We start from the raw sequence: 546,457 nt of genomic DNA, 5'->3' as shown, positions 1-546,457 counted from the left end.
AAACTAGAATATGCCGCCTCCATCTGGGATCCAAGCCATGATAACCTAATTCGTTCACTAGAAATAGTTCAAAATAACTCTACACGATTCATTCTTAATAACTACGACAGCACAGGAAGCATATCTTTCATGAGATCAAGTCTTGACCTATCATCCTTTGCATCCCGTCGTAAGTTATTTCGTTTGAGCCTTTTTCACGCCATATTTCATCATCCTCATCTCCGCAATGAGTTCATATCACCTCCTCAACATGTTTCATTCCGCTCAGATCATCCACTAAAATTTCGTATTCTTTTTTGCAAAACTGATGCTTTCTTTTTCATTCATTCTTACCACGGACATCAGAAGAGTGGGATCACTTTCCTCCGCATGTAACCTCCATGACAAGTCACAACCTGATCAAGAACGCCTTAGCTAACATTGTATAACTAGAATTTTGTGTTCGCTCGTATGTATATATATATATATATATATATATATATATATATATATATATATGTGTGTGTGTGTGTGTGTGTGTGTGTGTGTGTGTGTGTGTGTGTGTGTGTGTGTGTGTGTGTGTGTGTGTGTGTGTGTGTGAAATAAATAAATAAAATAAATAAACAAAATCTACATTTTGACTTATTCGTTGCTCTTCCGCCCTGCACGTTGTCTCGTGCAAACCAGTGATTATATTGCACAATTGAAAGAAAATAAGAAATGTCGTAACACCATGAAAAAGGCAACGCAATAACATTAAAAGCTGAATAAGTTGTAGCGTCATGCGAGCAAGTGCGACACGTAGGCATTCTGACAGCCGCGATTTCAATTTCTCTACACCTCCAAACAATCAGAATAATCCATCGGTCGCGTAACTGTAGCCTTTACAGCATAAAAGTCAACTACCAGGTGAAAGTGCTATATAGCGCAGTGTACGGTCGGTCTCATTGGCGCGTCATTTCTGCATCCATAGGCCGTGAAGAATTGGCGCATGTTGACCAGAGCAAGGTGGCACTTATGCTCGCCGTTGAGCGTTCCTGTCTTGCCGCAGTGGCGGAGGCAGTGACGGTGGAAGAACAGCTGCAGCGCCGCGCGGTCCTCCTTGTTAAATTTCAGATCCCGCCAGAGTGCCATGTTAGACGTCTTGAGCATCGAGAAGGACAGCGACAGGCCCATGGCGGTGGACGCCAGGGTCGCGGTGTCGACGGAGCCGTTGATGCTCAGCTGCTTCTTGTAACAGCTGGCCCGTTCCTCGATCTCCTTCGCGTTGTGGAGGGCGTTCTGGATAATGACCGACAACACCGCTTCGACCGTGGCCGTCGCAGCGAGGCCGTAGTTGAGAAACGGCTTGAATTTTCCGCCGTCGCACTCGACGCTGACCGCAGTGCCGTTGGTGCCCAGCGACAGGTTCGACGTGGTCCTCTGGCGGCAGTAGAAAGGCGGCTGCAAGTTCTGCGTCGCGACCAGGAGGCTGGAGACTATCGGGTCGTAGTCGAAGGCGCCCCTAAACTGGGCCTCGACCAGGATGCGACTCTCGCCTCCGTATGTGCCTTCGGCTATCCGCCGAAGCATGGCGGTCATGGTGACCCTCAGTCCCTCGAGGATGTTGAGGGCGTGCGTCTGGAACAGGTGCGTGCCGTCCACCGCGTCCGACGGGAACGAGTTCGGCTCCAGGATCTTGATGTTGACCTCGACTGGCTGTGTCTTGACGCTCAAGTGGCCCTCTGCCGCCACCTGCAGCATTTACAGCGAAGGAGAGTCTGATTGAAAATGTGCGCATTCATGCCGGACACTCATTAGGCGAAGTTGCAGAGACAAAATAGTAGTGTTTGGTTGTTTATTTAAGTATTTAGATAGATAAATGAAGGAAATGGGAGGGAACAAAAAATACTGCCTTTCCCGTAATAGAGAGCAGATGTAAGCACGAAATGGCTAGCGGCAAAGCAGATTGGTCGGAATAATTACGACGAACAGCGTCCGCGGCGCGTCGCGGATGGTAGTGGGACGATTGCTCGCAACCATCTCACAACTATCCGCGGTGCGCCGGACGCTGCAGGCCAGACAGCGTGGCGCCTTCTATCGAAGGAGGCGGCGCGAATTGCGGACCGCTGGCGTTGAAAAGAGCACAGGCAACCCTGTGTCGGCGCAGAAAGGTGACAATCAAGTATACAGTGTAGTGTATATCCGCCTTTTGAACGTCGCTATCGGAAATGACAAACTTCAGCGTACAAGAAGTTACAGCTTGAGTGATATTGTGAACAAACATTCGGAAGAAATCGGAAGCAATATTTTTTAAAACTTGTTTGGGCAGTAACTAGCGTATGTAGTGCGGTCCTGTACAAGGGGTCGAGGGCCAGCGACCGGATTTTCTTAAGTGTTGATAGATTGCCCGGATGGTCTCGTTCTGCTCTCACAACGATGCCCGGATGTTCTTATTTCGTTCTCACCCCATGCTCGTCTTGAGTGCCATGATAACGGCTCTGGATTTTGGCTCAGCCTCTCCCGAAGGTAGCCGACAACGGCAGCTAAAAGTATTTCATGCTTAAAATTGCTGCTGACCGCAGTAACTGTCTAGTGCCGTCTGCTGGCACCTAGCTGAACAGCGGTCAGTTGTGGTGGGGGAGGGAGTAAAAACGACATGAAGAGACAGAAACGGCGCGTCGCTGTTGCATTTCAATAGGACTGAGCCTTTCCTGTCTCTTGTCCTTCTTGTGCTACTTCTTAAGCCTAAATCATGAGCCAGCTTGCCCAGCAGCGGGTATAGGAAGTTTTGAAAGGCCGATTATAATCTCCATGTACTTTCGAGACTAAACCAAAATATATGCGGTGATGACACCAACAAAAAAGCACTTTTTTTTTAGTTCGAATGGTTCCGGCAGATTGAACGATTAGTAAATCAATCAATCTTGCAATGAAGCGTACTCAGATATAATCCGAAGTGAGAACAAAGGTTGACAATGTATAAATAGTGTAAAACAACAGCCACCACCGAATGCCATCTATAGGAGAAATATTAATGGTCGATTGATCCATGTTTAGCCGAGGAATAGTCAGGATCGCAGAACGACACAAGGTGTTAAAGCGAAGGTTTTTTTGCCTAATTTACCGGTTTTTGCGTGCCTGTCGGTCGCTGTTTCTCCGGATGTATTTGCGGGCATATGTACAAAGGTTACATGAAAGTCCCCACGAAATGTATTATGCAGGGTGTTTAATTTTTTAATATACAAAATGTTAAAAAATTGCCTGTGTTAGATAGCGTAATTGTAGTCCTTGAGTTGAATTCAAGCACGTACCCAGGATTTTCTTTCGAAGGGGGGGGGGGGGGGGGGCGGGGGGGGCAACCCAAGGTAACCTTTCTATGCAAATGAGGGGGGTACCTTTACTAGCAGAAATGTGAATAACGCACACCATTCGCCATAAAAAAGTGTAAACCCACAAATGAAATAAGGTGTGTTTTACAGCTACGCATATGCGATGCCCCTCTCCTTTACTTGGCAAACAACGAACCATGTCAAATGGACTCGCGCAGGAAAGCAGCGCAGGAAGAACAGTACCGAGAACAAGTAAAAAACTGAAAGCGTAAAATAAAGATTACTTTAGTAGAGTACAACTTAAAAAAGACAGCAGTTGGCAACCAAGGCACACGGACCGCGCGGAGTTTTGTTACTCCGCCAGCCGATCACAGAAGCAAACAAAATCGTTGTCATGCGGTCTTTTCAATATGGCGTCGTACTTGATACATCCGGAGCGTCTGCTGTTCTTGAAGAGTCTTTTCATCGGCGGAAGCAATGAGGTGTGCAACAGACATGGATAAAGTGTATGGAGTCTGAGCATCTCACACTTCAAAAGTCTGCGGTGCAATTCATTTCACTGTTGAACCCGTTTTACTCATGAGACCTCACTGCCAACTGAAGTGAAACTTGACAATAAATAGTTGCAGCGAAGCAAGCATGTTATTTCAGTTCAATAAAGAATTAGGTTTTCGCCATTCCCCTATAATATCCGAGGTAAAATATATAAAGTTACGCGTTAATAATTTTATTTTTGTGGTTACCGCCTTTCTTGGGTAACAGAAAAAGTTTGAAGTACGAATTATTTGCAGCCTCGCGGAGGAACAGTGGCTGGCGGACTTAAGTTGTAGCCTACTACAGTAGCGTTTGTTGAATTCGCTCTGGAAAAATTATAGAGAAATATATATTTGTGGAACAATCACAGTTCTTTTGGATCCCTCGTTTACTGCTCTACCAAGTGCCACAACCGACTCGTACATTTATTTAGGAAGTTACGTAACGATGCGTGGCTGCCGGTCCCGTACAACTCCGTAGGGCGCAGAACGCTGGGATTCTAAACGTACTGCGCCCACCGCGGAAGGTTAGAAAGACACCTATATATATAAGCACAGCAGAGAAGAGGCTACGTCAGGCGGCTCGAATGATAACTGTATAAGCGTCATTCAGTACACACAAAATTATTCTCCACTTCCGGCGGCGTTTTCTGTACTTCCTAGTTAAATAAAAAAAAATGTTGATCCACAAATATTTTCATAAACAATGGGTAAATGCGTTAATGTTCGCTTTTCCTTCCTGTTTGGCTGTTGCCTCGGCTCTCTTCCTTAGTAGATCGCTTAATTTCTCAACTCCTTGCGACTCTTGTTTCCAGTTGGCAATTTTACACGAAAAGTGCTGCACAATTAGGAAAAAACCAGACGAGTTGATGGGTGAAAGTCGTATTGCCTATGAATTTAAGGGTTATTGCAGAGTTTTGTGATGGACGCTGTCCCGCATTATTCTATTTTCCACCTTATCTGACCTATATCACGGGCATATGGTTTCGAAGATCTGTCAGCGTTTCGGCGAGCCATCAATCGAGAAAATAATGAAGCAAAAAGGAAAAGTTCAACGCAATTGGCGTTTTCTCCGGCGGATGCTCGTTCCACGTACATACAGACCAGCTGACCACGAACCGAATCCCTTTCCTGGTCTCTAGACCAGTCTAAACAAAGAAGGTCGGACTAACGAACCAACAGCGATGCGTGTGAACGTTGAATAGACGGTGACAACTGAATGCATCTCGAGTTAATCGCGCAGCCACCGAATCGATGAGGAAACTGGCCTTCACATCCCAGTAGATCCCGATAACTACTCCTTCCAAAAGCAGTGAAAAAGGCAGCAAAATGTTGACCGCCGAATAGCTGTCAAGTCTCATCATTGATTTGGCGGCACTTTAGGAATGTGTTTGAGAAGTGGTGGCGTGGACAGGGAGCGTGTGTGTGGCGGCACCCCCCCACTGGGTACGTGCCTGGTTGAATTACTCGAAGCGGAGGGCATTATTCATGCGACAAGTCGAACTCCATATTCGACTAATAAGATGAGTCACGAATTAACCTATTAATCAATTACCTTACGTATACAGCATGTCGCTATTTACGAATTGTAGCCTTCGCAAGGCGTATCCACTTGGAACGACTTCTGAGGATTGCACGGGTGTGGAGATATGTGCCGTGATACTCGCATAACAATGCGTTATTGTTCCACTTTTTTTTTTAACAGGTGCTTATCTTATGCATTGAAATCGCTGTTTTGCGCACACCCGTGCATTCCTTGTGAATGAATATCTCAAAGCTGGCGTCCTCCTGGAAATTCGTTCCAAGTGGATACGCCTTGCGAACTCACCGGCTACAATTCGTAAATTTCGATACGTGCCGTAAAGTAATTAAAGATAATGTTAACTACCGGATGCTCGTTAATTAGTATATTACGGATTTTGTTTTCCTGCGTAAGTAACGGCCGTCTATGAGCAAGCCAGCTCAATGACTAAAATTATGCTATCTGCCACAGGCGATTTTTGAAAATTCTGTATCATCTAAAAAAAAAAAAAAAGAAGCACTCGCTGTAAACCTGGAATCCTCTCGCCTCTGTTTTGCGTGACAGAAAATAACTTTCTACATAAAAACCGAACATATGATGTCTGCTCACACATCACTAAAGTACACCAATCTCTCACTGGAATGGCGAACTATACTTAACGGAATTTTTAAATTCACTTTACTTTCTATAATTTAATCACTATGTGTGCGTCACAGGGTGGTTGCTCAATGCTCAAATATGGGCGCGTGAAACAAAAGGCACAGGATTTCTACGCGTTGCTCGATGCGTGCCGTACCTTCGTGTGCGCACACACACACCTTTCGTCACCGCGCGTTCTTCCCGCCGACAAGCACCGTACATCGTCTTTGTGGCATCGCCGCGTATACACTGGTGAGACGTTGTGAGGTAGAGATTTGGGGCTTGCCATTTGGCACAGCTTGTGAGCGATTTAGTGCATAGACGTAAAAATCGCATGACAGTAAAGTTCGCACCCTTGTGGTGAATGAACAAACATTTCACGAGATTACACGTCACATGGCACGAAAGCAAGCAAAATTTCACGCGTCGCCGTTAATCGTGAAGCATTTATTTATCCGCTTCCCATAAATTCCAACACGTGCGTCAGATCTGAACATTCTTCTACTACGCTAGCGTTCCTTGTCGCCAGAATTAAGGTATTCTATTTTTGCTTCGTGCGTGATTGTGCACAGTTAGTTGACAACGTGAAGTATCCGAAAGCTTTCGCATTTGCGAATAATTGATTAGAGGACCGAATCGAATGGGACAACATTCGATTCCTTATTTGTAAGTATTCGCTATAATAAAATATTCGCACCGCTAATATTTCTTTTTTGAGTACGAACTGTGCCGGAAGGGGCACTCCGGTCGCAACCCGCTGCGGGCCCGTTCGCACCTTGGCGGCATTGAAGACCTCGCGGAGCTCGCGCGCCGCAGTCTGGTCGTAGAAGAGGTTCGCCTCGGAGTTGCCGTACTGCAGCGGGAGAAGCTTGGAGCCGAGCAGCGTGCAGCTCATGGACTCGTCGAAGGTCTGCTGGGACCAGCCCGTGACCAGCTTCAGGTACTCGTCGAAGAACAGCACCAGCAGGAACAGGTTGGCCGTCTCGCGCGTCGCCGATTTGAGGATCTCGTACGCTTGCGAGATGACGTCTCCGTGGACGATGATCGCCCTCACGTTGTGCCGGAGGTTCACCTTGGAAAACGCGCTTGTGTTGAGCATCAAAGCGATTGGGCCAAAAAGAAGCTACCCCCCCCCGCATTCGAATGCAGGTGAAACGTAACGAAACTTGTTCCGCTGACGGACAACAGATGCATCCCGTTTCCATATTATCGGCTGCGATTTCCAGTGAAGGCTGCCAGCCGAGCACCGTTCTGTTGTCTTTGAGTTGGATCGCTCTGTTACTGTTAGTACATCGGCACCGCTATACAGCTGCATTTAAAAGAAAACGTTCAACCATGCTCACAGAGTTGATTTTCAATTTAGATCATACAATTAAAAAATGCTTAAAAGAATAACTTTAGAGTTCAGGCAGTATGACAGACTGGGATAATTAGCTCGTATCGTGTCTCGTAATGCGTAGCGCAAACTGGCCGTTTCTTCGCGACACGATGAAATGGCTCTGGTAAAAGCTGTCGGCTCACTGCGCGTGGAGTGTCAACGCACGTGCGCAATATTGTTCATCGCACAGCAGGAAGAGAAAAAAAAAACACCGCAGCACAGATTAGATCTCACAAAAGCTATCTGTCACAGGCCGATATACGAGAGAGAGAGGAAATTGTTTTTGAGAAGCACATGAATGGTGAGCGGGCGCAACTTTAGCTTCGAGAGTTTATATCAAATGCTTCTATAATTGCTCGAGTACGACTGATCAGACTTTTCGGCCATCCTTTGTGTTTGAAAATTAGGTTTATGCTGTTTGCAATTTGTTCACAGAAACATCGGAAATCAAGTTGCGCGCTTGATTACGACAGCTGTACGGTTATTGTTGGTGGCCGGCAGCATGCCATACGGAAATGCGACAAGGAAAGGCTTGATTCTGCTGAACCAAACTAGCAGAGACATATAAAGTAAAAATAAAGGAGCAGAGGTTGCTGCGTGCCGTATACCTTCACCAGGGCAGCCATAATATTCAAGAAAAATTAAAGGACGAGTTGTCATTGTCATCGTTTATTATTGTTTTGTTCTCTTCACGGAAGTCTTCTCCCCGCTCTTCTATAACTTTGACGTATGCGTACGAAAGTGAATAGCGATACGCAGAAGCGACGTGGTTGGGATAAAAAGCACCACGACCCATTTGCGACATACGTGCGCAGAATGACTGCAGTTTGGCCTATGCGGGCAAGAGGAGAGACGGGCAAACGCATGTCTTAGTGATCGGTCACGGGTCTATACGCATGTATACATTAGCAAGCTGGCACGCTCGTCTTTCCGACCCCTGCGTGCACCGCAGCTGTGTTCGCAGGAGCTGAGGCGCTGCACATGCCAGCTCAGCTCGTAGAAGCATTTCAGCTGAACGCTAGAAGCGAAAAAGCTGCCCGGCAGTTTGCTTGTTATAGAAGGAAATACTGTTCGCTTCTTGACAGCGGCCTTTGACAGATGTTTGATGATGGAATTTTTGGTGGTATTTGTTTTTTATTTCCTTTCTGTTGCATACAGTGGTATATACGGGGTCAACATCTTTAACTTTTCTGGAACATTTAACATAATTCTAGCCCTTGAGCTGGATTATTGACGGAGGCGGACATTAATTGCACTTGAAATGGAAACAGATTATCAATTAATTTTAACATACCACTAATTCATTTCTTAATTACTTAACGGCACATACTGCAATTTATTAATTGTAGCCGGTGAATTTGCATCCACTTGGAAGGAATTTACAGAATGACACCACTTATGCGCCGTCAAACTTGCCTAAAGATGCACGCTTGTGTTCCGTTTACTTTTTTAACGAAACGTTCCTTCCTGCATTGAAACACTAAAGTAACTAAAACGACCGTGTATTTCGTGCCACATTTTGCGAAACATATCCCCACTGATGTCATCCTCGAGATTCATTTCAAGCGCATACGTCTCGCAAGCTCACCGGCTACGATTCGTGAATTGCAATATGTGCCGCAAAGTAACTAATTAAAAAGATATTTAGTGAATTTGTGTTTGGCTTTGTCGCGCTAGTAATGTCTGCCTCTTAAGGACAAGAATGTCTGCACAGCTTAAGGACAAGAATTATGCTACCTGCCGCAGGCAACATTTAGCGATTCCGGAAAACTTAAAAGTGATCCCCCCGTATGTACTGATCACGTGGACTAAACCACCATTTGCTGGTGCAGCGCCGTGCCTTCCCTGTTTTCATACAAGCAGCAAGTTTTGATAAACGCGATTCTCTTTTGTGAACTTCGTGCTATGCTGTGCTATGTGAACTTCGTGATATGTCAGCACGCACTAATCTGACATATCAAATTACAGAATACCTGGAACCGTGACTTAGTTGACGTAAGTTATGCAGCACTCCTATTCGTTACATTTTAGCGTAATTCAGAGCTAAATAATTTCAAATTTATGGATATTGTCAGCTTTATATATACTTCCTAAATATGTGCTTACATCTCAGAGTCCCTGTGCTGTAAGCTCGACGCTTCTTTTTAAGTTCTTATTTTCGGCGATTGTTGTAACTAGTAAATACAAGCAATTTTCTGATCCTTCGGTCGTCAAGCTACTATGCCTTTAATCATGGTGGAAGGAAAAAGTTAGGAAAGAGCATTACGTCACACAGCCAGCCTTCGCAAGCGAACGCTCGGTGACACAGTCCTTCTGCTCAGGGTCGGCCCAACACGTGACCTCTTGCGTCGAGATCACGGAGCAAGAATCGAGATTTGCCGACATGGAGAGACATTTTCCTTCCTCCATGCGTATCGAAAAAAAATTCATCCGGGAGTGCTACGCGCGCTCGAACGTATCATCCGTGCTTTGACGCCACTCCAGGCTTCAGTCGTGTTGCGCGAGGCTCGCTCCTTTCCTTCCAGCGTGCCTTCGATCATACGGAACCAACTAACCCAATGTTAGTCTTTACTAAGGTAAAATGAGGGTATTTCAGCTTTTCACGTGTGCACCTGAACGTACTTGGGCAAAAACTGTACGTTATCACCAGACACGTTAACACATTCAAGGACAACTGCAACTAAATTTCACTTTGGCCAGATTGGTTATAAATTAGTGGTGTACACCGTTGAAGCAATATTCGCATGGCTGGAACGCCGATGGTCGTCTAGATTTCGCATTAACAGCCTTTAACTAGCCCCTTAGCGCACGATCGACGCGCGAGCCTGGTGCACGGTTAGCGAATATGCCCTAAATCCTACCATACGTCGCCTCCGAGATCTTTATGCGCATCGTCAAACGCAGCAGGCGGTGTCCTGTCTCGGAGGCATTGACGAGGAGCCTTTGTGGGTCATGCTTCACTTCCAGCGGCCAGTAATTAGCGGCGGATTTTCTTGCTGTTTTCTTCTTTTTTGGTTTCGGTATCAAAAACGTCTGCTTTTGCGAGCTCTTCGTGAGGCACAAATTCGTATTTCAAGCGTGAAATATTGCACGGAGGTTGCTCTATAGAAGGGATAGTTGCAATCTATCCATTCTTATGCTCTGCCCAAGAATGGTTGCTCTATATCTACACTGTTTGAAGATGCGCTTTATACGCTGTCCGAAATATCGTTTCAGGTCTTTAAGAAATAAGTAGGTCACCATTATTGAAAGAATACATATGATGCTAACAGCGATGTAAATACAAGATGATTAAACCACAGTTACATTACGTATTACAGCCAGAACTGACACGTTTGACAAAATGTTCATTGGAAAACGGATTCATTTGCTTTCTAAAATAATTCCATCTCTAAACTTTTCTAGGCTTTCTCTTTGACAAAGGGGCTAAAGTAATGGCAAAATTTGTGACAGGATATAATGACGCCATGGCTACATGTAGCAGGTAATTAATGAAATGGGAAAGCTGTCGTATCATTGGCATTGGCGCAACTCGGAATTAGTAACGGAAAAACGAAAAAACATGCAACATATAACAGACGGGCAACTGTTTGTTACGTGAAACATGCAAATTGGTGTTATACGAAGGAAACAAAACAAACAAAAATACATACAGCTCAAGCGACACGTGATTGACAGACTTAGAATTACCAATTCCTTGCGCAACTAGAGTACATACGGCAAGCTCACACTAGCTTCTGCAAATATTGCTACGATTTAAGCTTCACAGGTTGATTCTGACTACGGCCGTTATAACAGATGCAATAATTGAAGTAGTAACTTAGCGCGATAAAAATCACAGAAAAAAGAAAGGTGGACAAGCGCTACACTCAACTGTTTAATGGAAGGATAGAATCGTACCTATATATCCTCTTGTCACGCATGCACATACCAAGCAGAACGAACAGGCACACGCACATCAAAGGCGGTTGCACAAGAAGTCAGATTCAGCATGAAGTAATGAGATAGAAGGCTCACTTATACACCTATCTCTATTCTTCTTAATAAAAAAGGTCTCAAGCGCAAGCCTAGAAGTTGCAAGTTTAGCCACGGCCAGTCTGTAGCGATGCGCATTCCAAACCGACCGCGGTTTAGCACACCCTCTCCTCTCTACTGTTGGTGTTTTTCCTCTTTTGTTTACTCATTCTAAGTTACGTTAATGTTAAGGATACGTACGCCATTGAATATTAACTTTCCCAAACCACCTCCCTTGTGGAAAAAATGCCATCAACCCGAATGCAGCACCAGAACCGGGGCATGTGGCAGCTTTGGGCTTATTACGATCGGCCAACGGTGGTAGTGACCTTCTAGCCTTTCCTGCACCACTGCGACGAATCGATTCGTTACGCTTACAACGCGTCCCCCACGGACAGACTACTGGCGGCCGCGAGGGGTGTTCTACGGCGCCAAAGGATGTTCTATGGCGTTCACCCCACGGACTTCAGTAACCGCCTCGGTCGTTTGACAAACGCCCCAGCTAACTGCGGGGTCATACCAGGAACCAAGACGCGCCAGCTTGAGTCAAGCGTAACAACCCATTTCTACGAAGCCCACCTCCTTACAGTGATGATAGTGATCTAAAGAAAGGAAGGACGCTTGATTCTACATGTGTACAGCGAAATAAAGATGCGGGTGTGAGTGTGGGAACCCTCGCCCTCAACGCGGGTCCTTCGACAACTTTGGACGCTCCGATTGGACAAAGGTTGGACGGCAGCTTCCCTGGCATAGGGATCTAGGGAGGAACGAGGGGCTTTTAAGCAGACGTTTTCGGCTTCTCGGTGTGCTTCGTTTTCAGTCATGCTAGACTGATGAGATGTATCGTTCTCCACTCTTTATGTAGATTCAATTCAATTTGCTTTATTTACCAGAAGATATCCTGGCTGGACTCCTGGGCTAAAAACTGCAAGAAAACAGCTTGACGGGGGGCCTAGGAGGCCATACATAATATATTGTAAATAAACACAGTACATTGAAGAGAGGAACTTCTCATCGAGAACAGTACTACTTGTTCCCGATGAGAAGTTCCTCTCTTTAATGTCCTTGGCGTACATGAGTCGGACGATGGCATGGGCCAGCTACCCTGTTTTACATGCCCGACCTCAACCCTTGCAGGCTACACTAGGGTCGATGTTTCTCTTTCATGGAACCTCGCCTGCCTCCGCTGAACTTATTTCTCGTTCGCTAAGTTAGGCGTATATTGTTTTTCACTGGTACGTCCTTTTCTTTTCAGCTGAGCGCACTCTAAAGACTTCCAAAAGAGGAACGTTCCAATATGATCTCGCATCTGGTAAAGAAAACGGGACACCAACCATGACATTAAATCTTTATAAAGGAAAGGAAGAAAGAAAGCAAGAAAGAAGAAACGAGGCGTCCAGGCTCCGGCACGGTAACCTTGTTCGCAATGGTTACAGATTAAGTTTGTATGCCCTATATACGTCTGAAAACGGTGGCGCAAACAGCGTGCATAAGCAGCCGGGAGTGTGCCGTCATCGCGATTGAGCGTATGTGCAGTCTCGTTTGAACGTGTAGTAATTCCAGACGAAGGCGTGCCATCCGGTTGCGATCTGGAGCGCCGATGATGCGTGCGTAATCCCAGTCAATGATGTGGCCAAAGGTTTTAGCATGCTCAGCGAAAGCATTCGTCAAATAATTTCCTTTCTTCACATCATAGTATGATCATCATCAGCAGCAGCAAGCCTATTCAATGTCCACTGCAGGACGAAGGGTTCTCCCTGCAATCTCCAATTACCCCTGTCCTGCGCCAACCGATTCTAACTCGCACCCCCAAATTTCCTAATTTCGTCGCACCACCTAGTCTTCTGCCGTCCTCTACTGCGCTTCCCTTCTATTTGTACCCATTTTGTCACCCTAATGGTCCAACGGTTACCTAATCTGCACACAACATGACCTGCCCAGCGCCATTTTTTTCTCTAAATGTCTGTTAGAATATCGCCTATACCCGTTTGCTCTCTGATCCAAACCGCTCTCTTTCTGTCTCTTAACGTTAAGCCTAGCATTCTTAGTTTCATCGCTCCTTGCGTGGTCTTTAACTCGTTCTCAAGCTTCTATGACAGACTTCAAGTTTCTGCCCCATATGTCAGCACCGGTAAAATGCACTGATTGTACACCTTCCTTTTAAATGATAATGGTAAGCTTCCAGTCAGGAGCTGACAATATTTGCCATATGCAATCCAACCCATTTTTATTCTTCTATGAATTTCTTTCCCATGATCAAGGTTTCTTGTGATTAATTGACCTAGGCAAACATACTCCTTCACAGACTCAAGCTCAAGCTCAACACGCGAAGTTATGTATGGTGCTCCTCTAAGCACTTAACATTCTCTTAGTACTTAGCTGTGAAGGACATCGCATTTTACATGGCAGGAAACCTTGATATTTGGTGTCAACATTATAAAATCGTGTTTGAAGGAAGCTTTCATCATGATTCTTATTACTCTGGTGAGTTTTAATCAAATGTTGCAACTGTATTAAGGCCTAAAAGGAAGAGTTAGGCGCGCATTTTTTGTAAGAAGGTTTGGTACTACTGTCACCGTTTTCTGAAATAGGCACCCAGAAACGCAGTAGCTGTTAATGGCGCATCATGTATTGTATACATATACTTAACGAATACCATAACAGCAATCACATGAAAGAAAATTTTGTGATTAAGATCGAGTACCAATCAACTGCAAACGATGAAATGTATCATAGTGGCCCTCGATAGCTTTTATCAACGACATGGCCCACCAGGAAGTAAGGAAGGAAGTAGCCGACTGTCGTTATGGCGAGGCGCGCATTGTTCTCGAAACCGAGCCGTTCACTACAACTTCCAATTGAAACCATGAAGTAGCTCTTTACAGCGCCAGTTACAGCTTAGGCTCCCTTGAAATAAAAAATTCAAACACTTTCTGCCTCACCATGTCTCTATCCTGTGTTGTTAAATTATACAAAACTGAAAACTATTCTTTTCGTCAGTACGCACGAGAAGATCTCGCATACCCGCCTCACAAAGAAGACACCACAAGCCTCACACGAATTCACTTGACTTTGGCCTCCACTGAGGAACAACGGTATCGTCAATATGTTCCGCACTACTAATTCCACTTGCTGGCTGCAGCGAAACGGTACAAAAGGCATATTTCACTCAAACATTTGGCCCGAACAACCTGTGTCAGTTCTTCAAAGAGGTTCATCATGTCTATTTCTCAAGCAAGAAGCACCAGTAAATTGCTCAAGTGAGCTGAACGTGTAGCATGGAAAGGGAATAAATATTGGTACATTCCTTCCCGTGTGCTGCAAAGAGCTGTGCGTAAGCCTCCATCAGTTTTACTTCAAATTTCCCCCACTTAAGTTTAACCGGTGCAGAACGGCCTTTTGAGAAACAGTTAAAAACGCAAGTGGTGCTGGCAGAATCTAAACTGCAGTGTGAGTTAAGTCCTCATGTTACTGCCGAACGTTTCTGTGAAGAAATAGAACAATTCGATAATATACTATGAACTACTCGTCGTCAGCAAACGTGCTTTAGTGGTTTAAAATCAAGATAAATGTTGTACAAGTCATATATAGCCAGCGTTTGATTGTGACAAGCATGTTGCACTAGGTGGGTATGGAATCCTAACTGGATTCTTATGTGCTGTGCTTTTGCGTCTATGCTTTTATTATTCACGTGAGCTACCTCCGCAAAGTGTAAATCCGCGCATGAAAAACACGTAATGGGCTGGTCTGAGCTCCCCCGAGTGGCACTATAAAAATTATGGCGTTTTACATGCCAAAACCACTTTCTGATTATGAGGCACGCCGTAGTGGAGGACTCCGGAAATTTTGACTACCTGGGGTTCTTTAACGTGCACCTAAATCTAAGTACACGGGTGTTTTCGCATTCGACCTACATCGAAATGCGGCTGCCGTGGCCGGGATTCGATCCCGCGACCTCGTGCTCAGCAGCCCAACGCCATAGCCACTCAGCAACCACGGCGCGTGAGTGGCACTATAGGGTTGCCTTTGAGAAATATATTGTCGTCTAGGAAATAAGCTACTTGATTACATTTTCGCGAACGAAGACTTTGTAAAAGATATATCTGAGAGGCCCGTCATAAGTATACAAGCATAGAGAACGAGAGCGAACAAACGGAAACACTGCAGAAGGCGCCCTCCCGAACTGCAGCAGACGGCAGGCGCGAGTCCGTGCCCCGACGTCACGCGAGCGGCGCTCGCGGCGCCCCTCCAGGTCGTTCTCGGGGCTAATAGTGTCAATTCTCCGTGGTCCTAACCTCTTGTTTCCCGAATGTCACACATGCACGCCGTCTTCAACGTGCCTAGGTACACGATATATTTTCACTGAATTTCAACAGCACTTAACACTTCTGTGTAAAAATAAAAAAGGGAGAAGTTTTCAGCGCTTGCCGGGAGGCCCCGAGTCGCGTATCATTCGCTCGTCGCGTCTGCTTGTCCCTTGGCGTCCGAAAACTAGCGCGGTTAAGAATGGTGAGTCGCGCCGCCGTATCAATGCCGCTCTGAGCCTCGCGCAAAGCAGGCGACCTTGACAGCTCCCAATGGTGTATTCAGTCGTTCTACAGCTTTGAACAGTGGTTATACTAGAGCTAATGAGGAGGAAATTGGGGAGGGGGTAACTGACCCCGTAGTTTTTCTGGGAACGCTGCGGGCCTAAACGCTAGGGAGTTCGGAATTGTATGCCTCATTTAACCTACAGTGGTGCCTTCTTCGATCAGTCAGACATGGTTTGAACATTTCGCGCTTGTACGCAATTGACGGCTCTGGTACAGCAGCGGTCGCAATACAATTCTGAATGAATGAGTTTATTTCTCCTGTTTACAACAGAAAGGAAGCAGAAGCTAAAGGCCTGAGGGAGGCTTCTGCTCCCACAACTATGCGGCACGCAGGCCGTACGCAGCAACATGTATCGTACATACATACTGAAATCAAATGGAGAGTCGCGAGACAGAATATTATTTTCGTGAAACGAAACATGTATACAAGAAATATGAGAAACCAACAGAATACTCAAAGTACGATGCATTTTGTTTCAGACCAACCACAACCAGAAAACAAAAGAAACAAAAGACTGACAATTTATACTGTGGTTCTAATCAGACAAACTAAATATTGTTCAGAATGAGAAAAGTTTTTAATGATTTATTCAAATTTTCTATAATTTCGTCTTCAAAATCACGTAGGCGATTTAGTAGTGAAGGTGCCTGGTAACTGACGAGTAGTTTTCCGCAATTGGTTCTTATTTTTGGTGTTCTCGTGTTATGGTTGTCGAAGGCTGTAATGCGCATTGCTGGGTACTGCAGCAACTTGTAGTAATACACCTAGTTTGCCTTTAACATAGTATGTTTCATGATATATGGTGCGGTTCTAAAGTTTTGTACAGGGCCATAATATCCATCGAATGCGGGTAAGACTTTTTTGTAGCACTATCAATTTGTTATAATTTTTTGCGAAGTAGTGCCCCAAATTAATATGCAGTAGGTTCATCTAGAATAAAAGAGTGCGCAGTTTAATGAACTTTTCAACCATGGAGGAACCAGAGTACTCAGTCTGTATAAGCAACCAACAGTTCTGCTTAGTTCTATAGCAAGTTTGTCGATGTGTATGTTCCAGGCCAAATCCTCTTGGAACCACACACCCAGAAATTTTTAAAATTTTACCTGCTCTATCAGCCTATCTTCAAAAAGAATAGCCGCATTGCAGTTACGTCGTTTATTAGCAGGAGCAAATATCATATATTTTGTTTTGGAGGAATTCATTTGTAGCTTATTATGTAGTAACCAGCAAGAGAGTTGCTTCAGGTAATTGTTAACTTTAATTTCGAGCTATGATATAGTAGAAGCTTTAAAGAATATGTTAGAATCATCTGCATACATAACTAATTCAGGAGACTCGGGGATGTCACACAGATCATTAATATATATTATAAACAGAAGAGGTCCAAGTATTGATCCTTGTGGAACACCCGTTACGATTTCCGCGTGAGATGAAACATGATTATTTATACTGACATATTGATAGCGATTGGTTAAGTAATGTCGTAAAAGTTCCAATACGATACCTCGTACACCGCACTGTTCCAATTTGCTAATTATTAAACTGTGGCATACTGTGTCAAAGGCTTTCCTTAAGTCTACAAATAAACGTAATGTGTACATTCTATTTTTAATATTTGTTATTATTTTATGTTTGATATTAAGAAGAGCTGCTTCACAAGATTTTTTTTTGAATCCATACTGCATATCACTAATTACACTATATTGACTGAAAAATTTTTGTAGTCTAACATTCAGGGCACTCTCGAACACCTTTGAAAGAACAGAAGAAAGGGGGTTAACCGAGGGGCCCGATTTTTATTAGTCATATCATAAGAAGCCAACAAACACTGACACCAAGGACAACATAGGGGAAATTACTTGTGCTTAATAAATGAAATAAAGAAACAATGAAGTAATGGAAATTAAAGTGGATGAAAAAAACAACTTGCCGCAGGAGGGAACCGAACCCACAACCTTCGCATCTTTATTTCATTTATTAAGCACAAGTAATTTCCCCTATGTTGTCCTTGGTGTCAGTGTTTGTTGGCTTCTTATGATTTGAAAGAACAGGTAACACAGATATCGGCCGGAAATTTGTCATTAAATGTTTATCACCTCCTTTGTAAATAGGGCATACACGTGCTATTTTTAGAGAATCAGGAAATATACGCTTTCAAACATTCTGTTTATGATGTGAACAATGACATGTGCAATTATATCGGCAATATATTTCATTGGTACTGGTTTCACATCATCATACCCAGCAGAGACATTGTTTTTTACTTTAAACAGCAGCTGCACAACTTCAGCAGGTGTAACAGGTGTAAGTATCAATGAGTTAGTAAGACTGAATTTATTCACTATAGATGTGGCCGTGGGTTCCCCCCTGTCGCGATACTGGGTACTAGAGACGAAATATTCATTGAGAGCAGCTGCTGCTTCTCTTCCTGTCCACACGCCAGTGGCTGTCTTTATGTTAATCTCCGTGTTCTGTCTTTTCGTAGATGTTAAGTCTCTAACTTCATTCCAAACTTTCCTAGGGTCATTTTTTTATTTTAACAAATAACTGTTCATAGTAATTAATTTTTGCTTGCTTTAATTCACTGTTGACCTTATTTCTGTATTTTTTGTAATCAGTCAACAATTGCACACCCCTGCATTTTACGAACAAGCGATACATTTCGTTTTTTCTTGTTATCATTTTTAGCAAAGCCGCATTTATCCAGGGTTTTCGTATTTTCTTGCTCCTTTGATTGCACAGCTTCAACGGAAACGCTAGGTCTTGGCACGTAATCGTGGGCTGTACAATTCGTGGGCTGCATTTGGATTTGGTTTTTCAAATACAGATGACCAGTCTGTTGATAGGATCAGAGCACGAAAATATTCTAATGCGCTTGCGTGGAAACTGCGAATCTGTGCTTTTTTTCCTCCTTCCCTTCGTTTGTGTGCGTAAGGAATGAAACAAAATACAAAATGAATACAATGAATACAAGATTTTCGTTTGTATTCTCGGGAATACAAACGAAACTAAGCAAGAAAGAATAACTGCAGATGAAGACGAAAGGAATGGACGCATATACGATCGTTCTGACGTGATGAAAATCTGTGTGTTGACTTTGCAGCTAGGTGTTGTTGCTACTTGCTTTTCCTTATTATCTGCGTGAATGCCCGGCTAGCTCAGTAGGCAGACATCATAGCAATGCTGCTGAAATCTTCTATCAAAATCTCGGCTTCCGCTGTGTCAATTTGGTTACAGTCAGCGCATCAAATTTTGTACACTGCACCCGGAAATTTATTCTTCGGCAATGGGTCCTTCACGTCGTGTCATACCTCGTGTCTCGGTTGCCTTTCAGGTCGCTGCAAGGAAGATGCCGGGGAAAAAAGAAAAACGAGTAATACCCCATCGACTGATTGTCGCTTGCCAGCTATGCAGTTCTAGCCCGAATTAACTGCAAGAAAGGAATCCACAGAAAAGTCAACTAATTAAAGGTGTATATACATCTATGGAGTATTTATGACGTCGGTGATTTGTCATAAGACAAGAGATATACGAAACTGGACAACGGGAATACATTCACCAAGTTGAATGACATATGTTTGTTAATACAAAAAGTAAGGCTAGCTGCTAAGTTGATATGAACCCTCTTTCTGCCCTGTTCAATTATGTATTTACTTAAAAAGCTCAAAGTATTTAATATGCCCACCAGAGGGAATCGTACATTTTTTTTTCCTTCATGGTAGAATTTCTTAATAGCATCATACATTCTTCCAATTTCGCACGCTCGTTTCTTGCAGCGCTGACCCCATCACGTGTATGGCTTATTTCTTTGCGGTGGCCGCCGGTTGACCTATTGTAAAAGGTTCAGTTATTGTGTGGTAAAAAGGAGGTCCGATTATAAGAATGTGACGGCAGACGATCGTACTGATCACTATCACTGCTACCTTCTTGCTCGCTTTGATTTGAGGGACTTGAGTCTCAAATGCAGGGCCTAGTCGTTTGGAATAATCCTATAATACGTCTATTGACTGGTTGATTCCCGTAATATAACTGGGGCGCGGCTACCTCCAGAATATAAGGAATGTAAAATAATGAATACGAGAAGTAGAGGGCTTTCTCTACAAGGTTTGTGATTATTGTCAACTGCTCGTGAAATCAAAACTATTTTGTGCGTGTGTGTGTGTGGCCCATAAGAATGTTTACCGTTGGAGGCACACTTCTGACGATCATGGCGCCGATCTTGAAGTTGCCGGGAGGCAACACGTAGTCCTCGAGCTTTGTCACCTGGGTGCGCGCGTCATTCTCAAAGGGCATTTCGGACAGCATCGAGGCCAGCTCTACGATGTCCTGAAGCACATAGTCGGTGGCCTTGTTCCGCCACAGGTGGCGCAGCAGGTTGTCCACGTAAACCAGCAACTCGTTCTTGTCGGACAGGCCGAAGCTGTACTGGTCCGGCATCCTGACCACGAGCGAACAAATTCGATTATTAGTTGGGAAGCTTGAAAAATAAGACTGGAAGGTTGGTTAATTGGTAGTGTCCTAACATCCCAAATGTCCCAATAGTGTAGGGTCATAGTGGACAAACCCTCATCAGCTGGTTTACGGGAATCTAACGCTCGTAGTGCCAGAGTTCTTGCATTCCTCGCCCATCCAATGGCGACGGCCACCGCGGCCTCGCGTCTAAAGATGGCTCAAATAAAGCTGTTCATGCAACGTCAAAGTGGGTAAATCTGCCAGTTTGAGAACTGTGTCTAGGAATGCCCCTCATGTATGGCCCCTTTTCTTTTAAATAAGGCCCCGCCAACTGGTGCCAGCTTTGCGTCCACGAAAGTGACGGCGCTGCAGCTGTAAATAGTTTCAGAACCAGAAGCGTTGCTTTCCATGAAAAAAATTGTGTGTGTGTGTGCGTGCGTGTGTGTGTGCGTGTGTGTGTGCGTGGTACTGCCTACGCTTAGCCCAGAAACTTGCGCAGAAACTTTCATCGAATATCAAGTAAAAAGATCCTAGGATGCGAGCACTGAAACGTTGCAAACGCGGAGCTACATCAACGAGCCAGTTTCGGCAGTGCTTTCGACGTGTGCGGCATCACGCCCATCTCGCTTCCCCGTTCTTCTTTATTCATCGTCCTTGGAATCAGAAGCGTGGCGCAGGAGCCACTTACTCGAACCTCCAGTGCTTTATGAGAACGCACGCTAAACATAAGTTGCGGCCGCTCCACTAAATAACGAGAATCTGTCGAGGGACGAAAACAAGAGGAACCTCATTTTTATTAGCCAGAACCATACGAATTCGACAGATAATGAAAGCAAGCAAAGCAGAGGCCAAGTTATTTGTAGATTTTTAATTGAGTAGTACAAATGATCAGATAAATGGAAATGAAAGTAGACAACTGATATTGAGAAAACAACGAACAAAAACAAACAACTGACAGGACGCCATCGGTCAAAACGAATGTTGCACATTCGCTGCCGCGGCCTTGAACAGACACGGTGGACGCGGGAGCAGCCGCCGCCGTAGCACAGCAGATGCTTCTGCAGCGCACGCGTGGTTGTGGGTTCAGTCGCCGAGTTGTCTTACCGTGCACTTTCATTTCCTTTGTGTTATCATTTCTACCCTTCCATTGAAAACTACAAATAACTTCACATTCCTACTCTTCATTATATGTTGGCGTTGCAGAGCTCTCGAGGTAAGATAAGACGTTGATCTTTTGAAGATTGAGTTTCACTCCTTGCATTTGTACCATTTTTATTAGTTCAGTAGCTACGCCGCTGCTACATTTTATCGAACTTGTACCGATAGCAGTGAAAAATACTGTGACACGCTCATGGCGCGGACAACGTTAATTTATTGACGAAAATTAACTTTCATTTCCATGATATACGAGAAGAGACGGTGGCAAGGAGAAAAAGTGGAGGGACAGCAGTAGCGTTGTCTTTCAGCTGAAGGTTTATTGAAAACATGTGCCGCTTATACATAAACATCGTAAAAAATTCGTGAAAGAAAGAAAAAGTGTCAAAAGTGAGGTGGCAACATTCGCGGTCACGTGGCCGTGGGGCAGTTGAGTGCCATCTATAGATAAGGCAAATTCCTGCTTAGATTGATCGATGACTGGCTCACAAAAGACTGCGCATGCCTTTCAACGTAAAACCCGCCGCGGTGGCGTGGTGGCGTTGCGCTGCTGAGCAACAGCAGATGGCGCGGTGGCCGCGTTTCGATGGGGGCTAAATGCAAAATGCTCGTACATTGGCTGCACGTTAAACAACCCAGGGCGGTCGAACTTACGGCGCGCCTCATAACCGTATCGTGGTTTTGGCGCGTAAAACAAAATCTGATCAAAAAGCTTTCCTTTAATCAATATAATAAGCTCGTTCGCGAGTGCACTAACCTATGTGCTTCACAAGTACGGAAGCGTTAGTGAAATCTGGTGAGCAACAGGAAGACCGATAATGACTTTATGAATGATAGCTTGGTGTTATTTACAATCTTATTGATTTGTGACCTTGTGTGTTGAATGGGCACAAATTTCAATACGCCTTCAATTGAAAGAGAGTGCTCGTTCTGCCCCTGCTTTTAGCTTGTCTCCGTCTTTTTGCGCTGTAGATAATGAATCTGTTCATACTACTCCATTCTTACTCAGTATCGCTGTATTCATTGTTTAAGGAAGGACAAACTTCAAGCGAGACCCGCACTGAGTCTCGCTTGAAGTGTAAAGTCTCGCCCCTGCAGTGAGCACAAGACAATGTGGCAAGTGATTATTCAACAAGACAGCAATCGACATGCAAAAAACACTGATGTCAGAACTGATGTAGATGCTCTCTCACTGATATAGTACACTTCAGTAATTCACTTGCGGCTGCGGCCACATACTGATTACATATTCGGCTCTTGTTACCTGTCATTAGCTATACAAATACGATATGCACCGTTCGTAGAGAGATGTTTCTGTTCCGAATGTTGCATGAAATGGAACAACAGTTATTTCTTTGTTGAGTATTTAGTCTTTTCTGAATAAATGCATAAATAAAGTCTGATAACAAATGCCAGCATAGGTGGACATCGTTTCTGTATCTACACGATATGCACATAAATGTTAAATGCATATTTGTGTAGTTCCCACGAAATGATCTATTAAATACATCTTGCTTACGAATATGTCAGATTGCATAAGTCTTTCACACTACTGCCACCTGCATACCAAGCAGTTGTGGCTTCACACGCCCGCCTAACATAGATACGGAAGAAGAAAAAAAAACATTTATTGAGGCAAAACTGCATCGCAAGGTGCCATTTCAACAGCTCGGGCCAAAGAAAGAATAAAGCGCAATATGAATATACGCGCTTCGCCACAAAATACGCGTCAGCACGCCACGGAATCCGAAAGCGGAAGTGACGCGGAAAGGAGGACGCCGATAGCACGGCTTTCGTGATCAAATGCCCCACTGGCGACTGCGAATGTGCACATAGCTCTCCACGAGCGCCAGTGGCCACGACAGCGCTCTGTGTCCTTTCTTCAGCGTTTCGATTCCGCACCCATTGGGAAGAGACGAGATTCACATACGTGGTCTCCGTAAGCGGCGTCCGCCAGTCAAACGACGTCTGTTCGCCCTGAACACGGAGAACGCAGAGTTTGAAAACAGGATTGAAGACCGATGAAAAAGCATTTTTTTTTTTTTACAGCGATGCTGTTAGCCTCTAGCAAGTCGGGAGTTTTCGTCGGCTCGTGCTCACCCGAAAACAGTACCGCCACCTAGAGGCCGCGGCCACTCAGACAGACCTAAAGCGACAACTGGTAAAGGGGGCGCTGACGCCACTGGACAGAATGCGTCAGAAGGATTAGAGGATTGGTGGAAGAAAAGTATGGAAACGACAAAAAACGAAGACGTACAAAAGCACAGTTCGAAATAGGGGATGAGAAAATTTGGGTGTGTTAGTTCATAGCGTCTTTTTTTCTCTTTTTTATTGTTTAACCTAGGTAGGACACAAGTCAGTATAATAGCAAGAGCTTGGTGGCGCAACCCACCACCCCGTTCCAAAGGGGACGCTCATAACATCCATCTATTCATCCATCCATCCAGAAGGCACCCATAGTCGTCGGCGTCTGGATTGACGTAAATCTGAGTAACCCAATGTCACGTGACGGAGACCTTTTCGAGGAGAGGTATGTATATCCTAGCAATGGATTTCAGTGTCGCTGCGGCTGCGCTATGGATGGGCCACGCATACGCAGGTGCGCCGAATAGCAGCGTGAGCACCAACAGCGGCAGAGGGGAAAACAAACGACAGTATACGACCAGTAGCGGCGTGCGGCCAAACTCGAACAACTTCGTGCGCAAGGGGCCAAGCGTCAGTTGGGACGGTACTTTAGCGTCGGTTGTGCTCGTCGGCAACACTGCAGCTTCGTTGAACAGCCACTTTCACACGGCGGAATGGAGGCGGATTTTTTTTTTTTTTTAACAGTGAGCGCTGCGTGGTAATATTTATGGTGTGGAAAGTATACCAGAAATAGTTCACGAAAAGAGAAACGAGAACACGTGCTGCGTTACGAAAGAAACTGCGCATTCATTGATAATCGGAAGTCAGGCACGTTAGCAATTATTTTTGCCCGCTCCACCTCAACATGCCGTGCATGTTAGACGTAACGTTCCTAGGCATGTGCAGACAAGCTGAATGAGGTAAAGGCACGAAACACGTAGGCGCGAAGCGTGCAGCCTGCCCAAAGGAGAGGGCGCACCTGGCGTAGATGTGCAGAGGCGTGCTCGTATTGACCTCGGTGACATTGAACAGCGTGCTGATGCCCATACGCACGGCGGCCCAGGTCAGGTTGCGCATGGTGGCAACGTGTTCGGAGCGCGCCTCCAGGAAGCTCTTCATGTCGCCTTCCAGCGACAGGCGCATCTGGGATGCCAAGGTGCGCAACGAGGGATTCTGCGCATATGCGCGGGGAAACGTTGTCGGCCGGCGTAGACAGGACGCATCAGTATGTGGCGCTCGCAGCTTGTACGGCATAAAGCCCCTTGCATACGGTACAGAGCGGTGCACTGTTAAAGGGAACGCTCTAATGTGCGGCTCTCTCTCTGCTGGTGCTGTAGCTGCAAATTCCTGCTGGACCTACGTATAAATGAACCGAACAGGCATACGGAAAGGTGCCAGCGCCACCAAATATGAGTCACCTGCTGCAGAGCCAGAGAATTGTACGCTTGCCAGAGGGGGAATTTCGCACGCATTCATGTTCCATTTAACAGTGTACCGCACTGTATATCCGGCGCACACGTTTACTCTATAGGCGCCATAACCACCGCACGCAGCTTCTGCAAGTGTCTTCCAAGTGCTCGTTGCTTGCGAGCTGTCTGTTCACACGTTCGTAATACGTCCAGTGCTGCACTCCGACTGGCGGGCGGCGTGAGGCCTCGTGGTGCTGCTGGCGTTCTTCACATTGGTCTGATTTGAGAATATTGCACTTTCGACAAAGCAGGCCAAGTGCAGCCACGCAGCGCTCACACCACTTTGGCCACGGTGGTGGTGTTCTGCTCTTACGGGCTGTGCGCTTTGAGCGCAAGAACTTTTATTTTTTTAATACTTTTTGGGCGCAAACAAACAGGGATGAAGAAGAGGAGCAACACAAGGACGAGCGCTTTCTAAGAACTGGCTTTATTTTCGAAGAACCACCTGATACCCACAGATCTGCGCGATCTAGTCAACAGAGCGAACATAGCGATCTAGTCAACTCTGACTAGATCGCGCAGATCTGTGGGTGTTTAAGCAGGTGGTTCTTCGAAAATAAAGCCAGTTCTTAGAAAGCGTTCGTCCTTATGTTGCTCTTCTTCGTCCCTGTTTGTTTGCGCAAAATAAGCATTTAAAAAATTAATCTGTTCCAACTAGGCCGACTCACAGTTATGCTTTAGGAACATTTAGACCAGAATTCTGGCGCAGCACGCATTGAGGACTTAATCGATAGAAACGACACAGGTGAACACCTACAACAAATTTATTCCCCCAAGAAAGCGAATGCATCTAGCGCATGCGCACGAGAACAAAAAAGGAGAGCATCTATAAAAAAAAAATATCACCCGGGTATCTAGATTCATCGCAATTCAATTCATTTAGCTCCCTCACAGATCCATTTCGATGGGGGCGAATTGCGAAAACACCCGTGTACTTAGATTTAGGTGCACGTTAAAAGCCCATGTGGTCGAAATTTCCGGAGTCCTCCGCATACGGCGTACCTCTTAATCAGAAAGTGGTTCTGGCACGTAAAACCCCATAATTTAATTTTTTCCCCTCAAAGATCAATTTTTATTATATTTTTGTAATACTCTTCCGCCTCATTTCATTGCTTTGGCACATTTCTGGCCCAAAACATGGAGAAACTAGCTCAACAACAAATTTTTCTTAAAGAACAGTTTCTGTACAGATGCAAATTTTCGTATTTTAAAGGTAACCAACACTCTTAGAATAATGTGCATATGCGGGAAAGCTTGAATATGTAGCTTTCTTTTCGTCGGGCGAAAATTCGGCATCGGCTCTAATAAAATTTACAGAAATGAACCTCAGATAACGAAAATACCAGGGGTGATGTTACACTACCTGTGAAAAAACGCCTTGCGCTGAACATCGATGCTACCTTCCGGCCTAACGAAAAATAAACAAAACGTCTAAGCCCGCGTGGCTGCTCGCATAATTATCTATTGTAAAACAGCAGTGCTTAGCTATAAATGTAGAAATATGCGCCTCTATAGATGTTACCGTGTTTAGACTAGCATATACATATATGTCAACAGCCCTGCCTGCCTTCGATAAGTAGACGTTGCTCTGTCACACTGGAATTTTAGGAAGTCGCTTTAAATGAACAGCCCGTACAATATGATCCACATTCAAAAGGAGCTTCAGAATGGTAATAAGGCCAGCATTCATCGAAGTATGCCGTTCGCGATCGACCCTTTATTCCCGTATTCTACATATAAAAAATATAGTAAAGCAATGAAGGTGGCTAGTTGGTGAACGTTCATGGTTACATTGCGCTTAGTTTCACACTGACGATATCAGGTGAAGGACAGGACGTGGGCGGACGTCCACGTCCTGTCCTTCACTTAATATCGTCAGTGTGAAACTAAGCGCAATGTAACCATGAAAGCGCAGCCATACTTTAGCTGTATACATATAGTCGGTAGCGCAATGACAAGAGCTCTTTTTAAATCTAATCAGTACTGCACAATGTTTACTCGCGCATCATATTCCAAGGCAAGAGAACACTAAGAGGACTGTAGATGGCTGCAAGGGTCCATTAAAGGAAAAAGTGCAGACAATGTCCGGTTTCGACAACATTCTGCACACAGTCCTCTCGAGCTTATCTTTAGCGATTTCACTTCTGTCAAGGGCGACACATCAAGGCCAGCAAGAGGATACAACTCACTTCGCAGCTTCCCCTGTCATATTTTTAGCCACCATGCGTACTCCGACTTTAAAAGCGCATTGCACTTATGAGCGTCCTTCCGCATGTAAATGGCCGTCATAGAGGTCAATAGGAAAGGGCGTGTTCGCCTATTGTCTATTCGGTACCACTATCCTTTGCCTTAAAGGGACACTAAAGGGAAACAACAAATCAGTTTAGACTAATGAAACATTCTTTGAGAACCCTGCAGGCAGCCATTTCAAAAAATTAGTTTGATTATTAGATGAGAAAATGAAGGTCCAACTATCACTATTTGAATTTCGCGCCGAAACCCCAGCGCCGGTACGTCAGCGTGACGTCAAGAATTCCGAAATATGTTTTCGCATTTGGGCCGCGTTGGCTGAATAAAGGTTCCCGAAACTCGCCATGTTTAATATTTGGTTCCTTGAGAACACGATGTAGTCAATCTGTACCGCTATATATAATCAGGAAGAATCAAGAATAAGGAAGTATAATATGGATAGAATTGAACATGCTCTCAGGAACGGAGGAAGCCTAAAAACAGTGAAGAAGAAACTAGGAATTGGCAAGAATCAGATGTATGCGTTAAGAGACAAAGCCGGCAATATCATTACAGATATGGATGAGCCAGTTCAAGTGGCCGAGGATTTCTATAGAGATTTATACAGTACCAGTGGCACCCTCGACGATAATGGAAGAGTAATTAGTCCAGAGGAATCCGAAATCCCAAAGGTAACGCCGGAAGAAGTAAAGAAAGCCTTGGGAGATATGCAAAGGGGGAAGGCAGCTGGGGAGGATCAGGTAACAACAGATTTGTTGAAGGATGGTGGACAGATTGTTCTAGAGAAACTGGCCACCCTGTATACGCGATGCCTCATGACCTCGAGCGTACCGGAATCTTGGAAGAACGCTAACATAATCCTAATCCATAAGAAAGGGGACGCCAAAGACTTGAAAAATTATAGACCGATCAGCTTACTGTCCGTTGCCTACAAACTATTTACTAAGGTAATCGCAAATAGAATCAGGAACACCTTAGACTTCTGTCAAGCAAGGACCAGGCAGGATTCCGTAAAGGCTACTCAACAATAGATCATATTCACACTATCAATCAGGTGATTGAGAAATGTGCGGAATATAACCAACCCTTATATATAGCTTTCATTGATTACGAGAAAGCGTTTGATTCAGTCGAAACCTCAGCAGTCATAGAGGCATTACGGAATCAGGGTGTAGACGAGCCGTATGTAAAAATACTGAAAGATATCTATAGCGGCTCCACAGCCACCGTAGTCCTCCATAAAGCAAGCAACAAAATCCCAATAAAGAAAGGCGTCAGGCAGGGAGATACGATATCTCCAATGCTATTCACAGCGTGTTTACAGGAGGTATTCAGAGACCTGGATTGGGAAGCATTGGGAATTAAAGTTAATGGCGAATACCTTAGTAACTTGCGATTCGCTGACGATATTGCCTTGCTTAGTAACTCAGGGGACCAATTGCAATGCATGCTCACTGACCTGGAGATGCAAAGCAGAAGAGTGGGTCTAAAAATTAATCTGCAGAAAACTAAAGTAATGCTTAACAGTCTCGGCAGAGAACAGCAATTTACAATAGGCAGCGAGGCACTGGAAGTCGTAAGAGAATACATCTACTTAGGGCAGGTAGTGACGGCGGATCCGGATCATGAGACGGAAATAATCAGAAGAATAAGAATGGGCTGGGGTGCGTTTGGCAGGCATTCTCAGATCATGAACAGCAGGTTGCCATTATCCCTCAAGAGAAAAGTATATAATAGCTGTGTCTTACCAGTACTCACCTACGGGGCAGAAACCTGGAGGCTTACGAAAAGGGTTCTACTCAAATTGAGGACGACGCAATGAGCTATGGAAAGAAGAATGATAGGTGTAACGTTAAGGGATAAGAAAAGACCAGATTGGGTGAGGGAACAAACGCGAGTTAATGACATCTTAGTTGAAATCAAGAAAAAGAAATGGGCATGGGCAGGGCATGTAATGAGGTGGGAAGATAACCGATGGTCATTAAGGGTCACGGAGTGGATCCCAAGGGAAGGGAAGCGTAGCAGGGGGCGGCAGAAAGTTAGGTGGGCGGATGAGATTAAGAAGTTTGCAGGCATGGCATGGCCACAATTAGTACATGACCGGGGTTGTTGGAGAAGTATGGGAGAGGCCTTTGCCCTGCAGTGGGCGTAACCAGACTGATGATGATGATGATATAATCAGTAGGCCCTAGAAGGTGCCATGAAAATCCAAGACGTCAAAGCCCCCAGGTGCGGGAACTTCAAGTAGGCGTCGCCGCCCGTATTTCGTTCTTGCGCTTCTTCTGGCTTGCCAAACGCCTTATCGTTGTAAGAGTGGTGTTTTTGGTGTTGTAAAACGGTAATTTACAGATGCAGAAGAAATAATTTTTCACTTTAGTGTCCCTTTAACGGTCAAGTTCTAAAAAGTACGATAGGGTAGATTCTCGCTCAACAAAACTATATACTCAGCAAATGAAGCGTGAATAACTTTTTCTTGGGTACCGGCTAGACGCATTTGAAGACGAAGTCTCTGACCTAAGACGGAGTTGGTGCGTCGAACCTGACTCACTCGTAACTAACCTGAGAAAACGGGTCTCCTAGGGGATTTGTACATGTCGTCTTAACATGAGAATGATATCAAATGATTACTCTCAATGCCGAGAAAACGTAGGCCCAAAGAATGAAACGTTCTTTTCCTTCGAGCGCTTCCTAACCTTACGTGAGGCCTCCTTACAGCGAAAGACCGATGGAGGGAGCAAGGGTACTCTAAAAGCTCCCTTCGCCCATTCTCACGTAAGGAGCGGTTTCCGCATGCCTGGATTCGAGGTGATCTCTTAAAAGCTTTACGCGAGCACCATTATTCAATAAAAAAATGTATCGTCGCACAATTTTTAAATTGAAGAGCTAATATAGAGATGCATCGACGTTTTCTTCTAGTTTTGTTTACTAAACGTAAGAAAAAGTACCACATTGCAGTGCAAAACTTGACGTGTTCCAGCAACGCTGGCACGCCGGCGTCGTGCAACGCCGAGCAATGCTTTCATGCGGCACGCGTGACTGAAACGAACATGCCTGGCAAGACGTACCGTGCTCGCGCTTCTCCGCAGGTGGGCGACAGCGCGCATGCGCAAGAAAACGTCACGTGGCTAAGCGTTGAGGTGAAGCGCTCGTTCAGGGCCAGAAGCGGGGTAAGGACGCATGAAGGTAGCTTCGGAGGTACCTTACGCTGAGGGAGCACCAAGGAAGCCTTCACCGAGTCCCCTCAGTAAGGAAGCTTTCAGGGCGACATAAGGTGGCCTCACCGCTGTGAAGGCTTCCTTACTGAGGTTAGGAAGATTTTATTGTTTGGCCAGTAGTAACAGTCATCAAAAACCAAGGATATAATAAAAACAGTTACAGCCCACTCGTGTCACCTTGCAGAATCCACATCTATTTTCCAGCGAAGCTACTTACTTGGAGCAGTTGCAATGAAAGATTCAGTTGCGTGTAATTAAGTCCCATGCTTGAAAGCGTTGCCCATGTATCATTGTCCCGTTTCAAACCTTGCCCGCATATAACGCTTTTTAGCACTTGTTGAGGAATTTTCACTAAGGCAGTAATTCATCCGCACACAATATACTTCGCCAGAACATTGCCAATATTAGTGTCCCTTGTTCCTTCATTTTTGCTAAATCTGATCAGTGTTGCGTTCACACGCTTGAATAAGTAATTTACAGCAAATGCCGTAATCAGTCCGCACAATTTGAACCTTGCGCACACATTACCCATAACGTGCCCCTTAATTAAGCCTAATGTAAACAAGGTATACCTTGTGTAGTTCACCGAGGACACCGGAGAAACAAACTGCGAAAGTCGTATGACGCATAACATTATGAAAAATACGAGGGCACAGTATTTGTCCGCAATTTTTTTAATTAGGTCTGGATTGTGAAAAGTGTCACAAATTGCACTCAACGCGGTGTCCCCTTTCCCCGAAATATGATTCTGGAGCAGCGCACAGCTATGTCGGGACATTAGGAAGCGTAGCTGATGGCGGCCGTACGATAGTTTTTAGCACTTGATCATGAAAATTTTTGCAAACGCTGTATTTCATCCACAAGCAATTAATTTCGCACAGAGATTTGCCGTAGCGTTCCATCCATTTTCGCTAAATTTGATCTCGCGGTGGCATTTACATAGTTCCGCCAGGGTAACAGGCTGAATATGGCGCCGCTCGTAAGGCCCTTTCATAACCCTATAGAGCACTTAATTGCATACCTAATTTATTACCAAGGCCCCAACTAACCCATCCACTTTGAACATTGCCTATACGTAACCTATTACCTGACCCTTACTATCACCAAACATGTCTCGTTATAGGGTGCCTCGATACCCTAGCACCTGGCACCCTAGCACCGATACCTGGCACCCTAGCACCAGGCCCAACGTCATATCACACATGAAAAAAAAGATGAAAAAGAACGTGGCCGATTCTGAAATGCTCCTAACCTTGGACCGTTTCCCTGCCTTCCGCAAGGAGTCCTCCATGCTACCTAAACGTTAGGCGCTCTCGGAAGGCCACCGCCTGCGGATGGAGCGCCTCACCAAAGGAAGTGTAACGTTAGAGGCTTCTGGGTTCGAGATTACTCACAAAAAATTGTAAAATATTTGTAATGAATTGCCAAGGTAAAGTGCCGGGACTGTTAAAATTGCATTTCTATTCTATACCGGGGCCTAAATTCCATTTCGTTGGTTAATAGAGAGTTTCAGTTTAGGGGACGCAAGGCGTTGGGGCCCCTAGCGCTTGGGTGCGTTTGCGTTTGCGTACGCAAGCAGAAACACGTTATAGGTTAGCGGCCCCAAACGCAAGCCGCAATGAGGTCGCATGCGCTCGCAGCGCCATCAACATCTGATCTTTGCTGCGTTATCATTTTTTAAAACATGAAATCAAGCATATGAAGTAAGGCACATAAAACTATTCTTTTTAAAAGCAGTTAATAGAGATGTTTAGAGTGTCTGGTAGTCGAGTGAACGCAGGCTGGGGCGTTGGAGCGGAGCCATGAACGGGAGCGGCCTGCCTGGTGCAGCCACCTGGTGGCGCAAAGCTCAAATAGACAAAAACAGCTAATATTGCAGTAACCAAGTGTACATTACTTTGCTGCGGGTATAAATTTTTGGCAGCAACACAATTACGCCAGTGCCCAAAATTTACACCAGCAGCGAAGTAGAATAGACTTGGTTACAGCAATATTAGCTGCTTTTGTCCGTTTGAGCTTTGCGCCGCCAGGTGGCTGCACCATGCAGACCGCTCCCGCTTATGGTTCCGCCCCAACGACATTTATCCGAATACCGGACACGCTAAACAATATATATAAGAACGACGTCTGTCGACACTTGCTTTTATTAGATGATTATTACTTTTATTAGATTTATTAGATTATCTACCCCCTAGCTACTCGTAAGTTCTCCGACACCGCGAGAGTCACGTAGGTGACGTGACCACTTAGGGGCAGCGATGTTTTTGGTCGGCCAAACAACCCAAGGACGCAAGTAGACGTAACGGTCTGGGCATGCGCAGTACCGTCGCCCCTAGTTCTTGCGTACGCAAGCCGCTTGTGTCCCCTAAACTAAACTCTCTAATAACGTAAAAATAGTTCAAAAATGATGCATATGGCAGGAAAGAAAACTCAGTCTAGCAACTATGGCAGCATCTGAGTTCGGTTTGTCAGGTGTCGCTTTCTTTTTTTTGCGCACGTTTTGTTTCGTGTTTGTGTGTATTTGCCGAGAATACCCCTTTCCTGTTTCGGAAGACTTCTGCATCGTTCGCACGGGCACTTTTAATGGGTATATGAGTACATTCGATGCACTCAGTAACCCCAGGGAGTCTTCCGATTGAATAGAACCTGGTCATGACTACCCTCGCTTCACTGGCATTTGGCAGCCGAATGTACTTGGGATACAGACGTAGGCATATCAGCTGTGTCACCTCCCAAATACATCGGCACACAGAGGGTTGGGATACACACACAAGGTTGCCTACAACAGTTTGCATGGCACCCGTTCCGTAACAACGCAGTGCGATGAGGACCTTCAAGAGAGCAGACAGTGGCTCCCCTCTGTTGTCGGTGTTACAATTAAGTTGCAGCTCTGCAGGTATGGCTGTAACAGCTCTCTTGGAAAAACGTTGCCGGGCTAGAAAGTCCACTTCGTCGTAGTATTCCAGTGGATTATGCCTGTCAATCAGACGCCGGGCGGTAGTCAAAGGCGGAGGCTTGTGCACAGTCCCGTAAAGAAGTTCATTTGCTCGTCGAAGAAACCATGCATAGCTTTCGAAGCTATCGTCTTCGGATAAATATCGCAAGGCGGTCATCCTCACCACTCGCGTTTCACAAAATCAAAGTAAGAAGATATGGCACAAAACGCGGCCCGCGGAACCAAACTGGACATCAATACACGGCAGCTGGCTACGCGGCCTTGGCTGCGCACGGCACCTATTCTAGCCGAGCGTACCGCGTACAAAGTCGTGCGGAGAAGCATGCGTTCAGTTAGAGGAGCACAGTTAGGAAGCATGGAGGTAGCATTCCGGCTCCCTAAGCGCGGGGAAGCACCAAGGAGGCCTAACATAATGCCCCTTAGTAAGGTACGTTCCAGAACTGACGTCAGGTCGCCTTACAGCGTGTGAGACATCCTTAGTAAGGAAAGGAGTGTTTCAGAATCCGGGTCTAAGCTTTGGGCACAGCTTCAGAGCATACAAAAGCGCTTTGGAAGCTGATTAAGCTATGTCCAAGCGGCGCGAGCAGCATATGGGGTGCTTGTTTTAAAAGCGAGGTATCTATTCCAAACTATCCAAGCTTTTCACTCATGTATTGAATCAGGATTAGTGTGTTTTGTTATTCGTTCTTTATTTGGCAAATATTTGAAGCAACGGCTTGTCACATTGCTGACTATAAATTTCCTTGCTGCGGTTCTATCTGATTATTTCTGCCTAATCACTCACGGATGTGCTCAGTTCCGATAGATTTGTTTTTGCAGCACGCAAGGCTTTAAACGTACCTGTTTTGTACATCGTAATACCTTGTAGCAAATATGCATTATCCCTAGTAACTCGCTTACTCTTGTGGACTGCCACGAAACATTCAGCTTCGGCCATTTGTGCGCTGTCGGTGTAGTGCGTCATTTATTGTGCGTATATGGCGCGCATATATTCAAGTGTGCGCCCATTCATTTATTTACACGTTGGCGATATAATGGACGTAATTCCGTGCCAGTTGGGGTAGATGTTGTTAAGAACGGCCCGCTGACGTGCAAGTTTTGCCAACCAGTTGCGACCACGGGCGTCATTTTTTCCGTGAGCGTCGCCGCAAAACTCTAGCCACGGCGTGACTAAGTCGACTGTGTGTCGAGAACAATACACGCGTCCTCAACTCTCCGTCGCTGGAGCCGAGTTCGACGAAGCAGGCTTTGCGCCTGCACTCGCCACCGCCGCCCTGGTCTGCTGCGAGCGGGGAAGCGCCGCGGGAACGTCGACGGAGATCCCTTCCCACGCACCGTTCTTGCAGTAAGCCCCGAGTTCTACGAAGTCCGTGTGACGTAGGTTCCGGACCATGAACCTGTGTGTGTGTGTGCGTGTGTGTGCGCGCGCGCGCGTGTGTGTGTGTGTGTAAGTCGTCCCGCGGATAGGCGGCTTGTTTACGAAGACTGGACGAACGTTTCCGTCACCTTGGAATCGAGGGGGGGACCGAGTGTTTATAAACCGCTGTTGTGTGGATGCTCGAGACACTTTTCTCTCGCAGTCATGTTAGACTGACGTACTTTCTCTCGCAGTCATGCTAGACTGATGAACTGCGTGTAAATACTCTAAATAAACCCATATTCCTCGTTATCGATGAGAAGCAGTCCTTCCCTTCATCAACGTCCTCAGCGTGGATAAGTTGGACGACGGCATGGGCCAGCTACCTTCTAATTCGTGCCGGACTCCAATCTTGACAACGGGTTACCAGCAATGGGATTGAGCCCCCAATACTGACAACGTGTGCACATACTGTGCGCGAAACGTACTATGACAGGAAGCGGCGCTGCTCCGTTTGTCATTGTTTAACGAGCGGTACTCACTCTTGCCGACCTTACGGGGCTGAAGCATTTACTTTGAAGGTTAGCGATAGAATACTGGCGGAGGAGTAAATTTCTGTATCCTCGAAGAGAGCCGTACATGTCGAAGTGCCGGTAACACGTACGGACAATTGCAGAAACGCTCCGCGAAATTGGCTACGCAGATTAATTTCATTCCTTAATATGCCATCACTATTTTTGCAGCCAACTACTGCACACGGCTCAAATCCACACGAGTCAATCCGGCATGATTGGAGCACAATGTGTTAGCGAAAAACTCAGTTGCATTTTATAGAGCTGGTTACACAGAAGCAAGGTGAAGCGGTAATCGTTTCGTATTCGTGCGCCGTCGCTGAGGCGACGTGCTGCGCGCCGTTGTAAGCGCCATCTCGTTTCTCTAGAAAGAACTCCTCTCCACGAAAAGGGTCAATAGGCAAGCGCTTGGAACGTCGACAATGAGAGGGTGGTGCGAACGTAGACATGGCCGACGCGGATCGCACAGCGGCAAACATGGAGGAAGGAAACTCAGGAGAGGCCCTACCCCCTCCGCGCGCTAGGAGAAAAGTGTGGAGGAAACGACGTAGTAGGTTCTCCTTTGCTTTGCTGTTTTTTTATTTCTTTGCTGTAGTGGCCCTGCCTTTCGGGCCACAATGGCGGCTTTGTTATTGTTCTGTGCGCTCACACGTGTTGCTCCGTACGTTTCGTACCGTGGCAAAGGCGCCGTGCGGGCAGGTTTGCGTTGGTCTCCGTGTTTTGTTGCGCTGCGTTATCTGGACCGTGCTCTACCGGATGTTGCTCCGGCCAGGTGGGACAGGAGGAACTAAAGTTCGTGAAATGAACGCGCATGCAACGCTGTACGCAATGTACCGCGCCACGGCAATGCAACGGACGAAGGAATATCCGCGGGAAATTTTGCCTTTTTTGGCGAAATCATGCTAACGTGCTAAAGATTGTTTAGTATTGCTGTGGAGCGCGCGGGTCCGAGCAGCACGGTTGAGCGCAGCGCGGCGTGGTTTCGCGAGAAATGTAAACAAGAGAGGAGAGCTGGCCCGACAGGCGGAGCAACGCCATGAGCAACGCCAACTTCCGGCTTCACTTTCGCTTCACAAAGAGTGACGTCAGGGCCTCTCCTGAGTTCCCTTCCTCCGTGGCGGCAAATCTTTGAGAAACCTTTATCTACCTGAGAGTCTACTGATATTCAAAATGGTGCCTAATGATAACTAAGCTACTCAAAATGCATTTCCAAGTGATGAGACGTATACGCTTTTGCATAGAATCAAACCATCTTACATCTAATTCGGGACCTGGGTTTTACACACGCAGAACAAAAATGCACGGAACCCTAGCCACAAACAGCTTCGCTGTAAAGTTACAAATTCGGCAAAGACACTTAGGACTGCTCGGGGGGGGGGGGGGGGGGGTTGATGCGAAAGCATTACGGTGAAATTTTTCTCTCCGCGCGTTCCTTGCCCGCCAAGCTCTCGCTCGGTAAGGCCAAATCAAAATGCGCCAAGCGTGTCAACACACTCGCCAGCCCGCGACGAGTTCATACCTCGTAGCCCCGCCAAGGGGCGTTCAATTGGACATTAATGCTTTCTGTTTTATACACTCATGGCGTGCACCCGTTGGCTGCGCCGTCACGTGCTCAATGACGTACGCACTAGTCCATATCTTCAGTCAGGTAGATGGCTTCGATGGCAGCCGCCGTGGCACCGAGGCCCGGGTTCGATTCCCACCTAGATTTAAGTTTAACAAACCTTATTTTCAAAGCCGGTAATTTACTTCGTTTACAGGAACCTGCCCGATATATATGACGTCAATCTGAGCACTTCTTTTTTTATTTGATTGTACTCTTTGCGACGTCGGCTTTTCTTGGTACCGTAATTCGATCAATCCGCCGACTACGACGGATTTTCGCGTAATTGGGCATATCATGCTTTCGCATTAAAACAGACAGCATTGGGAGATATAACCAACATTTATTCATCGAATTATCGAACCATATGTGCCGACCTTGCCTTCTTTAGATAGGACACTTGGTTGACCCTTTCTATTATAGGCCACCTTGTACAACAGAATAACCGGAACGGTCGAGTCCATATACGTTCTGGCTTACGTACGACAGTTCTAGGTAACGCACAGTTATTGAACCTTACAAGATAGCACTAATACTAAAGCTAAGTGTACGCTTGCCGTTCACCCATTGTGATTTTCAAGCTTTCTCTCAAGGCCAGATAGAGCTTACCTTACGTCATATGTCTTAATACTGTCTCGGTACAAGCGTATCGTCAATACATCATCCTCGCAACCTAAACTACTCAAGTGTGTTGCGAGAAGAATCGTTTGCTGCTATGGAGCGCTTAAACCGGGCATGGCGCGCTTCGGTGGACCATACCTGTCGGTGCGAGAACTGTGCGCAAACCTGGTGCGCGTAGGCGAGCTTGTGCGTCGCGTCTCCTGTGGCCGCTGCTAAGGGATCGGCGAGCTCAGACTCGTGGTAGTCGGTCTTGCGCCGCAGCCGAAACGCCTCGAGGAAGTCCATGTGCGAGCGCGTGAATGCAAAGCACACGTGGCCGTAAAAGTCATCGCAGGGACTCGGGGCCCCCGGCGGTGGCTGCATCAGCTCGAGGGCACGCACGCAGAAGTTCGTCCTGCGCGCGAGACAACGAACGCCCGGTGAGCCACGCGGCGCGTGCACAAGCGCCCGAGCGGCTGTCGTCCTCAGCTGCAATGTTCCGAACGCAACCACGAACGGAGAGCAGGACAACGGAGAGAAGAGACCGCTTGGACTTATGAACCCATCCTTAGAGCAATGCTACAAGTATTGTCGCCGAGGATGGGCCATGGTTGCACCGCAGAGCCGTTGGCATTGCGGAATGTTGTACAGCGTATACGGTGCTCGCATCATGGGTTCGGTCACGAGCAAAGTGAGTGGTGTGCGACAATGCAAAGAGGAGTTCGGACTGAAAAGTAAGATTTCTTCCGCATGCTCACGAGCATTTACTGACAGTCTTCTTGGTTTAAGGTAAGAAAAATGGCGCTTCAAGGAGCATCCCTGAGCCAACATTAAGTGCGCGTTCTCTTCCTCTTTCGTAGGTCTCATATTATGAAGGAATATTATCAGTGCGTATAGTCAAAGTCAGCTTGGATCACATGCCGACTGGGCTGTATATATTGGGCATATGCAATGAGGCACGTGCATGTCACGAGTTCCTTGGTGTCCACGCCGTAGGAATCAGACATCGCCGCATGTGACTCCTCGAGCATTTATAGGAACCATGCACCTTAAAGGTGCCTCGAAAATGCACATTTCAGGACCCCTTTGACTCTGTTGGAGCAACATTTATTCCCTATATACACATTACCGTGAGGCCATAGATTGTAATGAGGTCAGTCCGAGAACAGTAGCCTACAGATTACTTACAAATAAGTAATACCAAAACACTTGCACATGACAAGCTCTTTGGCTGGTGCTACCATAAAATTACCCATATAATATCAGTAATTGCTAGACCTGACGCGTCTTGATGAACGTTGTGGTGTTGCAGTTTTTAGCATAAAAAGTTCATGAAGGCGCGCAATGACTGGAAGCACACCATTACTACGGTCATTACTGCAGTCAAAACACTACTACGGTCTCCTATGCTGTAAGGGCAAAAGCAGGCAGAATTACAAATACGCAATGTATTAGTTTAGTTTATTTCAGTGCTTTCCTTGCTTTTAAACTGATCAGATCCCTCAACTTAAGTCCGACGCACACACATCACCTCTAGGGCTTTTTCTTAGCGGCCGAGAACCGCCCCTTTCTTGAAATAAAGGTTCATTCATTCATTCATTCATCATCCATTCATAGCGAAAATTTTCTGCCGTCATTTCTACTTATGCGTGCGCATGCGCGCGCGCACAGTTACAGGAAATGCCCGTCCGCGCCACCATCGGATCACATCGTTCGGCCCACCTGCAGCCGTAATCCCAGGCGCGGTCGCCCTTGTGCAGCAGGGCAGCCACTGCGAGCGCGGCGGCCGATGCCACGCACACCACGAGGGCGCAGCAGGCGGCGCACAAGCTGCACCGCCGGCGCGCGGACAGCTTGCCCTCGCTACCAGCGATGCGCCGCATCCAGCTGCTGCCGCTGCACGCAAGATGGCGCCAAACTGCGCTCTGCAAGTGACGAGATCAACCTGCGGCACAGCGCAGGAATGTCGCGCTCGACTGAACTGGCGACGTCCTTGACGTTGAGCCGTTTGTTGACGCGCGCATGAGGTGCACACTGCTTCCTGTAGTTTGAGAAAAGCGTTAACAAAGGCCGTCTCACATCGACAGTGCACATTATAGTGTGCACCGTCTTGTGTACTCGCTCGTCTTTTCAGCAGCCCTGTTTCGCTATGGTCATAAACCAACTACAGCTCGAATCAACATCTTGTTTCTTTTTTTCTCCTTCCTTTCCTTTTTTGCCTTCATTTATTTATTCCATTTCAGTATTTTCTTTATATATTCTTTTTTTCACGAGCACCGGTTTCTGTCACTCCTATTATCTCTTTCAGAGACAGGATAGCTCACGACCGCCAGCGAAGCAGGTAATAATAATATAATATTTGGGGTTTTACGTGCCAAAACCACTTCCTGATTATGAGGCACGCCGTAGTGGAGGACTCCGGAAATTTTGACCACCTGGGGTTCTTTAACGTGCACCTAAATCTAAGCACACGGGTGTTTTCGCATTTCGCCCCCATCGAAATGCGGCCGCCGTGGCCGGGATTCGATCCCGCGACCTCGTGCTCAGCAGCCCAACACCATAGCCACTGAGCAACCACGGCGGGTAGCGAAGCAGGTAGTAGAGGCGCTGTGCACGCTGTTGACACGCCGGCTGACACACGGCCGATGACGCGTGGCTGACAGACGGCCCTGTCGACGGCCTTGTGCACAGCACTCCTTTATTCTCAATTCTACAGCCTCGCCGCTACCCCACCTTCGCTCGTTGCCGCACTCACCCGCCTTACCCCCTGTCCTCTCTCGAAGAACTCTACCTATATATACTGTGGCGAGAAAAGTATATGTCGCCTTAGAAAAGACAACTCCACTTGTCGAAACGTTCGCTCCAGCTTTCACCTTGTTCTCTATTTGCTCATCGTCTTGAATTTCCATCTCCCGCCTTGCCCCTGTTTTCCCTGCACGTATTCATGTGGTACAGCGCCACTGACCCACCTAGGTGAGGTGGCGGAGGACTGCGAGCCAGAGGCCTCGGCGGACGTCGCCGTGCCACTCTCCAACATCTCTTCGCTCGATCGCGACTCGCGGGGCTTGAACCAGCCGGGTGGCACGTATGCCTCGCCCCTGTGCCGCTGCAAGGTGGGCTGCGCTGTCTCCGCCGTGTTGGTCGACGACAAGCTCGCCTCGACGCTGCACGGCGCCTCGGCGCTGCTCTGCTCTCGGTCGTGTCCTGGAGCGCCGCCCCTGGACGAGCCGGTTCCCGGTGTATCTCTGACAGACGGGGCCTGGTCGTTCTTCCCGGCCCTCGTCGCCGAAGCACCGTTTGGTGGCGCCTTTGCGGAGCCGGCATGCGACGTGGCGTCTTTCCTCGTGGCTGCGGTGGACGTGTTTCTTGCGCCGATCGAGTCACTTTTCGCAGAGGTGGCACCGGACCCTTTCTTGGCTCTCTTCGTACCCGCGACAGAAGTTTCCGGGGACGCAGTACGCCTCTTGCCGGTGAATGGCGACGAGCTTTTGGTAGCGTTAGGTGCGTCTCTTGGAGAGCTGATCGTGTTGGCTGAGACGATGTGGGAACCGGACTTGGTCTTCGGCGAACTGGCTGCGAACTTGCGGTTCGTTGATGCATCAGAGGGTGCCCCTTTGCCGTCGACAGAGGCAGCTCCAGATACACCAGCGGCCGTCGCGGCAGCTGTTGACGCGACGGCCGCTGGTGAAAGCGGTCGTGACCCGCTGCGCACGCTCTGCGAGCCGACTCTCAAGCTGCCGGGGTAGTTCGACGGCGTTCCGCATCGGCCTTTGTCGCTCATTGGGGCCAAACCAGATGCACTTTTCTCGCTGGTGGATGTGGCTCCGGCAGTGGTTCTCGCGCCGACAGTTTCGGGTGTTTTCTTCGCGCTCTTCGAATCGATACGGCACTCGCTCTTAAAGGTCGCCGAGCTGCCTAGGGATCCAGTGCCAGAAGTGGCTGGAGCGGCGCTTGTCGGGTCAAGCGGCAATCGTAGACAAAGCTAGCGTGCCCCTCAACGAGCAGACAGCGGTCTTCGTTTTAGCGCTGGGTGGGGCAACCAAAGGGTTTTCGCTGCTGTTCAACGTGACGCCGGATACGCCCTTCGAAGGTGGAGGATGTCTTGACAGCACACTTGACCTCTCATCAATGCGGTACGCTGGGGATAGGATAGAATATACTTCTTCGGTGGCAGGTACCCACTGCGGAGGATTGACCACGTTTTTTTGGGATGGTAGTAGGAAGAAGAAGAAGATGATGATGATGATGAAGCTTCAATTAATGGCACAAACCCATTATAAGGGATAGGCCACGAATCGGGTGGTGATATGATTGAATAAATGAAAGAAATTAGTTAATAAATAACACAATAACGGAAAATAAATATATAATCCAAGATGAAAAATAAAATGTGTATACATGAGATAAAATAGTGATCAATACTATAGTAAGCCTTGCGTTGGTAGGAATACAAAAGAAAGATAATAAAAAAGGATATACTTGAAGGAAGAGTCGCCAGTGGAAGCGGAAGCTTCTCGCATCGGCTCCATCGATTTATGAGTGCTTCCGCAGTTTTTCTTTTTTTTAGTCTTACACTCGAAAGCGGCATATCATCTGAAAGATCAAGTCATCGCGAACCCTGGGATACTAACTTTTTGGATTAGCGCGAACTTTACGAGTTTTTACGGCACGAAAATCGCACGAGTCCCGTGTGAGCGCGGCCAGGCCTAACGACGGTTGGGCCTGGCGCATCCTTCGTTGGACTCGGGGATTGAACGAAATACCACCGAGATGGAGATAGACGAGGCAAGAACTGGGGAGACCCCGGACAACGGACGCAACCGGAAGCCGCAGCCGGAACCGAAACTGCCCCTTGCCAGACGGCGTGCGGGCCACACATGGCGAGATACAGACAGGGCCGCGCAAGGTCACCTAGTCCGACATAGTCGCAGGAAGAAATGGATACTCTGTAGAGAGCACCCCTCTTTCTGGCAGCACGAGGGGAGCCCTCGACTCCCTCCCGGCGGCGAGGATGGAGAAAATGGAGCGAGAGAATAAGGAACCTCGAGAAGAGCTGGGCAGGGCCAGAAAGCAGAACGAACAATCAGCGAGTAAAATCGACGAGCTACAGCAGACGCTGAATGAAATCTTGGAGGGCATGAGAGGATCTCCTCCTCCACCTCCCGCGAGGCCGCCGAGCGAGGCGATGCGACCACGACAGGAGGCGAAGTAGGACAGATGGAGACGTGTTGCGGCGAAGAAGAAGCGCCGGCGACGGCGGGCTCCAAGCGCAAGGGCACGAGCGATGCGCCACCTACGGAAGACGCTGTGGACCACGCACAAGCACTGAAGAGACCCAGGTCAGGAGCCAGAAAGATAGACGCAATCGAAGAGATGGTGAACAAACTGACGGACAAGACGGAGCGAATGTTTGACATACTCCTGACAAGGCTGAACGAATCCGAAGCGGGACGGAACGCGTAGTACGCAGCGGTTAACACCCAGCTCGCTGCCATGAATAAGCGAATCCAATATCTGGAACGCGGGAGGCTGCAGCTGAAGCAACAGCAACATCACCACCACCTGCCTGGAAGGGCCGGGGTACCGCCATCACAAGCGGTAAACGTACCGGCCATCCTCGCCAGTGGCAACAACGCCAACACCACCCGCATCGGGGCAGGAGGGACGCACAAACAGTTGTGTCCCCACAACACCTCTGCATAACAATCATGGCTGTGTCCCGCAAGTCAGACAACAGACGCATAGTCTGGCAGTGGAATTGCAGGGCTTCAAAAACAAGAAAGCAACGATGGTGCAATACATGAAAACGCTTTCGAATAACAAACTTCCTGTCGTGCTTGCCTTGCAAGAACCTTTCGACCGGGCCCAGCTTCCGGGCTATGTGACGTGCGGTCCCCCCCCCCCCCCCACGAATGCGTGGGGAGGAACGTCAGGGTGTGCACCCTGGTAAAGCGCGGGACGGCCTTCATCGAACACGAACTCGTGCTCCACGAAGAGTCGGACATAGACCACGTCCTGATCGAAGTCGTGCCAAGTAGTGGAAGTAGGAAGACCGGCCTGTTCGTGCTCAACGTATATAGCTCCCCCTCGCAAAGATACCGCACTCACACTGTCGACGGCCTAGGTACACCGTCCGTGTGCCCTTCCAAATAATCGACGAGGCCTTTAGCTCCGGGTCCGCTAGTTGCTGCTCAGCGAAGTCTTCCGCTCTTATTATTCCAAGGAAGGCGTCGTCGTCCTCGTCATCTTGCGGCGGCGGGTCAATGGGGGCGCGTGATAGGCCATCGGCATCTGAGTGTTTTCGTCCGGACTTGTAGGTTACAGTGATGTCGTATTATTGCACTCTGAGGCTCCACCGCGCCATGCGCCCTGAAGCGTCCTTTAAGTTAGCTAGACAACACAACGCGTGATGGTCGCTGACCACTTTGAATGGCCTCCCATATAGGTAAGGGCGGAATTTTGCTGTAGCCCAAATGATGGCGAGGCATTCCTTTTCAGTCGTAACAATTGCCCTCCGCTTTTGACAGCGACCGGCTAGCATAAGATATCACCCGTTCAAGTCCGTCTTTCCTCTGGACTAGGACGGCACCGAAGCCTAGGCTACTGGCGTCAGTGTGGATTTCGGTATCGGTGTCTTCGTCGAAGTGTGCAAGTACCGGCGGCGACTGCATGCGTCGTTTGAGTTCTTGAAATGCATCGGTCTGCGGCGATTCCCACTTGAACTCGACATCACATTTGGTTAGATGTGTTCGCGGCTCAGCGATGAGTGAAAAGTCCTTTACAAAGCGACTGTAGTAGGCACACATGCCAAGGAATCTACGCACTGCCTTCTTGTCGATGGGCTGCGGGAACTTTGCGATGGCAGCTGTCTTCTGCGGGTCGGGGCGGACTCCAGACTTGCTGATGACGTGGCCTAGGAACAGAAGCTCATCGTAAGCGAAGCGGCACTTTTCCGGCTTCAGAGTAAGCCCTGATGACCTGATGGCCTCTAGTACTGTTGCAAGCCGCCTAAGGTGATCGTCGAAATTTCCGGCGAAGACGACGACGTCATCCAACTATACGAGACAGGTCTGCCACTTCAACCCTGCTAAAACCATGTCCATGACGCGCTGGAACGTTGCAGGCGTCGAGCACAGTCCTAATGGCATAACCTTGAACTCGCAGAGGCCGTCTCGGGTGGTGAAGGCCGTCTTTTCGCGATCTCTTTCGTCGACTTCTATTTGCCAATAGCCAGACTTGAGGTCCATCGACGAGAAGTATTTAGCGTTGCAGAGCCGATCCAATGCGTCGCCTATTCGTGGGATGGGGTATACGTCCTTCTTCGTGATCTTGTTCAGACGACGATAATCGACGCAGAAACGTAAGGTTCCGTCCTTTTTCTTCACCATGACAACAGGGGATGCCCACGGGCTTTTCGACGGCTGGATGATGTCATCGCGCAACATTTCGTCGACTTGTTCTCTTATAGTTTGACATTCTCGCGGCGAAACTCGGTAAGAGCTCTGGCGGAGTGGTCGTGCGCACTCCTTGGTGATTATGCGACGCTTTGCGACTGGTGTTTGTCGAATCCTTGGTGACGTCGAAAAGCAGCCTTTATATCGTCGGAGCAGCCTTCTGAGCTGTTGCTTAATCATGGGGAGACTTGCATTAATGTCGTAGTCTGGTTCGGTAACCATAGTCGTCGGGGTATATGCGGCTGAATCCGAGAGGACAAAAGCATTACTGGTTTCCAGAATTTCCTCGATGTACGCGATCTTCGTGCCCTTGTTGATGTGCTTGAACTCCTGGCTGAAGTTTGTCAGCAACACTTCAGTTTTCCCTCCATGAAGTCGAGCGATCCCGCTTGCGACGCAAATTTCACGGTCTAGCCGTAGACGTTGGTCACCCTCGATGACGCCTTCTACGTCGGCAAGTGTTTTGGTGCCGACGGAAATGACCCTGCTGGAGCGAGGCGGGATGCTGACTTGACTTTCGAGCACGCTTAAGGCATGTTGACTACGAGAGCTCTCCGGCGGTATCGCTCGATCTTCCGACAGCGTTATCGACTTCGACTTCAGGAAGATGATTGCGCCGTGTTGGTTCAGGAAGTCCATGCCGAGAATGACGTCTCGTGAACACTGTTGGAGGATAACGAAGGTTGTAGGGTAAGTCCGGTCGTGAATGGTAATTCTTGCCGTGCACATTCTAGTCGGCGTTATGAGGTGTTCTGCAGCGGTCCGAATTTGAGGGCCTTTCCATGTAGTCTCAACTTTCTTCAACTGGGCGGCGATGTGTCCACTCATGGCGGAGTAGTCAGCCCCTGTGTCCACTAAGGCGGTAACTGTGTGGCCGTCGAAAAGCACGTCGAGGTCGGTGGTTCTTTGTCTGGCGTTGCAGTTAGGTCTTGGCGTCGGATCACGGCTGCGTCGTGTTGAACTGAAGTTGGAACGTCGCGTCGTCAAGTCGTCTTTCGTCGGTGTCGTCTTGGCTTCGTGACTTCGTCGGGACGGCGGCGTGTCGTTATTATGTCGTCGAGATGGTCTTTGCGTCGTCTTCGTCGGCGGCGGAGGATCTTCGTCAGTTCGACGAACAGCAACCGCACCTCCATCGGTTGCTGCTTTTAGTTTTCCGGATATGGGCTCGCAGAGCAGCCCAGGGCTGGGCCGGTGTATGGTCGGCGCTGCGGCGACAAGTAGCGGCCGGGCGACGGCGAACGGGGCGGTCGTCGAGGGCTCCACTCAGTGGTGGCGAGGTAGTCGGCGATATCGCGAGGCCGTTCGCCAGTATGTGGTCTGGGCGCGTCCCATCTCCCGGTATGGGCATCGGCGGTAGATTTGCCCGGCTTCTCCGCAGTGATAGCAAAGAGGACGGTGGGATGGGGCGCGCCAAACGTCAGTCTTCCTTGGAACGCCGCGTGAGGTGACGGCTTGGCGTGCTGGCGGCGGGTGTGGTGGTAGACGACGGAACTGTGTCGTCATTCCTGGAACTTTACAGTTTAGAACGATAGTGGGGGCAGGTTCCTTTCTCGCATCATTTCGAGGCTCTTTAATAAAGAATATCGCAGTTTCGCCACAAGGGCGGAGCAATGAATGCGATAGCAACATGTTAGAAATATTACATGAAGTGTGAGTCTCGTAGCCGGATTGGCAGTATGAATTGAAGTAAATGTAAGCTAAGTAAAATCGAGCTGTTCTGCTCTGTTTGGATCCTGACATCGGACAATTTCATTTACGTTTATTAATTACAGCCAACGTCTTTCTTAGCGACTTTATCACCACTTTTTCATATCGGGTTTGTTTCAAACGACTTTGCTGGGACAATCCTGGAGGTTGCGTATAGCCGCGCCAATAAATTACATCATTTTCAGGTTTGAGCTCTGTTATTGTGTCGCGCTTTTAGTATTTAAGTCTGAGAAGATTTAAGATAAAAGGCATGCGCTGTGGGTGTGTTGTCTCGTGACACTTGTTTTTGAGCTGCCATTCTCAAGATTCTAAGCAATAATTTTGTCAGGAATATAAAAGCTGGTATGAGCAACTTTAGTGATAGAATTGTGTGGCAATATTGGCCTCGAGCTCCACCACTGGAAAATCGGGCGCCACCGTCGGCCGTGACGTGCCACGTGGACATAACGGACGCGTCGGCTGCTTCGGGAGCGCCGACGCGAGTTTGAATTCCCTCCTGCGCTGCGGTCCTCATTTAGTGGCGAGATTTTCCCCCTTCGAGTGTCTACTTTACAACGCTTGAAAGCACTACAATAGGTAGTGGCTGCCTTTGAAAGCGCGCAACATGGTAGGCTACTGTTCCGTGCCGCAGTGCCGGACGTATACGTCCGTATACGCAACGAAGCCCGGTGTATGCCTTATTCACACGTAGCCGCAGGACAAGAAGCTGCGTGAAGCTTGGCTCGCGAAACATAAAACCGGCAAACTCGGCTACAACTCGGGTATGCAGCAAGCGCAAACGCGAAGAAGATTTCTGCAACGGCGCCTGGTCTGCGATGTTCGGAAAACGCGCACTGAGACTCTCGCCCGAGTCCGCTGCCCGATTAATGTCATGACAGTTTGGTCTATGAACTTGTCGATGCTACAGATACTGTCAAGTTCACTGGAGTGGAAAGGTAGCGGTAAGAAGCACATTAAAAAAAAGCATGGCATATGGTCATGTTTGTGTTATGAATTAATGCACTGTATTATAAAAAGAAGCAGCGGGAAATCCCACGCTGAGAACACCGATAAACATACAGTGCGACGCAACTCGAGAAGTAATATTGAAACGTCCAAGAATTTAGAAGGGAAAAAAAGATCGAATCGTCGCGACGGCGCATCACAGTCCCCGTAGGCGTCGAAGTCTCTACAATGAAATTATTTTTGAACAGTTCTGATAGCCCCCACGCAACAATAGTTGCTGTATACTGTCAAATGCCCATATTCTGCGGCCTAAAGCTCATATGGCACGGTGCAAAAACGCGCACGCGGCAAAAGCGAAACAGTGCGCGGACAAGCGTGCAGACGCGCAGTCGGTCGCTGCGAACCCGTGCGATCGCTGCATTGAGGCTTCATTCTATTCCGCTCCATTTAGTTATACGAACACTATAAGAACATATTTCACATAGTTTGCTCTCAGCGTTTGCCTACCTTTCACGCAAGAAGTCGGTTCGGGAGACTCCATTGCGGCGACCGCGCGCAGTGGCGTTCACTATACGTATTCGGTAAAGAGATAGCGTCTGTAAACGATTCTGTGCTTTCAGTATGCCCAAGGTTATTATTTAGACAGTAAAAAACTTCACTCCTTGCGAAAGTACTTGCAGAAATGTCCGGGAGAGCCCCCGCGTGTTTTTTTCAGTGAGCGCTGACAGCAAAACCTATGAGGAGCGCGCCGCATGATCCCTCATACTACGCCAGCGAGGCGCTTCCGATAGATGGCGACTCCGTAACTCCTCGCCACCAATAACCCGCAATAAACCGCATGTCACATAGCATAGCATGGCATATAGCATACATATATTTAAGTAGCGAGGGAACCTCACGGCGACGACGATGGCAAAAATTCCCTGGGAGTGTTCGTATAAGTGCAATAAAACACCTTGGAGGGCGATTAAGCTCGCCTTTAAGAGTGGAACGCGATAGCATGAAAAGATCCCCGACTGCTTATCACGTCCCAGAGGTAGCGCACAGCCGCGCCAAAATGAAAAAAAAATTACATCATTTTGAGGTTTCTGTTATCGTTTCGTACTTTTAATATTTCAGACGGAGAAAATTTTACATAAGAGGCTCGTGCTGTCGGTGTTTTGTTTCATGATACTTGCTTGTGGGCTGTCCTTCTCAAAATTCCGAGGAATAACATTGCCAAGAATGTAGGACAAGGTATGACCAAGTTTAGCGATAGAATGGTGTGGCGGAATGTAACCCACGCATACCGTATGTTCATATAGCAAGGCGCGGCATATACAAGTACCTAAGTATATACGACAAATTTCGCTCACGGACAACTCCGCCGACGCCGGATTTTGTGCGGCACGGAGCCCTGTCGCGTTAAAAATGAAGTGTATGTCGGTGCGACCAAACCTCGGCCACCCAGCACCACGGCCCGATGCTTGGACCATTAGAGCCCACTTTTTTTGTTCTTTGTTGCCGGATTTGCGTAACACGTGCACACATACTTCTCTCGCGCCGGCAGCAACTCGAGACGATCGGCGCGTGGATCGCACAGCACGCGCGCCGCTTTCCGTTCGGCCGCGGAGCAACAAACAGGTGGCGTCTCGATACGCGTTGTGTATTGGCTGCGCGTGGCATCAGAAAAAAAAAAAAGATTCCCCGATCATCACAGTAGATGAGGCTGGGCAAATGCTGTGCAGCCTCGTGCCGCCTTCGGGATCGACCCACGTGGTAAAGGAACGGGTAACTTTTCTCAGCCCAAGTACTAAAAAAAAAAAAAAAATCAGTCGTCGTGCTGTCACCGTCATATGACTGCAGCCACCGCTGTCATCGTCTTGCTCCTGTCGCCACACAGACGTCCGCATCAGACGCGCTATTGCCCGCCTTACATAAACGCGTATGCCGATGTGGTAACGCTTTGAAGGACCCCAGAATATTCTGTTCGATAGTCACCCGCCGTGGTAGAACAGTATTGCCATATAGCCTCCTAGATAACTTTTAAGTTATCTAGGAGGCTATTATATTGTTACGGCATTGCGCTGCTGGGCACGAGGTCACAGGTTCGATTCAGTCCACGATTGTACCTTAGTTTTGGCGCGTGAAATACTACATTTATTTCGTTGCTGAATGGCCACGTATAGCTGCCAAATGCTTCGCGTGGCACCGTGATTTTCTCCCAATATGTGGAACCTGCGTAATTATGTCGCGGTTGGATTCTGCGCCATTGCTGCCTTTTTCGCAGTTGCTTATGCACTGCTTACGTATCTTTGTGTTTACATTCGATACGAATTCCTCTGCCGCTTTCCACTCTATTAGCGTAACATTTACTCACTAGTTTCATGCTCTGTTTTTCCTAAACTCTGTCACAGTGCGGCGTTCTAGAATAGACAGTTTTAGTTACACGTACGTAGAGGCTTCGCGTACGCAAACGTGAAAAGCCTACGTAGTACATACCTTACGTGCACGCCATCTGAAACGCTTTTAGCTACACGTACGCGACGCACGCCAAGAGGGACCACGTAGCTCCATCTATCGGGAAATGTGAACACGGCGGTAGCCAATTCAATCCTGTCGCCGTGTTTCGATGTGAGCCGTCTGCGCGCGCGCGGCCCTCTAACGCTTGTTGGTGATCTTGCGGAACTCCCGCGCGAAGCTGTCTACGTGCGCAAGAAACGCACGCAAAGAATTAAATTGAATCTCACGTACGTCCGTGAGATGCGCGCCCGCCCGCTACGTTCTACGCATGCGCACTGCTCACACGTAGAAGCTCTACGTACGCAAAGCCTCTACGTACGTGTAACTAAAGCTGTCTAATGAAAACACGGCCATATGTTTTCACTACGCATAGCCAGGTGGCGTCGTTCACTCACCTGTCGTCCACCGCGTGTTCCTTCCAATACGTATTTTGGTCCGTGGACTACGCGCTACATCCGTCGGCATTGCCGATGTGCGTGACCCGCAGCAGGTCCACGACAAGCATGCGGTCTGCAGGGGGCAAGAAATGCAAGCGCCTTTTTCACCGACGGAGGGCATCGCATCTTTAGGGCAACTGCGCTTGTTCCGGCAACAGGTGAAATTCTATCCCGAAAGGCGAATGAGCACCGCCATTGTATGCAAAGAATAGCAGCCGAGTGCGCCCAGTATACGTAATGGCATGCGCTGGTGTCCTCGGCACGGTCATCACGCCGCCACGCTTGCTTCACTCATCACGTGACTGGCAGAACCGTCTCGCCACCTTGCCGCCTGGATGGAAAGTACATCAGCCGTTGGTTTCCACGTGGGATTGAATTGATCTCTAGCAGCGCGCACAGTGACAACTTGCTGGGACTATGCGTCACAGGTAATGTTGCGGCATTCAATAAGCCATCGGCATCACCGCCAGCCGCACGATGGCGACACCCTAATTTGAGAAGCAAAGGGACACGTCAAGTTGTTGTACACAAAAGACACGGTAAAGTTCTTGATTTGTTAATAAATGTTTTGTGCCTCGTGTTCGCGACTCTACTGGTGAATGAGTGCGCGTACCGGCACTGAGCCTATTGCATCCGAAAACCAGCGATCGTTCACGAGATGGATAAAGACGAGCCCAAAGATGGAGCTCTGGATTCTGCAACATGCTCCGGTAACCTGGACCCTGACGCCCGGGTAGTATTGTGACTATAATGCAAGGGCTGTAGCGTCAAACGTGTTTGCTCGAGCCATTTACAATATGTTTCCTGTTCGGAACGACGATGGCTTGCGAAGTTAAAATTTGCAGCGAAGAAGCCTTGCACAAAGTATTCATTTGAACAACTTCCAAAGCCGATTGAACATAGCAAGCTATAGATTCTCCACAAGTGTTCTTTATCGCAATTTCACCTGAAGGGTTATTATTTCAGAGATATGAAGGGGACAATAAATTGCCCGCTTCTTGCAATTCAGGCGAAACTGGCGCAGACAGCGCCTGTGTTGTTTCGTATTTCAGTGGTCCTGCCGCTGCGCTGTATTTCTCGGAATAAAGTGTGTGGACGACCCTTCTGTGGTGAAAAACCCAGAAGAGGTTATCGAATGATTACGCTTACACGCTGAGAAACAGTTGACAGCTATGTCTATTGACGTTAAAAGTTTTCCTTTTCATTGCCATAGTGCTTAATTTCTGTCACTTCGGTGGCATTAGTTTTCAAAACGGTGTCGGGCTATCTGTGAGCGTCTACCTAGAGTTATTTTTTTAACGTATGTATGTATATAGGTGAGTTGAGAGAACATGCCTTTACCTGAAGAAGTAAGTGGGTACATTGGTTCGTGTCTTGCCCCTAGTGGTTTGTTTTTAACGTCGCTGCACAAAAGCCTTATCCGTCGCCTGAAGGAATATAATGTTTTTAAGGTTCAAAGATTTGTAGATTACTATGTGGTTTTCATTGATAACGTCAGTGTTTTGTCGAGCGAACACGCGAGAAACATATCAGCCATCTTTCCGATATGGTCGTTTCCGCTGCAAGTGACACATGAAATGGCCGCTGATGACTGTATTAGAATCTCAGATCTCAAACTACGTTTACTGACGAACACACGTACTGGATGTATGAGCTGCTTGGTAACAAATGTCCGTTTTAATTATACTCTGCACATTCTAAACTATTACTGAGAAGAATAGTTATGAATATGTGCTTCGCAAAGGTTATACATTAAATTCAGGGGGTTTACCCACGAAAACAACGATATGAGTATAAGGCCCGCCATAGTACGTGTGAGAATGCGGTTTAATCCGCATTGCGGTTCTGCACCTAAATCTAATTACACGAGAACGTTTGCATTTTATCCCCAACGAAATTCGGCCGATGAGACCAGGCTATGAAGCCGCGACCTCGTTCTTAGCAGTGCAGTGTTATAGTCACTTAATAACCGCGGCGAGTCTAAAGAAGTCGTGCCCATTCGTGATGACTCCAAGTCTTACTGGACAATCCTGCGACTCAACTGACGTAGGGTACCCCAGTCATTTACTGACTTCCGCATTTGAAAGTTTGCTCAGGAATGAGCACAGACCAGAGCAGACTCCTAGTGGAGTGTCCTGACAGAATCCCAAAATTGCTATGGTTCCATACATGTATATCTTCTGGCCTAATTTGAAGAACATTGCTCAGCAAGCTATTATAATGCTCGTGTTGTATTTCTGGCACATGAAAAGTTGTCTAAGCGATGTAAATTTATTAATTCAAGGAGCAAAGAATGAAAATAAGCACAATAAACAAAAAGAACATTTCACCGGTGTATCGTGCATGTTGCGCACCACGTGCCTTTATCCCGAGGAAAAGTCTACGCTGACCCACGCCGGCAGATGTCCGAATTGCATGGATAATCTGAGCACTGGTACAATGCAGAAAAGTACAGTTGGGAAAATATGGCTAATCGCTGTACACGGTGCGCATGCGTACCGGTGTTTGAAAAACGCTTTGTTGCCACGAAAGCTGAGAAAGCCGTGATTGTCTTAACACACATACACTGCGTACCCTTTATTTTGCCCTTATTAACAATCATTTAACATACTGCGTAGAGTCATGGGGTTTGACATACAACACTTACCTTGATCCTATCCGGCGATTACAAAAACGGGCTATCCAAATTATAACACAAAGCAAGTATACTGAACCAAGTAAACCAATTTTCCAGTTATTAAATATCCTTCCTCTTGATCTTTTGCGGTCTTTAAAGATAGCGGTGTGTGTAAACAACATAGTAAAATATAACCAACCTTTCAATGCCTCCCTGTTTCGCTCTCCTTCTGAACTCACGAGAAACCTCACACATAGTAACTTTAATCTGCCACCGAATAATAACATCTACAGTGAAAGATTGGTGCAGTTTTCAGGAGCCAAGGTTTGGAATGCTTTACCCCCAGAACTAAAACAGTCCCACAAAACAAAACATAATTTCTGAGCCTTATTTGATCTATGTGAAAATCGTTCGCGGTTTGTGTTTGTTGTACAGTGTTGTCCATTACAGATCTTTATTCATTCTGCTGTAAAATGCATATTGTATTATATTCTCCTCATTGTATACTGTACTTTGGTCTTTCGCCGTAATTTTGTGCTTTCTATTTTACACAAGTGATGTGTCATTGCCATCATGTATTTCTTTTTCTGAACCCCACACTAGCCTCTGGCTATGGGTTCAGTCAGTGTTTGATAATTTGTATGGCAAGAGTAGAAATAAAAAGAAAATGAAATGAAATGAAAAGAGACGACAGTGGAAAATATCCGAGCACGTTTGATTGACAGGCTTGGTGAGCAATGTGTGAGCATCTTTCTTCTTGACGAGGAGAAAGCATGGCGTAAACTGTGTTCACTGCGCGATGACGCATACTATAAATGTGTGCGATCCCTGACGAACAAAAATTACTTCGACGCCAGCGCCGTGCCTTCTATGTTCGCCTCTCGCTTTACGTGCTGTTGCTATATAAGCATGAATAATCAACTAGCCCAAATTTTCGCCCTTGTGGAAAGTCGCCAAAGGTGTCCAACCAATATTATACAAATAACGACTCCTTTAAAAGAATTTAGGACGTGAAAGACCAGCACTACCTGAGAGTGACGAAGACGCCATGAACATGCTTAGCGTCGCGCATAGCGTCAAAACCACTTTGACAAAAAGGCAGTGCCTGTGATTCTACTTCCATGATACCTATTCAGCCAGTCATAAAGCTAACACGGCGATTATGCGTTAGCAGTTCGAGTGCGCAGTCACGTAGTTTCACGTCCCATGAGCGTCTTCGTTGGTTTGCTTTTGCCTATTGCTGGGCAAGGCATTGCGCTTTCCACCAGCTATGCTTCGGTCATTCAACATTAGACAAAAGAATGCAGGCTTTTGCTTTGAATTGGTCAGGACATGATGTGTAAGCGCTTGGCTCAGACTAACCATATTGGCATCCTGCGTTTTTAATACCCACCGCCTTGAAAAGCGCAATGTAAAATTTTTGTGGAGGCTGCTTTCCATTTCTAGGAAGATGCAGCTTTTTACGTGTATTCGTTTCCGATATGGAAGAACAAGAAGAACACGTTTCTTCGTGGCGATGCTTCGTCCTCATCGTCGCTGAGAAGAGTTCTGAAAAGAAACCTGCACGTCCAAGACTGTGTAACAATGTATACGCCTTGTCAATTTTCTTGCACAAAAGAAGAAAGCCGTTAATATTTCTTCCTTGCACCAGTTCATTGCATTGAACGACCAACTTATGCTGGTAACCCGATCAAGACAAACAGCGGAGGACTACGGTTTCCAGGAATGAGGAAACGAGTCATCTATGGCAAAGAGTAACGCATGGTCATTCAATAAATTTTATTCCCCCTCCTCATTGCACAAGCTTGTATTAGAGTACCTAATGCACGGTTTCAGGTCCTTCAATATAAGCTGTGGAAAAAATATACATTGCATAACAGCCTAGCACACAAAAATGTCATAAGCGATTATTGAATAAGCAGTATTAGATACTATGGTGGCTTTTGATTTCTAGTTGAATGCCTGCGCAATCTCCCAGGGTGAATGGCATGGGAAAAAGAAAGTGGACTGGGGGAAGGAGGGACATGCTGCAAGATTAGTTTGGCCCCCTTAAAGAAAAGCCCTGTGCACGCCTATGGTATCAGCATCTGCATCAGATACCTAGAGAAAGGAAGGCTCACTATACTGTTACGTTTCGCCTACGACGCGCGGTTTAGCCGGCGCGGCTGCAACAAAGCGGCAGACATTTTGGCCCGTTCGGCGTCGCCGCTACGCCTCCCCGCCAAGCGCGTCCAGGCATGTTCCGATGCCACGTGTCTTCATGTGCGTGTGTGAGTGTATGTGCATATTGGTGCCCACGCTTGTCGAAGCGCCGCAGCCGGGGAGAGGAGCTCCCAACAACTGTGAAGCGAGGGGGTCCGACCGGCGGCGACACGACAGTATGCGTCACCTTCTCCTCCCCATTGTGCCCGACCGGCGGCGACACGACAGTGTGAGCCACCTTCTCCTCCCCATTGTGCCCGACCGGCGGCGACACGACAGTATGCGTCACCTTATCCCATTGTGCCCGAGCGGCGCAGTCACGTGCTCGTCTATTGAGGGGTTCCTTCTTGCCCTCAACTGCGAGAGTATAAAAGCAGCTGCCCCCGGACGCCAAAGGAGGGCTCCGATTTCTTCTGTTGAGTAAAGTGCACTCCCGTCTCTCTACTTCGGTCAACCTGACCGCCAACTCTTTGCGATGTTAGAATAAACAAGTTGTTTTGTTGTTACCAGTCGACTCATGCTTTGCCGGGACCTTCGGATGCTTCCAGTTGTACCCCAGGCCGCCGGGCCAACGCTACCCTTGGGGCTTGCGACCCAGGTGCAACAACGGGCGTCAGCGCCGAGTTCCCAACAACTCGTGCCAGCGGCGCGATTACAACAACTGTCTGCCAGCGGTGAGATCGCGACAACGGAGGCCAGCAGCAAAGATATGCAGTTGACTGTATGCTGAGCAGCTCATCGACGATCCGGGAGCAGTGCAACGAGCCCTGTGTGATGACTGGTTGCCTGCAGCGGAACGACTGCGCTGAACTCTTGGCTGCGAGGTTTGGTGAGTGCGGGACTTTCTTCTTCTGAGCTTTGCCAGGCTTTTGTTAGTGTCAGAAACAGAGCTGGTAATTGTGGTTGTCGTTGCTGCCGGGTTAGTTTGCGGCAAGACAATAGTAAGCAGTAGAGAAAGCAGCATTCAGAGCAGCCATGGATTTGAAGTCGTTGCGCAAACCGAAATTGCTGGAGCTTGCAAGAGAGTTGGGTCTGGATGTCTCAGACAAACTCAGAAAACCTGAACTGCTAAAGGCTATTCTTGAGTTAGAAGCTGAGGATGACGAGCTGTCGGAATGCCTTGAGACCATTGAGGAGAGGGAGACTGCAAAAAGACAGGAGCGCGAACTTAAAGAACAGAAAGAAAAAGAAGAGCGTGAACGTAAAGAACAGAAAGAAAAAGAAGAGCGTGAACGTAAAGAACAAAAAGAGCGAGAGCAACAAGAGCGCGACCGTCAACACGCTTTGGAAATGAAGCGTCTTGATGTAGAGATGGAACGCGCTCGTAATGGAAGTCAGGCACACTGTGCAGGAGAACGCGTATTGTTCAAAATGACTGACCTGATGCGGCCGTTTAAGCTTGGAGAGGACATTGGTTTGTTCCTGGTTAACTTTGAGCGAACGTGCGAGAAGCAGGGGTTCTCTCGGGAAACGTGGCCACAGCGCTTGCTCACTTTGTTACCCGGCGAGGCGGCCGACGTAGTCGCTCGCTTGGATAGAGAGGAGGCAGAGGATTTCGACAAAGTGAAATCGAGTCTGCTAAAAAAGTACAGGCTGTCAGCGGAGGCGTTCCGTCGGAAGTTTCGGGAAAATGAGAAAGGCAAAGTGAGTCATATACAGAGTTTGCGTACAGGCTTATGTCAAACATGCAGGAGTGGCTCAAAGAAGAGAAAGCGTTTGGTGACCACGATAAAGTTCTGCAGTGTTTCGGGCTAGAACAGTTTTATAGTCGGTTACCTGAGAACGTGCGGTACTGGGTCTTGGATAGGCCAGACGTTTGTACGGTGGCTAAAGCCGCTGAGCTAGCCGAGGAGTTTGTGACGCGTCGGGCTCGCGGAGCTAAGGACGGTCAAAAGGGTGAATTTGGCTCGAAGTTTGAGAGGCCGAAGTTCACACCCATGAGAGCAAAGGGGAACACACGTAGTGCGGATGCGAGTGAAAGCAGTGCGACCGAACCTAAGGAGACGGCGGCAGCCGAAGCCGAACGCAGAAAGCGGTTCGAGACGAGGCAAGCGCGCATTTGTTATACGTGCCAGAAGCCGGGTCACTTTTCGGCGCAGTGTCCGGAAACAAAACCAAAAGTTGTGTTTTTGTCAATATGCAGCACTGACGAGAACATGAAGCTTCTCGAGCCTTACATGCGAGACCTCCTCGTGAACGGGAAAGAGTGCCGAGTGCTTCGCGATTCCGCAGCTACAATGGATGTAGTTCACCCGCCTTACGTAGAACCCCATATGTTCACGGGCGAGTGCGCATGGATCAAGCAAGCCGTGGAAGCTCATAGTGTGTGTCTGCCGGTAGCAAAAGTGCTTATTGAAGGACCTTTCGGAGCGCTTGAGACGGAGGCGGCAGTGTCATCTATGCTGCCCCCCCAATACCCGTACCTATTTTCGAACAGGTCCGATCTCCTCCTGCGCGAGAAGGGGCTTTTGTTTGGTGAGGCTAGCGTTCAGGCCTTAACCAGATCGAAGGTTCGGGAGCTCGCTGCAAAGGCGGTAGTTGCGGGGCCGACGTTATCAAACAATGAGAAAGGGTCAGAGGCGCAGCAAGCCGATATTCAGAGCACGCCCGAACTGAATAAACTTGAGTCTGTAACGTTGAAGGCACCAGATACCGGAGAGGAAAATCCCGATGCGTGAAAGTTAGAAGAGCTATCTGCAGATTTGCTCATCGCGCCTACGTCAGACGGACTTAATAGGTTGCTAAAAGTCAGCCGGTCGGCTTTGATAGCCGAGCAAAAGAAGGATGGCAGCCTAGAAAACATACGCTGCAATGTCAAGGAAGGTATCGCCAAGAAAAATGCTCGTTTTGTGGAAAGAGGTGGAGTCCTGTACCGGAAGTATCTAGACCGCAGGGGAGTGGAGTTCGATCAGCTGATCGTTCCTCAATGCTATCGTCAGGATCTGTTGCGCTTGTCGCATGGGGGTTCGTGGTCCGGACACCTAGGAGTTAAGAAAACTAAGGACCGTCTCTTGCAAGAGTACTATTGGCCAGGGTGTTTTCGGGACGCAGACCATTTCGTGAGGACATGTGACACCTGTCAGCGGGTGGGAAAACCAGGGGACAAATCAAGGGCGCCGTTGAAGTTGGTACCTATCATTACGGAGCCTTTTAGACGGCTCGTTATTGATACAGTGGGACCTCTGCCGGTAACAGCCACGGGGTACAGACACATTTTGACTGTGATCTGCCCAGCGACAAAGTTCCCTGAAGCAGTGCCGCTTAAAGAACTCAGCTCAGTTGAGATAGTCAATGCACTACTGTCCATATTTGCGCGAGTTGGTTTTCCTGCGGAAATCCAATCAGATCAGGGCACAGTGTTTACTAGCGCTTTGACGACAACTTTTCTCGAAAGGTGTGGGGTAAAGCTGTTACACAGCTCAGTGTACCACCCACAGTCGAATTCCGTTGAGAAGCTCCACTCCGTCATGAAGCGCGTGTTGAGAGCATTGTGTTTTGAACATCAAACTGACTGGGAGCTGTGTCTGCCTGGGGTGATGTTTGCATTACGGACCGCGCCGCATGCGGCTACGGGGTTTTCGCCAGCTGAGCTGGTGTACGGTCGCTCGCTTCGGTCTCCGCTTCGCATGCTTCGAGAATCGTGGGAAGGCAGGGGCGACGACCCATGTCGTGGTGGAGTACGTGCTTAAGCTCCTCGAACGCTTAAGAAGGGCACAGGAGTTGTCAGGTGAAGCAATGACAAAGGCCCAGCAGAGGGCCAAGGTTTATTATGATCGGACCGCCAGGGCCCGTCGTTTTGAGGTGGGCGATGAGGTCATGATATTGCGCACATCGCTAAACAACAAACTAGACGTGCAGTGGGAGGGCCCAGCACGAATTGTTCAGAAACTGTCGGACGTTAACTACGTGGTGAGTCTGCCAGGAAAGCGGAAAGCACAGCAAGTTTACCACTGTAATCTGCTCAAACCTTATAGACAGAGGGAAGCAGTGGTGTGCATGATGGTAAACGTTCCTGAAGAGCTTCCGGTCGAGCTTCCGGGACTAGGCTCAGTGACGAACAGGGAAGACACCGGTCAAGTCATTAGTGACCTTATCAGTAAAGCACCGCTGTCGCCTGAGCAGAAAACCGAACTACACCAGCTCTTACAAGAGTTTCAAGGTCTGTTCTCTGAGAGGCCTGGTAGGACTTCTGTCCTTACTCATGACATAGAACTTACCTCCCCAGAGCCAGTACGATCCAAGGCGTATCGGGTGTCACCCCGCCAGAACGATATTATGGAGGCTGAGGTAAAGAAAATGCTACAGCTCGGTGTTATTGAGGCAGGTGAGAGTGATTATACCTCCCCTTTGATTTTAGTTGAGGTACCGGGCAAGGAACCTCGTCCTTGCGTCGACTACCGCAGGCTTAATTCCATCACTAAGGATCAAATTTATCCGATCCCTAACATCGAGGAGCGCCTTGAGAAAGTTAGTAGCGCTCAGTTTATTTCCACCCTAGATCTTGTCAGGGGTTATTGGCAGGTTCCACTTACAGAAGAGGCTAGTAGGTATGCGGCGTTCATTTCACCAATGGGAACATTCCGTCCTAAAGTGTTGAGTTTTGGTTTGAAGAACGCGCCATACTGTTTTTCAAGCCTCATGGATAAAGTGTTGCGGGGACAGCAAGAATTCGCTTTACCGTATCAAGACGACGTAGCGATATTCTCCGCATCCTGGTCTGAGCATATGGCACACTTGCGGGCAGTGCTAACCCGCCTGCGCGAAGCGGGCTTGACAGTCAAGGCTCCTAAGTGCCAGTTAGCACAGGCCGAGGTTGTCTACCTCGGTCACGTGATTGGTCAGGGTCGTCGCCGCCCCTCTGAAATAAAAGTGGCCGCTGTGCGAGACTTCCCGCAACCGCGCACGAAGACCGATATTCGGTCGTTCTTAGGTGTCGCCGGCTACTATCAGAGGTACATCCCCAGGTACTCTGATATCGTGGCTCCCCTGACGGATGCTCTAAGAAAAACAGAGCCTCAAACAGTCGTCTGGGACGAGACAAAGGAAAGAGCTTTTAGCGCCCTAAAGAGTGCCCTAACAAGCCAGCCTGTGCTACGATCGCCAGACTATACAAAAGGGTTCGTTGTTCAGTGCGATGCTAGTGAGCGAGGCATGGGCGTTGTACTGTGCCAACGGGAAAATGGAGAAGTAGAACACCCCGTCCTGTATGCCAGTCGTAAGCTGACCAGTCGTGAGCAGGCGTATAGCGCCACCGAGAAAGAGTGTGCATGTCTCGTGTGGGCCGTTCAGAAATTGTCATGCTATCTAGCCGGCTCGAGGTTTTTCATTGAGACGGATCACTGCGCTCTCCAATGGCTGCAGACCATCTCTCCCAAAAATGGCCGCCTCCTGCGCTGGAGCCTCGCTTTGCAACAATATTCCTTTGAGGTGCGTTACAAAAAGGGGAGTCTCAACGGTAACGCCGATGGCTTAAGTCGAAGCCCCTAACGTAGGAATCAGCCTCAAAATTGTTTGTTACTGATGTTTTTCTTCCTGAGGCAGGATTTTTAACATATTGCTTTTGTTTAGTGTTTCAAAGTGATGACATGCTTTCTAGTGTAATTTTCCAATTTGTGGACGCGTTCTAAGTGCTGCTAGACTACTGTAAGGAACTAGGCAGTGGTATAGAAGGGGAAAGAGCCTGGCAGGGCTTAGTGAGGGTTGTGCCGTGCTTGCTGACTGAGCGGTTGAGTTTCAGCGTAGTTCTAACGCTTGCCGGGAACGAGAACAAAAATGTGAACACTCCCGAAGTCACTTTGCAGTGTCCTGTGCGAACCTGAACGAGAGAACGAGGCCTTCTCTGTGCGCTGCGCTCAAGAAACGTCGAGGGACGCCCGACTTCGGTTATGAGCATCATCGAGCGACATCCCTCCGGACAGCGGATGCAGTCCCCTGTCCATCGGGATCTCCTTCCCCCGGCGGGGCGGTCTGTTACGTTTCGCCTACGACGCGCGGTTTAGCCGGCGCGGCTGCAACAAAGCGGCAGACATTTTGGCCCGTTCGGCGTCGCCGCTACGCCTCCCCGCCAAGCGCGTCCAGGCATGTTCCGATGCCACGTGTCTTCATGTGCGTGTGTGAGTGTATGTGCATATTGGTGCCCACGCTTGTCGAAGCGCGGCAGCCGGGGAGAGGAGCTCCCAACAACTGTGAAGCGAGGGGGTCCGACCGGCGGCGACACGACAGTATGCGTCACCTTCTCCTCCCCATTGTGCCCGACCGGCGGCGACACGACAGTGTGAGCCACCTTCTCCTCCCCATTGTGCCCGACCGGCGGCGACACGACAGTATGCGTCACCTTCTCCTCCCCATTGTGCCCGACCGGCGGCGACACGATAGTATGCGTCACCTTCTCCTCCCCATTGTGCCCGACCGGCGGCGACACGACAGTGTGAGCCACCTTCTCCTCCCCATTGTGCCCGACCGGCGGCGACACGACAGTATGCGTCACCTTATCCCATTGTGCCCGAGCGGCGCAGTCACGTGCTCGTCTATTGAGGGGTTCCTTCTTGCCCTCAACTGCGAGAGTATAAAAGCAGCTGCCCCCGGACGCCAAAGGAGGGCTCCGATTTCTTCTGTTGAGTAAAGTGCACTCCCGTCTCTCTACTTCGGTCAACCTGACCGCCAACTCTTTGCGATGTTAGAATAAACAAGTTGTTTTGTTGTTACCAGTCGACTCATGCTTTGCCGGGACCTTCGGATGCTTCCAGTTGTACCCCAGGCCGCCGGGCCAACGCTACCCTTGGGGCTTGCGACCCAGGTGCAACAACGGGCGTCAGCGCCGAGTTCCCAACAACTCGTGCCAGCGGCGCGATTACAACAATACACACGAAAAGACTGAAAGACGGATTTGTTGGTTTGACTTCATTGCGGAAAGTTTAGCGCAGACTAAACGACAAAGACCAGCGCAGAATGACAACTCAACTTTATTCCTTGTACACACACTGACGTTCTTGATGACGATGGACCATAAATAAACATGGCACAAACCTGCAATGGAGGATGGGCCGGGAATAAGGTGTTTGTAGGAAACACCGAGATAATAGCAACTGCAAGAATGAAAGGAAAAATTAGGAAAGGTAAGAGCGGAAACAAAAGAACAGTGTGTAGTTTAACATTCATAGCCACTGATAGTATGATTACATTAAAGAGAAACGGGAAATTACATGAAGGATCTAGACCGAAAAGAATTCGGAACAAACCTCATGCGAAAGCTCGAAGACGGAGTAAGAGCAAAGCCATGGAGTTAGATAACTACCAACGCACCTAAATTCAAACCACGTTTACGAACCGGAGCTTGAGGAGATTTTTTGTTTGAATAAGCCTCGGAGCTCGTACTGCTCGAGCTCGGGTGCCTACCGAGCTTTGGTGTGCACGGCGAGGTGGCGACGATCTGCGGCCTCTCGGAGAGATATACGGCAACGTTTGCTGCAGTGGTCGATGCCTTCAAAAGAGGGCGCCACGTCATCGCCCAAACTGGTCTGCTGTTTCGAGGGGCAGCGCACTTATTTTTGAAGGTAGGTCAGGCTGTTTGACAACGCGCCAAGTTTTAAAATGAGTGGTATGTGGCATGCGGAAAATGTTCAGAAACCATTACAGATGTCTTGATGGAATGTTGTGAATTAGTGGACATCAGTAGAGAGAGAGAGATGAGGAATAAAGATATGTATGTAACCGCAAAATAGAACAATTATATAGACGAAAAGGTAGAAATGAGAAACATTTGACATTAAAATAACATAAACACTTAAACAGCAGACTAGAGTGTGGTGGCGCAAGCCATCGCCACGTTGCAAAGGAGATTACACCCGTAATCATCATCGTCGTCATTAACATCATCATCATCATCATCATCATCATCATCAACAACAACTAGGGAACCCTCACAGGCATGTTCATTCACACGAGTCACGATTACGCCACTCTCGAGCATGCGAGTGTATCAAGGGTGCCTAGCGCGAACACGAACGGTGCACATGGAAATTACCTTCTTTTTTTCAGCGAAGCGGTTAGCACTGCTATAGAATCGTTCGAACCGTTAAAAGCGTGTTTTTACGCCCTCCTAATGTAAGCTCGACGACTCCCTGAGAGCAAATGCCTAGGGAGCAAACTCCCTATTTAGAGCAAATGTGGGGAACGTTAGGGGCACTGAACAGGCAAATTTTTAAATGCACTTTTATTTGGGGCCAAATGCCAGTTGCCAAAATTTCGCTTCCTTCTTGTTCAGCGGCGACATGAGGTCTGTCCCCAAAGTTCAGGCAGCGAGTCAGTTAAAACGTGGAAGGAGGTATAGCGGCGTCCCTCTCGCTCTCTCCGTTCGAACGTACACGGTGGACACCGAAAATGAAAATGTCCCTGCGCACGGTGCAGTAATAGTGCGTGAGTTTCTGACACGCAATTCAATCACTGTGCTGGAACACCCTCTCTACTCGCCGGATTTAGCTCCCTGCGACTTTTTTTTTCTCGTTCCCCAAATGCAGACTGGTGCTCCAGTGTCGGCATTTCGGACATGTGAAGGCAATTCAAGCACAAACGAAATCACTGCTGTAAAACTAGTTCTTGAGCGAGTTGGTCACTTATTGCAGGCATAACAGCATCGCCAAAAAAAAAGAAAAAAAAAGACGCACACAAGGAGAGGAACACTGACAGACACGGACAATCGCTGCACTCACAACTGATTTTATTCCATGAGAAGAAGTTGAATCGCGCATGCGCGTTCGGAGACACAGAACGCGTGCCACCACAACACCCCACAAAGTGTATCTTATCTTCTTGCTGAGTAAGGATCACATTCCGAACTACATAACACAAATGACGTATCACTAATGCAATCACTGCCATTTCTCTTTATACGAAAGGCTTCAGTAGCTCTCGTGCAGTCTGGTCTTTGCCCCTGCCTTCACTCTCACAATGTGCGAACATCTTCTCAAAGTGCGAAGATGTTAGGCAGGGGCAAAGACCAGACCGCACGAGACCTACTGGAAGCCTTTCGTATAAAGAGAAATGGCAGTGATTGCATTAGTGACACGTCAATTGTGTTATGTAGTTCGGAATGTGACCTTTACTCAGCAAGAAGATAAGATGTACTTTGTGGGGTGTTGGGGTGGCACGCGTTCCTTGTCTCCGAACGCGAATGCGCGGTTCAACTTCTTTACATGGAATAAAAACAGCTGTGAGTGCAGCGATTGTCCGTGTCTGTCCGTGTTCCTCTCCTTGTGTGTGTGTTTTTTGGCGATGCTGTTGTGCCTGCGAAATCGCTGCTGAAGAGCTTAACAGAGCAGGATTTACAACGCTGCTTCCAGCAATGGAAAAAAGTGGAAACATTGTTTTGTGTCTCATGTGGCGTATTTCGAAGGCGACCGCATTTATGTATCAAAAGATTTGTGTAAGTGTTTAAGTATTGCGTGAGCTTTTGGGACAGACCCTCCGTAAAAAATTACGCAAATTTTCCCTAATGCCCGTGAAGAAATAAAGGAGTCAGCAGTTTGAAATTTACTGAGAACGGTGGAACTGTTATGGCTGACCAGTACAGAAAGATTGAAGTGCGTAGGTTAATTAAAAATTAAATTATAGCTTTTTACGTGCCAAAACCGCTTTCTGATTATGAGGCACGCCGTAGCGTAGGACTCCGGCAATTTCGACCACCTGGGGTTCTTTAACGTGCACCTAAATCTAAGCACACAGGTGTTTTCGCATCTCGCCCCCATCGAAATGCGGCCGCTGTGGCCGGGATTCGATCCCGCGACCTCGTGCTCAGCAGCCCAACACCATAGCCACTGAGCAACCATGGCGGGTACATCAGATTACAGTAGGTTAATTCATACCTTCACAGGAAAGTACATATACATGCGTTCCACAGCTTTAGTAGCGTATATTGTGAAGCGTGTAGGAAATTTGCCCATTCTCCTAAAGGAACTCGCGCTACAAGTTAACCTTGCTGCGCGAGTTCTTTCAGAATAGGGCGAATATTATGAGCCATGTGTGGACAAAGTTTAATAACAACCAGTTAAATACGGGCTTTGTGTAAAACTCCCTTAAACAAGCAGTCTAAAGCGTCGTAGGACCGTTATCTAGAAAATTTCTACACTGCTATAGGAATTGAACGTGATACCAAATTACTATTCGGCAATATGGGACCCACGTTCGGACGATGTGTGGAGAAAGTTTAATGTTTCTGTCTTAACTATAATCACTGTGGATTGTTAGTGAATACTCATTTTCTGCGTATTTTCATGCGTGAAAGTTCGCTGTACAGCAAGTTTCCACGGTGTTTTCGGCGGACTGAACGAAACACCGTGTTTACAATTCATAAACGTAAGAGGAAAGGTATGAGTGTTGTGCAGGCGAAGTTCAAAGCATGTGTCTTATTTAGGACCTCTGCAGCAAATTACGCTCCGGAGCGTTTTATAGGCGCGTTCTACGAACGGTGCAAAATTTAGCCCGCTCTCTGGGAAAGCTATACTGCTACCGATATCAAATTTAGTGAAGATGGGAGAACATTTTGGCCAATCTGCATGCGAATAAATGCGTGTCTATAAATTACAGCCTTTGTAAAAAAAAATGTCTTCACCAACGGTTTCAGAGCGTGATGCAGCCGTTATGAGCATATTCTAGTGTCTCGAACGAATGCTAACACACACCAATATCGGTTCTGTTTTATTACGCACGAGTTGTTGTGGAGAGATTGACGTAGAGAGTACCTCGGCTACACCATTTCACTATTTCACACAGCCATAAAATAGAGAAACCAATAACAATAAAATAACTAAAGAAATGAAAAATTGAAGATGTAACTAATAAAGATAACGCCGCAACAGAGAGCTAACTTTTTACATTTCGGTAAGCGAATGATGTTACGGTTTTACTAAATGGCTGGTAGGTCCAAACACACACAGCGGAGTTCAAGTTGAGTCCACAGTACATATCACAGATGCATCACTTCATACATAACTGTATAAGGCTATTTATCCCAAACGCTGGTATAATCGTGTTCACTAAAAAGTTTTTTTACGAATATGTTCGCCTGCTGCTGCAGATGACTTGTTGACCGCGGCCCATACAATTTCTTCTTTGCAAAGGGCCCCTTGTCCAATCTTCCTATTTTTTCTTTACAATTGGGGAAAATTGGAGCACGTTAAGTAGACTACACTAATGTCTCTGGCTTGATTATGAGCTTTGCAAATTATTCCTATTTCTGAGCTTTCTGCCTAAATTAATAACGTTGCGAGGCAGGCGGTATACGTTTCGTTGATAGGTGAACTAAACGAGGTACCTTCTTCAGATTTCATGAAAATAAAAGCAAGTTTATATACAGGTGATGTGTACGGAAAGTTCAATGTGTGTGGGTGAATTATATAATTGGCAGTAAATTACGTATCCAAAAACGAGCGGCGCGCAACTTATTCGGCTGTGCTGAGACAACTAAAACTGCCAACAAGATCACATTTAGTAAAAATGGGCGGGACATTGTGGCCGAAGTGCATGCGAAGTTATCTGTGTGAAGCTTAATTATAGCAATTGTAAAAAAAAAAAAACTTCCTTCACCAAGTGTTTGAAAATGTTATACGGCGGCCATTATCTGCAATGTTTCCCGGTGTTCTGAGAGAATTCTGTTTCACATCTTGTTTGCGTTTAGTGAAAACTGGTGGCATGTTATGTTTAGAGCGACAGAAAGCTGAGCTAGTTGGTAAGAATTCATTATACAAAAAGGATTCATTATGCCTGTTATGTGTAATGTTTGGCGAAACTTCGACGTTTCTGGCGTATATATACAGTCATGAGATTTGCAAGTAACTATTGAAACCTCAATGTCTCCCTATATTTTCATGCGTTGTATAACGCGCCCTTGATGCTCTTGGTGAACTAAGAGAGTCTACAGATATTTTGTGTAAATAATTAGCACGTTATGTGTAGTGTGTAGACAAAGTTCAGTGTGCGTGGGTTCATTAGGGCTATTGCGGTAAGTTATTTTTGCAAGCACTCCAGAGCGTTATAATCGTGTTTTAAGAACGACCTACAGATTAGATAGCTTTTGGAACAATTGTATCAGTCACCGATATCGAAGTCCGTGATAATGCGAGATGTGCATGCTAGCGAAGTTCGGCGTTTGCTAAAAAAAAAATTTGGAAAGCGCTTGTCAGTTTTTTTATACGCGAGTAACGTTTTAATTAAAAAAAGTGTGGTTTAATTACAGGCAGAAAGGTGGAGATTGGAGCCGTTTACAAGGAACAGATAAATGCGCGCGACAACCGGAAACGTTACTAAGCCTCATTATTGTGCAGCGTCCTTGAATGAATCGAACACGCGCTTTCCCAGTATAGTCCCATTATTCAATACGGTGACGGGCCAGAGCAACGATGCTTTTGCCTTGAGTGTTCGTCTCACGTTTCAACAACCTTAACAAATATGTCCTCACACGGCAGGGCATCGGGAGCATCGAAGTTGTTTAGATGTTGGAACATTGCCGCTAACGAAGTACGTCGTCCGTCGCCTTGTACTATATAGGCCAGTGTAAATAGCATGTCGTTCTTCATCGACACGTCTATAGAGAGCTGATAATAGCCTCGTCAAGGCTTGGGGGCGCAATTTCTTGACATGCTACCAGTAAACTCCGGATAACGGTATTCGGTGCAGACAATCATATCGTATCTAATCTAGTGGTGAAAGCCGTAACGTTTTGTGTCCGGCTGAAACTTAAAACTTGAAATAAGAATGACACCTTTTTCAACAATTTCTTACAAGGGATAAATTCCTTCGATTCCGTGATAAACGTACATGAACGTGGAGAAGAAAGCGCATAATGTTAGGGTTGGCGTCGGACACCACGGGCGATACGTCATCCCCCTACCCTCTACTTGGTCGGAGCCCACGGGTGACAGGTCGTTCCCCCTACCTCCTACTAGGCCGGAGCCCACGGGCGACAGGTCATTCACCCGACCTTCTCCTGGATTCGTCGAAAAGAAGATCGACTTCTCCTCCCGTGCTCGGTAATGCAGGAGGAGGGGCCTTCTCTCCGTGCCTGTCACGTGTCCTTCGACGGAAGCAAGATCCCGCCCACACTTGTAGAGAGCCTATTTAAGGGGCTCCGAAATGTACTTTTGAGAGACTTCAGACTTGAGACTTCATACTTGATACTTCATGCTTTTCTTATTTTCTTTCAACTACCTTTGAATAAACCGTGCAAATTTCGCACTAGCAAATCGTCGCGCCCCTGCTTGGTCGCCATGATCGATGCCTGCAGCCCGCCGACAACGGCACGCTACCCAATAAGTAATGTCGGTCAGGCTTCGATAGCCAGGCGCCGCTACTTCTCGGCAGCAGTACGGTACGCTACCCTGGAGTACGCAACAATAACCTTATAATCAGAATATGTCGAGAACCTTTGTTAAAGAATTCCAAGAGCATTTGAAATCCTTCGAAAATGCATGAAAAACTGATCGATTATCTGTTTCGCAGCCCTTTCTCGGTCACGCTGGAAGACTGCTTCTGCAATTGCAGCTGGAGCTCAAAGGAGCTCAAAAAGCTCAGAGGAGCTCAAATTGCAGCTGGAGTTCAAAGGAGCTGATAGGCGTGTAGCAGCCAGTCTATCGGGTTTATAGGAACCTAAATTGCGTGTGTATAACTTCTTTATTTATTTTTGTGTGTTAGTGTCGGCACTGCAAATATTTGACGGGATAGACTGCCTTACTACAAGCAAAATATGCAAAGTTTCCGTCTAATGTGGCGCCCATGTTCCTCCCAGATAACTTTGTCCTAGCCCTCGCTGGCTTTGAGCTCCGCAGCGGTGTAAAGATGACATCTGACTGTGCTTTCGTTCGGCAAGTTAAAGGGTCCATCACTGTCTGCACTTGGGACAGCTACTAGAACACTTACCAGGTCGGCGGCATCGTGTTGTAACTCGACGCTCCAGTCGTCCTCGCAAGGTGGCTCACGAATATCACTTGCAATATAGCGTGATATCACTGCAAAATAAGTGTGGCATCTTCTTGGCTTTGTTCGCCACAGTGGGCTTTCAGGCATCGACTATGCGGACCGAAAAGGATGGCCTCGAATGCCATCCGGCCTTTCGCCTCCGCCATGCGCAAATGCGAAGAGCGCGGCACCCAAGGTATCGCTACGCGCTGCCACGCCGTTGTTTATCTCTGTGCTATCGCAGCGAACGAAACATTTTGCCACTGAAGTTCGCTAATGCGTCATTGCGTGGGCGACTGTACGACTGTGGAAGCGGAAAAGTTGACCGTTCGTTACTCTCTGCTCTGGTCGCCTCGCGCCTGCAAGCAGCCCGACACGGCATTGGGCGCAGCAGCGAGCCAGCGTGTCCCAGGCCACGAGAGGCTTCCCAGCGGCATATCCGTTATACGCGCGCCCTTCCCGATCCTCCAAGAATGGAATGAGGCGTTCCGAAGGTGCGTACAACGTTCGCCGCGGTGTGGACATAATGGGCAGTCGGAAAAACCGGTTCCGGCGTAATTGTTTCTTCGACGTAATTAAAACAGAGAGAGGAACTTGATCATTACGTCGGCCAGTATTCATTAAACCACCGGGTTTCGCGGCGCACAATCTTGGCGCGGGACTGCCTCGTCTCGTTCTCTGCCGCCGACCCATTCAGCGGAGCCCGGCCGGGCGTGGTCGCCGATTCACAGGGCGACCGGCGTCCGTGCCCGGCCAGGCACTTCCGGCACAGCGCGTCGCTCCGAACGGCGCCGATCTTTTAAGGCGAGAGCAAAGCGCGCTCTCTGAGTTCGAAACCACACAGGCCTCACAGCACACACATACGCACCAAGAATTATGCCTTAAGGGCAAGTCTTTATCACAATAAAAAAAGAAGAAAGAAACCCGACCGAGGGCTTGCTGTCTCCACGATGCGCTCGCCATTCTTATCACATGCTTTCACAAATTTCTGGCAACGGCTGTCCGCAAAGCTTAATCTATTTTCCTACGTCGAGTTTGCTGCTTCAAAAATCCAGACTTAAGCATGCGAAAACTTAACGCAGAGCCCATAGCGGTGTTTTTGACACGCTGGAGCGAAATTTCAGTTGTGAGTAGTTCAGGAGACCAAATACTAATTAATTAATATACAATTAGTTTTACCGAAATAGGCTTCCATTGCCTTTGTTGTGCGGCTGGTTAAACCAGCCGCACAATGAAGTGAACAAGTTACTTTTCTTCACGTGGAATTAAAAAAAAAAAATTATGGGGCCTTACGTGCCAAAACCACTTTCTGATTATGAGGTACGCCGTAGCGGGGAACTCCGGAAATTGGGACCACCTGGGGTTCTTTAACGTGCACCTAAATCTAAGTACGCGGGTGTTTTCGCATTTCGCCACCATCGAAATGTGGCCGCCATGGCCGGGACTCGATCCTGCAACCTCGTGCTCAGCAGCCCAACACCATAGCCACTGAGCAACAACGGCGGGTTCACGTGGAATGGTGTTTGGGCTTAGCGGAGACAAAAGCGTCACCCTTTCCTATTTCTCGTTCAGGGCCTTTGCTCTCATGTCCATCAAGCGGCTGTTCTCCAAGAAATGTCTGTTTTTGAAGTCACAATGAAACGGTGTCATTATTTTTCAGTGCAACGGCATTCATATACGAAAAATAACTGAATCGTTATGAGAAGAGCACCAGCTAAGTTTTTTTTTTTATATATGAAAAGACGCTCAAGCGGTCAGAAGTGGTCGATGTCTCTGCAGCCAACAACGGTCTTCGCCGAGGAACCATATGGGCCTCAATGCTAGTGAGACGTTTGCAAAGACGATCTAACAAATTTCTTTAGGCTAGCTGTTGTTACATTGCAAATAAGTACGTACAATACGAGCCGACAGAGCACGAATCAGGCTATTAAGAGAAAGAGAGAGAGACGGTGTGGGAAAGGCAGGGAGGTTAACCCAAAAATATTTTGGTCTGCTACAAAGTACTGGGGTAGGATAAGGAGAAATGAAAGACGGGAAGAATAGCGGATAGAAAACGCACAGGCAGGAAAAATAAAATTAAGATAATTCATCAACGATTACGATACTCCCTAATGAGACACGATGTGCTGGCTGGTGCGAACATTCCGTCTGGTGCGGCACTTCGCAAACGGAGCGATGCGTGGCGCGCTAACCGGGAGATCGCTAATGCAGCGCGTGGGTGACGCTTGGGCACGATTCACAGCAGCAGCCGCAGACACACCTCCACTCATACTGCGCTTTGTTCTCATACAGACGATGCGCGCTACTCTAGCGCCATCTCGTAGCCATCGTCGCCGCAAAGTCCGTTTTGCGCGTACTACGCTTTTCTTCTTCCGCTTTCGCCATACCTTACTCTATCGCTTTCCTCCTCTCGCTCACTTAGATATTGCCGTCTTTCATCTGCCACTGCGCTCCGCTTTCATCCTTCGCTGTGTTCGTTCGCTCGGTTACAAGGGACAACGTCGACGCTCGCCGCAGGAACGGGCGCCTAAGAGCTGCGCTCTAAAATGAAGCTTTTCAGTGCAGTTAAGCGGTTGCGCCCCGGAATCGGCAAATATCAGTGTTTTATCAAAGAATCTAAATCAGCTGACACTATAAATCATAGGCCCACAAGGTTCAAGAGCGTTGCGACAGCCGCATTATTAACCTTTCCGGGTCCCTCTATGCAATAAAGTTATTTTGCTCTCACAGGTAGTGTACAATTGATGACAATAAAAACAATAAGGTATTTCCAGCAGCTTCTTGCGCATCGCATATCGTCCCCGGATTTTGACATGTGCGCTTTTTGTTCATTTCACTGGTTCCTTCAGTCTGCTTATTTCGCTTCGCGTTCTGTGTTTGGGCAAGAATGCGCCGGAACAGTGTGCGAGTTCTTATCCAGCGTTCTATCCTGCATCGTTCCTTGCTCTGTCTTGTATACCGGGTGTTTCAGTGAACACTTTCAAATTTGTTAAAAACATTTCTGTGGCAGATAGCACAATTCTAGTTCATGAGCTGCTCTACTTGAAGAGGTGGTCATCACTTTCACAAAAAATTGAAATGCATAATGGACTAATTAGCACTACTTCACTAATTAAGTTTTAACTAATTGGCTTATGGGACATATTGCAATTTACAAATTCTAGCCGGGGTGATCGCAAGACGGATCCACTTGGAAGGAATTCTCAGGATGACACCAGTTTCGAGATATTAATTCCCGAATTTCGCGGAGAAATGCATTGGCGTTCGAATTAGTTTTGTGCTTCAATGCATGAAACGACGTTTCGTTAAGAAAGTAAGTGGAAAAACAGTTAATTTTTACCGCAAGTTTGACTGCACATATCTCGTACGAAGTGTCATCCACGCAATTATTTTCAAGTGGCCTTGCAGCCTCACCCGCTGGAATTCGTAAATTACAATATGCGCCATAAGTTAATTGGTTAAAACATAATTAGTGAATTATTTGTTGTATTAGTGGATTATATATTTCATTTTTTGTGCAAGTATTGTCCGCCTCTTCGAGTGTACTATTAACTCATGGACTAGAATTGTGCTACCTGCTTGCTACATGTGGAAATTTCAACAATAAAAGAAGTTCGCTGAAACACCCCGTGTGTGCTCTCCCGCTGCACGTATCGCGTTTGCGTGTGCAACCTCGAGCGCCAAGGAGGCTGGCGTCAATTTTGACAACCTCGAGTTCCTTAACGTGCGCCTAAATCTGAGTGCACAGCGGCTGCATTTCACCCCCATCGAAATGCAGCCGGGCCGGGAAACAAAGCTCGTGCTCAGCAGCCGAACGCCACGACCATCGTGGTGGGTGTGGGGCGCCCTCGTGCTTTTTCATCGAAGACATGTCTAAGTCTTCGTTTAACGTAAAGGAAAAGACAAGTCTAAGATCTCGTAGATGTACTCCTTCAAAAGGCAATAGCAGGGCGAATAATAGGAAATGATAGAGGGACACAGACGAATACAGCAGGAAACAACACCACAGTGCTAATTGAGATGACGTTTTTTCTTTAATATTTTCGTCTCGTAATCCATCCGCTGTCACGCATATGTACAGAAGAACGAAGGGAAACGTGGTCACTTGAAAGAAGAAAAAGTTGAGGTAAGGATACCGAAATGAGAAACAACACAGAGCGTGACATCTTTCATTTTTGTTTGTCCTTTTTTCATTCGTCGTGGTCTTCGCCATCCACTCAGCCGCTTCCGAAAAGGGATTCAGGCACGCGCACAAGCAGCCACTCGAACACACGCACATCACCCACGGAAGGTGTACACTCTCGCAAATCACTCGCTCGCTCTCGAAGAAACACAAAATAAACCGAGTAGCATCTACGGCGTCCACAGTTCAAGTGTCAATAAAATTATACACAAAACGTCAAAGCAACACAGATGGCACGCTAACCAGAACACTTGAAGGTTGGGAGGTGAATCAAGATGCACGAAACCATATAGATGAGCGAAACAACGTAAAAGCCAGAATATATCGCTGGCGCTTTCTTCTACTAAGATATAACAGGGTTCGCATTCTGGAATGAGGACTTCCGGCGATGCTCTAAATTTCATATCAAGTTACATCCGGCGCGATGCCGCAACGAGGTGATATTTTGATACTACGGCGTTTCTACCCATCTTTCCAACACAGTGGACAAGCACGCCACACGGACGTCCACCATACTCTGTTCCATACATAGCAGTCAACGCTGTGGAAGCTACGCGAGAAGTTCGCTCAAGTGATATCACTCCGCGCGTTCCGGCTGTGCTTCGCTGCGCCCTGCAACAGCGTTCGCTCGCGCGAGCATGGACGTGAGGCTCCTCGCGATGGGTTAAAGAAAATGACGAAAGGAACAACAAAAATAAAAAGTCACATAGAAGGAGGCCTTAGCAGCCGTATGCCACACTTTGTTTGTCTTTAAGGAATTAATTTTTTTTTTCATCCAAGACTGAGCCTACATAAAAAAACAGTTGCGCACAATTGCGGTCCAATAACATCGAACTACATCCGAGTGCGAATGAAGCCGCTGCAAGAAGTCTCTCTAGCCTCCAGAGCGTCGACCGCTATGTATGAAACGAAGCATATACATTTCCACCAACAGATGCGATGACCAAAGAACAAGTGCTTGGTCACCGCGAGGTTCTGGGCGGGGGGAATGCAGGCACCCGCTGGCGCTCACTGTCGCTTCGGTATAAGCCGATCATGACAGCGGAGAATTTGAAAGCGCGCTCTTGAGAAGCCACAAATTTGACGCCAGATCTTTGTGCGCAATGGGCCACATTCATGCAGCAACTTGCTCCGCAAGTGATGACCTTCGCAGGGCGCCAGAGGCAGGGCTTCCAAAAAACCCCGCCCCTCGAAGCGACAACGGCGCGCGGCTACACGGGAGGCCGCGCAAGCCCGTTAGGTTTACAGAGCTCCGTTGTCAAGAAGTGGGATAGCGCTGCATAGCGTGAGATGCTGTTATGTCTGCACTCGCGATCTCTTTCGACCACGAGAACACCGACATTCATTTGCCACCGCATCAACTCTACGTGTTCCCAGGTTTCGGTACTCAGTGGAGCTATAGGCGGATCAGTTTTGGTCACATCATATTAGACAGACACCAGGCCCACCACAACGTCGAAGAAAGTCGACATCTCAGAATGCGACCCGCATACCATTAGAGCAGCCAGGTTCGTGAACCTTTCAGACAGCGAGAACTGTGACGTGACCAGGCGTCATGAGAAAGGCCTGCTCCCGTGCTTATGATCAGTTCTTGCCTATGAATGGCTTCACGAACGTCGGCAAAGGCCGAGGACACAACGCAAAGCGCCGAGAATCGGTTCCGAGCAATGACTGAACGAGAAGCAGCACGAGAAATTCCACGCTACACATGTTCGTCCAGTTGGCCGGTCCGCACAAGCTGATGGTTATCGTCATAATAAATAAAGTGGCTGGTTCCAGCACCGTCTCGTGCGTCTTCCTCGTACGTGCTGCGTGGCTCGGCGCAGGCGGTGTTCGAGGTACGTCGTGCCGAGTGCCGCAGTAACCGGAAGCTCCAAGCAAATCATGTTAAACAATTACGTGGCTTTACGTTGCGCGGCAGTCTTCTCATAGTTTATACTGTCGTCACAGACGTTTCACACCGACAAACCAGCACAGGCCGGCGCCGAAGCACTCCACAGAACTTCGTCGGCGGACCATTAAAACTGCTCTAAACATCGGTAGGGCATCCTGGTGTTTTCATGCACCGCGAATGAAACACGGTGCGGGACAATAACATTCTTCTTTTTTTTTTTTTAAGAATAATGTAAACCTTCCCGGCGCGGAAGCTTGATCCGTGCGACTGCACTTGCGCGGCAGCACCTTCGACCGCACCCTGCCCCAGCAGCAGCAGGGTCCACCGCTGAGCGCAACGTAATGCCACAGCTTCGAAACGGAGGCGCTAAGACAAAAAGAATTCAACTAATGACTAGAGCCTTCGTGCCGCCGTTACTATGACATATTTTGCAGTTGGCGTGTTCGCGACGCGTGTGCAATGTAAAAGTGAACGCGCCCTTCTAGTTCGCAAACGAAGGCAATATCAGGAACAACACGCACGCCAGGAAGTTCCCATATTTGCCGTATGGTACGTTTCTGTTTAGGTTATAAGCAAAACCGAGCTCCAAGGCTTTCTTGTTTTTGTTTCGCCGAACGCTTCCTTAGAGGATATTTTAAGACTTTTACGCAAAATAAAAGATACGCCTACTTTGAAACATAGCGGTCGGTATTGCTCCGTGAGAAATGATTCGCCTCACTGACCGAACAGTTGTACGCAGGCCTTTGGCTCCGGCTCAGCTTGCACGATCTTCCCGGAACACGGGCCACAAATGCCTAAAGTTATGACCGGTCATAGAAATGAAAGCGGCAAGCGCACCGCTAGTCTCAGACCGAAGTGGTATTGCGGCGACAAATTTAGAGAAACCTCGAAAATGCATGTACCACAAATGCCGCACGTTTATTGGTCGTGCCGCTGATTGAACACAGAATTATAACAATCAAGCAAATTATCGTTCGCTGCTAGACGGATGCAGATAAACGTGCCCAACTTTTGTTCTGCAGCAATAGAGATCCTAATGAAAGAACTCAAGAAACTGTTGCGCGCAAAAAAAGTCAGATGCGCTTTTTACGGCACGTTACTCTTACGCTCCGACGACGTCATGAATCAAACGCTTAAAACCTGTTGTCATGGCAGCCGTCTCTCACGTTACGGCGGACAGACCGGCAATGGCACGCACTGAGATCACACGACCGCGTCACGCGGGACCGTCCAATGCAAAATCATATTCTGAATAAATAGAATGGGCATTTTTCTAAAAACCTGTCTGCGGCAGCATGAAAGCGAACATTTGAACCGCACTATGGTTTTGCTCATGTGGCGGAAAAATTGGTCACTCTTACAGTCGTAAACAAATATGGGGCCACAGACAGATTTAAATACTCGAAACATAAAATAGTCCTACAATACGCACGCGGCTTGGCAAGACATGCGAGAGCTGGAATTTTAATTAACAGGGACTTGTCGACTCGTAAGCCGACGCGCACGCACTCATGACGCAATTGGTTCTACGCTAACACCGCGAGCACGACTGCTGTGACGAGGTGTCTGGCCACTCACATTCATCCACACTTGAGCACTACAAAACTGCAAGGGTTTCCTCCGGGTCGAACACGCCTCTGCTTTGCTCTGTTTCTTTTGTTCAGCTCTTTACACATATTGCGGGCACGGATATACTCATTACTGAAAACAACACGTTGTCGTTGTATTTGTGCAACGAGAAAATGCGCGAACGGACGAGTTTTGCCACAAGAGCGAAAAGACATGACACGATTTGTTAACTATCGACAACAATGACTGTCGAGCAGAAATTTCAGAATAGCGGCAAACCTCGCTGACCCACCTTGAGATATATTCAGTAAGCGTTCTTGTCACGCGACACTGCAAAGTACAAATGTGTTTTAAGGAGATGTGGGACAAGCAAGTCCGCGTATTTCTTTCTCGAGAGCTCCTGATTAGCTCGCCGTAATGTGATTTTAGAACGAGGCGAGCAAAGACGCAAGATCCAACTACAACACAGGTTTCGGCAATGGCGTGCGAGACCCTCGCGCAAGCGAAGGTTGTCGACAGTATCACAAGGGTTGCTTCAACCTGTCCCGGCAGAGAGGAACGCGGGAAGAAATACGGCGAGAAGCAATTAAGCGTCACGTACGGGCCTCGTTACTGCAGACGAGAACAACAGCCCGGCGAAGAGTGCGCTTAACCCATTTCCATCGCATCCTCCGCCGGTTCCTTGGGGTCGTTAACGCACATCTTGCATACTAAACAGGCAATAGGTCATTCCCCGCCGCGATAGAAACATTAACTGCGGCGACTGCGCGCACCGCGGAGCACTCGGGGGGGGGCACACCAACGCCGCTCAATTTGGAACACGCTGGGCTGTTTCTGCAAAGAGGGGGTGGGGTTCAGCAATCGGCTCGCAGTACTTCTCAAGAGCCAGACGGCCATCTTAAGAAAGACCCTTTGCTTTCAACCAGCAGCCAAGTTCGTTGGCTATGAGCTATAGTGACTGCCCGTGGTATGCGATTGGTTAGGAGCCAGCTTGAAATAGTTTACCAAAACCGGTAATTGGCCACGGAAGTATTGACGTCTGGTAAACTAGCAAGAGGCTGACAGCAGCCTTCGGTACATACGTGCAGTCAGCAAAATATCATAGCACCTGAAAGCTACCGTAAACATTCCATCTAATGATTCGGGTATATCCGCTAACGTGTGGACATTTCGCCAACTAGGATTTCCAACACTAAATACGTAGCTCCAAGTGGCCGCGTCATGGCTCTGCAAGAGTGCGCACTTGCGCACGGTTGAAATTAAATATAATGTGGCGCCAACGCACCTACTGCGCGTGGCTGTAAACGTTTTGGGATCCTATCACGTTGAAGCAAGCAAACAAATTCACGTAGCGTAGCTTCTCGGCACACATTATGCCAAATGCTTAGAAGATGCTTAATCAGTCGTCGGCGCCATGCCCAGAAATTTCGTCGCTACAGAATTAAATGCATTCAGGCGGCCGGAATCTGGGGAAAATTGACTTCAATATTGTGCGCAGTGGAGCGCCAAGCGTTGTACAGGAGCCCTGCAAAAGGGTCCAGCGAAAGATCACTTTACTCGCGGATTAGCTCCGACACTCTTCGTGATGACAGCAGGTTAGACCTTACGCATCAACTCTTTGCAATGCTTCTAGGGAATCAGCATGCGCCCATCGTGACGCAATATGGAATTAAAAAAAAGAAACTTAAAAACGTTGATATGCTCCCATCTGTGCTCGACAGAGCGCTCTCTGTCGCTATTGTTAGCTCCCTCGGTTCATTGAACGTCGCTTGCAAGGCATAACTTGCAAGGCAGAAGTTGCGGAACGAAGACGCCTTCCGAACGAACCTTTTGACAGAAGCGACACCCCTGCTTGCAACTCTCTAAGGTGCAACACAACCGCATACACGCACACTCATTCGCTGCATAGTTTCTGTAAGATATTTAAATTATCTGAATACGTTACTACTACTAGAGTACGCCGAAGGTGCAAGACTTGGTCACAATCGTGAGAAGGAGTCTGCACCGACAGCTCGTCCTAAGACTGCACGGCTAAAGGCCGCGCTACCGTGGGGCTGCAGGGACAGACGCGGAGGAGGCGCCCTTCGCCCCCTCAACACCGACGGAGAAGAGTGCGCATATTGCGTGGCGTCCGTGCTTCGCTCGAGGGAGTGAATTATTGCGAAGAAGCTGCCCTGCGCAGAGCGCGCACGCCTCGCCGGCTTGACTCGGAAGGGCTACGCCGGCACGTGGCGTTCGATGAGAAGAAGGCAGGTGGAGGGGAAAGACGACTCTCTCGTTCTGAGAAGCAGTTCGACGACTAGGATGGTACCGCTTTCGATGCTTCGAGGACAAGTGGACTTGTTTGCGGGGCGTTTCAATCGACAAATGAGGTGATAGAACGGTGTATTGCCTGCCTATGCACAGACTGGCACATAACGCTAATGGTTAAAAAAAAAGGGGGGGGGGAGGGGGGGGGACTAACTTGCCCGTTGTGTAAACATCCCGTAGCTTATGCTTGGCCAGGAGAACAAACAAGTAAAAACGAACGCGGTGGCTAGAGGAAGCGCACCCATTCCTCGAGCACGCCCCCGAGCTCGAAGGAAGCAAGCCCCCCGCTTCGCCTACAATGTCAACGCAGCCAACGGAAGCGTCTTGGTACGCAGGTGGTCGAGCACGCACACTTTGACGACGCGCAAATCACGTGCACAGAGTCCGACCACTCTGGTCAGTCGGAAACACGGGCCTAATGTCACCGTACGACGGAACCACCGAAGCCTCCTTGGCCGATGCTGCCACTGTCCGAGCACCTTGTCCGGGCTTTGCGACAGCAGCCGCCCTGGCCCCACCGCCGATGGTGTACGGTCCCGTCGCCGGGGCGTCGTCATCGTCGATGGACGCGTAGATGTTCTCGGCGTCTCCTTCGGCCGCGTTGTCCCCTTGGACGGCGCCGCACGGCTGCAGAAGGAACGTCGAGAAGGGCGCCGCCGGGTACTGGCAGTCGGGCCCCATCGTGAACCCTGCCTGCGACGCTGCAGGCGGTGGCAGGCCGAAGCCGGAGTTGGCGACGGCACCGGGAGCCGGCTCGGGAGGCGAGCTGTCCTGGCGTTGCATCAAATCCACCGAGCTGTACGGCCCCGGGTTGCGCTGGTCAAAGGCCAACGCCGACTTGCTCAGGTAGTAGTTGTGCTTCGCCTGCAGTCCGCTCGCATTGTTGCGGTTTCGCTCCAGCGAGTGGCTGTGCTTGGCTGCGCCCCTGGCCCTCAGCCGCCGGTTGCTGCCGGCCCTCGGCTCGGCGTCCGGCGGGCACAGGTCACCACCCGTGGAGCCCTGCAGGCTGCTGCTGGCCGACTCGGGCGGCCTCGGGTACTCGCCCAAGCTGAGCTCGTCCTCGGCGAACTCGTCCTCGCTGCCAAGGCTCCTCGCTTCGTCCTCTTCGCTGTCCTCGCTGTCGTGGTGACGGTAGCCCCCCCTCCTGGACTTGGAGCGACCCGACACCTCCTCGTAGATGGGGTTGAACTGCTCGCTGTTCGCCCCGCGGTGCGAGCGACGCGACGACGTCGTGCCCGTGCGGCTGTTCGGTGCCTTGTGCGACGAGCGCTGAGATGTGCCCGGCGCTGACCGGCGGCCGCTGCCCGTCGACCCTGCGTGGTGCCCGTGCAAGGTGGCGTGCTGCGGCGTGCGGTGCGGCTGGTCCTGCGGCCGCAGGCTGGCCGGCCGGAACGTGTAGTTGGTCTGCGTCAGCGGGGCGAGGTGCGGGGCGCCGTAGCTGCCGTACTTGACGTCCAGCAACTGCGAAAAGAAAGACGGGCCCCTTTAGCAAACCACACGGCACCTGAACGCGCGCGTGACTTCGGGCGACGACGCCTCAAACAGGACAGAGGTTCGCGAAAAAAAAATAAATACAAGAGACGCCGCTGGAGCCCGTTCGAGAAGGTCTTCGTCGCAAAACACATGCAAGCAATAGCGTACGCAAAAAAGAAACGAACAAGAACGAAACCGCGAAAGCCAAACAAAGCTCCACCACGATCTCAAGATTTATTTCAGAGCAGGTGCGAGGCACGGTTTGATGACGTTAGCAATCTCGGCAAAAGTAAAGATGCGACGGCGAGAGAGACCCTGGAATTATATAAACAGAGTAAACAAATGTCCCACGCCATGTAAGAATATCATGAAAATGGAAAGGAGGTGTCTCTTTCGTCTGTTCGTTACATGACGCGGAGATTGCTTCTTGAATGCTATGTTAAAAAAAAAGTTTTTTCTTGCTTTCTTTTGCTGTCGGCCGCTTTTAGCCCGTCACACGAATGTAATGCATACGCTAGGTTTCTGCTATGAAGTAAAGTTTCAGATGCATGGTGGTGGCGCTTTGTCTGGATTTCACCTTTGTGCGTACGCTATAGGTTGCTGATGAATGTGTTTGCGCTCCTCTCGCCCAGCAAGAAATCTTGCTATAGTGATGATGATGATTTGTGGTGTTTAATGGCGCAAGGGCCAGGTGTGGCCAAAGAGCGCCATGACAAGTGGTGATGTTGACGATGTATTATGGAGATGTGGCTTGGCTGTAAAGTGGCCTAAAAATAGTCGCTGTAAAGTGCGTAAAATCTATGTGCTATAAAATTATGGCGATGATTAATGACGAGTACTATGTACATTAAAATCCATCGTAGAAGGATGATGCAAATTATAAAATATATAAGATGGTAAAATTACTTGGAGCACTGCTGCCTCGCCAGAGCCCTTGAACCACAAGGGCCTAGAGGCATGTGCTGTTCAAAAATAATTATCATAGCGCCATCCTCTGAAGAGAGGAGACGCTACGAACATGTGGGGCTAAAAACATGAAACACAACATCTTTCAGATAACTTAGAACTGCGACGGTGTCAAATAGCGGTTCTGGGCCGAGTAACATTACTGGATGAAGGGGGATCTGCTGCTGGTATGCTATGGGAAAATGTTTCTTTCTTTCATATTCGGCTTTCCGACACTCCAGAAGGACGTGGAGGACGGTGAGCCTCTCCCCGCATCTACCGCAGGTTGGAGGCTCGTTTCCGGTGAGTAAATAGTTATGTGTGCCGAATGTGTGTCCTATTCTTATACGACAGAATAGGACATCTGTCCGGCGTGATTTTGTTACGGAAGGGCAGAATCCGAACTGTGGCTTTATCACGTGGAGCTTATTATTTATTTCTTCGTCCCACATGCGTTGCCAGTGGTTTCGTAGTTTCCTTCTTAAGAAAGGCTTCAGGTCTTTGACAGGGACCGAAGCAGTAGGACTAACTGCATGTAATGAAATTGATGTGGCCATCTGGTCCACTAGAACGTTACCCTGGATGCCCCTATGGCCAGGCACCCAGCATATAATCACATGCTGGTTAGATACATATGCTTTACATAACACGGAATAGAGTTCAATTAAAACAGGATTTTTGCGCTTACAGAACGATATCAAAGCCTTCACAACACTTAGGGAGTCCGTAAAAATAACTGATTTTCTGAGTTTTGTTTTCCTTATATGCTTCACGGTCGACAATATTGCGTAGGCCTCAGCCGTAAAGATACTAGTTTCCGGATGCAGTACGTCGGATTCCGAGAAGGATGAACCGACGGCTGCATAGGACACCCCGTCGTGTGACTTCGATGCGTCTGTGTAGAACTCCGTACAGGAGTATTTGTGCTGGAGTTCCCGGAAATGCATTTGGATTGCAATCTCTGGGGCATTTTTTGTAACTTCCATGAAAGATGTATCGCATTGTATCAACTGCCACTCCCAAGGAGGTAGCAGCTTGGCTGGATGCATTAGGCGAAGTTCGAGAAGTGGAACATGCATTTCATGACTAAGCTCCCTCACACGCAGCGAGAAAGGCTGTCTTACGGAAGGACGATTACGAAACAGTGTAGCATATGTCATGTCGTTAATGGTGTTAAAACAGGGATGTTCAGGATTAGAGTGGACTTTCAAAAAATATGTTTGGCTGATGTATGTTCTCTGGATATGAAGTGACCACTCATTCGATTCTGCATATAAGCTTTGTACGGGACTCGTTCTGAAAGCTCCTGTGGCTAAACGGATACCCAGATGGTGAACAGGGTCTAGCATCTTTAGCGCGCTCGGGGCGGCAGAGTGATAAATCACGGCACCATAGTCTAGGCGTGAACGAATGAGGCTTTTATAGAGTTTCAATAAAGACATCCTGTCACTACCCCATGTACTCTGGGATAGGAGTTTCATTATGTTCATCGTTTTTAGACATTTTTCTTTAAGATGTTTAATGTGGGGTACGAAAGTGAGTCTGTAGTCAAGTATGACACCTAGAAATTTGTGTTCTTTGTTTACAGGTATTTGTTGTCCACCCAGTTCTAAGCAAGGGTCTGGCATCATTCCTCTCTTTCTTGTAAAAAGAACGCAAGTGCTTTTGTTAGGATTGATCTTAAAGCCATTCCTGTCTGCCCACATTGAGACTTTGTTCAGGCCATGCTGTACCTGTCTCTCGCACACTGCGAGGTTACAGGATTTGAAAGCTATCTGAATGTCGTCCACGTAGACAGAGTAAAAGATGGCCTGAGGTAATGAAGCGCGAAGCGTGTTCATCTTCACGATGAAGAGCGTGCAGCTGAGCACGCCTCATTGGGGTACACCCGTTTCTTGCGTAAAAGGACGTGAGAGTGCATTGCCTACTTTTACCCGGAACGTACGATTTGACAGATAGCTTTCCATTATGTTAAGCATATTACCGTGGATGCCCATTTCTGACAGGTCTCTTAAGATTCCGTAACGCCACGTTGTGTCATAGGCCTTTTCCATATCGAGAAATATCGATAGGAAGAACTGTTTATGTATGAATGCCTCCCGAATATTTGCTTCAACACGTACGAGATGATCGGTTGTGGACCGCCCTTCTCGAAAGCCGCATTGATAAGGATCAAGCATTTTGCTCATTTCAAGGAAATGGATCAGTCGCCGATTAATCATTTTTTCAAATACCTTACAAAGGCAACTTGTGAGGGCTATCGGGCGGTAACTTGCCACTGAGGAAGGGTCTTTACCTTGTTTCAAAACAGGGACCACAATAGCTTCCTTCCATGCGGTTGGAAGGTACCCTGCATCCCAGATGGTGTTGAAAAGTGTGAGTAGTGTAACTTGCGTGTCATCGTGTAAGTTTTTGAGCATTTCATACATGATTCTGTCAGATCCGGGTGCAGAGCTCTTGCATGAGCTCAAGGCAGCTTTCAACTCAGCAATACTGAATGGGCAGTTGTAGGATTCACTCTGTGGACATTTTCTTTTGAGTGGCTTACATTCTTCTATTTGCTTATATTTCAGGAAGGATTTCGAATAATGTTTTGAACTTGACACACTCTCAAAGTGCTCCCCAAGTGAGTCTGCCTGATGTTGCAGCGTATCACCCTGTGTGTTTACCAGAGGGAGTGAATATGTTTGTCTCCCTCTAATTCTATTTACGCGGTTCCAGACTTTCGCCTCATCTGTAAACGAGTTGATGTTCGATAAAAACTTTTGCCAGCTCTCTCTTCTGGCCTGTCGGCGGGTTCTCCTGCCTTGAGACTTAACTTTCTTAAAGTTAACGAGATTCTCTGCAGTGGGCGAAGCGCGTAGCAACCCCCACGCTTTGTTTTGATTCCTACGTGCGACTCTACATTCATCGTTCCACCACGGGACATGCCGTTTGCATGCCGAGCCACTTACTTCACGTATGCATTTAGATGCGGCATCTATAATAAAAGCTGTAAGGTAATCCACAGCAGCATCAATTTGTAACGAGGACATGTCATCCCATGATATGCTAGTTATGGTTCGGAATTTCTCCCAGTCGGCTGTGTCGACCTGCCACCTAGGAGCCTGTGGTAGATATTCGTTTTCTTTAAGTGTTCTTAATAGTATGGGGAAGTGGTCGCTTCCGTAAGGATTGTTCGCAACTTCCCACTCCAGTTCAGGCAGTATAGACGGCGAAACTATGCTGAGATCAATTGAAGAAAAGGTATTATTTGCAAGACAGTAATAAGTGGGTTTCTTCTTATTCAAAAGGCACGCACCAGAAGAAAAAAGGAACTGTTCAACAAGACGACCTCGCGCATCTATACGAGAGTCTCCCCACAGGCTGCTGTGCGCATTGAGATCGCCAAGAACAACATAGGGTTCTGGCAATTGATCTATCAATGACTGAAATTCATGTTTGTTTAGTTGGTAATGCGGGGGTATGTAAAGCGAGCAAATGGTGATGAGTTTGTTTAGTAGGACAGCTCGAACCGCCACTGCTTCAAGGGGCGTTTGTAGCTGTAAAGGTTGGCACGCTATATTTCTATGAGTGACTATGGCAACACCGCCCGATGATGCGACGGCATCATCGCGATCTTTGCGAAAAGTTTGATACTGTCGAAGAAAGCTTGTGTGTTTGTTTTTTAAATGTGTTTCCTGTAAACACAGCACTTTTGGATTGTGTTTTTGTATAAGTTCCTGCACATCATCAAGGTTTCTGAGAAGACCTCTGACGTTCCATTGAATTATTTGTGTATCCATATTGGGAGTTAATATGTGCTGTGTGTACAGAAACAGAAGTAGTGATTATGGAAATTACAGTGATTAAATTACAGAGCCCTTTCTAGGCCCTGTAACGGGAGTTTTGCTCTTTCTGGAGCGTTCGAGGGAGCCTCGCCGCTCCTTAGGCGCTTGGCGCGCCGTGGAGATAGGTGTTGTGTCCATTGCCTCTTGTGAGGCGCCGGACACGTGCTCTTGCGAGCGAGAAGTTATCAGGGAGAGTCCCGCCTTGGAGGGCAAGACCGCTGCGCCCACCAGCCCGGAGGTCGTTGGGGCTCCCTGGGGGATTTGGCTGCGCCGGCCGTTGCCAGCGCTGGAAGGGACCTGGGAGGTTGAGGCAGCCTCGGCTGCGCCCACCTTCGGGATCGATGGTCCCTTCTCCACGGTTGACGGAGCAGCGCTAGCTGCAACCGCCGCAGGGGCAGACGGCGTAACTGCCGACTCACTGCTTGTGGGTCGGACAGCCGCCGGAGGTCGTAGTGACGCTGCCCCCTGACGCGCCACTTCGGCAAAGCTTTTGTTGGGCAGGTATGAAACCCGCCTGCGTGCCTCTTTGAAAGTGATATTTTCCTTGACTTTAATTGTAACAATTTCCTTTTCTTTCTTCCAGGATGGGCACGACCGCGAGTACGCGGCGTGCTCCCCATCACAGTTTACACAGCGGAGAGCGTTCTCACAAGTTTCAGTGGTGTGTTCTTTGGCACTGCATTTAGCACAAGTTTGGCGGCCACGGCAGCTCTGCGAGCTGTGGCCGAAGCGCTGGCATTTGAAACATCGGAGTGGATTAGGCACGTAAGGCCTGACACGGAGCTTTATGTACCCGGCCTCGATTGATTCGGGCAGGACACTTGAATTGAAGGTTAGAATTAGGTGTTTGGTTGGAATTTCTTTGCCATCGCGCCTCATCTTTATTCTTTTCACATTAACAACATTTTGCTCATTGAAGCCCTCTAGGAGCTCTGCCTCTGTCAGCTGAAGCAGGTCATCATCTGAGACAACGCCGCGTGTAGTGTTCATAGTGCGGTGTGGAGTCACTGTCACTTGGAAGTCACCAAAAGACACTAGATTAGGTAGCTTTTCGTATTGTTTCAGGTCACGGAGCTCCAAAAGGAGATCTCCACTTGCCATCCTTGATGCCTTGTAACCTGGACCAAGAGCCTCAGTTAAAGACTTAGAAACTAGAAATGGGGAGATTGTGCGTACTTGTTTATCTGTCTTTTCTGAATGAATGACGTGAAATCGTGGGAAGTTGGGTCTTTGTCGTCCAAAAAACTGAAATACATCTTCGGTGCGCCCTCTTTTCTGAGGGCGATCAGGAAGCGGAGGGAAAGAGGTTGCCATAAAGGGATTGAATTTTCGGCAATAACGCCAACCACCCACCGTGGAGCCCTACAAGGGGACGCTACAGGGACTGTAAAAAGCAGGTCCTGTAAGCGCCAGCTGTACGTTATCACTATAACCAAATATGAGATAACCTAGGTTGGCTATTCACACAAGGTTAACCCTTGCTGCCTGGAAAAATTGGAAGTGAGCGGAAGCTAGGAGAAGACAGGAAAGATGGAAAGTGAGGGAAAGACGAAGGCTAGAGGGAGAGAGAGACAGGAAAAGGCAACTACCGATTTCCCCCGGGTGGGTCAGTCCGGGGGTGCCGTCTATGTGAAGCAGAGGCCAAAGGGGTGTGTTGCCTCCGCTGGGGGGCCTTAAAGGTCCAAACACCCGGCATCGGCTCAACCCCCAGGATCCCCCTTTCCCCAGACACGGCTAAGCCGCGCACGGCTACACGCGGGAGGGTCCAACCCTCGTGTGCTCGGGTACGTGGTGTCGCAACACACCAAACGCCTGCTTGCGCAGACGCCCCTGCGGGGCCTTGCTATAGTCTTCGTCAGGGCTCCAGAGAGAACCTAAGTTAGACGATGGGTGTGACTTAGTGAGTTCGTTACTGTACACCTTTGTACACCAAGATACAGTTGACAAGACAACAATCCGAGCAATGTCGACCGATAATCTTTCCAGGGAGAAAAATAAGACCTGATCTGAACGCCTCGCGAACAGAAGTGATATATCAAACACTTATTTACACCGGAGATGCCTGTATACACTCAATGGGTCCCACATCGTAAACAGTGCTTTGATTCTGTTGATTTTTCTTACGTAAAATACATTCCAGTTCAATTGCTTGCATAAGGTTTAGGCAGTTTACCGTGAATGGTTGCTGGATGTAAAACCCTCAGGCCATGGATTCTCCCCCGTTTCTGTTCTAGGAGAACAATTATGACGAGCGGCAGACCTTGACGACGATTAGTTTCGTCAGTTTCAAGCTTTGCGGAACTGGTGAAACCTTATGAGCTCCACATTAAACACTTGTTGGCTTCCAGCTGTCTTGTAAGGCTACTAGCTCAGTGTTGGGATGGCAAACGACGTCCGACGACGCGTTTCCTTTTTCTTCTTTTTTCTTTTTCCAACGGCTGTGCGATGTAACCAGGCAGGCTGAAAACAATGTTGCGGGTTTGAACGCGGCTACAAGGCACTTTGCTGCACTATTATACCAGGATATAATTTTTTTGTCAGAAAAGGAGCTTTCTGGCCATCGCGAATAATGCCTCACATGCAGACCATGTACTTTTCTAGATCAAACTACGACCGCCCATGTAATACTTCCTAATCGTTCACGAATATGTCCTTGAAGACAAGGGCCTCCCGATCCCGGAAACTAGTGAGGCGATAGCGAGGCAAATAATCCGAAATGTCGCTCCACTGCCTGCGCAGCGCTGTAGCGCGCTTCGTCGCGAAAAAGTCGACACGTAGTTTTCGTGGCCTTCGGCGAAGAAGAGCGCTGGAGCCGGGTGGACGCAGTGATACACGATGGCTGACCTCGAATGCCTCTGGCAATTAGTGAGTCGCAGAGAGCTTACATTTCCGTGTTGCGGAGAACGAGGAGACGCGCGTTTGCCTCGCCACCCGCCCGCCGCCACCTTAAGAACACATCATGGCCGACCCCCGAATTTCGAGCCAACTAGGCCTAGCAAGCACATTGACCAAAAATAAGCACAACCGCGTGAATGCGCGAAACAAAGGCTCCGGAAAGGTTCCGGTCGGCGCGGTCGAGAAGGGAGAGACCGAGACGAATGCCGAAGGTCCAGCGTTCGTGCAAACGCTGGTAAGCTCGTAAGCTGACGAGCTCAGTCGCGCGTCAAAAAGTGAGAACACCGCCGAGTCTGCTGAAAATAACTTGTCACAAGTGCACAGCAGTTCACTGCTCGCTTGAAAATGGCAAGAAACGAAGTAGCGGATACATTTGACTCGACGAAGGAGCGGTATATCGTGGCCAAGGAGCAATAAACAAAAGCAGCAGCGTCTATTTCCCCCGCGAGAGGGAAATGCCATTGCGAGGTCGTAATAGGTTTTTCGCTCGAAGCCCTCGGGGTCAAACTGGGGCGTGGAAGCTTGTTAGCGGCCGAGGAAAAAATGAAATCCACGAGTCTGGAAAAAGGAAAGGCAGCGAGCAACAGACGACGGCGAGAACTTTGAAGCCCCGCAGGGCGCGGGAGCCAGTTTATCGAGTAGCCGAGCAGTGGCATTTTATTGGGGGGAGGCTGCCACTCGAGGGGCACTTCGACCGGAGGAAATAGTGCGAGCGACGCCAGCCAATCGGCGATAAGTGAAGCGCGCGGGGGCAGACGACCAAATGCGGAGCTGGGCACCGCCGAGGCGAGTATACACGGCGCTGCACGAGGTGCAGAAAGGAAGTCGGAGCCAGTGTTAGACGGCCGGTACACTTGCTCGTGCTAGCATCGGCGGTGGCCGTTGCGTTTCTTCCATAGAGTTTCCTACTAAAGAACTGCGGCGCGCCGATCGCTCAGCTGGCACGGCAACGAAGAGTATAACAGTGCGCGGATGTGTCCAGTTCGTGGCTTCAGGCCAACTATATATATATATAAGGCGACGTTCTACTGGGGGTTGAAAAAAGGTCGAACCTGTAAAGTCGCAAGGCAGCTCGAAGCCAGACGGACGAAGTAGTTTAAACGCACGCAGTGCGCATCACGACGGCCGAAGCGATGTTCGAGCACGTTCGGCGTGCACACACACCAACCACGGCGACCGCGGCCCGCTTCAGCGCCGAGCGCGCGCCACTGCGCAAGGCGCTCCTCTCGTGCTCCGCGTGGGCGCCACTCGCTCCGTCGCACGAGCACGTGTGCCGAACGTCGCTTTTTTCCTACGCACTTCTGGGCCAACTTTGCTGGCCACACGTGAGAGCACCCGAAAATGAGACCGGAAAACACGAGCGAACCGGCAGTGCAGATGGCGCGAAAAGTAGACGGAACACGGCGCTGCGCGCGGCCGAAATCGCCATTTACGCGCATCGATCGACCGGTGGCCGAACGAGATGCGTATCGACGAAAGGTATGGAACACCCTGGTTGACCGACACGGATTGTCAGACCATTGCTGACCACTTCCAAGTCTGCCTGCTCTTACGAACCCCTGCCTTGATTTGATTTACGCGTGTTGCAGTGCAAGAGGCGCGGTACCAATTCATGTATAATAGTAGTAGTAGTAGTACTAGTAGTAGTAGTAGTAATAATAATAATAATAATAATAATAATAATAATAATAATAATAATAATAATAATAATAATAATAATAACTAGCCACAGCGTCGCAGAGGGAACAGCTCGGGTCGCGAATTATGAGTTCGGCTAACTCGATATATTCTATCAGAAGCTTTCGTTTCTCCTTTCATTTTCTTTCTTACTACATTGATAGCTGCTTACTCTCGGTGAATTTGGACTACTTCGAAAGCACTGCGGTCCGGAGTCGACCGAAATTAAGTGAAAATTGGGCGAGCTCGTGCAACATATCTTTTGAGGGACGCAGCGCAAACAGAGACGCCGACTGCAAAGAAGCGACGGGAGAAGCGCCGGACGTAGTACAGATGAACAGTGCTGCAAAGACCAGTCGACGCGTGTTTCCTTTGTAGTCATCGTCCCTCTTCGCCCTGTGTCCGACAAGATGGCCGGACAATTTTTTCATCGTCGAAGGTGAACATCGAGGAAACGTTTGTTCTGCAGCGCATGCCACCAGAGAACCCCGCTCGGCCCCGCCACTAGGCCGCGTCCCAAATGCACGGTGCTCAGGTGACCGACCGTGGCGCGAACTTAATGACGGCGTGCAAAAGTGTTTAAGCTATATTTTCAACTACACAAAGCATTATTTTCGTGGAGGCCGCCTGCACCTTAAGAGACTTCTGGTGACCATGTTTCACATTTATTAGATAGCTTTAAAATAGGGGCCGCAAATGTTTTGGGGCCCCAAAGAAATAGCGTCGAAGACACTGCGCATGCGCGAGACGAAAACCGCGTTTGGGTTTTGCGTTGGGAACGCTACTTCACCGATTTAGCGGCAGCCCAAATAGCGTCCCCAAAAGCTTTGCGTCAGCAAACATGGCGGCACCCATCGAAGCGACGGCTCTAACCTAGCACTAAACTGGGTTCGATCCGTGGTAACGCGTGAAGTTCGCAAGCTAGGAGAAGTGACTGCGGTTATCGCTTTCTCCCAACTATAGCATGTGCTATGAAGATTGATTCATTAGACGCCGCTGAGGGCGAATTCGATTGTGGATTTTATGGCTCGTAGGCCTAACACGGCTAAGCTTGGCTGATGAAGGCACGTAAAGATGGTTTGCTCAAAACTAATCGCAACTAATTGTTTGCTGCTTACAGAATAACCTCTAAATTATAATTAAACGTGAGTATATGCAAGTCAACATTACTATTCCTATCATAAAATGGTACATTTAATTTGGTTATTTCCAATAGCTTTTCTTTGACGCCGTAGGGGCGCTGTCAGCGCAAGACGCTATCCGCAAACGTAAAACCCTATTCTAAAGCTCTTCACTCCTGCGTGCCCCAGCGCTAACGCCCGCAAAGCTCTTTGGGGCCCCAAACTATTGGGGCTCCTATTCTAAAACTCTCTATTGCTAATATTTCACACGTACGTCAGAGCGTCTGGGCTCCATAGTCCAGTAAAAAAAAAAAGAAAGAACGAACCATTTGTGGTTTTCGCCCTTTGCGGCGCAACAGGATAGGCGAGAGTAAGAACGGCTGAAAAGAGCCGCGGGATTGGCGGTATAGTTCAGGACCGACACCCTTATAAAGCGGTCCCAAGCTTCGCTAAACGACGCTCCGAAAGAGCGTCCACCTTTCTCCTACAGCGGAGCGAAAGGGTAAGCGAGAGAAGTGACCTCGCTGAAATCGGGTCCGTCTCCCTCCTCCGGGGTCGCTGTAAGATAAAGCGAGGCCGATGCTGTGCAAAGGAAAGCTGGCGCAAACGGCATTTCCGGCGACGCCAAAGTCCGGCGCAACGTGTCAGTCAATCCGGGTCCCTGACAACGTAGGCGAGCCGCGGGAAGTGTGAGCATCAGCGGCCACCGGCGGCAACAGTGAATAATGGCAATCGATCCGCTCGACGGAAGCTGCCGCTCTCGGAGACAATGGACTCGAATCGATCGACCTCTAATGGGTGCCGCCAAGCCGCCGCCGACAGTAGCAGCAGCAGGACAACTCTGCATGCAACTACGAGAAGGGGGCAGAGACACATCTGCGCATCGCCTGTGCCCGTGGTCGGGATCGCAGCGTCGGTGACGCTCGGCAGAGGGCGCACCCTGCAGTCGGCCGAGAGAGGAATTCCTCCGAGGAAGCGACCGGCCGCCCATTCCAATGTCGCGCCGAGAACAGCGGGTGGGAGGCGTGCCAACCAGAAATGGCCTTACCGCCAGCCCCGCTGCCCAGGTACAGACTGCGTCACAAGCCCTAGAAACTAGCAGCAGTGATGACCACACAACACGTCGCGCTACTGTAGCTGACTAAGCAGCATCTATCACTGGCATTGTTTCAAGTTTATTGACTCTCGTGGCAATACAGGCAAAGGGGCCTCGGAACGAAAAGCCCCAAAAGGTGGTTCGAATGTCCTCGAGGCCCGGCAACAAGAGCCGCAAATAGAAGCATAGCCCAAGTGTCGTGGCACCGATGATAGCGAAAAAAAGAAATCGTAATAAAGCGAGAGGGTCATCTCTGAGCACACACGAATCGGGTCAGAAATCGCACAGCTCTTGCCACTATACTGCGCCAACCAGGCACGACAGCGGGTTTGCGGTGTCCGGCCTTGCCGTTACGCCATCGTCAGTCCGGTCATCCCCGGTCTCACCGTAGGACAACGAAAGAAATTCGGCCGTGACACTCAAGAATGCTTACGGGTGGATCGAGTGCGAAAGCATTATAGTCGCTTTGGTGAAATGTTTTCGCTCGATGTTTTCTACATCCATTAAAGTTCTTTCTGCTGATTCGGTATATCGGTGCGTCGACACTCCATAGACACAGCACCGACGAAAGCCGAAGCGACGCGCGGGAGACAGTGCGTTAGCTTTTGTGCTCGCCATGCGGCGCCACCTCCTCCCATTTCCTGCGCCGTCACGTGCCCAATGACGCACGCACCAGGCACACCTTGAGTCAATCGGAACCGCGGAGCCGTCGTGGCGTCGGGGAAGCGTGCTCGTCTCGCACCGAAATGTAGCGAATCTTATTTTCAGAGCCACCCATTTGTACTTTGTTTCCAAGAACCTCCTTGACAAACCTGACGTCAATCCGAGCATCTTTCGCGTGTTCTTACTATTTGAGCCATCGGACATCTTTGTTGCCATCGCCCCGGTAACGCCACCGACGACGACGCCGGATTTCCGCGTAATGGGGCACAAAAATTTGCTCGTCAGCGTCGCTGGGATGCGGTACGCGTTAACCACCGAGCTGCGGCGCAATATTCCCTCTTCATATTTTTTCTGCGGAGTTTGTTCACCGTGCACACTTGTAGCTGGTGGCGGCGTCTGTCCGCGCGTGTATTTCGAAGGCCACAGCAGACAAGATTGTTGCGGATGAAGGCGACATTGTGCGTACCGCTATAGGACCCGCTTTAGAAGATGGTGGCGATGCGACAGCCTATATACCGCTGTGCGACACCGCGTGTCTCGCGCGAGCAATACTTTGTAATGTGGTCAAACGCCGTTTAAATCATGCATCCGGGACCTCTAAGACGCGCGACGCATTTCTCCCGCATTAATTTAGTGCTAAGTCGCCACAGTTCTTTTTTCTTTTTGTGTTTCTCATTGTTATGTTTATCGTCTACTTTTGTTGTATCCCCGCGCGCAGTGAATTCTCACGCCCGATTTGGCGGTGTGTATGCAAGTGCCTTTTCCGCTACTACACAGCGGACAACAACGCAGCACTCCTTCGTCATTGTCAGCGCAGCCCAGTTTTGGTCGAGTTCTCGCCTCAGCGCCGAAGGGAACATCGCCTGCAGCAAGCGAGTGCGTTGAATTGCGACAGCAATTATATGGACTTTCCAGGCGCATTTCTGCCGTCGCCGTGAGGCTCAGAGGGTGAGGAGAGGGAGGGGGGTTCTTCATCGACGGCTGCTGCTTACGGCGCGGCCGTGCGGGCGCCGTACCTTGAAAGCGGTCTGCGACGCAGCCAAAGTGTGCGCCCGCGCAGGCCTCCCCTACAAAGAGATCTGCGATGTTTGCAGAGTGCGCGTATAGTGCCGGTAGCTTCGTATGCGCCCTGTTTTCGACATTTCGTTCGCGTTTAAGCGAGAGATGCACGAAGGTCAATTCGATCGCTGCTGCTGCCGCGATTCCTCACTACTGGATTTTGACAGCGAGTTTCCGCGCTCATCGAGCGAGATGTGTTGATGCCTATACCTGTGCGCACGTGAAACCATGCTTTTTAATTTAGTTAAAACAGGTTGGCGGGCTAGTTGGTTTGAATCCATGATAAAACGACACACAGAGACAGCGCTGTCTCTTTGTGTCTGTTTCTTTCTACAACCTCGTCAAGTTGCACTTACATCATGGTGAATTTAGTTGGTAAGCGGATGTTTACAAGCTTATACGGCCGATAAAACTGCTATCCTTACTTCGTATAGCTATCTACTGATTTGCTATCACAATGGGTGCTCCGTTTCTCAGGCGAAACTGCGACTTTTTTAAAAGAAAGCACTGTTTTATGCATTGAAGCACGAAAGTAAATGGAACACCATTGTATTTCGTCCGACATTGAAAAGCATCATCTCGAAACTGGTATAACCTTCCGAATTCATTCAAACAGGATACGCCTGGCGAACTCGCAGGCTACAATTCGCTCTTATTTGCTATGTGTGCCATAAAGCAAGCAATTAGAAGGTTAATTAATGCAAGTATGTTAATTGGTTAATTAATCATTTTATTTCTCGTAGAGGTAATACCCCGCCTCTTTGAGAAGTTTAGCTCAAGGGTTAGAAGTGCGCTATCTGCCACAGGTATTTTTCTTTAATTTGGTGCATCTAAAAAAAGCAAACAAGAAAGAAAGAAAAAAGAACGCCTGGTTTATTGTCATCTTCGGTGGCTGCCGATCTCCTTTGCTCGTTTCCTTACCGGCTTACCGTATGGCACTGGGCCGACATTCGGTATCTACGCTGCTTGGCTTCTTTTCCTGTGTCAGTTACTCTCCCGGATGCAACTAAGAAAACAAAGATGGCCTACGAGAGTGTGCACAGCTTATTAGACTCATCCTCTCTTGAACCTTTCGGCAACACAAAACGTTCCTCAAAACAAGCTTGAAAGCTAAAATGCACCACAGAAAGAGTGATTATTATAACTTGCTTCTGTTTAAAGTCTGGCAATAGATCCCTTCTACAATTTCATTCCAAGATAGTGCCGGCGCACCAGCAGGCGCAAGCTTGTGTCTCGATACACAGGCTCATTTTCATGTTAGGCCTATTCTTGGTCTGTCGCGAGTTTCATTTGCGGCGAACGTTCTGCACCCTTAATGAAACAGCACTTTTTTCATCGCGCGGAAGACGGTAGAGAATGTAGGGAGAAGAGAATGCGAAGTGTCCGTGCCTAACGCCGACGCGCACGACTAGTTCGAGCACACTTCTAGCGCTAAGCAGCCCACTAGTACGACATCGCACGATACCGCTGACACCCCGCACAACGCCGTATTCTTGAACTGCTCGTCACAGTATTCCTTTCCGGGCGTGACACACGGCCCCACACCCCTAGAGCGCGGACGCAGTGATCAACGCAGCGCCCTGCGTCAACTTTTCCACTCGCGGCCTCGCTTCCTCCGCCGCTGTAGGCGCGGGGCACCACCATTCCCAGATCACGGTTCGTTGCGCCGGGCAAACGCTGCAGCACGGCAGCGCAAGAGCTAAACAAGGAAATGGGGAGCAAACGAAGGGAGGGAAATAAAAGAAGGGGGGGGGAACTCGCGAATCCGCAGGAAAGCGCGGAGAGGGAGCGCGCACGAGTTTCACGCACGCGGGGTGTGCGCCCCGGGGCTGCAACAGCAAACTTCCGCGCGGCCGGACAGGACCCGGAAAACAAACAGCGAGCGCCGGCGAGGGAGCGTCGACGCTGCCACGTCATCAGCGTCTCCCGGCCGTCAAATCGCGAACGACAAACAGCCGACAACGCACTCCTTCCCCGGGGCCTCTGCAGTAGAGAGGGACGCTGCGGAGGAGGAGAGGCGCGCTGCCTGTCGACGGCGTGCGCAGACAGGCCGACAACGCAGTTTTCGCGCGGCACCAGCGCATCAGCTTAGCGTATTCATGGCGCCAAGGAGCTCGCATTGAGCTTGCAGTTACCAGTACGGCCGTCGAGAAAAAGGTACCTGTTCAACAGGGTTTCAGGGAGTCGGCAATTGGTCCTCAACATCAGGGTATGCTTAATTTATGCCCTTCACGGTGCGCGCGCGGCGTCGTCTGCCTCTCGGAGAACCACCGTGGCTAATTTCCAGTTGAATGATTAAACGGTGAGTTGCTCTTTCTTCAGTAAAGTTTGCTGAGCGTACCGAAAAAGTAAACTGTACTACTCCCTAGCATCGATAAGGTGCCATACCTCTCCTCGTGACAGTAACACACACACGTATATATATATATATATATATATATATATATATATATATATATATATATATATATATATATATATATATATATATATATACGTCAGGAAAAGATTTATGTCCCTGTGCACGCTGTCATGTGTGCAGGAAGCAAGCTGCAACAATTACATGCAGCGTTACAGCTAGTAGTAGACTGCAAACTGTATTATCCCCACGCCAGGCTGCTTGCAGGCAGCAGTTTCAAAAGAAAGAAACTGAAACAAAAGCGAAAATTCGGGACGATGGACATGGAAGAAGTGGGAAAACACTTCCGCTGCGCGCTCGCCACTGCCGAAGCCGAGTGCGTCGCAGCTGTCCAGCGAGCCCAGTGCCAATTTAAGCCTTCCTTCACCAGCACGAGTGAGAATGTTGACTCAGCAGCCGTCGCTAACGAACGGGCGAGCGTCCATCAACCGTAAACAAGCCAGTAACGTTGCCGTAAACAGCATTAAAGACACGTTAGGCCAAGCCAATTTATATACGAAAAAGTAGTTGCGGAGCTCGACGGTGCTGCACCGCCGCACTGTGTGTCCAGTTTGTCGGCCCACTGCCGAATCAGCCTTGCGCAGAGGTGAGTGGTCGAACAGCTACGCTGCGCCGCGAACAACAGAAACGGCAGCGTCACTGTCGGCAGCCGGGGAAACAATGTTCAATATCAGCACGCGTAATGCGCTCATATAGGCGCACGGTTAGATGTCCAGTCTGACGGCTCCGCACCAGTTATCTCCTATGTGCTTCACAGGACTGTACGGGCCCACGTGATAGACTCTATGAACGGCTCCCACTACCGCTTTATAGGGTACGCGGTGTGTTTGCGCTCGTCTCTCTTTCTCTCTCCCTTTCGCTATTTCTTTTCTCCACCACCCCTTTCCCCGTGCAGGGTAGCCAACCGGAACTAGCTCTGGTTAACCTCCCTGCGTTTGTCTGCGTCGTCTCTCCCCGTCTCTCTCGGTGCGCGCACCGTTATTCTTGACAGTCGCGGAACGAAGGCGCGTGCTGCTCCGGCGAAAGCTGTTCCACTCGAACGGCTGGCGAAAGCCGGGCAGGCACACACGCGTGCAGACTAACTTTGAAGCTGACTCAAGCCGCAATTTTCACCATTTCCTGTCCCCACAACACTACTTACGCCGTTCAGGCGACGCATATCTAAAGGACGATCGTTATGATACGCACGTGGTTTGTGACCTTCTTCGGTGCCCTTATGAATACGGCTGCATGCAGGAGGTGAAGGCTGGAGCGCTCACGTAAGATTTTTCTTATCTGCCCTCGACTCGTCTTGCGTTCCCAGCAAATGGATTCTTCTCCCTGCGCATTTGAACTATGCACTTAAAAAAAAAAAAATGCGGCGTTTACTCAGTCTTCCTTTTTTCTCCCTTGCTGAGCGACTCTGAGCGAGATAAGGCCTTAACAACGCTCGCCGAACAACGGAACAGAGCGGAGCTTATTTCATCGGCGACTGCGGCAGCGACGTTGGAAGAGGCTGGGAGTGCGAGAACGACGATGGCGAGAGAGAGAGAGAGAGAGAGAAAGAGAGAGAGAGAAAAAGAAAAGAAGCAAGGAAAACAAGCATAACGAGAAACTGGGACCGCTGATTCGTCCATCCACTTACAACTCGCCTGAAGGCACAATTTCCATTTGCGCTGCGGCGGCTTTCGGTTGCCGCTATGAGGTCGGCAACAGTCGCTTACGGTCGTCTCCCTCGCTGCTCCCCATCGCAACCTGCCAGTTATCTTTTGAACAAAAAATATATATATATATACGAGAAAACTAAAAAAAAAAGTGCGCGAGAAAGGTTAAAACGGGGTGTGGATCGGCTACGACACAAGCAGGAGTGCTGCCACCTCCTCCTCCTCGCTGCACGCCCCCTTTCCCGCGAACCGAACTCGGGGCTCTCCCGGATCCGCGTATACCAGGACTCTAGAATTGAACGCGTTCTTTCCACCGCGTCCCCTTTCTCCCAATCAGACGCAGAAACCCTTATTTCGCGTCGCCGTGTTTTTCACTTCAGACCCGGAATGGAGAACGGCGGGGTCTCTGCACTTCAACCCCATTTGGTTCTCCCAAAAAGTGCCTAGTACAAAAGGGACAGAAAGGAAAGAAGCGGGAGAAAAAAATGAATGGGCGAAGAGAGCGGCGAGCAGCTTTCTTTTTTTCTTCCCCGAGTGTCCTCAATTTTACCCAATTCACTCTCGTTATTACAATATTCTCCTTGTCTCGCGCACCCACTGTTTCCCTCGCCTTTTCCCCGACTATGCCAAGCGCGGTGGAAGAACGCCGTCGTCTCGAGCCGGCGCGCTCACAGGTAACGTGCCACTGCGGTTGCGCACCTCTGCGCTGCTCTCTCTTCGCATCAGGCTCGAAATTAGCTTACTCGAGAGATAGCGCCACTTCCTCCTTTCTCGATCCCACGTGTTGCCGTTTCCTTAAGGCGCGCTTCACCCTGGGCTTGCAGCCCTCGCCCAGCAACCCGTTTTCTCTGTTTCGTAGAGCCTCTCTTTGGCTGATTTTTGAAGAGCGTTCGTAGATGTTGAGTTCGACAAGGCGCAAGGACGCCAATGATTGCGTCATCAAGTGGACGGAAGAGGCAACAGAAATATCAGCATTCTCTTTTTCGAACTTCTTTTTTTCCCTAATTAGCGTTATTTTATTTCACTAAGAATTTCATTTATTGAAGTGCTGACTCGCTGTGCCTGCCTGTGGTTGCTCGATACAACTTTGACGAACACACGGCAGGTTCACTCGCTCATTATTGCAACACATTTATTCTCGTTAGCCTGTCCGATATCAACGGCGACTTCTCTTTCCTTATGCGGCGAATACATTGTGCTGCCACCTCTCGTCAGAACTCCGGAAGGGCATTTGAAGCTGCTTTCTCGCAGCATCGCTTGAAAGTTCTTCGGGCCCCGAACTCCGGGCACGCAATTGCAATGCTATACAGGAAAGCACACGCAGTTTCCAATCACGTTCGTGCACGACAGCGGGCGCCTCGAAATATCGCTGCTCTCCGCACACTGCCAAATCTTCAAAGCTCTGACGCGTACGGAGTGCTGTCACCGTGCGCGCGTCCTCCAAGTGTGCTGTTGAATTCGTCAATTCGGAGTTTTATTTCCCTTCGCGGATGCTAACGACGAGTTCGGCGAGGGACTTGTTCAGCGACCACGTATATGTGAACCCAAACTTCCCTAGGTTAGCGGTGCTCGATATATATGTGTGTGTAATATGCCACGGATAGAATCCTGAACAGCCACGAAACGAATTTCAAAGCAGGCGATATGAAAGCCTTAGAAAACTACACTTTCCACAACTAAATGTAATGGAAGTACAAATGAGGGCAACCGCATACGCGAGCTGGCGGACAATCCAGTAACACAAGGTAGCTTAAAGGGCGCCATTTAACGCACTAATTGGAGCTGGTTTGTCTGTCACGATGCGATTCCAAGTCGCGCTGAAAAGACAATGAGAAGTGTTTTAAAGACAACGCGCAGCGCCTTGTGTTGTTTATTTCCTTGTCCTTGTCTGTCCTTGTGTGGCGTTGCCTTATTGGCGTTACTCAGGGTTCCAGTATTCAATGCGCATCGATGGAGCCTCACATATACGATGAAATATGGCTTATATATAATCGGAATCGAAATTATTAGCACAAAAGTTACATAGAGCGCACAGAAATAGGCACGGCGTTCCGGTGCATCGACGAGCGTCGAAGGCTTACGTCCTTTGTCGACTCGGCGACGACACCCGCAAGCTTTGCGAGGAGCACAGGCGCTGCTGCAAGAAAGGAAACGGCCTCGCGGCCCGGTGCAGGCAGCGACAGCGGCTCGCGCCTGTCTGCACGCTCGCTGCCGTTGGGCTGCAAGGCTCGCCGCGTGCGCCTCGCCACACAGGGGCGAGACACCCGCGCTTCCTAATGACTGTTCCGCGCGGGGTCAAGCCGCGCGGAAAGGGGTACGACGCTCGGGGGATGCGCCTCGCGGACGCGCCGTCGGAGCTCAGCAGCCGTAATCAGCTTACAAAAGGGCCGGCCGGAACCTACGCACACAAAGCAGCGCCGGCGGCGCACCAGCAACGCGCCAGTTTGTTCCTCATTACGCGCCAGTCCGGGATTCGCCACCTCCGCAGTCCGGCCTCTGCTGCCAAGTCATCGGCATCATCATCATCATCCCTGGCGCGCAACCCGACGAACGGCTCGGGCTTTGTGTCTGCGAAGTCGGCAGGCGGTGCGGGCTGGCGCTGTGGCGAGCAGCTTTGCTCTCGGCGCGTCTTAGCCGAGACGGTAAGGAAAACACCGAGGATTATGCGTCGCCCGGCGAGCTGATTAGGTGCGCGTGCCAGAGAGCAAGAACACAAAGGGAGGCTTTGTGTTGTGCGCAGCTCGCCGCCTTCTCGCAATCACTTGCAGCCGCGCCTATGCGCTAGCTAGCGTGGTGCGGAGGCAAACAGCGCTGGCGAACACATCGGCGAGCGAATTCCGGGAGCCGACTGAAAAACGAAAGCCGTGGGATGTTGCGCGGATTCCATCCCGAGGCGCACCAAATCAATCCTGCACAACAGAGCAAGAAGATGCTGATCCGAATGCAGACACGTCAAGGGTACTCACATAGAATTCAGGCAACGTGAGGTTCCTTTGTTTTGGTCGAGCCTATATAGACCGCTAAACAGCGGTGCACATCTGTACAACCTTGTGCACCGACTTCAGAAATTAAAAGCAATATTTCCAGCTGCGCAATCTGTATGTACACTTCTTGCTTTCTCACGTTTCTTTTCTTATTGTTAATTCTAAAACTGGCATCGACAAAGGCAACAGTCGCGTGTAGCTTCTAGCTTGTAATGTGCACAACAATGCGAAAGTGCGCGCTCTTAATATCGGCTATCGTGGTAAAACAGCAGCCACACAAATCCTGAGAGCGTTCATGACGCGGTTTATGAACAAGCCACCCGAGAAGCAAAACGAGGGGGACTTGCCAAGAATAAGAGGACCGCTAGAACAGATAAAGCATCGACGACGATCGCAAGTCTTCCAAGCGCCTCTCACTCATCCAGGCGCTTGGAAATGGATGCGGCAGCGTTGTCAGAAAAAGGGACAAAGGCAATTGGAAAGGGGTCGGCATCCAACGGTAAGTTGGCCTCAAGGGGGCGCTGCAAACAGCGGTCGTCATTTTCCTGCGCCGTCCCGCAGAGGGAGTGTGATGCTCCGTACGCCCCGAACCACAGTCGTTGGGAAAAGCTTGCGCAGCTCAGCAGCACAGAGTGGCACCCAAAAGGCACACAGCGGACTCTGTAATCGGGAACAAGAAAGAATGGGACGCAGTTGTTCAACGCGGCCCCCATAGAAAGGGAGGGGGATGGCAATCTCTGCGGCGAAAAACAACTGGCGTCCTACTTGTTCACTCCTTTACCTCCCCTCACAACTTCCAAGAGCCGGGCATCCTTTCTCTTTGCGCCGACAACCAATTTCGGCGCTTCCCGACCGACTCTATTTCGGGAAAGGCGAACGTAATGACGACAATAAAAGGGAATCAGAGACGTCCGAGCTCCCGTTCGCGAACGTGGGATCTAAAGATCTGCACCAACCTTCTCCACCCCACTGCAAACAAAGCCGGCTGCATCAAAGGTTGTACTCCCCATTTATGCTTCCACCGAACGCTTTTTCCCCACCGAACGTCCTCCCGTGTCGCCCTGCCCAAAGTAGGCATCACTATATTCCTGCTACCTGGTATATAAGAGCAACAACAAAGATTAAGTATGGCTGGAAGAACATCATACCGTTTTAAGCATATATAATCCACCTGCTCAAAATAGTGATTACAGTAAAACTATAATAACATGCGAGAACTGCTAAAAAAGAAAGTGCTTAAATAATTAGAAAAAAAATCGCTATTACGCAGTCATTAGCCAACGCTGAGAAGCGATTCTGCTTTTAAATTTCGCGTCAGAAAAGCCATTTTCGCCGCTAATTAAGGCCATGCTCTTGGAACACTTTTCGTGTCACTGCTGCTGACACAGACTATTCGTGTGCACAAAGCATCCAAACCATGGCGTCAGTACGACCTTCACGACAGGACGCGAAGTGACCCTGCGCCGATGGTCAGCGGTACGCTTCAACAGCCGCGATGGCGACACAGCATGGCTAGGTGTGCAACACGATGCCGCAAGCTGGAATTCCGCCTGGCCGACAGTGCGGCTGTTCCGCACTCAAATTTCAGTGCAAGTTGAGGAGTTCACGGTAGCGGTCAGTTGATAGCTGCGAGCTAGAGCAGCTCCCAGGTATCCCGTGTGATGTCGCTTTGGGAACTGAAAACAAATAATCAATCGTTAAAGTAGATAATACGAGCGGATACGCGGTAACCTCGCTCCCCTCTTCCTCACGATCGAAGAAATAACTGGCACATGCGAGAGTCGGAAAGGAAACAACGTGTTCGTCCACTACACAAGCACGAAAGAGAGATTCGGGTAAAACAAATAAGACGGGGAAGGGAGGGCGTGCCTGCATCAATACGGTGCCGGTTCGCGAAGCGTGACTGTATTTCGGGGGACCAAAGACGCCGCGGGAGAACGCTGAACACGCGGAAGTGCACCACACTGGCGCACTCGAGGGCGCCGCCTCCGAGTCGTGGCGCGTGCCCGAGGACTCCCCACCGAGTGGTTCACAAATAATGCAGCGCCGCATTATCCGCGCATGCGCCTCGCATCCGGAAGGCCTCGCGCGGCGCCGCACGCATGCACCACGACTGCAGGGAAGACGGGAAAGAAGAAACGAAAAGGAGAGAGGCCCAGCCTTCAGTGTATGAGGGGGTCCTCAATTTTTCCAATTCACTGTCCTCCTGTGTTTTTCCCGTTTCTTTTGATCCGCCTGCTCGACATGTTTGCGTAGGGTTGTTTTCTTTGTTTCGAGATTTCATGTTTTTATCACCTGCCCAAGCCTCCTTTTGCCAAGAGCGCTAGTTCGATAGCCTGAGCCTGCTGTCATTGATATACATTTATTTCGGTTTTGATTTGCTGGGGGCGTAGGAATGCACCCAGAATAGACGGATATAAAATAAAGAGGGGACGCTCCGATGGACTCCACGCAGGAGGGGCGACGACAACGACGCTATATCGAAGAACGCAAGGCCACGAACTGCACAGTCCGCACATACACGTAACTGCAATGCGAAAGAAGACGGGGCCCGTCGAAATTGAAAAATCCGCGCCAGACTCGACACCTCAATGCTTCGCCAGTACGGTGCAGCATGCCGTGGAAGCGGGTGTTTGCATCAGCCAATCACGAGCTCCAACGAGTACGCTAAAGCGCTGCGTCACGCCGCGCCTCGAGCAGTCCCGCGTTCGGAGGAACAGCGAGCAGACGACGTAGCTCTTGGCGGGACAGAAGCGGCGCCTGGTTGACTTCGCGGAGTTCGCGCACGACGGCGCTTAATTACCCGCATGAGTTCGCAGAGCTTAGCGACGAACGTCGGGGACTTCGATGCTGGCCGTAAACCGTCGGACGATAAGACGGATGCTTTACAAGCGCGCTCGGTGCGACTGCCGAGCCTAGCCGATCCCCTGCGCGCTCTGATACTGACCGGTGCTCACACAGTCCCGGTGACTATGCACGTTTCTTTGCTGAAATGCGCTCGTGGTGAGAGCCGACTCCCGGACAGTTGTCATGGCGAGAAGTGCTGCTACAGACTATGCAAAGTGTGCAAGTGTGAAGAGGGAATTTCTCCTCGCCTTCCGAAGCCCCACCCCTGACAATGGTCACACATACACGGTGAAAAGCCCGCCGTCGACGTGCGGCACCTTGGCCGTAGTAAATGGCCCGTTCCTGGACAGGGCTGCACAACGTTGCACTGCACTGCTTCCCTCACCAGAGCGCACACGCGCCCGGATTCCAGACGACTCGCGTGCAGTCGCTGTGCCTCGTCGATCCCTAGTTTTTTGTGCGTGCAATCAGCAGTGTTTTTCTTGCTTTCCTTCGGAGCGCGGTCGCCGAGGCGCGCCTCGTATCTCTTCTTTTCATCTGGGCCTCGCACTCGGCGGCGCGAAATGAGATGGTAACAAGAACGCGGGTCGCGAGAACTGAAAAGGAAGGCGCAGCGGGAACAGAAAGACGGCGACGAATAGGGAGTGCCGTGTGACAAGCACATATATTCGCATGTGCGACATACGGGGATGCAGCGATTGCAATGCGCGCGAAGACTTTGTTGTTCTCGTTTCGCTGATATTTTTTTGCATAAACGACACAAGGAAGTGCCGATATATGTTGGTATTTTAGGGAGAAATAAAAAAAAAAGAAGAACGGTTCTCGTGATCGGTATACCAACGGCAAGCACTAACACACACACACACGCACACACACACACACACCGGGTGTCTCAACTATCATACACCAAGATTTAAAAATATGTAAATGCCACGTAGCTGAACAGAACCAATGTAATGTTGTTTGGTGTCACTTGTAGATACTCAGATTATTTTTTCACACCGCCTAGTTAGATAATTAGTCTCAATTAATTAATCAACTTCTCAAATATTATAATTAGACTAAAAGTATCAATTATAACATTGTAAGGCAACATGAAAAACTCCCTATACAGCTTTCTGTTGCTCAATACGTGCTACATAAAAGCGTTTTTACGAGCGTGAAGGAAGCCCGTGAATACACCCACAATTGCCGCGCGGTTGGTCGCGCGAGGCACTTTGCATGTATTCGCGGGCCTTTCACGCTCGGGAAAAAGTAACAATGATAGAATATGTAAGCGTGACTCAACGAAAACGTAGAAAGAAACAGAGACAGCGCTGTCTTTGTGTATCTGCTTCTTTCTACGTCCATGTTCAGTCGTGCCTATACATTCTATCGTGGGTTCAAACCAACCATCCCGTCAACGTGTTTTCACTAAATCTACCAGCACGGTGTAACGCATGCACAGGTAAACATGAACACATCTCACTGGAAGACAGCGTAATCTGTCTGAAAATTCTGGAGTTAGCAATCGTGGCAGCAGCCGCGAGCCAATTGACCTGCGTGCATCTGTCGCTTCAACGCGAAAGATGCGTCGAAAGCACAGCGCATGCGAAGCTACCGGTACTACGCTCAGTCGGTAAACATCTCAGATCGGTTTGAAGATGAGGCCCGCGCGGGAGCGCAACTTGGCCACGTCGCAGATCGCTTTCAAGAAACACGAGCGCCGGCAATGCGTCCCTACAGCGTCCGCCAAAGCGTCTACAACGGCGTTGGCAATTCGCGTGGCCAACGCCGTAGTAGACGCCGCAGTTGTCTCCGCTCTGTACAGAGCGGCGGGCGAGGAGGACATCGAGGCACCGTAGCAGCCGCAAGAGAAGAACGCCCCTTCTCTTTCGCCTCACCCCACTGCCTCGCGCGCCAAAGGAGAGGGCACGCATCCAGCCAACACCCTCTAGAGAAGGGTTGATCCGGGCCGCGTTCCTCGCTTGCGCCCGGGAGATTGAACCGCGTTCGCCGGCTCACCTTCACACGCTTTCGCTCATATGGAACCTCACGGCGACGGCAGAAATGCGCCTGGAGTGTCTATATAATTGTTATCACAATAAAACACTTTTATGTAAGACGTATTGAGCAACAGAAAGCTGTAGCGGGAGTTTTTCGTGCTGCTGTACAAATTTCCCCTTCAGTAGCTGGCAGGCGTCGTGCCCCTCCTTGTGGCAGTTGCCAGCTAGCTCGCTTTCTCTTCTCTGTGATTCTTTTGATGTTTGCAAACGAAATAACTAAATAATAATAATAAAAACGTATACCACGAGACCAGCTAGTCCAACGAGGCCTTTAGGGATTGCCTTCCTGGCAAGCGGCTAAGGCTATTCGGTACTACAACAGCGGCAACGATCAAATTGGCACATTACCTATACGCCTGTTGCTACGAGTAGTTTCTGTTAAAGCTTTCCACAGTGATAGCAGCGCCAGCAAGCAGAGCGCAGCGAGAGGTCGAGTCAAAAGGGGAGGGACGCGATCGATGACAACACCAATCGTATATCACGAGGCAAGAGTGCCCATGTTCTTCATATGACTGGGCATGGTCACGTTCGATATCAGAATTCAAGCTTGATATCGGAAGATGTCGGCACGTAGCAATCAGACGAGCAACGAAGTGCGGGCGCCTCTCTTCTCGTTGTACAGGAATGGCGTCGTCTCATTTTCGTCGCGACTCTGGTGTCGGCAAGGGATGTTGCGGTAAATGAAAGTGTCGCAGCGTCACCTGGCAAGGTGCGCGGTGCAGCGACCGAAAGCACAGCCAGGAAACGCGAATGTGCGACAGCACACTCGACAGCAGTGACGTGGTGCAGCGCAGGTCGAAGAGGCGTCATCAAGGAGGCGAACGAAGTGATTCGTGCGTAAAGGCGACTTTCCAGAGAGGATGGAAAGGAAGCGGGCAGAATCGATCTCCGATGCCCAAGCAGATAAGGAAGATTACTGCCCCGCGCCGGCTCCTTTCAACTCCGGCTGCGCAAGGTGGGCCCGGTGCACAGCTACAAAGAAACAAGCCGATGCCGGAGGCGCGCGCTTTTTTTTTTACCGACGCCTGCCGCGCCTAATCGGGTGCAGTGGGGCCGAAGGTATGCCGTGGAGAGAGTGTGCATATACACCCAGCAGTGGCATATTGCTGTGCACTCGCACATATGTAGCAATGCTGTGCGGCATTGTAGAGATTTAGTACGCCGTACAGCAGCAAAGGTAAGGATTTAGCGTTACCGCTGCGTGATAACTACTGCGCTTGCCCAGTACGCAGAGACGCTGGGTCTCCTGTGAGCGTATACGCTAGTTCAGGGATCTGGCGTTCAACGCGAACGCACGTACGCGCTAACGCCTTGCGTGCGTTACCGTAGGGGAACATGGGGGCGCACATCGAAGTGGCTGCCGCCCATTTCGCATCTATGAAGTCGCCATACTGCACTGCATTCTTTGCCCAGTTCGCTCCCAAGTGATGCATGTATTTGCTTTAAATTTACACCACAATGCTTCGGTAGGCAAAGTGTCAGCGGTTAGTGAGAATTTCGCGCTGTTTCCAAGATTCCTTCTCGATTTTCCGGCTAATAACACGAGCGACTATATCGTTTGTACATACATAGCCTGCGAATCTTGCGGCGCCGGTCGCAAGCAACGCGTGCAGCAAGATCGCAAAAGTGCCGACGCAAGCTAAATTTTTTGTAAGCTAGTCGGTGCCAGCGTGGTCAGTGTAGTGCGAATAATAAAGATACAACATAGGATTACGGCGAAATTTGAAGTGTGTCGGATTTACTTGTACTTTGCGAACTTTACATCTAGGTGGCGTCACAGGCGCTTGAGTTAACCTTCCGCTCGGTTCCACTATTCTAAATGACTAAGCAATGAACGATAGCGTTAGCGTTGCGTCACCCGCTACCACTAATGCAAGCATGTTACGCTGCACTAAAACTCCATTTATCGAGGCGCATGACAACAACACTGTTACCTCGCAATTTCCGCCCGCCTTTCCCGGCTACCCAACTTGTATAGGAAAAAGAAAACAACCGTCGTACGACTCTACGGGAGCAATACTGTATACAACGCTCGACCGTTGCTTCGAACATGGCGTGAAATCGTCGTGAACTTGAGAATTTTAATAACGGCAACTAAGCGGCACATTTACCGGATCAATAACCCGATGCCAATCATTGCCGCGTGCGTTCATCTTTCGCAGTTAACAAGTTCAGGCTGATTCTCGTCCAACTATTTGGGGACCCCGTTACACCGAACAGGCTGGCTATAGCGTATCGCCGTGTAATACGAGGTGGTGGACGCCTTTTAGCCATCGCCCGGTAAACACATATAAGCGTCGACCTTGGTCGCCGTGTTGTGCAAGCATGACCGTGAGCGCACAAATGGAAAGTGGTCCGCAGGTAATGTTCTTACGAGACGGTCTCGCGAACCATACACAAAGCACTAATGGAAGAGTTGAGCTTGAAAGAGGCGTTAGCCACAGCTGTAAAATCGTCAAATGCACGTAAACCAACACCCAAAGAATGAGGAGGAGTGTTGCTAGCTGCAGGCAGACTTAGCGTTGCAAAAAATTACCGGCGACTACTACGCCCGGGCGCCGCTTATCAAGTTCAGTGCACTTTGAAGCATGTCACAATACAAACAAGTGGACGGAGGCACAACAGACCGACACGCCAATAATCCCACCTCGCACCGCTCGAATGCAGCACACACGGCTCACCACTGCTCGAGACTCCGGACCAGAATCCTGGATGAATTTTAAGAAATGAGACGTCACCAAAAATATCGAGTCTTCGCGGCAACAACGTCATCTGCGCATGTCTGCGGGGTCGCACTGCGCTTTATGCACCTAGTAACATTCGGGGAAATCCGGCAAGCTGTCAATAATGTCACCAAGAGCATGGCAATATACGCTGACTCAGTGCGGATGCGATCAAGGAGGGCGGCTTCAGTTCTGCGTGGTCCTTTACACAGAACGATGGTGCTGTGCATATCGCAACGAACAGAAGAAGACCAAGCTAGTCAACTTCATCACTGCGTCTTGAGGAGCCCTCTTCGTTGGCCTGAACTTCAAACTCCTTCCTGATCAGAAAGGCCTCTCCCAAGTTTGTGGTAGCAAGGAGACGCGCCGCTTTGCTCACTGTCCTCGTTTCAGTGAACAAGTGCTCTGCACGCACCCCGCTCGGCAAGCTTGACGACGCGGTTCCCTTTAGGGAAGACCGAGTCCTTGGAGCCTATAGTCACAGCCGACAGACGGTGGTCGCTTGGAGAGCACTACACGCTCTTGAAGAGCACTCTGTACGAATGACTGCACTCTTCTGCAGTTGCCTCCGTCGTGCTTTGTGTGGACAGATTTCCTTCATATATTTTTTCCCATCATCTCTTCTGCCCTTCTCCTTTCTTCCCAATGTAAAGCAAGCTAACCTGACACATGTTATGGTTAACCGCTCTGCCTTTCACCTCTTATTTTCTCTCCCTCTGAACTCCCAACGCTGTGCGCGCAAAAGCCTCGTTGTCTGCTACGCCAATGTGCGATAGTACCAATTGGAAAAAGATGGTAAAACTAATGCTGCGCAACTTTCTAGCACCGCATAACGCATTCTGAATGCACTTGTCAAGCCCGTTCTTGCTGTAATTGCAGGTCCGACTTTCTGTCTGGAAAGAGAACAGGTTGCGACCGGCAAGACTTGTGTTTAATGGCACCACTTTCACACGCACTATCTAGAGGGCACGACGCGGTCGGGTGCCGGGACCTTGAGTACCGGGACCACATAAGCCGCTCCATTCGCTTTGTCAACAGAAGCGTCGGTGTACAAATGCATACGAAGGTCGTACCTCCTGTCGAGCTGCCCGAGCACGCGCGATATTGCACTTCCGACGCACGTGCAAGGCGCTTGGTGAAACAGTTAAAAATTTTAAGATTCCACACTTACATGCGACCAAGGAGGCTGCAGACATTCAAGTTTTCTCGGAAACCGTAGGCCAAAGACGAGAACGGAGTCGAGTGCCACAAAAGCGTGAGACTCACCCTCTCACCTCCACGAATTCATAAATTCGTAACATAGTGTGCCGTTTTCTTTTCGGAAAAGAAGCGTTATTCCTAGACTATTTGTGGCGGATGTAGCGCTGATAGCTTTCTACGTACGTACATTTAGGCTTTGAATGTAGCTGCTTTTACACCATACGGCGCGGCGCCCGTAGAGTGAGTATTCTTGACGTTGAGCGAGAGTGCCTCGCGTAAGCTATGCCCCTCCTCCGCGCACAGCTAACTGGACAAGCACTGCACAGAACAATGGGCCGCCTGTAGCCACGGCCTTTTACGAGTGAGCTCCGGCGTAGATGTGCACAGACAGACTCTCGGTGTCCAATGAAGAGGGAAAAGCCAGGCCAAAACAGCGGCCTACGAAACTCGGCTCCGGCGCGCGAAGGCCGTGATAAATGACCGCCCGCTCCATTAAAAGCACGGCGGCGCAGACTTGGGCCGATGGAACGAGGGAGGGATGGGAAAGGACGTACCGGGGGCGCGCCGTGGGGAAACCAGGAGGCGGAGAGGGGAACGAACATGCTTCGCGCGCGGCGTCATGTAACGGAGCTGCGGGCCGAGCGGCACCGGGCACGCCAGTGTTCTCTTGCCGCTGCTCCGCTAATTCTGCTGGCTTCTCTTTGGTGCTTTGCTGCGCCGAATCGGGGATCAGGGGGCTCGAGCTGGCCGCAAAGTCCAACGGCGGTCTGTGCTGCGTGTGCGTGCCCTCGAGTATCGAGCGCGCGCTAGGGAGCGTATAGCTTCCGAGCGGCACCACCGATCGTGCACAACACCCAAAGCATTGTGCGGAAACGCTCAACGCAAGTCAATTTGCTTAGTAGACCAAATCAGATGCCGCAGCGCAAGTCAGAATCTGGTGGCCACGCCTTCCACAACGGGTTCCCAACTCTTGTTCTAGCGATGTTTCTGCGAGTTTTCTGCTGTGCAGTCTGACTCGTTACTGCTTTCGAAAGTGCAGGACAAGCCGTCTTCGCCACAGCTTGCGCAGTTTTTCGTGAATAGCGGGACGATAGCACATCGTCAGGAAGGAAGGGCATGTGACGCAAAGCTCGTCGAGATTTACCACGCACATACAGCCAGATTCGTTATATGGGCGCCAAAGTTACCGGCCACTGATGCCGTTAAGCGTATACTGTTATCTGTCCCTGCGTCGTGCATCCTTACATCACGTCCATCTTGAATTGCCCCGCTGTTCTGTCCTCGGCGGCCTTTAGCGCACCTCTCGAGCTCCATTTTCGGTTCGTCGTCAATCGCCACTTCCATGCCGGATATAGTGTATAGTCTGCGGCTGCTGAGCCCCGAGCTGCCTCCAATACTAGCTGGCTCGTGCGGCACGGTAAACTCACGGGCATGATAAATCATTAGAAGGCTGCGAGGACCCTGAATTGATTTTGACTGATCTAGTGATCTTGAAGAACGTGTTCATGACGCTAATGGAATAAAAACGAAAGAACAACCCTTGAAGTAAAAAGGCCGAGCTCTGAAACAGGCCTTTTGGGATAATATGGAAAGACAGCGGAGAGCTTCGGCACAGGCTCCCGGCATCACTACTGCACTTACTCGCGGAAGAGATAGAGAGAGTTTACTGCCAGGACGCCTTGCTGTGTCGAAACCTGGCCTCCTACTCAACATGCGGGGACGAACAGAGACAGAGGTGGGGAGTAAAGAGAAAGTTGTGCGCCTTTCTATGTCAAGCTTTGCCAAGCGTTGGATGAGAGAAAGGATCGAGAGCATAACCACGGGATACCGTGATAAGAGAAAGCTAAACAACAGGACTCGACGCGGATAACGCTGGCGGCACAACACTGGCAAAAAGGCAACCAGGGAAAGGCGGGCAGCTGGAGCGCGGTACACTGAATCGCATTACACCGCCACGCTCGCACACGATCGAACGCTCGAGGGCGGAGTGGGTGCAGTGCGCGCGATCCACAGCTCATGTAGCCCTGCAGCACACGCGGGCCACCGGCAATGCGGCGACGCACAAGCGATAACGACGACCTGGTGCTCGACATGCATGATGAGATTACGCGTCTGTACGTGTGACCCCACTGACGGCGGGTCCCGTGAGCGCAAAACACGAAGCCGCCTACAGAACAACCTTCCTCGCACATTCTGTACTCGTATGAGGCCAACGGCAAACCTGGAACTGCGCACCGGCGACGCGCGCGACTGCGCGTATTCTCTAAACCGGCACAAGGGGCGCCGCATGCAAGGCGCAGTCGCCCTCACTTATTTGTCCCTAGTGTATTGAAATATCAAGATCAGAAAGGGGACCGTTATAGGTGACCTTTTTATACACTATACAGGAGCACATGACAACGTAGACGGCAATATTTTCTGGGATATTCTGGAAGAGGAAGGCTTAGGCGACGATTGCCTACAGCTTTTGAGAGCGATTTACTTAGAAAATGCCGTTTGCGCTGAAAGGGCAGGAATGAGGAGCGAGGAGAAAGTTGACATCAACAAGGGACTGAGGCAGGGGTGCCCTTTATCCACACTGCTGTTTATGATGTATAAGGAGAGGATGGAAATGGCGCTAGAAGGAGGTAATATCGGGTTTATTATCTCATACAAAAGGCGGGTACAGTAGTATAGAGCAGCAGCTTCCAGGTTTGCTTTATGCGGACGACACTGTGTTGCTAAATAGCAAGCGAAGTGATATACAACGTCTGGCTAATATCTGTGGTAGGAAGGCAAGAATATAAGTCTGAAATTTAGCGTTAAGAAATCAGGTGTTACGGTATTCAATGAAAACAGTGAACAGTGTCAATGCAGCGCCAGGAAATACCTCGCGTAAAAGAATATAAATACCTTGGTATATGGATAAACGAAGCCAATAGATGTCTGGAAACACAGGAAAAAAACAATAACAGTAAAGAGGAAGAGAAATGCGGCCATAATGAAACACAGAGCGCTATGAGGATACAATAGGTACGAGGTGCTCGCGGCTATGTGAAAAGGTGTAATGGTTCTAGGGCTTACTTTTGGAAATGCGGTTGTTTGCTTTAAATCAGGGGTACAATCAGGACTCGATGGTAATCAAAGGTCAGCGGGACGCCTCGCACTGGGCGCTCACGGGAAGAGTATGCAAATGAAGCTGTGCGGGGTTATATGGGCTGGACAAGTTTTGAAGTGAGGGAAGCTCACAGCAAAATTAATGATGAAGAACGACTGAGGAATATGGAAGAAATCAAATGAGCTGGGAGAGTGTTCAGGTATTTGTACAGGAATAATACTGATTCACAGTGGAAGAAAAGAACTAGGAAGCTTACCAGCAAGTATGCGCCCTGTATGGTAAGCAACACAGCACCAACGAACGTCAAGCGGAAAGTCAGAGAGGCTGACATAATCTCATGGGTGGCGGCAACGGAAAAGAAACCTGCCACGAGTAACTACTTAAAAAGAATAAAAAACGAAATCAGGTAAGAAACAATTTATGATAACTTAAAGGGAAGCTCATAACTTTTCGAAGCGAGATCAGGATGCCTTAGAACACGCACCTATAAAGCGAGATATAAGCTGGAAGGAGAAGCTTGTGCTTGCAGCGGTAAAGCTGGGGAAACGATGGAGCATGTTTTATTAGAATGTGAATGTGTGAAATCTGCCCAGCGGTCGATTTATAGGCACCACTGGCCTCCTTGCAGCCCTTGGGTACAGCGAGAGTAGGGGGAAAATAAACATGTCTGCAATAGAGATTAGTAAGAGGGGACTGCAAAAGTGGTGCAAGTAGGGAAACGACAAAAAACGGAGAGGTACAAAAAGAAAGTTCACAATAGGGTTCAGAAACTTTGGTTATGGGAATTCATCCCCCCCCCCCCGCCCATGGGTTTTCTTTCTTTCCTTTTCTTTCTTAACATAGGTAAGACATTAGGCAATGTAATAGCAAGAGCTTGGCGGCGCAATCCACCGCCCCGTTCCAACGGGGACGCTCACAGCATCCATCCAGCTGGAGAGAGTAGGCATCCGCAGCTGCAGCATGTCGTTAATAATAAGTTAATAAGAGGCGAGCATTGCGATACCCGTGCCCCCGCGCACCGTGCCTGACCCTGCAGCCAATGAGGAGGCTGCGCGACAGCAGCACAACTGGGACGTACCTCGATAGGCGTGAGCGTGTGCGTGTCGGTTCCGTGCACGAGGTGTGCGGGCAGCCTGGTCGGGTGGTGGTGGTTGAGCAGGATGTCGCTGTAGGCCGCACCGTTGGCCGCACTCAGGTCGCACGGCACGCCCTGGTGGGGGCTCTTGCAGGGCAGGAAGTTCTGCACCTTCTTCTTGTGTCTGCGCGGCAAAAGGCGGCACTCGGTCAGCACGCGATGCCTTCGCGCACGGCCAATAAGGGAACTGCGATGCGTGTTCTTGCACTAACTGGCATGCACACTTCACTAAAGGGGGCCCGATATTACAATACTCGTATGGCAGCTAAGCGAATTCAGTTGCAACCCATGATATAAAAAAAAAAAAAAGAGAATCGCGGATCCCACTCGAGGTGGGAATCGATGTAAACGAAGCGTTCTGTGCTGTTCGCGCTGATGGACGATAATTAGCGGTGATGTTGGCGGCGCATGTTTAATTTCTTACACTTTTTAGTCCAACACGAGAGTGGTGAATTGACGTTAAACGTTACTTTGCGTGCACCATTGCTCTTTGTCTGCGTAGTCCACAGAACACACAAGGAGACGTGTTTGCTTGAGGCGTTGTTGTGCGTCACTGTTCATATTCTCTGAGAGTGAAGCATTATCATTGCCTCACATTGCACATCGCATCGTGGCTGAAGTGCTAAACTAGGGCTGCAGGTAATTCAATAAATTATTACATATTTGCATGTATACATTGTATACACACATTCACGGACCGCACCACATTTCGCTGCGTAGCGAAGTGTCCTCGACGCTTGGAGCCATTTTTCTGGCGCGTCTTCACGTGCTACTTCTGCACATGTGGTCAGCACGCTGTTCAGACGCCAGCTCCAAGCGCTCTCTTTAGGCCACGGACGATTGTAATGTTTGCACTATCACAGCCCAGCACGCGACCTGCACAGCCCAGCAGCTGCACTTTTGTCGCACATAGAAAGCAAGCACAGTACGTGCCACACGCACGGACTACGCCTCCCGGCCCGCGGCGGCGCCGGCCGGGTGGTTATGATCATTTAGTGGCACCCCCTTTGAAACGGGGCGGTGATAAATAGCCACCTTGCCTGTATTATGCTATACATGTTTTTTATTCAGCATTTTTGTGCACATGGCCTTCCTTCTTTCCTTCAACATCCATCTTGTACAGCCAGCTATCAGACTGTCAGAGATCCGGTCCTATCAATCTTGACAATGTATTTCTTTTCCCACCAATATTCTAAACGTCTCTTGCTTATTTCGACTGCTGACCGGTTGACGCTTCCATCCACTTAAAACCCAAGTGTACGTTACCTACCGTTCTCAGTGGGCGAATCCCTTCGCATCCCATTAGGAAGTGCCGATGTGGCCTCCTGATTCTTGCTGCAGCACACACATGCCTCATCCCAATATTTGCTCCGGTATTTTCTTGCCCTTAGGCAACCGGCTCGAGCATCAAATAGCAAGGCACTATATACCTTTTGTGTTATCGTACAGATTTTGCCTTCAAATTTCTTTTTTCTCATTGTAAATCTCCATGGTCCACGCTTTTCAAGTACAGGTATACTTGTGCACTTTAGCTACCCGCTTATCGAGGCTTTCTGAGACTTTCTCCAGAACTAATTTTATCTCCGTGCTTCTCTTGACTCCAAAGGAGGCCCGACCCATGTCACACTGCACTGCCTCATTTCTGGTTTCACCGTGGACTTCCCGAAGCCAACCGGCCCACCGATATTTGGCTAACTTCCAACCCCGACAAGTTATCCGGTTTTAAGCACAGAATGGCACTTGGGAACACCGTTACTCCACGCACCGCCTCATACTTATCGTGGCCCCACAGTGCTCTATATTGCAGCAATCCGCTTCCCCTTTATTTTCAGATTCTCTTGGTGGGTACTTGAGTAAGTCTTTCCTTCGTTAACGTATACGCAGAAGCACTTATATTGCTTGGCTATGGGTATGACTCACTGCTGAATTGACACCACGTAATCACTCGTCTCTTCATTAAAGACCGTAATTCCCGATTTCTCTGTGCTAAACTCGAGCCCTAGATTTGTCGCTTCGCTATTCGCGAGTGTCTGTAAATCTTTTTTATTGTCCGCTAGTAGCGGTGGCGCAGTAGCAGTACGCGCGGCGAGACCATCGCGACAGCGCATGGAAAGTCGGGAGACGAGGCAAAGGAAGCTTCGCGTTAATGTAAAGTATAAAAATACACAAGCAATTGTCATCATGACACGATATTCATTTTACAGTCAACGTACTCCACGTGCTGCACGACTTATTTTGTCTTTGAACAAACTACGCGCTTCGTGTATAGAGTATACAACGCGAAAGTTGCATCCGTCGCACACTAAAACACAAGCATTTCATTAAAGGGTCCCTGAACCACTTTTTATCGAAGTGGATAAGTCGATTTGAAGTTGAAATAGGCTATTTCAGAAATACTTGGTAGCAAAAAAAAGTACTTCGGTGCGTTCAGCAGAAGCGGAGTCATTGGCAAACACCCTTCACGGTGCTTCCGCTCCTTATTTAATGCATCGCACTGCGAAGGCTACGGAGGAGCTGCGCGTGCCCACAACGCTCCACCAACTGAACGCCACCCTGTTCATGTCTGATGCTTAGATGTTAACGCACACGCCACTACTGCTTCCGATTTTGGCGCCTACACTCTTACGCAAAGTTACACCTTTTGGGGTGTGCCTCTGCCACACAACGATAATCGTCATCTGCCTTGCTTGCGTTTCCTTTCTTGAAAACGCCGCGCCCGCTACTTTCCTGTCGGTAATGCTAGGTCATGCTGATAACGCGCGTGCCGTTTGTTACTCGGAAGTACCGGGCTCGCCGCGCTAAAGAAAGGAAATGCGGACAAGACAAGATGAGGATTATCGTTGCGTGGCAAATGGGTGTAGTTCTGCTTAGGAGTGTGCGACGCGCCATAGTAAGCGAAACGCTGTTGCCCAGCTCAGCCTATAAGCCGCAGTGCGCTTCCAGCCAGCGCACCCGTCGCGGCGTCCCGCGGCGGCGGGGCTCGAGTGGGTGCTCGGGCCCACACGTGCTGACCGTGCTACGCGGGCCGGCATTGTCCTTCACCGGCTTGACCGGCGGATAGCAGCCACACCCAACTTGCGCATTTTGAAGCGCTATCGATAAGTCTGCGACGCGTCTGACGAGGAGCGGCCAGGAGAGAGCGTGCACTGGCAAGCGTGCGTGTGGTCTGACCCCACAGGTTTCGCGTGGCTCGAAGCGTTCAGAATTAGAAGAAATGAGCGAGACCCGATGGCTACCACACCGACAAGCAGGGTCGCCAACGTTCAGTTCCTGCGCAGGCGGCCGAACGTGAGCAGACGATAGTCGGCTTCTTTCTTTTTCGAAAGTACGTGATTCTTATAGAAATTCGAAAGCATACTTTCGCTTATTCAGCCTGTTTGTCAAACTGCGTAAACGAATGTACACAGTAACAGTAGGAAGAAGCGAGCTGATCCAAACAGCCTTCCTCATTGATATCAGCTATTGACCAGTAACAGCCGCGTATATCTGTATATTATGAAATAAAGCGTCCAGAAAACAGTGAGGATCAGGCTTCTGTTCAAGTGAGAGCGTTTGAGAGAAAGGTGACTCCGCGCTCCGCCTGCGAGCTCCACGCGCCGTGCACGACTGCAAAGGCTGGCGGAGATGGCCACAGCAGCGTATGATATATCCGCGGACTATGCTCTTTCACCAAGCCCGAAGGGTGGTTCAGGACCCATTTAAGAAGGGCATTTTCTAATCCTCCTAAGAAGGCCTCTTTCTAACCCCTCTCTCCCATCCCCAGTGTAGGGTAGCAAACCGGAGACTGATATCTGGTTAACCTCCCTGCCTTTCCTTTTCAGCTCTCTCTCTCTCTCTTACAGTGCACAACACACGGAAGACTAGTACACTGCAATCTGAATAAAAACTTTCGTTGGTCAGTTATCAATGGCAGCGACCAATCAACTAACCTCTCTTACCATAGAGCTTTCGTAAGCCTAAATAAAAACGGGACGCCAAAAAGAAACTTCGTGCATTATTGCCGCCCATGTCTTCCAGGCGGCGCTAACGTGTGGACACCGTAATTCTCCCGTTGTCACAAGAAGCAGATTTATCCGTGCGTTCAATGCGCACGAATACCCCAACGGAGCTAACAACCCGCTGACGCTTATCCCGATGGCTGCAAACAGACTGCTCCAAGTGCAAGGCGAAAGCCTCCTCGCAGCTCAGCAGCGCCGCGCATTTGGCCAAAGACAAATTGGATGACGCCCAGCCTCGAAGCTCGTGCGAAACAGATTAGGCGGCAAGTCCTTCGAGGAGCCCGAAAGGCACAACAAGACAAGCGGTGCGTCACCGAGTGAGGCGAGTCGAGCCACGGGAAGAGAACTAACTCGAAGACAACGAGCCATGCAATGGCCCTCGCGGGGGACACTTCCCAAATCGCGCCGCAGCCAGCGGTGCTCCGCAACCTGCGCCAACGGCTTCGCGTCGAGCTCCTCGGACGGCGCTGAGCCGTGAGAAAAGAAACACATCGGGGCAGCTCGTTCCTTTTCCATGCCTCGTTGCGAGCAGCGCTGCGGAGACACTCCGCGGGCCTAAATTAAATGAGCCCCGGTTCCTTCCGACGAAGACGGTCATCACTGGTCGAGCAGACGGCACCAGTGCGGCTTCTTTTGTTCTGCGGAGCTGAAGGCGCGGCCGACAGAAGAATGGCGCACTGCGGTTTGCACTTGTCCGGTTCAAATGGACAGCAACGCGAAACTGGTGCGCGCTCGACAGCACACGCGTGTGCATTAGGGCTGCCTTGGCGAGCGAGAACGGCAGAGCGGGAGATTTGCGCAAGTCAGATGCGAGCGGCTTCAGAATGAGCGAGCTGGAGAAATGCGCATAACGCAACCCGTTCCGCGTGCATTCAGCACGACTCCGGCGTTTAAGGGCCAGTCTCGTTCGGAAGAGTGATAACCCATTGCTTCGTGGGCGGCGATAAGGACGCAGTGTCACTTGTCTTGCTGCGTTCCATCTCTCATTGCATGCCTATACGCGTGAGTGCACGCGCATTGACAAGAGTTAGCTTGCCCTAACGCACAATGAATAACGCTACATATACGCGTGGGCTTAAAGCACCTATTAAATGTAGAGAAAGAGAAGGAACTGAAGCGGGGGTTATTAGAGCAAATTTAGGCCACCCATTTTTCGGCGTCATGGTCGATATTGCAGATCGTTCATTACCCCCCTCCCCCCTTATATACGCAAAAATGAATAAGGACATGTTATCACTACAGAGTTAGATGGATGGAAACAACTTTATTCTGAATCCGGCAAATTTGATGACCCGGGCTCAGGTCCCCCATGAGGGGACTTCGAGGCCTTGCCTCGTCGCCGCCTCTCGGGCTTGCTGGACAGCCCACTCTTGTGTCTTGAGGTTGGAGCTGCGCAGAGCGGCGGCCCACTTCGACGCAAGAGCCTCCGGAGCTACTGCCATTGTAGCTGATGTAACCCGACACTCCCACAACATGTGTGACAGCGTCGCTCTAGTGTCCTGACATAATTTGCAAAGAGCATTCGGGTATTGCGCGGGGAAAATGTGCTGCAATCGCACCGGACTGGGGAATGTTTGTGTTTGCAATTGTCGCCAGATGACTGCCTGGCGACGTTTCAGCATGGGGTGAGGTGGGGGCAGCAACCGCCTGCCTAGCTGGTAGTGCTTGGTGATGTCATTGTACCTGACCAGGCGTTCTCGCGTGCTTTGAGCCAGCAGTTCCGAACTCGAAGAGGCGGTCCCCGATTCTGCGCGGCGGGTCAGTTCTCGCGCAGAGCGGTGTGCCACCTCGTTCAAGTTAATGAGGCCCTCATCGGTGGGGGTGGCGACGTGCGCTGGAAACCATATGATGGCGGTGTTATCGAAGTGCTGTCGACCAGCTTTCCTTAGAATCTGGAGAGCTTCGGAGGAAATGCGCCCCCGCGCGTAGTTGCGAACTGCGGATTGTGAGTCGCTAAACACCACCTCGCAGAGGGGGTCGGTAAGCGCAAGCGCAATCTCTACCTCTTCTGCTGTTTCGGGGTATTCCGTTGCGACACTACACGCGTGCGTAAGCCTGGAGCTAACGTCTACGACTACCGCCGTGAACCGGCGTTCTCGCGTGTATTCTGCGGCGTCTACAAAGCGCGTAGTCCTCTTTCCACCCAAGGAGCGCAGCAGTGCCTTGGCACGGGCCTGGCGTCGGCCCCGATTAAATTCGGGGTGCATGTTTCGAGGTATAGGGGCGACAATCAGCGTGTCGCTGAGGTCAGGTGGAATGACCTGTTTCTGACCGTGTTGGACGTGGTAGTTGAAGCCGAGTTTCCGCAGGATGTACCGGCCCGTGGCTGTCAGAGACATGCGTTCGAGTTGAGAGGTTCTTTGCGCATCCACGATTTCCTCAAGCGTGTTGTATACCCCCAGCTGTAGCAGACGAGCAGTGCTTGTGGACTCCGGTAGGCCAAGGGCGATCTTGTAAGTCTTGCGTATAAGGGTGTTGATTTTCTCCCTTTCAGTGACGTTCCAGTTGTGGAAGGCAGCCACATAAGTGATGTGACTGATTGCGAAAGAGTGTATGAGGCGCATGACACTGTCCTCCTTCATGCCCGTGTGTTTGTTTGTAATGCGTTTGATCAGGCGGGTAGCCGCTGTAACCTTGCCTTCGATTTTGCGAATAGCTTCTATGTTTGACCCGTTGGCTGTTATATGCATGCCTAGGATGCGTATCTTCGGGACTCGAGGAATGCAGGAGCCGTCTTGCGTATAGAGGATTATGTCGTCACATTGGCGCCATTCGGCTGTAGGCTTGGGCCGGCGGCGCGAGCGGTAGACGAGCAGCTCCGATTTCAGTGGAGATAGTCGGAGACCTGTGTCTTGGAGGTACGTTTCGACTGCAGAGACCGCTGCTTGTAAGGTGCATTCTATCTGACCGTCACTGCCCTTGTTGACCCACAGGGTGATGTCATCTGCGTACAAGGCGTGATGGAGGCCATCGATCTCGTCGAGGTAGGCCGGGAGACCCAGCATCACGAGGTTGAAAAGGAGCGGGGATATGACCGATCCTTGAGGAGTGCCGGTGCTTCCTAGTGTATGTTCGTCGGATGTCATGCTGCCGACCGCGAGGGTGACTGTGCGGCGCGACAGGAAGTCTCTGACGTAGTTGTAGCTTCGCGCACCCAAGTTTTAGAATCGGGGCCCCAAGGAGCTTTGCGGGCGTTAGCGTTGGGGCAAGCAGGAGCCAAGAGGTTTAGAATAGGGTTTTACGTTTGCGGGATAGCGTCTTGCGCTGACAGCGTCACTACGGCGTCAAAAAAAAAGCTATTAGAAATAATGGGATAAAATATGCCATTTTATGATAGGAAGAGTAATATTGACTTGCGTGTATTCGCATTTAATTACAATTTAGAGGTTATTCTGTAAGCAGCAAACAATTAGTCGCGCTTAGTTTTGAGCAAACCATCTTTACGTGCCTTCACCAGCCAAGCTTAGCCGTGTTAGGCCTACGAGCCATAAAATCCACAATCGAATTCGGCATCAGCGGCGCCTAATGAATCTATCTTCATAACACACGCTAGTTGAGAGAAAGCGATAACCACAGTCACTTCTCCTAGCTTGCGAACTTCACGCGTTACCACGAATCGAACCCAGTTTAGTGCTATAGGTTAGAGCCGTCGCTTCGATGGGTGCCGCCATGTTTGCTGACGCAAAGCTTTTGGGGACGCTATTTGCATGGGCTGCCGCTAAATCAGTGAAATAGCGTTCCCAACGCAAAACCCAAACGCAGTTTGCGTTTCGCGCATGCGCAGTGGCTTCGACGCTATTTCTTTGGGTCCCCCAAAACGTTTGGGGCCGCTATTCTAAAACTCTCTACTATCTCATTTCTGTACCAAGGTTACCGCAGAAGCTGCGAGCTCCATTGAATTACTTGCCGTCGATGCAGCAATCGCTGCTGGTGGACGCATGCAGGGTTGTCGCACGCGTCCCTGAAGCACAAAGCGAAACACGGCCACGAGAAGCTCACGCATGTATGATGCTTAAGAAGTCATTAAATATTTTTAAAACCAATCTGACGCGTCCGAGCGTTGATGCACGAGCGAAAAGAGCATATAAGCTGGCGTGTGATGCCTGAAGAGAGAGAGAAACAGAGAAGGAAGGCGACGATGTTAACCAGTGGAGAGTCCTCTTGGCTACCCTATGCTGGGGAATGCAAAGAAGGGAGAGTGAGAGAGGGGGCAGAAAGACCTGCACAGACAACAGTTTCAGAAACAAGTTTTCAGAAAGCACGAAAGTGCCTTCACTGCCTTCTGAGCCGATGATCAGCGGAGACGGCGCTCTAGTATTGTCTGTTCACTCAGAAGACAATTATCTAGTTTCCTGAATGCGTTGGACATAGATTGTCTGTGTGCTTCAAGTTGAGGACAGCGGCACAACAGGTGGTCAATGTTCTGCTCGCAGCCGCAGACATCCCGTGCAGGACTATTAGCCATTCCAATTAGTGCTGAATAAGCTTTCGTGAAGGCAACTCCCAACCACAACCGACACAGAAGAGACGCTTCGCAACGCCAATTTAAAGCAATAGCAAGTGCATGCCAAACTTTAAAGAAGACTACGTCTGCTGGTCATACAGCCAACCTTCGTGGAGAGCACTCATGACTTCTACGATCCTGCAAAATCGAAACTATAGGAAGAGAAATTGCCACCGTCTGCCCCAAACCGGCCCACTTGAAATTACGTGCTTGTGCCGTGCAGACAACCATTGATAACTTACTGGCGCGGCTCACAACCACCGGCTATCGTCCTCGGTCTTGAAAGAATGTCTCCGAGCTCTCACTGCAAAAGGTGAAGGGTACCCCGCTGAAAGGAACCACTAGTCTGAAAGTTACGTTGTGGGCTTAGGTCCTTGCTTCGATCCCGAGCTCATATTAGGCTGAAACGGTGTCTTTCAGTCTGGAGCGCTACACCTTCTGCGACACGGTAAGATAAAAATATTAAAATTTAGACAAATATATCAAATATATAGGACCATGCGGCAATGAAGAACTAAAGATGGAGCGAAATAGAAAGTACAGGTTTATTTACTGAGATCCTGAACGAAACAACGTGAAAACAATTTTGGCGCGAGGGAAACGGTGTCAGCGGCTCCACACGAGGTGCACCTCTCTTACATATACGTGGCAGCTGCGACGGCCAGTATGTAAAATTTGAGCCAAACTTCAGCACCCGCTATCACTGCAGCTGTATATAAGAGGAAGACAGGAAAACGAGCTACCCTCATGGAGAACAACTGCCACGGTGCGTGAAAATGGCCGACCGCGTCAGCGTCTGTGTCTCTGAGAACGCTCCTCGAGATGACAGTGCTCTACAGTGCACACGAGAGCAAATGACTTTGCGTTATCATTGCCTACCTGGCGTGGGCGGCGCTAAGCGCGCTCATCTGTTGCCGCAGAGTTGCTGCGGCCGATGCGAGTTCTGCAAATCGGCCCATTTCTGAGCAGGCACGCGCGCAAATATGCGGGCGTCGAAGATTACCTCCACAGTTCCACACGCGCGCCGCTGCAGCGAACGAGAAATCCGGGCGAACGATGATCGCAGACGTGGGCGCACGGAGCTGCGCGCCCGTGCGGGATTATATCACCGTCCCAAGCATGTGCCAGATAAAGGCTGGGAGAAAATTTCTCCTCGGAGAAATTTAAGAAGCAGAGCGCGGGAGCTCTGCTCATCTGCTGGGCGAGAGCGCACTGGTGTACCGTACTGGCGCGGACATAACGCGAGGGCGAACGTTGAGTAAAAACATCATATCCGTTCGAATATAAGAGACTTCTTATTTACTTGCTTGCTTACTTCACTCACTCACTCACTCACGCACCTTTCATGTCCGTGGCAATGTGAAGGACGCGGTGCTTAGAATCGAAGTAAATGACGCAGGAGCGAAAGCTATCTCACCCACAAGAGTTATTATTATTAGTTTTGAACACATATACACATATACACAGTTGACAGGAAAGGGAAAGCGAGGAGCAGGCTGGAATTTGCCACCGGAAGGGGCACAACGCCTGCCTACTCTTCTGAAGGGAGGTGACAGCAACACAGAAATGGAAGATAGGAAGGAGGGGAGGAAAGAGGAAAGGAAGAGCAACAGGACAAATCTAAAGACTAAAGTAGAACACAGTACACTACGCACGTTGTTCTGCCGAGTTTCGACTCTGCAGCCGGAACTAAAGTGACGCGGTGTCGAACAAGAATCAATTTTGAATTGAAGAATTCAAAGCCACTACAAGCGCCCTAATCATCGCGCTCAATCTTTCCGCAGTTAGAGCTGCTGCTTCTCAGCATATCCGGCAAAAGATGCGACATCTGTACAGTGCGGTCAGCGGTTAAAATAAAATAGGATCAATTTCGTTTCACGGTTGCCTCTACAGAGAAAGTCCAAAAAGAGGGATGGGAGACGCCAGCTTGCCGAGGGTAGAGAAAACGATGTATATGCTATTGTGACAATAGCGCGGGAACCATCACCGCGTAAAGGAATCGAAACCGCGAAAAGCGAATTGTACGTTCTCTTTCCTCGGACAAATAAGAACGAAGCGTAATTTGACTCTGTCGGTAGTAAGAGAAGAAATGCACCGGCGAACGTCATGCGCGGCAGAAACGTCAGCGAACTCGGAAAGCATCGCGCATTTCATTTTTCTTTTGCGCCGTTCCGCTCGTCCGCGCACGTGGAACATCTGGGTGCTACGAATGCACAGCCGGCCATATCAGTTTAAAGAAATTCAGCCTTAGCGCTAGTATTGGCCGGCTGGCCGAGTTCAGCACGGTGTAATCCACTCGCAGAACACACATCGCGACACACTATAAGGCTACCAACACATTATCGTGAAGACTTACAGAAAGACATAACACCATAAGCGTCTGCGTGATCGCTGTGCATGTCATTATTTTCCTGCAACACACGCAGTAGCCTGTGGGGCCATCCGCAACGCCAGCATCTCCGTTTTCTCCTTAAAGCCAACTTCTCTCGCTGCACTCCCGGTGGCGTTCCGAACAACATCCGCAAGCAAACCAACGTCTATTCCTGCGCGTATACTGCAGCCACGAGCGTGCACTGCCTGTGTGAATGTATACAGTGAACCCGACTGAGCGAGCCCAAGACGTCAGGGGCCCCGACGCATGACATCGCGCGCGCGCACATAACTCGCCGTCCTGCGAACACTGCATGCGCGACCGGTGCAGCGCAACTCCTCGCGCAATCAGGCTCGCCGCGACGCGTCGTAGAGGGGGCTCGCGTCGCCCGCTGTGCGCGGCGCAAAGCCCGCGCAAATGGGGCTCGGCTGCGGCCCCGCGTCGTTACGACGAGGCGCTGCGCGATGCCCCGAGATTTGAATACGGCCGCGGCGGCAGAGCCGTTGTAATGCGATTTTAACAGCCAGCGCGGACGTTATAGCGAGAAGTGCAGTTCCGAGCGAAGTTTGCGCCGTGGACCGCTCGGTTACTGCCGCCGCCGCCGAGTGCTTTTCCTCCTTTTCTAGAGGGCTGTCTGCAATGATCATTGTGGATATCGTCGCCGCTGGCGAACCTGCCGCTTTCTTACGTGCTGATGGCAGTGCTAAGCTGGCAAGGTGAAAATGTTTCACACCGAGTAGATGCGGGTACAACGAGCTCGCCTGTCTGTGGCCGCCATCTGCGGACGAAGGGATGGGCGGCCGGAGAGTCGGTCGAAAAGAGAGAGAGAAAAAAAAACAGAACTGGTTTACTGCGCCCTCGTTTCCACTTTGCTCTCTGTAACTCGAATCATCGCGGGAATCTCGCTAATTTCGCGCATTACTCAATCAGTACGCTGGCGTGCTCCCGAACGACGAGCTAACGCCGAAAGCGACGTTGCGATCAGCGTACTTTATCTGCGTAACTTCTGGTGCACAGCTAAAAAAAAAAATGTGGAGTTTAGTGTTCCGAAACTCCACAGTCGATTACGAGGGGCGCCGCAGTGCGTGGCTCCCGACTAAGCTCGACCCCTCGGGTTTCTTTATAACGTGTGCTCACGGCTGGAGCTGCTGTGACGAGTACGGTAACGGGCGTGTTCACCGCTTCCAGCGTCGCAGGCTTGCAAAGCAACGTGGGCGTCATTACTACGGTTTAGGAAATCGACTTGCCTCAGTGACCGATCGTAGGCGTGATGTGTTTGACAACCCAAGTGTTCACATTGATAGCACCTTTCTCTCTCTCATTTCTCTCTTTGCATCTCTTAACCACGTTACCCTCGCGTAGGGTAGCAAACCAAACGCGCGTCGGGTGTACCTCCCTGCCTTTCCCTCCATCTATCTTTTCCTTCTCCACAACTTGCAGTTTAACACCCCCCCCCAAAAAAAAACAAGAAAACAAGACAAAAAAAACGCATCCACGCTGACTATTGAGTGTCGAAGCTTAAATGAAACGATGTACGCGATTGCCTTCATATAAAGACTTCAGACATCATTAACCAGCGCGGAACAGATATCAGACGCAAGCGAGAAGGACACAGGACAGAACGCTAGGCTTCAATTGAATGTTTACTACAGAAAAAAAGAACAAGAGAAAGAAAGAAAGAAAAGTCACACAGACTCCATATGATGCGCAGAACCTGGACACAAGGAAGCAATATTCATTTTTACCTTTCCCCCTTTCCAACGAAGGAGCTAAGCAACCCGTCCCTGGACCTCAACCAAAAACAGTGTTCGCATCTGGAAAATAACCAGTCCATCGACTTGTTCCAATAGCTCCTGTGTCAGAGGGGGAAAGGGAAAAATATGAATGTTGCTTCCTCGTGTCTAGGTTCCGCGCATCCCACGAATCCTATGTTTCTTTGTAGTAAAAAATTCCGCTGAAGCCTAGCGTCCCGTCCTGTGTGCTTCTCGCTGTCGACTAAAGTCTTTGTCGCTCTAGGTAATGATGTCTGAAGTCTGCAATGAGCATCAACTAGCCCAACTGTTTTCTCTAATTGTGCCTTCAAGTATACTATAGCTTCCGTTCGCTCTATGTATATTTCAAGAATGCCGTCTCGAGAAATTCCTCTGTTGTTCCGTAACATGTAACAGCAGATTCCTTTCGTGCACTGCTAATACGTACACATAACCGGCTAAACGCAACCTCAATGATCAAACGGTCTTCCGCACCGGAGAGCACGCATACAATCGAAATGTGCGCTCATTATCCAATCGGCTTTTCCCCATCAGCGCTGAGAAAACTGCCGATGGTTCTCGGGCCCATCACGTTACACACGGTCATAGCCGACCAGCGCCTATGCCGTAACTTAGGGGGAATACGTGCGCAGTCTGCCGTGATAACTGACGCTGAACACTTGAACGATCTGTGTCACACCATGGCCTGTAGCCACATGCCAGCCGACAGGTAAGGTTTAATTCTCTCAGAAAATGCGCTAGACATGTCATAAGTGAAGGACAAACTCGTTCACACAAGCAATGTTACCAAAGGCAATAGTGTCGTAGTCGGCAAGATCGTTGCAACCATCGGACAAAAGTGAACCGGCGCAATGAGGCTGCGTTGTGACGCGCTCAATCCAACTTTTCGTTGACAGACAGATCCCGTGCGCGGTGTTTCGCGCGGCGACAAATCTCCGCCGTCAGTCGGCAGCTCTGTCGCGAAACGAAGGCGGCGATCAATGGAAGGAGCGCGCACAAGGCGCCACCGCGGAAGCACGCGACCGAGGTCGAACGGGTTGACGAACACTCCTTCGGAAGGGCTCTCAGCCGGGCGCGGGAGAATGAATAGGCCGGGACAGGGCGATGCGAGGCTCGTCCTTCGCGTCACGGCACAATAGCGTGCAGCGGGTTTGTGCACGGCTGCCAGCGCTGTTCGCAGGCCGCGTTCGGTGCAGCCGCGGTAGCCACTTTTAATTATTTCGTGGCGCCTTAAAGGCTCACATCCTTCAGCGCCGACGTGCATTGCTTGCGGCCAGACATTGTATTCCCGCGTAGTGCAGAACTGAAATAAGATTTTGGTAACAAATTGAAGGTGTTTAACATCCGCAAACTGCATCGTGATGGACTTTCGAGGGACGCCGCAGTGGGGAGATCCGGACTGATTTCGACTACTTGGCAAGTGCGCGTATAGCAAGGCACACGAGCGCTGGGAAATGCAAACGCCGCGACCGGGTTCGAACCCACGGCCTCGCGCGCTCAGCCGCAGAACACCGGTGAGCCACCACGGCGCACGATGAGAAGTGAAATGAAGAGGAAGGAATGACCTCGCACATCTGCGAAACATAACGCGTTACCCGAATACTTGGAACAGGTCCACAGAGGCATCATTCAATGGCTGAAAGCAGTCAGACGCAAGCACTGTTGATTTTAATTGAGATGAGCACGAATGAAGCGAGCAAGCGCAAGGAGCTACGATACGCGACTGAGCTAATTGGTTTGTCATGAACAAACGAAGGAGTGCAAGCGACAGGAAAATAAATAAACAAATGAAGAAAGAATGAAAGAAAGAAAGAAAGGATTCATGCATCGGGCACCGTAAAACTTCATCCCCAGAGCACAGGATAAGCAGCGGGTTCGAAGCGTATCACTTCGCACTAAGAGAGCTGACAACTCGGTGTCGCTCTATTCTGGCTTCTTCGCTGTACGGCTGTTCAATTTCGCGGTGTGAATCGTGAATGCGAGCCGCGGCCAGCAATTAGCCCGCCCGTGCACTTGCGCTGGGCACGCACTCTTTTCGGCGACGTGCGGGCAAGCTATTTCCGGAATCGATGAACGCACTACCGCTCTTCCGACAGGCGTTGCTTTTCCAGTCGGACGCGACATCGCTCGAACTTGCACAGCACTGCGCACGTTCAGTGCGACACGGCACGGAAGACGAGCCGCGCACCGAGAGGAGGGAAACGAAGCGGCCCGACTCGATAAGACGAGACGCACAAGCCGATTAAGATTCGGGCCCGATGGCGCCGCTCTAAAAGCATTCAGCGCGCGGCAGCGGATTCCGTTCCTCTCTCGTCTTCCCCGAAGAGCGTTTTTCTTTGGCCTCGGCGTTGACTCGACGTATTTTTTGTTTCTTTGTTGCTCGACGCTTTGCGAGAGCGCGGCGGGCAATCTGAGTGTTTGTGCAAGCGCGAAATTCGATATAGACGAAGCAGCGACATACAGCGAAGAAAGAAAAGAAAGCAAGAAGCGATGACCCCTTGCGTGACTAAAAGGCTTCCAGGTCGATGCAGTCTTGGGATGCCAGCCCGCGTGTAGAGAGTCAATACCCGTCGCTCGTACTGCGCAGCCGGTACACGCAATGGGCAAGCCGAGTTCCGCTTCGCATGTTCCTTTTGGATAGCGATTCGACATCGCTTAAAAGGAGAAACAAAGAGCGCGCCCCTACAGTGTGGCAGCCACCACTACAGTTCTCCCGAGCAACCTCTTACACAAAACGCCCGAGTGTTGTTCTTTCCCCGGTGGTGCTGCTCGTGCTAGCTCCTTTGACTATCTTTTATGCTCCCGTGTTTTTGTACCGTCTGGCTTTTGTTTCCCGTTCGGAAAAATCTATGATTTAGATTTGTCCCTCGCAGCCGTACGTGACAGAAGAGGCGCGTCTCGTGGACAGCGCATAGTCCCGATACCCTTCACGACGGGCGACCATGTCACATACGCACACGTGCGACGGGAAGGCTCGACCCTACCGCGTTCCGCATACGCGGGTCACAAAAGGGCACCGGTCTCCCTCCAACGGAGATTCGAGGGCGCGAGAGAAACCCTCCCGATGCCCTCGAAGCAAAAAGCTCGAGCTCTTCCCGTCGGATCAAGCGCGGGCGATCAAGGACGTGCCGAGTTCGCTCCGCAGGTCGGCACGGTTCGGTGCCGCTCGTGCGCTTGCTCCAATAAAATGGCCGCGAGATATTATGTTCTAGCTTCGCAAGTAATGGGCTCGCCGTACCTCACATTCTCATTGCACTACGCAATCCTTTGCAGGACAAATCTGTGACTTAAGCTGCCAACATTTTCAGTTCTATCTAAATCAACCAATCGATCAATCGATAAAGAACATAATTTACCTGACAAAATGTAAAGAAAGCATTTATTGAGTAACGGGGAATCACGAACTCGTGCTCCGAACAGTAAGCACTGAGCTACTGGGTTGGCTATAGCCTATAGAATGGTTAGGTTAATACACGGGCACTTTCAAAGTCCTTTGAACCAAAGACCCTTTACTTCAAGGGAGAATGCGCACTGAAACACATGCACAGCAAAGGAGCCCTACTGGAAGGGAGCTTTGAGTCAAAGGAGTGCGCGTTCGTCCTTTGAAACCTCAAGGGAATACTCTCGAGCCTAGAGGGCGTCCGAGAGCAGAAAAAGAAATCTCTAAACATATGGAAGTTCAAGTTTTACCTCTTAATTCCGAACAAGCTTATACGTACTGAATAATATTACTAAAGTACTAAACACTTTCGGGACGCCCGCAATCTCCATCATGAATGCGCTGGTACAGCAGCGCCAGCACGGCCTGCCGTCAGCAGCAACATCGACACAACACGGGTGCCATGTGCGATTTGGTCCTTCGGTTAGCGGCTGCTAGGCATCCCGGTCTCTGCGAGTCTTCTTCCCTCGTCACTTTTGTTTTGTCGTTCTTTATTTTACCGCGTTTACGCGTACGTACCGCTGCCTAGCCGCAAGGAATGAAACAAGGCAGCTGAAGCAAGGGCAATCGACGGATAATCGACGGATAATCGACGCCAACGTACGGTGTACGAAGCGGTACACATGGTGGCCGTCATTACAATAAATGCATCTGTATTCGGTAAAGTAACGCCTTTATTATGCGTGTATTTTGTTTTGATGTTTCTATGTATTAGGAAAAATAAATATAGCTGAAAAAAATATGACAAGCTTATTATAAGACACCATTTGGGCCATATTTCTTTATTACTTTCGAGGCGATGGCAGCGCTAAGGATAGGTTGCGGTTTCTGTTAAAAGCTTCAACGGAGACCATCTGGAGGCCGTGTAGCACCGACACATATCCCTTCAACTAAAGTGCCTTTGAAAGCTCAATGCTCCTTAACTTCAAAGGACCCTTGGCATGCTCGTGTGACGGGTATAAGTCAGGTTAGGGTGAACGCCGCAGACACTAAGTCAACGCGATAGTTGGACTACATCCTCAGTATACAGCACGAACGCATGCCAACGTGCTCAACTGTCGACTTTAGACTATGGCGGCTATATACAGAGAGAGGCCCTTTTAACGTGCCCGCGGTGTCGCTTCGACAAGCTGCTCCCACGGCACCAAACGTCACCAGGCCGGAGACAAAGCGAGGAAGGCAAGATGCGACACAGATCAGAGAAGAGCCGCGCAGGTTGGCACAATTACTAAGCCTCCATGCGCCGACGAGTTCACAAACGCTCGCCGAAAAGGGGCACCGGGTCGCCTGCTTTAGGAAGTATTCCTGCCCTCACGGGTACAGCGACGCCTAAGTTGTTCTCCAATGTGTATAGACTGCGACTTGCTTTGTTTATTTCTTCTTTTTTTTCCCTTTCAAATAACGCGTTCCCTGAAACAAAGGGCGGGCTTGAAATCATAATAAGCACTGAAACAAAGACCTTGACGATCAACTTGCCGCAAGACAAGTCAATCAGTTCTAGATTGGTCAACTAGTCCACTCCTTTTGTCGCATATTTTCGCGGTCGGTCCACCTATTTGAGGCATATCATTTATGGCCTCCGGCGAGTTAATTTTCTTTTTCGTCCATTCTGGACGTCTTCGTTCCCTCACACCGCGCCTTGCGCACATCGTCGCCGATACGTGCACCGACAACGCCGAATCGTCGTGGCACGCTGGTGCAATTGCGCCACGCGCGAGTGCAGCGCGGATCACGGCGGACTTTGGTGCCGAGACGGCCATTTCCTTCGACCGTTCTTGCTGCTTCCCGGAACAGCTCGCCACGCGGCCCCCAACAATGTCTCCCGGCGAGATTAATTAGGGCCGCGCTTATCACCGGGTGCCAGGCAGCGCGACGAGGACCCGGAATGAGCGCCGCTCGCACCTAGGGAACGCCCCTGGAGAGATCTCGGCTGCGTACGACCGCCGGCGGATGAAGCAGTCTCGTCGCGAGAACGTACATCGGGACTGCAGGGCTCGCAGGTACGCCGCTTCATTTTGAAGCGCACAGAAGAGGAGCAAGAAGAAAAAACCTAAAAGGCGGTAGTCAGATTACTTGGTTTTTCGCAGCTGGCCCCCACTTCCCTCTTTGTTCCGCCGGGGCAAGATGAGGATCACAGACGCAATCAATCTGGCACTCAAGAAAGGCAAACACAAGTCTGTGAAAGAAAGAGAACGAATACGCATGAAAAGCAATATAAAATAAAATCGCACGTGCCACCAATTACAAGAATGTATAAGGTTGCCCATGACAAGTTGTACTCCAGATGATAATCTCCTCATCGTCCGCCGACGGTGTGAATGTCAATGCCATGCTTCAGGTCGCGTTATACACACGATATATCGGGTGTTTCTATAAGACTTGGAGTTATGTTTTAAAATAGCCGTTTTGAAGTAATAGGAAGGTTGCTCCGTAGACGTCAGTGGTGGCGACCGCGAGGTGACGGGTGATACGGGGTAATTAGTAGCTAATTAAAAAAATAATGACTTACAGGGTATGAATGCGAGCAAGTTTGTACGGATCCGTGGGTGAAAATAGCGCAAAATAAACACGCACACGGGAGGAACACCGGATTTTAAACGTTTAGTTTCAGCGTGCTCATCGTAATCGGGAAAGCGAAGCGAGCTCCCGGCACAAGCCATATCAACTTATAGATATGAAGAAAACGCGATTACCCGCGGAATTGTGACACGACCGGTTCCGGCTAACAGAGCGCGCGAAACCGAAATTGGCAGGCTGCAGCGAGCGCGGAGCCGCGCCCCTCGAGGCGACGACGCTCTTGCTTAGAGCCGCCTACACAAGGTAAATATGCCTGGTAGCGAAGCCACCATAGGCGCCCATACGTTCAAAACATGGCGGTCCATAGGCGGTTCATGGGGCTTAACGCCATCTGTATGTGGTGGGAACACTTCCGGCGGAAGAAAAAATAATGTGACGCCATGTCCGTTAAAAGCAGAAGCGACGTCATTTTGTTTTCGAAGGCGCGAAATTTGCTTTGTTGTCCTGCCTTTGGAGCTATATATTCAAATGCCCCGTCATTCGACTTGATGGGCGTTTCGAGCTTTCAGCGTAAAAAGCGATGCAGGAAAAGGCCAGCTGTACGGTTGTCGAAATCGCATCCCTGCACAGAACATTTTTTGGAGGCCGACAAAAGCTTTAGATGTAGAGTGCTGATCCTATTGTCGGATGCCAAGCCCGTCGGCCAGCGCAGTCGCACGAAAACAACTACACAATTAACTGGCGGTCGTAGCTCACTACTTTTGACTGAACAGATTAAGAAGCGATGAAGCTACCGGCGTCACCAAATTCAGACAAACTTCGACAAGCAAGAAAGCGCAAACTGTGAGGGGGGCGTATTTCAACAGGTGAGCTTTACGAGTGCACCTTTCTGCCCATTTAAAGATGTGCATTGCATCGCGAGTGATAATGGCGTCAACGCCCCCTGTAGCGATGGGCGCTGAAAAGAAATGCATTTATTAATAATAATAAAATTAAATAAACTTGTATTTTCTTAACTCGTCACGAATATATAAAATTGAGTAGGAATTTATTTTCGTTGAATGAGTCTGTGTCTCGCTTGAATTAAAAAAACGCGTTTTTCTTTTCCAGTGTTTGTTCCCTCCAAACATCGTCGCGCTTCAATCGCTGCTCCCATAACCCCCATGCTGATGTCGGTGACAATCTGTACTGAACCGCTTTTCGCCCGAAGCTTCGCGGCCTATTTGAATCGACCTTGGCCTATATAGCAGCAGTGGGCAGCCAGCGCACTGCGGCTCTTCGGGCTCCTCGCCGAGGGACTACGACACGACAACCGCCAGATATGTTCGCACTCGACAACGGTGATTGTGTATTTACGAGAGGCGCCTAGGTATATGAATCATGCATTGCATACGAACGCAGAACCTGGGGAGAATGACCTGCGTATTGCAGCCGAGGTGGTGCTGCTGTGGTATGAAAGATGACTATACTTGTGCGAGACTCAATAGCAGTAGCTCGTTCAGATCGAGCGGCCGTGCCAGTAGCAATCGTACTGTGCCACTGAAAACCTTAACACTGATATGACAAAGAAAGAAAAAAAAACAAGGCACGAAAGACTTACCAAGTCGTAAAGGAGAATTTCGCATATACAAGACGCTCTACGAGTATCTACAATTTGGCAAAGCCATGCCGGGCCACCCCGAGCAACAAGATGGCAAGTCGAGCTAGCTGGGTTATGTTCACGTTGAACAGACCCTGAAACGCACAGACAAAGTGTCCCAGAAAAGAAGACAGCGCGCTGTTTACGTCAGCTGCACGTCTCCTTCCCGCAGGTGCGCCTGAAGATGTGCACCGGCACGGTGCGTGTGCCCGGGGCGGCATCGATCGCCTGTGCCGCAGCCACGGGAGTGACGGGGCAATCAGGTGGAGTTCGCCGACCACGTTGTGCCGACAGTGGCATTGCGCCGCTGTAAGCACGCGAAGCATTTTCCAGCTCAACCCAGGCGCCTAGCTTTGGGTATAGTGTACAGGTATGCGTTCCTGTCTCGCCTCGTTTCGGGCCTCTTCGGTAAGAACATCCAAGTGGAACGGGCGGCGTCCCCGCACGCTCTAACACAGACCCCGGTCGTGTTCTTCGCTCGTGCCCGCGAGGCGACGCGGCGCGCGCAGTCTCCACGTTGGCCGTGCGTCACGAGCGCGCAGACCATTCGGCGCGAGACAAGCGACTAAAAGCAACGCCTCTGCAGCGACAACGCACCACTCCTGTTCGACAGACGATCACGGCGCTTGAATGAATGGCGGAGCCAGAAAGAAAGAGCCGAGCCTTGTTCATCGTCTCGCTTTGCTTGCTGCTACTCAAGTTGTCCAAGTATACGTCGAGTCACGGCGACAGGGAGCCTTCTAATGCGCAACATTATAGGGTGCGCAGGTGCGGAAATTGTGTGCCTCCGTTCGTGGCCCAAGAAATGCGGGCCGATCCCCGAGACAGTAAAATACCGGGCCGACCGTGGCCCCTTTCCGAATACAGGGGGAGAATGTGCAGTTTCGGCCCATTGTGTGCGCGCTTGACAGCGGCCTGCAGGTGTGTAGGCATGATAGCGACTTACCGCTGCATTTCTGGTCAATTGAGTATCGTGCGGTGCGCTCTCAAATCCTGCGTCCCCTGTTATGACAACTCGGTGGAAAACAGAAAGCCTATGGGTGTAGTAATTTCAACGTGGCCATTTTCTTTTCCTTCTTATTTTTCTCTTATGTTCTTTCTATCAAGATAAGAATGGACGATTTTAATTCCGACAGGCTGTACCGCACAGCCCCGTGGAAAACCAACTAGCCAAAACCATCACCTTTCAAGTCTAGGCTTTTCAAGGCACATTTCAATCCGAGATACGCAAGAACTAGCGGAACTGAATGACCATGCGAACGAGGAGAATGACTGAAAAGGGCTCGCATGAACGCACAAGGAAGTGAGAGTCTCTGCGACTCTGCCAGGTACAGGCACAAAGTACACGCGTACAAATTGTCAGAGAACGTACCGTCACCACTCACAGCAGCAGTAGCTGAAGGTGCCGAGGTGTGCGACAGAGACCGCGAACTCTGCGGTGAAGGCGAGGCACCGCCAACAAACGCGACCGCGGCGACTTCCAGCTCCACGGCTTGCACTTCTAGACGGTGGCGCGAGAGAAAAGCCGTGGACGCGCAGCGATCGGCCGTTGCATGTAAACGCGACCGCCAACGCACTCACGTTTGGGGAGCGAACCCGCGCCAAGGCAGCCGTCGATCGATCGATCGGTGGTGGAAACGGCATCGAGAAGAAACTGAACAGTCGCTCAACTGCGCAGGACGAAAGAGAAGGTAGAGAGAATGCCGCTAATAAAGTGCACATCTGAAGTTGAAACGGGGCGCCGTCTTCATCGATACCACACCGCTGTCGATCTATATAGTATACACACGTGGCCTGCGGCCGAATTTCATTCATTCTCGGCGAATAGACAGGGTGGCAACCTTGGAAAAGAAATGCCCGCGCATGGAGGAGAGTGTGTGCTCGGGAGAAGAGAGTTACGGGAGGAGAAGCGCGCAACGGAACAGCCGCCCGGTGCCAATAACTCGGAGTGGGCTCATTGCCGAAACAACACGCAGCGCTGATCGAGAGCTGCCGTTGCGCTTTTCAGACTGCCGGCCCTCCCCACACCAACGTGGCTACCTTCTCTCGCTCGGGCGCGCGTGTCTGTAGGGGCACGCACAAACATTTCCGGCGCAGCACACGCGAGGCTCTTCACCCCGTTTTACCTTGGCCTTCCCGTTTTCCCGATTTCGCCATTTTTCTAAGACTTCCCGAAAAGCCGTTCAGTAGTCGTGACAAATATACCTCCGGCTCCGTCCATACCTTCGAACCTGCGTGCTGTATATTTCGCCGACCGCCTTCGTCGCCAATATATCTCTTGCTATTTCTTTCCGAGGCAACTCTCCCTCTATCCGCTTCTTTTTATTTCTCGTTCCTCGCATGCCTAGATGTTTGCCGGCGTCTGGAAAGGTTAGGTCCAGGTTGAAATATGGGCTCTCGCGTACCCCCGGCCACCGAGATATTTAGTACATACATACGCTCCTATCCGAGAGCAGCGCAGCGCCGAGGGCGCACACACTGTGTTGCCTCCCTCTTGTTCTTCCCCCTCCCCTGTGCTTTCGCCCGAGGTGGGAGCCAATGCGGCCGGGGCCTTTTCAATTGCGCCCGGCCCAGTCTGCTGTGCCCCGCACGACGGCACTCCGACCCGGGCCCGCAATTGCACGGGGCCCTCAAGAAAACGGCTCGCAGTGTTTTCGAAACGAACTTACCGTTCTCCGGAGAGCTGCGTCGCGAATTGTATTTCGATTTTGAAAAGAGCCGAACGGCAGACGCGCAGTTCAAGCGCACGGAAAGCTGCGCTTACGTATTCGCGAACTGGTACTTCCACGCGATTCTGAGGTGGAGTCGCTCAACGGGCTGCAGCTGACCTGCCAAGGCATTTCAACACGGCGTCGTCATTCGGGAAATATGAAGGAAAAGCTAGAAAACCAAGGCATTCTTTATTTCGGCTAGGTTGCTTACATATTTTTCATAATTAGATTAAATCTTCCACGACACAAGGCACCCAAAAAAGGCGATTTTTCACCCGGTAGGTGCGGCATCGATTGCGAGAGCAAATTAGTAGACAGCTATACGAAGTAAGGATAGTAGCTTTATCGACTGTATAAACTTGTAAATATAGGTATACTAAATAAATTACAAAAGATGGTGCCATGCGCGCACAAGCAAACATGATGACATTTCACTCGGTGACAGCGGAAGATCGCAGTCAAAATGCTGCAGTGAGTAAATGCTCACACACACACACACACACACACACACACACACACACACACACACACACACACACACACACACACACACACACACACACCATATATATATATACATATATATATATACATATATATATATATAAGAAAGAACTGCAACAGAGACCAATTCCTAAAAGAGATCATGCTCATATACACAGAGAGAGAGAGATGGGATGGGAGAGGCAAGGAGGTTAACCGGAAGAGATGCCTCCGGTTTGCTACCCTACAATGGGAGAAGGGTAGGAAGATAAATAAACACGGAAAGAAAAGCAAAGAAAGAGAGTCAACGCGCGAAAAGAAAAAAGGAAGGGGACGTCTCGGTGCATGAAAGTTTCTGTAATGGGCCCCTCAAACGCAGAAACTTCAATAGCACCTTGACCTTTTTGTGGTGAGACGATCGTATTAAAATCAGCATGCGAAGCAGTCGCCGGAATAGCTAAATATCATGCCTCTTAAACCAAACTTGGCTGATATTATGGGAGCCCGAACTTTAACGTCTGGCTGCTCTATTCTGTGCCACAGGAGGTCACCAAGGTCCGGACGGTGAACCATCGGTACGAAAGGAGCTCACAGAGCTTACGCTGTACCCGCAAAGCGTGTTTTCCCAACGGTCCTCGACCGGGTTCTAAATTCGCGCTGTTCTTCGCAAGCTAGCAACCCCGGCCTGCAGCACAGCAGGTCAAACGCACGCTTGCGTCGATACGGCCTTTCGAAGCGCGCGGAGAAACACGCACGCTTTAATTATAGCCACTTCGGGGCAGTTAATCTGGAACGCCTCGAGCAGGAAGCCTCGGCCCAGCCGCGAACCGCAGCTTTCCTGTAAAGCACGCGCGACCACGCCTGTTCCGCTCGCGTTGCTCCGAGAGCTGGCCGCCACACTTCTGCGCCATCGAAATTGTGCGGCGTTGCGGAAGCGACGCGGCATGAAGAAGTGCGCACTATGTAAACAGTGTAGCCCTCGGCAACGTGCTGATATTTGGGCTACAGTTGGTGTGGCTTCATTTCTGCAGTGTAACGGCGCCAGAGAGAGTAAACGAGGACGGAAAAAGTAGACGATTATAGGATGTGCTGAGTGGTCTCTGAATTTTTGCTGCAGCATGCGCATGCCTCATCCAGTTCCGAATATTTGCTCCGGCATGTTTTTGCCCTTATGCAACCGACTCGAGCCTCAAATAGCAAGGCACTACCCTTTGTGTTATCGTGCAGATTCTCCCTTCTAATTTCTTTCTTCTTATTCTTGTAAATCTACATGTCCCTTTTTGTTTCCATTCCCTGCATCCAATTAGCCGTCACTGTTTCTCTCACTTTCTGATGACTCCGGGTTGTCTATTTAAAGTTTCAATCACCCTGTACTTCGTTGCCGACTTTCTTTACGCTCTTCTTCCAATCTGTGTCCACGCTTTTGAAGTACAGATACTTGTGCACTTTAGCTTCCTATTCAGTTCCATCCATGTTCATAAGTCCTTCTTCAAAACTAATTTTGCTCTGCGCTTCACCGACTTACAGAGAGGCTCAACACATGCCACCATGCACTGCCTCCTTTGCGGTTGTAACGTGGGCTCCCGAAGCCAATTGGCAAATCGATCTTTGGTTAACTTCCAGTCTCGATGGTAAGCATAGAATGCGAACATTTGCGAACGTTAGCGCTGGCACCATTACTCCTTTCCAAATTCCACGCGCCACCGCATATATACTTATTGTGGCTTCACAGTGCTGCGTGTTTCATTATTGCAGCATTCCGCTTCGCCTTTATTTTCAGATTCTTTTGGTAGGTGCTCGAGCAAATCTTTCTTCGTTTATGTATACGCTGACTACGGGTATGATTCTCTGTTGAATTGACACCACGTAATCACTCGTTTCTTCATGAAAGACCGTAATTTCCGATTTCTCTGTGCTAAACACGAGACCTGGATTTGTCACTGCGTTACCACAGCTAAATCTCTTATTGTCCGCTAGTAGCAGTATGTTGTCCGCATACATGAGTCCAGGGAGCTTCTGTTGCACCATTTGTCCTTGCGCGTGTAGGATAAATCAAATCTTAATTCGCTGCTTTCCAGTCGTCTTTATATACCCTTAACATAAAGCGTGAACAATGGAGACCGAGCACATCCCTGCTTCAGTCCTCGGAGAATTCCCGCCACTTCATTACATTTTCAGCCTTCCCACACAACTTGCACTCGATTGCTCTCTGTATATATGTCGCTCAGCAGCTCCACGAAACCGTCCTCTGTGCCTTCGTGCTTGAGGATAACAATTTTCCTGTCTACGTTGTCGTAGCTCCCTTTAGTATGCATGCTGTCGACAAAGGACGCTGGGGCCCGCAGCGCTCGCGCCGACTAGAGTCACTGGAAAAAATTTCAGAGTACTGCATTCGTTTTCCCCGCGCCGCCGACGCGTTCATTGGCCCAACCGTACCACGTGACTTTGGGGCGCCATATACCTTCCAAGCGCCGGGCGGGCCTACTGAGTTAGAGCGCAGGCAGCGCAGGTTCTCTACGTTTTTTGTGTTCCGATTGTCGCGCTCGCATTTGACTGCAAGGAAAGCATGCCTGGCTGCTGCGCCTTCGGATGCAGCAACCAAACTGAGTCTGGAAAGACTTTTTTCTAGATTCCGACTGGGAAAAATGACCGATAGCGTCGTTCTGAGTGGTTAAACAGAATCGGCCGGGAGAACCTCAAGCCTAAAAAAAAGCACCCGCGTCTGCGAGGTATAAGTACACCTTGCTTGTGCTTTTCGGCACTGTTTTAAAATATATTTAAGCGAAGTGCACGTGGTGTTAGCGATGCTACGAAAATAGGAGTTCATTGCGGGGATCGTTCGCGTCTTGCAGGCTTGACGCGGGTACACGTGTACGCGCTTGTTGCTCGACACACGCGGTTATTCCGTGCTCGTGGCACGCGAAGGCACACTTGTCGCGCGAGAATTCCGCGTCCTCACGTGCACCAGGCACTCGCATGATTTCTCCGCGCACGTGAGCGCGCTCTCGCCTCGAGTCCCTCGACCCATATGGCACTTGTTTTTCGCAGATGGTGACGGTCGCAGTCAATAAAAACAGGGTCAATACGAGGCCCATGATACTTGCTTTTTTCCACTTATCCTTTGCTCATTTACACATACGCATTTCAAGCTTGAAACCAAAGGCCATGTGATATTCGCAACACATGCTTCAAATTTTGAGCTTGTAAGCCGAGCACATGCAATGAACTGAAGTCAGCACACATATCACGTTTTATGTTGAAATGCTACGGTGCATGCCCAAATAATGTTGTGCTTGATGCATAACGAGAAATACAAAACAACAGAACACCCAGTAGCTTTAGTTTCACTCTGTCACTACGCATGTTACATAAACCGCTCTAAAAGCACAAGAATTTTATACATCGCCTATGTAACTTAGAAAAAAAAAGTGCTGCGTCACCAGCGGGCGTTCCTACTTTTTTTTTTTTTACACAGGCAGCAAATTTTGGCAGTCGAAGAAAACAGTCATAAATAAGTTGAGAAGAGTAGCCGCTCATGGAACGCACTAGACAGCCGCGTTCATAAATCGCAATGTAGCAAACTCTCGCTCATTATCAGTGTAAAGAAGGACATATACGTTGCTGTAATTACGCAAATGGCTCATATTGGCCTTCCACAAAATTTAGTGCGCAAAATGGTAATCGAAGTTGGTTTTTACGCCTGCTGTGCACAGATCGTCTTACGATCACGGCCAAACCCCGGTGCGCACACGGCAGTCGCAGTGTGTCGTGCGTATACGGCGGACGAAGTCGCCCGGCAGAATCGAGGACGCGCGGTATCCGTTTACAAACTAAATTAAATGTATCCGATTTAGCTTGTGAAATTATACAATGAACGTACGTGCCTGTGACACTGTCAGGTGTTAGTTTCGTCCTGCTTGGAAACATTCAGTAGAAGCCGACGGCGGTCCACGATGTCCACGCCCAAAAGCACAAGCTTGCCTCATTCCGGCTCAAAGTGACGAAATGTTTCCTTCGTAGCTCGCTCCGCGGAAGGGGAAGAAAAACGCGTGCATAAGCTCCCGACAGCAGCGCTAAGCTGCTGCCCACAATCGTAGCACAATTCCAGCAGTAAACACGATCGGCATGAAAAACAACCACCGGCTGCATTACCTCGCACAAAATAACATTTTATTATCGTTCTTAGCCACTATTATCTCCGGGCACAAAGTATTTGTACTTCAGTAAACACTCAACCCGATGTGTCACCGAATATGAAGCTCTTCCAACGCGGTGACCTTCCCGCGACGCAGCCGGCTTGGAAGGTATATGGTGGTGGCCGCTCAGTGTTGCCAGTCGAATCCCCGACCTTTGCGGTACTCTAAATTTTTTCCCGTGACTCAAGCGCCGACAGGCCCGCAGCGCCACCGAGCGGCGGCAGAGGGCCGCAAACGCGCGGGCGTCAACCCGGCGGCGGCTGCTGCCGGCGCTTTTTGTTTCACTTGGCGTCGGTGGCGCACGCGTACCGTACCGAGGTTACGAACGAGCTAATTAACGCGCCATTACCGCGGGTGCACGCACCAACGCTCCGTAGCCCCCCTCCACGGCGCTGCTCAATTAAGGGATCCTCTCTACCGCAGCCGTGCCCCGTCGGCTGTTGCCAGCCGAAACGCGAAATCGTTACGACGATCGCGCGCCCACGAGGGGCGCCGTCTTCTATCGGCCGTACAGATTTCTCAGCCGGGAGGCCGAAAGCTACACCGCGCTCGCGCACGAATCGCAATGGTGGCCCGCAGAACTGAACTGGGATGGTCCGATCTGTCAAGTTCGTAGACTTTACTGGACGGTGGAGCACACACCGCCACGAGCACGCCAGGAGGTAAAGCTGAAATCGCTCACCCCTATACATACACTCACACTGTTACTGTGCGATTTTTCTGGTTTCCACTTTTTTTCTTCTTCTTCTTTCTCCTTTTATTCCCTTTACCCCTTTCCCCAACACAGGGTAGCCAGCCGGTACTTACACTGGCTAACCTCCCTGTCTCTCCTACACTTTGTCTTCTCCTCCTCGAGAATGGAATGCTTTATCTTCATTTCTTGACTGACAATGAAGTGTCTGCATTGTCATTGTGACTGCCTTTGTAATATTTTTTGGGGGGGAAGTTGCCTTCACGAAAGCTTATTCAGCACTAATTGGAATGGCTGATAGTCCTGCATGTGATGTTTGTGGATGCGAGGACAGTATTGACCATTTATTGTGCCGTTGTCTTCCATTTCAAGCACAAAGATAATCTTTGTCCTACACAATGAGGAAACTAGATGATCGTCCTCTGAGCGAACAGAGAGTACCAGAGCACCGTCCCCACCGATCATCGGCACAGAACGCAGTGAAGGCACTTTTGCGCTTTCTCAGAACGTCTGGTTTGTACGAGCGGCTTCGGCTCAAGTACTGTCCGTGCACGTCTCTTTCTCTCTCTCTCTTTCCCTTCTCCGTTACCCAGCGTAGGGTAGATAACCAGACTCTTGAATGTTTAACATCCTTGGCTTCATTCTCTCTCTCTCTTTCTTAATTAATTCAGCATGCGGTAGAACCTAGCCTACAACTCTCAAAGCGAAACTGACGTTTCTGTTTAAGACTCACACTGCCTTTGTCGAGACTGGTGAATACTGACAAAAATGAACTCGAACGGCCGGTACGTATTTACGCTAGCATTTCCTCCGGAAGCCCGTCCGTAATAACGAGGCTACGGTGTATTAATAGTGTTGATTTCTTGTATAAGTATGGACACTGCATGCTGCATAAGCATTGGCGAATGTCTGCGAAGCCGGGAGATGTAGAAGAGTAGAATTTTTGGGACCGTCGGTGATGCATATTTGACTACGGTGACGCGCGTTAGGTGGGACAAAGGAAGATCACTCTTCACCGGAGATACATAGTTCGTCCGTATCAAGGACTCCTTGGACATTCACCAACACCTAAGTCCGTAGGTACCTGCATGAGTACTAGCGCGATTCAAATTACTGTGCCCAGAAAAGCTGCATTTGTGTGTCATGAATTGCGTGCATTTGTCTGTCATAATAAACATAAACATAAGGAAGGTACGTAGCTAAATTGTTGGCACCGGCCGAACCATACCCTAAGTGTCTGTGAATGGAACATGTAAGAAGGAAGGTGAACCATAATGTAAAGTTGGTAGAGAAAACCTAGCTATGTAATACGAGTAATTAACGCATAAAGTTGGGCTAGTCGGTGTTGATAGTTCAAGCCTAGCGTTCTGTCCTGTCTCACCTTTTTTTTTCTTTTTTGCGTTTGTCTCGTTCGCGCTAGCGAACGAGACAAACGAGCTTCAACACGAGCTTAGCCCGCAGCGAGCTTTCATAAGTGGCGCCGGTTTAGCGGTGGGTACCCAGCGCGACGCGGACACTGCCTAATTCTTAGAACGTTTACTCGTACGATACAGCAGTGAACGCATATCAGTCTCTCATCCGTATACGGGTGCGCTATGTCCCCTGCTTAAGGAAAGCGCGGTGGGCGGGTAGTCGCTTTCTTTTTTGCGTCATAAGCGCAATCGATGCATTTGGAACGATTCATCTAGATCCGCGCTCGGTTAATCTTTCAACAGTGATCATTCTTGCATTGCTAAACCGTGGCTCGCGTGCAAATGACGCGCAGTGTGGAGGAGCCGTCGCAGTTGGCGAGATTTCGCGCTCGAATATCTTCGGAAACAGTGCCACACAGGTGTGTGCGGCTCAGCTGTCGTCAGGAAAGCTGAGCTTTTCGGCGAGTAATAACTCGTCCTCCAGAACTCTTGGGCCAGGTGGCTATCGGGCAGTAATCACACGCTCCACCAGTCGAGAAGCCGCGTTAGGACATCTCGGAACGAGAGAGTAGGAGCGACACGGAAAACAGGGGGAAAATGGGGCGGACATAAAAATGAAGACTCCAAGTGTAAGGAAGAAAAAAAAAAAGGAAGAGGTCGTGCTCCAGTGAGCTGCGCGGGCGCGATTGTCGGAGAGATTAGCGTGCAGTGGCCTCGGTGCAAGTCGCAGCACCCGACGCGCACACGCGGGCGCCCCTCGGAACCAGGCTCGGCCGAGCTCCACGGGGACGAGCACGACGAACCTCCTCTGCGTCGCCGACCAAACGCCAGCCTCAGTTCCGCCAGCCATAGAGTTTCCTACAAATTACGTGCGCGCGCACTGCCGACCACGAGGGGGCACCCGACTCGACGCGGGGACCAAACGCAGCGCCGGCCGCGGTGTCTTCCCCGCGAAAACGGTGCAGCGCAGAGCACTCGAGCCTGCAGCTGGCGCCTGCCAATCGGAATGAGCGCACGGCGCCCCCGAGAACTGGACCAAGATTGCGCTTTACCTGAGCCACGTCTATGCTGCGACAGTGTCCGGTATAGTGCAACCATAAGGCGTCTTCATAAAGGCGACGCTTGGAAACGCCGCTGACGTCTGACGGCGGCGCCGCGGGCGCTGCTGCAGCTTATACGTGTGCCAGCTTGGAAAAAAGAAGAAGAAGAAAAAAAAAATAAAGAACGCTCGGATTTAAAGCGGACGGAACCATCGACCGGTCAGCAGTCGAGATAGGCAAGAGACGTTTAGAGCACGGGGGGGGGGGGGAGGGGGGAGGAGGCAAGGAAGAGATTGATACGGCCGGACCTGTTACAGGCATAGCTAGCGGTACGAGGTTGATAAAGTTTTGAGAGATAAAAAAAAGATTAAAGAGATGTATAAAAATAAATGCTAGAATGAAAGGCATACCGGACTAACTCAAGCAGGCTAGGTGACCATTTGTCACCGCCCCGCTTCAAAGAGGATGTCAATAAATCGCCATCATCATAGCGGTGATAATTTGAAGTTCGAAATCGTTACAAAAAATTTACTGTGGCAGATAGTATAATTACTGTCCTCGAGCTGGATTATTGAAACAACCGGACATCACTAGAACGAGAAATCGAAACACATATTCAACTAATTAACGATAATTAGCTAATTACCCTCCTTATTTAATTTGCGCCACATATGGCAATGTACGAATACTAGTCGGTGAGTTTTGAAAACGTATCCATTTGCATGACTTTGCAGGATGACACCAGTTTCAAGATATAAATTCCCAACGTGTGGGACGAAATACATGAACGTTTCAGAAGAAAGGGCGTTAACCAAGGGGCCCAATTTTTATTGATCATATCATGAGAAACCGACAAACAAATGCTCCAAGGATAACATAGGGGAAATTACTTGTACTTAATAACTGAATCAAAGAAATTATAAATTAATGGCAATGAAAGTGGACGAGAAAGCAACTTGCCGCAACTGGGGAACGATCCCACCTCTTCGCATTACGCGTGCGATGCTCTAACCAACTGAGCTACCGCGGCGCCGCTTTCCCATCCACTTCCTTGGGTGGTCATGTTTTACTAGAAGAGCTAACCTTGGGAATGTTAGCCAGCGCCACACCTCCCAAACCTTGGCGGCGGATGTGGAACGTCCTTTCTGCCGCAGGCGTCACGTACTCGTGACGGATACAGTTCAGTCCGCATCCTATTTACGGCAGCACATCATGCGCGCCATCTCTTTCAATGGTGAAGCGGAAAGAAGCAGCCGGAGCCACACACATGTCAACAGCTATTCTATCTATTCCGCAACTATAAGCGATGACTATGAATCCACGCGCGTCTGTCACTACTTACTCTGTATTAGTTTTCTGATGAAGTAAGCATTTCGCTTCATTTCATTTCAGTAAATATATTGCTCGACCTTGCCAGGAAATCTCGTCCAATATTTACGTGCCCGAGAATGTGTCGAAACCACACACACACACACACACACACACACACACACACACACACACACACACACACACACACACACACACACACACACACACACACACACACGCACACACACACGCACACGCACACACGTTACGTGTCACTCAAGGCGAGCTAACTTTTTCTGGTAAAGCCAGTAATTATAATTTCGTGCAGTGCGACATGAAATTTTCTCACTAAATTCGCTATGCGCATGATTTATCTGCCCCGTCATTGAGAAAAAATAATTTGGACGGACATATGAAGCGAACCAGCAAGTAGTAGACTGGACAATTATGCCTGTTTTCTCAAAACATCGCAAACGCCAAAAAACACGCGCGAAACGCTTTTGAACGCGTCGAGCATAGAATGGAGAATGTATAGGTTTGGCCCGCCTTACTTTGGCCGGGAGATAGCCCACACAGGAACGAACAGAGGCAGAAAAAACAACGGTATCGAAACTTCACTCGGCGATTTCTTTTTTCTCGCCTCTTCTCCCTGACGTCCACGTTTCGGTAATTTCGTAAACGGCGTAACGCTAGTCGCCTAATAACGCAGATTACAAGCTGCACAAGCGCGCAGTAACAGGCGCAGACCAACCAGCGATTTGCTTAGATTCCAGCCTGCGCCTCAGACGATAATTGGACCGGAATAAAAGAAACGCAAAGCAGGGGAAACCGCGAGGCAAGCAGCGCTCAAGGCATCGAAACAACTCGAGCAAGACGGCGGGGGCGCGCAAGTGATGTAGGCTGCAGCTTCCATTACGCACGATTAGCGAGGCAGCGGGCGAAAAAAGAAACGTGCACAAATAAAAGAAGGCGTCGCAAAGAGACGGGATTGGCCAATGCAACAGAGCGGGCAATTAGGCGAACGGCGAAAAGCCGGCGAGGGCGAAATGCGCCGTTGCGTTTACACGATGCAGAGCTGTGCGAACGCTCGCAGGAGCGGAAAACACGAAACAGGTGATGCTTAAAGGGAATTAAGCGCCCTGAATGCCGGAACACTCAGATAGGTATTGTTTGTTACACACACACACACACACACACACACACACACACACACACACACACACACACACACACACACACACGTACGTATATATATATTCTTTTTTTTCAGTAAGTGTCGATCTGAACTGCACTTGACGTAAAGCAGTGTAATAATTCGAGTCATGACTATGGTTACTGCTTGGTCGTTACTGATAACAGGGCATGAAATCCAAAACTAACAGAATTTGGAAGACGCTTAAGCTTCGACTTTAGGAGTGGAACGAGGTAGCCCTCAAAGATCCCTCACTGCTTCTCACGCTTCCCGGCAAGTGCAGCTTACGTAAGTAAACGTTTACCGGGAAACGCTGGCGGCGAACGCTATGCACGAAGTTTGACTTTCTGGTAGAAACGCGGCCTCCCGCGTGGGCCAATCCCGGAGGTTGTGCACAGCCGCGCGCCCCCCAAAAATTACAACAGGTTTCCGTTATTGTTTCGCACTTTAATATTCAAGTGTGAGGAGATCCAACATAAAAGCCATGCGCTGTCGGTGCTTTCTTTCGTTACATTTGTTTGTGGGCTGTCACTCTCAAAATTAAGAGGAATAACTTTGTCAAGAATGAAAGCAACGTACGGGAAAGATTAATGATAGAACGGCGTGGCAATGTAACCCTCATATGCCACCTGTCATACAGCAAGGCGTGGCATACACCTAAATACATACGGCAATTTTTCGCTCACGGCGACGCCGGCGCAGTACTTTCAGCGACACGGGGCCCTTAAAGCTATCGCGTGAAATGTGCCAACACATTGTTGGGCAAACTTGTGAGCAGTAAATGAATCAATTTTCCCTTGACAATGGCAGCAGCGAACACGGCCCATGTAATCTATGAATCAAGCTGCTCGCGCCCATTCGCCATCTATAGCTGTCGCTTCACAGGAGACTCCAGAAAAAATTTTGGTCCATGCGTGTAGATGCGAGACTGGACGACGCTATGTGTTCGCGCACCACGTGCAATCTGGTTTGACTCGCTATCGAACGGGCAGCAACGTGCAGCCAGTTTCGGATAGCGCAAGTGCGCCGAGCGATAACTCCGTAACGCGGATAATTAAGTAAACGCAGCTCCTGGCGAAAAATGAAACGATATATACGCGTGGCGATATATTTCTGAAATTTAGGATGAGCTCATCAAAGTTATCGCGGTTTCGTCGTTATAAATTTCTAATTCGAAAAATAAAATAAGTTTTCCGTTGTCCCGGACATCAGCTACAACAAACAAACATAACAAAAATGACAAGACATTAAGTAAGTTTTACACTGAATTTACGCAAAAATGCACGCAAAGAATCCACGCAGTATAGCCTGTCTTCTCGAGGCGCCATAAAAATATGACTTAATAAATGCCCCGCACAACTCCTCGTTGCCGACGTTTTCCTGACCCGCTTTTTTTTAAAAACTGACGTACATTACATAAAATTGAGAACAAAGAAGCGAAGCGTAAGCAACATGAAAGCGCGAAAGAAGAATGAACAACAGAACAGAAGAGAAGCTCTCTGCTGTGGTCGAAGGCAACACGGCGATTCGACAAACCACGACTCTCACAGCTGCCCTGAGAACAGCCACTGTATGCTCAATGCGCGGCACGTGCTTTTCTTACCACGCGAAAGCCGGACCTGCATCGCCTCTGACAAAACACACCGCCTCGTGCAGGAATGTCCGCCGCGGTGATTCCGTGCCGTTCCTCGGCAAGACACGAATCGCCGGCGCATCTGCGCGATCCGCTGCCGTACGACATCACGACACGCGACCACGTCGCTCGTCCTCCAGCGTCCGAGTGACGACTCACTTTCAAAGGGGGCGCGAACGCGGACAGCGGCGAGGCCCCCGACGACGAAAGCGTGCGCGGAAGTCCGGTCCCGCGTCGAAGGAAACGGAGCGGGACGGCAGTTTCTCGATTAACAACTTTTTGCTCGCCCGCCCGACACCTGAGAATTTCGACACTCGCAGCTTCCGGCACCATCTTGGAGACAAATTGTCGCCGTCGCCTTTGTCGCAAATATTTCCCCAAGAACGCTTCCTCGCGTCGCGGAAAGTCACCGAGGCGGTTCGCGGCTTTCTGCGAGACTTCGCAGGAAGAAATCGACGGGTTCCGAGAACGAAACAGAAACAAGCGGGAACACAAAAACAGATACGCACGGCGATTTACGGCGCCGGGCTGTGAAAAAAAAAAAAGGAAAGAGTTCATCTGTCTCCCTCCCTGTCCTTCCTTCTTACCCTCGGATGAAAAGACAAATCGAGCGAGTTAGTTCGCGCAAGGTGCGACCTTCAATTAAATAGGTGCGCGCACTCCTTAATTACGAAGCTCACGTTAATTAATTTTTTCTCCCTCGTTCTCGCTGCGCCCAGCCCTCGAAGAGCTTCGCGAAAGACGCGCGCAAGTGTTCGCGTGGAAACGGAGAATTAATTCGCGCGCCGTGCGCAAAGCGCTCTGTCATTAGGAGCTGTCAACTCGTTAAAAGCCAAAACCGATCCCCGCCGTCCGGTGTGTGTGTGCCGGGGACATTACCTGCGCGGCCGCTCGCCGATGTGCGGTTAATGATTCATGCAGGCGTCGGCTACACTGCGCTGCTTCCCCTTTCTTCCGCCGGCTTTCTTCGTTTGTTTGCTTCACGCGTCTTCCGTCATGTGCAGTGCGAGCAAGAGCGCGTGCCCCGCACAGAACGCGCAGCGGGAAGCCTTGGCCCCTGCAAGCGAAGGGCCTTCGACAGCGACCAAAAACTGTCTTGGGGCCCTGGCACATTCGCACCGCGCGAAAGACCCGCACTTGCAGGCACGTAATTAAGGCAAATGGCGCATACTCGTGGTTGGAAATTCCCTTCCCGAGGTGACGAAGCGATCCTGAAAGTACCAGTTGAGCACTGGCGTTTGTACACGTCCCGCTACCGCACAACAAGGGCTAAATGACGATAAGAGCTTAGTAAGTTTGCAAAAGGTGACTGCACGCGCACGTTCTACGAATGGAAATGTGAGAAATACACCATCGTTGCCGTAGCCTGGTGATGGATGCCGTACTTTGTGCAACGCCTCACAGCGCTGAGGCAAAGCCACCGTGCTCTTTTTGAACGGCACGCACCTATTGGCGCCGTTACGAAATCGGCTTGCGAACACGAAGGGTCCTCTGCGATAGGCTGTCATCGTTTTCCCCGGTTAAATATAAATGTGTGGTGTCCCCCCAAAACACATATTTTCGACCTGTCCGCGCTCTGCTCGCAACGACTTGTAAGCTCGTGAATAAGCAAACGTCCCCCCTGCTCCGTAGATACTCTCTCTCTCTCTCTCTTTTCTTTGCAAGGTTGGCCCGGAAGAGTCTTCTGTCATCAACCGCTAATGATGGGAACTCGTGTGCCGCGTTCTCTTCGTTGTGCAAGCAAGGTTTTAGTGCGGCAGGTAACGCCAGACGAAAAAAGTTGGAGGAAGCTTAAGCTTCGCCTTTCAGAGTGGACGCGATAGCTTTCAGAGATCCCCGACTGCTTCTCACGCTTCCCGGCAACTGCAGCTTATGTAACCGCAACATTTACCGGGAAACGCTGGCGGCAAACGCTATGCACGAATGCGAGCTTTCTGGTAGAAACGCGGCTTCTTACGTAGGCCGCGGATGCGCGGAGGCGAGCGCCATAGTGTTGCAAGGAACTGGGCGTGCCACTCTATGAATGGTAGAAACGCTGAAAAAGGGGTTTGCGTTTGAGTTACCACGTAATAGAACTAGATTTTCTCATATATTCAAATTACAATCCGACGCTATCATGACGGCCACAAGACTGTCGACACTGGACGCGGGACACCAACACCGGATTTTCTGCGACACAGGGCATTTAACTATGGAGCAAGGAAATAACAGGAGGGAGCGTACCACAACGCGATTGAAGACAAACCTGTCGGCCGAACACGTGATCGCACGTCACCGTTAGTTTTGGTGTTCCCGCTCTGCAGGCAAAGCCAAGGCAGGGCAGCTGAACAAGCGTGCACCGCATAAAACTTACTGACATAGCTACTGAGAACCAAACGTCTCAGCAAATCTCGATCCTTGCTCCGTGATCTCGACGCGACAACTCACGTGTTGGTCCACGACTGAGCAAATGTATGGGCCTCACGGAACGTTCGCTCGCCAAGGCTGGCTGCGTGGCGTAATGCTCCCTCCTATTTTTTAAAGCGAAAGCTTCACTAACCGCGTCGAGCCGAACTACCCCGTCGCCAGCAATTTGACCTTCACTTGACCGCAGCTGCGCCGTAGCCTTGGTGACGCGTCACGTGACTCTCCGCGCCGATCTCCGCCGTCGCCTCCGGCTTGGAGCATGCGCTCTCCGCAGCTGGGTCGCCGCGTGACCACGTGACTCGTCGCGCGTCTGGCTAAAAAAGGCGCCGCGCTCGCCCAGTGAGTGCGAGCTGGACCATGGATGGGAGCGAGGCCGGGCCGTGTTCCCTGATCGTTGCATGGCAGCGGGAGGGTTTGAGCTGTCGTCGCCAGGCGGCGTCTGACAACCCTCCCCCCTAAAGCCCCTTGATAATTTGAAAGTAGCGACACTCTCCTCCTCACGGCGCTTTCCTCCTCGATTCTCCTCGCCCGCCGGCTGCGCACGGCACGCTATTCCTCCTGGGCTCCCGCGGACGGGCCGCAGGATTCTATGGAGGCGTGTTATGTTGGGCCAGTTGCGCGCCCCAGTTGGGTTGAAAATTTTGAGAAATGCTAATAACAGCATCGATAATGCTGGAGGCAACGTTTATGAGGAGGTTGGTTTTTTCTTAAAGCCGTATGAACGGGGTATACTGATTTAAAGGGAGCTTTGAGGCGAGTTCTATACTCCAGACAATTTTTCTGCCACATGATCAGATGCTTTACTTCGTGCGTCTGGTCTAGTATTGCTTGTGACACATCCCTTTGTGTGTGGCTTATTAGGCGAAAGCCTTAGACCTCTGTTTCAAGGTCCCATTGTGAGCTACAGAAAATATAACGTGACCGAGGGAAGGCGGGAAGCGAACCAAAGCATGTGCAGCCGCGTATAAGAGATGATTAATGATTACCAAAGTAATGATTGATTACTGATTGGATTGTTGTTCATGCACCCTAATCCACCCCAATCGGTCTTAATACCCTTTCATCAACACTTCACCTTAATCCACCATAATCCCCCTTAATTCTCCTCCACGCACCTAAATCTTTATTCATGCATCTTAATCCTTCGTAATGCACTCTGATCCACCTTAATCTTCTTTAATAAACTCTAATCAACCTAATCCTCCCTAATCCACCTTATGTCAACCACTAATGATTCATTAATTAACTTGGGTAATCATTCTCTCATACAGGGGTGGACATGCTTTGGGTCCCCTCTGGCCTTCCTTAGGTCACGTGATACGTCCAGTTTAGAACGCGACCTTGAAACATAAAGATCTAAAGGCTTTCGCCTTAAAACTTAAAAAAAAGCTCAATTTTGACTAGTGAGCGCTCATCACCTACAATACTACGGGGATACTTGCCACTAATTTTTTCAGGGCGCAAAGCAGAATCAATAATACTGCGCTTCCGACTGAATAACAACAGGTAGCGACCTGCGAAGTGATGGAGCCACCCCAGAATATTAAGCATACTGAGGACAACCGCAACAAAAACGCTGGTGAGCAGGCCGGAAGAATGATAAAAAAATGCAGCATTATGGGATGCTTTGCTACGAGCTATAAGAAAGACTCCTCAGCTCGCAAACAACGCTGTTCTTTGTCAGAACAAAGTTGCTTCGGCCAATGTCATGCAGCCACTGCTTCCTACGCAAGCCGTTACGCTTTCGTTGTGGTATTATAAAAACGGCATAACCATCCTCAGGCTTCTTGCTGCAGTTATATGCGCAACAGCCCGGCATAGCGCTAGCACATAGACCAGAAACACTGCGCACAACGTTCGCTACGCCGAGCTAAAGCACCGAGCCAGCCGTGCTCAGGAGGAAAATGGCGCGAACGAAAAAGAAAAACACAAGCAAAACGCAAGAACCGCGCGTTTCCAAGGGCAACGGCAGGGAGACCAATCGTCGTGCAGAAAAACGGGGGCAAAACTGGTTCCCGTGGGGGGGACACGCAAGGGGAGGAGGCGAGGAGGTCGCGCGGCGGCGGCAGAGTTCAAAGAGTGGCGGTACTTTCAAATTATCAAGGGACTTTACTCCCCCCCCCCCCTCGCGGCCAGCCGCTTCACTAGAGAGGGTCCGGAATGCAACCGGCGTCACGCCGTCGAGATCAATGTAGCGACCGCGTTCGCGCCTTGTCCGTTTGTGCTTCGACGCTGCGCATGTTCGCGGCGTGTCTTTGCGTGCCTATCACTTGCGCTTTCCCTATGGCACAACAGGCGTCGCACCGTCGAACGATGCGTGTCTACCCAAGCCTAATCACAGTCATGTCCAGCCACCAACGTAGGCACAGCCGTCATACCTGGCTTAACAATGATTGTGTACCTAAGCATAGCAATTACAGCTAAATCAAAGGTTACCCAAGTGAAACAAAGACTTCACCTTGCAGGCTAAACCAAGCTTTCGCCTTGCATATCCAGGCTTACCTGAGCTAAGCCGCAGCGAATTTTTTTCCCTATCTCCATGCCTCCAATGCTATCGCGTTAAAATGGTGGCCTAATTCGAGAGACGCTGGAAGCGCGCTCATGCATCAAGCGGAAAACTAGGAGGCGTAGCAATCGAAATTCAATCGATGCTAACTTCCCGTATGCATCCTGTGCGGCACGAGGGATAGCGGCGCAAATGGCGAGGACAGGACTCCCAGGAGGTTCGATTACAGGTGTCGCTATCGCCTCATGCTCCTTCACGGCTAAGCAACGGCGCGTTGTTCTGATGCAAACCTCAACCTCTCGGTGCAGTGTAATTGAGACTCGTCCTGAGGTATACACCGCGAGCGCAGCGCCCCAGCGCGGACAATTGTCGCCCTTCGCGTCATCCAGTTTCGCACACTCAGAGCTTACGCGAACATTCAGTCGACCTCAGCGTCTCGACACCATCACCGCGCCAGCCTTGGCACACGGGGGCACAAGGGAGCTTCGCAGTCGGCATGATTAAGCGGCACCGCGAGCAAGTGATACAGGCACGCATGAATCTCCGCCCTACTTCCGAGCCGCTTTCTCCCTCGGCGAGAGACCGGCGGTCAGCAGCAGCGACGAGAGGCGGCAGAAGCTCCTTCATCTCGGCGAGCCATCCGAGGCGTGACATCCGACGTGCCGTGCAGGCCGCTCATCATCGCTCTCTTGGTTAACGGCCGCACGAAGAGTCTTTTTCTTCCCGGACAGCAACCAGGCATCGCTGCGGCGGCTGCTTCTCGCGTGTCCCGGGCCGATCGGTCTCGGCCGCCAGCGCTGGGCTCCAACGCAATCGCGTGCGCCCTGCTCGCCGTCCACAACGACCCCGCGGACCGGACGTGCACCACTACGCACACTCGACACAAACTGCCACTAATCTGAGAACAGTAGGATATTCTCGTCGAGCTTGCTGTACACATACCACGACGACGCGGTGCTTGTGTTTCCCAGCGTGCAGTCACGCGGTTTACTGGCGATGGCTGCAACCTACCGGGAAGTGTTCCGTGGAACTCGCTAACCCCAACTACTTCCATACGTCTAGAAGCTATGTCTGAGGACGTCACGTTGGAATGCATTTCCTGCGCGCGTTACAAAGAAGGAACTATACACGCGGAAAATCAACGATATATCCCGAGCTTCGCTGGTGAAAAATTATTTATCGCACCATGTAAACCATCTCGCACTGTCGTTCCCGAGAGCCCCAATAGTTTTCAAGTGACCGCCCACATGGGTTCCCCCAACCGAGGTACCTGCTCTACTACGCAGTAGCAGCTCCATAGCTCGCAGGGTTCCCAGAGCCCGCCCTCCTTTTCCTCGGTGCGGCGGCGAAACAGAAGCGCCGTTCGACGCGCTCACTCGGCCGCTCTCGTCAACGCGTGAAAGGAGGCGGCAGCCAGCCGGCTCCGCGCGCGAGCAAGAAACAAACACTCGTGCTGCCGAAGGGAGGGAGCCCCCCCTCCCTCGCCGAGGCAGCTCGTCCGGCCCAATTCGGATGCGGAACTGCGTTTCCGAACTGGGTGCACGCACGCAGATTGAAAGCGAACATGGCCGTCGGAAGCCTGCCTTTCTCCGCATCTCTCGCGAACTGCGGCGCTCTCCGCCGTCAGGACCAATCACGTGGGCCACCGTTTCGGTCCGCTTCCCAGCTCGGGCTTGCCAACGGCATCCATCCTTGCGCGGAGATGATCACGTTTACCTGGTCTGGCCACGTTCCTCCGCTCATTCGTCTCACCGGAGAGACGCTGGCTTCGACAGCTTACACGCAGAAAGAACGCGGGGCAACTGGGCAGGAGCGAAGGAAAACGTGTGAAATATTCAACGCGTAATTGACAGCCTGCACTGTACGCAGAGTATCGTGCAGTGCGCTAAGGACACCGAAAGGCAATTGGGACGACAAATGGACTGATCCTTGCGACGAGGCAGATGAGAAGATTGCAGCTTCGGTCGTGCAGAACGTGATGATAACAAGGACACTGCGTACTTTATGGCCAACTTATTATACTTATCGGCATGTGTCGAACAACGCATCGTCTAGATAGTCACGTTTTTTCGACTGCTCGATGCTTTCCTCGATGACGGTACCTTGTCGATGCTACTTCGAGTGCTTTATGCAATCATTTTTTTTTCTTTTGTTTCTCTTTGTTTTTTTGAATTTTCGAATGATGTTACCGCATTGAGCAATCTGCCTGACATGTCAATCGCATTTCTCAGTTTGCACTGCGCAGATCTGTCTGTCTCTAAGTTGTATTCTTTTCGTTTTATTCAACTGCACCGTATCGCATTCTGTAAAACCCATTCCTGATTAAGCCCTGGAGTACAGGCTAGTCGTACCAAATAAATAAATAAATAAATCACATATCGCATACCTATAAAGAAAGTTTTATTTTCCTGGTATGAATATTTCTGGGCTTGTAAATAAGCTTGCTTGCCGTTTGAAGACAAGCAGGTCGTCTACCTAAATAATGAAATGAAAAACGAAGCACATGATTGGAGAACGACAATGTGCATTCATACCCATCACGCGGCTCTGAATCTCCCATTAACGAACGCGATGGGCGATGATGAAAAGCAGCAGCCTCGGTCCAAAACGGAGACAAGCAAAATGTTGGTAAACAGAGCTATCGGCGATATTCACGCGAGAGTTGCTCGCAAAAGGTGGCACCTCGGAAATGATCGATGACCTCAAGTACTGAACACAAACACAGAGAGAAACTCACGCACACACACATACACACGCGCACAAGAGAGAAAAAAAAAAGGTTCCTCTTATTTCACGTCGTGCATATAATGCAGTCATCCTGCCAGCAGAAATGACTGACAGGAGTGTCAAGGTGACTCAACGAGACGAATTCCCTATATAGTTGCTATTACTGATAATAAAATAATAATTATTAAAAGCGCATCTGTTCTGTTCAGAAGGCAGACAACAATGAGCAGTGCATAGCAATATTACCACGTTTCAAGAGAAAAGACTTTGGCAGTTGGTACAGCATTCACACTGTTATCTGTTTATTTATTTTATTTATTTAACATACAAGGCCCGAAGGCATTACAGAAAGGAGTGGGTGAACATAACAAAAAATTTGTGCAAGATACAAAGACTTATTCAACGTGGCGTTTCATGAATGGTGGTTTTGAAGGTGTGGGTATCCAGGAAGGCTGCGACGGTGGTGGGAAGGTGGTTCCAATCTTTGCTTGTGCTAGGGATGAATGCATTGCTACAAAGTTTAGTACGTGAAGACGGCAGACCAACCTTTAAACTATGGTCAGAGAGAGATATGTATGACGGTTGAGTGATAAGCTGTTTATTCAACAAAGGGTTGTGGTGGTAGATTTTATGAAAAAGCGAAAGGGCGGAAGCATATACGACAGAACGAAAGTTCTGGCAAGTTAAGAGTTGTTTTCATTGAGGTACCGCTAGCACATCGGGAGTAGTTTCACAAGATGAAACGCGCTGCACGATTTTGAATGGATTCTATTCTGTTTATGAGTGTGCTGTTAGCCGGGTCCTAAATGGCGCATGCGTATTCTAGTTTGGAGCGAACTAATGTTTTGTAGAGAGTTAGTTTCAGTGACGATGCTGCAGATGACAAGTTTCGACGCAAATAGCCCAGCAGATCGAACCAATCTCAATTACTGTTTACTTCTGGAAGCTCGGCGGACAAATGAGCTGCGTTCATTTGAGAGAAAAGGTCACTACAGACACCTAACGTTTACCAGTAGGCTATTGACCACTCACGTGGTCACCCCTCGCAAAATTCAGAACGCAAAGGGGCACGAGAGTAGCAATGCACAATAGGGTCAAGAAACACGGCACGGTCTTTCCCTTCATTGGCTTATTTATTCGTTTCTTTCCTTTTTTTTTCACGGCGCATTTCGAGGGAAAGTGTGTGTAAGACGCGCGACTTAAGCGCACGGCAAGCGCTCGTTTCCGCGCTCCAGTTTTTCGAAAAGCAGTGCACTCCGAGCGAAGCACAGAGAAGTTACCGGGCCGCCTATTTATACTCGGTCGTTGTAATAACACGGCGTCGTTATCTTCGCCTCGCGAACACTTCGCGCCTTCCACCAGCAGATTGCGCCCTCTCCGCCTCCAGCGCGCAACGCAGCATTACTGCAGGTTGGCACGTCAAGACTCGAACGTCGTCCGACGTGGCGCGGACAGATGGCGCCACTAATTCACCGAGTCACGCACGCGGCCTGGGGAAGCTTGCGTCCTCCGTCTCGTAACTGATTCGAGCCCATAGTCAAATGCTGGAACAGGGAAAGTGAAAAGAAGAACTGTTCTTTAAACATGCTCTTTTTTTTTTTTCTTATAAGAAAAATGACTTACTGAGTCTTCCCCACAAGATCGTCGGTAAATCGTTTATATATTTTCTAGTTTTCCCCGCAGAATTCCCGCCGATTTTAATATTAGCCAGGCCTGCCTGCGCACCGCCAGTCACGCCAAGTCTTCCAGTCTCGAAAAATTTCCTTGCCGCGACTTCCAGCGAAGCGCGGCCACTCTTTTGTGCCAGCCGCACTTGATTGAAGCGGGGTAATGCATCAAGCACAGTGAACGGGCTGAACAGTGCGCGAAGGGTGCGCTTCGAAAGCAAACGAACTGGCTAAAACACACCCTTGGCGAGCACGCGAGGCACAAAACACTGGAACTGCTTAGTCAGAGAAGGGCCAAAGCAGGAGACGGCCTGAGCCTGGAAAATCACCGCAGTGTACAGGAGGGCTCGAAGCGTTCGGTCTGCCGAATTTCCGTTATACGTAAAATAATGTCGGATTGCAACGATACACCCGAACCTCCACAGTACAATATCGGAAATATGTTTTCGGGAAGCTTCATGAAAGGAAAAGCGACCCGAGCCTGACACAAAGCCACAAAGGAAATCCAATACGGGTTTCTATGACCACACGCCTTTTCAGAGGCATAGATCAGCACACTCACTCAGTCACGAGTTGCACTCACTCATACTCACTTCAAAGGCGTGAGTGCGAGCGCAAGTGAGTGTGAGCGGAGGTGAGTGCGAGTGTGAGCGAGTGCCAGTGAGTGTGAGTGGAGGTGAGTGTGAGTACCAGTGAGTGAGTGTAGGCGAGTGCGAGTAAGTGTGAGTGAGTGTGAGTGGAGGTCATTGCGAGTGCGAGTGAAGGCCAGTGAGTGTGAGCGGAGGTCAGTGCGAGTGAGTGCGGGCGGAGGTGAGTGCGAGTACGAGTGAGTGCGGGCGGAGGTGAGTGCGAGTACGAGTGAGTGCGGGCGGAGGTGAGTGCGAGTGCGAGTGAGTGCCAGTGAGTGTTAGTGGAGGAGAGTGTGAGTGAGTACCAGTGAGAGTGAGTGCCAGTGAGTGCCAGGGAGTGTGAGCGGAGGTGAGTGCTAGTGTGAGTGAGTGCCAGTTAGTGTGGGCGGAAGTGAGTGCGAGTGCAAGTGAGTGCCAGTGAGAGTGAGTGGAGGTGAATACGAACGTGAGTGGGCGTTTTTGAGTGGAGGTGAGCGTGAACGCGAGTGAGTGCGGGGCCTAGAAAAATTATGGTGAGTATTCCCCCACACTGTCGACCTATGCCCAGAGGTGACGACGACCGCTCCGTAAAGAGCGACATCTTTCGGCGCACCTCCTGCAACCACGGTCGCAATTCAGTGTAAAAGAGCGGGCACAACAGTTGCTAAATCTCCTCGACCAGTTCGCAGCTGGGCTGCTGGTTGGTCTGCGCAGTGTGCGTGCAGTTTGTTGCCCCGTCGAGCGCGTTCTCCGCTCCCGGCTGACCAGCAGGTTAGCACGGGCCACGGGCACGAAAGTTTCGAAGAGCAGAGCACGACGCGCGGAAAGCGCTGCACATTTCTCGCGCTGTGTTGCGCTTCGAAGTAGCGCAACGCTCGGTCTCGCGACATGACGTATACGGAGCATTTGACGCAACGGGGCCCGAACGAGCGGTCCGCGAGAGCCAATTGAGAGGCCCAACCCGAATTACGGTAAGAGGCGGCTGTTTCGCTGCGACCGGAGCACCCTCCCTCGCAGAAGGAGGACGGGCACATCTCGAGAGAGACATTCACGGAAGGCGGGAGAGGGGACACGTCTCGACCACAGGGCGCTTTGCCTGCCTGGACGGAGCACGCGCGTGCTTCGCGCCAGATCCCCCCGCGCGCACCGGAACACACCGAAAGCCGAGGGAAAAAAGAGGGAAGACACGTACACCGGAAAAGCGCGCGAAAACACAGCGCGCTCTCCTCCACTGCTGCTCTCTGGCACGGGCTGTGGTACGAGGAAAAGAAGAAGGGGAGCCCCACGGAAGAGGGCGAATGGTGTACAGATGAGAGTGGACGCCCATCTCCCAGCGGTCGTTAACGCTGTCCGAGGCAGAAGCCTGCCCGGCTATGCGGGGAAGAAAACTCGCAGGCGCCACCGCCGCCACACGGCATGGCCGTAGCTGGCTGGCAGACGACGCTCACTGCTTCCTCTTTGCCCCGCGCCTGACAAATAGGGTTGCCTGGCAACGACTCGCTTCCTTCTCACCCCAACCACCGCGCTGCCATTCATTCGGTTCCGGGGAAGAGCCCTGTTGAGTGCGTGCCTGTGTTTGCATCTCACGAGACGGGGCCATACGCTGGGCTCTGCGAGCGCCGCGTGCGTGTGTATGTACAAACTCAGTGGCGTCCAAAACCTATAGCTCCCGATGGCGCCTTCGGGGGTCTTCGACTCCCGCCGCAGAAACCGCCGCGGATGCGCGGTAATGGAGGGGGGAGTTGCTAAAGGCGGCGGGTTCGATCCCGACTACAGTGGCAACATTCCGCTGAGAGTGGATCGCGACGAAGCCAATGTCTATTTCGGGTAGTCAAAATTAATTCAGAGCGTTCGAGTAGCTACGAGGCATGGAGCTACAGCCTTCCCTCAGTCTCGAAAATAAACCACTGATGCCGATCATAACAGTCTAAAATTAATTACTGCAGCACCATTCTCTTATTTCATTTAGGATGCCACTGAGAACGTTACTGAGTGAAGCCACAACACCCCGTAATCGTACTCCAAAATAATGGAATCTGTCGTGAAGAAAAACTGACGTCAGTACGTCAACCCAAGTGCCCGTGATGTCTTGTTCTATTTGTCGCATTGTTGAAGCATCCTAACGTGTTCTACCGCGTGTTAGTGCCACGCTAAAACAGACAGTGCTATAACACATGAAGGCCTGCACTCGTAAAGTTCATGCAGTGATGCTACTGGCCCAACCGATTTCGGAGCAGCTTTCGAAGCAGCCAAAAATGCATTTCGGGGCCGTAAAATGGACTTTCGGAGCAGGTTTATCAACGCAATTGCAAGCTATATTATGCGGGGATATTACAGTGGGCTAAGCATGTGAAAGCATCAAATGGCCACTGATACATAAATTCAAACACTAAAAATGACCCTCCACCCTTTTATCGCAGTGACTGCGAGGAAGCGCGGTGGTGTCCTAAGAGACGTGCTTAAAGAAGCGCGGAAGCACTTGTACGCGATACGTGCAGAATTCGGAAGCGTTTTTAGGAACCCGAGGGGCCCTGGAACCACCCTTCGGCCTTGGTGAAATAACATCGTCCGCGGGTAGCATGCGCTGCTGTGAACATCTGCGCCAGGTTTTGTTGTCGTACGCGGAGCGTGGAGCTCGCAAGTGGATCGCCTTTCACTCAAACGCTCTCCTTTCAACAGAACCCGGTCTCCTTGTTCTCTTAAGGAGGCAGGCTTGCGCTTAATTTCGTGATAAAGTGGACTCCCATAGGCGACTAGCTGCGGTCTATACATAGCGTAGATACCACGGCCGCCGCGGGGTGCCGCCACGATTCCAGTGGCTAAGCGCATTGCGGCTCGCTGAGGACGTCTAGCGCATCGTAAAGACTACGTTAGCATCCAAAATGAAATTTGAACTGCGCGCCAGGGTGACAATTTGAAGCCAGCGCATCGCGGCCACGCCCCACTGCGCCATAGCCTACGCTGTGCAAGGCATTGAGGAAGGAACGGGAGCACAGCGGATGCCGTGTCTGAGTGCCAATAACTCCGCTTCTGCTCAACGCATACCTTTAATTTGCGGCATAGCATTTCTGAAATAGCCTCTTTCCACTCCCAATGCCTTTCTCCACTTCGATAAAAAGTGGTTCAGAGCCCCTTTAAGTTGGACGCTCTTTTCAAAAAATGGTACTGCCAGCGGTATGAAAAGCTCACTTATTTTCCGGTGCTGTAATACACCGGAAACCATCTGCTTGAAATACTGCGATGGTCGCGACACCACTGCCCGAGCGGTTGGCGTGCGCTCGTCGCGCACCCCGATGTGCGTCGCCGCGAACTGCCGGTGTGCGTCCGTGACCTTCGACTGTGCAAGGGCAACGCTGCCAGATTGGACTGTGATCAGCGAGTTCAATTTGAGCCACACGCGAGCTTCCGCCATTACCTCCAGTAAGCGCGAAAACAAACTTCGCGAGAGCGTTCGCGGTAGATGCCGGCCCCGGATTCGATATCGGCTTCTGGCCACCACTGTAGCCCATGATCTGACGCCCAATCAGCGGAGCCGCTTACTGGCCCGAAGATAATGGCGACCACCTCGCCGCGACGACCTGCCCGTCACCGCGTCAGCTGGCAGCGAACTTTGGTCACGGCCGTATACGCGATACAGCGACGCTCTCCTCAGCATCCAGTGGCCAAAGTTGCTGTTTGGCGCCTGATCGAGAAAAATTTTAGTAGCGGCCGTACGCCACTCTTACGCCGTGGAATTGCCACGCCACAGAAAGTGCAGGATAGGCGACATATTGAATCGCGGAAAAGTTGTTCACGGCCGCCATGTCGTCAGCGTCAATGTGCGCGTCATGCTCGAAAAATTGAGCGAGGCACCGTACAACGGCGGTGGAATCTTGGGTCACCGTTTTACATCTGGTCACATACAGGAATCTGGCTGGGCGCCAGCGCGCTCGCTCGCTGCCGCCAGAAAATCGAGGTTGTCCGGCTGCCTATGAGCAAACCGCACGCGTCGGGGTGAAAGGCACGTTCAGGCAGCAACCCGCGGAAGAAGCACCAGAACGATCCCTTAACTCGGCCCACCGCGGAGTTATGCAGCCGCTGGTCCACGCCGTGCCACTTCAGATGGCGCCGCGGTAAAACGGCGCTTGAGGGCACCGTTCCTTTGGGCGTAGAGCGGGCGCAGAATTGCCACATTTTGCTGAGATGCAGCAGAGTTCGCCTCTCGGCGGAGTTCGGCTCAATCGGCACCGCCGTATAATGGCATCCCGTGCAAGCTCATGTAAACGATCAAGGTACGCTAACTATATATATATATGTGCGAGGTGTGCTGCTGGGTCGTCGTGCCGGGGAGCAGTATATGCGGATTTTCGTTCCGAGATTTCTGTGCAACCGTACGCGCGTACACTGACATCGGATGTGATCACTCGGGCGGTAATACCTCCTGTAGGCCCGCAGCGTAACACTGAGCCTCTTCAGACATGCTGCACAAGCCTGAGGCTCCTTCCAGATGCAGCGGTGCTGCACGGACCGTGGACTCCGATGTATCGCACCAGTGCAAGGTGCGCCGTTACGCTAACGCACAGTGCGGAAATTATGCAAAACCCACCGAGGACGTTCTCTTATTCAATGTCACACTATCCACCCAACGATAAATGTGCACATAGTGATGCTGTCTGAAGCATTATATATCGAGGGCAGTTGGTTGAGCGTAAATGAATCTGCGGCAGCGACAAGAGAGAGTTGGAATATTCGTGGTGCGAAAGAAGGGAAACATGCATGACTTAAGATTGGTGTTTCTAACTTATCTCTAATATTTATTGCGCGTGCTGCCATTAAATCGATCGAGTTATTGAAGGTCCAACACATTCCACGCGCTTAGCGTAACAACTGCTGCACTCGTCGGAAACGGGCGTTATCGCGCTCTGTGCGTGCTAATTGAGTGCATTTAGCGCCCAACCGGACTCTGCAATTTCCCTGGTTACACCTTTCAGCCTTTCATCTCATGCTTTCCGTATCTATCATTGAGGCTCTTGTTATCTTAATCGCACCTTGAAACTCCTTGACATATGCGTCGCACTTACCTTCGCGGTACTATATATATAATTCATGTACTAGGCACGCGTTTGCGTCCTTTCTGCGTCAATTCATTAATGAACGCAAGGTTTCGCTTTGCTGGCGAATAATGGCGTCCGTGTCTAGAGAGAGCCATCCGATAGCCAGATCGGCGACAAGCGCGACCACCTCGTTTCCCCTCTGGGCTCGGAGCGACGACGGTTTGCAGAGTGCAAACGACCCGGGCCCAACCTGGACGTTCCTTGTCTCGCGGATGCGCCATGGCCGCGACAACCAATGTCGACGAGCGCTTTACTGAACTGGATTCCGGTGTGCGTGGGCCGTTATTTGCAACGAGGGATCGCAGAGGACGTTGCCACACCGCGACTGAAACGAACATCGCGCAGATTACTCGCAGAGTTGCGAACGGCATGGGACCGAATGCAAGATGGTCCTGGCGCGCGAGCACGGTTCAAATTTCGGCATGGTTATTGAGAGGCTGTACGCGGCCGATCCGGTGGGCCCGCGCGCGCTGCCAATTGTATAGTGTGCCAAATCGTCTTCGGACCATGCGCGCGAGCGCAATTTACATATCGTGCCGGCAAGACATTAGCAGTGCACTAGAATCCTCTCGAAGCTCAATTGCAATGTGCAGCGACATATTAGCCCAGCAGTCGACCAATACATCGGTGCGAACAGCTTCGCGAATTCCGGCCACCGATTAACGCCAGTTTCCACGACGCTGCACGTTTTTAGTGAGCCACACGGCGTTGCGAGAAGGCGTACGTGAGCATTAAAAGTGGAGAGGCATGGAAGCCCGTAAATATTTGAGAAGAACCCGGATGCCCGAAACAACCCCCGCCGCTTTCTTGAACCAGCAGCGCGGCGCAGAACGGAGTAGGAAAAGCAAAAAGTCAAAACGAGACAACAGAAGCCGCACAAAGGCAAACCGAAGCCCGAGACCCGCGGATAAAGCGCTGAGACTGCGCGGCTTCCGAATAGTGCGGGGAAAAAAAAGTTTGAAGACAGAGGTGACGAGAGAGACGCAAAGCGATATACATATAAAAAGAAGGTACCGACAACGCCTGGCTACCCTGTCGTCGTCTATACGCACTGCTGCCATTTGCACTTTTGGTCTCGCCTCCCGGCACTGTCGTTACACCGGCGGTCTTTCATTCCCGCTTTCTCTCTCCTCCGCACGAGGCATGCCTAGTCAGCAATCTTCAAAAGCGGCCAGTTTCGAGCGCATTAGGGCGGCCCCCCCTGACTCCCTTCGCTGCTTTTATTTCTCTCCTCTGCTCGGGTCAAAACTCGCGGAAAGGGCGGCGGCCCCACCGTCATCACCAACGGGCTTTTTCGAGGCGGCTCTCGAAACCCCGAAATGACCGGCATGCCGCGGCATGCCACCACCCTCGCGATGGCTTTGCCGACGCGGGTGACGCCTCGCACCGCCACGAGCGGCGCTCGAAGCACCACGCCTGGCGAGCGCGTCACGCGACGCGCTGTATCACAACTTCGAAAAAGAACGCAGATGCGACCCGGAAAGAAAAACCGTCGCGAAACGGCACGCGCCCTCGATGGCGCCGACGCTCCTTGACGAAAGGTTTCCTACCGTAGGTGGCGCAAGGTCGCATCCGCTAATCAGCTCGGAGCGTATGCAGGCACTTTGGCATCTGTTCTAGCGCACCTTGACACTAGGCCATTGTCCCTCGACACGATTTTCACATGCCGCCGACAGAAGACATCTCAGGTGAAGGCGACGAAGGGACTACTTCGGTTTTTGAAAGAGACGGGATTGGACAAGCGGCTGTGACAGTGATATCACGTACCACGACAGATTGATGGACTCCAACGGACGATGTGTGTGTGCTGTGCTATGTGCTCTCTCTCCCTCTCCCCCTTCCCCATCTTTCATCTCCCCCATCCCTCTCCCATGTGTAGGGTAGCAAACCGGTTAAGCTAGACTGGTTAACCTCCCTGCCTTTCCTTCTCCACTTTTTCCTTCCTTCCTTCCTTCCTTCCTTCCTTCCTTGTTCGCGTAAAGCAGGCGTCAGATACAGTGCCTGCCGCCATTGGTTGTGCTGCAATAGCGGTTCGGTGCAGAGCTGATCGCAGTTATTGCCACTACTGTGAGGCAATGATGTGCCAGAAGGTTCCATCTTGGACTTCCAGTAAGGTATATTAGGATCCCCCTCGTGTATTTTGGCGTCAATGATATCGAACACTTGCACACTGCAATATTTAACCAAAAAGAAGAAAATTATATAGTTACTAACTCCAGCTGTACGGTCTATTGCGGCTAATGCTAGCATTCCCAACTATCTGTAACGAGGAGGCTATGCGTTAAGCTGGAAAGCTGAAGTGTGAACAACTGTTGAGCACGCGTCGCGTCATCTGCAGGGTTGGCTTTCTCGCACGCGGGCGGGGCCGCTTTTCGGGCGACAGCTCCGAGACGAATCACGGTGCGCACGTGTCGCGCGCCTGGGGCACCGGTCAAACACGCCAGAGAACCGCGAGGCAAATGGCACCCGATGCGCCACAACAGTGGTCTCCGATTATCCTGACCCTCTCTGTCAGTGCAAACGCGTCAAAAGTGTTTCTGAAAAGTGGTAAGTGTAATAACGGGCTATACTACCGTCACTACATAGTGCCATTCCAAAGCTCCTTCGCGCTGCGTTGTCATCATTGCAAGTCCCCGTATTTGGCTATGCACCGCCAGGTGAGCGGGGTTATACCGAGAACGCGCGTATAATGCCCAGCGTTCATTTCGCAACGCGCTCGTTTTTCTTATTACGAATGCCAGTTCGGACAGTTCCCGCGGAAGGAAACAATAGGCTGGCAGCCCTATAACGGGTAAATCTGAGATAATAATTTATTTGCCAATATTTTCAACTACGCATACACAGTATGGCGAATACAATCACTGCTGGCGCGTTTTCCGATCCCTCAGCCGTGTCACTATAAACGCACGTGCGCGCAGTGCCTTTTCCATGCGCAACGTTTTGTCTCTCGAAGAAGCGCACTACGCAGAAGAGCTCCGCTGCAAATACAACGCGCTTTAAATTGACGCACGAGAGCTTGCGCACAGGCGTTGTCTTGGTCACGCGAGGACACATCGCTCCAACGTCTCGGACACGAGCGTTTATCCGAGCAGTGGTTCCGCCGAGACGGCAGCCAGTCGGCGGGCAGCAGGGCGGGCGGATGTCGTGACTGAAGCGATAGCCTTTCTCCTCACGCAAGCGCCGCTCGGCTGCTCTCCCTGCTCCAAGCGCAGCCGGTCACGTCCGGGCGCGTGTCCGTCTCCCGATGGCTATCACGAAATAGCGTTTGCCACCGGAGACCGCGCAGTCCGTCTCCTCCTGCCCCCTCCCGCTGGTGCTTCCGTCTGCGAGTGGAGGCCCAGCCAGACGCGGGAGGGCCCTGTTTGAACGAGCGTCCGCGTACCGCTAACTCGATGCGGCTCAACCGACCGATCGCCCAAGGCGGAGGGCTGGTTACACACGAGGGATTCGTCGCTCCTTGCGGCGCGGCGGAATTTCAATGGCGGCCAGCTGCACGAACGGAATGCCGACGACAGAGCGCTCGGCCTGTCGCCGTGGTCCTTCTGGTACCCCGCGTACGGACCAAAGTTAATACGTCTGGTAGCGAAGCTTCCAGAGAAGCCTATAAGCGTTCCAAGACATGGCGGCTCGTCGGTGGTTCGTGGAGCTTAGCGCCATCTCTGTGACGAGGGAACACTTCCGGTGGAACGACAAATAACCTGACGACATTTCCGTTAGAAACACAAGTGAAGCCGTTACTGTCGTCAAAGGCGCGAAATTTGTCCCGTGTTACACTGGAAGCATAGCGCACGAAGGACGATCCACAAGGACTAGATAGGACAAGCGCTAACTTTCAACACTATACCTGTTGAAAGGTAGTGCTTGTCCTGTCTAGTCTTTGTGGATCGTCTTTTGCGCGCTATGCTTCCAGTGTAACTATGTTTTACCAACCAGCCCTTCTGTCCACTCCACTTTCCAACCACTTTTGTCCTGTGGCCTGCCGTTGGGAGCTGTATGATCAAATCGGTCAAAATTAGACTCGATGGCCTTTCGGGATTCTAACGCGGAATGCAATGCCGCAAAACGCCAGCCGTGCGGGTGTCAAAGTCGTACCCATGCACACAACACGCAGGCCAAAGAAGGGGTTGGCTGTCAAGTCCCGGTCGCATCGTCGGACGCCATGCCCGTTGGCCGGCACAACCAGACGAAGGGAGCTAGAGTACTACATCATCTGGCGGGGGTAGCTCACTACTTTTGACTGAACACGTGAAACAACGATGAAGCACACCTGGCAAACGCCGCGCTACCAGAATCGAGGCAAACGTAGGCAAGCAAAGCAACAACGTGCGACGGAGGCGTGTGTAGCAGCAGGTAACTTTACGTGCGCGCGTGCAAGAGCCGCATTACATGGCACCGGAAAGCGGCGTGAACGCCCCATTTAACGGCGAGTGCTGAGAAAGATGAATTTATTTATTGCTAATGATAAAGCAAAAGAGAGTTGAGTTATTCATTCTCGCCGCACGTATTGATTAATAATTTTATTTCTTTCAAATGAAGTCAAAATTTGACTCTTTTTCATTAAAAACTCTTTTTTCCCCTTTCTGGACGTTCGTTCCCTCCTCACATAGTCGAGCTTCAGTTGCTGCGCCCTTGCTGATGTCGGCGACAATTGGTTCAGGACCGGCTCTCCCCCGGAGCTTCGAGACCAATTTGGATTGACCTCGCACGGACAATGCACGCTGCTGCGGTGTGACCAGTAACACTGGCTGCGCAGTCGCAGAACGTTCCCGCGTGGCAGTTACAATCGGACGATAACATTCGAGCCGCACTCGGCGGCGTGAACCACACACATGCGTCGGACGCTGCCATTCTGTTGTTGACGCGCAGTTTCACGGCTGTTATGGCGCAGTGCTGCGTGTCTACACGCAACGAGGCTTCGTAGTTGGTTGAGGCGGAACCCTGCGAGATTCGTTTCGCGCAAGAATCTTTGTGGCGATTTGCGCATCGGTATTATGCACGCGAACATGCACGCGTCGATAGCGAGCGGCGACGCACGTGGTTGTCGCAATGGCCAGTGGGATCAGCAATACGCAAAGGCGCATATCCCGTGCTGTTGTCGGCAGCTGTCGCCAAACAAAAGTTCTGCCTTGACTTTGGGCAAGGTGAGGTGGGCTCGCGTGAACGATCACTCGACGAGCATCTCTAAAGGCCTACGCGCGTTTTCGCAGAAATACGAATGGTTATAGGTGGAGGTAAACATCCATTACTTGAGCCTTTTTGACAACATTACTGGTGAGGGAGCTCAGGAGCGCGTAGGGTGTCCGGGAGTTTGTGGCCCTCGGCGACCCTCAGAACCAGTCCACCAGCCGTATTTGGTCGGCTGGGTTGGAGCTAGACACCGCGTTATAAGGAGAACATTTGGCGGCCGGTGTCTTCCTCACAGCTGAGGATGTAGCACCTGTACCCGGCGTTTTCTTAGCAGCGTCGCGGCGTTTGTACATTATTTAGGTTTAAGTTTATTGCAGAGCATTTGTATAGTTCGTTAAAGAAACATGCGCGGGAAAAAACTGTCTACGTTTTCCATGACCAGCTAACGTTAGATAAGCTATTTAAAGAAAAAAGTATGCTAGAAGACACGGTGCAAGATATGGTTATATAAGACCAACACGGTGCTCCATCGTCAAAAGTCTGACGACCAACCAGGCGCCCTGGGTTTCACGATCGTATCTGGCACCGCGCATTTTAAATATGCTTCTTTTTCTTTAAGCAGCTTGGGCAAAGTAAGGTGGGACACTTTATACAATGATGAGATTAGCCACGTGCGCCAGAGAAGGCGCAGCGTGTCTATAATTTTGCTTCTTCTCTCTCACTGTCTTTGTTTCACTCCCCCATCCATATTTCCCGCGTTGTCAACTGGTCAAAGTTTATAATTGCTCATCTTCTCTGGCACGACATTGCCATCTGGTCAGCGATTATATAAGGACTAATTTTCTTAATCCTTTCCTCCTCTGTCGCTTTACTTTATTTATGAGCAATGTTTATATAACGACTAATTTTTTAAAATACATTCGTTCTTTCTCGCTTTATATTATTTTTGAGCGACGATACCACATATACCTTGCGTTGAGTACGACAGTTCGTTGAACTTTAGTCGTACGTCTTATGACGGCGGCGAAGAATATTGCGAGCGCCCGGCGCTCGAGTTCTAAGACTCGCCTCTTCAGGTTCTTCGTGGGTAACAATGCAGGCGGGACCGTGTGAGAGTGCCCGCGACATCCCAGAACTCGGAACAGCTCCCGTTGCATCGACGGCGCGTGTTTGCACGATCAAAAAGAGACGGCCGATCCGAGACATACGGCATCGTCCCGGTAAAAAAAAAAAAAATGAAATAAAAGAAAAGGCGCGAGAGAAAAAGAAACCGTCTCGCCGCGGCATCGGTGTCGTCCCATTCGGTCGATGGAAAACCGAAAACGCGTCACTGTCCTCCGCTGCGTTCGAATGCAAGAGCTGCGCCGAACAGAAAACAGACACGCGCGGTTTTCCTCGTGAAAGACGGTTTCGAAAGCAAAACGAGAGGAGCACGAGACGAAAAGGAGGCGGTGGAAATAAAGAAACGAAAAAGAGAGAGATAATGGCTAAAGAGGGAAAAGGGGGAATCCCGGTGAAGAACGAAGAAGGAGCGCAATACTTTGGCGAAGGACCGCCCGAAGGAAGCACACGACGAGGAGAGAGGCGGCCCGCAGCAAATGGAAGATGCGACGGAATGAAAAAAAAAAGGGGGGAAATTCGAGAGAGCAGGGAGGGGGTGGCATGGAGAGTAAATGGCGGTCGGTCGCGCTGTTTGGACCAGAGGATGGAGCGGAGGCGGCGAAGTGGGCGCGTGTTTCCAAACATCACGTCGGACCACTTTGTCACCCGACAAGAAAGAAATGACACGCACAGGACGACGGCGACGGAGCAGGGAGAATGCTCGGCAAAAGGGCGCCTCGTTCGAAGAGAGAGGAAAAAGAAAGGAGAACGATGGCGAGACGAGAAAGACCGACCACCGAAAAAAGAACACAGCGCCACAACGGAATCTTGCGAGGAGAACAAGACGGCGGCTTTGCGAACGAAACGCTGCGCGTCGATGCCAGGAAGCAGCCTTGTGGCGGAGAGATATACTTACGCACACATCACATGCAAGAAGAAACAACGACGTTTCTCCGATGCTCAGACAAGCTGTCGGCGTGACACAGCATTGCGCGGAAATTATCAGCACGGAGCACTAACGTATGCAGTGCAGCAGGCAGATAAAACGCAACATGGTGGTAAAACGTGATAAAATGCAACAACATGCAGCGGTGGCGTAGAGGTAGAGCATCCGCCTTGCGTGCAAGACGGCCGTGGTTCGAATCCCGGAGCTGCGCAATTTTCTACCGGATGAAAAAAAAAAAAAAAATCCGCGTGTTGATAAAATTGCATAAACAGGCCTGGAGTGCCGCCTGATCCCGGTGACCAGAACCGGTAACGCACTCCCTCACCAGAGCAGTATTGGCCACAACCTCCTATATGAACACAACAATCAAACCCCGGCCCTCAGTCCCCAGCAGCTGCGAAGTAACTGACGACGGCGGCGGTCAGATCTGTGACGCAGCAGAGGGTACTAAGAATCCCTGGATCCGGACAGGCCGCCATGGGAATATGAACCTGGCAACGTTTAACGCTAGACCGTTATCTGGTGAGGCAAGTCTAGCAGTGGTATTGGAGGAATTAGAGGGCAGTAAATGGGATATAATAGGGCTCAGTGAAGTTAGGAGGACAAAAGAAGCATACACAGTGCTAAAAAGCGGGCACGTCCTGTGCTACCGGGGCTTAGCGGAGAGACGAGAACTAGGATTCCTGATTAATAATAGCTGGTACCACACAGGAATTCTATAGCATTAACGACAGGTTGGCAGGTCTTGTTGTGAAATTTAATACGAAGTACAAATTGAAGGTCATACAGGTCTACGCCCCTACATCCAGTCATGATGACCAAGAAGTCGAAAGCTTCTATGAAGACGTGGAATCGGCGATGGGTAAAGTCAAAAGAATATACACTATACTCATGGGCGACTTCAATGCCTGGGTAGGCAAAAAGTAGGCTGGAGACAAGTCAGTGGGGCAATATGGCATACCCTCTAGGAAAAGCAGGGGATTGTTATTACTAGAGTTTGCAGAACAGAATAATGTGCGGATAATGAATACCTTCTTCCGCAAGCGGGATAGCCGAAAGTGGACGTGGAGGAGCCCGAATGGCGAGACTAGAAATAAAATAGACTTTATACTCTATGCTAACCCTGGCATCACACAAGATGTGGACGTGTGCTCGGCAAGGTGCGCTGCAGTGACCATAGGATCGCAAGAAACCGAATTAGCTTAGATTTGAGGAGGGAACGGAAGAAACTGGTACTCAAGAAGCCGATCAATTAGTCAACGGTAAGAGGGAAAATAGAGGAATTCCGGATCAAGCTACAGAACAGGTATTCGGCATTAACTCAGGCAGAGGACCTTAGTGTTTAACCAATGAACGACAATCTTACGGGCATCATTAAGGAGTGGAATAGAAGTCGCGGGTAACTCCGTTAGACATAATACCAGTAAGCTATCGCAGGAGATGAAAGATCTGATCAAGAAACGCCAATGTATGAAAGTCTCCAAACCTGCAGCTAGAATAGAACTGCCAGAACTTTCCAAGTTAATCAACAAGCGTACAACAGCTGACATAAGGAAGTATAATATGCATATAATTGAACATGCTCTTAGGAACGGAGGAAGCCTAAAAGCCGTGAAGAAGAAACTAGGAATAGGCAAGAATCAGATGTATGCGGTAAGAGACAAAGTCGGCAATATCATTACTAATATGGATGAGATAGCTCAAGTGGGTGAGGAGTTCTATAGATATTTATACAGTACCAGTGGCACCCACGACGATAATGGAAGAGAGAATAGTCTAGAGGAATTTGAAATTCCACAAGTAACGCCGGAAGAAGTAAAGAAAGCCTTGGGAGCTATGCAAAGGGGGAAGGCAGCTGGGGAGGATCAGGTAACAACAGATTTGCTGAAGGATGGTGGGCAGATTGTTCTAGAAGAACTGGCCACCCTGTATACGCGATGCCTCATGACTTCGAGCGTACGAGAATCTTGGAAGAACGCCAACATAATCCTAATCTATAAGGGGACGCCAAAGACTTGAAAAATTATACACCGATCAGCTTACTGTCCGTTGCCTACAAAGTATTTACTAAGGTAATCGCAAATAGAATCAGGAACACCATAGACTTCTGTCAACCAAAGGACCAGACAGGATTCCGTAAAGGCTACTCAACAATAGACCATATTCACACTATCAATCAGGTGATAGAGAAATGTGCGGAATATAACCAACCCTTATATATAGCTTTCATTGATTACGAGAAAGCGTTTGATTCAGTCTAAACCTCAGCAGTCATGGAGGCATTACGGAATCAGGGTGTTGACGAGCCGTATGTAAATATACTGAAAGATATATATAGCGGTTCCACAGCCACCGTAGTCCTACGTAAAGAAAGCAACAAAATCCCAATAAAGAAAGGCGTCAGGCAGGGAGATACGATCTCTCCAATGCTATTCACAGCGTGCTTACAGGAGGTATTCAGAGACCTGAATTGGGAAGAATTGGGGATAAGAATTAATGGAAAATACCTTAGTAACTTGCGATTCGCTGATATTGCCTTGCTTAGTAACTCAGGGGACCAATTGCAATGCATGCTCACTGACCTGGAGAGACAAAGCGGAAGGGTGGGTCCAAAAATTAATCTGCAGAAAAATAAAGCAATGTTTAACAGTCTCGGAAGATAATAGCAGTTTACGATATGTAGCAAGGCACTAGAAGTGGTAAGGGAATACATCTACTTAGGGCTGGTAGTGACCACGGATTCGGATCATGGGACTGAAATAATCAGAAGAATAAGAATTGGCTGGGGTGTGTTTGACAGATATTCTCAGATCATGAACAGCAGGTTGCCATTATCCCTCAAGAGGAAAGTGTATAACAGCTGTGTCTTACCAGTACTCACGTACGGTGAAGAAACCTGGAGACTTACGGAAAGGGTTCTACTTAAATTGTGGGCGACGCAACGAGCTATGGAAAGAAGAATGATGGGTGTAATGTTAAGGGATAAGAAAAAAGCAGATTGGGTGAGGGAACAAAGGCGAGTTAATGACATCTTAGTTGAAATCAAGAAATAGAAATGGGCATGGGCAGGACATGTAATGAGGAGGGAAGATAACCGATGGTCATGAAGGGTTACGGACTGGATTCCAAGGAAAGGGAAGCGTAGCAGGGGGCGGCAGAAAGTTAGCTGGGCGGATGAGATTAAGAAGCTTGCAGGGACAATATGGCCACGATTAGTACATGACCGGGGTAGTTGGAGAAGTATGGGAGGGGCCTTTGCCCTGCAGTGGGCGTAGCTAGGATGATGATGATGATGATGATGATGATGATGGTGGTGGTGGTGGTGGTGGTGGTGGCGGTGGTGGTGGTGGGCTACCGCGAATGATCATATCGTTACCTTAGCATGCTGTCCACTGTTTCACGATGAGAGAGAGAGAGATTAATGGCGCACAAAATCCCACTGGGCCGCCCTGCAGGGAGGCCTATAGGTCCGCCTGGCGCGCTCTCTCGACCAAGCTGTTCCCGGGAGTCGACGCTGCACTATGAGAGCAAAGCTTTCCACTGATGTGCGTTCGGGTGTGGGTCGGGCGGTATTGAATTTGTTGGCTGGCGTGCACATGTGGCGTGGTATAAAGCGAGGCCGGGGCGTTGTAGACGGTAATGGATACTGTGTGCGATAAATCGCGTGATACAGCGTGCGACGCGGAAATGTGCACAACTACGCAGTTACTTCTTTGAATAAAATGCCGTTTTATGCATTGAAGCATAAAAGTAACTGGAACACCGATGCATTTCGTGGGAGCACTTGAAAAATAAGGACTCGAAACTGATGCAGTCGAGATATTTCGTTCCAAGTGGATACGCGTCGCGAGCTCTCAAGCTATAATTCGAACATTAATATATGTGCCGTAAAATAATCGAATAAGAAGTTTGTTAGGGTAATCGTGTTAATTATTTCATCAGGCAAGCTTTGATTTCTCGTACACGTGATGGTCGCCTCATCGAGTAATATAGACGAAAGATTAGAATTGTGCCATCTGACAGGCGACTTCAGAAAATTTCGGATCTTATAAAGAAACGAAAAAGAACCCCCGGTATATGCGTGCACGGAAAACAAGCGTCGTACGACGTGAAGGCACGGATCAGGCACGCGGGCGTCCTGCTAGCGGTTACTCGTTGGTGGTTATTAGCGGCTACTCAGTAGGTTATTAGTCACCCTCGTGGTGGCGCTGCTAATACGGCAGGGACTACATAAAGACGCCCAGATACGTGTATCGCGGTGCGGTTACCTTACGGAACCGCCGCGACATCAAGAAAACCCGAGTCGTATGCCAGGACAAACTGAGGCGAGTGCGGACGTATCCGGGCGACGGTTGAGAGACCACAACAGCTACTTCAACAAAACCATTTCAAGACATTCGGGTCACCACGCGAGGTGTTCCTGCAGAGCTTGAGCTGACGCCGCGGATCGCAGCTCGGCGGCGCGTTTTCCGGGCAGCCTCATGGGAGAAAAGCGAACGGAATAACGCTTCCGGGACTTGGCTGTTTCGAAACACAGCTCGCGGCGTATTATGGGCACGAGCACTCCGTCTCACTTATTACGCACAGCGGCCCGGCCGAGACACGCCGTCCGCGGCAGCACGCGAACAGGCATTCGCCGAGGCAGCGCGACGGCCGCGGGTGCTCGTTCACGGGACGGGCCGGCGCAGGAGCTACGCATCGGGGCTGACGCCAAATTATGCGCTGTACCTCCGCGCGCTCGCCATTGGATCAATCACGGGGCCGAGTTTCCAGCCTGACGCGGGACCAGATCGCCGCGACGCTGGAGAAACGTTGCCGGGAGACAACCGCGTACGTAATGGGACGGTGTGCGTACACAGCGACCGTAAACGACGATCGGCCATCTGTCTTCGGCGGGTCGGCCGGAGATAATCCTCCGTGCCTCCTATAATAACAGCTGCACTCGGCTGATCCTCGATGACTTCATCCTGGCGTCATCAGTCTCGCGCGGCAATATATGACGCCGTCGCGCGATGACGCCTGTACGCTGTCGCTTTTGCCTCCGGGAGCCCTAGTCGCAAACTTGTCGGTCAGCAGCTCGCAACATTGCGCACTTCCGAAACTGCGCCTCGGAGCCACTTAACCACATATAATAATAATAATAATAATAATAATAATAATAATAATAATAATAATAATAATAATAATAATAATAATAATAATAATAATAATAATAATAATAATAATAACTTTCTTATTATTGGAGTGCATTCATCTGGCCTGCCAAAGCCCCATTGGGCTTGACTGGCACAACAAATATCGCGTTACATAAATTCCAAATATAGAGAATTTGGTCCATAATTTGGATATCTGGTTAAAATGACAGAGCAGTTCCTAACTGCACTCAGACATTTCTTTCTCTCCTTGTTTCCATACTTTCTTTCTTTACACACACACACACACACGTGTGCGTGTTGAACTAAGCCGGTCGACCGGGGGCGCCATCGGGGATCGCTGCTTGTACCGCGTGTTCGCGCGACTGGCCGACAGGCCGCGCCGACTTCGTCAGCCGCGCGGTCAGCACGGCCGACAGGCCAAACGGGCGTCGTCGTCGTCATGACCCTACTTTACGTCCAGTGCAGGAAGAAGTATTTAATTAGGCGACGAATTATTTATTCCCCGTGCCGGAATGGCCAGCTGGTAGTTGGAGAACTCAGTCGACGAAGTGCTATAGGGTAAGGATCACAATTCTGCTGATGTATTTTTCCGAATTTGCTTCGTTTATGTCTTCACGAAACACGGTTACGATCGAGGCGACAGGTCGTCTGCATTTTTGATGCGCCGAACGCGCATTCTTCGTGGCGGCAAATCGACATACCTCAAGTCCAGCTGCGCTGGGAAAATGTCCACTATACCCAAAGTTGACGGGCAATCCAGCGACGCACGTTCTGCTAAGTGTCGATCGAAAGCCTGTACCCTGCCTCATACAGACCAAGACTCGTACGAAAGGTTCCGAATGGAAGGAATCGAAAACCTCCGGTGACAACAGCTGCGCGGCAGCAAGACGATTGCTTCACAGTTATAACGTAGCCACCCCGTTTCACGTTGTTCGCCCTTCGTGTGCGCGTTCCGAATTTATTGTCGGTCCATGCAGTGACGTTACCTCTAAAACTCAAGTTGCAATGCAATGTGGGACAAACGAGCATCTGTCAACGACGACCGCCTCCAACGTTTCGTCCGCTGTGAGACTACACGCAGTGGCGCACGACGGACGCGCCGCTACGATCGAGACAAAAAGAAAAAAAAAAAAAAAACGGCGAGACGGCGCGTGCTGGCCTCGTCCGCCGCGGTCGCCCTCGATGGAATCCCAAGCAGTCCGACACTGGCGACTCGCGCAGGTTCGGGCAAAACAAAGCCTCGTCCGGGCCGCCACGCCGGGGCCGCGCAGCCAATCTCGGGGAGGAATTCCTGCGCGCGGCGGCTGCACGAGGCAGCGAGCACGCGCCGTCGCCGACCGTCGCGGCCGGGAATGACAGAACGATTACGGCCCGAGGAGGAGCAGCTACCGCCGCCGCCAGCACTAATCGATCATCGGGGCGACCGGCTCCGCTTCCTGTGTAGCCGGCTCCAGAAACGCGCGCCGTATCTTCCGCCCCGGCCGCTTGTGCTGTTCGGTGCACTGCCTCCCGACGACGACATGCAAAGGCGCGCGGACCCCCTGCGGGGCTAAGGTCTCGTCTATCGATCGCAGCGTCGCCTGGCGCTCGTTCGTCGCCAGTTTGCGCGTATCTCGCCGAACGGAACGTGCTTCGGTTGCACGCCACTCCCTTCGGCTGGATTCCCTGCAGCCGCTTCACAAGACTGGCCGTGCGAAACAGAAGAGCTTCGCGTCGCCTCGGCGAAAATTGTGCAGCAGCGGGACATCCACGCTTGTCAGTGCGTCTGCCCTCGAGGACGACAAGTGGACGACACTAAACCGAAACTAAAGAAACATAGACTTCAATCTAGCGTTCGTCGGATGCGCTTATGAAGTAGTGAGTACCTTTGGTCGGAAGCTTTCGTGGCACGGCTGAAGAAGCAGAACTGAAAGACGGTCGACTTCATCAGCTCAAAAAATAACCAAGTATCCCTACGTGACGTCGCCGGCACTGAAAATGCCAAATCGAACTGACTGTTGATGGTTTCAAAACAAGTATATTTCGATGGCGAAAACTTAAAAAAATATGATCGTGGTGGTGGTGGTGAATTGTAGCAACAGGCGGGTTTAGCCTGGCGATCAAGGCCGGCAATTGCTCCGCCCGAGCGTCTCTTACAATACCGCTGAAGGGTTTCACCATATGTCCATCAAACCAGTCTCTCTCAAGAATTCGATAAGGAGACGTGAAGTTTCTTTGCGGGCTATAACTGATCCCTCAGAAAATATAAGGTGGCGCATGCACGCATGCGGAAGGTCGCCCCCCCCCCCTTTTTTTTTTTTTTGCAGATTCTTCAGGAGAGCGTCCCTTTCATCTTGGAATTTCTGGCAGGACCACAAAAAGTGTTCAATGTCCCCTGTCTCGGTGCATGCCGTACAGTTCGGACAATCGATTCGCCCCGTCTTAAATAACCAGGACGGTGTACTAGCAGATCCTGTCCTTATTCGATATAGAAGTGAGGCTTCCTCTTGGTGAAATCTCTTCGATACGCAGGCCATATGCGGTGGAAACCAAAGCGACCCAAAGTGATTTCGGATGTCAGATTTTTTTCACCTGATTACTCTTTGGAGCCTTAACTTTGGGAGGATGATAGAGCGCTGCGTATGCAAGCGAATCAGCTTTTTCGTTGCCGGGAATTTCAATATGGGAGGGAATCCACTGAAACTTTACTGTAAAGGCTTTGTTGTTGAGTTCTTTCACGATGGCTAGTGATTTTCGTGGGAACTTGAGGGATAGCAAACCAAGGTATAGTTGTTGTAACGCGGCCTTTGAGTCCGTAAGGACAACTACATTCTGCGGAGGCAAAGTCTTTAGTTTGCGCAGAGCAGAAGCTATTGCTACGCCTTCCTCAACTGTAGACGAGGCTATACAGTCCAGACCACGTATACCTTAGAGAGGGGATATAGAATAGAGCTGCGCAGCGGTCTTCGTCTGCTTTGACAGAGCCATCTGTGCATACTTGTAGGTGATTCGGGTAAGTCGTGTTCAAATGTTCCAGGACTAGTGACTAGGCTTCTGCAGATGGAATGCAGCTCTTTGACTGCAATCGTGGTACACTTAAGTTGCATGTGATGTCCTCGAATGTCCAGGGTGGTTCTATCCTTTCCCTCTGTTTCGAGCAGCGCAATTCTAAGACGCGAAGCGTGTTCAGTGCTGCATAAAAATGTGAGCGCGGCCTGTTAGCTATACGTCGTAATAGGGCTTTGCCTGGCACAGACTCACTCAATCGCAGTAGCTGGATCATGAGCCTGGGAAGCCTGAAGTCGCAGAGGGCGTGACTCAGCGTCGTAGAGCACTTTCTTGTTTGATGCTGGCTCGTACGTACATTACATTAAAAAAAAAAAGGAGAAAGGAATTCAGCAGGGCACTTCTTGCACTGTTTTATTTAATGAATGAGAAAGAATGCATTCGTGAAATTCGCAATGCAGCAAGAGCACAGTCATCACTGCCACAGCTTAGAAAAGCTCAGCCATGGTTCAGCCTTTCGTTATGGTTTTCTCTCGTTGTACATGAAATGCCTTTAGTACGTCAAACAAATAGACTTCAATAACAGTGGTGTACCAGTCAGGTTATAGCACTCATTCGAGCACTTCGACGAGCGGTTTCGTTGCCTTTTTTTCTTTTTTTTACTACTACATAAGTGACACGTAGCATCTCGATCCAGCATAGCCTCTCACGGGGCCTCTCACAGGCGGTTCGAAGATGAAGGATTGGTGATGGGCGTGCCTATATACGAGTTGCGAGTTCTAAAGCTAACCAAGAGAATAGAAAATGCCAATATAATGAAGCATAACAAATTGTGCTAATGTTTATATCAGCGGAAGGGCACTGACACACCGTACACGTAGTGCTGCGTGAGCATTGGAAGGCAAAGGTTCGCGCTTCGAACCCACTTTATTTTTGTCAAGAACACCGCTCGTTCCTCGCTCGCTCGTTTAATGGTTTAGCATGACTAATGGAAATGTGCCGTAAGTTGTACTACAGAGCCAGGGAAGCCGCCAACTTGGGCGTTTCTACGGCAGCAGCATCACTATACCACGTGGCTCAGAGCTTCAATTCACGTCGCTGCCCAGTTTCGATGAGACCGAGTACACGAACGAGTAAGTGCTCGCCGAATGTCTCGAGCACACCCGCAGCAGTGGCTCAGTCACTATGGCGTAGCGCTGCTAAGGTCGAAGGTTCGATTACCAGTCGCCGCGGGCGCAATTGGATGAGTGCTGAATGCAAAAATTCCAGGGTCTCTTAAGATCTCTCTTAAGGGATGAACGGCGAAAGCTTCCTCTTCTTACTCTTATCATTCGCCTCTTCTCTTTCTCTCCTTTCTTTTATTTTAGTTATTACTGTTCACTACTAAGCATTTTAGTCATTTGTAATCTATTGTGGCCATTACAAGCTGTCATTATACGTGTTGGTCACATCATAGTCATTACAAGTCATTTCAGTCATTACTGGTTGTCGTTAGACATATTGATCATATCGTAGTCATTATAGTAGTCATTACAAGTGAGTTCAGTCATTATTAGTCATTACTACTCGTTACTAGACATTTCTAGTCATCTCTAATGAATTGTGGTCATTACAAGCCGTCGTTAGATATATTGGTCATTTCGGAGTCATTAGTAGTCACTAGTAGCCATTATTAACCTCTACCAATCTCTATTATAACGTTATCATTCACTAACTGTCACTATGAATCATTTTTCACATTTTACTCTTGTCTTCATACGGCGTGATGACGCTTCGGCGGACACTTCGGCGGTCAGGTCTGCTGACACAACTTCAGCATGAGCCTAGAAAGGTTTTTTTCGCTTTAAAAAACGCTCGTGTACCAAGCTTTGGCTGCACTTTAGAAGCAGCCCAGGTGGCCAAAATTAATCCGGAGCTCTCCTTCTACTACGGCGCTGCAATGTTGCTTTGGGAACGTAAACGCCACTATTCAATGCATAGCTCTGGCGCACGCATGTCGAACGCTTCTGCTCCCTCCTCCATTTCGCCGTGCTTCGTTCACTCTCGCGCAGCCATCGTCCTCCTCGCTGCCGAGGCAGGCGTGACGAGGTCGCGCGCGCGAGGACCCCCCTGCCACCGCGGGCGGCGACAACGCAAGCTCGCAACAACAATACGTGGGCGGCGGATGACCAGCTTCCGCGACGCAGGCAAGATGGATTTACGCTCCTTTAGGCCGCGCACTGACCGCGACAGACGGAGAAAAAAAAGCGGGGATTGAGGCGCGCTATTTAAGTGCTCCGTCATAGTCGAGGCGTTGCTGGCAGGCGAGGCCCCAGCAAGCTCCGCTGGCTTTTTTAGAGCGCAGCTCTTTGGCGTCCGTTCCTGGGTTTCGCGTCGTCGTCGGCGTTGTCGTCGGCCTCGTAACCAGCTCCGCCCCCCTTTCATCCCCCCAGCGCTAGCAGCGACCGACTGATACCGCTGGATGCCGCTGACGCCGCTAGAGAGTCAAGATAACGTGACTGCATAGAACACCGTCGCCGCCATGCAGAAAGAGGAGGAAAGGGTCCCCCCCCCCCCTGTTCTTGTGTGGCGGATAGGGTGCTCTTCAGTTGCCGACGCGCCGGTTATTTCACGTAGGCCCCGGCACGTCGACGAATACGTGACCACCTTCCCACGGCTAGACCTGGTTCTTAGCGCTGCGGAAGCGAGGGTATCATATTGTTTGTGTCGGCAGCGGCGGCGTTGTCCCTGAAACCAACTCCGCAGCTGGGGTTGACTCACTATCGGCGTCAGCGGCATCAGTCAGTCGCTGCTATCTCTTCCCTCCTCCCTTTATCGTGTTGTCCGCTTGCTGCGCGCGCTTCTGCCCCCATCGTTTGCCGCTGGGTGTACACGCCGCCCCCCTCCCCCCTCTTCCTGCGAGTCTCCGGTTGTCAAAGCGCCGGCTCGAACTTAATTCCTTTCTTCGCTCCTCCTCCAATGCAACCCCTGTGCGGTGGCAATCAGAGAGCCAGATCGGTGGCGGCGGATCTGTATATGTGCACCACCCGAGCCGAAATTGCCGCTGCCGTTCGCCCTGTGCGGTGGCAATCAGAGAGCCAGATCGGTGGCGGCGGATCTGTATATGTGCACCGCCCGAGCCGAAATTGCCGCTGCCGTTCGCCACTGCGAAATTATCTGCCAGTTCTTTCTGAGCCATGAGCGAGACGACCGATGGAAGTCCTCCGTCTGCTGCTGCTGCTGCTAAACGAGCTGCCAGAGCAGAGGCCCAGCGCCGTCGCCGTCAGAATCCAGAGGTGCGTGCCGCCGAAGCAGAAGCTTACCGTCGCCGCCGTCGAGATGATCCAGGAGTACGGGAAATATAAAAAAAAAATTCTGTGATAGCGCATACATGTGTTGCTCGATTTCTTTGCCTCAATCTATCGAAAAGGTGAAACAGCTTATTTGCTGCGCTCAAATTTCGCATTAGGAAGTAACGTAATCGTCGGTAATTTTTTTATTTTATTTTTTTTTCCTGCTCGAACACCTATCGGCTTGCGAGATGCTGGAGGTTTCCTTTACCTTTAGGGACGTTGCCCGTCATGGGCGTTTTGCACCTTCGAGCAATCATCGTGTGATATTTCCAGCCATGTTTTCATTTGCACGGAGGCCCTGCCCATGCTTTGCTAAGTCTGGCGGCACGACATCAACACCTGTTTAAGTTACCCATACTTACTTTACAAGTTCAGTCTCCACAGGTTAGTAGTAGCAGCAGTATGGTGGTATGGGGTAGTATGCATAATACCTCCTTGTTTCCCAGTAATCCGGTTCATCGCTGTGGGCCAACCTGACGCCATACAACCAAAGACAGCGCCTCCTAACGCCTTCGCCGTTGTACGCGCGACTCGCTATCGGCAGAACTTCGTGGCACAGCGAACGGCTTTAACCGTCCTACACGATAACCTATGCACTCATCTATTCCAACGCACAGCAGAAGTAGGGCCTGACGGAGCCACGCTAGCTGTTGAACTTGGTCACTCTACTGCGCTCCCATGGTTAAACAGGGAGGTATTTCTCATAAGGTATGTTTACCCTCGCAATAGCATCGTGAAAAAATTATTAGAACGCTCCTAAATTTAGAAATTGTACACATTCAAGGCGGAATGCTTATTGTGCATTCGATTAATGAATGCATAAATAAGAATGCATGAATGCAGATTTAGAAGGCACCAATCACGCATTCGCTCCGACGTTGACGACGCATTAGTGCAAAGTGGCAGAGAACAAAGCAAAGGCCACGGAGGTGACAAACAGTGCGACTTACCCTGCGGACGCGGGAAGCTGCAGCGCGACCTGCCCGCCAACTGTGGGAGCCAAGTGAACAGCGCTCGGCGTGCGCTGCACGTATATTCGCGCACAAGCACTGCTGCCTCGTTTCTTGGCTGTGCAATGCTCGAAAATGTTTTCATTCGTGCACCATGGCGATTTACGTGCGCGGTGCGGTAAGAGACCGATCATCTTCACATCCCGGCAGCCGCGTAAATTCTCCCTTGAATGTGTGACGGAGGTTGTACAGCCTCTATACAAGGTTCTACAACATGGTTTTGGCGAATGAGTTCGGTGTAACTTCAGCACGGCTTCGGCATAATTCTTCACAGACTCCCGATATTCGCGATTTGCGGGCCCCTCTATATGCGTCAGTCTACAAAACTTTACTGCAATGCAAAGAAAGTGTATTTCTAGTGCCCTATGTTCACCTTGGTCTCCGTTTGCAGCTGCGGTGATGCTCACTAAAAGCTGGTCACTCGATTCCCCGGTACGCCTGCACACGGGAGCGCGGCAGCACTGGCTCAGGTCACATTGAGAAGACAAGGAACAGAACTCTCTTGGCGAGGACAGCACTCGAAATGATTTGTAATTGGCTAAGCATAAGCGACCTCTAACGCTTGCGAGAAATGATCGGCTCTATTTACTCGGAGTAATCAACGAGGATACAAGCTGCTTCGTACAACATCGAGAAACCGGTTTCTCGATAACGAATGTGAACTACAGAAGTTTTCATTTATCGGCAGCGTGGCTCAGCAAAGTACCTCATCACACCAGGCGTCAGCAAACCGTCAGCGGCAAGTCAACAATTAATGCGACGGTTGACCTCTATATAGCACGTATGAAGAAAGAAAGAGTCGCGATGCGAGTGCCGCCCTCGATAGTGAGCCCGCCTTTTATGGCACCTGACTGCGGCTAAAATTCGTCGTGGACTGCGATTATCTCGACTGCGCATTATTCTAACTACAATGCGAGCACAAGATTCCAACGCGCCCCAGAGCGACACATGCAGCTTGTTATAGCGGGTCCTCCGCAGCCGGGCCGCACGCATTACGCAAACGCGACCGCTCAGCACCACGCTGGCGCACAGCAACAGCGTCCACACTAATTGGAAGATAACCAGGAGAGAGCGGGGTTGAGGAGCGCTTGAGGAGCGCTTCGCACAAACCAGCCCCCGAATGGACTGGCTGCTGTGCGGCGAGGGCAGGTGGAGAGGAGGGGGAGCCAACGTGCGCGCAACGAGTCGCAACAATGGTACAACAACAACAACAACAACAAAAAAAAAAGCCACAGGTGTCGCATTGCGCGAGTGGAACGCTCATGCCGCGTTCGCGCAATGCGCCGAGGCCACTGTGCGCACGCGCAGACGTTCAAATGAAAAGAACAGACTGCAACGCGCATAGAATGCGAAACTGCGGTCGACGACGAGTGGCCACAACGCGCGCATAACAATTAACGCGCGGCACACATCCGCGTGCGTCTATTTGTCGTACAAAAATCCCTCACGTGACCTGATCCTAGGTGCCTAGGGACAGCATCGTTTAGGGATTTTTGAGAAGCGCGATGCTGGCGCCGAGCGACGCCGTGGCGTGTTCGTCCTCGGCGTGATCGTTCTCTGGACCCCGCGTTGTTCAACATTGCTCATGTCATTGTACATGTACGTGCCTTGCTTGTGTGTTGGTTGTAGGTTCTGCGTTACTTGGCGGAAAGCCGCGAGTAGTGGTGGTGCGGCAGTGCGGCTTTCGCCTCGGTGAGCTCTGGCAGTAGAGAATCTGCGTTGTGTGACCCGTGCTTGCTTGACAATTGAAATGTCGAAGTGGCCTAGCGCATCGGCAGCGAAGTTCTGCGAACCGCGATGTGGCGTCGCCGTGTCCGACTTTGCTTAACGGACATCGAGGGATGTGCTGCTCGCTACAAGTCATGTAAATGCGACTGCGTCGACCGCCCACTGTTCAGTGCTGAATGTGTGTTAGGTGTGCTGTGCTTGAAACGAGTGGTTCAGCCGTGCATCGGGGGGTGGTGGAGGAGCAGAGGTCTCCATTTGCACGTTCACAGATATGTGCTCCCGTTTTGGTCTCATTAGCGGCGGTCGCGGAATTGTGGTGTGCTCCTTGCCTAGTATGAAGTTTACGATGCTAACACACAGCATGTTCACGTTTTTCCGTGCTATATGTCATTTGCATGACGACCGAGTTGAAAACAAGGCATATGTATCTGTTGTTTTCGTTTGTGTGTTGTAAATTACTTCCTGTTGTGGAAGTTCTGGAAGTCTTATTACGCAAGGAGTACGAACGTAAACATATAAACATATTTCTGTGTGTGTGAAATTATGAATTACCCAGAATAGCCTTTACGACTGATAAGTGGGCTACACAGCCTGTGTGAATCGGCTACCTTTTGTTGCGACGCTCTTCCATGTGTTAGACTGATGCATGGTGCGCGTTTATTTCTGTACTGTTGTAAAAACCATTTGTTTATTCACTCAACACAAATGTACTGCTTCTTCGACGCAGTGCATTTTAGTTACGCGGTAAAGGATACTAAAAGTGGGAGGGGGCCGCTATCACCCAGCATAGTATGTCCACTCAGGCGACCTGAGAGGCGGCGGTTGCGCGAGTGTATAATCATAGGGTATAATTAAAGAACTCTTTTTATGTCCAGTGACAGTGGCCCCTTTCCACTTTTAGTATGCTTCAACGCAGTACATTGCTTAGGCTTCACCGCAGAACATAGGTGTATTGCAAAAAAGGTAATCTTAAAAAGCTCAATTATGCAAAGTTTCTTTCGTAGCTTGCTACACCGCAATACAGAGGTGGAAATAAGCATCGTGCAGTAAAGCATACTAATAGTGGAAAGGGCACATAGGTTTGCTCATTATTTTCAATTGTGATATAATTTGCAAGTGCATCTGTGCTCTTGGTAAGCTTAATTGACAATTCTTTGTACATTACAAATTCATATTGCAGGGAAGCTTACTAAGGCACATTCGTCATTTTGTAACGCATTATTCACCTTCAATGCAGGAGCACAATGCGGATTCATACCTATGCTTCTGGCTGGACTGCACATGCTCTTTGAGAATTGATTCGTTTTTCATAAGTGCACTGGTACTTTACTCTAAACTGGAGGGCTGAAGTTTATACGGAAGCACAATTTTTATTAAGGGGACAAGATGTTGCCAAGATGGTTGCAGCACAGCTTTTTTTTCTTCCAGGCACCTTTTCTATTAGAAGCTTCCATTGCAGTGTTTCGAGCATCTTTGAGCCAGCATATAGTGTATATAAAAATCGGACACCGATTGGGAACATCACCTATGCTCTCTGCAGTAAGCTGTGCACAGGATAAGTTCATGCCTATGTATAGAAAGAAATGTAGCATGACCAGACAAAATAAAAGGGGTGGGCTGCAGCAATACTAGGTGTTAAATGGTGCCTTATCCTTTCCCTTCAGTTTTCTGTTTTGTGCTTTTTATTATGGATCCTCCACAGTAACCACACGAGTGCTGAACTTGAGCTTGTTGGTTTCAGATCTGATGGTTGTTACTAACAGAACAGTGTGATACACGAACAAGGGCTTGGAGACATCCGGTCACCTTGCTTGTCTCATGGTGTCGCTTTGTGAGCACCATGAGCCTCCAGACCAACTCGGAAGAAAGGTTTCTTGCAATCGCTTCTGAACTGTATTGCCACCAAACCAACAGTGCTCTCAATGACAACTTTTGGACAGTAGAATGCTTGCACCCAGCAAAGTCTAAGAAGGAAGCATTCAGGATGTGCCAAGTGGGCCTTTTGAAGCTGGCAGCATTGCTGAAGGGGCTTTGCCTATCCGCCCTCTTTATGGATGCACAAGGATGATTTCTTCTTTCATAAGGATTGTTTCAGAGGTGTCACGTGGCAACAGTGTTGGGTGTTTAGTAGCAGATAAGCTTGCCTTTGGCCACTGTCAATAATCTGTTTCTTCTCCAGTGCCCCTGTGAAGTGCCTACTTTTTGGACACAATGTGCGCTCCATGCATGCATGCATTTTTAGCTTGTAAAGATGTATATTACCCCTTGCCTAAAGCCGGTCCTTGCTGATGTCAACCAAGAAGGCAGTGGGGAGTATGGCGATGCATACTTACAAAGCACTGCTGATACCAGTGAAACCAGATTAGTGGAGCTGCCGTTTTTTTTGTCCACTCCATCTTCATCAGTTACAATGAGCAGTTCTTTGTCCAAACAGAAGGCGTATGTAGTTGGTCATGCATAGCCTGCGCACTAAGATTTGTTGGCGTGTTACAAGAGACGTGCCTGAGAACCTTAGCAGTGCCTATACGCAAAAACCTTCTGATGTGTTGATGACTTCCTTCTCTTTATCACAGTTTGCCTGATGAAGCCAGCAACTTGGTCAATTAAATGTTCAACAGGGTTCCCACTAGTTTTCCCAGCGTCTCCTTTACCAGTGTGCTGCTCATAGATATCTGTTTTCTTGACCTTGCACTGCACTTCAACCATGGCCACACCTGCTGAACCTATAGTATGCGATCAGAAAAGTGCTGTACATCATGTTGCTCCAAACTCATGACAAGCTAGAAGGCCTTGAGGAACACCTTCATTAATTTCCGTCCTCATCATACTGTAGGAAGCTTCGCATGACAAGTGCAACAATTAACATCTGCTGGTTTTTCAGTGCTATTCCTGTCCAGCTTGCTGAAAGCTATCCTGAGTGTTTCAAAAGCAAAACTGCTGCCAGACAAGAAGTGCATAAAGCAAGAGTAGCTATAACCATATGTCACACAAAATGAAGAAGGCCACCGAGTGTACAGGCGGTTTAATTCATATCCAACAAGCTTGGTTCTCTCTTTGCAAGTGAGTAAACCCAACTTGCCCCAAAAACATGGCCTGTGACAAACTATGTGCCAGATGCTGTGTCCCCTGCAAAGCTGAAGATGTGTACAAGATCCTGACACCCACAGTGGCTTCTACACTGCGCAAACAGTTTACTATAAGAACGACTGCCTCAACTAGTATGCTAATAACATGAAAACGGGCAGAAATTTGGCTATTCATTGGGCCCCAGTGCAGGTGCAAGCCACTCTTCCGCCAGATGCGTGTTGTTCACAGGAACTGGAGCTATACAAATGCAGATAAAAACAATGATGTTTGAAAGTAGTAGAGTTGAACTATATTCTGCACAAACAGTGCTACTTGCAGTGCTGGTAACTTATAGCTACAATTCATGGCTGCCCCACCATGCAAAGGCACTATTCTTGAATGAACTTCTATTTATGGAGGCCATATATTGCAAGTACATATCATCCACATTGTGTGCAATATGATTAAATGATGTCAACTGTGATAGCCATTCCTAATCTGAGATACAACAAAAAAACTAATATAGGCAACAAATTGTAATTCAAAAAGACAACCAGTGCACAGGATAAGTGACAGACTTCCTTTTATTGAACAAAAGTCACATGTGTGTCACATGTCAACAGCACTGGGTAGCAAGCTTGGGTGACAGAGGCAAAACTTAGCGAAATGCTACACTCATACTCAAATGTAAAACGGCCTACGACACAAAAAACGACATTATATTGTACTGAATGAAAGGGCAAGACTCCATCCAAGAACACACTATGGCACCACATAATTGACATGGTGTAAAAGATGTTAACACGCCCTCTCCATAAACAAAAGAAACACTTGAAACATGCCTTAAAAGGCAATGTGCAGAGTCTGAAAGCAAGGAAAAACAACCCAAAAAAGGTTTCGCTAAGTCTTTCAATGATTAAAATTGTCAAACTGTCTTGTCACTTCTTAATGAATCTGCACAGCGGAAAAGGATGAAAAGAAAGCCCAATAGCAGGGCCACAGAAAATGTTACCAAATAAATAAACCTTGCTTGCCAAGGATACTGGTTTAGTTGTCTGACTCTGCACAATAGTGTATGAGCTTTTGTTTAGAACGGTTTAGCAGATAGCGGAAAAAATGGACATGAGAGCACCAGGTGCATGCATAGTCGATGCACAAAGAGCCACTGTTTTCTTTTTTTCTCTACTACTATTCACGAATATGCAAGTGCCTTAATAGCACTGCTAAAATCCTACTGCAAAACACAAGATTGGGCAAGTTGTGGTATAACGAAAATTGGAGTTTCACTCATACTGTGAAAGTGATGCAATAAATGGTGAAATATGCGCAGGAAGCTTGCTTCATTCGGTGTTTGTTGAAGTGAACACTTGCCAGTGCAAGTCAGTAATCTCCTTTAAAGTAAAATAAGTGGGAGTTGTGCCTCCCAGTGTTGAAGTGGAAAGACAAGTTTTGTTCCTCCTCTTTCACATCCAGACTTGGTCTCTGGTCTCCAGAAAAACAACCCTTTAGCTTCTTACTGCTGAATTAATTTGGTTTTCTCAAATCTATATTTGAGCTGCCCATTGCTAGGTCTCTCGCTCTGCCCCATCAACCAGCCCCATCCAGTAAATCTGAGAAGCCAAGCACTAGAAGATTAATAAAGCAGATGCACCCAATCACTGTCATTACATGTAAGAAAAATTAACATAGTACTGCCTTCACAAAGAAAAATTAACATAGTACTGCCTTCACAAGTGGGGAAAGTGATGAGTAAGAATTTGAAGGCGTGGACGTCAGCTCTATATACAGCATGCAGACACTGAACAGGTGTTAGCCAATCATGGCACCTGTTGGCTAGATCGCACTCTCCAGGATCGGTATTCGCCACGACTGTACCTTCAGCAGAGTGGCTGAAATGTAGAATTGTGGACTGCCAATCTTTTGATCATATGTTTGAATCCACACATCACAATGAGAACTTTATCTGCAATATTCTAGCAATAAATTTGGGAATTTGAGTGACAACACCAGTACACATCAGAACCAGGGGAGTTGGCCCATAGCAGCTATTGGTGTAAAAAAGAAGACTGGCATAAGAAGAATTGAGATGTGCACGCTACATGCCTTTGTTCGGTAGTGTTCCACTACTTTGGTGCTACAGTTAATGATCTCGAATGAGTTCAAGGAGCAAGAATTTAGTCCAGAAAAAAATATTGCGCACAACAGCTGTACCTAGTTGTATCATTTGCCTATGCCGCTGTATATAACCCTGTCCACACTGCTAGGAAGGGAAGCGTAGCAGAGGGTTGCAGAAAGTTGGGTGGGCGGATGAGGTTAAGAAATTTGCAGGGACAACATGGCCACAATTAGTACATGACCGGGGTAGTTGGAGAAGTATGGGAGAGGCCTTTGCGCTGCAGTGGGTGTAACCAGACTGATGATGATTATGTCCACACTTACCTAAAGCACATGAGTGGCATCCTAAACAAAATTGAGCTTTTGATATTGCTTTGGAGAAAATTAATCTGTTTCAGCCTAACAGTATGTATACATACTGCGCATACCTGCATTCGGTGTGCCTTATCACCAACTGTTAAGTCACCTTCTTACCTCATCAGCGAATCACTCCTGCGACCAAGTGTGCTGGTCCGGGTTTTACCTGCATTTCCACCTGTGCAGTTGGTAAAAGTCTTTGGCTGTTTACTATAACTTCATATTCAAACATATGGTTGCATTAGAGGCTTTCACACCACTAATGACTGGGCAGGCTTCACGAAAGGCCACCAGTACCTCCTCATTGCAGACTGTGCTCAACATCCTTCTTGGTTGGACTGTGACTAAGAACCAATACATCTTTCCTCCAAAGCGGCTGGCATTGACGATGGTTTGATGCAGAAAGAGGCTATTGTCTTTCCCAGATGCTGGTTCAGCCTCGCGAGGCACATTCCTTCAGTCAATATGCACACTGTCAATGTGAGTGAGACTGATCAAAGGTTGTCTATGGTGTCAGGTTTCTTGCCTGGTTTCGGTAGTGGCATCATGACCAAGTGTTTCCACTCTGTGGGGAATTCCAATATTCCAGATTTCATTGATTACAAGCAATAGTGCTTGCTTCCTTGTTTCGGCAAGATTCCTCAACATCTGAAAAATGACTCCATCTTTGCCATGTGCACTTTAAGTGTTGACATGCTCGAGAGCAACAACAGGTTCTGCCATCGTATACAGAGGCTTTCCATTCCTTCCTTGGCAAGTGGTCATTAAGGTGCGTACAACTCAGGCGACGGTCAGTCACTGTGAGGTGGTCGGGGAAAACATCTGCCGCTTGTTCCTCAAGTTTCTCAGATGTGCACTGAAAATCGAGCAGCATGTTTTCAATAGTATTACAGTATTTGGTGCATCCTGTTATAGCCAAGAATGTGTTACAGCTTACTGAGGCCTATATGTTTAAATGACGCGCCCAGTAAGCTCTAGTTAGCATGTCGCTCTTTGCAGTGTGTAAAGGATGCGTGTTGCTAGCGATTCTTCAACACCTTCACATTCTGCACACTCAAGTGCATCACGGAAATGGTCCCAGCCTGAAACCCCGATTTTTATATGTGGCACATTTTCACCCCTACATCAAGTATTATATCACATAATGGTCGCTTCCTCTTGGGGCAGAGTCGCATTGACACTCTGGATGAAGGCCCTAGTTGCCCATGCTAGGTAAGTGTACTGCCCTTCTGGTTTGAATGGAGGGTATACCAGTTGGGATAGTTGGCGTCATTTGTTAATTCGAAGTCTGTGGTGTCTGCTTCGTCAAGGTGGCATCCTCTTGGCCGTATGTCTTTGCATCCCCAGTGTGGGTGATGTGCATTGAGCTCACCTCGACTGAGTATTACGTGCTTGTGAAAGCGAATTTGAAGCTGTAAAAGCCAAGTGAAGTCGCCTTGGCTGTGGTGCCTGGTTTTGGGACAGAGGTAGACCAATGCCAAAACGGCTTTTAGCCTGCAGCACACCACCGCAACTTTCTGATGAGACATATGTTTATTCAAGCAGTTTCTTCCTTGCCCTAATTCAATAATAGCCAATTTTAGCAGCTGCAAATCAAGCTGACTTCAGAAGACTGCTGATTTTTTAGCCACTTCTAGTAGATTATTGCATGGTTAATTTTCTAGTTGGGCATGACATGCTTCGTGCTTAAAAAATGAACTGTTTAAAGAATTATTGGAGTAATATTAGGACAGGCAACTCTGACTGAATCATCACTGCTTTTGTCGCAAAATGTGGCAATGAGCTAGGCAGATGCTGTCACGAAAGCATAGGTTGTACAAGTACAGAAGAAACAAAATTGGAGTTCTGAAATTTAAAGCCATATTTTTACAGCCTCTCTTTATACTGCTGACATTAGAGAGCTTTAGATTAGTGGACGCAAGCAGCGTGTGTAAACAAGCACCATGTTTGGGTATTTCTGGCACCCATGTGGTTTGCATAACCAAGCAGCACACGAGTCGCTTGCGTCCTCTTATGCAGTACTATTATTTTCATTGTAAAACAACCAATATCAAAGTAAGTCTGATCAGCCTGCATCAATATGCTAGAAATTTTTAAGCACTTAAGGTGTGTTGGTTGAATGTTTAAAGCACTTCACCACACCCTTGGTCACTAGACTTGAACTTTCCAGTATTACTTGCTAATCAACTCTTGAGGTGTTTACGTTGCTTTTCTGTGCCGTAAGATTAGTTTGACAGTCCTAATAGAATTGTTAAAGTGAAGGTGTGAGCTGTTGTATTGGCCATGTCATTCTATAACTGTTAGATCTGACACTGTCAAAGCACTTGGCAACATTAATCAGCTTCACCTCACTATATATATGTATTGCGGTAGGACCATTCCGCACGTGAAAATAAAAAATACCGGCAAATAGAGAGTTCGAGAGCACCTGAGATTATAGTAAAGCGGGCGGGGCAGTATGTTCAGGGTAACAAATGTGTTGCGGTGAAGTTATTGCAGAAGTATATACACATTCATTCGTCCCAACTTTGCACCGAACCCTGCGTCCCGTCCTAAGAGCGCGAAAAACGGGCACAAATGCAGCTGAAGATTACAGGGCACAGTATTCGGCTCCACCTCACTGTGCTTATCGCGCCCTTAGTAGGAATAATATTAAACATCTGCTCTGCATTTCGTGGAATTCTGGCAGATCATGTGACATTACTAAAGCTCCGTTATGTTCACAGCACTACGCGATAATTGTCGTAAAGCCCACGATAAAAGTAAATCACATGAAGTGACGGATAGTGCACTAGCGCTGAACACGATTGAAAACATGCGCTGCCCTATTTCAAGGACGCGTGAACAGTTGTGAGCAAACACCACCTTAAGCATTATATTACTTACGTAAGTCGTGGCGAAACACACGTGCAATACCTCCGCCTACGAGTCCCGTCAAGTAAAAGTGCATGTGCGATGTGATGACGCTGCCGAAAAGGGGCGAACACGACGACGCTGCTGCACAGCGCCGGTTCGCAAATTGCATTGCCGAGGCGCTACGCCACTTGAATATTTCAATCGTCAGCACCAATGAATTCTTCAGAAATACGGATCTCACACCACCAGAGTTCACCGAGACTTAAAGCCGACATGCCACACCACTACTACTGCGCGACTTTTAGCCAACAAATACTGAACCCACTGCGGAGACACACGACCAGCGGTCGGCGTGGGCCGGAGATTCAACGCACGCCACGGCATCGCGGTTCACAGAACTTCGCTGCCGAGGCGCTAGGCCACTTCGACATTTCAATTGTCAAGGAAGCACGGGTCACACAACGCAGATTCTGTACTGCCAGAGCTCACCGAGGCGAAAGCCGCACTGTCGCATCACCACTACTCGCGGCTTTCCCGCTAAGTACCTACAACGCTACAACCAACACACAAGCAACGCAAGCACAATCACATAAGCAACGTTGAACAACGCGCGGTCCGCGCGAGCCGGTGAACAATCACGCCGAGAACGAACACGCCGCGGCGTCGCTCGGCGCAACCATCATGCCTTCTCAAAAGTCCCTAAACGATCCTGTCCCTAGGCACCTAGGATCAGGTCACGTGAGGGATTTTTGTACGACAATTAGACGCACGCCACACATCCGCCAGGCACAGGGTCGACCCGACGCCGGACGTTGAGAGGGCTTTGGAGTCCCCCTTATTACGTCATCATTAGAGCGGCGGGAGAGGAGGCAGCGCTGGTTCGCAGCGGCGGCCAGTCGTTTTTGAGGCGCATGCGCTGCGAGGGGCGGAGGTCCTCAGGTACTATAACAGCGTCTCCTCAAGACGCTGCACTTCCCCCATCAAAGGACGCAAGCTGCTGTTTAGGCCGTAATGAAATTCAAGAACGACAGGAGTCGCGGAATGCTCTAGTTCCGAGGACAAGGGCGAGATGGGGGGGCACCAAGAAGCACGAGGACCCGAGACACGAGAAAAGAAGGGGGGCGGCACCGATGGGACGACATGGTACGGGAGAGCGCGAACAAAAGCGAAGGAAAAGGGCATTCTGTATACCTATACCCTGCAGAAAGTGATCTCTCTGTCACGCGCGCACGCGCACGCACGCACAAACGACGACGTTACGCTGCATTTTATGGCGTACACCTCCCCCCCCGGCGTGATCCCGCTACAGCGCCCCTCAACCACTCCCGTACGCGCGCCAAACCTCCCCGAAAGCGAAGCTCAATTAGGAAGCGAGCAAAGCGTTCTCCCTCTTCCGCGCGTGCTAATTTGCGGTTTCAAGCCTCGCGCAGCGTTTCTGGCCTAGGTTGGGAGTTAAGCGCATGCCCTGGCCCGCCGCCTGTTCTTTTCTCTTCCTGATGCCGCTCGCTTTTACTTCTTCCGGCTTTATTATGTGCCTCCGGCGTAATTCCTGCTTCTCGCCTACACAGCCAGCGGACGATGGCGCGAGGGCGGAGCAAGCCCGAGTTAATTTCGTTGAGCGAGCTTCCCGGCATTCGATGAACTTCCTTCGAATTAGCCGCCAAAATTATGCCACCGCAGCCATTCCCGCTTTAGCTTGCAACGCGGCAGATATCTTCAAAGTCCGCCGCTGTTTTCTTTTACGGACGGCTCCATGTTTCTTTCTTCTTCCTTTTATTTTTTTTTTCGCGCGTTTTCCAAGTGCGTAGAAAGGATGCGCTCTTTGTAGTGTATACGGAAACAGCCGCGCACGGTGGGTGAGGTATAGGGCGCTCCGGTTTGCTTATTCGCTTTCCATGTTTTGCGTGTTATTTTATCGAACACGAAAAACATCCAAAATGACGTAGCCGTAATCGTGAGTTTCTTGCGCCTTGCTTGTCCTTCATTTTTCGTCGTTTTTCACTCGTCAACGAATCGAGAAAGCCATTTCTACACACCTGCCGGCAATTGGCGAGTCTGACAACTGGATGTGGAGGAACGCTCTGTACTCAACGTATCTCTCTCTATTCGCCAGCGAGAATGAGCCGACAGTGTGCTTGTGTGTAATAAGTAGCCATCTCATTAAAGAGACTCGCTGCTAAAATTCCAAGTGATTTCACACCCAGTACCAAGCGCACCCGAACGCCGACTATCTGTCAACGTAAACGAGCCACCAAAATATTGAAATCATATCGCACCGTACTCTCGCTAAACAATACGTTAGACAAGTTCTTCCCGAGGTTGCCTGGACGTTATGCCTCAATACGTGCGATTCGTAAATACCAGAAAAAAGTACCGGTAAGGCTTTGAAAATCTCATCCCTACTACACGCGCGCCGTCTGTCGACTGGAATGATGTAAAGTATAGATTTCATTTTATTCGTGCGACTTAACGTCTCAAAGCAACATTGCGGTTATGTGAGAAGCCGTATAAATAGTGCTGGATCAATTTTTCGCCACCTCGCGTTCTTTACAACGTGTACACAAATCTAACGTACCAACGTTCTTGCATTTCACTCCAATCAAAAAATACGGCCGGGAGTCGAACCGGCCACTTGGCCAAGCTAAGCAGCGAGCCACAGCAAAAGTGGATTATTGCAAAGTGTCCCAGTCGTACGAAGTGAACTGAGCTTACTATAGGCATAAAGTGAGCTAAGCTCATCCATAAAACAAACTTAAGAACACGGTTGTGGATGATTGTACGCATACGCTTTACAACGAACCTACGATGTCCGTTGAATCAATGTTTTCCAATTTTGCTGTCAATACGAGGGACTAGGAAAGAAGAGAAAATAAATTTTGCACTCAACATCGTTGCTTGTTTAAGGAAGGTGCGTTAAATTTTAGAGAAGGATAGGCAAGCTTCCTTGGATAGCACTGCCGCAAGAACCCATGCATATTGAATTTGAGCCATTCCATACGTACCGTAATCGATGCAAATTCAAGGACGATATAACCGCAGCAGAAAAGTGGGGGAGGGGGACATAGACGCGTGGACTTCGCACAAAATAATTCAGCATATTTATGCAGCGTGCTCGCCATTAGTTACCTGTTGTTACGGGAGACCATCAGACGCGTGCACGAGTGATTTCAAGGCAGTACATGCAGCGTTCTCTGCAGCCCGCAGCATGCTTTAGATAAAGGTATGCGAGGGGTTACAAGCAGGAATCAGCGAGCCCTCAACAGCGGTCGGCCATTGGTCAGAGCAACCTCGCGCGGTCCAACCACAGCAGTCAGCGAGACGAGGCCCGATAAGCCGCCCAATAACGAAACGTTATAACGTGCAATGAGATTTCAACAGTCGGCTCCCTTAGCTCACTGGCGAGGTATAGTCCAGTTTCTACCACGCTGCATGCTTTTAGTATAGGGCGCGTAAACTGCCGGGATACAAGGGAATTGCGCTGCTCCCCTCTCTCTCTCTCTCGCTCTCTCTCTCTCTCTCTCTCTCTCTCTCTCTCTCTCAGTCGAGCAATCCAAATTGAAAAGCAACCGGGACGCCGTAAGAACCGAACCAGGCGCTCATCGACAAAATGCCACTGAACGCTGGCAGAAAGAGCGTGGCCACGCCGGGTTAAACAAAAGAGGAAACAAGACTCAATTTGATGCCCACGCGATCAGAACCTTCACCGGCAGTGGGGAACTTCAATATACCGTGTAATTCCAGGCCAGATACAGGTAATGTATGCCTTCCTGGCTACGCTATGAGGGAAAAGAACAAACAAATACAATGCCATAACGAAAGAAGGAAAGCACTTTGTAAGAAATTGCAAACACAGTTTTGCGGGACCCGTTCTTTTCTTTACCCGTGTTCCGTATCTTCTTCCCTCGTGCTCTGGAAGGCAATTTTATACGCGCCGCGCGCACACACACTATTCATCATTGTTCGCCTCTCTTTGTTTAAAGACGGCGCGCGGCTCCTTGGAAACGGGCGGACAATCGTTATTCACCGCGAAGCTTCGAGAAATGGAGGCTAATAACGCGGCGCACTGCCGCCCAGGCTGACGAGCTAGATTAGCCCATTTTTTACACCCCCGAAGAAAGGGGCCTGGCGGATACAGGAGGGAAGAAAATGTTCGAAAAACGAAAGAAAAGCGGAAATTTGGACGCAGACTAATTTGGTTTCCGCCATTCCCCGTCTTTTTCCCGCTACCAGGTGCGCTTTCTCAGCTAATTTCGGGAAAGCGAAACAAACAGCGGCTCAGACCAGCAGAAGAAGCGGGCCTGCATTCGGGGCGCTGCGTGTGTACGACTCCCTACACGAGAGGGAAGAAGGGGAAAAGGCGGGGGGGGGGGGGTGAAAAAAAGCGCAATATTCTCCACTGGTAAAGTGAACTGCTTCTCCGCAGTTTCGACGAAACCTGATTTCAATTTTCTTAGGTGAACGAGGGTTGGTTGCTCGCTATGCCTTTGCCCGTTGCATTGAGCTTTGAGGCGCGGCGCTTGATTCGAGTTTTACGCGGGAAACTTGCTGAACGCGGAGGCCAGCGCGGTTATTTCTTCGTGAAATATGAGTGCAGCTGGAGAAGAAGGCGGTCACTCTGTGCTCGCGCTACTCCTTTAATCAACGCTGTTCGGAGTGAGCGTGCAATTGTGTACGCGGATAAGCTAGTGCTCTAGCCAATATGTATTAAAGTCGGCGAGTCAGGGTAAACCAGAGGAATGTGACACAGCGACACCCAAGCTCTCGCACAGAATGCTGAAGTGCGAGAGGGTAACGAAGCGGCTACGTGGCTATGTCAAGACAGGGGAACGTAGTAAAGCTGTCGGACGTCACTGTCAAGACGAAAACCTATCCACACGGTCCTATAGGTTCAAACATCTGCTTACATAAACGGGTACGATAACAGAAACACTACGAGCTCTACATAAACTCAGCGTTAGTTAGTTGCTAGTTAGTTAGTTTATTTGTTTGTTTGTTTTACTCGTGTCACACTGGCACCAGTACGGCAACGAAGCGGCTAAGTGGCTATGTCGAGATAGGCGAATTTAACAGAGCCATTTGATGCAACTGTCAAGACGAAAGCAAATTCATACGGCCCTATAGACCCTCTTCGCGGAGCAGTTTGCTCCGCAGGCACGAGATGGCGCTTTCGGCGGCGCGCCGCACATTGCCTCAGCGAAAGCGGGCGAATGCGAAACCATTAAACACTCTGCTCTGCTTTTGTGCGATCAGCTGTCAAATGCAACTGGGTGATGGCTAACGCACTGTGCTCCACTCATGCTGCAAAATGTAGGGAGGATGAAGGAAGACGTGTGCTGTAGTTGGCTGCAAAAATAGCGACTGTCATATTAAGAAATGGAATGAATTTCAACCCAGAGACGTCGGCAAGAGTGAGCATACCGCTCGTTACACATGCAGTGACAAAAGGAGTAGCGCCGCTTCCTGGAATATAAGTTTTTCCCACGTTATCCACACGCACCTACAGTGACTACACCGACAGCAACGAATGTTGGAAGCGGAAGGTTTTGTGATAGCCCAGAGAATAAGCGAGTCTCGTGCGATAATACGTCATTGCTACAAGCTATTACAAAGTACTGAGCATCTACGTTACAAACTCCTTGTGCGCAGCAAGGACAACTTTGTCGCAACCGAGCACAGCCGCGAGTGATTAGGGAGAGAATAAAGAACAGCGACTGCACAGAGGAACATTACTGAGTCAGACAAGCCACCGTTCAAAGTGTTTGCCAAATAGAGAAGAAAGGGAAAAACGCACTGATCCTGACTTAATTGATAGGCGGCAAGTTTCGACAGCATGGAATACATTTCTAGCCCCGCTTTTCGTACAATCACCGTACATGTAGCTCGTGCCCTCAGGACAAGGCGTAATGAGGTCAGAAGGCGCTCACCCTGACACCGTCCACGATATCAGCAGAAACAGAGGTTTGCTTAGCCACAGCGGGCGTCATGCAGATCCATTGTAAACACGGAGGCAAAAGTGGCAGCTGAGCCAAGCAACGGTGGCGTCACCACGTGATCAAACATGGCTGCGCCCACGGGATCACCACGAAAAGGGTCTATAGGTTCTGACATCTGCTTACATAAATCGATATGCTAACAGGAAGACTACGAGCTCTACATGAACCCAGCGTTAAATAGTTAGTTAGTTAGTTAACCAGAGATTATCTCGGTTTGCCTACCCTGTACCGGGGGAGGGGTAAAGGGATGCAATAGGTGAAAGAGAGAAAAAAAGAATTTGAAACACACACACACACACACAGGATACAAAACTGTTTGTGTGGGCACTGTCACGCGGTCTGCGAAGGCGTTCCTAGTGTTACGCAGTGTCGCCGTTCAGTCCTACGTCACATAGTGTACAGTCACAATTTGTCACAGAGCCCCGTGTCCTTTAAGTAACGCAGCAGCGCCTTCATAGCGGATCGCGCTGACGTTCGCGCACGCCAATTTCCAAGAATGTTGTTTTCCGTGATTGGGCGCTTGTCCAGTTTGTCTAGGGTGGCTGAGAGGGCTGCTCTTTGCGGGTTGAAACGCGGGCACTCACAAAGAAGGTGTGCGATTGTTTCGTCGCACCCGCAGAAGTCACAGAGTGGGAAAAGAACCGCGACTTCAGACGGGACGTGAGACGAGAGAGTGGAGAGGACGGACGGTGCTCGCCCTGTCCACTCCTTCGTCTCACGTCCCGTTCGAAGTCGCGGTTCTTTTCCCCTTTAAGCATGTCGGACCAACTGGCACACAGTTCCCCCCCCCCCCCCCCTTGAATCACAAAGCGGACTGTTGGCGATTCCGATAAGAGTACGCATTTCAAGATGCCAGACCATGCCATAGACGGACTATATAGAAGGGCGCAGTTATATACGCAGTGTTCCTGTATATTGTCACGACCTTGAATGGGCCGCCGTAAAGGTATAGGGGGGTCACATACGGGGGGGTGGGGGCACTATGCAGAGGTAAAAATTTTCGCCTTTAATCACGACTAATGCTTCTCTACCTAGTTCTGCTGCAATTAAAAAAAAAACTCATACAAAATGTTCTGTGGAACATTCGCATTTTCTCTAAAAAAGCGAAGTCACTATACACTCATAGCGATGCCAACAGCCATGGTGGCTATACATCGCGCTTACCCGCTGCGTGGCACGGCTGCCGACTCGTGCTGTTCTCGCCGTCACCTTTCGTGCGCGACCACATCGCGAGCGGGTGAGACGGAACACGGACACGACACGCGCGCAGTGCGCCTGACGGCGAACGAGAGAAGGACGGCGCCTGCGTGTTCAACCGAGGGCTGCCCTGGGTCGAGAGCACAGGGAAGCGTAAACGTAATCAAGAAGTGCTTAAACTGTTCCGTTATGAGAGTGAGGTAAATGGGATGCGAAAGGCGGGGAGGCTAAACGGAAGACAAACAGCTGGTTCTGGAACCAAAATTATTATATATACAAGCAGCGGTAAACTTGAGACGAACTACAATTTTGCTTGAGTCTCTCTCGTGCACCCCGTTCAGCCGGCAAGGATGTTCCCTTTGCCAAAGGCCCCATTAAAGCGGAAGGGCGACTGCGCGACAACGAGCGCACACATATTTTCAGATAAAGACGAATGACTCGAAAGGCGTTCGTGGGCGCGCGCGTGACACGGATTCGCCATAGATCGCTGGGAGAGCCCTTCGTTCTGGGGGGCAGTGGACATAAACAGGGGCGGCTGACGATGATGACGATATAACTAAACCGTGTTTAATTACGTTATTGGGCTGTACGTGCCAAAACCACGATCTGATTATGAGGCCGTACACGTGGGGGACTCCACATTAATTTGGACCGTGCACCTAAATCTAAGCACCCGTGTGCTTTCGCATTTCGCCTTCATCGAAGTCTTGCTACGTGCTGTTCCAGCTTTGCGGATTTACTCCTCGGGTTCGATGCCAACACGGCTCGTCGGGCTCGGGGCGTGGCAGCCATCGAGGAGGCGTGCGCAGTGGGCCGTACTTCGACGGCGTCCACGTCGCCCAGTGCGGCACCCGGCCACGAGGGGCGCCTCGCGCGGCTGGTGCGTGCGTGCGTGCACGAGCTGTGCCGGCCGTCGCGAGGCCCGCACGCCATTAAGTGCGGCGCTCACTTGGCGCGCGTGTCCTTGCGCTGCAGAGAACACGCAGCGCTTCGCACTGATAGTCACGCTAACAGAGACGGCCTCGTGAGTAATGGTGCCCGCGGACACAGTGCAGCTGGTCCCGCCGGTATACTCCTAAATAATGGACACCGCCGCCAGTGGCCAAATATCGCGCGCTGCGGTTCACGCTGAAAACGACGGCCTCGCAAGACACGCCACCGACTCACTGCAGAAAGAAGCGACGCTCCACGAGACACGACGAACAGCGCAAAACGAAGCTCGAAAGTAATCACGAGACCACCCGGACCAGCGGTGCAAAGAAAAAAACGGTGCAAAGGAAGAAAAAAGACGAAACGAGCGGAAAGAGACCGAGAAAGATTCGCGACTGCACAGAGGCAACAAAATCGTGGGTTTAAAGAAGATTAAAAGTCGCGCCAGTCAATTTGTCAGGGAGTCCGCGGTGATGAATGAAGGCCTCGTTGCAGCGCTCGGAAAGTTGCGAAGTTGCGCGGCGGCAACTAGTCAGGCGGCGGCAAGATTATCGCGAGCCGAGCGCTCGCGCACGTGTGTGCACCGCTCGCCGGGACAGAAGCGGCGAGGGAAAAGCGAAGGTGCAAGATGCTCCGCCGTCTCCGCTATACTGCGATCCCCTTTTGTAACGGACGCCCTCGTCTCGGCTTCGTAAAACGGCGCAGCCCTGTGCGGGGCTGGGTATGGCGCCGGGTGATCAATTCGCCAGCAGAGCACACAGCCGTATAGACGCTTGGTTTTCTTGCTTAGGTGTCTATGTGCACCGGGGAGGCCGCTTCTCAAGCTCGCAGCTCGTCGGCTTCAAAACAGCGCAGTCTGCACAGAAACACCACGCAAGAAGGGCAGACGACACACGGCTGTCATGCCATGTCCCGCTTGGCTAACGTGGCGCAGTACACGAGCCCAACGGTCGACAGCAACGCACGAACTAACGAGAGAGAGACTCTGCCCTTCCTTGACCGGTTAGCTTGGGATGTCTGGCTTCCAAGTGTCATTTAGCAACCAGCTAACAACACGACCACGTGCATAAGTGACAGAACAGAAGGCGGAGAAGACCTTGAAGCCGGAAAGGGCTTCCCGAGGAAGTCTTCATTCAGCTAACGTCGAGGCTCTCCGCCCATTGGCACTCAACTTGTGGTGTTGAAGTATCTTTGAAACGGGAGCGCTATTTTCCGTAGCGCACCGGCGACAGCCACACCGCACTTGACAGATCCCCCTCGGCGCTGCAGCGTTTTAGCGCGGTATAGAGTATAACGGGCGCGGCCCGCGCATGTGCGGTCCTCTCCGTGCGGCCTCTGACGATTTGTCTCGGGAAAAAGGCGGCGGCAACGCCTTACTCGCCGCCCTCTGGCGTGCCGTGTTGCCAAAAACACCGGCCGCCCGACCATTCTTCAGAGGCCGGTCCACGTGAACGATGGCTCCTGGCGAGCCCTGTCGGTCTTGCCGCCTGAGGACGCTGCTGCGCTGGGAGGCCTAGCGTCCCCGGCGCTCCACCTCGAGGCTTGCGCGGGGATTTCTTTTTTCCCCCGCCAATCGCCGCAGAGTGGTCTCTCCCTTCACCACGCGCACACCGAGAGGCCCTGCGGCATGGCTTAGAAAACGGTATAGCTTGCACGACGAGTTGAACGCGGCAGTCTCTCAAAAGACGCCGGTATAGACTTGACAGGAGACAGACGAAGGAGCCGTTACACTCGGCTGGTAAGGAAAACACACGCGGCATTGAGGGCGTCATTTAGCCAGCACGCGACCTGTCACGGCAAAAGAACAGCTTTCCTGCACCGTGGCCAGCTTTTGAGATGACGCGAAAACGAATGCGATATTGGAGAATACTAAACCGCAACCGGCAGCGATGGTTCCAAGTTTTGACGCGTTGCCGACGTGACCTGCGTCGCCACGAGCGCACTCGCCAACTGCCACCGCGGAGACCGGCGATCGCGTTGCCCGCGAGTGCGCGGCCTTCCAGGCGCGGATTCAGGCGCGCGCGTTCGCCGCCGCGGTTAACCGGGCACGATAGCGGCGGTGCTGCTTCGCAGGCGCCTGGCGCACACCGCGGACTGGCCTGACTCTCTCTTTCTTGCTCGACGATGGGCCGGCAACACGTCGCGAGAGTTTCACCGAGGAAAAGTGAAGTCGGGTGGTACTCGTATAAACACGCCTCCAACTAATTAATGCCAAATGGCGAGCATTCTTCAGAGTCGCGATTGGAAATAACATAGAAATTCGTTCGCTTCCTTTAGCACACCTGAGCAATCTCAGTGAACACGATAGAGTCGTTACATATAAACACTTATGCCACGATATAGGCATGACTCTTTTAGTGCCAAACATTCGCCTCGCTTTGTGGGAGGCAGCTTCCTGTCTCGCCTGGTTTCGCGATCCTCTTCAACAAAAGAAATGCTCCGATCGATGGTGTGAACGAAACTTCCCTGTTCCAGCACAGCATCCAAATACTTAAACTTTTAGGCCACGATCTTTTTGTTTCTTCATTGATCTGCGGTTAACCTCCCTGCGCCTTCTCTCTCTCTCTCTCTTTTGATTAAGCCGCTATTATTGCACGCATAATTCTGCCGTGCCAAAGCTGACTATACAGTCCTTTGAAACGCGTTGCGCCAGCGCCACCTATCAGTGTCGCGCATTCTTCCCTTGTGACTGCTAGCTAGCGCTTTGACAGGCTGCGCTATAGACTGCACAGCGTTCCGGACCGGCCCACATTGTCCATTAATTTAGCGAAGCAGTTGCAGCTACATAGGGGCTGTGTGACACTACACCGACCGCACTATCGGCCTTGGTCATAATACGTTTGAACGTTTATTCGCCGGGATACAAATGTCACCGTCATTTTAACATGACATAGGTACCTACGAATGCATACCAATTGGTCGCAAATGACGTCACAATCCCCTTTTCCTCGCTTACGCACGTCCAGTACCTACAACGAACCCAACAACCTACCATGTTGTAAACTATAGCGTCGAAATGCCTGAGTAGAAATGGTGCCGTTGCCGTCATGCATACGACCATCGTGCTCGTCTTGCTGCTGCCGTCACACAAACCCTCACCTCACCAACACAACTCGTCGCCTTACAAAAAAACTCTCGGTTTATAAGATAGGATGCTGCATAACTACCACAGTACGTGGGATCTTCAGTTTCTTTTTTCTGGTAACGCGTTTCATTGCGCTATACAAATCATTACGATGCACTATAAATCAGACTATGTCGTACATAGTCATTACAGTTGACCATAAATTTCTGACTTGTTAAACTGCACATTAATGGTCATAAGCAGCATTTAGTGCTTGCACATGAATGCTCTGTTGTGGGTGTCTGTATACGAGCGCACCCACCGTGGTTGCTCAGTGGCTATGGTGTTGTGGTGTTGGGCTGCTGAGCACGAGGTCGCGGGATCGAATCCCGGCCACGGCGGCCGCATTTCGATGGAGGAGATATGCGAAAACGCCCGTGTACTTAGATTTAGGTGTACGTTAAAGAACACTAAATAGTAAAAAAAATTGCGGAGTCGTCTACTACGGCGTGCCTCATAATCAGAAGGTGATTTTGGCACGTAAAACCCCACATTTTTAAATTTTTTATTGTATGCCAGCGCATGCATGGATGCACCCGACTGCCGAGGACAATAAGGGACAGACTGATCCTCAGCCTGGATCATATCCTTCCCACCTTCCTGCCGCAAGCAATGGCTTCAGTGTGTTATAGTGCGTAAATTCTGAAGCTGCAATTCGTACCAGCCAACAGCCCCAGAAGTGTTCCATCCCCGAACACGATGTAGCCTCACACGACGTCGTGGCGAAAACACCTCCGGATGCGAAGCGCCACAACTCCGTGACGACCTTTGATGCTCGCCGACGGATGTTACGGTTCAAGGGCACGCGGTCACGCGTCGTCGGAAGTTTAAAGCCCCGCCGGCGGAAGTGACGCTGTTGTAAGAGGTAAAGCGGAAGGGAGGGAAGAAAGAAATGTGTTGCCAATGCCACGGCAACCTGCGCAAGTCATCGACTCACACGCGTCGACTCAGCGTGAATGCTCTTTCGCACCGCCCAGTTCAACTCAGCCGGGTAACAAGTGAAACACGTGCGTTGAGGGCGCACGGCATGTGTCTGCACGGAGCGACAAACGTCGCTAACCAGAGCGTTTCATATTTGCTCCACGCACCCGCCCTCTCCCTGCTTCGGCGTCTGTGGCCTGCAATCTTCTCGGCGTAACACGAGACACATGGAGGTATGGCAAGCGCGCACAGCGGCCGATCACGCGAGGGCCTCGTTCGCGGCTTTCGGTCTGGATTTTGGCGTCGCCGCACGGTCTAATCACTGGCTTGCCTGAGCGCGACAGTGGTGCCGGTGATGCCGGATGTCCACACTCGGGAGCGACGTCTTCTTCACCAGGCGATTCGAGGGAGGGAGGGGGGGGGGGGACAGGCCACGCCGTCGGCTGCGGCCGCTGGAGCCGAAGGGCGCCGCGCGCGCAGTGTGCGGAGAAGCGAAAATACAGAACCGCTGAAGGACGGGGAAACAAAGAAACTCCGACTACGATCCACGTCCTACTATATATATATATATATATATATATATATATATATATATATATATATATATATATATATATATATATATATATATATATATATATACCCCGAAGAGCCCCGAAAACAGCGCACGATGTCCCGCAAGAACGTATGATGAATGGATCAAAGTTTCGCCCGGAAGATTGCAAAGCACCTCGTGCAGATCTTGGCAAACCCTGGGAGCTCGGACAGCCTGCAGTGCGCGCGTTTCTCTCTCTCCAGGTTTCCCGATAGCGCGGCGTCTCGCTTTGTTTCAGCGCCTTCTTCAAGCAGTCGTGGTGTAAGCGCAGTTTCTTAATCAGGCACGGCACACACAAAGCTCTGCCAGGTCATACAGTCACGGAGACCTGAGCACAACTTTTCGTAGGCAAAAAGATTGCACGAGAACATTCTCAAACCTGCGATGTCACAAAAGGAAGTTATGAGCTTACAGGTCTGTATACAGACCAGACTTTCGCAACACTTAATTGTAGGAGGGCGCCGTGTTGTTGCGGGACCTGCGGAAACAGGCCAACGAGCGAGAAGGACGCACCGCCCAGCACGTTACTTCCTTGTCGCACGCGACGAGCGCGGGAGGCGCGAAATTCGTCTTTGCCTCAGGGCGCAGCCGTACGCCGTCCGAGAACGTGGTGCACACGCGGGTGTATACTCACTTCCAGAGGAGGAACGAAGCGACGAGGACGGCGACGAGGACGACCGAGGAGCAGACGGCGATCACGGGCAGCGAGGGGAAGGCCGAGGGCGTGGTCAGCTCGGCGCCCACGGGCCGAACCTCGCAGAACTGCAGCTCGTCGGCCGGGGACGAAGAGGCGCCCGCGCGCCGGCCGGAGGCCACTGACGAGCACAGGCCCGGCGGCAGCGGGGGCGGCGGCACGCCGAACTCCGGGGGCCGCGGGAAGCAGCCTGCAGCGCACGGGGCGTGTGACGTCAGCACGAAGGGAGACTGCATCCACGTACACACTGCACACGCGTTGCGCATGGCTTGGCGACTGCGCTGCGCGCCCTCCTTCACAGCACGAATTATGGCTGAGGGTTCCGAAAGCCTCCAAATTTAAACATTTTTGTCTTTCCTGGAAAAAATAGCGCAGGCTTTGCAGAAGAAACTGGGAAATGTAACATCAATATCACATCTAATAAAATCAAGTTTATTTTTCATTCTGTAAAGATAGAGAACGAAGGACTGTAAAAAAAAAAAAATCAGTTTTTTAAGACACCTTGACTAGTTCACAGTCCCGTAGAAAAATTTCGAATGGGTACGCAACAGCACTATGGTAAGTAAAAAAGGAAAATCGACACTTAACAGACAGCTTGCCACACTAAGGCATACACACTAAAGAATTTATATGTAAAGCTAATACTTCGTTACAGAAGATGCTTAAATCAATTATTACAATCTGCTTAATCGAAAAATGAAAATCTGAATGCTATCCAGTTACAAATATCTCCAGTAATTACACTGCATAATGCAAAGAACAAAAAGAAAGAAAACACAATTTAACTAGCTAGTAACTTAACTAGCGACTGACCTGTTATATCAGGCCTGTCGCTAGTATCAGTCACACCCGTCTCCACCCAAACGGTTGCCCAAACGAATAACTCAGTCCGGTTATGGCAGACCAAGCTCACCCAGTAAGAGGTTTGCAGCATCTGCTGAATATTTCAGGAAGTTCAGCCCGTGCCGTAGAGAGTTGAGGCTTATCCGCGTAAATTTTTCGCGGAATGCTGGGTTACAAGAGGGGGACGGACGGCAGCAACAACGCTGGTAGCGCCATCTTGAAACCCATAGTTTAACTAGAGAGGACACAGAGCAGCCATCGCAGTGACCTACCATAGTATATCTTAATTTCTGGTGGAAAAATTCGGTAGCGAAATAAACGTTAATATACATTCCTTTTATGATTATACTTCGATGAGAACCCTCACGTAACACACACACACACACACAATAAAAAAGGAACACTTCAACGGCGTTGTAGTTTGACAAAGTGTCAGAAGGTGTCGCTACCAACGTTCCTCCTACGGACATTCAAGGCTCCAGTTACAGGTCAGTGTATCAACTCTAGAGGAAACGCCGGAAAAATTAAGTGGCAAACACAAGGGCGACGCCACACTGCTACCTTCAAATTTTGTAATGTTGCAAATTTTCTAAATGTGATGCACAAAAAAAAAAAGCATTTGCGCGTAGCTCGTAAGTATGAACAATGAGAAAAGTTCATCCCGAGAATAATTCTATAAAGGTCTGATGGCTATATATGCACAATCTTTAATGTACAATGGACGGTGCGTGAAAGAGGGCGTTTGAAGGCGTCAGAACTAGATGGTGCCACCATACCGAAGGAGGTTCGGTATCATTGCTAGTCTCGTCTGAATCGCATATCGTGGCCTGCGCCTGCGCGCCTGTACAGCGTAGCGACATAGCAGCGCCCTTGCGACTGCCGATTACCAAGTTGGTTGTATTAACTGTGTGGCTCCAGTAACTCGGTATAGTGTTATACGTTTACGGACAGGCTAAACTCTATAGTTCTCACTATTAGTACGCTCAACGTCGTCTTTTACTCTCTTTGTGTATGTATGTATGTATGTATGTATGTATGTATGTATGTATGTATGTATGTATGTATGTATGTATGTATGTATGTATGTATGTATGTATGTTGTATGTATGTATGTATGTATGTATGTATGTTGTTTTTTTTTTTTTTCCCCATCCGGATTGGACGTACCGGGCCCGACGTCGGCCCCGCAATCGGACGAGGCTAGAGGGTCTTCGTCGTCGTCGTTAGCGGTGTCGCCCAGGCCTCCACCTTCGTCCGGGGGCTCCGGGAACCGCGGGGACTCGAACGACATGCTGCCAGGACCCGCCTGGTCCGAGAGGGCTCCGGCTGTGCGAGAAACAGAGAGATGCGCTGCTCAGTGCGCTGGCCCAAAACGCGTGTGTTCTGACAAGAACAATTCAACGGCAGACGCCGAATAGCACCGATCACCCACATCCACGAGAGAGCAGTTCAAAATTAACAACACGCGAGCGAGAATTTTCCTTTGGACGGGCGTATTGCTAGCCAAAATAAACTAGTAGATTTTCATTCGTTTTTTAATGCCTGCACAGATGTCGTTCAGTTGCGCCCCCCTCTGAACGCTGACAGTTTTTTCCAGATTTAAAGAGTGACAGGGTCTTAATTGCAGGCTCTTCGGCACGAATGTCTGCGCTTGACGGCTCGTCGGATCATGGGACTGAAAGTCAGTAGGTTGCCCCGATTTGCAGTCGCTTGACCTTTTTGGTGACTACGAGGATGGTGACTGGTTGGCCATTGAACGCGAACAGCACACCTCATTGGCATCGCAATAAACGCAGGGAGCGCGCGAACACCGCTAGCGCTACATGCGCGGCCGCGTTCCTCAGAAGGACCTGTTGTTATACGCGGTGTCGCCCAGCGAAATGGACTCCAGCTTTAGCTCTAGCTTTCCCTTCATTGCCACAGAAAGTTGTCCGCGAGTATACACACGTCCATGCATCACTCCGTATACGGTCTTTGCCCTGCGACTTGTAATTGCTGACAAATTCAGGTAAAAGCGAGCATAAGTCAAGCCAGCCGAAATGCCAAACACGACATGCCGACCCCCGCTGACCATGGTAACGTCTTGTCAACGCCAAACGTGTCAAGTAATAAGGTGGGTGGAAGGGAATAAGCACATTTTATCGGCCAATGTACGCAGACAGTATGCCCGTGAAAGTTAAAAAGACACGACGTCGTTTCTTCACTACTACATCACTGAATAAGATGAATTCGGTCGATGCTATCGATCGATAGAGGGAAGACGGTAGCAGCCTCGGCAAGGGAGATCACCAGGCTATCAAGAACCGCCATCGTGCGTGCTTCTCCTTCTCATAACCGGCTTCTTCCCCACTGAAGACTCCCCCCATACCCGGGCCAAACCAGAAATTGCCAGCAGGTTCCTCAATAGGCAGGACTGCTTTATTGCGAAGGTCAGTCGTCAGGACGGACACACGAAAGCACTTCTTTTTACCCCTCGCCTCCCCTCACCTCCACACACACACACACACTCCTGCTCGCCAACCGAATGCACCGCGGGCACGAAATACCTCCTCTTCAAACGCAAGCGCGCATCGCAAAACACACACACATACACGCGCGCTCGCCGGTCTATGGGAGAAGCCGGCCGCAGGGAGGTGCCGGTGCAAAAGCAGAAACGACGTCCGTCCTTCTTGCTATGAGAAAGCGTGCAGTGCTGCGAGGACTTATACAGGTGAACCGCGCCCATCCGCGATGAATCCACATATGTGACCGCATTCAACGTATGCTGCGGAAAAAGGCAAGCAAAAGGCGTTTCGAGAGGAGCGCCGCGATACTGTAAGTGCTTTGGACATCACACCTCCTTCGAACTGTCGCAAATTGTGCGGTGCAAATAAGCGCTACGGAAACTCGGTAGTAGGCCATTTTCTTCTTCTTGAGCGCCTCGGCGGCCACCAGCACACCACATCTCCTGCAGCACTGCACGGCACTGTGTAGACCGGGTGTAGTAATCCCCGCGGGCTTGAAGCAATCAGAGGCAAAAGAGACGAAGCCACCGCCGCCCTTGCCCGCGCCGCAGATAGGAAACAGACAGAGCGGGCAGGCCCCCTCCATAACGAAAGCAGACGACATCCCAGGGAGAGAGCATACGACCAGGGGGAGGGCGCCACCGGGTTCGAGAGTCTACGCTAGGTGACCAATGAGGAGAGAGAGAGAGAGAAAACGCGGGAGGAGAAAGCAGACGAACCCGGTGGACAAAGTGAGATAGCGCGCCGAGGATGAGGGCGCGGCGGCCGCTTGGACGCGCTGCTCTCTGCGGTTCTTGCGCGGATATGCCGTCGTTGGTTCGGGTGGCTCGCTCGCCTTGAGCCTCCCCGTCTCGGGAGCCTTGCTCTCGCGGTTCTAATGGCGGAATTGGCCGCTGTTCTTCGTGTCACTAAAACCGTACAGCGTTTGTGGAACCAGATACCGAGTTCACAACACATATCGCATACATATAGAACTAAGGACCGCATTCACAAATCATTTGGTTCGTGTGAAGTGAAAGAATTGAACGGAGCTGTTTCTACGAACCGCTGATGCGCACTAACTTCTTCGCCAGAACACACTGTCGGACTGAAATGCCGCCGCAAGGATGCTGTGCAGACTAGACTAAAACTATTATACGCCGTCTCCTCACAAGCTTCTGAAAGTAGATGGAAGTTAAAATCCCAAAATGCTATTCAGTGTTAAAGTACGGTTGTAGAAATGGAAATAAGGTTTCTTGTTGGAAGAAAGTAAACTACTCCAAAATACATTAACCTTGAGGCCTGGATAAGGGCTCTCCAGATCTGGACAGCTGGCGTCTAGAACACGCATGTTCCTCGTGCCTTTATCCGAATGCAACCACTAACAAAGTTTTACCTCGCGCTCAGCAGCCCCGGAAAGCCGCATTCGTCAGGCCACAGAGGCGGCCAATAACGCCGCCGGTTCGATCACCAGTCGGCGCCCTGGTGGCCCACACGTCGTGGGCGAGCACACGTGTACCGCGACCGGTGGCGCAACGGCTTCTTAGCGCGAGCAGCCGTACGAACTGCACTGCCGATTGGCTCGCGCTGGCGTCTGCAGCCCTGCACGCTTTTGTCGAATGAGACATCGGCTAGCGACGGAGTGTTATGTCGCCCGCTCACGCCACGGGCCCATTCCAGCGCGGATAAAAAAGGTCGGCGTAGCGCGGCCGCCGCCGCATTACGACGGTAGCCGGCGTTCGGCTCCGCAATAAAGCTTGATTTCGGGAGGTGGTGCGCGAACTCTCGGAGGGGCAGACGCGGCGAATCGCATGGGGTCACCTCGGGACCGGGACGCGCGCATCCGACGCCGAAAAGTTTGTCGAGCCGCAGCAGCGCGAATTTTAATTTCCGTCATTCGAGTTTGATGACCAAAGTTCCGTTCTAAACGCGGAAACTCCGCGGGGGTTCAGTGTTGGGCCGCAGGTTCCGCTGTTTGACCGACCACACCGCCGTAAAAGGTGCCGCGAACAGTGCGTTAGAAAAAAGTCAGAAAGGCGCATTGATAGGCAAGTTGCCTGCAAGCAACTTTAGTGGCCTCACGTATTCTTCGTTCGCCACTTCGCCGATCACGTATGCGGCCAGAAAATGCTTCACTGCGTGGCATTCGGTTAAATCAAACCGGCGACTTCGCAAACTGTTTAGTAACGAACACCCGCGCACACGTGGAGTATATAGCAATAAGTCAACGCCTCGCAAAAATCCGAAGCCTGTCGCGTTCTTACCCAGTTAGTGTATTCGTGTATAAAATTATGACAACAGTGGCATCACGTTCTTGCAAAAGTAGACACCGCACAGCGAGAAATAGAGGCGGGCTATCAATTGTCTCCTGAAATTTAAGGGATACTCCACTTACCCACTTGAAAGTGGGAGAAGAAAAAGGAGGGAGACGACTGAAATAAAGAAACGAAAAAAGAAGAGGATCACAACGCCTGACGTAATACACAGAGTACGATTATTAAAGACGAGAGTCTAGTCACGTGGTTGACAAGAATCCTAGTACAGTTTTGTGAGCCTGATATCGACTTCCGGAAATACTCTTTCCGCCAACTTTCCGGTTCTAATCCCGACTTTCCGGAAATAATCCCCGAGCGCGCGGTTCGAGGATGGTTATACCCGTCATGTGTTCTACACAATTCAAAGCGGCGCACAAATGGCGCCTGCTGTCGAAACCTTGCCACGATGATGTTCAGCATAACTACCTCAGTGTTCAATGAGAAACTTCCATACGAGATCCCGCATATGAAGAGCAAACCAGAGTATGGTACAAAAATAGAAATCTCGCGTTCGGCATGGACGAAGTGAAGAAATATTGACTCTTGCAGCTGCAGCTCTGGATTTTAGACATTACAGGTCAACTGTGTGGGAAGAAGAAACGGGAAAATAGGGGGCGGTGGCTGCGAAGGTTCCGAAATCACCAAATATACAGTAAGCACTTGCACCGAGAAGGCAATATTGAAAACCTGGAATACATTTCTCCAGTTCATGCAGGCATACGCGGCGGGAGAAAATTTGTGGCGTTCTAAGTTGGAAGCTATAACAATGCAGCGAGAACACGGAAGGCGCCTTCTCGGATGAAATGGGAGATTCGGGGCAGCTTGAAATTTATATAGCGCTTCTTCCACATCTGTTTCTTTATATTCTACGCTACTAGACTGGTCCATGCACTCACCGCGCAGGCTTGCAGCCGAAACAAACAAGCGCAAGATATCTTCTTCGAAGCTGGAAAGGACAATTTAATCCTTTACATGGGGGTTCACCGGATTCCAAGTCCGCTTCCAACAGAACACACACACGCACCACGTCACATAATAGGCTCGACTGAGGAGACGAGCTTAGGGGAAATTACGAACGCCAAAACTTTCCTTTCTTCGAGCGAGTCCCGAAAATGTCTACAATGCGAGCCCCACTAAACAAAGAAATAGCCGAGCCAGCAGTTCCACTTTCTTCCAAGATCGGGCGTAGCCCTTCATCACGATTTGCGCAGTTTCTCTACTCCCCCTCTAGCGTTTACATTTCTTTTCTTTTTAATCCTCGGCAGCGGCTCGAGTTTGTACAGCTCTGTTCACGCGAGAGTGCAACAGCTTGACATCGCAATCTGTTCGCTCCTCTCAGAGCAGACGAGTTTTGAAGCTCAAAATGAGCGCGCTCCCAGCTCGTCGCAACAAGAGAGCTCGGCAGCACCCTCCTCCTTTCTCTCGCGGGCCACCTTTCAGTGAGCGCGTTCCTTCCTTCCGTCTCTGACGGCTTAATGTTTCAATTGTTGCGCACCTTCCATACCTATAGTTCGCGCACCACAAAAGGGAACACCTTGCGCCACCAGAGCGCGCCACTGCGCCTTTGTGCACACTGAGGGAAGGATCCTCCAATTTCGACAACTCTGTCCTCCAATTGATGGCGACGAGGAAAAGCGAAGATAATACACGAGACAAAGAAGGCGCTGAAACCGATTCGCGGCAGCCGCATTTCATTGAAAAAAAAAAAATGAGAAGAAAATGCAAAAGCTGCGCATCGCTGTATGAGCTATACGTGGCGTGCCTTCGCAAATCTGCGGTCGAAAAGCGGTACAGTGCTTCTGCAGCGCGAGTGCAGAGCAGTGAAGCTCTCGCCTAAGTCTCTCTTTCTTTTCTTTACATACATAAACAACTTGTTTCCTTTCGTAATAAGCATCGCATCGCGTGCTCACAGTTCTCAATATCATACGACAACGCCATAGCCATGGGGCATATGTGTCGCCAGGCACTGGTGAGTGAACGCTCAGTGCAAAGGCAAGCGGGAACGCGTGTTAACTGCTTGGTGCGAGGGCTAATCGAGCTGATATAGCGTCAGTGAGCGAGTCAGAATGCGAGTGATCACGCACGATTGTGAACGCGCACTGGGAATGGACCGCGCTTCCAAGGAAGTTTTCGGCGCACACTATAGACGAGCGCAAAGCATACATACGGCGGGGCGCGTGCCACGTTCTACGTCCTCGTCTAACTTGAGCCGTAAATTTCCTCGAATATGGCCACCAATTAAAACACAGGCGGATCCCTATATGGAAAACGATGTCGCATATAGAAGCACAGGAATGGCCGCAGAAAACTAGAGACAGTATTTATTCAAACGGAAAATTTTGCACCAGCTGACGCTCGTAGAAATCAGCCGTACACTGAGAGGCGAACAACGACACACATCCATAGCATATGGTCATACGCGCTGTATAGATCAGGAAGTGCTGTTTAAAAATAACCGCTTCGCAATGTAGGAAGGCACACGAGAAAATCTACGACATCTGAGTGCGAATGACATTTAAGAGAAAAAAAATCTCACTGCTGTATCCCGCATACGGCATGAAACGGGCGATGCGAGTAGCGATTCATGTCGAAACATCCTACAGCTATCCTATGTAGTCGAGAGGTTGGAGTAACCATAAACCGGTAATGCTTATTTATATAGGTCGACTAGCAGAACTAAGTACCATGCTCGCCGCTTTATTACTTAGCCTTCTGGTTTTTAACCAAGCGATCAATACATCCTCTCGCTAACTAAACACGCGGAAATAGGCAAACCGCAGCGCGCGATGGCGGCTGGATAAACCCGCCATGGAACTCGCGTACACATCCACGCCGTCGAATCGAAAGGCATCGATCGTCGCTGATGAAAAGCGCCCGAAACAAAGGAAGACGGTACCTCGCACAGAATGGCCATGAGAGACGCCTGAAAAACAGCGCGAATTTTCAAGATGCGCGCACTGTTGCGCGGAGAGACTATTGCGTGTTCGCGCGGCTATATAGACGATCAATTTTGCCGAATTCGACAGCGCTTAAAACGCTGACTGCGCGCAGCATTGCACGTTACCCTCAGCAGACATTCGTTTTGTATCCCCAGGTCTGGCTACATAACGCATGGCTGGGAAGTACGTGCTACAAAAACAGCGCGCACTTGTAAACTGTGTTTCCCAGGTACGCGTTCTTTTTTTTTTTTTTCTCGCACCACAAGCAATATCACGAAGAAACGATACAGTAAAGTCAAGGAGCCCGATAATAGGCTGAAACATTTTCTTTTCGCAGTTGGCCACTTTGTGATGGTTGTACATCTGCGTTCTCGCTGAAAGGACGAAAAAAGAAAAGAGAGAGAAAAGAAAAGGCAGGGACCTGTTTATCGCGGGCCCGTTACTGCAAATGCAAACGCGCACCGAATGCCCGGATGAACGATTCGCACGAGGGCGTCTTTCTTCTGTTTTCCTCGCTCGGGCGAGCGGCCCGAGGATCGCTTATTCTCCGCCGGATGCGCCGAAGACAACGACACCAAAAAGAATCCCGAGGAGAGGATACGCGCGCGCACACAACACGCGCCCGCCCCAGGGTCGACGCGTAATGAATTCGCGCTGCGCACCAGTCGGCCTACACGGAGTGCACGCACAGCGGCGTGCGGGCTGTGAGAAATGGTGTGCGCGGCACCGCATCCCGGCGACCTTCCTCGGAGCCGAACCCGCGCTGCCCGCGCCAAGCGGCACGCTGCGCCTGGCTGGACCGAGCTCGGCCGCATCGCCGTACCTATTTGCTATACATAGGATTGCTTCGAGAGTCTGCGCTGGCTCGCTAGCAGGCAAACGTTCGAATATGGATGCAATACTTGAGATTTTCCTAGTTAATGAAGTTACAGCTTATTGCGCTAGCATAAGGAAACGACTCGCACAATCGAGACCACGGTGGTGTACGAGATTAAGCAGCTGAAGCGTAAGAACTATCAACAAAGAGGTTACTTTCTATTTTCTTCCTCCATGCTTCTTGAAATTCATAGTGAGCGCTTCGTCTGTTCATCCTCGATCCTGTATATGTTTTCGTCATTGCGCGAGTTGGCTGCTTACGATAGGGAAAGTAAGACGGATTATTGCTAGACGAAACGAAAGCCCAGCTACTCCTCCACCCCCCCTTTCCGCCCCCCTCCTCATTTTATTTATTTTTTCTTTGCTTTTAATTTCGCACAGGAACCTTACCATGGATACGGCATTGTGGCGCTACGGATTTCAACATTGGTCGGACATGGCGTAACGAATGCCAGTGTTGTATTTTGTACGAAGTGTAAGAAGTAGAAATATATGACGTCACGCCGAGCTGGTGCTGCTACTTCAGGACGCTTTCGCCATCCGTCTTTCACGTTTTCTTTCTGTTTTTTTTTTTTTTGCCGGATGACCAGAATTTCTTTGACAATAAGAGTGACAATAAGATTTGCAGATAGAGAGCGTCTGGCAGTATTCCAGCACCCTGGCTAATGACGGTTATTACGTGGATTTGCCTGAACTTAGTGCCTACTGACGGCTGCAAGTTTACTTTGCAAGTTGATCATTCTGAACAAAATATTGCGTTATAAAAGCAACAATTCGCAATGATTATGCATATTCCCATAAACCTATTGTTATGATGCATTTACAATGTAAATATATTCACGGGGTATATACAACGCACGGATTCACTGGCATACAAGACAGAAATCAGCGAGCGTCGTCATCTTCGGCACTGTCCTCAGCTTCGTCTCTGGGTGTGCGTGATAACAACATGATTGCTCAAAAATTTAGAAAGCTGTGACGCAATACGTGTTACCTTACAACAGCGCCTGAAGCCACAAGCACGAAGATTGGCGAAGTCTGCGTACTACCCGCCGTTCGCATAGCGGCTACGCGATCGCAATGCCATAGTTAAATCTAGTAATATTGAAAAGAAATTCCACGAGTTTTAGCAACAGCGCAGGCGTATACTTCAAGCGAAAGGCACAAAACGCAGGCAACAGAGACGGCGGCATCTTGTGATGGTGTGTCTCACCCGTCTTGGTGGAAATGGCTGCACACAGACACGGTCCTTGTACGGTTCCTTCCAGCACATTGTCTTCCACGTTGCTGTGCACACTCTTCGGCACAGACAGGACGCCTCCAAGTAATTCATGGTTGACTTCTCGTCTCGCGTTCTCCACTGCTTTCCCTCGTTACGCATTATCACTGTTATTTATTTATTTTCTCGCAGCGCCGGCCATAGCCGCTTGCCACTCGAATGTCCCCACAGCGCACACAATTTATGGCCGAGTGGCGAGGCGGCAGCACGCACGCACTAACGAAGAGAAAGACACGGAAGGAAACCTTCACGACGACCGGCGAAAGAGCGGTGAAACTTTCAGCACCCGGGGCGAGAAGAGAGTAGCGCGGCGTCTGGACAATGGGCGCCGTAACCGGACGGCCTGGGAGGCGTCAAGGGGGCCAGCAGTAAATTATGCCTCCGTGAGGTGAATCCGCACAAAGCCTTCGGAAAGCCGGCAGCCCACAGGCACGGCTCGCGCGAGCCGGAGAGAGAAAGAGCAGCGAAAGTAGGCGCGACAAAAACAAACGAAACATTTGCCGCGGCCGTCTCGGAAGAATTCGGTCGCCGCGCTCGCTGTCATTTGCAGGCGATGAATGGCTTACACTAGAGAGCGGCCCTTCGCCCCGCCGCCAGTTGCAAAGGCGCGAGTTTCAGCTTAGATTCATGGCGGCATTCGTTTCGAGGGCGCAGAGTTTCCACGCTCACGTGCACTGCGTCACTCTCCACGACGCCGTTTGCTGCTTGCTACAACGACGCGCTCCCTCCCACGAGCCGAAGCGAGACGGTGAGACACGCAGCACATTAATGGCCTAGTTAGTTAACTTGCGCCGACTTACTACCCTTAACTGAAGATTTGCCTACTCCGCCGTGCTTCGCATAAAGAGGACTCCAATGCCATTGCGAAGTGTATAGTGCTCTGCCAGTAGCAGAGTAGCGTAAATCTGATCAAGACAACGCAGTCATGCAACCGTTAAAGAAATAATAATAACACCCTTTCAGCAGCGCAATGGTGCTACCGCGAATCTGTCAGATTCATCCGCGATGAACATCTCCGAAACTAAAACAACACTACAGCGCGCCACGAAGGCAATAGCGACATAGGTACCCTCGCTTACGTGCATCCACTCAGGGATTTGCCCCTTCCTTTGTTAATTCTGTTCTTCTGGCGAGTGAGCTGCACTCCTCCAGCCCTTCCTTCCCATGCTCCGAGACTCCTCGTGCAGCACATTCAGATCTCCACCCGAAAGCCCGAAGCGACAACGGCTCGGACAGCGAGCAGTTTGTGCAGTAAACTTGATCTATCTCTACATAGCGGACAGCAGAGGAAACGAAGAACATTGATGACCCGCTCAATCGGCTCAGGAACTAACGCAATGAGCTTGTTATTGCGCATCCGTACGGCAAAGCGTTTCGCTTACCGAGCCTCCATGAAATGCGTGAATACCGAGAAAGCGAGTAGGCGGGTTGCAAATGATCGTGTATTCCCAGGAAGGACCGACTGCCCGTACTATGGGAGGCTGCCGCGACAGTTGCCGTCCAGTGCGATTCCTTTTCTGCTGTAGCCACACTGGGCCGCTTTCTTTGCGGTTGATGCGGCAGTTTATCTGCCAGCCCTGCCCCATTTGCTCCTCTCCAAGAGCTCGCATAGAGGACGGATGCTGTATTCGAGCGGCTATAATGCGCTTCCCCAACCGGTAAAACTTGTTAAAAAGCGCTTCACGCTGTGCTGAAGACTGCGATACATACACAACTCTTCTTATTTGAACGCAACACGGGCACATGCGCGCAGTGGACGTTTGAGGGACGCGAATCAAAAAGCGGTGGCAATGAAGACACAGGCGCGTGAGAATGGTGAAGGATCGGTGGTTACGTACGCTGAGCCGGCGCCTCCTAGATAGCACGAAGCCGGTGCACTTGGATCCGTGAAGTCGTGCTACGCTGCCCGACTGACATAGAATCTAATAGGGACGCTGCCGAGAATGCCGCGGTGATTTTGACGCCACCGCTTTCGTCACGCCAGGCACGGCAATAGAAATTTCCGTCCAAGCACGGTGTCGTAAGGCAGAGTGCTCAGGCCTATCTAGGAGGCGCTGGCTGAGCCCGTCGCAGCTCGCCGGCAACGAGAGCACGCGCTGCGTGCGAACGAACTAAACGAAGCGACACCAGAGGCGCCCGCGTCTGGGCAGCGCTGCGACGCCCGTGGCACCAGCCTGCGCTCAACGTCGATTCCGAATTGCCTCGATCGACCCCGTTACGAACGCGCAAATACGGCAAACGCGGCTGGTGCCCAGTTCGTGGAAATCTGCTCAGCCAAGACGCGAAGCAGCAGGGGATGGCTCCCCGCTCACACGCGCGGAGGCCGCGAAAAGAGGATGGGCGGCGGCACCGCATCCTCGAGGACGGGCAGAAGCGATTTTTCTTCACAAATCAGCCGCACTCATTTCCGCTGCTGGCAGCGGCGAGCGTCACAGAAGACAGAAATGACGTCACGGTGAGTGAGCTGCTCGCAGAAAGGGCGACGTTCGCCCCAACGCCGACCCACAGAAGGCATCGCTGCTCGAGTACGCGTCGTCTCGAGCGCGTTCAAACGACCGCGTCAACGGCGGAAAACAATGGGGCATTCATCACCTGCGCTATTTATTCGTTTATTTATTTACTTACGTAATGTTACTAGCCGCCTTTTGGCTCTCAAAATTATTACTGCAATTGATTGCGAAAAGGAAATCTCGTAGGGGTTTGCTTCGGTACATGAAATTTTTTTTCCAACTACGTAAAAAGAAAATACAATGGAAGAACTTCATTCACGACGGAAACAGTTTAGTACTAAAAGGCTGACTCAAATATTCTGTTACCGACTTGCTACCAGCCGCCTCCTGTCTGCCATCATGATTGGTCCACAAGTACAGCAAATTTATTCCAGTATAATATAGAACAGGCGAGCCCGTTTCCGAGCAGCGCAAGCTTGTATGAGAAAATCTTTAGCGAAAAAAAAAAAAAGAGAAGGAAGAATACGTGCGAACGCCTGTGCAACCCGTCCCAATGTGGAACAAAAGAAAAAAGAAAGACAGAAGAAAAAAAGAACGGTAGTTGTGTTTGCCTGACGCGCGTCGTCGCCACTGCGGATCTCTTTGTACAGCGGCAACGGTTGCAGCAGCACGCCTGTTCAGCCTGACGATCGAGGGCGCCAATTGGCCCGCCCCCACAACCGCCCACCAATAAACTGTCCACGCTCTGGCGCTTGCGCTCCCGCGTGTTCTTCCTGCCCGGAACGCACGGCGCAGGCTCGAACGTTTTGACAAAATGAGTTTTACTGAGCACAAAGTGCCGACAAGACGGGTCCCGTTGTCGGAAATTCAAGGCGTGGACAGCAGCGCCGGACTGAGACCCTCGCTCTAACCCTTCATTCGCGTCTCCGTCTTCCAGGCTCCACGCGGCACTGTTGCTATTATGAAGCGTGGGCGTGGAATCCCGTCCTTGGGCTCACGGCTAACAGCTTACATCCGCAACGGTTTTCCGTCGAGCGATCATTATTTACGGACGACAAGTTCGGAAGATATGCAACCGGGTATAGTACGGCGCGGTCAGCACTATTTGCTGTAAGCGAAATGAAAATTCATGTCAGGGACCTGTGGGCACTGGAGAAATGTGGGCACTTGGAATTGTACTGAACAAACCTGCACCACTTTTGATGGTGAAGAAGTTGGGGTCACCGACCAAGTCGAGGTTAAAAACACACATTTCGGTGCCCGTACGGGTTCCTTGGTCACACCCACTTTTCTAGCACCACGTGGTCGGTTGCTACTTTCTGGCTAGGAAACGTAGATTATTTTCGGAATCCCGAAGTAGACAGGTCGAACGACACAGCGGAGACAAATTTTAAGCACCAAGTGCTGAGAAATACTAAGGAACGCAGTCAGACCGAGGATATTCCCTCAGAAAGACAATGCACACGGCGACAGATATAGCTGTGGAGCCGTTTGCAGGGAAATGTCAATACATCCAATAAAGCAACTGTTGATGTTCGTCTAGAAAATAGGCCTCGCAAGATACATCCAACACATGTCAATGCAAGCTGAGCACACTGTACAGCTTGAGTGAACGGACAGGGTTGGAAGCCGAGGCTTCAAGTGATTATGGAAATCCAACTCTACGTCCCGCTTGCGGCTCGGATGTTCCTTTTTTGCTGTGACCTGAGAGGCGACTCTGCAGCACTGAACACTGAAGAAAGAAAGAAAGAGAGAAAGAAAGAAAGAAAGAAAGAAAGATGAATGTGATTAAGGTATATTAAACATGCACAAAACAAATATCGCGAGCAAGCTGATTCTACTCGGCACGCCAAATACACCATGAGCTGCTCACACGCAGGTGCCTGCAGCGGCGCAGTCCATTAGACATTGCGCCGTAAAGGTACCCGTGAAGGGTTCCAGGCGCCTTCTATTTTTTTTTTCTTCCGAGCGTCAAAAAGTGGCCAGGTAGTACGCGTGCATCAGCCAAGGCGTGCGCGGGGGTCAAATGGAATGCGACTGACCTTCGCCCCCGACCTAACCGTTCCCGCCGCCAACCCGGCCTCCTTCCTCGACCGCGTCCATTAGCGGCAAGACACGGTCCTCCCGCGGACACCACGCGCTGCAGGCGAACACGTACACACTCGCCACCGATGTGTCTCCATAAAACGCTGCCGGACAGGCGCGCAAATCCTGGCCGTGCACATCGGAGCACGATAGCAGACGGAAGCCGAACAGCGGGGCAGCAAGCAGCCTATTTTCGAGGAAGGCAGAAATTTCTAGAAAACCGTGGCAGACGGACCTAAGGACGAATGACCACGACCGACTGTTGGTTCCCGAAAAGGAAGCGAAACACAGCAGGCTGCGCTAATGACATAGTACGGAAAGGCGTTTTAATTTCGGCCAATCGGCGAAACTACCGTCTCGGAGAAAGCGCTTGTGCAAAGCGCGGCCACGGGGAAAAGGACGCCGAGCCGAGCGCTGAAATCTGCGACTGCCGAGGACGTGCAACGGCAGTCACGCGCAGGACGCTCGAGTGACCCCGCCGAAGGTTGCACGACGAACCTGAGAGATTGATGAGATCCACGCGAATGGTCCGACACCTGGCGCTGCCGTTGAATAGCATCGCCGGAGCTCTCGCACGAGGCACACGAGAATCACAGTCCGGATCGCCGAGGTCACGTTGTCGGGGAGAGAAACGCTTAATTGGCTCGAACTTCTCAGAAGTTGCTCGGAGGGAGAAGCGCGCAACAACTGCGAGGCGTCGGACTGTTTAAGAGAAAAGCAAGACGGACAGTGGGAGATAAAAGGGGGCAGGCACGGTAGTAAAAAGAAGTCTCCGGAAATACCACTCCCCTGTAGGTCTCTTAAAGAGAGGTCAAGCGGGTTCAAGTGGACGGCAGCAATTATACTCTCGCGCACAGTGCCTGCGTGTGAAGCCGAAATTGGAAAGCGAAGCGGATAGACGAAAACAAAGCGCTGGGGTCGATTGCGCTATGCGATGCGAGTGCGATGAACAAAAGGGCAGAGCTTCGGTAAACGGATTCGAAAACCGGTGCGAGCGCGCGAAAGGAGACCGTTTCCAGGTAAACGCCATCGCGTTGAGCCGAGGGTCCCTCGTCGCCCTCTCCGCGCACTGCCCTCAGTTCCCGAGAAGTCATCCGGCACGGTGGGCAAAGGGGGCCGAAAACGAAGCCAAAAAGGAGGGGGGGGGGGGGGGTGAGCCAAGGTTCAGTCATTTGGAAAGCGTGCAACGCGGCAGAAGGACTACAATTATTGTTCCTGCTTTAATGACACTAAACAAGAATGTTCGCATCGGGCCTGTAGCGTAACATTTTTGAGAACGTCAGTGCTGTGGCGTAATTTGGGGGCACTAAGGGCGGACAATGACGTTCATAAACAGAGTGCTAATTCGGCCCGTAGGCGCGCACTTTTGGTATGTGCGGGAGAGCGATCGTGTGCGCACACGTCAGGAACGCGGCAGGGAGTGAAAGCGACGCGAGAAACTCGTTCGGGAGATGGGGAAAGATGACGTGGTAGGGCACGGAAACGCTACTACTATAGACACGACTGCGATTTCGGGCAAACGGTATAAATTTAAGTTCAAGGTACGAATGAGATTGTGCTCTTTCATGCCATAGCTCCTGTGGGATAACAGCTTTGTTAGTCTGATTGTTGGTTGAAGACTATTGTCCAGTAGTCTAACGGTCACTTCATATGGCCGTTTTCGGATATGCGGAGTCCCAGTATGTATCCCCGTCAAACTCTGTTTGATGGGGAGCACAGCACGGACAGCGGAGGGACATCCCAAGGTAAATAAGGGAACATCTCTCACCACCCTCAATCCCCAGAAACATGCACCCGGTGTTTTACCAAGATAGAAGAATCGCAAGAGCGAGAGCTCTCCACAAAAGATTCCGTAGTGCCAGGGACATGGTCTACGTGGACGCGGCGGAGTACGCAAATAGAGAGATTATGTCGATAGTTGCTACGAGGCTACAGGGTGACTCCAGAATTAGCGGCACTGTAAAAATAGGAAATGTGGAGGAGGAGGCTGCCTTAGCGCTGGAAATAGCCTCCAGAGAGGATAACATCGTAGTCAGCGACTCCAAGACCGCCGTCAAGAACTATGCCAAAAGAAGAATCTCGCAGGAAGCGCTGAGAATTTTAATCAACTTTCGTGGTGATCGAGACGTTCACATTATATGGGCACCCGTACACTCCTCCTTTCCCGCGAACGAAATAGCGCACAACCTGGCTCGAGAACTGAGGGGTCGAGCAGGTGACATACAAATACTGGGAACGGACCGAGACCGGATGACCAGCTTTAACGAGATCACCAAACACTGTAAATTGGGAAGGGCCCATTTCTCCCCGGCACACTTCTCGCTAAGTAGACAGCAAGCGACCGCATGGCGCATGTTACAAACAGAGAGAGAGAGAGAGCAAATGATAAAGGAAAGGTAGGGAGGTTAACCAGGACTCAGCCCGGTTGGCTGCCCTACACTGGGGAAAGGGAAAAGGGGACGGAAAGATTAAAAGAAGAGAAAGTCTACTGGGGATATCATTCGGTCACTCAGTCCGTATCACAGACGCTGACTCAATCCAGTAGCTTTCAAATATCGCAGCAGAGCTTTTGTGGCCTTTTGTAGCTGCGTTATGCGAGGCCATGGTCCCAAGATCTTGTGCAAGCTGAACGGTGTTCTATCTAGCTGATTGAGAGCTGTGCAGAGGTCATGTCTTTCGTTTTCAAAAGATGGGCAGTAGCACAGTAGACGTTCTATAGTTTCCTCGACACCGCAGGCATTGCAGTTGGCGCTATCAGCCATTCCAATAAAGAACGTATATTCATTGGTGAATGCGACGCCCAAGCGTAAGCGGCACAGCATTATTTCCTCATTTCGCAGAAGTCCTGGTAACAGCCGCTGTTGCATAGAGGGGTCGAGGGAATGCAATCGTTCTTGGGTGAATTCAGGTGTGTGCCACTTTTCTAATGTCATAAGGTGTGGTACCTTGCTTCGGTGTTGGGCTGCGTCAGTCCGCGATAAAGGTACAGAAACAAGGGTTGCTCCTTCGTGCGCTTTCCTAGCAGCTTCGTCAGCGAGGTCGTTGCCAGAGGTACCGCAATGGCCAGGCAGCCACTGAAACAGACACATATGCGAACCCGGTGGCCTGCCACCACCGCTACTACCTGGATCTTTAGACGGATAGATGTAGATTCTGTCAAGAAAGAACTTCCCCAGTGCGTTCTGTGTACTACGCAGGCAAACAGCAGTGATGCATGCAAGGTAACGTTTAACATCAACCCAGCAATCTCGTGCTGGACTAAAAGTTGAAGAAATTAAACATGTGCCGTCGACATCACCGCTAATTTTCGTCAATCAACGCGAACATCACAGAAAGCTTCATTTACATCGATTCCCACGGTGCGCGGGATCCGCATACCTTTTATTACGTTCCTTGCTGCTCTCGTCTTATTTCACTTTGTTTCGCGCCGTAACGCATCGTAATGAGCATGCGCTGCATGACTTCGAGGAACATGGCAGAGCGGCGTTAAAGACGGCGAACAACGCAGACGAAACCAACTGGGCCAGCTTCAAACGTACGCTCACTGCTCCCATTGGCTGACGTCAGCTTCTCCACCGATGCACGGTTTTAGAGAGACGACGCGCTCGTTGCATGTTTTCTTCGCGGCCTCGGCTCCGTGCCGAGTGTTGGCCACGCTCGCCCGTCGAGATTGCACCGTCGCAAGCAAGCAGCATCAGAGACGGCAGCACCCCCCTGCAGAATCACCTGTCAGCCATTAGTCTCCGGAGTCACGCGTCCAGCGCGCAGGAGTGTGTCTGTGCCCGGTGCGCGAGAGACTCGCCGGCGCTATTTCGCAGGACCTGCGCAATGCGACGGAGGGAAGCGACTTCCAGAACACAGAGGGGGGGGGGGGGGGGGGACTGCGGGCGCGGGAGGATTGGCGCGCAGCGGGAGCGCGCCGCACTTGCAACACCGTATCAGCACGCACCGCGGTAATTTGCGTATGTACTAGGTGGCGTATACATGAAGCATAATGAAGCACCGCAGACTCCACAGCACTTGACGCTTGAGTCAGTCCATGAATGCATACAAATTTCTGCGTTAAGATTGCGCGAAACAAATAGCTAGGAAAGCAGGACAAGGGCAGTGCAGTGTATGCGAGCCGTTAACAGTGCAAACATGGCACTCGGTGACACCGCCTCGGTACAGTCTGTGTTTCGTAAGCTATTGTGCTAAGCATGAATGCATAAACTGTCAAGTGTAACCAGTCGCTGCGTTTACCACTCTTGAGCATATTGTTTCTTCACGTTGTTATCTTGCTTTTCGCTACCAATACATCATCGATGCCAAGAAGGCCACTACAAAATTATTATTTTTGAAGGCTGCTAGGCAAACTTATTTAACACCTTGTTTCAAATAACAATTGAAATCACTTGAAGACCAATAACACTTGACGATCAAATAACACTTCAAAAAAATAAAATACTCATCGCAATAAGAAAGACAGCAAAATGTTTTTGACACCCTGCAATTAAAATGCTACAGTTCTCTTAGGCCTTCCGGAGCTTGCTATATTAAGCGAAACTTCTATGTTCCTGGGCCTTCCCTAGCGTTCTTTTAATTTGTGTGAACTTCGCTGCAAGCGTAAGAGAAACGCTGAGAACTTCCTTAATGGTATACTCACGAAAGATAAAATATATGCATGTGCTACTTTTCTCCACATGTGTTATCGACGAGACGGCGCCGTTATTTGTTCATATTTTTTTTCCCTTTGATGATGTCAGCTACCTTTACCGTACACAGAATGAAACGAGGCGTAAATTTACCCGTAAAAATTAAATTGGCATGCAAATTAGATGGCCATAAATACTTTCGACCGCAAGGACGTGTACAAGAACACAGCGCATAGAACGAGCGCATTTGTCCTCGAATTCAGGCGCCACTTTTTTCTTCATTTGTGCGCCTGACAAAAAGACCCAAAGTGCTCATTTCACCTCCGTCTGGCTCCATTGTTTCTGGGGTGTACGTTACCTGCCCGAACAAGGGCATGTTCATGTTGAATAACAGTCTTATCTATATCCGTTATGACATCACGTCCTCCAAGCGCAGCTCTTCTATTAAACGCGAAGGTTTGGAGCGCACCAACAGAATAGGCAAAGTTGCAGCAGCACCAATTTCACGCAGTGCGCGCTGCAGGCACCCGTGGAAGACAAGAAGATGGTAATCGTGGTAGAATTTCGAGGCAACCGGCGTACCGCCACGGCGAACAGACTTAGCAGCGAAATTGGCAGCACGGTTTCAATATCCGGGGAAAACTTCAGACCGGACAGTTCCAGACAACAGGGAAAAGCCTACACTCGTGATTAGCGTCAGTGCTGCGTGCTATTAAGATCGTCGAAAGCAGAGAGAGGGAGAGCGCACAGGTGTTCACTACAGCCGCGGCGACTCGAGCCCCGCAGACCTTGTGGCCGCCGAGCAGCGTGGCGCCTCCCGACCAGTGTGCCAGCACCGCGGAGGCAGGCGAGCGATGCCGGCACGTTTCCAACAATAGAGATGCCGAGATACGCGAGGACGTTTCCGCCCCCGAGCCGAGAGCGCAGCACCGAGCAAGACGTGACCAGGTTTCCCGGCCTGTTTTGCGTCGAACACGCGCGTATTGCGGTCGAGCCCACGCGCGCGCGCCAGGGACAGCTGCGTCGGACAAAAGAAAGAAAACGGCGGACACGCGCAAAGACGCACGCGTCGCGACGGCAAAGTGCAAGTCGGCGGGGGACCGGCGCATTATAAAAGCAAATCAAGCTCGATCCCTCGGCGCGTCCTCAATGCGCGCGTCTCTCCGCTGGACTCGTGACAAAACGCCGCAGTCGTTCGCGCGCCCTCTTCTCCCTCCGATGACCGAAGCTCGCAAAACGTGCCGGTTGACAGCGCGTCACCGGCCGAGGCGGGCGACGTAGCATCGCCTACACGGCGCCGCTCTGCGTTTCATTGCGTCCCCGACGGCTAAAGCGGCGGGGCTCCCGCGAGGCAGCCTCGCGCGCAGACGCCCACGCCGGCGGAGGGAACCGTCCTCGTGGGCGCCGCGGCAGGGAAGCCACGCACGATGCGTTGCGCACAACCACGTCGCCGCGTGCGTTGCTTGCCCGTGCCAGCTTGCTAGCGACGGACGTCGAGGAGGCTTTGAGAGAGAGACTAGTCTAGGACGTTCCACAGTGTCGAGGTAACTACGGTGATAAGATGTAACGCCTTCAAATAGCGGATTTGCGCAATATAAGTAGCATGTACTAATGGTACCCAGGACAATTCATTCTTGCTTTTCGGCTTTGTTTTTCGTGCTTTACGAGGCCTTTCCGTGTAATGATTTCTTTTAGTCGCATAACCTGTAAGTTTTCTTTAATTGTTCTTCAAGCAAGATCGAGCTAATCTCTTATGACGTCTGGAGAGCTCAGCCTATAGGCAATGAAATATGAAATACGAATACGAATACGAAAGTTTGTGCGCATTTCTTAGACGGCCGCAATGCTCGTTGCCAATAATAATCGTCAATGGGCGCTTTGAAGCACACTTACGGGGCGCTTTGTCCACAGATCACATAATTTCTCGTAGATCTTGGTGTTTAACTGAGAGGGCGTAGCTTAGGCGGCTGCAGCGGAAACGTGCCCAGTGTGAAACTGAATAGCCATCCGCACTTGGACGATTAAAACAGAAACGGCGTGTACGCAACACTGAATGGCCGATGGGAAAATAAGCTGCCAAGGAGACGCGAACAGCGACCCTCGTGATAACAATCAAAATGTTTCAAAACAACATTCACGACACCTTTGCTACAAGTCTAAACGCTCGTGACGTCATGTCCGCAGCTCTTCCAGCTTTCCCCTCGCGCAGCCGAAACTGCAAACGCGTGGAAGCTCCTTCGTCCAGCTCCTCCACGATGCCCGTTTCCATCCCGCCGTCCACTGCAAGTACCCCTCTTGGCTGAAGCGTCGGCGCTCACTGACATCATCGCTCCTCTGACACTGCGCGACGTGTGGCAAGCAGAACAGACGGCACAGTGGGTCAGGGATGCACGGCGGCCCACGATCGCCGGGCTCGTTCCTCCGCCTGTCTGCCCCTTCCTCGCAAAGAAGGAGCACGCCGAGCAGCAGACGGGAGGGGGCAAGGAGCTATCGAAATGAGGCAATGTTAGCGCGTCGGTTTAAAAGCTGCATTCGTTCAGACAAGCCGCGTCGCAGACGAGCAGGACGCGAGGCGTGTAAGTACGTCCGCGAACAAAAGTATACGAAATGCAGGTTCGCCGAAAAAAAAACGGACTTTTCCTGCAATGCAAACGCACACATTGGTATTGACGAGGGTAGAGAAAGTTCGCAATGCCAAGCTTTGACTGCTGTCTGAGCTTTTATAGGGGAAGAAGAAATTGGCCGAGCCGCGGAATTCCTGGCCCGCATACTCAAAGCCGCACATACAACCCACGGGAATTGTGAACACGGTGATGGCGTTATGTGCCTCGTCGCAAGTCGTGGCAGTAACAACTTGTCCACGACGAGTTGTGTCGTGCGCGCCGCGAAAAAGTGAGACTGTCGCGAGAAAATGATGTCACAAGGCAAAGCTTCTTGCATAGATTCTGGGATTTTTTTCGTTCCAAAGCTGCAATTTGATTTTGAGGCACGCGGTGGTGGGGGACTCCGGGTTAATTTTAGCCACCGGGTGTTCTTTAACGTGCCCCCAACGCACGCTACACACGCGTTTTTTTTTTTTTTTTCGTTTCGCCCCCCATCGAAAAGCGACCACCGCGGTCGGGATTTGGTTCTGCGACCTCGCGCTTAGCAGCGCGACACCATAGCCGCCAAGCCACCACGGCCACTGAAAAGCTTCTTTAGTACTGGTGACAGAAGTAAGGTTATTTAGCGACAAACATTATAAAAAAACTTCAGACAAGAAATAGGTAACCGAAAAACGAAAGGTAAGAAATACGGCAAAAAAATACGAAAAGAAAAACAAACAAAAAAGCTTTACAGCAGTTCAAGACTAACACATAGTTATGCACGAGTAATATAATAACATAATACTTATTTCTTAGATGATTGACTGGTTGATTTTATTATGTCGTAAAAGCTGGCAACCTTATCGCTATCCTTTCAGCTTCATTTGAAATTGTCAAGCGAACATGCTGAAATAACATGATCCAGAAAAAAATGTTTTAAAATAATAATAATAAACGCACATGTCGACGAGCTACGCCCTTTAACCATTGGCAAATGTACTCTACGCGCCCAAACACTATTGGCGGCGAGGAGTTACGGAGTCGCCATCTATCGGAAGCGCCTCGCTGAAGTAGTATGAGGGATCACGCGGCGCTCTCCTCATAGGTTTTGCTGTCACCGCTCACTGAAAACACCACGCACGAGCTCTCCCGGACATTTCTGTAAGTACTTTCGAAACGAGAGAAGTTTTTTACTGTATAATAATCTTGGGCAAACTGAAAGCACAGAATCGTTTAGAGACGATAGCTCTTTACCGAATACGTACAGTATACGTGAACGCCACTGCGCGCGGTCGCCGCGATGGAGTCTCCTAAAAACATGCACCCCGTGCATCACGAGGCACGCAGGCAGACCAGGGCAAAAGCCCTCTACAAACAACACCAACACGACCACGTCACTGTGTGTGTCGACGCCGCTAGCTACCCACAGAAACCCGCTGTTGCGTTTCGCCTGCGACACGTGGTTTTGCCGGCGCGACGGCGGCGGGGCGGCGGACATTTTGGCCCGATCGTCGTCACCGCAACACTCATCGCCAGGTGTTTCCAGGCGCGTCTGCGGCGATGCGACCGCCTAGGGATTTCGTTCCAGTCATTGTGCCCGAAACAGGCGATGCCAAAGCAGGGATCTCATTCCAGTTATTGGGCCCGAAACAGGCGATGCCAAAGCAGGGATCTCGTTCCAGTCATTGTGCCCGAAACAGGCGATGCCAAAGCAGGGACCATCTTCTCGTTACAGTCATTGTGTCCGACCGGCAGCGCCACGACAGTGTGCTGCGCAGCGCCACGACCAGGTGCTACGAGATCGTGCGCAGCGCCACGACATGGTGCTACGGCATCGCTACGACAGTGTGCGTCACCATTAGCCCATTGTACATTCACGTGCTCGTCTTTTGAGGGGTTCCTTCTTGCCCTCAACTGCGAGAGTATAAAAACAGCTGCCCCCGGACGCCAGAGGAGGGCTCCGATTTCTTCCGTTGAGTGAAGTGCTCTCCCGTCTCTCTACTTCGGTCAAACCTGACCGCCAACTCTTTGCGATGTTAAAATAAACAAGTTGTTTCGTTGTTACCTGTCGACTCATGCTTTGCCGGGACCTTCGGATGCTTGCAGTTGTACCCCAGGCCGCCAGGCCAACGCTACCCTTGGGGCTTGCGACCCAGGTACAACCACGGGCGTCAGCGCCGAGTTCCCAACAGATCGTACCAGCAGTCCGATTCAAACACCGCCTATGCCGTAAGTGCAGTGTCACATCAACTTGGTTACATCACAGCTGCCACAATACAGGCGCGCACGTTCATAGAGGCGGAGAAGGCTGCCATAGCGCTGGCCATCTCAACCACCGCTGCCGAGGTTATCCTTAGCGATTCCAAAACTGCCATCCGCAACTACTCGAAAGGCCGAGTTCATGAACCGGCACGGAAAATTCTCAATCATCAGACCCCCCCTCACACCAATTAAGCTCATCTGGGTGCCCGCGCACGCGGGCCATCCAGGCAATGAGATGGCCCATTCTATCGCTCGAGTAGCCGTCAACCGGGCCACGCCGTCCGATGACCTGGATAACGCCAGAGACCGATTGGTAGAATATCAGGAGATCACCCTCCACTACCGCTAAATGCGGTTGAGATATCCTCCCCCAGATAAATCCTTAACGAAATTCCAACAAAGTACCTGGCGCCAGCTTCAGACACAAACTTTCCTTTCTCCAGCTTTTCTCGCCCTGGTTCATCCAGGCCTATATCGACAGGAATGTGCGCTCTGCGGCGCGCCTAGAACCAACTTCCAACACATAATGTTCTTATGTCCTGAGCTCCAGCCACCTTCTGAGTGGCAACTCACCCGCGTCGAGGGATGGTAGAGCGCGGTGTCTAGCTCCAACCCAGCCGACGAAATACGGCTGGTGCACCGGGCTCTGAGGGTCGCCGAGGGCCACGAACTCTCGGACCACCCTACGCGCTCCTGAGCCCTCTCACAAGTAAAGTTGTAAAAAAGGCTCAAGTAATAAATGTTTACCTCCACCACCATGGAGTCTCCCTAACCGGCTTCTTGCGTGAAAGGTAGGTAAACGCTGAGAGCAAACTATGTGAAATATGCTCTTATAGTGTTTGTATAACTAAATGGAGCGTAATAAAATGAAGCCTCAATGCAGCGATTGCACAGATTCGCAACGACCGACTACGCGTCTGCATGCTTGTCCGCGCACTATTTCGCTTTCGCCGCGTGCGCGTTTTCGCATCGTGCCATGAGCTTTAGGCCGCAGAATATGAGCATTTGACAGTATACAAGCAACTATCGTTGCGTGGGCGCCGTCAGAGCTGTTCAAAAATAATTTCATTGTAGAGACTTCGACGCCTTCGGGGACTGTGATGTGCCGTCGCGATGATTCAATGTTTTTTTATTTCTTCTAAATTCTTGCACGTTTCAATATTATCCCTTGAGTTGCGTCTCACAATATGTTTAGCGGTGTTCTCAGCGTGCAATTTCCCGCTGCTCGTTTTTTGTAATCCAGTGCATTAATTCATAACACAAACATGACCGTATGCCATGCTTTCTTTTAATGTGCTTCTTACCGCTCCCTTTCCACTCCAGTGAACTTGCCAGTATCTACATCATCGACTACAGCATCGACAACTTCATAGACCAAACCGTCATGACATTAGTCGGGCACGGGACTCGGGCGAGCGTCTCAGTGCGCGTTTTTCGAACATCACACACCCGCCGCCATAGCAGAAATCTTCCTCGCGTCTGTGCATGCTGCATACCCGAGTTGTAGCCGATGACTGTTTGCCGGTTTTATGTTTCGCGAGCCAAGCTTCACGCAGCTTCTTGTCCTGCGGCTACGTGTGAACAAGGCTGACACCGGGCTCCGTTACGTGCGTCCGGCACTGCGGCACCGAGCAGTAGTCTACATTGTTGCGCGCCTTCAAAGGCAGCCACTATCTATTGTAGTGCTTTCAAGCGTTGTAAAGGAGACACTCGAAACGGGAAAATCTCGCCACCAAATGAGGACCGCAGCGTACGAGGGAATTTAAACTGCCGTTTACAGCGCGTTTCGGCGCTCCCGAAGCAGCCGACACGGCCGCTATGTCCACGTGATCCCGAATAGCACGTCACGCCGACGGTGGCGCCAGCTTTTCCAGTGGTGGAGCTCGAGGCCAACACGAACATAAATGTACAGCTGAAGGACGACGAGCTATTGACGCAAACAATGCAACGAGAAAGAAAAAAAAAGCAAAGCTGGTTGCTGCCTATGCAATATATATATATATATATATATATATATATATATATATATATATATATATATATATATATATATATATATATATATATATATATATTGCATAGGCAGCAACCAGCTTTGCTTTTTTTTTCTTTCTCGTTGCATTGTTTGCGTCAATAGCTCGTCGTCCTTCAGCTGTACATTTATCTCTCTCTCTCTCTACATATATATATATATATATATATATATATATATATAATGTAGAGAGAGAGAGAGAGAGAGCACTCAAAAAAGAAAATAAAGACGAACGTTATCGCATATGTCTTTTACTGACGTTTCGGCCGGAGGACCAGCCTTCGTCGGACGATGGCCGCTCCTCCAGCCGAAACGTCAGTAAAGGCATATGCCATAACATTCGTCTTGTACGTATATCACACACACACACACACACACACACACACACACACACACACACACACACACACACACACACACACACACACACACACACACACACACACACACATACACACACACACACACACACACACACACACACACACACATGTATATATATATATATATATATATATATATATATATATATATATATATATATATATTGTATGCAGGCTTCTTCTAGCTTTGACGTTCGAAAGGAACAATGCTGAAATTTTTAAATTCATACACGGATTCGTTCGTTAGCCGAAGGTATCCAGCCAAAACGGGAACTACACATTACTATAGCAGCGTAACAGACGCACTCGTCGCATGTTGACATGATCCGTGTGCAGAGTGACAAAGATTCTGAGATTCAAGCAGCCGGAGTATAGCCACAGGCGAAAGGCAACGAGTACATCGATCGAAGCAAACTCGATAACCAATTCGCACGCGATTTGCGAGCACACTCGGCCGCTGCGGTTCACGCGGGAGTCCCGACGCCGCGCAGTGACTCCGCCGTCATTCAGGCCCACAAAGAAGCCGACTGGCGCCCGAGCCATCGAGACGCGGGGTCAGAAAGCTTTCGTACACACCGTTCATTAACCGGGCCGGCAGCAAGCGCATCAATTCGGCGTCGCGAATCCGACCGGCAGACTTTGAAACAACGAGCTCCCAAACGAGCCGCTCATTGCCCAGCAGAGGAGGGGGGCAATCGCTGCGGGACCACGCAGCTAATGGGCGGGCATGAATATTTAACGAGTGCGATCTGAAAAGGAAACCGGTACGCGAGCGCCCATCTCTATTGACGACCCCGGCTCGGAACGCCGCCCCGCCTCGCAGCCCCGACAACGGGCTCGCCCCCCCCCCCCCCCCCTGCGCAGGTCGGAACGACCGTCGTGGCGTATGGCTGCGCGGCGCGCCGAACGCTCGATGGCTCGACAGAACCGTGCAGCATCACGACACAGAAGCCGGCGCGCAGTGACAACGTGGAGTAGGATTCTGCACGTGCACACAGCCGTGGACAAGGCTACGCATCTCCGGCCACAAATTTCGGCTATGGCCCGATGGGGTAACCTTGGTGTGAAAGGGAAACACTTCGCCGCTCCCCGAGAATTTCGACGGCACGCAGCGTCTGCCTTTGGCCCTATTTATACAGCTGCCTCGGCGCTACTTCGTTCTGATGTTGAATGCGTTAAAAGGGACACCAAAGTGAAACAATAAATCAGTTTAGGCTAATAAAGTACTGTTTGAGAACCTCGCAGGAAGTAATTTCGAAATAATAGTTTGATTATTAGATGAGAAAACGAAGGTCGAAGTATCAGTATTTGAATATCGCGCCGAAAACCCGACGCTGGTACGTCACTGTGACGTCAGGGATTCCAAAGTATGTTTTTGCATTTGGGCCGCGTTCGCTCAGTAAAGGTTCCCGAAACTTGCTACGTTTAATATTTGGTTCCTTTCGAAAGCAATGTAGTCAATCTGTACCGCTATATAATTATGCAGGCCCTAGAAGATGCCATCAAAATCCATGACGTCACAGAGACCAGGTGCCGGAACTACAAGGAGGCGTGTCAACCGGTCTTGCGTTCTTGCGCTTTTTCTGCCTTACCAAGCGTCTTATCGTGGTGAGAGTGGCGTTTTTCGTGTTGTAGAAAGGTAATTTACTGATGCAGTGAGAGCGTGAACGTTTATTTTGAAATCAACAAGATTCGAGTAAGGCATATTTTCAGTGGGTCTGGGGACCCGCCGCGGACGCGGTTCCGAGACCTTGTCTCGAAGCGGCTTCCTCGGCTCGCTGGACGGCCAAGAGTTGTGCTGTCAGGTTCGAGCTGCGCAGTACGGTCTTCCAGCGCGAGCGGAGGCTGGCGGTGGAAGAGACGGAGGGGTCGGCAATGCCTGATTTGTTTGTTAAGTGCCGACACTTCCATAAGATGTGATTAAGTGTGGCAACCTCGCCACACGATGTGCATCTCCGTGTAGGGTACATGTCTGGATGCATGGCGCGCATGAGTCTCGGGTTTCTGTAAGAAGAAATCTCTTTAGCGTCCCTTTAACTGTACGAAAAGCCAGATGGCCACATCCGCGGGTCTACTGCGAGAGCGGTTCGTGGTTCGCCAGCAATCTTGGACTCTGGATCGGAGACCGTGAAACGCCAGAACGAACAAGCATTGACCTGAACAACACTGCACAGTTTTAGACACACAAGATAAACACGTCGTGCGCCGAGCGCCATATGAAGGCTAGGGACATGAGAGGAGGACGGCGCGTGACGTAACACAGCGAAAAAGAGAGGAAGAAGGCGAGCAGGCACGTGACGTGATTGGTCATACCGTGGGCAAGACAAACGGCGTTCGGCAGCGAGGCCGACCCCAATAGGGCAATTGGACAGCAGTATCGGACTCCGATTAAGCTACTGCGCCCCTCTTAACGACAGGGGGTGCGGTTATATGCATGCACTTGTACGCGGGGGCCCGTTTTATCCGACTGGTTTCGTCAGCCAGTCCCGTTCGCCAGAGCGTCGCCCTGTGCCATCATCTCGTAGGACGGCGATCGTCTATTCATTAGCTCGACGCAAACGTGTGCACGCTTCTCTTTGTGCCCGGAGGTTCTGGCAACAACGGCACCTTCTGCACGAGAATGTTGGCCCGCGGCGCTTTGGACGAAACGCGCTGGGTGGCCTTCGGAGTGGCATACGGCTCACGCTGCGCTCGGCGCGTACCAGTCGAGTCCGAAAGATAAATACGCCGAGATTAGCAGCGATTAAAATTCAGACAGCATGCGCCAAGGGAACGGTTGAGGCCGCCGGCAAGGCTTCCAGGCTGCGGTGCACTCTGGGCGGTGCTCAAAAGGAGTAGCAGATACTCGATAACATTCCCGAAGCACGTCTCGGCGCGCTATCGTAAAATCAAGCCAAGTATTAATGGTATTCCTATGCGATCCGCCCCGCACGCACTCTTACTGTCGAAATCGCTTCTACACACACATGGGCGACTGCGACGCCGGGTCTGTACCGACTTGCTCTGCACTTATATTTTTCACATGTAGAAAAAATAAATGCGTGTTATAAGCTAACGTTAAAGCAGTCGTCGATGGGACTGCGCAAGAGCTGATTAAGCCGGGTGCTCGTCGGTAAGACACGCGCAACAACGTATAAAATGTAATTGACGCGAGCAAACAAAAAGCACATACTATACTCCTTTGTTCCCAATAGAGAATACGTACTCCCCGCGATGCAACAACAGGTTGTCCTAGTGCAGAGCACAATGTTGTCGCACATCAGCGCGGTGTATACAAAGGCATCGTCAACACGATCGACACGCCCAGAACAAATGGCGTTCTCGAACGAAGGAAAATAACAGCGCAAAGACAAAAGGCCAGTCGTCGGCATTGTCTCCCGCCGACTCGGCAAACAGGGCAGTAGTGGGAGCGCGCGTGCGCACACAGCTCGCCGCTCCCTCGACTCTGGCGCGGCATGATAATTACCCTTCGTCGCACACAATAACGGCCCCAAAACCGGCAGGCAACGCGGCGATCGGCAGCTCTCACCGCAGCCGCCATCTTTCCCGTTCTCCACACAGCAGAAGCGTGCGTGTGCGGGCGCGTCTGAAAGCGTCGTCTGCTTCGCTTCTGCATGGACAGGCAAGCCAGCCGAGCGCACGAGCCGAAGCCGAAGCGCCAGCCTCTTCATCGCCGGCGGCTGCAGACCAATGTGCAGACGTATTACCACGACAAAGCTTTCGCGAGCAGGAAATGGCCGCTCGTCGCCTCCGCCGCGAAACGAACAGTGAAGAAGAAAAAAAAAAAAGGCACACAGCAAGCAAAACAAAATGACGTTCCATTGTTCGCCAAGGCGCGACTCTTTGTTCCTCGGCCAGCCGTCCTTCTCGGTTGCTTCGTTCGCGCGCTGCCTCCTATAGTGCGGCGGAAGAGCTAAGCGTCGCAAGTGAAATAACACCAACGAACTAGCACAGGCGCCAATGTACGCACTATTACCAGGAGTAGCGCCCCTGCGATTGTAGCAAGCAGTAAGACATACAGGTTGGCATGCCGTGGATCCGAACTTGCCTCGACAGAATCGCACGGGGCGTCGTGTCAAGTTTAGTTCGGCGCGTCCATTTGTATTTCTAACGATCACAGCTCCACGGACGAGAACGAAATGGCGTTCATCCATTCCCGGTAGCGCCATGCAGTGAAGGATGCGTTACGAAATAAAGTCGGCGTCATTTTTACGCTTGCTCAAGCACTCATCAATTCTGGCCGGCGCACAGTTCTGCCAGGAGGACAGGCGGAATGCGGCACATTTTTGAGATGCAAACAAGATTATCTAACAAGGACAGGCATTTTAACGTCAAAGTAAGCAATTTTAGAGAGCGCCTCAACTATGTCTTAACGACTAGAAAAGACGCGCATCACATGAATGCGCCATTCTGAAAAAAAAAATAATAATAATAATCGTACTATACTGGGAGAGCACAGCACGTAAGCTATAGGAATAAAAACTGGCGCGAGATATGCACGGTTCTTAATATTTGGCTGCACGTGTTCAAAAATAGATTTTGCGCTCACCGCTGCACTGTTCTTGCTCAAATCTTCCAGAACGATCGAATTTTGTAGTCGACTTCGTTTAGTAGAACATTTGGCACTATTAGTCGCCTTTTTTAAAGACAAAAATTAAAAACTGTTTTCGCCTATGGGAAGAATGGCGTCTGAAAAGCCAGCCCTGGCAAAGACATGTGTCGCAGCCTGACGGCAGCAGCAGGAAGGAGCTGCTGCCGCCTAAGCGACCGATTTCAATATGAACGAGAAGGGGGTTAATCGAGGGGCCCGATTTTTATTAGTCATATCATAAGAAACCCACAAACAATGACACCAAGGGCAACATAGGAGAAATTACGTGTGCTTAATAAATCAAATAAATAAACGATAAATTAATGGAAATGAAATTGGATCAAGAACGCTGTGTGACCAAGAAATTTGAAAAAAAAGCGCGAACTATCTTCCCCGTATACGCGCACTATTAGGCAGATTTCACTCTTGTCTGCGGTTATTCTATACGCACCGGCGCTCGCACCTCGTGCGACGTGCACAGTATTTTCGACACTGACATCAGGTGTATTTACACGACTGATTGGTTACGAATATGAACTTCATTCTCTAAAAAAGCCACAGAAATGCCGTCCTTAGACAACTGCATCAGCTTTACTAATAAAATTTATTCGTTGTAAAAAATAAATAAAATAAAAGCCCTGTATAATCTGCTTGTAGAACGGGATTTCAATTACGGCTCTTCCTTTACCACATTTACAAAATAATGACGAAGGTAGCAGCTCATGAAAGGGATGCAACAACATCACGTCCTTCACAGCTTGTTCTTTTCCTACAAATCAACCGGACTTATCCGCACGAACGCATTCTTTAGAGCGCTCAAAGAACTTTATTCGCCGCCTCGAAGATGAGCGAGTGCAAACTGATTATTTCGCAAACTTGACAGAGCTTGGGTCCAGTTGGACGTGAGTGAGAAACTACGACACCTTCGTATATACGCTTGCAGCAGCAGCCCAAGTGATCACGCTGGAATCAATAACAGGGGTCACATTCGGAAACCAATCGGGGACAGTCTGTACAAAATGTCGCGATATGAGGCTCGTATTTCGCGCTTCGCACTCATAGTGGACTTCCCATGGCTCCCGAAGTACGAGGCAGCGCAGGAAGACAACACCAGCGCTGCCAGTTCACAGGAGCCGACAGCTTTTCTTTTTCCAGTTTTTACTTCTCTATACCGATATCAGTTGTTTACAGAATACCGGCAACGTGTACTTGTTGCTAAGCTTTAGTTTAACAAACACGGCAGCTCGAGATTTAACACTATATATATATATATATATATATATATATATATAGAAAGTGGGCTTTGCAGCCCACTTTCTGTTGCCGTCGCTTGCTAGACTCGTCCTTTAGTGCCAGTAACTTTCAAATATAGTCGCAGATGTTATCTGATGAGAGCATTTCTGCGTCGCCCATACGTAAATATCGGGCCGGAAGGTGACGCGTCATCTCAAGTCGCTCACGTGGGCTGGAAAAGGGCCAGGGAAGAACGCGGATTCCGCGAACTTGCAAACAACTTAATCGCAACGCGTGTCAAGGCGAGCCGAGACAGAAGCCGGAAGGGAAGCGCTTCCATTTCTCTAAAACGACCCCGAGAGGGGGGCGCCGGTCAAACCTGTTCTGCGACGAGGCACGGCCGACGGCGCTCGCCGTCGGGAAACAAACGATCGCGCTCCTAAATGAACTTGACATTGAGAAGCCGAGGCCCGAGGACCTCGCTGCTGGAAACGCTGGTGGCCCGAAGGGGGCGCGACACGGCGCGTACTCCCAGCGGGCGCGCGAGCGGTCTGCGAAGTCAGCGGAGGTGCATACGGAAGAGGCATACGGCACAGTCGTGGTGGAACACAGCAGCCGACAGCGCGAGAGACAGAATACAGCTCAGCGCTCTACTTCGTCGCCTACACACGCGCGAATCACCGCGAGCGAAGTAGCTTCAGCTTGCTTCGGCGATAAGAAACCCGTAGCGAGCTGTTGCGAACGTACCATTGACATTCGCCGTCTTGCAGTGAACGAACGAAAAGCTCGCTCGTGAGCAGTGACACGTTGGCGAACCACGGGTCCGCCTTTCACCCACCTCACGTGAGCTGCAGAGCACACACTGGTGATTAGTACGTTTTACGGACGCTCGTGTCCACGTGAACTCTCTTTCGTCCAATCTTCCTTCGTTGTCACTCTGTAAACACAGCATTTCCTCCTACGTCGCGAGAGCAGTTATGGGCACCCTCTACACAAACCACTGTGATGACACACTTTGTGACAGACCGTGCAACCGCTGTGACGGAGGGAATCGCAGTGTGTCATCGCGTAACGACAGAATAAGCATTACGTGCAAAAAAACTTTCCAGCGAATCCCAAGATGATTCCCCGATAGCTCGCAAGCGCTTCGGAAACCCGTAAGCAACCAGCACTGGGACGTCGTCAGCACGATCGCACGACACGCGGAGAAGGCTACGTCGTTTCATTCGCCCTACCCACAAGTAAACTTATCTCGCAGCTAGCAAAACTAGCGGAACTGTAGCGTCGTTCTCGTCGCGAGCGGCACAAAGCGCGCGGCGAATGAAAGCGGGCACGCGCCACGCCGCCCCGTTTCCCATTGGAGCAACGTCCCGGCGGTGGGCAAAGCTGCGCTTTAATCCAGATGCGCGCCGGGTGGGATCCAATCTCGGGAGAGTTCCATGCCGCATCAGGCGCTGGTCTGCGAGCCTAATGGACGCGGTCACGCACGCCGCTGGGCGCACGCCTTGGCGACGGGCGGGGAGGGGGGGGGGGGGGGGATCTCGCGCGTAACGTTCGGCAGCGCGCACTCCGCTGCTCGAGGATGGTTAGCGTGCGGCGGCAGGCCGACATTAGAAGCGATATACGGCGCAACAAATGTCTCGAAAGAGGGGCCGCACCTCTCAAGGACGTTCTCTATAGGCAGAAAACCCGCATAGTGCGCCCTTCTCCTCCCCGTATGTGTGGAGACGGGGCAGCGAAGGGAGTCGCAGCCAGGAGGGGGATGGACAGATGAATAAACGAAACTGGCGTACCACACGAACAGGCACACCATCGAGAATGCGCCTTCTTCACAAGTCAAAGAGCGCCTTCACGATGTCCTCGCGCATACAACAGAGTGGCCGCGCACGCGTTCGAAGTGGCGAAAAGCTAGAGCGACAGCGTCACTTGCGAGACTCCCTGTCCTCTCTCTCTCTGTCAAGGAGATTCTCCGTCGCGCAGCTGTCACCAATAGCGCTACAAATGTTCCAAAAGAGCCCTCGCGCTATTGCCAATGAAGTAGTTCTCGCCATAGCTGACCGTCACTTTTCAAAGTTTTCTTCTCTTGCAAGATGCAAAGATGCAATCGCAGAGAGATTGAAAACATCCATCTGCTCGCTCACAAGGTCAGCAAGGCGAACAGACTTGTATATGGAACTGGAGAGGCTTCGTGCGGCACCCCGACGGGCGGAGAGGAGGTATCGGCGCACGAAGTGCGCCTGGGATCTGAGGGCTTCACAACGCATACAAAAGAAAGTCCAGCATCGTATAAATAAATTGGAAGACAAGCGATGGAAAACTTTCTGTCAGTCGCTTGATCCCCGAAAATCGCTCTCGCACATATGGAGAACTGTTAGGGGACTTCGCTCATCTCCGCATCAAAGGAAGCCCTTTGCTGCTCTGGCCCTATACCAACTCCGCTCGGAACTTCAAGTGGCTGAAGAGTTCTGTGCATGGGTTGCTGGCTCCGTGGTCACCATTACTGACGCAGCATTGAATGACATCCCTGAGGCACGTGTACCAGAAATGAACGTGCTCTTTTCACTCGAAGAGCTCGATGCTGTGTTGGCGACCTGCAGGCGTTCGTCGTCACCAGGACCTGGTGGCATCACGTATGCTGCTGCCCTATGCCACCTTGGACATGACGCACGTGATGTGCTTCTCACCTACTACAATGAGGCTTGGCAGTACGGCGCCGTTCCTAAACAATGGAAATCGAGCCGCTTGATCCCCATTCTCAAACCTGGAAAGTCTCCGCTTGAGCTCTCGTCACACCGTCCGATTGCGCTTTCGAGCTGCGTCGGTAAAGTGATGGAAAGAATGATTCTTGCTCGCTTGGAATGGTACCTATAGCGATTCAACATCTATCCGGACGCCATGACGGGCTTTCCGTCGAGGTCGCTCGTCCATTGACAACGTCATTGACATCGTAACCTGGGTTGAAAATCAAAAAAGCCTCAAGCGCCTTTCAGTGGCACTTTTCCTAGATATAAAAGGAGCATACGACAACGTTCCCCATGAGGACATACTGAACTCACTTGAGGCTGTTGGAGTTGGTGGCCGGATGTATCAGTGGGTTCGGGACTATTTGACTGAGAGGCGCTTTTTCTTACAGACTGAAGACGGCCCAACTTCGGGACATTACATCTGGCGTGGAGTGCCGCAGGGTGGAGTGTTCAGCCCCATTCTGTTCAACCTCGTCTTGGTAGGACTAGCGGAGTACCTACCGCGGTAAGTTCACGTCTCAATATACGCCGACGACATTTGCATCTGGGCTTCTGCGGTGACTCGCCCTCAGGTAGGAGTCAGGCTTCAGCGGGCGGCAACCATGACGGCGTTTTATCTACGAGAACAAGGCCTTAGCGTGTCTACTGAAAAGAGCGCATTGGTTGGCTTTACGCGCAAACAAATGTCATCGCATCCTGTGACCATCAATGGTCAAGCTGTATTCTACGTTAAGACGCATCGCTTTCTGGGCGTCATCATTGACCACAACCTCTCGTGGAGCCCTCACTGCATCTATCTGAAGAAGAAGCTAGTCGCCATTGCTCAGATCTTCAAATTTCTATGCGGGAAAAACTGGGGTACACCAGTCCGTTCTATGATGCAGCTCTACAGGGTACTGTTTCTCGGACTCCTACGTTACAGTCTACCAGTGTTGTCAAATGCATGCAAGACGAACTTTCGCGGCGTGGAGAGCGTATACAAGGTCAAGCCCTACGCACGTGTTTAGGGCTGCCTCGGTGCACGTCAACAGCAGCAACAATTGCCATCGCTGGGGACCATATGATCCAGACACACGTAGCTGTCGACTCCTTCAGAGCGCACATTCGCCATCTGTGAAGGATCCCCGACCATCATTTGGCCTCCCTACCAGCTGAGAGACCTCGAGCGACCTTTTCAAGAGTGATTAACGTGCATCAAGAGTGCGTACCATCATCTTTTACACCGGCGACGAAGTTCAGGTGTCTTCAGCTGCCGATTATATAAATTGGACCCCACGCAACGGCTACAAATGTCATCTAGCCTTTCCCGCAGCGAAGCAACCTTGCTGTACCGCTTGTGGCTGGGAGTAGCGTTCACAAACTCATACTCCTATCGTTTGGGAATGGCCGAGAGCCCGATGTGCGATTCCTGTGGGTGCGAGGAGACCATCGAGCACCTATTGTGTACCTGCCCACGCTACGATGTACAATACCTCTCTCTGCGGGAAACTTTGCACCGACTGGACTTAAGACCGTTCACCGAGTCAAAGATACTCGGACCGTGGCCACACCCGTCACTGGCACGAAAAGCGAATCGTGCATTAGGGCAATACTTGAGGTGCACCGGTTTAAGAGACCGTTTATAGTATCCCTGTGCATAGTGTCCTGCCCACACGCACTTAGTGCTCACTCTCTCCTTTATTCCTCTTTCTATTCCCTTTTCCCTCACCCCCAGTGTAGGGTAGCAAACCGGATGCTCTTCTGGTTGACCTCCCTGCCTTTCCTGTCCTTGCTTTCTCTCTCTCTCTCTCTCTCCCCGATAGGATACACAACAAAACGAAGCACATTATATTATGGCTTGAAGGATTTCGGAGCGAGACAAGGACGTCACCGCGCTTACCGACGCCTGCATCACCATCACTCGTACCGTCGTATTCTCTTGGCTGTTCGTGAGGAAAGACAAACCATGGAAAAATGGTGGCCGTTAGACTAAACACCGCCGACAACTGAGGTCGTCTTCTCCACTGTGCATCCGTACAGCTCATCGCTTTATTACAGTGCACTGTGCATACGGAGAGAGCCTCACGCTCAGCGGATGTACTTCTTACCAGGGGCAACTATACCAGTCTCACAGAGAAAAATCAAGTTAAGCGAATGATTATAAGAAATATCGTTGCTGCTACCACGCCAGGTACTCAAAAAGGTGTTTATTTTATACTTTGAAACGCGCATACGCTCATCCGTTACGAACGGGTACCCGGCAAGCAGAAATGGGAACAAATCCAGCCTAAAAATCCTGCGCGACAAACATGTTCTGATGCATTCCAAACTTTTGCAAGTCCTTCAAAGGATGCCGTTAGGCAAAAGCGTATTCGTAATCTTAATGCTTGAAAACGTCTAAAACTGGCACACAATTGCTTGCTGCCTAACACCCTGTCTATATCGTCAACCGACGTAATAAGAGTTTGCGTTTCCCCACGCATTGGCCACCGATTATTATTGTTTCACCATCTTATCTCTACGTGACAAGCAAACGCAATCGTACTTTACTGGCGCTAGAAGTATGCATGCAATAATCACCCGTACCCACTGTCCGAATAAATGCGCGCAGCGAAACCTCAGAGCTAGAAACTAAATAAAAAATAAGAATAGGGCTTTCGCTAAATGTTAATTAATGTTCTGCACCTTACAAAAACAGCGCAAACAACACGTTAGAGAGAGACAGTGGAACAGACAGGACGAGCGCTAACCAACTGAAGATTACTTGAAGAAAAAAAAAACATGAATTATAAGAGCAATGGTAAACGCATGCGCACCTGAAAGCGGACCGTAAATAGATATGTGTACCACCTTGCAGTGACAAGCGAGAATCAGATATTAACGCGACAGATTACGCCCTATTTTATCAACAACCTGGTTGTTTACGCAAAAGGCCAATTGCCTTTTCACGAAGAATCAAGGATGGCTGGCCGCCAAGGAGGGAATTTTTCTTTTCATGGGGAAATGCTTCAAGTTTTCACACGTTTTTTCGTCGTGGTGGCGAACCCTAAACTCAACCGAGTGAAAGCCCCACTCGTCTAAGCAGGCCTTGCTTCTCTTTCCAAAACAGCAGACGACGCGTACTTGCGCCGCGTCACAAGATGGCGCAACAACGCTGCGGACTCGAACGCCCAGTCTCTGAACGAGCTGCTGACGGTAGCTTCCGGTGTGATGCGTGGTTTTAGCGAAGCGAGACGCCACCAGACAGAATTCTCTTTTTTTTTTTTTCAGTTTAACCGCACAATGCGCAAGGGTCACCGCATGCAACGTATTTGCAGACGTGCGTGCAAGGAGTTCACAGTTACACGAGTCGTGCAATAATCCCTCAACAACAATCAGAGGAGAAAACGAAAAATAAAGCGATGCGCGAGCCGAGGCAACTTTCCATTGCGCCGAGGTTATCCGCAACCATTAGGGCGCAAACACGCACGGCTCGCTTTGTCCCAGACGACGACCTGGTTATTTGTCGTCGACAAACCTCTCTGTAGGCTCTTAGCATCGGGACCCACTTGCTGGCTCGTCAAATTACAGGCACCACGCGCGCACGAAATGAGAACTCTACCGTGCTTCCATGCCTTGTGCACGAACGCATAGAGAAGAGGACGGTGCGCGAGCGACGAAATAGTGCGGTCACAGGGGTCGCACTCCGCGCGTGTCGTGGTGCAGTCGACGCTTTCTACGGAATAATTAACTATTTCATGCATTGCTACAGCACCTTCTGGACCTAAGTCTACGTAAAATCACGCGTTACCTGTGCAGTTTTCTGCTTCCGAAAGGCGGCATACGCACGTCTTGGTCGCGAGCACTAGCGGTGGGCGTTGTGGCCGGTCGCTGCAGGCGCGTCTCACCCCACTCACTCGGTTACATTAGCGACGCCTTGCATGCAACAGTTATGTCCTACTTTGCGACATAAAAATGTGAGACTTAATTTCACGCCGACGTACATGACGCATATCTACATCTTTCTGTCACGTCTGCCGCACTATCTTTAGACGCGAATGGGAGCAGTGAGAGAGAAAGCTTAATCTCGTTTAACGATGTCCAGAGAGCTTAGGCAGAGCGTTGCCGGCTGTGCACTCAAACGGAGTATAGGACACGGCTGCCTCGTTCTTTAAAACATGAATGGATTGAGCAAAACAGTTTTCAGCTGAACGTACTTTCGTTTGTGCTTCTCTCAGCGACAGATAGGACAAGTAGAAACAATAAGCGCAAAGTTAAGAGAAGCAGAGTTTACAGTATCATATGAAGGCGCGAAGGTTTACGCTAGTGGTTCCACAGAAAGTACCTCTCCGCGGCTTCCGCGGGTCCCCGATAGGGGCCCCCGCTGTCTGTCTGTCTGTCTGTCTGTCTGTCTGTCTGTCTGTCTGTCTGTCTGTCAGCGGCTCGACGACAATAACTTTCTTCAGCGTTCCAAAGTACCATTGGCACTATTTTGACAACCGCGAAGGTCTATCGACGGCTTTTACCTGGCGCTATTGACTTCCAGACACTGAAAACCAATGACGAAAAAAAAAAAAAAGAGTTTTTCTAATTCACGTTAACGTCTTTCTAGCGCTCTTCCCTGAAAAATAAAAAATAAAGTAAAATAAAAAGCAAGAAAACAAGGAAAGCAAAAGAGAGCGAATACCCGTCTTCAACAAACCACAGGAGTTGCTTCAATTTTGTTTTATTTCTATTTTTTTTTCCATCGCTTCAGGAGAAGAGTGTATTGCACAAATGAACAAAAAAATATATATTGTGCGCATCAGCACGGACGAGAAAACTGCCCCTTTACGCTCCTTCTGAACTGGGAACACTGGCCCTGCCTTGAAGCAACGCGGACAGGGCACGAAACAAAGAAAAAGAATAATTTCCAGTGGCAGTGCGGCACAAACTGAGCGAATACAGTAGCCCTGGTCGGGGGGGAGAACGATGTATTCCCAACGAGGGCGAAACAGGACTGCAGCATATAGGACCGCGACCGACTCGGCCTCGTAATGATGCCTGTGCGCAGCCGCGGAATGCCCCGTCTGCGGCATCGCGTGACGAATTCCATTTCAGCGCGGAAAGGAAAAACGCGCCGCCTCTGCGGACGCAGCAGCAGCAGCTGCTGCTCCTTGGTCTTCGACGTTGCGCTCACTGCCAACCGCGCTGTGTTCGTTCGGAGCGGCCGGCCTAATTCAATATTTTTTCCCTCGAGTTTCTTTTGCTTTCCTATACGACTCATTCGGAAAGTCGTTAGCCCTCGCCCTTCCTCGTTTCCATACGCGCTCTCTCTCTTCCTTCCCTGACATCCCGCATGTGCGCCAATTTAGATTGAACAGGTTGCCCTACGAACATTGTCCTTCGCACTCAATGTTTCTGTACACAAAGGCAGTCCGCAGCTAGAAAAGGGAGAACCGGAGTAACCTTGCGCGCAAATCCATTAGATTCAACAAAGCAAAGCAAGAAGAGCTACTATGATGAAGAGTGATGCACTTCGATCGTAATTACGAAAATGAGGGGATTCCTAACGTACTCTGCATCTACAAAAGGTGGGAATCTAGCCGGCGACCTCGTGTGCAGAAGCAGAACCACATGAGCGACTCTCGAGATAATTTCTAGAAGTTGATATCAGTTGTGCCAAGCTCGTGAAGAGTACAGGTGAACGCGAGATCCACAAGCGTATTTTTCACGTCAGATTGAACATAAAAGGCGCAGCATCAGACAGTTATACGAAGCAGAACTGCGTATCGACGCTCCAACTGCATCAATTCAGTATTGCTTAGAAGCGTAGAGTGTTGGGTCACTTAAACACGGGCGGGAAGAAAAGGAGTGGACAGGACAGACGCTCACTTACAAATGAAGTTTAATGAAGCGTTTTCCATGGAGCGGAGGGCTTGCACATGCATTCTCTCTTGCATGATGTTGTGGGCACTTGTAGTGCAATTATCTTTCTTCTGTTTTCTTTCCCTTTTTTTTCGTCTTCCGCAACGATCTGTTTCGCCTATTGACTGCTTCGTGTTGTAGCGAGATGAATCACTAGCGCGAAGAAAGACAAGGCGGCCGCACTTGCACATTCCTGATTACGTCAATCTGAGAAAGCGAGGTTAAGCCAACAACGGTACGAAGAGGCGAGCAGCAGGTCAGGTTGACGCGATTGAGCGACGTAGTGGGCTTTTTGTGGAGCGACGACAATTTATTCGATATCAAATCAAATCAAGGCGACTGTCCCACAAAGTAAGGAATCTTTCGGCTTCTCGCTCTCTCTCTTCCTGCGCTCACCAGATACGATCGAAAGACGACAGCAAAAATATTTCTCCACAGCGATGAGAGCAAGGAAAGAAAATGCAAACGTTCGATCCGTCCATCATCAGCACGCGAAACCAGCTGAAGACAAAGCTCGAATGCATACATAAGCGAGAGCACGCGCAGCCCTGGAAGGGCCCATAGAAATTCAGGCAGAGCGAGAGCGTTCGGTAAATTGAATTGAACGCAGAACAGCGTGAGCAGTGCTGCAGAAGAGATGTCGCAACTCCATTCAGCCAAAGAACTAAGGCAAAAGCAGCGACAACATCAGCGACGACGGGAGAAAAACGAAAGAAGGGCGAAAACATGTCCTTCTCCATAGATTGATAGACATAGCAGTGACAGAGACGGCGGCATGTACTATAGATAAATGCAAGCAGGGGACACGGGAGCGGAAAGACAAAGGCGGAGGGGAGATACCAATCTGGACAGATGAAAACGGTCGGGAGCAGAGAAGAAGCGAAACATGCGAGAGCGGTGCAGAAGGAGGAATCCAACATAACGGGTCGAAACGGCAGAAAGGAAAACTCCGTCTGTCCCGCCGTCCCAAGATAAACCGAAGGAGAGCGAAGCCAAGACGCGAAGACAACTGGGTAGAGGATCTGGATATAGAAGCGACTGCGACCGGAGTAAGAAAAACGACGTGTTCCATAAAGGCCGCGCAGAGATGAAATAAGAATGGCGGAGATGAGAGCGCGCGAGGGGAGGACGAGAAGGGGCTGCTTCTTCGTCCAGGAAAAGCAGACGACGTCGGGCGAACGACGACGCACGGGGTTGGAAGCAGACGAAAACGGGAGGCGCAGCAGAAGACGAGCAGAAGAAGCGAGATCCAAGGCGCAGTCAGTGGGGCGTGTGCGATGGATTGGAGCAGCGGCGCTAAATCAAGCGTGGCGGGACTTTCTGAGAATCGAAGCGAAGAGAGTCACTGGGCGGCCGCACACAGCGCGCCTGCGCTGCCGCGTAGCACATATAAACAATCGCTCGTCATCTAACGCCATCTTAGGCCCACTGCGTTCTGCGCCGCAAGGTGTCGCGCCGGTACCGGTACACAACTAGGGAACACGGTAGTACTAGAGAAACTATGGAGCATGTTTTATTAGAATGTGAAGACGGCTACCCAGCGGTCGATTTACGCACCACTGGCCTTCATGAAGCCCTTGGGTTCAGCGAGAGCAGTGGAAAAGTAAACATGTCCGCAATAGGGATTAGTAAGAGGCGATTGGAGTATTGGTGGAATAAAAGTAGGGAAACGACAAAAAACGGAGACGTACAAAAGCACAGTGCGCAATAGGGGATCAGAAAATTTGGTTGTTAGAGTTCAGTGTTTTTTTTTATTGTTTAACTTAGGTAGGACACAAGGCAGTATAATAGCAAGAGCTTGGTGGCGCAACCCACCGCCCCGTTCCAAAGGGGACGCTCATACATCCATCCGTCCACAACGGATGATTGCGGAAAAGGACGGCGTAGGCGAAAAACTCCAGCGTTGTAAAACTTGACATGTGCTGTAAGTACGCGCCTGAACAGGGCATACAAGAACAAGTCGACCTAAAAATCGCAAAATAAAAACTTAGTATTTTTACTTTCGGTTTCCAGCAGAGTTTAAAGATAAGACAGCAATAATGGCAATTAATGACACTCCCAAGCTATACACGCACGCGTTGAGCTTGTACGATTGTGCAAATATTTATGTTCTTTTAGTACTCATATTTGAAACAAATTTACACTTCGAAGTCTCTCGAAAGCTTAACATAATCCGGGGTCGAAAGGTACAAGAATTCAGGAAAGGTATATCCCTGTTCATCTCGGGTGAGTGCTCCACAGCGAAGTTGTGTAACGGTACTTCTCAGAGGACGGGAATCGTCCTATACGAAATCCTCTCTCCCTCTCTATCTCGCGCACGCACACACACACACACACAGGCACACACACACACACACACAGGCACACACACACACACACACACACACACACACACACACACACACACACACACACACACACACACACACACACACACACACACACACGCGCGCGCGCGCGCGCGCGCGCCCTGATCGCAGACCTTGCAGAATGTACGTAAAATAAGGGACGCTAGAACAGGCAAGAAAGAAGAAAGAAAAGCTAGTTAGAATGCCCGCCGGGCCAACAGAAAACAAGCGCGCCGACAGCGGGCGTAAACACTGGTGCACGAATACGGGAGCATCGGCGGCGGCCGATGCCGACATGCGCATGTACCAGTTGCGTGCAATAAAGGGCAAGGCGCACACGTCCTCCATCGCAGGAATGAACGTATAGGTCACGTGTGTTTTACGTAGCACATACTGTGGACCACTGTTCATTTTTTCAGTTCCTCGCATTGCGCAGTTGTAAAACATGTGGCGATGACTATATGAAACAGACACAAAGTACCACCCGTGTAATATTTCAGAACAAGCAAGTGTCGTTCAAACACCTTACGTTTCTCGAAAACATGGAAAAAGAAGAACGGAACCGTGGAGATAAACTCAGAAGTGCTAAAACAGGAGACGCTCAGGGGGCAGAATTGTGCTCAGGGAATACGGACCCGGAACGAGCGAAAAAATCCCCAACGTCCGAAATTTCTCACCCAACTCACGTCAGGGCACGGCGAAGCAAGCCCGGGCTGCGAGGTGTTTAGCGTTCAAATACGGTGGCCTCGGTTTACTGCGTTTGCGAGGCCCCTCATACGAGGCTACAACTGCGCTCGCGGCGTCGAATCGGCTACGCGCTGCAGCGGAGTGTGGCACACGCGCGAAGCCGACACGGCTGCGGTAGACGAACACGGATAGGCGGTACACTTTTGCTCGGTGGTGTCCTCGTCGGCACATCGCGGAAGAAATTGTGCCAGCTGCCCAAGATGCGTCTTTCGAGCACACGGTTCGGGCCGTGCGTTTCGCTGCGCCCAACTACAACCACGAGCCGCAGAGGGGGGAAGCGCCGTGGCCCCAGCCATCGTCGCGGGAGGGTGGGAGTTGTCGCCGGCTCGGGCACCCTCGCGGCACTTTGTCTCCGGCGCTCAACTTGTCAGGCTAAGTATATGACGAGGAGGACGCCGAGAGAGCGCGCGCGTAAAAAGGAAGGCAGCGGAGAAGACGTCCTCCTCCCCGAGCCGCGGCGTACGCCCACATCCGTCCACGGAGCCATCCGTCTCGCGCAAGCCCCTCCGCGAGCCATCACGAGGCTGCTCGAGAAACACAGGCCCCTGAACCGTGCAGCAGACTCGGGACGAGGACAACGCGGCCACTCGTCGATGATACACGCCTCGCCTTCAGCGCCCCCTCCAACATTCCCTCCACCGACAAGACAAGCCGTTGCCGGCATTGCCAAACTAATTCCAGAGTTCGTCGTCACCAAGTTGGAGCCGGCGCTGTCTCCGCGGACGACCCGCGCCACCGCTTACGCAGTGGCACTTGTAGGAAAAAAAGAGTTCTCTAACCGTACCAGCGATGACTATTATGATTGAGTGACATCCTCTTCGAAACGGGGCGGTGACCTGTAGCCTGCTTGAGCTCATCGGGTATGCTATACGTGCTTTGCAGTGCAGAATTTTAGCGCGATAACGTTACCGGCCCCGTGTCGCAAAAAAATCCGGCGTCGGCGTACCGCGTCGACAGCCTTGTCGCGAAATATCATTCTTAACCACGTAGCGCAAAGAAGTTACTGGACTAACTGAATTTCTCAAAGTAAGATGTGTGAAGAAAAATGGTGAAGTACGACTTACAACCTATAGAGATATGATAGCACCGGACTGTAATTTGAATATACGAGAAAACACAATTTGTTACGCGGAAGCTTCAACACAAACCTCTTTTCAAGCGTTTCTGCCATTCATAGAACGGCGCGCCCGGTTCCTTGCAACACCTCCCGATGGCGCTCGAATCGCGGCCCACGGAAGAGGTCGCGTTTCTACCAGAAAGGTCGCTTTCATTCGTAGCGTTCGCCGCCAGCGTTTACCGGTAAACATTACTGTTACATACGCTCCAGTAGCCGGGAAGCGTGAGAAGCAGTCATGCACAATCGAATGCTATTGCGTTCCACTCCTAAAGGCGAAGCTTCAGCGTCCTCCTAATTTGTGTCTGCATCTCCTTAATCTTCTTTGTTCGCTTCCTTAAAAGTTCCTATATCTACTTTGTACGGTTTCCCTATGCTTGTAACGATCCAGTCGTATCGATCTCTTCCTGGCTTTGTTTCCACCAATGCATTAACTGTATGCTGCTTATATCCACTGTTGTCTAGTTAGTGCTTCCATCTACTTTAAATCCCGGCGCTTCTGGAAGGTGCGCGTTACATACGTGTCTCACGGGTATCGCTGGGTGTATACTTTCGCGTTCCATTAGAATGTGCTGAGTTTTCTCCGAGTTTATTCTGCGATTTCAACTCCGAACGATGCGATCCTGCGACGAAAATATACTGGGTCACCAGGCCGCGCAAACCGCGTCTGCAATATATCAAACTGCGATATATTTGGCACTGCGGTGTCGTTAATTGTTTCCCTGTACTTAGTTTTTGCTATGACAGCGCCAAAGTTTGCAAGCCCGCTACCGAGTTGCAGTGGAGACGAACCAAGTGCGTGTATCATTCTTTTATTTTTCTTTGTCACTCGAACATTTTCTATCCATTTTAGCTTTATTACTCAGTACGCAGTGGGAAATTAAAATTCTGGATTTTCACGTGCCCAAACTACGATATGATTGCGCGACACGCTGTAGTCGGAGGCACCGATTTCATTGTGACCACCTGGGGCCTTTAAACGTTTCCCCAATGCACGGCACAAGAATTGCGATCGCCGCAGCCAAGATCGAACTCGCGACCTCGAGCTCAGTGGCGGGCGCACACATCGAAAACCGAACATTTCCACGCGTTAACCTGACTGCCTTTCCTGTAACCTCTGAAAACATCCCCTTGGCAGCTCCACGCCGACGGCACCAAAACATTTTCGCGACCCAGGAGAACATTAAAGAAAACAGGTGAAAAAAAAAAAGTAACACCGCACTTAATGTAACGGCTCGTCCCCTAATCCCATCTTTCGCACGGCTTAATTGCGTCGTTTGTGTGTCAACGAACTCGCCTATAAATCGCCACATATCTGCAAAACTTGTGACATGAGAGCTCCTTTGTCGTGGCTGGAAAAAGAAGGATAGGGAAAGAAAGAAAGGGAGGCAGAGAGAACGAAAGAAACAAAAGTAAGAAAGAAGAGAGAGTGTTGGGCAGCCTACACAGCTCATAACGAACGGTAAACATGTTTGGTGATCTAGTTACATATTCGAAAAAAAAAAAAAAGACTTGACATGCAGCCGCATGTAGCACACAGCTACAAAGAAAACTCAGACGGGTTTCGCAAAAAAGAAAGCCTCGTAATTGAAGAAAAATTCGTCCTGGTTCGAGACTCGAATTGAAAGCCGCGCAGCGGGCGGCGGCTGGACGCTCAGAGAAGCACGCACGACACGGGCTCCGATTGGCGAGTGGAAGCTTTGTGCGCACGCGCAAACGCCGCTATGCGGCACATATCCGCCTTCGATTCAGACTGCGTGTACGCATTGCTGAAACGAGTTGCCCTCTCTAGTCACCGCGCTGCACGCTTTTGACGAGGCGGCGGAGTACGCAGCCGCCCCGTTGATAGCGAAGACGAGTGAGTATAGCCCCTATTTTGCCAAGCAAGCCGATACGAGGCCAGACCAGACGAGGCGGAGAAAGCAAAACAGGAGGCGAATACATATTTCCACCCCTCTCTCCGCAGTTGCTCCGCTGTCCTTTTCCTCGGGGAGTTTTCGTTTTCCCGGCGGTCGCGTTGTTTTCTCTCGCTGATGGAGGGAGTATTCCCGTTCGATTACCCAGACGATAAACGGCCGCGTCCAAACAAGCAAAGGCCATCATCCCTGAAGGACTCAATACGAGCTCCCGCAAACACGCAGCTTTGTATGTCATGCCGCGAACGTGAGGCTACAGTGGACAGAACTCGGCGGCACTGAAGTTAAAAGGTCTTGCATTAGTTTCAGCGCAGCGAATTCAGTTCCCGCGGAGACAATCCGCACAGCCTTTCTGGTGACACTCTCACTGCCTCGCCGTATATACACTACGTATTTGAACTTGATTGATCTTTCTTTCTTTTTTTCCTCCTTACACGATAACCGACCTAACGATACATTTAAACATAATATTGTCTTTCTTATAAATAACAGCAGAAAAGCATTTGATATATTTGATTGTCTCTTGAACTTACATATTGCTTTGCAGCTTCACACAATATCGTTTCGGTGTCCTTCCGTAACTGCCTTATGCTTTCTGTACAAGCGGAGGAATTGCCGGTATGCGTTGCAGGGCTATATCCGAACACACCCACAACGTCCTCCTCCTGCCTCTTAGCTGTGTTTGTCACTTCACCCCCCGCTTAAGTAAACCTCTGGGAAAACCTAACTCACTATGACTGTCTACGTTAATACGATTACCATTCGTGCAATGTAGTAAGTAGTAGGAGTAATAATGAACTGCTTACAGAGGCTCCTTCTATAGCTAGCGATGAACTTAGAAGGGCCTTGCAAGACGCGAAACAGGGAAAAGCGGCAGGAGAAGATGGAATAACGGTCGATTTAATGAATGATGGAGGAGATATCATGCTTGGAAGGCTTGCGGCTCTTTATACGAAATGTCTCAGGACTTCAAGGGTTGCAGAAAACTGGGAGAATGCCAACATTATACTAATCCACAAAAAGGGAGACGGTGAAGAACTTAAGAATTATAGGCCCATTAGCTTACTTCCAGAATTCTATAAAATATTCACCAAGATAATTTTCAATAGAATAAGGGCAACACTGGACTTCAGTCAACAAAAGAGAAAAGGCTGGCTTCAGGAAGGGATACTTCACAATGGATGACATCCATTTCATTAATCAGGTAATCGAGAAATCTGCCGAGTACAAGCAGTCTCTCTAGAAGGCTTTCATAGGTTACGAGAATGCATTTGATGCAGTAGAGATACCAGCTGTCATAGAGACATTACGTAATCAAGGAGTACAGGACGCTTATGTAGATATCTTGGAAAATATCTATAGAGATTCCACAGCAACCTTAATTCTCCACAAGAAAAGTAGAAAGATACGTATAAAGAAAGGGGTCACGCAAAGAGACGCAATCTCTCCAATGCTATGCACTGCAAGCTTGGAAGAACTATTCAAGCTATTAAACAGGGAAGGCTTAAGAGTGAGAATCAACGGCGAATATCTCAACAACCTTTGGTTTGCAGATGACATTGTCCTGTTCAACACTGGGGACGAGTTACAACACATGATTGAGGACTTTAACAGAAAAAGTGTAAGAGTGGGATTGAATAACAATATGCAGAAGACAAAGATGATGCTCAATAGCTTGGAGAAGGGACAAGAGTTGAGGGTCGCCAGCCAGCCTCTGGAGTGCGTGAAGGAGTACGTTTACCTAGGTCAATTACTTACAGGGGACCCTGACCATGAGAATAAAAATGGCTTGGAGTGCATACGGCAGATATTGTGAGATCGTGACTGGAAGCTTACAACTACCATTGAAAAGAAAGGGGCGCAATCAATGCATTCTACCTGAGCTAACATATACGGCAGAAACTTGGAGACTGACAAAGAAGCTTGGAAACTAGTTAAGTACCGCACAAAGAGCGATGGGACGAAGAATGCTAGGCGAATAATGTTCAAATGAAGAATGTTAGGCGTAACGTTAAGAGACGATCTCGACCGGGTGTCGTGGGTCTCCACCGCAAGAATCAGGAAACGACGATGAAGCCGGGCATCGTGATGATGAAAAAAGTAGAAACGATTGTATTCACTTCATTGGTACATACTGGTGACTCTCCCGAGTCTCGAGCGGTTCTGACCAGAATGACTTTAAATAACCCCTTGCGGTCTTGTGGTCGTCGACGTCTTCTTCGGAAGCCTGTGGAAGTATTAGTGCTTTCGTGATGAAGGCAATTATGTTGACATGGGGACGCCCGCTTGAATGCTCCTCCCACTTGACAGGTTGATGGCCAGGCTTACCGTAACAGGGACGAGGCAAATCATCTTGTCATGGAAAAGTACGCCAGAATGTATCTCACACCCGACAGGTCGATCATAACAACAGGAAGAGAGCGGTGTGGACCAGAGAGCAAACGGGAATAGCCGATATTCTAATTGGCATTAAGAAAAAGAAATGGAGCTGGGCACGCCATATAATGCATAGGTTAGATAACCGGTGGACCATTAAGGTTACAGAATGGGTGCCAAGAGAAGAGAAGCGCAGTCGATGACCGCAGAAGACTAAGTGGGGTGATGAAATTGGGAAATTCGCAGTCGCTAGTTGGTATCGCTTGGCGCAGGACAGGCCTAACGGGAGATCGCAGGGAAAGGCCTTCGTCCTGCAGTGGACATAAAATAGGCTGATAATGATGGTGATCATGACGAGGATGATGATGAATTAGCGACACGCCACAGGAGAGACCTTCGTTTAAAATCTGTAGTGGCAGAGAGTAGCATAGCGCCACCATCGACCATCGCGTCTGCACCTTCGGAGGCCACAAAGAAAGCTGCACTAAACGCGGCCTCCCTATTGCCGCCAATTAGTGTTGGGGTTCAGCATATCTGGTTTCGAACGAATTGCGGCGCCACTGCGTAAGGGGGTCTTTTGCAGACGTAAAACTCATTTTTTTTCTGTCAGCTAGAAAAGCGTACGTGCTCACTTGTATCCGTCAGTCGGATATCAGTCGGCACATTCACCAGCCTGTCTCCTCCTTTCTTTTTCTTTTTTTACTTTGCGCTACAGTACGTCGGGTTATTGTCAGTCGGACACGCAGCTGTAGAGCGCGCTCGCAGCAAGTGGATAACCGTTGCAAAGAAAGAAATATTCACACACCAAATGGGAGAAGTAGGCTAATAATGCCATCGCATCCAAAGACTCATATTATGAATAATGAATACACTTATGACAGCCCCCTTCCCCTCGTCAATTTTGCTCAGAGCGCTTCAACATTGGTCTAGTTCAAACGCAAGAGCACCACGCAGAAATGACACGGTCAAAAAGAAGACTGGAGGCCCGTTCAATCTTGCCGAAATGTTCAGACGAGGCAGCCTCTAATGGCATTGCATCAGGCCGCTGCGTGTTCGCGGGAAGCACACAGCACGAGACCCGCGAAGCTTTGAGTATAAGCCGGTGCCACAAGTGCTCCAAGCTGCGCTGCTAATCGCCCCGCTCGGCGTCCCACTTTACGGTTTCTTGCCAGCCGCACACCCGCTGCCCGTGTACCCACGTGTTGGTACACCCGTTAAAGCTGGTCGCCGCCGTAACCCCCGCCGTCGGGCGCAGCGCCATTCGCACCGCCATCGTGACCTGCCTGATCCGCCGCGCGCAAGAAAACGCCCCTTATCTACGAGCGCCGGAGCCCCGGTATATCGTGTGCACCACGCACCGGCGGCGCTGACTCGGCCTTATCGGCCGATGGCCGCACCGAAACCAACGACGAGGCAGTCGGCGTGACGTTTTTAGTAGACCTCGTAAAACACAAATGCCTAATTTAGAGTCACGGCCGTCGTTCTCCTTAGGCCTTCCCAACTCCTATAGACCTCGGACGATTTCTTTTTCTTTCCCCGGCGTCCACTTCGCATCAGTGGCTTTATCAAACGGCCACATCTGTCGGTCGGGGGGCCATCGTGGGTCGCCAAGCGCCATCCGCGCACCTGGTGGCGCAAAGGCGAAACAGAAGACGCCCCGTGTGGATACCTCGGATACCCGGCGAGAGCACATCTTGTCACATCGCGTCTCGTCAAGATTACGAGCGCGGACTCGCTCGGCAGCGGACGAGGTCGTAATGTTGGGACGTCGAGGCTCGGTGCCGACGCTGCAGGAATTGAAATCAACGCAAACATACCAAGTCACGGCAAAGGTCGTGTTTCGTAGCTGATTTGCAGCCGACTGGAATGACCACATTTCTATTCGACAAGAAAGAACTCTGGACATGGCCTTTTTATCAACACATCACGATAAGAAAAATGACTCCGTTTACTGTGCGCATCCTCGGTGACTCGCGTAACGACAATTTAAACCCAATTATTACACTAGTAAAGAGTGCTTGACCTCCAGGGGAATTACATGCAGACATGCCCACATTTTTCGCCGCTTTATACGGAAGTTTATACGCAGCGAGAACTTGAGATAACTAGTATGGTTACGGTTGTACCTTATAACACTAACCTGCCTCTATCATCAGTGTTCCCCCGTGCATTTCGACAGCGCTTTTCTCCCATTTGCTTCAACCGAAGTGTAAACGTAATAATACTGCAGGCAGAGAAAGCGTTCAGTACACAGGCGCTATAAGAGCGCGAACACACTGGCCCTATAAAGCATTGAAACCAACACAATTGGTCATCTAAGGCTGTAATTAAGCGATTTTTCGGAGCCACACGTTTACATTACCTATCACTGAACTAATTCTCCCTTAACGTCCATCTTCACTGCATTGATTAAAACAATGTATTATCCCGATGTAGTAACGGTGAAGAATATCAGACAAGTGCAAAACTGTGAGCCATGAATCTAACCCCCGTATTCAGAAATGCATCTTAGCTTGAAGACCCTGCTTGACGTCGTCTAAGTGACGCTTGCAGCCATAAACGTGCCCAAGACGCACAACGCGTTTCCTACCGCTCGTTCATGACACGCGTCATTTAGATGAAGTCAAGCATGGGCTTCAGGCCCAGATGCATTTATAAATACGAGCGTAAGTCTTTATTGGGTGAACTTGTGCTCAGCAAACCAAATAACTATCACAGCACAGCCACAGTGGCGAACTCAATCGTCAGTCGTCGAAATCTTATCTATAGAGGTCGACAGCGTCGGGTAAATTATACATGACTCATCTACCTTCCAACGTAATCGCTGGTACTCGCGTATGTTCCATAATGTATACCACTATTCGCGTCATGCACGTAATCCGATTAGACAAGATCATTTCCTCAGAGAACCGGCAACAGCATTCGAGAAGGTTCCGATACATAAAGGCACATCTTGCGCGGATCGATAATGTTGTAACATTTATTAGCCTGTGAAAAACGAATAACGAATAAAGAACAAAGAACAATAACAAAAAAAAACAATATACATGTTTGCGCGTGCTAAGGTGTCATTGTTGGTTATCTTTAAATTCTTTAAGCAAGCTCTTATTTTCACGAAAAGCGGAAAAAGTAGCCGAATGCATGCTGCTTCTATGTGTTCAGTTGAATGCTAGCTATAGCCCTGAATGTACTGCCAACGTGTTAACCGTGTCTCACTTTCCTAACCAGGGAGAAGTTCACAACGAGACAAAGGTCTGGAGCGATTCAACAGAGCCATAGTTTTATGTAGTTATGTATTGAAACAAGATGAATGTTAAGGGAACATAGTGAGTGGAATCGGTTAAACGCGCAGGGAAAATGGGAGCGTACGCCTGCACCATTGTTTGGTTATCTTATGCACCGGTATTATCGCAAGGGCCGGCTTGCCCCCGTAACCATAAAAGCTAGGTGATACACTTGTTACTCATGGTTTTAACATCTAGAAAATGCTATGTATTTTACCGAATATGCACGGGAGCTGACTTCCGTGCACGGGGGCTGTTTCTCGATGACCAAAAAGAACGTACAAAGTACTACGTTAGTGTGTACCGTGTGTATATTAAGCCCGTAAACGTGCACCTATCTAAAGGAATGCACCAGCGGGACGAAAATGCAAACTTTTGTTTTTCTTAAAACAATACAACAGACCTGAAAAACATCGTCGCCTACCATCAAGCGTACTAGGTATGAAGGAAGGAAAACAAGAGGTGAGAGGCAGAGCGGCGAACCAGATGAAGTGTCCGGTTGGCTACTCTCAAGCGTTCTAGTTATACATTAACATCAATGCGTTAAATCTTGTAATGATGTTTTTTATTCTGGGTTTGTACGTGCCACAACCACGACTTGATTATGAGGCACGCCGTAATAGAGGACTCCGGAAATTTCGACCACCAGGGGATCTTTCAGGTGGCCCCAATGCACGGGACACGGCCGTTTTTGCAATTCGCCCCCATCGAAATGCAGCCGCCGCGGCCGGGATGTGATACCGCGACCACGTGCTTAGCAGTACAACGCCAAAGCCGCTAATCCACCGCGGCGGGTTATGTGCAATTTTGTCATCTCGAGCAATCAATATGCATAATACGGTTCGTACTAACTGAAAGCACAGCCGTGAGATGGTTGGCCCCACAACTGTCTAATGTCATGTGAGTGAAAAGAACATGACGGGGGCCGGCCTGGATGAAATATGTACACAGAGCGGCTACCTCGTTGGACCGTAAATTATGAACGGATATTATATCACACGTATAGAAAGGTGGAGCGAGATTAAAGTACCCAAGAACTACACAGCAGCCATCTTCCTGCCGCAAAAGAGGTGCAGATGCTAAATGTTCCCACTGGTAGCGCGTTGCTGGTGCTAGCTCACTCTGTTCTCTCCACAAGATATCTGAGATTTGCTATTTGTATAGGAACGTTTTTAAATAAGGCCACTGAAAGCTCATCCTGTGCAATCGAGTCCATAGTTTTGCAGACACCGAACAATTATGTCAGGCCCTGTGAGGTCACGTTAACCTACTGCAAGCCGTACACTTCATCTGTAAGTGAGTTTTTCATTTGCGCTCGCTAATGTACTCGGGTTGCCTTTCAGGTTGGATTCATTTCTCTTTAATTTTGTCTTTCTCACTTTATTATATGACGCTTGTTTCTTTAAAGGCAGAGCGAAGATTTGGGCGCTGGAGTTCTGCCATCGCGGCAGGTCTCGGCACGATTTTCTCCTTCATCTCAGGTGCTCCCCCTCGAGCGGCTTGAACCTCCCGCGGCCCACTAATCCCTTCCAAGAGGTTAGGATTACGCGCCCAAGTGGGGCGCGTCAATCACTCCGACCTCTACGGGTGACGTCGCGGAGAAACTACGAACACCGTCCGGAGAAGAACGCTTGAGCAAAGGTAAAACAAGGCGCGCTATTCGGCGAACGCTCCCGACCTGCCGAGGCACTCCAGCAGGCGCGGGCACGACCGCGTGCATGCACACACTCGGGGATTTGCGAAAGAGCGAAACAAGCCAAGTGCTTCGTCCACACCTGCGCCCGGAATGCAGCTTTTGGGTTTCGCGCGATCGTTCAACTCTTGCGAGGCTCTGCTTGCGCACACGCGTTCTGTTCAGCGTGGCGGAAACACCGGCTCCGCGATAAATAGGGGCCACCGCGCACACCACCACGGCCTACGGAAAAGCTGTTCGCCACAGACTTCGCTGCTACGAAGTGACGAGCGGTGGCGAAACGAGTGAAGTCGCTGGAGTTCAGACGAGGGGGAGTGGTTTTCGTCCGCTGCAGCCAACACAGTCGCTCCTACGAGGAAGACAAGTCCCCTTGTCGAAACCCCACTAGTTCGACCACCATGCATCACTTCAAGTTTTCGCCTACCACCCTGTCCGGCCTGCGTGGCCGTTGCTGATACGGTATACATAGAGGGCAGCCATTATGACGGAAAGCGAAAAGAACCCTCGACCACAACTCTATGCGCACCGTATTGAGGGGCGCACATGGGAGCAACGGAGCGGGATCCAACATTGCGCGCTTGCACATCGGGTCAATCCAGGCGACAGGTACAGTTTATTTACGCTTTATCGCAACCGCAGCAATCCTCTTTTGTACGCGAAAGCTACCTCTGTTTTCTGTCCACTAAACCAAATGCGCAATTTTTGTGTCGCCGTTAACAACAAGCGTGCCGTGAGAGAGAGACTTTTATTGACTTAAAGATGTAGTGGTCGGAGCCCCTCCAGTCCAAGGCACCGCTGGCCTCGGTCGCCCGCTTGACCTGTCTTATGAAGGACTGTTGTCCCACCAGGTCTGAGCGTTCCATGAAGTTCCTACTGTGCCGTCGACCGCTATAGCTTCGGAGTCGGAGAAACTCTGACAACTACAATTTCCCAAGTGGTCGGGAACCAGCCCGTGCGTGGTGCCTGTCGCACAGATAGACGCTCAGCACCCCTCGCTGCTGTGTGCAGCAGGACAAGCGCAGGTGACAGGTGTTAACAACGGTCGGCGTTCCATGGCTGCTTAGCGGCGAAGCCTTACCGACGATCACAGACGCGAAGCGGACTCGATCGCGCCTGCCCTCGGATGTGTTTCTCCTTGTCACGCAAAATTCGTCGTTCTTGGTGAGCCAGCAAATGTGTTTCCGCTTGCAATGCCATAGATCAGTGCACTACAATTAGTGGCGACACTACAGTTTCTCGTAGGTGCCCGTCATCAACAATAATCGCAGTCGACAGTGGGTCTGACAAAAAGGTACAGCAGAGGTACTGACATTAGTCGAAACAGCCACGGCTGTAAAGGATGAACTCATGCATGAGCTAACGAATATGCTTATCCAAGGCTTACATGGAACTAGGTGAAAATACAGGCGACTACGCCACACAATCGTATGAAATTAAATCATTACCTGTAGGATCCGAGATTGAAACATAGCTTTTACTGAGAGAGAGAAAAGAAGACGACGTTATCCTAACCTTCGCAGAATCGCGCGCTCCCTATGCTTCACCAGCAGAGGCTCGCAGAGACGAGCTGCCGGTTCCCTTGTTCCTCACGCGTGCACCTCTTCGGCACGCTGCACGTAAATTCTGACCGCGCAGTGTACTACTACGCGGCCAGGCAGCAGCGCGGCGATGAGAAACATCCGGTGCCTGGCAGCGCTCAAACAAGCTCCTTCCCGCTCCTCGAGCGTTGAACGAGTGTTCCAGGGGAAGTAGCCCCTGCAGATCTCCGGCGCGGCTATTCTCGTCGCTGCAGCTACGCACGTAGTACGCCGGGCCGGGCAAGCACTGAAGTGGGCCTCGCGTAAACCAGCGGCGATGCCCGCAGCCTGAAATAAAACAGCTGGCGCGGATAAACCCCCACGACGTACGAACCTGCTTAGTTATTCACCCAGACGACACAAAGAACGAAGCCCAAATATCGCACTCCGCATATGCAACGGCCAACAGGGATACGCCTGTTACGCCTTGTCCGGCATATGCAGGACGTTATCCCGACCTGCTACGATCGTTCACGATCAGCTTCAGATACAGGCGCTGCAAGAGCAGTTCGACTAAGGCTTTCACAAGGCATCGCTGTCGGTGAAATTCGTTGTTGTTGACGGACTCATTTCTGCGCAACAAAACGAGCACGCAGCCGAAAAAAAAAAATCACCCGCGCTAGAGGCACTCTTTCTCCCATTTGGAGAGAGTCTACGCATACCGTGTGCGACGGGAAGGCCATGACACTGCCTCGGCTGCTGGCTCATATAAGTGAACGACGAACCAAATGCATTGACGATCTGGGGAAAGGCGATGCATCGGGCGCGTGCGGGCTAACATCGGGCAGACGTGGGCACATGGCGGCTATGCTTCGACAATGCAGGCTTGTTCTGTGAACCAGAGGAAGTGCCCGCAAAAGTGGGAAGCTTTACAACTATTCGCTGAGCCCCGGTGAAATGGTTTCAGCGCGGGTAGGCGTCGAACCCGCAGGCCTCTGTAGACAGCAGGCCGAAGCCAGAGCTTGGCGTGTCGCCTGTGCGCAGCCGAGTAAACTGACCGAGGCGAAACGCTACACGACTGACAAAGGGGGTGCCGACGACGACCATATAGGGAGAAGACGTGCCGGGGCGGCCGAAGAAAAGCGGGGGGAGAAGAGCGGCCGCCGTCTGTCGTTCGCTGCACAGACGGAGGACGACGCACCCCCCTGCGCATGGACGGGGAGTCGAGGACGGGGCTGTTTTACAACCGGGGCGTAAGAAAGAAGGCGAGGCAGATGGGAGGTCCCCGTACAAGCGGCTTCTCCCCGCTCGTGCAAAAAGTCTCTTTTGCCACAGGAACGCAGCCGCCATGCTCGTTGCAGTACTCCGTAGCGGGAACCAGCCCAGGGGTACCGCAGCGCGCACAAGTGTCCTCCCGGCAGTGGATAGTCCCCCGTGGCGCGATCACGAGAACGAATAAACAGACGAGAGGGATCGCTCGCACCGCACCTCGTCGCCTTGCGGCAAAGTAAGCGACTGGCTCTAGAGAGCCAGTGATGTGCTTCAACGGGAGCTGTCGCGCGATGCGAGCGCCCCTCAGTTTCTCTTTCTCGCTAGAACCACGTCGCCGCCGTGCGGGATCAGCAATTTGGCGCCGTGCGAACGCACGCGTCTCCACCGCAGTTCTCGGTACCGAGCCCACGTGCCCCCAGCGTGGCCCGATGTTGACGGATAACTCCAGCACGCGCGCTTTTAGCAGAGCGTTTACGGTCCGCTACGCTCAGACCGGCGTACCACAACAATTTGCACACAGCTGCTCAGCAGAACGCTACCGGGAACACTGACGCGCGTGCGCACATCGCACACAGCGGCAGAGGAACGTGGTACGCTGACCACGTTCCGCTAGGAACGCGATTCAGCGGAGCGTCAGGGTGCATCTATAGTTGCTTTCTTAGTCGTTTCACAGCCAAGATGAGAGCACATCACTGACGTCTCTGGGAGTTGCGCTTGTTAGATAAGCGAAATCAATGCATTCTATGCAGTCTCCGGTGCGCGTGAAATGTGTGCCGAGCGGAGCGGAAGCAACGCTCTGCTTAAACTGTCGAATGTGCCACCGACGTCCGATGTCGACGGATCGAAACCTCCGTTCGAGCCAAGGGACAGCGTCTAGGCTGTAAACAGCCGGGTGCAGCACCTTCGGCCACAGCTGCCGTAGGATCCGTCACGTATCCTCGACCATTAGCAACGTGTCCGCGGAACTGATCCCATCGGAATAACCGGAATGCTTTGCTACGACGCAGCTTTGGAGCTGCGCGCGAAGGCTCCAGCGGCGCTGCACGACAGCTGCGGACCCAGCGGTTGCGAGTCTTCCGGGAATTTAAAAAGCGCCCAAGGAAAGTTGGCCGAGGCAGGGGAGGGGTTGCACGGAAGATATCCGCCGAATCCGGTTCGTGGCGCTTTCAAAAGGAAGCAAACAAGAAAGCGGGCCCCGTCTGGCGGGGTGGAAGAAAAAAAGGCGGTTGGCGTTAGACGGGAAGAGAAGAAACGAAAACGCCCCAAGAATGAGCTGCGCTTCTTCGCCGCCAGGGGTCACGGCGGTCAAAAGCGTGCGCGGCCGACCGTGGTTAGGCGGCGCTGCGGTCGCGACGTTCCTTTTCTGCATTATTACAGCATACCAAGTATCGCGTAATTACTGTGGATATCTACCGAGGTTCCTTTGAGTGCAAAGAATCGTCGCCGCGATTAACGCCTGCAGTTCTCGATAGCTTGCTCATCGAGCTCATGCCATTTGATTGCAAGCTGATAAGTTGGACGTTGGCATCGGCGACAGCCGCCGACGGGATTGTGCGCCGCTATGTTGCGTTCACGGCGTCTCGAAATGTCACCAAACTAGCGTTAACAAGAACAGCCAGCAAATGTTGCGTCGGCTACATTGGCGGCGAAAAATATGAGTGGCACCTGACAACGAAGAAGGCCGAGTCTCGCAAGAAATAAGTATTGCAAGCGCATACCTTTCAAAGCACAGATATACGGTCTTTCTGGTACTTGGCATTTAAAGCGTGATCGGAGACAAATGAAGCTCGAAAGACTGCGCTCTGAAACGAACACTGTGCAAACGAAGTTGACGTGACTTGCGTCTTGTCGCGAAATTGGTGAAGTCCCTGTGTATACTGTTCCTTGCGGAGCTAAGCGTCCTCTTCCTCGCGAAAAGTGTACAGACGCGCGCTGTTAGTAAGCAGAGATTGTTGCGGGAGTTGTTCGGAGGGCACGAAGCTAGAGGAACAGAAACAAAGAATGTCGAAGGTGACGAGACGACGACGTGGACAGGAGTAGCACGTCCCTGACAAGCGCCACCCCTGTGTACACGCGAGCGAACACAAGAGAGCGACTCTCCGGCTTCTTTCGGCTGACAAGCGCCGAAGAAGCGCGGGTGAACAAGTAGGAACGTAAGCCCCGTAAGCGAGCAACTGACTCCTCAATCTGCGCATAATCTGTTGAATGCTACAGTAACAAACAAGGAAAAATAGTCGGACATTTAACGGCTTAATATCGAACAAGCTAATGGTAAACGCACATGCAAAGAATAAAGAAATTCATACTAGTATTTCAGGGTTGAAGTAATTTCAGGGTTTATTATAATATTAGCTTGTAAATTACTTAGTTTTTTACAAGACACGCTTTGCGGAATTCTGCCAGGAGGGGAGTGACGGTGACAGCTACAGCGAAGCACGACGTGTACAAACGTCAGAAATTGAGGCACAACAAACTATAGTTAGAAACACCAATTATTCTAAGTTTCATCGCGTATTACAAATGTTTATTCCAAATAGTATGAGCACGGGATTTATTTCAGTTGAGATGCTTAGCGCACTCAAACCGCGCAGTGGGTATCCGAAACTGCACCATAACGTCTAAAATATGCCGTCTCGCTGGTGTACTTCAAAACGAATTTGAGTATGCCGGGTGTCTCGAGATACGCGCCCCTTGCCGAGTTGTAAGGTATTTATAAATATTCATCGCCATCCTCACTGTGCAGCTCTGCAAACATAAGAATGAGCGAATCAAGGAGATAGAAGGCAAATGTTTCCGGGTGCGCAAGCCGATCTTCACGGCGGCCTCTTTTTCCCGACGCTGTTGTATGTCCTTCTATGCGTCCAGTGACGTTCCGCGTTTCGCGCTGACGCTTTTTGCTTCTTCGCCGTTTCAGCGCACGAAGTTCCCGCGAAGTCGAGGTTGGCAGCCCCATCACGACACCGTGACCAACGGGGCCAAGTCAAAGCCAAGTCCAAATCCGAAGCTGTAAGCCGGTCCACCGTCGGCCCCCGGCAGCTGCTCCCCTAGAAAGAGCGTGCGGGCCTTCCGTCGGGAGCAGTGTTTCAACGAAAAATACCAAGAGCCGAGACAAGACAGCCAGTGCGCAGCGCGATATGAAAAGCAGTAAAAGAGCAGCGGCAGCAGCAGAGACGCGCAGGCAGACGTCATTGGCGGCGCCCGTCTTCGCTGCTACGTGACCTGCGTCTCCGAAGGCTGCAGCCGTGTCATCTCATGACTGGAGCCGCACACGTAGAGGAGGAGGAAGAGGGGAGGAGGCACGCGTCCACTTCGTTAGGTGGCCACTGGTCCCCCACTGCTGCTGCCTTCTCAACCCCGCTGTTCAATGCGCAGCATAAAAGCGCCGGCTGCCCGCGGCTCTTGTAACCATCGCGACGCAGTCTCAGGCGCGAGCAAGCAGCACCGGCGAGCTGAAGAGCCCAGTGTGACCAACGTGACCGCGATTTACGACCCCCTTCTGAGAGGTCTGATTTGACCTGACAGCTCTAGGCTGAGCGCGTCGGGAGTGCGACAGTGGGATGAGCACGCCCGGAGCAATAAAAGCGGGCCACGACGGTTTTGACAGGCCGCGAAATGGTCGTCGTAAAACAATGCTCCTGATCTCTCCACCCGAGGCGTCGCTCCCCCGCGAGAACTCGGGGCCCCGGGAACGCATGCCAGGGAGCCGGACTCGCAGGGAAAAAAAGTCGAAACTCGTCGTCTTCTGGATGCTGCAATATGCAGAGGTGACTGCGAACGCCACAGCATCTACGTAGGCGAACTCGAACGAGGCAATGGAGCGCGAAGGCAGCGACGGAGCGCGCTCTGACGACGACAGCGCGGAGAATATTCAGGCCGCGAGACCCTGCAAGACGCCCTTTAGACTCATGCCTCGCGAGTCCGTCTCAAACTGGAGAACGTGTATAATTAGGTGAACACTTCCACCACTCTGTTCTTGTATTCATCTGTGGGTAATTCACTCTGTTAACGCCCAAAGATAGAAGAAAGCAATTTTTTAGCTAACAGACACACGAAAACGTTACCAAAGTTGCCGCGAAACAGTTTAAGTGCAAACAGCAAGCAAGCCTACCGCGCTTCCAAGCAGCGCATGCCACAATCTCCAGCGAACGACTAATGAAAGCAAAGTGCTTTGATTAAGCCGCGCGGCGAACAAGTATAAATGCTTCGTTACGTAAGAAAGAGAAAAACGCACGGTGATCATCGGCTGCAGCAAACCAGCGACGCATAATGACGCTAATGAAGCGGATAACGAGCGATGCGCTTGCTGGACGCGGGAGGGGCACGACGCGCGCGCCCGGCCGTTCGAGCCAGCCGCAAAATTCAAACGAGCCTTGAGTGGCACAAGACGGCGGGAGCCGAGCGAGCCATGGCCCCGAATATAGACCGTCTCGATGAAAGACGCGCCGTGTTGCGCAAGCTATGGTTCGCCGATGCCTCGACTAATCGACGATCCAGACAGAAGGAACGGGGCATTAAGTATGCACGTCCACGCACAGTGACGTTCCCTTGATGAGACGGCGGCACTGACTTCTGGGAGCCTTCAACGCGAATTAACGTCGTGATTCCAGTGTCGCGACGAGCTTGGACGGGAGCAACGAACCTTCTTTTGTCGGTCCCGTCAATAATTCTGATGCCGAATAAACTCGGCTTACACGGGCGACAGCGAACGGGTGAGCTAACTGCGCGTTTACGACGAGCACCGCAGCGGCAATGGCAGGAATGAAGGCTCATTACTCGGGTTCGCTCACAATACTGCCATCGCAAAATAACGACTCGAGCAACGAAAAATCAAAATGAAACGACGCACACGAGGAACCTCGTAAGCTAACTAAAGAAGGCCGGCGTACATACGAGAATGTTGAGAAGAGAAATAGTAACGGCCTTTGGAGTGCACGCAAACACCGTGCACGCTATAGTGCTTCGACAAGCGATGGAGCATTCACCGATGACATAGCATACACGGGCACAAGGGCGTGACAAAAAAGGTGCGTATAGTGAGTGTTTCTTGCGCTCCTCGCAGCGGAGGGAGTCGAGCGCGAACGCCACGACACCCAAGCTCTGCCACACACGGGATGGTCGCGCGTGTCGCGACTGGGGTGGCCGATCGCGACGCGGCCAACGGCACGCGCGTGCTGCACATTCCGTGCACCCGTTCCTTGCGCCGAGCGAGTGATTCTGCAATTTCCTAAGGCCGCAAAAGAAAGGATACGTAGCTCAATAAAGAGAATGCTGCGAGGGGCTGATGAACGGAGGAACACGTCATCATCGTTAGGGCGCGCTCTTTTCAACTCTGCAGTATACGCGATGAGTAAGTTTGTATGTTAGGTCCCATATTTCACAACACTAACCCGGGTGGGCATGAAATGAAGAGAGATTAATTAGGTTAAGAATTGGACTTGTAAATTAATTAGATTGTGGGGCATTACGTGCCAGAACCACGATCTGATTATGATGCACGCCGTACCGGGGGACTCCCGAATAATTATGGCCACCTGGGGTTCTTTAACCCGCACCTAAATACAAGTGTACACGGGTGCTTTTGCACTTCGCCCCCATCGACATGGGGCCGCCGTGGCCGGGATTCGAACCGGCGACTTCGTGCTTAGCAGCGCAAGACCAAAGTCACTACCACGGCGGGTCTATGCAACGAAACAAAGCACGAGGAAAATATTGCCTGACACGGGCCAGGGTGCAACAGGTGAAAGCGAGTTTCCTACAGACAACGTTATCTCCAATGCAAGTGTCAGTCTAACGCAACCCCTAAATATTTAAATGTATCAATACTATCCACAGTCGGCTCACTAGAGTCCAATCAAAGGCACTGTAATCTAGTATTTTCTCTTTGGAGTCAAATACGAGATTTTTCTCCTTTATCACTATTTAGGGCTAGTCTATTTTCTGAAAACCATTTATCCACCTTCAGCAGTTCGACATATAATGTCTTGCAATGATGAGAGTGAGTCGCCTGAGTAAATAAACTACAGCGGTGTCATCGGCGTACAGTAAGACCTTTTATAACTTAAGTGCGTGTGGTAAATCGTGCATGTATAATGAAAACGGAATAGGTTCTAAAACCGAGCCTCGTGGTACACCGCATATAACATCGGTGAAAGCGGAGTGATGTTTATTAATTACCACTCGTTGCTATTGTGTTTTAAAATAGCTGTGGATGCATGAATTGAAGCACGTTTCCAACAACAACACGAGATTCCAGTTGTTCTGACAGTTTGGGATGACAGAGTGTATCGAACACCTTTCTTACATAAAGAAAAATTGGCACAGTAATTTTCTGCTTCTTAAGAGCAGAGTTAATGGATTGCAAAAGTGCTAAAACTGCGGTTGATTTAAATCGACCTGCGACAAAGCCATGCTGCTGAGGGCCGATAATCTTATTGCTTACAAGAAATTCATTTAACTGTAGTAGAATTAGTTTTTTTTTTCCCGAGTAGTGTATTAATTACACTAAGAATTGAAACTGATCTATAGCAACTCGGATGGATAGGATCACTTGCCAGTTTTGTACACAGGGATAACCTTTGCGACTTTCAGTACATTGGGGTGTGTGTTACTACTTATCGCATGGTTAAATACATGACAAAGGGTCATGCATAAGACATCAATATTGTTTTTCAGCATCCTAACATGAATTTGCCTGCGATAGATTTGATTTCGTCAAGTGTTACTTCACGAAAACAAAAATCAGTGCCGACGCTTCTCTGGACCCTGGCTGCGGGAACTTAAAGAACAGACTGCTTATACATATTCTCACCAGTTCTTGTGAAGCAGTCGTTAACGTTATTACCAATCAGCGACATTCAACTGGACATTAATGCTTTCGCATTCACAACTCGTAACAAGTGCTTAGGTGTCCTCGGAATTTTTGCAGTTGTCGCTGTTGCTATCGTTGCAAAGTGCGGCAGCATAGTGGAACTCGGGACAAATATATTTCCTGGCATGACAGCAGAAGCAACGTTGAGTGAGAGACTAAACGACGGTGTGTAATTAATGAGAGGCGAGAAAACTAGCTGGGTGGTCACATTTCTTTTTCTCCCAATGTTACTTCGCACTGATCGAGTTAGAACACAATAACATAATTATTCAGCGTAATTAGGCATTTCATTCGCTTCGAATTGAAGCAGCTTACTTCAAGCAGCCTTGGAGCCGCACAGGACCACCGAGAGAGAATATTTGCTAGCCCACCTTGCACAAATACAGAGCCGCACCTATACGTATACCGGCCTCAAGCTCCCCGCAATGACTCCTCAAAACGCTCAAAGAGTTGAAAGTGCATTACGAAGCTACGTCACGCAGCCGTTATTGACTTAATTTTCTCGCTCCCTGAAGTAATTGAGAGACAGAGAGAGATAAATGAGATGCGAAAGGCAGGGAGGCGGAAGATAGATATCTAGTTTGCTACCCTACACTGGGGAAGGGCAAAAGGAGACAGAAAAATAAAGAAACAATTCACACACACGGAGAGGGGGATGAAGCACGCAGACGCGCGCGGGTCGCGCGGCAGCGCCACTGCCACGCAAACCGGTCGCCCGACTGGAGGAGCTCCAGCAGCGTCGCCTTCTGGTCTGAAAACCACATCAGCCGGCACTCTGAGATCGCCTGCTCAGAAAGCGACCGGTCGAATCGAACATGCCCTCTGTCATTGCCTTCGCTACAGATCCCAGAGACGATCGCTCGTGACGGCGTTGGAAGTAATTTTAGCTTTCACACTGTGCCAAGAGACATATTCATTTGATGCAGTGTATTCATGTGCAGTCGCGTACTATTGCCTGCGGACGTAATGATTTCGGACGGGAGCGGAATGTTTAGTAGTGCCTTGAGTACTGCGAAGGTTCCTCCTCTCTCGATATGCGCTGCTTGTTACATTTAGTGATGCTCAAACGACATAGAGAGAGAGAAAGAGAGAGAGAGAGAGAAACATACGACAGGAAAGACAGGGAGGTTAACCAGACACACGTCCGGTTTGCTACCCTGCACTGGGGAAGGGGTATGCGGACGAAGAGAGAGAGAGAGAGAGAGAGAGCACAGTTTCGCGCACATTTGAAGGTTGGCAACGAGTCAACACACGGTTGGCAAGACCTGTGGACTTTAGGTATCCCAACAACGCTGCTCTCAATGATACTACTGCTGCTGATACTATTACTTCCACCACTACTAGCAGTACTACTACTACTAAGTAAACTAGTAATACTTCTACAGCTGCTAACTACCGCCAGTACTCTAGCAGTAGTAGTAGCAGTAGTAGCAGTAGTAGCAGTAGTAGTAGTAGTAGTAGTAGTAGTAGTAGTAGTAGTGGCAGCAGCAGCAGTACTAGTAGTAGTATTAGTGGCAGTAGCAGTAGTGGTAGTAGTAGTGGGCAGCAGCACACTCCCTAAGCCCGTGGCACACGGAGCGGGGGAGGGCGCCCTTCCATACCCAGTCAAATAAACTCTGGCAAGTCACGAGCGACACGCGGGCGGGAATCGGCAAGCGCCTGCTTCATTAACCGGATGCGCCCTAACGAGGAGGCACCCGCCACGCCGTTGCCCTGCCAGCACTGACACGCGGCGCTCGCAGAAGACGCCAACGGGGCACGGCGAGAGCAACGGCGCCGCCGTAACACAAGCGGAGCGTGCAGGGGCTGCACGGTAGCAAAAGGCGAAAGAGTGCGGAAACAAGGGCCCGGGGGCCGGTCGTTAGCAGCAGCTGCCAAGGGTTCGTCACGTTCCGAGCACCGCGCACACACTCGGAGGCACACGCGCCACCGAGCGGGGCGGCGACAACGGCGGCCCGCATCGCGCGCTGCCGCCGCCACGGGGATTTACGGCGAAGCACTTCCCGCGTGCGCCGAACCAGCGAGCACTGCTCGCTCGTAACATTTCAGAGGGCGCGCACATATCGGCGCACTTGAACGTCAAGCCCATTCAGCGCACGACACGCAACCGAGCGGGCGCGCGCTCCGAGGAAGACGACGTCTACCGCGAAAAGAGACGCGCGTCCTACGCGTACCAGCGGTGCTTGTGCAGAGGCGAGTCATCTGCACAGGCAACGCTCGCGCGATCGAGCGAGCCACGGATAAACAAAACGACCACAGTACACGGGCCAGTGCATTCGATCCCGGCACTGGCTGTCAAAAGGCTGCACAGAGCTGCACGGTTTTTGCGAAGCGTTGCGGTGCACGCTCGAAGACTGCGGGCGTACGCAAAGGGCGAGCCGAGAGAGTTGTAATTGGCGGGTCTAATCGAAGGCGCGCACTGGGCCGCCGCCGCTCGCGCACGCCATGCCGTGCCGACTCCCTCATTGCCACCCCGCCCGCACGCTGCTTCCAAGCTGTGCGCCCGGTAGGCTTCTTCTGCAGCAGCTTCCGTGGCAGCTCGTTCCCGAACACGCGTTGGCGCCAGCGAGGCGGCGGAGCTAAATATAACGCACCGCGTGGACGTCGTCTGGGTGCTGCTTTAACGCAGGGCACGGCGACGTCCTTATTACGCCATACGAGCGCTCGCTCAGCCACCTCGAGTGCGCGGGCTTTCCTTTCTGCTCGTTTCGTGCACCGACGCTTTGCTGCGATGCGAGCCAAGCGTGAGGTGCGCGCGCCTGGAAGGCGAAACCCGGGTCAGCCTCTCGCACCGCCTCGCTCGCCGCTTGCGGTGAAAGTAGTTCAGCCGGCCGCTCGGCGCAGCGGGCGATAGCGGCCACTGCGAGCTGGCTGCGCTCCTGCGTGGACCCGTGGGAAAACGAGCGGCCATCCAAGTGCGCCGCCTCCAGGAGACGACACACGGGGCACGAGCTGGTGGCCAGAACAAGTTGAGCTGCGCTTGCGTGGCGAGGAAAAAAGGCCGAGAGGAAAGCAGTGCTCCCCGAGGCACGTATCCCTCGATTCCTTTCACTGTGTAGAGAGGCCAAGTACGATGCCACTAATGCAGACGAACATTCGTGGCTCATTATACATTAATAATACGCGCTTTGACGGCTATGCCCAATAGAGCCGCCGGACATACTTAAGGAGAAAGTGATATAGCTATGGTCGCACAATAACGACGAAACAAGTTGCGTAAACACGCAGAAAAAGCATTTCCTCGATTTACGACGCGATTATATATAGTTATTATTATTATTTTTTTTCTGGTTTTCGCGGACCTGTTCGGACGAGGCAGTGGTACTCCAAGGAGCAGCGACGTCACTTCGTGTCAAAGCACGTGTATGAAAAGTGCTTTCATCAGCAGCAACACCAAACGGCTTAGTCAAAGACAATGACAATATTTTTATTATACGTTTCTCGTTTTCCTGCCCTCACTGCACGGTCTTACTCCGAGCCTCATTCTAAAAAACGTGACGGCAACGGATGAAGTTTGTACAAATGTCGACCGAGCTGCAACAAAGACTATACGCAGGCTAACCGTACTCGCGCCAACATGAACAGGGTAATAAGGAAAGCGCCACAATGACGACCAAGAAGAAAAATAAAGGAAAGAAAAGAAACGCTAAACGAAAAAAAAAAGGGGGGGGGGGCGGAGACCGTCCACACTTCCGGCTATGCCAACTAGAAGCCAGTATGTACTTCAACACGAACACAATAAATCCTTTAATGCAGTCGCAGAATATGAAGCTGGCAATGTGAGCATGCCAATGTGATGTACGCAATCTTTAATTTCCGTTATCCAGAACTATCATAAACGGCACAGAGTTGTGCGCACCCACTTGATCGTAACGTGATTATTCTGTCATAGACGTGTCGCGTAATGCTCACGAAAATGTGCGCACACGGACTCCGCCTGTAAGGGTTCTCACGAGAAGCTCTTCCATTGCCAATGAGCTGATCCCGCTCTGGATACGCGCGAACCTTCCCAAAAGCGCCCCCCCTCCCCCCCCCCCCCCCACACACACACACCGTCGCACCAAGACAACGCGAACACCCAATCGCGCCAGCCGGACAGCAGTGAGCCGACCACTTTTCTACGATTCGAGACAAGCTGACGGGAACGAGCGACTGAGGACGATGTTTGGAGAAGCCACGGGGGCAACTTTTCGTGAGGGATAAAAAAAAAAGAAGAACTGGGCCGGCGCAGCGTGTCTGCGCATGTGAGCCGCGTCGCTACTTCCGTAAAAGCGAAGCGATCGCCCTCCAACAACGGCACGTTCCCACAATTTTCGCCGCACGCTGTCAGCGGCCGCTCAGACAAGACAATGCGATCGCAGCAGAAGCTGTCGGTCAGCGCCGCGGAGCCGCAACAAAAGACGGGAACCGGTGTACGTACCTGGGGCGTCGCCATAATTGCGTGCCCCAACAGCTCGGGCCGATCGCATGCGGGGTCAGAGCGAGCTCGCCTAGAAGACTGACCACTGTGCAGCGTTGCGGAAGCCAGAGCCGAGAGGCCGAGTTCACGACGGCCGCTAGCAGCTCGGCACTGGCGCGCTTGCTCTCGTATACAGGACCCCGCGAAAGCACTACGAATATGTCAAGGAGTGGGAGTCGTTATATGCGAGCGGGTTCGTGAATTCAGCTCTCCGTGCGATGGAGTCAGCTGTCGCTTGTACTACGCTGCATAGCACTAGCGAGAATGCGCAAGGAAGGGCCCAGTTTACAGCAAACACATGCCGGGGAAAATATAGGCACATACAAAAGAACGAGATACGGTTCTCAAAAGAGCAGGAGGAAAGCGAAGATGGTTCCTGAAAAAAAAAAGGAAAGAACAAAGAGGTACTACGTGCGTTGCCGTTAGACGCCTCCCTAGAATGTATAACGCTGGCTAACCCGTTATCCACAAATATCGACGGAAACCTGGTGGCCAAACTAGAACACAGTGGCGAGGTGCCTTCCACGCAACGTCACCCGGTATCCGAGCACTCAAGCTCGTGCAGCAAACTCTGCAACACCTCGGAGTTGTCAGTTCAGTCATACAACGCTACGAGAGGGCTTCGTTCTCGACAGGGCGTTGCAGACGGGTGCCGCCGCGAATGCACGCGCCCTGTGTTGACGATCGGCTGCCGCCGCTGGTGGCTGGATGACAATGGGGACCTCGCAGACTGCGGACGGATTACACGCGGAGGCTTCGCCGAGTTCGGCATAGGGGCAGGCTTCAAAGTGCCGCTACAGCTTGGCATAATAATTAGGGGCGAGAACGAGTACCGTAAAACTGCTACCGACCAATCCGAGTCCACCTGCAGCCCTATAGATGCCACATTTCCCGTTAACAAAAAGCGTTCGATCTTTCCAAAACGTCACCGGCGACGTCATCGCGTACCCGTGCACTACCAAATCTCTTTAGGAACACGTGGGAAGTGCACGGAGTCAACATGGCACAGCCTTTTCTGCTGCTTCGAGAGAGTTATCGTCGAGTTTTTCGAAATTGGTATTTAGAACGCAGCCGCTGAAAAATTAAGAAAACCTGTGCGTCTCGGTGAGAAATGCGCACCGTTCCGCAAGCGTTCGCCAATCTAACGATGGGTTTAAATTTGCAGTGGCCAAATTCACAAAACTGTACGTGTCATCGATGTTTATCAGGAATGGATGCGTTGGGCACTTCCACTAGCAAAAATGCAATTAAAGAAACTATCGCATACGCGCGCCATCGTCCGATCCCAAAAGGTAGTTTCATCTGCAGTCAGCTTCGTTATCTATGCCTCTGAATAGTTTAAGAGGACGCCAGCCTCAACAAAGGCGGCCGCCGCTTTGCCGAAACGAAACGCAGCGCCGCATGCATCAGCCCTTCTGACACAAGCCACGAGGAGGACCGGTCGCGGTCAAGTGACAAGCCACGAAGCCTCCTTGGCCAGTCCAAACACGTGCACTCCTCCCCAGCAGATGGGCCGAGCGCCAACAATCAGAACTCGTTGGGCGCCATCACAGGAAAGGTTCGCCGAAGCCAGCGTCGGGGCCACCTACAGGGGAGTCGGCGATACAAGCCGACCGCCCTTTGCGAAGACATCGAGGCAGATAAGGAAGCGGCGATTCTCATGACCTGTTTTCCTGCCGCTTAATCACGGCTCGGCGAGAGCGTCGTCTGGCTTCGACAGGAAAGGCAGGGGAGTTGAATCGATGAGCAACTGTCGTGAGCGCCGTTCGTGGCGGACGTGTGCTCGCACGGCGCAGATTTCTCGCGCGATTGTCTTGCACGGCGCGGAGCGCGCACTTGGAGACGCAATGCCACCAAAGGATCAGCCACACGCTTATTGTCGACTGGCTTCGTAAGCAGGACGCTGAAATGAGCTAAAAGGCGAAGGGGCCGTAAATAACTGCATCGGCACCGCGAATGCAAAGGGGCGGAAGTCCCACGAGCCAAGGAGGTCTCAGGAAGATGACGAAGTCCCCTTGTCCAAACTTCGGTATTATGCGAGGTCATCTTCAACGTAATTCCACTGTGACATAAAAAGAAAGTAAAATAAAGTAGTCCGCGATGTAGAACGGCTAAAAAGCCAAGACCGCTATAAATAAGGCCACCTTCCCCCATTGGAAACCGCGGGGTCGCCTACTCCGAAAGCATGATGGGAAAATGAAACACACGCACAAACACACGGCGCGGGAGACTTCTAATAAAGCGGTTTCGTTATGGTTTACTACATACACCCATCACCCAGGAGAGTTGGACCATTCTTCGGAAGACACCACGAAGGTCACCAATTTTTGCAAGCTGCTCATTCTGACGTTAAACGATTTGTGCAGATTCCGAAGCTTAGACGGCTCTCGCATTCCGCAGTAACGGGCGCTTCTACGGGGAGGCCTCGCGTCGGGAGAGATAAATCGATGAGCAGCTGTCCTCTGCCGCGTCCGTGGCAGCCGGTTACATACACGTCGCTGCCGGTTCTCACGGCACTACCCTCACGGCTATGCGAGAAGCACCGAACGGGGCATGGCGGTTAGTAGTTCGCCGTACTCACCGTGTAGAAGAAGCAACACGTTGGATGACCGAAATGTTGGAAGCCGTGCGGCGGGCCGCAAGGCTGGCGATTTCGTTGTAAGCATTACTTATTGCTTGTAGACGCCCCCTTTCAATTTATGGACTGTTGAGTATGACGTCGTGGCACCGAGCTTTCATGCATTGTGCTGCGTATATTAGATTATGTGGTTTTTACGTGCCAAAACCACGATCTGATTGAGGCACACCGTAGTGGGGGGACTCCGGAAATTCTGAGCACCTAGGCTTCCTTAACGTGCACCTCAATCTAAGTACACGGGTGTTTTCGCATTTCGCCACTATCGGAATGCAGCCGTCGTAGCACTATGCTGTGTAGTACACAGTATAGTATACGTGGCTTGCACGTGACGTTCCTTCCGCCCCAATCAAGCGCTGGCGTCCATGTTGGCGAACCATTCTTCGTTTCGTTGGTTCCGCAGCTGTCCGTCCACGCGGTCCGTACCGTCAAGTGCCTTGCCTGTGACGCCTGACCGCTCCCGATACGCTGTGCAATATGTTCTTATCCTTTCGGGCACTATGCCTCCTACTCAGTGAAGCGAGTCATTCCCCCCCCCCCCCCCCCCCAGTGCAGGCTATTACTGCGAACTTGTGGGATCGGCGCGCGTACGCTATGAAGAAAAGGTGCAAATGTGCGACGGTACATACCCGTACACGCTGCGACCGAGCGTCGACACGACAATGGACGTGAATGTGTTCCTTGAAGTGACCCACGGGGATGTCGTAAACTATCTATAGACAGTTTACTCCTCCAGCTTTGTGACGTTGGAAGAAATGAAAGCCTTCAAATCAATGGAAGCACACAACTATTTGCGTGCCTGGACGCACACAACTCGGTCTCGGCGCACCGCTTTCTCTGCCGTCGTTGCTCGCTGCGCTTGTGGCGATCCGCATCTGCTTGCCTAATGCTGTAGCCGAGATACATCGACGGGGCCCAGTCTGGGTTCGTGCTATCGAACAAATCGGATGATGGCGTCCCTGTGAATCAAAAACGTTCACTTCTTCAGAGGGTAGTCCTTGCTTACCACGTTTTCGCGAACATTTAGTTCACAGCACAAGCCTCTTACCTGTCACGAAGTGCGCTCCGCACACACGTAAACTGGGGTTCTGGGGGTGCAGATCGGCTCGAATAATGCGAGCCAACCAAGACGTGCGCCGATTTGTGCTGAGCGTCTTAAGCTGGAACCGCATGGCGCGCTTTCCGCGAGCGAAAAACGCGAGGCGCGGCGAACGCCCGCGTTGCCGTCGACGCGCGAGCACCCGCACGAAAAAAGGGAGCGGCGCTTTCGCGTCCCGTTTTCCGGGTTGCCAGACAACATAACGCCCAACGACATGAATTGTCTCTGTTACCGCACATATAATATGCCCTTAAACTTAGAGAACAGCACAATAAACATAACCTTAGTGTAATTAGACGGCGACATTTTTGTCCGAGATGTATTTATCAAGCTTAATTTCAAGCAGCAAGATTGTGGGCGAAACTGCGACTATGTACCTTCCGCATGCTCAGAGGCCGCTGCTTGTTTACAACTTCACATAGAAAATAGAGTGTCGGCCGCTTACTACCGAGCAGCAAAGGCGATTGCTACTGTTAAGGGGAATGCTGAGGGCATCTGCTATACCATCTACGCTAAGGGTATCTGCTATAGCTCGCCAAGCCTGGTCACATTTGATGTTCTTGTAATTGCGGTCGCGTACGTCCCACAGGACGCGACGCTTCTCCACTTCAGTTATTAGGGCCTCGTTTAAGGGTGCTTTGTCCATTTTAGGTGAACACGATGCGCGAACGAAATCACGGTGGCACGTGCTTTCTTTGACGCACGTGCCAGTTCTGTCGAGAGAAAAAAAATTGCGCCAGAGAGTTTCCGTCGAGATGCGCAGAGAGCAGGGCCATCTGGTGGCAAAACCAAAAACCAAAATGTCGCGTGACCAAATGCCACGTGACTTACCTGAACTCTGATTGGCGGACGCGCCGCGCCGACGCGTTTTTTTCTACTGCGAGCAGTAGCACGCGGCAGCGCGATTTCGTGACGGATCATGCTGTGCACGCGTCAAAATGACGCGCGCGTACCACGCCACCATTCGCGCGTCAATCGCGCCTGAAATCGCGCCATGCGGTTCCGCCTTTAGAGCGCTCGCACCTGTCTACGACGATTTTCGGTGTTCGTGTTAGTAGGCTTGTTTCGCCTGGAGCCGTCGCTACGGTTGGAGCAGCCAACGACTGAGCACAAAACCATATTGAAGCTGCGAGTGGTCGCGAACCAACACCACGCGAGCTGACAGAGGCAGCGGTAAGCAAGGAGTGGCCCGGCAGCGGTTCGTCAGCATAGCCGACAGGCATCTCACGGTGACGGGATGTGACGTCGGTGCAAGCCATGCATAGGAGTCGCCGGAAGTATATCCTCAACGAGAGGGACTTTAAACATTCTGTTCGCATTGCTGCGTGGCATCTTAACAGACACTTGGCACGTCATCACATGTACGGTGGCGGCGCTTACGCGGGAAAAATGACAGCCCAGGCTAAACCGATCGGTAGCAGAGCTATACGAAATTAAACGAATACCGATCCAGTGTCAGACGCGAGAGATAAATTTAACGTCAGCGCAGCAATTCGCAACTACAGCCGTGTAAGACCGGCTGCGAAACAGTCGCAGAACACGACAGAGCAAAGATGAGTTCTTTTTGTCTCTCCCGCGTTCATCAACGTAATGTATCGAGGCACGGGAACGGAAGCAAGATACCCGAGTGCATTTCGACCGGCAGGCGTATACCTGAAGGCGGAAGGAAGGAAAGAAAGCGGGCGATTCAAAGGCTATCGCCCATTCGGTGGAAGCCGAAACGTGCACGATGCAACGCGCGCTCAGTGCGAGAAATCCCGCCTTCTTTGGCGGCTCGTTTCCCCGCGAGAAGGGACAACAAAACAGCCATCGATCAGCAAGCGACAAGAAGTGCTTCGCGTGGCCGCTGGAAGGCAGGCAAGCTTGCCGCCACCGACTCGGGCTGTTCTGACGCCCGAAATCGCGCCGATGGCGACGACGCAGAAACGACGCCGTTTTGCCTTTTCCTGCGAGAAACAAATCCACGTACATGGCAGCGACGAAGCTGCGGCGCCTGGTCCTCTCGCGCCGCTGCTCCGCTAAGCGTTTGTCCTTCCGCAATGACCGTTCCTCCTCCCAAAGCGCCTGTGTTTTTGAGTGGCCATTGTTGGAAAAGGTGCTCCCCGTCGCGGCCGTGTTCCGCTTTGCGGGAGCGGCAAGAAGAAGAAAGAAAGCGAAGCCAAGAAGCAGCGTCGTCGTCGATTTCGAGGGCAGCTCGGTAACGACCGAGAGCGCGACACGAAAACGGCCCGCGGCGCGCTACAGTTCAAATGGCCTTCTTTGAATGGGCGCACCTGCTCGGCATTGCTGCCGTCCGCGTGGAGCTGTGGCGAACCGAGCGTCACGCGCATGCGCGCGCAGCCGCCGCCAGATCGCGGTTTGCGTTTGCCTAAACAAAGAAGGCCGGTGTTTTGGGAGGCGTGTCTGTCTGCACTTGGAATCATTCTGCGGCCGCGAGGGCCGTGAGATGGAAGCCGCCACGTGCGTTGCCGACGTGGCCGCTTGGTGGACCACGTCGTTGAAGCGAGATGCGCAGCTATAGCGCAACGACGGCAAGGTCGCTGCAGACTTGATGGTTCAGATGTGGACCGTGAGATTTATAGTCGAGTGGAGAGCACTGGGGAACGCTTAGCAGCGCGGTGACCCAAACTTCGTGGCCGCTGGCATTTGCGAGTACGCTCTGGGCCACTTGGATAAAGTGAAATATACTGTAGCACGCCTGGAACGCGAGGTGTGGCCTCGTTTAAACAAACGCGGTCGGTGCAGCGATGCCGGACCTTTGCTATGGGACTCGCACGGGGTGTATAAGGCGCTGCCACGTACTTCTCGTGTGGACGAGCGACTGAATGGAGCGTAATGCGCCGTCAGAGCGCGCACACAGAGGGCGACATTTTTCTCGTTGTGTCTCGCACACGGCATGAGCTGACCTCGACATGACCGCCACGGCAAGCAGCGCACTGCAGCGTAGTACGCCCAGACGTCGGCCACTGCGTCGCGTCGACAAACCACATGAAAACACAGACAAAGGAAACACTTGGCGAAGTGGACACAAAACACTCGCTTACAGCGTTTCCTAAAATGCCTGGGATCTGCTCGATTCACCGTTAACAAATTACAAAACTAAGTGGTCAACGCGTTTCGCATTTCATTTTACCAGCAATATGCTTCTTTATAGGGGTATCATATGCTGCTCTTAAATTTGTAACAAAAATATGCGACATACCCTTTGTGGCTGAATGTCTGGCATCACTAACAATCGTAGCACAATTGTATTAAGTGGGCATGCATTCAAATATTGTGTATTTGAACATGTTATGTAAAGCCCACACCACAGGTACGCTTGCGGACGCGCGCAAGCTCGCGTCTACGTGCCTATAGCACCTGCCGCGCCTCGCGAAGACTGGCGGTTTGCGTGTGTGTGCGTGGGGGGGGGGGGGGTAAGAAACTGCACAACAGCAAGTCAACAACACAGACTCAATGATTAAACTGTTATGGGATTCACACAATTGTTGTGTGAATTCAGCTGTTGGGGTTCCGTTGAGAAACATCGAGTCACGCTTAAGACGCTAACAATATGTCAACAACATCTCAAACGACACTTTTGAAAGGCTCTAGTTTATAAAACCACCATATGCTTGTGACTTCAGTGACCACGAGCGCAAATTCAAATCGTGCGTTCGGTGCTCAGAAGCAGTGGGAGGGCGACTGTGAGTGACCACAAAACGACAGTTTTGTGTACAGCAAGTGTGTAGAGCTGGCCTCGTCGAAGACTAGAATGCACATAGTGTGAGCTCACCAAACCTCGAGCTTACCAAGCCTGGCGCTGCACCGATAACTCTCGAAACGGGACGCAGACGACAGTGTTTACCAGGGACAATCGAAGCGCCGCAACCATTACGACGACGCCGGCACATACACTGGGCACGGCACGAAGACCACCGTCGGCCTCCCGAGCCTCCTCACCCCCGCCCCCCCCTTCCCCTTGCGTATTGCCCAATTCATCAGTGGCAATTGCGAGAGCTAGAGACACGAGGAAAAAAAAAAATCAATCCGAGCCACGCACAGAAGTTAGTTTAAAAATAGACATTAGAATAAACAGACAGAAGTGCTGCCATCTGTTCAACGCAGGTGTGTACAGGGCGGTACACAACGACGATGATTGCTGGCGGCTCATCGGTCCAACTGGAATCCATCGAAAGCAGTTGGCGCGGCGCGCAATCAGCACTGCAGACAGCGTGCGTGGGGCGAACTCCGGGAATTGAGCCACGCCAATATTGTTGGCAAATATGGGGAACAGCGGAGGGACGCTGTCTCCTCAATTCGTAAGCGTGACGGAGCGCACCATAAGCGTTCAATCGGTGTCTTCACCAGAATGCGAGGTGGCAGATTTGCTCGGACGAGACCGACGTCGGCGCTGAATTCGCGCTGTTTGCGTGAGACTACGTTTTCCTACACGATTTGGATAAGAGATAAGAGTGCATTTAGCACCTATGTTTGGAGCCATCGAACTGTTACTCTCTCAAAGATGCTGAGCGCCCTTCGGAGAGGTGACTCAGAAACCTCCGAGTGAAGTGCCCCACAAATGTCGACTCGACAATGACGTTAGGCGACTGTGCAATCTGTCTGCAAAGAATACAATGTGCAAACTTAGCACCGAATCTTTCCACTGAGCTGAATGCTGCGAAAGCGTTCGGATTAACGCAATTGCAACTTCCCGCAACTGCGTAGTGGGTGCCCTGAGAGGGAGGGAGGAAGAGGCCGTATACACAGCTCCGGGTTCATTTCGACCTCCCAGCCAAAAGCACGAGCGTTCCTGCATTCGGCCCTCTTTCTTTCTGCAAAATAAAATTGAGCAAAGTCCAGCAAGCAAACCCGCAACCTCGTGCTCAGCAACACAATGCAACAGCCAAGCGGCGAGTACCGTGTGCATTTTATGGCGCGTGGCTGCCAGACCGACCTTAAGTAACGTGAATTATTGTCAGTAGTCATTTTGAAAATTGTGTAGCGCGATTATTTTATTTATTTGGTATGACACTAACTGTTTATAGTGAGTGCTCAGGTTACTGGGAAATAAAAAGAAATAAATTATTGTAGAATCAGAATTTATAATTAAAAGTTGGGTCATATTACAGATATTTAGTATAGAGAAGGAGGTCCCATAGCAAAGGGATGTATTCGGATCTCCTTTGCTTGTTGAAGGTCACTGCATATAACATGTGCCCCACCTCACGTGGTAATCCGTACTTAACAGAAAAAGAATCGTTGTTCCTGGATTTGGATTGCCTCCTCACCGAAGCCGTTGGACTAAAACACTTTTGTACTATAGTCCGTTCAAGAAGAAGAAGAAGACACTTTAGTAAAGAATAGTCCGGCAGTTCTTGATGTGGTGGCCTCAGGTGACGGCTCGAAGTTCTTGGACTCGAGCGGCATCTTCGGCTTGCCGGACGGCCCAGAGCTGGTCTGCCAGCTCTGAACTTCTGATAGCCGCCTCCCAGGGGCGGCGATGCTTACTGAGAAGGTCCCCGGCGGCTCCCGCATCCGGGGCGGCGTCGGGAAGAACGGAGCTCGAGCCTTCTCCTACTCTGGCAACAGCCGCGATTATGGACGCGTCGCCAACGGAGCTGCTCAAAGTACCGTGCGTTCTAGCCCGTTTCGTCAGACCAAAGGAACGTTGGTCATATGGGTGAACGACCTTTTAACACAAGTGCATATTTTTTCATGTTTCTATGTTTTCATTGTATGTTCGTAGTTGCCATATCTGTATTTGATTTTAACGCGACAGCGTTAAGGAGCTCGTGTCGCAGAAAAGCCGGTGTCGGCGGCGTTGGCCGTGAGCGATAAATACAGGGAGGCAATTCATAAATGAAAAACAACTTGCAAGATGGGCTGGGTGAGAATCGAACCAGGGTCTCCGGAGTGTGAGACGAAGACGCTACCACTCAGCCACAAGTTCGATTTTTTTTTCTTTATTACATGGAAAAGAAAACTTAAGATGTATTACAAAGTGAACACAACTACACACTTAAAACTCAGGCAAACACACACATGCATCCAACAAGTGCATCCAGTCTGGCGGAGGTTCCTGCGCAGCCACAAGTTCGATGGTTCAAAGCGGTACAAAAGCGCCTCTAGTGAATGCGGTGTTGCCTTAGAAACGTGCTGTAGAAAGTTACACTGCGGTTTATATCGGTAATTATGAGCATGTAACTTACAGAAGTCGCCGTTACACGATCAGCGAAGCACGTTTCCGCTACATTTCTTCTGCGCTCTGCGCACACGCAGAGCCATCTTGCGGCAAACACAAAAGACCCCCTCCTCGCATGTGCGGCGCTGCCCCGACGCGTGGCGCGCCACTACCCTTGCGTTTAATAAGTTTTCTCGCTCTCTCCCCTTCCAACTTCTAGCGTGCGTCACTCGAACCCTCGTGTTTAGGCGACGCGGCTCCTCTTTCCGCTCACAGCGCGTTTCCTAGGTGCAGCGTCCGATGCGGGACGCCTCTGACGTGATCGCTGCGCCGTAGAGCTTCTGGTGGGAAGGCGTCCCCTGCGATGTGTGCCGAGCTGCTTCCGAGGAGTCTTGCGTCTGCGTGGTGCTCCCAGGCGAGATAGAGGACGGTCCCATCGAGGCGTCAGCCCCATGCAGCCCCATGATCGCGTCAGCCTTCATGGCGCGTCGCGGCCCGGCTGTTCGTGCCGATCACGACGTTTGGCTCGCGTAGATCGTTTATCACTCCGAGACACCGAGTTCTTTGGTTCGTTCCGCTTGCTCAGGCGCGCGTTTCGTTGCCGCGCCGAACGCTGCGTTGTTCAGCGCTCACCGCGTGATTGGTGGGTGCAAAGTCCGATGCGGGGCGCCTCACAAGTGATCGCTGCGCCGTAGGGTATTGTCTTACACCCCTTGGCGGGTCCACGGGAACGCTGTCGCGTTCCACTCTTGAAAGAGAAGCTTAAGCGAAGCTTAAGCGTCCTGCAATTTTTATCTTGCATTGTATATTATTTTCACTATTTCAAAATACGCTGTGATGTAAACTCTTTCAAATAGTTCTTTTGTAAATGTATCACTTTGCCTGCTGTCTGTGTGGTCTCCAGGTCCCCTCAAGTTCTCTATGACAACTTTTTTGTGTGGAGGACCCCCAACATTGTGTTGGATATAAACTGAACTGAACTTACAAGAAACAATGCTTTACGAAATATGGGAAACGTATGCGTGGATACTGCGTTTCCGATGTTTCAATCGCGTGCTCCCGTGAATTTCTCGCGTTATATCGAAAATGCAGCTTAAAAGAGGCACTCATATGTGTCTCAGCTGATCATTCTTATTGCTTTTGGAGATAACGTGTTCTATATTATATTTAGTGCTTTTCTTCTTTTTTTACAACTCCATTGTTAAGCAATAACGTATGTTTATCTTATTTAGTGCGCAAATAATAGTTTCCTACAGTCTACCAGACGCATGCAGCCTTGAGGTTCTCGCTGGCCTGCAATTTGTACTATTGTAGAATAATTCAAATAAATTTACGTACGTAGTGTGCTTACATACATATGTATGTATGTATGTATGTATGTATGTATGTATGTATGTATGTATGTATGTATGTATGTATGTATGTATGTATGCATGCATGTACGCATGCATGTATGTATGTATGTGCGTGCGTGCGTGCGTGCGTGTGTGCGTGCGTGCGTGCGTGCGTGCCTACTTACGCATGTATGATCGATTGATTGACACTCCCGCTGTTCAAGTTCAGGCGGAATATGACGAACGATACAGTGAAGTGCACCGGATTACTCGCAATCAGCCCGGGCTGTTCAAGGTGCGCCCAAATTTTCGGAGAGCAGACGCTCGTTATTTAATCCCCAATGCGACGCTTATTCAGGTAGAGGGGGACGAATGCGCGACCTATAGCGTTCCGCGACACGAGGCCACCCCCGGACGAGCTGCCTTCCAACCATCGGCGCCGAACCGATCGGAGCCGCGGTCTGGACAGGGCGCAACCGGCGACGACAGCATCGGCCCGCCCGCCCCGAAACGGGGCGACGGAGGCGGACAGACCAGCCGCTCGCGAGGGAGCCGCCGGTGCCGGTTCTGTGCACGGTATACACAACAAGCCGTCAATCTGCATGCGGGCCCAGCAGAGGCTGTGCGTGCGGCACGCGGCTCGTCACGCAGCCAACGCAAGCCCAAGTCGAGGCCTCCTTAGCCGGCGCACGCGAAGCTTAGGAGCCGACCCCCTAGCTAGCCGAGACTCGCGAGGAAAAAGAAGGGCTTCTCGCTCCCAAACGTGGCCAATTTTACGCTGGGAATAACGAGAGAGAGAAGGCGGGTGATGGATGGCGCTAGCGCCGAGAAGATGCCGTCCGCATCGCTGAGGAGCTCGGCCCGGTCCATTTTCCGGCAACCGGCGCTACAGTTCCTGATGGATTTGCGGGGATAACTCGAGCGCCTTCGGCCCCTTCCCGTTTCAGACTCTTTCGCTTCTCGACGTTTTCCTTCCTTTTTTTTTTTTCGCGCGTCTACGTCCGCTCTGTTTCTCCCACGCGATGTTCATTTCGCTCTTTTCCCTTTCTTTCTTGGCGAGTGTCAGTGTTACGTCACCGAAAGACGTGGCTTTGGACTGAGCTGGCGTTGACCTCCGCTCCTTTTCAGCGACGCTCAACTGGGAGAGACTCGTTCGCCCGTTCATCTGGATGAAGGCTTCCGGTGTTCGGGATTTGGTGACGTCACCGTAAGAAAATCGCGACGTAATACACTATACTTTCTTCTTTCCGTTGCCGATGCATCTGGAACGACCTTTATCGACCTGACGTTCGTCGAAAAACGAAGAACAATGCCGTGAGACTGAAGCTATATTTCACCTTCATCATCATCATCATCATCATCGTCGTCATCATCATCATCTTGGTTACGCCCACTGCAGGGCAAAGGCCTCTCCCATACTTCTCCAACTATCCCGGTCATGTACTACTTGTGGCCATGTGGTCCCTGCAAACTTCTTAATCTCATCCGCCCACCTAACTTTCTGTCGCCCCCTGCTACGCTTCCCTTCCCTTGGAATCCAGTCCGTAACCCTTAATGACCATCGGTTATCTTCCCTCCTCATTACATGTCCTGCCCATGCCCCATTTCTTTTTCTTCATTTCCACTAAGATGTCATTAACTCGCGCTTGTTCCCTCACCCAATCTGCTCTTTTCTTATCCCTTAACGTTACACCCATCATTCTTCTTTCAATAGCTCGTTGCGTCGTCCTCAATTTAAGTAGAACTCTTTTCGTAAGCCTCCAGGTTTCTGCCCCATACGTGAGTACTGGTAAGACACAGCTGTTATACACTTTTCTCTTGAGGGATAATGGCAACCTGCTGTTTATGATCTGAGAATGCCTGCCAAAGGCACCCCAGCCCATTCTTATTGTTCTGATTATTTGAGGCTCGTGATCCGGATCCGCGGTCCTATATGAATACAACAATCACCTTTATACAATGTCATTAATCGCAAAAGCACAGCAGCATGGCACGCAATACCAGCAGTATCACTCCATTTCAGTTTTATGGACGACCTTGAGACTGAACAAGCGCGCATAATTTAGCGAGGCAACACTTCCTTCGAGGAGTTTAGTGCGCCCAGTTTGGATCTCGGAATCGAAACAATTAAACGAGGCTAGAATTGCAGGCGAAACGCAATCTTCAACGATGCAGTTAAAAGAGCGCCGTACGTACACGGCGACCTGAGATGACCTAAACGACACGCCCGCATGTTTGCACTGACAGCACAGTGAACCACCCACAACTGAAGAACGTCGCGCACGAAGAAATCGTAATACGAGAATCATTAACACTCGAGATATTTTAAACGGCGCTGTGCGTGAAAAGTTTCACCCAACGTTTCATTCAGTATATATATATATATCGGCTGTGACATATGTAGATATATAAAGCTTCCGCACTGTTACGAGCAGGGGTTTCCTTGCAGCGCATCAAGAACGGGGGAAAAAAACTCCCAAGAAATCAAAGGACGTCGCTGCGCCATACTTGGCCTCACGCTTGCACGTGCAGCGACGTGAAAGCTACGAAGTGTGCCGAAGCGGCCGCCACCACCAGAACGGAGAAAGTAAGGCCCAGCTCGGACCGCATATTCGTCATCCCTCGGAGGGAGCACTCATCATCGAGGCAATCATTGGAATTACTCGTCAAAGCGTTCCGTGCCCGTCGTCTGCTCGCAGCGGGCGCGACGTGGCGGCCAGCGGAAACGCCCGGCCGCCCGAGCGGTGCAGCGGCGCGCTCTTCTGCCAGACGGCCGGCGCCGCCCGCGCCGCATAGCTTGCGCAGCTGCGGACGCGAGGGAGGCCTGCTGCACAGCCCGCGCGTGGGCGGGTGTCAGGCAGAGCCCGTCGCAGCAGTTCATCCCGGCTTTCATTCCGGGACACCAGATGACAGTCCGAGAAGAAAGCCTGACACACGCGCACGGAGTGAAGCTCGCCGGGGCCGCGCGTTATTTCCGGGCCATAAAACTGCGACAATGAAGAGAAGGCCGAGCGGGTCAAAACAGCGCTAAATATTATCCGACTGCGCGAAAGAACGAAACATCGCACAAACGTGGAGGCTCGGATGCTACATTGGGAAAGAAAGAAGAAACGCGCGGCCCCATCACATTATGCAGGGCCCCACGGTTACGCGCTCCCTCACGAGCGTTTCGGTGTTATGTATGTATGTGCATAAACGCGGCGGGCGACGAGTACGCTCGGACGAGAAACCTTAATTCATGCCGCGCTTTTAAGGAAAGCGGATACCGTGCTTATTCGTTTCTCTTTCGTTTATTTATTTTTTTTCCCCTCTACGAGGCGGCCAGAAAAGCCGAGCGAAGGACGTGAAATAAATAAGCGAAGCGCAGTGAGGGTTCGCCGGGAAAGGAAACAGGAGCGCGAGGCACCACGCACACAAAAGCGCAAGCGCAAAGAAAAGGCGAAGTTGAAACAAAAGTCCCAGAGTCAGCGGGCGTTAATGAACGCCGCTGCTACGGGGGAAGGTCGCGGGCGCTGGTCTTTTGTGATTTTCCCTCGCTCGCCAAGACGTGAAAAATGGGAGTTTGCGGGTGCGGTCAACTAAGAGCGGCCGCCCCCTCCCGTCCACATGGCGGCTTTTGAGCTCGTTTGTATCCGCGACGCGTTGTGCCTAATTGTTTTTTTACGTGTTTGTTTCCGCGAGACCCTTTGCAGAAATCATTTATATTAAAATACTTTCTGCCCGCAGCGTCAAAGCTGTCCTGTCGCATTTGACTGCGAAATGTTCGTTCACTATCGCTTTTCTAAAAACCCAACGTTCACTTCGTTCAGTGCAGCACTGTTCTATATATATATATATATATATATATATATATATATATATATATATATATATATATATATATATATATATATATATATATATATATAGCAGACGCTCGTTATTTAATCCCCAATGCGACGCTTATTCAGGTAGAGGGGACGAATGCGCGACCTATAGCGTTCCGCGACACGAGGCCGCCCGCGGAAGAGCTGTATATATATATGTATATATATACAGAGAGAGAGAGAGAGCGATCTGCACATGAGGAGGGCTTGCAAGACTCCATTCCATTCTCAAGAACAGGCGCAGCAATGAACATTCGCGTGCTTGCAAATCAAGCCACAAGGTGTTTACGGAACCCACCAAGCTTGAAGCACACACGTCTGCACCGACACGACCCGTCCCTTCAATCTCGACCCCCATCGGGAGTGTCTCGACTCGAGACGACAGTACTTTGCCGACTTAGCTTGGTGTCGCTTTCACAAGATATTTGGCCTTCCGAGTCGGTATGAGCAAGAGCGCGGCTTGCAGTCACTGCGCGGCAAGGAGACTATATAGAACACGCACTTTGCCACTGTCCTCGACACAGCACGCACCGGCTGTCGCTAGCGGCCGTCTTGGCACGCCTTGACGACACTTTCAGAACAGACAGCCTTGGAATGCCGACATGAACTGACGTCGTACCGAAAGTCGGTAAAGACTTTGTTGATTTTTTTTTTTTTTTACGTGGCAGTGACCTATTAGAAATACTATAATGATCCCATCCTTTCTTTCTGTCCCCACTCTTCCTTGCGCCCTTACTTCCCCTTTCCCATCCCCTAGTGCAGGGTAGCAAACGGGAGGTTTCAACTCTGGTTAACCTCCCTGCCTTTCTCTCATTTGCATCTCTGTCTCTCAGCGAGAGAAAATAAAGATAACAGGGGCCAGCCGAACATAACTTCGAGAGAGGCCGCGCAAGCGAAGCCCCTTCAAGAGCGTTCCCCGCCGCGAGTGTGCGCTACGCGGCCTTTGTTCGCACGAATAAACCCGCACAGAACACGACACACACGCGCGCATACAGAGCACACAGTCTGTACCGTTGCCGCGCGCTGCCAGTCATTCATCATCAAGCGATCATCAGCCAAGCCGGCAGCCAAAACTAAACCCACTCGTTTCAACTTATTCTACAGCACAGTAAACTCGCATTTATTACGCAGCCAAGCCTGCTCCCTTCGACTTTGTCATTGCTCATGCGGCATTGACCATAGCGCTGACAAAAAATAATAGAAAGAAAACATCGAAGAAGGTTGTCAAAGTAAGCGAACAAATAAATTGCCGGGAGGAAGAACCACGATCTGATTATGAGACACGCAGTAGCTAGGGACACCGAATTAATTTTGACCCCCTGGGTTTCCACAACGTCCACCTAAACACATAAGTACAAACGGTCACTTCTGCATTTCACGCTCTTCGAAATGCGGCCGCAGAGGCCGTGATCGAACCTACGACATCGATCGGGCTCAGCAAGGCGGCGCCCTAAGGTATACCGCGGCGGCTACATAAAATAATAACCGCGAATAGCTTATGTGGACAGGAGAAATGAAATGGACACATTAGCGATACTGTCGCACTACGCCGTTGGCTAGGGTGGTTGCTTGGGCTAGTTGGTAATTCATGATCAAAAATAACGTACAGCGCGAAGGACAAGGACAGCGACAGACGACATACACAGCGCTGACTTCCAACAATATTGTATTGCGTTGCCACATCGTGTGTATATATACAAGAAGAGGCATGCGCAGAAAATGTACGACAGTCACATGGGGTGTTCTAACAGCAAGTCATTGAACTAAGAACATGGTTACCTGAAAAAATTAAAAAATAAGAAATATAAAAAATAAGAAAATATGGGCATTACGAGTTCTATCTGTTTAGATACGAGACTTCAGCAGGGGTCAGGGCGATTGAGGGCGCACAAACGCAAATACTACCAAGTTTTCTGATGAAATCAGCTTCCACAATTTCCCTGGTGAGCTGAGAGCTGTGTCTCGCTAAAAAACCGCCGTCGTCAAACGCCCTTACCGACGCCAACGGCGTCGGTAAGGGCGTTTGATGACGGCGGTAGAAACTATCGTCGACAGGTTTTGGTGCACGGCCCGAGAGCGAGACGACGGCGGCGGCACGACGACGAACGACGATCGAGGCGAGCACAGCGCAACGACGACGCCAGCGTGAATAATCAAGGCGGCGAGGCGACAACGAAACCAAGACAGAGCACTCCCTCTTAAGTGGCAGACTTATTTTGAGAAGTAGGCTCCCGGCCAGCAGCACCTCAGGCGGCAGCAATGTGGCGAAGCACGCAGGCGCACACGGTCCCCAGGACGTACACTCGACGCGTCCGTATGGCTCCACGAGGGCAGCGAAGTCTATACCAGGGGCGTAGCCGGGGGGGCTTACGGGCCTTGAGCCCCCCCCCCCCCCCCCCCGATGTTTTTTCGTACTGTCCATACACCGCCGACCAAAGCAACCCCCGGCGCCGGCAATCATTCTGAATTTTGTCTAGCATATCTTTTTCCCGCTCCAAAAGACATTTCACCGCGAACATTGCGAACTCGGGCTGGATTTAGTGGCAATGCTCATGCACCTGGAGTCACATAACGCAAGCAGCCCCATCCGAGAACAAAGTTTCAAGGGCGTTTTCATGGCGAACGGGTTCGCCGCGGCATCTTGTGGAGGCTGCGGTATCTACGGAGCGTATGGATGTCAATTCCGAAACATTATGTGTATAAAGTTCTCATAAACTTCTGATGTGAAAGGTGCATTGATATTTCCAAAGTTGTGCTTTAGATTTTCAATTGCGGAACTTTAAGGGTTTAATGGTCGTATAAATATTTGACGCCAAAGGTGCATTGACTTTTCTAAAGTCTTACATCGGAACATACAACGAGACAAGCCGAATCAACACACTATCAGACAAGTTGACAAAGCCCGCAGTAAGGTCCGATGAGATGAAGCGTTGTGGTGGTTCATTTTTGCCGTCATAAAACATAAAAAATATCACCATTTTTTTTTTCACCTATTACGCCAAAGCATCCTCGTCAAGACACTAAAGCCAGCCAAGGTATAACTACGTTCTTATTAATTTTTTCTACTTTGACTTTTATTCGCGAGGACACATAGAGCCTTTTTTTTTTCTCCTTGCTACCCTACCCGCGGGCTGCCAGAGCCAGCGAGAGCGCGTGTGTTTTGCTCGTGTTGCCCCGACACGAGGCCGCGCGAGGACTCACTGACCGCGCCGCCTCAGCAGTCCCCCTGCACCGCGGGGAACCCTTGCTTACGTATAATGAAATCACCACACACTACTGTCAAGACGGGTATTCCCCCTCCCGCACCCCGCCTTATGCAGGGCGCGGGCGGTTACCCTTCGACTTTTACAAGCCCGTGCGTACCCTAACCTCGCGGTTCTTCATGCCATATACCCTGAAAGATATCCCAGTGCGGACTGCACTGCCTGTGGACTAAGGGCAACATTGGACCATGTGTTGTGGGAGTGCGAAGCCATCGGCTCCTCCTTCAGCGAGGATAGGTGCGCTGCGCTCTTGGGCAGCCCCGAACTCAGTGACCAAACCCTGGCCGTCCAGAGTGCCCGCGATCGGGCCGTCAAGCTCGGCTTGGCGGTCCCTACGTGGGACTAGCCGGGTGGCGCGGGGTCTCCCCTGCGTCTTCTCTGGACCGACATAAAGTTACTTCACTCACTCACTCACCACCGCGCGCCGCACTTCAGTGCGCTTTCGCTTTTCTTTGGCAGAGTGGATTTTCGCCTGGCAGAGTTTTGAACGCTTTCCGGCTAGCAGACGAGAAAATGAAACTACGGTCGCTCGCCGCCATTACTGTGGGGACTCGACCAATTGCACCGCGTTCGCTTGAGCGCAACCTCTCCGGAAAGTCCTGTCTCGCCTGTGTAAGAACTGAGCAGTATTCGTATGGTTCTCGGTGGACTAAGCGTCTCACGTTTTCTTCTATATTCATTCGGTAGCCACATTGTTTGCCCAAAGTAAGCATTCGAGTGTGGCCAACATACTTTGCGTTTTTTTCATTTCGGTACCCCCGCCCACAAAAGAAAAAAGAAGGACATTGTCGCGGCGCAGCGAAATATCGCACGGTGAAAGTTCGATTTTGTTACTTTTTTTGAGGGAAGTAATGGGCCACGGGACGCTTCAGTTACCGGATACTCTTATTATATAGTATTGTGATAGCAATTATATGCACACTCCAAGCGTATTCCTGCCGTCGCCGTCGCCCTCATGTTTCGTATAAAGTCCAAGGGCAATATCGTCATGACCGCGCGCCGCATGCTGTATGTGCGAGTGAAAGCGTAGGGAGGGGGATGGGGGGCTGGAAGGGGTGAGCCGACGATGGCGCCTCAGTCTTGCGCGCGCAAGAGGGACAAGTGCGGAGCAAGCGAGCCGCCTTCCGTCGCGCGCGATACAACGGGGGGAGTGGATGGAATGGGGGCGGGATCTAGGATTCTATGAATCTGTGATTGCGCAACATGTTCATTTGCCTTGTTTGACGCATTATATACAGTGACTTTTTTTTAGATACGTAGATTTATTGCAGACTTATACGTATATTTCAATAAATAAGAGTCAGTTGTAGACTTTTTGAAGCAGTAACGCAACGAGTTCAATGTGACGGGAATGACGCGACTCGTTAGACAATGGGACAAATGTCTAAATGCTCATGGAGACTACATTTAAATAAAGTAGCCCGGTTGTCATATTCGCAATGGCTCACTTTCATTTGACTCGCCCTCGTATATTTTGCAGAACTCCAGCTGTTTATACCTGCTCTCTGTTGAGGGTGTAATTTCGGTGCAATTACTCACGATACACGACCGGTGACGGCTGCTCCTGCGTAATACATTGGAACAAATGGCAGCGTCATTGAGATTTTTCACTGGCCGTTGCACATGTACACGAATCTAAACAAGGTTCTTGAATGACAAAGTTTCATTACCATTTTGTCCTCAACTTGTTAATTTCATGGCCTTTACATTTTTTCATATCAGCGGCATGCACTGCTTTGCTCGTTTCGAACTGATATAGTTCTAAAGTTCGTGTGATATTTTATTTACTTATTAAATATACAAAAACATGGAAGCGGTGATATCAGTTATCTTGGGCACAATTTTCGGCACACACAAGTATATTCTTGTGTGAAACAATACATATTTTATTTGTTTTTGTAGTGCGTAGTGTTCAAGAATTCGTTTGCAGCATCTTTGGCAATGGCCACGCAGTTATTATTCATGTATTTGATCCCCAGACAGATTGTTTGAGGAAGCTTTAGCTCGGGCCCAACTATTCGAATACATGTAAAACGCAGAAACGATTTTCTGTGATAACCTCTGGGGCGCTATAACGTAAAACTATTCCAAACTTTTTTATTCTATTTCTGCAATCAGCTCTACGCGAATGGTCAAAAACATTTTCTGTATCACCCCCCAGGTCGCCTCTCTGGGACGCGACGTCACGAAAACCGCAACAGCTTCCCATCTGATATTTATTTTATTTATTTATTGGTACCTCAAATACCCCATTTGGGGTTTTACATGAGGGGTGGGTATATTTAGATCATATCTTCAGTGAATGCCTTGAACGACGTGTACACAATGATTATGCATGATCGGACAGAACAAAAGAAAAATAGTTATTTCTGATTCGACGCCTTTCCACCATTGGACTTCGGCTATCGGTCAAAAGCTTTTGGACTGCACCCACTTCACCTGCCTGTCACTCGACGTCACAAAACCGCAAAAACTCACCGCGTCAAAGTGATGTGTACGCGTTAAAGATGCATCATTACGCCGAACAAAATTGAATTTTTTTCGGAATAGCCGCAGGCTGCCCCATGCCGAAAGGAATAAAAGATGGCTGCCGCCGATCGCTGAGCTACTCGCACCTGCCGGAGAGCATGGGTTTATTTGCGTATAATAAAACTTTTTGCGTGGCCGTGTAACGTTTTCGAGCGCTTTCGGCACGTTTACGACCTCGTTCTGCCAACTCTTCTTTGCTGAGGATCCGTTTTAGCGTCATTCTAAAGCTTCCGTTGCATGCCGTCGCGATTTTCGACCAGCCACCGCATGCTAAGTAAGGGAAAGCGGGCCAATCGCAGACACCGGCACCAGATTCTTCATCCCGCTATCGACTTTCAGTGCAGTGGCTCGGCCCCATCGAATCCCTCTCCAATTGAGGGTGCTCCTCGCCTCTTGTCAGCCAATTAGGTAAGACAGGCCGCTCAGTGTAGGCAACGTTATTCGTTTTTCAAGCAAACAAAAGTGACCTCCTATGAACGAGCAGAGCGTTTGATTGGTCTGTACAGACAACCTTGCGGGTGACTGCCCGATGCCTGCGTCGGCGGTTACGCGAATTTGACGTCAGGAGATTGGAATAAAAACATATTAGAATAGTTTTACGTTATAGGGCCTCTGGGTCGCTTTTAATGAAATGTGTTGCATTTGAGAGAGAAAGTTAAATTTTAGTGTTTGTTGGAAGCGGAATTTCCATTTATGGCCTGAACATTGTTCAAAATATTTTGAAAAACTCGAAAGTCTCAAAAAAATAGAAGCACGACGTTTACAAACTAATAGCTCTGCATCAAGTATATATGTCGCTGTTCTGTAAACGGCTTCTATTATAACAGTCAAAGCGGACAAATTTGATGTGTCAACTCGTATCTTACGTGAATTTGTTACGTTGTGTACAAGGGTTCTGCGAAAGCTGTATTTCCATAATGCTAAATTTCTTGAGATTCATGTGTAATATAGCAATTTTTTCCGCTGTATTTGTCCTATCAGGTACAATTCACAGAATTGTAATGCCATTTTTCATTGCTGAGTTAGAGTGTTAAACTTGATAGTATCGTTTTCTGAAAATTTGCGATTTTGGTCAATTTTTAATAAAAAATTGACAACCTAGATGAAAAATTCGAAACCAGCAGTCACTAAAATTTTACTTTTTCTTTTAAATGCAACTAGCCTCATCAAATTTATTGCATTGGTTGCCGAGAAAAACGAATTCTCCTTCTACATGTATTTAGTGCGAGCACACGAGCTAAAGCTTCCTCTTAAGGAGGTCGAGCTGCAATGTGAGCCCCACCCCTTCCCCCCCCCCCCCCCCCGAACGAAATTTCTGGCTACGCCACTAGTATACACTGCAGTGCTCAGATTGACCCCGGCCTTTTCAAAGACATTTCCGAACAAAACCAAACCCGTCAAAAGTGCGCCGAGTTCGAGAATCAATGGCGTTCAAGGGAGACGAGACACGCGAGGAAGGCGCTTTTCGAGCGGCGCTTTTCAAGCCGCGGCCCCTCATTCCGCGCTTCATTAATCTGATCGCCGCCAGGGTGGCCATTCAGCGGCCATAACTGTCACAGTCCAATATGGCGTCAGCGGCCGCCCCTTTCTCTGCGCAGACGGATGCGGAGCGAGACGTGAAACGAGAGACCCTGCCACGGGGATGAACACACACACGAGGCAGTGGCTCGACAAGGAATAGTGAAAAGATAGCCGAGAAAAGAGAAACGAAAGCAGGAAATATGTAAAAAATAATGACACGCCAGCGCCTTGACTATACGCTCTTTTGTATCGGCCTCCGAGGCCGGCCTAAAAGGAGGAGCGACTGCGCTTGATGTCCATGCCCGGTCCACCCTTAGGCCATGTATATACCGCGAGAGGCCTGCCACCACTGCTCAGCAAAACGGTGCAGCGATGTTGTAAGCACGAAGTGCGCTCGGGAGCACACGGCTGCGGGGCGAAGAGTGGCGCCCAATCCGGTCAATGCTAAATGGGAAGAGATAACCGCAACTGTGTCCCTCGCTTTCTTCTATACTGTGGTAGATGTGCGGAATGCGATGCATTGCTTATGGTGCGTCCGCGTCTAACGCAACGCAGCTTCTCTGCCACCGAGTAACTGCTTTATCCTTTCCTTCTTTCGATGCGAGTCTCATAGACGTACTGCATACGAAAGGACATAAAGTCATTTGTGACGTTCTTCATGACATTGTAAAAACCTGATGTGAGTACACAAATGTCATCATGACCACCGCTGGCAACTTTCATATTGGCGCTAATTAATTAAATTATGGGGTTTACGTGCCAAAAACACGATCTGATTATGAGGCAGACCGTAGTGTGGGACTCGGGAATAATTTCGACCCCTTGGGGTCTTTTAGCGTGCATCTAAGTCTACGTACACAGGGGTTCTCGGTGTCTTCGGTTGCATACCCGGATGAATATCATGATGTTATAATAACGGCTGCTATACAGGTCGACTGTTCCCCAATGTTGTCTAACATAACCACTCGCAAAGCTCTTTACAGCTGCAGTATTGCAGGAAACCAAATAATCTAACGGAATTGCTGTGGCGTAGAAGCGGCTATTGCAGAGTAAAACGTTTGCTGACGTAAAAGCAAAAAACAACCAACCCGTTCCTTCCCATGAAACCAGCTGGAAGGCTTTACCGGTAGGCCACCAAAGACAATGAAAAGAAAGAAAGAAAGAAAGAAAGAAAGAAAGAAAGAAAGAAAGAAAGAAAGAAAGCGCAGGACCGTTACTTACAGAAACGAGGACTACATGTGACGATCGATACCTTGAAAGCACTGCGCAAGTAACAAAAAAATGTGGGCTCCACATAAGGACCAAATTTCCTAAAGTCCTTCAAGAAGACAGTCAACCGGTGGCCCCTTAGGACAAGCCGAAACATTTGTTCCACAAATATACTCCTGAAACACCATGAGAAAGAAGCATACAGATATCAACCTTGTTATCTACGAAAGACACCGAGGTTTTATTTATTTTTTACTCTGATTTTTTCCCGTGTGACGATCGCTGCGAGAGGGCTCAAGCTTTGCTAACTTTTATGAAGCGCTGACAATAAACGTCGGAAGCCGGCTCGTGGCGAGTGCCAGCCAATGAGAACGTCCGTTGGCAACAACAGTGGCGTGCCCTCGCCAACGCTGCACGCATCAGTTTGACAGCCACAGGCCTGCGACGAGCTTCGCGCATCTGGCAACCCTGGGAAGCGGGAACATCCTCCTCCTGTGCGGCGGCGGTCCCTTCCCTGCTCAATGGCGTCGCACCACACAGCGGCCGCTGAAAAGAGTATAGACGACGAGCGAGCGACGTTCGTTAATCACCGAATGTGACACTCGCAGGCCACGTGACCACGCAGGCTTCTTTCCGTTGAAGACGTGCACGAGAGAAGCTGCGCCCAAAGCCGCCTTTTTAAAAAGTCGACGGCGGGAATCTCATTCACTCAAGAGAATCGATGGCTGCAGATTTTGCTCGGCCCGAAACTTGTAGGAAAGCGGACAAAATTGAGGAGAGAGAGAGAGAGAGAGAGCTTGCTCACCCCAAACGTTCGTTATGAAGCGTTTCATCGAGAACAGGAAACACGAGAGCAGTATTTAAGATAAGAAAGCAGCGTTAATAATACTCAATCAATCATTTATTCACCGTGACCAGCAACAAACCCTAAGATCTGAGTGCTGGCACACGCCATATAATAATAATAATAATAATAATAATAATAATAATAATAATAATAATAATAATAATAATAATAATAATAATAATAATAATCTGCGAGAGCGTTTTTCGTCGCACGCCAAGCGGAGAAGCACCGAGGTGACGTCACCTCTCTGCATGAAGCATGAGGTGGCGGCCGAACGGGACCACTTCATCTATGCTGACGCGTTGATATATTATGAGCACAGATCGCCAAGACGAGTGGCAATGAAGGAACGCAGGAGTGAATCCGGCGACGAGTTCCTCCAGAACAAGACGAACGTGAAAATCGGAAGGAGAAGAAGAAAGGCTCTCGCGCCGGTATTGGCCACCTCTGCTTGCTACGTCATCTAACATTCACTACTCGACCAACCGACCTCTTATTTTATCTGCTTCTCCCATTTATTCCCTTGGGATACGCCTCTCTATTGTCTCCTCGCTCCTTTCTTTCCTCCCCGCCACGGACAGCTCTTCCTCGGAAGCGCCAGCGCAGTGTGCAAACTTGCACCCAGCGTACGAGGTCCGAACAGGCTGCCGTACCACACACTCGTGAAAGCTGAATGCGAGAGGCTACACCTCTTGGGGTATATTTACCGCATTCAAAAGGCAGGCCAACTATCTTATTTTAACATAGAATTTCACAAAATTGCCCGCAGTTCACCGAACAGGTGAAATGAGGTGAAATTGATTTTTTTTTTTTAGGCCTTCATCAACCGCTAGCTATACACGTAGAGCTACTATGATGGTGAGTGAGTGAGTGAAACAACTTTATTTGGTCCACAATAGACACTAGTAAACTCTGGCGGTGAAAGCTTTATCTTACGCAACATATCTAAACTATGAATGCCGTACCTCGACATTTCTTTCCATACCCTTTATTGTAAAATGCGCTCGCGGTCGTACTGTCTGTCCCCGAGTTCAGTGGCTAGAACACCCCATACGTGGCCGAGCGACGAGTCACGACCGAGACATTGGCGGCGATGCGCCGAAGTAGCCGCATTTCAGCAGCCATGCGCGTTAACAAAAGAAAAACGAGCGCACCGCGAGCTACGCGAGAAGTTGTCCCCGGCAGAGTAGATTCATGACGTCCCGCGCCATCCTTCGTAATTAAGGTGTAAGCATCCTCGCCTTTTCGAGCACGTACGCAAGCAAAGCGCCCAAACGAGACCGCCACCGTGCGAGAGAAGTGGGTCAAACCGTAATTAAGTGCCACGCGTGAAACGCGCAAAAATTCGTCCATCCGGATTCTAGTACCATTACTCACTCTGGCATTCTTGCATTTGCTTTACATTTTTCTCGCTCGAACGAAAAAGAAAAAAGCAGGTTGAGCCCTGCTCACGGCGAACGTACTCGCCGGACAATAAGAAAGCCGGTTCTTTTTTCTCTCGACTGCTTCTTTTCCGCGCAGCGCAGGTGACGGAGCCGAAGCACCCAACTGCGTGTGTAGCCGAGAAGGTGCCCCCGGAACGCCGTTTCCACGAGCGCGCGCAGCTACACCGAAAGAAGCAAGCACGCAGGCAAGAGACCGAGCAGAGGCAGGAGTGCCATCACGATCGGCGTTTAGGAACATAAGTGGTCTGACCGAAGGCGACCGCTTTGAGGGGAAACGAATTAATAATGAACATCTCCCGCCTCATCCGCAACCGCACCTGCTCCTACAAAACCGCAACTCTCTCTCTCTCTCTCTCTCTCTCGTTTTTTTTATCTTGACTCCCCCTTTTTTTTGTTTTTCTTTTCTTTTCCCTTTTTCCGGTGGTCCTTCCGTGCGTTCTCGTAAAGACGCAGACAACGAGAGAGCGATCCTACGAGCCCCGGCTTCTCAACTCGAATCCAGGTGCGCCCTGAATTGAACTCGCAGAAAGAGAAGCAAACGCGGCGGTTGCCCACCGCAGTCGGGCGCGGCTTCGTTCTTTTCTCGGGCCAGCTCATCCCGACCATGCGTCATGGTGCTCCAACAGATTCGCCGTCTTGTTTGCCTCCCAGAGAGCGGTTCTTCCGAGACCCCGCTCTGTTTTTACTTTTTTCTACTAGCTTCTCTCTTTGGCTTTAATAGATTTGTGAACTTCCTGGCCAGATCGTTAGCTTCCCATACTTGCCTCGTATGTTCACGATCGTCAGAAAATTCCCCCACGCGAAAGGGGCTTCTCTTCGCAACCGTCGGATGGATCGAAAAAGAGACACTGTGAATGGAAAGGGAGAAGAAACAGAGGGGGGGGGGGGGAAGAAGGCTCCTCCACTGGGAGCCATCCCATGCACCGCAAGTCACGTATCGTGTTCGTCCTCTCGACGTTGCGGCCGCGTATAAAGGCGCCTTGTTTATTTACTTTTTCTTGCGTTCCAACGAGACAGGCGTGTGCGCGAGTTTAGAGCGGAATAAACGGGACTTTTTTGCTCGCGATGCGTCCTCTCCGATGGACGATGGCGCGTACGCGGGGAGCGCACGAAAGAACGAGCACAGGCGATTCTGGTGCGCGCGAGGGAGCGATAGAAATTGACCGCCGTCACGAAACGGAGGAGGACGGGTGCACCGGTAGGGCCGCTTCCGCCTCGTCGCGTGCTGGTCACGCGTCCTCGGTGACCAACAGTCGGTCACGTGTTACGGAACGCTGGCGGCCACGGGTACACGCCGACACAAGTTTACATACGAAGGCGAGCATCAAATCGACCAACTGGCAGATAAGTCAGTCAGTAAGTAGTCGTTCGACAGTGCTGGCAGAAACGCTTCGGAAGGACAGGCGTCGCGACCGTTCAGGGTAATCAAACTTTCCGAAACGTTCACCGAAGGAAAGTGGGAGTCCGCCTTGCCCGCCGGCTACGTGCGAGCCGTTTCAGAGGGGTCGCGAAACAAGGAGAACAGAACCGCAGCAGGGCAGACGACATCCAAGGTGGCCGCTTCGTACTCGCAGCAACTGGCGCTTGTCGCCCCTCGTAACGAAGGGTCGCGGTTACCACAGTATCAAAGGAGTTTCACGCAGTTTGGCGGTTTCTCCGCTACGTCCCAGCTGTTTGCACGAGCACAGTGACTGCAAGGATGGCGCACTCTCGTGGCGGCTGCGCTGCCTTTGTGTTTAGCACAGACGCGGACGTCGTTTCTTCGAAGAGCGCGCACTGCGAGCGCCTCGCATCCGCCTCCCTCGCTGTGTCCACCCAGTGCGCGCCGACGTCCGCGAAAGAAGAGCGCGCTCGAGAGGGCCCCTCCGGGCTCGGGTTGCGCAGAAGGCGCACGCCCCCGTGGCCTTAATTGAGATCAGGTGGCCCATCCTCGAGCTGACGCGGCACGCGGACTGTGCCTCCTTCTCACCCGATTCACACTGCCGCTTCCCGTTCACTTCCGAGCGTCGGCGACTCGCCCACTGGTTGGGTGTGCATCACTCACCGCAAGCCTTAATCGACACCGCCGTTTACGCTAGGCCAACATGGCGGAATTCCGAAGGCACTCTGTGAAAACTGTATTTGGGGCGTACGTAAAAACCAATATATGCAGACCGAATAAAGAACTATAGAACCTGCTGCGGTAGCCGAGTGAGCTCTGGCATTGCGCTGCTGAAGTCGCCTGTTAGTTCCTGGCCTTGGCAGCCGCATTTCTCTGGGGGCGAAGTGCGCGAAACGCATCTGCACTTCGGTCTAGGTGCACGTTAAGAGACCCCCAGCCGGTCAAGGTTAATCCGGAGCCTCCTACAACGGCACGCGCACCCCGTTATTTTCGTACGTAAGACCTCAGAATTTGGTAAGCGAACAAAATACTGGCACACGCTTTGTTTTCATGTCTGCACGTAATAGGTGATACTTGCACAAAGCAAGCATATTAAGCAGAGAAGTGCATAAAGAAAGCTCGTTGCTGTTTCCGGAACATCAGCGAGAACTTCAGAGAGCTAGAGCAGCCACGGGTGCATGCGTGCGACTTACTAAAGCGGTTCAAAGTAGTGGAAGCCAGGAAGCTGAACCGCATTTTTGCGATCGCCAGGCACCGTCCCGTATCGTCGATAGTGGCAGCCGTCTTACCATCCGGCACCATGCCAAGTGACGTCACAATTTATTTATTTACAATGCTTACAGCGCCCGAACGGGCATAATGAGGGAGAGGGCACTCGTCTGTCTTTGTTGGCGTATGCAATCGGCTCGCACTGTTAGCGATGTTCCCCATTGTCCTACTACTGCCAGGCTCCTTGCTGTCACGTCTAAGCCACAACTACTATATATAGGGTGTCCCAGCTAACACTAGCCAAGCTGTTCTGACGACCGAGCCCCGTAGACCTTATAATTATATTGTGCACTTTGTTTTTCAAATTTCCTTCTTCTCTCCATCTTTCCGTTGAACAGCTTGGCTAAGATCAGCTGGGCCACACGGTATAACAAGAACGCGTTTGCAGCGCACTTTCGGCGTGGTTCTTGCTGCGTCCCCCTCCCGATGCCAACGACTAAGCCACGGCTTAAATGTTGCATACGTGGCCGTCGCTTAGCAGCACACCAAACAAAACACCATTCGGCTCGTATTTCGCCGCGGAATATGCGGGCCCCGTAAGATAGACGCGGCTAGTGCCCGCTCGCACCCGCCTCTCCGTGCGAGACGGCGCCGTTCCATGACGACGGGCGAACGCACGACGCTTCCTCTTCGCCGGCGCGCATATAACGAAGCGAGGCGAAGAGCAAACCGGCGCTCGTTAAAAGCTGAAGTCGCTGCAAGCACGCGTTTTTGAATGCCATCGCTGCAAGGTGTGCATACGCGAGGCACGCACAGGGCCCGTCTCTATGGCAACGCGCGTTCCAATTTAGAGCGGCCGATACGCGAAGTTGCGCCAACACTTCCCTCAATAATTCACTGCTTTGATCGCGGCGCAGTGGAGGCACGCGTGCACGTGTGTGCACAAGCCGGTGCGTTTCATGGACGTGCGACTGAGCGCGGACACACTCGCGCTCGGTGCTTTATTTTGCTACGTCGGCGACGTTCTCTTTATTCTTACACACACACACACACACACACGTGTACACACACACATATATATATATATATATATATGGGCATGTTCAGATAAGAACGGTAATCGAGGTCCCATGACCATTTTTTGTTTTTAATGAAATTTTTATATCTGATGGGCAAATGTGTCCACACAAAGGAATGAACCTTAGTTTTGCAAGGAACTTCGTAGTTTTCTCAGAAAAAAATTGTATGTCAGAAGCGGTGGAGAACGTCGTTTTTGACACTTCGCAAAGTTGCAAGTTTGGAGCCTCACTGCATGCACAATAATTTTTTTCCGCACATTAGTACTTTTTCGTTACTTCTTTTCAACGTGTACTATACGAACGAATAAAAAAACTTTTTCTTGCTAAGTTAATCTTCTAAATAAAAAATCGCAAACTTCGCTTCCGGAGCTATGCGGTGCAAAAAAGGCACTTTTCAGGGCAGCCTCAGGGCAAGATGCGTAAAGATCTCCACATTAAATCTTTTTCTCAGTATTTTCCAGCTACTTTTACTCACTTTAGGCAAGTTTTGTAGTTTTACACTTGACAGATATTTTTCAATATGGCCTCAAATTTGGCCGAAGTTCAAAAACGTCAAAAAAGTGACAATTTTGCCTTGGATTTAAAAAAAAACAACATCATCGAATTTTATTAAAATTTTCCTGAATAATCCTCAGTACTCGACAATATTAAGGTACCAAAAATGTGTTGCATTATATTGTTTTAAAGTATGAAAATGAATACAAAACTGAGTTCATGATTTCAATCCCTACGATTCCTCAGTATTTTCTCTTAGGATGCGCTATCGTGAGAAGCTGGATTTAGTATTGTCTTTTTGTGGGTAAATTCTAAACGCTACAGTTGCAGAGTTCATAAGTGTAATTTTTAAGTGTTTTTCTGTCTTACAATCAAAGGTCTAAAGCTCCTATTCGCTTTCGTACTCTTCTAACAGTGGGACTTAACTTATTGTAAGCATATTTGAGAACGTTATTTTGGAGTGACGTGTGGTTAGTGGTCGTTTATGCAAACATTTAATGCACCCGTCGCTACTCTCAAGATGCCTTTAACGAGCTGCCGCCGCTCCATGGATGAACCGCGCTTGGCAGCCGCTCCTATAGCTATATAACGCCCGGCGCGACCCTGAATTTCATAGCACCATGTATGCCACCACCGCACCGAGGCTTTAGCCGCCACTATCATCTTTCCATCGCAACGCACCGAATGCCTGGCAGTTATACCTCAGCCTTGGACCTTCGACCGAGACAGGCCCGATGAGCGGATGTTGTTCGGATCTCGAGTTTCGCGTGTCGTTTTGCAGGCCTGGTAGACGGTGGGGTCGTTTTCTGTACTCACGTGGTTTCTCTGTGCTCGAAGGCTCCCACGACAAGCATACTTGGTATCTCAGTCTCAGCTCGTACGCCAGACCGAACCAGCGTCAGTGTCGACGGCGGGCATCCTGTGTTAAAATTCCACCCATCTGTCCATCTCCTTTTTTTTTGGAAAAGCAGCCCTGGGCCCTGCATCCGTCACCTGCTCCTCTGTCCTACGATAATCTTCGGAAGCGGTGAGCTTTTGCATTCATGAAGAGATTTCCGCGGCGAACGTTTTGTGCCGACTACTCAAAAAGGCACAAACAGAGAATTGAAAAAGGACGTAATTTTCGCAGTGTAAAGACCCTCAATGTCGCTGCTCTCAAGAAAGTCCTACTTCCCGAAGAAGCTCTCCAAGTACGAGAAAGTGACTTCATCTGTCAGAATTGTTACCGTCGGTTCAAGGAAGACATAGATAATATGCAGGCAGAGTCAACCGAAACATTCGAAGAATTCCGCCCTGGAGAAGAAATCGTAGAAAATTTAAACTCCAGTGTCAGCCTTACCTCCGAAATCTCGCCCCTAAAGCCACCGAGCGCTCTAAAAAAACGCCTCCGACTTTCCTATGCAAAGCGAAAGCAGGAAGAGGTGGCAAGAGCTATGGTGACGAAAATACGATCGGGGATACAGGCAGCATATAATATCCCAGAGACTTCGCGTGAGTCACAAGAAAAGTGTGCGCAATGCAGCAGCTGGGAAGACAACCTACATGCTGCCTACAATAGGTGTACGTCCTTTCAAGAGCGTTGCCAGCTGCTGACACTGCTACCACGCAACCTAACCGTGAAATATGTGCAGGAAGTTATTCCAGAGGCAACGAGGTACGTTATTCAAAAATCGAAGATGGTGGATGAAGAAGGCGTATGGTCAACACAGGAGCGATATACAAGATGTAAGCTACAACACGAAGACATTACCACCGTTTTAGAATATTACACCATGGATGAACTCGATTGCTCTAGACAGACACCGAACAAAAAGGATGTTGTGAGAATCGAAAAGGAGGGAGAGAAGGAATGGGTACCTAAACGGTTCATGACGCGGTCCTTGCGAGAAGCATTCCGCCTCTACAAGCAAGCTCACCCTGCCTCCCAGGTTGGCCTCACAAAATTTATATCCTTGCGTCCTAAGTGGGTGAAATGCTCGCCACAGTGGCAAGTGTGTGTTTGCGTGTGCTGTGCAAACTTTCAGTTGTGCCTCGTGGGACTGCAGAACGCCTCCGGAAGGTCGCTTTCTCCCGATGATATGCAGAGTCTCTGCGTATGCCGGGAACCTACTGCGTCATGTTTCCTCAGGAATTGTGAGCACTGTCCACAGGATGGCATTTTCACTTTGGAAAATTTTGATATGAGCAGCGAGGACGAGGTGTTGATTGCTTCATGGGAATACGGTGAGCTAGTTAAAAAAACTGACCGCTTCATCATTTATGAGAGAATTTCTAAGAATGACCACGAAATGGATTCCCCACAACTATATCAGATCTGTGCAAGCAAAAGCAATACATGAAGAAAAACAGAGCTGCGAGAGAGGTGCAATTGTTTTGCATTTTGATTTCACCGAAAACTGGACAGTTGTGCTTCCGGACGCAGTACAAGCGTACCATTGGCAGAAAAAGCAGGTCACCGTGTTTACCTGCATTGTCACGTCAAGAAAATCGACTCGGAACTACGCCGTTATTTCCGACGATATGTCTCATGATTCAGCTCATGCGTGTTTGGCTCTGTCGAAAATCAAAGCACACCTCGAAGATAACACGCCAATCTACACCAAGGTAACACATGTGAGCGACGGGGCTCCCGCTCACTTCAAGAATAAATATCAGTTTCATGAGCTACAACGCAGTGAATGTCAAGAGACGAAATGGATGTTTTCGGCCACTGGACACGGCAAAAATGCTTGCGACGGCGTTGGTGGGCTTGTGAAACATCGAGCATCACACCACAACTTGCGGAAGCCTGCAAGTGAGGCCATACAAACAGCCAGCGGCTTCGTGGACGCAATTCAAGGAACGCTAAAGAACATCACCATTCTGGAGCTCCCACAGAGGGAGCTTGCAGACTTTCGCGAAATGAAGAAGGAAGAATGGAAAACGGCAAAGAAAGTGCCTGGAGTTCAGACGCTCCACATGTGGAAGTACGTTCAATCAAATGAAGGCAGTGCATTTTACGTGGCCTCCAGCGCTGCTTCGGAATGGAAGAGACTGTGATCTGGTTTTTGCTTCGGGCTAGACAATATACTTAAAAGCACTTCTTGTTGGGCTAGTTGGTAGCTGTTAATTATAAAATATGAAAACGCCAAATAAACAGACACACACAAGAGAAGACTCTTCTCGTGTGTGTGTCTGTTTATTTGGCGTCTTCATATTTTATAATGAATAGACAATATACTGTGCGCATACCGAAGTCAACTGCTGCCGTTTATTTCTTGTTACGATTTTCTGAATTGCAATCTGCACATAAAACGGCATACCATTTGTAAATTGTGTCTTGATTAAAACTCCTGCTGATTAAAAACCTTGCAGATGAATTGTCCCCCTCAGAAGACGACGTTTTGTCTCCTGACAGTGCCCTGTAGAACCATTGAACACAGAGGTAAACAGATGCAGGTGCGGAAACGTCGGCTTCAGGAACACATTAATATTCATTTTTATATACAAAAACTTTTCTAAGCACCGATAAATGATCTAATATTTTTAAAGAATCGATTACATACCAATGTAACTTCGGATGATAAATTAGGCAATACAAAAAACGTTTGACCGCCGCCAGCCAGTTCTTGAGACATCAGGTGAAATCGCAAATTTATTCCCATTTTGACGCATCAAGAACGCAGCTAACAAGCGAGTAGAAGCTCTACAAACATTGAGGATGGTTCGGATATTGTGGTAAACAAAATGTAACCAAGTTCAGTTAGTGCTAAAACAAATTTCTGAGAGCTACTATTTCTAAGAGGCAGTAAAAAGCAACTCTAGATAACAAAAACATGAGCTCAGTTTTGTATTCATTTTCATACTTTCAAACAATATAATGCAACACTTTTTTGCTACCCTAATATTATCGAGTATTGAGGATTATTCAGGCAAATTTTAATGAAATTTGATGATGATGTTTTTTTTTAAATCCAAGGCAAAATTGTCACTTTTTGACGTTTTTGAACTTCGGCCAAATTTGAGGCCATATTGAAAAATATCTGCCAAGCGTAGAACTACAAAACTTGCCTAAAGTGAGTAAAAGTAGCTGGAAAATACTGAGAAAAAGATTCAGTGTGGAGATCTTTACGCATCTTGTCCTGAGGCTGCCCTGAAAAGTGCCTTTTTTGCACCGCATAGCTCCGGAAGCGAAGTTTGCGATATTTTATTTAGAAGATTGACACAGCGAAAAAATGCTTTTTTTATTTATTCGTATAGTACATATTGCAAAGAGGTAGCGAAAAAATACTTATGTGCGGAAAAAATTTATTGTGCATGCAGTGAGGCTCCAAACTTGCAACTTTGCGAAGTGTCAAAAACGACGTTCTCCACCTCTTGTGACAAACGATTTTTTTCCGAGAAAACTACGAAGTTTCTTGCAAAACTAAGGTTCATTCCTTTGTGTGGACACATTTGCCCATCAGATATAAAAATTTCATTGAAAACAAAAAATGGTCATGGGACCTCGATTACCGTTCTTATCTGAACATGGCCATATATATATATATATATACTGCTGTCGGAATATATGCGCAACTTAGTGCAAAATTAGGTACCACAGTCAGCTTAAATGCAGCAAGTAACGTGCCCAGAATGGACTTGGTTTTTGTCTTTCCATAAATGTATTTGGAAACATTGGATGCACTTTGTAGACGATCACAAGGAAGAAGACGGACAGGCGATCTTCCTTGTGATCGTCTACAAAGCGCATCCAATCTTTCCAAATAAAATGAACCAACTTGCCCAACAACGTATTCTGCTTTCCATAAACGGTGGTGGTGGTGCAGCTCTTGTTGCTTCCAGTGCTGCGGTGCCTATATAAGCGCCGCAGCCCACAACACAACATGCGGGAACACCTTTCTTCCGCTATAGTCCAGAGTCACGTAAATATATAATCGTTAGCGCCGCAGCAGAGAAACGAGAACACGATAAAGGGGTGTACAAGCGCAAGCGCTTTCGCAAGCACATCGTATTGTAGACATTTCCATTACTCTATACTTAATCGTAATTGAAGAAGGCTCCCCTGTCCACCTTGTTCTAAAACCCGAGACGCCGTGCTGATACGTTTCTTACCACGTGAAGATAACATAACCCCAGGATACATGCTTTTTGAAATAAACACTTGACTCGTAGCGACTGAAAGTTGAGCAAGTTGTTATATGGGTTCGTGGTGCGCGCAAAGGCAGGCGTGCAAACACAAGAACAAGCGAAAGGAGCAACAGTGAGACAATGCGCTGCCGGTTCTGTCCCCCTTCCCCCCCCCCCCCACCGAAATGAGAGGGGCGATTCAAGAACCACAACGAAGTGCCGAGCTTAGCGCATTTTCAGCGACTCGTTGCCAAGCGGGTGTCGTCACCTGACGGGCTACGAAGCACAAAGCGAGCTGGCACTTTATTGTGCCCATTACTATTTTACTGAGACGTATTATTATTATTAGTGAGACGTATTACTACAGGACAAGCGCTTAACCAGTCGGAATGAAATTTGTTGTATTTAAGAGGAAATGCTAATTTTACTCTCTGTGAAGGAAGCAGGACTATAATTTAAGGCCTCTAATTTGTTACATAGCTTGCCGAAAATCGATAACACTAATTAAAAAAACATTGAACCACAAAGTTTATCAATCCGTAACTCTGCACCAAAAAGGCTATCACAGTTCTGTTCAAGAATTTTACGAGTTTTGCAAAAGCCCCGTTCAGAAATTGGTGGTACATATATGGTCACGTATAACAAATCAGGTTTGTCCGCATTACTTATCCTAACTGCAGGTGGATGTTACAGAATTGCAATATCGCGCTTAACACGTACTGGTGGGCTAGTCGGTTAGTCATGATGGAATATCGCAGCGCTTTTCGAAACAATGACGTAACACAGGATGAACAAGCACGAGCGCTGTAACATCGTCTAACAGGAGGACTGGGCAATATCATTTTTCGCTGCTGAGCTAAATAGTTGTACACTTGATATTCTTTTTTCAGAAATATTTGAAAAATATAAACATAACAATATTGATCGATGTGCTTGCTGCAGTCGGTTCCTTTTGAATTCTTTCTTTGTAATGCAACAAACCCCATCAAATGCAGCGCAGCACAGATGTCCCGCGCACTTACATGGGGAGCTAAAGTTTAAAGCACAGAACCGAGCCGTTATTCTCGCAGCGGGAAGGCGAGTACACGCCGCGGAGGCACCAGCGATGACGTCAGAATGGTAGAAGAGACCTCAGTTGAGCTTCGGACGAACATGGGTCGGTCGTCCGGCGGCACGACAACATGAAATAGCGTATAGCAGACTTTCGCTCAAAGCCGGTTCAAATAGTTGTACTTGCTGTACACATTGTTCAAACTGTACAACAAGCACTGCAATGAGAGGGGTCATCACTTATAAATGCGCAAGAATAGCTGTTTGAACACAGTTCAGCTGTTTCCTTCCTTATTGGCGCAGTGCACACTTCGCCTCGATTGGGCCCGCCTGCTATCGCTTAAATAGCGTCCTACAGAATACGGCCGAGTTTAGGAGCTTTCATTCTCTCCCGTGGAAGGAAATATTCCGCCCGTGGCATCATTCGATCCAAAGCCATCGTAAACTGGTGTTCCGATTTTACAGCAGCAGCACCAGCGGAGAAACATGCCGAGTAGCAGCAAACACTTTCAAAAAAAAAAAAAAGAAGAAGAACGCGACAGACAAAAAGAAACTATATCAATAAAAACAAAAGAAGTCGCTGAACGGACTAAAACAGTCGATGAGAGCCGAGCAGAGCGTTTCATTTCCGGAACACAAAACATGGGCACCCGCCGCCAGGCAATAGTCCGCTGCTGGCAGACTGAGATGATAGTAAGAAAGAAAAAAAAAAAGAAAAGAAGATAAATCAACCAGCCTCGGAGGCGTTTTCCTCTCCGACACAGAGACGACACCGCAGGCACGGATGCAAGCCTTGCCGGGTGAACATAGAAAAAAAGAAGGCAAGAAGAAAGGCGCACTCCGCTCGCGACCTCATTAAAGTTTCATAAAATGAGCTATGCACACACACGCACGGCTCGGCGATTGAAGACAAAGCGAAGGCAAAAAGGAGCCCGCGGCTTGGTCTTAATTAGGGCCGGCGAGAGTGAGTGCGTGCGTGTTCATCCTTGGCGTTATTGATCGAAAGCAGCCGGTCGGCCGGCCTCGAAGTCGCCATTTCTCTCTTGCTCGCCGTCTTCCCCGCACAGCACCGAGCCACCCGCGCAACCCTTCGGCACAGCCCTCGCCATCTCGGGGGGGAGAAAACGCTCGCCGAGGCCAACGCGTTAAAGGTTTCAGCCGTGATTAGTCGGGAAGGCTGGCGAGATGAAAAAGGGATTTGCGAGGGCGCCCACGCCAGCGGGTTATCGAGAGCGCGCAGCCGGCGCTCGCCTTCCTCCTCCCCCTTTCGGCACTGCAGGCACCGAGGAGCAGGGGGGCGAGCGCGCGAGCGAAAATTCTACCGAGTCAGTGTTTACGTAAGCAGGTAATGCGCCAAAGAGAGCTCGAATGAATCCATTACAACGAAACAATTTCACGAAAAGTAAATGTCCTTATCGAGACCTCTTGTCAAGGAATCGGAGCTATACTAATAATAAACTGGTCTCCAATCCACCCTGTGAAAGTGGTTCGACAGCGAAACTGTAAACGACATCTAGAACGATTACCCGTTGCGATGTAGCTTGGAATTACCCACGTGGCGACATTTACATGCACTTTACCTAATTATTAGCCAAAGACGTTTCAACAGCCTGCCACAAAGCTTGCGCCGCTACTTCGTGCGCCTACAAAGAGTGCACAAGAGACACGAGAAATGCACTCACCCACACGTTCGCCGCGCCTCGTATACATGCTGCTGTTCGGGAGTCCTCACTACACGTGGCATTCCCGTAGCACAGTCACAAAACGAATCAGTTGCTAGGCGGGCTCCTCTTTTATATACGGAAGTGTACTTACATCATTCGCGGCATCATATGCTACAGTTGCCGCCTCCCGGCAGCTGCAGCTTATGCAACCGCAATCTTTAGCGGTAAACGCTTGCGGCGAACGCGATGCGCGCAGGCGAGCTTTCTCGTTCTTTTTTTCTGTCCCCCGCACGGCAGGCACCGCCCCTGCCGCGGAAGCGAGCGCCATCTGGTTGCGCTGCAAGGAACCCAGAGGCGCGCGCCTCCCGCTGTGATTGGCCCACGGACACGACAAATGTATTGGGGGGGGGGGGGATATACAGCTTCACTGTAGAAAGCGCTTTAACTCCGAAACGCACGCGCGAATAACATATAATGAATGAACGAATCATTTATTTCAGCTCCTTCTACAGAGCATGTACAGCAACTGGGGCTAACGAGAAGAAAAGCAGTCTTCAGGACTGCCTGACAGGCCTCGCCAACCTTGCAACTCGGCAGTGGTTACAGTAATACAATATAATAATGTCAGCAGTGAAACCCTTTCTCCGCATCTCTCACTCTAATTTCAAGGATATTTAAAACGCTCCACCGCACTGCCATACCGAGGAAGGAGCCGAGTTGACTTCAAAACATCGGGTTTAATAAGTGCCTCCGTTTTGGTTGGAGACATTAACCTTAACTAACGAGCGGATAAAGACGCTGGTGTCGAATGTGTTTAGCATCGAGATGTATGTTTATTTACGATCATTGTTGGTGAAAGGAAACCACGAAGAGGTTGGGACGTTTCCTCTGGCGCCGTGAACCCTCCTGGCTACAAACCCTCGCAGGCGTCACTGTGATTTCGCCGCGAGAAGTGTGCCACTGATCATCTCCTGCAAATAGATTCGTGCCAGCTGTTCACTTGGTCGCATGGCGAAAAAGGGAGAGAACGCCGTAGAGAAGAATGACACAGCTGCATCTTTTCGCTGCACTCGAGAATATATATATAGTCCCCATTTGGAGGCTCCTCAAAGTTCTCTGCATGGTTTGAGGCGTAGCGCGCATCAGTGCATCTGAGCATGCTTCGCACCTGCGACGCTTGTTTTCCTTCCCTCGCTTTATTAGCACTGTGCCAGCCATTTTGAGAAATATGAAATCTATCATACACAATAAGAAATGATTCGTCACTGTTCCACTGGATACAATGATATTACCAAAAAAGATGCCCTTAGCTCTGTTTTACGTTCGGGAACGCTGCTTATAAATTATTTTCGTGTGTAAAGAAAGACATCGCCAGGAGAACCATTGTTTCTGCGACAAGGAATTTTGCAAGGAATCAGCTAACTATCGCAACGAGTTGAACGCATCGAAATGGTGCAGCCATAAAACCTTGCCGTCGTTCTTAAGTCACAGTATAATCGGGCGTCCATGCATCGAAATACAGCCGAAAGGATTCCGTAACTCCTCTCGACAAAGGAGACCTGCGGTTACGACGACGTGGGGCAACGTCGAACACGCTGTAAAATAATTTACACCCCTAAATGTGAAAAAGGGTGTAAATTTGTCTATAACTCGCATCCTTAGGGTTTCAGTTATATAAATCACACCCTAAGTGTGTGAGTTACAGACACATTTACACCCTTTTTCACTTTTAAGGGTGTAAATTATTTTACAGTGCAGGAGACAGCGCCACGCAGAGGCCAGAACAGATCGATGAGTTGCAAGACACGCAAGGAAGGGAGCGAACGCACGCGGTGGGACGGACCAAGTATGCGGACGAACAAGAGTATACGGTGTCCAGAATGCAGCAATATTAAGACACGCAGCGCCAACCGAAAATGAATATCACCCAAGTCCACGAGCAGCACTGCCTCTGCCCAACGAGACTTGCTCGTGGCGACACAGAGCGCGCGACCGAGTCAGAGGCCCAGGCCCGCGTCTCAGCATAAAAACGTGCAGCGTTGTCGAAGCGCCATATAACCGGATGCCGAATGAACAGGGACTACAGCTAAACACGAGAGAAAAAAATCATCGGTGGTTGGCCGCGCGCAGCCGCAGTCTGGCCAATCACGAAGGCCCGACGATCCCCCTCCCCGTCCCCCTAGTCAATAAAGAACCAAATTTCAGACTCTGGCAACTAGGCTCAGACTGAACCACCGAAGCAGGATATAGGTTCGACAACCCTGCACGCTTACACCTAAAAGACGTAGGGAACCGCAGTTTCACGGAAGCGAGCATAATGCCCGAATACACGCAGGACACGCGCCCGGACGGAAGGCCAGCTGAAAGGCACGCATGCAGGTTCCTTTAGATGGAGCCAAACTGAAGTCGACTGCCGCCCAACGGAAGTCAAATCCACAGAGAGGTTCAAAGACGCACACGTACAGACCGCTGCAGGGAGAGGAAGCGCCGGCCGCACAATGGCGTAGCGCGCACGTCAAGATGGCCGCGCACACGCGGGCAGCGCCGCGGAGTGGCGGGCGCTTAATGAACCGCAAAATGGACACGGCGCAGTGAAGGCAGCGGCAAGCGCACAGTCCGGCAAACCGTTAATGCTTCGGCGAGAACGCAGGCGTAGGCCTCCCCGTTTTATCATTCTGCTTTCGATTATTACAGCTATGCAGCTGCGACCGTGTCGCCTTGCTTCGCTTAAAACACTTCGTGCATTCGCTTTACTCGCGGCAGCCTCTCCTGCCTCCCGCTCACCTCGTTCGTCGTTCCTCTTTTTTCTTCCTTTTTTTCCTTTGCTTTTCTCCCCGTTTGCCTAAGGGAACTGGATTGGAATGGAAGGGGAGGCAGGGGCACGCAAATGGGCATCCTGTTCGTTCAGGCAGCGATATCGTTTGCTCGAACACCAACATAGGTGGCACGTCAGCAATCGTATCCTGCGATTCCATAGTTCAACTCCCTGCTCATTTTCGACACCGCGACATCAGAAACTTGGAGGAATGTATAGGGAAAAAAAAGAAATAATAGGTAGTAAAAACATAATCGATAAATTACAAATCTACCAAAAATGTAATCGATTACAAGCAATTGATTTCGCGCAATTCGTCACGTGCAAGTCAACCTTATACACTGGCTTTTCTCTCGGCGTTGCACGAATGCATTCATTACATTTGTTTATTAGCGCACGCAAGGTGTATATGAGTGAAGCGTACCTGCTTCCTTCTTTCGCTGCGCGCGTTGTCTTTCAACTATGGGTTTATTTCGCCAAATGTACTCGTTTGTAATATTGTTAAGTGACACTCACTTATTCCAGCTCCTAGCCTCTAAAATAGACGTATTGCAAGTTATTTGCCTTTCTTTACTGATATTGTACATTATAGTGTTAGTACCACCCCTTTTAATCCTCTGCGTCACCCTTACGCAATATCGCTCGGGGCTTGTAAGGTAAATTCTTTAAATAAATAAATAAATAAATCGCACGCCCCTTTCACGAGACGATGGAAGCCAGGCCAGGCCAGAAGCGTCATTGGCGCGGCAGAGCCGAGCACGGCGATTCCAGACGGCAGGTTGTCCCGTCGCCAAAGCGCAAAGCCGTCCGGGAAGCGGCGCTTTTCCCGGAAGGCAATCGCTGCGGCCGCAGAGCACTTTCCCGCGCTTGTCGTCGGGCAAAGCCCGCGAAATGCTTCGTCGTCTCCAGTTGCGGGCCCGTGTTGTGCCGCGCTCCTGCGAGAGCGAAACCCGAAGCCACGCAGACAGGCACACACAGTGCCAGCAAATAGCAGCACGAGGCATCGCCGCCGTGCGCCAACAGATCGTATTTCCCGGAGCTTTCAGCGGCCGACATCCGAGCGAGCTATCTCTCGCCATCAACGCCCGCGCGACGGACTCGCTCGGGTTCCTTCGCGCCTGTTTACACTGCGAGAACAAACGGGGCCGGGATAAATGGCGGCGGCTCCGACGACCACAAAGAGATTAAAGCCGCTCGGCGAACGAAAATCCCTAAACTGTCCTCGAATGAGCCTGTCTCCGTGCCTGTCCGCGTTGAAGCACAAAAGCGCGGGAAGCGTCGTAATATAGGATGCCCCTTACTCGTATTTCCAGGCTGAGTGCAGTTCTTACATGGTTGCTATTCGTGCACAACAAAAGGCGAAGAAAAAAGCAGAAGCTAAAAAGCAGAAGCTTGACTTACGACAAACATAAGGAGGTTCAGAAGAGGAGATGAGAGCTATCGTCAAAAATTCAATAACCCGCCGAAATCGGTAGATTGACGCGTATACAAGGATACAAAACGACTGACATCAACTATTAGTAACGTTTCGAAGCACCTGCATCTTCTCCGGTGTAGAAAAATGCAACGCGCGAGAGGGATGGACGGAGAAGGGGAGGGGGGGGGGGGCGTAACTAAATAAAATAGAGCATACGCAACGCTCTTGTAGAGTCGTTTCTTGTCTACTACTTATCCTCACGCTGTAATAATATCGACACGCAGATTGACGGCACCGAAGTGTACCCACGACGAGTAAAACAGACGACACTTCCTGCTCGTGGTGCTCCAGGCCGTCAGATGAAAACAAGGCTGACTTGACTCAACAAAACATCGAGTGTTTCAGATCAACGCAGGCTACTACTCGCCTACAACGAGATGAATTTTCGAGAGTTCGAATGTAACTAAGAACTGAACACAAACTTCCTGCGAATATTTTGCTGCGGGTAACTACAGTTACACCGTTTTCCTTGTTTACCATTCTTCTGAATGGCGGACACGTACAGCTTCCTTGTCGTCCCACAAGTGCCTTCAACGATGAACAAACGCACAAACATTCATAGGTTCGCAACAGCCTCAGTTCACAATTAGGTCCCGCGACGCCACCAGAGAAGATGGGTCTTCGTTATTAGACAGTCACTGTGCACACAAAGCATATCACTATTAACCGGGTGCTAACAAGCAGAACACACAGAAGACAAGCACGACACGTCCGGCCGTTGCACCACGCGCGTACAGCGGAAAATAAAGAAGGCGGGAAGAGAGGGCATAATCCTCGCGAGCCCAAAGTGCATGCAAACGATGTAAGCGTTTTACATAGCGTGTTTAGCATACCGATCGGGAACATCGGCTGACAATTAGTTATTATCGGTGTCACCCGCGGCCCTCGCAAAGATGGATCGATGAGTCCAGGTCTGCGAAGCCACCCCTTCACGACAGGATGCGCCGCACGAGCCTTTCCTCAACCTCGGCAATCCCGGAATCGCTGCGCTCTATAGACAATGCTGGCTGCAATGCACTAGAACAGCCGCACTATAGTTAAAGTGACACTGGAGAGCAATACCTATTTAGTTCAGTCAAGCGAAGTACTGAACTTGCATTTACTTGGCAGAAAAGGGCTGCTTAACTTATTGACAATGAGTCTGCTGTTGCTTTATTTATTAATTAATTTATTTATTTATTTTCTTCCTTTATCACACGAACCACACCGCCGTAGACGTTTCCATAACGCCACAAATTAAAGTATGTTCGCACGACATGGCTCCTTTTGTTGGAAAAAAGTCACACATATTAGCCTAGTTTGCGGTTCTGCTATCATATCTGTGTTTCTCGATAAACTATTGGCTAGTCCAGACCAGAGGCGGTTCGAATCTCGTGACGTCACGGGGACCTAGTGCAGACATTGCAAGGCGGTCATTAGTTTTTGTTTATTTTTCTGACTCGCCTAGATTTCTCTTGCGCGTACGTTTACGGTGTAGCAATTTACTTTCGAAATGAGAAAAAAAAAAAACAACGAGTCGTTGTGTACAGCACAGCTAGTGCTGGCACTGCTTCCTCCAAGAATCCCCCTAAACAAAAAAATTAAAGACGCGTTAGGATAGGCTATATATTTGTCTCGATCCGCTGTGTAAAGGAACTGCAACGGCAAATATAATCATGCTTAGAAGCGACATTTTTAAGGTGTTCAAATGACGCCGTAAATGCTAGAGAGCATCTAAGACGTATCATTATTTATCTCTTTCCTTTTCAAAAATGCACGAGGAGATCCTCATGTAAAAAATATTTAAAAATGTATAAAAACAATTTTACCAAGAGGTAAATAAAAATGAACTATACATCTAACGAAAAATCAATTAAAACGGCGACCTTGACTACAGAGGGTTCCAGCCTTCTACCAGGCAACATCAAGTAAACCAAAGAAAGCATTGTGCCAGTAAAAACATAGAGCGTCGCCGCAGAAAAGACCAGCCCCGCGCCAAGATTGAATGCGTAAATATCGCACGTGGCTTTTGAAAACGATAAAGCGCGGTTTCAGTTCCATAGGGAACCGTAAGTCCAAACGTTACTCTTCCACGGGCTCGTGCAGAAAGCGATGTGGGCGCTGATATGATCTCGATCGGGTGAGGTGGGTCTTCACCGCAAGAATCGGGAAACGATGACGAAGCCGGGCATCGTGATGAAAAAAAAGAAAGCAGAAATGATTGTAGTCACTTCATTGGTACATGGCTGTGACTTTTATTCGAGTCCCGAGCGGTTCTGTCCTCACATGGGGGCCAGTACGGCTTTAAATAACCCCTCTTTGCTTCGCTGAGGGAATCCACTGGCCAATCACGAATGCCGAATCGTTCGCCACCTCTATGGTCCCGCACTAGTCAGCGTGCTGCTCGAGGTGCTCGTGTCATCTGAGAGCTACTCGTGTACGTGGTGCAGCTGCCTCCAAAGTGTCACACTCGGAGGCAACTACCTGCCGTCGATGATTTCCCCCGGGAGTTCTCGACGAGGACCCTTTCATTGATAAGTGGCCCCTTCGTGACGGTCAGGAGGGCGACGTAGCTGTCTCGAAGCGAAGTGAATGATGAGGCGTGAACATCAAGCGTGACAGCTGCGCGTCGCTAGTGGAGCATCCCCCCGTCGCCAGATGCGGTAGTCGATGGCTTCTTGGAAAACTTAGCTCGATCATAACGGCGGCACGACAACGGCACGACGACCGAAGCAGCGTCACATAACACAGACGGACGGCTTGACTGGACCACGACTTGTCGCCGTTAAAAATCGAAACAGAGTAAAAAAAGCGAGAGAAATGCGAAGTGCCATCTCTGTGTGAGAAAAGAAGAGGGGAGGGGGTGAACACACGGCGAACCACCGAACCGGATGCGTGCAGGAGCAAACCAGTGAGAAGGAGCCGGTAGCAAACATCTCCAGCACGGGCTGAGCCCGCCAAGAAACGGAGAAGAAATACGTGAAAGGCAGTCGGTTGGGATGCGCGATGGCGGAGACGGGAGCGTCCAATGCCAACCTAACGCAACGCAGGAGCCGGACCGAGACGGGACGCGTGCGGGCGAGAGCGCCGATGAGGGTAAACAGGGAGACACGGAAACCGGCCGAAATTTCATTGTGTAGGGGCACAACAGGAAGCGGTGTCCGCTGCGAGATCCCGGCCCCAAATTGCACGCCACGCCGCGCGACGTACGTGCGACACGGGAAGAAGAAAAGGCTGCGCGCGGTGCAAGCTGCGAACAATGCCAATCCGCGCCGTCGTTTTTTGAGTCGCGTGTATTACACACACGGAGGCGAGCGCATTGCAAGCCAACTTCCGTCAGTTCGAACGGCATCGCGGGAGCTGGGCCGTGTCGTCGATCGGCGCCGCCGACTTCCGGGCGGCATTCAAGCTGCGCCATCAGGGAGGCCGCCGCACGAACCCCGTAATTAGTGACGCAAGAAGAAGAGGGCGACCGGCGAATCTGGGCTAGAGAGCCGAAACGTCGCGGCCGTGTCCGGGAAACGCCGCTGACCGCCCCGGGACATGCGGCGGCGGCGGCGGCTCGCATCCCGTTCCGAGCCGCTAGGCAGGTCGGTCGCTCCGCTGACTGCCTCGACCGCGGTGAACGGTTCGCGCGCCCGTCCAGCACGGGCGGATTTTAACGTGGGTCTTCCGTGTATTGAACAGCAGGAGAAGGCCGGTCTCTGCTCGGGCGCTGGGTCACGTGCTATTTGGCAGTGTCCAACTGGGCAGGCACTGGTTGCAGCTTCAACACGCGCCCTTTTTCATGTAGTGCAGGCTAATGTCCTCGAATGCCAGTGTTTCCGCAAAACGTGTCGCATTATTTTTCATTCACTACGACTGCCACATGGTCATAATTCTTGTGGCTGCGACCGCGGCACCGAGAAAGCACCGCCGACCACTCAATGACCCCCAGGCGCCTAAGAAGTACACTAAACCAAAATGGCGTCGTTAGCTAGGTTAAAAATCGGGCCACTCGCTTTGTTTTGCTTTCTCCTCAATCGTGTGTATATATATATATATATATATATATATATATATATATATATATATATATTCAACATGACGCGGAATTGTTCCTGAAATAGAAGTCGCTTTCCGAAATCCGTTTCCAATTATGCAGTGAAATCAAACATCGAATTCAACATCAGCCGAGGCCTCTTATTTGTCGAGATTACTAAACATTAAAAGGCAAGTACAAGAAAGTTCTAGATGGGTAGAAAATACGTCTTGTAAGACTTGTGCGCTCCTAATAACGGTTTGCACTTATCTTGAGAGTTCAGCACGAATCTGCAAAGGAAATTCGCAATGGTAGCTCTGAACGAAAACTTCGCATTTAACGTAGCATTCGCCTTGGAGTCCGAACGAATTCTTTCTGAAATGCCAAGACAATATGCTTGGACAGCAACGTGCATGGGCTTCCTCTACAGCTTCGTGCGGTACTGTCAAGTGAAACGTCGCTTTCGTGAAACTGGAATGCGCGACAGCCTCGATCCAGCGTCATCGGTGTCGTGGTTTTGGAGCCTAACTGAATATGGTGAGCTCGGAATCGAAACGTGTCTTTCCTTCCTAATTAGCAAACTAAAGGAACGAACGCTTTCGCTATACACTCGTGTGCTCAAAAAATGCCAATGAAAATGAAGGTTCAAGCAGCCGGGGTACTGTACAAGGTGGCGCAGCAAGCTGCGTCAGGAAGCCGCAGTGACTTCAGCGCACAAAAGAATGCCCGCGGTGCCGGTGCACACAATTCTACGACCAGGAGGAGGAAATCCCAATCGACCGAATACGTCAGTCAGAGTGCCTCCCTCCCCCGGCGCAAGCCCTGTCACCGGCAGTCATCCTAGCCGAATGTGTTTCGTCATTTCTGGTCACACTCGACGACGCCGTCTCGCCTGCGCGGATATGCGCGTTTCGTTGCTTCTTTTCGCTTTATTTTCTTTCTGCCCTGCGGGAACGAGAAGGGCGCCCTCGAGAGCGCGACCGACGGCGTCACGCGCATACGCAAACGGGACGGGCCGAGCGGTCCCGGCGGCACACGTGGTGCTATTCCGCGGCGGCACGCTGCTTCGCATGCCTGGCGCTACCCGCGCTTTCTCCAGTGCTGTGACCGCTGAGGCGGCGAGCAACGCCTCCAGGTCGCCCTTGGAAACAGAAGAGAAAGAAAAACCCTGAAAACTGTTTCCCCCGAACGAGCGAAGTAGCCCGAAGGAGAGCTTGTCCGGTAAGTCGCCAGGGAGAGAATTGAAACGGAGAAAAAAAAAAAAAATACAGAGAGCACGAACTGTACAGAGCGAACGGTGGCTGGAGGCGAAGCCGGCCACCTGCGGACGCCGCGAGGCGGTTTGGCGGAGACCGGAGGCGAGAGTGTGGCGTCCAGCGTCGCGTTCTCTCCGTGGAAGCGCGTAATGATAGGCCTGCGCCTTGCAGGGACAGCGAAAGCCGCGTGTACCGCGTTTTCTGCTGTAGGCGCCCTTTCTACTAGCACCGAGCATCAATACGGAAGCGGTGGAGGCGCAAACAACCTTGAAGTAAACAAATGTACAGTTCAAACGTTATACAGGGTGTTTCAGCGAACAATTGCGAAGCCTTCTCTCTGAGGAAGCCGCACAGATTTCCCTTATAAGCGGCGTGCAACTGTCGATGTGGGATTTTGTGATCAAACTTCCCCGCCCTCGCGGATTTTGGCAGAAATAATTTGCGACACCATCCGCTCGCGAGTCAAGCGCTTCGCACTCGTGGGGGATCGCGCACGTTTAGGCGCAGGTGAGATATGTGCGCCGCAGCCATTTGCGAACAATGGCAAGAGACGCGTAATGGACCAGTTTAAATCTAAAGCCACGAAAAATGTTATTAGCGGGCCAAGCCTACAACACCTAATAACGACTGGAAGAAACGAAACAAACGTCGAGAAGTATGAACGAGACGGTCCGTTTAGATTTTAATAGACTTCCCCTTCTTTTCTGCCCCCACCGCTACTGCTACAGTCGTCTTCCTTGCTCTTCCTCTTCGTGGAGGCTCCGCTGTCTCGATGCAAAACAAATAATTTGTGTTCATGTCAAAGGATCCGTGCGTTCGTTGCCAACTTCGTCGTACACTTTACCGAGAACGGACGGGAGAAAGGTGGCTGCGTAGACACGAACGAATACGGCACAGAATAAGAGGTCACCGCGTGGCGAGAGGACAGGCGATTGACGGGGGGGTCTCTGCCGTGACGCGGTTGCAAGCGGTAGCGGGCCACTTTCGTCTCTTGCACACGCGCTGGCGAGATCAAGAAGGAGAAATCGCCTCGGCGGCACGCATATATATTTACGCCGTGCCCGCGGCGACGCCCTCCTAAATGCGCGCGGGGGACGAATGGCAGCGTGCTCGGTCGCCCCGGCTTTCTTGGACCCCGTCTGTCAGAGCCTGACAAGTGGACAGGCCCGAGGGAGAGGAGCCCCCGACACACGGGCCACGACCGATGCGGCGGCATCCTTTGCACCTGAGACTCCGGCGTCGCTTGCGAAACCGACTTTTGTCATGGTGAAAGTTTTTCAACGAACTCTCACTGGCTTGGTTCTCCTCGTGGCTCAGGCGTCGGCATAAGCAGTCATTTGAATTAAATCTGGCATTAGTTGCGTGAAAGAGTCGCACGTGGCACTGGCGCCCCAACGAGCTTTCCGTCAACGGACTGCCTGTGCAGCCCCTTCCTCCTCCTCCTCCTCCACACCACCTCCCGCCACACACACAGACAAGCACGTCGAAAAAAAAATCAAGAAACAGTACTAAACGGACGTGTCGCCTGCGACCGCGCTTCGTCGGTGTAATATATATATATATATATATATATATATATATATATATATACGCGCGCGTGTGTGTGTGTGTGTGTGTGTGTGTGTGTGTGTGTCCTTCCGCAGTGTCCTAAGACCGTTGCTACTCTATCCGAAAGACATTCCTGAACCAATCACAAAGCTTCCACAGTACGCGCGACTCGCAACAAGTGTAGTGATTTCTACAATGCATGTGCTATCGCATTCAGGGAATAACAGAAATGGGGCGAAGAACTTCCTCACACAGCATGGCACTCACCAGGAAGGGAGGAAGCCGACGAGACGTCGGAATTTTCCGTCCGAGGCTCTATTAAATGTGCCGTGCCCTTTCTTTCAGGTGGCGTACGTGTCACCGTCATTCCGTGTGGACAGCGTCAACCAACGGCGAAATATTTCCACAGTGTAACTGCACTGGTGGCCCCGACTTTTGGAGACAGCATTCGAGTCGGGTTCTTAGTACGCTTTCTGGCTTCCAAGTCACTGCTGCTAACCAAAGGATCAGTCTGTGCAGCGGACGTTAACAAAACGGCATTAAATTAAAGAAGGCAATTGTTCCTTTATATGTACTTAACTGCGGCACGCCTTAGTTGGACAATTACTACATTGTTGTTGTTTTTTAGAAGGCAGAAAGGTACGCGTCGCATATTTACCTCTTCCGAATTCATCCAACTCCACTTATGATGCCAGCGTACCAAAAGCTTGTGCGGTATACCACTGCCTTGAGGAGCAGCCTCGTTGTCTGTGCAATAGTACGTTCAACAAATCGCATATACCTACGCTGCTATACTGGTTTCCAGACAGAATATTGTCACTCGCGGCGTCTGCTACTCACTGCCGATTTGCTCATAAACGTTGTGCATGTGTTATTTTTATTATTAAATTATGGTTTTTACGTGCCAGAACCGCCATTTGGTTATGAGGCACGCCGTTGTGGGGGACTCCGGAATAATTTGGACTACCAGGGATTCTGTAACGTGCACCTAAATCTAAGTACACAGTTGTTCTCGCATTTCGCCCCCATCGAAATGCGGCCGCCGTGGCCGGGATTCGATCCCGCGACCTCGTGCTCAGCAGCCCAACACCATAGCCACTAAGCAACCGCGGCGCGTATATGAGATTTTTTATTTCACACCTCCACATCGGTGGTCTTAGTTTCACATCATCGCTTTACCGGGGTCTCGGCACTGAAGGGATATATTATACACCGTTCTTTCGCGGAATGTCGGCAAGTTACTGGTCATTCTTTATATATATATATATATATATATATATATATATATATATATATATATATATATATATATATATATATATATATATATATATATATATATATATATATAGCACAGGCAGCAGGACCCGCGGGCCGAGTGACGCCGGCGAACGGGCGCCGCCCGCATGCATCAACCGCGGAAACGTGAGGCAATTTTCCGACCGGCGCATCGGAGGCGACGCGGGAGGAAAACGCCCGCAGCTACGCGAGACGAGGCGCACGGCACAAGCACGCCCGCACATGCCGCAGGGCGCCACTATACCATGCACTGCAGTGCAGATGCTGTCATCAATTATTGGTGGCCTAAGCAAACTTCACTAAACCGATTACTAAACCATTTGGAAACAGCGCACCGTTGTTTCTGTCCTTCACACTGTTTCCCGTTCACTCGCCGTGCGAGCTCGCGGAGTGCTCCGGCGCGGTGCACTTACGAGACGGGCCATCCGGCGGGCGCCGCCATCGCTGATGGTGACAACAGTGCTGATGGGTCCGCAAGCGACAGCATGCGGAACGGCACGTCCGTCTCGGCGCAGTCGCGTCGAGCCCAGTGCACCGATTTGCGGCGACGGCGCATGGCCGATCCCTTCTCGCATACGCGGAAAGCGACGCGCGCCCCGAGAGCAACAACATTCTGCCGAAGCGGCGTCCGGCTTCTCGCGCCGACCTCCTCTCCCGGGACTCATTCTTCGGCCGGTTTTCTCCGAGAGACTGCGTGCTTTTCTTATTTCTCTTTGGCGAGCCGCCCTTTCGATATTTCGCCGTTCGAACGTCCCCTTCTCTTTTCTCGACAAGAACGACCGCGACCAACAAGGCGGCGGAGAGGCCGAGAGAGGAGGGCGCCCGTGGCCAGCGTGCGCGGGCCAACGAACCGGTTCCGCCTATTATTGTTATTACCAAACCCATCTGTCTTACGAGCTCGGGGGCTTGTTTTCATTGCACCTTGGCCCGAGGAACGGCGTCTCTCCGGACTGTGTCTCGGCGGCGGCTTGCCGGCGTTTCGCTCGTCGGAGCGGTTGCGGCGGGATTATGCGCGCTGCGAAAAGCCGCCGCCTCGGATGGTTTTCAGACGAGCACGCGGCGGCAAAAGTTATGCATAGGCAGCCCTCCTCTCTGGCCTCCCGTGCTCGCTGTTCCGTGCACGTCTGGCAGTGAAAGATGCCACGGCCTCTCGCGCAGCGCAACGGGAGTCGCGCAAGACGCAGCGTCCCCAACGGCAACGACGGGACGCGGGCTATCGCGTGCACTTGCACCATGATTCAACAAGTGCTGAGACAGCCGCCGCTCGGCCACGCTCGATAACCGGTCGCGGCTTCCCGAATGGTGCACACAACTTGCCGGACGGGTAGCACAGTGGAGGAATCACTCGCGAGGCAAGGTCGCACGCCCCTTCGTGTATGTTTTGGGACGAAACGACATGGCGTGCATCCGCGATGCCCCCTGCGAGCACTGCTCCGGCCGTCGGCTACACTCGCACGACAGGGAGAAGCGGTTAAGAGCGATGACCACAATGAGGTGACCAGTCGCGGGCCGAACAAGGAGATCGAGAAAACACGCGCACGCACGTACAAGAACAAAACAGAAAACATTGCTGGCTCTCCCGTAGTCGAGAGTAGATGCAAGCATGAAATGCCAAACGGCAAAGCAGATTGGTTAGACATGATACGAGCCACAATCCTAAGTAAACCCCACCAAACCGCACCACGCCATACTGTGCACTGGTCCATACGGACGCTGCCCAGTTTGAAGATACCCGGCTGAAGACAGCACGACAGGCAGCGAAAGACGCCGCGGAGAAAGAGCGCGCTGCCCAGCTAGAAGACAAGCGCCTGAAGGAGGCGCCACGCAGGGCGGCGGCATCTCTTGAAGGCGGCCGAAATACCCACGCCGCGGAACTGACGGACCACTGGCGTTCAAAAGAGCACAGGCAACCTTGTGCCTGATGACAAGTAAGATGACAAGTGTATGGTGCCTCTGTACCTGCCTTTCGAACGTCCCGCTATTGGAAATGACAAATAAAACTTCAGCTTACTAGAAGTTACCGCTTCAGCGATATTGTGAACAAACATTAGATAGAACTCGGAAGCAATATTCTTTTGTAACTTGTTTGGTCAGTAACTAGCACATGTATTTCGCTCCTGTGCAAACGGCTGGGGACTAGAGACCACATTTTCTTAATTTATGACCGGTTGCCTGGATGATCACGTTTTGTTCTCGCAGCTTGCCTGGATAACGGCTTTGGATTTTGGCCCAACGCCGCTAGAAGGTCGCCGACAACGGGAGCTGAAAGCGATCCATGCTTAAAAAGCAGCGTCGGCGCTGGAGTAGCCCCTTTCGGAATATGTGTGAGCTAGCACCTAGAGTATGAAAGTAGTGACAACTGGTTAAAGGGTGTTAGGGTTGGCGTCTGACACCACGTGGCGAGAGGTCATTCACTCGACCCCCTGAGCCGGAGCCCACGAGTGACCTCATCCCCGTCGCCTCTCATGGTCGTGGCATCGCGCGTGCTGACCTCATCCCCGTCCTCCCCACCTCCTGAGCCGGAGCCCACGGGGGCCCTCTCTCCGTGCCTGTCACGTGTCATTCGACGGAAGCAAGATCCCGCCCACAACTTGTAGAGAGCCTATTTAAGGGGCTCCGAAATGTACTTTGAGAGACTTCATACTTGAGACTTCATACTTCATGCTTTTCTTATTTTCTTTCATCTACCGTTGAATAAACAGTGCAAGTTTCGCACTAGCAAATCGTCTCGCCCCTGCTTGGTCGCCATGATCTCCCGGATGCCTGCAGCCCGCCGACAACGCCACGCTACCCAATAAGTAATGTCGGTCGAGCTTCCATAGGCAGGCGTCGCTACTTTTCGGCAGCAGTACGGTACGCTACCCTGGAGTACACAACAAGGGATAGAAGTCTTTCCTCCAGAGAGAGCGATTCAGGGACCGGACCTGAGTTGAACAGGCTACAAGTACTTGCAGGACGACCCTGACGCCGACTAACTGCGGAAAGATGGCAAAAAAGCTCTGGCGGGTCCCCCCCCCCTTTTTTTTTATTGCGAAAGCAATACTGCGCGCACTTTCGGCCCATCGGTGGTCGTGGCGCCTCCTTACACAGCTGCGCGTCACGTGACCGTGTGACGTCACGTCAGACCGAGAGACGGGGCCCCAGCTCGCGGCATCGATGGTGGAGGCGAAGCCTTGCGCGCCGCTGCTGCGGCGCTACCGAGAGAGGGCGCTCGCTGGTGTGACGTCACGCCAGACCGAGAGACGGGGCCCCAGCTCGCGGCATCGATGGTGGAGGCGAAGCCTTGCGCGCCGCTGCTGCGGCGCTACCAAGAGAGGGCGCTCGCTGGTGTGACGTCACGCTAGGAGGATAAATGGGGCTACAGCTCGGCTCCTCGCAGTGGTCGGCGCGCTGCCTTGCGCTATTTCGGATGATGTATAGCCATAAGTTTAACAAAGGGCAACCATGTCCACACCATCAGCCGAATCAAGGCGCAGCCAAGGGTATTGCTTTCGCAATCTTTCAGGCTTAACCAAGCTAAGCCTTCAGCCAATTTTTTTTCTCTCTCTCCTCCCTTCAGTATAAGAAAAGCTAATTACAGGTTATGCAAGGCAGCGTCGGCATGCTCGCTGAAGTGCCGCAGGGAAGCGAACGCTCGGCTATCAAACTCGCAACCACGCACTCAATAGCATGAACATGACGATTCAGACACCAGGTAGGTTATACAGCCGACCAAAGCGGTTTACACGACTTTGTTGTTTCCTCAGCGGCGACGACAGAAGAGGCGTGGCTGCGTGCGTTGCGTTATCTCGAAGCAAGTTGCCTTGACGTTTTAGGGGCAGGTACAAACGCGGCTCTTCATAAATGACGTGAACGTGAACTACAAGCCATCGCTACCTACTAGAGACGCACGCCCCTGTAAAACTGCCACAAGACTTGGCAAGTGAGTAGTGAGGAAGTCAAACTTATTTCAAAAATTATGTTGTAGTTATCTATGGGGTGTCCCAGATAACGTTAGCCAAGATGGTCAACGAAAAAACAAAAGAAGATATAAAAATAACATTGGAATTTACGCTTGTATGACCTACGATGTTCGGTCGACCGACCTCTGATTGAACACCGTATACCTTGCGCCGTGTTTTAGAGCGCAGCTCCTAGGCGCACGTTCCTGCGTTGAGCGTCGGCGTCCTCGCCGTTAACCGAGCGAACGAGCACAGCGAAAGAATAGCGAACGCGGAGCGCAGCGGGGAATGGATGACAGCGATAGCGAAGAGAGAGCGAGGAGGAAAGCGTAGTGCCGCGCAAGGAGGGCTCTGCGGCGACGACCGTTATGAGATGGCGCTAGCGTAGCGCGCTGCCGTCCGTTCACCGATGACTCCAGCGATAAGGCATGCGGGGAGCGAGTCCACCGATACGATATATGTTAACCAAGCGCTGCATTAGCGGAGGTCTGGCTGCGGCGGCTGCTGTGAATCGCGCCCACGCGTCACCCACGCGCTGCTTCTCGCGCGAACGAGACGGACTGTCCGCGCCAACCAATACATCGGGAAATGAAAACACGTTCGAATTTCGCATTAGGGAGTATCGTAAACGGCGGTCTATATCTCTTCCTTTTTTGTTCGTTGAACACCTTGGCTAACGTTGGCTAGGTCAAGCGGTATACATGGTAAAGAAATATTGTAGCAGGAGGTCCCAGCGTTGAGGAAAAACTGAGAGGGGGACCTCATATATTTACATACAAAGGTAACAAGTTCGCTAGTGCAAGAGAACACAGTGCAACAGTGAATCTTAACATAAGAAAGAAAGAAAGAAAGAGAGAGAAAGGAAGAAACGGTGGCACTACTAACATTTTGATGAAAATTCCGCGCATTTTCGCTACAACAGCCACCTCTGACAAATAACTGGTAGAAGATTCCTTTCTTCACCCCCCTCGCCTTCTCCTGCATCGTTAGCTCATCCAGTGACACCTCATCGCGACGAAAGAGGTACTGCGGCTATACATCAAGAGACATCTTAAAGGAATACTGAACAAAAATATGGAAAAAAAATGAGGGAAGCATCGAAATTCGACTCTGAAGACGTTACCGATGCGATACGCAATGTTTATTGCCCACATTTTTTAACGGATGGCTGTATTTCTGGACGACTGTACCCCGTGCGCAGGCCGCCGCGACGTCATACAGCAGCAACAGAGGTGGGCAGGCGGCGCTTGCCCGACTCTCAGCGTTTGGTGAGCGCGCAACCATGCAAGGTGCGAGTGAAAGCGACTACACAAATATTCTCCTCTTCGTTTCTTCCGCTCTGCAACAATGAACTAAAAGAACTCTTTTCGCCTTCTCGAATGCACCTCCGCTTGCTCTGGCTGTTGCTTTCTTCTTTCGGCTTTCTAGAGAAGTGATAGCGCCACGATATCGGCGCTGCCTTTTCGCTGGCATGCCGCAGCTCTGCAGCAAAGCAGCGCTCGTCTGACAGTCACGGTCTCCGAGGTGTTCGGAGCACAGACGGTCACGCTTTGACAGTACCCACGATGGCTGCAATGAGCGAGCAGCGCGAATCCATGTCCTTCGGAGCTTCGGCTCTGCCGGAAAGGTATGAGACGGCTTGTCCCGCCCGACGATACTTTCCCCACAGCCCTGTGCGCAGCAGCATAGAGGCGTTCTCCTGCGTTTGGCCAGGTGCTTCCCTCATCACATTACGAAGCAGCACACAACACAAACGGCGCCTTTCGAGACTGTGGCACATGCTCCGCTTGCGAAAAGAAGTATGGGGCCGACAGCGACTGCGCTGCCGAGACGTCGTTCGGTGCCGTCCGGCGCCCGTCCATGCGGGTGTGTTCCCTATAGAATATTCTACGGACCATAATGAGAGACGCGGGCGATGGCTGGTTCGCCGGTATCCGGCACAGACAACGTTCCAGGAACGTCACTTCCTCTAGTTCACGGTGCGACCGCTAGACGCGGTATGTTGCGATAAATGCACGAAATTCATTATTTTCCGTTTCTGCCCAAAAAACAACGTTGTTTCAAACAATTTCAGCACCTAATCTTTCATTCGGGTTGAAAGACCTCGGCGGCAAACGTTTCCTTCCGTATCCCTTCAGGTTTTCGGGCGTGTCAACGCGCTAGAGCATGCGAGTGCGCACAACGAAAGAACGCCACCGGGCACCTCGTTCCATCTCGCCCCGCAACACTCGTGCAAACACCGTCGCTCAAACAAGGCAGCCAAATAAGTCGTCCTCGGAAGATGAAGAGGAAGGGGCGGCGCGTGACCCAATTCCGAACATAGAAGGCCGCCGGTGCCATCGGCGCGAGGAGAGCAAGAACGAAAGGAGAAGGAAGAATAAGAAGAACCGGACACGGAGGCTCGTTAGGACTATAACGCGCCGCGAGAGAGGTAGTAATAGTCGCCAGTGGAACGCTTATCTCGTGCCCCCAAAAGGACCAGCGGAAGAGAAAGAAGAAGGCGAGATGAAAAAAATGAAAAAGAAACTTGAGCCAATATCGCGGAGAAAGAGGCGCCGTCAAAACACGACCTTCTCCTCGAAGCTTGCAGCGGCACGCGATCTCCCGCTGAAAACGGTGCACCCTCGCGGGGGCAGCCGGCGCCAGTTGACGACGAACGATGCCGCGTTCTCGAAGTTGTGTTACCGTTAAACGATGACGCTAGCTAGCGTTCTTGCACCGGCCAGTTAGGATAGCTTAGACGGTACACGAATCGAGAATAGGTTTTATGTGATTTTGGAAAGTCAGCCTGCGGTTGTCTCAGCTATAGTCAACCCCAGTTCCGGCCTGACGCACGCAGCTGCACAGACTTGCTGTCTTGTTTTCTTTCCTTTTTTTTCTCGCACTCCTTTTATTTATTTATTTTTCTCCCCTCGTAGGCAGGTCGAGCGAAGTGCCAATGCACCGAGCGGCGATGCCAAACCGGAGGAAGGCCCATCCATCACGCTTAACAAAAGTCCGACGTCGCTGGCCGGCCGACGTAAGTGGGCGCGCACAGCGCCTTTGTCGAAGCGTGGCGGTGCACAGCTCGCATGTCGGCGCTGCTGCGCGGCGTGCGTGTGCCACGACGCGCTCATTGTCCGCTCGATGGCCAAACACGGTCCCTTTGCCGCGGCGCCGTGTAATCGAAGCGTCGCGCGGTAATTAAGTTGACAGCGACCTTCGGGCTCTCCGGATTGAGCTGGCTGCCGAGAGCCGGAAGAGCGGACGCGACGCATAACGGCGGCGCGCCATCCATTATGCACGGCCGCTCTCGTAACGCTGCTCCGAACCAGAGATCGCCGTCCCGTTCGAAGCGCTGTTGTCTTCCCACACTCCGCTGACTTCCCCCTTCCTCTGGCTGCCCAGCGCGGTTTAGCAGTGTGAATAAGCAAATGATCGCTCAACGAGAAAATAGTAACGCTCTCAAGCTGCACCGCCTCTTTCGCGAAACATCGCCTAAGTCATCGCGCAAAAGCCACGGTTAGATATTCGTGTTTACATGAAGTGATAACATTTACCCGAGGGTCTTAAGGAAGTACTGACAAAAAAAATTCGACCTGTTTTTTTTTCTGTTTCAATAAGTTGCTAATGACCCACTGATCACGCACGAAACCTCATTTATATACTTCAGAGCGCGACAGGTCATTACTTGGAGTCTGTAGCGACCAGTCCAAGTTTCGGTTTCAGAGTGCACCGACATGGGCCGGAGAAGGAATGTAAACACAGCTGGGCACGTGATAGCAAAAAACTTCTGGCGTATGCCCTGATGTGCACGCTGGCGCGCGAGCTTCGTTTTGCTTGTTCGTCTGCTACGCCTGCACGTGCTTTGCAATGTCCTCGCCACGATCGTCGTCGCCCTTTTCGTAGTCCAGCGGCGACGATTTCCTGCAGGCGGGAGTCGCCACCGCATTAGACGTGGCCGATCACTTTCCATTCGATGCACTAGAAAGCGCCTACTCGGATATTGCGGCCGGCGACAGCGAGGACGAACCTGAAGACCCTCGCATCGACCGCTTTCCACTAAGACACGACAAACCGGCGCAGAACGTCGTGGCCTGCACGGTATTTAACAGTAGCGTGTCCGCTTCTGCCAGTGAAGGCTATCGTGGGGAGAACGACGCATCGCTGTTCCCAACCCTGAACGTGTTCAGCGGAAGTCAACGACGCAGTACATACGCGGCATTGTGCTGTACTTGCAATGCGCGCATGGCCAGTGCAGCGCAGTCAAGCCGACGGTGCTGGGCAAATCTGCGGACACGACAAAAAGTGCCGCTCAACTGTGCAGTTGCAGCGACACGGAGAGCGTCCCACTACAACTGAGAAGAGCACGTGCAAGCAGCATGGCAGCGAACGAAAATTCGTGACGTAGCGTTTCCTTGGTTGTTTACGATCCTTCCTCGATGTCGTGAGGTGCTGCGTTTTCCGGTTGGCTGCGCGCACGTATACTTAAAAATTTATTTTAAATATGTTGTAAGCTATATTCGCCGTTGATATTTTGCAGACGACGTGCGTGTGTGCCCACATAAATAGATCTCACGCGCTATCACCGCTTAAAATTTTGTGTCAGCACTCCTTTAAGAAACGCTACTTTGTTGCCTGCGAGCAGGCGTTTCTTTTACGAACGCGTATTCATTACTAAAAAAATTGAATATCGAACAGTGCCAATTATGTGGCGTATAGAAAGACCGTAACACACGTCCCGTGTGACTGCACATTAAACGAGGATCAGAGGCTTGCCTTTTGTACAGCACTTAAAGAGACAGGCCATTTACAGACAGGAACATCATGGGGCCGAGTAGCTTCCTGCTTCTGCAAAAGCCACAAAAGCACTGCTGCGTTTTTCGAGGTGCACCGGCAGCCTATGCGGCCACTCGCGATTGATTGGACGCTTCATTGCGTGTGCGTGCACGCGGCGAAGTTCTCCGGTCCTTTCGGCGCCCTTTCCTCCTCTCCCGGCACAAGGTGGCCAACCAGCTTCAGCCTGGTCGACGTCTAAACCGTTCGACAAGCTATCGCCGTCGTGGCTATTCGCCAGAGTACGTGCTCAAACGAGAGCGAAGCATTCTTTTCGGATGGCCACGTTCGACGCAATATGTCGGTACTTTAAATTCAATTCAGTTCAATTCATTTTTTTTTATTTTTCCAGAAATAATAGGTCCTGGAAAGGGTGAAGAGCTTAAAGCTGTCTCGACAGCTTGACTAGGCCCATGACCCCCTCTACAAGGCTGTATTGATGTACAGCAACAGGTACTGTCCATGACATCAAGAAATGCGAAGAACAATGAATTATACAGTACCGTGAGGGTAATTAAGAAATCTACAGCATATGATTTCGAAATATGTGTAATAACTTTATCTATAATTGTGAACATATCACAATACAAACAAAAGAAGTTTAAAACACCAGAATATTCAGAAAAATAGAATACATACATGTTCATGTGAAACAGTACTTGCAAAACAAAAGGCAAACATACACAGTCATTCATTCTTTGGATAGAAAATACATTCTCAGTTCTTTTACGCCGTAACTGATCAGACATTTATGCTCATTTAGAATAAATGGCAGACTATGCTGTAATGACTGAACTATATAATTATTTCGAAATTTAGGGCGAAGCCAAACATTATCGTTACGTGTGGATAGTGTAACATGTATTTTTCTTATAGATGCTAGATTTATTTAAAAAATCTTGGAAAGCTACAGTGTGCTACTTTCGTGCAGTGCGCGTTCTCTTGCGCCGACTGACGGCGGTTGGGTGCACCTTTGTGGACGTTAATTAATTGTATTTCCAGCGCTACGCCTGTTTTGAAGCAAACGCTTCAACAAAATCAGACCAACTATTCGTACTTACGAGGCAAATTGCGGTGAAGAGGCGCAAACGAATGCGAACAGCAACTGCGCACAACCATTCCTGCAGCTCTCCCAAAAACGCAGAAGAGCATCACCCTTATGAAAATGGATTTAGAGTTCCTTTAGAACTCCTAATGAGTTCCTATGGAGTCAAAAGGGACTCTATAGGAACTCGCGATCTATAGAGTCGTCTGCATAGAATCTCTATAAGAAGTCTATAGAAACCTTTCTATAGAAACAAGTCATTTCACACACAATAGATGTGCAATAGAGGATGTATTGACGTCCTATGTACTGAATTCTATAAAGTAATTTTTATAGAATGTCTTTAAAACTTCTAACGCGACCTGTCTATAGAATGGCTCTCCATTCGTTCTCTATAAATGTTCTATAGAGAGTGTATTGATATCATATGTACTAAATTCTATAAAATAATGTCTATAGAAAGTTTTTAACACTTCTAATGCGGCTTTTCTATAGACTGACTCTCCATTCACGCTCTATAAGCAGTCTATAGAGGGTTTATTGTCATCATATGTACAATATTCTATAAAATAATGTCTATAGAAAGTTTTTAACACTTCTAATGCGGCTTGTCTATAGACCGACTCTCCATTCACCCTCCATAAATGTTCTATAGAGGTCGTATTGACATTTTATGTACCAAATTCTATAGAAAAATTTTTATTGAACGTTTTCAGAAACGTTCTATAGAGGTCGTATTAACATCTTATGTGCCAAATTCTACAGAAAAAAATGTTTATAGAGCCTTTTCAGAACTTCTAATGCGGCCTGTCTATAGAATGGCTCTACATCCACCATAATAATTCTATAGAGGTCGTGTTGACATCTTATGCACCAAATTCTATAGAAAAATTTATAGTACGTTTTCGGAACTTCTAATGCGGCCTGTCTCTAGACTGGCTCTCCATTCCCGTTCTAAAAATGTGCCATCATATGGCATATGTACTGAGTTCTATAAAGGAACGTTTATAGGACATTAAAGAAGCTAAAGTGCGGCCTGTCTAAGAACGGCTCTATATTTTCACTCTATAAACAGTACCCAGTATCCAGTGCATCGCCGGATTATGGGTCCAGTGCCGCGCGCTGGATGCATGGGGCGCTGGGCAAGCGCGGCGTACTGGGAGGCGCTGGTTACTGGTGCGAAAAACAGCTCTAGCGCGTTAAATACGCGGTGCCTAGACACCGTATGTATTTTTTGAATAGAGAAAGCAACAGAGAGCGTTTTAGTGCAATGAAAAACGAAAAAAAGAACATGTAAAAACAGAAGTGCTCTGACCAGGATTCGATCGTCGCACCTGCAGATCCCCAGCCCGGATCACTACCGCTACGCCACGCCAGCATACGAACACGGGCGGATAATTTAGCATACCAAAATCGAGAAGCACTTTTAGTTTCACAGAGAGAAGTCTTGCACAGACGTGGTAGATGCGCTATCGCCCAGCAACTAAAACTCACGCCTGTACCACAAAGAAAAATTTGCTTTCCGTATTCAATAGTGTGCTCGGAAGTGCCATAACATCGACTTTCACTTGCGATTGGTATTTTAACTTCGAAAAAAGTCCTAAATGAACCACCGACCCGGGACGCTGCATAAATGGGCTGTTACTGCCGATTTCGATAGCCGTTTCTTGTTCTTCACGCGAGGGGTATGCTATGTTTTCTTAGTTCAGTGATGTCTTTCAGTCTACACGTCTGTCTAGTCATATATATTCGTCAGAAAAGCGCAGGCTAGTGCTGGGAGCCTTCGGCGACAGCACATATACCTGCGTTTATGACGCGTCACATCGGCGCTCCTCACTTCTTGTGCTGGCACTGTAGACATGAAAAAATTGTTTATTTAAAAGCACCGATGCGAAATCTGAAATATAAAGTAATTTATCCTTGTTAGACTCCTTGATTCTTGAGGTTAGACGCGCCGATAGCGTGCAGACGGACTCGGCGGATACGCTATGCCTAAGCTTCGGTGGGGACTGATCTCGGCGCGGGTAGCTGGCGAAAGCTAAAATGTGTGTATTTGAGCCTCAGAACTCTTTTTAGTACAATAGGGAAAGTGGAAGCGCACGAATCGCCTCAGCCTTGTTATCGGTGCGATAATATCAAGCAGCGGTAGGCTTCGAACTCGGGGTCTGTTCGAGCGCGTCTGAACGACTTCTGGATTTCATGTCCAATCCACAACACTGCGACAATGGCGATAACTCCCTATCATATGTTACGTGCGAACTACGAAAAAAGCGGCGTCCTCTGCGTTTGCATGGTTTCGTTCAAGAATTTAGCTATCCGCCTTGTCAAAAGGCAAAATGCAAAAAACGAAAGTGATTTTCATTGTCACATGTGCAGGAATAAACAAGGCAGCTCACGCACCTTTATTCCATGCTGCGACACGAAATAGTTCTATGACCCTAAGATATAGCGTTATTTAGGACAAGAGACTAGTATGAAGTGATGAAATTGTATAAAGCATTTAATATTCAGCAGCGCTCGTCCTTGCGTACTGGAGCCAGCGCGGCACAAACACAACCAGCGCAGTTTCCAATGCGACCGTCTCTTCCAGTGTGACCCAGCATTGCCCAGCTCTTATCCAGCGTTCTCACTGGTCTCGAGTGAGTCCCAGCGAGCGCCAGCGTACCCAGTGCGATCCAGTGCTTAAAAAAAAAAAAAATAAAATAACAACGCGCTGATTTCACACTGGAAGGCACTGGAAGACGCTGGTTCTTGCAATCGGCATTTCCGAGGTTTTTTACTATGAAGTAAGAGCATCGTTAAAAAGACACTCATTGACGAAGGCAAACATCACACTAATCGAAATTAGGAAAACCAAAGAAATATAACGGAAGCGCGCATTGTGGTAATTTATATCGCATATGCAGGTAAATCACAAAGATGTATACCAAGAAACACTAAGCAAAACTGCGCCTTAGCAATCGCGTCATATCTATTTGCTGGCATGCAGTGACTGCAGCACTTGGGGCGGAAACACATCGAACGCCGCCGCACATTTCTGGCACACACCACTCAAATGCGACAAATGCACGCTGCAGAAACGATTTTTTTTTTCAAGGAATCTTGAAAAGTCACGGACCACATGAGCGCGATCCGCGCATGATAAGCACATCGCCACGAAAGCAAGATAGGGAACACATAAGCGTAACCTGTGCCTCACGGGTAAAATTAAAAATCATCGTATATAAATTATGTTGCTGTGCGACGGACACAAGCGCACGGAAACATCACACACTGCACATGTGTACCTCCGAGGTTATGTGGACAATTTCTGGGCTACATTTAAACGACAGCAGGAAGTTACTTCAATGAGAAAGGAAGTGAGGGCGCATGTAGTGCAGGTAACGGCTGCGCATAAAGTCAGTTAGGGTTTTAAGGCCAGTGACCGAGGTTGAAATCGTTAAAATCACACCCCAGCAATAGCTTACGCAGGGTAAATTGTCCGAATCTTGAAGGCCATGCTTTTTGCTGACTACATGTGGCATAAACGATTCAAAAGCAAGAATACTGCATGTAATTTATTTCTGCCCTAAACTATAGCACACAATATGAGCATGTCAATGTTTCTTCTTGTCTAGCACCATATGTATGTAGTTCGGCCCAAAACGGCACAAAACCTGCTGTAGTGGGTATTATTGTAAGAATCACGGAGGCCACAACAGCCGCACTATTATACAGACGGCACTGGCAGCGCCGGTATTTTCGTATTCAACGCGACAGGTAGAATACGAAGGTACGGCGTGTTGTAATTGCTCCGTCTTCAACGGTTGTTGTGCGAGCTGCATCGATGTGTTTGTTTGATCGTGTGTTATTAGGTTTGCTGTAATGAAATGAGACGTAGTTCGCGAGCACGAAAGTGCCAGAAGATGGCTTGAGTCTCGCTGTAAGCACGCCGTATGCGTGGCGCGCCAGCTAAATGTGGACCAACGATTTTCATGCCGTGGAGTGCGTTCCCTTTGTCTCCGCTGGTTGTCGTGGAAAGCTTGGTGGACGGCGCAAAGAAGTAATGCGTATTATTAGCGTGCCTCAGCTCGTCCACTACCCAGCGGATCGCAGACGCATCACTGGAAACTTGGAGAGCGCCTTTCGACCTCGCCGTACTGTTGAAACGGTAAGCAATCGTGCTCGCCAACTACACGTGCGTTCATCCGTGTTGTGTGTGCTTCCCGTGTGTGTATAGAGTGCCTTGCGAACGTAGCAAGTGGAACACCGTCAACAGTGAACCCTGTGCTGATACTTGCTACGCGCTGGTTGTAAAAATTGTGTACGGAACTCTATTGCCACAGTGCGGAATTGATAATCCTGATAAGCGTTTGCTTCCGCTGAGAAAAGTTTCGGAAATCGTGTTCACCTTGTGCAGCTGTGCGTGAGCTCCCGCCTGTCTGCTAAAGTTGCATAGTAACGACCCGTCTACCTCTTCATCTCTGCTTACGAGGTTTTTGGCTAACGAACAGTTCTAGGGAAAAAATGTAAGCCAATCACAGCTTGCTACTAGTACAGCTTTATTTCCAAGACAAGATGTGTTGACATAACTGACTTAACTAAACATGACAGGGGAACGTTGCCTATACTAAGTAATGGAAAAAACATTAAGATTAGATTGTAATCTGCTGCTGCGGCGCGTCCAAAACTTTATTTGATGTAGAGGTCCCTATTGTCATGACATTCGATAATTTCAAGCATTTGCTCTGTTTCCACATTAGTGCAGACATTGTTTTCATGACCCTTTTAGGTGCTGATTGCATGTTTTCATGATATCACAGCTTTATTGTGCCACTGCTATAAGCTAACATAGACCTCATTTTGTAGTGGCGAGGCCGTGACCCACAACATAAACTACAAGATCGAGGAGCCCCCAGAAATGCAGACCCTGTGGATATATGGCTGCAGCAGCATGGCGTGTGATCTGGATGGTCATGTCAGGTGTGTATGAAATGTATGTGTTCCAAAAAGGGGGCTTGGTGTCATTCATGGTGAATTTTGTCAACACATTCCATACTGCAGCTTACTAAAGAGACTAAATATTTATGCAACCTTATTGAACTTGCTACCTATTTGTGTACATAGCCATTATGCCCACATTATTGTGTTCTGTGTAAAACTATACCTAACCTTTCCTGATGTTTAGTATTTCTTTTGCGTAAGTTGCTTACCTGCAAGTTAAATATAATTTTTGCTTTGTACGTAGTGTATTTATGACTTTTTATTGTGGTTTTATTCTTTGAAAACTATTTCCTATGCTGTACCCCTTATTTGCATAATTTTTTTTCTGTTTGTGCTACAATCTCGTGCAGTTTTCTGTGCATGTAGGAATTCGAAGTGTAGTGGACTAAATATGTCACAGGTCTAAGCACGTAGTGTGCACACCTTTGTTTATCACTTATATCTTTACAGTTACTTCTCTGTTCCCTTAGTAACAGCCACTGCAAAATACACATTTGGTGAGCTTTAATTTCTTGAAAATTACTATGATGGTCAGTATTTACTATGCTGCATTTACTTCAGTAGTACATAGGCACAGACTGATATGGATACCTTGTGACCTACACAGGATGCCTTTTTTGTTTGTTGCATTAAAAATGGCGGCTCACTCACATGTCTTACTATATATGTGGTATGCCTCATCGATTTCACTTGTCAATTTTTACAGTGGATGAAAACAGATGAACGATTGTAATCCAACATGAAGCCCCGTTGTGGAAATGTACGGCCAAGTTGGATGACCATACTGGTCTTTTGAATGAAATATGGTGGTCTCTTATACACATACGATACCGGCCAGTTTGCCCGATGTACACTTGACCACATGTGAAAGGGATAGAGTACGCTGCCTGTGACACACATGCCAATTTTGGTGGTATCTTTCACCGAGCAAGCCTCCCTTGCCTGCTTGCCTTTCTCAATTCTCTTGCACACTGCTGTGCATATAGGCACCCCGACAAGAAAGGCTTGCTTAGATACCACTAAATTTGTCTTGTGTCTGTCAGAGGTAGTGTAGTCTATTCTTGTGATCATGTGTATATTTGGTCAAATGTACATGCAGCAGATTGGCCGGTGCCTCAACACGTGCCTAAGACAGCACCATAATTCACTCCCCGGATCAGTATGTTCGTCCCACTTGACCATGCACCGATGGGACTGGGGCTGCACGCCAGATTTAGACTGTTCATCTGTTTTGTTCAGCTGCGGCAACCAATTGACCAACAAATTCGCTGAGGAATGCCACATAAAAAGACTGGGTCACAATCTGTTTACTGAATTGTCTGCAACCTTCGTAGGAACAAATTTGTTTGTTGCAACTAGTTTTAGGCACGTTATTTCTTGTTAAATTTTCTGCTTGACCTACAGAGCAGTTATGCAATCAATTTTCAAAGAGACATGATTAGTATAATTTTTGTTTTCTGTTTTTCACATGCCATGTTGCAAGAAGGACCCTTTTTAATTAAAACTGAATTAACTTTTCAATTGCAATTGGGAAGTCTTATCATTGCGTTTAGGATACATATCAGTGTACATACCTGTACTAGATTAGAAACTAATCGTTTCAATAACTCAAAAAGCACGAATATACTGTGTCCATTGTATCTGACAGTGACACTGCGACTGTGTTCCAAATACCACTAATTGGCAGTTATCCATCATAATTTGCGAAAACAACTTAAAACATTATTGTTCCCCATACAATGGATACTTGCATGCATCATCATGATTGCTCAAGCTCCATGTGAGAAATTTATTATTGGCATATTAAGCATAGTACATACCAACTATGGCTAACAGTGGATGGAATATTAATTTTGTCTACCGCTCAGCAATAGAAGCCAGTAGGTCATTCCCTTCTTTTCAAAAAATTTCTTTCCTACGCACAGTGTGACGTCTGTATAGGACTCTTAGCTCATGGGTGTTCCTGCTTGCTTATCTTATAAATGGGGAATGTGTTGTCATTGCAAGATGAGATTAATGTGTGACTAAGCTGTTGTCGTTTGGAGATGCTTTTTGTCATCAGCAATGATATTCTACTGCCAGGCACATTGGACCAGTGCTGATGTCACAGTATCTTGGGAAAGTAAAGATATTGTCAAAAATGATTCTCAAAAGAACTGCCGCTGTTTGGCAGAGTGGTGGGGAGGTGGGGTGTTCTGCCACTTTTCTGTTATAATTTTTTTCTGAAATACTGAAATGAAACTTAGCATAATGCTACAACTATATAGATATTTGTGGCGTGTTTGTGCCTGCTAATACATTATGGCTGAATGTTCATTACACCTTTTGAAAATTAATTTCAATTGTATTTTCCAGGCTCCAGTGTCGCCGTTACTAGACGGACCAAATGAGGCCAAAAACTAGCCTTTCCTCGCTCCTTTCCTGGGAAGTGAAATAGCAGGTGATCATGTAAGAATGAACTTGCAACATGTGAGCAGTAGCCAAAGCTCCATACAGGTCATGCTGGTGGTGGAATGATAAGACAAACCGCAATATTTATTTGTTTACTTATTCACTTAATATTTATTTATTCATATCTCGTGAATACTGTGCAGTTTTTCAGCAAGGAATCAGATAAAATAAAGAAATATCATTGCATCAAAGTAAACATGTTATTTGAAAAAGCATAATTCACGTAGCACAGTACCATGATAAAACATTTTCAGACAACTAGTCTGCTTTTGATACGAATTCATGAAAACTGCAAATTTTGAAGAAACAGAGCAGTAAGGTTAACAAATCTTACTCATAACTAAAAAATGAGATCACATTTCTGTTGGACCTAATACCATAATTTAATCTGGCAAATTAGAGAGACCATATGCTGCTCTAATATACAATCACTAATTTATGAGTAGATGTGCGAAACTCTCAAACATTGCAACAATTTCATGTAAGCTGTAAATTCATATATAAAGTTTGTTGACTTTAGACATAGCAGATGGAGTCTGCAGAACTGTGATATCTCTTTCTGGCACAGAGACGGGGATTAGTAAGCTTCGTGGTGTTATTTTTCTTAAACCTGCCAAATAGTTCTTTCTGCAACAAGTTGAATTCTCAAATGCCACAAACTTCAAATTAGTGCTGTGGTTGTCTCAAAAGTATTTCTGTATTTTGGATGTATTTGAGTAGGAAAATTTACAGAATTAACGAACTTGTGCTAGTTGTTCTTTATTTTTTTACCGTTGCAAACTCAGTCCTTTTCCTTCAAGTTTTGCTATTTTCAGCAAATTTTAATAAATATTCATGGTTTTAATGTAAAACTATGATTTAAACATTTTTAGATGTATCAAACCTCATCAAATTTGATTCCATAGTTGCCGAGAAAAACTATTTTACTGTTTATGTGCATTACATAGGAGCTCCTGAGCTAAATCTTTTTTAGTCATTGCGTGTGTCGGTCTGGTTTGTATTTCTCACCCTAATTAGAATATTGGCTCTGATCTCAAAATTGTTTCCCTTACAACGAAATACAAGCTTTTAAACTTTGTACGATATATGCTGTACTGCTCTATGAAAACCACTGTTTGCCACATTTTTGCAGGGCCTGCCAGTGCTAATTTTACACATAAACATAGACTAATATGCTGTGTGGTTTCGGTATATGGTGTACTTATCTGTGAAAGCCATTATTTGCCACATTTTTGCAGCGACTGCCAGTGTTATTTTTGCACTTAAACAAACTAAAATGCTGTGTCGTTTCGTCAGGCTGACACAACATTGCAGTGCACATTCATATCAGTCTATTTTCAGGCTTTAGTATCCAACCGTTCAATGTGCACTGCTGGAACAGGCACTCCTTTTGCAGTTTTAATGGTATGGTTTCTTGTCCTAGTCAAGCCTGTTATTGCCAGGTGTCAACTGTAATCAAGTCTGCCACTGATTCTTTTACCTCATGTTTTGCGTGTTTGCACCACCAGCTTGACCTGAGAAGCATGTTGGCAGCTACAGTTTGTGTGTTGCAAGTTCTAGTCTGAAGCGTGTATGTCACATATATGAAGTATGTATCTAGTCTGAAGTGCAATAAACATTTCAAACTGAATACTTTGTGGTTGTAGCACCAATTATTTTGCCACTGCATTTACTGTAGTCCTTATTGCCTACAGTAGAACTTTGGTAAATTGCAAGTTCTTTACACATATCGGCCTAGCTTTTATAGGCATTTGCTTGTAGGTACTCGAAAGCAACTGCATAGAAATATTCTATAGAATTTTGTCTTTAGCGTCTCTAAAGCAACTCGATAGAAATATTCTATAGAAATTTGCCTTTAGCATCTCTAAAGCAACTCGATAGAAATATTCTATAGAAATTTGCCTTTAGCATCTCTAAAAAAACTCGATAGAAATATTCTATAGAAATTTGTCTTTAGCATCTCTAAAGAAACTCGATAGAAATATTCTATAGAAATTTGTCTTTAGCATCTTTAAAGCAACTCGATAGAAATATTCTATAGAAATGCGTCTTTAGAGTTCCTATAAGAATGCGGTGGCCAAATAACTTTTGAAACTCTATAGGAAAATTCTATAGGCAATCAAAATAAACACAATAGAGTTCTATAGAGAACATTCAAAAGACTTTCTAAAAAAACACATTAAAAATCTTTGTAAGGGCACACCACAGTCATTACACCATAGAACATTACACCGTAGGTTATACCGGGCGTAATTTAATGTACCGGGCGAACTTAAGCCAGAATTTAGAAACATGAAAATGCCACGTAGCTGGACAGAACAAAGGTAATTTTGTTTGCCGTCCCTTGAAGATAGTCAAACAATTTTTTTTCATTCCGCCTAATTCGATAATTAGTCTTAATTAATCAACTTCTCAAATATTATAATTAAATTAGAGGTGTAAATGAGAAAATTATAGAGCGACATGAAGAACTCCCGATGCAACTTTCTGTTGCCCAATAGGTGCTACATAAAAGTGCTTTTCCAAGAGTGAAAGAAGCCCGCAAACGCACGCAATATTACCGCGCGACTGGCCGCTCGAGGCACATTCAGGGGCCTCTTTCACGCTCGGAAAAACCCTCTTATGTAGCACGTATTAAACAAAAGAAAGCTGTATCGGGAGTGTTTCATGTCGCTCTACAATTTCTTCATTGACACTTTTCACCTAACTATAATATTTGAAAAATGAATTAAGACTAATTATCTATTTAGCCGGAATGAAAAAGATTGTTTCATTATGTCCAAGCGACGGCAAACAAAATTACCTTTGTTCTGTCCAGCTACGTGGCATTTGCATATTCTTAAACTGGCTAACGTTAGCTGGGACACCCTGTATATATAGTACGTCAGAATTAGCCGCGTTTCGGAACCACTTAGGGTACATTATGCACATTTAGCACATTGCCACGTATACACTGTTTTCATGCACGTCGCGAGTAGTGTAATACAACCTCGAACCTACGGGTGCAGCAGCGATTCCACTGGAATGGACTACGTACTGTAACAGAGCCGACATGTGCTCGTCATTTCGATGTCTGTTGCTGTGATTCCCGGGTACAAGTACGCCATACAAGAAGTTGGATCCCGTACTCCTGTTTCTGCTTCTTCACGGTCGGTATACCATCACAATGTATACGTGCTTTTTCGTAGAATAAATGCGTATTTATTGTATAGTAAACAACATTTATTGCGTAAGCAACTGAACATCGAATCTAATTACTCTATCCACATGCTAATCCGCCGTGGTTGCTCAGTGGCTATGGTGTTGGGCTGCTGAGCACGAGGTCGCGGGATCGAATCCCGGCCACGGCGGCCGCATTTCGATGGGGGCGAAATGCGAAAACACCCGTGTGCTTAGATTTAGGTGCACGTTAAAGAAGCCCAGGTGGTCAAAATTTCCGGAGTCCTCCACTACGGCGTGCCTCATAATCAGAAAGTGGTTTTGGCACGTAAAACCCCAAATATTATTATTATCCACATGCTAGAACGTACAGCCACTATTTATCACGCATTCACAGCGCTAAACCATGCGCTATAAAAACCGCAAGTCAGACAACATACACCTAAGAGAGAACATAATAGAACATGGTTTTTACAATCCTGTTACGCATTGTGCCATGTATACTGCCTTAGTTGTTCCGAAAAAGACGGCGATAGCGAAGAGAGCGCGAGGAGCAGAGGAGGAGGGTATGGCGAAAACGTGAGAAGAAAAGCGTTAGTGCCGCGCAAGACGCGTTCTGCGGCGACGATCCTTACGAGATGGCGCCAGAGTAGCGCGAATCGTCTGTTCACCGATGACGCCATCGATAAGGCATGTCCACCGCGTGTCCATCGATACCATATATGAAAACAAAGCGTTGCATGAGCGGAGGTCTGTCTGCGGCGGCTGCTATATCGCACCCATGCGTCACCCACGCGCTGATTCTCGCGATCAACCGATTAGCGAAGCAGTCGCGCCACACTTCGCTCCGTTTGCAATGTCCCGCACGAGACAGATCGTCCGCGCCAGCCAATATATCGCGAATGAAAACACGTACAGAGCTGCGCTCAAATTTCGCATTAGGGGGTATCGTAATCGTTGGTGAATTCTTTTTTACTCCTCAAGTGTCCTCGCAACCTGCGTCCAACGAGAACGTTCTCTCGAAATAAAATTTTTGCGGCCTCACGAAGGAGGACTGTAAGGGAGAACTGGCCGTGTGCGCAGGGAGGCAGAAAGCGCGCAGCACCTGAACGCGCTGTATCACCGCCACCATCACAGCCACGTCTGCATGACCCGGCCCCGAGAGACCACGCCCACCACGGCGGCAAGCGAGTGGCTCTGGCCAGCGCCAAAGCTCATGAAGCGAGTCGCCGCTTAGCATATTGATCGCAGCGGTGACAACAGCGCGGTGATTGCGCTTACGTATAGTAGCAAGCACTACACGCTACCACCGTGCAGACACGCACCACGCGTCACGGGGTTACAGCAGCGGAGCCCTGGAATCGGGCGCCGCAGTGGCGTCTTCTGGCCGAACCCGCGCGAAGTTAGCGAGTTTGCGGCGCCAAAGGCGCATCGCTTGTGACCTCTAGCGAGGCCGGATAGTGGAACGTTTCTATTCCACGACAGAAACGGCTAATGATGGAGTGCGGGGCCCTACATGTGGCAAACACTCACCGAAGCGACATATTACAAATGAGCTATCGTTTACTGACGTACACGCCACGCGTAAACAGTCGCCTCTCTGCTCGCCTTGTCCTCGACCACACTGCTGGCAGCCATTAAAGTGTCAGCGTGGCTGCAGAATGAGACAGACAGGTACACAGAGTGCGGCGGCCCAGCAGCGAATTTCCTTCTTTACTTTTTTTGGTCTTCTTTTTTTTTTTTGTCAGGAGGGAAAAACAAACGACCACCTACTACTACCATTCATATTCTTTTTTTTAGTTTTAGCACTTGTTCAGTAGTCTGAGCTCCGCGTATACGTTATCAGAACAGAATTAAATCGAATAGAATCGAGCAAGACACACCGGTCCAGAGCGTATTTCCTATACTGTTTTCTTAAGCCTATATGTCGCTTCAAGATGCTACGATAGCGCACACCTTGCGGAAGTGACAAAGGTTTCCGTTTCGGAATGCAATGTCAGCCTCGGTATACCAGCTGGAGCGACGAGGGCTCGCGACACTGGCAGCAGCGCATCGCGGGCACAGGCGCGAGCGTAGATAGCGGGTATACAGCCTTGCCTTCTCCCACTTCAGATCGCGACGAACACGAGACTGCATCGCTTGGCCGCCGCTTGTGTTTGCGGACGTCACAGTAAGCTCGCGCGCCGCCGCGACGGCTCGACATATTGCTTTGAAAGGTCGTAGCGTATTCAGTGGTGTATGTTGCAAGAAAAGGAAACATGCAGCAAGCGAACACGTTAACGGATCATCAACGCTCACTGCACCTGCAGGCCAAATAATGAATCTGCGAGCTACGAGTCGACAACGTGCCGTTAGAGAGAAGTACACTGTGCTAATTCTTGGGCACGAGCAAGCAAACGCTTATTCGCGCATTTCACCGCGGGAAAGTTGGGGCAGGCAAAACGCATAAGTTGAACAAAAACTTCGTGTCCTTCAACTCTGCGTAGAAGGATGACCAGCGGAGCTTTTTATGTGGGCCCCTTAACGGCGAACTGCACCTCAGCCATTGCATATATTCGGGATCGGCCCACGTATAGGCGGAAAATTTTCATTTCTCCAGGCGGGAGGGTGGTCCCGACCAGCCTTACGAGCCCCATATATATATATATATATACTTCAAAACCAGTTGCACTTCAAGAAACTTCGTGTGACCTCGAAGACTTGTTCACTGAAGTGACGACCCTATATGAGTATTTACAAGACCTGGTAGTAGCAGACAGTTTAATTTCACGGCCTGAATCTTCCCGAACCACCAAGAATGTGACGTTCCTCGGTGATGCAATCCGCCTTCGTGTATTTGTCACATACTTCGCTATCACTAATACTGCTTCCCTTTCCGGAGAAACTGCAGGCTCTCTCTCTCTCTCTCTTTGTTTTACTGTGAGTCCGAGAATAAGCGCTGCTGCGCATGGCTGCGGTTGATTCCGATTTGGACTGAATCTTGCTTGGCCTCATTTTGGTTATTGAGTGAATTATACACGGTGTCCCAACTATCACGCACTAAGTTAAAAAATATGAATTTCGTTATTCGAAGGAAGCATAGTGCATATTGTTTCCAGTACAGTGGAGTAGCCGCCAGTAATTTTTTCGTTACTGAGATTTATTTACCTAATTGTAATTAATTATCTAATTCGAGAAGTACTGTCCTACTTATCAAAGTGTCAATGAGGCATTTGTAGGCACTCCCAAACGACATCTAACTGTGGTATATTCAGCGACGCACTAGTTGCGCGCTAATTTTTTCCGGCTGGTAAAGAATACCACGAAGCGTGAAAAATATCACGCGTGCGCTCCCGCCCGCGTCATAAAGCAGCGCTTCCAATTAAGCTGATTGAAAGCAACTGATCTGCCTGTCGCAAACCCACAGCGCATCACCTTGATAATGGTATACGGAAGGAGCTCCAACTGCAGGCTTCGCGGCTATTCCTTCGTCTCATTTCTACGTCACACTTATTATCAGTCTCTCAAGGTCGACTGACCACATTGATAACAAAGCCCCCCTTGACAACGTGGCCGAAGCGCCGCTCTCACCACGCACGAGACGCGAAATGCAATGAAACAGGCACAGAATTTCATGAGTGTATACGGGCTGCAAAAACAAGCTCGTGGCAATAATAAAAGCGAATGAACAGACCGGGAAGCGACCCACGCGTAGAGAAAAGGCGAAACCAATGCGTTCAAGAAAGGAAATGTACCACTTTTAAATGAGCCCAATTGGCGATCAGGATGTAAGAAAAAAAAACCGGCAAAGAAAACCATCACATTTCAGTATGCCTTTATTATCTGTGAATTCGTAAGCGCCGTTGATGCCTAGAGGACGTGTTCGAATAGGTGTCCTTCTGCTGCTACGCAGTACTGAGCCCTTTTTATCACATCTTCAGTGGCTTTATTGATAACCGATGCTGGAATTCTACGGCAAACATCCGTTATCCTTGCGTTGAGATCATCTGACGTCGTCGTCTCGATCATGTAAACACGATATTTCACATAACCCCGAAGGAAGCCGGCAATTCACAGGCCCGCGCCTTTCAATTTATTGCGCATGAAAAGTCGGATGAAGCCAGTTTCGTGCTCGGATGCTGCTGTGTGCTGGCGCTAAATCAATCAATCAATCAATCAATCAATCAATCAATCAATCAATCAATCAATCAATCAATCAATCAATCAATCAATCAAGAAATCAATCAATCGTTTATTTTTCGCGCTATGTACAGCGAAAGAAAGGTGGAACCCCGTGGTCGGCGCCTATGGGCCCACGCATGACAAATTGTTGCTCCACGTCCGCGGTGGCGAGATCCGCCAGAACCGGGTCATCAACAGCTTCGCTGTAAAAACGAGCCCACCACGGGCCAAAGCCGAGAGCGTGCGTCAACGAAAAGGCAGTGCCGCTATATACGCCCGTCGTGCGTGCACGTGACGCCTTCGCCGATACGAGAAGCGCTGGCCGAGCGAGTGCAGTGTTCCGCCGCTGGCCCATCACGTCTACGCGTGCGCACACACACGCACACACACAGGGGCGTATCCCAGCCACCGCAAACAGTGCAACGCGGCGCTTAACCCCAATGACTCGACGACGTGGCGGCGTTTACGGCCGCCAACGACCCAATTGCAGGCCGACAACGAGGCACACCGCACCGGCGCACAGCACACAAGGGCCAGCGGGACCTTTCGCAGAGGCGCAATTACCCAACGTCGCCGCCGGCAGATAGACTGCGGCGCCGACGTCGTCCCGCGGCGGAAAGGCGAGCCGGACGGACAAACTGGCCGCGCGCGCCGCATGACAAAGCCGGTGGACCGGTCAGCGCGGCTCGTCTAGCCGCGCTAATCGACGCGGATATCAACAGCGCACACGCCGGCCCAGGCACCGCAGCCGAGAACAAAAGACGGGGAGAGGTCAGCAAACGCTTTCGCGCCGGCGTTATCGCGAGCGCGTGCCCGCTCCTGCGTGCGTGCCCGCGTGAGTTACCTTTCAGACAACGTGCGCACGGAGCCCGTGGGGCTGGATGAACGCCTCGCGACGGAGGCGCCTCCTCGCGGTGGGAACTGCGCGCCCCGGAATGAACGCGCGGCGCTTTCGTTTTTCTTCGGCGCAGCGTATCTTGGGCGGTTCTCTGTTCACCACGCGTTCCTCGGAGCTCCGCGCCGAGATCCCTACGAACAGGCTTCGAAGCAAAGAGAGAGAGAGAGTCTGAACTAAAGGCCCGAAGCACGGTCTAAATCTGATGGCACTGCGTTCAGCACTGTTTGGTCGTGGTTATAAGTCGTAGTGCAGGCACATCTACTGACAGTTCGGCCGACAAACGGCGCGGATTCCGCAATTACAGCCGTCGATGGATTTTCGGTGAACCGACAGATGTGGCAGAGCGCGAAAATTCAGAATGTGCGCGTTCCTTAAGAATCACTGTGCGGGCGATGCTTCATGCAAGACGGCTATGAATGCTCACTGGTTATACATATATATGTGGAGAGCCGAAACGCGCCTGCCTTTGGCCATGTCGTCTTAACCAGATACAAATCTGTAGCACCCGCTGCAGGCCACGATGCCAACGGGAAATGCTTTCGCGAAGTGGGCTGAGTCCATTCACGGAAGCCAAAGCCCGAACTGCTCGACAGTGATCATACACGACGTTCCCAATTTGTGCGCCGCTGCACACGGCATTGTAAAGGAGTCGCGCTACGGCCAAGACGGACGGTTCTCGCGAGAAGCAGCGACGGCCAAGACGCACAGATGCGCGCTCATTAGTATGCATCGTTCGCGATCCCAAAGCCACGCGCTTTAACGAAACGTGTGGAGGCACGCTCGTGAACGGGCAAGCCGGCCCGGGTGAGCGAGAGAAATGCTGTCCCGAGCGTTCGATTTCAGGCGAGTCGAACACCTAGGTTATAAACTAGACAGCGAGAGCCAAGCGAGCCTTAATTCCGTTAAACACGAGCACAATGCAGCCTCGAATTCAATGGCCGACCCAAAAGAGCGCGCACTCGCCAGTGGTGCGCGCGTATACTGTATCGGCCGGTCTGCCGCTCCGAGACGCGTACTTTTCTCGACGCGCAAAGCAGCTCACCACGAGCCGCTATCAACCCGGGGCCGAGCCTCGCGAACAATAGCGGCCGAGCGCGCGCGGCTATCCACCGAGGCGGCAAGAGGCGAGCAAGTTTCTTTCACGGCGTCGTCGACCCCGCGATGAAGCGATGGCACCGTTTCGCCTCCTCGGCACAGCGGCACTGGTATACGTGCAGCGCGCTAAGTCGCTCACGAGAACGCGATAGACAGGAGCGCCATTCGAAGGACTAGCGAGCGCACCAGCGCCCGCTGCCGCCCACGTGCGAGCTACTTGTTAAACGCGAGCGTGTGCCTGCATTTGGTAACGTCGTACGTATATATAGCCGAGTCCATTCACGGAAGCCAAAGCCCGAACTGCTCTCTCTCTCTCTCTCTCTCTCTCTCTCTCTAGAGAGAGAGAGAGAGAGAGCACGATGCGAAATCGAGTGCGACCAGAACACGAAGAAAAATTGAGCTTTCCTCGAAGCTAAGTAATGAGGGGGTTACGGTCTTGCGTGATGTGCATGACATGCGCAGTACACCAATTAATGCGCGTGCCCGCGAGCGACCCTTAATTGAGAGAGTGCGCGCGTTGCACCAAAATCCTCCCGATGAGTGTGCCAGGCGGGCTGTATTCAATAGGCACTGCGCGAGCCGCGGTGCAAGCTCTCCGCTGCACTTTGAGCCTCTCGCTGTAGAGTGACCACCTCAGCATTCCTCGCGCTTCTGATAGCGATGCGGTGAAGCAGCCCTCCTCGGATTCATTGCTGCTGCGCGGGGTTCATTCAGCGAAGCTCGTCGGCGCCGTGGCCCGAAAGCAGCGCCTGTCGGCGATTAGCGACAAAGCCTGCAGCGCCGAAGATTAACTATGCCCGGTTGGGAGATACACCCCCCCCCCCCCCTCCTTGCACCCCGTTGTTCGCCAGCGCGCCAAACGGGGCCATCGCCGGCGTCCTGATTAGGGCGCCGAGACGCTGCGCCGCCATTTCGCCTTAAAGCCCGGCTAACGGAGCGTGCCAACAACGGCGGCCGCGAGCTTCCGTTTATCCTGGGCGTAAGTGAAATTGAGATAGAAGCCCCGATTGTGGCTCGAAACACGCATGCGGTACACAGCACGATGCGCGCAAGACTCGCGCGACGACGAGGGGGGAAAGTGCGCGGTGCTTCCTGGAAGAATGCCCGCCAAAACATTAGCGTGCACCGGCATTGCAGCGGCTGTATGTGCACGCACGAATAGGCGGTTTGAGAGCCGAAGCAAGCATTAACTCGGGCGACTCTGTAGCAAAGCGCTCCCCCCCCCCCCCCCCCCCCCCCCCCCGCCCCCCTAGTGCAGCAGCAAGAGTGCCATTAGACTTGAGTTCTGACGACGTGCAACGAGTAGTCGACAAAAGGCCGTTTAACTCGAAACTGAGATACGTCACAATTGAGGCCTAACCCAACGATCAACGATGATCTCTTCTAACCCTTCATTCGGTTGTTTTTGCTCAGCTGTAAATCTTTGTACTCATTGTACGAAGAATCGTAATGCTTGGAATACGTTTGTGATTGAGTCAGTCATGAGGGTTCAGAAACGCGCGTCATTTACTTTTAGTATTCTTGATCTGGTGTCGTTCGCATCTGCTAATGTGACGGTAATCTATAGTGGAAAAACCGACGCGGTGAAACTTGCCGCGCATTTCCTATGGCAGCAGGCCTTAAATTATACCGACACACGTAAAAGGACATGGGAGTCAGTCTGTAACGCCAAAGCTTCGCACATTCTAATGAGTCTAGATAAGCTTCCTTTGGAATGTAACAGAAGTACTCGAACGGTCGATGTTTTTCGAAACGAGCACGCAGAAAAACCACACGAGGAGAACGCGCGACCAAGTACAGACGACATTCCACTTCTTTGCAGTATATCTCGCAAAGTGATGGTTCCATGCACGCATTGTGCCCGGCGGTTCAACATTGAATTTTACATATTATAAGCATAACTGTTACCCCGACGAAGGCTCCAAGGAGCAGCGCACGTTTGCAAACACACACGGGTAATGTCGACGGATGCCACAGTATTGAATAGTTACCGCACCCTGATGACTCTTAACGTAACACATGCCAGAACGGAGATGCGAAACCGCATGAGAAAGTGTACATGTAATTCCTTCCACGCGAAAAGAGCTACAAAGCGCAAACACGCGGGGACGTCCGCGCGCACGCGAACTTCCGCGTTGCAGAAACTTTGCATATCTCGACCGAGAAGGAAGAGTGCCAGCTCCGAGTGCTGCTGCTCAAGGTTGTCTGCCGCGATTAAAGCGGATGTCGCTGCGTGTCCGGAAGGGACAACACGGCGGCGACGAGCACTCACGGAGAGGCGGGCTGCAGGAGGGCTGCGCCGTGTTGCACGTTCGGCTCTCCCTAAATTCAAAGCGAGTCGGCAGGCGCGCCCGCGCGGCGCTGCTTCGCAAAGGGACACGGGGGGAGTGCGCGGCAATCCTGGCTCATTTGCATGAAACACGAAAACGCTCCTCCGCCGACGTCTCGCTCGCGCTTCGGGGATGCCTGATAGCGAGGAACGCCGGGCTCGCGCCACGACTCGTTTTAATGCGAGAAGGGAGGAACCCTTTGGCTTCGCCGAGAACGACACCGCGCTGCACCCGCCGTGTATCCAGACGCCATCTCTAAGGTGCACCGCCGCGGGCGCCACTACGCGCGAGCAAATACAGTGCCGCGCACAGGCGGCCTCCATCCTCGGTGCAGGCAATTTCGAACGGGGGCTACACTGAACACCTGACATATACCCGAAGTACCAGCGCAGATACACTGTGATCCACCGCGGTACGGGCGATTTCGTCAAAAGAAAACCCTCCTTCAGACGTCGCTCATTGTTGCTAAGGGCACGGTACTGCGCGCAACCGCGGACGCATGACGCGGCAGAGCACCACGTTGAGAGTGCGGAGCTTTCCAAGTGCTATCATACGGTCGTCGTAATTGAACTTCGCAAATGACCTATCGACGGCTGCACAAACAAAGACCACGAACATAAAAGGCCATTTCTTGAGTTTATCCGTAGTGCGGTAAGCTGCAAACCATCAACTGCAATTTAAGACTCGCGAAGCTGCACGCTCCCCCCCCCCCCCCTCCACCCAGCCGAACAAGGCGGCTTCGGCGCTGGTGCTCTGATCTTGACCTACGTGCAACCATTCTGACCGTGCCAAGCTCGTTTTCCTTTCACGCGTGGGCACGTCCCGGCGATTGTACGCCAAAGAGGCAGCTGTCCGCCGTGCCTATCCCGATTGGCTGAACAAGCAACTATACCGCGGTTCCGCTGCACGGCATGAGCGAGGCCACCACGCCAGTTGCTCCTCCTCCCTCGGAGCGCAGATGGCGAGAGAGCCCAGAAAGGCCCGCGCTCGTCTTCTCTGAAGCCGGGACGGAGCGAGATGAAACCGGCTCCGCCCATTTTGTACAACGCCGTGTCGAAATCCAGGGAACACGCACGCAGTCTGCAATCGCTCCCGAATGATCGCAACTCGTAAACCGAGCCTACGGTTTCTCTGCGCGGCTCAACTCTTTTCGGTCTGTTTCTCTCTCTCTCTCTCTTAAAGAAAAAAAAAATGAAAAGCAGAAAAAAGAAACGAAGCACTCGCTGCTCCGAAGGAAAGCGAATTGCGCGCGACCCGCGAAACATGCAGCGAATAATACACAGCGAGAAAACCGAACGAGCTTGCACCGTGTGCATCCCCCCCTTCTCGAAGTGGATGCATCTGCGGCTCGCCATCAAAGCTGCCTCGCTATACAAAAGCCCCGCAACGTTGTGCAACGTGCGGCTTCCCGTAGTCGCCATGCGAGCGTCAGCCTCCGACTGATATCCAAGGATAACATCAGCTTTAGATACCTCGATGCCTTCAAAGCCACATATTTAATAGCACAGAGGCTGCAGCAACCGCTCACGTGCAAAACATCACCACACCGGTGCGCGACTTCGGCGAGACGTGCGCAGAAGGCGCGGCAATGCAGGGGCCTTTCTGACGTGTGTCGGAATGAAAACATGCCCGCTCTTTGCTGCCAAGCGAATGACGCCCGCCTCGCATCGTGAAGCTATGCGGCGCCGCGCCACGAGGTGTCTTCCGAAACGTTACCGAAGGACACGAATGCCATCAAAAGGCTGCGAGGGCAACACTGAAGGCGCACCTTACGAAATGCACACAGATTTGCCGCGTATGGGTGTTCTTTAAAGTAAGCATTTGATATTTCTCGTTTTCTTCTTTTTTTTTTCTCCACCGGCGCCTCTCCGATGCGCTCTCGTTTGTTTTACACAGGCTTGAGGAAACGCACGTACACAGGTTTCGAAACAGAACTGCGTCCAATGACAGGGCGCAGTGGAAGAGGGATAACAAAGGATGACTTAACTCGGACCGTACATAGCTGCCTAAAGCTTTGACTTGTCACGGTGCCGAAATGCACAACAAAGTACAGAAGGAATCGAACACCGCTGGCTTGCCCAATAATGCACACAGAAAAAAAAAAGAAAAGCGCATAGTCACATGGGAGCGCGGATGGCGCATGCTCGTTTCCAAACACCCAACGGGTCCGGCTCGGAATGGCGAGGTTGTATGCAAATGTGACGACAGGCACCTCTTCGGGGTTCGGAAAGGGCTTCCCATTTCAAGAAGGAGCGAAGAATTAAATAAAAGGAGAAAAAGAGAACGCCGCGGCTCGGGACAATTGGGATCGCTTTTAAGGGGATTTCTTCCCTCTCTCTTCAACCTGCGCCTTATTTAACTTTTTCGTTCATTTTCTCCCCGCCATATCACCGGCTACGCTGGCTGAAGACGGACACGAATTCCTTTTTTCCATGATCGATGCAGAGAAGGCGGAGACTGTTCAGCTGTGCTGAGTCTGGCTTCTAAAGTCGTGCAGTGTTCCTGAATCTGGCGTCAGCCAGCGAGGCATTCGTCTGCTCTCGAGATTGGTCGCAGTAGACGCTGCAATGTGCCAACAAAAGCGTGGTTAGGTGAATCGCTGTACAGCAGTTAGTGTTCGTAACGGCGTTACGAGGACGTCAATTACACTGTCCATTAGTTAAGTTCACTTGCGACGAGCCAGAGGCAAAAGCGTAGTGTCGCCACCCCGTGCTTCCCTTTGACAGCGTTCCATATGGCCGTCTGCTATAGCGGGCAGTGATATCAAGACACCGACCAGGTCAAGTTCAAATTTTCTTGAAGATATCACGATATGAAACTGCAGATATGGCCACCCCGTAGGGGCGGTCATACGTGCAATTTGTGACGGCACTTCGGCGAGCTTAGTTTCTCATACCCGATGGGGGAAGGCGGCCCATGGCTTCAGCGACCCAGTTGTCGTGCGGCTGTGCTTGACCGCGCTTAATCAACGTAGGGGCTAAGCCATCCCATCAGCGAGTGCGCGAACGTGCCGTGGTAAGCGCATGCTTCCTGCAACGTAGACAAACGCGCTCTAAAAGCGCTGTCGAAGCCCCTCAAGCACGCGCGTGTGAAGGCCTTATAGCTTTACGAACGGTGCACAGTTTTACCGCGACACGGTGTAGCTCGGCGCCGAATAGCGATGAATACGGAATTCCTTCCGATCGCACTCGTCACGGTGGACTCTGCGAAGCAAATGCGTAGAAAACGCATCCGAATACGACGCCTTTTCATTTCCACCCGTCCGCGTCAAATTCGGCTGCGCACTCGCTTCCCACTTTTTGTTTTCTTTTTTCTGCTTGCAATACCGTCGTCCCACATTTTCCAAACAGCGCCTGTGCTATCCTTGTTTGATCACCAGGACGAAGTTTATTCGCATAATCAGCTGCCGGAAGGTAAGGGGAGGAGTAGTAATAAACGGCTGGCGTGCCATCCTCTAGCAACTTCGCTCGTATTAAGTCCGATGAAATTCGGTTCCTGACTTCTGCGCCGCCGATGTGCATCGCCTTTCGAAACGTTCGCTGCCCCTTCCTGCGTTAGCACGAGAGGTGTACGCGGTGATCCTGGCGATCACATTGTATACAACCCCGGGACCACTGTGCACGCGTAGTACGAGCATATAACGCACGAATGCGCCTTCGGTCTCCAAAATTGTCCGGCTTAATGGTGTCAGCAAAAGTGGCGCAGAACAAACACGTGCACCGGCGGCGCACAAAATTGCAAAATTAACAAAAAAACCGCAATGAGTGAGTGAGAAAACTTTATTTCGAATCAGAACGGTTCGCGTCCGGCGAGTTAGTGGGCTGAAGCACCCGCCGAGGTTACGGCCAAGAGTTCTTGCCTCTCGGCGGCTTCCTTGGCCCGCTGGACTGCCCAGAGTTGGGCTTCCAGGTTCGAGCTGAGCAGCGCGGCCTGCCATCGCGCGCGGAGGCTGTCGATGGAGGCTTCGCTCTCACTGGCCTGTATGAGTGCCTGGCATTCCCGTAGCATATGTTCTAGAGTGACTCTGGTGCCACACACTTTGCATCTATCTGTTGTGCATATGTCTGGATAAATAGCGTGCATTAGTATCGGGCTCTTGTATGATTTGGTTTGTGGTTGTCGCCACTGGACAGCTTGCGACCTAGTGAGTTGTGGATGGGGTGGTGCATAAGTGAATGTTTGCATCATGCAGCACCCGTCACTTTATGTGGAACAAGTATGCCCTTTGGAAATCGTTAACATCAGCCAAATTTATGTCGACAGCAGGACGAAGGCGTCACCCAGCAATTTCTAATTACCCTTGTTGTTTGACAGCCGAATACGTAAATGCAATTCCTTTACTACACATGATATTATACTAGATCATAATACTATTTAGATACATGTGAATATAATTTACATACTGCGTACCATCGATTGATCCCATTTGCACGTTCCGGACGCAATAATGGGCGCATTAATGCTCATGCATTGGCCAGATGCCCGCGTTCCCTCCTCTAAGGCTCAGGAATGTCTGGCATCGCGGTGCAAAGATCCTTGTTCGGAAGGAAGAAGGTCATAGTGCACATGTGGTAAAGCACGCAATTGACCTCAACAACCTAGTGTAATGAGTTAATCTGCACGTCATCAGTTCACCATGTCCAGTCCAGATTGGACATCTTCTACCGGGTTTCTTAATTGCATCGGTTTGGAACACAGTCTATCCACTAAATGTTTTCATTTAAACTGTCAGTCTGCTCGAAGCAAACATAATGAGCTAGATGTATTCTTTCGCAGCCTTAATTTTCAATTTGACTTCATTATGTTATCTGAAACATGGTAGAATCATTGCTAACTTGTTTGGCATTTGCCTGATTATCAATGTTTCAATCAATTCAGGACCACCTCTCGCGGTGGTAGTGTTAGCTTACTTGTTCGCGATAATATTAATGTTGACTACACCGAATAATTCCCATGCGTCACCTATGATTACGAAGCTCTATCATTTCTGTGTGGCAGAAGCGTCCACTCAGTATTTTATCCTCACCGGGTGGGAATATTACCGCGTTCCTTCAGTTTCTTCGAAAACTTCTTTATATATGCTTCTATGTACAAGTATGACTTCCTCTGGCGCGGCGATTTCAACATTGATATGTTAGCCGATACTCGCTTGACTCGTGAATTTCATATCTTGCTTCAGTCGCACTGATTCTGCCTCCAGTGTTATCTCCGTGCCAACGCGAGTAACCTATGTCGCGTCCACTTGCCTGGATCTGTTCATAACGAATGTTTGCACGGCCTCCATAAAGGCCGGCGTTTTTTCGTGCAGGCTGAGCGACCACATGCTAATTTTTTTTTTCTGTCTTAGACTATGCACCAAAAAGAAAGGACTGCGTCTTTCCCCCAGCCAACTGTTTACCCCAAATCGTCTAGAATCTTTTCGCACTCAAATCCAATCACTTAACTAGAGCGATGTGTATGCCACGCAGTATGCCGAATCAGCGTTTGAGGAATTTCTGCGGATTTTCAGCACGTGTTACTAGGAAAACATTACTCTGCAAACGAAAGGCAAGCGATCTTCGCATATTCGCAAGCCATGGATCACGGATAACCTGTTTCGCAAAATAAGTTAAAAGACATACTCTTTAATAAGTTTCTGAAGTGGCGTAATACAACTGATCTACACATATTTAAACGTTACCGTAATAAGCTCGCAAATGAACTTCGGAAAGCTACGACCTCCTCCGAATATGAATACTTCATGTCTTGTCAAAATGACAGTCGTAAAACTTGGAAAAAGCTAAACATTATGTTAAGCCGAGTGTCGTCCTCACATACAAGTATTGAGATGTTTAAAGACGACATTAGTATTCCTAATGAAGTGCTGCCCGATTGTTTTAATAATTATTTTATCAGTGCAGCCGGCATAAGTGTAGATAGAAATGCGGATCGCTATGTTCAGGCCAGATGCCCCGATAGTATTTTCTTATATCCTACTAATGAAATTGGGTTAATTGAGTCATTTTCCGAGTTACGAAATACGATATTGTGTGACATTGATGGCATACAGATGACGCCTGTAAAATACGTCTTAGACATTATCGCACCTGTTCTAGCATACGTTTATAACCTCCGTCTGCTATCTAGGGTATTTCCTACCAAAATGCAGATAGGTAAAGTACTTGCTCTGTTTAAAAAGGCTAATAAAACTGAGCTATTAATTACAGACCAATCTGTATACTTCTAACAATTTCAAAAGGACTTGAGAAAATAATATTTCCATGGATTTCGAATTTCTTAGAAAAACACAACCTGTTAACTGACCGTCAGTATGCTTTTCGAAAAGGAAGGACAACCCAGTGGCTATACAACAAAAAGAATCGATTTTGAGAAACTTTACCTGCTCACGCTTGGGGTTCTAATCGACTTCAGCAAAGCATTTTACTCTATTAATCATGACCTTTTATTAAAGAAGCTAGAGTACTATGGTATTCGTGGTATTGCTTTAGATATAGTGAAATCTTATTTAAAGCAACTTGTCGAAATAAACGGCGTGTGCTCCCAGATCAAGCAAGTCGGAGTTCCCCACGGGGGCATATTGGGCCCCCTTCTTTTTCCACGCACCCCGAACACCACAGAGGCAGGCGCGCTGCACGTGCACTGGCACTGCACCGAGCGCACGGCAACGACCGCGACACCTTCTATGCAGACGCCGCGTGGTATACCCCGACATTACAGCTAAGGTGGCAGCGGTGGCCGACTGGAGGGGCGAAACAGTATTCGCAGCCACAATACGGACCGACAACTGCACGGAAGCGGAAGAACGTGCCATAGCTCTCGCCATCAGCGCTCAACCGCCAGGTAATGTATATTCTTACATATTCCCAGCAAGCATGTCCAAGCTACGCACAAGGCTGGACTTCCCCGACGGCTCATAAACAGCTACATAACAACCAACATATCCCCCTAGTTTGGGCACCTGGGCATGCGTCTCTCCCAGGCAATGCGCTGGGCGTTCATGCGACAGCCCAAGGTCTCACTCTCCGGGCGCCGGTGGAAGGCCAGTCCAACCAAGACATGGTGGAAAACATACCGCTTACATACACGTATATACTACAACACTACAGACTATCCCGTAGAACGTTCCCTCCACCATAAGTGAAACTAAACCATGCAGATGCAGCCGCTTGGCGCCAGCTCCAAACTAATGCGTTCCCCAGCCTTGCTCTCTGCCACACTTCTTACCCTACCGAGTATCCCGACAACTGCCCTTTCTGGGGAGGACACCCAAAGTTCCACCAATCTATGTGGGAACGCTCAAAACCACCCGGCCTTCCTACAATACCCAATGCCTCCCGAGCTCAGTGGGAAGCCGCTCTTTCCAGCACAGCCTTGGACGACCAGCGATACCCGATTGGCCAGGCCAGCCGGATAGCAGCAGCAAATGGGGCTCTGCGATCAGAGCTCCACCCTCTGGGACTTCATTACAAAATAACAAATAAAGTTTTCTACTACTACTACTACTACTACTACTACTACTACTACTACTACTACTACTACTACTTCTACTACTACTACTACATTTACCAATCAAAGAATGGCAGACTTATTAACAGCTAGCATCGTCCATAATTTTCTTGTATCGCTCGTAGGGAAGCTAAAGAAAGCGTCAGAACTAAGCGTGGACGCTTGATCAGGGATATAATAAGCATGAGCTCGAAGACTACGCATGACATCTTGGCCAATACAGAGCTTTATAATTGGGGACCCAAGCGGACCCAAGAAAATTGCGGGCCGCAAGTACGCATGCACAGAACCCACGCCAGTCTTGGGTTCATGGCGTTCGCGTTGACCCAAGGCCCAAAAATCGAAAACTATAGTGTGCGTCGTCTTGGGCAAAAACGGCATACTTAATTCGTATCGCTGACACAGTGATTACGTTTATTACATTTTATTATTTGCCCTTCTTCCGAAAAAAATGCAGCCTGTTCGTTTTCAATTGTAAGAAAAACTAACTTTTTTTTTCAAGCACCTTTTATTTTCCCTACTGCGGCATCCCAAGCGCTCGACCCAAAGCTGTCCGCGTTTGACCCAATTCTCAAACTCTGCTGCTCCTCTAACCCCACGAGCAAGCAGCCTACCCAAAGTGGCTTGGGGATTCACAGTCCTCGGTCCCGAATTGTGGAGTTCTCTAATACCTTCCAACGCAATCTTGATCCCAATAAATACGTGGAGGCCAACGTGACCTGGTCGCGAGTTGCGTCGGATTCGAAAGACGTCAAGCAGCAGCGACGATCAAGAACGCCCGTTGCGCACACTTGGCTCCGCGCGGTGACGACGCCAAGTGTGCCACGACCACGAGCCACCAGGTTCCTCGTTCGCCCAGGAAACGCTGGAAGCTCACAATGGCCGGCATTGCAGCGCAATCCACGAGGAACACCGAGTAGTCTGCGACTGCGGGCGACGACGGGACGAAAAGGGGTCGCGAATACGGACACTGTTGTCGCCTCGCCGGAAAGATCCACAAATGGAGGAGCGCCTATTGTCTCCGCTGTCATAACAGTATTGGCTATCATGATTAGTCACACTGCAGTCGCCAGCAAGTCACGAGGTGTTCTTAGCTGAGAGCAGATTTGCTAATTCGCAGTCCGATTGGATGGTGCCACCTATAGTCGCACAACGATGCACGGCTGAGTGCCGGCGCACTGCTCCACGCGGTGCTTCGATCGGGGAAAAAGAAAAGTTAGGCAGCACAGGAGGACCAGTTCCTGCCCGAGGGGCGAAAAATGGGAATGCTACACGGCAGTGTCGTGATCGTTCGCGGCCCCGGAGGCCCCGGCGATGCATTCCGTTCACGTTCGGCCCGCCCTCATAATTCGGTAGCTTTTATGCCCGTCTCACGCCGTCCTGTCGAGGACGCCACTTAGCGATTGTCTGAATTGGACGCGACAGGGAGAGGCCAATATGGAGCCAGAAAGGAGAGAGCGAAGGTCGCGTCGCTCCAAAACGTCCTGTCTCCCAGTCGGCTATACACGCCGCGATTGTGCGGGCGGCCCCGGTACAATGGCGTCGAAAGCCTCCGCTGATATACATAAGCGGGGAGCCTCACCGTCGCCGCCGCGAACAAGAAGCTTTCTTGCAGGAAAACGATGCAGCATTGTGGAATCCGGACACGTACCAGGAGTTTCAAGACAGCATACAGAAACACGGTTTCCATAATGCTCTCATTCAGGGCTAAATTATCCAACTCAGGAGAAGGGTAAAACAGACTTAGTTTTTGTAGCGCGTTCTGTGTTCTGTGTCCAAAACAGCGCGGTACAAAAACTAAGTATGTACAACCAACTAGCCCCAGTCGCAGCACTTCTCGTAAAACAGACGGCGGCGCAAAGTACGCAAAGTGAATGATTGCTTTCGCGCGCTTGTTTGGGTAAAGGACAACAGACGCATATTCGCCTGAAGCACAGCTGATTGTTAACACACTCAAAGGATTTGGCAAAGACGAAGCCATTAGAAGCTGTCAGCACAGCATAGAGGCAAGAATAAGCGTTGCCTGGAAGAGGCGAAAGCTAGTGAACAAGTGTCAATAGCGCAGGAAAATACACGCTCTGTCTGCAGAAGACCTGAGGTGACGCCTGAGTATCTACCGTGTCCTCTTTGTGAGGATACGCACACAGAGTTATCGCCCACGCAAGAGGACACTTCTTCGCACACTTTCAGCGTCTACAATGCTGCACAGTTTTAATGGGATACAGTGCTGGCACATCCAAAACCAGGAACCTCGCATCGAAGCCTCGGAGAAAGGAAGCAGAAGGAGACCGGCGGCACGTTCAAAATACCACCGTGCGAGCAGCGCCTGTGTCGGCTCTCCGACAGTGAGAAGCGCACAGAATGGGATTAGTCCGCTTGTCAGCTTCGCGGCTGATCCAAAGGACGATGCTGACCGGCCTCCTCGTCAAAGCGTAATCATGCCAATGTTCCCACACCTGCGACTCGACACCGTCAAAGAGTGGCGATAAAGAAGACAAACAAAACTGAACTAAAGCGGCACGCAGCATCGACGAACGGTGACGCAAAAAAAAAAAAAAACGAGTAGCAAAGAGTGTTCTGTCCCCAATGCATGCAAATCAAGGACTGCGGCTCAGGGCGGGAAGGAGGAGCTTGCGAAAAAGAGCGCGAAGCGATGCGTTCGCATTATCCGTCCGTGCCGCCCGGTCGTCGTCTTCGTGATTCGAGAATGAACGTGACGAAAGAAGCAAAAACAAAGCGACGGAGGTCGCTGCAGACACGCGCAAAGCACACACAGAGGCAGAGGAGAATATCAAAGGGATAAAGCAGTGCTCTCGACGAGATCGATGCCGGCGTACTATGCAGTGTTCGTCGTTTTTCGCTTTTGTTTTGCTTTTACGTTTGTCAATCTCATGGGGGGGATGCCCGGATGAAATGAACTGCAGCTTCCTGACGTGCCGAAGCTCTCCGCAGCAACTATTCTGTCGTGCTTGTTTTTTTCCTGTCGTTGTTGTCGCGGCGGTGATGCAGACGACGCGAATTCCCATTGGCGCGCGAGACGCAGAAGCCAGGAAGGCAGCAGGCGACACAGAAAATCGGCGTCGGGGCCGGAGCAGACGACGCTGTCACACGATTGTCAAATCATCGCGAAGCGCTTTTGGAGCACAATCAACGTGAGAGTCCGAGCAACACAAGGAGAGGACGAATGCAAAGAATGGGGAGCCGTGAGAGCACGCCATAACTAATAGAGGGCGCCTAGTAATAAGTATTCTTATCACAAAGGCAAAGGTGATAAGGATAAGAGGAGCTCGTACAGGCCAGCTACAGTAACGTCGGTAATATATAGAATGACAATGCAAGCCATACAATTGGAACTGTCGAAGTGGGTGGAGAAAAATTATGTACTGGGGGAAATGCAGAATGAGTTCAGGCCAGGCCGACGCTTAAAGCATAACTTGTCTGCACTAACTCAGTGCACAGAGATTTCAGTAGCTCAGTATAGACCTTTATCGATAGCATTTCTAGATAGTCAAGGAGCCTATGAAAACGTAGACAGGGAATTGTTACGGGATATTATTAAGCACGAAGGCATAGAGGATGATTTCATGGAGTTTCTGAGGGATATATACAGAGACAGCCTAGTACAAGTTGTACGGGAAAGTCGATAAGGTAATGAAGTGGTGGGAATTCGCCAAGGACTGAAGCAAGGATGTTCTCTGTCTCCATTGTTGTGCCCGTTTTATGTTAAGGGCATAGAAAGACGACTGGCAAACAGCGAATTAGGGTTTATCCTACACGTGTAATGAACTAATGGCGCAGTCCAGCTCCCTGGACAGATGGGGACGACATAGTGCTACTAACGGACAATAAAAGAGATTTACAGACACTTGCGAATATATGTGGCAACGCAGCGACAAATATAGCCTTAAGTTTAGCACAGACAAATCGAGAATTATGATCTTCAATGAATAGACGTGTAATTACGTGGTGTCAATTCAACAGCAAGTCATACCCATAGTCAAGCAATATAAATACTTCTGCAAACGAAGGAAAGACTTACTCAAGTAGCCACCAAGAGAATCTGAAAATAAAAGGGAGGAGGATTGCTGCAATATAGAGCAGTGTGGGGCCACGATAAGTATAAGGTGGTGCGTGGAATCAGTAAAGGAGTAATGGTACAAGCGCTAACGTTCCCAAATGCCATTCTGTGCTTAAAATAGGATAACTTGTCGGGGTTGGAAGTTAACCAAATATCGGTAGGCCGGTTGGCTTCGGGAAGTCCACGGTGAAAGCAGAAATGAGGCAGTGCAGTGTGACATGGGTCGGGCCTCCATTGGAGTCAAGAGAAGCACGGAGGTAAAATTAGTTCTGAAGAAAGACTCAACAACATGGATGAAGATAAATAGGCAGCTAAAGTGCACAAGTATCTGTAGTTCAAAAGCGTGGACACAGAATGATAGAAGAGGTCAAGAAAGTTGCCAACGAAGTGCAGGGTAATCGAAACTTTAGATAGGCAACCAGGATTCATCAGAAAGAAAGTGAGAGAAACAGAGACAGTTAACTGGATGCAATGAATGGAAACATAAAGGACCATTGAGATTTACAAGAATGAGAAAATAGAAATTAGAAGGGAAAATTTGTACCATAAGAGAAAGGCCAGTGCCTTGCTATTTGAGGCTCGAGCCGGCTGCCTAAGGGCAAAAACAAACGGGAACAAATATTCGGAATTAGACGAGGCATGAGTATGCTGCAGCAAAAATCCAGATACCACTCAGCATATCCTAATGGAATGCGAAGGGATTGACCCGATGAGAACGGTAGGTAACGTACACTTGGGTTTTAAGTGGACGGAAGCGTCAACCGGTCAGCAGTCGAAATAAGCAAGAGACGTTTAGAATATGGGCGGGGAAAAAGCACGGAAGAGAGTGATACGACCGAATCTCTGACAGATATAACCAGCGGTGCAAGGTAGCTTTTAAAGAAAAACAGAAAGATTAAGGAGATGTATACAAAGATGCTAGATAAAAAAATATGTATAGCATACCTGATTAAATTAAGCAGGCCAGCCGACTATTTGCCACCGACATGTTTCAAAGGGGATGCCACTAAATCACCATCATCTTTTTCTGTGCACTTTTCCCCTTCATTCTTTTTTCTCTCTCCTTCGGCCGAGTATTTTACTCGCCAATTAGAAAGGTCCCGTTCAGTTCTTACTGTCCTTGCCCACGAGCTCAAGTTACCTTCAGCACACTGAGCACGCAGTTAGCGGGCAGAGATCTGCCGATGGCAGCTATTCGTGCATAGCGCGTAGAAATCAAATCAGTTCTGCGGAAGTCCGCAATGTGGAGCAAAGATCACGAGAGATAAATGAATGTGTTATCCACCCTATTGCAGTAGGAACGTACAAAGGAAATCCATACGTGTTTCTCAGAAAGAAGGCCTCGCAACTGAATAAAAATTCGTCCTAGTCCGGGGGGGCCCGGACCAAGAAGAAATGGCACAAACCATTCAGCAGGTACTTACTGGCACGTCGCAGTATCCAACAAGTGGTAATGGAAGAGGTAGTAACCCTGCTCGACGTCTTCGGTTCTCAATTCATATTCATTTTGTCGTCGAAAGACCCGCTAGGAAAGCGGTGGAGAAGAGTAGAAGACGGCTGTATAGTACAAATAGCATAAGCGTATGGAATAGACGGAATGAAAAGATTACTTCTTTACAGCGAAATTGGCTGTTTCGGCCGAAGGCGAAGCACTGAAGGCGATGCACCAACGCTCAGCATCGCGCCGCTAAGCTGCTTATACTTACGACGCTTACCATCCGTCCCGCTCAGACTAGCGCATGCACCACAATGCACACAGCTTTCTCGGAAGGAATGCGTGTGCGCGCAACGACCATACCAGCAGCGGACGCCAAAAGGCTGCGCTGGCTCCAGCCACAGAGCTGCACGTTTGGGTGTGACTGTCCTCGCCGTATACTGCACAGATACGATCGCTCGCAATCGCTTTCATCAGAGCAAACCACTTTGGGATGCCCATACCTCATAAGCCATCGCAGCAAAAGAGGGCGACGAAGGCACTACAGCGGCGTTTAAGGCAACATGCGTGCACGTGCGGTTGTAGCCCGAATTGTTTGCACATGTGATACTGTGCTGCGATAGTGACTTTCAGTGATCGCGTGTCTCTGCTGCCTATCTTCGTTACTTTCTTCTTATCTTTCTGCATCTCCCTCCCCCGTTCCCCAGTGTAGTGTTGCAAACGACAATTTTCCTTGCTGTTCCCTTTATTCCATCTTTATATTATACTACAAACATTACTAAAGGGATCTAGGGTGCTGCGATCATTCAGCTGCCGTAGAGATAACAGCGCTAGACGGATCGGTCTGATCTTCATGCTCATCGCTACAGACGTCCTTGTGGCATTGTTTACTGCGCTTTATCTGCATTTATTGGTAACGTCAGAAACATAGGCGCTGTACGCGCGCGGCTGCCTTTGCATGTAGAGAAGCACGGCGACGAGCCGCGCCATGGCCGTGCACAGGAGAAGGTTGAGCGCTGAGGATGTTCTTGTTGACGACGGCGACGACGGCGACGACGACGGCGACGACGGCGACGGCGACGACGACGACGACGACGACGATGATGATGATGATGCGCCTTCAAGTGAGATCGCAACAGAGGCAGGTGCGGTACCTCTCCCTCACTGACAACACGTACAAAGCATGTTCTTTTTCTATTATTTTCTGTTTTTGAAAATGCGACAAGAAAAACGAAACAAGAATCTGGAGGACGCTTAAGCTTCGCCTTTGAGAGTGGAACGCGATGGCAATGAAAGGTCCCCGAGTGCTTCTCCCGCCACCCGGCAACCGCAACATTACGCAACCGCGAAGTTCACCGGGAAACGCTCGCGGCGAACGCTATGCACGAAGGCGAGCTTATAGAGGTTCCTTTTTTGATGGTGCGCGGGGAAGCGAGGGGTTCGCGCGCCGCTACTACTAAGACAGACCTCAAACGGCAGCTGGAAAACGCGTTAAAATAGGTTGGTGTTTGAGTTTCCACATAACAGAATTATGTTTCCTCGTATATTCACATTACAATCCAACGCCATCGTGTCGGCAGGTGGTGTGTAAGTGGTACTGTACGATTTTTCTACGTATTTTACCTTGAGAAATTCAATTATTTCAGTAATTTCCTTGCACCACATGGAGAGCCTGCGTGGTTGGGTATGCGTGGTTCGAAATTTTTCTTTTACCGAAGTGACGGCCGACGCCCGATTTTCTGCGACACGGGGCCCTTATTGCGTGAAAAAGCGCGAAGACCGATGCCCGTCACATATCTTTACACCTCAATGACCTCATTACTGCACAAATGTGTTCACGTCGATGGCGACGGGTATATACACGTCGAAATATTAAGTATGGCAGAAGAGCAGACGCCACAAACGCTTGTAGTGTCCACTCTTAAGCCCAACCCACACGTACGATTGCGGGCGCGCGCGAGCTCGCGTCTACGCGCCTAGCGCCTGCCGCGCCTCGCGGGGGAATGGTGCGTGGTACAGGCGCGCGACAGCGCGCGCTCACCGGGCTCACTTGTAGACAGACGTCTTGGAAGACACCACTTCGTACTTGGTGACTGACGGTGTTTCGAAATGCTTCGATATCTATAAACGTAAGTGTCATATCTTTAGAGCTATTACATCAGCACAAAAAGGAAAGGTTAAGCACTTTCTTACATGATAAAAATCTGCTTCACCGAGAGTTGAATATACCGCACCGTAGCTGCTCGACGCGAGGCCGCCCAAGCGCGCGATAACAGAGAGCAGTAGAGTCACTGGAGCAGGTGTTCACGAAGACCGCGCTGCGTTTCGTACGAGCCATGGCCCACTGTCGGCGCATGCGTGGGCGGGCGGACGCGAGCTTGCGAGCGTCCGCAGCCGTACGTGCGGTCTGGGCTTCAATGAATCCAGTTCTTGTATTTTTCGCGTTGTACATTTTGCCAGTAAAAATACTGAAAAATATCTACAGTGGCTCCACAGCCACCGTCGTCCTCCATAACCAAAGCAACAAAATCCCAATAAAGAAAGGCGTCAGGCAGGGAGATACTATCTCTCCAATGCTATTCAGAGCATGTTTGCAGGAGGTATTCAGAGACCTCGACTGGGAAGAATTGGGTATAAGCGTTAATGGATAAATACCTCAGTAACTTGCGATTCGCTGATGATATTGCCTTGCTTAGTAACTCAGGGGACCAACTGCAATGCATGCTCACTGACCTGGAGAGGCAAAGCAGAATGGTGGGTCTAAAAATTAATCTGCAGAAAACTAAAGTAATGTTTAACAGCCTCGGAAGAGAACAGCAGTTTACGATAGGTAGCGAGGCACTGGAAGTGGTAAGACGATGAGCAAAAAGTGGTAAGGGAGTACATCTACTTAGGACAGGTAGTGACTGCGGATCCGGATCATGAGACTGAAATAATCAGCAGAATAAGAATGGGCTGTTTGGCAGGCATTCTCAGATCATGAACAGCAGGTTGCCATTATCCCTCAAGAGAAAAGTGTATAACAGCTTTGTCTTACCAGTACTCACGTACGGGGCAGAAACCTGGAGGCTTACGAAAAGCGTTCTATTTAAATTGAGGACGACGCAACGAGCTATGAAAAGAAGAATGATGGGTGTAACGTTAAGGGATAAGAAATGAGCAGATTGGGTGAGAGAACAAACGCGAGTTAATGACATCTTAGTTGAAATCAAGAAAAAGAAATGGGGCATGGGCAGTACATGTAATGAGGAGGGAAGATAACCGATGGTCATTAAGGGTTACGTACTGGATTCCAAGGGAAGGGAAGCGTAGCAGGGGGCGGCAGAAAGTTAGGTGGGCGGATGAGATTAAGAAGTTTGCAGGGACAACATGGCCACAATTAGTACGTGACCGGGGTAGTTGGATAAGTATGGGAGAGGCCTTTGCCCTGCAGTGGGCGTAACCAGGCTGATGATGATGATGATGATGATGATGACCCTATGACACAAACACGCATCAACTCGCCCAACTTTACACCTTGTGTTAATATTGATCGATTATCTCGGTTTATATTTTTCCTGTCCCATCTTATCCTCGTTTCCTATCCCCAGGGTACCCAACTGGGCGCGACAATGGTTAACATCCCTGCCTTTATTCTTCGTCCGTCTCTCTCTCTCTCTCTCTCAATGATGCCCTGTTCAACACATTAAGCGATTATATACCTCTTTATGGCACGCCCTACTTCGATTCCTACCGCATGGTAGGACAAGTTATGAGCGTCAATTGCGTCGGTTCCAGTTTCGCCACACTTTAAGTACATGCACTTTGTCTGCTTCTATAGGTGCTGTTGACATTGTTTAACGTTTAATTCGTTAAAAAGTATGCGAGTGTTGTTGCGCTGCGCATTTGTAATTGTGCACTGCGTGCGTGGGCTTCACGTGGCGCAGCCGTTGCAACGTAAAGGACACAGTCACCGTCACGCTATACTTAGTGGATCTATATATATATATATATATATATACGGCTGTAAGCATCAACGTCGTGTATCCGTACGCGATGTTGAAAAACGGCTTGATCTGAAAACTCTCGTTAGGATAGCGACCAGTAACTTCGAATTATTGTTGTTTTCACGTAGGAAGAAATGGGACAGTGTAAGCAAAAATGTACGAAAGCGACATGCATTTCTAAGCTGCTTTACAAGTCTCCGAGGACGACGTCTTTGCGAGCGAAGGAGGTATGCTGCTGGCGTGCATTCAAGTAGTTGCTGCCTGCAGTTCGCATGGGCTAAAATGGAAGAACAAGTGCGTAACAGCAATACCGTCCGACGGCAAGGTTTAAAGCTGAAGACGCCGGAGAGGAGGCTTACCTAAACAACGCTTTCTTCGAAGCTTGGAGGAGAACCAATTCTCATGAACGGATTTCTCAATTTCTAGCAGGGCACAGCAAAAATAGCGCGCAGAAAGTGGCGAGACCAGTGTTTGGATGTGCACTGCTCGAAATGAAAGCATTCCAACTCGCCCGGCTGCTGGTACGACTCACAAACACAGGGCAATATGAAAAAGAAAGGCATTCGTGCATCCTTCTATGTCTGGATCAGCTCCTTTCAACTTTTATGCATCACTTAGGCGAGACAAGCAGAGTGCAGATGACTGCGCGCAACAGCAGTAGACATTGCCTCGGGCTTCGCAATGTGTTTTCTTTTTGTTCTCTTCTACAAGACCTGGGGGCCTTGCAACCGATGCGTGTAAAGCCGTTTCTCATTCAGTGCCATAACGCACCGATGCAGAGTTCCCAAGGAAAAGGCAAGCAGTGCTAAGCGCCCTATGAGTCACGTACTTTCAAGACTGGCCACACTCCGCCGCAACGCGGTGACTGCAGTGGCCAGGAATTTATCGCCCGAAAGTTGGCCCGCTCGGGGCACTCAGCTAAAACAATGTCCGCCTAGTACGCACATTTTGTAACTTCGTAAACAGTTTTAAGATACATGATGGGCGGTATAATTGGTCACTTTGGCATCACACGCACACAGTTATTATAACAGCATCGAATGCTTACGGTCCCCGTAATTGGCGCAATAGTTTTTGCATTGACACTATAGTACTTGCGACCCATATAGTGTATCCTAAACAAACTCGGCTAACGTCGCATACGCTTGCACTTGTAGCTGTCATTGATTAGCTTGCGATTTAGTTCGCGCTAGGCTCTTTCCTATTCATCTGATGTGTCTGGCAATGGCAACGGTTTGCAGCCACAGGCGACGCAAAGCGATTTAATCGTAGATCTTTCGACCAAGTAAAAGCTCAATGTTCCCGTGAGTGAAACTAGTGCTTATTGTCGCGTTTGAAGTGACCCAAACGCAAACTTGTGCCTAACTCAGCGAAAATAATTGCAAGGCAGACTTTATCAGGTTAAGCGAGCCAACGTCATACCCAATATTCTGAGCTCAGAAAAAAACAAGGAGCGAAGACGTCGGAAGAAAGACAGCAGGAATAACAAACGAATAGCTAGCGCGTCCCTAAGTAAAAAAGAAAAAGAGCTATCTGACTATGCACCGGAATATAATTCGTAGTAACGTGATAATCCCATGTCATGCATCTAATCATGATGGTCGTCCCATGCGAACTAACGCGAAATCCTCGAGATATGTCATTCTTCAAGGTCAAGTTTGTCACCTCATCTGCGTTAGTTACAGTGGGGGAAAAGCTACAGAAAACTACAAATCGACTATCGTATGAATACGCACATATAAATAATCGACACCTCCGTAAGGTTCTTAACAAAATGAAATTTCACGCAGCGGTAACACAGATTGATGGGTGTCACAAATTGATTCTCGACCACGAGGGACATTACTGATGTGTGGTATATTTCGTAGGAAGCAAACTCATCGTTCAACATCGATACGTTTTCTCTCCGTAAAATGAAATAAATGTGCGCTCCGAACATGACATGCGAGCCCCCACTTCCATCACTCCATATTTCACTGCCTTGACGTCAAAGGAAAAGCGTCAAACGGAGGTCGCCTCCAACATGTTAGCATGGGATAAATTTATGCGATGCTGGAAAGAGTTACGACCAGTCTAAGTTGTCATGTGCTGGCTGTACCGCCAGATGTTCAGGCACACAACCCTGACGTTGAAGAGAGGGAACAAGAAAGCTAGCGCGATCGACGGTGTTCAAAGTTTTACGCTCTCAAGTAAAAAGTATTTCAAGAATGCGTTTTAAGCTCTGGCGATCAATATCAAACGTGAAGACTCGGAACGTGCAGAAAAAAAGGAATTCCAACGCCTTACCGAGGAGGGCTGGAATGCTCGAAACCAACTTTTGCAGGCCGATAAGGCGCCTTGAGTGAGTGCGGCGGCAACATACGCGCACAGTGCTGAGAGACAACGCTCCGAACGCCGTTATTTTACGTTCCTGTGATCACGCGGGTGCTCCACGCGGCGCTGCACATAGTGGGCGAAAAAAATGCAGTACTGTATTGGACGAATATATGGCGAGCGACCGTGGATTCCCGCTAGCAGAAACGTGGGGAACTATTGGACCACGGTACGGCGAGCAACGGTTAAGTGATATCGCAGTAATTACCAAAGCCGTGAAAACGGCGGACAGACGTACAAAACGCGCAGGCGTTGAATAGCAACTCACCTTCCTAGCGTATATCCATCAGACGCCGAAGTCGGAGAATCGCCGCCTGCAGCGCAGAGAGATGTATCCGGGAGCGAACACGTCGTATCCGCAAAACATGGGTGTGCAATCCAGAAAGACGCGGCGAAATCTCACAAAATCCCTGCGACGAAGCCAGCAGAGTACCACGCCGACTCTCAATCCCACTAACAGCGCGCGGTAGCAGCCGAACGGGCACCACGAACAAAGGGATGAGAACCGCAGATCCCCTTTGAAAAACAGTTACCGCTGTAGATCGTTGCCCGCGTAACTCCCCAGCCACCGTTAGTTCACGCTTTCCGAATGCAAACTGGCGCGAGAACAAGGCATCGCTTTGTTGTTACCGGGCCGCAACAAGACACGGCGGCCAGGAGCGGTAGCCTGCCGGAGGCGTCGTTACGGACGCCTTGGCTGTGAGGTGAAGCCACTTGCTGCGATGCTGGCTTGACAAATCCTGGCTTGGCGGAAGTAGAAAGGCGCTGAACAGAAAGCGGCGTTCTGCACGGCGCGTGATGTGGTATGTCGCAGGCTGGACCGCTTCGAGACGAGGTGCCCAGTCTTGTGACGCGAGTGTCGAATGGCAAATCCTTCACCGGAACAACACGCAACGTGGCTGCCGCTTGCTCGGGAAGTCGATCGGCGCCACTGAAAGCATCCGTTCTTGTAACTAGAAATGAGACGGAAGCACCGCGAGATCTCCCGAGCCGCTCTGAATCCTCGGCACAACAGACACACAGGGGCGCGCGGACTGCCAGCCCGAAGCAGAGCTGACGGTCTGGGCTTGGCGCGGTCAATACTCGGCGGCGGCTCGCAGCGGCAGCGTCACACGTAGCCGCCGGTTCAGGAGCGGGCACAGCAGCGACGGCAGCGACTCCACGCTGCCACTGGGGAGGGAGAGGAGGAACGCTCGGCGTGGGGAGTAATGGACGAGTCCATTGGCTCCGAGATTCCAAAGGGGGGAGGGAGGGTACGCTCGTCTGGTTGCGCGCGGCTGCGATGGTGGTGGTGGTGGTGCAGTCCACTCTCAGCAGTCGAGGTAGAGGGAAGAGAGGTGTGTGCGTGTGTGTGTGTTCGAGTGCTGCCGCGGAATCGTCCTCACTCAAACGCCGGTGGCGGAGCGCACGGTGCCAGGCTGAGGAGAGAAACCCCGGTCTCGGCTATAGTGCCAAGGAGAACTCGGTGCCGCCTGTAGAAGACGCAGGAGAGAAACGCAGCTGTGAGAAGCCGCGCGGCGGCGCGAGTAAATGGGAGTAATCAAGAACGGAGAGGGGAGCGAACGATCAGGCGCTTTGAAGAGCAGCAAAGAAAAAAGATAAATGAAAGGACGCCGCCGTGCCGTTTTGGAGATGAAATCAGGGAGGCTGTGAGGAAGTGGCAGGTGAGGGTTGCCCGGTAGCGGCTGCGCTACCTCCTCGTTCGCGGAAATGTGAGGAGAAGAAATAAACAAAAGAGATTGCATTTGCCTCCTTGCAACGAAAGCAACAGAAGAGGTGCTCTCCACGGCAAGAAATACTGAGGTAGGCGGTTCGAAACAAACAAAACAAATCGCTTCGCCTTCGGTCCCTCTTCAGCGCGCGTGCCTCTGCCGTGGGCTTCACGGCTCGACTTGCAAGTCACCCGGTGGAGAGCGCACATCAGCGATTGCGGAACTGCGAAGAAGAAAGAGTGGTCATAAAGAACCACGTCAATGCGCAGCTTCAACTACTGTAACTAGAATATATATATATATATATATATATATATATATATATATATATATATATATATATATATATATAATCGAAACCTCAGCAGTCATAGAGGCATGACGGAATCAGGGTGTAGACGAGCCGTATGTAAAAATACTGAAAGATATTTATAGCGGCTCCACAGCCACCGTAGTCCTCCATAAAGCAAGCAACAAAATCCCAATAAAGAAAGGCGTCAGGCAGGGAGATACGATATCTCCAATGCTATTCACAGCGTGTTTACAGGAGGTATTCAGAGACCTGGATTGGGAAGAATTGGGGATAAAAGTTAATGGAGAATACCTTAGTAACTTGCGATTCGCTGATGATATTGCCTTGCTTAGTAACTCAGGGGACCAATTGCAATGCATGCTCACTGACCTGGAGAGGCAAAGCAGAAGAGTGGGTCTAAAAATTAATCTGCAGAAAACTAAAGTAATGCTTAACAATCTCGGAAGAGAACAGCAATTTACAATAGGCAGCGAGGCACTGGAAGTCGTAAGGGAACACATCTACTTAGGGCAGGTAGTGACGGCGGATCCGGATCATGAGACGGAAATAATCAGAAGAATAAGAATGGGCTGGCGTGCGTTTGGCAGGCATTCTCAGATCATGAACAGCAGGTTGCCATTATCCCTCAAGAGAAAAGTATGTAATAGCTGTGTCTTACCAGTACTCACCTACGGGGCAGAAACCTGGAGGTTTACGAAAAGGGTTCCACTCAAATTGAGGACGACGCAACGAGCTATGGAAAGAAGAATGATAGGTGTAACGTTAAGGGATAAGAAAAGAGCAGATTGGGTGAGGGAACAAACGCGAGTTAATGACATCTTAGTTGAAATCAAGAAAAAGAAATGGGCATGGGCAGGACATGTAATGAGGAGGGAAGATAACCGATGGTCATTAAGGGTTACGGACTGGATCCCAAGGGAAGGGAAGCGTAGCAGGGGGCGGCAGAAAGTTAGGTGGGCGGATAAGATTAAGAAGTTTGCAGGCATGGCATGGCCACAATTAGTACATGACCGGGGTTGTTGGAGAAGTATGGGAGAGGCCTTTGCCCTGCAGTGGGCGTAACCAGGCTGATGATATATATATATATATATATATATATATATATATATATATATATATATATATATATATATATATATATATGTGTGTGTGTGTGTGTGTGTGTGTATATCATCGTGAAAGCGTTTGCCGTCATCTTACACCGTCATCCCAAACGGTAACCAGCAGGCAACCGTGCCAAGGCTAGGTTGAAAAGGAAGGGGCTCACCACTGACCCCTGTGGCACGCCTGCAGTGACTGGACGGGGGGTGCTCTTCGATCGACCCACACGTACCCTGAGGGTGCGACATTGCAGGAACGACGAGAGGAACTCCCGCAGGTTGCCACAGATGCCGAGGAGGTGCAGGCCCTGCTGGACAACTGCGTGAGGGAGGCTGTCGAAGGCAACCTGTACGTCGATCAGCAAGAGCATCACGAGGTCCCCGCCGGCCTTGGCGTCCTCCAGGGTGGACACCATGTCGGCGATGGAGTCCGCAGTCCACCACCGCCGCCGGAAAGCCGTCCGTTGGTCTGCCAGGAAGCCGCGAGCACGGGCCACCCAGTCCAGTCGTGCCAGACCCATGGCCTCCATCACCTTGCAGGCAGCGGAGGTGAGAGACACCGGTCGATAGGATGACAGTTCCCTAGCCGGTTTTCTGGCCTTGAGGATGGTGCCACAATGGCTCTTTAGTGCTCACTGTGCACAGTCATAATCATAAATATCAGTAGTCATACGTAGTCAGAAGGCATTCTCGCATATTATACACCCGTAGGACGCCACGTACACCTCTGCAGCGCGTCGTGTCAGGCGTTACAGACTGACGGACGGACTGACAGAATTCAGAGTGAAGTCGCCCTAAAATGCTAACGCGTCGAAGGAAGTTTTGCGAACACGGGTCCAGGTTATCCTAGCCAGTATACACAGCCATTTCGTAGCGCTTTCACTGGTGCCCAACTTCATATATTTACCTGTTTCGTATCGTGTATATATCGTCTGCCGCATAAGAACAGAACTGTCTTGCCTTTCTCTCTTTTCGTATGTCGGCGCACGCTACCGGAAAACAAGAATCTGCTCTCCTGGCGCGTATCGCGATAGCGGGTTTGCTTGTTCAATCGGGTGAGCACGCAGCGTCAAAATCGAACGTGCAAATCGATAGGAGCAGTTAATCACGAAAACTGTGGTTCTTGCGGAACCTTAACAATCTGGTAACATCTGGTGAAAACTCTGGTGTACAGGTTGTGCGTGTGTTGTCTGATGAAAACAGAAGACCTATCCGACCTTGCCGCATGCCGCTGAAGTGGTGGGGTGTCGCTTGGAGTCTGCCTACGTCCTCGTACAGCTTCAGCAGTGCTATAGCGGGTTTCGTCCACAGTATAAACTCCGGCTGCACTAATTGCCTAGAAATTGCAGCGTACTCAGACCACCAACAGCTGCGATAACAGCGCGCATTGGCAAAAGTTTTATTCGAGCACATCAAGGCGCCATCAATAGTGATTTGAACCCTCTCGACTTCCAACAGTTGGAACTACGCTGTCGTCAGCTGGATGGCTGCGCCAGTGTCGTCGACCTGCAGCTATCAAACAGACGGTTGCCAAGGGAGCCGTGTGCGAAATTGGAATCGGCAAGCGAGATTGTTCTTATATAGCCAAGGAGGAAAACAATCGAAACGCAGTAGAAGTTGATTCTAATTAAAACACGCCGTGCGCACGCACACACAAAAGCTTGCAGAGGACAAGTCCGCCCCTTCCCATGCCGTCGAGATTCCAGAGGCTAATGAGCAAATTATGCCTTTACACGACATTCCCATTTCCAGTGCACCGTCAATCCCCTCTCGAGGGAGAAGAACATCTCCTCCCGGGGTGGTTCTGCGCCGTCGGCTGAGAGACGCGCACGCTCCGTGACGTCAGCTGCGATGTTTTGCTGTCCCAGATAGCTGTTCGCCGAGCTGCGACATTTCACCAAGCGCGCTTGTGTTGCCGAGGCATATATACACGCTCTTACTACGTGGCCCTCCTCCGTTTCGTTAAAAGCGTGCACTGCTGAGCGAGGCACGAAGCACTCACGGGGTCGCCAGCGCCTCTATTGCCAGAATTTGGCGGGCATTTCGCGCATCAAGAGCCCGTCCGCGCTTTGCTGCGTCCTCCATCCGGCCTTTAGGTGTGTCCCGGCCGATTTCCGAGATGCTAGCCCACAGAGCTAGTGTGCCGAAAACTTTGAGAGAGAGCGCGTGTAGGTTCTGCTGAGTTACTCAGGAGAGTGTGACAAAATCATAAAGCTTGGGACTAATCGACAGACACATAGAAAGTCTAGGAAAAAACAAAAAAAGCAGGACAGATTTGTGTCCTGTCCGTTCATACATTTTTTTTCTTTCAAACGATTTCTTTGGGCTGAAACATCTCCACGACGAACGCCTTGCCTGCCATCAAACAAATTTCAACACAATTGCAATGAACCTTGGCACAGCGGTCGGTAGCCGCCACAGAAGCTGACGCTGTTCTTGATGCACGCTCTAAGAGTTAACGTAGATGTGCTAAAGGTATTTTGTTTTCGACACATACTCCAGCGCTACCCGTTATTGACCAATGGATTTATTGGTTAATAGATTTATAGGAACTGTAAACCAGCGCGAAGGACTGTTCAGAAAGGGAAGGTGCGGGCACCAAAAAAATGCCATTGTGAGTCCCTATCTTCCTGTCCACATCTTAGACGTTGCTTTGCCGACCCTATAATGACCAACCAAGTTGCCCGATCTTCAATCCCAACCGATTTTCTTCATTCATTGATCCGCTGTTTCTCTCGGTCAAAAGCCTCGTTTCACACTCCGGCGTCCACACGTAGCATAAAAGCTACGTCTCCGGTAAGCTCCCTCCCTCCCTCCTCATTGGCTGGAATACCTGGAGTAGGACGGCCGCCCACCTTCGGGCATTAGCAGCTTAGTCTCCGTAATAAAGGTTATTCACTCACTCACTCCCATAAAATGTCACTCGCAATCAGTTCTCGCAATCGCTCGCCAGCCCGCATACACGTGCAATGGGTTCACAAAGGTACACGGCCCCTCCGTCGATGCCAGCTCGCAAAGCACTGCACGCTTCTGCTTCAAAGGCAGCTCGCACACTGCGTCGCAGACTTCGAAACAAGCTCGTAATCAGCGCTCACCGTAAACACTGGCGACAGCATGAGGCCCGTATCGTTTCGCAGTCATTTGCTTCTTATCTCATTCTTTTGGCAAATGCTACTCGCGAGCATCGTTAATAGCGTCCTATCGCTCTAGAGAGCTGACGCTAGAGTGCTTACTAAAGCGCATTGACAAAGATGGAAACAACGGCAAAACAACTAGCGACCATGGCAACCGAGGAAACAGTATTTGCCGAGCAGTTTTCGCTTTGTGTTATTTACCCGTCGTTTGATCAGCGTCTCTCGGCAAATGCTTCTAACAAAATTACTTACCGATTGCGCGATACCACCTCTCTGGTGCTCTCGGTGGCCATGCGAAGTTTGACGTCATTACCCACACGTGATAAGGTACGATTTCTATTAATGGGATCATGCGCTCACGTCACGGTTAACGATAATTAGAAGCGAACTAAGTCAGCAGCAACAACTTTACAACGGGCCGGAATGCAGGTCAGACACATGTTAATATTTAGCAATTGCCTTTTTCTTAAACTTCGTCATTGCGCCATCTGTCCTAAAGCATTTATTATAGCGGGAGAGACAGATTTTCTTGCTATAGGACGGCGAAGAGCTTAGGGATGATGATGAGGGAAAGGCAGGGGCGGTAGTTAGCCAGGCTAATTTTGGTTGGCTACTCTGCGCTAGGGAACGGAAAAAAATATTTAAATCAAGGGAGACGAAAAGTTAAGTGCACAGAAACACATGGTCGTCGTTAAGCCGACTCCGAGAAATAAGGACACCGACGAAGAGCGATGATACCGGCGGGAACAAAGGCGTTGGATCAGCATAGCCATTTGTTGAGCGTATTGGTAAACTGACATTGAAAGCATACTTAGCGCCAGCGAACAAGGACAGAAGGGAGACGAAGGGGGCGCATTGTGGTGTCGTCTCCCTTCTATCCTTGTTCGCTGGCGCTAAGTATGCTTTCAATGTCAGCGTTGGATCAGTTTCCGGAGCGAGTGCCATCAGTGTCACTTCTCGGTCACCCTTGTGCAAGATACATGCCGCAGAGTTGAGCTCCAGAACGCCAGCCGGGCCACGTCCTACCGAGATAAGGACAGCGGAAACAGGAGGCTCGCTTCGGGCAGCGACGGAGTTTAAAGGTATCGACGGTGCAATCTGAGGACCTCTGAACAGCTGACGGTGCACTCGGAGTCCAGTCATTGCAAGGAAATTCGCCCAAATTTCACACTATTTCATGAGCGTCGATGAACAGCGTTTCACGTAAATGCGCGTGAACAGAATTGTATACTTTACCTGAAGTCGATGTCGAGGCAACCCCACCCGTTCATCAGCGCCTGTCCAGAAGTCAACGCAGCGCTGACGCCGACTGTTGACGGGTCAGCAGAAGACCCCTCTACTAGCACCTGACAACCTGAACTAACGATGAAAAGCGCCAACGTCGACTGTTACCGTGGGAACCGCTTCGAGCTCGGATTCCTAGATTGCTAAATATGCGGGGGCGAAAGTACAACATCGGAGGCGGAGTTCGGCGGAATGGTGCGATGTCATGGGCGGGATATTGCGACCGATTCGACGATTGTGATTGGCCGCGATACCGTCATCAGATTTATTAGTCTAGTCACCTAAGGAAGACCACAGTATTAAAATCGGAGACTTTGGGTGCAGTGAGAGTGGGCTGACGTGTCCTGATCTATCTATCTATCTATCTATCTATCTATCTATCTATCTATCTATCTATCTATCTATCTATCTATCTATCTATCTATCTATCTATCTATCTATCTATCTATCTATCTATCTATCTATCTATCTATCTATCTATCTATCTATCTATCTATCTATCTATCTATCTATCTATCTATCTATCTATCTATCTATCTATCTATCTATCTATCTATCTATCTATCTATCTATCTATCTATCTATCTATCTATCTATCTATCTATCTATCTATCTATCTAGTGTTTTGGGGGAAGGAGAAACGATGCTATTTTCTGCTACCCGTGAGGGAGCACGCCTCGGTATCAAGGGGAAGGGGAGAGAGGGAGAGAAAAGAGAGGTGAGGAGGGAAAGGAAGTAGGTTGTGGCAAGAGAGCAGCATTCCGGGCAAGTTGGTAATCCATTACTTAAATCATATTGCGCGACAAAAAAAAAAAAGGAAACAAAACGACACGGACGTGAGAGAAGACGACACACCAAGCGCAAACTTTCTACTAAGTTTATTCAGCCACTGCGTCGATTTTACACATGGGAGGCAGTGTAGACCGCGCATGAACTTACAAGAAAATGAAGTGCGAATTCATGTAACATAGTTACGAGTCATGTGATGCCGCCTCCAAGAAACTTAATTTGCAAAAATTAACCAAGGCCTTTGAAAACAGCAAGCGAGATCATCTACAAGTTTTCTTCAGTGCCAAAACGCATAAACCTGATGTCCCGTTACGGGTTATTGTGTCAGAAATTGATACTTGGCAAAAGCCGTTGGGGGTGTTTTTACAACAAAAGTTGGGCCTTCTGCCTGTCAGCGACCCTTTCCTCGTTAAGAGCTCAGATACTGTGATTGATTTTTGGAAGTCACATTCTGGCCGTGGTCTTCAGGCGTTTTCTATTGATGTAAAGGATCTGTATTATTCCTTGCCCCATAGAAGCGCGCTGTACTGTGTTGAGCAATGTATAGATAAGTATGGTGCTGTTTCCTTCCAGAAAGAGGCCGGCATGTCTTGCAGTCAATTTTTAGAACTTTTACAGCTTTATCTTAATTCCACCTTCATCCCTTGGGATAACCAATGTTTTTTGCAGAAGAGCGGAGTTTGTATGGGTTCTTGCATTGCTCCCATTCTTAGTGACTTGTTTTTATCCTGTTTAGACCGTGAAATTTCATCACAAGTGCAAGGCATTGCAGTTTTTAAAATATTTAGATAGTTTGATGACCTTTTAATTTTCATTGACTGCTCTTCTGATGCCTTCATTCTGGAAGCTAAGAAAGCGTTAGAAACATTTCAGAAGTGCTTAGTCCCCCTTCAAACTGCTCATGAGATGCCGGTAGATAGGTCTCTCCGTTTTCTTGGTCTTCGCCTGAGCTTTCAGGACAGCCACACGTGTTGGTCGTATGAGCCGCGAGCCAACAAGCCACTTCTGCCGAATGCGTCCGCACGTTCTAAACTTGTTAAACGGGTCATGATCAGTTTGTGCTTCAGGAATCGCCCTTAGCAAGTCTTGCTGCCATGTAGTGGACGTAAGGTTTGAAAAGCAAACTCTACGTTTATCCGTGGCTGCATATCCTAGGGTGGCGCTAGTGTCTGTCGCGGAACGCATTTTAAGAGAAGCGCGATCCAGCACGCAGAAGTCAGTTGCCGATGCCCCTCCCGGCATACGCCCTAAAGTAAGTGTCGTACCTTAGATGCACGGGATATCCCATAACTTGAAGAAAGATGGCCCAAAGGGGGAATGTAGGAGTTGTTTTTTCTGCTCCCAACAAGCTCGGCAGGCATTGCAGGCTGACGAATCCAAATGCCGTCCCTTCCGATAAGTGCAGAGAGCATCACCGCAAAAAGTTTGTCGAGTGTGTCCACCGGGTGGTGTACAACCTCCCGCTTTCATGTGGGAAGAAATATATCGGACAAATTGGGCGTTGCCTCAATTATCGGCTCCGCGAACACAGCAACAATGTAAATAACGGCTCTGGTGGTTTCTTGGAGATCCACTGTCGCGATCATGGATGCAAACCTCTTGAGGATCAATGCACAATTGTTTCCCGTGGCAGCACGCAGCTAATCCGTGAAATATCTGAAGCGCAGATGATCGCGAAATTGGGTGATAAGTGTGTTAGCGTCCCGTCTCTGGCTCTTACAGAAAAAGAATTAAGTTTCTTGTAGGCGGCATCACATGACTCGTAACAATATTACATGAATTCGCACTTCATTTTCTTGTAAACGCATGCGCCGTCTACATTGCCTCCCATGTATAAAATCGACGCAGTGGCACAATAAACTTAGTTGAAAGTTTGCGCTTGGTGTGTCGTCTTCTCTCACGTCCATGTCGGTTTTTTTTTTGTCGCGCAATATCATTTAAGTTGTAGCAAGAGTCGGCTGCAGAAATATGTCAGGGCAGGACACCGCAAGGAGTAGGTCGCCGTGGGGGGGGGGATCAGCTACAAGGCGGCAAGTCCGACCGCAGCAACAAACTCGAGGAAGGCTTGCAGCGCTGCGACCGGAGATAGGCGGGGGAAGAGATCTACGCTGTTGGCTGGAAGGCAGTGGCGGCGGTATGCGGCTGTCGTCTCCTGTCGTTGAACGGCTAGTGCTGGACGGTGGTACAGGATGTGTTCCAGGGTTTCAGGAGAGCCACATCTCCTACAGGCAGGTGATGCGATGCTCCCTACGTTGAATTTTTAGGCGACAGGCCAAACGCTGTCTGTCCTGAGGCGCAGCAGGAGTACCCGCTCTCGTCTCGTAAGTCCCTTCTCGGGAGAGGCTGGGGTGGCTTGCCGCTAGCCACACGCGCGTCCGGGTGGGCTGCCGTCAGCAGTTTGAGCAGCCGGTGCCCTGTATAGTAGGATGCGGCTACGGCATTGGTTACAGCAACGGCAGCATAGTGGGCTGCTTTGGCTGCAGCATCCGCCTCTTCATTTCCGGCTATTCCTACGTGTGAAGGCAGCCAGTGGGGCGAGAAGTGGATGCCACTCCTCTGGATAGCAGAGAGCTTAGCTAGGAGCAGGGCGACGGTGACTGAAGCTCGATCGGGTTCAAGTAGTACTTGAAGAGCCGGGCGAGAGTCTGAGAAGATGGCCACGGGGACCTAGGGTGGGCGCCCCGCAAGGAAGTCAGCGATGTAAGAGTTCAGGAGGACGTCGAGATGAAAACTTGGGAGGTTTATTTACACTATTTACAGTGAGCCGACCAAGAAATTAACAGTCATAGAAGTCATTACGGGTCGGCAGCAACTCGGACGCTGCGGCCCGTCGCAAGAAGTTCGAAAGAGATGAATCAAGGAATGCTCTCGGAATGCTCCACTGCTGCTCCCGGTCTGGGTCTTTTAAGCCCTTCGGTGTCTCGAAGACACGTCACGTTCGGCCAATGGGAGAGCCCGCTCAGGTGAGGCCATTTTCGGCCAATTGGCGAGGGCTTACGTCTCCCTGCGGTCTTGCCTTGCTGACTTGCAATGCGCCGTCACAATAGATGGATGGGGGCTACGCTGCCAGGTTTTCATGGTGCATAACAGCCGTCTTACTTCGGGACCCACTTTACCTGCAACAGTGCCAGGCTCTCGCTTCACTTTCGGGAAGAGTCAAGCAGTGAATAGCTCCACCTGCGGCACACGAAGTGGGGGCGGCCAACTTGTTTGCACGTGCCGCGCCTCAGGAATGTCGTATCCGTGCTTCTGCGCTCCTTAATTAGCTGTGGTGCGATTCGATGTGGTCTGGTGAACTCGAAGTAGGCTCAGGAAACGGTCCCGTATCTAACAGCGGCAAGGTGGCGGTCAGCCAGCTCTGCCGCTGTGGAGCTCGCAGCAAATGGGAGGCGGCACTGCAGGGTCGTTTCAGCTGCCTGTACTATGCAGGCTGCGGTCGCTGAGCCGCTGGATGGGAGGACAGACCCATCCGCTAGTGGGGTGGGGGTGGTATTACTGCTGTGGGGGACTGGCCTGCTAACTCGTCGTACAGTGCGCAGGTGCTCCTCTTCCGGGAGGACGGACGGCTCCGCAGTCTGCGCACCAGGGCATCGCCGTCAGGAGTTTGGTGCAGGCGGTCTATGTGGAGCAGCCCTTGCCGCAGGATTAGCAACGGTAGAGGCCAGGCATGAGCCTCCGCCAGTGTAGCAGCCACCGGTGGGTGGCGTGAAGTCGTAGGAATGTTCGTATGGCTGTCCTATGTTCCAGAGCAGGGTCGGGTCGGCGTTAGGTTCGCCATAGGCAGCCCATACAGGAACACGAAGGTGGCGGCAGCATGGTAGAGACGTAGGACCCATCGGTATGTGCAGCCTTTTCCTCGCTGGAGTAGCCGGCTGGCAGCTGTTCTCACCCCGCGAGCCTTGATGGTGACAGCCTTAGCAGCGTGTATACATGTGAGACGGTGGTCTAACTGTAGCCCCAGATATCTGACCTCCTTCGCCCATGGGATGGGTGTGCCTCCCAGCACCAGCCTTGCGACGGTGACGTGAGCGGCAGGTATGAGCAGAGCCTTTCTCTTTGTGGGTGAGTCTAGAAGTGCGATGCTCCGGAAGTATGGAGCTATTGCATCCAGAGATCGTTCTAATGATGACCGGATAGCCTGCAGGTTCCGTCCGGGTCCGTGCGTTCATAGGGTCACGTCATGTGCATACCCAGAGCACTGCGTCGGGAACCTTGGGTCTGCAGGGATGGCTACCGGAAGTCCAGCCAGTGCCTCGTTGGATAGGAATGGACTCAGGACTGAGCCCAAGGGGTAGCCACGCTGCGGGGGGTATTCAATGTCCGGCCGACTCTCACCCGAAGTGTCTGCCCCGTTAAGAACGGGCTGACGAACTAACGGAGGCAGCCCACGATGCCGAGTTTGTCCAGTGCGTTCCCGATGACCTCGTGCGGCAGTCCATCGAATTCACTCTGGACATCCAGCAAGATGAGGAGGCCACATCCCCCTTACTTCTTGCCTCCTCTAGGGTGTAGATCACGTCTGCAATCGAGTCAGCAGAGCACCGGTATCGACGGAATCCTGTCTGTTGCACTGGCAGGAAACCTACGGCTCCTGCAATCCAGTTTAGCCATCCAAGCGCTATGGTCCCCATCAGCTTGCAGGCTGCCGAAGTCAGTGATACTGGCCTGTAGCAGGTGATAGCGATGACTGGTCGCCCAGGCTTTCGGAGGGGTTCCATCACTGCGGTCAGCCAAGTCTCAGGTAGCGAGCAGGTCTGCCAGATGTCATTCAGTGTCCCCAGGAGCTGACGTCTGACCCCCTTGTCCAGATTTCGTAGCATCTGGAATGGGATGCTGTCAGCACCTGGGGTGCTGCCGCGTTTGGGTTTTGCTAAAGCTGATGCCAACTCGTGCTCCCGGAGTGGGTCATGGTAGAGGGCGGCAATCTGGCTGGGTGTCCATGCTAGATGGAAGCCACTCTCCAAGCAGGGAGCAGCTAAGCAAGTAGGCAATGTACAGAATGTGGTGCTAGAGTACCCTATTTCTCCAGGGAGGCGCAGGCCTCCACTAACCACGTAGAGCTCCCGCAGGGTTAGTACATTGTAGTCGCTCTGCAGGAGATGCATTGATAGGTCTCCTTGCCGCCGCCGCAGCGAAAAAGCGTTCCACTGGAGGACACTGGTGCTGGTGTAAGCCATGGTGGCTACTCGCGTTTGACAGTCCACCTGCCTGGAGGCAAATAGCCCGCAGTGGAGTGTCCTCCGGGGGTAACGCCGCAACCGACCGCAGCAGAACCTTCATCTGGTCCAACTGTTGTGCCAGCACAGCTATGATAGGAGCAGAGAATGGGAGGAGGGGACTGCCGTACCTGGGCCTGCAGCAGTGGTATCCTGATGGGGGGGGGGGGGGCTGCCACGTTGAGGGAGGGTGGCTTCTCGTTACCACCTCTGCGTAGCTCTTTTTGGGAGCTTTCTTGAGGCGTGGTGCAGGGATCGGCCTGGTGAGAACGGTCTCCTTTTTTTCAGTGGTGGAAGCCTGTTGTCGTTATATGAGGGCTGCGTTGGTAGCCCTTATGGTGGCGACTTTTCGTTCCTACTGCCAACGACAGCATCTGGGATCGTCAGCAGCATGGTTGGCACCACAGTTCTGGCAGCGGGCCCTGCAGCAGTACAGGGACCTTCATGTTGTTGCCCGCAATGCAGGCAGCGGGTTGGCTACTGGGAGGTAGCAGTGACATGACCCAGCCTTCCCCACTTTGTACAGAGCGTAGGGCGCGGGTGTGCAAGGCGGTCTGCGAACGGCAGCTTGAAAATCTCTACGTGGGACGGAGGTTTGCATGCTGCAAAGGCAACTGTTAGTGTGTTGCCATTCCTTGCCACGGAGAGCACCCGGACAGGTGCGGTGATGGCGGGGAGCAGCTGCTCGTCCGTGTACTCTCCATCGATGCCGTGGACGTAGTCCGCTGTGAGGCGCGCTCGATCAGCCACTCCGCTGGTGGATTCCGTATACAGTAGCTCCTGTAGTCGTTCCTGAGTGACCGTGTCTGCTGCAACGTTGTTCAACTTGGTGTTTGAACGACCTTCGCAATCTCGAGGTTGGGTGAGTACTAGAGCGAATACGTTTTGCCGAACGATAAGGACAGGGTCCTATCGGGAAATTTGCTGTGATTGACGGCCACCTGGTGTGCGGTCAATTCAGGGGAAGTTGTGGTCGGCTCTCGGAAAAGCATGGATATTACAGTGTTAAAGAAGGGGTAGCTGCTGCTGTTGGCAGCAGAGCTCGGTATAGATATTAACCATAAGTTGAGCACGCCTGAAATTCGTACTGCGATTGACGAAGTGGGTTTCGATGAGGACGAGCTCACGGATGCCTGGGAAAAGATATGTCGCGAGAGGTTAGAAGGAGCGGAAGAGAAGGAGTGCGGAAAGGAAGAGGTTGAGCGCTAGAGGAAAGTAAGAGCAGAGGAAATTGAGCCCGAATGGAAACAAATGCAGGTTCAAATTATGTTCGGAAAAATAAAACTAGAGGAAGCGAGACTAGCGCGCAGTGCTACTCGGAGCGAGCTGCCAGAGAGAATGGGTTTCCCTGCGTATAATAATAATAATAATAATAATAATAATAATAATAATAATAATAATAATAATAATAATAATAATAATAATAATAATAATAATAATAATAATAATAATAATAATAATAATAATAATAATAATGTTGCGTGACATCGCTCTACCATGTGTCCTTAGCTGAGTATTTTAGACAAGCCACCGCAAGGTAAGCATGGTGTAGCGGTCTAATTGCACACGTTGGCACCACCATCCTCATTTTGTTATCTACTTTCACTGCTCCAGCTCAGAGCCACCGAAACCTTCTCTACTTCAGTGTGCGCCTCGCCTCTAGTTAGCCAATTAGAGAATAATTGCTTGTCAAAGGAGGCAATATTATTTGCTTTCAAAGCAAACAAAATTAATCGCCTATAAACGACGAGAATATTGAATTAGGTGGTTGAAACACCCCTGCGGGTCACCACCCGATGTTTCCACCGGTGGATACGTAAAATTTCATTTCATTTCATTTATTTTCACCTTAGAGGTCCGGAGGCATAACATAAGGGTGGGCTTTAATCCTTGCAGCAATGTTAAAACAAATGTACAGAGCGGTCAAGAAACAACAATAAACAAAATCAAGTCAGGAACAATTGTGAAAAAAAGGGGAACATCGTGTTGGGGTAAGGGTGGGTAGGATTGGTGATTAATCAGTGCGGTTATTTAACATTTCGTGGAACGATTTACGGTCAGTGCATGAGACGATATCTTCTGGGAGGCTGTTCCAGTGGGTTATTGCGTCAGGGAAGAGTCAGGTGCTCATGGCAGATGATCGGGTGATAATGTGTGCTATGGGACGACTATGGCTTAAGCGGGAGGATGTACGGAAGGGTGGATTTAACAGGGAATACCTGGAGTGTGTATGGTAATAAATGGTGTGAAGCAAGCAGAGACGAGAGATGATCCGGCGGGAAGCAAGTGGTGGTAGTTCAAGTGTACATTTTAGTGCGGTTATGCTGGTTTCACGAGAGTAATCGGAAGTTATAGACCGAGCAGCGCGATATTGTATTGCTTCTATGCCATAGGTAAGATATGATTAGGAAGGGTGCCAGATAGATGGTTCATATTCTAACTGCGGACATAGGAATGTTGGATATGCTAGCTCTTTAATTTCTGGTGATGCGGTTTTCAGGTTACGTTTTAAGTATTCCAGGGCACGTGAATTATTAGAACAGATGGTGTCAATATTAGTTGACTATGATAGTGCCGATGCCATTTCAACGCCGATGTATTTGTAAGAAGGGGCATGATTGATAGGAGCTGAATTTATTCCGTAGGTGTGACTGGTTAAGCTGTGGTTGCGGGTGAATGGCAGAGCTTTGCATTTAGTAATCTTAAGCGGCCTGAACCATTTCTCGCACCATACTGCGATGGAAAAGAGATCCTGTTGTAGTGCAGTGATGCCACTCGAGCCTTTGATGGAGGAATGTAGGACACAGTCGTCCGCGGGAAGACGCAATTTACTCTTAATGTTAGCAGGTAAGTCATTGATGCAGATGAGGAAAAGTAGAGGCGATAAACCAGCGCCTTGTGGCACACCCGATGTTACGCTGCTGAGGGACGAATTATGGCTATTTGCAGAGGTAAACTGTGTACGCCCTTTTAAGAAGTGTTCAAGGCAGGAAAGCAAGCTATTTGGGATTCGGATACCTTCAAGTTTTGGAAGTAAGTGATTGTGGAAAACGCGGCCGAATGCTTTCGCGTAATCCAAGGAAATGGCATCAATTTGCAAATGAAGGTCCACGAATTGCAGAATGTCATGGGTTGGGTCTCGCATGAAAATAGTTTTCTGAAAGCGTGCTGGTGAGGGTAAAAGAAGTTCATAGATTCCAGGTGAGCCAATAGGTTCGACGAGATTATATGTTCTAGTAGTTTGGAAGGAATGCTAGCGAGAGAAATTGGGCCATAATTTATAGCGCGGGAGCGGTCGCCAGTTTTAAAACTGGCACGACTTGGGCCTTTTTCCAGCAAGCTTTCCGTCTTTAAGGATTGCCTAAATATTAGGTATAGCACCTGGCTAGAAATGTTACTGGTGTTAACAAGTATTTTTACGCTAATGCCATCACACCCAGCTGACGTGGTTAGTTTTAGTGAATTAATGAGGCTGCATATCCCATCATGGTTGATCTTGATCTCTGGCATTAACGTTACTGAAAGTAGTGGTATTGGTTCAATGGGGTCGTCATTAGTGTGGGAGAAAACTGATGTGAAATAGTCGTTAAGAGCTGACACGCATTCCTCAGAGTTAAGGAGATTACCATCCGAATCTGTTAGTTCAATCTGTCTAGTATGTGTCTTTACTGAAAGTAAGCGCCACCATTTATAGGGATTTGATCGTAGAATAGTCAGGAGGTCATGATTAAAAAGTTACCTTTGGGTATCGTCTGCTCCTCAATATATTGGTTACCGTACAGTTCGTATTTTCCCAATGTTTCTGAGTTATTTGTAAGTTTGGCTTTCTGTAAAGCATCTTCTTTTTAGTGAGGAGAGCTTTGAGCCATTCATTAAAATTGACGTCAGGAGTTTCGAATAAAGTCACAGTAGAGTAATCCTTGCGTTCTGCAGTATACGGCCCCAACTCCAATGCCACCTATCAGTCAAATTCAAACACAGAAATGCTTTCCCGAGATAACACATGTGCCAACTTTAATGAAGTTTGCTACATCTTAATTAAACTTAAGTTTTAATGCCTGTCGGAGCGAAATTCTGATTCAGGGCTTGCATATTTTACATTTTTTTTAAATGTAAGTAAGAAAAATGGAAGCCCGAATTCTACAAATTTGTCTCTCTGCATAAAACAGATATCGCCTTTCTGTAAACTGCGTCCGTTAGTGCACTAAAACGGACAAGTATGGTATATAAGTTTACAACTTACGTGAATTTTGTTACAATGCTTACAACAGTTTTGCAAAAGGCATACTCCCAAAAGAACGGTATATTGCAGAGCAATCTACTATAATAACATATTTCGGTCACTTTAAATGTAATATTAGATGTAATTTACAGGATTGTGATATCGTTTTTTATTTCTCACTTACAGAGTTGTAAACTTGATAGTACAAATTTTCTGAAAATGTGTGATTTTTGACAATTTTTATAAAGCAATTGACGACCTAAACCAAAAATCCGCTTACAGCAGTCACTAGACGTAAGCGTTTTCTTTTAAATCACAGAAAAATCACCAAATTTGGTGCAGTGGTCGCCAGGAAAAACGATTTCTCCTTTCCCATGTGTTTAGATAAGAGTCCCCGAGCTAAATCTTCCTCGTAGAAAAAACGCCGCAATACCACGCTGGCGTCCATGGCTCCGGTAACTCGGCAATCCGCAAATGTTAAGATGTTTACAGACAGGTTCTCTAATATCTCAACAGCGGAAGGCATGTTTATAATCGCGTAAATTGTTCCTGCCGCCCACGACGTCCTCCTCCAAAACTCGTTACAACGCTGGCGTTAACATCGGTAATAAAAGAAGTTATTCAAGTAATAATTGTTAGTTAGCCAATGGACAAGGAACGGCTGCTCGACCATATAGTTTCCGCCGTGCTGAAGTAACGAATAGCGAAGAAAGCATTATCTCTTAAGTTAAATTTTACTTCTAAAATATCTGCTTCCAATAAAATAGTAGATCACCGAGTATAGATACACTTATTAACTTCATGATACTGCGAACACTCCTCTAGATTCTTATTCCCAGTTCTCCACAAAAAGGCAAGGGAGACTTCCGAGCCGCGATCTCACTCATATTATGCACAAAATTACTTGCTTGCAGAAATAAATGACTAACAGTTTGTTTGTGTCCTTCTTCATTTAAGTATTCGATCTATATTCTACGTTCTTAGCTTGCCAACACAACCATCGTTTCAAAACTAGAATGCGAAGGTGCTCATCCATGCCACACTCCTCCCCGTCTTCACCCTCACGTTCCGGCATTCGAGTCCTCCCACTACTTCGCGCCTTCCAGCACCGACATATGTCGTCATCGCCAAGACTTGGCGAGATCAGGAAGAACTACGTGGTGGACGTACACCCAGAACTTCAGAAAAAGTTCACCAGCGGAACACTGGAGTGAGGGCTCCATTGCAATCTCGCTTCTCATTGAAACCCAGAAGTCTCATTCATTCATTCATTCATTCATTCATTCATTCATTCATTCATTCATTCATTCATTCATTCATTCATTCATTCAACATCACGATATTTTTCTTCCACACCGAGAAAGGTCGATGACCTAGCCATTTTTATAACACGGAGAGCACAAAACGACGCAGGCCGTAACACTATTTATGCTTAGTATTGACACGTGTACTTGTTTGTTCGCCGCTGTCGCCTTTCTTTGAGTGTAGCTCGTTTAGAGGGCACAAGTTCGCCCAATAAAACGCTAGTTTCGTCATTACCAGTTTTGCTGCTTTCTTCACCGTCACTACTACGTGACAGTATAAAATCATGTAATAAGTCATACGTGCTTTCACCTCGTAATATACAATGGATGTAGATTTCAAACTTGGTGAACTAAATTGGTTTGTCTACCAGGTTAAGGTTCCCTGCGTGTACATTTTGTCCTGTCACTGCGCAGCTTTCTGTATTTATTTTGAGCTAGCCTCCAAGTTCCGTTTTTAAAAATTTTTTTATTCAGCACGTATTCGCACGGGTTCGGGGTAATACACAGACAAATGAGTGAGCATAAACTGACCGTACACGGACTGTGCCAGTTGCGTATCAAAGCGTCTTTGGTGGTATACGGCGCAGAAGTGGTGCAGTGTGCAACAGCGCCGGGACACAATGACGCGTGACCAACCTGTCCGAGCCATTTCACGCGTCAAAGTGCCCCGATCGCTGACCACGCGCGCTCCAGGCGTTGGGTCACAAGCCTAAGGAAACAGGCCCGGTTTCGCAACGCACCGGATTAAGGAATGTGCCGCCCGGCGGTCTTGCGAAACAGCGCGTACGAGCCCCGCGGGCCACGGAGTCGAGGCGGCGGTGTCGCAAGGCGCCCTCTGGTTACAGGGCCGCCGAACCTCTTCGCTTCCCCGCGCAGTTCGGCGGCGGACGCGGATTGCAACAGCGCCCAGACGCTCCAGAAGCAAGGCAAAAGCGAGGGCATTTCGAAGATTTTAGGGAGAACGTCTTCACGTTCCTTTCGAGAGCGAAAGGGGCCCCGCGGCGGTAAATTCGAGCAAACTGAACATTTACTCATTTACGCAATTCCTCCGGCGTGGCCCACTGGTGAACGCGCTTTTATAGGACTTGTCAAATATTCATATATCCGGCGATGGGAGCGACGAGCTTCCACTCGAAGAAATTTGCAAAAATAACAAAAAGACGTATAATGCTATAAAACTTGAAATGTAAGCACTCGACGACCGATGTAACAACGTGCAGAAGGTGCAAGCTTCGATCCAGTCCGCGTAGACCGGTTGGTCTAGAGACGGCTGAGCCTTGTCACCGCTTGGCCGTCCCGAAGCAGTGTGTCCACTCTGCGGAATGGTCTGCCGCATAGCTTCGCCAAATGGTGCGAAGGAGATGAACTCTGGCGTGATGTGTACGGCGAGTCAACTCGTACGCGGCAATGTTGAGTAGGCGCTGAAAACAAATGACGAGAGCAGAAGGCGACGGTCCTGTACCAAGTCACATCACGCAACACGCCCAGCTTTCGATTTTGTTTCAACGGTTCCTTGGAGAGCGAAGCAACGTATGAGGCTTATTAGCTTATGTTGCTTGTTATACCCGCTGTATAGCGCAAGAAAGAAGGAACAGGATAGGAAGGTAGGTTGCGAGGAGCGTCTAGTATGTTAACCTTATTGTCCCGATAGCCTCTTTATGTAATAAGTTATTGCTGACAATAACTTTCCCAAAGATAGATAGCACCATGGACGAAGAATTACGCAACGGCAGTGGCCTGAGGAACTCAGTTTCGGCTCCTGAATTTCGGACGAGGAGGTTATTCAGGCATTGCGGCATATGATGCACGTTCACATTCCTCTCGAGTGTGTCCGAATGTTAACACGGCTGCAACCAGCCACCTCATTCACTCCCACAGTTCATTTTTGGTCTCACTTGCCCACTTATATGCCTTATTTCCATGCATGGCGAACAGTACGCAGACAGCCAAGTACGTAGACAGCCAAGGAGGAAAGCAGGTTGACCCGTGTATGTGTTTCCTTGCGCTGCTTAGCCAAAACGAATTCGCACTAACTAACTCAACTTTAAACGTTTCAACAAGCAGGCTGGAATGCCGAGCGAGTGCGTTGAATAAAGCAGTCCGACATGTCGAAACGATGACAGTTTGCTGGGCTCAAAAGTTGCCGCAATTGGTGTATCAGCTGCCTCACTTAAATTACTTAGGTTGCCGAACTACTCAATCATGGGTTTCCTCGCCCCTTTAGCCGGCCCTTTTCAAACCATGCTGTCATTCAGCTGCCTGCTTAAATCCCATAGCATCGGCGCCATGTGCCCCGTTTCATTTTATGTCAAAATTTCCTTCTATGCTGTAGCTCCATCTGCAGCGGTCCCACGGAAGCGCCATAGATGTATACTTCGGCACAGGTCTTCAGTGGAAAGAGTGATGTCATTTCTCTCTATATCGGTATCATAATTAAGTAAAATTCAATACCCTGCTCAATGTGACGTGGATGAAATCGGTGCGAAGACCATCTATGCATATTGCACGTGTGCGTAGTTCACTATGCAATATGATCGTCACCCGCACTCCCTCTCTCTCGTTTCCCTTCTCCGTCTCCCATTACCGTACCACAGAGTAGCAGGCCACAGTCCAAGCTCCTTCGGCCGGCCTAGTTGTGCATTTCTCACATTAAATGTTCTCTCTCGGTCTTCAAAGTTTGTGGAGAAGGTGGTGACAAAATATGTGCCAAAATTTCCAACTATATAAAGATCAATCAATCAATCAATCAATCAATCAATCAATCAATCAATCAATCAATCAATCAATCAATCAATCAATCAATCAATCAATCAATCAATCAATCAATCCACAGACTTATAACTAATTTGGAGAAACTGATCGTCGGTAGTTAAAAACGTTTCGTTCGTTGGAAAACAGGCGCTGTGTTTTAAAAGCCGCGTGTCGCAGCTAACGTTAGCCAAGCTGCTAAAAAAAAAGGATTTGAGAAACTCGGTGCAAGATATATTATTAAAACCTACAGTGTTCGGTTTTCACAGCCCCGACGACTGAAGACCTTAGGTCTTACGATTGTACGAGTACATAGCACTATGTTTTTTGTTGTTTTTGAAGAACTTGGATAACGTTAGCTGGGACACCCTATATATAGGGCTTATGAGATGTTGCCATCTTTAATTCACGCCCCGCTACCCCTTCTCACGTAGAAATACACCCAATGAAGAGCACAGGTAAGAACACACTACATAAAAAAACGCGTAGGCTGTATCATGAATGCAGCCGCAGTTGGGTACCTGAAACGTCTTGTGCGTCACTGCAGACGGTGTATGGACACTGTAAGGTGCAGAAAGGACGCAACGGAACACACAAATAACATTCATTACAGCATTAGAAAGGTGACATACCTAACTTATGTCACAGCTAGTGGGAGTCATGCTATTTGATTTTTCAAGCTTGATTACTCCCTATTTGTAGCAAGCAAGTTTGTGTTGCATAAGGTTCAGCACAATGCGTTGGCGGGCTAGTTGGTGCAAATCCATAGTTACTTTGTTTAGTGCAAAACAACGGACACAAGAGAGACGACCAAAACAAGGCGCTACTCTCAACTGACATCATTTTTCATCCACCTTGGCTGCTCAGCGGCTATGGTGTTAGGCTGCTGGGCACGTGGTCGCGGGATCGAATCCCGGCCACGGCGGCCGCATTTCGATGGGGGCGAAATGCGAAAACACCCGTGTACTTAGATTTAGGTGCACGTTAAAGAACCCCAGGTGGTCGAAATTTCCGGAGTCCTCCACTACGGCGTGCCTCATAATCAAAAATTGGTTTTGGCCCGTAAAACCCCATAATTGAAGTTACATCATTTTAATGCGTCACTCCTCTCTAGAGAGCAGAATCTAGAAGAACATGCGCAGTGAGCACCATGTGCAGGGAGAGAGAGAGAGAGAGAGAGAAAGGCAAAGGAAAGACAGGGAGGTTAACCAGAGATTATCTCCGATTGGCTACCCTGTACTGGGGGAGGGGCAAGGGGATGCGATAGGTGAGAGAGATAAGGATTAAAAAAAAGGAAATAAAAAAAAAAGCTACACACACATGCACGCACACACAAACTGTTTCTGTGGGCACTGCCACGCAGCCCGCAAAGGCGTTCCTAGTGTTATGCAGTGTCACCGTACAATCCTGCGTCACACAGGGAAGTAACAATCTGTCAGAAAGTTCAGTCTCTTTTAAATATCGCAGCAGCGCTTTCATAGCCGATCGCGCTGATGTTCGCGTAGGCCAGTTTCCAAGCATCTTGTTTTCTTTCATTGGGCGCTTGTCCAGTTTACAAAATTTATACATGTGCAGGAACATCCAAACATCTCATCACCAGAGCGCACTGTGACAGAATCCAAAAAACCATATTCAGCGCTGAACAAGGTTAAATAAGGCATACCAATGCACTGCGAACCCAGTGACTGTGTGAAAAAAGCTTCCGATAATTCTCGGGCAGTGGTATCACGGCTTTTTTTTAGAAATCGTAGTATCACGAAACATATCTGTGCACTTGCATATTTCACAATGTTGAGCTAAATGAGAACATGTGCCTGTCGATATGGATCACTCATGTTCTTTCAAAAACAAGTAAAAAAACTGATTGTGAAAAGAACCACGCGAAGGTTGTAGATTCCAGCGTCGGTGTGGTATATAGGATTCCGTTGTCATGTGGCAAAGTGTATGTATAGGGCAGTCCGGCCGCTGTGTTAACGAGCACCTTAGAGAACATGAGCGATGCATACCGACCGGCACATGTTCCCATTTAGCTCAATATTGTAAAATAAGCAAGTGCAAAGCTATGTTTCGTGATACTACGATTTTGGAAAAGAGCCATGATACCACCGCCCGAGAATTATCGGAAGCTTTTTTCATACAGTCACTGGGTTCGCAGTGCATTATTGTGCCTTCTTTAACCTTGTTCAGCGTTAAATATGGTTTTTTTGTATTCTGTCACATGAGTGCGCTCTGGTGATCGGATGTTTGGTGGTTCCTGCACATGGGGAGGGGGGGGGGTGATCACTGCGCATGTTCTTCTAGACTCTGCTCTCTATAAAGGAGTGACGCAATAAAATGATGTCAGTTGAGAGTAGCGCCTTGTCCTGGTCGTCTCTCTTGTGTCCGTTGTTTTGCGCTAAACAAAGTAATTATATAGCAAGCAAGTATAGCAAGCAATTATAGCGCTGTGTCCGCGTCGTACCTCTGTCTCTCGTCCCGTTTGTGCGCTAAAAACCTAAATGTTATAGAATACCAACATGCCCAAATATACGCTCTTTCAAAGTAATTATGAAATAGGAGGTAAAGAAATGACACCCTCACCTCCCATAAATGGAGGCGCGCGAGAGTGCCTTGCACTGCTCGAGCTCCCTGCCCTAGCAGATGTTTGGAACTCCTGCACTTCGTGGCTCCCTATGAAAAGGGACACGTTCCGCCAAGGTCAATGGGGACGGATATTACGCTGTCTCGCTGCCCGAGCTTCTTCAAGCCATTTCTGGTTACTACATGTCGAACACGGGAGCGCCATGACCGAGGAATAGTGAAATTTCTGCAAAGACTTGCACATTTGTAGGCCTTTAACTCCTGAGGGGCACAGCTTTGTGTTTGATGGATTGTACCCTATATGCGCAAACTCTCTCAAATGCGACGCCTGGCTGTCGGATCCACAAACGCACTGCCTCTCTGAACGCAGCGCTTGAGGCTAACTTTAGCTGCATACGTGTGCGTCATGTGCGACGAGACAACCTGTGCACACATGTACCATCGAGTATAGTACAGCGCATTTCCTCTACACAACGATATCAAAGCATGCTGCGTGGGTAGTACGGTTGCCAAGATACCATCGATGGCAGTTTAACATCATTTCGTTACATGCGGTTTCCGCAGGTGCCCCTCTCGGACCGAATTGAAATACGTCTCACGTGAAAACACACCCAAACTTAAAGGTGTCCTGGACCATGCACCCCTAGGGATTGGGTAAAAAACACAGTCCGCGGATAGTTTGCGCTGCTGGGAACCTCTCACCCAAATTTTGCAGTCTAGGCGGCGCGTGGAGCTGTCCTTTGAAACGACGCCTTCTCTTCACCCGTTTCGAATTTACCGGTCGCTTGCATGTGTCGTCACATGCGAGGTCTTCACAGACGGCTGCTATTGCCCGGTATCTGACATAAATCAAGAAGGAGGATGTTTGGATCAGTGCGCTTCTTCCTACTGTTACTGTGTATATTTATTGAGGTTGTTTAATAAACAGACTGAATTAAGCGAAAGCCTTCTTTTCAAAGTTCGTTGAAAATTACGTACTTTCGGCAGAAACCGATTTTCTTCTGCTCACGCTCGGCCGCCGCCGCGCGCGTAGAAAATAAACTTTGGCCACACTGCTTATCGGTGTCCTAGCCGTCGGGTCTCGCTGATTTTGACTATTTTTGAGCATTCAGCAATCCTCGAACCACGCTGAACTTAAGGCCAGAGTACACGTACGCTTGCCAGCGCGCGCTCATTCCTGGCCGCTCCTGGCTGGACGCCTCGGGCGACTTCGCTTCGCATTGAGCCATTGATAGCACTTCAAAATGCGCAATTTGTATGGGGCTACTATCTGCCGGTCTAGCAGGTGCAGGACAAAGTCGCTTCGAATCACGTAGCACGGCCAAACTGGAGAATACATGAGCGCGAGCGCACAATCCAGCTCTGTCGTGCACATCGCAGACGTTGCGCTATACAGACCACACAAGCACTACAGTTTCATGTATAGCTGCGTCTGCTACGTGACGTAGGTACCGTGACTGCCGCGGAGTGCCGCGACGATCCCGGCCTCTGAGTTCACTGCGGCTCGCTGAGGGCAACCGCGTGCGCCGAGTATTGTCTCTACATGGGTGACCTGGCTCCAGGCGCGTGGCGAGCTGGCCCGAGCGCCAACATTCGACTGGAACAGGCCGTCTGCTTCCTGAGTTGCACACCTTCGAGGTGTGTAGCCAGCACAGTCGAAGCTCGTTAAGTGAGGAGCCCTTAAAACTCGAGTCCGCAGTGCGGCATCCATAGCTCTCCCAATATAGGCGCTGCCGGCGTACTCGCGCGAGCGAACATGAAGGCGACGTCTCGTTCGACGCTCGAAAATTGCCTGATTGTCGTAGAGATAATTCAGCGCGAAAGTAAATGGGCTATGCTTGCCTTTCGGTGTGAGAAAGACACTGTAGCACAACAAAGGGATGAGACACCGTGGGCGCAACAGTATGCATTGAGGGGTAGCCGCGTTGTAGGCGGCCAAATCGGAAGTAGTGGCGTCTACGTGAACATCAAAAAACAAATTTAGACTGCGCGCCGCGGCGACATTCAGTATTCGGAGTGCTGTGGGCACGCCCCGCTCTTGCGTAGCCTTCGAAGTGCAAGGCACAGAAGAAGGAGCGAGAGCACCACGAATGGGATCACAGGCCGATCTTTGATTGTCAATAACTTCGCTTCTGCTTAACGTATTGAAGTAGGTTTATTTGCCGCAATGTATGTCTGAAATAGTTTATATTAACTTCAAATGCTTTTCTCGTCTTCGATAAAAAGTATTTCAGGCCTTCTTTCAGCTATATAAATAAGTCAAACACACAGTCTTATATTGAAAGCATATATATAAGCGAAACACGCTCAGTCCTAAAGCTGAGTCACATAACAACATAACACAAGGTTTAGCAAAATGTGTTACATAAAGCATGCCAACTTTAGTCGCATGACTACACTCGGCTGTTCCAGACTGATGATGGGGTGACATTGACAGAACGTGCGTCTGGTTTGCTGCCCTACGCACGAGGAAAAGGTTATATGGAGATTAAAAAGAGGAAAAGACCAACTTGAAAAGGAACGTCTCCAGGGTGCCGTTCTTGGTTGCGAAATCTCACCCGACCAGCCTCATTTGCATGATTTGATGCCTACTTGCTAGACAGAGGGAGAGACAGAGAGGAAACATAAAAGCAGAAAGGTCCACCAGAACAGCAGATCTTCCCTGCCCATGCCTGCATTAGCAGATGCAACTTGTGCAATATCGTGAACCTGGCCGCAATTCGCTTTATGAATCTCATTGAGAACGGGGTGGCGTTTGTGCAAATCATTATACATAAGGGCTACTAACAGCTCTGGATTAAGCATGCTGTAGCAGCTCACATAGCAGGTCTATGCATTATTAATGAATTTGGTGATCGCATGCGCACGAATCGTTACTCTGCAGCCGTATTTAAAAGGTTGTGCATAATTACAAGAGAGAAAATTCCGGCTTAGTACTAGAGAGCACAGATGCATGAATATTCGAAATTTCTTCCATTGCTTTGGCCATCTATGACGACAATGCAGCGACGATAATGAAATTAACAAGAAAGAATGACATCCCGACGCAATGACGAAAGTGATATGACGACGACGGGATAACGACAATGGGATGACGATTCTCAAGTGTGTAAGAGTTGGGGTCGGGCATGTCAAAAGGGGTAGCTGGCCCATGCCGTCGTCCGACTCATCCGCGCTAAGGAGGTTGTTGAAGGGAGGAACATGTTCTCATCGAGAACGAGGACTACTAGGTTTATTTAGATGAAAAGTGGAGAACGTTACGTCTCGTCAGTCTAGCATGACTGAATTGAAGCACACCGAGGAGCAGAAAAGGTCAGCTTATGTCCCCTCTGTTCGTCCCAGAGTGGACTTAAGCTGACTTTTTCTGCTCGGTCAGGGAAATCTGCCGCCCCACCTTCGTCCATGCGGAGCGTCCAAAATCGTCGAAGGACCCTCGTCGTAGGCGACGGTTCACACACTCACTCCCGCACCTTTGTTCACTGAACACGCAGGAACGAGGGGAGCCTCGTAGACAGGGATTGTCACGCTTGACTCAAGCTGGAGTGTCTTGATTCCTGGGATGACCCACCAGTTAGCTGGGCTGGAGCGTCTATCAAACAACCGTGGTGGTTACCGGAGTCCGCGAGGAAACGCCGTAGCACACCCATTTCCACAATTTTCTTGCTCCCATCGTCCGTGACGGCGACAGAGAACCAAAAAACAACACACGATCCGCCAAAAGTGTCCCGCCTTGCTGTCGCCGCAGGTCTGTCCGGGGGGACGCATTGTTAGCTACGAAGCGATCCGTCGAAGTATTGCAGGAGAGGCTAGAAGGTCACTACTCCCGTTGGTCGATTGTGAAAAGTGATAAAGATGGCATAGCGATTACAGCGGGACGACTAAGACAATGGGTTGATGACAAAGCTATGACGACATTCGCATGGCAATCGACCTAATGATGACGATGGCGAGATGACTATTGTATGACGGGAATCAGAGGACAAAGCTGGAACGACCACGACGGCCTCCCGATAGCATGACGACTGCACGACGACAACTGTACGATCACAGTATGACGAAGACGCAACGACGACGATGGCATGAACACAGCGGCGTAATCACGATTCAATGATGACAGCACGATTACGATGGAATGACGAAGGATGAACGGCGTCGACTGAACGACGAAGGCGGTATGATGACGACGGCATGACGACAATGGTATGACATTTCTGAAGTAACGACGATGATATGATGACATCGTGGTGATGACTGCATGATGAATGTTATGACGACGACTGTATGATGAAAATGGTGGGACGAGCACGCCAAGGCGAGAATCGGATGACGAAGCTGGGATGACGACGGTGGAGCGGCCACGATGACATCATGATCACAAGCGTATACCTTGTGGCACAAGCTAGTAGACAACTTGGATCACTGGGCAAACCGGATCTTCCCTTTTGGTTAATCTCCCGGCCTCTACCCTTTCTTCTGTCTGTCTCTCTCTGAATCAGTGGGCCGGCGTAACAGAACAGAACAGAACAGAACAGAACAGAACAGAACAGAACAGAACAGAACAGAACAGAACAGAACAGAACAGAACAGAACAGAACAGAACAGAACAGAACAGGGCAGGGCAGGGCAGGGCAGGGCAGGGCAGGGCAGGGCAGGGCAGGGCAGGGCAGGGCAGGGCAGGGCAGGGCAGGGCAGGGCAGGGCAGGGCAGGGCAGGGCAGGCAGGCAGGCAGGCAGGCAGGCAGGCAGGCAGGCAGGCAGGCAGGCAGGCAGGCAGGCAGACAGACAGACAGACAGAACAGAACAGACAGACAGATAGACAGAACAGATCAGCACAGAACAGAACGACAGACAGACAGTCAGACAGACAGACAGACAGACAGACAGACAGACAGACAGACAGACAGACAGACAGACAGACAGACAGACAGACAGACAGACAGACAGACAGACAGACAGACAGACAGACAGACAGACAGACGGACGGACGGACGGACGGACGGACCATGCGGCGTTATGGCACCAAAATTCAATGGCACCAATATTGATGCGAGTCGAACCTACGACCATTGGTGTTAATTATGGCGAAATTGATTAACGCAGAGTCAATTGAGATAGCGTTAAGGCACTCGAACTGCGACCTTCGGTGGGAGAAAACAAGTAATAGAAAATAACAATGCATTCGAACGAGAATGTCAACTAATTTAATGAATGTCTCACGAGCGCGCTGGCTTTCGCCTTCAACCTCTTTGGCGTATGCTAAAGTGACGGTCAACTTTTTTTACTGAGGATAGCTGCGCTTGTTGCGCAGGGGCCCCGATTCCCAAGTGAACGCAGAAAGGAAGATAACTTCCGCTCGAAAATTTCGAGTCCCGCGACAAGAAGTTGTTGCTTTTAGGGAGCCCATATATCAATTTGTCATCTATGTTTATGCAAGGGTGTTTAACGTTTAGTTAGTCTTAGCAGGTTTTCACCTCTTTAAAGCAACGTGCTGTGCTGCAGAACAAGCATCTCTCCATCAACGAACACAAAAATCCACCTGCATCTACAGTGAGGTGCAGTCCCCTTGTTTCATTATACTGTCATTGTCGTCGTTCGCCATATAAATGCATGCAATTCCTGAATTATGAACTTCTTCCTCGGTTGACCGGACGTCGTGATGCGCGTACCATTAAAAAAAATTCTGGGATTTTACGTGCCAAAACCACGGTTTGATTATTTGATTATCAGGCAGGGCGTAGTGAGGGACTCCGGAATAATTTTGATCACCTGGAGTCCTTTAACGTAATGCGCATAGCATTACATGCAGGTATCAGATAACGCAAATAAGCCTAATTTTCTCCAGAAAGGGGTTAACCGAGTTGCCCGATATTTATTAATCATAGCATAAGAAGCCAATAAACAAAGACACCACCGACAACACAGGGAAAATTGTTTGTAGTTACTAGTTGAATTAAAGAAATGATAAATAAATGGAAATGAAAGTGGATGAAAAACAACTTGCCGCAGGTGGGAAACGATCTCACGTCTTATCATTACGCGTGCGATGCTCTGCCAATTGGGCTACCGCGGCGCCGTTTTCCCATCCACTTTCTTGGATGTGTGTATATGCGTATATACAGATATCATCATCAGCCTATTTATGTCCACTGCAGGACGAAGACCGCTCCCTGCGATCTCCAATTACCCCCGTCCTGCGCCAACCGACTCCAACTAGCACCCGCAAGTTTCCTAATTTCGTCGCACTACCTAGTTTCTGCTGTCCTCTACTGTGCTTCCCTTCTCTTCGTACCTACTCTGTCACGCTAATGGTCCAACGGTTATCGAATCTGGGCATTACATGGCCTACCCAGCACCCTTCGTTTAATGTCTATTAGAACATTGTCTATACCCGTTGCTCATTTATTTATTTATTTATTTATTTATTTATTTATTTATTTATTTACTTATTTATTTGCCCACAGCGCCACAGTGGCATTACAGTGTGTGTGTGGGGGGGGGGGGGGGGCATTGTACATTAGAAGAGCAGTCACAATGATAATGCAAACACTTCATTGTCAGTAATATTAACAAGAGATGAAAATTATGCCTAGCATTCTTCGTTCCATCGCCCTTTGCGCGGTCCTTAACTTGTTGTCAAGCTTCTTTGTCAGTCTCCAAGTCTCTGCGCCATATGTCAGCACCGTTAAAATGCACTGATTGTATACTTTCCTTTTTATTGATAACGGTAAGCTCCCAGTCTGCAGCTCACGATGTCTGCCGTATGCGAGTCAAACCATTTTTATTCTGTGAATTTCCTCCTCATGGTCAGGGTTACCTGTGTTTAGTTGACCTAGGTAAACGTACTCCTCCGCAGACTCTAGAGGCGGACTTGCGATCTGGAACTCTTGTTGCTTTGCCAGGTTATTTATCATTATCTTTGTCTTCTGCACATTATTCTTCAACCCCACTCCCGCACTCTCCCTGTTAAGGTCCTGAATCATTTGTTGTAACTTGTCCGCAGTGTTGCTGAATAGAACAATGTCATAGGCAAACCGAATGTTGCTTAGGTATTCGCCGTCGGTTCTTACTCCTAAACCTTCCCGGTTTAACAGCTTGAATACTTCTTCTAAGAACGCAGTGGATAGCATTGGAGAAATGGTGTCTCCTTGCCTGACCCCTTTCTTTATAGGTATCTTCCTACTTTTCTCGTGTAGAATTAAGGCGGCTGTGGAATCTCTGTAGATATTCTTCACAGTATTTACGTAAGCAGCCTGTATTCATTGATTACGCAATGCCTCTATGACTGCTGGTATCTCTACTGAATCAAATGCTTTTTCGTAATCTATGAGGCTTATTGTACTCTGCGGATTTCTCGATAACCTGATTAATGACACGGATGTGATCCATTGTAGAGTATCCTTTCCTGAGGCCAGCCTGTTCCCTTGGTTCACTAAAGTCCAATGTTGCCCTTATTCAATTGGAGCTTATTTCGGTAAATATTTTATATAATACTGGGAGTAAGCTAACGGGCCTATAGTTTTGCAGTTCTTTAACGTTGCCCTACTTGTGGATTAGTATAATGTTTGCATTCTTCCAGTTTTCTGTGAGCGTTGCAGTCGATAGACACTTCGTATAGAGAGCCGCCAGTTTTCCTAGCATTATGTATCCTCCATCTTTGATTAAATCGACTGCTATTCCATCCTCTCCTGTCGCTTTTCCCCGTTTCATGCCTTGCAAGGCCCTTCTGACCTCATCTCCAGTTATAGGAGGAATTTTTGTACACTGTTCATTATTGTTTCGAATAGATTACTCCTGAGTCCTCTGGGTACTGTACAGGTCAGTATAGAATTCTTCTGCTTCTTTTACTTCCGACTACCGCAACCGAGCATTCGGCATAGCTCAGTAAGATAATCCCGCAGGCAGCAAGGCTACTTTGTCGCCGATAAGTACGGCCCAGAGAGCCCTACATGCCTAAAAGATCCGCAAAAGGTTGCACGGCATAGCGTCAATTCTCGGTGGCCCTAACCTGTTGTTTCCAGAGTCTCACACATGCACGGGGTCTTGAGCGCGCCTAGGCACACGATATATTTTTGTTGAATTTTAACAGCACTTAACAGTTGGGCGTTAAAATAAAAAAGGGAAAAGTTTTCAGCGCTTACAGAGAGGCCCCGAGTCGCGTATGATCCGCTCGTAGCGTCTGTTTGTCCCTTGGCGCATATATATATATATATATATATATATATATATATATATATATATATATATATATATATATATATATATATATGTATATCACATTCTTTAGAAAGAGAAAATATGCGGTACTTTACTGAGTCTGAAGGTACATAGACGCATTGCTACGGGTCGAAGACAAAAAAGCAACCACAACAGCATAACTTGAGTTAAAGCGCTTTTGTGCTTCACCTCAGTTTATGCAGCGCCAACTAGCCCACCAGTCTGTTCTTTTCAAAACACAACTGGATAGCGCTTTAATATAAGGATAGCTTCCAGACGAACCAACTCCCCGAAATCAAGTTGTTACTAGTATGTACAGAGCTCGTAAGCCGCGGAAGTGATAGACTGTTTAAAAGAAATCTAGGCCAATCTGGCTGAAGGTGAAATAGAAGAATATTGTTTTTAAGGAAATAAAATGATTGATTGATTGATTGATTGATTGATTCATTGATTATTAAACAGGAAGAAAAAAACAAAAGAGAAACGCCGCTGGCTCGTTGTCGCCGGCTGCTAATCGCTGGACGGAAAGTGGAGAGAGGAACTTGAGGAAAAAGAGAATGATGATGATTAATATTATGAGAGCGAAGCTAATGCGCATAAAAAAAGAAAAGCAAGAAAAACAAAACAATAAAGAGAGTCAAGAACTGGGTTCGATCTGTTTTTGAAAAAAGAAATAGTGGAAATTCATGCATAGACACGTATATCGACTGCTAAAAGGACAAGAAAGAAAGTGCTGCGAGGAAATAAGGAGAGAAAATACCCGAGAAATCCATATTCATTAAATACAGTTATTCAGTCATGAAAATTATATCTTGCTGTTGATGGGATGATTACCCGTGCTGTACTGGAAGTAATATCACATAATATTATTTTCTATCGCTCCTGATGGCACCGCTAAAATGTGAACATTAACTCCATGCGACACTGCAAACGTTCATTTTCTACACGAAAATGCCTAGCAAAATAATCTTTTCGGTTGCAATTTGGTGCGGTTACAATATTACTGACCGGCACAACGTCTGCAGTGAAGCATAAGAAAACGAAATTAAAAGCGCCCGCTGTTTCAGTCGCGTCAAAGCGCGTCGCATTGTGTTGTAGGCGAGGGCAACAACCGGCAGCATCATTGGAAATGACTTCGTGAAGCCACATTGTCAGGACGAGGCGACAGAAGCGGGGAGGGGCCGCATCGGTAGCGGCATGCCTCGGGGATCGTAGACTACTCCTGACGCCAACAATGGCAAACCCTTGTGTCGCAACGCCGTGCGACCAAATCGCACGCCGCTTGAAATTTGTTTCGCTAGTTCGCAAAACAGCTGTCTCTCCGAGAAGAATAATGGCCACCGCGAGGCTCCAGTAACGATCGCACGCCGAGTTCAGGGACTCTCGGCTTCCTCTCTTATCTTGATGCTGCCAAGTTCACGTCTGCTCCGCGTTGCAGGCATCGTCTGGTGCTGCTGCGGCTTCGGCTGTGGCTGAGACAGCCAGTCGCGAGCCGGCCGTTGTGTTCCAGAGGAGGCAGCGGGGTGCAATTTTGTCGTTGCTTTCGTGGACGGGAAGTTGGAAGACATTTTGTGCAATGGGTGTTGCGAATAGCACTGTTACGGACAGATTCGTGCGTCTCGTTTTACGCCTAGATTGCTTTCTTTTCATTTATTTACGGGACCAATACTTTGTATCGTATCAATAAAGAAGTGTAATGATTTAGATGTTGCACAAAACGCAAATATTCAGATGTTCGGTACACATGGTGTTCCGAATACAACGTTTGGAGCACATTACACACACGTTTCGTGCGTTAATTTTTCTTAGCGCTTCTCTAAGTCAGAGTTAGGGCAGATGTTCCCAAATTTTTTGGCCTTGAGGAACCCCACCTGCCTTCCCAGAGTGCGTGGTATCATCATAATCGTCATCATCAGCCTATTTTATGTCCACTGCAGGACGAAGGCCTCTTCCAGCGATCTCTAGTTATCCCTTTCTTCAGCTGGTTGATTCCAACTTGCGCCTCCAAATTTCCTAATTTCATCCCCTTACCTAATTTTCTGCTGTCCTCGACTGCGCTTCCCTACCCTTACCACCCATTTTGTCCACCGGTTAACTGCCCCACGCATTACAAGGCCTGCCGAGCTCCATTTCTTTCTCTTGCTTTCCACAAGCACATCGGCTAGTCCCGTTTGCGCTCATCCCCCCCTCCCGCTATCTTCCTATCTCTTAACGTTACGCAAATAATTTTTCGTATACATATTTATTCTTTCGTAAGTTTTCTTCTCATGATCAGTGTCCCTTGTAATTGACATAGATAGGAACGAATAGGTCTTCCTATTTCATCCCTTTACTCGCAGGAGTAGAACACGGCAGGAATGAGATGCCTTTGTCTCAGTGAACTATGCGTTGTACTTTTTCACTGTAGACTCTTTCGGCTCCCAAACAGTCCCGCTGTCTGGCGGCGTACAGCGGCTTCCACTCCGTGGGCAGTTATAGCCCCGCATCGGCACCTCTGCAGGGCGCAGCGTTCAAGGCCGTCAGAGAGAAAGAAAGAAAAGAAACGCGTGCTCGAAAACCGCTGTACTTCAATGCGACACGTGAGCTGCAAATGACAACGTAGAAGTAATAACGAAAGAAAAGGTTGCCAGCCGAGTAAGAAAGGAACGACGCGGCCGTCGCGAAGGCCGCGAGACACAAATGTTCTCGACCCCCGCTTCGCGACAAGAACGGGCAAACGCAGCTCCATTCTTCTCAGCGCATGCGCAGTTCTGTACCGCGGTGTAAGCCGACACCCGGCGCGTGACAGTTTTGTAGGCCCATTCTTTTGCCGGCTCCTGCTTGTTCTGCCTCTTGCATTCTTTATATACTGTATGTTGCGTGGTGGAGCGCAAATGTACTCCCGCTGCTTGCGTTGGCACTGCGGGGGTTGGGGGTGCACACGCGTTTCGCTTTTCTAAATCTGCGCGGTGCAGGAGTTTCGGATGGGAGTAGATATCTGCCTTGCCGCGGTTCACCCACGTCCTTTCCTTCCTTCGTACCACACGGCCGCCGCGGTTACCGTCATATACGTATACCTAAACATTGGAAGCATGCTGTCGGTGTCAGCCTAGTCTGTTTGTTTGTTTGTGCACCGAGCTTCAGAATACTAGGACATCTGCCACAGCTAATGCGTTCTGTTGACAGGTTTCAAAGTTCACTGCTGTCATTTCATTTTCAGGCAATGCACAAGAAAGCATTGTCCATAGTTCGCGTGCAAAAGAGCGAGCACGTACGCAAAGCAAGGGAGGTTAACCAGCGGTGCAGTTTGCGTTGGTTACCCGGCACGGAGGAAAAAAAAAAGGGGGGGGGATAAAGGGATATAAAGGGAGATGACCATAAACAAAGTGAACGTATGCAATCCAACGATACAGCAAGCAGTGTTCTCGAAGTCTATTATGCAAAGGAAATTCAACAGTACATTTATGTCTAATCGCATGATATTCTTTAGACAGCAATGTCGTAGGACATTTCTAAGAGCGGGGCGCCTGTCCATTCTTCTAAGCACTACCCAGATCCCTTATCTCTCGCTAAGCCGGCAGTTGATGATGTGTGGTGTTTTGTGGCGCAAGGGCCAGGTTTGGCCAAAGAGCGCCATGACAAATGGTGGTGTTAACGATGTAGTATGGAAGATGTGACTTGGCTGTAAAGTGGCCTAAAAATAGTCGCTGTAAAGTGCGTAAAATCTACGTGCTATAAAATTATGGCGATGACTAATGACGAAGACTGTGAAGATTAAAATCCATCGTAAAAGAATGATGCATTGTTTAAAATATGCGAGACGTTAAATTGCTTACAGCACTACTGCCTCGCCAGAGCCCTTGAACGACAAGGGCCTAGAGGCACGTGCTATTCAAAATAATTATTGCAGCGGCATCCTCTGAAGAGAGGAAGCGCTACGAACGTGTGGGGCTAATAACATGCAACACAACATCTTTCAAGAAACCTAAGATGGCGTTGGTGTGAAAGAGTGGTTCTGGACCAAGTAACATAACAGGATGAAGGGGGATGTGGTGCCTGTATCCTAAGAGAAAATGTTTTTTTCTTTCGGGTTCGGCTTCCCGACACTCCAGTAGGACGTGGAGGACGGTCAGCCTCTCCCCGCATCTACCACAGGTTGGAGGCTCGTTTCCCGTGAGTGAGAAGTTATGTGTGCCAAATCTGTGTCCTATTCTGAGGCGACAGAATAGGACATCTGTTCGCCGTGATTTTGTTACGGAGGGCCAAGAACCTAATTGTGGCTTTATCACGTGCAGTTTGTTATGTACTTCTGCGTCCCACTTACGTTGCCAGTGGTTTCGCAGTTTCCTTCTTAAAAAAGGCTTCAGGTCTGTGACAGGGACCAAAGCAGTAGGATTAGCTGCATGCAATGAAATTGATGTGGCCATCTGGTCTGCTAGAACGTTACCCTCAATGACCCTATGCCCGGGCACCCAGCATATAATGACATGCTGGTTAGACATGTATGCTCTACAGAGAATGGAATAGCGCTCGATTATTACGGGGTTTCTGTGTTTACAGTGTGACTTCAAGGCTTTAACGACACTTAAGGAGTCTGTAAATAAAATTCTTTTTTGAATATTTGATTTTCTGATATGTTTCACAGCCGACAATAGTGCATGGGTCTCAGCCGTAAATATACTTGTTTCAGGGTGCAGTACACCGTATTCCGAGAAGGACGGACCAATGGCTGCGTAGGACACCCCGGCATGCGACTTAGAAGCGTCTGTGTAAAACTCTGTGCACGAGTGCTTGTACTGGAGCTCCAAGAAATGCATTTTGATATGTGTCTCTGGCGCATGTTTAGTGACCTCTACAAAGGATGTGTCACACTCTATCAGCTGCCACTCCCAGGGCGGTACTAGCTTAGCTGGAGGCATTAGGCGTTTTTCGAGAACTGGGACATCCATTTCCGTGCTAAGTTCTCTTGCACGCAGTGAGAAAGGAAGTCTCATAGAGGGTCTGTTATGAAAAAGTGTTTCACACGTCAAGTCGTTAGCGATTGTGAAACACGGATGTTCCTTATTAGAGCGAACCTTGAGAAAATACGTTAAGCTGATGTTTGTTCTCTGAAGATGGAGTGGCCACTCATCTGACTCTACATATAGGCTTTCAACAGGGCTTGTCCTAAATGCGCCAGTGGCCAGACGGATACCCAGATGGTGAACGGGGTCTAACATCTTAAGTGCGCTCGCTGCGGCAGAGTGATATACTACGGCACCATAATCTAACCGTGATCGAACTAGGCTCTTGTAAATATTCAATAAACACTGTCTGTCGCTACCCCACGTTGTGTGGGATAGGATTTTAAGTAAGTTCATTGTTCTAAGACATTTTTCTTTAAGATGTTTTACGTGAGGTATGAAAGTGAGCCTGGAGTCAAGAATAACACCAAGGAATTTGTGTTCTTTGTTGACAGGGATTTGTTGTCCGCCCACTTCTACACAAGGATCTGGGACCAGGCCTCTCTTTCTTGTGAAGAAAACACAAGAACTTTTGTGGGGGTTGACCTTAAATCCGTTTTCGTCTGCCCACTTGGAAACCTTGTTCAAGCCCTGCTGTACCTGTCTTTCGCATACTGTGAGGTTGCAGGATTTGAAGCCTATTTGTATATCGTCTACGTATACGGAATAAAAAATGGCAGGTGGTAGTGAAGCACGTAGCGTGTTCATCTTAACGATAAAGAGAGTGCAGCTGAGCACGCCTCCCTGGGGTACACCAGTTTCCTGCGTAAAGGGACGTGACAGTGCATTGCCGACTTTTACTCGGAAGGTACGATTTGACAAATAGCTTTCAATTGTGTTCAGCATATTTCCACGGATGCCAATTTCCGACAGGTCTCGCAAGATACCGTAACGCCATGCCGTGTCATATGCCTTCTCCATATCGAGGAATATCGATAGGAAAGACTGTTTATGTATAAAGGCATCGCGGATATTTCCTTCCATGCGCACAAGATGATCGGTCGTCGACCGCCCTTCTCGGAATCCACACTGATAAGGATCGAGCATATTGTTGACCTCGAGGAAATGTATAAGTCTGCGATTTACCATTTTTTCAAAAAGCTTACACAGACAATTAGTTAGAGCTATCGGACGGTAACTTGCCGCCAAGGAGGGGTCTTTTCCGTGCTTCAGAACAGGGACTACAATCGCTTCTTTCCATGTGGATGGGAGGTATCCGGAAGCCCAAATAGTGTTGAATAGTGTAAGTAGTGTAACTTGTGTGCCAGTATGTAGGTTTCTGATCATGTCATACATGACTCTGTCAGGTCCCGGTGCAGTGCTTTTGCATGTGTTCAAGGCAGCTTTCAACTCGGCAATACTGAAAGGCCGGTTATACGGTTCATTCTGCCTGGATTTTCGTATGATTGGCTTACGTTCTATGATTTCTTTATGTTTAAGAAAGGACTGGGAATAATTGATTGAGCTCGACACACGCTCAAAGTGCTCCCCAAGTGAATCTGCCTGGTCTTGCAGAGTTTCGCCTTGTGTGTTTACCAAAGGGAGGGAGTATGTTTGTCGCCCTCTTATCCTACTAACCCTGTTCCAGACTTTCGCCTCATCTGTGTACGAGTTGATGCCCGATAAAAAGTTCTGCCAGCTTTCTCTTCTAGCCTGTCGGCGGGTTCGCCTGCCTTCGGATTTTACTTTTTTAAAGTTGATAAGATTTTCTGCAGTGGGAGAAGCGCGTAGCAAACCCCACGCTTTGTTCTGTTTTTACGCGGGATCCTACAGTCGTCGGTCCACCACGGGACGCGCCGTTTGCACGAGAGGCCATTTACTTGTGATATGCATTTAGATGCGGCATCTATTATAAAGGCTGTAAAATACTCCACAGCAGCATCAATTTCTAACGAGGAGATGTTATGCCATGCGATACCAGTAAGAGTTCGAAATTTGTCCCAATCAGCTGTCTCAATCTTCCACCGAGGTGCCTGTGGTGGATATTCGTTTTCTTGAGGTGTTCTTAGTAGTATGGGGAAGTGATCGCTTCCGTAAGGGTTCTTTGTAACTTCGCATTCAAGTTCAGGCAGAATAGAAGGAGAAACTATGCTGAGATCGATTGAAGAAAAGGTTCTGTTTGCTAGAGAGTAATATGTGGGTTCCTTCTTATTCAAAAGGCACGCACCACAAGAAAAAAGGAACTGTTCAACAAGACGACCTCGCGCATCTGTACGAGAGTCGCCCCACAGGGAGCTGTGCGCATTGAAGTCGCCAAGAACAACATAGGGTTCTGGCAGTTCATCTATAAAGGACTGAAATTCATGTTTAGTTAATTTGTAATGCGGGGGTATATAAAGCGAGCAAATAGTGATGAGTTTGTTTAGCAGAACAACTCGCACCGCCACTGCTTCAAGGGGCGTTCGAAGCTGTAAAGGTTGACGTGCTATACTTTTATGAGTGAGAATCGCAACACCACCCGATGATGCGATGGCATCATCGCGATCTTTGCGAAACGTAACATACGTACAGAGAAAGTTTGCGTGTCTGGATTTTAAATGTGTTTCCTGTAAACACAGCACTCTTGGATTATGTTTGTGGATGAGTTCTTGCAAATCATCAAGGTTTGTAAGGAGACCTCTAATGTTCCATTGAATGATTTGTGTATCCATATTTAAAATAAATTGGTGCCGTGTTTACGGAAACGGACGGGATGCCTTAGATTACAGAACCCTTTCGAGGCCCTGTAATAGGGGTTTTGTTCTTTCTGGAGCGTTCGAGGGAGCCTCGCCGCTCCTTAGGCGCTTGGTGCCCCTTGAGGATGGGTGTAGTGTCCATTGCCTCTTGTGAGGCGCCGGACACGTGCTCTTGCGAGCGGGAAGTTTTCAGAGGGAGTCCCGCCTTGGAGGGCAAGACCCCTGCGCCCACCAGTCCGGAGGTCGATGGAGCTCCCAGAGGGATTTGGCTACGCCGGCCGTTGCCAGCGCAGGAAGGGACCTGGGAAGTTGAGGCAGCCTCGGCTGCGCCCACCTTCGGGGTCGATGGTTCCTTCTCCTCGGTTGACGGAGCAGCGCTAGCTGCAACCGTCGCGGGGGCAGATGGCGTGACTGCCGACTCACTGCTTGTGGGTCGGACAGCCGCCGGAGGCCGTTGTGACGCTGCCCCCTGACGCGCCACTTCGGCAAAGCTTTTCTTTGGCAGGTATGCTACCCGCCTTCGTGCCTCTTTGAACGATATATTCTCTTTTACTTTTATGGTTACAATTTCTTTTTCCTTCTTCCAGGAGGGGCACGACCGTGAGTACGCGGCGTGATCCCCATCACAGTTTACACAGTGTAGAGAGTTCTTACATTCTTCAGTTGCGTGTTCAAGGGCACTGCATTTCGCACATGTTTGGCGGCCTCGGCAGCTCTGCGAGCTGTGGCCAAAACGTTGGCATTTGAAACATCTCAAGGGATTTGGCACATACGGTCTTACACGGAGCTTGATGTACCCGGCCTCGATTGATTCGGGCAGGACACTTGAATTGAAGGTGAGGATTAGGTGCTTGGTCGCAATTTCTTTACCCTCGCGCCTTATCTTGATTCTTTTGACATTTATGACATTTTGTTCGCTGAAGCCCTCCAAGAGTTCAGCCTCAGTGAGCTCCAGCAAATCATCGTCCGAGACAACGCCGCGGGTGGTATTCATCGTGCGGTGCGGGGTTACTACTACTTGGGTCTCTCCAAATGATACTAGTTTAGGCAGTTTCTCAAATTGTTTCTGATCGCGGAGCTCCAAGAGGAGGTCACCGCTGGCCATCCTCGACACCTTATAACCTGGGCCAAAAACTTCGGTAAGGGTCTTAGATACAAGGAACGGGGAGATTGTTCGGACTTGTTTAGCTGGTTTTTCTGTGTGGATCACATGAAAACGAGGAAAATTGTGGACTTGGCGTCCGAAAAACTGAAATACTTCTTCGGTTCGCCCTCGTTTCTGAGGGCGATCAGGTAGTTTAGGAAACGCGTTTTCCATAGGTACAGTTGGGTTTTCGGCCGCGATGCCGACCACCCACCATGGAGCCCAACAGGGGGACGTGACAGAAGTTCCTGCTGGAGAAACCCTGCCAACGCCAGCCGTACATCGCTGCTATAACCAAATACAGCATAACCAAGGCTGGCTAGCTACACAAGGTTAACCCTTGCCGCCGGGAAACTAGGAAGTGAGGAGAAGTGATGAGAAGACAGGAAAGATAAAAAAGGCGAGAGAGAAAGACGAAGATTGGAGAGGAGGACAGGAAAAGGCGACTGCCGATTTCCCCCGGGTGGGTCAGTCCGGGGGTGCCGTCTATGTGAAGCCGAGGCCGAAGAGGTGTGTTGCCTCCGCCGGGGGGCCTTAAAGGTCCAAACACCCAGCTTCGGCTCAACCCCCAGGATCCCCTTTTCCCCAGACACGGCTAAGCCGCGCACGGTTACACGCGGGAGGGTCCAACCCTCGTGTGCTCGGGTACGTGGTGTCGCAACACACCAAACGCCTGCTGACGCAGACGCCCCTGCGGGGAAGCCGGCAGTTTGTGAACGGTACGGTGAGCATTTTTACAATTGCTAGTAGGTACAGTGGGGCGTGGCGTTTCTCGAGGCACTCGGTGTTTCTGCGCAGGCGCGAGTAAGAGCGGGTGCGAGAGAGAAAACCTGGGGGTTTTTGTTCTTCGAATATCTGACTCTGCCTAGGCACTACAGTGGAGAAGTTTCCTTGCGGACGTTGCATGCGTTTGTCCCTAGGCATGCCGACATTGTGGAGTGGAGTCGAGTTTGAGCTCGGACGCTGGCTACCGGCGCGGAGAAACAGGTGAACCGACGCGCGATCGCTGTATCTAAAGGTACGTCGGACAGACTTTCTAGCGCGCACGGCGCTGGTGCTGAGTCAGTCATGCCGGATTATAACTTTGTCGCGCCTTATGGCACTCTAAGAAAAAAAAGCAAAAAGCAACAGCATTGATTTTCCCATGGGAGCAATGGGGGCCGTAGTAGAGGCCGGGCTTGCTCTACTGGACTTTTCAGGAGCATCTGAATGTCCCCTTTTGACTGAAATAAGCGCACAGCGCCTTAGCCGCCTTAGCAACCACGGTTGAGCGCGATTGCCTGATGGCACGCCGTGAGGATTATTGGCTTTGCGTCTCGTCCACGTTAGGTTAGGTTAGCTTACGTTTAGGCTAGGTTTACGTTACCTTAGGTTACGTTAGGTTATCCTAAAATGCGTTAGGGTGGCGCGGCGTATTCTCACAGCGGTTATTCCGTGCGGATTATTGTCTTTACGCCTAGGCCACGTTATGTTCTGTCAGGTTAGTTAAACGTTAGCTTAGGTTTGGTTAGGTGAGGTTAGGTTAACGTTACGGTAGGCTAGGTTAGCGTAAAAGCCGTCAGGGTGGCGCGGCGTATTCTCAAAACAGTTACGTCGTGAGCATTCTTGTCTTTGTGTCTCGGCCTCGTTAGGTTAGGTTAACGTTAGGTTAGGCTAGCCTAAAACGCGTTAGGGGGACGGGGCGTATTCTCATAGCGGCTGCACGGGCGTCGAGCATCACCAACGTCCTTTCAGCCACTCGCGTCCAACAGCGGTTGCTAAGGCGCTCTGCCTTCTAAATTTTCAACATATGCGGGCCGGCCGCTTACACGGTGCCTACTACTCCTACGGAAACATCTGCAATGTTATCACCGGTTTCACCGCGCCGGCAGCCAGCGGCGGAGCATAGACAAACTCGACCCCACTCCGCAGGGCTGGCACGCCTAGGGACAAATGCATAGAACACGCGTTCAGAAACTCCTCCGTACGGCCTAGGCATAGTCATATATTCAAGGAGCAAAAGTCCCCACATTTCCTCTCTCACCCGCTCTTACTCGCGCATGTGCGCAAACGTCCGGCGCCTCAACAAGTGCCACGCGCCGCTACACTTACCCGCCATTAGTCCCCGGTGTCGGCACAACGCCCCGGAAAGAATATCCTAAACGCGTTGCCACTCACGAACGACGTCCACATCACGTAAATTATTCAGGAAGAGACGGGATCCGTCCCTCTTGAATCTTCAGCGTCCTCGCAGGAAACCTATGTTGTCTACAACAGAATGTAGAGCGCCTCAACACTAAAGTGGGTCAGGTACCGTTTCTCGCCCTGCGGCGAGTCCATCGTGTACAACCGCTCTGGAGTATGCGGAGGCGATGCCACATGGATGTTCGTATTCTGTTCGCGTATCTAAGCGATGGCACGCCGAAAGACGTGTCCATAGATTTCGGGTTCTTTAAGCTCTCCTGAAAAGCCGCGCTCGGTGGCCCGAGCAGTAGGTGGTGTTAAATCGTAACCCCGCGGCCACTCTCTCAGTTACAGATGTCAATCTCGAAGGCAATGCTTTTCTGTACTGTAAACGTCGGAATCGGCTTGAAGAGCCCGAAACACGTCATAGTGTCCATGTTTAGGACGATTTATTGCGCCTAGGTCTCGCAAGGCTAGGTCTGCTTGCAGTCATCATTCTCCTCTCCTGTTCTTCGTTTCGGCTGGAATCTGCATGCTTAACTCGCTTCCCCCGGCAAAAAAAGCTCGGAACTCTTTATAGAACCACTGTAAGAATATATATACAATATTGTGCTGTGCCTCCGTGCCTGCAGATACCACTGCGGCTAACCTCAGCGCCCAGCCGCACCCCTCCCACCGGTGAATTATTGTTGTCCCTACCATGAAAGCAAAACGATAAAAAGGAACCAATAAAGAAATTGTGAAGGGCGGGGGTCTTCTTACAGGAAAAGAAAAAAGTTGAAAAAGGAAAGAAAGCAGTAAGAGAGGGGCCGTGCAACCGGGGCTGTTGAGCTCAGCGGGAGCGAGCGCCTCATGGTTGCCATTGCCGCCATAACCGCGGCTCTGCGCAGGGCGACCTCCGGTCGCGATTGTCCTGCGCACCCCCGAGCACCTCGACCACCGCGCGCCGGTGAATGCCCAAAGAGAGGGAGACCCACCGGCGGACTCGCGGACGTGGTGGACGATGCAGCGCCAGCACATGGCATTCAATGCATGACCGCAGAGCACGAGGGTGTCGCGGTTGCACGGCGGAAAAAAAGTGGGACAGGCACCGCGGTGGCGTCGCAGAAAAGAAAGCGCGCCTGATTATCGGGGACAAGCGAGCGAGGAAGCAATTTCATTGTGCGTACGGCTGTGCTGACTTGCCCGCGCAGTCGTGTACCACTGACACCCGAAGCCGCCGCCGGAAGGCGGAACCGAGATCTCTCCGCACGCTCCATAGCGCTAAAAGCGTGCAGCGATGGCGACGCTACGAGACGATCTGGGCTGGATGATATTGCGTGGAAGCAAGGAGCTCCTCGTTTCTAAAGTTTATCTATAGCGTGTACGCACGACAAACATGTATGGGGATAGACTCTGTCATTCAGTTCCCAGCACACCTATGACCGACATCATCGGCCCGTCCAGACCTCACTCCACGTCTTCGAAAGCGTCGTCTGAACACTGTTCGGGCGGCTACTGCGGCGCGGATGAATAGGTCGCGGTGAAACAGCAGACTGTTCCTTGCTCGCTGACTCGAGCGTCCCTGGCGGTGCGCAGTTTCGCCGAGAGAATGGCTGTGCGCCGACTCCGTCGTTCCTTCGACCTCGTTGGCCCGTTTCGGATTGAGAGGAGCACCGCTCTGATCCTTTGTGCTTGTCCGTTTTGATCGATGGTCATTTGCGGCTTCAAAGCGCTAGCGGTGACCGGATGTGGACGACGCACTTCCCGTGTTACAAAGTAGTGGCAGTGCTCGCCGTCCTAAATCCACTTCGGTTACTCCTCAATGAGCCGATTGCTTTTTCGGGTTCAAGGCAGGGCTTGCTTCATGAAAAGGTAAAATTGCGCGTTGGTAAAAACGAAAGAGCAGACCGTGACATCGTGATTTGGCATCACAATTGGGACTCTTCCCGATATTGTTTTCTGCATTTGCGCACCCGCTTATGAGTCTTTAAGGTGAGAGGTCAATATAAGATAAGGGCTTTAGCTCGAGGTCAACTCCGATTTCCATGTTCAAATGCATGTAAACGCAGAAATGTTTTCATGAAGCAACAGCTGGAGTGATTTCAACAAAATCTGCCGCATTCGAGAGGTAAATTTAGGTTCTAGCAAGTGTAGAATTAAGAACATTATTTTAGGACCTCCTTTTTTTGCGAAAGTCGCCAAAGATCGGTAAGAAAATGACAAAAGAGAAAGAAAAATGAAGCAAGAAGTTCACAAATCTCTTATTCACCACAAACATTTATCGCTGTTTTGTAAACTGCATCATTTGGACTTTCTCCAGCGCACAAATTTGTGTATGAATTTACATTTTGCGTAAAATTAATACAATGTTTACGAGAGTTTCGTAAAAGTTATACTCACAATTTAGCGGTAAATTTAGACCATTGTATAATAAACAAATTTTGTTCACTTTAGATGCATTGTCAAATGCAATTGACAGCCTCGTGATGTCATTTATTATTGCTGGGTCGCAAAGTTGATAACATGATACATGAGATTTTTTTATATTTCCCGATTTTCATTAATTTTTGTGCAAAGCTTTGAAGGCGTAAATAAAAAGAATTTGCTTTCAACAGTTACTGGATCTTTACTTCTTCTAAACTCAACAAGCCTCATCAAAATAGCTCCAGTGGCTGCCGAGAAAACGATTTCTTAATTCCCATGTATTGTGATCATAGGCTTCCGAGCTAAAGCTTCCTTTTAAAAGTGACAACTCAAGCTTACTATGACTATCCCCTCCTCTTCCCCTCCGAAAAAAAAATATAGGAGGAGAGAGACAAGAAAGAGACTACAGCTAGATGCTTAACTTGCTGAAGGTTGAAGATAACGCTTTTGAAAATGATGACATAAGTTTCTCAGTAAAAGAAACAAGACGACCTGTACAGAAATGGACGGGTGTACATCGTATCAACCTGCTGTCTGTACTATTTCGTTCATGTGCACCATATAAGTGGTAAACAGCCCCAGAAAGCAAATAAAGATGCTCAGAACGCACTAGTACTGTTTTTCTTTCACGCGCCCTTTCTCTGTGCAAAAAGGGCTTGGCTACTGCCCCAACAATCACAGACTAGCACCCGAGGCTATACGGTAGGTTTTCGAAGACAGCGAGTTAATACATTTCTTGTGAACAGTAACTTATGCGAATTTCTATTTTCCTCTATGTTCACATTGCCTGTCCATGCTTCTGTTGTTCTTGTAATTTTCTAACCACTTTTCTCCTTTAGTTTTTCAGCAATCCACGGAGTTGCTTTGTTAGCGTTAGGCATTTAAGTATATCTTTTTGACAGTGTTTGTATCTTCTTTTGTCTTTTTGATTCTTCTAATTTTAACTACAAAAATTTTTGCTATAACCGTCACTATCTGTGGCCACATTTTCCACATTGGACATTTTAGAGTACAAGCTGCTTTTAGAGGAGGAGGAGGAGGAGAAACTTTATTATTGCAGAAACCGTTGCGCGGTTTATTCCTGGGTGGTTCCCTCTGACAGGGCTCCACTGGCGATCGCGGCTCGCCGGGCCTGGTCGAGGGTCGCCAGTTGGCTTCCCAGGTCCAGTTCGGAGAGTCTCGCCTCCCAAGACCACGTAGTGAGTGTGTGTGTTGTGACTCGTGGCGAAATTGCGTCGCCCGGACGGGCGGTGCATTCGTGTGTTATGTGCGCGAGTGTCGCTGTGTGGTTGCTACACCAGGGACATGTTCGGGACGCATAACTGTCTGGGTAGATTGCGTGTAGACGAGACAAGTGTGGGTATGTGTTAGTTTGCAGGCGGCGCCAGTCCCTTGCCTGGAGTTTATTGAGAGCTTTGTGTGGGGGAGCGTATTGCGTTCTTCCGAGCCGTTGGTCCTGTAGTATTTGTTGACCTGTCGTTAAGAACTCGTGGGTCGCTCGTCGGTCTGTCGGGGGCTGAAGAACGGTGTGGTCTGCCGCTCGGCTAGTGAGACCTCGAGCTGCGCAGTCCGCCTCTTCGTTGCCCCGCAGGCCTTCGTGCCCGGGGCACCAGACGATACCATGGGTCCATTGTAGTGTGCGACCCAGGATTCGAATGGCTTGTATAGGGAGTGTTCCATTCAGGTATAAACGACAAGCCGCTTGTGAGTCAGTAAGGACACGGGCGGACCTTCCCTTGCTCTCGGCGTCGCGAAGTGCGAGAGCGATTGCTGCTGCTTCTGCTGCTGAGCTGCATCTGGCGCGGATGGAGGCTGAGGCTACCAGGTTCCCCTGATTGACAACGGCGATTGTGTATTTGAGCCCGCAACGTGGCGACGAGGGATACGGGCTAGCGTCCGTGTAGTACGTATCCGGGTCTCTGAAACAACGTTTGTGCAACATGCGGGCACGCGCTGCTCTTCTTTCCTGATTGTGGGTGGGGTGCATGTTCTTAGGGATAGGGTCTACTACAATGTTCTCTCTAATGTGGTTAGGCAAGAGTTGTGTTTCTTCTTTGCAGTACTGAGGTGTCAGCGGGTACCCTAGCCGTTGAAGAAGGTGTCTTCCCTGTTGAGTCTTGTTGAGGCGCTCCCTCTGCGCTATGAGCGTGGCACTTGCTAGCTCCTCAAAGGTGTTGTATACGCCTAGCGCTAGTAATTTCTTTGTGCTTGTGCTTGACGGTAGCTGTAAGGCCGTTTTGTACGCGGTTCTTATAAGAGTGTCCATGCGTTCTGTCTCGCTTTTGCGCTTGACTTGATACGGTAGCGCGTACGTGACACGGCTGATGACGAGGGCTTGTACCAGTCTTAAGGTTTCGTCCTCTGTGAAACCATCTTTGCTGCGCGCTACTCTGGCGATGAGTGATGCGGTGCTTCTTATAACGTGATTTAATTTCTCTGAGGCTAGCTTTATGCCGTTGTTCTCCTGGATGTGCATACCTAGTATGCGTGCGGTCGGGACGCGCTTTATAGGTTGCCCGGCAATCTCGAGATGTATTGGCGGGGCTCGATGTTCCTTAGTTTGCTTAGGCTGGACTTGAAGGTACTCCGACTTGTGTGGGGCACACCTCATTCCTGCTGTGGTTAGGTATGACTCGATGTATCCGATAGCTGCGAGTAACGTGTTTTCTCTGTCGCCGTATGAACCCTTGGTTGCCCATAGAGTGATATCGTCGGCATAGAAGGCACATCCGAGTTTTGGGATGTTTTCCAGTTGTAAAGCAAGTTTTCTAAGTCCGATGTTGAAGAGGAAAGGAGATAATATTGACCCTTGCGGAGTACCCTTCTGCGGTAGATCATATATGTCCGATTGTACGCCTGCTATGCCGATGCGAGCTTTGCGGTGGCTGAGAAAAGCCACGACATAATGGTATACTCGCTCTCCGCATCCTATGGCGGCGAGGCCATCTAGATGGTTTCGTGTGCTATATTATCAAATGCTTTTTCTACGTCGAGGGCTAGGAGTATGTTGTTGTTGCTGCCCGGTTGTGGGTTGAGGACCTCTTCCTTGAGGAGGAGGAAGACATCCTGTGATGACACGCCTTTCCGAAATCCGTACATGCAATTGGGGTGTAGACCATGTTCTTCCATGTGTTGTTCCATTCGAGTGAGTACAATTCGTTCAAGAAGCTTGCCTAGGCAAGACGTAAGCGAGATCGGTCGTAATTGATCGAGCCTGCGCGGTTTTCCAGGTTTGGGTATAAGGACTATGTGAGCTGTAGTCCATTCCTCGGGTAATGTTCCGCCCGGTGCCCATATTTCTTCGTTCAGCTGCTTTGTAAGGGCTCGCAGGGTTTCATCGCTTAGGTTTTTCAAGATGGCGTTGGTGATTCCGTCGGGACCCGGTGCCGTGTTTTTCTTGAAGCTCTGTGCTGCCGCGTATACCTCCGCATACGTGATGGGTGCATCAAGTATCTCGTTCGGAGCTCCCGGATATTGAGGGTATGGTTTCGGATGCCCGGTCCGGATTCCCGTGTACGTTTGCTGGAGTTCCTGTATGAGTTCATCCTCGGTTCCCGGATATTCGCCAACGAGTTTTTGTAGGGTTGTGTTTGTTTCTGTTTTGGTATTTGAAGGATCGATGATGCTGCGGAGTATGTTCCACGTCTTTTTGGTGCTTAGCGTGCCTTTAAGCGAATCGCAGAACGTGCGCCAATTGTCCCTGTGAACCTTCAGGGCATAGTCGTTGGCCTGTTTAGTGACGTTTGAAATCCTAAGTCTAAGTTTGCGATTTAGCTTCTGTTTTCGCCATCTTCTTGTGAGGCCTCTGCATGCTTCCCATAAGTGTATTAGATGGTTGTCGATTGCCGGCGTGTCGGTATCGGTTTGGTACACTTTAGTGTTGGCGTCATATAGTTCTTTGATGCGTTTGGCCCACTCCTTGATCGTGGTTAAGCGGCCTTGATGTTCCGGGAAGGGCAGACTTGTATCTAAATCGAGCTGTTGCCTCTCCCTAAACTTAGGCCTATTTGTAATTTTGGCCTTCCCTAGTGGTCGGCGTAGTTTGGCCGAGGCGCTGGTGATTTCGATAATGTAGTGATCACTACCCAGTGAGTCGTCTAGGACCCTCCAGCTTGTTCCCACGGTATCGTTGGTGATGGTGAGATCAGGAGTCGTGTCCCTGCTGGCACTGTTTCCTATTCGAGTAGGCGTACCTGGTACTGTAATTAGTGTGTATTCGTGGCGCTCTATGGCTTCTAAGAGCTTGGCGCCCTTGGTGTCTGCTTTCGAGTAGCCCCACGTGTTGTGCTTTGCATTGAAATCTCCGGTTATAATTAGGCGATCGCGGTGCTCCAGCATTCCCTGTAGGTGCCGGAACAATGACGCGAAGTCAGCCTTTCTGTCGCGGGGGGGACTGTATACGTTGCATACGACTTGTTTAGGGCTTCCCTTCTTGACAGGCCATATCGTGGTGATGAGATGTGGGAGTTCCTCACCGGGGAGCACTGTGAGGGTTGTTGCCAAATCTTTGCGGACGAGCGTGGCCACCCTACGGTAGCTGGGGTCGTACTGTATTTTATACCCCATAATTGGCTTCGGTTGCTCTCCCGCCTCTTGCAAGCAGGTAATATCCGGGGGTACTAGCGCCGCCTTTACGTATAGCGAGAGGGATGCGTGCTTGCTTTTAATGTACCTACAGTTCCAAGACCAGATCGTGATGCTTTCGGTTTCTATTTGATGTTTACGGGCCATGATGGGACTTAAAGGGTATTGTGCTGTCTGTGTCGGAAGTTAGCATGCTACCGTCATCTGTCTGAGAGGGTATTTTGCTACTTTTTCGTTTACGCTTGGGTTCCTTGGTTAGGGATTCGTTAACGTATTTCTTTAATTCTTGGAATTCCTTAAAGAACTGTTGAAATTGTTGCTGTATTTGTTGTATTATTTGTTGTTGTGATTGTTGCAGTGCTTGTTGCATTTGGTCCTGGGTTACCAGGTTGCTCTCAGACGGTGAGTGCGCCTGAGGCTGCTTTGGCTGTGTTGTTTGGGGGGAGCGGAGCAGTTGTGTTTGTAGTGGCGGATGTCCGGTGAGAGTGCTTAGCTGTGGTAATTGAGATTGTGGCGATCGCTCACAGGTCGCAGCGTGTGCCGATTCAAGCATGGCTACTCTTTCATTAAAGTTTCGATTTTGTGCTCGTAGTCGATTAGACGCTGTTTTTGCTGTCTATTTTCCTCAATGACTCTCTGGTATTCTGGATTTTGTGCGATCGGTGTGGATGTGTTTCGTGGCTTGGGAGAGACGACTTCCGCCCAGCTTACCTCGTGTGAAGGCTTCTGCTTCCTTGCCAGAGGCGACGGGTTCCTTTTGGGTGTCGGTGGTGCCCGATGCTCGCGGCTCGCTGACCGGGAACGGGACCGGGATTGGGAGCGGGAGCGTTCCTCAGTATTGACCGGCCGGCCGCGAGTGTCCGCCCTGTAGGTCTCTTCTTCGTCTTCCGAGGCGAACCATCGTGGGGCTTTCGACTTCATCGGGGCTGATGATGGTGTGGGTCGGGGTTGAACCGGTTTGAGTCGCTGCTTGCACGAATGGTCACCGGTTGGGTGGGCCTCCCCGCACGAGGCGCAGTTTATCTCGCATTTGTGTCCGTCAGTTGGGTTAAGCAGTCCGCACAATCTACAGATGGGTCTGTCTGGGTTTGGGCACACGTCGGTACGGTGGCCCTTTTCCCTGCAGATCTTGCAGACTTGGAGCGTCGGTCTAAATGGGTAGCAACGGAGTTCACCTCCGTAGTAGTACACAAATCGTGGTAGATGGGGACCAATAAAGGTAAGCGCTGCACTTTGAGTGGCACCGATCATCCTGGCTGTAAGGATTTCCACGCCTTGTGTTCTCACTCTGAGGTGGGCCATGAGGGTTTCAGTGGTTGTGTGTAACGGTATTCCATGTACCACTCCTCTGAGGGCCCCTTCTCCATGAGCGGTGTATGCACGCACTGCATGATTTCTGCCACTAAGCGTTAAGGTGTGGATGTGCCTTGCTTTTTCGGCGACCTCTTCGTACTGGGTCGATAGGATGGCTATGTTGAATCCCGGGTTGATTCTCAGTGTGAATTTGTCATCCCTGAACTCGTTGTGGCATGCGTCGATGATCGCTCGTGCAAGTGTATGAGTGAGCACGTTTCTTAATGGCAGACCTTGGTTTGGACGAATGATTATTTTGTAGTCATTTTTCGGAAGCGGCGGAGGTCTAGCGACTCTCCACGTTGTTGATGTCTTAGTGGTAGTTTCGGGGTCTTGGGGCTTCACACTACCGCGTCGCCTCTCCAAGGCTTCTTGCTTGCGTTGCTTTTGTGTTCGTACGGATTGCCAATTGAGATCATCTCTCACAGTGCTATGGTACAGAGTTTCTTGGCTCACCGGTTCGGTAGTCTGGTCCATGCGTTCTTCTTCGTGTCCTCCGGAAGTTGTATGGAGGGGGTCAACGATCGTAGTCGCTTCGTTCACCATGGTTAGGCCAAGTGCCGTCGCGGGAATCCCCGTCGGCGAAGCGAGCGGCTGCCGCCGCCGGTTAGGGTTAGCGGCTCACCCGTGGTGACGAAACTTTCAAGAATCCTCCTGGGGCCCTCGGTGGTCGGATTTTCACGGGGGTGGCGTCGATGCGGTCCTTATAACGTTAGGAAGCTGGTGAAAGCGTTTCGTGTCGTTTTCTGTTGAAAACACCATAAAAAACTCACGAAACTACGGTGCCCGACGCGAGCCGGTGTTGACACTGTGGTCTTCTTCTTCTTCTTCCAGCTGCTTTTAGAGCATTTTCAACATATTTACCAGTCGAATTCGAACCACATAGCTAAATAAAACTATATTAGCCTAATTATTTTATTTAGTGGTAGCTCGCTGGTCACTCGATGACGCTGTGGTGCTGGGCACGAGGCCTGGATCGATTCACGGCTGCGACGCAGTGCATCTTCGTTGTGCCGGACAAGCGCCGCCCAGAACAGAGCGCTTGAATGACAAGAATTCGAGTACATTCGTTCTCAGAGCACTAATTTGAACCGGTTGTTACTGGCATACATATTCGGGCGCAGAAGGCCTTAGAACAGAACAAAAGCAGACGACACGCACGAGCAGTGCGTGCCTTTACACACAACTGCTATACAATATCCTGCCCCAGGCCGGTCAAACCTTAATCATGGCCTTCGAGATCGGGCGGCGCGGCTGTTCAATCTCGGAAGGAATGCCCTCAACCAAAGCTCTGCACGGCATCGTCTACGATAGCCGGTGTGGGGGGTTAGGATTGTAACACAATTAAACAATGAGTAGGATATACGCTTACACCTTTCGACGTACTTTAGAGATGTACGCTTCCGCGACCCCTTGTTACGGCTGGCGTCTAGCACCTCGTGCAGAAAGGACTTTCACCCACCATGCCTCGTCGAAATGAAGCGTGACTTCCTAATTCGCCATGGTCATCTCGAGTGTCTGCCGGTCTGGCGAAAGCCCCGCAGTGTTTACAGGCCTCAAGTTTGTGTGTGTGTGTGTGTGTGTGTGTGTGTGTGTGTGTGTGTGTGTGTGTGTGTGTGTGTGTGTGTGTGTGAGTGTGCGTGTGTGTGTGTGTGTGTGCGTGTGTGTGTGTGTTTGACTTTAGAGGGACCCTTTCCTGGAACTGTCAAGTTCTACAGGGGAACTTCCGCGAACCAGCAACGCCCAAAAGAGACGGACAAGCGTCCGCAATTCCCGCACCTGAGGCTTGGTATAACTGGAGGCGGGACGCCCTCCTTCTTGCAGCAGACTCGGTATAATCAGAGGCTCGGATGACCGGAGGAGGAGGGGCCCTCTTTCTGCAAATTAGACTCTGTGCCGGTCACGTGACGTCGACGGAAGCAAGATAACTCCCACGATTGTAGAGAGCCTATTTAAGGGGCTCCGAAATGTACTTCTTTAGAACACTTCCTTCTCTTCTCTTCATCTTTCGCCAACCTTTGAATAAACCGTGCAAGTTTCGCACTAGAAATCGTCTTGTCCTTGTCCGGTCGCCATGGTCTACCGGATGCCTGCAACGCCACGCTACCCAATAGTAACGTCGGTCGAGCTTCGATAGGCAGCTAGGCGTCGCTACAACTCGGCAGCAGTACGATACGCTACTCTGGAGTACGCAACACCCTGCAGACGGCTTTCGAACAAAGAGGTCTACATCTACTGCGACTCTTAATCTTACTCGGCTTCTTAATGGCACCCTCCATAATAAGAAGGTCGCCGTTGTAGTTTATGTCGATGTACACAAAGCTTTAGACACAGTTAATTATGAAATTTACTCAATAAGCTATATAATTAGGTATTTAGAGAAAACGTACAAGAGTTTTTAAAGAGTTACTGAACTGGCCAAACAAAAGGCGAGTAATCACTGAACGTACTGTTGTACTGAAGAGCTACTTATTGGTTTTGTACAGGGGTTGGTCTTTGAGCCGATCTTCTTTTCTTTGTATGTAAACGACTTCCTTGAAATCTTAAATCATTCCGAGCCTTTAATATATGCGCATGATGCCGCCGTTATATTTATTCGTGATACAGTAGAAGAATTGAAACTGAAGACACAGGAGGAACTATCATATGTAACGACATGAATAGGCTTACTGTAAACATTAAAAAAGAAATACACTGTGTTTCATTCTGGTTGACAAAAATTAAGTTATGACCAGTTAGACTTACGTTTAGATGATACAAGACTGGAACAGGTGTCGTACTTAGATTATATGGGCATCATCTTTAGAACATCCATGAAATGGAAAAAAAACAAGCACGAAGTGTATGTTTAAGGATTGCTTAGGCTTTTCACTTATTGTCATAGGCTTTAGTCTCCATATCAGGCGTATTCTATTTTTTACTTTTGTTCTGGGATAGCTTATCTACTGCATGAGTCTTGGGGTAGTACTTATAGGAGGTATCTACACTCTATAAAATGTTTACACTCTTTGGGGTGTGTATCAGCCACACAACAATAATCATCTGCCTTGCTTGCGTTTCCTTTCTTGAAAACGCCGCACCCGCTACTTTCCTGTCGGCAATGCTATGTCATGCTGATAACGCCCATGTCGTTAGTTAAAGGGAAGTACCGAGCTAGCAGCGTTAAAGAAAGGAAATGGGGACAAGACAGACGACGTTTATCGTTGTGTGGCAAGATACCACTCAAAGGGTGTAAACTTTTTTAGAGTGTACACTGCAAACAAAAATAAGCCCACCTGGGAGTTTTTAACAGGTGATGTGGCCTAAACCCTCCCCACACTCTTAAGCAAAATTATACCCTATAGGCAGGCTCGTACCCAGGATTTCTTTCCAGGGGGGGGGGGGGAGGCAACCCCATGAATGAATGAATGTGTGTTGTTTAGTGGCGCAAGGGCCAGGTATGGCCAAAGAACGCCATGACTTATAATGTTGGGTTAAGCGCTGATTTGTGAGTTGCGATGGTGGGATGTAACATGGCTGTAAAGTGGCCTAACATCAATCCGTATCATAGAAGCGTAAAATGATATATAAAATAAAATTATGATAGTGATATATGTAGTTGTCTATGGATATAGTACGCTTGATAAGTGATCATGACGCAAAAATGCCAGAATATGGAAATAGCTCCTATGCCTCCGGAAGGCCTTTGAGCGCAAAGGCTGGGAGGCAGGTGCTTTCTGTTAATGCAGTTACCGCAGCAGAAACCTCAGTTAAGAGGCTGTGCTACGGATTTCCTGGTGATATAACATGAAAACTACGTACATCTTCTAAAAATTCGAACAACGAATGATATTTAAAGAGAGGTTCTATACCTATGAGCATTTGAGGTTGGAGTGGAATTCGCTACCGATGGGGTAATGGAAAATTCTTTTTCCTATTTGTGTCTAATTCCCTGCATTGCATCAGGATGTGAAGCACGGTAAGTGGCTCACCACATTTATCACACGTGGGTGGATCGCCACCGGACAAGAGGTATGCGTGTGTGCTGTGTGTGTTTCCTATCCTGAGTCTGCAAAGTGTCACTTCTGTATGGCGATTCTTTGATACCGGCGGCCAGGTACCAAGATACGGCTTGATAACATGTAGTTTATTTTCTGTTTGTTTTTCCCACAAGCGCTGCCAGAAAGCCCTTAGCTTTTTTCTTATTGAGGGCTTGAGGTCCATTACAGGGACAGTCGTGGAAGTGTTGGAAGCGTTCGCGTGGACGGATGTGGCTAGCTGGTACCCCAACACGTTTCCCTCTATCTCTCGCTGCCCCGGCACACAGCATACCACGATATGCTGCTTGGAAGCATAGGTGGTTAGTAATTCTGAGTAAAGAGATACACTGATAGGGTTTTGATATTTTTTGACAGTTTTCAAAGCGTTTACGACGCTCAAAGAATCTGTGTATATAACTGCCTTTGGGATATTATTTTCTTTAATGTGTTTAACGGCGGCCAATATCGCGTAGGCCTCTGCTGTGAAAATACTTGTGCTAGGATGCATAACACCGGAATCCGAAAAGGATGGGCCGACCGCTGCGTAAGACACGCCAGAATAACACTTCGATGAGTCTGGAAAAAATTCAGGAGAGGAGTATTTGTGCTGTAATTCGAGCAAGTGCATTCGGATATGCGCGACAGGCGCGCGCTTTGTAACAGCTACGAAAGATGTATCACAGTGTATAGGTTGCAACTGCCAGGGCGGGGATCGTATAACACGGGGCATAAGGTGGTATTCAAGCAGTGGAACCCTTGTTTCTTCAGCTATGTGTCTAACACGCAGGGAGAAAGGCTTTGCCACTGTGGGCCGGTTGCGGAAAAGCTGAGAACTGAACAAATAATTTATAGTGGAATACACGGGGTGCTCACTGTTAGGGTTCACTCTCAGAAAATACATGAACGACGAATATGTTCTCGGCAGATGAAGTGACCACTCATCCGATTCAACGTAAAGGCTTTCCACTGGGCTTGTTCTAAAGGCCCCTGTTGATAGGCGAATTCCTAAGTGGTGGACAGGGTCTAGCATCTTCAGAGCAGTTGGAGTAGCCGACTGGTAAACTATGGCTCCATAGTGTAGTCGTGTGCATATGAGGCTTTTATATAATTTCATGAGACATTTTCTATCACTGCCCCAGGTTGTGCGTGACAGCACCTTTAAGATATTCATTGTTTTCATACATTTGTCTTTAAGATACTTTATGTGCTGTATAAAGGTTAATTTTGCGTCTAAGATTGTGCCTAAAAATTTATGTTCCCTATTTACAGGCAGATGCCCACCATGCAACACAATTTCAGGATCAGGGTGCAGGCCTCTTTTTCTAGAGAAAACGACACGTGCTTTTTTGTGGGTTCAGTCTGAACCCGTTCTCATCAGCCCATTTGGAGACATTGTTAAGGCCAAGCTGGACCTGTCGCTCACAGATTGCGAGAGAACTTGATTGAAAACCTATCTGCACATCATCATATGAATAGAAGATGTTACGTGGTATGTGTAGACGAAGAGAATTCATTTTTACTATAAAGAGGGTGCAGCTGAGCACCTCGCCCTGCGGCACTCCAGTTTCCTGTACAAGTTTCCGTGACAGAACGTTGCCCACTCAAACACGGAATGTGCGATTAGACAGATAACTTTCGATAACATTGAACTTATTACCGTGTATACCTAGCTGTGAGAGGTCTCTCAGTATCCCAAACCGCCACGTAGTGTCATATGCTTTCTCCATATCTAGGAATACTGATACGAAAAACTGTTTATGAACAAAAGCTTCACGGATACGTGCCTCGATACGTATGAGATGGTCATTGGTGGATCGACCCTCCCGAAATCCACACTGGTATGGGTCGAGCAATTTGTTTGATTCGAGGAAGTGTAGTAGGCGACAGTTAATCATTTTTTCGAAAACATTGCAGAGGCAACTTGTTAATTCTATGGGTCTGTAACTTGATACAGAGGTAGGAGCCTTTCCGTGTTTTAGAATTGGAATTACAATAGCCTCCTTCCAGAGGGGATCTCGCCGGAAAACCATATAACGTTGTAAAGGTAAAGGAGGGTTTTTTGTGTTTCGGAAGGTAGTTGTTTCAACATCTCATATATTACGCGGTCTGAACCTGGGGCGGATGTATTACAAGAGTTCAGTGCTCCCTGCAGTTCTGCTATGGAGAATGGTTCGTTATACGCCACACTTTTATCACATTTTCTTTGTAACTTTTGCTGTTCTATTTGCGTTTTGTACTTTAGGAAGGTTTCGGAGTAGTGCAGGAGCTTTTGACTGTGTTCATAGTTCGATGCGCGCTGACAGAAACAGGGATGTTACCAAAGGCTACGAGGTGTGCAAGTCTGTTGTATTGTTCCTTGTCCTTTAGTTCGAGGAGCAAATACCCACTTGCCATCTTTGTTACTTTGTAACTAGCTCCAATGGTCTCTTTTAGGCACTTGGCGACAAGAAATGGTGAGATTACTCTAGCTTTAGTAGATAACTGTTCACAGTGAAGTACGTGGAATTTTGGGAAAGTTTCTTTGTTTTTGGGAATGAATAGCGAGGTTGCGTCGGTGCGTACCCCTTTTCAATGCACGATCGGGTGAAAACGGGTTCGAGGGTCCCATGGAAGAAAGTGAGTTGTTCGGCAACGGCGTCTGCCACCCACCACGGAGCCCAACAAGGGGACGTGGCAGAACATGTAAACAAGTCTGCACAGCGCCAGCAGTATGCCGTTACTATAACCCAATATGGTATACCCAAGGTAGGACAGCCACACCAGGTTAACCCTTGCCGCCAGGAAAAGTCGAAGTGAATGGAAAAGATGAGAAGACAGGAAAGATCAAAAGGAGAAGAGAAAGACGAAGATGAGGGTAGAGAGAGACAGGAAAAGGCGACTGCCGGTCTCCTCCAGGTGGGTCAGTCTGGAGGTGCCGTCTATGTGAAGCAGAGGCCAAAGGGGTGTGTTGCCTCCGCCGGGGGGCCTTAAAGGTCCAAACACCCAGCATCGGCTCAACCCGCAGGATCCCCCTTTCCCCAGACACGGCTAAGCCGCGCACGGCTACACGCGGGAGGGTCCAACCCTAGTGTGCTCGGGTACATGGTGTCGCAACACACCAAACGCCTGATGACGCAGACGCCCCTGCGGGGGGGCCCAACCCAAGGTAACCTTTCTATGCAAATGAGGGGGTGGGGTACCTTTACTAGTACAAATGTGAATAACGCCCACCATTCGCCATAACAACGCTTAAACCCACAAAAGAGAAATGAAATAAGGCGTATTTTACACGTAAGCCTCTGCGATACACCTCTCCTTTACTTGGCAAACAAAGAACCACGGTCAAATGAACTCGCGCAGGAAAGAAGCGCAGAAAGAACACTGCCAAGGACAACTAAAGAAGCAAAAGTGTAAGATAAAGCTTACTTTAGTAGAATAGAACTTAAATATACAGCAGCTGGCAACAACGGACCGCGCGGAGTTACGTTACTGCTCCAGCCAATCACAGAAGCAAACAAAATCGTCGTCATGCGGCCTTTTCAAAATGGCGTCGTACTTGATACCTCCAGAACTGAGGTGAAACAGCGCGAAAAAGACCAGGACACAAGGAAACAAATACCACAGACAAGCGGCGCAATGTCAGGCGCAATGTCATCTATCAAATACCGCTCAGCTGTGGGAAATCTTATATAGGTCAAACGGGACAGTGCTTCAATGAAAGAGCTCGTCAGCACAGCACCAACCTAAAGAATGGCTATGGGAGTCATTTAGCTGGACACTGTAACGAGTGTCAATGCACCCCCATATTTGAAAATACAAAATTCATAGGGAAAGGAAATAGTAAGAAGGAAAGGGAAATAGTAGAAGCCTTTCATATAAGAAAGGCAGGCGATATATGTGTAAGCAGTCCCTCTCTTGCCTTGTCGGGAAAAGAAATCACATTTTTGGAAGAAAGATTAAAATGTTCATTTGCAGATGTTTTTGCGACTGATGCGCGCATGCCTATGCTGAAGAAGGTATAAATGTCCGGTGAATTTCAAACAAACTTCCAGTTGGCAGTCAGCGCTTGTCTGTGGTATTTGTTTCCTTGTGTCCCGGTCTTTTTCGCGCTGTTTCACCTCAGTTCTAAATATGAACCAACTTGCCCTCATCAAGATCTTACTGATACCTCCAGAGCGTCTGCTGTTCTTGAAAAGTCTTTTCATCGGCAGAAGCAATGAGGTGTGCAACAGACATGGACAAAATATATGGAGTTTTCAAAAGTCTGCGGTGCAGTTCATTTCACTGCTGCAGCCGTTCTACTCATGAGACTTCTGTGCCAACTGAACTGAAACTTCACAACAAATAGTTGTAGCGAAGCAAGCATGTTATTTCAGTTTAATAAAGAATTAGGCATTCGCCATTCCACTGTAATAGGCGAGGGAAAAGGTATAAAATTATGTGCTAATAATATTATTTTTGTAGTTACCGCCTTATTTGGGTAACAGAAAAAGCTTTAAGTACGAATTATTTGCAGCCTCGCAGAGGAACAGTGGCTGGCGGTTATGAGTGCGTGGGCGGGGCTTCATTGCACACTTAAGTTGTATCCGACTATAGTAGCGTTTTTTGAATTAACTCTGGAAGAATTACACAGAAATATTTATTTGCGGAACAGACACAGTTCTTTTGGATCCCTCGTTTGCTGCTATAACAAGTGCCACAACCGACTCGTATTGTTATTAGGGAAGCTACGTAACGATGCGTGGCCGCCAGTCGTGTACAAGTGCGTATGGCGCAGGAAGCGGCGATTCTAGACGTACTGCGCCCACAGCGGAAGGTTAGAAAAACACCTGCATAGGCACGGCAGAGAAGTGGCTACGTTAGGCGGCTCTAATGAAAACTGTAAAAGCGTCATTCAGAACACATGGAATTGCTCTCCACTACCTGCGGCGTTTTCTCTGTTTCCTTGTTAAATAAAGAGATGTTGATTCATAAATATTTTCATAAGCAATGGATAATTTTAGTAATTTTCGCTTTTCCTTCCTGTTTGGCTGTTGTCTCGGACCTCTCCCTTATATAGTAGATAGCTTAATTTCGCAACTCCTTGAGACTCTTGTTTCCAGCTACCAATTTCGCACAAAAAGTGTACAATTAGGGAAAAACCAGATGAGTTAACGGGTGACAGTCATAGTGCCTGAGTTTAAGGGTTAAGCAGGGTTTGATGATGGACGCTGTCTCGTATTATTTTATTTTCCACCTTATCTGAACCATATCACGGGTATATGGTTCCGAGGATCTGTCAGCGTCGCGGCGATCCGTCACTCAAGGAAATAATGAAACAAAAAGAAAAGTTAAACGCAATTGGCATTTCGTCGGGCCGCAACTCGTTCCACGTGCATACAGACCAGCTGACCACGAACTGAATCCCTTTCCCTGTCCCTGGATCAGTCTAGATGAAGAAGGTTGAACTAACGAAGCAAGAACGATGCGCCTGACCGTTGAATAGACGGTGACAACTGAATGCATCGCGAGTTAATCGTGCGGGCACCGAATTGATGAGGAAACTGGCCTTCAGATCTCAGGAGACGCCGATAACTACCGCCATGCAAAAGGAGTGAAAAAGGCAACAAAATGTTGACCGGCGAATAGCTGTCAAGTCTCAACATTGAGTGGGCGGGGCTTTAGGAATGTGTGGGAGAAGTGGTGGCGTGGGCGGGGAATGCGGGGTTTGCATGCGTCTTAAATTCGGGGGGAGGGGGAGGTCCAGGGCCCCCCCTTGGGTACGTGCCTTCCTTTAGGTCGCATCTTGCCACACAACGATAATCGTCATCTGTCTTGTCCGCATTTCCTTTCTTTAACTCTGCGAGCCCGGTACCCGGTAAGTCATGAACGGCATGCGCGTTATCAGCATGCTGGAGCATTCTCGACAGGAAAGTAGCGAGCGCAGCGTTTTCAATAAAGGAAACGCAAGCAAGACAGATGATGATTATTGTTGTATGGCAAATATACACCCCAAAGGGCGTACATTTCTCTAAGAATGCAGCCTTGAATATTTACTCCGATGTATGGAAGTAATACAGCGGCAATCCCTCGTTTCCTCTGTTGGCTAGCTGCGGGAGGATTAAGGCGACATTTTACTTCGCTGCGAAGACTTGTTCTTTTGTGAAAACTCAGCACAGGAAGTTTTAAAGAACTCTCCCCACCGAAACAGGTTCGTCACGTGGCGCTTCCCATGGTGCTGTGCGCCGCGTTCGGTGGAATCGGCAGTAGTCGTGGCTGACGGTTTGTTTACATTTGTGAAATGGCGCTCCATGACAGCTTTCCGTCAATTTGTTACTCGTATTTCCTTCCAGAAAGTGTTGTAGGCGTGCCTGAAGCTCAGTGTATTTCAGCTTCAAGTACGTTAGCTCTGATCCCTTTGCTGGAAACGAATAAAGCAAGAGCAACGTTTTCAAGTGCGGAAAGGGGCTTATGTATACCTCGAAGCTGCTCACTGACTCGTGATCTTGGCTCAGGTTGCTGGCTGGGTTTCTGTGCTGCCTGACTGTGGCTAGTGTTCTTCAGCATGTGAAATGCGGCTTTTATGTCCTTGTGAGGGCATGGTGACAACATCCTGTGTAATGTCTGAAAGGATCGCGTAGTAATAGCAACAGCAGCCACTGTTCGAGCGAGGATGTCCGTGCTAGTCGCAAATGAATGGCATATTCCAAGTTCGTTGCGATTCTGGGTTGCCAGTGAGAAAGACACGAGTACAAGTAACTGTTGTTATGTATCTGTGTACGGATATCATCCCCCAAGAAAAATGGTAGGACATAAGGTTGCGTACTATAAATAAACCTTTAACTGAGCGATGTGAATCGAATTGTTATCGCGCACTTCTTTTTTGATCACATCGTTGCTTCCGATATTGCATTAATATTATGCTCTATTCCCCAGACTGATTTAGAAGCATGCCTGCTGGCTTCGAGAGTGGGGGTGCGTTCGACAGCTCAGCGATGTAGCTCCTTTTCACAACCGAGGGATATTGCTTGGATGCTGAGCAACTAGTGCGGCCTAGAATATGTATGACTACGCACTTTTCAGTGTTAGGTCAGATTGTGTGGGTCATGTGCACACGTAATAAATACTTGCTACGCTACCACTATTTCGCACAAGGTTAATTTTGTCCTGAAGCACACGCACTTACATTTTTCTTGCTTACTGTAATTAACGCACTACTTTCTGGTCGCGAACGCCGGCAGTGTGCGAAGTCGCTTCAGTACTCTCAGAATGGCATGCTAATTTTGAAAAATTACGCCATTAGCTTTTCTTTATCTCTATTCTGAATTAACAGCTTTCTGTTGATTAAGGTCTTCGGTTAATTTCGGAGAGGCAGGTCTCGTATGAGCGAGCATGTGTGTCGTAATTCTGAAAATAGCACAGCTGCTCCCTAGGCGGTTTCGAGGCATACAGTATCGTGACTACATTTATTTATTTATTTATTTATTTATTTATTCAAAAGAAGCTTACAGGCCCTATGGCAGGGCATAATGTAAGGTAAGCATTTCAAACAGTAAAGACATAAAAGGTACGAATTTCCAACAGGAACAGTGCTATAAAAGGTTACTGTTGTGCTGTTATGATCGACCTGTCAAGAGTGAGAGACATCCAGACGTACGTTCTCATGACAAGATGATTTGCCTCGTCCCAGAAAAGGCTGGCACGGTAAGGCTGGACCTCGACCTGTCAAGTGTGAGACGTGTGCAAGCGGGCGTCCCCATGCATGTCGACTTAATTGCCCTCTTCTCCGAAACGGTGTCACCCCTTTTTCTCCGAGCTAACACAAAAAGATGGACGAAGGGAAGACATACCGAAGGTCAGGAGCTCAACTGACGAAAGCACTAACACTTCCACAGGCTCCCGAGAAAGTCGTCGACGACCACAACACCAGCAGTTATTTAGGGCCGCCCTGGCCCCCGTCTCAATCAAAACCGCTCGAGACTCAGATGAGAGTCACGTACATGTACCAATGAAGTGAATACAGTCGTTTATACTTTTTTCATCATCATGATGCCCGGATTCGTCGTCATTTCCTGATTCTTGCGGTGAAGAACCATGTCACGCGGTCGGTATCGTATCAATACTGGCAGCGTTGCTTCTTGTGTGTCGCGGGTACGTTGGATGTCTCTCAAATGTTTCTCAAATGCTTATGTATGTTGTGGTTTATGTGCCTTCATTGACACGTTTCGTTGAATTTGACGCGGTCCTGTATGCATAGTTCGAAATTTGACCAGTAGGCTCACGCAAATCTTCACGCAAACTAACGCGCAGAGGTTGAAGCTGCAGAGCTTCAACCTGCGCTCTTATTTCTTCTTGCTTATGTTTTGCCTGTTTCGTGAAACTGCTTAGGTCTTTTTCCCACCCTGCGATAATCCCGATATTGGGATTGCGTTATCAATAAATAATAAAAATAAATTCTTCTTTTTATACTCCCGTTGTACCTCGAGAAAGCTCCGTTCTGTTGAAGGTAAAAAAAGGACAGAAAGAGAAAACTCCCACAGTTCCCCGTAAATATTCAGCTCGCACGGAGTAAAAATTCTACTCCGATCATGCGGAGTGCAATAAGCTCCCAACCGGGTGGTCGCTAGAGTACAAGCATTATACTCCCACCTGGGACTTATTTCCGTTTACAGTGAGTTGTCTGCATGCGAAAACGAGCGATCAGATTGCTACTTTCGCCAAGTGCACTCGCTCAACACAGCCTTTATTGAAGGCGCTGACATCGCCACCCTTGAACTCTGCATACATACTAAAAACTGCAGCAATAGTACACACTATTGTAGTGTCTGATGACCTACTTCCCTTGAACCTCTTCAGACTACCCACTAGAACCACGAGAGCTGCAACCCACCACAATTCTAATCTCCCACCATGTCACATAACTCTTATGGTCAAAGAATGGTCGAATTTAATGGCACCCAAATATGATACGGAATTTCTAATGTAATTAAACATTAAACGCAATTTCGACGTTTCTTTTAAGACATTCCTTGCTTGGCCACAAACATATGTGAACTGTGGATATTTTTCTGCTATCATATATAGTCTTTCCTATCATATATAATCTTGTCGACCGTTGCCGTTCTGTCTGTTTACCCTTGTATCATAGCTTGTATTGGAAGACTATGTATATCCTTCTGGCTATGAGTTCAAAGAATTCCTGAGTATTTGTTCTTACATTGTATGCGTAATAAATAAAAGAAAACAAGAATACGAAAGAAATTGTTAGTTCGATCTTATAAAGGGTGCCCCATGCGCGAAAGGAAAAAAATTGTTTTCTACAGGCATAACGTGCTGTTCTTGTTTTGAACGCAACAGCGGAGGATGGGCTCATCATATTTTTCCCACAGACGCACTGGCAAAGATCGTAGTAAAAACAGCGAGACCCAGACGATTTCATTGCGCAAGATTCGACGGCCTGTCGTGTGCGCGAGGCCAGACAAAACAAAACGGCGCTCCCGCAAATTGAGCCTGATTCGCTGCAATTACTCGCGATCGTGGAACGTGATTAGCGGCCGGAGATGCGAGCGCTCGCAGTCCCGCGGGGGCGCCGCGATCGCTCCCGTGATGAATGACGCGCCCGGTTCCGCTCCGGAGCTGCAGCGCCGCGCGACGGCGGAGACGCTAATGAAGCAGTTCCGGGCCCTCGCGAACCCAGCAGGCGATGCGCGGCGTTGAGCAAGCGGCGATTATCGAGCGCGTTTGACGGAGATGCGATACGTGCTGCTGCACTAGAGTTAACCTGCTTCCTATCGCCTCGAATTTCCGTCGGCGACCACGCTTCCAGATTAGGCTGTATGCAGAATGTGTCCTCGCTTTACAACGCCGAGTGCTGCCGTGTTAGGCTTGCTCAAGCAGCACACATTGCCACCTCAGACGATAGCGTATTGTCACACACGTAAAGCCAGGTGACAATGTATATGTATATATATATATATATATATATATATATATATATATATGCAGTATAGACTACAACTATAGACTCTTTAGCATATAGACAAAATGTTAAGAGAATCTTCAATGTGGCTTTACAGAACATTTTTCGAAAAATAATCTCACTGATTTGCAATGGCTTCTCGGCTTTGACTTGAGATACCATGGGATGGAATGGCCGTCTATATGAACATTGTACATGCTTTCTTTAGTAATGAATTTTAAAATATATTCAATAGTCGTCGTGGTGGCTTAGTGGCTATGGTGTTGAACTGCTATGCACGAAGTCGCTGGATCAAATCCCGGCCGCATTTCGCTGGGGGCGAAACGCAATTACGCCTGTTTCCTGTGTATTGGGGGCAGTCCGCCGCTACGGTGTGCTTCATAATCAGATCGTGGTGTTGGCACGTAATACGCAGGAATTTGATACCATATATATATATATATATATATATATATATATATATATATATATCACCCGTTTGCAATAGGCGGACAACGCGATTTTACGCGTTTTAACTCTGCAACCATAGTATACTTGTGGTGTCCGGATCAGAATGATTGATACTTGGGCATTTGTTGTCTCTCTAATACATACAGACAGTCAGTCAGCAATAAATTCAAATGAATGTAATTTTCCTGCTTGAACGTGCACATTTCAGTTATTTGGGATGGCATAAATGTTTTACCTTGCCTCGTGGAATGTGTATAATCAATATTCTTAACTGTATGCTCTTATCTATGGCTAAAGCATGTATAGACATATTTTAGTGGCCTTACAGTAATATTTCTCGCATTCCAGCTGATTTCGACTGTTGTTTTATTAGAAGACTTGTGGGATATTGTCAAATTCGTTTAATTTCATTTTATTTTAGAACATTACACAAAAGGTGTTGCCTAAACATCTGGACCCTTGGCAGTATCGCTGGTCCGGGACCACAAAAAAAAAAAGAAGAAAGAAGTTAAAATATATAGCGCGACTGAAGTAGTGCAGAGCGTAACTGCAGCTAAATTTCCACTCTTTAGATCAGCTCCAGCGAAACAAGTACTCTATAGATACATCTTATTCTAAAGAGAGAGAGAGAGAGAGAAAAAAAAAGCGGTAGAAAGCATAAGAAATATTTCATGCGGATAAGGCGATAGAGGGAGTTAAGAAAATGAACGCAGCATGAAGCATATATTTTCACCATCCCATAGATTAATGATAACACGTTATACAAGGAAATAAGCAAAAAGAAAAAAATAGTTCGCTCACTTCTTACGTTAGTGACAGATTTTGAAAGCCATTTGTTTCAAATAAAGGATTTCAATGCCCAGGCACAGTGGTTGCCAGTATTTACAGAGCGTCACGTTTACTTTTCTTGTGTTTCAAGGCGGAACATCCCGGATTTCGCGGTATAACTCCGCTTTCTTCCCGCGCGAACTCATTTACTCGCACTCATTTCAGTCAGCCTACACGTCTCGAGGGGTGGCCGGGACTCCAGGGCCTCGGAATCCGCCAGGGAATAAAGCTTTCTGCCCTGTATAAGCAAACACTACATAAACATGCTATATTTAAGAATACTATATAACCATATAAAATTGCATAAGCATACTTAGCGGCGAATGCAAAATGTAAATATAATTCAATATCGCCTTTTCGATACAAGATCATGTCCTCCCCAGAAAGACACCGATGGCTGAGAAACGCGTAAGCCTTCGGTAGTGGTCCCCTTTCAGTGCAGCAAACCAGCCCTTGAGCATATAGGGACTTGCAACGGGTTCGTTAAGACATTGCTCTAGTTCTTTCCGCGCTGCGATCATCAGAAAGCGCAAACGACAACGTCGCTTACAAGTGACCCCGTGAGCCTGCGGGAATGTCCGTGATTCGAGAGAAGACTTTGGAGCCAGCTGCCACAAGCGCCAACAAAGCTAGCCGCACGCGGTATACTCGAAACTATACAAGGCAGCGTCTGCATGCTTCTATAGCTATGTCGAATGTACTTGTATTAGATGGGCTGCTCACGAAAACTATTATCACTGCCACTGTTGCTGGTTAATGCGAAACATTCATGATGTATGGACAATAGTTTATTAATATATTAAGTGTTGCGTAGCGAACGGTTATGTATACACACGTCATACATCCACAAGGTTCGTGGTACCACACACACACACACACACACACACAAACACACACACACACACACACACACACACACACACACACACACACACACACACACACACACACACACACACACACACACACACACACACACACACACACACGCACACACACACAGAGAGAGAGAGAGAGAGAGAGAGAGAGAGAGAGAAGATTTCAGTGTGCCATTATTACCTATGAATCTGTTTCTGCAACTACGCAGTACTTAGTCCGCTTTATCACATATTCAGTGGCTCTCTTGATGACCGACGCTGGAATTCGACGGCTTGCTCATTTAAGCACGATCTTTTACATAACCCCAAATAAAGACATCGACACACAAGTGGAAGACGTGAAAGCCGGACTTCACAGAGAAACACATCAACCACTCCTTCAAGGATTTCGTCCACGTAACGCTGTCCACTCACTGCGTGACCAAAGAAGATCGGACCGATTATAGCGCCGGCGTAAATTCCGCGCTGCACATTGAACGATCATTGGTACCGGTGCCAATTGCGCTTTACCCAGTCTGGATTAGAGTCACTTCAATAGTGTGCATTATGGGCGTTTCTGCCAATTGGCATCATCTGTGCACATTATGTTGCTTAAAAAGTCCGCATCGGCTTTTGTGAGGACCCAATTCGAGAAATCTTGGCGATTATACAGGTCCCTGTCTTCCAAGCATTGGTGCTGGTTAACGTGGTACGGGTGAAAGGCCGTGATTTAGAATCCTCCAAACTCAATACTTGGAAATTGGTACCTGGTACCCGGTACCGCATGCTAGCACGGTGGTTTGAGGCCATATATGCCAGAACATGCATGCGTAGGCTAGGACTCAAAGATGGAGTCCTCGGCCGCTGTTTCTTGAAGCTGCCCGTTTGTCTCAGGTTTTCATAATTTCTGATGATAGTCGATGCGTTTGGTGTACCGCCACACTTCCATGACTGTTATATATATTTGCGGCCATCCTCTTGTTGCCATTTGCATATACCAAGGCAAGGATTTTGTTTACCATCTGCTCATTAGAGAAAGACATGGCGACAGGGACGAAACAAAACGCACCTTTAAACCTGTGTACGTACGTTGACCATTCGCTTTAATGGTGATCGGTTTTGCGGAAAAAAAATATCCGTCCACTTTATCTACGCTAAGACATCAGCTATCACAGCTTATTTCCAACTAACACCAATCTTGGGCCGGGACGCAGTACTAACTCGATAAGGTACTAGCTCGATCACGATGTTTTTCTTTATTTCGTTCTGGATAATTCAGTGGAATCCTGTTCGAGGGCGCTGCATTATGATCCGGGTGGGAGTGCAGCCACGTGGTATTCTCCACAGTTGGCATGCAGGGTTTATGTGTCAATCGCAAAAATTAGTACGCAATAAGTACGCCGCTGAAAATACCGCCGTTAGATGTCCCTTTGCTGTGCCTTCTAATACCTCATTGACACTTTGATAATTAGGATAGTAGGTTTCGAGTTACGTAATTAGTTAGAATTACCTAATTAAACCTCAGTAACGAAAAAATTACTGGCAGCTACTCCACTGCACTGGAAACAATATGCACTAGATTTTCTTTGATTACCGCATTGCTTCTTTCTTAAATCTTGGTGAATGATAGTTCATTTGGACACCCTGTATACATTTATGACCAATGCATGCATGTGACGATGTTTCCATCTCTTATAAATGTTATAACTCATTAGAAATGCTTTTTGTTCGTGAGTCGTTAGCATTGTTTACTGGAAAGAGAAGCAATACTAAGACGCATATCATTCACGTTCATTTCACACGCCGTTGATAAGACACTCTGCCGAAGGGGTCACTGAAGTCTATAGGTTTTTTGTTTATGGTCAAAAAATCACGCAAAACATTTTGAAGCGAGGTAAACATACAGCGACATATTCATTCTCAAGATGTAAGCTATCCATACCTTTAGAAATATTTGTTAATTGGCTGCCTCCTTCTTTTTCAAAGATATAATAAAATTTGTGCTGTGTGTATACTTAACAATATTGCGCATGTGCATACTGTTTACAGTGCAAATTTAAAACAATGTTGAAGTGAGAAAACACGGATGAGGCAGCCGCCGCTGGTGCTTCTAATGCGCTTGTCCCCCTACTGTCAGGATTTGCAGAAATAAAGCGAAAGTATGAATTAAAGGTAATGCATGTCAGGGTCAAGAATGATGTAGTAAGCTATTATCCACAATAAAATTCTAAGTGATAAGGTCGAGGCAAGTAAAAAGAAACCTCAAATGATGTAGGTGAAGAAGCTCTAGTAATGACACTTTAAATGTTTTGTGTGCGTGTGAAAGAGAGAGAGAGGGGGGGGGGGAGGAGTGCAGGGGGCTGAGGTGGGCGCTCGGGCCCCGGAGACTCCCCGTAGTCGGCGCCTATGATAGAGATTATGTGACTGTTGTGTTTATATTTAAAATATGACAGAACGTTTCTAACAGCAAGATATAAGCTAAAACTAAACTAAAGACTAAAGCTATATTAACTAAACCCCAGTGCCACATGCCCAGTGGCGTCTGTGGCAAATAAAATAAATGTCCTTTGATAGTACAGCAACGAGTCCGATTACGCCCACGAGCAGGTAAACTCTTAGGCTTATTTTTCGGTTCAGCTGTTCGAACTCTTCTGAGCTATGAACTACCTAACTACGTTTAATCGTACTTTTTGCATAATTTTTAGACCGCATTATCCCCGGTATCGGCCCCCGATAACGGCGGTGCCCTACAGCCACCCCCAAAAACAGCCTGCAGAAAGGTGGCCGCACTCGGAGAAGAATGCGTCGCACTAAAGAAGGACAAGACAAGATTTCCGAGCTTGCCAAGAAATTCCCACTCTCTATATTGACAAAGACGTACATTTTCTCTTTTGCCTCAGACTCCTGATTTTCCTAAAATATGGGAAATTTTCCATGATTTGGCAACGCTGGTCGTTATTCATATTTATTGCGTAGGAATAAATTTTTATATTTTTGAACTGACGCAATGCTAAGTACGTTCCCGTATGTGTTCTTTACAAAAGCGATGATAAAATTGCAATTGGACTGGCTTCGTTTTACTCTTAATGGCTTGGAGGAGTGATTCTAGCGGAATTTTCTTTTTTTACTGTTCAACCTAGAACAATGAAACTCTGGCTGTTTAAATAGATCTTGATTCTGATTTCATATCCATAATAAGTCTTATAGTGAATTGCATAGTTTTTGTTCTGTACCATGACAATGTGCAAAATGTAGTCTGCTTGCCTCCACGTCTTCTATCACAAAACTTCCCTAATTACGGATCACTGAATCGTCACATTCCTCCCCATCAACTGTAGAATGTCTAAAACTAACTAGGACATGCATATATATTATGTTAATACAGGTGAAAAATTAGAACCTGGGAAGCAAAACATTCGGACCCCCGGGTAAGTGTAACCTGAAATTTGTTTTAAATATTTATATAAGCTATATTGATGTTTAAAAGGAATAACAGCTTTCCTATGTGTACTTGATTTTGGTGCGAAATACATTTCATGAAAAGGGGACAGAAAAATGATGACAGTGAACTGGCAGTGCGACAATCATGTATAGCTAGGAAATTTGGCCATGAACTTGCACAATATGTCCTTTTGGATAACAGCAGTTCTCACATCTTAAAGAAAATATGGCTACAATTTTATCTGTAGATACGAGCATCAGAACTACCATAAGAAAGATGGGAAAACTCAGAAGTATCCAAAAAATGCATTTGGAGAAAGACAAATTTTACAGTTGAAAACCCAGACGCGGCTCTCTGAAAACGCGACAAAAACAAGAAGTTCATGTGCGGGTGTGGCCTAATGGTTAGAACATTGGATTGCTGCGCTAGGGGGCCGAGATTCGACGCAGTCATCGGGCACGTGATGCATCTCTTTCTTCATTGCGTGAGCTATTTGGCTGCAGCAGCTGCTTCACCTACAGTCGGGAAAGTGCTGCAGGGTATGCAAAAAAAAAAAGAAAAGAAAAGAAAAAGCCGCTCTCTAGTATATCCTTCCCTAGATAGTGCGGGAAGCCAAAACAGGTGACGTGGCAAGTGGAAAGTGAAGCATGCGCGGCTTCGGGTTTTATACAGTAGTTATGTATATGCTTCATAAGTTAGTAAATCATCAAGGTCACATACAAAATTACAAGAAGTTGAAGTGTATTTCCATACGAATAATAATCCATTCCTTGTTCCTACAGTTTGGCGATAAAAAAGGTATATTTTAAGATATATTTTACTTGCTATATGTAGACCAGGCAAGAATACCTTTCAACGTCAGGTTCACTGTATTATCTTGCAGTTTGATATTTTTGCGCGCGAGGAATACTGCTGTATGATGAACGTACAAAATCGGATAACTTTGAAGTCATACTACTAGTATTGCACGAACTAGGTCAGCAGCTTTTTCCTCCCTTGCACTGCCCTGTTGTTGTACAACATGACTGCTTGGAGAAGTGTTGAATTCTTTGCTTTTTTTTTCTTTTTACATGGCTCCTTCGATGCATGCAAATAACACCTCATCTGTCTTTAAGAGACCCGACTCTTCGCGGCCACTGACTGCCGTTCGAACGTGACCACCTCGAACGTAGAGATTTATTTGCTTGCTCGCGTTTATTTGCAGACACTCTCGATTACAGCGATCCAAGAGGTGGGCGCCCGAGTCCACGCGCAGTGGAGAGAGGGGCGAGTGTCGTAACCGCAGCGCAAACATGCGAAGAAGAAGCCCGCGGCACGCAGTCGTGAGGTAACCTTCCTATCTCCGGAACTTTTACGGCGTCGTTATACTTTTACGCAACGGAAACTCAATCACGTCTCGCTTGGCAAGCGCACGATACCCCGAACGGGAGGTTGTAAGCCGCTGCGCTACGTAAAACTGCACGGGCGCTTCGCCTCTGACGCAATGCCTGCTGTTACGCTTATTCAGTTATGACGGGGGATATTTTTTCTCGAGTTCAGCTCAGTAACACAACAGCGGGCGTATTCCCGCGCGGCATATCGCAAGACTTATGCTGAAACTTGAAAATTACGAGTTCTCGTGAGTATGACGAACAGAATGACCGGCTCGGTGAATGTCCGCAGTGCTGTGACATGCGCGACGCCATTCCTACGCGGCAGCGGGGGCGCACGCGGTCGCCGAAAGGAAATCGTGGTTTCGTAACTGACGTACGAAAGTTCGGCGTCAGTAACTTCGTGCTCCAGCGTTAGTAACTGGAGCTGTGTCGCCCCGGCTCCTAAATTATGCAGCATTTCAAGTTCGCACGATGTAATCATCATTGGTCGTCGCTTTTGAGTTAAATGTCGCGAAAGTTTCCCGATGCGGAACTCTAGCTACAAATTCGACAGTTACCTGTTAACATCGCCACGTAAGCGTCATCGCCCACGTGCAAACTCGGCCTTTTTCAGTCATGGCGTACAGATGCGCACAAGACTACTTTACAGACCCAGCTCCGACACTTAAGCCAGCGAAATATTTTGATTTTATTTTTCGTTAATCTCAGTCAAATTAGCTTATTTTTTTCGTACAATATGCCTTCGCCGCAAACACTGAACTGATATTCTACGGGACACGAAAACCTCATTCAAATGAAAAAGGAAGTCCTTCGAAAATTGAAAATTGTTAAATAAGCTCTGATATCAATCTTTTCCTTTCTTTCTTTCTTTCTTTCTTTCTTTCTTTCTTTCTTTCTTTCTTTCTTTCTTTCTTTCTTTCTTTCTTTCTTTCTTTCTTTCTTTCTTTCGACGCCTTCGCTGCGTTGAATACAGTTTTATTTCTTGTGGCTAAAAATGGTGACAGGTAGTTGCGGCGACTTCGCTGGGTCGAGATCCGTGGCACCCTCGTTTGGTAAATGCAAACAGTCGCTGAAAACCGGCAATCGGCCGCGGAGCCGCATTACGCTTCTCCTAGAGTGTGATGAGGTCCGTTTTCGCGCATCACGTGATCAGCCTCGAGGTCGGCGGCGTTAGCGTGGAGACGCTGCACGTTGAACGAGAGGACGGGGATATGCTGACTTGGCTGCCTGGTTTACCTTAACTGGGCTTGCACTTCGGTTACAAACTTTGTCACCTGCTCTGTTCCCAACTTCTTCCTTTCTTGTCCCAGGTCGTACATGACGCGGATATAGTGGGTATGTGTGGCAATGTGGCTCGGGTCCGTACTCAGCAAGACAGCAGGCAGAGCTAGCAACTTGTCGAAGCAGAAGAGTACGCATTTGGGCTGGTTGGTTCATGATTACGAGCAGTAAAGCAGCGCTAAACAACAGGACGAGGAGAGGGACACGGACACCAGCACTAAAGGCCGTGCACTCAAAGATAGTCAAGCGCGGTATCGCAAGATCTTGCATGAAGGCGGCCCTCATCAGGCCTTGTGACCACCAAGTGGATGCAAGCTTCGAAAAGCAAGTAGCTAGGCTGAAGCTCGCAGGCTTCCCGTTACCGCTTTTAACCAGCATCGCTGAAAGCCTCGCAACAAGCCTTAAAAGAAAGCAATCGGCCGTCACTCCATCTGAGAATCGCTCACGGCAAATGGTTGCGGTTGTCCCATATGTGCACCAAGGTTGCGCATAATCTCAAAAAGGTTGTCAGCAGGGCAGGCGTTAGGTGGCTGTCCTCTGCCAAAAATAAGTTAGGTAGCCTGTGCCATCAAGTCAATCGGGAGATCAAGAACAACAAAAAAAAAGTTGTAAAAAGCACAGAGAGGTTTGTTGGTGACTGTTGCGAGTGTGTGGTTTACAATATCCCTCTTTCATGCAAGTGTTCTTATATCGGTCAAACGGGGCGGTGCATCAATTACCGCATGCGTGAACACTCAAACAAAGTTCAAGAAGGAGCCAGAGATAGCCAGTTATCACTGCATTGCAATGAATGCGGCTGCAAGCCGTCTTTTAAAAATGTGACCTACATGTCAAAATACCGCGATGACCACGCACGTCTTATTTCCGAAGCTTTCCACATTCATGTTAGCGGCGAAGCATGTGTAAGCCTTCCCTCTATTTCCCTCCTTCCGAAGCAGATTGCCTTCCTATCGCATTAATTGCATTATTTCCCCCTGCGCATGCTGAATTCTGTTGATTCTGTGCTTTGAGAAAGCGGCGTAGTATATATATGCTGACTGAAAGAATAAAGACACTTGGTTGTTAGTCAGCGATGGCGTCTGTGTTCCTCTCCTCGTCCTGTTGTTTAGCGCTGTTTTACTGCTCGTTGTCGAAGCAGACCAGACAAAGGAGGCAAGAAAGGGGGACGTAGACAAGCGCTGACTTCCAACCAGTTTTTTTATTTTTCAGAAGAAAAATGTGTGTTTTAAAATGTTTCGGAAGAGCGAAGAAAGATGTATCATTTGAATGTGTATGGATGATTGAGAAATCGTGCATGTGCTCACGTACATGTATGAGTTCTCTTAAAATATGAGAGCTATTCGCAACTTCCACGGCCTATAGGGGGCGCCACCTTAAATCCAACATGGCTGTCCGAGAGATTAAGAACTAGAGCAGTCGGTGCAGCGCTGCGGTCGTCTTGCTCAGTGACATGCTGTTTCGCTTCGTCATGTTGAAATGTCTCTTCAATTTACACGCCCTCTGTCGTTAGCCTGCGTAATGGCTCATATTGGGCGAGCAGAACGCAGGATTCGAAGCCTGCTTGAAGGCGAGGAAGTCCGAAACGCTGGTCATCTTGTGTGTTGCGGCATAAAAGCGTGCACGTCGACGTCCGTGACTGTTGAAGGCCTTTGCATACAAACTTCGCGGCGTCGAAGCAAACCACATGAGCTGTGGTTTCAGTTTTACCGCGACGGTGTTATTAAGAGAAGTGACCGGGCTTTCTATTTGCTATTATATTAATTTGACCTCTTTGAACGGGTACCATGAACTTTTATACGGTGTGGTGCTCTCTGCAAGTTTTTACTTAGACCGCTTGAATAAGCCACCGTGCCGAGAAAAAAAAAAAAGAAACCTTCCTGGTGTCGCGCTACCGAAGTCCTTTACATCGACGGCGTGAAAAGCAGTGTTTTGTGTGCGAAAATTTCTTGTCTAATCATCCCTGCCTGTGTTCACAAAGCTGGATGTTGAACACGAGAAGTAAACAAAAAACCATATCTGACCGCTTTTGCGAGCTAATACGATAACCATTCACCCTTGTATTTTAGATATTGCGCTTTATGCCTGCTGTGCAAGCTACAGTCTTGCAGTAGTTTTACAGCCTGCGTGAGTCCTACCGCGTCTTAGGCGATACATAGCCGATATTTACCGGTCCGCGGCAATGCTCGCTTCATTCTTCCAGTTATCTTTATAAAATAATATGCACGCAGATCAGCTGAGGGTTCGCTACGCGAACACTGTACAGTAGTTTAACGTTTGTTGGACTAGGATTTGTTACTTTACGAGTGCAGTCATGCGCGCCTGTGTACACGTTGCAGCCGCGCATCGAAGTGGCAGACGAGGTACGAATTCCAGGTCACTCTACGCCTGCCTCACTTGCTTCGGTGCACAAAATGAGAAGCTCATCTCTCTGTTCCAAAGTGGTGGAATGTCAAGCCGGCGTTGCAGAGCACGAATGCATGAACGAGAAGAAGAAATTTTGAAGCAGGTACAAGGCTTCACGGAGAATGTTTGCGTTCCAACGTAGCCGCAATGGCATGAGTGGCAAGAACGCATCAATCATCCTACAACACATTTGAGTTAAGATTGCGCATTATTTGTTTCCCTGCACGTAATATAGAGCTATGCCTGCGTCTTTATGGCGGTGCGTCTATTCCCGATTTCAAGTGCTCGGAATCGTCACTCATCTGTCGTATTCCAAAAAAAGTCATCCAGCATGAAGTGCGCACTGCAAACTTTCATCGCTTCTGTGACAGCTTTGCCAATCCGCCGCTTAATAATCAATTTCTTCCTCATGGACGCAGCCGGTGGGAATGAGTGAAGGCTCACATCACCTTTCACATAACTACCGCTCGGCGCCCGTTGCGGCACGCAGCAAATACGGTTACTTCTATGTTTGCTCATTCTGAGCATGTTAAGTGTCTTTCAGGACCCCACGGGAGCTTTGAACGCGTTCAACCAAAAGTGAAGGAAAAGCGTACGCAACACCAATACGCTACCCGAACGAGTATCCAGCGACGAGCCAGCGACGAGTATAATCTTTCGATTGTTTCCGGACGCCGCCGCACGGCGGCGCCACCGTACGTGAAAGTTGCGAATAGGAGTGTTTTAGTTGAGCATGTCCTCTGTGAGTTGAGCGTGTTCACGCTCGGCTAAGCAGCTAAGCGGAGCGGAAGCGTGAATGCGCATGCGCCGTCCGCATAGCCGTAAGCGGGCTAGCGGAGCGAGGAACACGGTCCGCTGAGAATCTGCCTGAGCATAGCGTGCTGCGCAGCGCTTTGGCTAGCGTTGGCGTCAGAAAGGATCGGATTAGGTGCAGAAAGCAAACGCATTGGCTACCACGTGGCGTTCCCCAAGACGGCGCTTTATATTCCATTAGGTAAAATGGACCGGTAACGCATTACAAGCGCACGTCTAGATACTTCATGGAGAAATAAGTTATATATACACATATATACGTTTTACTGTGCTTAACTTTTCAACAGGTGTTTTTATTTTCTTTCACTACCCTGAATTTGGCCAGAAGGCGCTGCAACTACGAAAGGTCCGCTCCGCTACGCTAAACGCATAACTAAAACGTGAAGCGGAGCGTACCGTAAAGACGCTCAACTAAAACACTCTATAGTTGCAAGTCTGCACTTGCATGCGTCCCTATTTTCTGCGCCCCTTGTCTGGTTTCGTGTTGTTTAACAAGACGAAACGCGAACTAGCCCTGTCTCATGCTGCAGCTAGCTCTATAAAGGTTGGTGCAAGAGGCAAAAAAGGAAAAAAAAATTATTCGTTTAAAAAACTGTTTTTAAATACGCCTGATGTGGTAGAACGTGCACGTGATATTTATGTGCATCCTTAAGCCTCTTAGTATTATCCTTTTAAAGAGGAAAAGAACCTCGACTTCAGACGGGATGTAAGACGAGGTAGTGGACAGGACCACTCGTCCCTGTCCACTTCCGCGTCTTACGTCCCGTGTGAAGTCGCGGTTCTTTTCCTCTTTGAACATGTCAGACCAACTGGCACACAGTTCCCCCCTCTTGAACCTGATATTATCCTTTTCGTCGTTTCTTTTTTATGGTGGCGACATATATGACACAAGGATAAGTGGGTTGACTACTTCTGGTTATCTTTGATATTAATTTTGATTCATTTTTTTCTGGTGTGTTTGTTCCGCTGAGTTCAATGATTCAGAACTACGGCAGTTGGGACACCATGCTACGCTGACTTCTTATTAGGAAACGGCTGTAGTGCCACTTGCACTCTTGCTGTATGCCCCGGCCCCAGGGGGCTACTTTCTTTTACAGCAGGCAAGCTTGAAAGTTCGTGTCCGCCTCCGTACAGCGAAGTTATATTTCCCTTCAATGTTCTTTGCGAAAGAAGTTGATGCATTCGGTTGCTTAAGGCGCTCGTCATTGTCACTCATTGATGAAATAACGCAACCAGCGTTGCGAACACTTGTCTGGGGCACGCTCGCACTCGAGCACTTTAAACAGCCTTGGAATTTTAAACAGGCGCGAATGATCCGCAGGAGTGGAAGCGCAGCCGCTCGATCCCTCCATAAGCACTTCTCAATTGCGTCGGTAAGGCCATGAAGAAAGCGGTACTGGTACGCATTGAATGGTACCTCGAACTTTGGGTATTCGTCTATCGGGTGACAGCGTCAATGTCAAGCTTTCTGTCCAGCAATGGAAAGCCGCCGAGTTAATTTCGGTTGCCCTCTTCCTCAACTCAACGTGAGAGTTGTCATGATAACGATGTGACCTTCTTTGAACTGTGTTAAGTCGGATGGACTGCTGTCCGTTTTCAGATACGATACTCTTAGCGTGGTGTCCTTCTCCACTGCTCACAAATCCGTGCAGGCGTTGTTAAGGCAATCTCTGAAGTGGACTTGCCGCAGTGACAGGCGTAACAGGAACCACGCGTGTACACACTGGCCGCTATATGGTGGTCGGCTATTTCGCAGCCAGAGCAGTTAAAGCTCCTCGTGTCAGTGCACACAAAGCATAGGGAACAACTGACACTTTCGCCCAAAGGGCGTGAACCACTGGCTGCGACAGCAAGGTGCAGCGTCGCGCTTGGACTTCTCGGACGGTGTTGTAACTACAAACACGCGGGTCTGACTAACGCGGACGCGACGTACGCGGGTGCGCCAAACTTTCTGGCATCCTTAAATGCAGTAACACGCCGTGTAGGGCCTGTAATATGACATCGCACGGGCGCCACTACGCTACCCGTAAAGAGACGGGCCAGTAAAATGAAATCACATTCAGGTTTGAGCACTGACATCGACATCGTTTCACACTTGTAATATTTAATAGTCTTATAAAATTTAAAATTAAACGCATGCGCTGTGAATGCTATATCTTATGACATTTCTTTGTGGACTGCCATTTCCGAAATTCTGAGGGATAAGTTAGTCAAGAACGTAAGAGTTAATATGAGCAACCTTGGTGATTGAATGGTGTAGCATTATAAACCGCACATGCTCCATTAGTAGGTATATAACATACATATACCTAAATATATGCGGAGTCTCACGGCGACGCTGATGCGGATGACGACGACAGAAATTCGCTTAGAGTGTCCACATATAATTGCAATAAAAAAAGAACAGGAGGGGGTCCTGCCCAGTCCCCTCTGTCCTGTTCACTTTGTGGACAGAGTGTTGTAATCCGGAGCATGAACGGACCACGGTAGCGTAGAAGTAGAAAAAGAGAAATCACCGCCCAAGCGCTTTCTACAGATGGTTAACCAGCGAAGCTCAAACGTGCGGTCCCGGCGTTTATTATTGGGTTAATCCCGACGGTTCATTAAACGACGGCTTGGAAGGCTGCCGGATCCTCGGTACGCAGTTCCAGCTTGCGCTCAGCTGCCCGAGCCTGTTCTTGTACTCGAGCTGAAGCATCGGCACGGCGTAGTCAAGCTCGTTCCTCATTCTGCTCACGGCGTTGCTGATCGAAAACTGCCTGCTCCTCAGGAGTACGTATGACGCGTGGCCTACCCATTTCGGAGCCAAAGAGAAACTGCTGCGCGCGCGCTCGGCTGCGACGGAGAGCAACGACGTCACTACTGACGCAGCTAATCCAACACCATCTAGATAGCACAAGACCTTTTCATTCCGATCCATCACGTCATGTTACCCGGCCCGACTGCCACAGAATCTAATGGGGACGCTCCCGAATATGCAGCAGTGATTTTTTCACCTTCCAGCAAACTTCTTTAATATATGGGAGAATCCATGTATGTAGGGGACGACAGTAACCTTTGTTTCGTTTATGTCAGTGCTTGTACCATGCACCTGCACCAAACTGCTTTCTTGTGCTTTCTTAAGCAGTCCTTCTGCGACTGACACAAGAACGTGGCTCGTGTAATCAGCGCCACTTAAACGCGAGGCTTGCCGTGCGAAGCACTGAAGAAGTCATGCCAGCACCTAATGCACGATAGCTTCGCACGGCGAGCATATGTGCAAGCTACCTTGCATATATTGGGAAGTTGGCCCTCAATGAAACTGCTGGTTGATAATCAGCACTCTGTTTTTTTTGCTTTTTATTTTTTACTACGCTTTTACTACGCTTTTTACTCGGGAAGAGGACCTTAGTGTTGAAGCAATGAACGACAATCTTGTGGGTATCATCAAGGAGTGTGCAATAGAAGTCGGTGGTAACTCCGTTAGACAGGATACCCGCAAGCTATCGCAGGAGACGAAAGATCAATCAATCAATCAAGTTTTATTTTCGCCGCAGACAGTACATTGTTACTGCGAAAATAGGGGGCCAGAGAAAAAAGCTGCATCTGTGCAGCTTGACTAAGCTCTAGCCACCCGTACAACAGCAGTGACACGACGATTTATTATCTTGATTCAGCTATATAAACATATCAGCAAATAAACGATCAGGCAGTCCGATCACAAGTGACAACTACGAGAACAATTAGAAGCATAAGCAGTTTCAATAAAGTCAAACAAACAGGTCAAATAAGGTTTTGTTAGTAAGGGCCAGAACGTTCACACCTTTCCGGTCTAGCTCATTTAGTGTAGTTGCCAGGGCGTAGTCAAGTTTTTCTTTCCCATAATGGGTGCGCGAGGAGGGAACGTAGTATGGCGGTTGATATCGGAATGGGTAGGAAATTGTACTTTTCCTGAGATTTGATAATTCTTGGAATAGTTCCGCCCTACCTAATGTGGCGTTTTTATAGGTTCTTAATAATTTGTATTTGTATATATCGTGGATTTTTAGAATTTTATGTTTGTGAAAGAGTGGTTCTGTGTGTTCTAAGAACGAGGAATTTTCTATTGATCTAAGCGCTTTTTTCTGAATAAGGAAGAGTTTCTGCAAGTTGAATGCTGTCGTGTTTCCCCATATTAGCATGCAGTAATGTAAGTGAGAGTTAAAGAGGGCAAAATATAACATCTTTTTAATGCTGACTGGAAAAGTGCGACGGTTCTGGCTTAATACACCGCGGCTCTACTTAATTTTGGTAATAAAGTTTGCACATGTTCATTCCAAGACATGTTTTCTGAAAAAATGACACCTAGAATTTTAACAAACTTTTCTATTTTAATTTTGAATGGCCCGAGAGAAATATGGTCGTCTATATTTTCTAAGGTACCTGGGGTGTGAAACAACACACACTTAGTTTTTGACTCATTAAGAATTAGCCTATTGTTCTGGCACCAAATCAGCAAGTTGTGACAGAACGCACTTCCCTATTCTCTTACAGTATCAATGTTTTTTCCCTTAACGAGCACCGAGCAATCATCGGCGTAAATAACATATCTACAATTCTGATATATTTTTACAATGTCATTAATATAGAAAAGAAAGAGAATTGGTCCCAGTATACTACCCTGTGGGACTCCAAATTTAATAGACCGTAGGTGAGATTTATGCTTATTTAGTTCGACGTATTGATGGCGCGCACTCAAGTAAGATTTAATAAGTTGTAGTGTTGTGCCACGAAACCCATAATGCTCTAATTTATCAAACAATATCGCCAATGTATCCCAATATCGCCAATAGCCTGATCAAGAAACGCCAATGTATGAAAGCCTCTAACTCTACAGCTAGAATAGGACTGGCAGAACTTTCCAAGTTGATCAACAAGCGTAAGACAGCTGACATAAGGAAGTATAATATGGGTAGAATTGAACATGCTCTTAGGAACGGAGGAAGCCTAAAAGCAGTGAAGACGAAACTAGGAATAGGCAGTAATCAGATGTATGCGTTAAGCGACACAGCCGGCAATGTCATTACTAATATGGATGAGATAGTTCAAGTGGCTGAGAAGTTCTAAAGAGATCTATGCAGTACCAGTGGCACCCACGAAGATAATGGAAGAGAGAATAGCCTAGAGAAATTTGAAATCCCACAAGTAACGTCGGAAGAAGTAAAGAAAGCCTTGGGAGCTATGCAAAGGGGGAAGGCAGCTAGGGAGGATCAGGTAACCGCAGATTTGTTGAACGATGGTAAGCAGATTATTCTAGAAAAACTGGCCACCCTGTATACGCAATGCCTCATGATTTCGAGCGTACCGGAATCTTGGAAGAATGCTAACATAATCCTAATCCACAAGAAAGGGGACGCCAAAGACTTGAAAAGTTATAGACCGCTCAGCTTACTGTCCGTTGCCTACAAAGTATTTACTAAGGTAATCTCAAATAGAATCAGGGACACCTTAGACTTCTGTCAACCAAAGGACCAGGCAGAATTCCGTAAAGACTACTCAACAATAGACCATATTCACACTATCAATCAGGTGATAGAGAAATGTGGGGAATATAGCCAACCCTTATATATAGCTTTCATTGATTACGAGAAAGCGTTTGATTCAGTCGAAACCTCAGCAGTCACGGAGGCATTACGGAATCAGGGTGTAGATGAGCCGTATGTAAAATTACTGAAATATATCTATAGCGGCTCCACAGCCACCGTAGTCCTCCATAAAAAAAGCAACAAACTACCAATAAAGAAAGGCATCAGGCAGGGAGATACGATGTCTCCAATGCTATTCACAGCGTCTTTACAGGAAGTATTCAGAGACCTGGATTGGGAAGAATTGGAGGTAAAAGTTAATGGAGAATACAATAGTAACTTGCGATTCGCTGATGATATTGCCTTGCTTAGTAACTCAGGGGACCTATTGCAATGCATGCTCACTGACCTCGAAAGGCAAAGCAGAAGGGTGGGTCTAAAAATTAATCTGCGGAAAACTAAAGTAATGTTTAACAGTCTCGGAAGAGAACATCAATTGACATTAGGTAGTGAGGCACTGGAAGTGTTAAGGGAATACATCTACTTAGGACAGGTAGTGACCGTGGATCCGGATCATGAGGCTGAAATAATCAGAAGAATAAGAATGGGATGGGGTGCATTTGGCAGGTATTCGCAGATCATAAACAGCAGGTTGCCATTATCCCTCAAGAGAAAAGTGTATAACAGCTTTGTCTTACCAGTACTCACGTACGGGGCAATAACCTGGAGGCTTACGAAAAGGGTTATACTCAAATTGAGGACGACGCAACGAGCTATGGAAAGAAGAATGATAGGTGTAACGTTAAGGGATAAGAGCAGATTGGGTGAGGGAACAAACGCAAGGTTAATGACATCTTAGTTGAAATCAAGAAAAAGAAATGGGCATGGGCAGGACATGTAATGAGGAGGGAAGATAACCGATGGTCATTAAGTGTTAAGCACTGGATTCTAAGGGAGGGGAAGCGTAGCAGGGGGCGGCAGAAAGTTAGGTGAGCGGATGAGATTAAGTTTGCAGGGACAACATGGCCACAATTAGTACATGACCGGGGTAGTTGGAGAAGTATGGGAGAGGCCTTTGCCCTGCAGTGGGCGTAACCCGGCTGATGATGATGATGATGTGTGTGTGCAGAAGCACTGCCAGAACGATTGTATCACCAGCAAGCCTACGAGAAATCGTTATTAAATTAAGAACATCGTTTTTTACATCATGTGTGTTTCGTATCAACTATGCAGCGCACGCTTCGCTACGATGTACTAGATGGTGACATGTGGCCTTGCGCTGCCAGGGAGCACCATGAAAGTATAGCCAAGATAACGGCCGGGACACGCAAACCGAGGTAGTAACAAGGCCATGAGAAGTGGAGTGCCGCTACGGCCGGGTCGCATGAAATCTTGTGAGTCTAATACAAATACGCGCAAAGGTTTCCTTCAGAGCTTAAATAATCGTTTTCTTTGCGGGCAAATTAACAGTAAGTATTACTTCATAATACATTTCCCACTTTCCGATGGAACCTCTAGTGCAGAAGGCCCTGATAAAAGCGCTAGAAACTCAAGAAAACAAGCAGTTATCGCAATAGAAACGCCAATTTTCAGCGGGAGGCAGCATCGGAAGGAACGTTAACAGCAAAAGATTAAGATAACTTTTGTTTCTTCCTTTTTACTGTTTTGTGCTCTTACGGGGACATCAGGGCGAAGTAGTTTCCGCCACCGCCCATGGAACGTGGGTTTCACTCGAGCGTTCCATTTACACGATCGGAACACTTGTCAGCGTCGCCGTTTTTTCCAGGCTATGCTGCGCTTCCAGTTCGCACGAGTAGGAGTGTGCGCGGGTTCTCGTGGAGCCTAACCGACACCGACTCGGTTAATGTCCAACCAGAAACGCAGGGGTGCTTCCCCCCCCCCCCCCCCGTCTGTTCGTCTTCAGTTAGGGAGCAACGGCGTCGTTAATGGTCCGTAACGGAAACGTCACCGAGACCACCTCCGCTGCGGCTGAAATATTCCACAAAGTGTGGATAGCTGAGCGCAGTTCCATACAGTAACGGGAAATGTGATGCTCTCTAGTAGAATTTGATGGCGTTGCCGTCATGCATGCGTGCGTTGACGCGCAACGTTGATAAATGTAATGGACGGGCTCAACACTAGCACCGAGCCGCGTCAATACCTTGCAAGCCGAGTCCATGCTTGTCGTGATTGTCGCAGTGACACGAGCTATTTCATCCTTGACCACCCTTACAAAAATTTTTAGTAACATTTTATAAACAGTCTTTAGACAAATGTTACTAGAACCTATCCACATTCTATAAACCGTCTTTAGACACCGTAACAACTTCCTAGTAACCTCCTACCGACTATTGGCCACCGATATTGAATTGAAAGTATAGATATAAAATGTCGATAGAATTCTTACCGACTGCTTATTATCTTATGTCGGTAGAAAGTGTCAACTGTGAAGCGACTTTTTATTGACTACCTTTATAGATCCTAACAACATGCTAGTAACATCCTGTCGACTATTCGCCACAGACAAATAGTTGACAGGATGTTACTAGGAAGTCGTCAGGATGTATAAAGGTGGTTAATAAAAAGTCGCTTCACAGTTTTTAGAAAGTACATAAAAATTTTATTCAGAGGTAATTACTTTTGCAATTATATATTGCAAAAATAAGCTTTATCTCTGAATAAAATCTTTATTTACTTCCTAAAAACTGTGCAGCGACTATTTATTAACCACCTTTATATATCCTAACGACTTGCTAGTAATATCCTGTCAACTATCTGTTTGTGGCGAATAGCGAATGCCAAGTGGCTAGGTGTGACATGCAACAGAAGAAGACAGGTTTACATTTGTGCTTGAACACATCCATTTAATATCCCCGGGCTAGTAATGAGGACGAGTTCTCCAGCTGCCCTGGAAGTAGGCTGAAATGTTGCGTTGTGTAGTCTAGAAAAGAGAAGAAAAAAGGCAATATATTAGTTTTGCTACAGTGACATTGCAACACACCATGCATCTGTTTCTTAAAGAGGAAGTGCACAAGACAAGTTTTCAACCCTGTGAGCTCTAAACATCTCCACCTGTTTTTTGCAAAGTCCTAAAATGCATGAAATGACTGAATTAGTGCATTAGAGCTGGGAGCGTCATGAATGTGCGTAACACCAACAGATGCATGACACATAAGCTCTATCATACCAATTGTCATCTACAAACAAAAGCTGTAAATCAACTTCATGAATCAACTTTAATGAACTTCAATATTCGTATTGTGACCAGTACATGGAAGTTTCATGTGTGAATTATCTTAGCAAGGCAAGGTGCCAGTCAGAACTGTGCTGAAGCTTTGCTTGGGCACAGGTACATAGAAGAGTTGACTTTTGTGTTGCACTTAAGAACCACGAAATGATACAAGCAACATGTAAGCAGTTGAAAAGGCATTATGGACGTTCTACAGCAAGATTAGAAAATGTCTTTGCTGTGCAGGCAGACATTGTCAAAGTGAGCTTGTTACTAAACATGTTAGCTTTCCACAAGACAGGATATTATATTATCAGTGCATTCATATGACCGGGGCCTCTATCACAAAAATACATATGCCAACAGTAATGACAATTTTCCAGTTATGGTGGCAAAGCTTGCATTATAATATGCTATTATAATCAGGTTAATAGCTATTTTAGCTGGAAAGAAAGGAGTATACCTTAAGATAGCACTGAAATTGCCATGAAAGGAGTTTTGTTGAAAACTGCACAAAGAATATTAAGATGCTTCTTTGTGACACACATACTTAGTGTGGTGTTGACCTTCTTGGAATCCAACGGATCCTTCTGTGGAAGGTATTTGACAGCCGCCCAAAGAAGCACCTCCCTTCAACGTCTTCTATTGAAAAAGGGGCTTTAAGGAGGCCCTCCGCGAAGTGAAAGCCTGAGTTGTTAGCATCCAGGCACAGCCTCTTCAGCAGGTCCTTTTCAACATATACACCGCCACCGATGTCTACCTGTGAAACAATACAAGCACAGATTCATTTTATACACGTATGATCAAGGAATGATTAGGAAATAGGGTAAGGTTTGCAAAAACAGAAGTAGCTGCTCTTGTTGATTCGGTTTAAAGAACAAAGCAGCCTTACGTATACCATACATGCATTGTACTGAGCTGTGTACTTTTACGTAAGACTAGAAAGTATTGGGAACTTCAATGCGAAAGAAAGACATGCATCTGCCTAGAACTAAGCAAATGTGTGCCACCCCTTGACACACAGAGTGAGATCTGGTGCTGTTTTAGTGATTAGCAGACATTGAAAGCTTCAAGCCTCATCGAGTATTGGGCCAAGCTGTGCTCGAGAACTATCAAACAAGATGCAATTGTCTTCACATACAATTCTGACTTCCCTTTGCAGACATGCAGTTTTCAATTTACTGACTGCACTTGGGTGTAAAGATTTTGTCTGACAGAGCGAATAAACCACATACAAAAGCAGCATTTTCATAGTTAGCATAGTCTTTAATAGGTACTGATACCTTCAATTTAGAAAGCCCTGTATATTGGGCCTCATCAAACTAATTTCATAAAAGGGTTGTCAAGGTAGAAGCATAGAACTTTATAATCATTAGAAGACAGGTGAAAGGAGTTAATTATTGCAATTATTACTGAAAATTAAATTTTAGACAGCTCATCCCAATGAGAAATTGATGCAAGCAGTTTGTACATGACATGTCACATAAGCATTTAGATATCAAAAATAGGGATTAGAGAAAACCTTCCCTTAGAGGTTCATTAGTGCAAGCAGCCATGCCCTCCAGGAGACATAACTTCTTTTCCTGTAGGCAGAAAGAGGCTCGAGTACTTTATTGACACATATATGTGCCCATGCATATATGTTATCTCTGTTGTAAACTTTCTTTTCATGTACATGCAAGATGTGTTTATAACATTTCATTGTGCACAAAATTTGCGTAATAATTTAAAGACCGCGATTTTATAGCGATGCTATTCCTTTTCGCTATTCGTTAGTAGTCTGACCGACGCCCCGGCCCGTACTACGTACTGCAACTGCCGGCCGTTAGCGGTGGGCGAGAAGAGTGATATAGAATCGCAGTCTTTAAATTATTACGCACTGCCGTAACCTACGATTGCAAGAGCTGACATCTCGTTATTAAGATTTGGTTGGTCTGTGTTTCTTAAGGGCAGGCGTCTGATTGAAATGTCTAGATTAAAAATAAACCTCGTTATTGTAATATCGGCCTATATACGCTCTGTAACATAGAAGACAAATACGCGAACACACTCAAGAACATAAATACACACAGGTTCTCGCGACGCGGACCTCCAAACCGAACTGTATACATACAAAAACCTTCATACAAGCTTCCATCTGCTTAAGCGTCAAACATAGCAATCGTGTGTCAACGCGCGAAGACCATGATACATCGACGTATACATCACAGATGTACTGTACTTGCGGGAATGCCTATATGGCGAATAACTTCTTGCCAGGAAACTACCGAACGAACACCAACTTTCAATGTGTTTTCATAATTGTGTGCCCATTCAGGCATAGCAATCAAGGCGGGTAGCAGAATGCAAGTACGCTGTAACATCAGAGGAAGCTTTCGTGAAATTGCTTGCTAAATGTCCACAGCAACATGGCTAACATACGATAGGAAAGCGCTTTGCTCTAGCTAGTTACACAACGCTCATTACGTAAATCATAAGCTTCAAGAATGCGCGCAAGCGCCAAACTTGCTTACCTTTCAAGACTTGGCAAACGCTCCTTCGTCTGACAGGTACAGAGGCACCGACGTTTCTCTGGCGCAAGCACTGTAGAACTTCCGATGAACTCCAGCTCCACAAAAGCACAACCTCCAACAGTCTTCCATACACTACGATTCGAAGCCCCAGTACCAGACTTTTTCACGAGAGCGCGGGCAGGCAGAGGCAGCTCGGCAGAACAAAGGCAGCTCGGACGGGCGCTGTACTAGGGCACTCACTGTCGACCCTGGTGGATCGCTCGAAACACACGGCGAACTAATGGCGTTACACGAGTACGGAGGGTTCGGGATGGCTACTGCACACGACAAGGAGCACATTTTGTCTAGGCACTTCTAAAATATAACTCAAAGACCACCTAAATGCAAGGAGCATTCACTACAACCAACGTGGTGTGTCGACCAAACAAATACTACTGTAGCGCCACTCTGCGGTTTTTAGAAAAATGTATCTTAAATGAAAAAATTGCGTGTTTTTTCCTAATAACATTTCGTAAGGTCTTTTAATAGATTTGTTGGGTCCAAAAGTGTGTATAATGTGCTTTGTGATACGAAGTTTAAGGAAATGTATATATAATAAAAACGAAGCGGATGTTGCCTTCAAGATTCGCAATTGCTTCAGGTGCATGCAGCTGGCAAAAGCACGGCCTTCGAGATCAGACTTTGTCACTCAAAGGAAGCCGTAGCTGGGAGGCGGACAGGCATTTAGGCCCCAATCGTTGGGTTTACAGTATCTAGGTAGGCTTCCTTATTTATAAAGAATATACAGGGACTTAAGCCGAACCATGAGCGAGCTATACAGACACACGCGGTACGATTCGGTGTCCGATCCGACGTGCGGCGCTGCATGCTCCGGCGATTCGGGGGGGGGGGGGGGGGCACACGTTGCGTGCACATGTGCAATGTGCACATGGCGTGCATCCGAAAGATTGAGCGGCGCGTTAGCTCCGCCCACATCCAGCTCCCCAGCTTGAGTTCATATCCACGTCGAGAAACGCTATATAAACAGCTCTGCACAACACTGCTTCGCTTTACGCGAACACTGTCGATAAAATTATCGCCCTGCGAGTGACAGAACACTTCACGACGGCGCGTTGTCCACTGACGGCTCCACTAAAGCCAGCGACAGGGCCGGTAGGCATAGCTAGGCGGACGCTGCGGCCGACGGCGCTTGCGATCCAGCCCGAGCTCGTCGAAGAGTGCTTATTTTTGCCAAAACAATTAACACTGTACACATTAGGTCGGTCGTAATTAAATACAATTGGTTTACTCGACGCAGTCGTTGCGAAGGGCAAACGTGCAAGCGAAGCGAGCGGCCTCGCTCAGACGGTCGGTGTGTGATGTCTGCCCGCGAAATGCCCTCGCGTTGCGCCTCCCGATCTCGCCAGTCGTCCGTTCCCGCGCTTCGGCACGGCAAAACACCTCGATTCGGGCTGCCGTTTCGGCGCGTCGGACGCCGGGTCGGACACCGAATCGGACCGTGTGTCTCCCGCTTTGGTTGGCGAACACGAGCCGATCAGCGCGCCGTCCGTGCAGCTCCGTCTGCTTGCAATCGTGCATGGCCTACGGACTTCTTTGACACCTACTGAGCACGAATTCATGATCACCGCTCATATGCACGCTTGCCATGGCGCTAGCTGTTGTGTTTTCGAGAATACGTGCCCTCATGTTGAATTGGTGCGACCATATTTCCTCTTAGCGTCCGGTATTAGAAGCACTTTCTTTCTATGAACATTCTACTATCATCTGTTACTAGGAAGTTGATTAAAAATTAGGAAAACAGTTACTGTGCAAAAAAGCATTTTTTTAAAGCAGCCAGTCTTTGCATATTCATCTATAGTTGAGATTATGTTATCTGCTCATTTCTCACTAAATCATTTTTAACTTTCTAGTAACCAGTGTTACTAGAAAGTTGATTGAAAATTGAGGAAATTTACACCTGTGCATAAAACAAGACTGTCTTGCACCAGCCATGTTCACTGAATAATTATAACCTTATTTAATAATATTCATGCATGTTTTGTAACTTGGGTTATGTACTTTAAGAACATAATTATTTTTATTGACTTCCTATTGAATGGTGTTTCTAAAAAGTTAAAATAGTGTGTCTTAACTTTCTAGTAACTTTCTTTTTACATACTGAAGTTAGAAAAAAAGCAACCAACTTTCTTTTGACAAACGTTACTAAAAAGTAAAAGTCAATAGGATGTTACTAAAGTTGATAGGAAGTTGATAAAAGTTCTAAAGAAAGTAAGGAAGCATTTTTGTATGGGCAGCGCAAGTTATTTTTCCCACATGTTTAGCAGCACGTGGGCAAGATGTTGAAAACAAAACCAAATGCGGAAAAATAATTAGTTTAACAACTGTAGGAAGAAATGCTTCGTTTCAATTTTTGTAGATAATTGACATCGGGAAAGGGGTCACCATGTAACGGTGTCTGGAAAATGGAGGTAGATTAGCCAATGGTGCGCGAACTTACGCTTTCTACCCCTCCCCCCCCCCCCCCAAAAAAAAAGAGAAGCTACCTGGAAGTAGTATTTATTAATAAGACTAAAAGTAGCAAGAAAACAAGCGAAGTCTACACTGATGTAAAAATTATGGCAGGTGACGCTGACTGATGTTTTTAAAAGTGTACAGAAAGTCGAGTTAGTAGGTAGAGATTAGAGAAGATCAGGTGCTAAGATTTATGCACAAGAAGAGGGACAAAGCCGTTTATTTATCTCTGGTTTTTCTAGGAATGTTGAATTGTTCAATTGTCAAACAAGGATCACACGATGCTAAATAAGCAAATTAAGCATTAAAAGTGTTTCCGCTAGTGAATGTGGACAGTTAATTTATCAAAAATAAAAAAAAATTATACAGCGATAAAAGGGCAAGTCCTGCAACTGCTGTTAAAAACGACACAGGTCGGACACATATCGCTGAAGACACCACGAATAGAAGACTAGACAAGTCAATCCAAGGAAGCTATCGGCAGAAAGAAAGAAAGAAGGAAAGAAAGAAAGGAAGAAAGAAAGACAGAAAGAATAACCGGCAAACAAAAAACAAGAAAAACCTAATAGGTTCAACAAAAATTTCCTCCATGAAACACTTGATTTAGCAGCGGATAAGGTGCAGTGTGGCTTGTGTTGACAGATTGAAATTTTGCCATGAACTGCGACTATAGCCTAGTTACCGCTTCTTCCCACAAAAGCTTCCCCATACAGATTCAGAATGGAAACAAGGATGTTTTCAACAAGGAAATGCACGGGCTTTGAGGTGGCCTCACCGCAGGTGCTGGAATAATTTGGACTATCTTGGGTTCTTAGCGCCCGCAAATAGTACGATACACGTGTGTTTTCTTTTCCGACGCCATGAGGACCTATATAATTCTTTGACATTTTGTCTATAAACTGTGTTCGACTTGTGTATTTAGTCTTAGTTGTTACTTTATTCTATTTTGCAGATGAATATTTTTTTCCCTCTATTCATCTATTTAAGCAGGTTGCCAGAAATAGCAAACCTTGCATGTAGCATGGATCGCACCTTCAGTTTTCGTTAAAATGCTTTTATCTCTGTGTTTATCTGCTAGACTGCTCCCGAATATTTGAATATCGTACAGTATATCATTAATAGTTCTGTGTGTAAGGAGACATATGTAACGGTTTTATGGTCAATATTTATTCTTTAATTACGCAGATGATGCGCTCACTCGCACAACTATGTAGATCAACGCTTAGCGCTATCTAAACCATTCGCGGGCACAGAAGTGACACGCGAAACCGGGTCAAGTAGGAAAAGAAGCTCCCATCTAAAACCAGAGCGTGAACTGCCTTTCTGTGAACATTATATTAGCCTACTAAAAAGATTTGCGCCAAAAACAACACACACAAGAAAGACGACGACACCACGGACTCTTCTAACTTTTCTAATTTATATTAGCCCTTAATTGTAGGAATTACTGTCTCGACAAATGGGGCACAAGCAAGGGCATAAAACACATTCGTATATGTGCGTGTCTGGAGAGAGGAAGACGAAGTGCTTCTCCTGTAGAACACATCTCGCCCGTCTCTGTGATTTCCTGCACTTATCAATGCACTTGTGGGGTCTACCGCTCCCTACATCGCGGTGACGGATGTACAGCACCTCGAAGACCCTCCCGGTTCTAGTTCACCCGCCGATGTATTTCCTCCCTTCGAGGAATACATCGAGCGATAGCGAGGACAGGGAGCTGTACTCTACAGCAGGTTTCGAGTCCTCGGAAGAGAGCTTTCGACTCGTCTAGTACCGCAAGGCTAAACGAAGAATTATCACCGCATCTTCGGCGTTAAGTTCGATCACTGTAACACCTACGCTTCAACGATGGCCTCGCTCTATCCTGTTTGTGCCACAAAACGCTACTGACAACCTACACGTCCTCAACAGGCAAGCACTCTCCGTGTATCTAGAAAACACCGTGCCGAACGAGATTAAGGATGTCAGGATAAAGACTAGGAAAAACATCCTAACAATCGACGTAATGAACCCGAGCACGTTGAACACACTACGACATGTAATGCAGATGGGTAACATCTAGGTCCGATTCATCGTGCCAGCAAATGGTGCCACAATAACAGGAGTCATCTATGACATTGACAATGAAATACCTAACGCAGACCTCCCCGTTCTCATAAAACCAGCAAGTGAACACAAAGTCATTGTGCACGTTGGTCGCCTCGGTAGCACACGTTGTGTGAGGATAACGTTTAAAGGTGACTGTCTTCCCTCCTACGTTAAGATTGGCCGTTTTCGCCACCAGGTTCGATCATTTATTCGACCAATGCAATGCTTGAACTGTCAGGAGATTGACCACGTGGAGGGTGTTTGCAGAAATTTCTCAGTATGCCCTCGATGCGCCGAGCCCCACACAAAAGACAACTGCAGCGCATCCACGTTGAAGTGTCCTAACTGTCAAGGTGATCCCTGCACCTCTTCCAAAGTCTGACCCCAGATAAAGAAAGAGATCTCCATTCTCGAGCAAGGGTGAGAGACAACTCTACGTACAAAGAGGCCGCTGAGAAAGTCCGGCAAAGACGAAGTCACCATCGAAGGTGCTCACGACGGAAAACCTCAGCTATTCAAGAAAATTGACTCGTCAAGCACCACCGTCAGCGGAAGTTTCCAGCACTCCAAACACCGATGTTGGAGGGAGAAAACTGACAGATCTCTCTCTGCAAAGGAATGGCCGCCACTTATGCGTACACAACGGCAGAAGAGCCACTGCAAAAGCCGCCCCCAGTACAGCAAGGTGCTGCATCGGAGGATTCACGGAAAACAGATGAGCAAGTGATAACTATTCTTAGACCTTTAATGAATGCCATTCGCATGTTGCTAAACAACATGCACACACCGTCTGCCAGAAGCTCGCTTCAAGTACTGGACGCTCAGAGTCGGGTGCTGGCAACCCTTGAGTAGATCATGGATCCCCAGCCACTGTCTTACAGGGATGAGGTCCGAAGAGCAGCTATATTTCCGCGGAATGCCCGCGGACTCGGATCGCGCATTTCGGATATCCGTCGCTTTTTGCATGCCAATATGTTCCCATTATCGTCATTCACGAGCCAAACTTACCGAACACGGTCAGGCTTCATGGATATGAATCGTTTATATGTCGTCAATTGTTGGCGAAAACAGTAAGGCTTTGGTGTTTATTCACTGTGATCACACTTACATTCATCAGCCTGTGCCACCTAATGACGATAATCAATATATATGTCTAAGAGTAAAGAAAAAAATATATTTGCTGTTTTGGGCGAGTTGGTCACAAAAAACTACGAGACATCCTGTCCACAACTCCCCCTCCTTGGGTCATTATTGGAGACTTCAACGTCCATCGTATGCTCTGGGGAAGTTAGAAGATAAACGCGAAAGGCAGAGCTGTGGTATCTTTCGCCTTCATCAATGAACTTTGGCTGTTGAATGATGGAAGTCCTAGGTTCCTACGTGGCTCCACAGCAGCTGTCTTTACTTCGATTTTGCCTCACCAAACCTTGTCAGACGTGCTGGGTGCTTTGCGGACATAGAGACCTACGGAAGCAACCATATCCCCACGTACGTCTAGATCAGGGGATTGTCTCCTTCCAAAATACGGGATACGATCCAAGTGGACTGGACTAAATTTCAGCCTGTTATGAAAGAACACTGGGAAACCAATGCATTTTTCGACCTGTAAGAGGCAGTCAAGAGCCCGATGTAAGAAACTATGCGTACTCTCATATTCTCTTCGAAAGTGATGGAATTTGACGCGGAACTAGAACGACTTCGAGCAATAGGAAGACGTGCTGTTCGAAGGTACCGACGCACGAAGGCAATGGCCGAATGTCGGACCACCAGATGCAGGCAAAAGAAGATCCAGCATCGGTTAGAAAAGCTCGAATCGCAACGTTGGACTGCCTTCTGTGAGTCGCTAGGTCCCCGCAAGCCTGTATCGCAACCATGGAGAACGGTGCGAGGTCTCCGGACACTCTCCGTACAGCGATGCCCATTCAAGGCTCTAGCTCTCTCTCTCAAACGATACCGGAGCTTGACGCGGCAGAGGGTTTCTGAGCCAGATTATCAGGCCAACTCACACGTCCCAACACTCCACCGCATTCGAGTAGTTTTCCGCCACCACGTGATCACCGCATGAATCTACCATTCTTAATCCACGAACCTAAGGCAGCATTAGCTTTGGGCGGCCATACATCAGCGCCAGGACCTGATGGAATTTCCTACCGAGCTCTGTGTCACCTCGGTGAGCGAGCGAGAGTTGTTTTCCTTGAGCTGATCAATGAACCTTGGAGAGATGGCACGCTTCCTATAAACTGAAAAAAAAAATCAAATTATGGAGTTTTACGGGCCAAAACCACTTTCCGAATATGAGGCACGCCGTAGTGGGGGACTCCGGAAGTTTCGACCACCTGGGGTTCCTTAAGGTGCACCTAAATGTAAGTAGACGGGTGTTTTAGCATTTCGCCCCCATCAAAATGTGGCTGCCGAGGCCGGGATTGGATCCCGCCACCTCGTGCTTAGCAGCCCAACACCACAGCCACTAAGAAACCACGGCGGGTCCATAAACTGGAAGACAAGTAACCTTGCTACACTGCGGAAGCCTGGCAAGTCACCGTTGGAACTCTCATCATATCGCAAGATCGCTTTGACAAGTTGTGGGGCAAAGTAATGGACAGGATGGTCCTAGGACGCCTTAAGTGGTTCTTGGAGTACCACAACACCTACTCGGATGCCACGGCGGGCTTTCGACGTGGTCGATCATCGATCGATAACGTCGTCGACCTCGTCACCAACGTTCAGCATGAGAAATGCCGTAAGCGTCTCTGCGCTTCTTTGTTCCACGACGTCCAAGGGCCGTATGACAACGTTACGCATGAAGCCATCCTCGCTGCTCTAGAAGAGGTAGGAGTGGGTGGTCGGATCTTTGAATGGATACGCAGATATCTCTCCATAGGATGCTTTTTGTAAGCACCAAGGAAGGCCATACTTTTGTACATTATAGCTGCCACGGCGTCGCCCATAGCGGTGTACTTAGCCCTGTGTTATTTAATCTAACCTTAATTGCTCTCCTTGAGCACGTGCCAAGCACAGTCAGGCTATCAATGTACGAGGACATCTGCATATGGACGTCTGCAGTAACACGCCAACAGCGAGCGAGAATTCAGAGAGCTGCCACCCAAACTGCTATCTTACCTCCGTAATCGAAGCGTCGAAATTTCCTCCGAGAAATGCGCACTAGTGCCATTTATGCGCAAACCCATGACAAACTGCAGCGTAATGATAAATGGACAAATAATACCATATGTTCGATTTTACAAGTTTCTAGGTATCATAATCGACAGAGACTTGTCATATCATACGTGAAAAAACGGTTGACAGCCATCTGCTATATGTTCAAGTTTTTCACTGGCAAGACTTGGGGAATGTCGACAAGTGCTATTTTACAACTATACAGGGTGCTTTTTCTTGGCTTTCTGCGGTACAGCTTGCCAGCAATAACCAACACTGGCAAAACGAATATACGCACAACACGAAGTGTTCAAGCTCAAGCGCTCCGGATCTGTCTAGGCCTGCCTCAGAGTGAATCAACAGTGGCGGCTATAGCAATCGCTAGAGACTTGTCAAGATCCACACCCACATAAAACATCTTGCCAGGAGTCCTTGCCACCACCTAGACTCTCTACCAGCGGACAGGCTACGCACCTCTTTCAGCCAAAGGGTAACCGCACATGGTGAATCATTACCAGGATGTTTCACTCCGGCTGCGAGACCTTCGATTCCTCCATGGTTCCCCGATTCTTCGCTCAGCCGAAAATCAACCTGACAATATCTGGCATCACGAGAAAAGCTGATCTATCATCACCAGCCCTTAAACGGCTCACGTTACCACTTTTGTGCGAGAATGTAATGGAATGGAAAAACTTTATTGCTCTATATCTCAGAGAGATTGGCGGTGGACCGGTGTCTTCATGTCTTGAGTCCTGGCCTCTTCACAAGGTCGGCGCCCCTATTCCAGGGCACCGCTGAGTCTTGCTGCCTCGCAGGCGTGATGCACAATTGCCCGTTGGGCTGCGAGCTCGCTGCTGGTGAGCAGACCCTCCCATTGTTCCGCACTTGAGTTATTTACTTTATGGAATGCGAAATTACGCTTGCATTCCCACGTGATGTGGTATAACGTGGGGGTTGCCCCGCACCTCGGACATGTATCCCTGTACTGGGTAGGGAACATTTTGTGTAGTGTGTGCAGGTTGAAAAACGTACCTGCTTGCAGTCATCGACAGCTGACTGCCTCGTGTTGTGTGACAGATGTGTGGGGTGACGATGTGTGTGACCGTGACTGTACACATACCTACACGAATTGATCTGTCCTGCCAAACAGCTCCGCTACGGCAATTATGATACCAGCGAAAGTTACAACCATCAAATTTAAGACGACTCACGCGACAACATCGACGGCAGCAGAGACCGCAGCGCTCTTTACCGCCGTTCACTACATCAGGGATGAACCACCACACAAGTTGACGATCTTCTGCGATTCCAAGGCAAGACTGGAGTCTCCACTGTCACCTTTACGATGCAGACCACCCGAGCAGCTAGTATTTGAGATGCACCATATAAGTGATGCAGGCCAAGAAATAACTTTCCAATGGCTTCCAAGTCACTGCGGGATTATCGGCAATGAACGGGCCCATAAAGCTGCCCGGTCAGCCCCTACTGAGGGCCACCACGTACCAATACCGCTTTCTAGAACTGACGCAGCGCAGAAGCTCCACCTGCCTGCTTGTTAGTGCAACGCGTCGCAATGGAATGAGCCACATTTCAGGAATCTTATTTATTTATTTATTTATTTATTTATTTATTTATTATACAGTCCAACATACGCCCAGAGAGCATGACAGTGCGGGGGGGGGGGGGGGTAATACAAACGTAAAACAGTGGCAATTAAGGTTACATAATAAAAAACACGGTGACGAATAATGCAGTGCAGGCAGCATAACCATCTCCCCCTCCAAAAAAAGGAATATGAAAGAAAAGGACTATATGTAGATATATACATATATACACATACATGGGCATACATAAATATATAAACACACATACGCACATATACACTCTCACAAATATAAATAGTAGGCGAGCAAACGCGAAAAAAAAAAGAAAATGAAGTACATCAAAACACAGGAACTGATCGCATGTCAAGCAGTTGATTGAAAAAGGCTGACTTTGATGTTTTAGAAACGGTGTCCTCAGGCAGAGCATTCCATTCATTGATGGTTTTTGGGAAAAAATAATGCTTTAACAATTCCCCACTGTACTCCCTTGATCCCACATTAAGCCCTCGAGTCCCATCAAAGATTCGCCATGGGGACGCCACACTTTTGTATTGACTGTGGTTGGGCGTTGCTTCTAACAAAGCCCATGCGTTCCGCATAGGGATGGCCGACACCGCAACCTGTGACCACTGTGGCCACGAAGAATCGATTGGCTATATTTTGTGCGCCTGTCCGCCGTACAGTCCACAGAGGGAATCCTTTCGCCACGAACTCAACCAGCTGGACGACCGACCACTATCGGAAGAAGGCGTTCTACACCATCGACAGGACCTAACGTCACAGAAGAAGGCCGTGCAAGCGCTACTGCGCTTCGTGCGACCTGCCAGCCGTTGTGAACGTCTCCAACTGGAACGCCCTTCGAGTGTGTCTCTGTGTGTGTATTTTTAACTCTTTCCACTCTGTCCTCTTTCTACCCGCTATCTCCCAACCCCAATGTAGGGTAGCAAACCGGAGACTAATATCTGGTTAGCCTCTTTGCCTTTCCTCTTCATCCCTCCCTCTCTCCCTCTCTCCCTCCCTCTCTCTCTCTCTCTCTCTCTCTCTCTCTCTCTCTCTCTCTCTCTCTCTCTCTGCGTGTCTGTGCGTCCTTGTTTGTGCGGCACGTTTCTCGGCGTTGCTTTCAATTCAAAACTGAAGCCAAATTGCCCGCCTCCGTGCTCTAGCTGTCGTTCTACATCGCACCGACAAGGTAAAGAGCTGTCACTCGGTGATGTCGATGAGTGCCGGTCGTTGTGGTGAGGGAATGCTCCGTGTAGAGTGAACGCATCGCCGGAATTGATCGTTCGACATCGCAGCGCTAGTACTATCATCGACAAAATGAACCTTATAGTTGCAGTACACATTCAGCTACATGTAATCTAACAAAGGTCTACGCAGTGGCGACGCAGGGCACGCTATCACGTTTTAATATACTTAAATACATTGAATTTATGCTACGCTGTTGTCTATCTTGAGTTAGTGACGTCGCGAGATGCCTGACCCCAAGACGTTCCCAAATGCCGCCGTGTATTACAGCAGCTGCTTTTGAAACCTTGAGGCACTGTAAAACGTTTCTTAAACCCATTGACTTTAGCATACGTGGTGTGGCGCCTGCCGCTCTGAACGCGAGTGCGCGACAAGTGCGATTAAAATTCAACTGTGCGCTGTAACGTTCCGAAACTGTACCGTCGGTTACGAAGTAAGTCGTAGTGGAGGGCTCCGCACTGATTTCGACCACCTGGAATTCTATAACGTGACCCTAAGTGTACGTATACATATTCTGCGCTCAAGCGTTGCTTGCAGATCGAAATGCAGCCGCCCCGTGGGCGGGAATCAAACCGCGTGCTCAGCCGGCGAATGCCATCCACTGGACAACCACGACAGGCTTGCCGCCTTTCGAGCTCGAGTGCATCGCTCAGTCTTTCTTGATTGCTTAGGCATCTACTCTGCTGCACACATATGAACCGTAACGGAGCTTGGCGGCACTGAGCACACGAACCGATGACGTCACTTAGCGGTCCTTTCCCTAAATGAAGGGGCACTGGCGCCGCCGCTTGAACGACGCGTTATACGGCTTGGCGACGGAGCTCTGCGCTGGACCTCTGGCGTTAGTGCCTTCATTTCGATGCCGGACTGGAAGCCCAAGTGACGTTGGCTGTGCCTTATTTCTTTTCAAGGTCAAGCACGTCTTCCACGACGCCATGGCCTCGCCAAAGCGCACGAGCGAAAGTTATGTCCAGCTTGCGCAATCTGCGGCGCCGGCTCGGTTCATAAACTGCGGTCAGCGTCGACCCGGCGAACGCGCGCTCCTCTGACTGCGTTAACGGCCGCGTTGTCCCCTACCGAGTCGTCGTTAAAGGGTTGGCGATCGCTGGACAGCCGTATCCACTCCCGCAGATTGCGAGCGCACTGTGCGGAGTCACACCATCGGTTCCATTTATTTTCCGCTTGTCTTTTATTCGCAGGCGCGAGCTCTTTGCATTAGCCGTGCTCTGGCGCGTGACTCCAGCAGTAATAGCAAACGCAGTTAAACTAGCCGTAAAGCTGTTAACGCTCTTCAGGGAATGAGGTACAGCCCTTTCCTTTTCGATGAATTGCTAGCGCCATATAATATACATGGCAGTTCCCTGCATTCCTGAGCTTTTTCTTATCTTCAGTATAAGGCTTATAGTGAGCTGGAACCACTTCTAGACCTGTAGCTGCACAGTTTCCCCTCTAACGTAGAACAGGACAGGAAACTGTTATTTCTTGCCATTCGACATCTAAATGAGCAAAAGAGTAGCTGTTGCCCAACAAAGAAAGAGCTAAAGAATAAAAGCCTGAATTGTAGAATATATTGCGCTGTATGCTTGCTGCACCGCTGCACGATATATCCGTTACATAAAAAGATTTCCTGCATACGTGAGCTACATGTGTAGAGGGATACCGGGAGTGCATGTTTCCCAGCTCAGACAGCGATGTTTGAACCGAAACAGCGCCCGTCCTGCCATGTCTTTCCGGGTTCTGGTCTTAAAATGTAGCGCTGGATTACTTTCGTAAGAACGAAAAATAATGCGTCACCAGCTAGCCCTCCAACGTGTTTTCTTAAGTGAAATCGAGTGGCATAGAAAGCATTTCATCGCTGCTGAAAAATATTCGCCATCTTTCGGGGCGTTAACAGTATGTCAAAGCACGAAATGCTAAAACGCATAAAGGAGATACTTCCCGAATTTTATGTACCGCTGGCACCCGACGATGATGCGATTGTTTTTCTGGACGAACGCATAAAAAGAAACTGTCTGCCATTCCGTTCTCAGTTACTGTCCTTTTGATGAAGTCATCGTGCGCACTATGCCTACTGTGACCAGTGGTTCCCACATTAAGTCAATTCTTAATTATATCTTGAAGGGGCAGCGCAAGCCGGTACCAACTTGCCCAAATGTCGATTCTTCTATACAGCTCTTAATTTATTTTCAGATGTTCAAGGGCGTGGTATTACGTGGCACCAATCTTTAATTCCATTATTTGCGGATCCCAGAGTGGCTGCCACGTAACCTGAGCCACGTTGGAGTATAAATGAAGTTTCTGAGTGGCTGATCGTGCTTTGTTCGAAACCAATTTGTGGGCCGCGACGCGAAGCTCTACTGCGGAGTGGGGCAGGTGGTGCGGCACACGGGTGACTGCGGGCCACGCGTCTAGCCTCTTGGCTTCTTTCTTTTCCTCTCTCTCGTAAAGGCGCATCCGTCACACCGTCACCCAGGACACAGACATCGGGACGATGTACTACGCATGACTCGCACACTTTCACTGACGCGTTCCGCCGTCCCGATGGCGGAGCCTAGGTTGACGAAATTGAGTTACCCGAAACAAGCGGGCGAGAAGGAAAAGAGCGAACAGGCGACTCGGCGCACACGCGGCGCGTCCTCGCTGGGCTCTTATTGCGTTATCGCGCGGCAGAAAGGCGTAGCCCGTCGGAAAAATTTCAACTAAATAACCTGCGCAGGTTTGACAGCTGAAGTACTTATTCGTGGCACGTGAACAAAGGATTCTCAACGTGCCTCACCAGGACATCTTGGTGGTGCATCTTAATCAACGCGTCTGACTGCGTTAGTAAACACGCATCACACGAGGCGGCAAGCACAGGGCGGGAGCCATTTGAGCTCGTCCCGGTATGCTAGAAAAAGTGAACGCCACATTCATGGAAGCTAGACATTGCGTCGATGGTAACTGGAATGCACAAGAATTTAGCGTGGAATTGAAAATTGTCGTGGCACCGCCATATGCCCGTAAACTCGCGTATTGTTAATTTAGCGAGCAACAAGTTGGCCTCCTGCCTTATGAGATCCACACAACGAGTTTCCTCTGCACGACAACTCGGCTAATTTTAGATGAGTCAGCGGAAAGCAGAAGGTACGAAAAAAAACCTCCCCGAATGCTCGAAAGCAGCTGACACGAGGGTAGTGTACTCCTAATTGCACAATATTCCCCTTCAGCTGCTCTGCAAGTAAAAGAAACTTGGCGTCCTCTTTCAACGTCTGCATTCAATCACTATCCTTTTTCAGCTGCGGTGCTTAATTGTCATATTTATTGTTTCATTTGTTTTTGCATGTCCACCTAGGAAACAACTTTCGTGCAAGGTATTTCGCCGCCTGCAAGCACGTATTGTAGAATATTGTATACACTCGTGTAAGGGCCACCCTTCTATTTTTACAATTTTTTTGGCGGGGTGAGGCCCTTACACGGGACCAAAATTTTTCGTCAAAATGGTGTCGGCGCAGTTAGCGGCGACTACTGCACATCCCGGATCTCAGAATGCACCATTGCATCAAAGGTCAACGCGGAGCTCTCGCCATGTAGTATAGGGCACACGGGAAATGCCGATGCGCGCGCCGCATCGGGGCACCGAACGCGATTTCTTCACCGCTGGAAATGTTTTTTACCTAATTTTTGAATGTCAATTTGGGGTGCACCCCTTACACGTGTGCGGCCCTTAAACGAGTTTATTCGGTATGGACACGTGCCTTCTGCGTAAGCAACGATGGTGCAGCGTGGGTTTATTGCAGGTGAAAACCTGGGACATCCCAAATGCTCAGTTCTTTAGTCCTGTAATAGTAAGACATCCGTTTAGGTAAACTGCTCGGTGTTGACAGCAGTGTGCAGAACCGGCCTTCTATGCAATATTCATACTTACTCGCCCAAGACACAAGTAAGGTGACAACAAGAACAGTATTAAGAAAAACGGGAAAGATAACAACGAGAACGAAAAAGAAGGCAAGCGTAACAACAGCAGTAGTTCGGAAGAGCGTGAACCACGAGGATGCGTCCCTAGTTCTCACCACGCACACTCGAGCAGCGCCACGGGTGTTTGCTGCGCGACTCGACTGCGCGTGGACCGCGGCAGCCGCTTTCAAACGGAGGCTGCGCACGCAGCGCTTGGCGTTCAATTGTCCGGTGCATTGGAGTCCGGCTGACCACTTCTTACATCGGTTTGCCATCCGCGTGTGTCAGTGATGATCTTGGGATACTAGGCTAAGCCGTAGCGCATTTTTCTAGGGTTTCGTTCATCAGAAACACCGGAAACAAAAAGGAAAGGAAAATAGTAACGTGAAATTACAATACGGACTAACAAGATAAAAGAAAAAGCAAGACGGCGACAGAAAAACTTGCACATTTCTTGCACATTTCTTTTCATTTAAATGAATAAGTAAAATAGAAATAAGAATAACAATATCAAGAGCCCTCAACGAATTTGTCTGCACCGACGAGGCCAGTTTTTGTACTAATGCTCCGTTTATCCTTCTGCCAAGAACTTAATGAGTAAACATTCCTTTCAGCACTCGCCGTTGTCATCTTGCTTATTAACTGTGACTCAATGGGAAGTCTGGATGCTAAAGAGCGTGCTATCTTAACGCCATCGTTTTCTGCTCCCACGAACTGCGCTGTCGCTGCGGCAAGTATACAGAGCGCGAAGTTCATCGAGAAATGACAAGGCTGCTGCTTTCCCCCATGTAAACGCCATGTTACAGCTTTGCCGGTTAACTTCTCTGTCGTTCCTTTCTGTCTTGCCTAAAGACAATTGTGGAACTGAGGGAGAGAGAGAGAGAGGGAACGTTCTTACGGCACACATTGCTTTCCGGTACGCGATTGTTAGAATTTAAATCACATGAGCTGGTGAGTTATTACCTGGGCTGGGCAAACATGCCTTGTAACATGCATTACGACACAGGTACTAGACACTGAGTAGATGAGTATTTGAAATACAGATACAATATGCTATCAGAAAAATTGTAGCGCATACGATAGTTGCCATTTGTATATTAAAATACTTGGGTATACCTTGGATACCATAAGTTCTACATTATATATATCTGCACCGCGCATCGAATGGTAAATCGCTCCTTCATCGTCTGATTGACCGCCCGTTTCCTTGTATGGGTAAAATGGTGGCATTATTTATGAACATTGCTGACGTTTCGGAAGATGGTGCTTCAGTTGCGCCTCCGCCTATAGTTCACTTCCCATTGATACAGGGAATTTGGCATTTCTGACAAGACGAACAACATTACAAGTTCCCTGCAGGCGGAAAAATTTTCGAAAGCTTTATCATTATTCCCACCAACTGGATCTCACACGTTCAAGCCTAACAGCTGCATTCGTGAACTTAGCTTCGGTGAATGCGAAAAATACGACTAAGTCAATGCAGCATAAGCGATAATTTTGCGAGAACAGGAAGTAGAAGTGCAACATATTTATAGGTGAAATAACAGCTCGCTTCATCGAAATGAGAGAATACACCAAAAGTGTGTATACCTGAAAGCGACAAGTTCACATGATGTTTTACCCGCGTGAAATGAGCGACAAATAAAATAAATCAGCGATGCCTGCTCCGAGCTACGCACAGCGGTACGTAAAGCGAAGAAACGGGAGCGAGCTCATGTGCTGGCGCAGTTCAACACAACTTTCGAACAAAGAAAGAACCAAAGAAAGAGACTTCATTAAAACTTCTTTCTGGGCGAGTTGGTGCATACTTGGCTTAAAGATTGCAACAGCGCAAACACATGCATCCACAAAGTAACAAGGACGAGACATAAGCGCTTGTGTCTTGTCCTTGCTACTTTGTGGATGCATGTGTTTGCGCTGTTACAATCCTTAAGTAAAGGAAAAGACGTCATGTAAAACACGCGCGCTACTCCGCGCGAACAATCAATAGCGCAGAACGGCAGTCGGATAACGCAGCCCTCACTGACAACAATTTCCTTGAAGCACGCAACAGCTATGCCCAGTTCGGAGAGCACGTGTGTCGTACTACAAAGGCAAGGTATTGCTGCGAACTTCACTAGCGCCAGTCTCAAAACACTATAGCACTCGCCAGCGCTATCCTAATCTAACGGAAGAAGAGAAGCAAGAAGGTTTGACTCACAAATGCGTTAATGAGGAGCCACTGTATAATGCTTCGCACCGCGATAACTTGCCTAAAGCGAGTTGCGGTCGCATTCTTGACCATTTGTAAATTTCGGTGCCCGTCCTGCACCCGAACCATTTGAGGCGTTTCATAAAACGTGACCAGCCTCCTCGTCTGTGGTTTTGAATCGCATTCGTAACATATATGTACATACATATATTCGAAAAAGAAAGGAGAAAACAAAACAGGTACTTTATATCACATTAAACCCCCATCGTCGTAGAGAATTTAACCGCTGTAGCATTGGAATACTCAAGAAAGCTGCGGTAATATTTGTAAAACGTATAATCGCCATTAAGGGAAACGACAAAGACCGCACCTTCCAATTCGATTGTTAATCAACCACGGACAGAGGTCTCGCACATTGCTCCCCCAACAGCTGCAATGTACGCACAGGATCCCATTAAATTTAGACAACTCTTACAAAGGGTGTGATAGAGTAAAAAAGAAAACAAGAAACGAATAAATGGAACGAACAAGAAGGCAGCGTGTTGGTGAGGGACGTCTCATCAAAATTAACGCCCTTGCCTTCTTTGTCGCCCCGGCTGCGAATGCCGCAGCGGTGGGGGCTGCTTCGCGTCCATGCGTGCCTCGCACAGAAGGCACGCCAGTGTGAAGGCGGCACGACTCCCCCCCATTGCGGCGAATGGCATTTGTTGCAGTCGGGACTCGCTCCCCTTTAATGCTGATGAGAATTTTTATCGCGCTACCCACGCTGTGCGCCACCGCCGTCCATTCGGCTTTTTCGCGGGCGCCCTTCGGATTCGTTCGCCTGTGATGTAATGCACGCCCCCCAACCACTTCCTAATTTTGTAAACGAATAAGTTCCCGCAGCACCGCGCAGCCAAATGGCGCTCTGTTCCAGTCAGTATTCTCGGCATTTATTTACCTCACCTCTGGTGACTGAACGGCAGAATGACATAAATATTTTGCAGCTTATAGGCGGTGCCACTGTGCGCAAGTGGTGCAGAAAGTTAAGGCAGTTTATTGTGCGCGGTATATCGCGCCAAATATCGAGAAGTTATCCATTGTGCGTGTGCCGAGTGTCTCGCGCGGGGAGTCCGGCCACTGCAGGCGTATCTCTCTCAAGCTCCCCACTGGACACGCGCTCGGGTCTCCGAGTCGTGCTCGATAACGCGCCGAGTCGGGTCCCGCCAATCATTTGCGGGACCCCTTGACGCGCCGGCGCAGGCACACAGCCCCCTGGAAGGATTCGCTCTCCGGGTTGACGCACACACAACGCGTCGTTTCAGCGATGCCGGATGAAGGCGCATGCGGCGACACTGCCGATATACTTCGTACTCGACTCGAAGCAGGACGTCAGCCGCACTTTCCCGCATGGCGTCTACACGGTTCACGGAGTGCACGCTTGAGGCTGTCAGCCTTCCTTCATTTAGGCACGCGATAGTCCTCGTTTAGTTTACTTTGCTGGCAAGTCCTATGAGGCATTCGTCTACAACTCCGTTGCCCGAAAGGCGTTCTTTCTCCGCGGAGCTTCTTCTTGGTAGTGGCGGTCCGTACAGCACACCGACTGCCTCGCTTTGTCGAGTACCCCACAGCATCAGATGAGGCACACATGGTTTTGATAGCCGCAGACACCACAGGTCTCTATCGGCCCCTATACGGATTCCGGCGTCAAAGGCGATGATTTGTGGGCGCCATTGGCGCGAACACCAACGCCCATAGCAACGCGCAAAATTGAGCTACGGTCGGGGGAGTTTGGTTTGATCAAAAGTAGCGAGGCGAGTAACGGACAAGCACAATTCGCTAGTACGTGCTTTTGTCCGTCCGCATTATCAATTATTGTCTACGATAGTTCTCTGCCCAAGTCAAAGCCTTTGCATATGCTGCGGTAAAAAAGAGTGCGGAAGAAACCATGGCAGTTATAGTATATGTGTCATAAAAACAAGACCAAGTAGTTCTCGCAAAGAAATCGCAACAAAACAGGAAATTCGAGCATCTATTGGGACCCCCTACCCTCATGTGTGTCGGCAAACAACGCACTTGTCCACTCCATCATCGTTCCTCATGTGTTACAAAGCAAAATGAGACAAGACTAAGAAACGCATAAAGGCGAGCGCTACACTCTCATCCGTTCTTTGTTTATGCCTCGTTGTGCACTACGGCACTTAAGATAATGGAGCATGAACTGGTCCAATATTCTGGCCCACTAAGTATTATTCTCTTTCGCCCCGAATATTCTAAACTTAGTTTCTTACTTATCAAGTCTTTATAATAACCCTCGCTCTCCTCACCTTCTTTTTTCTTCTCGGTACAATTCGCTTACCCAAGATAGTTTAGTTCCAAGAAACAATCATTATAGGTAAGCAAGTTTGGATGGCACCAACCTAGCACCTATTGGCTCAGGTTACACAAGAAGGTTGCATGGCCGAGTTGTTGAGGATACAGGATTATTCGAATTTTTCGTGCGCAAATTACGTGCCTCGACCACCTGACATGCATGCGGGTGTGCCGCCACGATGAAGAGTCACGTTTATCGCGTGCCATTGGACCCGTAAGCCGCGTTGCCTTCGCCCTTGCTTTGGCATTATCAATGCTGTCCTTTCTGCAAGGCTGGTGGCTACACGCACCACCGCACAGTGCGCGCAGGCGAGGATGCAGAACACGTCATCGGGCTCGCACAGCTGGGCGACCCAGCAGTTCCGGGCAAAGTGAGATGGCATATGCTGATTTGGTATGCAAATTGGATATCGCTCTGCTCATTATCGCTTTAACGAGCCGCTTTTGTCCGCTTACTATAATTTTTTTTCTCCAGACTCGCTCTTTGTCCTTCTGTTTCGACGGGCGATTCTCCCTCGCCTTCACATAAAAACGCCAGACGTTGCGGCTTTGAAAACACGGATTCTCGGTTCTGTACGTACCATACGTGTCTGAACTGTCAAAGTCGTTTAGGCAAGTGTGCACTTAAACTGTGCGTTAGAGAAGCTGATTTGGTGTCCGAACTCTTAGCCCGTTTTCGCAAGCTGAATATAAGGACCTGGAGATGATGTTTTACAAAAGTGATGTGCGTACGTTGACCACTTAACGCACGTATACTTAATTCTAAATACACTAGTAACGCTTGTATATGTCCTTTATTTATGTGTGCGTGAACGTGTCAGTTTTAAGCGCACTGCTTCAATATTATGGCGCGCCAACTAGTCCATCAGTATCTATCTAATAACTGCGACGGTATAGTGATACCGAGCAGGGAAAACACTCAATAAAGCACGTGGAGATAGTTGGTGCATAGCTTTTAAAAGATTAAGCACCAACAGTGACAGCACACTAAGAAGGAACAAAGAAGGGACAAGGCGCTACTAGAAACTGTTTATTGAAGTCAAAGGTGGTTGATTATATAGCCATGGGAAGAGAGGAACGAAAAAAAGAGGAACACTGATAATGTGAATGCGCACGCGCGATAACACTGAAGATGTACTCGTATATGAAGGGAATCACAATTAATCAAAATCTAAAACTGATCTAAAAATATGGTTTCATTTATGTAAATATTGAGAGACGGGGTGCTGACACAGACGTCCCCTCTTTCCTTAATCTGGTTGGCCTCCAACAATTCACGCACCACAGAATCTTTGCTTTTAAACATGATTGTTGTACCATGAACCCCTGCTTCACATACTTGCTTATTGTAATTCCCGAAGGCTTTGCAATGAAGCGGCAAATTTGAATCATAACCATTTTTCAATGAAAGCTTATGCTTCCGCAGGCGTTCATTAATACATTGGCCAGTTTGGCCGATATACTCTTTCCCACACTTGAAGCGGTATGCGGCATACGACCACTGTTTACCCAACAGACACTCAAGAGGTGCTATCGACAATAATAAACCTTAAGAACAGTACCGTTTGTGACGTACACAACCTGCAATTAGGACCGCTACAGTACATATTGCATGAGATAGCGCATCTGTTAACGCACGTTTTCAACCTTATCCTCTCCACTGGTGTATTTGCAAAAAAAAAAAAAAAACATGCTGATTGCAAAAGTAACTAATTTTTAAGGGTGGTGACAAAAGTGTGTTCAAGAACTATAGACCGATATCGATTTTGCCCGTCTTTTCCAAAGTGATAGGAAAGCTCCTGCATATGAGATATTTCTAAGCAGCCATTGGGGCATAATTTTCAGCATGGATTTCGTCAGCATTGTTCGACGGAAGCCGCGCTGCTAAAGCAAAAGGAAATAATCTTCAAAAAATTCTCAGGCCATAATTTAACATTGACAGTGCACGTACAGTTAGCGAAATCTTTTGATTCCTTACAGCATGAAATACTACTTCATATATCGCAGTCATACGGTGTACAACGCTTTGCGCAAGCTCCTTACTCGAGGCATCTCAAGCAATGCATACGAGTAGGTGCATCTTCTTCAGATATTAAATCCATAAAGATCGGAGTACCTCAGGGCCGCATATTGGGGCCACCTTTATTTTGTGTTTACGTTAACGACCTACACTCTTTTACCTTAAATCTACATGTAGCGTCAATTTTCTATGATAATAACACTACATTATTAATAACCGGTAAAACACCTGAAGATATACAACGGATATCTGATGAAACAATGCCGCTGTTATCAGAACGGACAAAGTGCAATTCCTTACTCATTAATACGACAAAAACAAAAAGCAATGCTCTTCAGACCAAAAACTAAGGTTCTAAACTTGCCGATGATTACACTCGGTGATAATGTGATTGAAACAGTTTGCATGAAAGTGCTGGGCGTATATTAATCAAGCACTTTATCTCTGGATGTCCATGTCCGTGAAGCTCGTAAAAAATGTGCATAACTGCGGGTATGCTAAAGAAATGTAGACATATCATGCCTCAACGTATAAAACTATACTACTACATAACCCGTTAGCACTTTCTCAGTGAACCTACGCACACCTTGTACGGGGCACAACAACAAAAACGAGTGTAAACCAACTGTTCCTAACTCAAAAGAAGTTTATGAGAATAATTGCAAACGTCCCGTATGATTTTCACACGCAGCAACTCTTTGAAGAATTTAAGGTTATGAACATGAATGATTATTATAACTATCGTTTACTCCCGTCATGCTGCTCGGCCACAAAAAAGAACAGTAATGTTTACACAAAAGAGCAATAATTTCTACAGCGAGATTTCAGAAATAAGAGAAAGCATTGCTGTCCACACTATGCGTGGCCCCAATACTTGGCCCATACCCACGCCTCACAGCAACTGTGCGAAACAGTCGATCACTTTTACACGCTTCCAGGTTTGCTAAATAGTCTTGCCAACATAACTGTTGATGTGTCACAGTTGTCGAGAAAAAGAATGCGAGTTATGTTCTACTTATTCATTCATTTTCTTGTGCTTATTGTATGAAGCTTTCCTTTGTATTTTACAAAATCCTTACGTTCCCCTGTGAAATCACTCTGTGTACATGTGCGTAAAAGCTGTCATTTGTACGAAAAGTGTTTGTAAACTGCTGCTGTGTAAAGGGGCAGCCACCCCGACAAGCTACTGACCTCAACAGCTTTTTCGTGGCTGCTCCTTCCTTGTAGATTTGTTCATGGAGAATAAATTCAAAGTCAATGCACCTTCATTTACTTTCCTCTCTCGAAAGAGAAAGGCAAAGGAAAGACAGGGAGTTTAACCAGAGATGATCTCCGGTTGGCTACCCTGTACCGGTGGAGGGGCAAATGGATGCGATAGACGAGAGAGAGAAAAAGAATTAAAAAAATAAAAATAACGTACACACACACGTACACACGACACACGAACTGTTTCTGTGGGTACAGTCACGAAGACTGCGAAAGCGTTCCTAGTGTTACGCAGTGTCACCGTCCAATCCTACGTCACACGGTGTCACAATTTGCCACGAAGTCCCGTGTCCTTTCAGGACCTCAGCAGCGCCTTCACAGCGGATCGCGCTGACGTTCGCGTACGCCAATTTCCAAGGATGTTGTTTTCCGTGATTGGGCACTTCTCCAGTTGGCCTAGGGTGGCTGAAAGGGCTGCTCTTTGCGGGTCGAAGCGAGGGCACTCACAGAGAAGGTGTGACTTCTGCGGGTGCAACGAAACAATCGCGCACCTCTCTCGGAAGACGCTTCAATTTATCCATGTGGTTGCTTTAAATGCCAGTAGGAAAGTCCACACGTGATCATTTTATTTGAAGCTCTACATTAAATAGGAAAAAGATATTAGAGACCCGCGACTGACATTGGTGAACATTATGAAAAAGTAAACATAAGAAAAAAAATCTGCGCTAGTTACAAGACCACAGAAGGACGGAACCCCGCAGGGGCTGTCTATCAATTGGTGGTTTATGCATACAAACTTACGTACATACACAAAACGGCATGAGTGTATTAAATACAACCATCACGCAAGCAAAAGAACACAAAGGAGGAAATACTGAACTTCTACATCAAGTTCTTTATGTACCTAATGTTAAGTGACCTCGAATGAACTCGCCCAATGTTACACCCTGCTGAAGGACGAAAGAACGCTGGCCTGGCAATAGTGCTCAACTATACCAGGCGTATGAATTGAAGACTATTTCACAAACAAAATACAAGGAAAAGTAACAAGAGTAACAGATAACACTGGTAAACGTCTTTCCATCAAGAAGACAACAACAAAAGTAAAGATGACAGTGGTAAAGAGAACATCCAAAGGGACAAGGTGCGCAATAACCAATCTGTCGAGAAATATGATCGCCTCATTAAATAATAAATTCACTTGAAAGCTCTCTTTTGTACAGTATAGGCGAAACAAATCTAATGCACTCACTACTTTAGTATTTCCGTTCTGTGCAGGCCTATAGAAGATAGGCAAATATCGCCTGTTGTTCTAGTGCAAGGTGCTGCTTGTTGTTCACACTGACTCTTTCGCTGCAGCGAGAAAATGGCCATCTCTCAGAGGCCCTAAGAAAATAATACATTTTCGCCACAGACAGGGTCCTAACATATAATGCAGAATATGACGTAAATTGCACAAAACAAATGGGCATTTCCATATGCATAGACTGCAAGTAAAATCATTCAAAATAATTACTAAAAATTTCAGGAGGCAACATTCATGACCACAAGGTAAAAAAAAAAAAACCGGAAAGGTTGCCGTACCTACACACACACACACACACACACACACACACACGAAAAAATGGTTAATAATATTCGGGGTTTTACGTGCCAAAACCACTCTCTGATTATGAGGCACGCCGTAGTGGAGGACTCCGGAAATTTTGACCACCTGGGGTTCTTTAACGTGCACCTAAATCTAAGCACACGGGTGTTTTCGCATTTCGCCCCCATCGAAATGCCGCCGCCGTGGCCGGGATTCGATCCCGCGACCTCGTGCTCAGCAGCCAAACACCATAGCCACTGAGCAACCACGGCGGGTGAAACAATAGTTGTCAAAGGAACTTCAGAATCTAAGTTTGCGAACTAAATGCCCCTAGAACACTTTTCTAAATAAAATATGGGGTACACAATTGTCCATTGGGTGCAAAACATAATGACGATTCCTTACAATGCCTATCCCATGCAGTGAAGTAGCTACTCCGCTTCTTGAAACAAAGCGTGTACATTTCTGGCGGTAAATATCGGGAACTGTTTTTCAATTGGAAAGGCCTTCGGGATATTATTTGTTGAGGCCCAGCAAGCTCGAGAACAACTTAGGGACCGCGCAAAGAGCAATGGAATAAAGAATGTTAGGCGTTACGTTAAGAAACTGGAAGAGAGCGGTGTGGATCAGAGAGCAAACGGAGATGGCCGATATTGTAATTGACATTAAGAGAAAAAATGGGGCTGGGCCGGTCACGTAATGCGTAGGTTAGATAACCGGTGGACCATTTGGGTTACAGAATGGGTGCCAAGGGAAGGGAAGCGCACTCCAGGACGGCAGAGTAGTGGGTGGGCTGATGAAATTAGGGAATTTGCAAGCGCTAGTTGGGTTCGTTTGGCTTAGGACAGGGGTAATTGGAGATCGCAGGGACGGGCCTTCGTCCTGCAGAGGACATAAAATAGGTTGATGATGACGAAGGAGCTGCTGGAGGACCTCAATTCTGAACATGAACTGGCCGCAGGTGGCGCCTCTCAGGAGCTGCAACAGTTCCAAGCATCGTGAGGATGCCGAGTTCTGCAAGTTGCACGTGCCAAAGGTTACTTGAAGTGCACGTGAAAAGAATAAAATTCGTAATAGTCGAAAGCTAAACACACCGGTGGTCAGCCAGCAATTTTCTTTCCTTCCAGCTCATCACCATTGAGCGCTGTGAGGCCATAAAATCTGACGATGTATTGCTTTCCGAGTTGCCACTGGAACACCCATGACTTAGGATGAACGCTAAGCAGTAGGCAATGCAGATCCCTTCCTTTTGTATGTAGATGCTTCATCGAAAGTGGACAACGGGCGTGCGAAGGTAGGACCGCAGAAGGAACATATGTTTTTGGAGGGCCCCATTGCGCATGCGTTCTCATGATGCCGTAGACCTCGACGTCTTGGAGAGCTTCAAGCGGAGCTGCATTGGGCAGGGAACATCCTTGGATGTCGTCGGTCGCTAAGGCACTAATTCTCGGAGTCGGCTAGCATTCCAAGTGGTTATAATGTTCCACAGGGCTTCTTATAAGGAAAAAGTGCCCCTGCGATAGTTTCTAGTCTATCTTAATGTGTGGAATCGTTTCGTAAGTGAAAGCAAAGCGCCCAATTCCTAGCTGCCGGCTGCACATCACTGACCCGACTCGTTTACGTAAGCTTGCGTTGTCGAGTGGGTCAGCTTGTATAAACGCTGCGCTCAGTAGGCATGTTGATTCATCCTGGCATTTTTATGTACGAGATGTTTCAACGAAGACAGTAAATAATAATAATAATAATAATAATAATAATAATAATAATAATAATAATTAGAAGAAGAAGAAGAAGAAGAAGAAGAAGAAGAGCAACATTACTGCGGGCAGTAATTTCACGTTGGTTAATACATTGCCAAAATTGCGTAATCAAAGTGAAACAAAGTAATAGTTCGATTTCTCAATAAATTACGTTTTTTTTTGAGGCCTTGTTCATTCTTGCTTGACGTTATCTAGAACATTGAGTAAAATGTAGGTACATTGAAGAGCTTTCAGGGTACCGCCTTCGCATGCCGAATGATCCGAGTCATTTTAATGAGTAATCGCTTTTCAGAAAGATGAACTCGGACTAGCGATGCTACGGAAGGCAGAATACCAGACGAACTTCCACGCAAAGAAAAGAAAAAAAGAAAGAAAGAAATGGTGTGAAGTGGACAATGAACAATTGATAGAACCAAGGGGCAGATCAGGCTTAGTCTCCGGTGGCGGAGTCCCTCGAGAGCTTCCACAGTCCTGTGGCGATGAGAAAAAAACACGATCTTCACAGTGTCCGCAGCGATCGGCGCCCCGGCAGCTGGGAAAACCCGCCAGTAAAGAACCGGCTACCTGCGTGCGTGAAGGCCCGCATTCGGAGGCGCTGTTTTCAGTCTCGAGACTTCGACCGGGCAATCAGGCGCCACCTGCCCCTCGGGCAGGACCTGGGGTTCCCCCGCTTGGTTCGACCCTCTGCTGCTGGCTCTTTTACCCCCCGAGAGAGGGAGCGCAAATGAAGAAATTGCCAGCAGCGGCTTCTCTGCCGAGCTCCTCCTCGCCCCGCGAGCAGAGAACGCACAGTGCCACTCCCATCCGTCGCGCCAACCTCGCCGCCGCAACGCCACCCGCTGTGGTCGAGCAGCTCGGCGGAGGAAGGAAAAATTGTGGCTTGTGGCACGACGCTCCGAGGTCCTGCGCCGCGTATAGAGAAGCACGGCGGCTGTGCTCCGTAGTCGCGGGGCGCAAATGCCTGCAGCGTCAGCACGCGCACAGAGGTCCGACGCTGTATGCGACAGTGCCCACATCGAGCATTGAAAGTTCGAGACGCCCTATCGGCAGTTGTTTGTAAACAACGAGAAACGAAAACGCAACAAAATAATACCGCAATGGCCCCCCTGCTTCGACTTTGAGATTGACGATGTTTCGGCAAGGTGACGAACCCGGGTGGGCAAATGTCCTTCTACTCTAAGCTTGTACTGAGCGTCTGACAAAGCAAAACACACAAAAAAGAAAAAGAAGGTATAAGAATTCTTAGTCGTTATTATATAGGAGGGTGTCGCAATACTTAAGCTACAGCCAACTTCACTTCTGGCTCCTACAGATAAACTCGTATCCTACGAAGGCTTGCCGCAAGGCACGTTTATCATGTACCATATGCATGCTGTAAGGATATGCATTCGAGGATTGCTCTGTGGTGTCTGTTATGGTTTGTCCAACGATCATAGCGAGACGTGGCAGCTTGGAGATCTCAGAAAATTGACGGAATCGGCGACAGAGGCCGAGACGCGACCACAACACCGCCGTGTCCATGTTTCCACATCTGCGCTGCTTTTCGTGGGTCGAGCACGCGCCAGTAAAACCAAGTCTGTATTCACCAAAGTGTTCCGGTTTCAGATTTAGAGAAGCAGGATTTCTCTAGTGTGGGAAGTGCTGGGGCTTACGCTAACGGGCAGGATTACATAGGACAATTGTGTTTTACATTATCCCTTGTGCTGCGGTCTCAATCTCTATTTTCTAAGCGTGATTGTTTGATCGCACGAACGGTTTATTTTGGTGTAGTTAGGGGGTGAGAGAGATGTTGCTATCAATTCTACCCCGTACTCACCGTAAACTCTAAACTGTTCAGAATTAACAACGATAACTTGACCTGAAGTGAGCAGATTCAGCAGCAAAGCAAAAGAAAAGTGCCATAAGGAAATGTTACGGGAAGTTGTCTAGACAGTAAATCTAATACAGAAAAAAAAACGAAAGGGATAAAAGAACTACTTTAACTATGTTTCGTGGCGCTTTTGATGACTAGTGGTGAACGTAAAGAATTGCATAATGTTCTGTCTTTTCCAGCCGCCTTTCCTCCTCTTTTAGGCAGTTGATTCATTCCGAACTTATCGAACTTTCATACGGCCGTCCGTAACCAAATGTAGTAGCGCTGTCACTGCCGTGGTGCCCGCTCGCAGTTACAGGCGCACAGCGTGCCGCTTTGCTGCTTCGTCTCGTGGCGTCGCCGCTTCGGGCCGCAGACCGCGAACACTGCGCGCCGGTGCGCTCGCTGTTCTGGCCGGCATCCGCTGGCCGTGGTGTCGGCAGCACTGCACATATTTGGCGAGGCACAGCGTGGGGTCGAAACGCGAAGAAACGACAAGTAGAAGCGGGCAGCCGTAAGAACGGTGTAGCCGTCTTCTTTTGTTGGCGGCCTAGACGCCCCAGAGTTCGCCCACTCCCGCGGTGAGAGAGCAACGGCGGTGTGTTCCTTTCGGCTATTCCTCCCTCAACCCCTGTGTGCCCCGTCCTGGCCTCCCCGCTCCCTGTCTAGTTCCCTCTCAAACTTATGCTACAATGGCTTCTCAAAGGCGCCTCCCTTTCCAAGCAGCGCATAAGACGTCTCGTTCCTCACTTCTTGGTTTTCACTTACTTTTCTGTGCGTGCGCGTTGGATGCGTCGCATGCCGCCCCCTGAGGTGAGGGAAGTTTAGTCTCAATTGCACCTCCATCGGGCTGCAAGAAAATTGCGAGCGAAAAATAAGTAAAAAATGAAAAAAAAAGAAAGAAGGGAAGAAAAAAAAAAACGAGGATCAACCCCAAAAAATAAGAAGTTTCCACGGACAATAGCCGCTTTTTTGGGAGAGCGAAACAGCGCGGTGTCAGGTTTACTTCCCGGGACACCTTTGAACGAGCTCGTCCACACGGCGCTCGGGAGCAGCTAAGCAGCCGCCGTCGAAGCTCGCATGCGCGCTTCCTTTCAATAGCCGCGCTGCGGGCGTGGTAGTTGGCGGCTTGCCTGGTCGTGTTTTGCGGCTTGACACCGCGCCAGCTGCCACGCGTTAGTTTGCCGCCGCTGCATTGCGCCGCTAGGTTTTTTTGCTGCGAGGGTGCGCGCCACTTGGTGCCTGTGCCCGCTGAGCATCGCGCGGCCGGGTTTGCGCGCTGGCGATAGAAGCCGCGCAGCGGGGACCGTGCCACCGCGGGCTTGTCCCCCTCGCAAGTTCCGCATTTCCGTTGCCGACCCTTGACTTCAATGCCCCTCTTCGTGCTCAGTTTTCTTGTTTAATTCCTATATTAAAAAAAGAAGGAAAAACAAGAAAACAGTCCTGCTTTTGATGCTTTGAATGTTATGGAAACCTCTTGAATACACTCTCACCCGTGAAAGCTCACTGGGAACACAAAAATACAAAATATTTAAGTCCCGCGTGAAGGCAATCAAAGTACATTAGTGGTACCATTCTTGCTACTCATTCCTACATGGACCACCTCTCAGAAGCCGACGTTAAAAATAATGCAGATGAATCCTGTAAGTGGTTTCCTCGAATAAACATTCGCCGATGTATGTCTTGCGCAATGATGTTGTTGGAGAAAGGCTTCGCGTACGGATAAAGGCTTCTTCAGGCTAACCATTACGCAGCACAGAGCGTTAAAACAATGAAATCTTAAGTTCTTTTGTAGCTTGTCTTACGACAGTAGCATTCCTTAACACAATCATGGAGTTCACCCTGAATTTTCTACTACATTTTGCTACCGCCCAAGTAACTGTAACCCAATTGGTAGTTAGGCAAGGAAATCGTGACCAATATAGTGAGGAAGCAAATGGGCAGTTGTCCGCTGTCTGAAAAGTTCACAGCTCGTGTCAAGCAATAATTCAAAAGAAAACTACCGCAACCAGGTATAAGACAGACCTGGTCAAAGCTGACCGGGTAAGAAATGAAAATGACCGTCTCCTTATTAAGAAAGAGGACAGCCCCGGGGCTACTGAGGCGCTCAGATTAAAAATGCTCGCGAGGCTAATCGGTTTACAGTGCCACGGCCAAACTCGCGCTAGAGTAACGAAGCAAAAGGGATCGAAGCAACGAAGCAAGGAAAGTGCTTGAGGAACCATCGAATGGACATTTTTCATGGGAAGTGAAAAAAAAAAACGAAGCATAATTGCGTATCCCCTTCATTACGTGCTGACAGAAAAGGATTTGGAAAGGTAAGGTGAATCTTCTGGCTGGGCTCTGCGGTTTTTCGTACGGTCGTTTATTTTTCTGTATTTCTTGGAATCCCGTGTATCGCATACCTGTATGTTCATTCGTATGTACCGGCGCGATATTGTCATTGCTCCAGTGAGCTTGACTTGCTGGCGCGGCTAGCCGCACCACCCCAGGCTGACTGTACACGACCCGGCCTCTGAGAGGGCGATTCGCCACTCGTTCAGACGCGGCACACACAATAGGAGACCCGGCTTCTTCCACGAGCGTCAGCGCCTGTTCCGAGTGAGCAGGATTAACGATCGCCTCCCAAGTAAGAGAGACGCCGCCAACTTAATCAGCGTCGTGTTGTGTGCCGAGCTCTTGAACCTCGAGGCGCTCCCTGTTAATAACAAACAACCGGGTGCATGAGGGACGCTAGCATCGAGCAACGAATGTGTTTTTCTCGACGAAGCAGGGAGCACCTTTTGTTTTTTCGCCTGCTTCTTCCTAAGACGGAAACAGCTCGCTTGTCTGCGTCCTGTCTGGACATTCAAAAAGCGTCGTTTTTCAAAACGGAGGCCATGAACCGAACGACAGTGCGAGTGAGCGCAGCCCGGAAGAAAACTATTCGGCCTCGGCAAAACTGTGCAGCGTTGCGGACGCTATGAAAGGCTGCATACGCGAGCCAGACAGGTGAGCTGTCGTAACGCTACGCGCGCTCCGAAACGACCCCGGTCACACTTTGCGCTCTCGAGGGCAACGGCACAGACGGTGTTGCGTGACGCTCGGCGGTGCGCCTCAGCGCACTGCCGAATTGATCGTCTTAAGATTACGAGTTAATGAAAATAGGCTCGTGGAAATGCGACATTGCTGCTGGGCACGGGGGAGGATCAGTCAAAGGCTTTACGGCGATGCACAGTTTTAGCGAGACAGTGGTTAGCGAAACAGCGGGCTATGCCACGAATGCTTGACAGGATGTGAAGTGGGTGCACACAAGCCGCCGCCAACGCCGGCTTTGAGGCAGTTTGCCGGGTTCCTAGATTAATTGCAGCCGTGCTCGCGCCGCTGCTGACCCCTGGCGCTCTCGCCGGGCACTGCCTCCCCTCGGCGAGCGCACGCCCGCGCGCACGCTTCCTCCGAGAGAACTGGACGTCTTCATTTCACGCCACGATGGCCGCTCCCAGGCGCCAAATCGTGAGCCTCACGCCCCCAACACAGGTCTCATAAAAGCTCGGCGGGGCCGAAGAGTCTCTGGCGATCACAATGTGCAGCGCCACGAAGGCCACGCGCGTTCGCCGCCACCTGCGGCTGCGGGACGCGCTTCAGCGAAAGTAGCGAGGTGCCTGCACGCCAGAGACACGTCAATTTCCAAGCGTCACTTTCTCTCCTTCTCAGAACTGGGCAATGACAGCGAAGGGCACGGTAGCCGCGACAGAGCACGCCACCGCAGCTTCGCCCCCACGTGTTTTCACCAAATGTGCTCATATGCGCCAATTACAAGGCGGACGAAAGTTGGCTCACACATCCCACAGCAAGAGGAAGCGCTCGCCTTGTGCCTCTTTTCTTGTGCGCGTGTGTCTATTCGCGTCCGCCTTCTGATAACTATGGATTGCAGGACAAGAAAAACAGCTCCTATTTGTCGCGGCCACGGGCTGCCAGCACATATCACAATGGGTGGTAGTGAATGAGAAAAAACAAAAACGAGAGCAAAACAAGGATAGTCCGATTGCTCAGTCTGTGCTCCTCGCTACTTTTCTCATTTCGCCGCAGTTGTGGACACCCATGGAAAACCTGACACAGTGCTCGGCTAAATCGGTCACTTCGATCACAATATGCACAACACAAAGCAAGGAAGGACATATCGTGCTAACAGGACGCACTTAAAATACTCGTTCTCTTGTCCGTATTATCATTCCTGCCTTTGACTTGGACTTCATCCGAACTGAGGAAAGGTTTAATGACGCACGGCCTGTTCATTCATTCATTCATTCATTCATTCATTCATTCATTCATTCATTCATTCATTCAAACAGCTAGTACACAGTCGCTATAAGGGGACAGGCGTAAAGGCTCAAATCGCCTCATGTAGCGCATGTCCCCCATTTCCCCGCTTACGCACGTGTCAACATCGACTTAAACGAAACAAAGTCTGCACAGAGGTCGGAAAAAGGAAATACATGGTGAGTAGATACTAGAAGTAAACCGATTAGACGTAAAAATATATACGACTAGTTTACACATGAGAACATTATAGAAATGAAATAACACGAATACACAACTTTGGGCTGTAAACAAAACAAAAAATTGCGAGAACGAACGTGACATGTATAATGGAAGAAGTAGTAAAATGGTGTTAAGTTAGCTTCGGGTTTCTAATAAATGCGCTTGCATTTTCTCATTGAGAACATGGATAGAAGCAGTTTCATCGATTAACGTGATTACGGAAGGGTGTTGGTTTAGGAAGTGTGGAATAGGGTAAGCTAATTTTTGGGTCTCATAGTTAGTATGAAGCCGATCTTTTTTTAAATGTGTAGAAAATTGGGGCTGTGATCCTTCCATAGGAATTGCTTAAAAAAAATTCACTTGGATTAAATTTCAACTCGTGGTAGACAACCATCGTTGCTTTCTTTATACCTGGTATTATTAATTATTATTAGTTCATGTTTTCGAAAACGTGGCGCTGTATGTGAAAATGACGCTGCTTCAATCAAACCCAAATCTCTTTCTTGCGATAGATACATGTAGTTTATGTTAGTTTTTGTCGTGGTCCCCTATACAAAAAAGGTAACAATCTTCGTCCCTGTTTCTTTGCGCACAAAAAGGTTTAAGATGAATCTGTTCCAACTAGGCCGACTCGCAGTTATGTAATAATGAAGCTGCTAATGCATATTGCAGTAGCCAATTTCTTTCTTTAGCTACGCCGGTAATAAGTCACGTAAGGTGCAATTTATGCCAACATCTCGGGAGGCGTTCTTCCGTAGGCAGTCGATGTGGCCAGACCAGTCTAGGTATTCACTTAAGAAAACCCCAAGGAACATTTGCGAAATAACGCGGTCACTAGGTTCTCCCTTAGTATTAATAGTGCCTTCGCTGTAAACGGTCCTATTACGGCGTCGAAATACAATATAATTTTTCTTAGCATTTAAGTCTTACCTATTTGCCCTGAGCCACGTAGATTAGTTTTCTAACCAATGATCACGTGGACGCCGGGGCACGCGGGACTGAAGGGGAACGAAAGGCCGAACGCCTTATCTCGAGCGCTAATCAACAGACCGGGGCAAAACCAACGGTCCCATCAAAACCCACCCTTTGCCTTCGTGCCCCTGACACCCAATCATGGCGAACGCCTCGGGAACCAGGGGCTCCACCGCAGGATTTATCCTCGCCCTCACAAAAAGCTCAGCGCTGAAGAAGCAGTAGCTCTCAGACGCATCCAAACAAACACATTATCGAGCCTACACAGATAGAGCAAAATGTACCCACTAACATATGGCGACATCTGCCCCTGCTGCTGCGGCGACACACGCCCTGCACACTTCCACGTCTCGTGGAGGTGGGGGAAAACCGCAACACTTAGAGACGCCGAGCACGTCACTTGAGCGGTGGGAGGTGCAGCTGACCGGCGACACCCTGGTGGGCCAAGAAGCGCTCGTCCAGCCAAGCAGCCATGACCAGTGGAGTCCTGGAATAAGGACACCACCCACTCGACCTCAAAAGCAATGACCTCGATGGTTAAAATAAACCTTTCTCTCTATCTAACGAATGATTAAGATGCACCTGAAGAACGTCGGAATCTAGGCCCGAGTCGGAATCTAGGCCTAGTCAGATGCTTGCCCAACACAGTTCAAGTATCGATCTATGGTGACGACATCTGCATTTGGGCGTCTGCTGTAACACGATTGCAGGTAAGAGCAAGGCTACAAAAGCCACCTACGTTAACATCACTGTATTCGCGAAAACAGAACGTAGAGCTGTCTTCAGAGAAATGCTGTCTTGTTATATTCACTCGGAAGGCAATAAAGCCTTACTCTGTGTCAAAGCGCAAGCAATTGCAAACGCATGGAGACACCGATTTTTTGGGGCAATTATCGACCGCTGCTAATCATGAAGCCCGCACGTTTCACACCTAAAGAGGAGGTTAGTGACAATAATATACCTCCTGAAATTGGTCATCGGGCAGATCGGTGCGGTCACTGCTGCATCTTTATAAAGCATTCTGCCTCGGTTTCGCAAGACACAGCCTCCCTGTGCTAGGCAATACCTTCAAAACAAACCTGCGTGTACTCCAGGGACTACAAGCTCAAGCCCTAAGGACGTGTCCCGGTCTTCCGAAGTGTGCGTCTGCAGGGGAAACTATTCTCATAGCTCGAGATCACCCAGTATAAACGTACTTAGCCACCGACGTTCTCAGGGCGCATATTTGGCACGTTGCCCGATTACCTTCTCACCATCTAGCTTCTTTACCTGCAGAAATACCACACACAACTTTCAGTGGTATAACTGCTGCCAATTGGGCCTCGTTGCCATCTAACTGCATGCCTGCAGCAAGACCATCCGCACCTTTATCGTGCCTGCATGCACAGACCTGAAATACGCCTCACCATCCCAGGAATCACGATGAAAGCTAACATGCCATCGTTTGCCCTGAAGCAGGCCACATTAGGACTTTTACATGAGGTGCACAGTGGCCGTGCACTCTTTTACATAGATGGCTCAGTCACATCTGCAAGTTAAGCTGCCGCTGTGGTGATACCAACAAGATCCGTCAAAATACAGCTAAAAACGTCACATGTATCATCAATGACAGCTGCTGAACTGGTGGACCTGCGTGCGGCTCTTCATTTCATTCGGGAGGAACCACCTCATGCACGGTTAATCTTCTGTAATTCTAAGGTAGGCAGCCCTCCAGAGTGTACTCTAAGCACTGCGCCATGGATCACATGAGCACCTCGTGGCAGAGATTACAGAAGTCCATCACATATTTGACAAAGAACGTGATATAATACATCAGTGGTTGCCTAGTCACTGTGGCACACATGGCAATGATCGAGCGGACGCAGCTGCGCCCGATCTACCCATGACATCCTCAACTGCGTTGTCATTTCTCTTTCGAGAGCCTACGCCACGCAAAAGCTTTCCCCATTTGCGTGTCACTTAACATTAGGTCGATTGAATTCATCCGATTTCACAAGTGCACGCCTTCATACCCTGGACTCCAATTTACAGCTCCGTATTGCGCCTGACCTTCCACGACGTGACTGCACCCTTGTAGTCCGTCTAGGCTTGGAGTAGCATTTTCAAATACGTACTCCTCTCTTATCGGAATGGCCAACAGCCCACTTTGTGACTGCTGCAGGTGCAACGAAACAATCGCCCACCTTCCTTGTGAGTGCCCTCGTTTCAACACGCAAAGAGCAGTCCTCTCAGCCTTCCTAGACCAGCTGGACAAGCGCGCAATAACAGAAAACAACATCCTTGGAAGCTATGCCTACGCGAACATCAGCGCGAGCCGCTATGAACGCACTGCTGCGTTATTTAAAAGACACTGGACTTTCTGACAAATTGTGTCTGCACACTGTGTTACACAGGATGGGACAATGACACTCTGTAACACTAGGAATGCCTTCGCAGACCGCGTGACCATGTCCCCAGAAACAGTTTTGTATTGTATGTGTATGGTGTGTATAGTTAGTGTGCGTGCTTGCGTGTGTGTGTGTGTGTGTGCGCGTGGTTTTTTCTTCTGTATTTTTAAATTCTTTCTTTCTGTCTCTCCTATCGCATCCCTTTGCCCCTGCTCCTGTATAGGGTAGCCAACCGAAGATACTCTCTGCTTACCTTCCCTGTCTTTCCTTTGACTTTCTCTCTCTCTCTTAAATTAAGTTCACGGCAGTTTCAGATAAGTAACGTTGTAGATTTGCGAAGCATGCCAACACACTCGCGTAATTTTACCTGCAATCAGACATTTGTGTTTATGCCATTGCATGGGTTCAAGTAATATGCCGAAGCACAAAATACACCATGCACACACGTTCAACATTTAAATTTCCATGTTTTAGAGGTAGCTCAGAATGAAATTGCTTCTTGAATGAGAAGGGGGTTTAGTTAAAGTCAGTGCAACCTTTGGCTTGCAAGGAAACCTCACTTGATATCGCTGCAGTCATTCGCTGCCATAGAGGTGCGTTCCCGAGTCCTGATGAAAATGAGCGCCAGCTTCAGTGACAACAGCTCCCTTCAGTCACCGTATGTTTTTCAAAGAATAGTTTCGAAAAGAAAATGTACGCAGCCAATATGACACTGACGGCATTGTGGCAGAGATGAAAGCATCGGGAACTTTCCGAGTGCCGCCAAGCTCCTCAAATTTTTTGCGGCAGCTGCGAGAGACGCAGCGTACGCCGTGGCAAAACCGCTTCGCCACGCGGTGAAGTCGTCGAGAAGTGGGTGTGACGTTGAAGCTCCGCACATCCCGCCTTGAATGTGTATGCTTCTGGTCTGGCTAGTTTACGGACGGGGCTCCTGCCTCGTCTATTCGTCTGCCTGTCGCTGCGTTGTTTCGTGCAGCGCTAAGTTAATTTTCGGAACCCACCTCCACAGTTGGATTCCCGTCCCCTTCTCAGACGCATTTGCGGGCTTGTATTGTTTTTCAAAACGAGAACCTTGCGTTGCCCGCGCTGCGTCTCTCATTTCCATGCGGCCCCTAACGAAGGCTTCTTCTAACTCGCACGTGTTACCCGGTTAACGACTTCCGCCGGAGCTCTCGCTTACATAACCAGGGGCTCAAGTTCAAGATCGTGCCAGCCAGAAACCGGAAAGCGTGGCGCGTATGCGCAGCCGACGGTGCGCCAACACTGGGCGTGCAGTGCGCGTTCGCCTCGCGCCAGGAATGGCCCCTGGCTGAGGGCGTCTCGCTTGCGTACGCCCACGCCTTTCGTCGTAAGACCGCGCTCCTGCTGGCGCGGCCTCCGAATGGCTGCGCGGCGAGAGTTGCGTGGCGAGAGGGGTCGGGACTCCGGCTTGCCTTTGTCGCTTACCTCCTCGCCGAGGCATGCGGGGAGGGGTGCAGCGGAACCGCATTAGACGAACGCTCGCTTTATCTGACTTGCCTGCGCTGCTTACCGCAACGCAACCACGGACGGTGTTTAACGCTAAGGCGGGTGTCAGCTTGTCAGAACGGCTGCCATAAAACAGCAGGATTTGAACTTGACGAGCGTGGACATCTGGCCTTGTGGGTAAGACATACTTTGGGTTGTTTAAGCGTTTAGACAAAGAGGACACGATAGTAGGAGCAGCGCTTGTGTGTGACTACTTTCTTGTCCTCGTTGTCTCCATAATATGCGCTTAAAGAGTCCAAAGGATTTTAACAGTTTTGAGCTGGTATGTTCATTCTCCTGCAGTCTACGTTGTAGAATCGCGAGCTGATACTGGGAATTTGTAGTAATGCCCGATATTTATTTTCGAAATTTCCACTGGAATGAAGTTAGACTGGTCGTTATCCGTTATGTCCGTCAAGTTCAGCGTGTAATCGTTAGTGAAGCGGAGGTGAAGGCGGAAAGCATTTGCGCCGTTCTCCCCTTTGAACTGAGTACACATTCGAGTACAGTTCACAGGGAAAAGTCGCGATGTGGATCCATATCGCCAAACTCATTTGCGCAGAACGCAGACTGAAAAAAATAAGGGGAGAAAATCTATCTGCAATTTCCGACTCCTGAAACAGGCCTTGAGGGTTCGCAGACGAAAAGAAGAGGCAACTTTTTCACTCATTGTCTCGCGTTCTTTTTTTTTTCTACTTTAATGGCACGTCTGAAGCCTCATTTGACCCCCCATTTTCTGACGCAACGGTCCCGTCCCTTCTTGAAGGGGTTATGCGAAATATGCATCCCTGATTATGTCATGGCTTAAAACGTATATTTATTTGCTTCAAAATGCGGGGTCAGAAAACGTAAAATACAACGAATTTCGGAGAGAAAGAAGGAAGAGAATGGGTCTATAATGGTTTATCTAGCAGGCGCTTAGCGCCTCGTCGAAGTGTTAGCGGGGTTTCAGGCAGAAACGAAGGGTCACAGTAAATGGAGCCTGCTATTCTTGCACCGAGAATCGTCAGAGGTCTTTTTGGGCTGGTGTCTGCTGAAAAAAAGAAAAGAAACGAAAGACGATGTCTGAGCTATTCGCTGCAGACGCGCTTTTACACTCAGTAGGGAGACGAAATACGAAGGTTTTGTTTTATCATCGCGATTTGAAAGGAACTGATGCATTGGGCAGGGATTTGCCACGATGACTCAGGGTCTGAATAGACCCTGTCGGGGGGACCGATTTTCGATTAGAACGCGAAAATCAAAGCCCGGATGATGCCACGCTGGCAATGATGGCGTGCGCTTTCGCTTTTCGCTGAACGGTCTGATAGGCCTACTGCGCATAATTTCGCTTTTTGTGTTTCTTCAGTCTGAGTGCGCGTCAGATAGCGCTTTGGCAGTGTCGATTGCTTCAATTGAATCGAAGAAAGATAGGAGTGTATTCGTTTGAGAGCAAACCGAGATGGTGTAATACATAAAATATTATAAACGGCGCGTTTGATTCAGTTGGTGCACAGTCTTATTGATCTTGGAGTAATGAATTTAGCCAGCAAGTTAAGTGCCATCAGCAAACCGAGCGTGCGTACTAATTTATTGTAAACAGCTGAATATATCCACCTCTGTTCGCCCGAACGTTAGCTTACACTGGCAGGGTGCAGCTTGTCCGATTTCGCGAGCACTGCTCTCCGTAGCTCGTATTGGTGCCTGGGATACTACGAGCTGCAGCAGCACTTCTGTTCCGCCAGTGGTTCGGCGGGGCATTCACAGGTGCACACTCGTTCCTCACTGGCGCTGCATGCGGCAACTGTGGCTGCGCTCAGTGCGCCGCACCCTTGCCGGAGGGGAGATCCAGACGACGTACTCAGCGCATTTAACAGTTGCTCCGCTTCTTGAGGGCACGCGGACTTTGCGGTAGACTTCAGGGAAGCAAATGTTTTCATTTTTTCTTTAACTTCAATTCGTGCATTATCCGGTTAAATATAACTCCCTTTACCCTTTAAACCCAACACGGGGTATAACCCGCCTGTTTTACACAGGCTAAAATCCCCGTCCTTAAAATGTACTCGTTGCTGGACAAGTTGATGCGGTTCACTAAACATTCTAACGTCGCGATATGCAGATATCACACAGAGAACCTGACACACACAAGCGCACAGGGTTGTCGGCATTAGGCAAGAGGTCTATTAGATGTTGATGTGCACTTTGTTCACCGGAAAGTTAGCTTATACTGGCAAAGTGCAGCTTGACTAATTTAGTGATGACTGCTGAGCTGGTGAAAATATCTACACGTCTTGTTTACCATGCCGACATGCATGGTACACAAGACGGCAGCCGCAAGCTTCTTCATAGACGAAGGCAACTTCACACTATTTTGCTTAAAAACCATGCAAGCATCCGCGGAAAGTGCTACATGCATATTTATGTATTTATTTATTTAGTTATTTATTTATTTACCTACATTCGTACGAGCGCCTTACAGTAGGAGGGTGGGGGACTATAGGGCACAAATATCAGTTAATTGCGCTGAAATAACAAATTGCTACGGTCGAAAAGGGAGCTCATAACAAACAAAACGAACTGTAAAAAAAAAGGTAAAATGGCGCGGAACGTATCACGCATGAGGCGTGCGAACCCACAACTTATCACTCCCCAGTAGAACCGTTAAAAGCCATTTACAGACGCAAAGATCTTGTGAGCCTGGCCTCACAGTTCATTAGCCCAGAAAGCAGTTGGAGTGTTTCTTCACTACCTAAAGGCAGCAGCAGACTTGAGTGCCAGACTATAGCCATCTTGCACATAACTTAGTGCATGTGAAAGTGCGACAGACTCATGTTATCTCTCACTCTCCATACTCCTGCCCACGTGTACGGTAGCAAACTGGACTCAGTCTGGTTAACTTCAATGCCTTTCCTTCCTACTCTCTCTCTCGCTCTCTGTAAAGTAAGAAGTACAAGAGCCACAGCACATATAGCGGGGGAAGAAAACCATGTAATAACACGCTCATTATGCAGAAAACATACAGAAAGAACAATTGTAACTCTATCCATTCAAGAGATGTTGGCTGAAAACTTCACTGAAACGTTCTTCCCGGACCCCTGCTATGACTTCACACGGAAGGCATATCCAATGCTTGATAGAAAAGGGGAGAACATCCGAGGAGACTTAAGCACTTCTTTTGAGCTTTGAATGCGAAAGCAATAATGTCCAATTACACGCTGCTGAGCAGTCCTTCGAGTTATGAACTCCTTGCGGGCAAGCGAGTGCGTTGAGGCGCTAGGCCAACTCCTCCGAGTAGGTAAGACACTCGGCTTCTGAGCGTGGGGTCGTAGGTTTGGGACACACTATAGCCGACGTTCTTTCTTTGGAATTCATCCTGTTTCATTTGATACATCTTTATAGCGATTACCGAGGCGAAGCTAGAACGCAGGCGAGAGCTTGCGCGGACAAGGAACGCGTGGAGAACACGGGCTTCGAGAGCGAGGGTCACGTGGCATCGCGGCGACGCCCTCACGTAGCACCTGGCAGCAGATTTTCGCCCGCTCGGCTCCGTCGAACGGCGCACGTGACGTAGCGTCGAAGCCAATGGGAATTTAGGTGCCGTTTCTCATACAGACGCCGGCTTTCCTCGCTCAATGAGCCATTTGACGCTTTCGCTTCAAAAGGGTTCATAGAGAGAACGTGTGGCTATTTCATTTATCTTAAGTGGGTGGGTGGTCACAGCGACTTAACACGTAAAGTGGGAATTCTAAATAAATGTACCTGTTTACGGTTGCGCAATTAAGGGTGTGGGAATTGAAAAATTCGCCGGCGCAACTACGCGGGTGCATTCACCTGTTCTGCCATCCCTACGCCTATCACCCTTTCGGTTGTCAGCGGTGGCGCGCCACTCGCGATGGTTTGCGGCGAGGGCGGTGCGCTGACGTCACGGCCCGGCCGCCCTCGGCTGCCGTCGGCGGGGAGCGTGCCTCTTTTTTCCGGGGCGTCGCTAGGTGCGTGCGTGCTTCCTCTCGTCCGCCGACACCTTTGTGACTAGGACTTTAAGGGACACTGAAGGTTACTATGAAGTCAAGCTAAAGTGATAAAGCAACGCTGTAGAACGTCTAAGGCATCAATACAATCGCGAACAGAGCTTTAGTAACCGAGAAATCGAGGTGAATGCATGACACAATTTGAGACACCCCAGCGACATTCCGGTACTAGCCCTATAATGAAGGCACTCCTCATAATAATTTATGTCGCTAGTACTCAACTACTTGTATTCAAAAGATAATTTCATTAGGTTATAAGACGGACGAAACTGCTACTTGTCTACTTCTGTTCGATTCTAAGAAAAAAATAAGATTTTGACGCTACCCTTCAGAAGTATGGGTGATCGAAAGGTTTCGTTTTCGCTCGACTCTGCGCGCTCGACTCTGCGCCACGCGCACTTTGGCGTTTCAGTTGTTTCGTTATCGCGTCGGGCTGCGTTGGTTCTGCTGGCTCGCGAAACTTGCATTCGGAACAAGCAGCGAGAATGCCACGTCCATGTGATGTCGTGGGATGTGCGAACGGTCCGCGGAACTTGGCCAAGGGCAGTTGCAGCGGCGAATACAACGTTACTTATAACTGTGTGCCAACGAGTGAACCGCTCCGATCGAAGTGGTTAAGTGCCGTACCTTTGCCACAGCGCGCTGGCAAAAAGCCGAAAAATCGCATAGTGTCCTCGCTGCACTTTGGTTCAAAGGATTACGTGTTCAACGTCGACTTACTGAAGTCGTGTGGTGTGCCTTTCAAAGCAATGCTTTCCCGTAACGCTGTTCCGTCGGTCTTGCCTGCATTCTCCGAAGCGCAAGAACAACTGCAGGTGGAAAATGGGGCCAGTGAGTGCCGCATTTGGTTTTCACGAAGGAAAAGCTACAAATGTGCGAATATGTACAGCCATGACACAAGTTGCCGTCGTAGTAGTACGCAACGACGCCGGCAGCGCGAACCCTCAGGAGCAGGTCACGTTCATCAGTGCTTAAATCGCTGAAGACGACGCCATTATGTCCGTAAAGACTGATTTTTGATGTTATACCGATGTCTATATCATTAATAAACACAAGGAGTAACAGTGACCCTAGCACTGCCTCCTAAGGGATCTCAGAAGACACAGAAGTTGTCACCGATTCTATTCCGCTAACAGAAACCTTTTGATAACGTCCACAGAGGTAGCACTGTCGCTATCGAAGAATGATTCTATGTAACGCGAGGAAAGGCAATTTATGCAATAAAAGAGCGTGTAAAACCTTGTCGAATGCTTCTTAAAAGTTTAGTAACATACAAGCAGTTTTATGACCAAGGTCAATCGATTTGAACAGATCATAAGAAAATTCGATTAGTTGTGTGGTTCTAGAATACCCTGCCTTGAAAGCGTGTTGGTAATCCACAAAGAAGTTATCGTGTTGAAGCTGATAGTCGAATATATGTTCCAAAGTTTTGCGACGGACACTTGCGAGGGATATTGGTCCGTAGTTTAAAGCGCAATTACGAGGGCCGCCTTTATAAATGAGTGCAATGTTGCCCACTTTGCAATCCTGTGGAAGGGAGCACGTGCCGAGTAATGGATTGTGCAACAGCGCAAATTACTTAGATGGAACAGGGGCGCAAGACTCTAGCACAACATTTGGAATGCCACCATGGCCCGGAGCAGAGTTAGTACTTACATTCTGTAGCTGTTTTAAGACCTCGAAGCACCTACCGTCTGGGTTACCACGACGTGAACAGACCATGCTGTACCGTCTGTGGCTAGGCGTTGCATTTACGAACTCGCATGCTTTCCTTATTGGAATGGCCGACAGCCCCACGTGCGACACACGCAACAGCGATGAGATGCTCGCACATATTATCTGTGTCTACCGGCGATATAGTGCCCAGAAACAAGTGCTGTGAAGAGTACTGGACCAGTTGGACAATCGTCCATTATCAGAACTCAAAGCTTTAGGTCAGTACTCCCACAGAACATCTGCGCTGAAGGCCCTACTCGCGTTACTAAAGTTCCTGCGGTCTATATACGGGGCTTCACGACAGACTTTATGAACGCTGCCCCCTACCGCTTTATAGTGTATGCGGTTTGTTCGTGCTCGTCTCTCTTTCTCTCTATGTCACCTTCCACTCTCTCTTTTTATCCCCCTTAACCGCCCGTGCAGGGTAGCCAACCGGAATTACCTCTGGTTAACCTCCCTGCCTTTCTATGCATTCTTTTCTTCCTTTCTTCTTCTTTCCATTCCCCTTTCCCCGACCCCTAGTGTAGGGTAGCAAACCGGATGATGTTCTGGTTGACCTCCCTCCCTTTCCTACCCTTGTTTTCTCTCTTTTCTCTCTGTCTCGGGCATAGATTTATACTCGGTGCATCAGCAATGCGGTAATTTTTTTAGGTGTAGCGGGAGAAAAATCACACTAAAAATACTGACTGAAGCTGTTTGCTTTATTAGTATCAGCAACAACGGCTGGATCGCTGTGCACAACTGATGGGATGCCAGTATCGTGCTTATAGTTAGATTTGACAAATTTCCAAAGTTCTTTCGGATTGCTTCCCATCTTGGAACCAAGAGAGAAAAAGAGGGCATTTTTACAAGTTTTGATTTGTAGTTTTATGTGCTTTCCTATCTGATCTAGGGCTTCATACAAATTCTGTTCCTTCTGTCTGATGGACTGCTTAATAATGCGCTCTCATTTTTTTTCATAAGACATTTAATATCATTGTTGAACAATGGCTTAGGTTTCCTTTGGTTGCTGTAAGTATTTCGAGTGGATTGGTAGGTCAAGAAGGTCAGTAAGCTTCCATTTGAACAGCGACCATAGATCAGTGACACTGATTGCGACATTGAGTCTCACATGTTTCAAAGTATACCTCTAGGGCCTGTTTTATACTATCGTAGTTGTCCCTTTCGTAGAAATAAGCCTTTCTATATAGAACAGTCGATGCATTAGGCAATGGACAAATGACGCGTGCGACAAGACATTTGTGATCACTGGTACCAGGCATTGGTGCAACTGAATCTATTAGATGCGGTGAATTGAAAAAGAAAATGTCAAGAATGTTACCCGTGAAGGCAGAAACATGGGTGGCCACTTCGACAAACTGATAAAGGGCATGGCTGGCTATAAGATTCCCAAAGGCAAAAGATCGGGCTGACTAAGAAGAAAACATCGGCATCCCATTGAGCCACTGCATGGACGTCACGCATGCTAAAGCCTCCTCCAAGTAACAGATAATCTGTACTAACTCTCGTTAACACGCCAGGCAGTGAGGTGAAGGCGTCGGGACTTGTGTCACTAGGTGGGTGGTTGAAAGCGTCAGCTGTGAAATACACACCAGCTGGAGTATTAGATTGTGCCAGGCTGACTTACGAAAGTCAGCATAACCGATAAAGAAATTCGGTATAAGCTTTCTTAGAAGTGTAAATTCACCACCCCCATGAGCATTCCTGTCCCTTCGGTACGTGATATATTCAGTAGGAAACACTTCAGAGATTAAAATTGCGTCGTAAAGCCAAGATTCCGAACCAATCACCACGTCCGGGCTAATAGACACCAACGCGGCCAACTCGGCAATTTTATTTTTTACGCTACGGAAATTTACAAGAACGTTAATAACAGATGGGTGAGTGTTATCATGGGAAGCCGAACGATTAACATGCAGACGCGGCCTCACAGGCTTCATTCTTTTGTTTTTTATTGCACAATTGCGTCAGACACAGTGTCATAATATATACAAGCAGTCTTCGACAATGAGCTTGTCGCGACGCAGTTTGCACTTCAGGCGTTACTCTTTGCCAAACCGAGCAACCCTTTTGTGTGCTAAACGCACTGCATAAGATAAGTCTTCACGCACCAAGAAATTGGCCCGGTGCAACTAGTGGCAAGATGACCACCACAGTATCCCTTTCCTTAAACCTTGAAACCCTTATGACTGGGGGGTGGTTTTTGTTCGGCTGGTCGGAACCAATCGCGTGAGCCTGATGGACTTTAATCGGTGCTATATCGGAGCCGAGTGCTTCGGAGCAGAACGAAATGACGCATTTCTCGGACTGTTTACATGTTTCAGCGCTATTATCTAAGAAGCCGAAAAGTACAAGATTTTGGCGAAGCCTCTTCTGATCGTGTTCTGAACGCGCCCTTAGAACTCTGATTACAAGCAGCTGAGGTCGTAGGGTATATTCTGCCCCATCGAGACACAACTTACTTTCTTCTAGAGATGCCACTCGGTCAGAAAGCTTGTGGACCGTTTGATGAGTGCTTCGTTCTCTGTTGCGAATGTCAGCTAGTTCAGCCAAAATCTTTTCTTGGCTCAATTGAACTTTAGCCAGCGCCTGTAAGACTGCAGACATGTCAAGCGGTTCTGTCTGCGTGCCGGACTTAGAGCCGGTAACCGGTTCGACGTTGCCGGAAATTGATAAAAGTAAGCCCGAGAGCACGGCATAACAACATGCAACAGTCGAACGCAAAATCAACCATTGTACACGGTATTTCATATCAGGGGGGTGGGGATGCCCGACACCGCAAACACAAAACGATTTGACCTTTTCAGACAGCAAGACCTAGTATCAAGGCAACTAACCTGCAGCAAAACCACTGATGAGCAAGTTGCGCAGTGAACGTTGCCGTGTCCCGATGACTGCAGCTGAAATGGGCGTTAACGCGCTCATTCGGACGTCCCAGGTTGCCAGGCTCAAAAGCCAAAGCTGTCGGCCCAACACGTGATCGTCACGTCAAAATGCACGATTTTTTTTGTACTCCCGCTCTGCAGGCAGAGCCACGGGAGGGCATCCAAAGTCGATCCAAATAGGTTCAGAACAAATTGTCACCGGCATCAGCAAGGTTGGTTATGGGAGCAGCGATTGAAGCGCGACTATGTTTGGAGGGAACAAATATTGAGAAAGAAAAAAGCGCTTTTTTTAATTAAATCGAGACACATGTACATTCATTGACGAAAATAAAATTCCTAGTCAATTTTATATATGCGTAATGAGTAAACAAAAGACAAGTCTTTTTTATTTTATTATCATCAATAAATACATTTTTTTCAGCGCCCATCGTACAGGGGGCGTTGACGCCACTATCACTCGCAATGTAATGCACGTCTTGAAATGAGCAGAAAGGCGCGCTCGTAAAATTCACCTGTTGAAATACGCCCCCCTCAAACGTTGTGCTTTTTTGCTTGTCGACGTTTGTCTAAATTTGGTGACGCGTGTGGCTTCATCGCTTCTTAATCTGTTCAGTCAAAAGTAGTGAGTTACGACCGCCAGATAATTGTGTAGTTGTTTTCGTGCGACTGCGCTGGCCGACGAACTTGGCGTCCGACGATAGGACTAGCACTCTACACGTAATTGCTACAAACGGGTGGATGTGTGACTTTCTCTTTATCAATTACTTCTCTCCACCTTGCGCGTTTCCGCAGAACTACTACGTCAAAACCTAAAGCTTTCGTGAGCTTCCAAACAAAGTATGTTCTGTGCAGGGCTGCGATTTCGATAACCGTAGGGCTGGCCTTTTCCTGCATCGCTTTCGGCGCTGAAAGCTCGAAACGCCTATCAAGTCGAATGGCGGAGTATCTGAATATATAGCTCCAAAGGCAGGCCAGCAAAACAAATTTCGAGCCTTTGAAAACAAAATGACGTCACTTCTGCTTTTAACAGACATGGTTTCACATTATTTTTTCTTTCGCCGGAAGTGTTCCCACCACATACAGATGGCGCTAAGCCCCATGAACCGCCGATGGATCGCCATGTTTTGAACGTATGGGCTCCTATGGAAGCTTCGCTACCAGGTACATTTACCTTGCCGCTACCACTTGCAATGCAATGCAGCTCTTTAAGTGCGCAGAAAGGCGCGCTCCTAAAGTTCACCTGTAACAATACGCCCCCCTAACACGTTGTGCTGTTTTGCTTGTTGACGTTTGTCTGAATTTGGTGACTCGGGTAGCTTCCTCGTTTCTTAACCCGTTCAGCCAAAAGTAGTGAGTTACGACCACCAAAGAGTTGTTTACTTTAGCTGTTTTTGTGCAACTGCACTGGACGACGGGCTTCGCGTCCGACGATAGGACCAGCACTCGACCCCTAAAGCTTTCGTCGGCCTCCAACGCAAGTATGCCCTGCGCACGGGTGCGATTTCGACACCCGGCCTTTTCCTGCATTGCTTTCAGCGCTGAAAGCTGGAAACGGTCATCAAGTCGAATGGCGGGGCATTTGAATATACAGCTCTAATGGCAGGCCACCAAAACAAATTACGCGCCTTCGAGAACAAAATGACGTCACTTAGTTTTTAACGGATTCGGCGTCATATCATCTTTTCCTCCGCCGGAAGTACTCCCTCCTCACACAGATGGCGCTAAGCCCCATGAGCTTCTAAAGCATCTTAAACTTCGTAAAGTACCGCCACGCTTTGAAGAATGCCGCCTCCTCCTCCTCGCGTGCTCTGGCCGAGGTTGACGCCGTGTCGCTATTGGCCTAATACCATCACGTGGGCCCTCGCGCCGTGCATCTGCGCCATTTTTGCTCGAGAAGCGTCTACGGAGTGGCGAGGAGCGCATGTTGGCGCCGTTGCTACGCTCGAGTAGGGTAGGCGGTACCACAGTCGAGGAGGGAGAGTGAAAGAGAGGAGAAATGAGGAGGAGTGAAGGCGGAGGAGGAGAGTGTCACTACTTTACGAAGTTTAAGGGGCTTTAAGGGACAGGCCGCCATTGGAATATGAACCTGGCAACGTTTAACGCTAGACCGTTATCTGGTGAGGCAAGTCTAGCAGTGCTATTGGAGGAATTAGAGGGCAGTAAATGGGATATCCACGGCTCACTGAAGTTAGGAGGACAAAAGAAGCATACACAGTGCTAAAAAGCGGGCACGTCCTGTGCTTCCGGGGCTTAGCGGAGAGACGAGAACTAGGATTCCTGATTAATAATAGCTGGTACCATACAGGAATTCTATAGCGTTAACGACAGGTTGGCCGGTCTTGTTGTGAAACTTAATAAGAAGTACAAATTGAAGGTCATACAGGTCTACGCCCCTACATCCAGTCATGATGACCAAGAAGTCGAAAGCTTCTATGAAGACGTGGAATCGGCGATGGGTAAAGTCAAAAGAATATACACTATACTCATGGGCGACTTCAATGCCAGGGTAGGCAAAAAGTAGGCTGGAGACAAGTCAGTGGGGCAATATGGCATACCCTCTAGGAAAAGCAGAGGATAGTTATTAGTAGAGTTTGCAGAACAGAATAATGTGCGGATAATGAATACCTTCTTCCGCAAGCGGGATAGCCGAAAGTGGACGTGGAGGAGCCCGAACGGCGAGACTAGAGATGAAATAGACTTCATACTCTGCGCTAACCCTGGCATCATACAAGATGTGGACGTGCTCGGCAGGGTGCGCTGCAGTGACCACAAGATGGTGAGAACTCGTATTAGCCTAGACTTGAGGAGGGAACGGAAGAAACTGGTACATAAGAAGCCGATCAATGAGTTAGCGGTAAGAGTGAAAATAGAGGAATTCCAGATCAAGCTACAGAACACGTATTCGGCTTTAACTCCGGAAGAGGACCTTAGTGTTGAAGCAATGAACGACAATCTTGTGGGCATCATTAAGCAGTGTGCAATGGAAGTCGGTGGTAACTCCGTTAGGCAGGATACTAGTAAACTATCGCAGGAGACGAAAGGCCTGAGCAAGAAACGCCAATGTATGAAAGCCTCTAACCCTACAGCTAGAATATAATTGGCAGAACTTGCGCAGTTAATCAGCAAGCGTAAGACAGCTGACATAAGGAAGTGTAATATGGATAGAATTGAACATGCTCTCAGGAACGGAGGAAGCCTAAAAACAGTGAAGAAGAAACTAGGAATTGGCAAGAATAAGATGTATGCGTTAAGAGACAAAGCCGGCAATATCATTACTAATATGTATGAGATAGTTCAAGTGGCTGAGGAGTTCTAAAGAGATTTATACAGTACCAGTGGCACCCACGAAGATAATGGAAGAGAAAATAGTCTAGAGGAATTCGAAATCCCAAAGGTAACGCCGGAAGAAGTAAAGAAAGCCTTGGGAGATATACAAAGAGGGAAGGCAGCTGGGGAGGATCAGGTAACAGCAGATTTGTTGAAGGATGGGGGGCAGATTGTTCTAGAGAAACTGGCCACCCTGTATACGCAATGCCTCATGACCTCGAGCGTACCGGCATCTTGGAAGAACGCTAACATGATCCTAATCCATAAGAAAGGGGACGCCAAAGACTTGAAAAATTACAGACCGATCAGCTTACTGTCCGTTGCCTGCAAACTATTTACTAAGGTAATCGCAAATAGAATCAGGAACACCTTAGACTTCTGTCAAGCAAAGGACCAGGCAGGATTCCGTAAAGGCTACTCAACAATAGATCATATTCACACTATCAATCAGGTGATAGAGAAATGTGTAGAATATAACCAACCCTTATATATAGCTTACATTGATTACGAGAAAGCGTTTGATTCTGTTGAAACCTCAGCAGTCATGGAGGCATTACGGAATCAGGGTGTAGACGAGCCGTATGTAAAAATACTGAAAGATATCTATAGCGGCTCCACAGCCACCGTAGTCCTCCATAAAGAAAGCAACAAGATCCCAATAAAGAAAGGCGTCAGACAGGGAGATACGATCTCTCCAATGCTATTCACAGTGTGTTTACAGGAGGTATTCAGAGACCTGGATTGGGAAGAATTGGGGATAAATGTTAATGGAGAATACGTTAGTAACTTGCGATTCGCTGATGATATTGCCTTGCTTAGTAACTCAGGGGACCAATTGCAATGCATGCTCACTGACCTGGAGAGGCAAAGCAGAAGAGTGGGTCTAAAAATTAATCTGCAGAAAACTAAAGTAATATTTAACAGTCTCGGAAGAGAACAGCAATTTACAATAGGCAGCGAGGCACTGGAATTGGTAAGGGATTACATCTACTTAGGGCAGGTAGCGACGGCGGATCCGGATCATGAGACGGAAATAATCAGAAGAATAAGAATGGGCTGGAGTGCGTTTGGCAGGCAGTCCCAAATCATGAACAGCAGGTTGCCATTATCCCTAAAGAGAAAAGTTTATAACAGCTGTGTCTTACCAGTACTCACCTACGGGGCAGAAACCTGGAGACTTACGAAAAGGATTATACTCAAATTGAGGACGACGCAACGAGCTATGGAAAGAAGAATGGTAGGTGTAACGTTAAGGGATAAGAAAAGAGCAGTTTGGGTGAGGGAACAAACGCGAGTTAATGACATCTTAGTTGAAATCAAGAAAAAGAAATGGGCATGGGCAGGACATGTAATGAGGAGGGAAGATAACCGATGGTCATTAAGGGTTACGGACTGGATCCCAAAGGAAGGGAAGCGTAGCAGGGGGCGGCAGAAAGTTAGGTGGGCGGAGGAGATTAAGAAGTTTGCAGGGACGGCACGGCCACAATTAGTACATGACCGGGGTGGTTGGAGAAGTATGGGAGAGGCCTTTGCCCTGCAGTGGGCTTAACCAGGCTGATAATAATGAACTTGCGATGAACCGCCATGCTATCAACGTATGGGCTTCTATGGAAGCTTCGCTACCAGGTATAATTACCTGGGGAGGCCGAGCAAGCGCGCACCGAATAAAAACTTCTGGCAACCAAAAGTCTCTGCAAATCTCGATTCTTGACCCACGATCTCGACTCAAGAGGTTACGTGTTGGGCCGACACTGAGCAAATAGGACTGGCGTCACGGAGCGTTCGCTTTCCGAGGTTCCTGCGTAACGTAATGCTCTCTCCTAACTTTTACCTTCCTTTCCTTCCTCCATGTTTAGCGGCCCACTGGCACTTTTTACGCTTCATATAATCGTACATTCAAGTTCGAGCCCTCATGATTGAACAAAAATATAGTCTTCTGCAATATTACACAAAGAACTTATCTTTGCGAGCTGTTTTATCGGAGAATGACCAATATGACAGACGGAACGGTGCGAGTTTGGTGTGCTGGATGGGGCAGTGTGTCGTACGGCGACGAAAACGTGCCTCCCTCTGTGACGATGGCCTGGAGTGCTGGAGTACTTCCATCTACTGCAGCGTTATTTGTCGCTGCAGCCTGGAGTCATTGCTGGCAAGTGGAGCCATAAGGGTAAAACACAGGAGCTCCGAGATGAGCGGTTACGGTTTTCGCAGAGGTCATGCACGTCCGTTCGGAGCTCACCGATTGCTTACTGCTGTTATTCCTGCAGGGCTAACGTTGGGTTTGGAAAAGATTTTCTGTTCACCGTGGTGCCAGCACCACGACTAGGACATCTCCAGGCTTCTTCAGATCGGGCACATTGGGCACATTGACTGCATTTTCGCCTTTCGGCGCCCTTTTGCGGAGCGAGATGTCTAAACGATGGTGGCAGCATTCGCCACAGAGCACTTTTTTTTTCTTCCGCAGGACCTGGCGACAGCTTTTTTCTGCTGATGCAGCGTGAATGGAATCACGTGCAACCCTTCTGGTACAGTGCCGGTTCTCCTCCGGGCTAGAGGGTACTGTATCCGTGCTGTCTCTTCCTCGTGTTTCGAAATATCTTGATAATGTAGCAGCATCGACGCCGAGGAAGATGAGGAGAACAGTGGCTGGCTAGGGACAGGCCACTGCTTAGGAAGCGAGGCGGGCGCGTAGCTCAGATCACAAGCGGCCCGTGCGAGGTGACAGGGAGATTGATCCGCCGAGTAAAGACCGTCAGCTAGGGCCTTTTGCTCAGTAAAAATATACTCCTGGTTATTGTGGCTTATCGTCATCGCTGATATTGCGGGCCACTATAACAAAAACATATTCGTGGTTATCGAACGGAATCAGCAGTGCATAGTTTGTCTTTTGCAACCGAAGCACTGAGCAGACAGACGTTAAATTATGGGGTTTTACGTGCCAAAACCACTTTCTGATTATTAGACACGCCGTAGGGGAGGACTCCGGAAATTTCGACCACTTGGGTATCTTTAACGTGCAGCTAAATCTAAGCACACGGGTGTTTTCGCATTTCGCCCCCATCGAAATGCGGCCGCCATGGCCGGGATTCGATCCCATGACCTCGTGCTCAGCAGCCCAACACCAGACAGACGTTCAGGAAGTACTGAATGATCTGGGATTGGAAACGGGCAAGCTTAGACGGCGTTAATAATTTATTCTAACAGTTTGTCTTATTTATTTTTGCAAATTATATTAATTTCAACTGTATCTTGAGAACGTTTTACTTTACAAGCGCAGATAGTTTCACACAGCATATTTAAATTTCGCGCACTAGGAACACCGATCGATCGCAGCGCCCATCTGGTGGCGTCATAGCAAAAGCGACCATGATTCTCCCATTGTTTTGACATACGGACGGCAGACTGCCACATTCCAGTGCACCATATATTGCGAGCCAGGCATGTCTTCAACGTGTCCTGGCTCTGCGAGAACGATGCTGATCCGAAGCCCCCGCCACATCCCGGCATTCCTATGCACACAACAGCAGCGCAGCGCCAGTTTCGCCTCGAGGTAATATACAGTGACAAACTCTATGCGTCCCTGTGGTATACGTTGTGGAGTCGTGAGGTATTTAACAGTGGTCGAACAAGGCTAAAACACATAAGGGCGGCGTTCCGTTCAGAGCCATAGTAACAGAAAGGGACTCGTGGCAGTTGGTTGTTTCTTCATTTCTTCAAAACCACCCTAATGGCTTCATAGTTACCGATCCGTTCGTTTTACCAAACTCTGAAACATTAGTAACGTACTTCAGCACGTCTACCCCTGGAAGGTGCGATTTTTTCAGCATAGATGTACAGGATTTGTATTACAACATTCCGCATGTTCCCGTATTATCGAGTGTTACGCATTGTATAACAGAAGAAGAAAACGACGAGATGGAATTTATCAGCAAATGTGGCGTACCCGTCAATACCTTTCTTGGACTATTAACATTTTACCTTGTGTGCACCTTTGTACTGTAGAGTAATGTTACCTTCAGACAAAAGTCCGGTGTATGTACAGGCTCAAAGGTAGCTCCGGTACCTAGCACGATTTTTTTCGGTAGCATTGACAAAGCGATTGATGCAAGCCTTAAAGACCTTGCGGTAAAAGTGTTCCGTTTTCTGGACGATATTTTGGCTATAGTTGAACATGGTGTTTTGGACATAAGTGTGAATGAGGTCTTAAAAGTGTTCAAGGACAATAGCCAAGGACTGGATATAACTGTTGAATTGCCAAATAGTGGCAAGCTACAGCTTTTAGATTTGGCGTTAACTACCACACCGTACCACGTTTGCTGGTCATACAATCCACAATCACAAAAACCCTTGCCTAGCTACAATTCAGGACACTCAAAAGTCGTAAAAAGTGGCATAGCTTTCTCGTGCCTGCGGGCGGCCTTAACTAAGTCTTGCCCGGAAAATATAAAGAAGTTTCAGCCAACAAGTTATCAGACTAAAGAATGGAGGATATGAAAAACATGTACTGTGTACATCAGCCTATAAGTTGATTCGTTATGTGCGCAATGGCTATCAGAAAGAGCGTAACAGAAAAGATATTGACAGCAAGAAAATTGTGTCCATACCCTATGCACACATAATTGCGCATAATTTAAGAAACGTAGGTGGCAGATATGGTCTACAAGTAGTTTTTTTCAGCACCTAACAAACTCGTTAAAATATGTGCCGGACTGGACCGTAGAGTTTCAACAAAAATAAAAATAAATGATCGTAAGTGCACGGTCAAGCATAAGGAAAAACTTGTCGAGTGCAGGTCATCCGTTGTCTACTGTTTGCCCATATCTCGTCGAAAAGTATACGTCGGCCAAACGGGTCCGTGTGTAAACACAAGACTTTTGCAGCACAAAAGGTCACTGGGGGAAACACTCATTCCCACATTAAATGGCACTGCTCACAACATGGGTGCTGGCAGCTTTACAACGATACTACAGTTTTATCGCACCATAAGGATCAGCGGACCAGGGAAATAATGGAAGCCTTTCACATTCACAAGATGGGGGAGGGTTGTACTAGTCAGCCATCTGTACATCTAAGCCATGGTGAGGTTGCCTTTTTGGAAGTACACTACAGGAAAAAAAGAAAAAAAAAGTCTAATAGTAATGTTTGTTAGGGGGTGCAACAAATACAATAGGATTGCACACCATGATAGACAGGTGCCATATCTTTGACGCCCGAGTATGCGCGGGCAAATGACTTTGAGGAAATGCCTTTATTCTTGCCTTGATTTTCTTTGACGCATGAGGGTGCGCAGGTATATAAATAAGAAGTATGTGTTCTGAAATAAAATAGTTGCGAGTGCAGTGAGTGTCGTCTTTTCTTGTGCGTCTTCACTGTGTCCGTGTCAGCGCGTTGCTTCACCAGAAAGGTATGATGAACACGTGACAATGTTTGGCGAGCGAGAGCACTAAAAAAAACAAAAAAAAAACAAAGGAACACTTCTCCTGGCTTAACTTTCACGGAACAAGCCGGTCACGCAGTGCTCTTTTCTCTCGACATGGCTGGAACTATAATACGAGTACAACGCGATCGTCCCGCATTTGCTGTGTATCGCCATGGACAACAAGTCAGCGCAGATCGAGAGTGGTCGAAAAAGACAATGGCTGCAACACATAGATGAACAAAGCAGAAAGACACGGTTGCACGAAAAAAAAAAAAAAAGGAAACAACGATGACGAGACGAGGACACAGGACTGGAGCGTACTTCTAACTAAGGCTTGTTGAAGAACCGTAACATTTAAATACAAGCACAAGACAGGCATTGGGTACCCGCCGCGGTGGCTTAGCGGCTATGGTCTTGCGCTGCTGAGCTCGAAGTCGCGGGATCAAATCCCAGCCGCGGCGGCCGCATGTCGATGGGGGCGAAATGCAATGGGGGCAAGTTGAAGACCAGTCGAAATTAATCCGGAGTCCCACACTACGTGTGCCTCATAATCAAATCGTGGTTTTAACACGTAAAACCCCAGAATTCATTCATTGAAGAAATGAGTATCACGTTCCTGCTTCAAAAAAGAAAAACCATTCATCACCCAGTCAACCACCAGCGCCCCCCAAGACAAGGACATCACAGCCGTCCATCATGGCAGAATCGTACGGACTAGTGTTACAGAGGGGATGAAAGATAACAGAAACATCGCGTACTGCACGACACTTGCCTCCAGAAATTTACGTAAAGGTAACAAAAATATGCGCTGACCCACAACCTAGTAAATGACGTAAGAAACAAGACGTAAAAAGCAAACGTTGCGTCGGCAGCCAGAATCCGGACGGAACACATATCGTAGCATCAAAGGCTTAGGAGCACAGCCTGCATTCTCTTTTGTGTTCTTCTCTCTGCGATTGTAGCGGGCGTGGGTGCTTCTTTATTGCTTATTACTCTTTTTTTTTGATCTGTACCGTACTGCCAGCATACACAGCGAAGGCTACAAGAAGACGTCCGCAGCGCTGACTGGGTAGTGGCGCGTGGCACGATGGTTCTAAAAGCAGCCGCCTTCACAATGTTTCGCAGAATCTGTCCGTTCCGCCCTGATGGGTTTCATGCTAGGAGAAGTCTGCACGACCCTGCAATCGTCCAATCAGTGGGAACCATGAGCATACGCAGGAGTAGGCAATCTTTATTGCGACTGCAACAATGGGGTGAGACACGGACCTGCAAGTACATTGTCGCCGGTTAAGTGGCGACATGTAATTAAGTCAGGAATTGGCACATACGCGCGTCGTGAATCCAGCGGCGGTGATCGTGAGGCTCGCGACGTTCGAGATCGCTCCGTTACCTGGGCGGCACCAGTGCGTCGTGCTCCAAGAGAGCCAAACACTGAACTTGGCGAAGTTTTCAGAGCTCTTACTTAGCCAATACCGTAAAAAAAAAATAAACTTTGAAATTAGGGACTTCACGCTGTTGTGCCGGTGCTGGGGTATCCACGTGAATTTGAAGAAATAGAACTTTGACCTTCATTCTGTCTCCCAATAATGCGCATGTTACCATGAAATTAATGAAAATTGAATTTTGAAAAAGTGCTTGATCAGCTTGAAGTGATTTAGTACTTCTCTTTAGTGTCCATTTCTATCAGGCTCACTCCGCCTACGAACCTAGGCGGAGCGTGTTCGTAGATACACACACGCTCCCTTGTCCGTTTGCCGCGCGCCTTGACTGCGAGTCATCGAAAAGCTGCTCTCGGTGAATTTGGCGCAACCGAGGAGTTGCTGACGCCTGCAAACGTTTCCTTTGATGTGACGCAACCCCGACCTATCGAGGCCACGAGACAGAGCGCGAACCCTCGTACGTAATGCCAGCTTTCTTCTTTTAATATTTGGTCGCACACGCCCTGAGTGTGAAACTCGCGAAAATGAAAGTGCGGAATCGGGAAACAGATGAGGTGACTGTGGGTGTAGGAAGAAAACGGAAAGACACGACGAATGCTGCGCAAACGAGAGTGAAATCCTGCGTGTTTGTCATTCACGTGTGTAATTTTTTTTTTCCATTGGATAATTGCGTCTCACGCTCCGGCCGGAAAGAACAGCCGGAAACGCAATCAGGCCAAGCCGTTCTCTGCACCAGGGGCGCAGGGAGCTTTCGCGTTCCACGCGTGCCACAAAGATTGTGGGAAGCGTCGCGGGGAGGAACAAAGAAAGGTCCCTTCCTCTCCATCGCGGACGGCCCCATTCTTTCCCAAATTACCCGACTCATAATTGCAGTTCTTAATTAGGAAAAATGAACGCTTCCCCCTCGTCTGTTGGGCGCGGAGCAACGCCTTATACAGCTCCATGAATGGCGCAGAAGGGGGAGTCTCATAAGGCAAAACTGAATCGTGTCCCCGTCTCTTTTCCATCCATTATGCGTACTCAATGCATTTCGCCGAAACAATACTGCCGCGTGGCGTAGTGGAACACAACTGTCACGGCTTTGCTGAAAAGAAGTGGCAGCAATCGCTCCCTGCAACCTCTCGAGCGTTGCGCTTGGCGGCCGAAGCCTGCAAACGTATTCGGGAACTTATCCACCCAACGCAATTTCGAATTCTGTATAACCGCGCAACACTACGTCCCCCAAAGCTCTGCTCGCTTGTAGGCGTTTCTCTCTCGGCTTTCATAAACCACCATTTGCTAATGGCGACATGCGACTTACTAGACATAAACGCTCTCGTGCCTTGAACGATGATTCTGAAGTAACGCTCAAGTCCTTAATCTAGGTTACTTATAGTTAATTGTTGACGTAGAAGCTTCTTTTAGCGTAGAAGACAATGCGAGCACGCGTGTTACAAATATCTGATTTTGCTGACATGCAGAGTGTACGGGCATTGTGGCTTTTTTTTTTCTCGATTCCTGCATAAGTATATGTCGTTGGGAATCGAGTTTGCTGTCTGAACTAACTGGTGCAGTAGTTCGTTTTTGTTGGCGAGACCCGGCCGATCCACTGCCATCTTATAGTTTTAAGCACGGACCATATGTTCAGCCGGCCGGAGTAGGCATGTCAGACACGCTATAGGATTGACGTTCGCGCGGCTTAGATCAGACTCTGGACTAGGGTTACATTGCTGACGGCAAGCACGTCCATTTGTTGTTGCGTTGCGTGTTCGCCCTCTGGCAACTTCTTGACACAGTCATCCGTCGTTCGGTATATAGCACTGCTGTGATAAATTTTTGATCTACTCTACTTGGTCCGCCAGTTGCTGGGTTCTTAAAATGGTTCTTGCTTACTTTTTTGAGATTTGGCGACTTGTTTCTTTCAGTAGAGGGTCTTTGTTCAGGGGTAAGCTTAATTAGCTGATGGCAAACTCATGGATCCGGCACGCTCTGCTGCTGTTGCCGACTGTGCTACCATGCAGCCTACACAACCTTCACCATGCAGAAGACATTACAGAACAACTCAGTGCGCTCATCTGCGACGCTACCAAGATAGCGCTCGGACTGCCAATAAGCGCGAGCACGGAGCGCGCCCACTACAGTGCAACGGTCAGTTCACTGCCTGCAACCACCAGCCGACACCGACGCAAGCACGACTGTGCGTATGTATACGATGAACTCGGCCAGCTAGGGAAATTCTGTGCGATTCAGCAGCTATGTAGACCGTGGCACTTCCCTTGTTCTCATGGAAGAAAACCATCGCCAGAAAAGGCTTCCATCGGCCTCACAGTGGCTCCCATTCCCAAACACACCACCCCGAAAGCATAGGCCCACCGTAGGAAACTCAACATATACTACACAAAACTAATTAGACTAAATCCCTATTAACGCACACCCATTTACAGACGCAGCCTATACCTCGAGCAGACAGAGCCGTAGCCACTGTTATATACCTCTGGACAATTGCCACGAACTCGGCCACCTCGATCAAGCCATGGGCCTAGAGCTAGCACTCGCCGCACAGTGCCTGCTCGATTTCATCCATCAGTACCAGTTGTGGCGTGGTATAAACGTTAATACAGAAAGTTTGGTTAGTCGGAGTCCGAAAAATCCGTAAAACATGCCCAGCACTTAGCGGCAAAGAGGAATCAACACGAAAGGATAGAAAAGAACAAAAGAGAAAGAAAGATGTCCTGTTGCTTTCTATCCAATTTGTCTTACTGCCTGTTTTAAAATAGGCACTAGAAATTTGAAAATAATGGTCGTGGTACAAACGTGCTTGTTAAAAAAAATGACCTCCACGCTTCGGCTGATTCTCATCTCCTATACTAAGGGAATGCAAGCCATAGTGCACGACATAGAGGACTATAGAGATATGAAGGAGTTACTTAAAGTGCTGACCGGAAATTCACGCCCGGAGGACATCCAGATCAGCAAGTGATAATGAGTCCTCGAGGAAGGCGCGTCCTTCAGGCGACTTTTGCACGCAGCCGAATTGCTACTCAAACGTAACCAGCAGATCCGTTGACTGAGGGTCCCTTAGATTAATGGCGCCTTTTGAACCAACGAAATTTTCATTAATTAATTAATTAATTTTCATTAATTATTTAATTATATCGTTCATTACCGCCCGAAGGAGTGGAACCTGAGACCCGGTAGCTATGGCTGTCCTTTATGGTCTCCATGATATTTATTCTCATTGGCGCATATTGCCTGTCTTTCGAGCTGGCTATCGTAACAAGGGCGACATAATTAAATTTCGCCGCACTATTCTTTCCCAGAAGTAAATTACGTTCACAGTGCTTCCGCTTCCGGTTATCAGAAAAGGCTCGCATGCGTATGTGCACTCTAAGCACTTCTAAACCACTCGTGAGCAATAATTGAGTACTACGAGGACGCCGTAACGAGTCAGGCGCCATGCCTATCGTTGCCGAGCAAAGGAGAGCGTGATGACCCGTACATCTTAACTAGGCAGTCCAGACAGGAGCACGAACAACGTTTTTTCAGATGCAGAGAAACTTCAATACAGAGTTTTTTTTGTTTTATGCTTTCGCTGATAGTGTTTGACTTCGGTAACCTGAGAGGTTGCTTTTCTTCTTGCATTTATTCTTCGTGCTTATTGGCCTTTCACGAAAGGCGCATGTTTTGAAACGTTCAGTCTAACTTTACACGTTAGAACACGCACGAATGGATCGCAGAAAGCTTACCAACGAATCTCGGCATCGCAGGACCTGCCTCTCATGTCTCAACGAAGTCATGTGACCACAAAATGGAAGCCAATTTCAGAGATCAGGCCAAGCGCCTGGCAGATTCTGGTTACCCGATGCGTATGCTCACCTCTGTCGCAGAGGGCTGAAGCAGGAAGTGCAATAGCGCGTCGATTGAGAACGGTGCCAATGCTAGAGCAAAAAAAAAAATTAAATTGTGGGCTTTTACGTGCCAAAACCACTTTCTGATTATGAGGCACGCCGTAGTGGAGGACTCCGGACATTTTTACCACCTGGGGTTTTTTAACGTGCAGCTAAATTTAAGTACACGGGTGTTTTCGCATTTTGCCCCCATCGAAATGTAGAGCAAGGAAAGTTGATGTGGTACCATACAGTCATTGCATTTCACATAATCTCAGAAAAATAGCGGCAAATTCGAAGGTGGACGTGGTTTTCTCTGCCCCTGAGCGTAGAAGCTATGCAAACAGGTTAACACGGAGAATAACAAAATGCACGCATGTTCTACTCAACATCGCAAACAATTTGTAACCTGTACTCATAACGTTGTCTATTGCATTCCACTTTCATGCGGAAGAACGTATGTTGGTCAAACCGGCAGATGCATCAATGAGAGATTAAAAGAGCGCCGATATAACGTTACTAGGGTAATCTCGGGTCATTTGGGTACTCACTGCCGAGATTGTTCCTGCAAGCCCATGTTTGAAAGTACTTCCATTCTGCATAGGGCCCATAGCAGGATGACGAGGGAGATTGCGGAGGCCTACGAGATTGCAAAATTAGAAGGAAAGTGCGTAAGCAAGCCTTCGGTATCGTTATCTGAAAAAGGAGATACGATTCCTCGGTTTATCTTTGTGACCATTGCAGTACATGTTTTGCCCATGCCTTGCGCACGTGTACGGTTTATCGAAATTCACCACTGAATGTTCTTTTTTGCTGTTACGTTTGTTTCCGCTCGTACGGTATGTATTTATCGATGCGTGCGAAAATAAAATCTATAGTTGAAATTGAAGCGCTGTGTCTGTGTATCTGTTTCTTCCTACGTCCTCGTACAGTCGCGCTTATACACTCTACCATGGATTCTAACCAACTAGCCCGCCAACGTGTTTTAACCAATCTGTTCAAAGTTAGAAAACAAATTTGTATTCTTATCTGCGCAGCCTGGCACAGAAAAGCACGGTGCGTGGCCCGCGCCTGCACCTTTGCACAGATGCGCCTTCCAGCGCTCGGCATGCGTTGGCCATGAGAAAAATACCACCGTCTTAACGGAGGTTGGATGTTCCGAAAGGGTTTGCAATCAGCTGACCGGGGTTAATTCAAGCAAATAGTACCGCTGCCTTTCTCCACATATTTTGTCAAGTCTCCTTCTGGGCCGTTATGGCGCCGCTGGAACAGGCGTGCACGCGAGACTTTGTTGCACAGAACGACGCTGCTTGTTGGAAGTCCTATGCCAGTGCCCTCGTCTCCGTGCTGTGCCCATCGGCTGCTAGAAATTATCAGCGTGTCTCGGTTGCTTCACAGACGCGCGCTTGCAAACAATGAAAAAAAAAAACCCTTCGTGTAGCATGCGGGACCCTCGCACTTTCTTTCGTAATTAGCCACGCTTCCATTTCGCTCGGCGTGGAGCCACAGTTGAATAATTTAGGCATCCGCGCACTGGTTCCCCCTCCGCACCAGGGCTAGCGTTCCTGGCATCTCGTGTCGCGTTTCCCGTGACGGCTCAGTTACTTCCGTTCTCTCGGCAAAGTATGCATGGCCGCAGTTCTTACCTGGCGTGGCTTCTGTATATCCAGTTTTACTAAAGCGGTGTCGTGTTACATAAAGTAGAAGACTAGTTTAGGCGATGCGTAGTGCACGTGTAGCAAATGTGCCCTCTCTCTGTTTTTAGCTGGCGGGCTATGCAAATGAAAATATTAACGGCGACTTCCAATAGCGGAGTCGGAGCAGCTGGCCGACTCCGTAACTCTTTCCCGCGTAGGGCAACACCTGAAATATAACCCGTGCCTCCGCAGCCCATAGCGTGAGAAAGGAAGAAGTTCTCTACGAGATTTGGAGCTACGCAGAAAACCTCGTGCGTGGTCATCCGGTTCTGCTGTTCGCTGCCGTTGTCATTTGCCTGTAGGTGCTTGGTCTTGCGTTTATATGTCAGAAGCTTTCAACTTGGATATGTCCACAACTATAACACTTAGCATATTTTTTTTTATCTTCCAACTATGGCCGAAGAGCACGGCCAATGAGACCAACGACATTGGGTCGCTTTGCCGGCAAAGGAAACAAAGTGTCGAATTACCGCTCGCAGGTGGCAGCTTCAACGTCGCTGTCCGATTCGTCACACGTGTCAGAAGTTCAGGAATCCAAGTCAGAGGTGTCATAGTAGCGCTTCAAAAGCAATGCATCACGCAGCGACAAGTCGTAGCAGCTTCGACTGCTCTATGGAGTGATCACGGCTAGAAATCCGCTCTCGATCTCCCATTTGAATAGGCGACTCGCGCCTTCACGCTGTCATTGGAACACGCTTGCTCTAAAAAACAGGAGAAGTTCCTCCGACTCCGCCACTGGAATACACCTAAATGTTAGGTCGGCACAACTACATATGTTACGCCAACTAAATGTGATATCGCCTTTCATTCTCTATTTATTTTTTTCGTAGCCCACAGGCATATAGTATATATTAATGGTTACGGATGGAATGGACTTATCTACGCTGGGAGGGGTCAGGTCGGGGAAGGAGTTAAACGGTAGATAGAAAGCACGGGACAGTCCGAAGCAGACGGTAGCCAACGCTCTCACGCTTTCCTTCTCTTCTTATTTTCTGCAGTTGCGTGGCTCTGGCGCCGCGTCACATTATCCTCCGTTGCAGATGAGCTCACCGAACACAATTTGTTGCGTTCGATGACGGCAGGGGCCAAATCGAGCTATGTGTAAAACTCTGCTTTCGGTGACTTGTGGTTATCGGACGCTACTTTGGTGATGACGCATACATCGCGACCCGCCAGCGATCCAAAATGAACCGACCAGTGTATTTGAAGGTAAATTATTGTCAAACTCATTTTTTTTTGCACAGCCACCCAAAATCACCCTCGACGGCACTGACTGGCAAATACAGTGGGTCACGTTGAGCTTTAGTGTGGACCGACGAAGGGAGCGCTCTGAGCCGGGAAAGACGACGTGTTTCTTCGGTGCGACATCGTATCTGCACGACGGCAAAGCCATTTGATGAGCAAGAAGGTATATGGTGTCACGAAATCTTTTGGAAGCGAGCGTAGAAGGGCGCGTATCTTGTGGCTTGATGTTTGGCGATGTCGCAGGCATTCGTATGGGAAGGTAATACGACATCCCAGCTAGCTTGTGTTTCAAGCTCATTCCTTACCGCGGAACACGCCTGCATTGCAATTTTACGTAATGTTTGGATCCGACCGCTGGTACGATCTGTTGGGAACTCGGCGCTGACGCCCGTGGTTGTACCTGGGTCGCAAGCCCCAAGGGTAGCGTTGGCCTGGCGGCCTGGGGTACAACTGGAAGCATCCGAAGGTCCCGGCAAAGCATGAGTCGACTGGTAACAACGAAACAACTTGTTTATTTTAACATCGCAAAGAGTTGGCGGTCAGGTTTGACCGAAGTAGAGAGACGGGAGAGCACTTCACTCAACAGAAGAAATCGGAGCCCTCCTTTTGGCGTCCGGGGGCAGCTGTTTTTATACTCTCGCAGTTGAGGGCAAGAAGGAACCCCTCAAAAGACGAGCACGTGAATGTACAATGGGCTAATGGTGACGCACACTGTCGTAGCGATGCCGTAGCACCATGTCGAGCACGATCTCGTAGCACCCTGTCGTGGCGCTGCCGGTCGGACACAATGACTGTAATGAGAGGATGGTCCCTGCTTTGGCATCGCCTGTTTCGGGCACAATGACTGGAATGAGATCCCTGCTTTGGCATCGCCTGTTTCGGGCACAATGACTGGAATGAGATCCCTGCTTTGGCATCGCCTGTTTCGGGCTGTTTGGATCGGACCGCTGGTACGATCTGTTGGGAACTCGGCGCTGACGCCCGTGGTTGTACCTGGCTCGCAAGCCCCAAGAGTAGCGTTGGCCTGGCGGCCTGGGGTACAACTGGAAGCATCCGAAGGTCCCGGCAAAGCATGAGTCGACTGGTAACAACAAAACAACTTGTTTATTTTAACATCGCAAAGAGTTGGCGGTCAGGTTGACCGAAGTAGAGAGACGGGAGAGCACTTCACTCAACAGAAGAAATCGGAGCCCTCTTTTTGGCGTCCGGGGGCAGCTGTTTTTATACTCTCGCAGTTGAGGGCAAGAAGGAACCCCTCAAAAGACGAGCACGTGAATGTACAATGGGCTAATGGTGACGCACACTGTCGTAGCGATGCCGTAGCACCATGTCGAGCACGATCTCGTAGCACCCTGTCGTGGCGCTGCCGGTCGGACACAATGACTGTAATGAGAGGATGGTCCCTGCTTTGGCATCGCCTGTTTCGGGCACAATGACTGGAACGAGATCCCTGCTTTGGCATCGCCTGTTTCGGGCACAATGACTGGAATGAGATCCCTGCTTTGGCATCGCCTGTTTCGGGCACAATGACTGGAATGCGAGGATGATCCCTAGGCGGTCGCATCGCCGCAGTCGCGCCTGGAAACACCTGGCGATGAGTGTTGCGGCGACGACGATCGGGCCAAAATGTCTGCCGCCCCGCCGCAGTCGCGCCGGCAAAACCACGTGTCGCAGGCGAAACGCAACAGACCGCCCCGCCGGGGGAAGGAGATCCCGATGGACAGGGGACTGCATCCGCTGTCCGGAGGGATGTCGCTCGATGATGCTCATAACCGAAGTCGGGCGTCCCTCGACGTTTCTTGAGCGCAGCGCACAGAGAAGGCCTCGTTCTCTTGTTCAGGTTCGCACGGGACACTGCAAAGTGACTTCGGGAGAGTTCACATTTTTGTTCTCGTTCCCGGCAAGCGTTAGAACTACGCTGAAACTCAACCGCTCAGTCAGCAAGCACGGCACAACCCTCACTAAGCCCTGCCAGGCTCTTTCCCCTTTTTATACCACTGCCTAGTTCCTTACAGTAGTCTAGCATCACTCAGAACGCGTCCACAAATTGAAAAATTGCACTAGAAAGCATATTATCACTTTGAAACACTAAACAAAAGCAATATGTTAAAAAAAAAATCCTGCCTCAGGAAGAAAACATCAGTAACAAACAATTTTGAGGCTGATTCCTACGTTAGGGGCTTCGACTTAAGCCATCGGCGTTACCGTTGAGACTCCCCTTTTTGTAACGCACCTCAAAGGAATATTGTTGTAAAGCGAGGCTCCAGCGCAGGAGGCGGCCATTTTTGGGAGAGATGGTCTGCAGCCATTGGAGAGGGCAGTGATCCGTCTCAATGATAAACCTCGAGCCGGCTAGATAGCATGACAATTTCTGAACGGCCCACACGAGACATGCACACTCTTTCTCGGTGGCGCTATACGCCTGCTCACGACTGGTCAGCTTACGACTAGCATACAGGACGGGGTGTTCTACTTCTCCATTTTCCCGTTGGCACAGTACAACGCCCATGCCTCGCTCACTAGCATCGCACTGAACAATGAACCCTTTTGTATAGTCTGGCGATCGTAGCACAGGCTGGCTTGTTAGGGCACTCTTTAGGGCGCTAAAAGCTCTTTCCTTGGTCTCGTCCCAGACGACTGTTTGAGGCTCTGTCTTTCTTAGAGCATCCGTCAGGGGAGCCGCGATATCAGAGTACCTAGGGATGTACCTCTGATAGTAGCCGGCGACACCCAAGAACGACCGAATATCGGTCTTGGTGCGCGGTTGCGGAAAGTCTCGCACAGCGGCCACTTTTATTTCAGAGGGGCGGCGACGACCCTGACCAATCACGTGACCGAGGTAGACAACCTCGGCCTGTGCTATCTGGCACTTAGGAGCCTTGACTGTCAAGCCCGCTTCGCGCAGGCGGGTTAGCACTGCCCGCAAGTGTGCCATATGCTCAGACCAGGATGCGGAGAATATCGCTACGTCGTCTAGATACGGTAAAGCGAATTCTTGCTGTCCCCGCAACACTTTATCCATGAGGCTTGAAAAACAGTATGGCGCGTTCTTCAAACCAAAACTCAACACTTTAGGACGGAATGTTCCCATTGGTGAAATGAACGCCGCATACCTACTAGCCTCTTCTGTAAGTGGAACCTGCCAATAACCCCTGACAAGATCTAGGGTGGAAATAAACTGAGCGCTACTAACTTTCTCAAGGCGCTCCTCGATGTTAGGGATCGGATAAATTTGATCCTTAGTGATGGAATTAAGCCTGCGGTAGTCGACGCAAGGACGAGGTTCCTTGCCCGGTACCTCAACTAAAATCAAAGGGGAGGTATAATCACTCTCACCTGCCTCAATAACACCGAGCTGTAGCATTTTCTTTACCTCAGCCTCCATAATATCGCTCTGGCGGGGTGACACCCGATACGCCTTGGATCGTACTGGCTCTGGGGAGGTAAGTTCTATATCATGAGTAAGTACAGAAGTCCTACCAGGCCTCTCAGAGAACAGACCTTGAAACTCTTGTAATAGCTGGTGTAGTTCGGTTTTCTGCTCGGGCGACAGCGGTGCTTTACTGATAAGGTCACTAATGACTTGACCGGTGTCTTCCCTGTTCGTCACTGAGCCTAGTCCTGGAAGCTCGACCGGAAGCTCTTCAGGAACGTTTACCAACATGCACACCACTGCTTCCCTTTGTCTATAAGGTTTGAGCAGATTACAGTGGTAAACTTGCTGTGCTTTCCGCTTTCCTGGCAGACTTACCACGTAGTTAACGTCCGACAGTTTCTGAACAATTCGCGCTGGGCCCTCCCACTGCACGTCTAGTTTGTTGTTTAGCGATGTGCGCAATATCATGACCTCATCGCCAACCTCAAAACGACGGGCCCTGGCTGTCCGATCATAATAAACCTTGGCCCTCTGCTGGGCCTTTGTCATTGCTTCACCTGACAACTCCTGTGCCCTTCTTAAGCGTTCGAGGAGCTTAAGCACGTACTCCACCACGACTGGGTCGTCGCCCCTACCTTCCCATGATTCTCGAAGCATGCGAAGCGGAGATCGAAGCGAGCGACCGTACACCAGTTCAGCTGGCGAAAACCCCGTAGCCGCATGCGGCGCGGTCCTTAAAGCAAACATCACCCCAGGCAGACACAGCTCCCAGTCAGTTTGATGTTCAAAACACAAGGCTCTCAACACGCGCTTCATGACGGAGTGGAGCTTCTCAACGGAATTCGACTGTGGGTGGTACACTGAGCTGTGTAACAGCTTTACCCCACACCTTTCGAGAAAAGTTGTCGTCAAAGCGCTAGTAAACACTGTGCCCTGATCTGATTGAATTTCTGCAGGAAAACCAACTCGCGCAAATATGGACAGTAGTGCATTGACTATCTCAACTGAGCTGAGTTCTTTAAGCGGCACTGCTTCAGGGAACTTTGTCGCTGGGCAGATCACAGTCAAAATGTGTCTGCACCCCGTGGCTGTTACCGGCAGAGGTCCCACTGTATCAATAACGAGCCGTCTAAAAGGCTCCGTTATGATAGGTACCAATTTCAACGGCGCCCTTGATTTGTCCCCTGGTTTGCCCACCCGCTGACAAGTGTCACATGTCCTCACGAAATGGTCTGCGTCCCGAAAACACCCTGGCCAATAGTACTCTTGCAAGAGACGGTCCTTAGTTTTCTTAACTCCTAGGTGTCCGGACCACGAACCCCCGTGTGACAAGCGCAACAGATCCTGACGATAGCATTGAGGCACGACCAGCTGATCGAACTCCACTCCTCTTCGGTCTAGATACTTCCGGTACAGGACTCCACCTCTTTCCACAAAACGCGCAGTTTTCCTGGCGATACCTTCTTTGACATTGCAGCGCACGTTTTCCAGGCTGCCATCCTTTTTTTGCTCGGCTATCAAAGCCGTCCGGCTGACTTTTAGCAACCTATCAAGTCCGTCTGACGTAGGCGCGATGAGCAAATCAGTAGATAGCTCTTCTAACTTTCCCGCGTCGGGCGTTTCCTCTCCAGTATCTGGCGCCTTTAACGTTACAGACTCAAGTTTATTCAGTTCGGGCGTGCTCTGAATATCAGCTTGCTGCGCCTCTGACCCTTTTTCGTTGTTTGATAACGTCGGCCCCGCAACTACCGCCTTTGCAGCGAGCTCCCGAACCTTCGATCTGGTTAAGGCCTGAACACTAGCTTCACCAAACAAAAGCCCCTTCTCGCGCAGGAGGTGATCGGACCTGTTTGAAAATAGGTACGGGTACTGGGGTGGCAGCATAGATGACACTGCCGCCTCCGTCTCAAGCGCTCCGAAAGGTCCTTCAATAAGCACTTTTGCTACCGGCAGACACACGCTATGAGCTTCCACGGCTTGCTTGATCCATGCGCACTCGCCCGTGAACATATGGGGTTCTACGTAAGACGGGTGAACTACATCCATCGTAGCTGCGGAATCGCGAAGCACTCGGCACTCTTTCCCGTTTACGAGGAGGTCTCGCATGTAAGGCTCGAGAAGCTTCATGTTCTCGTCAGTGCTGCCTATTGAAAAAAACACAACTTTTGGTGTTGTTTCCGGACACTGCGCCGAAAAGTGACCCGGCTTCTGGCACGTATAACACAAGCGCGCTCGCCTCATCTCGAACCGCTTTCTGCGTTTGGCTGCCGCCGTCTCTTTACGTTTGGTCGGACTGCTTTCGCTCGCATCCGCACTACGCGTGTCCCCCTTTAATCTCATGGGCGTGAACTTCGGCCTCTCAAACTTCGAGCCAAATTCACCCTTTTGACCGTCCTTAGCTCCGCGAGCCCGACGCGTCACAAACTCCTCGGCTAGCTCAGCGGCTTTAGCCACCGTACAAACGTCTGGCCTATCCAAGACCCAGTATCGCACGTTCTCAGGTAACCGACTATAGAACTGTTCTAGCCCGAAACACTGCAGAACTTTATCGTGGTCACCAAACGCTTTCTCTTCTTTGAGCCACTCCTGCATGTTCGACATAAGCCTATACGCAAACTCTGTATATGACTCACTTTTGCCTTTCTCATTTTCCCGAAACTTCCGACGGAACGCCTCCGCAGACAGCCGGTACTTTTTTAGCAGACTCGATTTTACTTTGTCGAAATCCTCTGCTTCCTCTCTATCCAAGCGAGCGACTACGTCGGCCGCCTCGCCGGGTAACAAAGTGAGCAAGCGCTGTGGCCACGTTTCCCGAGAGAACCCCTGCTTCTCGCACGTTCGCTCAAAGTTAACCAGGAACAAACCAATGTCCTCTCCAAGCTTAAACGGCCGCATCAGGTCAGTCATTTTGAACAATACTCGTTCTCCTGCACCGTGTGCCTGACTTCCATTACGAGCGCGTTCCATCTCTACCTCAAGACGCTTCATTTCCAAAGCGTGTTGACGGTCACGCTCTTGTTGCTCTCGCTCTTTCTGTTCTTTACGTTCACGCTCTTCTTTTTCTTTCTGTTCTTTACGTTCACGCTCTTCTCTTTTTGCAGTCTCCCTCTCTTCAATGGTCTCAAGGCATTCCGACAGCTCGTCATCCTCAGCCTCTAACTCCAGAATAGCCTTTAGCAGTTCAGGTTTTCTTAGTTTGTCTGAGACATCCAGACCCAACTCTCTTGCAAGCTCCAACAATTTCGGTTTGCGCAACGACTTCAAATCCATGGCTGCTCTGAATGCTGCTTTCTCTACTGCTTACTATTGTCTTGCCGCAAACTAACCCGGCAGCAACGACAACCACAATTACCAGCTCTGTTTCTAACACTAACAAAAGCCTGGCAAAGCTCAGAAGAAGAAAGTCCCGCACTCACCAAACCTCGCAGGCAGGAATTCCGCGCAGTCGTTCCGCTGCAGGCAACCAGTCGTCACACAGGGCTCGTTGCACTGCTCCCGGATCGTCGTTGAGCTGCTCAGCATACAGTCAACTGCATCTCTTTGCTGCTGGCCTCCGTTGTCGCGATCTCACCGCTGGCAGACAGTTGTTTGACGTCGGAGGCGATCTCACCGCTGCCAACCAGATGTTTGGATCGGACCGCTGGTACGATCTGTTGGGAACTCGGCGCTGACGCCCGTGGTTGTACCTGGGTCGCAAGCGCCCAGGGTAGCGTTGGCCTGGCGGCCTGGGGTACAACTGGAAGCATCCGAAGGTCCCGGCAAAGCATGAGTCGACTGGTAACAACAAAACAACTTGTTTATTTTAACATCGCAAAGAGTTGGCGGTCAGGTTGACCGAAGTAGAGAGACGGGAGAGCACTTCACTCAACAGAAGAAATCGGAGCCCTCTTTTTGGCGTCCGGGGGCAGCTGTTTTTATACTCTCGCAGTTGAGGGCAAGAAGGAACCCCTCAAAAGACGAGCACGTGAATGTACAATGGGCTAATGGTGACGCACACTGTCGTAGCGATGCCGTAGCACCATGTCGAGCACGATCTCGTAGCACCCTGTCGTGGCGCTGCCGGTCGGACACAATGACTGTAATGAGAGGATGGTCCCTGCTTTGGCATCGCCTGTTTCGGGCACAATGACTGGAACGAGATCCCTGCTTTGGCATCGCCTGTTTCGGGCACAATGACTGGAATGAGATCCCTGCTTTGGCATCGCCTGTTTCGGGCACAATGACTGGAATGCGAGGATGATCCCTAGGCGGTCGCATCGCCGCAGTCGCGCCTGGAAACACCTGGCGATGAGTGTTGCGGCGACGACGATCGGGCCAAAATGTCTGCCGCCCCGCCGCAGTCGCGCCGGCAAAACCACGTGTCGCAGGCGAAACGCAACAGGGCACAATGACTGGAATGCGAGGATGATCCCTAGGCGGTCGCATCGCCGCAGTCGCGCCTGGAAACACCTGGCGATGAGTGTTGCGGCGACGACGATCGGACCAAAATGTCTGCCGCCCCGCCGCAGTCGCGCCGGCAAAACCACGTGTCGCAGGCGAAACGCAACAGACCGCCCCGCCGGGGGAAGGAGATCCCGATGGACAGGGGACTGCATCCGCTGTCCGGAGGGATGTCGCTCGATGATGCTCATAACCGAAGTCGGGCGTCCCTCGACGTTTCTTGAGCGCAGCGCACAGAGAAGGCCTCGTTCTCTCGTTCAGGTTCGCACGGGACACTGCAAAGTGACTTCGGGAGAGTTCACATTTTTGTTCTCGTTCCCGGCAAGCGTTAGAACTACGCTGAAACTCAACCGCTCAGTCAGCAAGCACGGCACAACCCTCACTAAGCCCTGCCAGGCTCTTTCCCCTTTTTATACCACTGCCTAGTTCCTTACAGTAGTCTAGCATCACTCAGAACGCGTCCACAAATTGAAAAATTGCACTAGAAAGCATATCATCACTTTGAAACACTAAACAAAAGCAATATGTTAAAAAAAATCCTGCCTCAGGAAGAAAAACATCAGTAACAAACAATTTTGAGGCTGATTCCTACGTTAGGGGCTTCGACTTAAGCCATCGGCGTTACCGTTGAGACTCCCCTTTTTGTAACGTACCTCAAAGGAATATTGTTGTAAAGCGAGGCTCCAGCGCAGGAGGCGGCCATTTTTGGGAGAGATGGTCTGCAGCCATTGGAGAGGGCAGTGATCCGTCTCAATGATAAACCTCGAGCCGGCTAGATAGCATGACAATTTCTGAACGGCCCACACGAGACACGCACACTCTTTCTCGGTGGCGCTATACGCCTGCTCACGACTGGTCAGCTTACGACTAGCATACAGGACGGGGTGTTCTACTTCTCCATTTTCCCGTTGGCACAGTACAACGCCCATGCCTCGCTCACTAGCATCGCACTGAACAATGAACCCTTTTGTATAGTCTGGCGATCGTAGCACAGGCTGGCTTGTTAGGGCACTCTTTAGGGCGCTAAAAGCTCTTTCCTTTGTCTCGTCCCAGACGACTGTTTGAGGCTCTGTCTTTCTTAGAGCATCCGTCAGGGGAGCCGCGATATCAGAGTACCTAGGGATGTACCTCTGATAGTAGCCGGCGACACCCAAGAACGACCGAATATCGGTCTTGGTGCGCGGTTGCGGAAAGTCTCGCACAGCGGCCACTTTTATTTCAGAGGGGCGGCGACGACCCTGACCAATCACGTGACCGAGGTAGACAACCTCGGCCTGTGCTAACTGGCACTTAGGAGCCTTGACTGTCAAGCCCGCTTCGCGCAGGCGGGTTAGCACTGCCCGCAAGTGTGCCATATGCTCAGACCAGGATGCGGAGAATATCGCTACGTCGTCTAGATACGGTAAAGCGAATTCTTGCTGTACCCGCAACACTTTATCCATGAGGCTTGAAAAACAGTATGGCGCGTTCTTCAAACCAAAACTCAACACTTTAGGACGGAATGTTCCCATTGGTGAAATGAACGCCGCATACCTACTAGCCTCTTCTGTAAGTGGAACCTGCCAATAACCCCTGACAAGATCTAGGGTGGAAATAAACTGAGCGCTACTAACTTTCTCAAGGCGCTCCTCGATGTTAGGGATCGGATAAATTTGATCCTTAGTGATGGAATTAAGCCTGCGGTAGTCGACGCAAGGACGAGGTTCCTTGCCCGGTACCTCAACTAAAATCAAAGGGGAGGTATAATCACTCTCACCTGCCTCAATAACACCGAGCTGTAGCATTTTCTTTACCTCAGCCTCCATAATATCGCTCTGGCGGGGTGACACCCGATACGCCTTGGATCGTACTGGCTCTGTGGAGGTAAGTTCTATATCATGAGTAAGTACAGAAGTCCTACCAGGCCTCTCAGAGAACAGACCTTGAAACTCTTGTAATAGCTGGTGTAGTTCGGTTTTCTGCTCGGGCGACAGCGGTGCTTTACTGATAAGGTCACTAATGACTTGACCGGTGTCTTCCCTGTTCGTCACTGAGCCTAGTCCTGGAAGCTCGACCGGAAGCTCTTCAGGAACGTTTACCATCATGCACACCACTGCTTCCCTTTGTCTATAAGGTTTGAGCAGATTACAGTGGTAAACTTGCTGTGCTTTCCGCTTTCCTGGCAGACTTACCACGTAGTTAACGTCCGACAGTTTCTGAACAATTCGCGCTGGGCCCTCCCACTGCACGTCTAGTTTGTTGTTTAGCGATGTGCGCAATATCATGACCTCATCGCCAACCTCAAAACGACGGGCCCTGGCTGTCCGATCATAATAAACCTTGGCCCTCTGCTGGGCCTTTGTCATTGCTTCACCTGACAACTCCTGTGCCCTTCTTAAGCGTTCGAGGAGCTTAAGCACGTACTCCACCACGACTGGGTCGTCGCCCCTACCTTCCCATGATTCTCGAAGCATGCGAAGCGGAGACCGAAGCGAGCGACCGTACACCAGTTCAGCTGGCGAAAACCCCGTAGCCGCATGCGGCGCGGTCCTTAAAGCAAACATCACCCCAGGCAGACACAGCTCCCAGTCAGTTCGATGTTCAAAACACAACGCTCTCAACACGCGCTTCATGACGGAGTGGAGCTTCTCAACGGAATTCGACTGTGGGTGGTACACTGAGCTGTGTAACAGCTTTACCCCACACCTTTCGAGAAAAGTTGTCGTCAAAGCGCTAGTAAACACTGTGCCCTGGTCTGATTGGATTTCCGCAGGGAAACCAACTCGCGCAAATATGGACAGTAGTGCATTAACTATCTCAACTGAGCTGAGTTCTTTAAGCGGCACTGCTTCAGGGAACTTTGTCGCTGGGCAGATCACAGTCAAAATGTGTCTGTACCCCGTGGCTGTTACCGGCAGAGGTCCCACAGTATCAATAACGAGCCGTCTAAAAGGCTCCGTAATGATAGGTACCAATTTCAACGGCGCCCTCGATTTGTCCCCTGGTTTGCCCACCCGCTGACAAGTGTCACATGTCCTCACGAAATGGTCTGCGTCCCGAAAACACCCTGGCCAATAGTACTCTTGCAAGAGACGGTCCTTAGTTTTCTTAACTCCTAGGTGTCCGGACCACGAACCCCCATGTGACAAGCGCAACAGATCCTGACGATAGCATTGAGGCACGACCAGCTGATCGAACTCCACTCCTCGGCGGTCTAGATACTTCCGGTACAGGACTCCACCTCTTTCCACAAAACGCGCAGTTTTCCTGGCGATACCTTCTTTGACATTGCAGCGCACGTTTTCCAGGCTGCCATCCTTTTTTTGCTCGGCTATCAAAGCCGACCGGCTGACTTTTAGCAACCTATCAAGTCCGTCTGACGTAGGCGCGATGAGCAAATCAGTAGATAGCTCTTCTAACTTTCCCGCATCGGGCGTTTCCTCTCCAGTATCTGGCGCCTTTAACGTTACAGACTCAAGTTTATTCAGTTCGGGCGTGCTCGGAATATCAGCTTGCGGCGCCTCTGACCCTTTTTCGTTGTTTGATAACGTCGGCCCCGCAACTACCGCCTTTGCAGCGAGCTCCCGAACCTTCGATCTGGTTAAGGCCTGAACACTAGCTTCACCAAACCAAAGCCCCTTCTCGCGCAGGAGGTGATCGGACCTGTTTGAAAATAGGTACGGGTACTGGGGTGGCAGCATAGATGACACTGCCGCCTCCGTCTCAAGCGCTCCGAAAGGTCCTTCAATAAGCACTTTTGCTACCGGCAGACACACGCTATGAGCTTCCACGGCTTGCTTGATCCATGCGCACTCGCCCGTGAACATATGGGGTTCTACGTAAGACGGGTGAACTACATCCATCGTAGCTGCGGAATCGCGAAGCACTCGGCACTCTTTCCCGTTCACGAGGAGGTCTCGCATGTAAGGCTCGAGAAGCTTCATGTTCTCGTCAGTGCTGCCTATTGAAAAAAACACAACCTTTGGTGTTGTTTCCGGACACTGCGCCGAAAAGTGACCCGGCTTCTGGCACGTATAACAAACGCCCGCTCGCCTCATCTCGAACCGCTTTCTGCGTTCGGCTTCGGCTGCCGTCTCTTTACGTTTGGTCGGATTGCTTTCACTCGCATCCTCACTACGCGTGTCCCCCTTAAATCTCATGGGCGTGAACCTTGGCCTCTCAGACTTGGAGCCAAATTCACCCTTTTGACCGTCCTTAGCTCCGCGAGCTCGACGCGTCACAAACTCCTCGGCTAGCTCAGCGGCTCTAGCCACCGTACTCACGTCTGGCCTATCCAAGACCCAGTATCGCACGTTCTCCGGTAACCGACTATAAAACTGTTCTAGCCCGAAGCACTGCAGAACTTTATCGTGGTCACCAAACGCTTTCTCTTCTTTGAGCCACTCCTGCATGTTCGACATAAGCCTATACGCAAACTCTGTATATGACTCACTTCTGCCTTTCTCATTTTCCCGAAACTTCCGACGGAACGCCTCCGCAGACAGCCGGTACTTTTTTAGCAGACTCGATTTTACTTTGTCGAAATCCTCTGCCTCCTCTCTATCCAAGCGAGCGACTACGTCGGCCGCCTCGCCGGGTAACAAAGTGAGCAAGCGCTGTGGCCACGTTTCCCGAGAGAACCCCTGCTTCTCGCACGTTCGCTCAAAGTTAACCAGGAACAAACCAATGTCCTCTCCAAGCTTAAACGGCCGCATCAGGTCAGTCATTTTGAACAATACTCGTTCTCCTGCACCGTGTGCCTGACTTCCATTACGAGCGCGTTCCATCTCTACCTCGAGACGCTTCATTTCCAAAGCGTGTTCGCGCTCTTCTTTTTCTTTCTGCTCTTTAAGTTCGCGCTCCTGTTTCTCTTTTTGCTCTTTAAGTTCGCGCTCCTGTCTTTTTGACCTCTCCTCAATAGTCTCAAGGCATTCCGACAGCTCGTCATCCTCAGCCTCTAACTCAAGAATAGCCTTTAGCAGTTCTGGTTTTCTGAGTTTGTCCGAGACATCCAGACCCAACTCTCTTGCAAGCTCCAACAATTTCGGTTTGCGCAACGACTTCAAATCCATGGCTGCTCTGAATGCTGCTTTCTCTACTGCCTATTATTGTCTTGCCGCAATCTAACCCGGCAGCAACGACAACCACAATTACCAGCTCTGTTTCTGACACTAACAAAAGCCTGGCAAAGCTCAGAAGAAGAAAGTCCCGCACTCACCAAACCTCGCAGGCAGGAATTCCGCGCAGTCGTTCCGCTGCAGGCAACCAGTCGTCACACAGGGCTCGTTGCACTGCTCCCGGATCGTCGTTGAGCTGCTCAGCATACCGTCAACTGCATCTCTTCGCTGCTGGCCTCCGTTGTCGCGATCCCACCGCTGCCACCAGATGTTTGGATCCGACCGCTGGTACGATCTGTTGGGAACTCGGCGCTGACGCCCGTGGTCGTACCTGGGTCGCAAGCCCCAAGGGTAGCGTTGGCCTGGCGGCCTGGGGTACAACTGGAAGCATCCGAAGGTCCCGGCAAAGCATGAGTCGACTGGTAACAACGAAACAACTTGTTTATTTTAACATCGCAAAGAGTTGGCGGTCAGGTTTGACCGAAGTAGAGAGACGGGAGAGCACTTCACTCAACAGAAGAAATCGGAGCCCTCCTTTTGGCGTCCGGGGGCAGCTGTTTTTATACTCTCGCAGTTGAGGGCAAGAAGGAACCCCTCAAAAGACGAGCACGTGAATGTACAATGGGCTAATGGTGACGCACACTGTCGTAGCGATGCCGTAGCACCATGTCGAGCACGATCTCGTAGCACCCTGTCGTGGCGCTGCCGGTCGGACACAATGACTGTAATGAGAGGATGGTCCCTGCTTTGGCATCGCCTGTTTCGGGCACAATGACTGGAATGAGATCCCTGCTTTGGCATCGCCTGTTTCGGGCACAATGACTGGAATGAGATCCCTGCTTTGGCATCGCCTGTTTCGGGCACAATGACTGGAATGCGAGGATGATCCCTAGGCGGTCGCATCGCCGCAGTCGCGCCTGGAAACACCTGGCGATGAGTGTTGCGGCGACGACGATCGGGCCAAAATGTCTGCCGCCCCGCCGCAGTCGCGCCGGCAAAACCACGTGTCGCAGGCGAAACGCAACAGTAAACACAGATAAGTTGACGACTTTGCGCGATTTGCAACCGCAGCGCGGTGTTCGTAGATATGTTTGGTGTATAACAAATAAAAGAAAACCCGGCATACATTTCGGCTGAACGCATCTTCCGGATGATTGTCAACGTTAGGGCTATCAGCATTCTGGAATGTAGCGACACAACCGGTATTGCTAAAGACACGAGCAAGATTTTCGCTGTGCTAGTTCGTTTGTAGACATGATGGAAAGTAGCGCAAAAAATTAGGAAGAAAGTAGGGCGAAATGAGAGAGCGCCTTTCGCCGTTTTTCTTTCCAGTTTTTTTTTGCGCTACTTGCCATTATGCTGAGCCCACCTTTATTAAGAATATGTAGTGGTCATTGTGAAATTTCTATTGGTCTGGCTATATGCTACATGCATGGTTTTCGGTATCGGGCCCCTTTGCTATGACACTCGCTGGCAAGGGTCGGCCATGACCATAACAGCATGACGATAACGGAAGGGCGACAGTAGGATGACGATTCTGAAGAGATGACTATGGTATAACGACCACATTGTGATGGCGACGGTAAGAGGACAATGAGATGATGACAACTGTATAACGAGGATGACGGGCCACATCGGCATGACAATGGCGGTGCGACGAAATTCGGATGAAGAAGCTGGAATGAAGATGGAAGGACCGCACCGATGGAACGAGGACAGCGTAATTACGCATGCGTGATGATGACGAGAAACCTTAAAAGACTTAAAGAAATTCAAGATCCGTGCAAAGAGGTTAGATAGATAGATAGATAGATAGATAGATAGATAGATAGATAGATAGATAGATAGATAGATAGATAGATACGCACACACATACATACATACATACATACATACATACATACATACATACATACATACATACATACATACATACATACATACATACATACATACATAGGAAACTTCTAAAGGATGTCCCGAGTTAGAGTTACTGCGTTAGGTTTGGCACACGTGTTGCCATTTGCGCACGCCTATCAATGCTTGAAAGGCGATCTGCAAAACGCGTGAAGGATAGAGAAATGCCGTTGGCGAGTGCTGCGACCTGAACTGCCGCATCACTTCAAATGCACATTAAAGCTCGCATAAAACGAAGAAAAGGGAAGGAAAATACAGTTATTGGAACAGACGGGGTGCTGCACTAAGTGCGCAGTAGAACATCTCTTTTCGCTGCAGCAAAGCCACGCGACCGCATGCACTTGAAATTGTTGTGCTCGGGGAGGCCCTCAGACAAGCGGGCAAACCTGCAAGGACGTGAAGGGGCCCCCGGCTTCCTCGCGGCCGAGGGGCGTTGACGGATCCTCGCGGCCGCGTCAGCGCGACGCACATGTGGGACGCTCTTCCTGCTTTTCGCGCCGTGTGGCGTGGCTGGTTATGTTTCCGCTTGCCCGCTTCTTCTTCTTTTTTTTTTTCTCGAGAGTCTGCCTTTACTTGTTCGGCCAGATTTGCGAGCGCCACAGCTGCCGCGTGCAGACCTGCTTCCTCTCCGCCGTTTAGCGCCCCTGTACAGCCGCAGGTCCGACATGCGCGACGCGGTTTGCAGCTCCTCTGGCGCCACGATCTGTCGGCTGGACGCCACGTGTCGAGCCGCTCTTTTCGCGCCGCTGCTGGCTCCGTGCTCGCCCAGGGTGCGCCCGCGGGTGTTGTCCCGCGTTGCGCGTGTGTTTGTTGCGCGCCATAGATGCCGGTGAGGTTACGTATCTTTTCCAGCACGTTTGCGCGAATGAAGTCACTGTGCGCACCTTTGCGCATTTGTTTCAATAGGTGCGTGCGCATGCGTCCGTGCGTTGTGTGCGCTGATCCTTCGCGCGCTACGCCACAGCCAATCACTTCACCGAAGCAAGCATCTACCCATCCCTAAACTCCGCGCGAACTGACGACAGTAGGGCGCCTCGATGCGAGTGCTGCCCCTCCCACCGTGCGGCCCTTCGCAGCGCGCTCTTCTTCCGGTGTGCGCGATGCCGACATCTCACTCTTCGTTCGCTCGGCAGTTCGCCACCGTTTGTAGAGTTCACGACGTGCTCCCGGCTACCGTCATAGCTCACGTGGTGCAGCTGGTCCAGCAGCCGGCGCCTTTCCTAGGAAGCTGCACTTGTAAAACTACGGTGTTTAAAAACCTACAGATCGCGAAGAAAGGAATATAAAATATTCCAATAATCTTACGGTCGGCCTAACCTTGCGAACAACAACAAAAAAAAAAGCATTAGCGAACTTTCTTTCTGGAAAGAAACTTTCTCAATTAAAGAATAAAAAGAAAAAAAAAGAAAACTCCAGCCAAACTGCATTTAAAAGAATGAACGCAGAAGCTCCTCCAGTAGCTGTCCAAGTATTCGAAGCATCGTGCCGTTTGCTCTTCTTCTCGCAACCCGGCGTCATCAATGATGTATGAAGCTTGATCCGACCAGTATAAACCGTTATCAAACTTATAGGACATGACTTGACCCTGGTCAACCCTTATCGATGCTTATTAACCTTGTCATAATTGATCCGACCATTATTCGCTGTTGTCGTTCTTTATTCGCTGTTCATTATTCGCTGTTGACCTTCTCAATCCACGTCGAACCATTATGAACCGCGATCAGACACATATCACTGTATATCATCGTTATGAACTGATTGACTGCTTATATGTCTTTGTCGCGCGACGCAAAGCGCATGGGCCCTTAGAGATCTGTGGCATTTCGGTCGGTGAAGAAGGCCCCAACGGAAGCCGCATCCGGCGACAACCGAAACCCATCAGGGATGTGGCGTGTTGGGCATTTGGTTTTTGTAAATCCGGCATTTTCCTGCTGTCTACAAGGCTCTAAGTCGGCTCTACATGGGGTCCTAGGGATGGCCTTTATTCGGCCATCACCAAATCTTTCAACAAAGCTTTCATAGAAACTGTTCTTCTTTGATATTTGTTTTGTACCACAGGTACAGCACATTCATATTGTTACGTAAGGATAAAAGAAGTTGAAGATGATGAAAGAAGAAGAAGAAGAAGCAGAAGATCGCGAGGCGCTGGCTGCTGTGTGTTGTTGCTGGTCAGCCATTTTTTAACTACACTGAATCTGCTTGCGTATATATTGAAAACACAGTCTTCCTATACTCCCAACATCCCGTGACAATATGGTTGAGATATATTCGTGTTCTGCACCCGTGGGCGCAGCCCTTGCTGGGCTGGTATGATTCTACAATGTTTTTCTGTGTCAATTCGGTGAAGGCAACAAAGAAAAAAAAGTGTTTAGTCTAGTGCATAAGACACTCGGCTACTGAGCGTGAGGTCGTAGGTTCATCACCGCCAACGTTTTTCCTTTCGAAGTTGCTTTGTTTCATACATCATTTTCTTTATAGCAACTCGTCTTACGTGACGGACGGATGGACCGGCTTCGTTCTTGGGTAAGCGTAGCGCAAAAGTGAATTGTCTGCACGGTGCAGCCGCCTGGTGGCATAGAGGTCAACCACAGACAGTAGCAGTAACCAATTGTATTTTTCTTTGCTGCTGGTGCAAATTTTTCGCAGGAACGTAATCGTTAACACGTTGTTTTTGTAAATGTTTAAAATGCTTTGCACTTGGTTATAGCAATATTAGCTCTTTATTTGGCTGGTTAAGCACTGCGCCATCACGTGGGTCGACCATGCAGACCGATCAGGCCGCTCACGTAAGTCTACGTTGAAGTTCCTTCATCAGCACGAGTTTATGCATCCATCCATCCGTCAAAATGCCCAGCTCGCCTATGGTTACCGAAATATCAGACACGTTCGGCGCGGCGACAGAATGCTCGCAACGCACGCTGCTTCGATAGGTCTCGCTTGGGGTCGACCGCCAAGCAGCGGGCGGATAGGTTGAAGAGGCGTCGCGCTCGCTCCTAGAGCACCACGTTTTTGCATTATGAATCCTTACCAACTAGCTCCGCTTTCTGTCGTCCTACGCTCCTAGAGAACCAGAATTCGAGGACACGACGTGCCATCATGACGCAGAGCCAGTGAAGGCAGAGGTCAGCGCCGATCACTCGGCGAACGAGTTGAGGAGAAAATGCATGGCTATGGAGGAGGGTAAGTTGCAATCCCCTGTATCTCTCTTAATATGAGACGCTTCACACAAACTGTTAAGCGAATGACTAACTGTAGCTGTACCCTACCCGTCTACAAAATTTGGCCGAACCGTTTCAGGGGCCCTTTAAGACTTCATTACAGAAAAGGGAGAAAGAAAGCATCAGGTTTAGAGTTATATAATTGAGCAATAAACGACGATATCTCAATTCTGCAAACTTTAGTTATAGAGACATCTAATCGAGACAAAATTTATCTATGATACCCTGCTCTAAAATATGCCACCACTTTGCAAGTATGACGTTTGCAAATGTTCCCAAACATTGCAACAACTTCACGTAAGCTGCAAGCTCATATACTAAACTTGTCCGATTCCGGATGCGCTAACAGGTCAAATTTCTGTTTCTGGTGCAGTGTTGCAGATTAGCAACATTGTCAGTTATTACTAAACATGCATTTTGGCCAACTTGTAAAGCACAAATGCCCATAATAAATTTCTACTTCCTACTGTCGGTGTAGTTGAGCTTTATCTCTTGAACGCAGCAAACTTCATTCTAATTGCTTGAGCGGTTGTCTAATGGGAACATTCCTGCATTTCACATGTGTTTGAATAGGGAAGTTGGAGATGGTTCGGAGATAAAAGGGTCATAACACTTCCCTTAAATTATGTACGAAACGGAGGTAAGGTAGTTTTACTTTAGAGGCATTTTCGCAAAACATCAGAGCTCACGCAGTTCCCACGCCGTTGCAACCACTTCTCAGAGACACCAAAGCGCTACTAGTAAAGCACCCCCGCAGGGGATCCTGGATGTGCCGGCAGGAGCAGTCGCCCCACTTCCACCCTGACGCTACTAATTACGGGAAAATAAATCCCCGGCCGTCTCTGTCGCGCTTGCTTGAACTTAACGAAACTAACGCACTACACCGGCTTTCGATCTCGCCCACGTTTCTGTTTCTCTTATTGCTTAGTTCGCTGTCCATCACAAGAGATGATGAAAACAAGAAGAGTAAAAAACAATGCTTAATAAAACAAGTATTCCATCGCTGCCTCAAGATTTACTTTTACTTGTTCATTTCAATGTGTATTCTTTTTTATTTATTTATTGCATAATGTATGCTCTATCACAGCAGTAGGTAAGTTACACAGGTATAAATGTTTATACAGGCATACAGGTAGAGCTAAAAGAGAAACATGTGCAAAACAATGAAGTAACACATTTGTTATTTAACACTAACATCATTAACAGTCACCACTCTATGTTTACATCCAATTCCGTTCCTATATTATGTTGCGTGGTAACACAACTGAAAAAACAAAGAGTGCCACACACCAGATCTCCGCTTAACCGCCTTTATAGCAGCTAAAGTCGGGACAGTCGTGATACACGTCTAGACGCCTACCACGATAGACAGCCGCATCCCGATACACGTGTATAACGACTCTACCTGCATATCGCGATGCACATGCGTGTCAGTACATTAGCCGCGTACATCAATGCGCGCCTACACGCGTAACACTAGGAACATGGTCACATGTTCCCGTTGCTGTCTCAGAGAACATCATTGTTTGCGGTTTTATTATGCATATACAGAACATTATGAGCGTGCATGATCACCATATGTCGCAAGGATAATGTTGTCTTAGGCAGACAAAGGTTAAAATTCATTAAAAAACATTTTTGTCGCGGTATCAAAATTTTGCTCACCTACTACTCGCACTTGATGTAGCGGGCCCAAACGTCCGTTCGTACTTCGTTGTACAACAACAGTGAGCAGGTTGTGCCCCCTTTGTTTCCTTTCGTGATAATAATCGGGCGTATCATCAAATGGCGCTGGGTGCATTAATTCACTGCAGCGGAAGAGGGAAAAGGTATTGTTTGAGCTGTTGATGCTGGGCTGGCGGCGCCAGATTTGCTCTTGCCATGTATCTCTGTCAAACACCGCGACGACCATGCCGCTCGCGGTGTTGGTGAAGATGTACCAACGAGCTCAATCGCAGATCATGCGTGATATTAGAAGTCCTCAAAAGCTCTTTTCGTTACTCTTTAGTGCACCGCAGAAAGCTAACTGGTTTTCTTGAAGATTTATTTTCCCAAGCTGGCCAGGTGTTGCGCTT

General features: G+C 49.3%; 1 protein-coding gene, 2 long non-coding RNA genes and 1 pseudogene across 4 annotated transcripts; 2 read left to right on the top strand and 2 right to left on the bottom strand.

Moving 5' to 3' along the window:
- Nucleotides 1–73,548: 73,548 nt before the first annotated feature.
- pxb (putative Hedgehog signaling attenuator pxb) lies at nt 73,549–376,390 on the bottom strand. Its single transcript, XM_075674343.1, has 5 exons — nt 375,501–376,390; nt 209,501–209,659; nt 207,431–207,680; nt 114,285–114,465; nt 73,549–80,950 (listed from the first exon to the last, which is right to left on the bottom strand). Exons 2-5 carry the CDS (start codon nt 209,622–209,624, stop codon nt 79,859–79,861), a joined length of 1,647 nt encoding a protein of 548 aa, XP_075530458.1. The 5' UTR covers nt 209,625–209,659; nt 375,501–376,390; the 3' UTR covers nt 73,549–79,858.
- LOC142564437 (uncharacterized) lies at nt 307,957–309,797 on the top strand (annotated as a pseudogene).
- Nucleotides 340,551–345,843, top strand: LOC142564555 (uncharacterized). Of its 2 annotated transcripts, none has more exons than XR_012824602.1 (3): nt 340,551–340,927; nt 341,626–341,739; nt 344,116–345,843. It is a non-coding gene; the product is annotated as an uncharacterized LOC142564555 (long non-coding RNA). The 2 variants fall into 2 exon arrangements; XR_012824601.1 differs by having other exon boundaries at nt 341,626–341,752.
- Nucleotides 376,391–460,943: 84,553 nt separating the features above from the next.
- On the bottom strand, nt 460,944–464,257 carry LOC142563089 (uncharacterized). The gene is made up of 3 exons (XR_012824298.1): nt 463,843–464,257; nt 461,880–462,089; nt 460,944–461,041 (listed from the first exon to the last, which is right to left on the bottom strand). It is a non-coding gene; the product is annotated as an uncharacterized LOC142563089 (long non-coding RNA).
- Nucleotides 464,258–546,457: the final 82,200 nt, after the last annotated feature.

The sequence above is a fragment of the Dermacentor variabilis genome, chromosome 11, assembly GCF_050947875.1.
Source record: "Dermacentor variabilis isolate Ectoservices chromosome 11, ASM5094787v1, whole genome shotgun sequence".
NCBI classification, from domain to species: Eukaryota; Metazoa; Arthropoda; class Arachnida; order Ixodida; family Ixodidae; genus Dermacentor; species Dermacentor variabilis.
This window is presented reverse-complemented; position numbering and strand designations above follow the sequence as displayed.

Bases quoted from the DNA above. Each gene is read 5' to 3' on its own strand.
- pxb (XM_075674343.1), bottom strand. From the start codon at position 209,624: ATGTCGTTCGAGTCCCCGCGGTTCCCGGAGCCCCCGGACGAAGGTGGA. The intron at 207,681-209,500 runs GTACGTCCAATC...CGTGCGCTGCAG, and splicing joins CGGGGCCGACGTCGGGCCCG to GCTGCTTCCCGCGGCCCCCG. The intron at 114,466-207,430 runs GTGAGTATACAC...TTTGCCGCGCAG, and splicing joins GCTTCGTTCCTCCTCTGGAA to ACACAAGAAGAAGGTGCAGA.